General features: G+C 37.5%; 16 protein-coding genes and 1 long non-coding RNA gene across 56 annotated transcripts; 13 read left to right on the top strand and 4 right to left on the bottom strand.

Annotated features, from left to right (window-relative positions):
• Window positions 1-92601: 92601 nt before the first annotated feature.
• angpt2b (angiopoietin 2b) lies at window positions 92602-115670 on the bottom strand. Its single transcript, XM_042745586.1, has 9 exons — window positions 114729-115670; window positions 108178-108324; window positions 106455-106576; window positions 103598-103830; window positions 103243-103367; window positions 100961-101062; window positions 98950-99116; window positions 95889-96019; window positions 92602-94273 (listed from the first exon to the last, which is right to left on the bottom strand). The coding sequence occupies exons 1-9, from the start codon at window positions 115008-115010 to the stop codon at window positions 94113-94115; spliced, it is 1470 nt and encodes a 489-aa protein (XP_042601520.1). The 5' UTR covers window positions 115011-115670; the 3' UTR covers window positions 92602-94112.
• Window positions 115671-135090: 19420 nt separating this feature from the next.
• Window positions 135091-144426, top strand: trappc3 (trafficking protein particle complex subunit 3). The gene is made up of 5 exons (XM_042745295.1): window positions 135091-135250; window positions 136594-136691; window positions 138618-138717; window positions 140447-140629; window positions 140721-144426. The coding sequence occupies exons 1-5, from the start codon at window positions 135209-135211 to the stop codon at window positions 140838-140840; spliced, it is 543 nt and encodes a 180-aa protein (XP_042601229.1). The 5' UTR covers window positions 135091-135208; the 3' UTR covers window positions 140841-144426.
• Window positions 144427-214853: 70427 nt separating this feature from the next.
• Window positions 214854-263721, top strand: col8a2 (collagen, type VIII, alpha 2). 3 transcript variants are annotated; one of them, XM_042744957.1, is made up of 4 exons: window positions 214854-215513; window positions 243608-243703; window positions 256583-256747; window positions 259578-263721. In XM_042744957.1, the coding sequence occupies exons 3-4, from the start codon at window positions 256600-256602 to the stop codon at window positions 261488-261490; spliced, it is 2061 nt and encodes a 686-aa protein (XP_042600891.1). In that variant the 5' UTR covers window positions 214854-215513; window positions 243608-243703; window positions 256583-256599; the 3' UTR covers window positions 261491-263721. The 3 variants fall into 3 exon arrangements, with proteins under 3 accessions (XP_042600891.1, XP_042600892.1, XP_042600890.1); XM_042744958.1 differs by lacking the exon at window positions 243608-243703 and having other exon boundaries at window positions 214854-215508; XM_042744956.1 differs by lacking the exon at window positions 243608-243703.
• A 1912-nt stretch (window positions 263722-265633) lies between these two features.
• ptp4a2b (protein tyrosine phosphatase 4A2b) lies at window positions 265634-303003 on the top strand. 2 transcript variants are annotated; one of them, XM_042745708.1, is made up of 7 exons: window positions 265634-265780; window positions 290097-290373; window positions 290667-290775; window positions 290870-290962; window positions 299749-299879; window positions 301316-301390; window positions 301883-303003. In XM_042745708.1, the coding sequence occupies exons 2-7, from the start codon at window positions 290369-290371 to the stop codon at window positions 301992-301994; spliced, it is 525 nt and encodes a 174-aa protein (XP_042601642.1). In that variant the 5' UTR covers window positions 265634-265780; window positions 290097-290368; the 3' UTR covers window positions 301995-303003. The 2 variants fall into 2 exon arrangements, with proteins under 2 accessions (XP_042601642.1, XP_042601643.1); XM_042745709.1 differs by having other exon boundaries at window positions 290633-290775.
• Window positions 303004-304959: 1956 nt separating this feature from the next.
• Window positions 304960-320480, top strand: anln (anillin, actin binding protein). 9 transcript variants are annotated; one of them, XM_042744804.1, is made up of 26 exons: window positions 304960-305145; window positions 306232-306382; window positions 306497-306904; window positions 307545-307873; window positions 308020-308389; window positions 308466-308662; window positions 308749-308853; window positions 310356-310437; window positions 310633-310719; window positions 311084-311301; window positions 311390-311544; window positions 311636-311780; window positions 312343-312478; window positions 312571-312759; window positions 312853-312979; window positions 313067-313115; window positions 313219-313269; window positions 313361-313423; window positions 313664-313696; window positions 314529-314550; window positions 314643-314755; window positions 317470-317523; window positions 318360-318446; window positions 318555-318662; window positions 318737-318909; window positions 318995-320480. In XM_042744804.1, exons 1-26 carry the CDS (start codon window positions 305128-305130, stop codon window positions 319107-319109), a joined length of 3585 nt encoding a protein of 1194 aa, XP_042600738.1. In that variant the 5' UTR covers window positions 304960-305127; the 3' UTR covers window positions 319110-320480. The 9 variants fall into 9 exon arrangements, 7 of the variants coding, with proteins under 7 accessions (XP_042600738.1, XP_042600739.1, XP_042600737.1 ...); XM_042744805.1 differs by having other exon boundaries at window positions 308463-308662; window positions 314532-314550; XM_042744803.1 differs by having other exon boundaries at window positions 308463-308662.
• Window positions 320481-324892: 4412 nt separating this feature from the next.
• Window positions 324893-328931, top strand: LOC109110150. Its single transcript, XR_006157289.1, has 4 exons — window positions 324893-324973; window positions 325925-325945; window positions 326052-326111; window positions 328827-328931. It is a non-coding gene; the product is annotated as an uncharacterized LOC109110150 (long non-coding RNA).
• A 2926-nt stretch (window positions 328932-331857) lies between these two features.
• ak2 (adenylate kinase 2) lies at window positions 331858-336502 on the top strand. Of its 3 annotated transcripts, XM_042745529.1 has the most exons (8): window positions 331858-332057; window positions 333439-333564; window positions 333679-333789; window positions 333901-333995; window positions 335392-335464; window positions 335551-335746; window positions 335866-335903; window positions 336305-336502. In XM_042745529.1, the coding sequence occupies exons 1-8, from the start codon at window positions 331959-331961 to the stop codon at window positions 336347-336349; spliced, it is 783 nt and encodes a 260-aa protein (XP_042601463.1). In that variant the 5' UTR covers window positions 331858-331958; the 3' UTR covers window positions 336350-336502. The 3 variants fall into 3 exon arrangements, with proteins under 3 accessions (XP_042601463.1, XP_042601466.1, XP_042601464.1); XM_042745532.1 differs by lacking the exon at window positions 335866-335903; XM_042745530.1 differs by lacking the exons at window positions 335866-335903; window positions 336305-336502 and having other exon boundaries at window positions 335551-335787.
• An 854-nt stretch (window positions 336503-337356) lies between these two features.
• On the top strand, window positions 337357-354731 carry rnf19b (ring finger protein 19B). 3 transcript variants are annotated; one of them, XM_042745527.1, is made up of 10 exons: window positions 337357-337549; window positions 343215-344351; window positions 347833-348032; window positions 349338-349482; window positions 349564-349726; window positions 350039-350153; window positions 351588-351728; window positions 351828-352017; window positions 352140-352274; window positions 352836-354731. In XM_042745527.1, exons 2-10 carry the CDS (start codon window positions 343771-343773, stop codon window positions 353254-353256), a joined length of 2091 nt encoding a protein of 696 aa, XP_042601461.1. In that variant the 5' UTR covers window positions 337357-337549; window positions 343215-343770; the 3' UTR covers window positions 353257-354731. The 3 variants fall into 3 exon arrangements, with proteins under 3 accessions (XP_042601461.1, XP_042601460.1, XP_042601462.1); XM_042745526.1 differs by having other exon boundaries at window positions 337357-337680; XM_042745528.1 differs by lacking the exon at window positions 337357-337549 and adding an exon at window positions 337729-337968.
• A 616-nt stretch (window positions 354732-355347) lies between these two features.
• Window positions 355348-357297, top strand: ndufs5 (NADH:ubiquinone oxidoreductase subunit S5). The gene is made up of 3 exons (XM_042745533.1): window positions 355348-355474; window positions 356782-357008; window positions 357085-357297. The coding sequence occupies exons 2-3, from the start codon at window positions 356793-356795 to the stop codon at window positions 357187-357189; spliced, it is 321 nt and encodes a 106-aa protein (XP_042601467.1). The 5' UTR covers window positions 355348-355474; window positions 356782-356792; the 3' UTR covers window positions 357190-357297.
• A 2448-nt stretch (window positions 357298-359745) lies between these two features.
• LOC109112237 (microtubule-actin cross-linking factor 1-like) lies at window positions 359746-519560 on the top strand. 22 transcript variants are annotated; one of them, XM_042745267.1, is made up of 104 exons: window positions 359746-359971; window positions 365149-365383; window positions 423207-423268; window positions 425408-425497; window positions 426178-426273; window positions 427250-427327; window positions 427954-428046; window positions 436165-436331; window positions 436438-436550; window positions 436675-436781; window positions 436904-437023; window positions 437323-437418; window positions 437661-437788; window positions 437892-437985; window positions 438494-438648; window positions 439160-439580; window positions 439737-439814; window positions 440172-440333; window positions 440668-440772; window positions 440971-441066; window positions 441151-441276; window positions 442680-442832; window positions 443563-443574; window positions 444326-444480; window positions 445140-445266; window positions 445356-445539; window positions 445621-445787; window positions 446080-446258; window positions 446366-446504; window positions 447904-448097; window positions 448173-448332; window positions 448422-448505; window positions 448631-448738; window positions 448853-448951; window positions 449091-449210; window positions 449344-449435; window positions 449675-449810; window positions 451526-458989; window positions 459074-459232; window positions 459330-459545; window positions 459641-459790; window positions 459903-460193; window positions 461192-461341; window positions 461464-461697; window positions 461773-461943; window positions 462030-462371; window positions 462459-462650; window positions 462731-462907; window positions 463077-463200; window positions 463379-463578; window positions 463686-464003; window positions 464116-464282; window positions 465570-465726; window positions 465818-465929; window positions 466433-466495; window positions 467475-467713; window positions 468750-468879; window positions 469192-469391; window positions 469825-470332; window positions 470649-471643; window positions 472600-473100; window positions 494327-494488; window positions 494587-494757; window positions 495058-495224; window positions 495389-495548; window positions 495998-496324; window positions 496596-496680; window positions 496765-496991; window positions 497126-497332; window positions 498065-498292; window positions 498527-498745; window positions 499264-499467; window positions 500028-500036; window positions 500968-501193; window positions 501288-501514; window positions 501899-502021; window positions 502111-502212; window positions 502301-502402; window positions 502489-502662; window positions 503016-503171; window positions 503258-503455; window positions 503708-503836; window positions 504791-504973; window positions 505107-505262; window positions 505385-505591; window positions 505674-505793; window positions 505885-506054; window positions 506153-506312; window positions 507010-507204; window positions 507297-507569; window positions 507655-507843; window positions 507947-508058; window positions 508517-508665; window positions 508787-508949; window positions 509034-509188; window positions 509283-509357; window positions 510079-510096; window positions 511136-511253; window positions 511642-511704; window positions 512373-512405; window positions 513955-514166; window positions 516076-516189; window positions 516620-516725; window positions 517933-519560. In XM_042745267.1, exons 2-104 carry the CDS (start codon window positions 365161-365163, stop codon window positions 518169-518171), a joined length of 24792 nt encoding a protein of 8263 aa, XP_042601201.1. In that variant the 5' UTR covers window positions 359746-359971; window positions 365149-365160; the 3' UTR covers window positions 518172-519560. The 22 variants fall into 22 exon arrangements, with proteins under 22 accessions (XP_042601201.1, XP_042601202.1, XP_042601204.1 ...); XM_042745268.1 differs by lacking the exon at window positions 443563-443574 and having other exon boundaries at window positions 359747-359971; XM_042745271.1 differs by lacking the exons at window positions 359746-359971; window positions 365149-365383 and adding an exon at window positions 370471-371474 and having other exon boundaries at window positions 440172-440334; window positions 440666-440772.
• A 1467-nt stretch (window positions 519561-521027) lies between these two features.
• LOC109111629 (bone morphogenetic protein 8A-like) lies at window positions 521028-530921 on the top strand. The gene is made up of 7 exons (XM_042745284.1): window positions 521028-522790; window positions 528415-528607; window positions 528812-528960; window positions 529631-529822; window positions 529917-529996; window positions 530282-530392; window positions 530482-530921. The coding sequence occupies exons 1-7, from the start codon at window positions 522301-522303 to the stop codon at window positions 530629-530631; spliced, it is 1365 nt and encodes a 454-aa protein (XP_042601218.1). The 5' UTR covers window positions 521028-522300; the 3' UTR covers window positions 530632-530921.
• A 1150-nt stretch (window positions 530922-532071) lies between these two features.
• Window positions 532072-533773, bottom strand: zgc:91910 (Zinc finger protein 706-like). Of its 2 annotated transcripts, none has more exons than XM_019124586.2 (4): window positions 533621-533773; window positions 532942-533084; window positions 532709-532839; window positions 532072-532603 (listed from the first exon to the last, which is right to left on the bottom strand). In XM_019124586.2, the coding sequence occupies exons 2-3, from the start codon at window positions 533074-533076 to the stop codon at window positions 532744-532746; spliced, it is 231 nt and encodes a 76-aa protein (XP_018980131.1). In that variant the 5' UTR covers window positions 533077-533084; window positions 533621-533773; the 3' UTR covers window positions 532072-532603; window positions 532709-532743. The 2 variants fall into 2 exon arrangements, with proteins under 2 accessions (XP_018980131.1, XP_018980130.1); XM_019124585.2 differs by having other exon boundaries at window positions 532942-533162; window positions 533621-533711.
• Window positions 533774-534226: 453 nt separating this feature from the next.
• On the top strand, window positions 534227-537642 carry psma2b (proteasome 20S subunit alpha 2b). Its single transcript, XM_042745285.1, has 8 exons — window positions 534227-534377; window positions 534948-535024; window positions 536404-536536; window positions 536697-536819; window positions 536901-536982; window positions 537086-537159; window positions 537257-537314; window positions 537393-537642. The coding sequence occupies exons 1-8, from the start codon at window positions 534337-534339 to the stop codon at window positions 537507-537509; spliced, it is 705 nt and encodes a 234-aa protein (XP_042601219.1). The 5' UTR covers window positions 534227-534336; the 3' UTR covers window positions 537510-537642.
• Window positions 537558-545537, bottom strand: wdyhv1 (WDYHV motif containing 1). Of its 2 annotated transcripts, none has more exons than XM_042745286.1 (6): window positions 545405-545537; window positions 538591-538690; window positions 538455-538505; window positions 538209-538357; window positions 538002-538126; window positions 537558-537903 (listed from the first exon to the last, which is right to left on the bottom strand). In XM_042745286.1, the coding sequence occupies exons 2-6, from the start codon at window positions 538591-538593 to the stop codon at window positions 537800-537802; spliced, it is 432 nt and encodes a 143-aa protein (XP_042601220.1). In that variant the 5' UTR covers window positions 538594-538690; window positions 545405-545537; the 3' UTR covers window positions 537558-537799. The 2 variants fall into 2 exon arrangements, with proteins under 2 accessions (XP_042601220.1, XP_018980764.2); XM_019125219.2 differs by lacking the exon at window positions 545405-545537 and adding an exon at window positions 538763-538904.
• LOC109111626 (forkhead box protein H1-like) lies at window positions 545504-546810 on the top strand. Its single transcript, XM_019124584.2, has 3 exons — window positions 545504-545662; window positions 545749-545844; window positions 545959-546810. Exons 1-3 carry the CDS (start codon window positions 545504-545506, stop codon window positions 546502-546504), a joined length of 801 nt encoding a protein of 266 aa, XP_018980129.2. The 3' UTR covers window positions 546505-546810.
• A 7334-nt stretch (window positions 546811-554144) lies between these two features.
• ndrg1a (N-myc downstream regulated 1a) lies at window positions 554145-563677 on the top strand. Of its 2 annotated transcripts, XM_042746043.1 has the most exons (16): window positions 554145-554597; window positions 557170-557241; window positions 557353-557388; window positions 559340-559445; window positions 559547-559667; window positions 559750-559812; window positions 559895-559955; window positions 560188-560274; window positions 560370-560426; window positions 560516-560619; window positions 560721-560783; window positions 560864-560915; window positions 561028-561075; window positions 561463-561498; window positions 561765-561816; window positions 562382-563677. In XM_042746043.1, exons 2-16 carry the CDS (start codon window positions 557185-557187, stop codon window positions 562588-562590), a joined length of 1152 nt encoding a protein of 383 aa, XP_042601977.1. In that variant the 5' UTR covers window positions 554145-554597; window positions 557170-557184; the 3' UTR covers window positions 562591-563677. The 2 variants fall into 2 exon arrangements, with proteins under 2 accessions (XP_042601977.1, XP_042601978.1); XM_042746044.1 differs by lacking the exons at window positions 554145-554597; window positions 557170-557241; window positions 557353-557388 and adding an exon at window positions 558444-558597.
• A 137-nt stretch (window positions 563678-563814) lies between these two features.
• ccn4a (cellular communication network factor 4a) lies at window positions 563815-568051 on the bottom strand. The gene is made up of 5 exons (XM_019124583.2): window positions 567849-568051; window positions 565845-566136; window positions 565342-565596; window positions 564594-564787; window positions 563815-564494 (listed from the first exon to the last, which is right to left on the bottom strand). The coding sequence occupies exons 1-5, from the start codon at window positions 567894-567896 to the stop codon at window positions 564195-564197; spliced, it is 1089 nt and encodes a 362-aa protein (XP_018980128.1). The 5' UTR covers window positions 567897-568051; the 3' UTR covers window positions 563815-564194.
• Window positions 568052-576716: the final 8665 nt, after the last annotated feature.

The following is a 576716-nucleotide window of genomic DNA, read 5'->3' as shown; positions in this document are numbered from 1 at the left end:
AGGAGTAATACAGTGAAAATAAGCCTCTGATACTCACTTTCTAAACCTCTTTGCAGAAGGCCAGGAGGTGAATCTTTATCTCCTGTTATTGAATCTAACACAGTCCTCTCTCTCGGTGTGATCAGATACTTCACTAGATTTTGGTATTCTTTTCCTCCCGAGCACTTTTAAGGGCAGCCATTCAAGTCAATATGATTCAGAAGAGATGAGCTTCAGGGAATGATTTAAAAATTCAGTTGTACTGCGAAAGCCATTGATTTTCACAGTGATTGACACTTATTTACCGGACAGATTGATGCCGAATGCTGTGTATGTGAATCTATTAGGGACTAACAAATTAGTGGTGCTACTTAATTACATTTTGAGTAAAAGTAGTTAAGCAGTTTTTAAAATAGTGTTTATTTTTCTGCTTCAGATTACTTGTTCAGTTAATGCTGTCACCTCAAATGAGATTTATTATTTTATTGAAAAACCTGTTGTTTTGGTTCCATAAGAGTGTGGTTCTAAATAAATTATAGTTTATATCATATGGTAGTTTTATAAAAAAAAAAAAATATTATTATTTAAGAAAACTGATCTTCCTGACACTGATGTGTATTGTTTAAAATTTTGCTGCAGTTATTCATTATGATGCACCATACCATAACTTTATGCATTTTAATATGCAAGGCATTTGATTATGATGGATCACGCCTTTCATGCACAGGCAAAATAAAAATAAATACAATTTGCATTACATGAACATGACATTATACATTCATTCGTGAAGGTTTATGGTTTTGGTTCCCAAATGAGAATACGTCAGAGCTGAATCTGAAACCCAAAGGCCCGAGGATAATACAAAGGCATCTGCATAAAGATGTAATGAGATATGACACACTTTTACTTCTCAAGGATGAAATTGATCTTTACATGACCATTTAAGCAGGGATAGTACTAATGTTCAATTGGCCCTGTCTACTTTCCAGCAGCATTAGCATCGGTGCTGATGCTCTGTCACATGCTTGTGTTTCTTCTGGGGAGCCATTGATTTAAAAAAAAAAAAAAAAAAGCTTCTGATAAACTTCCCAAACCATTTAATGATTCTGCATTGATAAAAAAAAAAAAATAATAAAAAAAAAGAAGCTTCTGGTAACTTCCCAAACCATTTAATGATTCTGCTGTGCATTTTCTTTAACCATTTAACAATTAGCAACAGATCTGAATCTAAAATAGCAGTACAAAATTAATGTTAGTCTCCTAATGAGCAACAAAAAAAAATAAAAATAAATAAATTCTAATCTTGCATATTAGCAAGAATATATTAAAAATGTATATGAAGGGAGACACAATTAATTTAAATTAAATTAAAATAAAATGATAAAACTTAAATGTTGTAAGTGGTATAGGTGTAATTAGTGAGAAAAAGAAAAAATATCTGTAGAAAAAGAATATCATGGTATGATCATTATCAGTTAAATAAACTATATAAATACAAATTATTAAGAGTTTCGTTTACTAGACACACTTATTTAATTTAGAAAATGGCATGCGACAACACTTAAACAGTTTTATTAATCAGAAATTATTAGTATAAGTCCTTTGGTGACTATAAATAAAGGTTGTTTTACTCATTAAATGAATTCCTGCCTCATCTCTAATTTAGCTTCATGTATTGTATTGACCTTTCTGCCTCTGACAAAGACATTCTTTAATTGTACTTCCATTCATTCCTTTCATCTCTGTTACCTCCCCCTCTGTGTATTATATTAATTGTGACAGACTTATGCATAGACCTGCTGCATGTTGTGTTAATTAGGGTCAATGAACCTTCAGGATGCATGGGCCATTGACCATTATATTGACTTTGACTGCCACCACCAAGAAATTAAAGTTAAACAGCTCAGCGTTTATAGCACTCCTCATCTTCATTCCTATTCATAAAGGAAAACACAATGCATTTAGAAGGAAATTATTTGATGATATAATATAGTAGCACTTGTATATATATATATATATATATATATATATCTACCCTATTACTAGACTATCTCTACTATCACAGATGAGGACTTCCATAATCATGTATGCACACACGCACAAATCAGATGTTTGGCAAATGGTTACTTTAGTAAATAAATTTATGTTGTACCAGCAATATTTCTGTAAAATCCCAGAAGTCGCCTTTTTGGTCAGTGTTGCTCATTTTTGTGGCTTACTGTCACTTATGAAATTCTCCATACTTTTGACATCTAGATTTACATTTGTGTACATTTACACCTACAGTACATACCCTAGCATTCATTATAATGCTTCTTCTGTGATTCTGTGTTTTGAAACAAATATAATTTTTCAGTTTCTCCATAAATAGCAGGATGAACTGTAAAGTTCCCTGTTTGTTTTACCTTGCATTCAGTAACGAGTAAAATCTAGGTCTAAATTTGACTGTTGTGCATGAGAACTGTGTCATGCAGTGAACCTGTCCATACTGACAGCCCATTTCATATTGAAATGAAATAAGACTAGGCTGATAATCCTGCAGTCTGCTGGCAGCATCTGGGTGCTACATCTGCCTGCTTATTTGCTTTCATTTTCTATGACAAGCTGTGTGTGTTCTCCCATGAGGCAGTACTGGTGTCTGGGCAGGAGGTTTGGGAAGTGGACTTGAGGGTGAGCAGGGACAGTTCCCCTGTGTGTGTGTGCACTTGCATGGGTCGTGGAGTGCGTTCTAAATTGAGTGTGTTCTTCAGAGTATTCAGAGTAAAATCTCTAGAGCGTGCTACTTGCATTTCAGTGATGTTGAAGAGCAAAGCTCTCATAGCCAGAGTTTATGTTTTGTACTTTAGAAGGCAAAAACATTTTTAATGCACAGAGGCAACATAAATGTACTTAGGCAGTTAGTCATAATCACACCATTCAATCCACAAAATTATATATATAAAAAAAAAAAAATCATGAATTTTATTTACTCTATGCATATTCTCAAAAATAAAATAATTACTGTTATGATACCCCCAAACTCTCAGTTTCAGCTAATATTACCTCATTTTGCATTGGCTTTAATGTTATGTACACTAAATTAAGTTGATCATATTTAATTCTGAATAAAATGCTTGCCGTGAAAGTCATACATCCTTCATATCTGGGTACTTTGTCAGCTACACTGAAACACATAATAATCCATATTAGGTCACTTTGAAAGATGTTACTTAACTATACCACCTCCGTTATAGAAATAATTTAAGCATTTGAATGAAATCGACCACATTAGTTAATTATTTTATTCTTTACAATTTTTTTTTTTAAACAGTTTTTTTTTTTTTTTTTTTTACCCTTATTATCTGGCTGGGATGGCGGTGATTAAGACAGCATAATTCCCGCAGGCTTCCACACTCATTTCATCTGGCTCATTTTTATTAAAATTTCCCTGATGCTATTTGCATAGTAGGGCACCAGAGCCTCTGTGTATGTCACTTTGCTGGAGATGGACACTCAAGGCCAAGGACAGTGGCTACCCATATCAAACAAATGACCATGGCCTATTACAGAGACTAGAAACAGAACACAGCCAATGACAAGCGAGGCCGCATAAGTCAGCCCGCCAGAAAGCAGCATTGCACCTTAAACACACCTACTCACAAATACACCAAAGAATATGCACATACAGACTTGTTTTCCATCTTGACAAATTTGAATGTTAATTGTTGGTGCCAGATGGACTGGTCTGAGTATTTTAGAGAATGCTGATCTAAAGGTTAAGAGCCACGAATCTGAGGTTACAGTTCACACAGGCTCGCCAATATTGGACAATAGAAGACTGTAAAAAGGTAGCCTGGTCTGATGAGTCTCAATTTCTGCCGTAACATCGGATGGGAGGGTCAGAATTTGGCATAAACAACATAAAAGCATGGACCCATTCTGCCAAGTATAAACGGTTCAGTCTGGTAGTGGTGGTGTAATGGTGTGAGGGATATTTTCTTTCCTTATTTCCAATTGAGCATTGTATAAACACCACAGCCTACTTGTTGCTGACCACATCTAAGATGTTTGAACTCCGTTTATTCTAAGCAAATGTTAGTAGCCAAGTATACCCAGCTTTTGTCTTCTAGAAATATTACACAAGTTTCCTAAAGGGAGGAAAAAGGTATTTTGAAGAAGCGTTACCATTTCACATGCAATTCATAAATGGACTGAAAAATTCATGCAGAATGTCATGTGCTCAAGCAGGCATCAGATTTCTAATGCTGTTCATTTTGGCAGTTTTTTTCCTGGTTACTGCTCTCATTGTACAATCCCTATTCATCATCATAAACTGAGCTGAGTGTCCACTTATCAGAAAATGAGGACCGTTCACACAATGTTCTGCTTACTTTGGTACTATGTAAATCAGGGCCATCATCAGAGGGGAGGTGTAGTCTTCTAATTTTGTCCATGGGAGAGCGACACAATTCATAAGAATTGTGAATTTTAGCAGGGGCCCTGATGTACATAAAGTGTGTCTTTACTTGGCTCATTTAAAGTTCAGGTAACAAATACAGCGTGTGTATTGTGTATGCTGTGGATAGTAATGTAGTAGGCCTAGGGAGTTTTTACACACATTCCATTAGTATTATAGTATTTTACATTGGTAATGTCATAAGGAGCAGGTGATCTTATTAAAATGGAACCATGTATTATTTATCCCCCCAAGGGATGTGTCATATTGTGTATGGTTAAGGGTAAGATAATGCCGGATTTATTTACTTAAAGCATTATGGAACAGCCACCAGTAACTGGGATTGATATCAGTAATGTTCGTTAGGAAGGGCACATCCATGCATGGATGTTTTAGTAATTTATCTTTGCACAAATATTCATTAGCTGCAGTGATTAGAGGCTTTGTATGCTTTTGCACTGGTGTTTTGTGAACGCAAGCAGTGTTTGGTCTCTGGGTAGTCGCCAGCTGTACCTGGAATTAATACAGTTTCATCCAAAAATTTAAAATTGTTTGTCAGTCCAAACTTCTTTGTTGTATCTTATGGTAATTAGTAAGTATGGTGAATTATTCATATACTAGCTTAGCATAACTGAACATGACACAGCAGTTTTAATATCAGGGATGGAGAATGCAATTTGAAAGCTTCTGCTGAAGGACTTCAAGTAAACAGTGACAACACTTCCAAGTGATTGATGCTTCAATTGGTTCTTCAGTGAAATGTGTATAAATATGTGCTAATTACCCATGCAATATAACTATATTCACTGTAGTGAAAGTGACTTTCAGAATCACAAATTCTGGGTAATGTTTTTTTTTTTTTTTTCTGTGTACATTTCTTATTCTTGTCAACTTATATGCCTACTGAAATCGTTCCGTTTTTATTTCTCCTAATATTGCAGGATATGTGTTTGTCTAATGGGTCCTGTGGTAAAGATCAAGTGTTATCCGCCTTGCTGGATGACTAATTTCTAGGATTCTTTTCTTGAGACTAACTCAGGCATACACATATTTGACAAAACATGATTTATTTTTCCCCAGGCCCCTGCATGTTATATGTTGATAAATTGACAAATCAGGTGTGATTGGTTCCCATTTAATCACATAGAGAGATGAGATGCCAGGGCCAGGGCCTGGCTGCATGCACAGTCTATCAGACTGAATCTATTCAGTCTAAATCCTATTTCAGCTGAGGAACAGTTCTTGTCACAGCATCCCCTTTTTTACTTTGATATGCTACAACACAGGAGCAATGGCTCAGGGCTGCCACAAAAATATGTTTCAGATTTGAACAAAAATAATTATAGCGGAATACTGAAAATGCCTTAAAATATAACAAACATATTGTCGGTTTGACAACAACAGAGCTACAGCCAGAATCATGCATTTCCTTGCAGAAATGTTTTCAATATTCTAGAAGAAATTGAGTGCAGGACATCATGTGATAGCAATTAAAGACCTTATGAGGTGGCTAATGTATCCCTAGTTCTTATTAAAAATAAGGCCCTGAATTCTGGGGAAATCCTGATTTTACATCCCCTGATGTGTTTTTAATGTGGTTAATGTGGACATTGAAATGACTTTGAAACTTGGTGATTGAAGGACACTCACTGTCCTCCGGATCCACTTCTTATATGACCATTTCAGAGACCCAGACAAGAAAAAAATGCCTTTTATTTTACAGTTATATAGAGCTCACATAACTGTCTGCTCTTGTACAGTCATTAACTGCTGGCTGTACAATGACGCAGACAAGATGGTGCAACGGCTATTTAAGTCAGAAAGGGAACAACCAGATAGATTGATGCAGAGACCACAAAGCTGATAGATTTTTCTGGAATTCATACTTAATAACTATTGACCCACTTCAAACTCATTAGGAAATGCTGACTTGGACAATGAATGAATCAGTTATTCTGTATTAGGTAAGATTTTGCTTGAAAATAATTACTGCAGCCTAAACCTCTAACATTCCCTGGGAGTGTACAAATCGGATTTCGTATACATTCTCTCTTTCGTTTTTCGTTAAACATTAATCAGTGCCTCCATCTAAATCAAGGTTGTTCTGTATGATTAACACAGTTATGATCTTATCTGCCTGCAGTGGCACTTTGAGGCCAAGGCATGATAGCTTAATCACTGGAAAATGTAATTTCCAAGCCCGTCCGAATTACAGTATGTATCCTCCCTGAACTCATTTCGTATTCCCCTCTCCTGCCTCTGACGTTCAGAATTAGCAATATCAGATGGTGGCGGTATGAACAGCTTGTTAAACTCATGATGAACGATACAAATAACTGAAAATTGTGTTTTTTGTTGAATCACCATGCATCACATGCCCAGATGATCAAGGTCTTTATATGTCATGGGTTTGTCAGCGGCTTTGACAAACACTACAGCCAAGGATACACTGTGAAAGAGACGATTCCTTGCTTCTCTATAAATGTTGAACACGTCCTTCGAGATACAGTTGATTTAATGGCATATTTTAGAGGTCCAATGAAATGCATAGCCATCTGCTCCTAAAATGAGGAAATCTGTTTATCTCAGAACTCAAAGACTGAAAATAACTGCAGTAACCATTTATTTTTTAGCTATCTCTTCAGCAATATTATACAGTAACAATCTTCATAATTGGTTTTCACATGGCAAATTGGTTTGACTGTCATTTGACTTTTTGAGCTTTTTAATGCAACATGCTTCTTTCTTTCAGTTTTATTTTTATGGCTGACTGACTTTTTTTATTTGGATGAAAGGGATATGACATGTATTTAGCACTTCCTTTAATATTCTAAAACAAACACTTTTTTTCTTCAAATTCAAATCTACTGTAGTATCAAGTATATAATATTTGTGTTTGGGAAATTGCAATCTCCTTTTACAAATGACTGAAATATAAAACATCTGAATTGCCAGATGGTTTAGATTTGCAAAAAAAAAACAAAAAAAAAAACATACATTGACATGTGGAAAGTCTTTCCCACTGAGATATAAATTGAGCATTCACTCAACCTTATCAGGCACAGAAGAGGAACGCACAGCAGTTAGGTCCCTCATAGATGAGATAGAGAAAAACATCATGATATCATTTCAAAGATTCTCTTCAGAGTGTTTTCCAGACTAATGAATGTGCCTCTGCTAAAAATCATTAAGTTTTCCAGTGATGTAAAGGCTTCTATAAACATAAACCCTGATTGCTTCATTCTTGAGGCTAATATGATTTAAAAGAAGCTCTTCAAAACTTAGAGCAGCACATAAGCACAGCCAACTATAATTAAAGAGTACACCCTGGTGAACAGTTTATACAACAGTTCAATAAACACGAAGTTAATATTGAGTAACTTACATTATATACAAAATATTGCCATTTATTTGTCTGTTTTTGCTCTGCCAACAAAGCCACAGCAAAACCGCTGTTGTTTATTTCCTGAATGAATCAGCACTTTTAAACAAACTGGTTGAAGGAATAAATCAAAAACTTATAAAGATAGTTTCTAAAATTAAAATGCATATCTGTATATCTTTACATGGCAGAGCTAGTAAGTGTAGTTTGTAACTGTTAAAATTCCTGAAATAATCAGTGTTTTTGAATGAATCAGTTGAGTGAATGATTCAAAATGCTTACTCATCACAGTCCTATGATTCTTATAAAATATTGAGTTTCATGTTATATGTCATAATTGTGCACCATTTGGGCTTCATCAAATCACTACACTGGCAGAACAATCTGGAGAACCTCTTTCAAAAAGAGTAATTTTGTGAAGAACTTACAAAATGGGGTTGCAACCCATGAGTTCCTGCTAGAACTCATCATTGGTTCCTCTGTAACCTTATCATAAGGAAAAGGCTTTGAGACACTTGAAATATATATGGAAGTTCATTGAGTACAAAATAGGATATCTGAGGTCATTTCAAAAGGTTACTTTAATGTTCTTCAGAGGTTTTCACCAATGTGGCAGTCTCAGGCCTAAAGAATTGTTTCATTATTAGAGTGTGCCTGGTTTTTATAACATATTCAACACAGGTTTCCCTCACACATATGTTGGCATAACGAATCTGAATTACTGAGGTTGTGGACAATCCTTCAGCTGTGGCACTTTGTTGAAGAAATGAGGTTTTGGAATGGAAGAACAGCCTGCAACTCATGCAGAATACTATCAGGTTTTAGCCATATTACTGTACATTAATTTAAAGTCCCTGGTTTAATGGAAACTATACTTTCACCTAATGCAGAAAGAACTCACTGACGCTTCAAATGCAAGGTCATCTCTTTAGAGGCTATAGCGAGTGCAGTATCTATTTAATGTAAGCCCTAAAATGCTAATTTTCTCTTTTCCTTTTGAATAAAAAGGCTTGTTTAATATTAGAGAAATGTACTTTAATGTTGGGCAGATGTACTGCAAGTTCCTCAAATCATTTAGCAAATTACTTCCATGCCAATAAATATCATGGCATGTTGTTGTATTATATGTTAATCCAGTATTTGTTATTTATCAAATGCCGTTGTTGTTAATTTTCAAATGCATTAAATAACCAAATCGCCTTTAAAGAGGGATTAGATGCATCCTTTGTATTGCTGAAAATGACAAATCCTGTTTTTATCATTCACTTTTTAACATATCAAATATCTAAAGATATTATGAATTTCTAACATTTTATTCAGCAGCTAAAATCATTCAGAAGTTATATAACTTGTTAATTGGTGTTTATAAGATTATTTAAATCCTGAGCTCTTTTTTAACACTCATACAATTAATGCCTAGGCCATTATGGGTGATAAAAAAATGGCTTTCAGAGAAAATCAATGATTTCATGCATTCATAAGATAGTGCTACTTCCAGCTGTCTGCTCATAATGCATACAGCTCGAGAATCTTTGAATCTGTAATTATAGGCTTTCAAGTAACTCCTTATGGCAATGGTTTACCAGTGAGCCTGTGAATGATGTAGAGATTACCCAACCATCATCCTTTAAGTCAAAGACATCGTTTTCATTATAGCTGTAGGATGAGTGCTGATGACAGGTTTGTCGATTTTAAAATCCCTGCGGACATCATTTGTAGTGACAAATGATGAGGTTAATTGCATTATGGTCACTCCCATCAAGTCCACTCAGGTTTTATTTGCAGGAGAAAATCCATAGTTTGGTTTCATTTCTACATCTTTATGACTTGTTTTGTAGTGTCAACCAATCTTAAAGTGTGTTCTTTAGCTTTTCTACCAGAAATGATAAAATGTGAAGTATTGATAGCTGTTGTAGTTGTCAAATGATCAGTATAGTCAATTGTTCTATACTTAGTATGGACTCATTTGAGATCAGGTATTGCTTATTAAGGCCTTTAATGAGTTTGACGGTAAAAAAAAATAGAGTAGAATGGAGGAAAATGAAACAAAGACAGCAAAGTTACGAGATCATAAACCCTTTCTCATCCCCACTGCAGAGTTTAGGCCAGCAATTGAGCTTCACCCTTTTGTTGATGAGTTTAGCAATGGAGAGCAGGGAAAGGAATGATTCAAGAGGGTGAAAGAAATAGTGATTCAGCCACTATAAATAACTGAGTCACTGAGCACGTCTTTCAGCATTTCACCAACTTTCATGCATTCATGTTTGTATAATCTCTGGCATGTAGAAAAGGGAAGATAGAGGGCCTCAATCATGAAAGTCGAGTCAAACTCTAAGCCCCCTCCACTTTAGCAGTGCGAGGCACAGGCATTGAAGTTAGGAAGTCGCCCAGGTATAGACTTTTGTTACTGATTATGCCTGTAGTGAGACTCGGGGTTAAGCCGTGCAATCTCTCGTGTCTGACAAAAGGAAGAGCCTCTGTTCTAATGACTCCTGCAGGGTAGGCCAGCTGCTCGTGTACCACATGACCTAAATGCAAATGCTCAATTAAAACACAAGCACAATCTACCTTTTATCCTTTGGCTTAGAGTAAGACACCATAAAAGATCTTAAAAATATATATCTGTAGTGTCTATCACATGTGAAATGTAAGGCATGTGAGGAAAAGTAAATCTTACATCTAATCTATTATTAATATCTTGTTCTGCTGCCAAGCTCTGCTTTTATGATACATGTGAGCCCTCTAGTGTTCCTATATCCGAGACCTTAATTTAGAAAATGAATGGTGCTGTTTGGGAACACCTGTAATGTTGTTCTTCCTGAGTGGATGGTTTAAAACTGGCTGAGAACACAGTGTGTTTCGAGATACTCATGTTACATGTAATTGTAAGGGGCAATGGGTATATTTGAGAGAAAATGGCAGAAAATTCACTAGGATTATGTAAGATTGTCCTCAGTGTAGATATGATCAGTCTGGTGTGAAAAACTGCTCATACAAACAGACATTTAGTTGGAAAATTCTGTTTTTAAAAGTGCACTCAGGAACAAATCAGGAATACATTTGAAAAAAATATGTGTAAAGACAATTAAATGTGAGACTCGAGTCATGTCATTGGCCTAATAAAAGCTTTAATTTATATGCAAATCATTTTATCCTGGTAACTTCCATGGACAGTTTTTACTTACAAAATAGCATCCAAATGGATTGATTTGTATATTGTTTCTGAATTGTTATAGATCAGATACAATTAAAAATATATATTTCAATGTTGTTACTTTTAAAAATGTCTTTGATGTTCTGTCTCCAAACGCTTAGCCTCATCTTCAGAGACAGAGAGGCCCAGTTAAATGGATGTCTCAGCTGTTTCTTTGCTATTTCGGTCTTCCTTAGAATTATTATACTGAGGTTTTATATATTATGACTCCAGATGGTTCACAGACCCAGTAATTTGGAATCTTGATTAGTAAGTTATCGCACATATGATCTACACTGATTGCTTCTGTTTTACACATTTGCTTCAATTGTTTCATCATGCAAACTACCCTGATTTTCACCTGTTTTCCTGTTCAGCTCATTTTTGAATGGTAGTGAATCATTAGTGTTCTTAAACTCAGTGTTCATTAGATTGTTCTGATCCTAAATTGGATAGGCATGTACTGCAAGTGCCCTGCAATTTGCAATGTAAATGTTGCCTTGCTTTTTCTTTTGGCATATTTTCCCTGATCTAATCCAAGTGCTTAAAAAAAATCAATCTCAATCACTAACAACTATGAACCTTCTTCCTGAGCTTGTAGAAATGACTTGCCAGTATATTACAAATTTAGCAGCATCTTTAGCTTAGATATATGTATGCAAATGACAGTTTTACTTATTTTTTGACATTTTGGGTGAAATAAAAGCTATATTTTGAGTAGTTTTCTTAAGTATATGAGATTTTCCAAAAGTGGAAAACAGCCAGGATATTGAGCAACTTTAAGCCATCATTAACAACATTTAAGGACAAAGTTAATGAGGTCTTCTTAAAGGGATAGTTTACCCACAATGGAAATTCTGTCATCATTTACTCACCCTCAGCTGTTGGACACAAAAGAGGATATTTTGAACCGGTTAATGGTAGCCACTGACTTCCGTAGTAGGCCTATGGAATAAAGACCAAGGTTGCTATAAACACCAAGGTTTCTATAAAATATAAAGATTCTGTTTCTGTAGAGGTTAACAAACTTTTTACATTTATTTCTTATAACAAATTATACTGTATTTAAGCAGCTATCAAGATAAATTTGTAAACTCATGGGCAAGCAATATGCTGGTTTTAGGATTTTTGAAGGAAGCATAAAACTTTTATAACAAAACAAAACCTCATTTGAATAAACTGATAATTTCATAAAATCTATTTGCAGCCTTCAAAAATGTAATTAGTTCTCTGGAGATAGCAAAAAGAATAAAAATATCTCACTCTTTCCTGTGATCTACTGTTCAGTTGAGTAGATGTTTACTGAAAGACAGCGGCCATTTAACACTGTCTGGGTTGATATGTTGAATGAGGAGGAGATGGATGGGCAGACCAGCAGGTCATGCCACAAGGGCATTGAGACTTTACACAGGGAAGGTTACAAGGATGTGATGTGTCTCCCTGTTGATGACAAATAAATCAATCATCAGCGAACTTTGCCATATGGTGTCTGCCTGTTTTAGCTTTTTAGCAAAGAGTTTGGACATTCAGAGGTTTGACACTGGACATGGGTGTACAAAAAATCCTCATTTGCATCCATTGTGGTCTTTTTGTTTACCATTGTATCTAGACACATATAATGAGAAAATGGGAATAATGCACTAAGTGGACAATTAGAGTTGGGAGCTATGGAGACATGTGTTTTATAAGAGCATCATTTGACTGTGAATTATAAACTGCAGTGCACCCATTATCACATTACTAATAATGTGATTTTTTTGTCTTAGTGCCGCTCTTGATGGCTGTAGGTACTTAGCCTGTGAGCCATTTACCATCATTAGTGACGAATAGACGCATTTTTGCCTCAATCTAGCATATTTAGTCATATTTTTTTCCCATTTGATGGATGCTTTAAAATGATCAAAGGGTTTCACTGTCTTTAATATTCAGAACTAAACTGAGAACGCCTTTAAATTCTACTTCAACTCCTGAATTTAATTTCAATTTTAATTAAGGTAGCAAACAAGACACAGATTTGAAATTCGTAATATAAATATCTAGCAATTTTGTCATTCCTCATCAAGTTCAAATTCAGTACTAAATCACACTCATGATTTAAAACCAATTCTACAGTTTTGACTTTTGCACCACCTTGGGTATGTTACCATGTGTGTGTAAAGTGACGAAATTTCCATGCATTTCAAGTCTGTGTTAGGAAAGACAGTCAGCCTTGGTGGAATAGCTAGACCTTCAATCTATAGGTCTACCACTTGGTATATAATAAATCTCTAGCAACTTTACTCAGCTCTTATGCGCAGCAGGTCAACCCTACTGACTGTATTGTGCTTTAGACATGATGGCTGATGTATGGGCCATTATTGTGCGAGTGTGAAATGTAAATCTAGTGATAAATCCCTCCATCAGATCAGGTTCCACACCTCATCACGGCGGAAGTGCTGCCCGCTTTACCCTTCATTGGCAGAATAATGGGCCGTTGTAAGGGCCATCCACCAGAGCAAAATTGTCGATCAGGTCCATTAGTGCACCTTTAATGACCAGACTCACAACCCAAAATCTTAGTGGGGCACCACAGTTGGAACGGCTCACACTCCCTATAGAAGAGGCTTTATTTTAAAAGGAGTAGGTGGCTGAATTTTTCACAGTGGTTTTTAGAAGCTATAAAGAACTTCCAATCCGCAAATTCCTCTCAATCTTAAGCCATTAAGAGACATCTTTCAAAAATAATATAAATTATAATTATCCCAAACTTTTGAACAGTTAAAAGTTTTTGTTTATATAATATATGTTTATGTACTGTGTATAAGTATTATGCATGTATAAAGACACACATACATTATACATTTTTTGTAAATACTGATATTTACATGTACAGTATATATTTATATTCATATATTTTATATTATAAATAAATATATTTAATATAAAATACATAACATATTTTTCTTAAATATATACATGCATGTGTGTGTATTTATATATACATAATAAATTTACAAAGTACACACACACATTATGTACACAAAAACTTTTATTTTGGATGCGATTAATTGCGATTAGTCGTTGCCCAGCACTATATATATATATGAAGAGTTTATTTGCAAAAACAGATAACGTCTCTAGGTTACGCATGTAACCATGATTCCCCGAGGGAATGAGATGCTGCATCGAAGTGCTATGGGAATGCCTTCAGCTTGACCATGCTCTGAATCATGTGTGTAATCAGTCCAATGGATAGAAGAGACGTCACGGGCGGTGTGACGTAGCGACCAGGAAGCTTAAAAGCATGTGCGGTGGATACACCAGCAGCTTCTAGGAAATTAAAGAAGTGCTCGCAGGGATGCCAGAAGTATGGCAATGAGATGCACCGTCTCGTTCACTCTGGGAACCATGGTTACGTGCATAACCTAGAGACATTCCCCTTCAGGAACTCGAGCTGTGTTGAACGTTACGGGAACGAGTATGCCCACACTGCCAGACTAACAAATCCCTGCCTAGTGTTGAAGAGCACAGCTAAGGTGAGAGAGAGGGAGTTAGAAGCGGTGCAAAATGCAGGTAAGCCTGACAAAGTAAGCGGGGTGGACATCCCGCAGTGTCTTAAAGGCCAACTTCTGGAGGAGTGAGCCTTGACCCCCAAGAGAGAGGGGAGAGATCAGCGGCCTCAAAACTATGGAATAGCATCCCAATCCACCACTTAGCATAAGGTTCTCTGTTCAGATGCCTCAGTCTCAGAGCACCGTGGAGGAAAAATGTAACTAGTAGGTATCTCCCGAAAGACCATTGAGAAGGGCATGATAGGCAGCTAGGGCCGCCACGAAAACCTTCAAGGTCGAGTGGGATAACCCTGCGGAGAACCGTACCTGCAAGAACTCCAGCACTGAACCAACTTTGCTGTTAACTGGGTCGAGCTGGGGGTTGCCGCGTCAAGATTAGATTAGATTAGATTCAACTTTATTGTTATTGCACATGTGGGTACAAGAAGTAAAGGTTCACTTCAAGGAGTAAGGTTTCCTCGTGGAGGGTGCTCTGGACTGGAGAATGGTTTCAGCAACCTCAGTTGAGAGAACTTATGAGCTGTCCCACCCCAGGGGCCACATCCACAGTTCCAAAACTCTGGGTGGGGGGAAGGCCTCAGCTGAGAGAGGAGATCCCTCCTGATGGAAATCTCCCACGGAGAGCCGTCAAGAAGGGAAATCAGGTCCGAGAACCATACTCGGCCTGGCCAGAATGGGGCCACTAGCAGAAGAAGGACCCCATTCCGGTGTACTCTCTCCAGAACTCCTGGGAGCAGAGCAATCGGGGAAGGCTGTACAGTCGAAGCCTCTGCCAAGTCTGTACCATAGCATCCAAGTCCAAGAGGACCTGGATGTGTCAGAGAGAACCAGAGGGAACGGTGCGATGTCTCCTGAGTAGTGTTGTCACGATACCAAAATTATTGTTTCAATACCGATACCAAGTCAAGAATTGCGATTTCGATACTTTTTCTATACGTTTTCTGAAAAGGGAAAATACACTCTCAAATATCATTGCTGTGCTTTATTTTAAAACCGGGACAACATTCTAATCATATAACACACGAATAAAAGACGTGAGCTGCCGGACCCGCGGTCCGGACGAGAACCGCACCCGTTTATATGGCCATCCGGCCAAGATCAGGCTGTCGATCCCCGTCAAGCGCTGCAGCCAGCGAGAAGGATGCGCCGGGCTCCGCCCCTTACCTGGACCCTTCCTTCCAGAACACTGCCTGACGCACACGAACCCCGCAGCATGAAACCGATTTCCGATTTTTTTTTCTTTAAGCAACAAACAAGAAAGAAGGAAAATATACATAAACAAGATGTTTATTTGGTATTTAATAGGCCAAACTGGCTTTTGGCTATTGAAAACAATAACCGTAACCATCTGAAATTAACGGCAGTGACTGCACAGTAAGTAGCCTACATTTAATACAAATAGTTTGAAACTACATAGAACTGGCCTTAAATGAAAAGATTAACTGTAACCATGTGAAATTAAAGGAAACAACACAATCAACACACATTCAAGAATATGTTTCTTAATCAGCATTCAGTATTTGTTTTAGTTTTTACATTTGGTTTTAAATAAAAAAGGTCTTTACCAGTGAGACTAAATAAAAGTATGCTATATAAATAAATTATTCCAAAATGTTAAAATCATGTTGGTGCGAATAAAACTAAGATGCAAAGTGTTTCATTCGTCCAATTAAATAAAAAAAAAATAGGGTAATGATTCACATCTTTATTTTTTTTTACTGGAGCCAATGAAAAATAAATAACTATTGGCTTAAGTTAAAAAAAATATAGATGTGAATCATTTCCCTAAAAAAATTTAATTGGATGAATGAAACACTTTTTTCAGTGTGCTACAGCAGGTGAATTTTAAATCAAATTAAGTCAATGTAATTTTAAGGTAAAAAAAAAAAATAATCTTATACAGAAGTGATGTTTACTTCTGGCTTTTCAAACATGTATGCAAGTCTTACTTTACAAAAAAAAACAAACAAAAAAAACAGTTTTGTCACAGTTTAGTCCGTTTCGTTTCTCATCCAACACGCGAGAAGTTGAGCTGAACGTCCCTTCAGTGTGTATGCTTGTGCAGGTACAGTACGCTCACGCAGCTTCAGCGAGCGCAGGAAAGGGGCTCTTATTTGTGCGCCAGTACACCAGCGGCTGTTCACTTCCTGCTATCTGTGCCTCAGACATGTAACTCTGCACTTCCAGTGCTGAACGACTGCCCGTGTTCTTCGCACAGATTTCAAAATACTTCCACACAAATGACATGATAGCGAATGATTACAATGTAGTCTGTGCACGCAGGCGCACTTCCAGAAAAACCGGCCGATTGCCGATCGCGTATTTTAAGCAAAAACCGTCCGGTTCTGATTTATGGCCGGTCAACCGGTGCATCCCTACCATATTTCACTCCTTGCGTCATCTTTTTCTACCAGTCGGGGACCGGCTGCCACAGTATCACTTGTGCTGGCACATGCAGCCATCTCGCTGTAGTGTTTCTTTTACTGTCTATGAGTGTTTGTCACATGACAGCTGCAGCTTTTTTGCTGCGTGCGTGAGGAGAAAAAACACAGACGTCCATAGGGAGGCACTGGAAGCGTGCGTTGCACACACCAACATGAAATACGTCTCTTGCAAATCTGGCGGTCATTCTTTGAAGTATCGATACTAATAAATTTAGGAATCGTGACGTTTTTAATTTACGAGAATCACGATACTTTTGAAGTATCGGTGCACCGTGCAACCATACTCCTGAGTCGCAAACAGGTCCACCTGAGCCTGACTAAACAGTCTCTTCACCTTGGGGTGAAGCCTCCATTCCCCAGGCTTTGGCCCCTGCCTCGACAGTATGTCTGCTCCCATATTGAGATGCCCAGGTATGTTCCTTTCAGCAAGAAGAGTTTCCCCTGGGCCCACACAAGGATCTGGTGCGCCAGCCTGTAAAAGGGGTGCAAACGCAGACCTCCCTGGTTGTTGATGTAAGAGACCACCGCTGTGTTGTCGGTGCGCACCAACACATGGCGATCTCTTAGGTCTGGGAGAAAGTATTTCAATGCTAGAAACATGGCCAGCATCTCTAGGCAGTAGATGTGCCACATGAGATGGCAACTTCTTCACAGATTGCGGGCCGAGTGGCCACTCATGACCACTCCCCAAACGGTGAGGGACGCGTCTGTCGCTAGCATATGCGGTGACAAGGAGCTCCCAGCACGGGGCCCAGAGACAAGAACCAAGGCTTCCTCTACATGTCTAAGTCAGGTAGGCATTGCTGCGTGACCTTGAACATGCGAAGCAGGTTTCCCTTTGGGGAGAACTCCTTGGTCACCACTGTAGGGGTCTCATGCACAGCAGGCCAAAAGGTATCACATTGGACACAGCTGCAAAGAAAAACAACCCCATAGGCACTTATAATAAGTTGACATGGAAACACTGGTGTCACGGTTCCTGTAAGATCTGTATGTAAATGTGTGTTGCTGTTAGCACAGTCTGGTCCTGATACTCTTCCTAATAAAATAGCACTTTTAAAGCCGTAGGTATTGGGGAGAAAGTCAGATCAGGGATGGGGTAGAATCTGCATGCCTATAATTTTGAGGTTGATAAGTAATTTCGGTTGCCAGTTCCTTCCCCCAACAACAGTTAAAAATGTAATTACCATCTGCAGAGTGACTCAAGAGCAAGCCTGACCTAGAAACTGAAATTGATGACTTTGTTAGTGGAAGTTGTTTAAAGTCCCGTGTGCTGTTTATCAGCAGCACTTATTTTTCAATGTAAATTTGTTTCCTGATAATTGCTTCAAAAGAGTTAATTTGAACTGATAATATACAATGCTGCTTGCACAATGGACATTGTGCTATGCAAAAGACAGATCTTTTTGTTATATCAGTCTAACACTGTGTACTAATCGAGCATAACTGGATAATAAGACAAGTGATGTGAATCAGTTTATTGTCTAAACCTAACCTCTTACAGTATCTATAGTAGAAGACTTAAAAATGTCTTAAACAAGACTACTAGTACAGTAAGTAGTTTTAAATCATTTCATTTCTGCATGTATTTGTCTCCATGCAAAAGGTAACTTCTTTATTAAACAGAGCAGCTGCTAGACCTTTATGTTCATACTGTAGACACATTTGTTTTCTAATAAAACTAACATCCTTTGAGCATGTACTTCTTATCGGATCGATAAAATAACTGGTATTGTTATACCGCAGGGAGGGTGAGAAATTATGGTGTTTTTAAGACCTGCAGCAGTGTATTCCTCTTAACAGTAAGCCTCTATTAAAAATAATGAGACTTTTGGGTTCAAATCTTGTTCACCATTGTTAAAACCCTGCAGATATTTTGTTTATGCAGACATGGCATGGCATGCTTTCATCAAGATCTGAAGATGTCGAAGAAAGAAGACGAATTTTAAAAATCAGCCAGACAATGATGTTCATGTCCAATGTCATGACCAGGTAACAATAGTTGCTTTAAATAAGTCATGTATCTATCTATATATCTATATATCTATCTATCTATCTATCTATCTATCTATCTATCTATCTATCTATATATCTCAACTCTATGCCTGTCATTATGACATGTAAGAGTTGTTTTCTTTACATTTTAAGTGTAGTATATAGAAAGCCTGCCTTACAGTATCTATTAATGTACATGGTTGCCATAATTTTATGAAAAAAGGATTGGGGTGATACTCAAGCACTAACAGTTTATAAATCTACTCTCTTTTTTATACAAATTTTATGAAGTTCGAAGGAAACATCCCAGCTTCTACAACACTGTTTTATTTTAGCATATTAATGTTTAATATTAATAAGTTTTAATGGAAGTGATGGCTCCGAATCAGACAATACTGAGAGGTTTTGTGGACTCAAGCCAATTGCTGTTTCAATTTGCTGTTCAAGCTAAATTTTGGGTTGTCATCTACATTAACATTCAAATCATGTCTCTTTTGTTGTGGCAGCGAATGAGGTTGTTGGACTAATTCAGTTCTGTGAGTGATTTTGCTTGTTTGTGTTGTACTTATGAAATAATGCATTATTAGATTTGGAAGCACAAAAAAAATTAATACATGTGTACACATTTTTTTTAGTATTTTTATTTGCTATTATTGTTGTACAATCAACTTAAGAGGTCAGTGTTCAGAACAATTTGTTCTCATTAAATATCCTGTTTCATTTTGAAAAATGTCACATGACAAATTATATCCTGGCATCTGAATCAGTTTCAGAAACACTGCAGGGACAAATTTTTCTTCTTTTTTTTTCTTTTTTTACATTAGGTAACATTTTCCAAAGTAAGCTGATGTAAGACAAATTCCCCTCAAAACAATCCAACCGCTGACCACAATATTGACACCAAGACTGGTGTACCACTGGAGGCTTGCTTGGTGCGAATTTACCCAGCTGCCAGAGTTGAGCCAAACAGCAATTCATCAGGCTAGCTTCGGTTTCTGAAAACACAATAACAGTGACAATGTAGTATTTCAAAATCGAAGCCACGTGACTCCCGGCAGTTTTTTTTTTTTTTTTTAATCTGAGCAACTTGTCGTAACTTCAAGGCTCAAGAGAACTGTGAGTTCAAAGGTGTCTTTGTGAGTTTGTTAGGCTCATTTAGTCAAAGCCAGAATAATGAGCTCCAGCAGTACATCTGCATCTGTGCCCCAAGATCCTGGCATCCAAACAGGAGAGAGGATTAGCCTTGTCTGTAGATATGAAATGTATGACATTTTCTCACCTGCCAGCATCTCACTATCACATGTATATTTTATTTTGTTTATGTCATAACGTTGAAAAATAACGGTCATACTGGCTGCTATATGATGAAAGAGAAGCCCTAGGAAACATTCGGTTATTATGTAGTTCTGAGAGAGTAAATGGCTGTAAAGAGTAATAAAACTGTAGAAAAATAATGAAAGGAATAAACTAATGTACCTGTGTCAAAATCAGTTAAAATAAAAAGCTTATCTATCATACCTTGCACTTAAAGCATGATGCATTTATACAGCTTGATTTTCTAAAGGTGGGCTATATGCTAAACATAAACAAGGCTTATTTGTATAAAACAAGACTAAGGCTGTTTATTTGTTGACTGGTTGTCAATCATTAAACCATGTAAGGAACTTTTGATTGAAAAAATCTGGGAGGAAAATGTAATCCTTACAAATGAAATAAATACTGTGAATCTTATTTTTCAGACAAATAACTTGTGACTATAGAAAGTGAAACTAGGGCATAAAGCTGACCTCAGAATCAAAAGACAAAAAACATTTAGAGTTTTATTTCATGAATTATATATTATGCACTAAATCTATCTTTTGAGTACTACGTCTGTAGAAGGCATCCACTCCTTTTGATTTTTAATCTTTAATCAGCCTTCTGGTGTTCTTTTAGGCATTTATTTGCCAAACGCATTCTGTGATGCCAGTTAATTCCAGTATAGCTTTGTGCTGTACTACCGTGAACACCTTTTAATTGGAATTATAATGTAATGCTTTCTTAACATGAATGCTTATTTTATCCAGAAGAGATTATAAAACTTCATTCATTCTTTGAGTATGGCTAATTATTCTTTAATTTGTGGCTTTGTGCCTTGTGAAAAGTATGCATATTAATGGTTAACATCAGTTCATGCCGTCGGTAATGGACTGATAAAAGGCACAGCCAAATAATTCCACATCAGAGCAAAGCCACCATTTGGCATTCAATCGCAGTTTTCCATTAACACAAAACATTCAAGATTATGCCATCATTTCAGAAACAGATTTATAGACAACTGAGATATGCTTCAGGAAATGATGCAGGGTGTCAAACTACTTCACATGACATGGAGTACTGAATGTGTTTATCCACTGATTATAGCTGTAATAATTTAATAGAAAATTAAATTATTAAACACTTTCAAGTACAGAATGAGAAAATTAAGGAGGTTTAAAGATAAGATTAATGGACAGCTTTTGTGGCATAATGTTGATTATGTCCATTTTTCCCTTAAATGGGGCCTTAATTTTTTTTAAACACTTCAATAGTATAGACATATTATGTAAACAATATGCATATAATTTTAGTTTCTTACTAACCTTTTATAAAAATTAAAGGCTTTTATAAAATTATGAGCTTCACATTTCTGCTTTCAAGTTCATCCAAAAAATGACCACATTGTCTTTCACTGTAATGTCTGACATTCATATCAATGTTAATGTCCCACTGCAAACTCAAGTTTTTATTTATTTTTTATTTTTCTTAAAAAGGGAAGAGTAAAAAATATTCAAAATTATGTCACAAATGGTGTTGATTGAGTTTAACTTGAATTGAGCACAAAATATTCCTTTAATAGCAACACCATTTGAGATGCCAAGAATATTCAGACTGAAGTTGTTTAGATAATCTGTCTCTGTCAACAGCTTGTGTCTACACACTTGTGTTGAGTGAATGACTTGATATTCATGGTCTCTAGTATGTTTATCATAATTATTAACATATCAAGAGTCCATTGGTCATTATGTGACTGATTTTAGGCATCATTAATTAATGGCATTTCCTTACTTTCTACATTGATTTTGTGGAGAGTATTATCATCATATTTACAGACAATTCTTCGCTTTATTGACTGTGCAATTTAGTGTGTAAATTAGTTATCCAACTCAGAGTTCTAATCCAACAAGACTGAAAATAAAGAGCACCTTCATAGGACTGATATGTTTACCAAGTCCATGTACAGAAGCAATCTCACCATCTTTATGAATATTCATGAAAGTTCAATCAAAACACCTTCACAAAATGTAGATTAGTTTTTAAAGCTGCCTTTAATTACTCATGTGAAAACACATTCAAATTGTATCCATTTATTTAATTAATTTTGTAAACAAATGAGTTAATTGCTTTACCTTGATTGTGTTATGTTGACTATTGGTCTCAGTTCTTGGCTCTAATGGACTGTGAAACTTAAATTGCACAAACTATGGAAGTTGTAAACAGATGCTCCTCAACCACATCTCTTAAAATGTAAATGCTGTATTTCAAACATATGTTAGCATAGCTGACAGCTCTTGGGGAGAAAAAAAAAAGATAAATGGATAAGACAGCCAATGTATTTAAATGATTCACTTAGCAATTTAAAACTTCACCATTTGTTCTCATTAAAAATAATATGCTAACATGCTAGCATTGTTGCTTTTGACATTGTCCTCAGGCTTTGGTCTCGCAGCTATGATTGGTCATGCATGTAAATAATAAAGATGAAAGGATGAGCAGCGATTTACCCATCATTTATTGATGCTGATTGAACAATACAAAAACAAATGTGTTCCTGTGTGCATCTGGACCCTTAGCTTTATTGTCCTGACAAGGATAATTATGCATATGGTAACATGGGTTTATAAAATTGGCCAGTGTTCAGAGCGAGGTTAAATGTGTTCATCCTGTTTTATTCAAATAGATGTTTGAGGCTGTAATCACATCAAAAGAGCATTCAGGGCAAATTACTGCAAGGTTTACACCATGATTTAAAGGAATAGTTCAGCCAAAAATGAAAATTTGCTAAAAATGTACTCACCCTCAGTCCATTCAAGATGTCAGTGAATTTGTTTCTTCAATAAATAAATAAATAAATAAAAATTCCATTACATCATTTGCTCACCAATGGATCCTCTACAGTGAATGGGTGCTGTCAGAATGAAAGTTCAAATAGCTGATAAAAACATCATAATAACCAACAAGTAATCCACACACCTCCAGTCGATCAGTTAACATCTTGTGAAGTGAAAAGCTGGGAGTTTGTAAGAAACAAATCCATCAAGGTGTTTTTTTTACCTTAAAACTTGTCAACGTTGCTTGATCTGTGCACGTTTCTCTCCTGATTCAGACGAGGTGAATTAGTCATTGAAGAAAGCAATATTATGCATAGAGATTGGAAGCAACAATTCAAAAATTTCAAGAAGATTAAAAAAAAGTCTTCATGACAGATTTGTTTATTAATATGCAGCTTGTCGATTGCTTACATTACTTGTTGATTATTGTGATGTTTTTATCAGCTGTTTCTGATGGCACCCATTCACTGCAGAGGAATTGATGTAATGTTAAATTTCTCCAAACCTTTACTCATCTATATCTTGAATTACATGAGGGTGAGTAAATTTAGCACATTTTCAGTTTTGGTCAAACTATAACATTTCCGTGTGTTATGATGGTCTTTTGGATATTTATTTTTTGTATTGTTAAAAAATGTATAGACTGGCTTTAATTACAATCTTGAACTGATCAAATTATTTTAAAAAATCTACGTGATCTTTTTGATAAGTAGTCACATTGCAGACTGAAGTTAATGATAAATAAAATCTGTAACTACGCCAACTCATGACATCATAGCACATATTAATACCCTTAAATAAATAATAATATTGTAACAAACATCCACTGAAGGCGAGTTGTAATGAACCCAAATGCAGCTTTTATTCAAAGTAATCCAAACATCCAAACAAACAAAGAAAGACTTGACTTGACTTGACTTGACTTGACATGAACAGATTCAACTTGGCATGAACAGACTCGACTCGACATGAACAGACTTGAACAGACTTGACTCAGTGACAGCAGGTTACAACATCAAAACTTGACAAAGGACATGGGCAACATGAGGGCTATTTATATCAAACAACAAGGGTCACATGACAAGAACCATCCAATGAGAGACAGGACACATGAATAAGACAACCAATGAGAGACAACACAGTCAGAACATAATCTCAGCCTCAGACATCACAACCACCGACCGTTGGCTAAACGTCTGATGCATATGGGATTGGGAGTGTCAAAGTCGTCATCTGATTGGTTGAATTCTACAGGATTTCCGGGAGATGTGTGTTTCACGTTCTTTAACATTCTGTCCAGAAACAAAGATGCCGTGACACCAAACCCCCTCACGAAAGAAGAAAGCCGTAGTGTTTACAACTGTGACGATGAGCGCTTATCAGGATCAACTAAATTCTGGGTTTTCAAAAGTATGTGAAATATTTAAATTTCGCGAGGATGAATCTTTAGTGTTTGTACAAGAGTTTTACACACTGGTCTGTTATTGTGGCGACATTTCCACACCCTGAAACATGACGCTGAACGAAACGAACTGTGATGGGTTGCTTGACATGTCGGTCAAACGGCATCATTTGCGGTACTTGGCCAATGAAAGCTGCCATGAATTCCAGACATTCAGCCATCAGTCTGAAGGTCTGGCTACGCGAGACTAGTCAGAACATAACACTCCAACAAGGGTATCACATTACAGAACATGACTGTGGCCAAACTACAAAATAAAAGACATGAAAGCAATGAACATGAAACTCAAACCCCACATTACAAATATATATATATATATAAAAAGATGTATTTGACATATTAAATGGTAGACGTTTATGTCTTGTAATGTCACATTACTTTATATATAATTATAAACTGTGAAAATACATACATTTTCATTCACTGGTGATGTTACCTTATTTTTCCAGCCCAGTACACACATCATTCTTGCTAATGAACAACATATTGATGGAGTGACTCACAGGGTTCCATCTCCCTAATTGGCACATGGAGTAACATCTCGAATTTCCCTCGTATGAGAAAACATTGTTTGAAAACAGAGTTCAAAGAACAAACAGAAGGAAACAGCCTCTTTCTGTCTTTTTCTCAGTGTGATTTCATCCAGATCTGTCTTTCACCTCTGCCAGGCTGATGACAGATGTGTATTTGCTCTGCCACTCTTGTTTCTCACTGTGGCACCCCCCCAGTGCTTTTATGTGGGCCATCTCTTTTAGAATCATTTCACTACATGGACGGAGGCTTGAGCTGGCCATAGACAGCTGCTCCATTATACACTGTTCAAGTATTATTACCACATTGTGAGCATCTGGAAGCATCTGGAAAAGGTTTAGACAAACATACCATGTTAGTTAGGCTATTTCTTGTATTGCTTCCATCAGTGCTCTGAACTGTTGCTGAGAGGTACCGGGTTTGGGACCAAAAATGTTTCATATTTAACTTATTTAGATGAGTTGCTAATTATACAGTGGTGGCCAAAATTATTAGAACAGTAGTATTTTCACCAGATAAAATATAGTTTTATGTCAGTTATTTCTATCTTTTGCTGTAGCCTGTCAGTAGGAAATATCAGTTTACATTTCCAAACATTAATTTTGCCATTAATTTTAATAACCCAGTGAGATTTTTGTTTACACAAGGAGTCTGACAACAGCCAGTGCTCCACACTTTACTTTAAGATTTTCACATTAGACTTTCAATTAATATTATATATTTACATTTTTAAAGCTGGGAATATGTAAATACAATTAAGTTTAGATGCATATGTCTATCCATTTTATGGACAGGTGGTAGGTGTTACCCAAGACCTAGATATACTAATGAGAACTGGTGTAGGTGGTATTTGTTTGTTAACATTTTAAAAACATTTAGTAGATTCAGCAGAGACGTAAGGGTATGAAATTCAAATGGATAAAAAATAATTTAGATTCAAATTCGCTGTTGAAAAAGACAATAACAATGTGCAAAAAAAACACCAACACACTTTCCATGCATCGTCAAATTATGTCTTTTGTAATCCATTGGACTCTGTTTTACTGATTTACTGGTTGACTTTTTTTTAAACTAAGCAATTAATTATGATATTTCCCCTCAGTATGGAGCAGAAATACATGGAATGCAAATGAGAAATGACCTTTGTATCTGCTGTTCCGCAGTTACAAGCTTGAATAGCCACAATGAGGAAGGCTAAGGTGGAAATAATAGACAAAAATATACTCTGTATACATATGCAATGCAATTTCAGAAATATATAACAAAAAAAGTACTGTGCATCATTAAAATTGCTCTTATGTCAGTCAGAGACTTAGATGATGGGGATCATTTATAGATAGTTTACCTTGTGAGGGGAATGCCACTGCAAGACCCAACATAACTTTTTTAAATAGACATAAATATAGATTATACATTGAGTTATGAAGATTTGAATAATCCCAGGCTACAGTTCCCCATTTAACCTTGTTTTAGGTGGATGCCAAAGAGCTCCAGAAGCAGAGATTTTCTCCTTGGCCATCCTGTCAAGTTTCATACTGACTAATGGCCTCGTTATGATTGACTGCTTTGCATGACGTATGATATACCCATCAGTCTGAGTCTATCGTGCCGTTAATCACAGTTGAAAAATAGAAGAATATGTATGGACAGTCTCAGTAAATCATAGTTATCCTTCATCAGGGAGTCAATTATGCAACACCAAAAAAGGGTTTCTGCAATAACCTTGAAGATCTACAAATGAAAAAGAGAGAGAGACCTGAATTCAGAGAGCTATAAGATCAAATCTATAAGATAAAATGTCAGGCATCAGTGAATATCCCTCTAATCAGCTTCTATCCTGTTTTATCTCATTTTTATGATTTTATCTGTCTTCCAGATTAAGTAGGTATTAGTAATAGATTTAATCCCTCTAGAAGTTAGAAACTGAATGATCTTTTGAGATGTATTCCAAAGCACCCTCAGTATTTCAGCAGTGTACAGTACTTAGTGTAACACTATTTGGACGGATTAGTTTATCAAACTAATAAAATAATTACTGTACAATTATTAATATAGGACATCTATGATTTCATATACTGATTTGAGGTATTACTGCAAAAGTGTCCATTGTCTGGATATGAGCGTTAAGGTTATGCACTGAATGTGCACATCACAAAACATAAATATGCATACAGCTATGTATATAATTAAGGAAAGTAATGAATTATAATGAGGATCATATGTGCCATATCAGCAGGTGATCAGAATATATATATATATATATATATGTATATATATATATATATATATATATATATATATATATATATATATATATATATATATATATATATATATATATATATATATATATATATATATATATATATATATATATATATATATATATATATATAATTAATCTAATGAGATGCCAGCAGTACTGAAACACTAACTGTTAAAGTTTAACGCACAATTAATTTCAACAAGCATTGAAAAAAAATATATAGTTTTACTTTACACTTAAGTTAATAATAAACATGGAGAAGCATTGTGAAAAATAATACAAAGAAATCACAGACATTACTGTCTGGAGTGGCTATGATTTCTCACAGGACCCCTGAGTTACCTGAAAAACTGTAGGTAACATGCTCCATAATTTTTACTGATGTTGTGTGAAAAAGAAAAGACAGGCTTTTAGGATTTGGATAGGATTAAAATCACAAAGTACATCTGTGAAGCACAAACTCACCTAATTTCCACAGGGAAATCTGGTCTCGTCCAAATGGATCATTTGCCTTATTTTTTATCACTTTGCATACATTTCAGTGAGGCTATTCAAATTTGTATTTCTTATCTCTTTAGATAGTGTTCAGAACCACTTCAAACAGCACAACTGGTTATGACAGGTTGGATTTCAATTTTGAATCCATAAAGCTGTTATGGTAACCTTGGAACTGATGCAAATATATTACTATTTCATTCTTTCAGTTGCATGGGCAAAACCTGAAAAATATGATCTGATGTCTAGCTGGAACACATGCTATCCACCCTTATTTTTTAACATACAGCTCTGCTTATAAGTTTACATACACCTTGCAAAATATGTGAGATGTTAATTTTATTAATTGTGAGTACTGTTTGAGTACTGTCCTGAGTAAGCTATTTCACATAACAGATGTTTACATGTATTCCAGAAGAAACAATAATAAATGCATTTAGAGAAATAAACCAGTGCAAAAGTTTACATACCCTTGAATCGTAATACTATGTATTACCTGGATGACCAAAGACTGCTTTTATGTTTTGTGATAGTTGTTCATTTGTCCTGAGCAGTTAAACTGCCACTGTTCTTAAGAAAAATCCTCCAGGTCCTGCACATTCTTTAGTTTTCTAGCATCTTCTGAATGTTTCAATCCTTTCCCAGTCACTGCACATTTTTGAGATACATCTTGGTGAAAACATGTTCTTATGCTCAAGAATGATGCATTAAGAGCCGGGGGTGTAAACTTATGAACAGTATGATCTATAATTTGTTCTTATTTTGTTTGGAGATCATATTTTTTCATTTAGTACAGCCCCTGAGGAGCTACATAAGTTATTTACATGTTTCCCAGAAGAAAAAAATAAGTAAAAAAAAATAGGACTGTAATAGCAGACGCAACCATCTGTAACAGTGCAAGGCTTCTGATGTCAGTCGCTTCAGTTATTTTATCTGTATAAAAACAGTTATGCAGAAAAAACTGGTATTTGTTATTCTATTATTTTAATGTATTATCATAATCATAAATGCACCGGTTTTGTAGCAAATAGTGTTACCGTTTACTGTGTTTTGCTATTCTTCTAATAATTGTCTGTGGCTAATGAATCTAAAATCTCACATAGTGTAAATAGCTTAACATAAATCACGCAAATCTCAAAGAAAATAGCTTACTTCCAAATTTAAAAATATGATGGATATATGGTCCTGAAATAATCAGAATAATGTTTAATTGTTGGTGTTCGCAGAAAATCAAAGCTAGGTAACATTAAGTATAGCTTTATCCATTATCATTACCCAGAATGCCTTATCTGATTGTAGAGGCAGGTCTACAAAAAAAGGTAATAATTCATGAAAAGATTGTACGTGCTGATCTTAATAGTGAAAATAAAATCAGTTAAGGAGAAAGAAAGATGTCCAGACCCGGGCACCAGCCAAGAGAGATGTCTGTGGTAAATGGAGTAATGTAGAAGAAAGTCTCATCACTCCCTGGACAGTTTTATTCTCTTGATAAAATCTCCTTCTCAGAGCTGAGAAGCAGACCCAGCCTCACTGGATGTTTATCAGCCTCTGTCAAGCAACAACTCTTTGAGCGGCTCATTCCCTTTAACTCAATGTCATAGTCCTGCTGTATGTAGTGGAGATTGGACATACATTCCCCCAGGCAGGTCATTACACTAACCTGCTAGAATATGACTTTGACCTACCTCCATTTTATACCTCTGCCTCCCACATGCAGCTGTAAGCATGTTTCTGCCTGCGTCCAGTGCGCGATGAACTGTTTTAACACTGCGCAGCTCCGGTAGGCAAGAATAAGTTAATTTGATTAAAGCAGAATGTGTGTATGTCAGCAGAGAGCGAAACAGTTGTGGATGGCAGGGGGAGGTGTAGCAGACATAAAAACAGATGAGGAAGGGGGGGATAAAGAACATGAGTGAGTGAGAGGTGGAGGCAGAGGGGCAGAGGGGTTGTGCATCAGTGGGGTGAGAAATTGCTGTCAGCTCATCAGAGTGCTGCAGATGGCACAGGCTTACCTTCATCGGCAGCAGGCTGCCATTTGTCTGCAGTGGTCTGACGCCCTCTCCATTTACCACGTCCTTCACTCCTCACTTTGCTCTGACGCATCACTCTGCCTAAGCTGTTGCTTCTTCTACAGGGTCACAGGAAATGGAAACAATTAAATTCACAAGAGCCTGCTGCTTATGCCAGACTAAAGCAGCGGAAAGGTAAGGCAGAGTGGGGTAAAACGCCCCCCCCATACTGTTTTTCCCAAAATTACCACAAGATAAAATCAAGATAAACTTTTATTGTAACTATGGACTATGTTGACAAGAGTGATGTAGAAGTATTCACTACGAAGCTTACACTGGTGACGTACCTGAGAGAAAAAGGATTTCACAGTAAATGATCTAATTTTCAGCAGTACGAAAAAAATCATAAAGCTTGTTGTTTTGTAAAACATCACAATTATGTATGATATGAGAACAGTAGCGCCTGTAGATAGGGAGTATGTGTTAAGAAAAATAGAATTATATTTTCAGAATGACATCATTTTTTTTTTCTCAAACATAGTCAGTGGGGTAAAACGCGCCCAGGGGGCAATGGGATATTATTATAGTTATTCTGTTCTAAACATCAAATCCTTTGTTTTTAGTTGGTTGAATAAAAATATATTTTATATTTAAAAATTTCCTCAAGTTAGCATCAGGAAGCTAGTTAGCTAGGCAGTTTGCATCAGCTAACAAAATGTTTCAAATTGGCTATAATTTTGTAATTCATAATTATTGATTATACTCTTTTTCATTTTAAGCTAAAACTGCCTGTACTCTTTTGTTGTAAATGTATAAAGCAAAGTGCTTTGTCAGACTGGGGGGCAAAACGCCCCCATGGGTGGGGTAAACAAAGGTACAATTTGCCCCCCTCAGCCCCCCCCCCCCCCTTTTTTTTGTTAAAATCTAATAACATGAAAACTCTGGACATTTTTCATACTTTGTTTATAATTTATGTCATTGTCACTAAAACTATGATAACTTTTCTGAACACATTTAACTTTTGTTTCACAGAAGAAGAAAAAAACATTACACAGTCCTTAAGGGGTGCATTTTCCCCCACTCTACCTTACATCTTGTGGAGAAATGTGTAAATAACCTTTTATGCTATGTTTATTTTGAGAATTTATGAAAGATACAGCTAAGGCACTGCTTGAGGCAACACAAAATGATGCTCTTATCCTTCACCCAAAGCAGATGCAAATGAAACTTTTTTTTTTTTTTTTTTTTTTTAAAGAAACTAATGCTTTCATTCAGCAAGGACACATTAAATTGACAGTATGTGTGTATGTATATACAGTATATATCACAGAAATATTATATTTAAAATATATAATAAATTAGAAGCAGTTATTATATAATACAATAAACAGTATAGTTTAATACACCAGACGTTAATATAGCGGAACTTATATTTTAAAAACAATATTGCCATTTACTTTGTCTATTTTTACACATCAATGAAAATAGTTCCAAAAATAGCCAAATCAGAATCAAGCTTGTGTTGTGCAACAAACAGCAGTAGTGCAGTGTATAGTTCCTAAATGAATCAGTATTTAAATAAATCAGTCAGCGACTTGCTCATAAAGACTTCACTTCATTAAAGACAATCACCTGTCAGCCTGCATAAAGTGTCACTAAGTGCATTTACATGCACATTTCTAAACTGATTATAACCTACTTAATAACCTGACAAAACGTACCGTTTTCCTTTATCGTTGTAAGACTATAGAACAGATAAAGCATAAACTGACTGACATAGCTATCTTTTTGCCTTATTACTTTAATTTCTCCTGCCATGTAAATGCCTTACACTGCATTCTGTCAGCTTACTGAAGTGCATATGTATAACATTTGTCAGGAAAGTGTCCTTATGGAAGATCGTGCATTCAGCCACAGTGTGTGTTTATAGGGGAGGATTCCAATTCTTTCTTGATCCAAAAAATTAAAAAAAAAAAATGTTCTCATCTCATGCAGCCATAGAACAAGTAGTACAGTTGTAGAAACTTCAAATAGGAGAGGAGAATAAGTGCAAGTTTCCTGCTGACATTTTGGAATATTCCACTTTATTTAACACAACTGTTTTTAATAGTCTTGTAAATATGGTTTACTTCCTTTGCTGGGTTATTGATTTGCATGTAAAACAGGTTATTTCAATAAACTGATTTTTGGTTGTTATCAGCATATTGGTGTGCATGTAAACAGGCTCAATGAAAAATCCCCACCACACAGAGAGCCTGTGTGGAATGACAATATATATTCCACATATTTTTTGTTTAATTTATGTGTGAGTTATTTTTTAATGTCTGCAAGAAATCATATCTTATACACTAAAACAAAGGCGGTATCATGATGCACTTCACAATTACAGGTACACCGCTTCTGAGGAAGATACAGTAGCATGGTGTTTCAATTATAATCCTGATTGGATGACTTTTTTGCAGCCACCGAGCCACGGGAATCCTAGCAGATCTATCCAGTGGCATTAAAAGACAATAAGTGAAATATTACACAGCTCCATTGTGAGTTCAGGAGATGCAGAGGTAGGCTAACTCCAGGAACAGATGTGTAGGCTGTAATAAAGCTGCTGGTGATTGTGTTTGTGAGTTTTATCGGCCCCCCATCTGCTGGAGATTTACAAGAAATATCTCTTTTTCACAACACGCTCTGGGGTTGACATTCCCAGCATCACCCCTCAAGCCTGTCCTCCTCTTATTTCACTCACCTACAGGCCAAAAATGAACTGTAATTTCTGAAACCATATGTGATGAGATACCCACTAAATGCCCACAAGTGCATGCTCAGCTGACTATAGAACACCGACTAAGTGCAGAATTGCTTTGTCCTGTCATAAACAGCATTGGGCTTTATTATTTCATGTTTTAAAGGTCATCAAAGGCAGAAGCAATAAGCAAATCTTACAACCAAAGATGTCAGTTTTTGTTTGCAGGGTCAGTTTTCTAAACCCATATTGAAAAAATACACTTTAGCATACTAAAAAAAGTATATATAAAATACTTATTACAGAAATAATGTACTTTGAAGGAATATACTGTACGCGTACTTAAGTGTGAACAGAATGTAATAGCTTCAGGATACTTAATTTCATGTTAAATGCAATTAAATGGAGAAACATTTTTTTTTTTAAATGTCCTTGTTACACGTTACATATAATTACTATTATAATAACAATTAATTACGCATTATTACATAAATTACTTTAAGCCAAACCCTAATCCTAACCCTAACCATATAATAAGTACATGTAGTTCATTAATATTACTCAGTACATAAATATATAATTGCACTGTAACAAGGACACCTTAAAATAAAGTATAACCAAAAAAAAAAAAACACTTTTAAATGTAATACCAAATAAAAAAAACCTAGAGTAATAAGTTATGTGATCAAGTACATGTACTTTAGTATGTAGTCAACACATCAACATAAGTGTACTTCTTTAAATTCTTAAACAATTGTTTAAAATGTACTTTGAATTACTGTAAAACTTTTAATTTGATGCTATTACAAAGTGCACTTTTTAAAAGTGTTCTTTAGTTTAAGAAACAGCAATGAAAGTGTACAATTAAGTACATTTAAATTGCCTTTTTTTCATTAATAAATAACCTGCAAGTACAGTTAAAAATATACTTTAAAGATTTGAAGTGCATTACAAGTGCACATTTCTTTTTCCTAAGGGATTGCCTGTTGCTTTTATGTGCAGCGCATATCTTAGGAATTGTACCTTTGTAAACAGATAGAAGAACCAGTGTTTACTGTTTTATTCATTTCCACATCTTCAAAATATACATGTATAACAAGAATAAAAGAAGCTGTATGCACAGTGTGCAATATTAGATAGACATGGTGACTCATCTGAAGAAAGTTGTATAATATTTTCTTGGTTCATTGTGTCATGTCAATCAATGTGCTTTTAAAGCTCACAATAAATTCAGCGCACTTAAAAGAAACCTGCCATGAACCCTCAGTCACCGACGAGCGGATGTAGCCTTAAAGATCCAATTGTGCCTTTTATAAATCACCCAAATTGTACTTTTGCATAATGTATGGTACCAGGAGAAGCAGATGGACTAACTCAGCAGCAATTCCTGTATTGTACTTTAAGTCTTGGGGATCAGGTCAACACCATTAGAACATCCCTGTCATACAAAAACAGGGGAGGTAGGGTTATTTAATTCCACTTTTGACCCTTTTTTCTGATGGCGTTGAGAGAAAGCTCCATTTTTCTCCTGTCACATTATCTCATGCTTGATTTATTGACATTGCTACACTGCTAGCTGAACAGTACTGTTACCCTTAAGGTGAAAAGAACAGTCATTTTGCTTAGGGACTGTTCAAGCGAGTCAAAAAGGCTCGTTTACAACCGGGCTCATATTCTGAATTTAAAGATCGCCAGCGGCAAAAAATCCCGCTGTACTTTTGCTGTCCCCTCCAGGCTTCTCCTAAATCTATGATGGGATGTTGTGTGAGAGCAGTTGATTTGGAGATGAGAGGGAATGGAGAAGCACTTCCCCTCAGAGAGAAAGAGAAATGGTGGCAGCAGTGATAGAGAGGGGTTCTCACAGAGTCCAGGTCACAGCTTGAACTCTAAAGGCACCCGGTAGATCACAAACTGTGAGATGGGTGGAGACAGTTTAGGAAAGAAGAATGAGAAAACAAGAGTTCCCTCCTTTTGATTTCTCAATTTTGATCCTTTGGATTGTGGCTAGAGGTAAATGACTAGAAGAATAGCAATGTGTAGTAAACGGTAAAACTACAGTAAGTGTGCTTTTGATTAATATAATAAATTTAAATAATGTGATGATCATAAGTACCAGTTTGCAACATCATGCAGCACAACAGACTGTTTTTGCACAGCTAAAATAACTGGAAGGTCACTGCTTAAACTCCAAAAGCACACGGTCGATAACAAACTGTCAGATGACTTTGGAAAGTTTAGGAAAGACAGGAATCAATCAATCATTGCTAGAAGTGCAACATGTGGTAGAACAATTTTGCTTCAATCAATTTGTTTATGGGTATTATTTATAAATTTAAATAATTTGATAATTAGCAGTTTGCAACATCAAGCAGCATATTTGACTGATTTTGTACAGCTAAAATAACAGGTAGGTCACCGCTTAAACTCCCGATACATCTGGTAAATCACAAACTGTCAGATGAGTTGGGACAGTTTAGGAAAGAGGAATGGGAAAACAAGATTTCCCTCCTTCAAGAGCAGTAATTGTGGAATAAATTGAGTGAGAATGAGAGGGTTGTTGCTAGAGGTAAATTATTAGAAGAATAGCAAAGTGTAGTAAATGGTAAGACTCTTTTGTGCTACAATCAGTGTGTTTATTAATATAATAAATGTTAATAATGTGATGATAAGTACCAGTTTACAACATCAAGCAGCACAAAGGATTGTTTTTCTCAGCTAAAATAACTGGAAGGTCATTGCTTAAACTCCAAAAGCACCTGATGGATAGATGAGTTTGGAAAGTTTAGGAAAGTAGAACAAGTAAACAGAGTTTCTTTTTGCTAGAGGCAAATAACTAGAATAATAACAAAGTGTAGTAAACAATCAGTGTGTTTATGATTACAATAATAAATTAATATGATATTTGAAGTTTGCAACATAAAGCGGCATAACAGTACAATGTTTTTGTACAGCTACAGTTAAGGTAACCGCTTGAACTCCAGAGGCACCCGGTAGATCACAAACTGTCAAACGCATTGGGACAGTTTAGGAAAGAGGACCAAGAAAACAGAGTTCCATCCTTCAAGAGCAGCAATCATGGGAAAGATTGAGTGAGAACGAGAGGGTCGTTGCTGGACACCCCCCTCACCCTCCTTCTCCACCCGTCTCTATACTCTATGGAGATATTGCTCAACTCCAGGCTTGACGGACGGCGGATCAGAGAGCCGTATTGATCAGAACAATGCCAACGGCCGACGAGATGGAGGACGGTATCAGACATGCAATCTCACAGCCCAGTGTGGTGTGGGGAGAGGGTTGGGGCCATCCATCTCCTCACATTACATTCAGCTGCAAGGACATTAAGCTGAGGGATAAAGGCTGTCTGGGGTGCTTAGAAAAACGTCTGGTTATCAAACCATGAGGCCGAGTTCAATACAGATTTACACCACGGCATGGGTGCTGCTCTGCAAGTAAATCCTTAGCATGGAGGTGGAAAACAAGGGCTTGTCTGGCTCATGAGGAATCCAAGAGGAACCATATTATTGCAGGTGGTCTCACAGGAAATCGTACCGGACAGCATCAATGCTCCTGGCCCCAAACAAAGGCTTATTTACCTTTCGATAAGCTTCTCAGCTTGGGGATGACTGTGTGCTGTTCCTCTCAGCAGAAAACTGCTTTTCTGAAGCATTTCACACCACAGAGTTTTGTAAGTGTGCCCGCTGATCAGTGTTTGGTGTAAAGAACATCTTTACTTATCTCGACAAAGCTTGTTGTGCTAACAAAAATCAGCTGAGAATGAGTTCTCAAGATCTAGCTTGAGTCCTTGAGTCTGCTATCTTGCCTTTTTCCTGTCTTATTTCATAAGATTGACTAGATATTGAAGAGAAAATATACTACTGGTGTAGCTTCTATCATAAAACCAATCTTGCATAGATCTTATATTTGTTTTATTGAGGAAATAGCTTCAAAGCTTCATAGCTTTTGGTTAAACTGAGTGAAGTAATTTATCACTATCTTCCATAACCAACTCCTGGTGTTAGGATTTACTACTACTATATCCATAGACTAGAACTGCAAACAAAAGTGGATTCCCCCTTTTTTGATTTGTATTCATGCTAACTAGGCCAGATTAGTGGACCTAACAGTTATTGCAGTTCCATCCAAAGTGTTCATTGTAATTAAATGTAAATCTTCTGAATACTTCTTGCCTAAATGCACTTAGAAGAGCTCATCCTTATGTCACTTAATCACAGACACACCTTGGGGCCCTGTGAAATCCTTCATATTCATGCAATTTTCATTTTATTGCCCCTTTTTTCATACTGCCATGTTTAAGGACTACCAGAACACATATAATAGTGCACAGTTAATCATCGACAGATGCTAAACCCAGGTTTAAGGGCAACAATAAAGTATGTCTTAAAATAAATATACAGGGAGCAGCTGGCTCTTTTCTTCCAAGGGGCTAAAATGATGGAACTAGAGTCCTTCAGACAGATAATAGGCTGACCGGAGAGGTGTAATCAAAGCTGCTAGGTCCTAAACATTTCACTTGCCTGAGGCTTTTTTCTGAGTTTTAACAATTTGCGGTCATACCGACCTTATATTAACATTTGCACTTGCTCACTGCAACCTATATTTACTTGTGGAGTCCAAAGAGTATGATTTAGAAGTCATAAAAAGACACTTTTATTTTTTCAGATAAACGTGCATCTGTCTTACTGTTGTGCCACATTCTAGGTCACATTCTTTAATATTAAAGATCACAAACACACCAAGCAAAACAATGCTAGCAAAGCAAACAGTTATTAGCTTTTATAAAACCTGCATTAATTGGTCTCAGACAAAATCTTTCCTAACATTCCACTTCTCCCTGAAAAATAACATGCTATTCGACTGAGTATAATTTGACTATTTCTATTGCGTAAATATAAATTCCTTGGCTCCAGGCCTGAGAAGAATTCTTGATGGCTGCCCGTGATGTTGATGGTCTTCATATCACACATCTAGTTTCAAACGATGCCAAAAGTGGAACAGAGCCGCCTCCTTGCTGTTTGCCCATTTCACGGTAAATTGTGCTAGCGTATGCATGGTGATTCTGTAGCCCACAGAACCGTGCACGCACTGCGGCTCCAGGGACCAAGTGAAGAGAAAAGCAAAAAATATTGTGTAAATACATGCTTTCGCAAACAGGTCCAGTGATATGAAATGGCACATTCATTTCGTTGGCAAATACACTGGATTTGTGGGTATCTATAGAATACATATGAGTAACAAACAGCTTAGCTAGGCTAGTATGGGAAACTAATTTAAAATAGAAGTTTGATTATATCTTTGAAGAATGCACATTGTTCTTTACTCACTATGGATAACAGACATGGTTTTTTTTTTGTTTTTTTTCTGTGTTGAATTTTATAGATCTTGGAAAGCTTTCAGCTATGCAGTGAATGTGGGATTATTTGTGTACATACACACACGCGGGAGCTTTCACCGCAAGCATTAGACAAATATGTTTGTGAACTATAGCCGTGGGAGATATGGCTATTGAAAATGATTACATTTTTACTACAGTGCAACCAAAGACATGAATCATCAGTGCTTAGGAGATAATTTTTTTCTGAATCTATACCATTATTGCAGGATTAGTACTAATTAAAAGCATTATAAACAATTAGAGCTCATCAGAGCTCTTGTTTTCTTTTACTATTGGCTCACAGTTTCTTACAATTTCACAAGTTGTTGAAATCGACACAAGCAACAAAATTTGTCACAATATGTCTAGTGTAATAAGCTTATACCCTTAGAGTCAGCTACAAACATGATGAGTTAAGCTTATTTCTCTAATATAGCTGTGGTTGGGTCATTTGACAAGATCTCATTTTTCGTTAGAAATATTTAATTCTATGAACACTCCCACAGGAAAGAGTAATTACAAATGAGACCTCTTTAATATCATGGTTGTTTCTCCTAGACAGTAGTGAGATTAAACTCAGAATGAGATGAAAATTCCCCCTTCAAATTTTCTACATGCATATTATTGATCTTAATATGAATAATTCATCGATGTATGTTTAAGTATTTATTTATTTATATATACTTTGCATTTTTACTTCACAATTTTTAAACAAAATGTCATAACTGGATCTTCCGGTAAAACATATAACTTCTCTCTGGTGATATGCAGGATTCTTGAGTGCAACATTTACTCCTCAATATCCATTCAACATCTGAGGAATAGCACAAAGAGTGGTGTTGTTGTTTTTTAATCCGTTACTCAGATTTACATCACAGTACAGAAGAAAATATCTGTTGCTACTTCCATTACTAAGTCTAAGATCTCAACATCTCACACTGTGATTGGATTTGCCAAAAGTCTGCAATCAAATGTCAAATATTTTAAAAATAAACTCAATTGGTAACACTTTAGTATAGGAACAAATTCTCAATATTAACTAGTTGCTTATTAGCATACATATTACTAGTGTATTGGCTATTTATTATAAAGCACATATTCTGCATGACCATTTTCTACATCCCTAATCCTACCCAATACCTAAATTTAACAACTTCCTCACTAACCAGTATTTAGGAGTTTACTGAGGCAAATTCATAGTTATTAGTTAATTAATAGTGAGAATTGGACCTTAAAATAAAGTGTGACCACTCAATTATTTTTTATTAAAATTAAATTTATCTAAAACCAAATTTCTATCCACATTCTGTGCAGCTCATTGAATTGTGTATCAGTAATTGTCTATTTGTGTCTATTTTTATTTCATCCAGGGATTTTAGGAAGATTATCTGAGACATGAAGATGATACTTAAATTCAATTTCCTCCATTAAGACTCCTGAGCAACATCTGAGTGACCAGTTATGTACACAATACACTGCTGATGCATTCATTTATCCATTTATTTACTGCTGATGTGTTCATTTATCCATGAATTAGTTTTTGAGGTGTCCTGAATACCTCTCTAAGCAGAAGAACGAGGTCTGTAGTGACATTGTTTTTCAGCCATTTGTTGTATTCCTCACAACACCCAGGGTGGGGAAATAATAGAATGTGTTTATTCTTTTACTTGTTTCATTAGTGCAGCTGACTGAAAATGCTAGCACAGACCCCCTGCCTCTTTCTTCTCCTCTGCCCTATCGCAGCGATACACATCCTCTCCCTCCTGCCCCAAACGTAATAAAGCTGGCCTTTCGATGAAATGACTGCAAATCATTAGCACAGCGAAATTCTCTGCCAGTCCAAGCAACACTCTCTCGTTTGCCTTTCACATGGAGGAGGACCATCCAGGCAGTTAGTATCAGTGGTAACCGTATTATATAACAACCACTGAACAAAAAGAGAAGTCAATTAAACATTTAAAATTTTTTAACTCTGTTTTAAAGTTGTAATGTGACAAAAGTAGTGACCAGGTTATTTTAGTATCAAATATACTAATACAGTTTTTATTAAAAGGGATCATTCACCCAAAAATGAAAATTCTGTCATTAATTAATCACCCCCATGTCGTTCCAAACCTGTAAGACCTTGATTTATCTTCGGAACACAAAATAAGATATTTTTGATGAATTCTGAGAGCTTTCTGACCCTGCATAGAAAGCAATGCAACTGACACGTTTAAGGCCCAGAAAGGTAGCAAGGACATCGTTTAAATAGCCCATGTGACATCAGTGGTTCAACCGAAATGTTATGAAGAATACGTTTTTGTGCAAAACAATTTCTTCTCTTCCCTTTGACATGGACCATTTTAATATTTTCGTTAAAAAAATATTATTACAGTTTTATATATATATATATGTACATATATAGATAGATAGATAGATAGATAGATAGATAGATAGATAGATAGATAGATAGATAGATAGATAAGTTTTTGTTTACATTATATACATTTATATATTTATATTCTTATATTTTATATTATCTATAAATATATTTAATATGTAAACATAACATATTTTTCTTAAATATATACCTGTATGTGTTTGTATTTATATATACATAATACGTATGCACAGTATACACATACAGTACATGTATAACACATATGTATAACATATTATGTAAACAAAAACTTTTATTTTGGATCGTGATTAATCGTTCAACAACACACACACACACACACACACACACACACACACACACACACACACACACATATATATATATATATATATATATATATATATATGAAGGAATTTTCCATATTTATTTTCTATTAATTAATTGTTATTTATTAATTATTATTTTTTACCTGTATTTTGAATTTTGGTCTTCACTGCATTGATTTTTTTCCATTGTGATATATATCCAAGTGAAACACAACAAGGCTTCTGTCCATCAGCTGTTTATTGGATAGACTGCAGTTGACTGTAAAAAAAAAGCTGCGGAGTTTAATTAAATGATTGGAGCAGTCAGAGAGAAGTCTGTCATTCCACCAGAAGATCGATTTATGTTTTGATTAAAGATGTCAAAATAGAGGGAGGGAGAGCAAAAAGATCATCAAGATCTTTGTTAAGATCAGCCATTTCATGCTGACTTTAAGTACAATGTGAAAAAGTTTCCAATGTTCTGCAAAGTGCTCTCCAGCATGATTGTTGAATAGTCTGGTGGCTTGTGGGAAGAAACTGTTTCTTAATCTAGATATTTTGTCCTGAAGGCTTTTTAGCCCTTTTCCAGATGGTAAGGGTGGGAACAGAACATTGGATGGGTCAGAAATCCTGCTTTATACACTTCTCATTAGAGATATCCCTGATAACAGGAAGATTGGTATCAGTGACGAACAGGGCTATTTTCAACACACACGGCTAAGGCTAAGGCCTCCTGCCTGAGCTCAAACCATTTTCTATAACTGCACATCTGGCCTGTTAACGTGGCTATGCAATCATCAGGCTTGTCACTTTGAGATGGTTGCCAGATGATCTCCAAACAGCACAAAACTACATGATGACAAAACATCTAAAGAGAAAACAATCTAAAGTTCAAAAAAATATTTCTTTATCTCATCTGTAACACATAATGAACAAATGAAAAAGACACTGCAAAGGGATTTTGATGGTGTGCTATTTAGGAAGACAACAATAGAGCATACAAGACAATGAAAGGCTGCATACAGTATGTGTCTTACTACCTACAACAGCATGACATTGACAATGACCTCAGATGAAGAGAATTGGATAAATACATCAGTTCATGCTAGTCAAATGGTTTCAGCGGTGCACATAATGAATGAAAACAGTGCAGCATGAATAGGGGATCACTTGTTATATGCACATTCAAAGTATTCGACAGCGGATCTGGGAGGCTTTTAAAGTTAACATGAAACAATGCTCACAACCGTTTTACTTCCATAATCACACATTTCAGAGATGATCGAGAGAACAGAAAAATGTAGGGCGTGACTTGATTTTATTCATAGGCAATTGATTGGATACATGGTGGTTGGAGGGAAAGGGCTCAAAAATAATAGGGCTTGGTGATATCAACTGAACAAAAAAGTCATTTCAGAGGTGGAGAATATTCACATTTTACATTTACGTTACATTTTGATGCGAGCTTATGAAGACAGACCTTTTTTCCTTTGAAATAACCAAACCCCTGCTGGCACATATCATAACTCTACTATTCCAGCGGCAAAAAGTATTTTTCTCCAGTGATGGCTGTTCAAAAGGTAGTTAATGAATGAATAGCTTTTTCTTATAGACCTCCCTGGGAATAACATGCACTGATGAATTGTTCCTAGTAACACCTGGAAAATGTATTAAGAAAGTAAATAGGATCAATTTTGATGTTTAACAAACCAAGCAGCTTGCGCATTGAGACTATATGCACTTGATTTGACCGATTTGTATGCCTTAGATATCCTTAGAACTCCTTTCTCTAAATCAATTTTGAATGTTTAATGGTGGTCTTGGCATGTGCATGCAATAGCAGCAGCGAGGACAAACAATGGAGTTTGAGCTGCACTACTTCTGTGTGTTTTTCTGTGAGATGCTGCAATGCCTCTTGAGTGCACTGAAATATACATGCCATTTACATTCATTTGGATTCCCATGCAGCATCCAAGAGCTTCAGAGTATCTCTGAGACAGAGCAACTCATTTGGCATTCCCGTAAGTATACCTGAAAAGCTGCTTAGCATACTCAATCACGCTAATTCAGAATAGTTAGCTGTCTCTCGTTCTCAACTTTGAGGCTTTAATACAACAAATATGTAATACCTGACAGACAGATATTCAAATCAAACATGGCTTCCTGTTAAGTTCTGTCAGGAGTGTACGTTTTACACCTACAAATCCATAAAAATCATCAAATTCTTATTAAAAATGTTGTAGAAAAGCCATCCAGGAGGAATCAGGGGATGTCATAGATTTGGACGTAGGAGGAAAGAATAATACTATCTGAACTTAATATGGGAATTTAGAGTTTTATTAGCTGAGGGGGAAAAAATCCCTTTTCAATGGGAGGAGTAATCAACCATTTCTCACTGAAGAATCTAATATATGGTCCGAAAACAAATCTATTTTGTTTTAGCCTTGACAGGGAGTCTGTCTGGTGTAATTCATCCTAAAACCTGTTCAACCGAAAAGGCCCTCTTCACTAGGTGCCATTATAACACAGGTGGCTAGGACATGGGAGCTGGTGGGACATTGAGGAATGCACTCATGTTATTTCTGGTAAAACAACACTACCATGGGTAATTGAGTGATTGTGGTTATGGCCTACTCTATTTTTCCACCTTTACCTCAGGTGACAGGTAAGGCAGGCATGGGGGTTGCATGTGTTGTCCAGGCCTTGGCCTCTCCAGCTGATTGATGTATAATGTTATGTCTCATATATAAGCTCACTGCAGATGAATATCACGTCCATCCTAACCCTCTGAACCAACACTTTGGTTCCCTTTAGCCTCCATTTGCATACAATGCAAACAGTAGTTTTGAGCAGTGACTTACAGGCACATTTACCGCTGTTCAACAAATTTTCATGGGTGGAAGCCAGATATTTCAACAGGAATCCATGCAAATTAGGAATTTCACCCTGCACGATCCTATTAATTCCTACTGAAATAAAATAATTCCAAGTTCTACAACAGGTCCAAGTTCCTCACAACAGGTCCTCACAATGGATATGCTTCGTCAGCAGCTGAATAACCAGAAGATTTAACTGCTTTCATTGATTCAACGTGACTAATAAAAATGTAACTGTAATCAGTTACAGTTACTAAGAAAACAATGTTTCATTAAATTACAGTTACTTATGAAAATGTTAACGACTACAAAGGTGGTTATATATATATATATATATATATATATATATATATATATATATATATATATATATATATATATATATATATATAAGAAATACAGACTACTGTAAAATATGAGACATACAGCCCTGTGACTTCCGCAATGCGGAAAACACGGACTGGTTCAATTGAATTCAGTCATAAAAACAGAATTCCTGTAATGTGGAATGTCACGGAATATGCAATATAAATCAAAAGTAGGTCAGTACACTTGAACCAAAACTCAAAACAAAACTGGACTCGTGTCTGTGAATCTAAGCTGCAAAAAGACAATATGAATCCCACACGTTCTGCGTGTCTCTGTTCAGGAGTGGACTGGCCATCAGAAGCGGTGGCATGGCAGCCGATTTGGCCCGCTTTTTGAAATATTATTATTATTATATAATTGCCTGCTGAATGTATTAAAGCGATTATTTCAAAATTCCCCATTCAATAATAAATCTCTAATAAATCATAAATCGGTTAGTCGTGACTGGTAATGCTAAGCTGCACCTCAGCCAAACAGATTCGATCAGAGTAATCAATGCAAGAGATTTGAGAATGGACTGAAAGTGCTCAGGTGGAGAAGATAAGCAAAACTACTGTTCAGGATTTCAAGTGCAGGTCGGATTCATCTGTAAATATGCTATTGTAGTTTTGTCTTTGTTTCATTAGTTTAGCAGTAGCAGACCGTTGCTCATCAGTAATCACAATATTGTATACTAAAGGACGTCATTATCTATTGTAATGTTACAGCAGAAATTTAGCAGACAAATAATCATATCGTTTTATAATTGCTTAGGTTTAGGTGGAGCTAGGGCAGACAACAACACAACCCTTATGAAAATTAATGATGATTTTACTTTAAACCTGAAGAGTATGGTTATTGTTAAACCATGGTAACCACAAATTAACCATGGTTTTTGCTACACTGACCATAGTTTAACCATGGAATTTGTAGTAAAAATAAATACAAAAAAAAAAAAAAAAAAAAAACATGGTTAGCCTACTGTACTTTTACTATAAAAAAGCATGGTTAGGATTTTCTATAAAGATATTGGAATGATGTAGGCTAATTATTATTGTACTAATTTTCACATGTAGGCAATTTAGAAAGTTTTATAGTTGTGTTAAATCGTGAGTATTAAAGTCATCCAAGAGACAGAGATGTATCAGAGCAAAATAAAGAGACTGAAAAGTAAAATGGAAGTGAAGGTGCAATGCAGAAGAGAACTTTTAATTATTTTGCATGTCCCCAGCCTAAGGATTTTGTATAAAATTTTTATAAACCATAAAGAATGTTTGTGCCATACAAAAAATAGGGTTGTCCGTGCTTCAGAATTTGTTTAGGTGTATGGCCTGGATGAGTGTAAGATTTCCCGGCCTGAAATTTTTTCCCAGTCTGCCCCTCGAGGAAATTAATGGCGCAGTCGCACGGTTACATTTACACATACTGAAGCTTGTGTATATCGCTCCCGGTGTTTTCTGTCTCTGCCACCTCAATACAGGCTTTATGAGTACATGAAAGTCACTTCATGAGTATTTTACAATTTCTTTTGAGAAAACAATCGTCATATATACAAACAGACACCAATGTTTCAGGAGTTTAGTACAAAGAATAGGACACATGCTTATTAGATAACCGTATTTGGGTTGATGTATATGCTTTATTTATTATTATTCTTATTATTTTAATTAGCATTGTTAGATGCCAGTGTTTCCTGTAGTTATGCAAAGACTTGGTTTCAAAAACAGTATCACTAAACTATTTCTTATTATTTTAAATCTGAATTGAACTTCAAAACAATCTCAAAGTAAAAGGAAGTACTAAAGTCTGATTTTGTGGTGGATGTGTTCAAATATTATTATCTTAATTCAAGTGATGAAGGATTTTGAATGTCTGACCGTAATCACCTACTGTTACATTTTACATTTCCAAACCTTCCCAACACTGTGCTTCTTTGACCGACAGAAATCTGCATGGTTTCTAATCCGTGCTTCATATGTTACTAAACTACTGACAATAAACAACTGACATTTTTGCCTATGAAAATTGGCTAATTTGACCACAGCTTGACACACCTTTTTGAAATAACCAAGTTCCTGTTGATTAGCATTATAGCGAGTCAAGAATGTTATCAAACAAGAATGCCTCCAGCTTAATGTTGGTTACATGATAGTCTGTTTTTCATATTTTACTGAACAATAATTAAAGCTAGGGGGCTATCTGTGGTCATTAGTCAGACCTCTTTTTTTCATCTTTGCTTTTGCCTAGCCAGGTACTTGTTTATATTATAGTGAAACACCATAGGTCCCCTAGGTACAGTAGTGGCTGAGGTACTTACATGAATGCTGTACTTTGTTCCAAGTCAGAAAACAACACAACAAACTCCTCTCACTTTATTATTACATGCAGCCCCTGCCAGTTGGATGGCTGCTGGGAGGTCAGTGACTCGAAAAACCTGTGCTTCTTCTGAGAAATCATTATTACCCCGGGTCTTGGGCTGGTAAACATGATAGAATTTTTTTCTGTGCCTTTCTACCACAAGGCGTTTACATGTCTGATCAAAGAAAGTGTGCATTATGCCAAACAACTGAGAATGTTATCCAAAGTTAAACAGTTAGTCTTAAGTCTTGTCATGGCTCCTCTTTCCTGAAAGGCATTTCAAAAGATAAACAAAACAACAGACAGGAATTCATTTATGAAACCTTGTTTTTGTATTTCTTTACTTATTCATTTAAGGATATTCCCTTAAGGCCTATTTAAATCAAGAGCTTAGTAAAATGTTGACGAATGGTAAGATTTTAATTAAAGGAGTCATATGATGCGATTTCAAGTTTTCCTTTCTCTTTGGAGTGTTACAAACTGTTCGTGAATAGATAAGATCCCTAAAGTTGCAAAGTCTAAAGTCTCAAACCCAAAGAGATATTCTTAAGACTTGTCTACACCCTCCTAAAACGCCTCGTTTAAACAAACCCCCACATGTCTATGTCACTGTGTGGGAAGATTTTCATAACGCCACCCAAATGTTTACCCAAAGAAACAAGGCATAACTTTGATTCTCGCTGTAGTATTGTCGCCGCCGCCATGTCGTGGTGTTGCTGTGTTTTGTTTGCAAAAGCGAAACTACTTTGTTTGGCCTTCCAAAAGAGGACACAACAAGAAATCAGTGGTTAAAATTTTTTTTACAACACTGTTCCAGAACAGTTCAACCCAAATATTTGTGTATATGCAACGCATTTAAGGAGGAGTGTTTCCTGATCCTGGGAGAGTAGCCTACAATGCTGCTGTTCTGAATCAGCCTGTAAGTACATTTTCATATTTAAAGAATTTGCCACTGATTATTCAAACGCGAGTTTTGAGCAGTGTAGAGTAGACCTTGTTGTTTGTTGTTTCTCTGATCACAAATGCAGACATGGTTTTATGTTAACGCGGCATGATATGCAATGCAACGTGTAAAAAGACAGTATAATCAATATAATCATATGTCCCCATTGGATGCAACAAATGCCTCATTTATAATGGGTTTTATTGTTTTTGTCTCGTCGCACCAGGACACGGCATCACAATATGGTACTAGATAGCTGGCCAATCGGCATATACCTTGCTTTTCAGAACGATGAGCTTTGTAAAAATTTATGCATTTCAGAAAGGCGGGGCATAGAGTAGAAACAATAGTGTACAATATGTGGAAAATAATGTGTTTTTTTAACCTTAAACCACATAAACACATTTCATTACACCAAATGTAAATAATGTTCTTTTTTAGCAACGTCATGACCCCTTTAATATTTATTGGTTGTGTAGCATGAGCAGTTTGCAAAGCGTCCACTATTGAATCAAGAATAGGAACAACCTTAAACAGAAATAAACATGACATTTATTTAATTCTGACCTGTAACTCCATCTGTGAAAATGTTGAGAGTTTTGATCAATATTGTATTGGACACTGCAATAATTTGTTGCCTTTATCTGTCATTTTTAATTGCAAGAGACGACTAAAATGGAGATTACACAAAGAAAAGAGACCTAGAGAAAGAAATGTATAAACAGAAAACACCTGGAAACTGAATTTTTGGAAACAGTTTTTTTTTTCTTTCTGTTAATTATATCTTGTCAGACCTTATTTTTTCCGCAAGAAAAATTAACAACATTAACAACAACAAATAATATTGTCATGGTCTCTTTCCCTCCCTCTCCAAGGGTTTATTCAAGGAGCCCTAGGGACCAGTGTGCTCTTTCCCCAGAACTACAAGATCAGACCTGCTTTAGCATATCAAAGCAGTTTGCAGAGAAAGAAATGCTCTCATTATACCAAACCAGAGGCATATGACAGAGTCAAGCAAGAGGAAAGCAGTTTATGAATCTCTACTAGCATATCAGTACCGTAAGAAGCACCTTAACATCAAAATAGCCAGCCATTAAACATAATGTTATCACTTTTGTCACACACGCAAAAAATATCACTATCATTATTTGAAAATGTATCTGAAAAGAACAGGTGCAATAAAACTCTTGAAAAACTACCTTTTTTGTTTTATGTCAGATTTATACTGGAGTATAAATGTCTGCCCTAAATTGGGTTGTAATGAGGCTTGAATATTAACTGCACTTTTACAAATGTAAAAAGTCTGTCATCATTTACTCACCCTCATTTTGTTCCAAACCCCCATGACTTACTAACTTACTAAAAAAGTGTTTTTGAATATTATTCTGGCTACTCTTTTCAACATAATGAACATGAATGAGAACAAAGACTGTCAGAAAAAAAGAGAGAGAAAAAAAAAAAAACATAAAATACCACAAAGTGCTCCACATGGCACATGCAAGTTCTCTGAAGCTCTTTGTGTAAGAAACAGACCAACTTGACTTATCCCTGGCATGTCAATTAGAGAAGTGCATAATATGATTTTAAGTCAGATCTTTTTAACAAATCAGTTCCAATTCAATAAATTATTCCTTCACAAATCACTGATCAAACCACAATGCTTAACAGCCCACTGTGAAAGATAATCATTGAATAAAGATTTCATTTTCTATCAATTCATCACAATAGACTGTCAAATGAATTGGGAAGAAACATGGATCAATTCTATGATAATGTATGGCATTTTAAGGTGTATTTGATTGAAGCTTAAAAGCTCCAGTCACTGTTGCTTGTGTTTCACAGAACAAAGTCAGAGTAAATGATGACAGAAATGTTCATTTCGGAATATAGGGTATCCTTTTAAATGTGCAGTGCAGTTAAGTGATTCTATATCCTACAGTATCTCTTCTTATCTGTTCCCTCCTTTTGTTTTTTTGTTTTTTTAACCATCATGCATCCTGCACTCTGTCTGAACCTGACAGGCTGCTGAGTTTCAGTCGTGATTAAGTCATTGAGTCAGTATGGTGTTGTAATTTGGGAACGTGCTCATCCACATCAGTTTCAGCCATCACACAGACACACAGACATAGTGGTGGGGTTAAAGGTGGGCCTCTTTACAGCTGCATGCATTAATAATATAGATTTGCTCTTGTCACTGTGTCAGGAAGTGACATGCTGTCAGTGAAACACACAGATTTCCTTCATTCATATTCTGCAAGATTGTCCTCTTGGACATGTTGCACTCTTTGCTGCATCCCTCAATGCTATTGAAGAAGTATGTGTTTGATGGCATTGGTTTAAAATAAGTTTGGTTTAAAGGGGTCATATGATGCGATTTCAATTTTTCATTTCTCTTTGGAGTGTTACAAGCTTTTGGTGCATAAAGAAGATCTATAAAGTTGCAAAGACTAAAGTCTGAAATCCAAAGAGATATTCTTTATAAAAGTTAAGACTTGTCCACGCCCCCCTAAAACATCTTTACATCACTATGTGGGAAGATTTGCAAAACGCCGCCCAAATGTTCACGCGTCATGCCTAGAGCTGATCCGTGCTGATCGCTGAGGAAAAACATCAACTTCGCACTCACCGTGGATGATGCGGAGTCCAGTCCGGCCGCTCCTCCGTCGAATCCGCTGGCTGTTCCTTGTTATAGCCGCTGGCTGCCACTCACTCAAGCCGCGGGCCATTCCTTACTCAATCCCCTGGCTTTTCCTCACTTAAGCCGCTGGCCATTCCTCACTCTTTGCAAGGACAGTCTGGCGCTTCTGACTCATGGTATGTAAGTAGGTTTACATATGTAAAAGATTTGCCACTGATGATTTAAACGTGAGTTTTGAGCAGCAGAGTAGGCTTGTTGTTTGTCGTTTCTCCGATCACAAATGCAGACATGGTTTTATGTTTACGCGGCACGATATGCAACGCGTAAAAAGACAGTATAAATCGTTATAATCAGTAATTATGTTCCCACTGGATGCAACAAATGCCTCATTTGTAATGGGTTTTATTGTTTTTGTCCTGTCATGCTGGTGTTCTGACCGGGACACGCCATAACAGTATATGTTGAGGGGCGTAACATTTTCATCAGATGCTTTAAACATTTGACCAATCACAACGCACTGGATAGCTGGCCAATCAGAGCACACCTCGCTTTTCAGACCGATGCGCTTTGTAAAAAACGATGCGTTTCAGAAAGGCGGGGCATAGAGGAGAAACAGTAATGAACATTATGTGGAAAATAATGTGTTTTTTGAACCTTAAACCGCATAAACACATTTCATTACACCAAATACACAAAATAATGTTCTTTTTAGCAACATCATATGACCCCTTTAAATTAACTTTCTAAAGTTGTTTTGGACCCCAATGACTGAATGGCATTGTATGATACTCTTTAAAATACCTTCTATTGTGTTGCTCAGAAGAAAATGTCATACAGGTTTGGAACAACATGTTCATGAGTAAATGATGACAATATTTATTTTATGGGTGAACTGTTTCTTTGTGTATTGTAGGGATTTGGAATCAAATTGTGACATGCAGGAAAATGATAATTGGGTGCTGCAAATTATATCAAGATTGCAGCAAACTGAGTTCCCGCTTTGTCATGACCAGAATGGCTTAATACACAGAGCAGCTACAAAATACCTCTTTGTATTCCATTTGCATAGGCCTACCATATTAATGATGGAAATTGTTTAGATATTGTCAGTCAACTGCCCTAGCAATCAATGCGAGCGTGCAATTTTCTCCCTAGTAACCAGGTGCTTGTCTCTTGTGAGTGCATTTGCGGAACTGCCTTCCATCAATTCATATAAAAAAATGTCACATTATTTTCCACTGTGGGGAATTCATTTCTGGATATGATTTTCTGTGGCAGTAAAAATTGATATCTTGTCCTTAAATCAGAATGTCAAAAGACTTTTCTAGATGCTATATGCTGGTACGCTCAAGACACTGTTATACATAAAAATTAACTGAACCATTTTTTTTTTTAAAGATGCCCTTTCTCTTTCTCTTACTAAGGTCATTTTCATAATTCTTAATAATTAAAAATTGTTTCTTTAGCACACAATATTAGAATGATTTCTGAATGATCACGTGACACGGAAGACTGGAGTAATGGCTGCTGAAAATTCAGCTTTGCCATCAAAGGAATAAATTACATATAAAAATACATTCAAATAGAAAACAGTTATTTTAAATTGAAATATTTTTTTCACTGTAATAGTACTGTATTATTTATCAAATAAATGCAGCCTTGGTAAGCATAAGAGACTTCTTTCAAAAACATCAACAAATATTATCTTTTTAAACACTCTTGTCATGTTTTTAGACTGCATATTTGTAGATTTCTGATATATGCCTCACTGTTCAAACTTTAATAAATATTTGGCAGATAGTCTTTTTGACAAACATCTAAAACAACCACTTCTACCACTTTACCTCCTCATTTTTCTTTGAAAAGGAGAGTCAGCACACCTCTCAAAAGGCACTTTTTGTTATTTTGCTGAGTGCTGAATTCAAAGTGTTGTAATTAAGAAGAGCCAGCTCACTGTTGCAGCTACCGCACAAACTGGCACAGCAGCGAGTTGGGCAGCTCTTGTGCCAGAGGTTCATTAGAGTACTGTGCACATTTCTACGCCTATCGACCTTAAAAGCTGTGATTTGATCGTAGTTTGATGCGGTGAGACTAGCTTTAAAAGCACTTTGTTGTCATGCCATAGCTGGCACCAAAAACCAGCGTGGATAGGCATTCAAGAAATGCAATTTAAAGATCCTGTAATGTTGTTTCAGAAAATCATTTACATTTTTAGCATGAACGAGTCTGCACTGCAGACGTTCAAGCAGAGCCAGGAAGTGTGTTAGCCAAGATCCTTCAAGGTGCACAAGTGATCTAACCACTTAGAAGATAAAACTAATTGGTCCAGATATGGTCTTCCAGTCATTTGTATTGGCATCCAAGCACTATGAGCTTTTTGGATCATTTAGTTGTAAGCCAATATCATTTTGAAAATATGCCAAAATGATCCTTGTATCCAAACACTGCAATAGACATCTTAAAGTGGCTTATGCTAACTATTTCTTTGCACAGCAAAGAGCTTTTAATGAACGATTTGTAACTGACATGAGTTACATTTATTGACAATTGTACAATGAGAGGTTACAGTACATAATTGAGTGAAAATAAGCACAAAAAAAAAGAACTGAACACCAATTTCATGTCCAATTTTCAACAAAATGTCTTTGTCCAGTTCATTTAGGCACAATCATTCAGTCCCTAAAATAAATAAATAAAACAAATCTCTATCCATATCAAAATCAAAACACCACAAACAAGAACATAGGCCTACATGTACAAAAATAAATAATACACTGAGCTCCGTGGTCTATTCAGTGATAGGGAAGTTTCCAGAGAGCAATGTGGGTGTGGAGGGAAAGAGTGATGAACACTCATAGCCAAGGTTGCCGGCTGATTTGCCGTACTGAAGAGTCATCTGCTGAGCCCATCGTGGGCCACGGCAGTCATTTAAATCTGCTCTTATTGGTGCTGATTTTCCTCATCGGTACACACTCCTCTCTGTTAGCGACAGAGCATCAATCCCACTAAAGGCCTATATTGATAACAGGCAATGTATTTGTCAAGGATATACACACTTGAATGAAAGTCCTTCTCTGGATTGCCAGTATCAGTGGTGTTACTGGAGTTAGCAAAGCCAATTTTAACCTTAGTGTGTGTATATACAGTATATATATATATATATATATATATAGTAAATATGATCAAAGAAGGATGTAAAAAATTTATCTGTATTGTTAATCCTTTTGATCTTTTTTTTTTTTTTTTTTTTTTAAATTACAAAAATCTAACCTTTTATTGGAGAATAAGAATTTAAAATAGGGGAAAATATAATTATGAAATAAATGTTTTTCTCCAGTACACATTGGACACAATTAATGGTATTCTTTTATTCAATCCTATATATAGCAACATACAGCATTTAGTAGATAGCATATTTATATATTAAACTCAAATATGTTCTAAATAGATTATAAATGTTGACTTACTGTACTTTTACAAGTTTAAAGTTCACAGTGTTTAACCATACACCCCCAAAGCAGCTGTTTTCAATGGGTTTTGGAGAATCCTCTCTCTCTTTCAGCTTGCTCCCTTTATCAGGGGTCAGGACAGCAGAGTGATCTGCACAGCCTGATTTGGCACATGTTTTACGCCGGATGCCCTTGTTTTGGAGAATCCTAACAAGCAATATTTTCAGATTTCATCTGTTCATCTGTTGAATCTGCTGTTCATCTGTCTGAATGACATTTGTGCTTACTTGTTTGAATCACACAGAATACAGATGTAGACAGAACAGACTTTTCAGATTTTTTTTTGTTACAATATTATATGAATTGAACGAATTTTGAGACAGCCCTGCTACTGCACTAGTATACATCTTTAGCACAATGTTTTAACTGCTCAACACAACTCACAACAACTGTGTTTACCTCGTTTTGGAGAATCCTGACAAGCCTCCATTATTTTCGGATGTCATCTGTTTGTCTGTTGCATCTGTTGTTCATCTGTCTGAGGTTGGGATCGCTTGTTTGAATCACACAGAATACAGATGTAGACAGAAGAGACTTGTTCATATTTTCAGTTACAGTATCATATGATTTGTTTGAACAGATTTTGATTGCTGTGCACCATGTCACAAAATGTAAATATATTTACAGATATGATGAAATTCTCATATCTGAATTCTCACAATTTACACAATTCTCAAAGAAATAGGACAGATGATTACCAAGACTTCAAAAAATACACTAAAAACACATTTAAGGCAGCACCAGATCGGTTTTGGGGGGTGTAAGGATAAAATTCACTTCATTTCTTTGTAGAGAATAGACCCATTTCCCAGTAGGACTTTATGGTAATCACACACAATGAACAACAAAAAATGCAGCTCACAGGCTGGGCGTATCTTTACAGAAGCACTGTACAAGGTAACAAGCTGGGATATGCACAGCTAAAAAATGACACATTTGAGTGAGTTGGGGGGGGGGGGGGGGGTGTTTGAGAGAAGCATCTTGACTGCCCAAGACGTTCTCCACATCTTGCTGCCAGACTGGTTTCTCTAACACACTTTCAGCTTGCACTTAAAACCAAGATGGCTCAAATCTGTTTTTCTTTTAAAAACATTGAGACAGTTCTTGGGGAGAGACAGACAGTGTATGTTCCCTTACTTTTCATGAATGATTCAGCAGGTACAACCTGGAATAGAGATGGTCCCCTGCTCCCGCCCAATCCTGAGGGTCATGAAGTTGAAGATGCAGTCCTGGAGGGCTGGGGAGGGCTTTAGTGTTCTGTCTCTCTCTGTCAGACTCTATGAGGAAATGAGAGGTGGAAAGATATTGAATTATGAATGATTTTTATCTCACAGTTCACAGATGAGAGAGAGTAACACTGGATTAGCATTCAGGGAATGTCTTGCGAGTGAAGGGGGAAGAGCAAAGGGAAGAAAGAAGTGAACAGAAGGGCATCCGCTTCACCACACCACCCAGAAATGCCCTGAAGTACATCAAATCTCCAAACGTAACAAGTCAAATTAGTAGAGCTTTACTACGTGTAAAAGCAGCCTTTTTAAGACCTGTCTGACACATTGTTAACATCTATTACTGTATCTGTACGCTGTATGCATATTTGGATGCCATAAACATATACCAGTGTAATTAGGCTGACATATTCTTAGATGTTGTTGTGTTGTTTAATCCTCTCGGGATAAAAAGTTTTTCAAGGGCGATTAATCTGATCTAATAAAAAAAAAAAAAAAAAAAAAAATACACAAGTGTAGTATGTCTAAATTTGTTAGAGTTAAAAAATTAAAAAATAAGAAAAGGGATTTAAGTTTGTCCCCGTAGGGAAACTTTTAAAAGTGCTAGACAGAGCACAGAGGAAACTGACAAAATATTTTTGGTAAAACTATAAGGATCTGTTAAGGTTTCCTAAATGGATTTTGTTGTTGATTTTAAATTATGGGCACTTTGCCCAAAAAAATTGTGCCCACACTCTTAAAAATAAAGGTGCTTCAAAAGGCTCTTCAAGCGAAGCTGTATAGAAGAACCATTTTTGGCTCCACAACGAACCATTCAGTCAAAGGTTCTTTAAAGAACCATCTCTTTCTTACCTTTTTATAATCTAAAGAACCTTCTTTCACCACAAAGAACCTTTTGTGAAACAGAAAGATTCTTCAGATGTTAATGGTTCTTTATGGAACCATTTAGACAAAAAGGTTCTTCTAAGCACCTTTATTTTTAAGAGTGTATACATACCAATCGCTGCAGTTTCCAGTTGAAATAAACACTAGAGGCAGTAAAACTCTGACGACTTTTATTCCTTTTCACACAAAGTATGATTTGCAGGTACACAGTTTCGATTAATAAAGCCTAACTTTTGCACAATTACTTGAGGAATATCATGTTATAAACTCAAAACTATTTTAACATGCTGCAACATTTGAAAACCAATACTTTTGAACGTTCGCATCACAAAAATCGAGGTTTTGTGAAACGTCCAATTTGACAGAAACTATGCTGACATAATCTGAAATTATATCCTAAAATAAAATGAAAACTTTGTGGATATGTGCATTTCATTTTCTATGAAGATATATTTAATTAGGCTAATCCTTATTTTTCTAAAGTAGGCCTATAACAACAAATAATTAGCATTAAAGTGTTTGGGACACATTTTGTTTGATTTTGAATTCTGAACTTATAATTACAATTTAAAGCATTAAGAACAGCAAAGCTACATTTTAATTGTTGTTTTTTTTTCTGTCCATACTGAAATAAATTAACATTGTGCAGGCCTTCATATATTCCTGTCATATATGTTTATTATATTAATATATGTTTCAAATAGAATACTGCTTGACTTCAGTTGATACAGTTCATACAGTTATTGGTAAGTGATTCATACTCGAACATTCAGCTACTTTTATGATGACTTGATCTGCAGTATTGTAGTCACTTTGGATCATGTTTGACTAGGAAGAACAAGATATCTGCCTATATCTTGTTATGAAGGTAAATGAAAAGTATATATTAAACATTCTTCTTTATTTCCAACTTCATGTCACAGCCATGAATAATAAAAGAAAGAAAGTCAGCAGTAAAAGGTTAGCTAATTTTGTATTTACAGAAAATGTTAATATGTAACACATGAATACATTAAAAAGTGTAAATAAGTTTTATAAAAGTGCAGCATGAATCTTAAAAAGTCACTGTATTTCTGAACGCTTCTTTTTTTTTTTTTTTTTTTTTATATATTGTTTTTTGATGTGACAATGGTGAATATGGTAAGAAAGATCATCTGATAACATGGAGGAAAAAAAACTGTATTAACTTATGTTTAACTGTAACATGAATCTTTTTTATTCTAGAAAATCTTTATTTTTTAATATGTTCTTCTCTGTCAGATTACATGGCAGCAATAATCAGTGCTCAAAGTGGGGTGTACCCTCACTTTTTTATGCATATTGCCACTTCTCACATGTTGCCAATTTTTTGCCACTCATAGTCAATGCGTCAGTGTCTGGGTTATTAGTAATGACACTATAAAAATCACACTACTCGGTAGGGGCACTAAGTGGTTGCCATCTATAGGAACATCTGAATATGGAGATTACTATTGCCATTTTACAGACAGTCAGTGAGAATGGAGTAAGTTTAGATACCGGGTCTAAACCTCACAAACTCATCAACAGGTTTGGCATCCCTACTGTGTTCTGGACACTCACTTTCCATGGTCTGGGGAATCTTCTGAAGAGGATGACAGTATGTGCTGCAGTGAAAGGAAGGAAGAAAGGAACTGGGAGGCAAATCATGTCAGGTTACAATGTGCTGTTTGACACCAGAAGATCCAAGCAGATGGCAGATGCAGACCAGCACCCACTTTCCAACTTTGACAGATGGTCTGGCTTTTTACTAGAGATCTCGCTCGGAATGTCCCAAGCCGTAAACTCAGTCCAAGGAATGTAGAATTCTTCAAAGTAATAAGACATATCAATCTGGTTTCATACTGTTTACATCTCCCACCTAATTACCATATCTTACCCCCTTTTCATGACTCCCCACTGACGCTTGTGTCCTCAATCATACCCAGTCTTCTGACACCACCTGCTCTAGATGTAACCAGAAGTCTGGCCAACCTGACTTCCCAAAGCAGTTCGATGTAACCTTGTGGATTACAAGGATTCAGAAGAATGATTATGGTCTTTGGATGAGGACTGAAATCATCTCTGAAAACTTTTGCTATGAAAACGCAAACCATCCAGCTCATAGGCCAATAGGAACATCCAAAACTGACAGAATAATGTTAAGAGGCGATCATAAAAGGTTTGGTGACCTGCACCTCCACCTCCCCACCACAAGAGGACATATAAATTACTAATTATGAAATAAGTTATGAAAAATAACATGATTAAAATATTATAAAGCAGTTAATGCACGGCCCCAAATCTGTACGTCATCTTATGTACATTTCAGTTGATAGTTGACAAAAATGATGCAGGGCAACAACTCCATAAATGCAGTTATGCCCTAAAATTCTAGATATTGGTGCAAAAAATGCCCCTGTATGAGTTCATGTCTAATATTTAGGTTACACTTTATTTCGATAGACCACCTTAGACATTCTACTAACTATAAGTAACTTTGTAACTACATGTCAACTAATTCTCATAAATTTGCAACATGTCTACTAACTCTCAAAGTAGACTGTTAGGGTAGGTTTAGGGTTAGTATAAGTTGACAAAGAAAGTGTTAGAAGATATTAAGCAGACAGTCTACTAATACTCTACTAACTGCTAGTTGACATGTAGTTGCAAAGTTACTTACTGTTAGTAGAATCTCTAAAATGGACTATCGAAATAAAGTGTTACCAATATTTATATGATAGGATAAACGATATCACACGGGCAGCGAGAGCAGTATTACAAGAGTGCTGATTTTTTCCTTTATATCCCGAGTTACAGTGAGTAAGAAATAAGAACTATATATTTTGTTATATTTTAAACACAATATTTTCCTTTTTTGCTCAATTTTGCAGAGAACATATTACCTTTAAAGTCTGTGTGAACCGGAAGTTGCTGCTGACTTTATTTCAGTATGGTGATGTATTTCCAACTGAAACTGAATATTGAATAGAGGGCGGGGTTTTATTTTTGCGCTCCTCCTCTCCCTCGCAGCAAACTATTGGTTGGAGGAGCGTGGTTAAGAATATATATATAGTTCTGTTTTTATATATTTTAAAATGTAATTTGTTTCCTATGATGGCAAGACTTTTTCTGCAGCTATTACTTCAGTCTTTAGTGTCACATGATCATTCAGAAATTATTCTTATATGATGATTTGGAGCTCAAGAAACATGCATTATTATTATTATTATTATTATTATTATTATCAAATGTTGAAAACAGTTGTGCTGCTTTATACTTCTTTGTAGTGATCAATACAACTGAAAGAAAAAAAAAAGAAAAAAATCTTTTGTAACATTATAAATGTACTTGTACTGTCACATTTGATCAACTCAATGCAACCTTGCTAAATGAAAATATTAATTTCTTTAAAAATAAATAAATCTTACTGATCCCAAACTTTTGAACTACAAACTTTCAAAATTGGGACTGCCCAATTTGTATCAGCACCTGTTCTATAAATAAACTGCTAGGTTTTCTTAATGTCACATGTCAGGCATCAAGTACATCATTAGTAGTAAAGAGAGGAGTCTGACAGCCAAATTAAACTCAATTATATCAGCTATTCCAATACAGTTCTCCATTGCGAGTGACATGCATTCAAAGCTGTCAAACTGTGCTGCTAATAAGCTAATACCGCCAACAATTGGTAATTAGGCGTCCCAGAGTAAGCAATTAATTATCATTTTACAATGTGGCTTCCCTCGTTAATAGTTGGTAAAAGACAGCTCACTTGATGTTTTGTTTAATAGTCATAAACTTTATTGCCTCTCAAACATGAAAAGTCAATTACATGTGACTGAGGATGCTTAACATAGGTCCCTGCAGAAGGGGAGGTTGATTGAGGGCACGCAATTCCTCAAAGCATTAAACGGATGCCGGCCAAATAAATGAAAGGCTGATAATTAAAAATCATCAAGAGACAAAATACTATCTCGGTTTCCCTCTCTCTTTCAGTCTCGCCACAACCCTGTAAAGGTGTCACAGTAAGACATCTGGATTTCCAAATCCCTTCGGCAGGCACTTTTCTCTGTAACATTCATCTTTTCATTCTTTTTTTTTAAGAAAAGAAGACCATTTTGAATATTTTACCATCTTAAATGATTTAGATGGTGAACTAAAAAGTTCAGCATCCTTAAAACATGATAAAAGTGTAAAAATTAATGTCTCAAGATGGCATCTGAACAATTGCACATTTATAATGGTCCCTCTTATATTTAAGAGGCTTGCAGTGAGTGGATGCTATAAATGGACACGCCGCTGCTCCAGTAGTTTCCACAACAGACCAAACTGGCTGATGACTCATTCACCCAATACTCTCACAGTCACAGTGGCTCAGAGGTTTCTGGCATGTCATATATTGTTAAGAAAGCTACTTGTAAGAAGACTAAGTTTGGATGGTTGACAAGATTAAGTTTAGGTGGCTGACAGGGCTAAATTTGGGTGGCTGCCAATGCCACGTTCTGATGGTTGATTAGGGTTATCCTGTGGGGTGAAACCCAATTGTGCTGAACTGTTTTTTTTGTTTTGTTTTTTGTGGAAATATTGGAGAAAGGGAATGGCTGAAACAATTTTTGCTTTATTGTCTGTAGCTCTATTTATCTCAGACTTTGACTTTTTAATGAACTTATCCCTAAATGTTATAAATTAATGTCAAGTACAAAGGGCTCTGTTGTGACAACATAACACTATTAGAAAACTTTGGACATCAGTTTTAGTTTTGTACACTACCATTCAAATGTTTTTTGATCACTAATAAGTCTCTTATGCACCTTGCTCCTTTTATTGGATCAAAAATGAAATACACTAATATTGTGAAATGTAATTGTTATTCCAATCTTCACTTTATATATTGTATGTATATATTGTATTTTTTTTTATAAATGAAGTATATGCATTTTTACTTATTTACTGAAATTTACTTTAAAAATATTCAAGAATATTTATATTAAAGTATTTTAATAAAATAAGAAAAAAAAGATGTTATTCTAATAAATTATTCTATTCTAATTCTAATAAAATAAGTATTTTGGCCTCACATGTACAGTATGTAATCATAAACACTAGCCTAAAGAAAACAGAACAGAGAAAATGAACACAGATTTCTCAGACTCGACCACCAAAGCTCTTTGAAACCAGATTGTGTTTGGCTTGTGTTCTTTCGTCTTTATTTGTTTGTTTTGACATGTTAACGGGACAGCTGATGGACTTGTTTTCTGATATAATATGGCTGCTTGAAGTTTCAGCTGACAGTGCTTGAGAAGGTCAGCAGTCAGTCAGATCACCTTCTCTCTGCTGTCCTCAGTCACTGAGGCAAAGCTAAAAGCCGCCTAAGGCTGGACAGACGTCAAGCCAACCTCTGGAACATGCCACCTGTCACCAGCACATCAAGACAGAAGGTTTCCTGAAGTGAATTGCTGAAGAGGGCCAAGATATGAGGGCATGAACTAGCGGCACTTCCAAAGGAACAAAAGAACACTCTTCCTAAAGTGTTTTCTGATTGTCAGTTGATTTTAATGAGACATAAAATAACAGGTAATTTTAGGTATTCCTTGCTAATAATTAGGCTATATGCAAAAACATATTAGTGCGAAAAAGTTTCTCATGCGAAATATCTGCACAGGTGCACACGCACATAAACTTACTGTGACTGTGGAGTCTCGTGGCTGTGGCCGAGAACATTGTTTTGTTGTTTTCAGTTATAATTAGGGCTACATTTTAATTAGGCTACACAAAATTTGCTCTTACAATATCCTGAAATAAATTCATGAATATGATCACCTTGTTCGAGATCATATGACATTTTCATTCGTGATTAACAGGAATGAGAAAACACTTAAGTAGTCCATACTGAAATGTGCACATTGTTCCTGGTCTTCTGAATTCATTCGATTGATTGTTTGACAAACAGACCAAAATTGATGCCGATACATTTCCGCAAACCGGTTCTTTCATATGGTTTAATTCACTGAACCGGCTGAATGGATCAAACTGAACTTGTACGCCCAGCATTTTTCTGTAGTTTATTACTTTTCTCACTGAAACTGTATGGACACTATTCTTTCTTTCTTTTTTTTCAGTCTTTGGGTCTGTCACCCCTCTTTCTTTCCTAAAAGGTAGGCTATGTGACCATATTCTCATGGCAACTGTTGATTTTATTTTTTGCAGAATAGTATGAATTTGTAAGATTCTCATTAGTCGTCTTCTTCCTCTTCTTCTAAAAAAATCATACATTTCTGTACAAATCACAATGTACAAGTTCCTATGACATAGCCACCTTGCTAAATAGTTATTTTCTGATCAGGTTGTTGTGATGGACCTCTGACAGAATGGGGCGAGATTCCAGCACATACAATCAAGGTGCGCCAAGTTATCCTCAAACTGGCTCTAAATTCTTACATTATTTAAAACCCTGTACTTTGGGGCATTGGTGTTCCTGTTGACTGCAAAAAAAGCAACTAATCCTACAACTCCAGTTGTCTGTTGTTCTCTTGCCCGAGGAGCAGCCATACAGGCAAGTGTATATCAGCAATTCCTTACGCAGCATGTACTCACTATTGCAGACTATCACTTTTCAGTTCTTCGTGAAATGTTCTACAACAGACCGGAAAACAAAAGGTTGCTTCTCCTGTTTTGCCAGAAGATTGCATCTACAAGAGCACAAGATGTTCTTTCTGACTGCCTTTTCTCTTTTTCCACTGCCTCAAAAAAACAGAAAGACGCACATGACCGATCAGCCATAATAAAATGTAGATTGTTTATTTGTGTGGAGTTTTAATCTTGTCAAGAAGGTTATATTGAACAGCTGCTGGTTTTACAGCAGTGTTTGTAATGTATGGAGAACAATAGGGTGGACTGCACCTGTATATCTATGGATCTACAGTGACCCCTGATGGTTGGGTGAAGCAGTCTTGGTGCAGGCAGTACAGTGAATGCAATCCTTGACCTACTTAGTGCCTCTCTGAGTTCCTTACTAATCTCAAAGAACTGTGTGCAGAACTAATGCAAATAGATCTATACAGAGTAAAGCAAAATTACACAGTGAAAGAAGGCCACAAGGAAAACCACTGTAAATACATGCATATATATATATATATATATATATATATATATATATATGTGTGTGTGTGTGTGTGTGTGTGTGTGTGTGTGTGTGTGTGTGTGTATGTATATACTGTATATATATATATCACAAACATATTTAATATATTTTAAAAATATTTACGTGTTTACGTCTATATTTATATTCATATAATTTATATTATAAATAAATATATTTAATATATAAACTTAATTTATTTTTCTGAAATATATACATGCATGTGTATTTATATAAACATAATAAATATGCACAGTACATATACGTACATTATGTAAACATATTATGATACTTATTTATAATTACAACAATACATTATTATTCATAAAAATAGCATGATTACATTTTGATACGTTTTTATTAAATAACTTATCTATCTATCTATCTATCTATCTATCTATCTATCTATCTATCTATCTATCTATTATGTGTATATCAGTGGGGCAAAAAAGTATTTAGTCAGCCACCGAATGTGCAAGTTCTCCCACTTAAAAAGATGAGAGAGGCCTGTAATTTTCATCAGAGGTACACTTCAACTATGAGAGACAAAATGAGAAAAGAAAAACCAGAAAATCACATTGTAGGATTTTAAATGAATTTATTTGCAAATTATGGTGGAAAATAAGTATTTGGTCAAATACAAACAAGCAAGATTTCTGGCTCTCACAGACCTGTAACAAATTCTTTAAGAGGCTCCTCTGTCCTCTACTTGTTACCTGTATTAATGGCACCTGTTTGAACTTGTTATCAGTATAAAAGTCACCTGTCCACAACCTCAAACAGTCACTCTCCAAACTCCACTATGGCCAAGACCAAAGAGCTGTCAAAGGACACCAGAAACAAAATTGTAGACCTGCACCAGGCTGAGAAGACTGAATCTGCAATAGGTAAGCAGCTTGGTGTGAAGAAATCAACTGTAGGAGCAATTATTAGGAAATGGAAGACATACAAGACCACTGATAATCTCCCTCGATCTGGGGCTCCAGGCAAGATCTCACCCTGTGGGGTCAAAATGATCACAAGAACGGTGAGCAAAATTCCCAGAACAACACGGGGGGACCTAGTGAATGACCTGCAAAAGCTGGGACCAAAGTAACAAAGGCTACCATCAGTAACACACTACGCTGCCAGGGACTCAAATCCTGCAGTGCCAGACGTGTCCCCCTGCTTAAGCCAGTACATGTCCAGGCCCATCTGAAGTTTGCTAGAGAGCATTTGGATGATCCAGAAGAGGATTGGGAGAATGTCATATGGTCAGATGAAACCAAAATGGAACTTTTTTGGTAAAAACTCAACTTGTCGTGTTTGGAGGAGAAAGAATGCCGAGTTGCATCCAAAGAACACCATACCTACTGTGAAGCATGGGGGTGGAAACATCATGCTTTGGGGCTGTTTTTTCTGCAAAGGGACCAGGACGACTGATCCGTGTAAAGGAAAGAATGAATGGTGCCATGTATAGTGAGATTTTGAGTGGAAACCTCCTTCCATCAGCAAGGGCATTGAAGATGAAACATGGCTGGGTCTTTCAGAATGCAATGATCCCAAACACACCGCCCAGGCAACGAAGGAGTGGCTTCGTAAGAAGCATTTCAAGGTCCTGGAGTGGCCTAGCCAGTCTCCAGATCTCAATCCCATAGAAAATCTTTGGAGGGAGTTGAAAGACTGTGTTGCCCAGTGACAGCCCAAAAACATCACTGCTCTAGAGGAGATCTGTTCTGTTTTTTCTTTTCTCATTTTGTCTCTCATAGTTGAAGTGTACCTATGATGAAAATTACAGGCATCTCTCATCTTTTTAAGTGGGAGAACTTGCACATTCGGTGGCTGACTAAATACTTTTTTGCCCCACTGTATATATATATATGTATGTATGTATGTATGTATATGTGTGTGTGTGTGTGTGTTATTTATTTCACAAACCTCAGTTTTGTCTCTGAATAGCAGGATTATTGTGGATCCTAGGATTAGCAGACAAAGTGAGAGCATGTACGCTTGCAAAGATCATTTAAGTTTAACCTTATCTCAGAGGAAAATTAATATGTTGATTCAATATTATGGTATACAACCTTTCCTTTCCATTATGATTTTACCCCACAGACATGTACAATACATCTCTGATGCCGCACCCACTAGATCATGAAGGGAATGATTTCATCCCTTTAAAAGCTCTGATCTTTGCTGGCTCAGTAATAATGAAAGCCAGCGCTTGTTTATACAGGCCATTACTCAGACCTACGAAATGTATGCAAAGTGTTTATATTATAAGTATATATATACTGTATATATAGTAAGTATATATAAGTATATATGTAAAAGATCAAGGGAGTTCAGACAACTCTAAACTCTTAACCCAAAGATTAAGAGAAAACAGAGTGGGGCAACACCATGAGTGGGAGATCATCATCAAGGCAAGATCTTTTCTTCTTCTTCTTCTTTTTCTTTCTAAAAGTGTGCTACTTTCAACATATTTTATGTCACCATTACAGTGTTTGAGGATCCTTAATCTACAATACTCAAAATTTTAAGTAACAAAATTCAGAGTTTCCTACAGTACCAATGAGAAAGAGGACCATTTAAGATGAACTGATTTAACTCAATCCTTCTCATGTTTTTATATGAGAGAGAAAGGTTTCATCACTACACTACACTACAGCATGAATAAAGTTACTTACTGTAAAAGCTACACTATTATAAAAACAGCTACTACTTGTACTAAAGAGAATAGTTTAGATGTTGCTTCCCAACAATGCCTTACTAAAGCCTTTGCTTTGTCAACCACATCAGAACTCAACAGGGACTTTTCCATCCAGACTACCTGAGGGCAATTCATGTAGGGTTGCTCTGGTTCATTTCTGACATTCATATAAAGTTAGGTTCTGTGGGAATGATTTTCCATCCACAAAGCAAGTCTACCATATCTTCCACCAAAGCTCCATGGCTCCCACCAATCGAACACTTCCCACCAGCTCCTATAAAGTCTCAGTCTGTTAATTTCCTCAAGGACCCAGTACCTCAGTCCAGGGTTTAACCTCCCTGAGCGTACCCTTGCCCTTCTTTTGGCAACAGCACTCTTTTGACTTTAAACTCTGTTGTCCTTGCTCTCCTCTAAGAGGATGTGTTACCCAGACTGCACATCAGTAACCTCTCAGAGTCCAGTCTGCAATTTTCTTTTCTGACATACTCAGTACATGATTACTGACTTTATTCTTATTTTGAGATGAAAAGGTAATTTTTGAAAATTGTGTATTTTCATAGCATCTAACTATAACACTACATAACAATAACAACAACGACAACACACACACACACACACACATGCACGCACGCACGCACGCACGCATATATATATATATATATATATATATATATATATACATTTACAATAGGTGAAAGGGAAAGTCTAACAGTGTGTAGACAATAGCAGCCAGAAGGTAAGAAAAATGTTTAAGCATTTATCCAGACTATTCCAAACTGTTAATTGCATTTTTGCTTCTATTTCATATTTCTTAATGTAACAAATTACAACAAGTGTTAACCAGTACTGGAGAAGGTTTTAACACTGAAATGCGTTGTATTTAACATGAATTTTTGAAGTCAGCTCTATTATCACAGATGTTTAAATGATTGAGTATTATAATAGACAAATGTAGCTTTGAAATGTGAGAGATTTAGAACAGAAACTCAAACGTCTGGGGTCAGAAGTCTCTTGTGAAAGAAGTCTCCTACTGTATGCCTACCAAGACTGCCATTATTTGGTCAAAAATGCAATAAAAACAGTAATATTGTAAAATAGTATTACACTTTTAAGTAACTGCTTTCTATTTGAATACAATTTAAGATGTCATTTATTCCTGTGATGACAAAGCTGAATTTTCAGCATCATTACTCCAGTCTTTAGTGTCACGTGATGCTTCATAAATCATTCTAATATGCTGATTTGGTGCTCAAGAAATATTATTTGTAATGTTGTGCTGCTTATTTTATTTTTGATTTTTTTTTTTTTTTTTTTTTCAGGATTCTTTGGTAAATGGAAATGTTAAAATAACAATATTTATTTGAAATTTAAATCCTTTGTAGCATTATAAATGTCTTCACTGTCACTTTTGATCAATTTAATACATCCTTACTAAATGAACATTAATTTATTTGGAAATGAATGAATGAATGAATGAATGAATGAATGAATGAATGAATGAATTTTTGACCCCAAACCTCTTGTAACGAGGGCCACAGAGTAGAAGTGACATATCACAACAACCATTTCATAATTACTGTTACCTTGACGCCCCCCTTTCAAGAGCAGATAAGGGGCAGTGTGTAATCCTCTCTTTCACATTGGCACTGAAACCATCATCACTCACTTGTATATTTCTCAGAGTGGAGCAGACCTCCGGGGCCTCTTAAAGAAGAAAGCGATGCTTTAAAGGTTCAGTCACTCTGCATTGCCTGACACCAGACTGATATATTTCCAGCTGCTCAGGCTCTCTGTCAGCAACAGCTAATGGAATCAACATGGGTGACGGATATACCAATGAAAATAAGTTGTCAAAGAGACCTGGGCCTTTCATCAATGAATCTAATGTTTGATGCTGCCATGACCCTCCTGAAGTTTCACAGAAGGTTTATCATCTGTAGACCGAAATTGCGATTTGAGTGGTTTGACGTAAGGAATAGGGCAGGGCTGTTTGTGAAGGTCAGAGAGATGGATGCAAGAGAATCCCTCCCATGTTCTTAGACCATAACAGGTTCAATGATTATTAAGGTTGAGGTGTAACAAACCGATATGGAATACTGAGATCTGGAATGAAGCACTACTGTACAGTACTGTTCAAAATGTCTTATTTATTTATTTGTTATTTATTATCATTTCTGAATGATAATGAAGACAGCTTTGCCATCATAAGAATAGTTCCCTTTTTAAAACATATACTGAAAAAATTAACAACAAATTGTTACTTTTTTTTTCTTTTTTTTATGGAATTGTACTGGACTGAATTACACTTGGGATCTCTTTTTTTCTTCACTTCTAATCCCTATTTGCATACTTTACTAAGAAGTTTTATGAAGAAGGTAAACACAGAAAATTATGAAAAACATTTTAAATTGTCCATTCATTTTTAAAAAATGTGTTAAATAATGGAAACGCTTCAGTTAATGCAACCTTTCATGCAATATGTAAGGGTGATTTGCATTTTGTGTGGGTAGAGATGCTTTAGAATGAACATGTACACAAAAAATTGCCAGATATGAAATGCATGTTAATGCAGGGTGTAAAGGGACCTTGTGTGAAGTATATTGCTGGGAAAATATGCCATGTAATATACTGCATTTCCTTTGTCACTGACTGAATGAAACCTTCACTGGTTTTCTCTGCCTTGCGTGAAATGGGTCATTCTTTGTGGAGAGATATTGTTTAATGCAGCTGATTGTGCCATTCTCAAGACTCTTTGCTGGTATATCTTATTGATTTTAATTTCCATGGAGTCGTGTTTTAGAAGACTGTCAGGGTCTGGAGAGTAGTCTTTTCAAGTGGCGTTTCAGCGTCTCAAACCTCCCTTTTTATACAGTTTGGAGTAAAAAAAAAAAAAAGCAATATGCAGATCAGAGACCTATATTTAATCTTTAATACTGACACTTGAATTTTTCAGTCTGTTTGCACTCTTTTCGTTTCAGTGACGGTGGCAGCAATCACACTACAACTGCTCGCCAATCGTGTCAGCCAATAAGCTGCTTGACGGGAGTGCGAATCTGTCCCCCTTTTGGAGTGAAGATTAGGAAATCAATATTCTTATCCCTCTTGACATTTTTATTAACTTCATATCCTGCATCTTTTCAGATGCCAAGATTGTCATGCACAGCAATCACAACCTGCAAATGTAATAGGAACATAAAATCATACGAGATCTCTAAATTTCAGTCAAGAAAATGGCTAAATGACCTTCCGTTTCAAATACATCATATGCAGCTCATTTTATTTTATTCTGTCTGGGAAGGGAGTCATGGAGAGATTCATTATGCATCTGAGCAAAGATTTGTATGAATGTGTTCACTGTTGCCATTTAATAAAGGCTGTTGGCACTGACAGTTGCATTTTGAGAATTGCATTAGTTCCCACAAAGAGATAACACATATATCTTTGTTTGTCATATTAAAAGAAAGGGTACTATGTACTTTAAAAGGTTTATAATAGTAAGGTATTGATCTGAGATTTTCCTCATTTGTAAGTTGGTTTGTGTAAAAGCATCTGCTAGATAAATAAATGTAAATTTTTATTTGCAATAATCACCAAAATATCACAGACACAAATAAAATAATTTGCATTCAAAAACCTTTTTTTCTTCTTTTTTTTAAGAATTAAATACTTAATTATTTTAAAAAATCCTGAAAAATATATCATGGTTTCCACAAAATGAAATAAAATAAATAAATAAAAATAAATAACTGTTTTCAACATTGATAATATGAAGAAATGTTACTTTAGCACCAAATCATCTGTGTGACTCACAATTTTCAAAGTAATCTAATGCATTATCCTTCTTATATTAACTGGCCTATATGTTTTTTTTTTTTGCATTATAGCATTGTATGTGCTAATTATGTGCCCTTAAGAATATTCAGGACTGTAATGCAGTAGCATACATTATTATTTTTTACAAAAAAAAAAAAAAAAAAAAAGTATGTGTGTGTAAATGTGTGTGTGTGTGTGTGTGTGTGTGTGTGTGTGTGTGTGGTATATATATATATATATATATATATATATATATATATATATATATATAAATTAGAATGTCGTGGAAAAGTTTTATTTTTTCAGTAATTCAACTCAAATTGTGAAACTCGTGTATTAAATAAATTCAGTGCACACAGACTGAAGCAGTTTAAGTCTTTGGTTCTTTTAATTGTGATGATTTTGGCTCACATTTAACAGTTATCTAGTGCATTGTGATTGGCTGAATACCTTAAGTGTGTGACGAAAATGTTACGCCCCTTACCATACTGTGATGCTGTGTGTCACGGCTCGATGAGACAAAACTGATATAACCTTTTACAAACATTGCATCCAGTTGAATCCAGTAACGTTACACTGCTTAAAACTCACGCTTGAATCGTCAGTGCCAAATTCTTTAAACATAAAAAATGTACTTACAGGCTGTGAGTCAGAAGCGGCAGACAGTCCTTGCAAAGTTGGAACTTCCCCCACTTTATAGAAACAGCCTTTGTGTGTAGACGGCATTGTAGGCTACAGGTTAGGGAAACAGTCCTCCATAAAATGTGTCGCACACATCTGAATATTAGGGTTGAACTGTTCTGGAACAGTGTTGTAAATACAACTTAACCACTGATTTCTAGTTGTGTCTTCTTTTGGAAGGTCAAACAAAGTAGTTTCACTTTCACAATGAAACACACAGCGTCACACACAGGGGGCTTGAGTGAGGTACAGCCACTTTGTCCATGGTGAAAGCTGATCTGGCAATCCACAGCGCGAAGTTGATGTATTTCCTATGAGGATAACAAAAGAACCTGTCGCAAAGCAAGCCAATGCAAATAAGCAGCCCACTCGGGAACCTGGAACACAGCTAAGACCAAGAGAGGGTCACACTCCCATAAGTCTCTTCAAAATGTAAAATAAACAATATACACTTTGGAAATGCCACGTATTTGATGTTCATTTATGTATTTCAACATGACACAATACCAGTCAAAAGCTTTTGAACAGTAAGATTTTTAATGTTTTTGTAAAGAATTATTTTCTGCTCACCAAGCCTGCATTTATTTGATCCAAAATACAGAAAGTTGCATTTGCTAAAGCAGGAATATTGTGAAATATTTTTGAATATATTTTAAAATGTAATTTATTCCTGTGAAAAGCTACATTTTCAGCATCATTACTCCAGTTTTACTCAAAGTGTAACAATATTCACTATACAGTACCATTCAAAAGCTTGGAGTCAGTTTATATAGAAATTAAAACTTTTATTTAGCACACACGTGATGATAAAACTGTTCTTCTGAACTTTCTATTCATCAAAACACCTGAAAAAAATTATTCTCAGCTCTTTTCAACATTGATAATATATATATATATATATATATATATATATATATATATATATATATATATATATATATATATATTCACTCACAAGTGAATCTCAAGTTATTTTGTGGGATAATTAAATATATTCTAAATAAACTACAAACCTAAAAATGTATACATTTATTTTGTTCTCACATTCTTTATTGTAACTCTTCCCTCTCAGTCACACACCTGCCTGAAAGGCTCATTATGCAGCTCATTATGCGGGCCTTTGTCTTCTCAGGTGTGGATCACACAAATATTCATGGTCAATCACGCCTATTCGCATATGCCCTTTTTAAGTCAATTTAAGTCAATCGTTTGTTTTCTGTTAGTGAGTGAACAATTTTGAAGCAAAAATTGTAGGCTATAAGATCCAGGTTTGAGAGTCTTGTGAACAAATGTTCTGTATGTGTTTTATGATCTTATTTCAGTGACTTCAAAATTTTAGTTTTTAATTAAACATGCATAAGTGTTGTTTTCTCAAAAGCACAATCATGTACATACATGCTATGTACATATTATTGTAGCCCAGTTTGTACTGAATACAGTGTTTTCAGGCTTTAGCCATGTATGTTTATAAGCAACTGAAAAAAGCACAAAAGTCAGGACATGTCAAAACTTCTCCAGGCCCCCAAAACCCCTTTAGACCCCAAAGGGTTAACTTTTATAAAGAATATCTCTTTGGATTTGAGACTTTAGTCTTTACAACTTTAGGGATCTTATCTATGCACGAACAGCTTGTAACACTCCAAAGAGAAAGGAAAATTTGAAATTGTTCATATGACCCCTTTAATGTTAATCACCTTTGTTTGTGGCTGGACATAATTAAGTGTGGTGAGGTCTTTGAAAACAAGTAGAGATTTGGTTTTAATTGGCCAAAGACTGACAGAAAACATAAGCATTAAATATTTGTAAGTTTAGAAAGCTACAGTAATTACCATTATTTGAATGTGTCTATTAATGGAGACCGGTGTAAGGATTTATCATATAAAGCGCTTTTATTCACTCATTTTTATTAAATGTCTTGATGGTCAGGTTATTTGATTAATTACAGAGTAACTGTTAAATTCACCTGCAGCAGTATTACTTTATTAAACATTAACATGTGCATACATACTGTACATGTGGGTGAATTTGAGAGTCTCTTAGTTGATAACTTAAAACTCTTGATTAGAAAGAAATCTGGGGAAATGGAGCCTTCTAATATGGTGTAACCTGGTTTTTCTCTCTGCATTCCATGTTTTTACAGACAACAAGCATTTACTTTGTGGGTTTGGCAGAATAAGACGTGTGTCTATGTGAAAAGAATATTAAATTTTCATCCAACACGAGTTCCCTAAGGCCTAACAGTCTGCTGAAGGAATCGTCTGCATCTGTGCTGGTTGAATCACAGTTCAGCAGCCAAACATCACAAGGTGCCGTAAAAATGTAGTTTATAATCAGTGTCATCTTGAATTCATATATACTATATGTACACCTGCACGCTTGTCCCTTTCCGTTTTGGGAAATGGAGATGTGATGGTCTCTTGAGATAATCTCAGCAGAAGTGCATATGCTTAAGGGATCTCTCCTACTGTTTTAGACGAGCACAATGCGTTTCAGTGGGGCATAGCTAATGTCCTTGAACATATTGCTGCTATGGCTGGCTATTCTCATCTCCAGCTAATGAGCTCTGCTGAAATCACAATTACCGTCACAGTGAATGAATTAATAAATGAATGGGTTGCACCCTGCTGGTGAACTCTTATGTCTGTCATTATATAATAATCATCAGTTCTCTGTTTATCTTCCTATTTGTATGAATCAGACTTTGTTCAAAAGGGGTTAACCCACACTGCATATATGTGTGTGTGTATGTGTGTGTGTGTGTGTGTATCTGTGCTGGTTATAATTATTTTTTATTTGTATGAATCAGACTTTGTTCAAAAGGGGTTAACCCTAATTATTGATTTATTGACAAGACATAAAAATACTGTTTAATAATTGATGATAAAAGCATTATAAGTGGTAGAGGTTTTATCTTTTACTTTAGTTAGTTTCGTTTTTGTTTGTTACTGCATTTTTGTAGGTGTGTTTCTTTTTTGAATATGTCAGAAACTGATTATAGTACTTGGTGTTTTCCCCTGACATGAAGAACAGACTCATCAAGCCTTTAATTACTGTGACTTTAGTACTTGGTGTTTTCCCCTGACATGCCTGAGTCATTTTTGGGCCTGATAATTTTGTCATGCGCCTGACATTTTGTGCTTTTTTAAGTTTCTTATAAATATCTAAAGCTAATCTCACTGTAAAAGCAAAACTAGCTATATAATGTGACAGCCAATGTATGTACATGAGTTTTTGAGAAAAAAAAATGTTATGCGTGGTTAGTGAAAAACTAAAAAATTAAATACTTGAATAAAGGGCATTAAAACACATCAAAATTGGTTTTCCCAGATATTTGAATCTGGAGCTTGTAGCCTAGATTTTTTTTTTCTAAATGATGTGAAATCTTGTTTACTCACTTACAGAAAACCAATTTATGTTTAACATTTCTAAGACACTTTTTGTTGGTAAAAGTCTATGCGAGTAGGACGTCAACTATCATAAATTCACAAGAAACAAAAGGCATGCATAATGAGCTGCATAATGAGCCATTCAGTTCAGCTGTGTCCCTGAGAGGGATGATTACAAAAGAAAGTGAGGACAAATAAATCAATATAAATGTTAATGTTTGTAGTTTATTTAATTATCCCAAAATTTGATATTCACTTGTGATGAGTGCAGTTAAACAGTTTAATTAGGAAAAGTCAAAGCTGACTTTCAAAACTGAATTTTTTGTTCCAGACTGCCAGCTGATTTTTCTACAAGGAATTTAGCTGTTAATTGAAGACATCAGCTCCCACGTGAAATTTAAACAATCTTATTTTATACACATTTTATTGTTATTATTATCATCAAATCATTATTATTATTATTCTTAAATTAATTATTATTATTATTATGTTGAAAAGAGCTGAGAATTTTTTTTTTAGGTTTTTAGGGGGGATAAAATTGAAAGAACAGCAATGGTTACAGTTCCATTTATTGGTACATTTATATTTATTTACATCAAGCTTTTGAATGGTATAAGTTATATTGTTATTGAAACTTCATAATATTTCACTTGATTTATACATTTACGAGTCAGGAATTATAGTTTGGAAAAAAGTCTAACTGTAAAATGTTTACCGTTATGTTGAAAACTTACAAGTATATAAATCAATAAAAGAGACTTACTCATTTTCTGAATCTCTGCTGAATAAAGTGCTTCATTCTTTTTTCTTCTTCTGAGGAAACTCCAAATCTCAAATCCTCAACCACATCACATCTTTTGGGGTGAATTATGCTTATTCCTCTCACTCGCGAAGCAAACAGTAAAATAATTAAAACTTGAAGAACATTCTCGCTGCGTCTTCTGTTGTGTGGGCGTATTCAAAAGCCGCGCGTTCAGTGAAACATTTGAAGTCCAAAAGGCGCTCCGGCGCGGGGCGTGGTCGCATTACAAGACATGATGAGGGAGACGTGGAAAACGGGGACATCGCGTTGTTTTCATATGGATTACTTTATCACAGATATATTTGTTTTCAGCAGCACTTGTTAAGTTTAAAAGTAGACATGTCAGCTTTTCTATAGATAATCTCTCTCATGTCTCTTCGTTGAGTATTCCTGAGTTACATTCCTTTTAATGACGCAAATCTGAAGATCAGAGCAGACAAAGGCTGCAGAAAGCACTCCTTGGAGTTTATCTTTTATTTTATGAACTTGCACAAAGTTTTTGTTGTGTATTATGTCTGTATACAAACAAAGTAGACCCTTTACACTTATTCGATTGATGTATGCACTCTATACTGTACGATCAAAACTGAAGTGTAATTTAAGTTCTTTTCGGGGTTATCAGGAGAAAATACCCCAAAACGCGTATACGCGTTAATCGACTCCAGAGGGTTAAAAAACTAGGGCTCAGTTGGAGCACAGTACTGACTCTTTTTGTCCTGCAGTGATGGACATTTAGCTGTAATTTGAAGGTCAGCTCCCAGTGGGCATTTTACTACTACACGTACAAGATATGTCATTATTCACCTTCTTAACTCACACTGGTTTGTCCAGGAGAAATGCCACAAGTTCATAAGAATTCATTTTGACTTTTTGTGTTTGGAACACAGCAACAAACTGGTAAAGTGGCTGTAAATTAGCATTTCCACTTGTGCTGCTATCCATCAAAAATTAAGAGTTAAGAGTCTGAATCACATTACTAAACAATATACACTTGCACGAGTGTTTGAGTGAAAAACAATCACTCTTACCTCTCAAACACTGAATTTGACTTTCATGGACATAGAAAAGGGCTAGGTGACAAACAGGCCCTGAGGTATGTTTCTGTGGAGTATCTAAACACCCTGAAGTCCAAACATATTTAAATTGCAGTTTTCACTTGCACAACATACGTAAATTGTGATAGCCTTGACTTCTTTAAGTCCTTAGGGTTCACCTCTTCACATCTACACATGCAGACTGAGAACAACATTTACTTTTTATGGCATGATAAACATTTCCACTGTAAAACTGTATTTTGCATATTTTTTTAAATAAAAAAATAATTTTTGTAACCCTTTTAAATAAAAATTAGAAACGTTGCCATGACAGCTAAAAACTGAAGTAAGTTGAATTACTAAAATTATGAACTAGAAATAAATACAAACTAAAACTTAAAACTTAAACTAAAATAAATTAAATCTCAATAGTCATATTAAAAAAAGAATGCAAAAGCTCATACCAAAATGTCAAAAAAAAATTATCAAATATTAAAATGAAACTGAAAATATTAAAATAAAAGCTTACTGAAAATATTACTAAAACCTATAATATAATACCTAAATAACACTGTCAATAGACACTATTTGCACATCAAACAAAAGCAAACTCACATTAGTGTAAACTCACTAATGAACTTTGAATATCATGCACTGTGGAACACACTCATAAGGTTCATTTATACTGGGACTCTTGAATGAGAAGTTTGGAAAATTTGAAATGGCTCAGTGAATTCTAGAGGAGTGTCATTTACTCCCTCACTCTGCACAGCTGCCGTATGCTAGTGCAAATTAAAAATGCTCATAGGCATATTTTGTCATGCTACTCCTCACCTAAAATTAGCTGGGGTCAAATACAGTTCCTCTCATTTGCCTCTTCTAAGCTGAGCTCTGGAGTTAAGACTCTTCTGACCGTGAATAAGTTTTCTCTTCATTCTTCCTGAAGTCCCCTAGACCCATGAGAGACCTTAAGCATTGCTAAAGGACCCTGCAGAGCAGATGTGCCGCCCACCTGCTATATAAACACTAATTCTGTTTCATTTGCTTCACCTCTTCTTCATCATCTTCCTCCCGTTTCTTAGTCTCTCTTGGAAGCTTTGGACTCTCAGAGCAGGTGATGTGTGCCAGAGGCCTTTACACACACTTACTTTTGCCCTTCCGCCATTAAGAGAGAGGCAGCCATGTGGAGGACATTATGGCATTTGGCCCTTAAGTCAAGAGCTGACATGGCTGCAAAGTCTTAGCGAGATGACAGCTACAGTAAGGCTGAAATACGTAACCACTTTAATTTTCAAATCTAGTAGATCTTCTTAATTTCAAATGTAGTGCTTGTAGTTTTTCTATTTGACTTGGATTGCTGAGCATATATATCTTATCATATATCAGATATCTTCTTTACAGTTTATGCAGAACTTGAACCACTGATCTGCCACATTTTTCTAAGGAGGGATGTAAATATGAATAAATAAATGTAGTTTTAAATACTATAGAATAGAATAGAAATGGTAAAGAGATCTGACTTGCTGTCCATAATGGATCCTATACAAACTGCAGCAGGAGTGAGGTACACAAAACCGTTCCAAGTCGATAAGATTCTTAAAATTAATTTTTTATCAGCATTGTAAACTATTTTCAAGATTTGATTAATAAAAAATTCAAAAGAACAGCATTTGAAATCAAAACCTTATATTACATTATAGATGTATTTATTCACTATCACTTTTGATAAATTTAATGCATCCTTGTTGAAAGAAAGAAAGAAAGAAAGAAAGAAAGAAAGAAAGAAAGAAAGATCTTACTGACCCCAAACTTTTGAACAGTAGTACAAGAACTCCATTAAATAAATCAATCCATTAATAAGTCAACCAATAAAATAATAAAATTATATAAAAATAGAATAAAAACAGATTATATATATTAATAAAATATTGTATCTAATAATAATAAAAAATACAAAAGTTTAACCACTAAATATTTAATTATATAATAATAATAATAATAATAATAATAAAGATTTATAATACTGTGGCTACACACAGTTGAATGCTCAACAGTTGTCTGCTCAGGCTTTTTACTCAATGATTTATCTTTCTTATTATAAACACACTCTATTAATTTGAGTCATCAATTACAACCTGATTGGCTGAGTGGAATGTTTCTGGCTTTCTTTTACAAAACAAAGTTGTTCATAATGTATCATATCGCCTGCCAAAATTTACTTTTTCAGACCATCTGCTGAGGAATTTTGGAGTTTCACATGACAGAAAATAAGCACTTTTTTCTAGCCCTTGTGAAAAATGTCCCATTTATAGATGTTGTAACACAAACATATTCTTCATCATGTTCGGCAATCTTTAAATAAAACATTTTTTATGACGAGGAATTGGTCCTTGTGTTAGTTGATGTACTACAAACAATATATGTTAAACAGGCTCTGCTGGTTTTAGATAAGTGGTGCTATAGTTCAGAGTGAGGAAATCATTCTTCTGTGGACTGTTGATTTGAAAAAGCAATATGAAGCTTGAAATAACAGATAATATTACACCCTGGGATTTGCAGCTTATGAGAAGACCAGTGCTTTAGAGAAGAATACCAAAATTCAGCATGACTTGCAAATGAGCTCTGACACATCTGTAGGAAATAGAACGCTCTGCATAGAAACAAACCATAAAAGAGGTTTAAAATAAAATAAAATCTCACTCTTTGGTACTTGACAAAGTCCCTGTTGAGAGGGCAAGTTTGATGGGCTATGAGCTTTTTATTCAGGTAGTCAAAAACAAATGAGTGAACTAGCACACAAAGTTAAAATGCATCGGTGCTCTTTCACCAGTTCAGTAAATGGACCCTTTGAACCTCACACTTTCTCACATCTCCAGGTCACTCTAGGAAACTCTGACTCTGAGAGGTAATGGTGTTTTTGCCAGGTTTATCAGCACCTTCTCCTCTCGCCGTGCTTGTTCCACTTGAAAGATTGGGATGCATTTAGAAGGGATATATTGGAGGGTCAAGTGCAGGAGCACAAAATAGCTGAGGAACAGTGCCGGCAATGAGCTGCAGTGAATACAGTGAGAGAGCAGAAAATGTCATGAGAAGGGGAAAAAAATCAATGTGCTTGAATTAATTTCATCCAGCCATCAAATATGCCATGACAACTGGTGCGTGAGGCTTATTTTTGCAGTTCAGAGCCACTTTCAAGAATTCAATACAGATTGCGGTGGAAAGTTTACAAAGTATGCAACCCACTATTCAATATTTAACAGGAAACAAATGTAAAAAAAAAAAAAAAAAAAAAAAAGTTATTGGTATATGGTTATAGCAGCGGGTGAAGAAAAGCTTTTCATGAAACTTTAATGCATAATATCAGTAAATAAGATTTAAGATTCACATATCTAGTCATTTAAACTGATTCAAGAATGTTTTTTTTTGTTGTTGTTGTTTTTTAATTCAAAGAGTCAAACCAGTGACACGTAACGAAGACTCTGTTGCTGAAATTTAGTATCTTGTACTGTGTTCCAATTCACAGGGTCCCCAGTGTTTACTGCTCTTTACTCCCTGAGCACAGGGTATCTGGTGAAGTTCACTTCACTTGACAAAAAGCATTCATTCGAACTTGGAACACCCTGCAGCATTATCCCACACACATGGCACTTGAGTCATGTATATTAGAGGAGTATGATGTCATAGGCTACTTCTGTAAATAAATATAATAGAAATAGGACATCTGTATATAATGCATTCAGGTGCATTTAAATAAATATTAATATTAATTTTATTTTATATTATATTTAGAAGTGTAAAATATTATATAATTAAACTTTTTTTGTACGTTGAGTGCCAGTATTCAATGTAATGACATATTCAATTAACTCAGGTCAGGGTTTAACATAGAATGTAGTGGTTTTAACATATAATTTTTATTTATTTATACTACCATTTCCGAAGTAAGACATGTTTTAAATTAATGAATACTTTTATTCAGCAAGGACACATTAAACTAATTAAATGACAGCAAAGACTTTTACACTGTTTTTTTTTTTTTATTATTATTTCAAATAAATGTTGTTCTTTATTATAACAAAATAAACAATTGAGTTATATTATATGAGTCTTTTGATTATTTAACTGTAAATTTTCCTCTCCACTGCAAATGAAGTGATGTGCCTTTATTCTGACAGCCATTTGCAGTGTGAACTTATCATGATCGCTCCCTTCAGACTGGAAGTCCACTTCACAGGGCACTTACAGTATGGTTGAATTAAATGCATATTCAGTCAGTTATTTCAGTCAGCACTGATGTAAAACAAAAGATTCATAAAGCTTCGATCTTCTTGCTTCAAACATGCTCATCACTTATTACTAGACCTGATTCTACTTCTTGTTTCAGGGTGATTTTCCACAAACGCTTGAAGTACATCTGTGGCATGCAAGCAGCATTCTGTTCATTTGCTGGTAAATCCGAAGCAACAAAACATGAATAAAACAGCAAAGCTGGCATGTTCTTGTCCTGAATCATCTGGTAAACAGGTGAAACAAGCCTGAGACTCACATGCTTAAGGCAAAGTGGTGTCAAGAGAAGGGCATTTGATGGGAATGGGTCCTGATGGAGCTGATGTAAAATTTATTTGGTGAGCACATGGGACATCAACTGGATAAGAAATTTAATGTACATGTAATGTAAATGTACACATGTAATGGTCATATATCACCTCTATTTGTCTCTGCAATTATTAGACCCCCTTTGGATGCAATAATTGCACAATAAAAAAAAATAAAAAAAAACACAAAACTTTCACAAAAAAAAAAAAAAAAAACGGCAGCAACATTTTACATTTTTAGTTTACAGTATAAAAACAGATTAACATAAACATTGACTGATAAATTATACCAAATCACTAAAATCTGTTAATAAACTGGTTAAACATAATTTTGCTTTCTCCAAAAGTCATCTCGTCTAAATAAGAAGAAAAATATGCACAGATCAAGTACCATTTACATTTAGTTATTTAGCAGACGTTTTAATCCAAGGCGACTTACAAATGAGGACAATGGAAGCAATCAAAATCAGCAAAAGGGCAATGATATGCAAGTGCTATAACAAGTCTCAGTTAGCTTAACGCAGTACACATGGCAAGGTTTATTATTATTATTATATTAAATTATTATTTAATATATATAATTAATAAAAATAAAAAAGATAGAATAGAAAAAGAATAGAGTCATCGACCAGGAAGCTTAACAGCATGTGCGGTGGAGCCGGCGTCAGCTTTCTGTCATTCAGCTAAGCGCTCTTTGTGTGTCAGTCCTAAACTCTGTGTTAGTGAGTCTTATTTAGTGTTGTCTGTCCTAAGAAACAATCTAATAAGCTCCACTATGTCCAAAGCTCATAAAAAACCTAAGCATTTGGAGGGCGAGAGCAAGCCACGTTATAGACTGTGTGTTCCTCCCTGTCCATGCTACATCACTGGTGGGGATACACACAGGCTGTGCGTGGCTTGTTTGGGAGCGGAGCATGCAGATTCGGTGCTCGAGGGAGCCGACTGGGATGAGGGCTCGATGCTCCGCCTGTCTTCCTCTGAGGAGGTTGACATGGAGAACGTCGATGAGGCGCCCCCTCAATCGCCCCAGTATGAGGAGCTACTGGAGGTGGTTACTCTCGCTGTGGCTATGCTAAATATTGATTGGCCTGCAGAGAAACAGGCCGAGCCGCAGCGAAGCAAGCTGGATAAATGCTTTGTGCGATCGAGGCCACCACCTCCATGCCGGTGCCTGCCATTTTTCCCTGACCTCCACACCGAGGTGTCGAGGTCGTGGGCCAGGCCTTTCTCGGCCCATCTCTTCATCCATGCTTCTGATTGTTATGGGAATGTGGCGGCGTTGAGTGAGCATGGCTACAGGGCGATGCCCTGGGTTGAACAGACGCTAGCTAGCTATCTGTCCCCAGGTGCGGCATCGTCCTTAAAGGCTCCAGCACTGCCCTCCAAGCCACTGCATACAACATCAGCGCTGGTGGGCAAAGGGTATGCGGCAGCAGGTCAGGCCGGTGTGTGTCTGCACAGAGTGTCTGTGTTACAGGCATACCAGGCAGACGTGCTTAAGGAGCTAGATGAGGGCGAGGAGCTTAACTCTGATAACATCACAGAGTTAAGAAGGACCGTTGATCTCGCTCTCCGTGCCACCAGGAAGAACGCCCGTGTTACTGGGTGGTCCATGGCAGCTATGGTGGCAGCAGAGAGGCATTTGTGGTTGACCCTCTGTGTACCAGCTCCTTGTCTGGGTCGGGGGCTTCTAAGCCTAAGCCAGATCTGCGTACCTTAGGCTAGGAAGTCCTCGGCCAAAAAGTCCTGCAGGCTTGACCCAGTTAGCTTGACCCAGTTAACTGACCGGTTGGTACAGTGCTGGAGTTCCTGCAGGCCCGCTTCTCCGCAGGGTTGTCCCACTCCACCCTGAAGGTCTATGTGGTGACCATTGCAGCCTACCACTCCCCTCTCTGTGGCCAGTCAGTGGGCAGACACCACCTAGTTACACGTTTCCTCTGTGGTGCGCTGAGGCCTCCTGTATGATCTCGTGTCCACATGTGGGACCTGGCTGTGGTGCTAGAAGCTCTCTGTAAGCCTCCATTCAAGCCAATCGAGGAGATCTCTGACCGCCACCTCACTTTCAAGACTACCTTTCTTCTGGCAATATTCCGGCATCCCTGCCAGTGCTTGCTTCAGTGTCGAGGAATGTATGGTTACGTTTTGTATGCAAACATTAATGCCTTGAATTTTATGTGAGCAGCTGTTGGTAGCCAGTGCAAAATGGGTAAACAGAGGTGTGACATGCATTCTTTTTGGCTCATTAAAAATGTATCTTGCTGCTGCGTTCTGGATTAATGATCATCAATCATAACTCCAAGGTTACTGGCTGTTTTTGAAGGAGTTATGGTTGATGTGCCCAACTGGATGTTGAAATTGTGATGAAACGATAGGTTTGTTGGAACCACAAGCAGTTCTGTCTTGGCAAAGTTGAGTTGAAGGTGATGGTCCTTCAACCAGCAAGAAAGGTCTGTTAGGCTAAGTTCACACTACAGGACTTTAAACGTCGGCAGATCGCTGTGCTGTTCAGACTACATGACTTAATTGTCTGTCTTGAAGTCATTGTGGTGTTCACACTATGCGACACTAAGTAAATGATCCACAACAGGGGGTGACACACTACAGGAGCTGACAACAACTCTGTCACCCAATGACTCTACACAATCCCCAAACAACGTTGTTCACGAAAACACATGCGAGAAGTTGAACATGAAAGACACGAATTAAGAAGTGAAACAGGAGTTGTTTTATTTATTTTTTGTTTTTAAATGGACATCGGGAAGAAATTAGTACTGCAAGCTGTTTGCATGATGATCTGTTCTGAAAAAAAATTTGCTCCATTTTTTGTCTCCAAACATTTCTTAAAGCAGTGTTGCTGCTGTTGTTTTTCTTCCACTGACCTCAACACATGCCTTGCTCTCTCATTGGCTGTAGCTTGTTGAGACACCTTTTTTTTGTTTATGTAGATTTGTTCAACCGGTCCAGATATTTAGCAGGCTAGATATTAATTTCAGTGAGCCTCTTTGATGCGAGTGCTGATCACCCTCTGATTTTCCTCCAATCAGAGCCCGACCTGTCGGGAGCTCGTTAACTTGCAAGTTGGGCTTAATTCGGGCTTAAAATCCTGTAGTGTGAATTTAGCCTTAGACATGCTGAGATGCGAGCAGCTATCGTCGGATCATCAGGATAGAATGAGAGGTAGAGTTGAGTGTCGTCAGCATAGCAGTGATATGAAAAGCCATGTTTCTGAAAGACAGAAGCTAGTGATGCCATGTAGACAAAGTAGAGAAATGGTCCATGAACTAAGCACTGAGGCACTCAAGTAGTTAGATGTTGCGACTCGGACACCTCACCTCTCCAAGATACCTTGGAGGACCTATCTGAAAGGTAAGATTCAAACCACTGGAGTGCGGTTCCTGAGATGCCCTTTGCCAATAGGAGGATCTGGTGGTTAACAGTGTCAAAAGTAGCGGACAGATCCAGCAAGGTAAGTACTTAAGATTTGGAATCTGCTCTTGCCTGTCTTAGGGCTTCAACAACTGAGAGCAAGGCAGTCTCGGTTGAATGTCCACTTCTGAAACCAGACTGATTGCTGTCAAAAAGGTAGTTCTGTGTGAGAAAGGCAGAGACTTGGTTGAACACAGCTCGTTCAAGTGTTTTTGCAATTGAAGGAAGACGGGAAGCTGGTCTGTAGTTCTCTAAACGAGATGGGTTAAGGGTGGGTTTCTTAAGTAGTGGGGTTATATGAGCCTGTCTAAATGCTGAGGGGCATTTGTCTGGTGGTAGGGAAGACCAGACCAACTCTGCTTGCATTCATGTGCATTGTTGAGATGAGAAGTAATTCATGTAATGCCCCTCCTATAGTGTCATTACGAATAACCCGGACACTGACTCATTGACCCTGAGTTGCAAATTAAAGTATCAGCAACATGTGAGAAGTGGCGGTACACAGACACACAAAAAAAGTAAAGGTATGCTAAAGATTAAAATAAGTGCCGGTACTCTGCAGCCGTGTGAACAGCCCACTTCGATTACTCTTTATTGCTGTCATGTGATCTATATTCACCATTGTGATGACTCACACCATGGCATGTACATAGTTGGAAAGAGTCATACAAAGAAATAATCAGAGAAGAACCTGTTCAGAAATACAGTGATTTTCCTGAATAAAAAAATCATGCTGCACTTTAACACAAGCTAATACAGGTTTTTGATGTTGTCACATGAAATTTCTTACCATTTTTGCTATTGTGGTAGCTCAAACCAAATCATGTAGTTGGAAAGAGTCATGCAAGGTAAGATACAGAAGAACATTTTCCAGAATAATACAAAAATCATGCCGTGCACATTAACACAAGTTAATACAGTTTTTAGCAAGGCAAGTTTATTTATATAGCACATTTCATGAACAATGGTAATTCAAAGTGCTTTACATAAAAGGAAATACAATAATCATAAAAAAAAAAATCACAACAATAAAACAAGGAATTTAAAAACTTTTAAAATGATTGAAAAAATGATGTACAATTCATTTAAAACAGTTAAAAATAGAAAATTATTATAGATAAAAAAAACAGTGCAATCAATTCAGGCATAGCACGATGCTCATTCAATAAATGCACAGTTAAACAGATAAGTTTTGAGTCTTGATTTAAATGTGGCTAATGTTTTAGCACATCTGATCTCTTCTGGAAGCTGATTCCAACTGCGGGCGGCATAATAGCTAAAAGTGGACTTCCCTTGTTTTGTGTGAACCCTTGGTATTTCTAACTGACTTGATCCTAATGATCTGAGTGGTCTGTTAGGTTTATATTCAGTGAGCATATCTGCACTGTATTTAGGTCATAGGCCATTGAATGATTTATAAACGAGTAAAAGTACTTTAAAACCAATCCTGAATGTAACTGGAACCCAGTGTAAAGACCTGAGGACTGGTGTGATATGCTCAGATTTTCTGGTTCTAGTAAGAATCCTGGCAGCAGCGTTCTGGATGAGCTGCAGCTGTCTAATGGTCTTCATTTGAAAGGCTGGTGAGGAGACCATTACAATAGTCCACCCTGCTTGTGATAAAGGCGTAAACAAGTTTCTCCAAATCTAATTCTTGCAATGTTTTTGAGATGATAGTATGCTGATTTAGTTACATTTATACTGAAACTAAGGTCTGTCTCCAGAATCACACCAAGATTCCTGACTTGATTTTTAGTTGTTTGACCCCTAGAGTCAAGGTATGCATTCACCTTAAGAACTTCATCTTTGTTTCCAAATGCAATTACTTCAGTTTTCTCCATGTTTAACTGAAGAAAGTTCTGGTACATCCAACTGTTAATTTCATCAATGCATTGGCAGAGTGAGTCAATGGGGCTGTAGTCATTTGGAGATAAGGCTAGGTAAATCTGGTTGTCATCTGCATAGCTGTGATAAGCAATTTGGTTCTTTCTCATTATTTGACTTAGTGGGAGCATATATAGGCTAAACAAGAGCGGTGCAAGAACTGAGCCTTGTGGGACTCAGCATGTCATGGACATCTACTTAGACTTATGCTCTCCTATTCTCACATAATAACCTCTCCCTTTTAAATTTGACCTGAACCATTTGAGTACCATCCCAGAAAGCCTGACCAAGTTTTCCAGACTCTCTAGAATATGTTATGATCGACAATGTCAAACGCAGCACTAAGATCTAGTAGTACCAGCACTGATATTTTGCCAGAATCAGAATTATAGTGAACATCATTTATTATCGTTATGAGTGCTGTCTCTGTGCGGTAATGCAGTCGGAAACCAGATTGAAAATTGTCCAGGTATCAATTTGAGTTTTAGTAGTTGTTCAGCTGATTAAAAGCTACCTTTTTAATAATCTTGCCTGTAAAAGGAAGATTTGATATTGGTCTATAGTTGCTCAAAATGGTGTTAGTGTATCAAGATTGCTCTTTTTCAGAAGGGGCTTAACAACTGCAGTTTTCAGGGATTTTGGAAAAGTCCCAGAAAGAAGTACCACTTCTAAGAGATCTGCTTCTAAATAGTTTTAATGTAGATTATTGCAGTCCTAAATTTGAAATAAAGCAAACTAGCCTATTGATACCAAGATCTTTTCAGCACTTGTCCCAACCCAGAGAACACACGTATGTCTGCAAGATGTCTGCTAAAGATCTCTTGATCTGGAAAGCATCTGCTGTGTACCAACATCTGACAGACATCTTTAAGATGTCAGTTTTACATACAGTCTAAATCATAAACATCTTAAAGGCATCTAATAAATGTCTTTTTGACATCTCTTAGGAAACATCCTATAGATGTATTGCAGATAGCAAATACTCAAAAAAAATATATATATATGTATATAAAGATATAAATGCAGACGTCAAATAGACAACCCGTTTTTGTGTGTGTATCCAGAACGCTTATGTTCTGTATGTGCAGCCAGATGTCTCTCTGTTTGTCAGTTACCTGAGATAGATCTATGCTCTGATGAATTGTACATCAGTGTTAAATTTACAGTGACAGAAAGTTACTTTAGGGGATGTTTACATTTCACAGACAGACTTTTGTTTTCCTCCAACCTATTCCAAATAATATTAACTATTTTCCCTTGTCTGTTGCCACAAGCAAACCATACACTCAGCAGCACATGTTCTTTGCGTGTGCACCCTTTACAGGTGTCACATGCAAACAGATGTACACTATAGAAACACGATTCGTATCAAATGAAGGCAGTGCTTTAAGTGGAAAAAAATGCTGGTACTCTCTTGTGCACAGGCTGGCATTTGCAAATCATTGTCACAGTTTAATTTTTTCACATTGCATTAACAAATACGTGGAGATATTGCTGGTACATGATAGATTTATTACAGGGCACAGGGGCCAAAGTGGCACCAACACCAGATAGTATGATTTATATAGTCTCATTATTAACCCAGACACTAACGTTTTGATTCTGAGAATAGAATATAGAGAAGAGAATAAATATAGAAGTGCTGTACTGCAAAATGGCCCACTTAGAGCACTGATTACAAGCATTTTTACAGTGTTCAAGCACCAATGTTATACAAAGGTCAATAAAGCAAAAAAGCATGTGACCTTGAAGACAATGGGCCATTTTCGTTTGACTACAACTGTTTCTGTCAATTTGAGAGAATTTTAAAAGCCATGGCAAAACTTGAAATAGAAGTCTGAAATAGAATGATATCTCTCCTCACTAAACACCCAAGGTCACTGAAATCGCAGCTTGAGCCCCGAAGGGTTGCATCAGTCAGGAAACTCATGCAGCAGCATGAGAGCACCACAAGGGGGGCAAAGAAGAGGCAGCGGTGTGCAATGGATGTATCATTGTATATGGCTGCATTGATGCGTCTGCACTTCTGATATCTGCCCAACTTTTTAAATGTCAGGCCTGAAGGTGTTTGAATAAAACATCAGCCTGCCTGCTCGAGTTCATCTTCAGCTCAGCTTTCACGGCCGTGGGCCATCTCCTAGCACTGACCTCTATCCACATTAAGAGTCTGAGAGGTGTCACTTAAAACCCACCTTCTCTTCATTCTATGACCCTTCAACAGCCGTCCCAAAGAGCCACTTTACTCTGCAAACAAACATGGAGACCTTGACCCCTGCCCACACTGACAGTCATTGATAGTACAGTTCATAAATACATAAATAAATTTGTTTATTCATTATACGCAAACAAGCTCATCTTCACATGCATCTGGTTAATGATAAACAGACCGTGTGTCTCTAAATATAGGATGTTCTCTGTAATAATGAGTAATGATGGACAACATGGCCAGTGTAGCCAAAGCTCATTACCTCTCTCCGGTCTAAGGCAACTGTGCATGTTAGTGCAGCGTGAGCTCACTGCTAATCATTGGCCATGGCTCAGCCCCTCTGTACTGCTATGACAGTAATGCACACATCAGGTGGCATTAGTGCAGAGGTGAAATAAGTGCAGTGTGGGATGTTTTTTCAATGCTAATGTAAGAATGTAACTCATTTTCCAAGCTTTCCACAATATACACAACATTTCCAATTTAGTTACATGCATTTTTTTCTATAAACTTTTTAAAGCAGCATAATGGAATACTTTACATTAGTGGCAGTATTCAATGTAAGGCAGTATTTTAATGACTACTTTTACTTTATGTAGAACAGACTAATTGTATTATTTTATTTACTTTTAATTGTTTATACTACCATTCAAAAGTTTAGGGTCAGTGTAATTTTCTTTTCAGCAAGGAGGCATTAAATTAATCAAAAGTGACAGTAAAGACAGTTACAAAATATTCAGTCAATTCAAATGCTTTTTTTTTTTGTATCAATGTATCATGGTTTTGTCAAATAAGCAAACAAACAATTAAACGGAATAAATTAAAATAGTATATAAAATAAATATAAAACATTAAATATTAGTCAAATATAAATATCTAATTAAAATAATAATTTTCTGAAATACTGTATATTAAAATATAAAACAGTAATATTAATAATAATAATGATTCACAATATAACTATTTTTCTGTATTTTGATAAATTAAACACAGCCTTGGTGAGGATAAAACATCTTACCTTATCTATTTTTTTATAACATCAGTGTATATTTATTACATTTTATTTTTATGTAATATTTTATGAGGGGTACATAATTATTGTGTCCCCAACGGATTTCTTTAATGAAGATGAAAAAGGTATAAAGGGCTCTATTTTTCTTTGGCCCTCTGGAACTGAAAACCCTAATTCCTTACATGCTCTTCTTGCATCCAATATTTTCCCTGCTTAAAATATTCTCATTAATGGGGACAATGGCACATTGAAACCTAACAAAAATGTATGTGGTGCAGAAAGATCTGTCAAACGAGAATGTTCAAGTTCTTGAGCTAGTTTCTCACCATCATTTCTATTTCTAGAAACAACCTGGAGACGGTCGGCTGAGCAATAGATTTCTGTGTCAGAAGTGGAACCTAGAATCAGGAAGTTTTCGAAATTATATGTCCATGAATCCAACTATTTTGAACTTTTAGGTTCATTCATATAATTGCACATTTGTGAGTTTAAGTTTATGGTTGATGCTTTAACTAGGGATCATCATCTTATAACCATCAGATAAGACCAGACCATAAGAAATACTCTTAGTTTGTAGATGTCCAACTTTTTCCCTCTTGAAATGCGTTGGGAAATTAAAACTTATAAATGTCAAAGCAGCAATTAGCTCTAATTGAGCCTTCTGGATAAATTCAGAGTCACAGGGAGAGTGGATACGGACAGGGCCATTTGCAGTGCTTATGGAAATAAAGATTATTAAAATGCATTTCTGTATAAATTGTGATTGTTGGTTTTCTGCACAGAAATAATAAATAACAAGCTCTGATGTGTAGCATTATGAGCACAACATCTGCTGTGGGACTTACTGTACTGTGCATTTCAATTAGCATGGTCTGCGGGACCCCGTTATATTCCCATTGCTCTATATGCTTCTTGCAAAGTATCTTATTTTTCATATAAAACTTGAATTTAAACGCAATGTTCCCTTTTTCCTGACATTTTGATTGACGGTTGGTGGGGTAGTGAATTTGAAGTTGACAAGCCCAAGGCTGTATGTACCCATTCAGTCGACAGAGCTACTTCATTGCATTCTTTTTCTCCTTTCTCAGCACACCGCAATGGAGACACCCAAGCACGACAGAAGAAAAAAAACTTTTATTCCATAACACAGTTTCTTCTGCTTCCTTGCATCGGTTTCTCTCTCTCTTCCTGCCTCCTCCTCACGCACAGGAGGGAGCCAGTCAACAAGTAGCCAGGGGTGATACCAACAATTTTATTTGCTCTTCATGTTCGCTCCTAATACATATGCTATTGGAAGATGGGAGTTTTTAAAAAGAGCTAAATAAATAATTAAGCCTATTAACTCATGGCCTGCATTTCCCGTCGGAATCAAATATTTATTTTGTGCCCTGGGTCAAGACTGTGCCTTGCTTTTAGTAGATTCTGTCATGATTTTTCACGCTTTTCCCTAAGTTCTCTTTGAGGTGGAAAAAGAAGGAGACACCTCAGCTGTCAGGGTTGAACTGGAGACTGAGTTCTAATTATACTAAAGCTTCAAGAAAGTAGGTTATTAAATATTTTTAAAAAGTTTACTTTTTTAGATATTTACTTGCATTATCATATTTACAAAATACTTGCATATGTTCTACTGCTAGGATCATAAGCTAAGCATGTATTTGTTTGCAAATTCTATGACTTTTAACAGATCTTTTGCGCATAAAAATACCATAAATTATGGTAATATGTAAATGCCAAAAACACTGTTCTATTCTGTTCTATTTTTATTCTATTATATATTATTTTATACTATTTTGTCAAAATGAATTACAAATAAAACACAAAAAAAGAGAAAAAAAGTGTATTTAGCTCCCATACAGTATGTAAAATTTATATTCGTTTTGAAAGATTACCTTGACATTAGCATTCCATGAAGATAAAGGTAATTAAAAACAGGGGAAATTAGTATGCAAAAGTATTTGGCTTTTTACATCCAGACATATACTTAGAATTTGGGGGGGGGGGGGGGGGTAGGGGGGGTCCAATATACTTATAAATTTAAAAAGCTCCAAGTGGCACCGATATTTTGCATATTGCACTACTAAAAAAATTAATCTTTGCTATCACAAGAATAAATCACATTATAAAATATATTCAAATATAAAACAGCTATTTTAAATTGTAATAATACTTCACAATATTGCTGTTTTTGTAGGCCTTGGTGAGCAAAAGAGACTTCTTTTTTTCTTCTTTTTTTTTTTCAAAAACATTAAGCTTATCAACCCCAACCTTTTGAACTGTAGTGTAATTCATCTGTAAACAGATCCCTGATGATGTCAGCTGCACATAAACACATCTAGATTGCTATTTCACATGCACCACCAAATCATCTTGTCAATATAGCAGAGCGCATTATGAATAAACTATATTGTTGGTTTCCTTTCCAAAATGACACTTCAAAATGCAGTTGAGGAGCCCCCTCTCAAGCTGATCTTGGCCCCCTTCTAGCCCTCCTCATAATTCGAACACTAGGTGTAGGCATTATTGCTCCGCTTGCATCCTCTTGAGAAGGACCCCTCCTTTTGGAATGACAACAGCAGAGTGCATATGCCAAAGTCGGTACTCTTTTATATGTAAATATGCTGTTGGAAATAATGAGCTCAAGTAAAATGAAATGGAATCAAGGTTGAACAAATGGAGTGGATGATTTACCACAATATAATGTTCAGTTCATTAGGTGTTGCTCTGAATAACTTAACAAATTAACATCGAGTCGAGTCGAGATAAAAAACAAGTGAAATAAATAAATACAATATATTCTTCTTCTTTTTGCATATGCAGCATAAGACACCCCCGCCAGAGAGACAGAGAAGGAAAGACCCTAGACTTTGAAGTGCTAATAGGTTAGATCATTACCCAGCCGTCGCTGACAGATGACTAGGTTCGCAGATGCATTTGCAACATGTTCTCTGTGTTTCAGCAGCATTAACGAGCCCATTCTGATGGTCTTCCAGCCTTTTTGACTCTCACTTGTTAGTGCACATATCATTAACAGATTTCTGATGCCTTCTGAGCAAGTATCACACGATTTCTCCATCAATCGCCCCTTTTTTCCAGCACTCCATTCGGCCATTTGTTTGAGACAACGGCATAAAAGAGTCGCCTCATAATAGTTATGAATGACATGCATAAGAAGTTGCGACAAAAACAGAATGATAAGAGAGAGAAGGCAGAGCAAAGTGTAAACAAACGACCTATCAGTTCTGTAATCCAAATACGCAGCTTCTATTTGGTTCTAGAAGCATGGTGTGCTGTTTCTGTGCATCCAGTGCCCCCTACTGGCAACAAGAAATATTTCGTCTGCAAACATGATTAAACATGCTACATGTAAACAAACAAACTGTGAGAGAATGCAAAAAAAAAAAAAATACACCTTTTCCTTCGAGGTCAGTAGTCTCTGCTCTGCTGAGCCATCAGTATCACCCCCCCCCCCCCCCCCCCCCCCCGCCCCCTTCCCCTAGATTCATTATGGCACGTCCCTGACTTCACCTGTCTTCACATCCGGTCTACCATGTGGAACTGAGGCCGGACAGAGATTTATGTGTGGAAACCATGCACACCCTCCCTACTGAGCTTGCTTTCTTTTGCGTTCTCTTGCTCAAGGAGATGATAAATTCTTGGAGGTGCTCAAAGGCTCTTGTGCGGAACCCCTTATCAGTGTAGGGCATCTCATTTGCACACTGAACCAAGTCGGTATTATGATGGCGTCAACAAATAATACATGCTTCAAGCCGAGGTTCATACCTGCTCTAAACCAGGAGGAGTCAGCTGTCCAGATCTCTCTTTAAACCCCCCCCCCCCCCCCCCCCCCCACCCAAGCTTAACCCTCATTTCACCAGCAGTAATCTATCACAGCTGCTGTTGCTGCTGGACCCGTAATAAAGTTGTGCTAGTTGTTATGGTGCATGGGGAATGCCTTCATCCATACAAGCCTTGCAGTATATTTCTGGCAAATGGCTGGCAAATCAATGCAGAATCTCATGTGGAAGAGCACGGCAGGTAAGTCTTCTCGCTCTCTGGCCACAGATGAATGGGGTTTTAGACCACAGCTTTAAATCATGACAGTAGTAGCATGGCTAAGTGCTGAGTGTGAACACAGGTCAGCAGGCCAAGAGAGCCAGCCTCTGAGAAGTGTTTTATAGGAACAGCATTTATTGAATGATTCATCAAGCGATTGGCATAAAAGCGTGGCTAATATAGACTCTTAACACGCTGCATGGATGGTCAGTCTTCCACAGCAGCTTTAAGCCAAACCTGCTGCTTTTGCAATTATGAAAATGGCAGAGTGCAAGCGTAGACAACACCATAGTAATTACCTCATAGTGGATTTAAGGCTGTTTCCTGCACCACGTTCCAGCAGAGTTCTCACCGCTGCTGAATCTCCAGCGCCACGGCAAAATAAGAGAGTTTTGCAGTCTGTATCGAATGCAATAAAAAGAAGCATGCTGTGAAATAATGCCAAGAAATGTCTTTATGTTGAGCTGTTGTCACGGGCTTTATGAAAAAACAAACATACAGCATGTCCAGTGTAGTGCTTCACCAATATATGACTCTTCAAAAGGTGGATCTTTTTAGATCCGCCTTTTCAGAACACATAGTGCGACATGTCGTTTGATTTCCGAATGAATGACTCTTCTGAAACTCTTCTTTTAAGTGAATCAGAAACAACCACGCTGTGAATCTAGTTTGATTCCCAAATGAATGATTCCTATGAACTGGTTCTTTTGAGTGATTTAAAAACATACAGTGTGAACAGTATAGTGTGATTACCAAATGAATAGTTCTTGAGAACCGGTTCTTATTTGTAAATCAAAATCCAGGACCAGTGTAACCAGATTCCCGAATAAATGACCCAGTTCTTTCAAGTGATTCAATCAAAACCTTCAAGTATGATTTCCGAATGAATGACTCCTACAAACCTGTTAATGATTCAAAATTATGCAATTTGACCAGTGTTATCTGACTTCCGAATGAATGTCTCTTTTTAAGTTGTTTCTTTTGGCGAATCAAAAACAAACACCACAACCAGTGTAGCCTGATTCACGAACAAATAACACTTATAAGTTGGTTCTTTTTAGTTAACTAAATAAATAAAAATCTGATTCCCAAATGAATGAGTACAGTAGTTTAATGAATAGTTTGATGACTTACCGGTTTGAATCAGTCGACGAATCCTTCACTTCACTCATTTGAAATGATTGAGCATTTACTGAATCAATACTTCTCACATACTTAACTGCAAGTTATTCACAAATTATAATTTTCAGTCACGTCAGTATCACATTTTTTTCTGTTTTAAACAGACTTTTTTGCTAAGCATACATTTAACATATTACATATTTACATATCATGAAACATATAAGTTTGTAATGAAGGAATATTCCCATAGGCCTGTATTGTATGGAAGGTTGTAAAGGATTCTGCAGGAAAGTCTGATTTAATGTCTGTTGTTTTATTACAAATATATATATTTATAATGAAAGGTATGCTTAAAAAACATACACCTGTTTCAGAGACTTGAACGCTTTTATAGAGGTATTCTCTCTTAAACCCTTTAAAAGCACTAGAAGAAATCTCAGGAGAGCCGGTGTTCCACTGGATGGAGGAGGAAGATAGGTTAGTGTTTTACCAGACAGACATTGGGCTCAAATATCAACTACAAATGTGAGCACTGATCAGCCATTCCAGTTCATTGCATTTTTCATTGGAAGAGTTTGCTATACAGGGAGATAAAACATTTATGGTGCAATTTGTGTCTGTTTCGCCAGACTAAACAAACAAAACGGAGACAGATTGAATGGCTACAATGGCATGGGCATAAGCTGTCCAATGCTCAAGTTGTCCATAATTTTCATTGATGTCACCAGCTTGTTTGGATAATTTGGCTGTCAGTAAAGTCAAATGACCCATTTGTGAGAGCCTCTTCATGCTTTTAGAAGTCTACAGGCCGTATCATCATAGTGGTCATGGTCGCCATCCAGCTCGGCCCTTTCCAGTAGTACCACTTTATACTGTTATACCGTATCACATTGGAGCCTCCAGAATAGTATATCCCATTGAGATTGGAAGGACCACATGCTTCAAACCACCACCCTACAGGGACAAAAGGCAGGTAATTTCAGTTATTTCTGGATTGGTTTAAATTTACTTCATTAATAGTTAAGAGGTCGTATAAATCAGATTTTCCTTGATCTTATGAAATAAAAAAAGCTTTAGTTTGAGTGAATTTTGTTATGAGCATATTATGTGTGTGTGTGTGTGTGTGTGTGTGTGTGTGTGTGTGTGTGTGTGTGTGTGTGTGTGTGTGTGTGTGTGTGCATTTAAAAGCTTTATTTATTTATTAAGCTTTATTTATTGTTTTATTAATATTTGTATTTCAATGTCAACTTATTTTACTTCAGTTAGCTGCCAAGGCAACATTCCTATGTTTTTCATCTTATATCTATTTTTATAAAATATTAGTCTATATATTAAAATATTTTATTTCAGCTTTTCTGTCAATTAATAGTTTTAGGTAAAGAAATAGTTTATCCAAAATTGAAAATTTGCTGAAAATGTACTCACCTTCAGTTCATCCAAGATGTAGATGAGTTTGTTTCATCATCAGCACAAATTTGGAGATATTTAGTATCACTTGCTCACCAAAGGGTCCTCTCAGTGAATGGGTGCCGTCAGAATGACAGTTCAAATAGCTGATAAAAACATCACAGTATTTCAAATGTTATCCACATTTCTCCAGTTACCATTATTGTGATTTTTTTTTTTTTATCATTTGTTTGGACTCTCATTCTGACGGCACTCATTCACTTCATAGAATCCATTAGCGAGCAAGTGATTCAATGCAAAACTTCTCCTAAAGAAAAACTGATCTACATCTTGGATTGCCTGTGGGTGAGTACATCTTCAGCAATTTTTTTTTATTTTGGGATAACTATTCCTTTAATAATAACAACACTGAATATTGGCTTTGAAAATTCAGGCTCTGTCAGAGGGAATCTGTACAGGACTCTGCAGAGGTGCATCACACTGGGATATCACATTGAGATAAAATAGCAGAAATGCTTCACATTTGATAAAATATTTTTACACAACCTTCTACTGTTTTTTATTTGTTGTAAGCAGCACACAAGGGATGGATTCATGGATGTTTGTGAGTTACCTTTACCTGTTGGAGGTAAGGCGGGAGCTTGGTTCCAGCAACTCTGATCTGTGGCTCTTCTTAACTTTAGTAAAGAGTGTCCAAAGTTTGTTTTTTGTTTTTTACAAGGTCCCTGATCACATCAACCCAACCTTCAGAGTTTGTGCACCACATTTCAGTGAGGCGTGTTTTCTGGTTCTGTCAGGGTGTAATGCAGGCTTTGGAAAAATGCTGCTGTCAAAGTATAAATATGCAAACTGTATTGAACCCAACAGCAAACCTACTTTACCTGACTAACAATATTGGACCTTTTTTGGGGGGGGGGGGGGTAAAAAAAAAAAAAAAAAATTAAAATATATGATATGTCCCTTTTGATACAATGGCAGAAACACTAAAAAAAAATTTGTTTCGATCAATATCATTATTTAAGTCAAGTAAATGTGAACTGCTGTAATTAACATACCCTACCACTACTTTCTCAGTTGCCATTGAAATACCTGATATTTTAACATTATTGTAGTTTTTATCTAATAATTACATACACTATTAGAAAGAATGTAAATGTGATACCTCCTGTGGCCATCTGAGCACACTTGCAGCTGCACTGGTCATTGTCCTGATCCTTAGTGCTGAACAGAGTTCCTGAGTGGGTAAGACTACTGGTGCGTCCAGCTGTACCACTGAAACCACTTGCATGGAGACTGAAGAGAAAAAGAAACATATGGATGGATACAGAATAAATAATACACAAGACATGGTTTTTAATGTTTTTGATGCTGCAGACTCCCAAATATGGTGATCCCCTTGTGAGGGACCCCCAAATAAATATAAACGTAATTATATATGCTACCCTTAAAAAATTTGGGGTTAGTATAAATTATTTTTTTATTTTTATTTTTATTTATTTACTTTAATAAATACTTTTATTAAGCACGGATCCATTAAATGAAAATGAAAGTAAAGATATTCATAATGTAATCTTTTGAACTTTCAATTCATCAAACAATACTGAAAGTAATTATGACCATTTCCACAAAAAACAGCACAACTGTTTTCAAGATTGATCATAATAATAAATGTTTCTTGAGCAGCAAATCAGTGTATTGGAATGATTTCTGAAAGATCATTTGACACTGAAGGCTGAAGTAATGACTGCTGAAAATTCAGCTTTATCATCACAGGAATAAATCTGAGTAAAAGAAATAATAATATTCAATAAAGAAATAAATAGGCTTCTTTAAAAAAAAAATAATAATAATAATAATTATTCCTACAACCCCAAACCTTTGAGTAGTATTTTCATGTATATTTATAAAGATTATGGTGTAAAAACTTACATTTTATGTTTAAAATATAATCTGGAATTTTTAAGTTGACAATTTTTTTTTCTATTTTGTCTAATTAAAATAAAAGAATTTGATTGATCTCCAACCATTGAGACCAGTAATAACCAGTGTTATTATTGTTGTTGTTGTTGTTATTTCACAAAAGTTCTCCCAGACCCCTATAGCACCCTCAAGGTCCCTGGGGATGTAACCCCCTGAAAATCAATACTTGTACAATAAATATTTGCATAAACATTCCTATCATGCAGTCTTAGTCCTAAATCTACCGGTAAAATGTCTATGGTAATCTATGGCTAAAGGTGTGCCAGGAAACCTTGCTACATATCCTGTTTTAGATAAATTAACTTGAATACTAAACACAAAGGATCACTTTAACGTACACTGTTTTTTCTTTTCTTTTAACATAATCAGATGAAAGCATCTACATCTATTACATCCACTGTTAACCCCAGTAATTGGAGCAGCTGCGAGCCTGTATAAGATATTCCTAAGTGATTTATCTTTTCCTCTTTCTTATTTGGCAAAGCTCATTAATGTGTATTCCAAAGATATTCGGCCTTCATTATCCACAATCCACTGCTGATGATGTCTCACCAGGAAGAATTGCGAACACACTGTGCCAGAATAAGGACCACACAGCTAGGAACTGCAGGAGATTGTGTTGGCATCAAAACATTTTTGCACCATAGGTTGCTTGGCTGGTTAATCCCAAACGGGCCCAATACCCTCGAGACCATGCCAGGATTCTCACTGCGCTAATAAAACACACACTTACCATATGAGGTAAACTAGAAAACAAACATGGTGGGATTTGGCAAGTGTTTGTTCAGCAATTTTTCTACCTGTTTACACACACACACAAACACGCATCCATCTGATACCACTGCTACAACACTCTCCCATTCTATAGCTGTGTTCCAAATCATTTATTTTGAGTTAAATGTAATATTTCTGGTTCTGGTTCATTCACTGTATAAGTATGCCCACAAGCAATGCTGCATCTTTAATTGCATCCCTTAAGAGAGGTGTGAGATTTGTTTAACTCTGCAGTTTTCTGGTAAAGCCTCATGCTTGAAATTGTTTGCCCTGTTTCTCTTTTGTAGGCAGATCTGCTCCTGGGATCAGCAGACCAGAAGCAATAATGATGCTGGGAGAAATACTGGTTTACTCTAAATGTAGCTCATCTTTTTGACTTGTGGACGTAATCACACAAGTTTCTCTTATGCAGGAAAATGACAAAAAAAAAAAAAAAAAAAAAAAAAAAAAAAAAACAAACAAAGAAATTAAATGTCAATAATATGCTGAAAATATGATTCACATTGCAAATCTGAATGCAAATCAAGTCTTAATCAGATTCTAAACCCTGAACAATTAGATACTGAACATATTCTACTTAAATGACACATAATGTATAAAAATAAACAGTATTACTCCCACCAGTTCAGTTCAGTCTGGCTTTGACTGATACACAGAATAAAAACACGGCTATGATGAAAACCCCAAAATACTAGAGATTTTATCTTCTGCTAATTTGTTTTTCCAAAGTCACTTGTATCCACATAGGCGTCCTTTACGATCGCTTATTTTATCCCCAGCACTTTATGAAATAGCTTACGTCTGGGATGCTAGTACTAGGAAGCATCTTCAAATGCTGAGTAGGAGTTTTCAATTTGTGAGAGGGAATTATAATGAGTCTGGCGCTGGAATTCATCATTTTAAATGTTTTGTTGAGTGATTATTGCAGTTGCGATCAGTGGAGGAAAGCCTTTGGCGGGAATGATCTCTACCACACACAGCTCTGCCACCTCCATTTCACTTTCCACTGCTTGTTATCCGTTCCAGTTAAATCACAAAACAAAATGCAACCAAATGTTTTTCTGTTGCTGATTTTGGTTTACTTAAATGAAAGGTTATATTAGGGAACCCCTCATACTTAAAGCAAAAACACTGCCATTAGACCAATCATATCTGAGCCCAAATTGGTTGGAAAAATAACTGTGTAAAAACAGCCATTGAGTGTGCTACTGAAATTGGTTTAAAAGATTTAGAAGAAGTAGTTTTTTTGGTAATAGGAAAAGCCAATAGACCAGATCAATACATCACTGAGACTATTTATCAAAGTAAAAATAAAACATTATATTATTTGCACATAACCTAATTATATACATTTTCATGAGCTAATTGCAAACCTTCTCTGTGCACCCCTCAAATTGTTCCCACAACTTTTGTAAGCAAAGTGACACCCATTTGTATGCATCACAACATCTAGAGTCAACTGTACACACCTGTATTTCTTATCCTCTCCATCTATGTAGAAATGGTCGTATTCAGAATAAGCCTGCTGTCCCTCTGCGTCTTTGAGGTGGACCTGGAGAGTGTAGTCTTTTGATGTTGTAAGCAGGTGGATGGCATCATTTCCTAACCAGTGTTCTCCCGATGGATCTCCAAATCCCTACATCATATGTGAAGAAAAGACAAAAAATGTTGCTTTATCTGCTTGACATACATCTCATTCTAACAATCTCTGACAAACAACCTGAAGTCATTCCTTTCCAGTGGAGAGTATACACTGAAAAAATGTAGTTTACAATTTACTTAGAAACTATTTTCACTCAAACTGCTGGTAAATTTGAAAAAGTGTTTAAGTACAATGAATTAAATTCTATTTTATTTTAAAATGTTCTCTTTTATTTTATTTTATTTTTTTTACTTTGAAAAATCATTATTTACACTGTACAGGAGGTATGTAGTTCATATTATTTGTGAATGCCTAATTTTTAGAGCTTTGAGTGTGATTAAATATTAAAATTTTTGCAGCTAGACTGTATGTGACTACCAGACAGGATGTGATGTACTGTATTATTATAACCAAAACTAAGAGTGTGAAGTGTAAATTACCAGTATTTTTGTATTCTGTAAAACAGACTAATAATTATGTCTGAAATGATTATTTTGTAAGTATTACATAATTGTTTACACTGACAGCAGAAGACGCTTCAGAAGAACAATCCTGGAGTTCCTTTTCACATACTAGTAAACATTTCACAAGACCTCCCGTAACCACAGGAAAATGCTGCATTTCCATCTGTTTGGACCAGCAAATGAGACGGCACATTTGAACACTCTGAGATGTGGTAGTGCAGTTGGGCATTCAAATGCTTCAATGCACCCGTTATCAACAATCTACAGGGGCTCCCCACTCCCACGCTCCATCTGGGACCAAATATTTATCATTCACTTGTAAAAACGTTTTTCTTGGAAAACAACAAGGAAAAGAGAAAACAAAACTTGTGCGGTTCTGACACACTCCCAAGGCAGCTATACTGTAGCAATTTGTCTGTTGAAGTGGCCCAGGTGAGATGAATTACCACTGTTTTTGCATTTAAAAATCAGTAGTTTCCAAACAAATCAGCTCTCCAGGGAGTTGGTACTTTTACAGGTAGAAAACACTGATTTTAAGTGAGCATTATAACAATATGCCCTCTTCTTATATTCTATAACTTGTTTTAAATAATGGACGTAGTGTGTGAATGATGACATACCACTTAAATTCTAATGTCTTTTCTTATCTTTCCTTTTCAAATGACCCTGTGACCGAATTAATATATTCTTATCCTCCCAGATAGGGAGGGAATGCAGGTGTAACAACATAGGGAGACATGGGAATGCAGAGACGGCCAATCAGAATTCTCTTCCTTGAAAAAAGGTCAATGGGGTCACCAACACATCAGTATTCTATGGCTATACACATCAGACACCACACATGAGTAGACTTTCCCCATCAGTGCAGGTTAAATATGTGGTTTAAATGTTAGGCGCCTCAGATTAATGGTAGCAGAAGTGTATATAAATCAAGAAGTCTCAATAAGGGATAGACAGGCCCACATGTAAATTATACAGTATGTCTTCATTAAAGGAGTGATCATGCTTCATTGTCTAAAACAAAATCAAGAAAAAATATTTTTAAGCGATCTTTAATGATAAACAAAATCAAATTCCTTCAGCTAGGTACTTTACAATGTTCAACTTGTCAGTTATGATGCATGACAATATGTGCATTTTTCCAAAACATGACTGATATTGTGGAATTTACCAGATGGGTTTTTTATTCCAATCTTTCTGAAGATATTAGATATATGAAGACCTGCTTAATGCAGATGTCTATGATAAAATAAATGATCAGAGATTGCATTTAAGAGAATTTGAAGCCAAACTGTGGAAAATTACCACACTTAAACCTAAAGCTATAGCTTATGTATACAGTTAAAGGGATTAAATGTGGAAAATGCTTCCTACCAGTTTGTAATCATTCCAGCCACGGTTAAAATCAACGGATCCATCATAGCGATGCTGAAAGACAGTCCAGCCTCCCCCTCTAGTTTTCATGTCACAGAATACCTGGTCAGAAACAACCATAAAGAATCACATACATGCAATATAAATATATCTTGTCATTTTATACTTGTATAAGACTGAGAGATAACACTTGTATGAGCTACCTAACTTTAAGAGTCATCGAAAAATCAACAAAAACTGTGGCCCACAATCCTTTTAAATGTGCATGGGGGCGAGACTGCTTCACAGACCACCACATTTGGACCTCCGATGCAGGACATTCTGTTCCTGTCCACAGTGAGATGGTAGGTCTTTAGGCTATATGAGTACTCTGCTGGGTTTGTATTTAGCTTTTGAATTTGGTTAACCACTGTGCAATAAACGTGCCAATGATGAATTGTAACAATTTTAACCATACAGTACAAACAATGTCTCATGCAGACATGAGCACACTGGTCTCGGTGCAGTTTAAACACTTGAATGTGCACTCATTGCTTTTTTGCGATTCCACTGAATCTTTTACTAACCATTGATTTGGTACTGAACACAAAACAACTTAATAATTCACTGTTTTGTGGCAAAAAAAGCAAATTAGTATGAGCTATGAGCAGCAAAATAAAATAATAAAAGGCTAACTCATTGAATTCCATCATCCGAATCCATCAAAACTAATTAAAGCCAATCCCGTAAAGGATTTTATTCTGAAAATATTAAATATTTCTAGCCTGTGGGTGTCAAGTGAAAACATTCCAAGTAAATATCCTCTGTATGATTTTTCTCCAATTTTCCCAGCTGTTTTTGAGAAGAATTAAGCTTAAGGAGAAGGCAAAAAGCAATATGTTCTTCTTGGCAAAAACAAAAAGTGGGATAATGCACATTTCCATCCCTTGGCAGGACCAGCTCATTTAGCAACACATGAGACTGTCCATCGTGAAACTTTAAACGGCTAATCAGGGTTTAAAGACAAAGCACTTGCATTAATGACATCTTTAGAGAGGTTGCTTTTGGGGAGTATGAATTTCATTCTTATTCGGCACAACATATCCTTCTATTTGCATAACAGATGTAAGGGAGTCTTTTCTTCTTCTAAAACTTTAGCTTGTCTCTGGCAGCAAAAACCTATTTGAAACTTTCACAGTAATGTTTTAATAAATGAGCATCACCGGTCAAGATTTTCCAAAGGAACCATTTGTTATCAATAAACTTCAGTCAGCACTGAACAATATCCCTCATAAATATGTTTTTTTGATCTGATTTGTATCATTATGTAAACGAAGTGAGGTATAAAAAAGAGCAATTTGAACTCTAAATGAAAAGAGCCACCCAGTGTGCTTCTCTGAGGGGTGGCACAGAATTAAATGTTGATGATACTACATATACAAGCTCGCTCACACTTGCTGCATTAAACCCTGTGTTGGCAGGAAGCTCCCGAATCCTTGCCAAACACCTGGCTCCTATGCCCACAGGAAATGGAGGGGAAGACGAATGAGTGCACAGGAAAATAATGGATAACAAAAACAATTTTAGCCACATTTTTAAAATGTTCATCACCCCAAGACCCTGCCAGCAATTAGATATGACTCTGGAAGTCAAAGGCAAAACACAAACCTTTAGGGGTTTCTTGTGGTTCAGTAGGGCAAGATTTTGAAATAAATATGGGTGCATATTCTCAGTTAGATGCACTGAGAATTGGCCTGAAGGAAATGTTTCTGACTTCTTGATTTGGTTTTCTGATCCATATGATATTTTCATCTTAGCCTTTTTTTAAAGACGTACTAAAATTTCAGTATATTAAAACATCCAGATTATAATTTAGACCTCAAAACAAATGTCAGGAGAGCTCAGTTTCTTCTGTAATCAAGATACATGCCAAGATTCATACTTTACAAAATGGTTTTGTTGGAAATATGTATTTTTATTATTATTATATATATATAAATAGAATTCTGTCACACTTTATTTTAAGATCCAATTATCGCTATTAACAAACCATTAACTACGACATTTGCCTCAGTAAACTCCTAATTTGCTGTTTATTAATAGTTAGTAAGGTAGTTGCTAAGTTTAGGTATTTGGTAGGATTAGGTATGTAGAATATGGTAATGCAGAATGTGTGCATAAGTACTAATACACAGCCAATATGTTAACAGTAGGCATGCTAATAAGCAACTATTAGTGAGAATTGGTCCCTAGAATTCTATCAAAGTGATACTTTAAAAAAAAAATGGTTACGAACTACAAACCTTAGTTTTCTGGGTGGAGTTAGGAAGATGAATGCTGTATATTCCACTTTCTGTAACTCCAGATTTGAATATCTCAGCACAGTCTCTGAACTTCAACATCTCCTTTTCAACTGGAGTGGAAATATCTGGAAATACACAGGGTATTATTAGGTTTGTGAAAAAGAAATACAAGTGTACCCAGGTCTTATTTTGACTGGTTTAATCAATATTGATTTACACCGCAATCTTCTTGGAAAATTGCTTGACAGACCATTTCTGGGAATTTAAGCAGTTGCCCAGTTTAGAGAGACTCTTTTGTTCCCAGTGAGCTGGTTGTATGCAGCTTAGCCTTTGATAATGTGAATTTGGCACTAACCATTACAGTGAGTGACCATAGCCAGTAGCTGCTGCACTGTGTCAGTGAGTGTGGCCTGCTGTCGTTGGAGCAGTGTGCTGTTACGAGTGGAGCTGGCCAGTTCTCCCTCCAGCAGGCTGACCAGGTGATTCTGTCTGTCCAGCAGTGCCAACAGCTGCTGTTTCTCCTGCTGGATGGCCTGAAGCTCTCTGCTGTGCCTGGCCTCCATGGCAGCAAAACGCTGTTCCAGATAGCTGAGAAGAAACGGGCTGGTTCATATACGGTCTTGCTATTTGCATATTACAAGTTCAACACTTTTAGAAAACTATTTATACATTTCTGATATAACAGTCCAACAGCACTGAGCACTTTTTCGCTGTTTGTATCACTCCGCCTGTCTGCTCCAGATAGACTGTCAGTCGGTGTTAATTGTGGGAATTTTGTCTGGAGGATACATCAATACACCTTTAAGGCTGGAATACACTGCATGATATTTACACAGATTTTTGCCACAATTTAGAGTCTGTGCTAGTTGCTAAAAGTAAAAAAGTCAGATTTTAAAAGTTGTGTAGCGTACTCCAACTTAAAGACTAGTCTTAATGCGAAGATTTCAAAGCGCACATCTGGACATTTTACTATCCCATTAGGCCACAGGATATGAGTTGTGAATGGCAGTGACATACAGTAACTGAGTCACATGACAATGACAACATGACAGATGTAGTAGTTTTTTACACTACACCCTTTGTCACTATATAGAATATCATTTGTTAACATACTTTGTCAACCTACTCAGACAATATGCAAACAGTACTTCACTCAATCAATTAGTCGCAACACTGATTCATTCAGGAAGCAAAGGCCACTGTGTGCTCAGAGAGGAAATAGAACTGGAACTATTATAGAAACAGAACAATACAGTGTCTATAATGTAAGTTTCTCAATATTAACTTCTTGCTTGTTGACGTTTTGTTTACAATCGTATTACCAAATGAACACTAAACATGAACACTAAACAATGCATAACACTGATTGCACCTCAGGTTATTCAGAGTGGTCTCTTTTGTACTAATACATACAAATACATTTTTTAATGTTTCTTTAGATAATGAAACATATAATATCAACATTTAAAATGCATTAGCATTTAAATGTAAATAAATAGCTGTTTGTCGGTTCATGCCACTCTCAGCACAGACGACACCCTTGAACAACCCTCTCAGATTCCACATAACACCTCTGTGAGCCTAAGAGGCTGGTAGATCTGTAAACACCTGGATACTGATGCCATTCACAGATGGTGTTGTTGCCTGGGCTTCTCTATCAAAATCAAAATCAACACTCTGACAGGCTTTGTGAGCTGGCACCGTACCAAGCTCCAAATAAAGACAATAAATCCCACAGGCCTGATCTTTATGAGTCGGACTAATGACTTTGCAGCAGTTTTTTATTGAAACGATCCACCCACACAGATTGAACAAGCTACTTTCAGCTAGTCGAAAGAAACATTCCCTAAATCTCTCTTTGCTTGCTGTTTCTGTTCTTCCAGCATGCATCCTTTGAAGGAGCTCTGCACTTGAATATACCTTGTCATGTTGTCTGAAAATACACAAAATTGTTTTTAAGTTGTCTAAATTTGTGGACATGAAACATTGCTGTTGTTAAGCTGCAGCTTTATTGTAAAGCAGCTTGTCTCAAAATAAAATCCAATGTTATTTCACTCCTGAATAGATTATCTTACTGTCCCATTTTCAGACAGAAAGTTTATGTTTCCATAAAAACCTTGCATATTTTAATTTGGGTTAGCAGAAAGATGCATAATTACTGAGCCATACTTCCCTAAAGACCACCAGGGAAAGATGAAAATGCATTTCCTTTATTACTGGCTCTTGACAGCCAATTTACTGTAACAGAGTGCTGTTTTTTGTGTCAAAGGTGCTTGCTGCTCTGCAGCATCATTGTTTATTTGAAAGCAATTATAAAGTCATAAAAGAGATGTGAAACAGGTGATGCTTATTGTATAACTTATTTTCAGTAAATAAAATAGTAAACACCTGGAATAAACAGGAAGATGGCATGATTTTCAGCTTGTTTACAGCTGATATTAAAGGGACAGTTCAGCCAAAAATGAAAATTATGTCATTTTTACTCACCCTCAAGTTGTTTCATAATCTGTATAACTGTCTCCCTTCTGTAGCACAAAAAAGGAGATATTTTGAAGAATGTTGGTAACCAAACATTTCCCATTGACTTCCACTGTATGGACAAATAATGCAATGGAAGTCAATGGGAACTGAAACTTCTTGCTTACCAACATTCTTCTTTTGTGCTACGCACAAGAAAGAAGTGCACACAGGTTTGGAGTGACATGAGGATATGTAAATGGTGACAGTGTTCTTTAATCATTTACTCACTCTTGTTCATCTTCAAAACACAAAAGAAGATATTTTTAAAGAAACCTAAGAGATTTCTGAAATGAAATGATACTGTCTTTTAATTGCATATAAACACTGATCAAAGTGCATACATAGAGAATATCAGATATTGTAAACAGAATCTCAAATGCACTTGCTTGATGCACAAGAACAAATTTCATTGTTTCTTGCACATCAAGCAAGCATGTTTTAGTTTCTTTTTACTATATTTGATATGCTACAAGAATGTGCATGGAATCAATTTTCAATACTAGAATTAAATACAGGAGGACATAAGGTCCAGTGGATTTTATTTTATTAAAAAAAGAGCTGAAAAAAAAGATACATGCTCTAATTAATATGCATAGATATTATTGTGTGATGTAACATTGTAACAACTTTAGAGACAGCGTTCACGTACAGGAAGGTTTGACTGAGACGCTGCACATTTCCAGACGACTCACCTGTTTTTGTCATTCAGGCGAGAGACCTCCTGGGTTTGCTCTAAGAGCTGCTTCTCCAGTCGGTTGGTGCTCAGAGAGTATTCCAGCAGCCGGATCTCCAGACGACTAGTTTGATTCAGCACCTGTAAACAGGCCCACATGACAGACAAGCAGAAAGAGAGATTACCTTTAAAATATACAAAGACATGGGAGAATGATGGTGCTTTTCTTGTCCAACTACTATGGCTTTTCATCTCTGCTTGAATGCAAAAGTACAGGATTTCACTTTTTTTCCAAGAAAACGCTGTAGTTAAATGTTGAAGGTAGTACCAGATGTTTCCCTGCAACATGAAGTTTGCCAACTTTATCTGAGAACAATGTTTGAAGTAGCATTGCTGGAAACAAATACAGTATGTGAATGAGCTTTAATCAGGGTTAAAGTAATAGTTCACCCAAAAATGTCAATTCTGTCATTACCTTTGTTGTTCCAAATCCGAATTGTTTTTTTTCTTCCACAGAACACAAAAAGGAATAATCCATAGACTGTGCTGGTCACACTTTTCCATTCAATTACAATATACGTGGACTGAAGCTTTCAAGTGTCAAAGAGGATGCAAATGCACCTTAAAAATGTCTTTTAACAAAATGTCCATTAGTCTCATGCACTATATTCCAAACCATATGATAGTTTTGTGTTGGGAATATTGAAAAATTCATGTATTTACTTGCAATCTTCCTCTTAAATAAGCTGTAAACCTCTGTGACCAAATCTTTTGATTCATTGAAACGATTCAACTCAAAAGAATGTTCACAAATTGGACAGGTCCTATTCATAGCTGCATAAAAAGACTTCAAAATCTCTCATTTTGTGCACCACAGAAGAAAGAAAATTATGGATTTGGAGCGACATGAGGGTTAGAAAATAATGACAGATGGTTCATTTCTGGATGAACTCTTTCTTTAAGTTTGTGAAGCCATAATCAAGTGATCCAAACACTCCGAAAGTCACACATAGATCAGCAGTGATTACTCCATCATGCCTTTTTCTTCAAACAGCTACATGTTTTTTCAAGCAGCTCAAACACAGCAAAATATTGTGCGCCCTGACAAAAGCAGCCCAATATTTTTTCAGGCTGCACTATGATGTTCAATGAACTGCTGATGGTAAAAAAAAATGAAGGCAAAACATAGTGTGAAACAATAACTCTGTGAGAGGATAAACACTATGGCTGTTTTAGTTGGACTATTTTCACTGTCTCTGATTCTTTTCCAACACTACTCTGCATGGCCACTTAACCTTGCTTCTGTTGGCCATGAATTCAGATGAGTGAAAAACCAAACACGCACACACACACACACACACACACACACACACACACACACACACACACACACACACACACACTATCCAAAATGGGCAGCAGTGCTTTAAATGTCAAATGTGATGCACTGAGGCCTAATTTCGTGAACTCACTTACTGCACAAGATTAAAAATTCCCAGCCATTGAGCTCTAAGAATTTAATCGATTGTGAGCCAGCAATACAAATTATTGGGCAGTTTTCTTATTATAATAGAGAATTTTGGACAAATGGCGGCATGAGAAGTGCCCACTTTTCATGGCTGCTTGTCTTCATAATGTGGTTTAAGCAATTAGAGAAAAAGCAAAGACAAACAGAAGCTGCAGTTAGAGCAGAGGTGCTATTGTTTGACTGGATGCTGTCAGTCTCATTTGATCAGCCTCACCTGTGTCTCCACATCTGTGAGTTTGCGTGTGTTTTCTGCTGATTGGCTTAGAAGATTGGTTCCGATCTCCAGCATGGTGGCTGTCTGAGTGTGAATGACATTCCGCTCCATCTCTGATCTCATGTTCTCCTGTATATAGCTCTCCAACTGTAAACATCAGACACACACACACACATATATATATATATATATATATATATATATATATATATATATATATATATATATATATATATGTAGACAGTATACATTGATCAACATCAAGAGATGCCAAGAGGGGTAACACACTGGTCCTTCAAAACCAACAAAACAAATCTGTCGGTGGTTGTTGGCATCTGTGTGCATTAGCCTTTAGTGATAATGTTATATAATCTTGAAAAGTTATTGAGAAGTTTCCCAACAGGCCAAAACAGCACAAAAACAATCAATATGAAATGCATGGTCGGAAATCAACGCTAAAACTAGTACTGAACAATCAATCTTACTGACAATGCTTGACTCCCTTCGGACAAATGGACATCAGGGCACACTGTACCGTTTTAATGAGGCAATACAAATACGCCTCATCCATCTTCAGTGCCACTGTCCGCAACCAAACAGCATCCTACAGAGAGGCCATGACAATGTGTGCTTCATACCATATGCACAATACATGGCATCTTTCTGCCACAACTACTGTACCAACATGCTGAAACACTATTGTGAGTGCCCTTGGGTAAACAATGTTTTGTTCACTCAGTTTAATTCCTCATTGGATGTTATATGAGGGGAGGCAAAAATAAATAAATAAAGATCTTGACCATTTCTGCGAACTATAAAATCGAGGGTTATAAAACTCTGAGAGTTAGAAACAGATCTCAGATTGATGTGGCCCTTTCATAAAATAACAAAAGGGAAGAGAAATCCTGTGATATTTTCACCATACCATATAATTTCAACGTTTCTCCCAGGACGATGTTTTGCCTGTCTTTAAGTAGGTGAGCTTCGCAGCAAACTAAAGAAGCATTGATTTAACCATCTTTAATCTTGCTGTTCCGCCACTTTCAGTAATGAACATTCAAAGGGTTTTAATTGAGTTAAATAGTGATTCATTAAAATGGAACTGAATTAAAAAGTGGTCAAGTCCATTTGTATTTTCCCATTTCCTGGAAAATTTGATGTATTATTAAATGGGGCCAAACATGAACACTCCAGGCTCTCTGTGAAGCTTCACTGAAAACAATAAATGGGTCTACTCAAGGACAGTTGAGCAAGAATTATTTTACTGTTCAACACTGAACTTTTTTTATATTATACTCATCCCCATGATGTTTAAAAACTGTATGTTATTTTTCTCCACATGGTACACACAAAAATGTTTGGTAGAGAACATTCACATACATCTTTTACATACATAGTGATCACACACTGTCAGGATCCAGAAACAAACTACAAAAGTAGTTTTGACATTATGACATTTGGTTTGGAAACATGTGAATCAACAACATTTGCCGTTTCTGACATCTAACCTGCACTAATGGTGCCATATTAAGTATACAAATTAGTAGGACTACTTTTATATTACTTTGTAGTAGCTTTAAAGCCATGGAATTACCATTTTATAGAAATTATAAAAAAAAAAAAAATGCACTCAGGTTTGGAAAATCTTTCATTTTGGGTTTGAAGTAATTCCTTAAAGCAATACAGTAGGTCCCCCTAAAATAAATAAATAAATAAAAATAGATAAATAAATGCACTCACCCTCAGGCAATCCAAGATGTAGATGAGTTTGTTTCTTCTTTGGAACTGATTTTGGGGTGAACTATTCCTTTAATTCACTTTTTCCTATTTTTCTCTATCTCGTCTGTCTGTCTCTCACTCTTTTTGTTTTTCCTATCTTTTTTTAGCAGGACACGTCAGTGCATCTTGGCTGCTTTAAACTGAGAGACAAAGGCTGCATAAGCAAGCAGCAGATCTGTCATAGGAGATTATTTTGGATTAGAACACAGTGTTATGAGCGGATGTTGGGAAGCCAAGAAACTGCAACTGCCTGTGTATATTTCACATCAAGACGTGTTCTTGCATGAAAGAAAGGTGAGTTATTCACCTCTAAAACAAAAAATATAAAGGCTTTTTGGTTTGCTGTGCCAGTACTATGACACAATAAGCTTGTTTCGATTTTTCTTGTTTGCTGTTCTTTTCTGAATAGTGTCTGAATAAACATTTCGGGGCAAGAGGATTTGTGTTAATTGCTATGTTCATAATAGGTTTGTTTAGTTTTACACCCATGTATGAATCACATCCTATACTCAAACCATTCATGAAATTTGTGCCATCTGATTGCGCGTGGAATACACACACACACACATATCAGCATTCAAAATGGGTCTGTAAGATATACAGTATATTATTTCTATTTTAATACCTCTTTCAGAAAGGGCAATTATTCAAAAGTGACAGTAAAGGCATTTCTCATGAAAAAAAAAAGGTTTCTATTATTATTTTATTATTTTTTTAATGTTGTTCTTTTAAACTCTCTATTCATTAAATTCATGAACTGTTTTTAACACTGATAATAATAAGAAATGTTTCTTGAACACCAAATCAGCACATTAGAATGATTTCTGAGTGATCATGTGACACTGAAGACTGGAGTAAGGCTGCTGATAATCCATCTTTGCCATAACAAAATATAGCCTGTTTTAAATATATATTTTGATCAACTAAACCTATAGGTCTTCTTTCCTAGACATAAAAAGCCTTTCCAACCCTTTTTTAATTTAAGTGTCTACCTTTCTGAAGCAGTAAATGCTGGTGTTCATCATTGTTTTCTACTTAGTTATATATCTTGCAGATTTTTTTCACCTGTGATCCTAATTGAGATCTTAAATGCCCTCTTAAAGAACTTAAATTAAGTACTTTTTCTCAGTAACTTTTTCTAAAGCATGTCTTGACTGTAGTTTTACCACTTTAAATTACTTTTGAAAGCTAAAGTTTAAAAATAGCTTCCCCAACACTTGCAAAAATGTAACCCCATTCTTTTACCACGTTGGCTTAAAGAACCAGACTACATCTGTCAAATAAATCTAATATGAATAGCAAAAAGTCCAGGAAAGATAAGCTGCAAGCTGCTTTCATGAAGACCTAACATTTTTAGAGGGTACTTGTTCTGATCAAAATTTCTCATACATTTAACCTATAACTGCACAAACACCTATTGACCACACACAGGATGAATGTGATTCAACAGAAATCAGGAACTCCGACATGTACTTCGGCATGCTTGTCCCCTCTTTGGAATTTCATTGAAGAACATCCAAGATTACCTCATGTTTTCTCTGGTGGTGGTGGGGAGGGGGTTTCTTGAAGACCCTGAGGGGGTCAGATAATCATGTGGGAGTATGGTGTGTGTGTGTGTGAAACAAATACACCGGCTCACGTGTGGCCTCTGGCTGGAAAGTCTAGTAATACATATGTAAAGCAGATCGTCTGTGGTGTTGAAAACCCAGTTCAATCCACTCAGCAGCGGGCCAGAGGTCAACCCTCGCCAATGCTCAGGAAGCTGCTGCTCCTACCGGGCACTGCACTCAATGACCGGAGAGGGAGTAAAATAATAATTTATACAACATTTGGCCCACTGGTGAAAGCGTGCATATAGGCATGTCAGGAGGGTCTGTCTGGACCGCTGTTTCTGAAATATAGTAGCCACTTCACTTTTTCCCCCCATATACCTTCTACTGTCAGTTAAATGCACCTTATGCCAGATGTATGGCCTGTAAAATGAAAAGTGAGCCAACTCATGAGTGTTTTTGACCCTTTTTGTAATCCTTTGGCATGCAGGAACATTTCTGTTATGCATGTATGATACTAAGCCAACTCTGTCTCCATATTTATGGAGCAAACCAATAGGAGGGCTAAATAACGAGACAGACTTTCCAGACAGCCATAGTCTGGGTGACAAACAGAGCAGGCCAAAGCTGGGACATGTAACATATAGACCATGTTGTTGTTTTTTTAGAAAAGGACAGGCATATAGTGTTTTAGACAACCTAAATAACAGAATCTGCAAGTGGTGATGTGACAAGTAATGACCTTCTATTTGAAATGTAGTGCAAATGGCACAGAGATAAACTGACTCCTACTGCGCAATTGATTTTAATTACTGTAGGAAATGACTGTGCCATAATGTTATCAGACTTAAAAAGACCTTCACTGCGAAAACAACATTATCTCAAACTTCCAAACAATAATCTGCAGGTTTTAACTGTTGGTATCTTTATAAACAGCAATATCCCTATCAAACAGAATGTTTCTGAGATAAGCTTGAATATGTTAGCCAGAAGCACACTGTAACAATGTTTATCAGGAAACCTAAAAAAAAAAAAAAAATGGAGAGAAGTTAAATAGACTTATCAAAGTCAATATATTATGTGATATGACAGGAATATTTTTATTCAAGCTTTGGATAAAAGGACCTGCTAAATGAATAAATGTAATTGTAGTATCAACCTGATTTCATTTGATTGCATCAGCAAAAGTTATTTTTAATCAGGAAATAGATAGATTACTTCTTTTTACACTGCAGAATCGATGCTGCTGTTTTATGCTCTGAAAATATGACAGAGAGAATTGGATCTGGCTCTTAATGGAGGCCAAATCCGTGTTTTAAAACGGATACTGACAAACTGTCTGCCACCTTAAAAAGATCTACACATTCAGGAAATCTTGCTTAAACATGTTCAAGATTTACCTCTCTCTTTCTCTCTCCTTCCCAAATTCAATAACCTTGTGAGGATAATGTGTAATGCAGATTGGGACACATCTATAGTGCACAAGCATAAATAATGCACATAAACTTGTTCTCAAGTGGTTTGGCTTCAGAATCCAGAATTCACATTAGACATCAAGTGGCGGCCCAACAAAGCATCAAAATTATTTATCGTACGCAAGTAAACAAAATCCCCTTACAATCAAACACTAAAAAATTATATTTCCAAGAACTCCAAAATTATCCATGATGTAGTTTGAACAGCACAAATATTTACAGTTTGGTTTCTAAATGTTTCAATTTCAACAGTTTCATGCTTGGCTGCCTATAATTCACTAGATGAATACATTGTGGTCGACACAAACCATGTTAGTCTGGGTTGTATTTCCTTTTACAGATGTGTTCATGGTGTTCGAGGACATCACACAACCTGTCAACCTTCTACCAAGATGAATTAGTTGTTTTTTTTTTGTTTGTTTTTTTGTTTTTTTAAATTGAAATATATAAAATTCTGCACTTCAGCTTTCTAGGTCACTAAAACAAGCAGTTTTTGAACATCAACCATGTGATCTGCTTAGCCATACCAAATTTTGCAGCATAATACCATAAAGTTTGATTGCATGTACAGCCTTTGACATCAACAAAAATGATTTCTACTTCTTTTTAAAAGTTGATAAGCCTATTTATCTTGCTAACTTATCTTGTTAGTTATCATTTAGCACAGATGTTCCCAAGCTGAACCCCTTAGATGTAAAATATTTCCTTGAAGTCCCCCTGAGAATTTAAAAAAAAAAAAAGCATTTCAATCATTTAATGACACATTTGCATATTTACGGTTCTCTGATGTCAGTTAATGAACACATGGCATGCAAGTAAACAGATAAAATATTTAATCTTTTTTGTAAGCTTATTCTTTTGTTTTAATTTTATTATTTTTTATTTATTTATTTTTTAATATGGGGTTGCAGCACCTTGGCGAAAAATTATATTGCATTTATAACATTTTATATTTGATTTAATTTAATATTTTTCATCAACCCATGAACACCAGCAATTCCCTCACAAACCTCCATTTGGGAAACCCTAATTTATCAGGTTAGTATTTCACGAGTTCACACTTACATATAATTAGCTGAAGTATGATAATGCGTATTTGGCGTGCTGGGAAGGGCTCCGAGCTCGGGAATGGCCCGAACCTAGAGTACCCCCCCGCCCATCCCCGTATTATTGTAAAATTAAACGATGTTTTATTAACAAGGTTCGGGAGGAGCACGTCAGATACAGTACTAGGGTATAAATACAGCTGACTTACCCCTATCCATTGACGGTTTATCAGCATCCCCCCTCCACCCCATCTCCTCCACTTAAAGTTCATTTTACACTTATGTAGGGGTGGGTACTCTAGGTTCGGGCCATTCCCGAGCTCGGAGCCCTTCCCCGGACAGCACGCCAAATATGCATTATATACTTCAGCTAATTATATGTAAGTGTGAACTCGTGAACTCGAAGTGAGGAGATGGGGTGGAGGAGGGATGCTGATAAACCATCAATGGATAGAGGTAAGTCAGCTGTATTTATACTATGGTGTTGATTAACCTGATTGTGCTCCACCGGTGTTGATTAAGCTAAGTATCTGACGCGCTCCTCCCGAACCATGTTAATAAAACATCATTTAGCAAATTTTTTTCTAGCTGTACATGAGCAGGACGAATATGCAACATAATTTGAGAACCACTGATGCAATAAAAGATGAGAGTGAAACAGACAGAATGAGGTTTAGGTGGATGAAGCTAATTCACTATACCTTCTGCAGCCACTGTGTATTGTTCTCCGTAGCACTTTCTAGGGTCTCCAGCTTCCTTTCCTGCCAGGTGGGTTCAGCATGGGGCGACTCTGGGGCTGAGGGCGAGTCCCGCTGGAGGGAGTTAGTCACCTGGAAGTCCCCTGCAGACCGGCACTGCTCCACCTCTGGAAGGATAAAAGTGTAGTGGCAGGGGCCATGCTGCACCTGGTGCTTTCGTCTTTCCGAGCCAATAGCCACAGCTACTGCTGCTGCCAGGTAACACAGACACAGCAGCCAGCCCATCCCAGGAAAATGCTGACGGTAGGAAAGTTATAATCCAGGGAAGGATGAAATCGCGTGGGCACTCCTCTAGAAGCAGGTCGGATGAGAGTGCTTCACTCGGATTTGCACTTGTCCAAACTTTTCTGAAGTTCAAGTTCTGCTTCTTGGCTCCTTTTTTTCTTTGCTTGATGAGTTGTTCCAGGGAGATCTTATTCTACAACAGCATACTTGTAGTGCTGTTTGCAAAAAAAATGCAGTAGATTTAAAAGCAACACTGTCCAGATGTCAGCCTGGAGGGGGAGATTGTTTCCTCTTTTATTCCTCGCTTACTTTGCGCTCAGCACAGCTCAGAACCAGAAACATCCTCTCTGTTTATTTACCCTCTGAAATGTTGTTCAGTTTCCCGCTCTGGATTTGTACCATCCTCACTCACTCGTTGTGACTGTCCAGGTTTGGAAGTTTTGAGTTTGGGAACTTCTGAACTCAGTGCCAGAGCTTTTTAAAGACTGAATCTAAAATCCCTTCTTTTGACACATAATCACTCACCCCCCTCCTTCATTCTTCCTCTCTCTCCGTCTCTTACATACTCCCCCCTTCCCTTTCTCAGCATTTTCAGATTGAAGCTGCAAAAATGCCCACAGCAACCACCACGAAAAACCCAAACAGAGAACATTCTCTTTTCATTAACCCCCTCCTTCTCTCACGTTCTCTCTTCATTCTACCCCCTGCCATCTCTCCCTCCGAGCAATGGCTTATGGGTCCACACCTGCACAGCTACACGGAAAAAAGAAGCTGGATATGGTGATGTGGGACGTTAGTGTGGGTTAAACTGGGATTTTTGAAGTTTGGAGGCTATGATCTGATGGTGATCCTGGATTAAATAATTCGGTAAAAACACAGTGAGGTCCAAAAGTCTGATATAAAAATCTGGGATTTTTATTTGATTGTTTAATTCTTTCATATGATATAACTTAAATGTGTGGATTTTTATTCATATTTTATTTAAAAAAATAGACTTATTTAAAAATTCTGCACTTTAGTTTTCTAGGTCACTAAAATCTGAAATTTATAACTATTTAATATTAATATGCCAGTCTACTTGAATTTCCTTAAAATGTACTGATAACCACCACAAAAATACATGAATAAATAAAACAGAATCACGTGATAAGTCAGAGTTCATCCATAAAAGAGACAGAGCACAGAGTCATACACACAAAATAAAAACACCATCAGGTTAACAAATATGACACTAAAATAATGCAATAAACATTCACCAAAAGACACCCTAATGTAAATTACAGATACGACAAAAAAATTATTTAAAGTATAAATCACATGTGACGCATCATCTAGGAAATTCTGGGAATTTCCTTCTACTGGTTATTACTGTAAATTATAAGGTAAATCTTAGTTTTTATTTGCAAAAACTGATTTCACAGTATTATGCTTACAATTTTTCACCATAAAAGGGAAGTTCTTTCTTTTTTTCTGTAAAAGTTAAATTTTTCACAGCGTTGTGATTTTAGATCAGGACTGCCACTCATTACAGGAAGGTTAATATTTAATGTAATGAAGCTTGCTAAATAAAGCTGAAAGAAGTGCATCAAACCACATCTGCACTACATATGAATTGATTGACAAAGAGTCTGCAAGTTATTTGGGTCTAGCCTGGTAGAATAGCATTCTAGATCACTCTGACCCAATTTAACCCCTGGCTATTATTCTCATAGTTTACAATATAGACTTGTGTGTTCTATTAAAGTCATCCTTCCATTACTGGTTCCCACTGACTAATACAGCCTGGCCTTTAGACTGCGTACCAGCAACTGGTATGAATAGCACAAGGTCTCAGGAAGATCTGAGAGCTTAAATCTTCCTCCCTCTTTCATTTGCTTTTGCCAGATGCATGATAAAATCTAACCGAGTCAATCCCATTCACTTAAACTGTTTCCTTTTACACTTTTTCCATGCTATAATTCATAAATGGTTTACGTTAAATGGAAAGTTAGTAGCTATAAAAATCCTGTGGGTATATAATGGTATTAAGTTGCCAACACAAAGAGAAATTAATTGTCTATACATGTCTTTTCTTTGACAGGAGTTAGTCTCCTCCTTTCCCTCTCTCTCCTTATCTTTCTTTATGTCTGTACCAACTGAACCATGTTCATTTGTCTTGCTAAATTCTTTAGCGCAGCAGCTAAATAAGAACAGTCTGCTGGTAATGATGTGATGCCTCATGGATCAGGGTGTTCTAAAGAGTGTGTGGGCGATGTTTTGCAACTCTCTGAATGCCTTTATTGTCGCAGTGTCCATCATAGAAACTGATCAAAGTATGCATAGCGGTGTGAGGGGGTAGTCGAGGTCACAGCGAAAGCTAAAAGCTATGATCAATTGTGCAGATGTGTGCAGAGAGGCTTCAGAATATGATGTGGTTTGTTTAGGTTCAATAGTTCATCGTAACAGAACAAACCACTCATTTTCCAACTCTGACTGGTGGAAATAATCTTGTTTCATCATTGCCAAACTCACTTTCACACTGAGAACCATGTGCTGATGTTTTGCGTGAGTAAAAATGAAGTGATTATCACAAAATGAACACACGCAATTGATATTTAAAAAAAAAAAGAAAGAAAAAGAAAAGAACAAAGACTACATTTTGACTTGATATTCCATTAAAAAAAAAAAAAAAACATAAAAATTGTCAAATTAATCATGGACCCCAAAATGTAAGCAATCAAGCATATTACATTATTGTGGCAGACAACAGCACTGAATTGATATTATAAAGCTTAAAACTGACATTATATCAATCTTGAATGGCTCAGATAGAAGGAAAATTACTTATTACTGAACCACAGAGAGTATGTTTTTTATTGAAAATGTTTTGCACAATAAAATCATACTAAATTAACCAAATAATAATTTAAATAATTTGAATGTAATATTTTAATATAGTGTGATTTTTATGGCAAATTACATAAAAATTAGTACTAAATTTATTAATTATAAAAATTATTAGTATAAAAATAATAAAATAATAAGCATGTGTGTGTGTGTATATATATATATATATATATATATATATATATATATATATATATATATACACACACACAAACACTCTCTCAATTTATGTACTTAAATTATGACTTAATTTTAATTGATTAAGGTACAGTATGTACAACATTTAGCTCTGTTTGTCAAAACTATGGCATGCAAGTCCAGCTTTTGTCCATCGAAAGCATCAGGGCAGAATGTCTTGATGAGCAGGGACAGAAGAAATTTGCAAGTATAGAGAACCAGTCCAGTCAGAGCACTGGGTTTGGTCTACGTCAAAGGGCTTATATTTTACTAACCTCCCCATAGGTTCTAAATCAGACAAACTAGTCCTTTTGCAAAGTGACATGAACCGGCATCTCTATCAGGGCAGAAAGGGTTTGGCTTCTTTCTTGGGCCTGTCAAAAGGCAGGCGAGTCTTACTTCAGTATGGAGAAAAGAAACAAGCCTTCAGGGCAATATCAATCACCATATAATGTCTCTTTCGGTGGACTTGTCACTCTACGAACAGCAACAAACCAAACCAGCTCTCACAGTACTTATTTGTATAATTACACTGTAAAAAGGACACTTTAAAATAAAGTGTAACCTAATAGAGTTTTTAAAGACATGGTGGTTTTTAAATGATGAACTATTCCTTTAAAGGCCAGTCATGTAAATGATGGTATTGCAAACATTTATTGCACTGCTATCAGGGCTGAAATTATATATAAAAAAAAAAACCTTTACATTCACAGTATTGCCTGATGTCATGACAGAAGTGCATGTTTAGCATCAGTTTTGAATTTACAGGAAAAATACATGTAACACATATTCCTAAACTAGCAATGGTGATATCATGCAACGCCTTTAACCTCTGACCCCACTAATATTTCTACACAAACAGGCCTTTATTTCCATGGGGACAGGACAACATTTACATGAAGGCTCTGATTTCCAGAGCCAGGGTAATTTCACCTTTGACAGGTCTTGGCGAGAAAAAACACTATGATTCTTTGTCTTGTCTTTGGATTGTGAATTGTGAAAATGACAGTTTTATCACAAGATCTAAAAATCTTGCCAGATATAGAGTCCTGCAGAGAACTTTGATTCTTCTCCAAAAAATGCATTTTCTTAAATTATAGCAAGATAACATGAATGCCCTCTAAACTCATGTGAACCCTCAGAACGACATTTAAAAATACGATAAATGAACCTTTACCTGGAAGCTTAGATCACGTAATAGCGAACAGACAGGTTTAATAGTGCCAGTAAAGCAGGACATTACCGAGAGGGGATCCAGATTTTCCAGGCCTTTATGATGATCTTCTCTCTCTCTCTTGACACTGAATGTTTCTGCTTTTTGTTGAAACTATATTTCAGGGTTTTAACCAAGGCCACATATATCATGCACTCTTTTATTCAATACTCCTGTCAGTATGGTGTAAGCGTATCTGTTTTTCATTTTTTATATCACGACCAACAACTGCTCTGATCGCTGCGCTGTAAAAATATCGCCGTTTGCTCCATTTTAAACTCCTAAAAGTTCTCATTAGTCACAGCAAGCCGCTTGTAAAAAAAATGCCCCCACAAACCATCTTAAAGTGGTTTCTAAGCAATTAAAGCAATAAGCGAAATGCAGTCGTAATGTCAGTGTTTGCATGCTAATCTAGCTGGCTAGAAGATCTCAATACTAACAACTTAAATTATCTGTTATTCTTAATTCAGGTTGTTAGAGGAGTCAAAAGGAGTCGTCAATGCTAATGTCGCTAATCTCTCTGTAAATAGTTGTTATTGGATTAGATTATGCAGTCGTAACTGAAGGAGCTAAGCAGTTAAACATAATCACACTTCATCTCATGCTAAGCCATCTAGCATGTTAATCTAGCATGGATGTTTCTCCTGCTGATGTCCTGCAGTGGCCCTGAAAATATGTGTCATGTTTAAGGCATAATGAACTTTAATGTGGTTCACATGTTGTACGAATGGCTGGTTCAGTGGTGGTTGGGTAATAATGCTGCATTTTATGGTTTGAGAGCTTATTAAAGACAGCTGTCTTTCTCTTTATGCTTTGTGTGAGTCAGGAAGTTGTAGAGACTTTACACTCCCTACAAAATGTCCTGGAGTGTGTTCAAAAGCTCCATCTCATTTTGACGTGTGTGCCTCTAGGGGACGGCATACATGTGCAACCAGGGGTTGATGTTGATCAGGTTTATATCTATACATTCACACATTTATTGCTTGTAAAATGGTTAAAATACATTTAAATGACTGTGACTTCGGCCTTTTTTTATTCTATTTAATATTATTGTAAAATTCAACCAAAACAAAAATTGATAAATAATGTGAGTGTATTGTATATCAGTATGCTGAAAACACTACCAAAAATAAATAAATAAATAAATAAATAAAATACACTAATAAGGATGCATTAATTTGATCATAAGTGACAGCAAAGACATGTACAAATAATATCTTCTTTCTTGCCTTCTATTTGAATTTTTCAATAATCAAGGTGTCCTGAAAAAAACGTTTCCACAAATATATTAATGAGCAAAAAACGGTTTTCAACATTAGTAATATTACAACCATTATTAATAATTGACCACCAATAATAAATAATAACTGATAAAAATTATTGAGCAGCAAATCAACATGATTTCTGAAAGATCATGTGACACTGAAAACTGGAGTAATGATGCTGAAAATTACATTTTAAAATATATATTAAAAAACCTTTAGATTTTATATTTTTTTCATTTTAATAGTACTGTTTTCACTGCATTTTTTTTTAAATGCAGCCTTGGTAAACATAAGATACTTCTTTCAAAAAACATGAAAAAAAATGAATAAATCTTATTACTTTCTCAGAATCTTATATTACTTTATAATATATACTTTATAATATACTTCTTTTATTACTTTTCCAAGTTTTTGACTAGTGTGTGTAGTTATATATATATAATAATATATATATATATATATATATATATATATATATATATATATATATAAAATGTGTGTGTGTGTGTGTGTGTGTGTGTGTGTGTGTGTGTGTGTGTGTGTGTGTGTGTGTGCGTGTGTGTAATTGTGTGTGTGTGTGTGTGTGTGTGTGTGTGTGTGTTTGTGAGTGTGTGTTTGTGGATGTTGAGATGGGGTACAGTAAGACATTACAAAGCATCTTCGAAAGATACTTAAAGGGATAGTTCACCTTCAGTTGCTGGTCCCCATTGACTCATAGTGTGAAAAAATTATGTAAGTCAATGGGGACAAACAACTGGAGGTGAACTATCCCTTTAATGTCGATTAGCCACATGTCATGTGTAATGAAATGATTCTATAGATATAGAATGTATGTATTTTTGTATACTTTCGAATTACATGTATTTTTACATGCCTTCAGCATTTTGTCCCTTTTGTTTTTGCACTTTGACCCCTCATCAGTAGTTTTCTTCCTGGCTATGAGCAAAGTGGCTGGTTGTAGTTTGTAACACCTGCCCTGGACAGGAGCACAAAGAGAGTCCAACACAGCACGGGGGTTTCCTTCAGACCCAAATGTCCAGCTCAAGAGGTGCTGAAATGTTTGCAACTGGTCTTATTATGAGACTCCTGTCAGGTCTCTTTAGAGTGAGTCTTTGTCCTCTGCGCTCCCATCAATCACAAGACAGTACATATAATGGCCTATACACCATGAATTGTAAACTACGGACACTGTATTCCGATTCCATCAAGGAAAATTCATGGCTGCCAATCCATTCTTCAGCATTTGCTGATCAAATTTGGTTATTTGTCTCTCAAAAGCCTTGTATTGATCGGTCAAATCTTTAAGGACGATTTTCTCGCCAACATTGTTTGGAATACTCTGGGGGAACTGTGGCTTCGTATTGTATTCGTTCCCATCTTTCACCTTGTATAACAGACTTTGTCCTTTCCCTCCCACTTTAATATAATGAGTTGGGCTGGCTAAGCGATTGTAAGGAAAAACCAATACATCAAGTAATAAAAACAACTTCAATTGCTGTAGATCTTGCACAAGTAACTCCTCTATAAATTGTAATCAATTGCATCACCTAGATTTACTTTTTTTTCACAACACCCAATTAGCAGAATAGCTTTTAGACAATGAAGTTTTTGTAGGAAGGGGGAAATAAGGCTTCCGGTGACAAAATGGAAGTAGTAAAATATATATATATTCACATTAAACTAAACAAACCGGCTCTAAACACAAATTCCAGGAATAGTCCAGTACAAATGTTCATAGCACAGTATCAAATGACTGGCAACACAACTAGCATTATCAAGGTTCTCGAATGACTAAATACACAACACCCTTGTGCAATACACATGTGAATTCAACTCAAAAAATAAACACTTACATGCTCTTTTCCTTTAAAGAAAGCTATGCAACATCAAGCGGCATGGAGATCACAGCCAAGTAACTCTACAGGTCCGAGGGAAAAGAATGCTAAGCTCCCAGTCAAGATTTTTTTTTTTTACTCTGATGTTAACAAGTGTTTTTAGTTTCCTCTAATGGTGTCAACTGTATCTTCCTGAACAAGTGTTGCCTTGCATCCTGCTGGGGTTTGTTTCATGGTGCCTCTGTTCCCACATAGCTGTTTTCACTTTTCCGGCCTGCACAGGCTGCCGGGAATGTGTTATTATACACAGACAGCGGCAAAACTGTCTTCACTCTGTAAAAATAACACAGAAGCTGTATCTGAAGTACTGTAACATACAGTATATGCCATGGCAGAGATTAAATGCCATATTGGCAGCAAGTGTATATATTGTAAGGCCTACAAGAGTCCTAATCACAAAAAAACAAAAAAAATTTATTAGATTAATTGTATTTGTTTCTTCCTGTGCACAACTGACAGAAGAAGATGCAATGACGTTTAAGTTTTATGCAACTTTTAATTTACAGAAAATCACAAAGTATCTGTGTACTGATAAAAATAATGCTCCATCTGCTTTATAAATAAAGTAAATTTATTTACTGTACAGCAGGTGTGCCCAATCCTGTTCCTGGTGATCGACTGTCCTGCAAAGTTCAGCTCCAACTCTAATCAGTTACACCTACTTTTAATTTTCAAGTGATCCTGAAGACCATAATTAGTTGCTTCAGGTGTGCTTGATTAGGGTTGGAGCTAAACTTTGCAGGACAGTTGATCGCCATTAACAGGGTTGGACACCCCTGCTGTACAGATTATATATACTGCACAAAGCAGCTTCAAGAGAGATTTTATATTTATTATTTCTGACTTTTACAAGTTACTGTGACTGCCAACCTGAAAATTTACATTAAATCATAGTCGATTCTAGAAACTGTTTAAGAGCACTTCAGTCTCTGTTTTTGAACTCAACCACCTTTTAAAATGTGAAGTAGGCTACAATGCAAATATTCTCTATTGTAGTGAAATTGCATAATACAATGCAAACAAATGTTGCCTTTTCCTTCTTGGAAAATCCATCCAAAAATGTAAACTTGCTGAAAATTTACTTACTTTTGAATCCATCAAAAATATTTGAGTTTTTAAGCAATGGCTTGAAGAATACTCTTACTGATCATTTTTTATTATTATTATTTTATTAATAAAAACATGCAGCTTTTCACCTTACAAGACACTGATTGATGAACTGGAGACATGTGAATTAATTGTGGACTACTGTGAAGTTTTTATCAGCTGTTTGGACTCTCATTCTGACGGCACCCATTCACTGCAGAGGATTGGTGAGCAACTGATGTAATGCTAAATTTCTCCAAATCTTTTTTGATGAAAAAACAAACTCTTTCTCTTGAATGGCCTGAGGGTGAGTAAATTTTCAGCAAATTTTCATTGTTGGGTTAATTGTTCCTTTAAATTAGTGCTGTCAAACGATAAATCACATCCAAAATAAATGATTTTGTTTACATAACATACGATTGTGTACTGTGTGTATTTATTATGTATATATAAAAACAAACTGTATATATTTAAGAAAAACATGCTGTTTATATATTCAATATATTTATATATAACTTAAAATATAATTATATAAATGTATATACATGTAAATACTTTCAAAATATATACTGTATGTGTGTGTATTTATATATACATAATAAATAAACACAGTGCACATACAGTACATATAGTATGTAAACAAAAACTTATTTTGGATGCGATTAATAGCGATTAATCGTTTAACAGCACTACTTTATATATATATACTATATATATATATATATATATATATATATATATATATATATATATATATATATATATATATATATATATATATACACACACACACACGATACAATACAGTCCAGTCACAGTTGGTTTATAAATTTTTTTTTTTTTAAATGTCAGTGTGAATCCACAACCCCTTGTAGCAAAAACAAGGTTACATCATATCATATCCTATAATCATACCTGCAATTATCTTATAATACTAAAACACATTTTTCAGTGTATGATCAGACCTACTAGAAAAGAAAACTGGAGACTAGATCTCTTGGATATTTAACTGAATGTCTGTCATCAACACCGTTTTTCATCCTTTGATGAAAGTTTTCAATGCAAGTCATTAATTAAATAGACAATGACGTGTACAAGCGACTTGAAAATGAACAAAATATCTCAGAGTTTGACCAAGAGTTTCAAATGTGTTGCTTTTGTGGATTAAGATATTTGCAGCACATATCACAAAACTCTGACAGAGAAAAAAAATCTGCGAGACTGGCGTGAATTCGGGGAACATCGTGTTCCCAGTGAATTATCGTTTTAATGTAACATTCGGAGCAAACAGCCCATTCCTCAAATTGGTTGTGGAACCTCACAAGATGATTTCATCAAGAGAGAGAGAAAGAGGCGGAGAGAAAATGAGCAAGAAATCATTTAGACAGATTGATGATGATGAAAGAGGAGCAGATCTCTCTAATTGTAATACGTGGGTGTTATCACATCCCAAGAAACATGTCCTGCTGTTTTAATGGTTTGGACCAGAGTTCAGGAAACAAAAGAAATCTTTGGGTTAAGCTTCTGTACAATGGTTGCCAATAATAGAGAAACTCACTCAAGGGCAGTTCATTATCATTTGCTTGTACAGCACTATAAATCACACACCTTAAAGCCCTTTAATTTGGCTAATTCTGCCAAATATGAGGGCATGTTTTATGGTTGGGCATCAAAGTGGTCTGCAGGTATTTACAGAAGAACACAGAATGAGTCTGTGTACTGCAACAGCTGATTTAATCGATGTGCTGTTGATATCTGTAAAATTATTTGTTGGTTTTCATCAAGCGAATCATGTAGCCTCCAAAAATTGAAAATGTTATTGATTTACTACGGTTTGAAAATGGACTTTCTTATAAATATCACACTCTTCTATTTTAGAAAAACACTGTAAGTAATGAAAGTACACAGATTAAATTATTAAACCTTTTACATGAAAAAGAGTTAGTTAATGCTTAGCTTCAAGGTATATGCATAATTTCAGGTGGGATTTTCACTTAAGAAAGTACAAGAAGCAGCATTATCTCTCGTTTTCAAAAGAGACATCACACATTCATTTTCAGAAAAGGAAAATGCAGGGGTTTTCATTCAAATATTACAGTATATATGCCCTTACAGAATGAGGCTAATGACCCAGCTCAGAAGTGACTTAACCAATTGTTTCCTCTGCCTTCATCTTTCAGTCTGGTCCCTGTGGTATTCATTAGGCTCTTTGTGGTTTCATATACATTTAGAGTTCAGGGGTCACCACACACTCAACATTTTTCTTCTCAGAGCATACTACTCACTCATGAACGTGACAAGACTTAATATAGGGAACAAAGTATTTCCCTTACTGCCTCAAATGGTTGGCACGGGAGAACTGAACTTAAAATGTCACTTTTAACAAATACAACCAATAAAACCTTGTAAATAACGTGAAGGTCTATGCTGAAGCATCAGTCTAAGAACATTCATCACCAAATAAGAAGTTATAGGTGCAATTGCTATGTAACCCAATTCTACTAATCTATTTGCTACACCAAGTTGTATCCATCACAACAGAACCCCATAAATATTTTAAGAAAATGATAGTATTTTTGTATATTTTTCTCTGTTGCATATGCATTCTTTGCAGCTCACAAATATTTAACTGCAACATCAAGGCAGAGCAAGAAAGAAAATTAGACATTTCAGAGAATGCCCACTTGAATGAATGCAGATGTTGTTTCATGGATGCACTGTGGTTCCGACTGATTTTCGCATAGAAAACATCCCACTCAGCAGATGTGGAAACACGTGAAAAGCCCCTCATTTACATTCAAGCTGTACGTGAAAGTCAATTTGTGTGCATGAGTGCGTTCACATTCACGTCCAAGCAGTGCATGAAAAGTAAATGTAAATTCTGCACTTTACAATGACAAACTGGCGGCCGGAACTATTCATTTTAAAGCCCACTACATTGTATAAGCAAAGCGTTAGATTAGTTTAATGTGCACATTCAGCTTCCTGTAAAATCTTGGAAAAACACTGAAGAAAGTATTTACAAGATCAATTTCTATTTGCAAACATTGTTTAAATCCATCCATATCCCAAGGTTCTCATCAAACAAATGACAAGTACTTGTAGAGAAGTGGTAGGTGTGTGATGTATCTAATAGCTCTAGACAAGTCAAAGGGGATAATCATGTTTTGGAGACATGGGAGGAATTGAGGCAGGCTGATAATATATTTAGTGGTGGGGTGCTGTCACAGATAGCGATACACACTGAGCAGTATCATAAAGTGTTCAACAATCTCCAAGTAAACATCTCAGTGCCCTGAACAAATTCTGCAGCACTCGTCGAGTCTCACTCACTGTGTCGATATAAAGCTGTGAACACTGTGAACATTTTCATGACTAAATTAGGATTCATCAATGCATTTGAAAATAAATTTAGGAATAAATATCTAAATAAATGTGTATTCAAAATATACATAATATGAAAATACACTAAAATTAAATTATATAATATAAATGAGAAATTTATTAACTAAATTGTTTTACAATTCACAGGTCATGCACAAAAATATCAAATCACATGTAATTTAAGTCTAAATAAAAGAGTAAAAGAGTGAATCTTTATAGAACAGAATTATTTCCCTCATATGGAAGTTTGGGTGTGTAATACACTGAATACTAACTATGGGCTATGGAAGCGTGTTTCTGCAATAAGGATAAGAAAAACAATAAGAAAAGGAACAAAAAAAAGACAGATTGTATTCTTTGGCAGAAACAAACAAACAAACAAAAACAGAATTGTGAGATATAAACTCAAAGTTTCAACTTTGTTCTCACAATTCCGAGTTTACATTTCACAATTCTGACATTTTTCTAAGAATTCTGATTTTACATCTCGTAATTCTGTCTGCAACAAATATAAAAATAATAATAATAATTACAACATTTTGTTACGACATGAGTTTGTTCCTCATAATGAAGACTTTCTTCTCAGAATTGTGAGTTTATATCTTGCAAATGCGAGTTATAAACTCACAATAGCATGTAACCTCACAATTGATTTTTTTACTCAGAATTGCAAGTTTACATCTTAGAATTGCAAGAAAAAAGTCTAAATTAACAGATACAAACTCAAAATTGTGACAAAAGAGAGTAAGAACTGAGGTAAAAAGTCACAATTAAATTATTATTATTATTATGTTTCTGTGGAAACAGGCTACCATAACAGGCACAGATTTTTTTTATCTGTGCATGAGTAAAAATGCAATTAGTGAATGACACTGAGATTTATTACAGCAGAATGCATCGAAGCTCAGTTATTTAACTTATAAAGATTATCAAATGTATATATTAAACTGCTCTTTAAGAACACATGGTTTTGGAACTCCCACGGTTCAGAGACCATGTGGGCTGCGGTCACAGCACTGTATCACTTATCCAGTTGTCCAAACAAGGCCAAACCATCTCTTCAAGCATCCCGCTGGATAAATTGTGTTTATTCTGAGATTTCTCACCGTAAATTTTCAACCAGTCAGCTCTGGGCGCTGGTCCGAAACGAACTAAGTTAGAAAGTTGAAGCACAGCATCGTAATCCTTTGCCATTTAGAACTGCCTACGAACAATTTAAAGCATTGAAGCAGTAGCAGATGGTTTGGAATCGTATATTTACTTTGATTTAATGGCAAGGATTGTTGATTTTGTCATCCTGACAAAAATCAATTTTCATAGTTTCTTTATTATAGTTTCTAATTATCATATTAGAATGATTTCTGAAGGATCATATAACACTAAAGACTTTAGTAATGACTGCAGAAAATTCATCTTTACCATTGCAGCAATAAATTACTATTTAAAATATAGGTTATTTTAAATTAAAACAAAATTTCACAATATCTTCATGAATGAATGCTTTTGAATGGTAGTGTATGCTGTAAAATTTATGAAAACCATTGTCTAAAAATTTGTTTTTACAAAAAGCCTACAGTATATAGTGTAATAATTTACTTCAAAAGAGTAGTTTGACTGTAGTTTAACTGTAAAATATGAGTAGCTTATGAAAAGTACAATTGCGAAGTGGCTTCCCCAGCACAGTCATTATATTACAATTGTATGTTCTATCACTTCATATGACATTTAGTTTGTACTGATTCTGCCCTCTTAACACTGCACAATATAAAAAATATATATCTACAAACAGCATTTGAGAGGTTTACTCATTCACCGTCAGAGCTTTCCCTGGCAAGCGCTTTTTGATAAGAAGCCTGACTAAAGTCTGCATGGAGTTCAGTCCTCCTACTCAAAACACTGGTTGCCATGGAGCCTCAGCTGTGGTGTCTACCCCATCCTCCGTTTTCTTTTACTCTCTCCCTCCTTCTGTGCTTTCTAATTTTCTTCATGGCACCGGTCACCCTCCCCTGCTGGAGGCTGCGATTTTGTAGTGTGATATTCCCTTTTCAGCACTCTCTCTGTTACACTAAAATCAGCCAGCGTAATACAGACATCACAGTCCTCTCCCAAACAGATGGTCTCATTTTCAGGAAAGGCACTGTTCCTGGACCAAAGATTAAAGATGCTGCTGTGTGATTAGAGTTATTATGTGAGCCCTTTGAAACTCTAGCATAAGAGCTCTGATATAGTTTAAAGGGATAGTTCACTCAAAAATCTAAATTTTTGTCATTTCAAATTTGTATGACTTTTGTAGAACACAAAAGGAGATATTTTGAAAAACATGGGAGATGTTTTCTAGCAAAATATATTGTACAATATTTGGAATGGCATGAGGTTGTGTAAATGATGACAGTATTGACCTCTTTAAGTAACTATATCTTTAAAAGTGTAATTTTTGATATCGCTTTTTTGGTCGAGCTTTGCTGAAAATAAAAAATATTAGTTCCTCTAAGAAGTGTAAACATTGTACTATATCCAACATTGTTCAGTTTCTTTGAGCATCCCAACCAGCTTGACACAGGAACATTAGCTCAACCAGTGGCAAGAGTTTGAGGCGAGACTAACCATTTGCAGACATTTTCTGGAAAACGTACAGTCTTAAAGTTGTCATGAAACCAAAGTAGTCTTTTCATCTGAATTCTGATGTACACAATGAAAAAGAATGTAGGGCAGGACTTCATTTATTCATTGATTGTTGACTTGATGGAGGCAGATTTGATTGTAAGAAAGTGGTGGAGTTAAAGCAGATTAATTGGTTTGTTCACCCAAAAATGAAAATTCTGTCATTAATTACTCACCATCATGTAGTTCCAAATTCATCTTCAGAACACAAAATAAGATATTTTTGATGATATCTGAGAGCTTTCTGACACTGCATAGACAGTAACAAAACTACCATGTTCAAGACCCAGAAAGATAGTAAGGACATCGTAAAAATAGTCCACGTGATATCAGTGGTTCAACAGTAATTTTATGAACCTATGAGAATACTTTTTGTGTGCAAAGAAAACAAAAACAAGGACTTTATTTAACAATTCTTCTCTTCCATGTCAGTCTCTGCAAAGCATTTATGAGTTTGGGTGAACTAACCTTTTAAATGATTTGAGATGTCCACCAGACAGAAGTCTGTCATTTCACCAGAAGATCAAGATATGACATTTTGAGTATCAGGTCAAAAAATTAAAGACATGAAACACATGCACAGATAAACATCCATTTTGAAAATACATAAGGTGAAATTTCATCTAATCCCAGCTTTAAAAACAGGTGGCGTAAGCAACATCAAAAAAGCATAATTTAAAAAAAGCTTGAATAAATAAAGTCGATTACAGTGCTCTCCTATATTGGTTTGAATTTAAGAAGTGAAGCTCTGGAAGCATTGCAAGATGCATTCATGCCAAAAAGCATAAATTCAATCTAAATTTTACACCTTGTACTTTTGCATACTTTAGATTCAATCTGACAAGACACAAGCCTCCTGCATAGGGTGAGAACCTGTTTTCTGCTGAACTTTGCGCTTAAGAGACTGGATTTATAACACTGCCAGAAGGATGCCAAATGATAACACGTGAGAGAGGGCTATGATCCTGGCTCGGCCTCACTGTAGCTAATGTAATAGGTGAGGACAGAGCAACTAACATTATCGAGTGTCCCATTATAAGCTAAAAAGTACATTAAGGCCTTCTGAAGCAGCCTTTGTGTTTTTTCTTTTAGTCCTCTTATAATGTAGTGTGAAGAAGAAAAAAAATGTGCAATGCAAGCCACGGTTTATACTTCAATCTATGCGGAAAGTGGAACAGATGACTTAAAGATATTTTGCATTTGCAGTAGATTAAATATCTGTGGCAAGAGTGATACGAACATAATCTCAAACCCTTTCCTTACAATATTATGCCTGAAATTATCTCTCCATGCAAAATGGCAACAGAACTTTTTTTTTTCTTTAGTAAGCTGTATAAAAATATTTTTTTTAATAGCATTGGTGCTTACAAGTGCATTTCTGCATTTTGAAATTATTATCACGTATTACATAACTTAAAACAAAACCTGACAGGCACATCATTGATTTTCAGACTGCCACTGGCTGCCCCGCAACTCTTCCAGATCAAACTTTAGCCTCTAACAACTGCTTTCCTTCAAAGCTGCAGTTTTAGAGATTGTTGTGAGAATATATCCTGTGAAATGAGGATAATACCTTTCCCAACGGCCAGATTGTACTGTTTCTGTGTTGCTTCTTTGCTAAGCAACATTCCAAGAAGTTCAGCCAGAGATCACTGACATATATGTGATGGGTGGAACAAGCAACATTATGGAAGAATGACTAATCACTACTCTGAGAAATGATTCCTACAGGCCTTTAGAAATCACAAATACAGACTAAGAATTTGACTTTGTATACCATGTTGTCACTTAGGATTTAATAAGAAAAAGAATCCCAAATAAAGTACCACTTTAAGTTTAAGCCAGCCTTTCCCAAACCTGCACGAAATTCCCCGGGTATTCGGTAATGACATGCCAAATAGCTACAGAATATTTATATATTGTGATATGACGTCTGCTACTTATGATCACGCTACTAATGTCGTTTTGCTGGTAGCCTATTTACTCTGAGGTTTCGCTGGTATTTGCTCTGAGTACATTAAGTTATTCCGAGTCTGTTCTGAGGAGCTTATCCATCATTTCCAGTCTGTACAGCGTGAGAAAGAAAACATCGGCAGAGAAAATGAGACCGCTGCTCCTGAACAGGCAGAAACAGAATTTTTCTCCTATAGTGAGATCAACTGACTCATCACAGCGTGACATTAAGTGTTGTTGTCCAAATCTCAGTTTTTGGAGCTCTGCAAATAATCTTTTTAAGGAAATATATCACAATTCTTCCTGCAGGATATGAATACTGCTAAGCAAATTTATGATAGCTGTAATGCACTCAGAGATAATATTCTAAGACGGTCTGTATTTGTATCTTGTATTCATGATAATGCCACACTATAGGCTACCTGTAAACTTACATGTTGTTGCACAGCCATCTAGTGGAAGAAGAAAGAAATGCCACAGAATCGCATCTGTAAGGACAAATAGAGCAGTTTGGATTGCAGTTTTAAAACAAGAAAATATTGGAATGGTGGAATAGTGGAGAGAAAAAGTTTTTTAAATAAAAGATTATTATTACAAAACACTCTAAACTTCGACAGTGTAATCAGGAGTCCTAAATGGATTTATTTTGTTATATTTATGAGCAGCCCTCTGTATATTACTCTACGGTTATTTACCAAATAAGCCTAAATTACTGATTTCAGTTGATTTATCATCTTACTTCTAGTATATATCGTTTATGCTATAAAAAAAGTCAATAGCAAAATAGAAAACATCGGCCTAGCAACAAAACAAACACTGCGTTGTCCAATTTTCTTATTTATTTTCTCATTTTGACTCAAAATTAGCAATTCGTTTGAATAACAAGAGTGAGCGAACTAAGACGGCGGAGTGATACACGTGACACATGAAAGTAGATCGGTTGCATGGATACTTGCAGTGTTGAGAAAGATACTTTTAAAAGTAATGCATTGTACTATATCGCGTTACTCCCTAAAAAAAGTAACTCATTATGTTACTTGGTTACTTTTAATGGAAAGTAATGTGTTACTTTTGAGTTAGGGCCTACATTTTAAATCTGGGCAGGGCTTGCTTGTAAATTTGTTCTTAATATAAAAAAGTTCTTCTTTTACAAATGTAAAAAGCCCTTTCACAACGAACGTGAAATGAACAATCCTCAGGCTGAAGGAAATGTAAATTCATGTCTGTAAAGTAAAGGGCGCAGCTCAAACGAATTGCGTGAAGAATATGACACTGGAGAATAAAGTTCACCAATACTCAGCAATAAACAAAAATTAAACCCAAATGTGTTATTTTTGCTTAGTATGCTTGAACTGGATCGTCAAAGGTCACCAATATTGTTAAGTAAAATGGGATTAAATACATAAATTACATTTGTCTTATTTAACATATAATTGTTACAGAGTTGTATAATATTCTGATTTTGGGTTTGACTTTTCATTTTGAGGAATATTAAATCTGTTTTTGTGCAGGTACGATGAGTAAATACATGTTCATATTTAGTCTAGAACTAAGCATCATGTTCACACTGCACACCCAACGCCTCTGCACTTACTCCCGATTTCTGTCAACATGGCAACACGAGAGCTGCAGTCTAGACATGGGAAACAAAGTAACTGGCATTACTGTTTGAAAAGATAACTCAGATATTTCGTGCTCAATTAATAGGTAATGTGTTACTTTACTAGGTACTTATAAATATTAATAATAATAATAATAATCTGATTACCTAACTTACGTTACTTGTAATGTGTTACACCCAACACTGCACTTTGTTATTTTTCTCGTTATTTCCCTACAGCGGCTAATAAATCAGAAGTCACGCACATTCACAGAAAAAGACTGTTTGTGCTCGTGTCTTAACGGTGCTCAAACACTTAACGGTGCCCCTTAAAAGTTCAAGTTTTTTTTTCTTCTTTTTTTTTTCTTTGCCTAGCATCTTGCATTTTTGTATTCCTCTGTGCTGCGCTTTCATTGTTGACTTTCTATGTAAACATGCTCTAAATAGACTTGTTTGACCTCTGTGCTCTGGTCTTGCATCTTTTGCAACATCTCGTGCGTGACATGGCTCTTAAGTTAAAAAATAAGTTCAGCTTTTAAAAAATGTGCCTCGACACCTTGCATTTTTCCCATTTCACTGCCACCCTCTCGCAGTTTCAAGACAAAAACATAAAAAAACCAATGACCTTTGCATTCGCATACTGGATTTTGCAATGTCTGGCACATTACACAGTGTTCTAAAATTGTGGCGCTCAACTAAAAAGAAGTTTGACCCCTTATAAAACATGCTTTTCCACTGTTTTTCTGTTAAAGGGGTCATATGATGCTGCTAAAAAGAACATTATTTGGTGTATTTGGTGTAATGAAATGTGTTTATGTGGTTTAAGGTTCAAAAAACAGATTATTTTCCACATACTGTACATTATTGTTTCTCCTCTATGCCCCACCTTTCTGAAACGCATAATTTTTTCCAAAGTTCATTGAAAAGTGAGGTGTGCTCTGATTGGCCACCTATCCAATGGGTTGTGATTGGGCGAATACCTCAAGTGTGTTACGGTGTTACGACCCTTGCCATACTGTGATGCCGTGTCCCGGTCAGAACACCGGCACTATGAGACAAAAACAATAAAACCCATTAAAAACAAATTTGTTGCATCCAGTGGAAACACATTACACTATTGTCCAAAAATGCGACACTTGAGTTAAAAGTTTACCATGCAGCGGACAGGATAAAACTTCAACATTTAAAAGTGCATACTTTGCGGTTTTTCCATCGCTTTGCCTCTCGCATTTTTGCATTCCCCTTTACTCTCATTGATTTTTCTATGCAAGCGTATTTTTCATAGCGTTTTGTGTAAATGGCCCTAAAATGTGAACATCTCAGAATGCACTGCTTCAGTTCTCTTGTCCACTTTCTTGACCTGAAATGCAATTGAGATGGCAACTCCTAGAGACACTGACAAAATAAATAAATAAATAAACTGACATAAAATCAGTTAATTTGAGTTGAAATTATTTTATCATGTGAGAAGAGACATCAGAATGTCCAGGAACACAGAATTAAATCTCCTGATCAACATGTCAGTGTTTACTTTGCGACACTGACCTTCTGCTTATTATGACTCTTACCTATAATGGACATGGACAAAAAATATCGTTCTGAGTATAACTTATTCCATTATTCCTTCTACAGACCACATAAAGTCACAAGTATAACTATGTTGTTTTCCAGAATGTTATGTTTTGCTTTGATCTAAACTTGAGTTTGGAGCATGCCAAAAAGGCATTCTAATTTTGAAATGATAAGTTGACTTTCCATACTACATGCCGTACTACGACTCCAAGCTCCATACTACTATAATGTTGTGGACTGGTGGTGATTAAATGTCATATAAACACATGGTCAATGATTCAGTAAACTCCATTAGGTTTCACTAGAAAACTTTAACTAGTCAGTGTTACAGTTTGACTACAATACCCACAATCCAAAGAAGAAAACACTTCCGGTGAGTCAGCTGCGATTCGGGAAGTAAATCCATTATAGTGACAGGAACAACATCACGGGATTCTCATTTCACTGAGCAGATTAATAAAATATTACCTGTAACCGATCTGTACACACCTGTAATATAAGACAACATGTCTAGGCAGTCGAACAGAGCCACGGACAGCAAGAAAATGGTGAGTATGTTTTATGTTTCCGCAGATCTGAGCTAAATGCAGGGCAGCTAGCTAACATGCTATTATAATAATCGAAAAATAAGTTTATTTGAGCAGTGTTTGTATATTTGCATACAAATAAATATAACGTAGTATACATGTTACCTTGACGTGCATTAGTTTATTCCTCTAGTTAAGTGATTTTTTGCACAGACATGAGACTTTCAGTCAGGCAGTCAATCAATCGTGGCTGGCTTTTGAATTAAACATCTTGTGAAATGATAAATACTTCTTTTTTTTTAATAATCGTTTGAGGGAATTATAATGATATAGGCCCATTGGTTAGAATGAAGCATGCTTTTTTTAGCATTATGCATTGTGTGTCATATTTTGTTTTAGCACAAATATTATTGCACTGTGCAGTAGGTTATATGAAGTTTTTGATACACTCTCAACACGGACTAAACAATACAGTAGTGAAAGCAGAGAAAATTTATCCAGATATGTCATGCAAGCATTAGTAGAAATTACGGTTTGGCTACAATTTGACATGTAACAATTCATGTCCGTGACAACCCCACGTTGTGCCGTGAGAGGGCGCTCCAGACCATGGGGTGCCCTCATTCATTCAGTCCTGAATATTACTTTTTTTTTCTTTTTCAAATTGTGACCCTGTGAACTCCTTGTACTCATTTTGAAGCATGATGTGCTATTTGGATCTTCTGAAATTATGCAACAGAGCACGATCTTTAGGTTGTAAGTTCAAGCAGACCACGTGCTTCTGTCATTAAAGAAAAGGGGGCTATTACAAGTATCGCCAGTGTTAATTTTTTGCTCAAATTATTATGCTTATAATAAATGTTGAAATAAAAAAAAAACAGGTGTATCAATTTACAAAATGCATAATAGAAGTATTTAACTAGAGATCTCAGACATTTGGCCCCACTAAAAAATGCTAGTTTCCAGTTGTTATGAAATTCCCATTTTCTTATCTAAGGAAATGAATTAATATATATATATTTAGCAAGTAGATAAAGGTGATCCACTGGCATGTTGGAATTTTTTGCATGCTTAATGGGAATTGTTGTAAGGAAAAGAATGATCTTCTTTACCAATTATTGTTGCATTAAAAACATTAGTTACATTTTGCTGTTAGCAAAAAAAAAAAAAAAAAAAAGGCTACATTATTATATCATGAAAAGTTTGGATCTATGCCAAAGAGAGTTTTGCATTATTATTGTTATTGTTGGTGTTTTGTATTTGCATTGATTGTCAGTATTAACAGTGGTTAAACGGTAAACACAGTGAATATTGTGAACACGGTGGTGGGTAATCTTGTGCTGTCTTGTCTTTCCCTTGAACAGAATTCAGAATTATTCACTCTCACTTATGGAGCCTTGGTCACTCAGTTGTGTAAGGACTATGAAAATGATGAAGAAGTCAACAAACAACTGGATAAAATGTGAGTCTGTCTTTCTCCATTTTTTCACCTATCCTTCCCATCTGGTCACATTAAACAGAGTCTACAAATGACGTTTTCTCTCACTCTTTTCTAATATTGTATATTAAGCACTCTATGAAAGTGTAAGGATTAGGTGCTGTAACTGGTCAACATTTTTTTTTTTTTATGTTTGTCACTTTCCATCATTCAATTTGTATGAGTGGAACAGGGTTTAGTGTGGATGTTGTATTGTCAGTGTTTGCGCTGGGTGTAGGCTGTTATATTAGGTGTGTGGATTGTGCCATCCAGTCTGCTGAAGTTGGGTTGGGTGGTATGAAGAGTATAAAATGTGCCACTCTAGGTTTTTCGGGGGCTGTCTCTCTCCCCACCCTGTTAAATGAATTGTGCAGCTGTAGGTTACACCCCTGGTTTTTCAGATGCATGATTCTGATCCCCACTTGGCTATACTTCTCAAATTCAGTTTCACTGTTAGAGTGGATCCAGATGAAAGAGATGGATGAGAGTGTTGATGTTTTTTTTTTTTTTTTTTCTTTTTTCTATTAGCAAGTTCACATCTCATGTTGTACTGCACCGATTCTTTCAGGAGGGTTGCGCAGCAGGAAAAATCACAAATAAAATGTATGTAAACGTAGACTATTCTTCAGAAGTTTATTATGTTTTTAAAAGAAGTCTTTTAGGTAAGCCTGCATTTATTCAATCAAAATACAGGTATAAAATAATAATATTCTGAAATAGTATTACAATATAAAATACATGTTTTCGATTGCAATATATTTTAAAATGTAATTTATTCCTGTGATGGCAAAACTGAATTTTCAGCATCATTACTCCAGTCTTCAGTATTACACGATCCTTCAGAAATCATTCTAATATGCTGATTTGATGCTCAAGGAAAAAAATCGTATTGTAATCAATGTTTTAAACAGTTGTAATATTTTTGCAGAAACACTTTTTTTTAGGACCTTTGGTGACTAGACTATTCAAAAACAGCGGACCCCAAACCAGTATATAGTTAAAATAAATAGTCTTATCAAGTTTTCAAAGGAAAGAGAAATGCCTTCCATGTCCAATCAAAATCTCCATCTGTCACTTGGTAGAAGCTAATTAGGCATATTCCGATCTCATCTTCAAAAGCTTGAAGTAAACTACACAGGGTAAAAAATAAAATAACCCACACTACAATGTGTTTTCACTTATTTTCTTTGGTGTTAATTGCACTGAAATCTCACTCAGTACATTTACATGCACTTATTGAAATGTAGTTATGAATATTTTCCTGCACTAAAGGCTGTGCATATCTCATATTCACCATCCATTTTTTTTCTAGTCATAATTTTGCATATCATTATCATTTATTTTTATGTTTAAGTAAGTATATATTTGTTGCTTTTATATGAAGAAATATTTTGGTACCGCGTTGGGTCGCCTCTTGATGTCCAATGCAAAATCTGAACCCTGAATCAAAACCAGTCAGGAAGCTCTGTTTTAAAGATTGTGGGAAAAGCAGTGTGGATGCGTGGAAAGCCCTGAGATGCTTGGAGTCCAGCAGTTGTGATTTAGAGAATCAGTGGGCAGCGTGTGTTCTTTGGCTGGGTGGTCTTTTCATTTAAACCGTGCCTTGAACTAATCCAGTAGTCCCACTGATATTGGGTTTGGCAACATGTCTGAAATACAATCTTTTTTTCCTCTTGCTTCTTTAAAGCATTAAATATAATATAAGCAAAAGCAAGATTTGACTTTTCTCTCCAAGTTTGTATCTCTCCTTTCGAGTGCTTAAAGTTAAAGGACTTCACTAAGACCTTCAAAGTAAAAAAGAGATTATAGTTCTTATGATTGCGTTGGTGGGTGAAACGAGGGCGATTGTAAGCAAAGTTGCTCTGACAATGACAGTTTCACAGTTTCCCTTCTCTTCTTCCATCCTTTCAAGGGATACAATATCGGAGTGCGTCTGATTGAGGACTTCTTGGCTCGGTCCAGTGTGGGGAGGTGTCACGATTTCCGAGAAACGGCCGATGTCATTGCAAAGGTAACGTGAGTACTTAGAGCCAATCAGAGCGCATGCTGAGCCCTCCCTTTGGGCAAGAAAGAGAGAGAATCAGGAAGCAGGCAAGCATGTTAATGCGCAAGCAAGTGACTGGAATTTGAACTTCAACCTGTAGTAGCCCACATATTTTCTTAGCTTTCATCACATCTTTCTACCGTTTTTAATTTTTCAGAGTCACAGCTTGAGAAACATCCACGCTATGCTATCGCAATGCCAATTGGCGGGCCGTATGTGCGGCGTTAGAGTGAACCGAGACCCTCGTGTTCCTCTCGGCTTGTTTTCTTTGGTCTGCGAGAGCCACAGACTGTGTTTTTTACGAAACAATGCACCTCACCCTAAGCGTATGGGTTCACACTGACAGGATTGACAGAGCGTTCATCCCCCTGTCCGTCACCTGTCCATGCTTGCTTGGTCTCTGTCTTTCTGTCTGTTCTCCTTTCTTCTGTTTTCTCTGTCTTTCTCTCCTCACTTTCCTCCACGTGTACCACGTTGTCGAATGTTAATCCAGAATGCATCAGTTTGCTGGGACCCTGATCAGAATCCTAAATCTATGGGTCTTAAAACAATTGCAGTGACTGAGAGTGTTAATATAGGATTGAAATGATGTGCTCTCACAGGTGTGTGTATTTTGGCTATTATACGGCTTCAAACAGGGCACATCCATTCTGAATTTAGGATGAAAGCCTTTTTATTATGGAGTTACTTATTGTGAAGCTGTTTTTGCACTGATGTTCTGAGGTTGTAAGAGATTCACAGTACTTTAATTCTGTTCAATATAAACCAATAATTGTTTTCATTATAATATTCATTCATTTTATTATTGCCTTAAAAACTAAAAGGTATTGCTTTAAATGCTCCAAGCAGTTTTAGTTTTTTTATTATGTTTTATATATATATAAATATATATGTGTGTGTGTGTGTGTGTGTGTGTGTGTGTGTGTGTGTGTGTGTGTGTGTGTGTGTGTGTGTGTTTGTGTGTGTGTGTGTGTAGTATTATTTATAGGCTTTTTAATTTTAGTTAATGTTTTTGTAAGTTATGTGCATTTGTCATTTTATTAGTTTTGAGGGTTTTTTTTATATTTAAGTAATAGTGTTTTTTTTTGTTGTTGTTTTTTAGTTTTAGTAATTTCATCTTAACCTTGTTTCGTTCAGATAGTTGCCATTTCTAATCTTCTTTGGGTTTTTTAGTTGTAGCTTTTCATGTAGTATTAATATTTTATTTTATTTCTGCTTTATTCCAGTTACCAATTTTTTTATATATATATTTAATAGTTCACAATAACAGCACTTGCAACAAGTGATTTTGGGCATTGCAAAATCATAATGTACAGTATGAAAAATAAATATAAAATTTGAGATTTGATTGAGAAATTAGCTACATACTTGTAAGTAAACATCCAATATCAACTGATATTAATTTAAAGAAAGTAGTAATAATAATAATAAATGTAGTATCAGCCTATAACCAAAATGGTGAAATAATCATGATTTTGGTCTTCTTATGGCCTGTCCTCAAAACGTTCTGTCTTTTCAAACCCGTACTGTGCAGTTGTGCAAAAAAACAAGTCATTTCAGTGTCCGAGTCGTGAATACAGCACCTAAAAAGAATGTGGCAGCTCTGCAAAATCACTTAATGTGGCCCTGACATCATAGATGTAGGCAAGCGAGTTAACATGAAGACTCAAGAGCCTTTTTGTCTTCATATTAACAGGTAGCTTTCAAGATGTACTTGGGTATCACCCCCAGCGTGACCAACTGGAGTCCTGCTGGAGACGAGTTCTCTCTTATCCTCGAAAGCAACCCCCTGGTGGATTTTGTAGAGCTTCCTGACAACCACAGTAATCTAGTTTACTCCAGCCTGCTCTGTGGAGTGCTGAGGGGAGCTCTTGAAATGGTGAAGAGCATGTTTGCGTGAGATGAATCAGTGATCTTCTGCTAAACCCTCAATTACCATTCACACTAAAGTTATTTTTCTACTCCTGCAGGTTCAAATGGCAGTGGATGTGCGATTCGCTCAGGACACATTAAGAGGTGACAGTGTGACAGAAATTCGCATGAAGTTCATCAAAAGGATCGAGGAGAACCTGCCAGCTGGAGATGAATGAGACTGAGAGACTTTTGATTCAAGAGACTTTTTTTATGTTGGATTGGAAACCAAAAACTTGTTTTGGTCAAGAAGACCAACCAATCCCCAAACATTGTAAGTATTGCAATGCAAATTCACTGTCAAGAAGATTTCTCTCGATGTGTTGGGATGGCATGTTCTTTCCACCTGGTCCATGTTTTTATGTCATACAAATACCTTCTCAAGTCTCTTTTTGTATGTCAGTTTGTCTCTAGTGTATTTTTTGTTATTCTTTTTGCATTTAACTCATAAACATGGCACAGAAGGTTTAATTTATATAGTCAAGTATCATAATCAGATTGAATAAATCATTAACTACCAACAACTGTGGTCAGTCCCCTCATTTATCGTTCTTCTACTCAATAGGCCTTTGACACAAACTAATATTTACTCAAAGTTGCAATAAAGCGCTCATTTGAGCAGACCGTATCACACTGCTGTTTTAATGTCCATAACGCTTGTATCAAAAACAACTTTAGATGGCTAATCTAAAACCAACATTTGAAGAAAGGGCCCCATGTTCGCCAAGAACAGAGACGTAGTCTTTTGAGATGCACATGTTTTGTAGAGAGCCAGTGGTGTTAAGGGGAGTTTAGGAGGGGTCAAGGTATGTAAATAATGGGACCTGTGTGCACCAAGCCTGTGGCAGATCCCTCCACACGTATGTAATGAAGTGTCACGGCAGCCCCCATCGCCGTCTTCGACTTGTCGTGTACTTGCCCTTGCGTCGTGGGACTGTTATTCCTACAGCGTGGCAGCACGATGTGGTTAGAGTTAAACAACAATAACAAGGGCCTAATTTGTCTCAGATGTTTGCTCAAGCAACGTGGAAGCAATCAGGGCCTGGAGGGTCACTGGTGCGTGTGCAGGACAGGGCTGTTTTGGGAGCCAGTGCGTTTTAGTGGTGTAGCCGAGGGGTTCACGGTCATGCTGACCAGTGGGAAGGGGAAGGCCTTTCGCTGAAAGCCATTAATTTCTCCAGAGCAGCTCAAAGTTCATTCCTGACACCTGTTAATCGACTTACGCCATGATCTGGGCTTCTTTTTCCAGAATTCCACACCTCGTCAATCACAAATGAAAAGAAGTTCACTGCCTCTACTACTACTTCCCAGCAGCTAGTGTATGGATTCGGTTTTATAAACTTTAGCCCTGTCAGATGCAGTTTCCATGTGATTTGATTCACACTGATGTGTTGAATAATGCATTCATTGTGTAAGCGTATTGTTTTGTTCCATTGAGCCACTAGAGGTAGCTGTGAGCATTGTGGTGGGTGACCTTTTTTCTTCTCTTTCCATTCTCATGGCTTTTTCTGTGTTTCTCTTTAATTTGGTATCTGATTGCTCACCGGGTTCACCAACTGCTTGTTTTTGAATCTCTGGGGCTGGGAAATTATTTTGTGGAATATATTCTTTATCCACTCGCTCTTGATTCAGGGACATTTACAAGACAGTGGAAAACGTATGCGTAGCCCTGTCAGGCCGAATCCCTCGTCCCCTCTCGCTAGATTATGCATACAGTGTATGTTTTCTGTACAATGTGTATATTGGAAAGCGAGGGAAGAGGAAATGGTTTCGCGCAGACATTTGATGTAAATCATTTGGCAGAATTAGACCCCTGTATCATGGGGATATACAGCTGGGATTGTGTATTGCGTGAAAACTTGTATCACTCTTCCATATGCTCTCAGGAATTTCTCTCGCTCCTTCTTTCTCCCATTTTAACAATGCAGGATATCATCTTGGCGAGGCATCCGAAACAAAGTAATGTGTCAGTATTTATTAACTATCACGGTCACCTTTAACCGGTATGAAGATGACCTTCTCATCATCTTTCTTATACTGTATGTTTTCTTTTTCCTTTTGCTCATCTGTATGAGCTGCTCATACCGGTGTGACCACCATATTAGGCCAGTACTGAAATTCTTCATGGAGAAGGCACAAAAGAATTCCAGGAAGCTCTTTTCCACCATAAGGATTTGATTTTTACAAGCTTTTTTTGTTGCATGTCTAAAGGCAGGTCAATGGCAGCAAATGAAAGAAATGACGCCTGTAACTTCATGCAGTTTGTGTAAGTTCTGTTATATGCATCAGTTTTTGATTGGGTTTTTAGATGTGGATTTTGCACTTTAAAAATGAATGTGAGTTTTCAGTCGAGTGCGGGGGCGATTGGTTTGAGCAGACTTAATAATTGGAGAAGTTCTGCATACATCACCAGAGATCAGAGTCATTTTCACAGAATGTTCCAATTTTGATATTCTGATTAAACATCACAAGGTCAAAACTTAAAAAAAATTAAATGTATGCACGGATGAATTGTTCAGAATATCAATCATAATATGCATTTAGAAAATAGATTAGAAAAAAAGTTTTTTTTAATTTACTTTCATGTGTTTTAAAACTGTATGATTATTTGTTGTCCACAGAATGCCAAATTAATGTCTAGCAGGATGTCCAAGATCCTGTTTTGCATACAATGAAAGTGAATGGTGACCAAGACAGTCTGACAAGCAAGATTTTCTGTAAATATCATCTTAATTTTCTTTTTTTCATGCTGTGGAAGTCTTATAATGACATGTAGTGCATCTATAGTGAAATATTGTTAATATGGACTACATTTTTGGTGCACTTATGCCCTTTATTGTTTTTTCGCAGCTTGACAGTACTTGTTGCCAGTCCACTTTCATTATATGGAATAGTGCAGTGTGAACATTTTTCAAAACATCTCCTTTTGTGTTCCACAGAAGAGAGAAAGCCATACAGGTTTGGAACAGCATGAGTGTGAGGAGTAACTCATGCCAGACTTTTTATTTTGGGGTGTCTGTCCCTCTAAGAATTTTATTAGGACAGTTCTAGCATACAAGTAGCAAAAGTTACGTATGCTGGAAACGAGACGGTCCACACCAATCTCATTTAAACCCTCTAAATGCAACCATGTGCAACTATATCAGAAACAAATGCTGAATGGCACGCTGAAACAATAAAATCCTGCGGTTCGGCCTGCTGCTGGCTCACCATTATTGAATCCCCCTCATCCATTCTTCCGTCTTTCTTTTCTTCTCACTTTCTTTCTCTGATTCTTCCACTGTATCCCCCACTTTCAAGCCTTGCCAGGACGAAAGGATTGGCAGTGAGATGATGGGAGGTCAGAGGAGGGAAACAGAGCAGGGCAAGACCGAGTGCATTTCAAAAACACACCTTGTGGGAATATCAACATGCCCTGGAGTGCGGAGAACCGACCCAATGCTGGAGAGCCATCACAGCCCGTCGTATGGTGTCCAAGTCTCCCACAGCTGTTCTGGAGCACAAAGGAGATGACACACGAATGGATGATCTTCCCTGGCTCGCAGGAACAGCAGCACGCACACTGTTTCCAGTAAAGGTCACGAGACAGTAAATCAAAGGATCCGAGATGGAAATGCAACAAACCCTCTTGTCTGAGGTAATTCTAAGATGTCAAGAAAAGATGTAATTAGATCCTTGAGGAACGCCATATGTCAAAGACTTTTCCTATTAGTCCTCAAACATTTGTTTGTTTCTTATTTACTCAATTTATAAAATCCTCTGTTGGATTGAGATTTTTCACTTTTTTTAGACACCACTATTTACAGGATTATCTTGGATAGGTCACCATATTTATAACATGTAAAATGTGCTACTTCCACTTTCCCATGACTACTGCTATATGCTGATCTGAATCAAACACATCTGGGACAAATAGAGAGCATAACTCCTCTGCCTCACACAGCAACCTCTGGACCTGTAGCCAATGTCTTAAATGGTACTTGAAAGGTCCTCTTTTTCCGTTGTATCCCCAGACTAATAGATCATATCGCAGCAAGTTTCAGTATTTTCAGAGAATTGATGGGAATTATTAAAATAATTAATTTAATTGCTTAATTTCAGTGATATGCCATTGTTTACTTAAGGTCATATGTTGTTGTGTACTTGTATAGTGGCCCAAAGAAAAATGTAACACACCACACTTAAAAATAATTTAATGTTATATAACAAAATATCAAACCAATAGGGAACCATATAGGGCGACATATTAAAAAGCACCAATGCATATCAGCCCAAACAGCAGCATTTATTTTAACATAGCACAAACACACTTTTCAAGGAAAGCATTTTAAGGTTTACATGATACAGCTGTTTAAATGCACATATATTTGTTAGCATTCTAGTTGTCAAACATTAGTGGACCATGTTCATAGTTAATGTGATGAACTACACCTGCAGTTACTCTGTTAGAACATCTGTGTGCACATGACTTAAGTGTCCAAAAACATTTGGGACCACTATTTGTTTATACAACAAAAGAAAGTCAGTATTCTTGATTCTGATTGGTTGTGAAACTTTCTTAAATGAAGACTTAATATAGTTCTATACACGAGCGTTTTAGGAATAAAACCTGAAAACGTCTTTAGATAAACAGACATTTGGTAACTGGCACAATTGTGCAATGTAGTTATACTTATTTTTGCCGTTAAGTGACAGGATACACTTACCTCACTCAGGTCTGCACAAAGCTGCATTAATGTATGAAAATGCATGCTGTTCATTTGTATATTGACATTGCAGACTGGACAGTTCTATAAAATCAAACCAAGCATGTTCCAAACCAGTTACGGAGTTTTCCAACGAATGACATTTCTTGAATACATGATTGTCCTCCTGACATGTTTTTCTCAAAGTCTCTGTTTTAATTAATATGGTTTCTTTTGGAAAACCAAACAAAGCATGACACAGCACTCCATCACCTGAACATGGCCCACTGGTGATGTCATTACTAGTCTGCTTGACATGAATACTCCCTCACGTCAAAGCTGCCGTTCCAATCGAGCAGTCAAGAATGTTTTGAGTTCTTTATTGTGTAATAAACCAGGTCCAAGACCAGACCCACCCTTTTAACCCATTTTGAAAGTGAATGAGGTTATAACAGCCCAGTCTTTCACTGCAATAAATGCACATACACTCCGCAGTGGAGGTCTGGGTGGAGGTCTAGTCATATTTCGGTATGCTCGCTTGAAGAATCACAATAAAGCTTTTTCATTTATTTATTTCCCTTCCGAACAGATGGAGCCTTTTCTGCATTTTACACATTTTTATACATGTAGAAAACGATTACAAACCACCCGACAGAGTCAAATTGCCCAAATCTCGAAATTGCAGGAAGTGCCATTTAGCTCCCTGTTTTTCCTCTCTCGCTCGACTCTAATTTGCTTGTGATTTTGTGTGTCCCGAGTCGATCCGAAAGAGAGAATGTTCTGGAACAGAGGATGGGCTGTGGAGACCAGAGTGGTTTCTGTCATGAGGAGATGGAATGCTCAAGCAGACCCACATGAATGAGTCACTATGGAAACAGTCGAAACGTTCCAGAGTATCTTGTGTACACATTGCGCCATGTGTGCCCAGCGAACTGAGAAGAAAAGTACAATTCTTACGAGAGACTGTGTTTTCAATGGGCACGCTCTTTACACAAATGTAGGCACCGCTTGAATGTTTCTCTTGGAAGGGAAGAGTTCTGGAGTGTATAGAAATGATGCCATATAATGAGATGTTTGGATTCATGGTGGTTTGATCTTTGTTTCTTTCTTTTTGTGCTAAAAACACAGTCTATAGGTCTGTTTATTGAAATACATTTTTTGCCCTATTACGTTTAATGGTTCATAACACGAGTGGATGAACCCTTTGTATAAGCGGCGCTAATTCTTTTGGCATGTATGGCGATAAAATTGCCCTCACAGAAGGATGTCATGGAGTGCTGCATTTTCTGAAAGATCTCTTTCATTTTTTGGCCCATACCGAAAGCCCTCCAGGAGTGAATGCTTCTTGGGCCACCAAGAAACATTGATTAGCGTCTGATTATATAAACCGGCCATGAACAAAGCGATTCCTCAGCTGTGCTTAAAAGCAAGAACAGTTCTCAAGAGTTCAGATCCATCGAGGATTACTGTTGTTTAATAGAACCATATGAGTGTGCTATTGCTGCATAATTGCAAGTAGACGTATTTGTGTGGGCGATGACAGTGCAGAGAACAGACACGCTAACCTTTGGTACAATAATACGACAAGAGGCGGGTGTCACTGGCACATATTCTGCAGAACCTCTCTGAGCTAAATCTGAAAGCCGGGTGTTATGTCTGGGGCAGATTTGAATCTCATGACTCTTGGGCCAATCCTATTTCTAATTGAAAAAAGGTACATGCGCTATGAAGTTCACCACCTTCCTGAGATGTAACGCTCGCTCTCGTGCACACATCAATACAACCACATAAATGGCTTAGAAACTGTGCTTTCTGCATGTCTCTGAAGAGCAGAGCCATTAAATTTATTTTCATATTACATTCATATTCAACTACAGTGCTCATATTGTGAGCGGAAACCAAAATTTGGATACGGCAACTCACAACCACAACCCTTAAGTAACCTTATAAGCACATTGGCTCATGAATGACAATTAGGTGATGTAACGTAGTGGATTTCAAGCTGTGAATCTTGAGTTAAAACGAGTAGGACGTAAGTGTGAGAATGATGCCTTACCAGAAATGTGAAGTTCTCAGTGTCAATTAACAAGTTCGTTGGTGGGCATATCATGACATCATAGATCCCAGCAGCATTTCCTGCACCGTTTTCAGTAGTCCAAGAGTTCACAATTTGGCATGAAGACTGCAAATGTGAGTAGAACGTTTTACTGTCCAATTGGACACATTCACAACAAAGTTGTATGATATGTAATATCTAAACAATTTAATTTACATTGGAAAATGTTTGTCAAAATCTTGCAATTTTGAGTTCCTGAGCATGATAAATAAAAGTATATCATTCAGGCCCAAACATACAGTGGGATGTGTAGTCTGATTCATTAGCAAATGATTCATATGAACTGATTCTTTAAACAGCTCATTAGAAAAGAGCCAGGCTGAATCAGTCTGATTAATCCTTCACTGAATGAATTTGTCAAATCTGTCAGAGGGGCTAAATCAAAATATGACTCATTTGCTGAACAGCAAGTTACATGTTATTGCATCATTAGGTCCCACTGTATATCACGTGGCCTTAACTACTATGTACTTACATCAAAAATAATTACAATGTACTTACTGTGTTCATGTCACATTGATAAGGTAAGGGATGGGTAACAGTGTAATTACAAATGTAATTACAGAAATGTTTTACAGATGTAATTACATGCAGGTATATTTTTTAAAAATATAACTACAATGTAAAAACATGTATGTACACAATAAGTTCATTGTATCAAATATTAATTTAAAAGTACATAGTAGTTAAGGCCACCTAATATTAAGTGGAACCTATCATTACTTCAATACAGCAATTAGGCTGCTCTTTCCTTATGTGCCCACAAAAAAAATAAATAATAATAATAATAATTAAAAATTATCTTTGATCTTTCAAGCTGTTTAATGGCACTCAGCGGGTGTTACAGTGAATCAGTCCAAAAGAAGTTAAATAAAAAGCGCCTATCCTTAATAAAAAAAAGTGTCTCACACAGCTCCTGGGTAAACAAAATCCTCCTGTAGCTAATCGATGCAGTTTTGTTAGAAAAATAACCATATTTAAAACGTAATAATCAATTTAATCTAGCTTGCACTCAGTGTTGTACATGGAAGCAGCTCCGGGCCGATGACAAGGTCAGCTTTGCGCATGTGCCGTTCAGGAGTCACGAACGTGGAGGCACAGGGGAGAGATCAAAACAAAACAACAGTCACTAATTAGAAGTACAAAACGAGGATTTGTAAAGAAGAATGTAGGAGGATTTCGATATAAGCCAAGAGAAGACTGGTTTTCCTTTGCTAAAGTAAGGAAACATTGTTTCCTTTGCTCCTGTTAACAAACGTTGGTTTTCGTGATACTCACCGGCGCATGCACAAAGCTGACCTCATACACCATCAGCCTGGAGTTGTGCTTTCTTTGTACAACTGTTGGTGCAAGCTACATTAAAGTGATTATCACGTTTTGATATGGATATTTTTCCTACAAAAAGGCATCATTTAGCTACAGGAGGCTTTTGTTCACCCCCTGGAGCCATTTTTATGGATGGGCGCTTTTTATTTCACTTCTTTTGGACTGATGAACTGCAACACCTGCTGAGTGCCATTAAACAGCTTGAAAGATCAAAGGCAATTTTTATATATACAAATATAACTCCGACTATATACAAATATAACTCCGACTGGATTCGTCTGAAAGAAGAAGGATGAGTAATTTATGGGCTAATTTCCATTTTTGGGTGAACTAACCCTTTAAGCTGTCATTTAAAGAACCAGGCACAATTTTTATTCCAATGCAGCAAAGCAAAACAAAGCTTTTAAAATATGATTATTGGCCAAAAACTGCACCTGAATTCAGAGTCAAATTTGGACTAATAAGTCTTTCAATTCAAAGATGAAGTGTACAATTAGCCTTTGGTGTTATGTGCAAAGGGAAGGAAAATGGAAAAACCAAAACTTCCATCTTGTGGGTGGAACTTGACACATGTTAGGCCTGGCATGGTGAATACTTCAGGCCCTTTCACACTGGTGGTTAAACCCCAAATGTGCAAGTCTGAAACTTCTTATTTTGACCCTGGTGATAATGAAGTGTTGACAGCTTGTATTGTTTTTATAACACTTTATACCTAATACCGTGATTCTGGAAATGTTTTCTTGGGCTTCATTAGTCTTCCCACACCTTAGACAGAAACAGCTATACAAACTGCAGTTCAGCAGGGTATGTGTCAATAGCAAAGTGTGCTGGTTCTGTGTTTACGAACACGTGTACAGTTATACTTGCTCCCTAATCACATTTATTGCCTGATAGCTTTCAGACAAAATGTTCAAATTACGTTTTTTCAGCTGTATTGTAAAGCTACCAGATATTAGGATCCAGATCTTTGATACACTACATTATGTGCAATATTTTGCATATAAATGAACAATGTTTTTCTAATTCTGCAGACAAATAAATAAGAAACCCTCCTGACTCCATTTCAATCCATTTCAGATTTTAACACAGGTTTACTCGTAAATCTAATCTGTGATTCGTATCAGAGTAAATTTAACCCAACAGCAACTCTGAATGTTTTTTTTTTTTTTTTGTTATTATTATTTCATTTTGTTTTGGGTGCATGTAAAGCAAGGGTGTTCAGCCCTGGTATTGGAGATATATGTTCATGAGTATTTTGGTTCCAGCCCTAATCAAACACACCTGTCTGTAATTATCAAGTGCTCCTTCAGATCCTAATTAGGTGGTTCAGTTGTGTTTGATCAGGGTTGGAGCTGAACTCTACAGGAAGGTAGATCTTCAGGAACCGGGTTGGGCACCCCTGATGTAAAGCTATGAAAAAGCAGAAGTTAAATATCTGTCAAACAAGGATCTAATTAGAACAAGCTCAATCTGTAATTTATACTGTATGTGACACAATTTCATCTCTTTCTTCTTTATACTTGAGAAAAAAATAAACACTTGTCATGATTTATAACATAAATAAACACTTTATATCCTTTTTAGGGCTCCCATCACATACCACATGAATCATATGCTCTTTGTGATTGCTCAGCCTGACATTTTAGTTATTAGTCACCAGAGGCTCCATAACTCAAAGCAAGAGTAAATTTATGTGCTCCCCAGCTTCGCGTTCTCTCTGAATTGTTTTCAGGTGATCAACTATTTATTTGGCAATTGTACCTATCTTTTGTAGTGATAAACGGAATTTCATGTTGTTCTGCCCAAATTCTAACAGAAGCACATTTGAACCTTGTCTTGCACATTTTGATCTTTCATAACTTCTTTTCAATGTCCAGAAACCTGTTTGGGACAATATCTTCCAAGCCATGTCTTTTTGACGAGTCTACATTTTATTTTATTGTTTATATCTTTTTCCTTCTTCTTCTTCTTTTTTAGATATTAATTACTAATCAATAAAATCTGACATTTTGAAATAGCATTTTCTCTACTATAAAGGTAGTAATCGAAACTGTATCTTTCAAAAAATAACTGTAAGATCATTGGATTTAAAAGACATTTTTATTTCCCTCTGGTCTTGTTCATCTGTCAACATACTCAAGTTGCAGTCAGTGTGTGTATGTATTTTCTCTCTGTTAAGCTGTTTAGGCCTTGAATTTGACCATGAACAGAACACATGTAGCCTCCTGTGGTAATCATTTAGCTGAGCAATACATGCCAAATTCTTTTTTACACCAAGACAGAGCAAGACATAGATCCATCACCCAGAAAGAACCATCCAGGGTTCATCTCGTAGGTGTAATATTCCCTGTTGATGTATAAATGTTAGTGTTTTAGGGTAAAGGTGGTGATGTAAGCAGCTGGCAAACATTGATTTGACTGTACCACCTGGGAGCTGTTCATGAAGACAAGCTCCAACCTGGATAAGCAGGTTCCCACCATCACCAATAACATAATATTCTGTTGACTCAATAATATCCACAAAACAGATTGCCATTTTCCCAACAACAAACCCAAAACAGCCCAGAGGCTTCCTCAGTGAAAAGTAAAGAGTGTCTTTAGCGAAACAGGATCTGTAGCGGAAACGAAACTGTTCAACAAAAAGGTGAAATGAGCCATCCAACAAGCAAAGAGCAAACAGTACAAAAACAAGGTTGTGCAGAAGTTCATTCAGGGTGCATGAGAAAAACGTCATGTTTGCTGCTGCTAACATGAAGTCTGAAAGGAGATGAGGAAAAAGTGTCTCACACAGCTCTGGGGTGAACAAAGTCCTCTTGTAGCTAATCGATGCAGTTTTGTAAGAAAAATAACCGTATTTAAAACGTTATAATCAATTTAATCTAGCTTGCGCTCACTGTTGTACACGGAAGCAGGAAATCGAGAGGTCCTGTACTTGCTTTGAAAAAAGTGACCAGATCCTTACCCTACAAAACAAGATGTGCTACACCTGCTTAAAATATTTTCTATATTTGGAAATATGTTAAAATGTGTAATGCAGACTCTAGCTAAATTTTATGGATTTCTGATGCTTAGGGGGCTAACAGCAAATCAGTCGATCAGTCAGTATTTATATAAATGGAAATGACAAATAAAAGCTGTAAAAATACTAAAATTGTCCTCTAAAAGATAAAAAGATAAGTAGAAAAAAGTGGGTAGAAAAGGATAGTAGTTAGAAAAGGATAAAAAAAAAATTCTGTCGTGTTTTAATTTCATTTTATAAATGCATTACTTCTAGCTCAGTTTTTTTTTTTTTTTTTATCCTGTTTACATACAGTTTTCTAGCTTTGTATATGTGTGTATGGTATAAATCAATTTAAAAAAACAATTTAATGAGGCTTCACACACCTGTTATTTATGTTATATGTTTGTTTTAGCATCAAATGAGTCTCTTGTACACATTAGGGAGAAAGTTGTTAGTTTATTCATTCATGGAAGAGTTCATGAGAGAAACTGTTGTAAAGTATTTCGCTGATTATTCTATCCCCTCTATCACTGAGACAGGGTAAAGGAAGCCCATTTCATTTTTGAAACCGACCAATCTGCAGTTTTCCCATTAGAAATACAGTATGGGATTGGATGCCCTTGAGAGTTTATTCTGGCATTATCCCCAGATCACCTTTCATACAGTATGAATTAATTTCCTGAATTGTCTGGAAAGCTTTCATTCACTTGTATAGGTTTTGGCATAAATATTTTTCTATAGACCCCTTAAAAGTTTGTAAACATTGCAACATCTCCGGGTGGCAAAAAGAGTCGCGGACGCAATGTAGACAAGCTTAAACTAGCACATTTTAGGAGGGATTTATTAAACATGGATGCAGAAGAAGGTTCGGAACTGTCCGAATATGTACAGTCACTGACTCTGCGGGACCGTGACAAAAAAAATAATAATAAAAGTTAGCATACATTTATCAATTAATTCAGTTGATCACTCAGTTCACTGACCAAACTGGTTATCTGACCAAAATATAATGATGAGTGGATAACATTACAGTAGCCTAATTAATTAATTAATTAATTTTTAGCTAAGCCTGGTGTAGTTCTTGTATCTTGTTCTCATTGGAAACATTTTAACCAGGTTTTGGATATTTCCTAGACAACATATGAATTACTTTCGGGTGGTTTGGGGAATTTTGTCAAGGCTTATTGTCTAATGTAACCTATCGCTGGGTTAACTATGATTAGCAATGTGGATTATTTTAAGAGACCATTCAAAGGATGGCACACACATCTATCGCTGTATGTTTGTTTAACATTTAAGCTAGCTAGTGCGCTGAAGGTTGGCGACTTTTCACCTATAAAACATAAACTAAACCAACACACCAGTACATATGCATAGATTATTTTACCTAATATGAAGTGTGCACTGCAAACACGAGCATTATTTATGATCGTCTCTGTCTAGTCTGTACGCCGTATTGCATTCAACCACAATTGTCTTCTTGATTTATGTGAAGGAATGTCGGGCGGGATCCGGTGAAACTTTAGTTTTGAACCAAAAGTGCTGTTCCTTCTATTTTGGCAGCCAAAAACACAACAAGACGACATTTTAAAGTCAAAACCTCAAACTTTTAGCGCGCCTGCTATGAGTTCTTTCTTATGTTTTGCCTCCAGCTAGAGCGGTGACGTCACAGTGACGTAGGCGATTAAGGGGTCTATAAAGAACCTTATTTAACTTAAAGTGTAAAACATTAAGAAATCCATTATGACCATAATAGTAAGCCAAAGGCAGATGTTTAATTACGAAACATTTGTCTTTTATACTACAAATTTCACAGAAAGAACAATGCATAGGTATAGAATGTGTGAATGTAAAAAGAATATGATAAAGAAATGTGTTCCAAACAGACTGTCATTTGGGATTTTCAGTGAATAGATGGTGACAAATGACCTTGTTTATGAGCAAGTCAGTGACCCACTCATTCAACTGATTCATTCAAGAACAAAACAAATAAACATGAGTGAGTCTCTGAATCATTCAATCAACTGATTTGTTCAAAATGTTGAATCTTTCAGTAATGAAACAAGTGAATATGAATGTATCACTGAATCTTTCACTCAAAGCTGCTGCAACCAGTTCTGCTGCTGCTGTTTGTGTTGGTGGAAAAAAGACAGACAACTTAAGTGGCAATAATGTTTCCAAACTGTAAGTTAGTCATTGTTAGTCATTATTAACATGGTGTATTGAACTTTTGAATAACAGTTCGCAATAGTAAGGTCTGCGGCCTTGTGTTGCTGGTTGAACCTTGTTGATTTTCAGAAAAACAGGACTCTTCTCCTGTGATAGGCCTACTGCTACATCATACAATAACTTCAGAAATTTAAATATGCAGTTTAACTTAATATGAGGTGCTTACATTGGCAACTAGCACTTGCACATGAAACCTGCAGTAATGTTAAATCTGTTTTGCTTGTTTTTGCTTTCATGCCCCAATATCACTGGTCTGAAAATAAGGTACATGACAATTTAGACGGTTACTAGAATTATGAATGATGGATTGAGCTTTGTTTTAATAGCAGAAAATGGGAATATTACCAACTCTAAATAGACCACGTGCTGTAGGCTACTTTTTAATGATGACAACTTCTGAGTGTTCTTCTGAGTAGAAAAATCCAGGTATTTTGTCTCTGATCAATTATTTTTAATGCTGAAGAGATGTTTGTTGAGGTATGTACAACGTTTTACTCTCAGATCTTAATTTCACATGAAATTTAGGGCCAGATTTACTAAACAGGGCAAAATAGAGTTAGAGTGCAATTCCACAAAAATGACGATGGGAGGGGAAATTCTGCAGATGATTTACTGACAATGCACACATTAAAGAACACAGACACAACATCTCATTTTGATAATGACCGCCGCAATCTACCAAGAGCAGCACAAATTACTGCCTGCTTTAAATAATGCCGCAAATACCAGTGAATTGACGAGTGCATATCTTAGTAAATTGCATTGGTTGATTCATTTAAATACTCCCCTTCCATAAACTTACTGATTAAAAGGGAAACTCCTACAAATGTATATTCAGTAAGGTGAGGGGCAAAAATCACTGTTCATGCCTTTTCAGTGCCAATTTCCCACTGTTTCTTTAGTCAATCCTGACAGTATTTTTAACACCAAATGAGGGATTGCACTGGAACTACCATCACTCTTTTGGACAGACTGTACAGGATAATCCGGGAGACGTGCATGTCGTTCTTTAAAGGTCACATATTGTACACCTAGTTTTATTTTAGGTTTTGATGTCCTTTAGAATATATATTTGCTGTATAAATACCAAAAACCATCTCAATTTATTTTTACAGCTCCTTTCTCAGGAGTAGGGATATGCCGGTGTAACAATATAAAAACTCCATGGAGCAGGAGCAGGTGTCGCTCATTTCCCAATCACTCCACCGGCCTCGCTCCGTTCCCACGGCTCTCGGCCCCGCCCCACTCGTCACAGCCGGTATCAAATTTTCCTGTTGCGATTAATTGATAATGTTTTGTCACGGTATATGGTATTATCACGGTATCGAAATTTAGTTTTAAAAAAGTGGTCATAATACAGTATAACAGGTTAAATAACTTTTTTCTTATAACAAAAATAACTGAACATTTTAATACAATAAAGCAATACAGAAAAAATATATAAAGTTAAAAGTTTTACACATTAAAGTGCAAAAGAACTATAAAGACCAATAGGTATCACTTTACAATAAGAAATCCATAGTTAACCTTAGTTTAATGCATTAACACAAGGCAAGTTTATTTATATAGCACATTTTGTACACAATGGTAATTCAAAGTGCTTTACATAAAAGAAAGTAAAAAAAAAACATGAAGAAAAATAACCTCAAAAATAAAACAAGCGATTTAAGAACTTTGAAAATTATTTAAAAATTGACTTAAAAAAGAATTTAAGACAGTTTAAAAATAGAAAATGATTTTACATAAAATATAGTGCAATACATAAAATATAGTGTAATCAGTTCGGACATCGCATAGTGCTCATTCAATAAATGCACAGCTAAACAATGAGCAATAGCTACATTTGCTACAGAAGTTACTAATCTTTGTTAAAAAATACAAGTCTTATTTCATGTTAGCTCATTAAATAACACAGTTGCAACTTTCAATTTTAACAATGTGTTATTAAATATTGGAATACCTAAGATTAATTAATGTTCAGAGGAATTTTTCATTGGCAGTTTGTTAACTAAAGAAGCCCTAATGTAAAGTGTGAATGAACAATAAAGAATCAAAACACTTTCAAACAATATCTAGGGCATGTTGTAGTCCAGATTAAAAAAAAAAAAAGTTTGAAAAAAATAGCCTATTAAGTCTAAATAATGTAAGTATTTGGCTCTGTGATGAACACCATAGCAAATCCACAAATCTGAATGGCTACTTAAAATTATTTAAAAATGGTTTAGAAAGTAGCAGCTGCTTTATTAATGGGGTTTACAGGGTAAGGGCTGCAGTTTAGCGCCATCTGCTGTCAGAGAGTGAATGTGCTTTCATTCAACGCGTGTCTCACGTGTTCCTCCACGTGCTTCTCTTACGTGCTTGTTTACATCAGAGCACATGCTTCTTTCAAGCAGCATACAGCGGTGTTGTGCATTTTGAGCAGTTGATGGGAAAAAAATTCTTAAAATGCATTCCAAATTCTGAATAATTTGTTATATATAATTATTAACGGTATTTAGAAGTCCCCACGATATATCGCATTACCGAATACCGCCACAAGTCTACTCAGGAGCTCTGCAGAGAACAGGTTGATTTTGGCCTGTCTAACTTATATTCATGAGCTTCTCTTCTGATTGGCCTGTTTTCTGAGTGACGAATGGCCAGGCCAACCACAGTTACGTTGGGTAAGTATGGTTAGCTGAAGTAGCTGTGGTTAGCAAAACAAACGGGAACCTGGAGGCGGCCCATTCAAACCAGAGCAGATTTGGCTACGTAAGGAGCTTAAAATATCATAATTTTGTTGTGGTGATGTGTGCCGGAATCGACGTAAAACAGCCTCAAATTAGAAATTTGATCGCATATCTGCTGTCACTGCCAGACAAAAAACCGATGACAGCTGTGGTTAAATGTGATAAAATGAGCGGACTGGACAGAAACGAATATCAAAAATGCTTGCGTTGTGAGAGTGTAACGTTACAGGTCAGCCGATCTGGTTTTGTGGTTAAAGTTAACCTTTTCGACGTGTTTCTGTGTTGTTGTTTCTCAGCAATGTTATGGACACAATGTTGTCTGGGGGGTTGGCAAAAGGAGAGTGGGACAGTGGAACTTTTTACGAAAGTCACAATGGTTCATGAAAAATCACAGCTACTTTATGAAGGCTGTGTGCATTTTACTGTGGACTGACTGCTTTGAAACTTATATGGTAGTTTCCCCAGACCTCAGTTATAGTGAAACAATCCAGGAAATTTCAGTTTTGACAATATGGGACCTTTAACATTCGACCTAGAAACAAAGAGGCTATGACACCAAACCCCCTCATAGAAGAAGAAAACCGTCGTGTGACGATGAGCGTTAATCAGTATTAACTAAACACTGGATTTTCAAAAGTATGTGAAATATTTCAAGTTCGCAGCATAGAATCCTTAAAAAAAATGTCCAAGAGTTTTTCACACATGGTCTGTTATTGTGGTGACATTTCCACACCCTGAAACGTGACACTGAACTAAACGAACTGTGATTGGTTGTTTGACATGGTGGTCATACGGCCTCATGGGTGGGCCTTGGACAATGAAAGCTGCCATGAATTCCAGACCTTATATGTCAGTCTGAAGGTCTGGCTACGCAAGACTACTATAGCCCCAACCTTGTGTTGTGTTCCCGTCATTTTAATGAAGACTGCTAGTGTTTCCCACAGACTTACACTCTATGTGTGGCGGGGCTTCCCCCATGGAATATATATACCGGTTCATATTTACGGCTCTGAGTGTTTGCTGCATAAAACCATCAGTCGATTTTTGCGTTGGTCTGAATGAAAATGCAAAATCATTCTTTGCCACTAGGTACTGCTTTTGGAGCAGTAAAATAGCTGTTTCCCCGGTAACGGCTGTACACAAAGCAGCACTGTGCTCACAAAAGCTGCCTTATCAGGCATTACAGGCATGATCCAATCGAACCAATCACCGCAGATAAGCGTCACGCAAAGGAGGGGGGTGGAAAATGAGTCATTGAGCAAATAATGTAAAAATAAATGCATATTATAAGACAATGAAAGTGTTTTTAGACCTTGCATGCATGTCAGCCTGTTGTTGGGGACTCCCAAAACCAGTATATGAACCTTTCATATCCCATAATAGGGGCACTTTAAAAAATGCATATGAAAGCAATGTGAAGTAGACCGCTTGAATTTGCTGAGCTCATAATCACAAGCAGGACTAGCACACAATGGCACCATGAGACCAGCTATGTCATTATTTTATCGTGCCGTGCTCCCTGTATGTGTAATACATAAACGCTCATTTAGTATGCAAAGTACAATCAGATGACTGAATTTTAAACTGAGTATGTTTCCTGTAAAGATAACAGGCTTGTACTAATAGTGGAATGTTTGTATGCCGAGCTTCAAGAAAAGGGTACCCAAAGCACAAGCTTATTTGCATTTAAAGGGACATACATAAAAAAAACGTTTTGGCTCATTTAAAAAGCATAATAGGTCACCTTTAAGGTGCAGTCACATTCACCATTGTTCAGTGAATTTTCACTGTCTAAATCCAATCATTTCAATAGGAATCCATGCGATCTAGAATTTTGTTTGAGAGAATAAGATTTCCCTGTGCAGATTTGCAACAGGTTGAAGTTGCTACAGAAAGCTGGTTGGTTTGGCTTCTGTTTGAGCTTTGTATCATCACTCTAGCATCTTTGTGACTGAAAACACCTGCAGGATTCTCATCTAGGGTACAAAAAAGGTTATCAAGTGATTTTCTGTAATTTTTCTTTTTTATGTATTGAAACTTCTAGTGCTATTCATCAAAAATGCCAAACTGTATGTATTGCTAGAAAATATGGACAAAGCAATCCACCCATTTCTAGGACATCTTTCCTCTGTGAATGAACGCTTGAGGGATCTTGGCTGCTACTGGCAGCTGGACTAACAACCCATGACACACAAAGGAAGGGTGGAGTTCACAGAAGTCTTTCCTGAACTTAGGAAGTAAGCTAGCTTCCTTTTCCTGTCATTTCTTTTTGTGCCTGAATTGACCTTTGTATCTTTAAAACACCCTAATACTGCAGACCATGTATTATTACAGTGTTTTACAAAATTGGGAGGTCCTCTACGGACCGTGTTACCTGAAAAGACCCTGTTTGTGGACAGATAAGGTCTCAATTTCGCTTGTGACAGACTGTGCCATGACCTTGTATACTTAGCAAATATCAGCACGTGGTAATTGATGGTAATTGTCGATGGACTAAGAGACAGACATTTAACGGTCACTGGTCTGCAGTAATTGCCTTCTGTGATCCTAATTTGGATGAGTGAGGGCAAACAAAGCTGTCAAACAGCAACGGTGAACAATGGTTATCAATGTCTTTGGCAGAAACACAGGCATATGTTACACTTGAGTCGTCTGGGAGTCCGTCCACATGGTCGCTGTTAAGATTTTTTAGGAAAAACAGAAAGACTTCCGAACCTCACTTTGTCCTTTTTACAGAAATGAAACATGCTGCTTTGAGTTCATGTGCTATTCCCAGATGTCAAACTCTGAAACGTGGTTTTTAAGCATATTATACTGGGTCTCCCCATGTAAGCAATCATGGAAAAGATGTTTCCTTCTTTTTCCCCCTTGTTTATTTCCTGTTATGTTGATGAAATGGCAAGAAATGCTTCTTAACCCAACCAAACATGGTTCTTGATTACTGAACCACATGGATTATGTGATATTTTTTGTAAATTTGAATCTGAAAGCGAGGTTGATCTAGGTTAGAATGACTTCACTGCTTGAAGACAGTATGTCTGTGAAAATTTACCACACTTGTTTCCATTTGGAAATTTTGAGTGTGACTTCTGCTGCTATGCTCAGTAAATATTAACTACACCGGTAAGAACAAGATGGACATGGAGAAATAAAGAGAGGGAATGTTTTGCCCTGCCGTTTACTTGGCAGAGGAAAGAGAGGACAAGGAGCCGAGACTCTTTCAGGGTTTAATTATGACTTGCAGATGAAGAGAAACCACAGGAAAGCCGTAGATGCATTCTCTCATTCCAGGGCCGCTGGAACATCTTTTGCCAATATAGGGATTCCATTCCTGAAAAAAAGCTGTGAATTAACCGTTCTGAGGCATTTTTCGTCCATTTTGTTGACTATTACGCTTGTATATTTCAATCTGAATAGGAAAAAGGAAATATATTGGCAGCATTGACCATCTTTTTCCACTATATATGAGGTTGAAGCTTAGTATTCGTTTCCTTTTAGTATTTTATGTCTGCGTGTAGTGTAGTTGCACATGTTACTGAGGCCTGAGGGAGCCTTTGTAGCGATGCTGGGCAGAGTGTGTGAAGTTACATAACCATGCTGGAAACAAGGTTTTGATAAATGTACTCCAACTGCTTTTCTCCAGACAGCCCTACCAGGCACCATATTGTTGCAGTAACGATTGGAATCACAAATGGTAAACTAAAAGATGATTTTAGGACTACGACTATATATCCCAAGAAAGATGATTTTTATGATGGTAAATAAGGAAACGATTAACTCATATCTTGTTTTGAAATACAAGCCAGAGATTCTGTTGATTGACTGATGAAGTGTTTTGGATCATCTACTAACCAAAATGGCTTTCTTAATTTTTAATGTAGTGAAACAGAGAAGCTTCCTTCATCTAATTGTAGGCCAGACATTGCCTTTAGTAGTCAGATGTGATTAACATTTACATTTAAATTTATGCATTTAGCAGACGCCTTTATCCTAAGTTTAATCCACTTACAACAGAGGCCTAATTGTCCTGGGATATATTTTGCTCAAACGTTGTACACATCAGGCTGGAGTTGTATGTATCAAAATGCAAGGTTGTCTGGAATGGTAAAGCTTACAGTATGTAAGTTATTCCGTCAGTGAATCTGGTGTCGTTCTTCTTTTCCTTTTATATTGACTTGACATATGGGCTCAGTTGATGTCATATCATTTATAGACAGAGATGATTTGATGGAACACATACATGCAGGGTCCAAAATAAACTAGCATACAGTGGTGGTAACTTGAGAAAATTTACTGGCCATGAATATTCGTTCTTCTTTTCCTTTTATATTGACTTGACATATGGGCTCAGTTGATGTCATTATTACTAGAATTGATATAAGTTCTGAAAAAAAAAAGGTTTGGCCTCCCAGATGAACTTATTATAAGAAATATATTTGTTAATTCATTTATTTAATCTCTTTTATTTGATTCAGTCATGGTGCATTATTTTGCATTAATTTGTTGGGCAGCCGGCCTATTTTAATTACTTGCCAAAATGTTTTTTTGTTTTTTGTTTTTTCTCTCCTGCATATGGTGGGTGTTAATTTTGGCCTGACATGCATCTGTGGTTTTGTTCAGTTAGCTGAATGCACTGAAAAATGTCTTTATGCTGGACAGGGTAAACCACTCTGATTTTTATAGAACACATAAGATTAATAAAAACAGATAAAGCAGTAGTCTTTTTGCATTCATGTATATTTATGTTTACATCATGAGAAAGGAAGCGTGCAGGAAGACCATTTGTGCTGACAGTAAATATTAGCTGCTCATCCTGGGCCAGGAGCGCATTGTCGCCTCTCACTCTCTGACATCAGTTCAGATGATGCCAGTTTAGAGATGCATTTCCTAAACAGGATACAGTCTACATCCTATTATTTACATCTGTTATTTTAACCTAGTTTGTCTTTATGGCCCTTTGTCACTCTTAACATTTGGCTGACACAGATATGCATTTGGAAAATAGTTTTACAGTCTACAGGTATGTAAACACAAGTTGTGTGATACAGATACACAGGGAAACTGTGTTCTGTAGACTTCATCAAATTGCACACATCAAGGTCAGATGTGATAGCCACTGATTTCACCAGACTTCACCTTAATATATCAGAGATAAATAGTTATAAAATTGTTGCTCATATAAGTTTTATTTTTTATTTTTATTTTATTATTTTCACAACAGTTTTAGTTGCAGTACAATTATTAATGATTTTAATCTAAAATATATTTATATATAATATTAATAATAATGATTAATATAATTGAATATTTAAGTATAATGTAATATTTCAGCATATTTTAAAAATATATTACAACTATTATAATTTTTATAATTATATACAATTAATATATATATATATATATATATATATATATATATATATATATATATACTGTGCATGTATATACTGTAATATATATTTAACTAATAATATTACTATAATTTAAATATTATTTCAGAATTAGTGTGTGTGTGCATTTATTCATATTTATGATAAAATTAACATAAATAATAAAATAATTCTTATTTAGGAATAACAATGAGATTTGTAAAGCCACAGGTTCCATATTGAAATGACTGAGGTGATTTATTGTTGGGCTATTCTTTAGCATGGTGAGGCCTTGACACTGTATGGTTTCAGCTGCAGCTTTCTGGTACTAGTTCAGCTTGAGAAAGATCTCCTTATCGCATGGCTCCCTATTCTTAAATGTCAAGAAAAGGAGGAGCCGATTGGACTACTGATAGAACTAAGACACATTCTCTCTTTCACTTTCTCGCTTACTCCCTTCTCTCTTTCTCCTTCCTTACAGTAACCTAATGTGTGGCACCATTATGTTTGCTTATCTTGACTCTAAGCAGAGTTTCTTTCTTGCACTCAACACAACACAAAGTGGGTGTGGATGGGGAAAAGGGGGAGCCATACCCTGGCCTCTGACTTCTATCAGGCCACCTCAGCGGCTAGGGTTACCTCTTTTCATTCTGGCCCGGATTTTTTCCCTCCCTTTTTCCACATGGTTCCGTGGAGACTCCAGCTTCTCTCTGTGAGGTGGCCTGCCCTGTCTAAGTTGTCCTTGAGAAAACCACATACTTTCTGCATGCCTTCCACCAACAAAAGCCCCTCAGCCCATCCTACCCTATTATACTTGCTTTCTTCGTTTTAGCCTCATTCTGTCCCTTTATTTCTTTCTCTTATACACACACACAAATAATGCAATGTGTTTTAATGTTTGGCTTTGTGAAGCCAACTTTTGAAAGTGTGCAAACATGTCAGAGGTAATTCACAGTGATTGTAGCCTTTTATACAAATATTTCTAGTGCAATTTCAAGTCGGAATTCAAATAGTGAATTATTTCAAGTCAGGTATTTGCTGAGATATCCACAATTTTATCCTGTACTTGGCAACCTGGACACAGTTTTATAAATACACTGTTATTTAGCTTTTAGAGAAGACCTGAAAGCTTAAACACACGAGTCTCTGACTTACAGTTGATGTATATAAAATGTCCTATAAAAGCAAATTATTGTGAAAATGAGGGGATAAAGGGATGGATTGCACAAAGCCTCTGTTCGCAGATGTAAACAATTTGGGGAAAAAACAATGAAAAAGAACTTTGTAGGCATGCCTGCGCATTCAGACGTTGAAAGCAGGATCTGTGAAAGGGATCATCCAATTAATTAGTGTGAGGTATTAGATGTCAAACATGTGGAAACACACTGTACACGTCTCCCTCGAGTCGCATATGAACGCAATTACCACTGCGTCTGTGTAAACAGTATTGCTCTTATGAATGAAAATATCTTCAGTGTGACGTGAAAATCAAAAATGGACACACTTGCTGGAACACATACACAGAGAGACTCTTCCAGATGTTCACTCCAGTGAGAATGGGTGGATTTTACTCAAACATGAATGTTGCAGCTTGTAAGACAGGACGCTCCTTTCATTAGCTGCAGAATCTCTGCACTTTGCTAGTTAGAGGTAATGTCACTTTTTGTCAGTCTTAATTTTTAGGTTATGGAAAATAATATAGAGCATTTGCATTACCTTTCAGTATAGGATTCAGTAATACAAGTAAAAAATATAATAATAAATTGCTAAAAAAAAAAGACAATAAAGACATTTATTATGTTACAAAACATTTCTATTTCAAAGAAATGCTGTTCTTTTGAACTTTCTATTCATGAAAGGATCCTGAAAAAAAAAACCTGTATAATAGTTTTATTAATCACCAAAACCATTTTCAACATTGATACTGATAATGAACATTAACTGAGCAGCAAATCAGCATATTAGAATGATTTCTGAAGGATCATGTCACACTGAAGACTAGAGTAATGACTGCTGAAAATTCTTTACATAATGGGAATAAATTACATTACAAAATACATTAAAATAAAAAATAAATAAAAAATATTTCGCAAAATAAATGTTTTAGTGTATTTTTTTGTTCAAATAAATGCAGTCTTGGTCAGCACAAGAGACATCAAAACATAAAACCAACGTACTGACTCTAAACGTTTGAACAGTAGTATATTTACCAGTAAATTTATGATTTTATTAATATTGTCTTATCGTAAATGTAACATCAGGTGACATGTTAACAAGCTGCTGTCTTTCCACCGTTGAATGCTGAATGTGATATTAGATGAGCGATTTTATATAGAGAGAGAGAGAGAAAGAGAGAGAGAGAGAGAGTTAAGGAAAATATGCAATTGTCCTATTGCAAGTTTGCCTTTTCCTTATATGTTGTGCCTTTGTGTTGTAACCGAATGTTATCGTAATTGTTTATATTAAGAAAGTGGTTTAAGAAAGTCACCACACATGTTATTGTACTTGTCTTAAGCATTTATTGAGAAAATGTTTATAGCATATATTAGCAAAAGTGTAGCTAGAAATGAAACATGTATTAGTAAGAGCTTTGCTAAAGAAATATGAATAAAATAGGATGTTACCATAGAATGCTGTGTTGCGGACGCAGCGCAGTAGGCATCAAAGAAGAAAGACCCACAGGAGAAATATGTGAGAATGGAAGGCTTCTTATAAGAAGTTTCTTAGGGAATTTCCAGACCTCATGATGTCACAAGACATTGGAATCCACCTGCTGTCTATAAGGGACTGAAATGCAATGAGGAAATCAGATGCTGGTTCTGTTTAACAGCTTCGGTGCCGGCAGCCTTGCCATTAATTCCTCTGAACAACCGTGCTTACAAATTAAATGCTTTCGTTTTTATTTCTGTTTTTATATTAGTGTTTTGTTTGTAAAGTATTTAACTTATATAAAATAAAACAAATTATAACTAAGAAGCTCGCCTGCCAAAACATTGATTTCTAGAATTGAGCAGAACAGACCACGGAGAAGTCTTTGTGACCTGTTTTGTAAGTATGAAAATTCAAATGCTTATGCGACAGGACAGATTTGACTTATTTTACCTAACCTGAAAATAAATAAAAAAGGTAGAAGGCGTAGGAAATTTAGCACCATTAAACATATTAAGTTCATCTGTATCTTGCAACATATGGTCTGATATTTATTCATGATTATTTTGTGCTATAACTAGTAGTAGTTATGAGGAAGAAGAAGAGATTATTAGTTCACTCATGAATTAGAATTTTGTAATAAAACTGACAGAATTTAAGAGCTGTTTCTTAAAAATTACACAACACAAAAGTTTTTTTTTTTTTTTTTGCTTTGCTTGTCACAATTCTCTACATACAACACACTGCGACCCCTGAGAACATATGAGCAACATCTGTTACTGTCAAATTTAGATTCCGAAATTTAGCCAAGCTGTAACTGAAATTAGAGCTTGGTGGAAATGTCATTAATGTCTTCTCTTTTCATTTAAACCTCATTAGAATTTGGGAAGAAAAATCTATTTGACCACAGACCATATGACAAAATATTGGGTTGTTTTCAAAAGCAGCTCCCTTCACTGTAATTAAAATCAAACCCTACAGTCACCAAGGCACTAGTGGATATTTTACCATGCTCTGGGGCCAGCTTCATACTTAACGTGTTTTAGCTTTATTTTACAATTCATTACACGTTGTGTGAGCTGTAAAACAAGTAAGACAGTGGAAAAGTTATATTCTTTCATTCTTTGTTTTATTAGCACAAGGTAATGCAGGTTTTCATGTAAATCTTAACATGTAGATCTAGATATACAGTGAGTTTTAGACCTCATGCCATCAATTCAGAGTGGTCTCCCCGTCTGAAAAGGCACTTAAAGTGTGCCATAAAGGCATAGTTTAAACTTCCATGATTTAAAGCTCAATACATCAAATTGTCAGTGAATGTGTCCACCAGAGAGAGCATATTGTTGATATATCGTCCATTTATTACTTAGTGGCCTGTGAGTATAGTTTGGCTATTGTTGAACATTCATTATAAACATTATTTTGATTTTGCAGAGGACAGTTGCCTTAGGATTAAGCATGTGGATTTAATAAACATCTGATGTAATGAATAACATTACAATGTCTGCTTTGTAAGAAAGAACTGAATGTAATGTAATGACATGATGCATTGACCATGAAGTGGTGGTGGGCTCGTACAAACAGCAAAAACGTATTAAGCGTAGACTTTTCTTCTAATTTAATCTCCCTTTGGTGATATATTACCATGTTCCAATTACACACTTGGAAAACATCCCAAATTCATCTGTTGGAAAGTGCTGTCCTTGTTTTCATGTTTCCTTTTTCCCACTTTTAATTTGTATTTCTGTATATGGAAAGGAGCGTAATAATTATGACCAACATAATATTCATTTGTGGGGAAACATGGATTCGGTAGCTTACTTAGGCAGCTTGAACATTAACCATAGGATAACACCATGTCGCTGCTGTTGGATTGATGACTGTAATTGGTGGACTCCCATTGATGCCTTTATTCACGATCAGGCATGTGTCTGGCCGGCTGTGCTAAAATACCTTCCCCTCCTGAATTCATTCACTCAGCCTATGCTGTGCCTGACTCAAATCAGCCCATGAGAAAACGACAGCCTTTTTTTTTTCTTTTTTTTTCCAGAGAGACTTGAGAGTTATGTGTCTGCTTCCTTCTCAACTGGAAGCTATGAAAGTCAGCAAGGTCGGAAATCAGAACGCAGAAGAGCTTCCTCTAGTTTTTGGGTTTTCAGAGGTAATCACATTTGTCTAAATGATCCACTGGGCAACTGGAGAGGATGGGATTGTAACTAACCTACTATAATTTGCCAAATAATGATTGTGAAGGAACTTTAGCCAGCAAAAGTCATTTTGTAGGCTTGCAGGGCTGGGTTTTTGGATAATTAACTATAAGCTCTTTTTGATCAAATTCAGTCTGTTTATTATTCTTTCATCAGTGTTACATGTGGAAGAAAGAAGTTTATTTGATGCAAATAAAATATTTAGACATTTGCAAATGTGCCAAAATATATCTTTGATTGATTAGATTGTTCAAGTCACTGATCAATAAGCCATGGGAAGATTTTTTGGGAAGAAGTTGTCTGGATTCTGATTGGCTGTCATTATTGTTATTGTTCATCTACTGGGGGGAAAATGCTTTGAAAGGAATTTCAACGATGTAATTTCTCTGTAGTGTTATACCATTTTAATTGTGGTGTGGACTTTCCAATTCTCGTAGAACTAGAACAATTATTAAAACATGCCAAAATGATATTTGAAAGAATGTTGGAAACCAAGCCGTTTGGTGACCATTGACTTCCACTGTATGGACAAAATGCTCAAAAACTGTACCGTTTATGTTCTACAGAAGAAAGTAGTACAGGTTTGGAATGACATGATGGTGAGTGACTGATGACTTAATATTCATTTTTTGGTGAACTTTCCATCAAGAATCTTTCAGGGCCTATTGAATAGTGTCTTGGAACAGATTGTTGCTATTGTAATATCATTTCAAGTGCCTTGAATATCTGAGTATGAAGTATTAATATATCAAGTCTTCTGAAATCAAAATGGGTCTATGAGGACCATTTGTAAATCACACGTGCGCAAAACATTTGTTACAGTCTGGTAACTATGCCCCAGATGCATTTTGAGAGTTTTCTTTAATACAGACCAAATTTAAACATTGAGGCTAAATTTATGCCAATATATTGGTTCATGAGAGGCCCAATGATTGACAGTCTGTTATACACCTCAGTGCTATCAGTGAGCTACGTGCCAGTAGAACCATTTTCCCCTTTTTGTTCCTTCTACACATCTGGACAACAGCTGAACGTTGTTCAACGTCTGCTGCAGCAGAATCGCTAGAGAGACAGATGAGATGTATTGAATGTGTGCATCTCTGTACCATAAAAAAGCTGCTAAGTCCTCCTTGCATCAGAACCCCTGCAATTCCTTGAGCTAATATTTTATCAGGTAACCAAACACGACCGAGCCAGCCAGGCCAGACAACTGTGCAGACAACTCCCTCTTATTTTTAGCAGGGCTGAAAGATGGGCCAGCAGACGCAGATGATCATTCAGTGAAATGTTGGACTCCCAGTGTTGCTGTGGAGAGCTCTGTGGACGCCCAGTATGTCACGAAGAGGAACAAGAAGACTGAGATGATGCAATGTGAGATTCTCTTCTGGATATCCAAAGGTCAAACTATAAAAAATGAGGTGTTCGCTGAACTTGAAAAATGAAGGCAACAGTTGGCAAGACTTTGTGGAGTTGAATTCATCTTATTTAAGTACATTTCTTGACAAAAGGTGAACTTGAAAGTTGCATTACCTTATGGGAGTTTTATGCAAATGTCTCTTTTTATTTATATGGTTGTTGAATATTATGAACCTCTCACTGAACACACACACTACAGTTCAAATGTTTAGGGTCAGCATAAGATTGTTATAAAGTAGTCTCTTAGCTGCATTTATTTGATAAAATACTCTTACAATTTATAATAAATGTTTTCTATTTGAATATATTTAAAAAAAAAAAAAAAAAAAAAATCCTATGATGGCAAAGCTGAATTTTCAGCATCATTACTCTAGTCTTCAGTGTCACATGATCCTTTTCTGGTCAAGAAACATATTATCATTGTTGAAAGTAGTTGTGCTGCTTAATATTTTTGTGGAAACTGAAATATGATTCATTTTTTAGGACTCTTTGATGAATAAAGTTAGAAAGAACAATATATTTTCTAACATTATAAATGTCACTTTTGACCAATTTAATGCATCCTTGTTGAATAAAATAATGAATTTCTTTCAAAAGAAGAATCTTACTGGCCCGAACCTTTGGTCGATAGTGGATAAGAATGCCACAACAGACATTTGTGTGTTTTTTTTTTTTTTTTTTAACTAAAACATGCAATCATTGACTGAATTCAAACCAAGTCCTGTCGGTTCGATTTAAACACATCACAATAGAAAAGCTGCGTTGAGATGCATTAATGTTAAGTAATGGAAGTTAAAACAGTGTTTGAGTTTTTTAATATAATTTATTTGGTCTAAGAATCTTTTTTCAGTCACTGCTGTTCGTAAATCTCAAGGTTTATTTATTTATTCAGTTATTTATTTAGTCTTATTCTGTAGAACATATACATTTTGATTGCGAGCATGTGTTGCAGATTTCCAGATTTATGTGACATCATTATCTCCGATTCTCTAATCTAATTCACCACAGCATCACAGTTAAACAAACTGCAAGTCTGAAAATGTGTGTTGTTTGGTCAGAAATACAAAACAGTCTCCGGAACGGTATATAGATTCCCGGAAATGTTCCAGTGAAGTCCACATGATTAAGTGGTTTTAAATGTTGCGTGTTGGAATCATGGTGACTTTTTCCACATTATCAAGATAGTTTTGTACAAAAACACTGACTTTAGACCTCACCCAACCCTTACAACCTTAGAAGTTTTCAACATTGTTGCTTTATAATTTCAATGGCAATTGATATTGCATGGAATATTCTGTGGATTTTACTTCATCTAAATGGGAGATTTTAAAGTACTTGGATTTACGAGGGAAGTAAATATACAAGCTGGTGATCATTATAGGTCAATGGCACCAAACCGACCCAAAGGGGAATATAGCACAATATTTATAACACATATTAATGCATCTAAAAGAGGGGCCCATGCTAACCAGCCTTGCCAGATATGGGACCTCAAATAAGACTGCATACCAATTTAAATACCTCACATCATGCATGTACCACCATGCGTGCTACAGACAGCCAGGCTCCTGAACATGGGAATGGAACAGAAAGAACGATTCAAATCAAACTAACAAGTCTGCGATATAAATCAAAGGCCACTTTGGATGTTGTGTATTTTATTCAAAGGGATCATTCTCAGTTTTTATGGCAGCTTATTGAAGGGTAACCATGGGAGCAGACGTTAAACATGTATGTTTTAGGCTGAGGCCTCTTTGAGTCTGTCATCAGCAAGTGACGGCCTTTGCTTGGTTTCCTGTATTAGTCCCATGCTTCACGGCGCATGCATGCACAGTGATTTATTTAGAGGTCAGCTGCACCTATAAAAGATGAGTGACATGTGAGAGCGTTGTTAGTCGGGACCACAAACCTCTGGCTCCAAACTCAGTTGAATGTTTCTTAAAAACATACTTTACAGACTTTAAAAAGAAAAAGAGAACAGGCGATGGGTTAGATGTGCTGATGTTTGTCATATAGCCTCAGGAGAAGGGAGAAAATGCCCTGTTTTTAAATAACATTCAGCTGATGCTGTTTCTAAGTAGGAAAGTCACGTAAGCGTGATGAACGAACATTTATTTTCATTTTGGATTGTTTAGAGTCAGACAAATAGTAACATTTCCACTCTGTTGTATATGAGTTGCAGATCTTTGCTTTACTTTGAAGTTCTTTAATTTTCTTCTTTTCTTGACAAATTTATGCGAGATTCATGGAATGAGCTGTCATTTCATCAGCTACAAATCAAGAGAATCAATCAGAGCTCAGCTATACAACCTCATGAATGATTCTCAGCTTGTGCTGCTGTCTTCCACATGTTCGTTATGGTAGGATGCATTATTTGCTTAGTTTTTAAGACACCAGTTGGGGGGCTTTTTCCTCAAACAACAAAGTATTCACATGTGCCCAGGCCTCTTGTTTAAATGAACACCTTCCTCTGCAGGGCCGATGCAGAATGATTTCCTCAGATTGTGTTTAGGCCCTCTAGGGGCAGGAAACAGGAAATGGAGGTCGGCAGTATGGTGTTAATGCATGACTCTGACAATAACGCTTAGTGACACTTGGCAGGGCTTCGAGTGCAGCCGTTAATGTGTCTTTTCCACAAGGTATTTGTCTTCTCACAGACAGACGGTTGATTAAGCGCGCAAAGATGATGACCGATAAGAGCTGAGCAGAGGGGACTCGTAAAGTGCTCTCCCATCACAGACTGGCCTAGACGTAACCTCTGCACACTCTGAAATGCACACCAATCTCACATGCACTCGCACCATTCACACAAACTCAGTAGAAGGTCTAGGAAAGAATCACACACTCCCACATTTTTCTCAGCTACTGACACCATTAAGCTTATTTCCCTGTATTTTGCCACATAAACCACTGACTTTCCTTCTAAAATATGAATAATAAATTGAAAAGGGTGTGTCTGTTCTGCTGAATATTACATAGCTTCAATGGGCAACCATGTCAACTAAGCAGAGAATGATTTGGATAATATACTAATTTTACATGACATTTAGTGAAATATTCGGAAAGTTTTAAGTTAACTAATAAATATGTTAAGCAATTTAAGTAATTTTCTGATTTAGTCACTTTAAGGCAAGTCAGTCACTTGGTGGCCATCTTGATAAAGCCCCAAAACAGGCAATAGTTACAGTACATGAATGGGGAAAGATCAAAAGACCCAAAATCTGTGTTACTTTTCATATTACATAAAAAATAATAATAATAATAATAAATCTGACAGTTGTATCAAGTTTGCTTCTTTAGCTCAAATCTTCAGTGTAGTACATATTGGCCGTTTATTAGTACTTATATAGCAGATACAGTATTCTGCATGAACATATTCTACATCCATAATCCTACCCAATGCCTAAACATAACAGTTACCTTACTAACTATTAATGAGCAGCAAATTAGGAGTTTATTGAGGGAAAAGTCATAATTAATTTGTTTGTTAATAGCAAGAATTGCACCTTAAAATAAAGTGTGACCATTTCTTTTTATGAGCATCTTAAATTGTTCTACAGTAAACAATAGGGGTAAGGTCTGTATCAAAAAGGTGACTGGCTCTTTAAACTGAAAGGCAGGACTTCTATCATGGAGTGAAAATTGTTTTTAACATATTTAAAATGTTATATATTTTATTTTATTATTCTTTTATTATTTGAGTATATATATATATATATATATATATATATATATATATATATATATATATATATATATAATATATATATATATATATATATATATATATATATAAAATAAATAAATAAATAAATAAAATACTATATATATATATATATATATATATATATATATATATATAGTATTTTATTTATTTATTTATTTATTTATTTGATAGGGCATGTTTGTTCTTATAAATGTAAGACAGGATGGTCTATTTGTGCTGTTTTGGTTTAGCATAAAATGGTACCTGGGTTCAGTTACTGATCTAACATGGTTGTGAAATTGAACCTTGACATCTATAGCTGACAATTTTGTGTCATGGGGAAAAAAGTCATACAAGTTTACAGCAACAAAAGGGCAATGCTATTAAATAATGACTGAATTTTCTGTCTTTTTACCTACAGTAATCAAAGCTACTTGATTTTAAATAAACAAATATATTTTCATAGTAAATTCTGCATGCATATAAATTGAAACTGAAATCAGTAAATCAGCCCTTTACATATTAGGTTAAACACAGTGGCTTTTACTGTTGATAGCTGAACTCATTCTTCAAGCACAAAGATACGTCCTGAGAAAATAAACTAGCTTGTTAGCAATCATTACTTAGCCAAATAGCTGTGTATAAGAGAGGCATGCCAGAGTGCGTGGTGTCCATGCAGAGTAAATCTTGTAGGAATTCTCTGCAGCAGAGGTCAGTGATTTTGAGTTTGGTTTGGTGTGACACTGTGGTAGAACAGTATTCTCAAACAGACCCAACAGATGACCTAAATATTCAAAATATGTCTCCAAAGTGCATTTGAGTTCAGGAATTATTGTGTCTCCTTTCATCAATAATAATCTGTTTATTATTTCTAGAGCTGTGGTTATCATCTGGGACATTCCAAGGCATCTCTTCCCCCACGCTTGCTAATATTTGTAAATGTTGATGAAGTATATGATGATGAAGTGAACAAAGCACAACATGAATTTTATCCTGTTCCGCAGGCCTATTCCCATCATAAAAGAATGGCCGGAAGAGATGGCTGGATGAGGAACAACTTTTTGAGGGAGTGGGGGAAAAGACAAGCAGTAATGCTGAAACTCTATAATTGATGGTGTTTGATTTCCACTGTAATTAGCATTCCTTTGGATATTTGAATTTCCAACCTGGGCCTATCTTATATCCATGCTGCATTCCAAAAATGGCTGGCTGGCTTACAGCTCCTCTAAACTGCCCATGAATTGAGTTTTGGATTCTTGTGTATTTAGCGTGACAGGCACATTTCTCTCACACTCACACCGTATGACTTTCTTTCTACTATGGAACACCAGAGACATTTAGCAAGATGTTCAAGCTGCTCTCTTCCAATAGAAAAAGGAAGTAAATTGGGACCAGGATGCATCCAGTTTTAAAAATGACAGTATATTCCAGCTATATTCGTGCTCCATATTCCAAGCCATCTAACGTTGTACAATGTCTTTTTGTTATTTGATATATGTCGTGCAATAAATAATTCAGCAGCTGGTTCACTTTCATTGTTTGGAAAATAAAAAATAAAAAAATACCTTGAACAATCTGCTAAATTTATTTATTTTTGTTCCTAAGAAGAGAAATGTCCTATGATTAGAGTGGTTAGAGTGTTCGACTCCTAACCCTAAGGTTGTGGGTTCGAGTCTCGGGTCGGCAATACCACGACTGAGGTGCCCTTGAGCAAGGCACCGAACCCCCAACTGCATAAATGGCTGCCCACTGCTCTGGGTTTGTGTTCACAGTGTGTGTGTGCACTCTGGATGGGTTAAATGCAGAGCACCAGTTGTGAGTATGGGTCACCATACTTGGCTTTATGTCACGTCACACTTCTTTCCCTCAAAAGGTATTTTGCCTTATAAACATTAATATTTGGGCGAGAGAGAAAAGAATTTGTTTTGGTTTTATAGTGTTTAATAATATTCTATAAGAAACATATTTTCACCTTCAGTTGTCCAAGGACAAGCTTACATTCTTCTCTTTTCCCTGAGTCTTAAACTTCTGCGAGTATTTAGACGGCTTTCTCTTTTCTCTTCCCAGGGGCAGCTAGATAAATATTTAGCATGTGCCCAGTCCAAACTTGTGTCCTATCAAAAGCTTTTTTTTCGGGAATGTTCACAGGTGCTTGTCCAAGTTCACAGCTTAGGAAATGTTTTGTTTTGTGAGGTTGATCGATAGGGCAGGAAGCAGAATGGACTGTAGCCATGGGCAGGGAACCATTCAGAATTTGGCCATCAGCAATGACCGCGTAAAGTTCCAGGGCAAAATGATCCTTTTCTTCCTTTTGATCACAGCAATGAGAATAGATTGGTCTACATCAGATGGTATTTTTCTGTTAAGGAAATCTGCCACAAGGAAATAAATGAACAAACCTGAATAGCAGAAAACTGAGCTCATTATCCTAGATTTTTTAAGTAAGATTTCTTACTTGTTTAGTTTGACAATTAACAGTGCCTAACAGTGAATATGCACGCATCACAGCAGAATTCTTTGTGATTCTCTTTTTTTCCTTCTTTTTTTTTTTCAATTCCACCAGTGTAATTTCAACCACATCTTGAATAGTGTATTGTGCTTCTTGAACATTTTAGACAATTTTGGAATAAACTAGCTCTATTTATGTACACTTAATACACATAATTTGCGAAAAACTGTAATTTGTGTAAAAAAAAAAAAAGAAGAAGCTATATTGTATAATTTCCATACAATAAATATTGAAATGGTTTATTTCACTCTTTCGTTTTAAACATTTAATTATTAATCTTTTATCATCATTATACATTTTACATGAAAAAATGTTAAAAATGTGAATGATTTTGTGTAAAATCTAAATAAAGCACTTAAAGTAGCTAAAACACATGATAAAGGCATAATAAAACTTTCCAAGAGTGTCTATATTTTTAAATTGATATTCAACCCCTGGGAGATAAAAGTTCCAGTATTTCCAAAAGTGAACAACACAGACTCATTTCACAACACTTTCAAAGTGAAATTTCCAGTGAGTGGTGCTAGAAGTATGTTCAGTTTTATCCAAAACAGATGAATGTGGATCTGTTAACGTTTTGTTGTGTTGATTTGTCATACATATTATGGAAGTTCAGAAATGGAAATGCTTACTAATGAGTAGTGGCACAAGGTGAATACTAATGTATATACATAGCATTAGAAAATAAAGTACCACAGTAAACCTACCGAGTGGTTACAAATGTAAACGTGAGATGATAAAACTTTTGCTGAGGAAACAATGCCATTTTATTTTTCTTTCACAAGCCTTTGAGCTTTTTTATTCAGTTTTCATGAAAGTCTAATTTAAGTGCTCCACACCATAAGTACCAACCCGATCTCATGAAAGTGCATATCAGTAGTATGAGTTTATGTTACAATTTGGCGTACTGTTTATACATAGAAATTTATACGTAATGGGTAGGATTAGGGTTGTGGGTTAGGTGCATATCATATGTATTCAAAAACTGCTTATAATATGCACAATTACAAATTGTGTACAATATCCACATAAAAACTGCGTATTATATGCACGCCAAACATGTGCATATCATATCCATGCCAAAGTCCATTTTTGCATATTGATACCATGATTTTCTGTTTTTATTTGGCATACTATTTATACGCATTTTCATGAGACCGGGCTCCAAGTACAGCATTGTACCAGGTGAGCTACCGAGCAAGTTTACTACATGAGAAAAGCCATACATACTGTATGGAGCTGGTTATGTGATGCAAACATCAAAATGTATCATTTAACAAAAATCGTGTAATATGGTAACAGTGATTTGAGGTCATAAATAGTATCGTGCAAGGAACCGTGCAAAACTTAGTCTTTATAAATCAATAATCTTCTCCTGTAATTAGACATTTTTGAAAAGGAATAAAAGTCGTTTGTGTTTAACTGCTTCTATTGATCCTTTCAAACTGCAGTGTATAGGTATGTATAGGTATAGACTTTTGTAAATTTGCTAAAATTTAGGTAGAGGCACATTTTGTGTTGAAAATGAAGACTGTTGAACATTGTAAATCTGTATTTTGTGATGTTGCTGTGAGTTCTCAAGTGCTTTCATTCAGCCAGGTTCAAGAATCCCCATCTAGATATGTTTCAGTGCACGTGTCTCTGTAAGTCATCCTCACCACATCTGGTGTGGAGGAAATCTACCCCCCAATATTACAAGTGATGTTGTAAATTTTTCTCAAAAGGGCTTCTCTTGCCTATGCAAGTGATGAGACTAAGCTAAACCTTATGTTTATTCAGGAAATTCAGGAAAAACCATATACTGAAACACCAGCTGCCCTTCAGCGTTTTATTTTTTAGCAGGTCTGAACAGTCCCAAACCCATGCTACCTCAACCATGCCATAATACTTTCCCCTTTCCCATTTTCAAAAACATTTATCCCTCTCTCTGGAGTTTATATGACTTGAAACTATTGCAAAAATGTGTCTGTCTGTTTCCTTTTTAGGACTTGTGAGACATAATCCCCTTCTGTCTTTTTCATTCTTCACTAATGCAATGGGCACCAAGACACACGTCTGGACTCCTGTACGTAAAAGTCAAATAAATCAGGTTGGGATACATTATGCTACACCGACTGTTAAGAGTGCCTATGAGATGTTTGTAATAGTTGGCATTGTCGAGTGTGGAGACCCCCAGAGTCAATATGCACAATAAAACAAGGTTCCAGATTCCCAGTCTGGCAAATTTCCTTTTGCAAACACCTCTTTTCATGCTCCCCCTCTGCAGACCTTCATGATGTATTGACTGTGGTGCTATCCATGCTTCTTGCTCCAAACTTAAGGGTGGTAGGGTGAAATACAGGAGAAGACCATATATTCCTATTATTTGATATAGTAAAGATAATTTATCAGAAGTTGCTTTGTTCTAAATTATACTGTTTGGAAGGCATGTTAAACTATAATTCTCATTACTTAAAGAATGCATTGCCTTCTTTAAATTACAACTTTTTTTTTTTTAAAGAGTGATGATTTTAGAAAATTGTTATTGTATTGCTATTTGATTCCTAGGAAATGCATAAATGTAAATATTGATATTAAGTAATTACTATGTTAGTTTAGTAATTTAGTAATTGTAAATGAAGATGGTTTTGTTTAGCTATTTAGCAGTATATTTTTGTGATCTGGTGATGAGGAATGGTGAAAGTTTGCCAGAAACCATTACTAATTTAGCCAGTTTATTAGCTGACAGTTCTGCATTACAAAGCTACATTTCCCATCTCTGTGTTAGCCTGAAAATGATCAAATATCCTGGAAAAGCGTTAATTATACCCCTTATGTGAAGTGTTTGCTATGCATTAGGTTGCATTACTGCTAAAAAGCTTACTGTGATATATTTATATTATACAAATATATTATTGTTATATATTCATTTTATTCACTTGAACACACTATGAAATTACAATGTATGGAATTCCCAGGAGGACTTAAACATGGTATTTGACTTGCTTGTGAAACAAATGTACTCATAATTGCTTAGAAATCACACATTATTTTACCCCAGTTCCCCTTAACTCTCCTTACATTTCCACCATTTTGAAACTTGTAAAATCTCATAAAACCACCTACTTTTAATCACCTCATACTGTGGTGTGAGTGACCTTTCTATGAGACATAATTAACTATTTTAAACTGATGGTATGAATGGTAACACAAGTCAACACTTTTTAAAAACAAGCAGTAGCTTTGTGTTTGTGTATTTTAACGGGTGATACTGATAGGTATATGTGTTTTATGAGACTTTAGAACAATAAAAGGACCCTCATTTGACCCTCATTCTGCTCCTTAGAAAGCAAACCGGAGCTCATCCTTGAGGCAAAGGTCATTGAGAGTTCAGGTCAATCGAGCGACAAGAATCTTTCTCTTAATAGAACTATTAGGACTTGTGTACTGTCACCACATTAATTTTTTATATTGCTATTCATGACGTTCATGACAACTGGTTTGTTTGGACGTGCAGTATTGCATGTCTTCCAGAAACTTTCTTGATGAAACGTCCTTCAGTGTTGGCAGTGTTTTGATACAACAGCAAACAGTATTATAAACTGACTCTGCATTTGGCTCTGCATCACGCTGACGAGCATGACGATGCTTTATAATTATATGTAGTTTACTGTTTATTTTAACATTAATCTCCACTTGCAGAACCATTCAGGAATATTAACTGTGGGTTCAATTCCACATTATCTCTGCTGCTAATGGGCTGAACTTGAAGTCATGTTCCACGCTTAATGTTCCGTATTTACAGTATATTACAGCTGAGCTGTTGTCTAAAAGGTGTTTAATATGAGGTTTTGATTGGTCAAACTAAAACAGAGTGTGAGCCACAGAGTATTTTATTTTATTTTTTATTTCATGCAGTGTCCTGGCTCTAGGGGGCATTGTGATAGGGAAAATTTTCAATGCATTTTCAAGTAAACAGTTTTTCAGGGAACGAAAATATTTTGCAAGAGTATTGAAAGAGTATTGAAATATATATTTTCTCATATCACCATGTCCTATTAAGGTCTCCATATAACTTACGTTGTGCTCTTGGTGAAATAAGATTGCACCACAGTGTAAATACTAATACTGTACAACATGTCTAATAATATACATTATTATAAAATCATGCATACAGTATAATATGCCACATACTGTTTCAATTTCATGTTTGACCTTTTTCCATTTTATTAACAGAAACATGAGAGTAAAGAGAAGAAACAATGAGCTAAGACCTGGCAAGGAATATGAAAAGTTGGATTCGAACTTGGTTCTCTACTCTAAAAACATGTATTGATATTCATTGTGACCTGATGTGGCCTGATAATTTCGTCCACAACACAAAATTCTCTGATATGACACTCTTCACCTTCACATGCACCATATGTGGTTTGTTCTCTGGCAAGTTGGCTGTGATTTCTTCCATGGTGTAAAAGACTAATACATGGCCATACCACATTAAAGGTTTGAGTGTGAAACCAAAACCCTTTAGTATAAATTGAGATGCCAAATGTCATTCATCGTGTCTTTGATCAGCCGTTTTGATTGTTTTCCACTGCTTTACCTCACAAATTCCTGTTGTTCGAGTGCCATCAGTGTCTCTTTTAATATTACAGAGAACACCGGCTCTTATCCCAGTAGCACACGGGCACAGCAACTGACATTTGGAATTATTTAGCGCCTCATTTTTTCTCATGACTACGGAGAGAACTTATCTCATCTCCCGCTCCTACTCCTTTCATGCACATGGAACAAGTCAGAAGAAAACTGAGAAGAAAAATGTGACAGGCTTTTGAAAAGAACTATTTTCTGTCAATCATCTTCACAATGCATAAAGCATTAGTTCACCAAAAAAAGTCTCGGTTATGTATGGTAACCCTCGTTCCCTGAAGGAGGGAACGGAGACGTCACGTCTGTGACAGACGAATTGGGATATCGCTTAGATAGACCAATCTACTTCGAGTGTAAACTAAATGAGCCAATGTACATTGGCATGCAATTTTTGCATCCAGCTGCCGCTGATTACAGCATGAGTATAATAAGGCAATACGTGCAATGCATACCAGGTTTTGCTGAGGAGCCGAGCAGGTGACCCGGCGGCCCAGCGGTGGTACAGCAACCGTGGCGACGGGACATGACGTTCCCTTTCAGTCGGTCACTCTCTACGTCACGTCGGTGGCCGATGAATTGGGATCCCTACCAAAGTGCCATGGGTGCTGCCCCTTCCAGTGCCCTGTGCGAGCCGCCTGCACCCCTATTTGCGTGTCTCATAGACGGTGCTCTTGCCGAAGTGACGGTGTTCAATACCTCCTGGGGTAGGTCACCTAGAACCTCCACGTCCCATCCAGGGACCAGACATGGTGTTTCCAAAGGTCTGGACACGGGTGCCAAACAGTCTCTGGAGAAGCAAACAGGTCTACCTGAGCAGTTCCGAACCGTCTCCAAATCAGCTGAACCGTCAGGGGATGGAGTCGCCATTCTCCCAGGAGCACTGCTTGAGACAGCTCGTCGGCTGCACGGTTGAGCAGGCCCAGAACAGCATGAAGTGACCTCAGAACCTTCCGACTCTAAAGGAGGAGGTGGCGGGCGAGTTACAACGTGCGACGGGGGTGCAGACCACCTTGTCGGTTGATATACACAATGGTCGCTGTATTGTCCGTTCGGACCAGCACGTGCTTGCCTCATAAGTGACCTTTGAGATGGTTCAAGGCAAGGCGCACTGCTAACAACTCTAGGCAATTGATGTGCCAATGCAGCTGCGTTAGGTCCGGTTAGACTCGGTTAGTATGACAGCACGTCTCACCAGCGAGCATGCCCAGTCAGTGCTGAACTGCCTGAGTTCCTTCAGAGGCAGGACAGTGGTACCACTGAAATACTTTCAGAGGCTCCTGGGGCATATGGCATCCGCAGCCGCAGTCACGCCGCTTGGGTTGCTTCATATGAGGCCACTTCAGCACTGGTTGCACTCCCGAGTCCCAAGATGGGCATGGTGCCGCGGTACATATCGTGTCACCATCACACCGATGTGTCGCCCCCTATTCAGCCCCTGGTCGGACCTTGCCTTTCTACGGGCCGGCGTGCCCTTAGAACAAGTGTTCACAACAGATGCCTCCAACACGGGCTGGGGCACGACATGCAACGGGCAGGCAGCCTCAGGGTCCTGGACAGGACCTCGACTGCTTTGGCACATCACAGTCCTCCCACTGCCAGCTGTACTATTCCCTGTCCCAGGCCCCCCTGGGCACGGATGCACTAGTACACAGCTGGCCTCGGGCTCTACGCAAGTATGCGTTTCTCCCAGTTAGCCTGCTCGCACAGACACTGTGCAAGGTCAGGGAGGACAAGGAACAGGTCCTGTTGGTTGCGCCTTACTGGCCCACCCGGACCTGGTTTTCGGAACTCATGCTCCTTGTGACAGCCCCTCCCTGGCGCATCCCCCTGAGGAGGGACCTCCTCTCTCAGGGGCTGGGCACCATTTGGCACCCGCGTCCAGATCTCTGGAACCTCCACGTGTGGCTTCTGGACGGAACACGGCGGACCTAAGTGATCTGCCACCGGCAGTGGTAGACTCTATCACTCAGGCTAGAGCCCCCTCTACGAGGCAGGCCTATGCTCTGAAGTGGAGTCTGTTCACGAATTGGTGTTCTTCTCACCGAGAAGACCCCCGGAGATGCTCGGTCAGAGTCGTGCTTTCTTTCCTGCAAGAAAGGTTGGAGCATAGGCTGTCACCCTCCACCTTGAAAGTGTATGTGGCTGCCAATTGCAGCCCATCACGATGCAGTGGACGGCCGGTCCCTGGGGAGGTATGACCTGATCGTTAGGTTCCTGAGGGGTGCCAGAAGGTTAAATCCTCCTAGGACACCCCTGATTCCCTCCTGGGATCTCTCTATTTTTCTGGCTGGACTTCAGAGGGGTCCCTTTGAGCCACTGGATTCAGTCGAGCTTAAGTTCCTGTCTCTCAAGACAGCGCTCCTGGTCGCGCTCAATTCCATCAAGAGGGTCGGGGACCTCCAATCATTTTCGCTAAGCGAAGAATTGTGACTTGTGTTCATGCCAGCCTACTCTCCCATTGTCCTGAGATCCCAAGTTGGATACATGCCCAAGGTTCCCACCACTCCCTTCCGAGACCAGGTGGTGAACCTGCAAGCGCTGCCCCTGGAGGAGGCAGATCCAGCCTTGGCGTTGCTGTGTCCCGTAAGAGCGCTTTGCATATACGTGGACCGCACGTGAGCAGCTCCTGGTCTGCTTTGGATGGCAGCAGAAGGGGAAGGCTGTCTCCAAGCAGAGGTTGGCCCACTGGATAGTGGATGCCATAGCCTTGGCGTACCATTCCCAAGGCAAGCCGTGCCCCCTGGGGTATGAGTGTGGCCTCCTCCTATGCGCTGGCACCTCTTTGGCAGACATATGTCGAGCTGCGTCCTGGGCGACACCTAACACCTTCGCGAAGTTTTACAACCTTCGTCTAGAGCCAGTTTCTTCCCGTGTGTTGAGTAACAGGTAATTTGCGGGAAGGGCTGGCTGGGTGTCACGCTTGCTGCGCCATTCCCCCTAACACGGGGATGCGAGTGCCTTTCTTCTCCCAGTAGAGTTCCCCGGTTGGCGTACCCTGGTCGAGCACCCTCCAGCACCCTCGGCGGTCAGACTTGGCGGAGCAGTCGGCCGCCAGGCCCAGCACTGGTGTTAGCATCCCCAGAGTCCCAGTCAGCCCCTGTACTGGGCTAGGTGCCCATATGGCTTGATTCCCTATGGGTAATCCCATATGTGTATTCTTCCATGGTAAGGTTTCCCTCTTGGTAAACCCGTGTCTTCCCTTGACAGACCTGCTCTGTCAGTCTCTTCTGGCAGTTGTTCCATCCCTACTCTAAGGTAGGACCTGTCTCAGAGACCCATTCCATATGTAGTACTGCCCCCTGGGTCAGTCCATATCAGTATCTCCACATGTCACCTCCCTACGTGTAGGATGTGGTCTCCGTAGCGACCTTTTCCTAAGGCTCGCTTCCCCATTGTCTTGCCAAGCAGTAAGAACAAATAGGGAAGATTTGAAGCAATCTTTCTCTGAAGGTTGAAATCCCTTCCACTAACTTTGTGTGGGTGGAACAGCAGCATGGCCTTCTCCAGCAGCGATGTACTCACCCTTTGGCCCCTTCGGTACCAAGGTCAGTGAATTTGCGTTGGGGCTTTGGGAAGTTTACGACCTTAAGCGTAGCTTTTGTGGCACACCATGGCTTGCCGATAATTGCAGCGCCACAGGGTTGTGATGGTGTTCAGGTTGTGGCGTTTTCCATAGGACCCTATATGTCGTTCGACATAACTCGTAGTGACCGTCAGATAGGGAACGTCTCGGTTACATACGTAACCCTCGTTCCCTGATGGAGGGAACGGAGACGTTATGTCCCCATGCCACAACCTTGAACCATTCGCTGTGGCCGGGACACGTTCTCGGCTCCTCAGCGTAAAACCTGAATGAGTGGATGCACCTGTCGCCTATTTATACCCGTAGGCATGGGGAGTGGCTCAGGTATGTAAAATCCACTATCCAATTTTCATTGGCGTTTTCTCTTAAACTCAGAGATGATTGGCCTCCCAAGTGAGACCCCATATGTCGTTCGACATAACATCTCCGTTCCCTCCATCAGGGAACGAGGGTTATGTACATAACCGAGACGTTTAATATAAGTCATATAAACTTATATGAAGTTTCAATAACAATATACACTACTATACCATTCAAAAGCTTGATGTAAATAATATAAATGTAACAAATAAATGTAAGAGATGTAACAAACAATGCTGTTCTTTCAATTTATCCCCCCAAAAAACCTGAAAAAAATATTCTCAGCTCTTTTCAACATTAATAATAATAATAATAATAATAATAATGATAACAATTATTGTTTTTTTGTTGTTGTTTTTTTTTTTTTAGTAAATATGATTGTTTTTTTTTTTTGTTGTTTATTGTGTGACTGGAGTAATGATGCTAAAAATTCAGATTTGAAAGTCAGTTTTGATTGTTCCTAATAAACTGTTTATCTGCACTCGCAAGTGAATATTAAATTATGTTGTGGGATAATTAAATATATTCTAAATAAACTACAAACATAAAATTATATACATTTATTTTGACCTTACATTCTTTCTTGTAACTCATCCCTCTCAGTCACACAGCTGACTGAATGGCTCATTATGCAGCTCGTTATGCAGGCCTTTGTCTTCTCAGGTGTAAATCACAATGATATTCATGATAGTTGACGCCTACTCGCATATGATTTTTACCAACAAAAAGTGTCTTAGAAAATTTAAATCAATATATTGTTTTCTGTAAGTGAGTAAGATGATTTTCACATAATTTAGAAAAAAAAAAAATTCTAGGTTACAAGCTCCAGTTCTCAAAAGTCCTGGGAACCAATGTTCTGTATGTGTTTTATTGCCTTATTCAAGTGATGTAACATTTTTAGTTTTTCACTAACCACGCACAACATTTTTTTTCTCAAAAACACAATCATGTACATACATGCTGCTTACATATTATTATAGCCCAGTTTGTGCTGATTACAGTGAGATTAGACTTTACCCATTAGATGTTTATAAGAAACTGAAAAAAGCACAAGTGTCAGGGCATGACAAAACTTCTCCAGGCCCCAAAAATACCCTTAGACCTCAGAGGGTTAAGGAAACTATTTTTGTCGGCGTCCCTTATTTCAACCAGACTCAGCCAGAGATGGCGCTCCTGGACCACAAGCGTGGACATCGCACGTCCCAGAGAACTTGCGGTGACCTTCGTCGCTCGGAGCGCAAGGTCAGTGGCGGTTCTGAGTTCTTTCAGAACTTCTGGATCATGACCACCCTCGTGCAGGTCTTTCAGTGCCTTGGCCTGGTGCACCTGCAGTATCACATAGCATGTAGGGCGGAAGCAGCTTCCCCGCAAGCCATATAGGCACTGCCGGTTAGACCAGACGAATGCCTACAGGCCCGGGGAGGAAGCACCGGGTCTCCCCACCAGCAGAAGGCAGACTACCACATCGCTACCACCCGCTCCACTGGGGGAATCACTGAATACCCCTTCTCAGCGCAAGCCACCTCGAGAAACCAATCACCCTGCCTCGAGGGTTCGGGGCGCGGTGAAAATTTCCACTTGAGCCCTACCCTCTTGGCGGCCCAGGAAAGCATAGCTGTCATCTCCAGATCCGTTTCAGGCTTTGCCACCGTCCCGGAGGGCGGCTCTCCCTCCGATGCTGAGATCGACATCTGGTCTGGGGGAGGCCCACTGGATACCGCTGGTACGCTCTTTGAAGAGGGCCCAGCGCGTTCCGTGGGTTGCTCCACTGGACTGGAGGTGCAAGAGGAGTAATGGTCCCCAGGGGGGTGGTTCCCTGTGGGGTTTTCCACCACTGTAATCCTCAAACTCCCGTGCTACTGCTGGAAGTGGTCCTCGTCTGTCTGCCACCAGAACGAGCCCCAGATCGTGGCAGCGGCAATGGGAACCGCCCTGAAGTTAGCGGAGCCTGGTTCGCAACTCCGAGGTGGTCATCTTCCCACAGTTCATCCACGAAGGCCACCTCAGCATGCTTGATGCCCAGACACGTGAGGCAGCGATTGTAAGCATCACCCGTTGCCAGGTAACGACCGCACCCAGATATGCACGGGTGAAACGGCATCCTTATAAGGACGATCCGTCGTCTTTACAAAGACGCACCCGTGAAGCTCTTTTAGAGAAATTTGCTCCTTAGGAAATGCTCTTTAAGTGCTGAGGTGCACTGGGGAATTGGCTGCTTGCAACACGACAGGGGGTAGTGCAGCCTGAAGTGCGCAACCCACTCGACTTGGAAACTCACAGTTCACACAGTTGAGCAGAATGATACTAACACTCGATTCCTCAGCAAAAACCTGGTATGCATTGCACCTGCTACCTTATTATACTCACGCTGTGATCAGCAGCAGCTGGATGCAATAATTACATGCCAATGTGCATTGGCTCATTTAGTTTACACTCTAAGTAGATTGGTCTAATGAAGCGACATCCCAATTCGTCGGTCACCGACGTGACTCTGAGAGTGACCGACTGAAAGGGAACTAAAATTCTCATCATTTACTCACCCTCATGTCATTCCAAACCTGTGTGAGAAGATATTTTGAAGAATGTTCAGCTGTTTTTATCCATACAAAGAAAGTCAATGGGGTCCAAAATTAGAAAACTAGAAAAAACAGTCATATAGGTTTAATAAATGTCAGAATTTAAAATTTTGGGTGAACTATATGTTTAAATTAACAGTAGTTTTAAAGTATTTATATATTGTCCTCATAAGAATTTCCCACCAACCCACCAATGTTCCACTCCTACGCACACCTCTGTTTGTCTGTGTCTGTGCATGTGTGTGTATGTGTGTGTTTAAAGTATTTATATATTGTGTTGATAAGGTTTTAGACTAATTATTTTCAATTGTTGAATGATCAAAAATATCTCTGAACTTAGTTCACCACCCTCTTCAGAGGAGAATAGATTCTAATGGCATTCCCTGGATTCTTGGGGAGCGAGGCCGGTGTTTCCGTATTTCACGGATCTCAATGGTGTGGCAAACGCAATCTTTGCTGGAATTCCTGGCAGGGAGATCAGAGGATGTGATTTATTGGGATGTACTTTCTGTATCATCGGGGGACGGGAGAAGCAGCAGAGGCAGCCCCCTTTGATGAAGCGTGTGCGAGGAGTGGGGGGTCTGGTGCTCTTGAATCAGCAAAGTTGATCCCTCTGGGGGTTTGGACAGGCTGAAGCACGTGCCCCATGTCACAAAGGGTAATATACTACCCTTAAGCACTAAATGCTCTGTTTAGCATTAGCATTGTGTTACTGTTAACCTCTCCTGTGTTCTTCTGCGGTACACCAGAGAAAATGTAGTATACATTGTTGCTGGAAGCCTGTTTCATCTTTTCAAAACTACTTGCTGTTGTTCAAAGGCTTTATTTTGTTCTTGATTTAACATTAATTCCTTCATGGCCTCCTCTCCAGTTCAAGCTTCCACTGAATTCCTAGAGCCAACTCAATTTCATCTATAAACCTGTGTCCAAGAACACACAGCCAGTTTTTCCTTTTCTTACTGTTTTTATTCATCTAATGTATTATGTGCGGTTTGTCAAAACCCAATTTACAACAGAGACCGAAATGGAGACTCCTAATGTAATATTTTCACTGATTTTTATCTTGTTCTCTATGGAAGCCTGTTTTGCCTGTATTTGTACAAAAATAATAGTATCTGTGAAATAAAGGTGAAAATATGAAATAAGTCACATTGCAAGATACAAAGTTACATTGTCACAATTATGAGAAACAAAGTTGCAACTGCGAGATATAATGTTGAAATTATGGTAAATAAAGTCACAATTACCTGTTTTTTATGCCCAAAGTATACTTTGTTATATGAGTACCGTGTTGATGATAAAATTTATGCCACAAATGCTGTGTCCAATCATACACGTAAAACCAAAATATAGCCAAAAAAATCTTCTGAAATAAGGATTTGAGCAATCATGAATTTTGGGTGAGGGACACATGAAGCAAAACATTCCCCTTGCTTGGTTTGGACATGGCCTATGAGTAAGCTTTGCTTCATGCATAGCTACACTGCTGACAATGGACCGACTTTGCCTGCAAAGTTTTGCTGAAGTGTTGCTAATTTGACCTTAAATGTGAATGTGTCATTTCTGCATCATTAGCTGTGCAGAACAGACTTGCACAACCATTGGTCCATCAAACAGTTAGTCCCATGCCAAACATACAGCTATGGTTCAGCTAGTATCATTATGTCCACCTAGTGCTGGGCAATATACTGTACCAGTTCAAACAGTAAACCTGTTTGAATTACGCACACTGTATGAATTTTTTAAAAACCGGCATACGGGTACAAGTGCCTAAGCAACACATTGGAAGAAAATCTTAAATACTGAAATGGGAGGGTTAATGTATCTCTGAGGGAAACTGGCTGTCTTCAGAAAAGTTAAGATGGGATTTTCTTTTTACCCTTCCTAAATATAATGCATATTAATATAGTATTTAAAAGCGCAGCGCTGCTTTGTTTACAGCGGTAACCAAGAAAATGTTCTATCGCTGCTGTTCCATAAGCGCCACCTGCTGTTAGAGAGTGAATTTGCATTCTCATTCAGTCCATCTGCTGCTTCTGTTTCATACAGATAGGTTTTATTTTGCATATTTTCACAAAGCTAAGGTCAGACCATTCTGTTTTTGTTTTAAATCTTGAAATTATACAATATAATTTACATCAAAAACTGCTCATACTATGTTTAGCATGTTTGTTTGGATCGTGATAAAAAAAAGTTTTTTTTTTTTTTTTTTTTTTTTTTTCATGAAGTCTGATTCATATAAAGGCACAGTCAGGGACAAACCGTGATAAACCGTGAAACCGGTCCGGCCTTTCAAACAAAGATTGCAATTCTTGTGTAGAGCTGCTAGTGGTGCAAAAACAACACTATTCACCTAAAGGAGTTATTTACTACTCCATGAATCAGCACATTTAGAGGACCTCAGTGAACTGCTCTCATCTGACCTTGTCAAGTCTATCAGACACGCTGTCGTCTCCTTTCTCCAGCCGAATCTGTAGCTGCCGTTCCTCCTCCAGGAGCTTTAGTCTGCGCGTGTCAGCCTTCAGAACCGCCTGAACTGCAGGAGTGTCATCCGCCGCCACCTCTGTGGAATGACACAGAGAGAGAAGTCTGGGATCCGTACAGATAGATTCACTGTATTATACCATGCACAGAATAGACTGCTCAAATAGTGAGGATAAAAAAAAATTGGGAACAGTTTATTACAGCTACTAACTAAAAAAAAAGAAACATTAACTGAAATAAATATAAAAAAGTAAACATTTAATTTTATCTAGTTTAGTTTAAAATTATTGTTTTAAGTTTAAAATAAAACTTGAATGCAATTAAAGTTGCTTTGGAAAACAAATCCTTCCAAAAGCATAAATATAATGTAATGAAGTTAGGTTGATTCACTCATATTTTAATGTACCAGTTAATTTAGAGGAAACCACAGTTTGTAAATATTGACAAACTTTTTTTTTGGACTGAACCAAATAAGCAAAAAGTTTAACAGCATCTTTTTTCAGGCCTTTAAATTGAGGTGGAAGCGCCTCACGTCCATCTCTACACGTGTGTCCTCAGGTTTATGAAACAGCAACATCAGAAGGAAAGCATATTGTTTTAAGGGCCTCTCATGCACCCACTTTGGAACATTATTACGACCCTGGTGCTCCCGTTCAGAGAACGCTAATGAGAGAACCTTTAAGGCCAGCCATTGTGGGCTCTGAATTTGAGTCTGAACTCTTGCCATTCTCACCACAAAAGCCCAAGCCAAGTAATTCTGCGATTCATTTTTGGCAGTCCTGATACCGAAGTTTTCCCTTCTTCTCCCATAGTCTCTTTCTACTGATTTCAGTATTCCTCTCCTTGTTTTGCTAACGTAACCCCAGAGACCTAAAGTGTTTGCTATGCTCTGAGACACAGTGTAGAATCGAGTGTTCTGGAACACGGGCTTGTGGAGGTTTTTGGGTTGATCAATTAGGTTCTGATAGACTTTAGTATTGCATGTGTTTTACGGTCGTAATGCACTGAGCCCAGCACATGACATGTGGGTGGAAAGAAAAAAGATTGTAGCCACATTGTACTAATTTGTTCCCTTGTTTTACTTAAATTGTGGCCACAATATAACTAAATTAAAACAAGAGAACAAATTATTACAACATGGCCACAAATTAATAAGTCATGGGAATGAATGCTTAATTTATAGCCTCTAACATCTATTTTTCTTCCACATGTCATTTGCAGGGCTCCATTGTAATGCACACTTTTGGGGAATTTCTGGGGGTTTTTTTGTTTGTTTTTTTGGAAATAATTATCTTATGCACACCAGTGGTGCATTAATTTAATGGAAGTCAAATACAGTCAAAATAATAATAAAACCAGTAAAAACAATAATATTGTGAAATATTTTACAATACTATACACTCTTAAAAATAAAGGCGCTTCAAAAGGTTCTTCACAGCGATGCCATAGAAGAACCATTTTTTGTTCCACAAAGAACCATTTAGTCAAAGGTTCTTTAAAGAACCTTCTCTTTCTTACCTTTTTATAATCTGAAGAACCTTCTTTCACCACAAAGAACCTTTTGTGAAACAGAAAGGTTCTTCAGATGTAAAAGGTTCTTTATGGAACCATTAAGACAATAAGGTTCTTCTATGGCATCGTGAAGCACCTTTATTTTTAAGAGTGTACTATAATACTATCCTATAATAGCTGCTGATTATTTAGCTTTGCCATCACATGAATTTCATGTCATTTACGTTTAAATTGTAAATAACCTGAAATAACATTGTCCATGTTTTAAAGTGTTGTTATGGAAATGTGACAAATTGTGCAGATGAAATATTGTGAAGATGTAATATTAACATTAAAAAGGTCTGATATAGGATATGTTTGACTGAGCTAATTAACCCACTAGCAAAGTGCATTATTTCACCCTTCAGCTTGAGCACAAGTGGAAGGATACACAACATTGTAATAGGATTAAAATTTTTCTTCTTATAAAACATTGTTAGTGCACTCTTAATATCTGGTTTTCTCATGTCATGTCTCACATCATATTTTCATCACAATCAAGGCAAAAAAAAATCCTTTATTAGTGATTTGATTGTCGTGATAAACGCTGGATGAGAGGTAGCCACTGCCATCTATATATTGACGGAATGAGATAACCAGCATTGAGAAGAGGACATAGCAACATGAACGGGTGGCCAGTTCAAAAGAAAGGGATTCATAAACAACACCTCACTGAGGGGAGTTATTAATTAACCTCAGTCATTTGCCAAGGATTTATCTGATCCCCCTCCCTCCCATCTGACTCCAGCTGACTGGAGGCATTCAGTGTGGTAAAAACCGCATGGACGTGTGCCCTGTCTGCAGAGAGCCCTCGACCAAGTTGACCATAAATCTTTCTGACGCCCACTTACAGCGTAGACTTCTCGCCACAACCACCAGCCGCCCCCACCCTTGTCTGAGAAGAGAAAGAAAGGGCCAATGTGGTTACAATTTATTATTTCATCAACATACTGTCAAACAAGAACTTGCGCCTTTTTATCCATTCCCTGTAAAGTTTGGGAAAGAGGGGTTCATCTTTTTTTTTTCTGCCTTCAAGAATGTCAGCAATGCTTCCCAAGAATCCCATATTGTTGACTTTGGTGTAGGATGAAAGGTCCAGCTTCTCTGTTCTCTATGTAGATCTTAAATACGATTAGATGGCCTCGACATGATCAGATGCACAGAGGCTAGGACAGATTATGTGCTTCTATGCTTCTGTTATTTTGAGGACATGGTTTGCAAATAAGAAAAGAGAAAATGTAGAGTGAGGTATATGCTTTTTGCCGAAGGGTAGCAAGAGTTCAGCCCTGAATAGTACGTCCCTTCGTTGATCAAATCTTTACACGCATTTATGAGATCCATGCTGTTTCAGAAAGGTTATGTGTACCACACTTCTTCTTTCACAGTGTAGTTTCGTAGTACTTTTAAAACAGTAAGTCACAAATATCTCTTTTGTTCTACTATAAATATTTAAAATGCACAGTTTTGCTGAAAATGAGTCATCATTTACTCACCATCATGTTGTTTCAAACCTGTATGACTTTATTAATCATGACTAGAACACAGTGAAGTCAGGAATCAGTAAACTTCATGAATGCTATAATATACACTGGGAAAAAAATGGCTTGGAAACAATTTTCACTCAGAAATTGCTAGTAAAATTCAAAAATAGTTACAAACAATGTTAAGTAACACATTGAATTAAACATGAAAATTTGAAGTAGAACACTAAAATTGTATTTTCTTATAAAACATACTCTAACGATCTTTAATTACAATTTAGAAAAGTCTTTTTTTACAGTGTACATGGGTTTTGTGAAATCCAAAGTTCTGTCGTTAAACTCTAGATGGTGCAGTCTGATAGGTCTAACTCATTCTGATATAATGACATCATCACATGGCACAGCTGATTGGTTCTTTTTGTTTCAAAAATCAATTAGCTTACTGCTCAACATTCAAGTGCTTGGCTAGTTTTTGCAGTAGCAGTTGCAGCACGCTTCAGAAACCCTCCACCTTCCCCAGCTCCACCTGTATAGATCTGTTACTGGGTGATTCATGTATATGGTGGTTATTTCATATATGTTATATGTGCAGCAGTATTTTTTACATGCTTACAGCAACATGTTGTGGATGTATTGGCAGTGAGCAATTCTCAGTACATGTTTTGCCACAGCAGCAGCAGCTTAGCAGATCTATTCTGCCAAGACCAAACACATTAACCTTCATGTACATTACCATGCTAAACCCTCCGAGAGTTGTCATGATAGAACTGTGAGTAATTTGCAAAGATTTGACTCAAATCAGAACAAATCATTCACAAATCTGACAGTATTACTTATTTAATGAACATTAATGGTGCTTTTTTGTCATTTCGTAGCATAAAAGTGTTAATTTATTTTCATTAATTTAAAGAGTTGATTTCTTCGAAAATTGTAGAATAAATTTCAGATCATACAGGTTTGGAACAAAATAAAGGTGAGTAAATAATGTCAGAATTTTAATTTTGGGGCAACTATTCCCTTAATTAATTTTCCTTAATTTCCTAAGGAAGTTTAATTTTCTAGGGATATTTCAAACAAATTTACCATGAGTAGTACACCTCCAATACAAATAGAAACACTGACTGCCTGACTTTTGCCAATGTTAACATTCAAATGAGCAGGAGAAATTCAAAGGCACTATTGTTTCACACTCCATCTTTATTCTTTTTTCTCTCTTGCAGTAAAGAGAGAAAAACACAACAGCGGAGTCCGAGGCATGTGGAGATGCTACCTTTTCTCCAAGCAAGCGGGGCCCACCCAGAATGCTTTGACATGGAAGATTCTGCCACCATTAATGGAGACAGATATGTTAGATTCTGAAGTATTTAGCTCAACCCACCTGCTTTCACTAAGAAAATAAAGCTTGGGAGAATTTCCTTCTCTGGATAAATGGACCATTGAAGACTTGATGTATTATTTGTGTTTAAAAAAAGGATACATTTTCACCATTTAATTCTACTGTAAATTAATAGTGGTGGACTGTTGGAATAGCATCCTCCTTATGTTGCTAAAACCATTTATTATCAGAGGTCTGATCTGGTGGGCTTTCAGCTGTTATTCTAACAGTCTATCACTGTTAGTATCAGCGGTGTTTAACTTTGCATGTGAACCATTTAGCCATGAGTATCTTGGTAATTTAGTAATAAGATTACATTATAGTGAGAACTGAAAACATGGTTTACAAGTTATGCAAAGATTTTATGATTAAAGCATTTTTTCTCTTTCTAATGCGGTCTGATATTTGGCTCCCATGCAAACACAATCTGACCTAGGCGAACTACAGATTCCTGTTACTAACATTATTCTCTCAGATCTGTATTTGAATGAGGTTAATTCAATTTCTTGCTGTGAATACCAAGCGTCCCTCTACGTTTTAAATGGTGAGGAAGAACAAAGTCATTTTCACCAGGTGGGGGTTCAGGTTAAGCCATAGGAAAACCGGATAAGGGATGTTTCATTAGAGGCCTATAGCGATGACTCAAACCGAAGTGGGTACAAACTGAAGGGGTGTATCAATATGGCCATTGTTGCAGAGGGCGTAACAGCCCCAAATGGAGTCTGTGACTCTAGTGCAGGATTTCACACCCCCTCCAGAGCGTTCACACAACCTGGCATCTTAGAAACTGTACAAGGAGATTGAAAGCATGTCAAATGACTCCTATCAGCTGAGAATCAGACAAATAATAAGAGCTCTTGCTGTGGTTTCATTAACAATTGTTTGACTTTGCTGGAAACTATGTCTGCCTCAAATTTTCATTTTTATTTATGCTTGTCGATGCTGAGGTGTCCTGCTGGAAGCACATTTATGTAATCATCTTGTTTGTTTGGATTTAAAATGTGATCCATTTTCTTATTCATAAGACTGATAAAAGATAATCCTAAATTAAATGCCTACTTGCAATGGCTATGTGAGGAAAAATATGAAATAGCGTATGCTATAAAATGTAAGATGAGGTGTCATACAAGATAAAAAGATGTAATGTTCAAGCATTTGTGTTTATTCATTTATAAAAAAAATTGTGAGTTTAACAGAGAATAATTGCACATGATGCATAATAAAGAATAAGAAATGTATCACAATACAAGCTGCCACAAAGTAAACGGCTACATCAGTGTCTTAATTCACTCACTGGTTCTCAAAATTGAGATGTGGTTTTCACCAATGAATGTCAAGGACGCGTTTCACCCCTTATTAGACAATGTTGTATATATTTAGACTGTTTTGAAAGATAGGCAGACAGAAAGTCAGACAGCTTCATCTGCCAAAAGGCCTTGGGTCCACATTTATACTTATTTTCATTTTGCAACAGAAATATACAGCATGAATGTCTGCTAATGTTTGCAGGCCTTCTGGAAAATCATCTATCCTTATTTTCCGTGTGCTTACATTCCTTAATTTACAGCTTTCACAATGAGGAATCACACATCCTTTCGGGTCTCACTCACCTTATGTGTCGCTCCATGCAAAAATGCACTTACTGACTAATAATTCCAATTTATTTATTTATTCAAAGGTAAAACCAGTTTGCAAAAAAAATAAACAAGCAGTGCAAATAAAGCAAAACTAACAGACAGACTAGTTCACTAAAATGAAAATGCTGCCATCATTAACTCCCCACGTCTTTCCAAATCTGTATGACTTTTTTTCTTTTGTGAAACATAATATATTTTGAGAATATATAAGTCAATACATAAGTCAATAGTAACCATGGTTGGTTTGTCCCCATTCTTTACAATTTCTTCTTTTGCTTTCCACAAGAAATAAGATCATACAGGTTTGAAACGAAATAAGGGTGAATAAAGGTTGACAACATTTTCATTTTTTGGTGAACTATTCCTTTAACAGCCCTCTGATTTTAATTTGTGGTTTTCATTTAATTCCTATCGAATCTGAAAATTGTGCATAAAGCACTATTCTGAGTCGGTTAATTCCTTTCAACATAGTAATTCAAACTGTTCAGCAAAATTATCCCAATCGCTCTTTGATTCAGTCTAAAAGTCGTGATTCAGGACATTAAAATCATAGATTATGATGAATCGTGAATAAATCACTGTTGGAGACATTATGTGTCAATTAATTACAGTGCGTTCCAAATGGGATATATCGCCCTCCGCAGGGCACTTCGGAGTGAAAACAATCATGGCCGCCATATTGAAGGATCGTTCCAAACCAAAGTGCTCAAAACTGGCCACTTCAAAGGGCCCTTCGGAATGAAGAATTTCGAAGGGTACAACTGATGGACACTTTGGCCCCCCATGATTCTTTGTGAGATTCTTTGAATGATGACGGCGCCCCTGTATGGGCATGGGATGATGAAGCAGAAGGGCACTTCAAGAAACAGTTGTTTATTCCCCTACACCTTTCAACCCTTCAACGCTCTCACTCCGGACAGTAAACCCTTTGAAGGGATTAGGGCATATGGATGAGCCCTTACAAATGGAATGCAGAGTCTGTCAAATAGGTAGGCAAAATGGTCTAATTGGTTTGCTCATCTGAATTATTAGGACAGAAATTTCCAATATGATGTTTCATAAATGGCAATGAGTTGATTCTTTTCGATGAATCTTTAATAGCTATCTGTGACCTAAAGACGATTTTTATGATTTTCCTGCACATGCACCTTGTGAACGCCTGCCCTGTATTGCAGGTATGTTTTCCTAACAAAAGTCTATCATATTAGTACACAAACACTTAAATGTTACAGTATGACTTGACATTGCATTACCTATATTTAGGAAATATTGTACAGTATATTGCCTATGTTTAACATCAAATATTGTATAATTAACAGATGAGGTGATGAATATTAAGATTATTATTGATTCTGATACAAAATTTTAAACAGAGAAGAATAGTTAACTCTGTGTTGAATGGATTGAGGATTTCACAGAAGATATCCTGTAATGAGTTGCATTCTCTCTGTCCTTGTATAAGGGAATAAAATTGCTTTAGAGGAAGATAAGGGTTGGCTGACCTTCTGCTTACATGCATGCCTACCTCAGTAATTACAGCTAATTGGTCTGTCATCCAAGACAAGGACTTTTAATATAAAGCTTGGTTATTGTATAGTTTCTGTTTTGTTTTTTTCTTTTGTTTTTTTACCTACCAGTTCTTGCCAGTTTTCATTTACCCAGTGCTGTTCAAATGAGTTTATTTATATAGCACTTTCACATAGCTTGAAGGAGAATAAAGTCAAGCCAAAGGCAACAGTTGCAAGGGAAAACTCTAAAATGGTTTAGTACGATCAAGAAGAATCCTTGAGAGGAACCAAATTTCAAAGGAGCTTGCACATATTTAAACAAATTGTTTAAAAGCCAAATATGAACTGGCTATAGAATATTTACAACAATGTATTAAAATGATCATTAAATAAATATAATAACTGTTGGTAGTCCATCCTAATGGTAGACCTGAGCTTTGTGACTTTATATTTGAGGAATAGTGTAAATTGGCTTGACATGCTCGGATTTTCCAAATTTGGTAAGAACTCCGGCTTCTGTATTTTGAATTAACTGTAGTTCAAACTGTAGAGCATCTTTCCATTGGGCTCCATCTCTTTGATGTGAAAGTGAAATTGACGTGACATACAGCCAAGTATGGTGACCCATACTCAGAATTCGTGCTCTGCTTTTAACCCATCCAAAGTGCACACACACAGCAGTGAACACACACACCGTGAACACACACACCCGGAGCAGTGGGCAGCCATTTATGCTGCGGCGCCCGGGGAGCAGTTGGGGGTTCGGTGCCTTGCTCAAGGGCACCTCAGTCGTGGTATTGTCGGCCCAAGACTCGAACCCACAACCTTAGGGTTAGGAGTCAAACTCTCTAGCTACTAGGCCACGACTTTCCCATGTGCATGGTGGCCCTGGTTCAGTGAAATGTAGTGAAAGACTCACTTACTGTTTGGAGAAGACTTTATACATACGTTTCTAAAATTTACAGATAAGTTATTAACAATAAGATGTCAGTTATGGAAAACTTGTCTTATAGTGGATGATTTGTGAGCTGATTCATTTTACTGTTTGCATCACATAATCTGCTCCATATATATGGATTTCTTATGTAAACTTGCTTGGTAGCTCACCTGGTACAGTGTTGCACTTACAAAGCAAGTCCCATGAAACATGAGACAAGATAAAAGAGCTCAAAGATTTGTAGAAGCAAACTGTTTGCTTTGCACTTTTTAACACTATTTGTTTGGTTTAGTATGGGTGGTACATTATTTTCAAACATGATAGAGTATTAACCTTTTGGCTCCACTGATCGGACATTACATTTCCCAAGTACCATGATTTTTTCTTTTTTTCTTTTACTAATGTAATAAGATACAGTCTGATTCACGTTCATGTGTTTCAAATAAAACAATGCTTTTAGTGCCAAACACAAGAAATTTCAGTTTGAATGTACAGTAGTATGAAACGTGTAAGAAGCAACATATCATGTTACAGATATGTTGCCAAAAAAGGCACATATTTCCAATGAACCTGGGTTTGTAAAGTGACTTGACTGATGGAAATGAAACATGCACTGCACACAGACCCAACTAATGGATAATGAAATATGTTGTTTAATCTTTATTGATATTAACAATTTTATAGAATAGTTGTTGCAGCTATATTAAAAACATAGATCGAGTTAGGCCTATCCCAGTCCTTGCATTTCTAGGAAGCTCCTATTGCTGGAAAATATGTAATTGCGGTTGTCAAACAGAACAAGAAAATGTGAACAGAGAAAGAAATGCCCTATGGATGTGAAGGATAATTTTTAGCAGCCCTGTATATTTTCACAAAGCCAACTTACTCATGTAACATATTGCTGTGCTGCGGCTATGAGCGCATGAACATTTTTCATCCGAACATTAGCAGGCCAAAGTACACAAGACAATTATGCTGCATTCAGTCTCTTTAGCTGTATACACAGAAAGCAAGGGTTGAACATTTTCCACCCTTTAGAACACTCCCATCCTCCCGGTGTCAGCTGAAAAGTAAAATCATGTCCTTTTTTTCCTGTAAAAAAAAAAAAAAGTAGTCTCTTCCTTGTTTTTCTTACAGAATGTGAAAACTCTAGGAAGAGATTAAGGAGAGAGAAAATGACACAGGATGTGATTAGAAAAGACCTGCCGTTTATGATTTTGTATTAAAAGTGTGCCAAATATTTTCTCCATGGAAGGAATGTTGTTCTAACCAGTTCCATGTGAATGGTCTGGAGGGGAATGCAGTCCAATGGTTGGGCCATGGATTAGTTTTTAAAATGACTGGGAAAGAAACATGTAGAATGAGTGGAACATTAATGTTTTGTCTTATTTAAATGTATAATAATGATAATAACAAAATAGAAATGTCAGCTGTGCAAGAATTTGGTCAGGTATACTGTTTTATCTAAGCTCAAATGTTATCCATATATTTGTATTTATTTAATAGACTGAATAAATAATAGAACATTAAATGTTTTCATACATTCTTAGAAGTGGCATTCAAGTTCATTCAGATTAGTTTAGCCAATGAAATGTCTTTTAATCTGGTTTATGAAAGTCATTCTTTCAAGTCAAGGATATTGCTTGCTTTACAAGTTATTTACACAGACAAAGCCAGATGAACAGAGTACAGACAGATGCAGATGAAAGTGTTTGTTTGTGCTGGCATTTGGCTGTTAAATCCCTATTTCTGGTTTTTATTGCTCTTGACATCAAAAAGACAACACAATCTTCTGTATCTCTACTGCATGCCTTGCACAGGAGGTATGATAATAGCTAAAGTCTGTCAAGTGGGCAAAGAATAAATCATGTTTTTGCATATGGACAAAGAATTAGGACTGCTAACCCCTTGGACAGGATAAAATTAGTGATAAAAGGGAAATTTTGCCACATAAGAAAGCACTAATTGCAAAAAGTTTTTAAACAGCAGAATGTTTTTGACTTTGCTTTGAAGTTCAAAACTGTTTTAACAGTACATAGGGCATTAGCTAACAGGAGCTTTTATTGCCCACTTGATGACAATGATGTACACCATTCAGAATTCAATTAATGGCTTTAAAATTCTAATGTAATCCTTAAAATAAAATGGGGTAGCAAACTGGGTGCTATTTGGGACCATTTGATGTCATGATGTATTTGGTTCATTCTGCAGGGGTCAAAGTGGTTTCAAACTCAGGTGTGCATTAGAGAAATAGACACTGAAAGTCTACTTAATACAGTAGGAATACAGTTCATATGAACCTTGATACACTTTGCAATTCATAAGAAAGCAATCCAGCCTAATTCAACAAAGTGAACCGCTATTCATTATGTGTCAAAATTTGTACATTTGGATGCTCCCAGTTACACTAATTATAGCATAAGGCGTTTCTTTAGCTGTCTGTCTCTGCATAAATTGGCTTTGGAGAGCAGCTTGCATTCTTTGCGTCTCTTGCTGTACATCTTCTGTGATTTGTGTGTAAAGTATTGTTGATACAGTGAATCCAAAGGCACAAATGCTCAAATAACATAAAACTGGCATAGTCTCCCCCATTACCTTCATATAATGGAAATTAGCTGCCACTAGTTCTCATGGTGGTTCCTAATCCTGCTCATTGAGGGCCAATAACTACCTACCTGCAAAGTTTATCTCCAGGGTTCTTTTTTCCTTGGAAGACAAAATATTTTTTATTGATGAGCAAACAGTTTGGTGACTTTTTATTTCCATTGGACAAAAAAAAAAAAAAAAGATTTAAGTTTATTTAAAACTAGTGATGACTTTGACCATCTGTATAGAAAGTCAGTTGATAGAATATTTTGTTCATTCAGTCACAGGACAACACTGATAATTCATAGGACAAGATGGTCAGCTGCAAAACATGCTTTAGACAAACAAGATAAACAAGACATCCCATAAAAATGACTTATCCTAGTATTCTCTCGGTATCCAGCTCATCCATTTCATAATGATTATTGAATTTGAGCAAAAGGGGAACTCCCCAATCTAATATTCTAAATGAGGTCCATTTCAGGCTTGTCAGAGCCCATGTAGGTCTGCTCAGTTAACACTGACGCTGTGTTAGTGAACAAAAAGAATACTATGAGAGTGCTTGTACTGTGGTCGGCTTGATCATCATTGTGCCGTCTATTCAATTGACCCTAGCTCCACCTTTAATCAAAATGCCTGCTAGACAATGGCTTATTTGATGTTCAGATCTCAGGAGAAGATATCTGTGTTTGTTATTGCTCTTACTCATTTAGAGCTATGAGAACTTTCATAGTCTCTAGTGCACATACTGTAAACTTCTTAAATGATCAACAGTTTTGACTTGGCGCTTCCAGTGTCAGTCGGTTCTAAGTAGTGGGCAAGTTTAAAATGACCTTCATAACAATTTGCTGGCAGTGTAAATATTTGAATATACCCATATGGATTGACCATCGTCTCCTGCCCTACATCTTCCATGCTTTAATGAGGTCCTTTGAGAAATAATGTATACATATATTGCTATCTCCACCTACAGAACTGACCTTATGCAAATGTAAAGTTTAATCAGCTTTCAGGGAGTGGAATTTGATGGTAAACCAGTTCTGCATTAACTTAAAGGGTTAGTTCACCCAAAAATTTAAATTCTATCATTAATTACTCATCCTCATGTCGTTCCAAACCTGTAAGACCTTCGTTCATCTTCAGAACACAAATTAATATATTTTTGAGGAAATTCGAGAGCTTTTCCACCCTCCATAGAAAGCAATGTAACTGAAATGTTCCCACGCCCAGAAACGTAGTAAGGACATCATTAAATAATCCATGTGAAATCAGTGGTTCAACCATAATTTTACAAAGCTACGAGAATAGCTTTAATAGAATTAATAGAATTTTTGTGTGCAAATAAAATTACAATATGACGTTAACAATTCTTTTACTCCAAGTGACCGTATTCCGCCATTATCGAGAGTACCACGACACATGCACATGCATTCCTCTGCTCGTAAACAAGGTGCAGCACATGCAACATGGTATTCTCGATAATGGCAGAAGAAAAATTGTTGAATAAAGTCAATCATTTTTGTTTTCTTTGCACAAAGTATTCTGTAGCTTTGTAAAATTACTGTTGAACCACTGATGTCACATGGAATATTTTACTGATGTCCTTACTACCTTTCTGGGTCTGGGAACATTTCAGTTGCATTGCAGTCTATGGAGGGTCAGAAAGCTTTTGGATTTCATCAAATATACCTTAATTTGTTTTACGAAGATGTACGAAGGTCTTAAGGGTTTGAAATGACATGAGGGTGAGTAATTAATGACAGAATTTCATTTGTGGGTGAACTAACCCTTTGAGCCTCAAAATGTATGTCCATATGCAGTATTTGTGAATTTGTAAAGATATATTTAACAAGAAGATAAGGCTCCACACACAAATAAATCCATTTTCTTTTCATAAATACCAAGTGTACACACTAAAAAAGGTACAAACGCTTTTACTGGGACAGTAACCTTTCAAAAGGTACAACTTTGTATATTAGTACTGTACCTAAATGGCTCATATTAGAACCTTTTGAAAGGGTACAGCCACAGTGACACCTTTTGTTCCTTTTTCTGATGCCTTCCAGATGTTAATTGATATTATTTGTGTACAGATCATTATCTTCTTGATACCAAACTTAAGATCCAGAGAAATGTTTGAATCTTTACCAGGACATCTAGGAACATTGGGGACATCTCATCCATCTTTGAGTCTTTCTTGAGTAGAGTCTTCAGTTGATCAGAATACTTCTGGGTTCCTGGCAACAAGAATATCAGATGTTCTGCATACTGCCTAGTTAATCAGTAGAGGTACGGGCCACAGATAAGATCAGGTTAACAGCCAAGATTATCCCGAAACCATCGATCAGAATCGTAACCATTCTAATCTTCCTGTCCATTGTCAAAAAGTTAGACACCAACATCATAAAAACATTGGCATTTTGGTTTTGACAACCACTATTAAAACCTTCTTTTAGTTAAAGTTCTTCATATTGTTTAGAAACTTTAAACCTGTAACCCGTTACGTTTGTGGTGGCTGTAGTGCAACACTGCCAAATACTTTAGGAGAGAAAACCACCCTGAAACAAACAAACACGGTCTACAAATGACTGTGTTTGTGGCTAGACAAGAATTCAGCAGAAATCTGGTGATTTCTGTGAGTCACAGATTTCATAACGTAGTGTGGTTGAATTATGTGACTTGTGACTACATTTTAATTTTCTGTGACAGTCATAAAAATATATAGACTAGGTCATATGGAATTGCTTTACAGTGTTAGAAGATGCTCTCAATCATGCTCACAACTGAAGACTTTATGAAGACTATAAAACTGATTTGATTAATTTATAATGTTTATGTGTTTATTTTAACAAGAATACCCACAATAAATGAAATAACGCCAAAGTGATGCATAGTGTCCTGTACAGTCTTGTGCCATACAAAACAAGTGCAACAGCTTTTCACTTCAAGGGTCAACTTTGTACCTTATTTACTCCTAAAATTCATAGTAGTCCATTAAGGGTATATTACTACTTCAGGGTGCTAATATGCACCATTTATAGATAGATAAGGTATAAAGTTGTCTCTTTATTGCCCCAATGACAAGCTGATGCACCTCTAAAGGTAGTAGTGGACAGAAATGCTGATATTTTTCTAACAGTAATGATCTCTATATTTCATTGCAGGATACTTATGGAGGCACATCTGATGAACTGGTTGCCCCCCTAAAATCACGTGTTTGTTTTCTGAATCTTAATTTCTCTGTAGCACATAATATACAAACAAATTCAACAAGGGTTGAAGCTATTTATTGTTCTGATTCCAGTGGGCACTAATTCGCTAAGTACCATGAGTCAGGCCCTCCTAATTCAATCATGAACTCAAACCCTCAAATTGAGATGGATAACACTGCTGTATGCTGCAGATGATGTGCTCATTTGGAAAACCACAGCAAATTTCCAGATATTTCACCCAGCTTCTCAGCCTTCTACTGGTCACAGAAAGTCTGTTTGGGCTCATTTGTAAGTTTGCCACCTCCATGGGTGGTCTAAAGTTCATTTTTTATGTTTGGTGTTTGCACAGTGTTGGAGCACTTTGTTTTTCTGGCACGTCTTTCACAGCTCTCAGAAACGAGCAGACTGTTGGGGTTTTCTTTTGCACAGCCTTTTTCTGAAGAACAAATCTCTGTTTTCAAAATGTTCCTTTAAAATGTCAGCCTCATTCTCCCCACATAAAACGCAGTCTGTTGGCATAGCCTTTACACGTACGTTGGCAGCGCAGAATTTATTCAACTTTTTTGACATCGTGTTTCAAGTAGTGCACACATATATTTCTGTCTTCATATCGCTTCTGTATTTGATTGAAATATAAGTTTAGTTAGTTAGGAATCCAATCAGTTATTCTGGGATGTGTTTCAAACCAATTCTTTTTGCCTTTCTAATTTTCCATGGTACATTATACACAACTTTTTTAGCATTTTAAAGTTTGTGTTTGGATACAGTTTCATAAATGACATAGAAGTTAACTAGGCAGTATGTTTCTCTATCCTGAGAATCTGAAGATGAAAAAAATCTCCAGTTTTGGTAAAATGACGTTAGTGGAAGCAGCTGTTTAAGGAGGGATTCCTGTTGTCATTGAGGCCAGGCCATGTTGACATGGTTTCACAGGAAATCAGGTGAGACGGGGCCCCGCACTTGGATGGATGTTGATGGATCGTTACAGGATGATACAGTCATCCAGGGTCATGTACGATCCAAATCAGGACATAGACATTCACAGAGATCAGTGTTTGTCCCAGTGGGTCATTGGGTGTATGATGAGGGTGCGTGTCATGCTTTTATTTGCTGGTCAAACAAAGCATCTCAGTGGATATTGATGGCACAAATAATGGACTGTAAGCGCTTGCTTATTCTTAACATCTGTTGCTAGTTTTGTTGCACTGATTTGTTCTGTAGATAATTTTCCATTTTCTTTTTACATTTTTGGTAATTTTTGTTGTCTAGTCAGGAAGGTTTGTCTGGGCATCAGAATGGTCCGATTGCTTGCATTATTGTTGAATGTTTTTCAAAAATGTTGCCCCCTTGTGTGCAGAGTTCAAACCACAGTGCTGTTGCCTTCAATGTGCTTTTCTTCTGTCTTTTCCACACTTGGAAGTTTGATTGTAAGCAGTAAAATAAAAGCTATGGCCCTTAAAATCCATCCATGTAAGGAATTTGGATTTATGCCTGGGATTTATAACTCAGGGAGTTTACCTTATTTATTCTAACATGATTGTTTGGGTTTTTGGATTTCATTACCCCTGCCATGGAGGAAATTGCTCTCTCGCCTGCTGGTTTGGAAATAGAATTTTATTTTTTGAAAGAAAAACAAAGTACAACTATGATTTTTTTTTTCAGTTGTTGAACCCTTTCAATCCCAATTATCTCTTACGTCTGCCGTTCTCATCCTGTGTCGCACGTGAATAAACATTTGAGGGGTAAAAGAAGCTGAAACATTCAATGCTCTGAGATAACAATCAGTGAAAGTGCAACTTATCAGCAGCGTCCAGACATTTACAGTTTATGTGCGTGCCTGCATGTGAGTACATGCGTGTCTGCTTCTGCCTGTCAGTCGTTTTCTGTGTAGTAGGCAATTATGATTTATTTTTAAGATTATAATGTCTAGTCATGCTCCATTAATTAACTTTTCACTGTTCACACACCCTTGAACAAAATAACTAAATAATTTTATTTGCTTACTGTTATTGTTCTTGTGGTAGCTTTGGATGAACTATCCTTTTAAGATTAATAGTCTAGATCAGAGTTGGCATACAAACAGACAATAATATTGTGTTGCCCTCATATTTAAAAATTTGGCAATAAACATCACATACTTTAATGTCTATCGTTTTTTTTAAGGCTGGAATACATTACATGACTAAATGAAATCTGAACAGATTTTTAAACACTATAGGGATCATACACTTGCCTATTTTGTAAATACTTACAGAGGAAGAACTGGCCATCATACGCTAAGCAACTAGGCTTTCAAGTCATTCTGATCAAAACAAACTCATGCAGAAATGGGGAGAAGCAAGACGCATGACAAATGAAAATAATATGTGTTATAAAATTGACTCAAGATACATGTTTGATATCCTCTGACTGGATGGAATCAAATATGAAGCCAAAAAAATCAGAGTCTGTGACCATCACACACTGAGCTATTTTCTATGAAATCTGTCATCTCAAATCTGCAGACTGGCTCTGACTTTCAGCAATAACTGGGCAAGAATCTGGGCAAGAATCATGTAGTGTATTCCAGCCTTTAGATAAAATATATATTTTTATATATTTTTTAAATAATTGAGGAGTTTAATTATTTAAATAGTTTACTTTTTTTATATTTCCAAAAAGATGCTGGTGCCATTTTTTTTTGCACCTGAAGTGACTCAAAAATAGAGATTATTTACTTATTTACCTTTGTTTAACCAGGAAGTTTCATTGAGATTAAAATCTCTTTTACAAGAGAGACCTGGCCAAGGTAGCAGCCATACAGTAAGACAACATTTAAAAATACAACAAATACACATTAAAACAATATTTAAACATAATATCCTCTCAACAAAAACAAACACAAGCCTCAATTACCAATCTCTTTATGATGCCTTTAAATTTACCAATAGACACAAATTTATCAAGTTTTAAATTTTTTGCAAATTATTCCATGCCCAGGGTGCATACTACAAAAATGCAGTTTTTCCCAGTTCTGTACAAATTCGAGGTACGTTAAAAAGCAAACACTTGGAAGAGCGTAGCTGGTAACTGCCGGAACTAAGACAAAGGAGGGTACAGAGATAAGGTGGAAGTTTACCTAACATTGCTTTATAGATAAAAATGTAACAGTGCTGTTTTCTATGTATGGTTAGTCAAGTCAAGTCTGCTTTATTGTCAATTCATCCACATGTACAGTACATACATGCAGAGAATTGAAATCGTGTTACTCTCAGACCCATGGTGCATACCACTAACAGTAGAGCATAAAAACCCAGATAGATACAGATCAAATCTAAAATATAAATACAGCTATACAAATAAGGGCATGAAAAAAATAATAATAAAAATAAAAATAAAGTTAAATAAAGCAGCACAAGGCACATGGCAGATAGAGCGCAAACCAGTGAAGTGAACAAACAGTGCAGATAAAAAGATTGTAGTGCAAAAAAGCTTATTCAGTCTGATTAAAGAGACAAAGGGCTCAGAGAGCAGTTCTTTTTTTTAAACTGACTGAAGAGGTAGTAGAATGACGTCAGTTCTATGCTGAATGAGTTAGTGAGCAGACCAATGCTGCACAAAGTGACTGGTGAATGTCATCGTATGTTAGTGGGGGGGGGAGTGGAAGGACCTGGGGATGTGTGATCTGGGGGGGGGTGTCATAGTTCAGTGGTGCCTGGGGCAGAAGAGGGAAGGGGGGGGCAAGTTCGGAAGCGAGTTCAGCTTCCTGACAGCCTGATGAATGAAGCTGTCCTTCATTCTGCTGGTCTTGGCCTGGAGACTCCGCAGTCTCCACCTTTAAATAATGGGAGAACATAAGCAGCTTTCCAAATTTTAGGTAAAGAATTCGACAAAAGAGTAATATGAGTAACTGGCTCTGCAATAACATCCGCTGCCACCTTTAAAGATAAGGGTCTAAGTTATCTGGGCCTACAGATGTTTTGTTATCAATGCCTTTCCACGCTTTACAAACTTTTAAAAAAAACACATCCAGATTTTCAATAGCTGGTATAATCACTGAACATGGGACAGTTGTGTTTGCATTTAAACTGAACATTTAAACTGAACATGGGACAGTTGTATTTGCATTTAAACTGTCAAATACAGACCCAGCATGGGATTATATAAATTCTCTGTGACTGACTTTAAATAAAACTCTGATTTAGACTTCCTAATCATCAATGTGCACTTATTCCATAGTGATTTGAATGTAGACCAATCAGCAGGGGTTTTTGAAAATCTGGCTTGTGCCCATGATTTATTTCTTATATGAATTACACTGAACAAAATAATCCATCCACCTCACAGGTGTGGCATATCAAGATGCTTATTAGACAGCATGATTATTGCACAGGTGTGCCTTAGGCTGGCCACAATAAAAGGCCACTCTTAAATGTGCAGTTTTACTGTATTGGGGGGTCCGGAAACCAGTCAGTATCTGGTGTGACCACCATTTGCCTCATACATAGACTTGGAAATAAAAAATGTTCAGTTTATGAGGCAGGCTGATTGACTGATGACACAGCTCAAGAATTTTCATCTGTGAGGTTGAGAGTTGTCTAAAGTGTAGCAAGTACAACCAGGGTTCACTCTCTTTATTGTGTCCATTTAATTCATTTGATTCCTTGTTGCAAAAAGAATGAGCATCAGGAATATAAGAAAATACATGAACTTGTACGCTGATGTGTTAAGGATAAATCAGGTAGCCAGGTGGCCTGGAAAAACCCAGCAGCAAAAATGAGTCCTTAATTCAGAGAATTTAAGAGCTGTACACCAGTAGCCTAGGTAGATTCCTGATAGGCCTAAGCCTCAGCAAATCAGAGTCAAAAATATGTGGTGGCAATCCAATAATATCTAATGAAATCTTTACATCAAAAGATCCTGGGATGATTGTAGAATGTTGCTCTTAAGAAAATCCTCACCTTCAGGCCTCAACCAAGGTCCACTGCACTGATAGTCCATGTGCTACTCGGCCAGTAGAAACCCAACAGGATCAGATTCTTAATTCAGGTTTAAAATAAGGCTGTAATCCACTGCAAAAGTCTTCCCCCAAATAGAAGAGCACTAGCAGCCACTGAACCACTTGGAGGATCCATAAACTAATGTTTTGTCCTTTTTTTAGGAGTTGTACACCAGCAGGTGGATTCCAAGCAGGCCAAGTCATTTGCAGGCCAAAGTCAGAGTTCTGTGACAATCCAATGACATCCAATAAAAGTATAGCATACAAAGATCCCAGATTGAAAGTAGTGAACTTTTTCTTGAGATAACGTCTCATTCAGACTTAAATGAGATAAAAAGAAATAAAATAAATAAATAAATAAAAAATAAAAAATCTCATGCACTGAAACTCAAACAATAGACTGCCTTGGCTGCAATCTTAATATAGATCCACCTATATTAACATTCTGGCAATAACAATAAGTTGATAATTATTTAAGAAATGGCTGATAACTGACAAATGCAATAGATCCTACACTATTTTAATTAAATTAAAGATACAATTTTAAATGTATCATTTATCCTAGTGTAAAATTGCTAAAGATAAAATTTAACAGTTATTAGTGTTTTTACATTTTTATTTTAAGTGATTTGGTATTTAAATGATATGGTATTTGTTGCATCTAAAGGACTTTACATTTGAACAGCTATCTGATCAGCAAAAATGCATGAAGTGTAAATAGTAAGTGTATATGGCCCCACAAATTCAGTTTAACTTATCTGTCCAACATATGACCAAGTGAGGGTCTCTTTTGTTGTCTGAATGCTCATTTGAATGTTATCCATTTAAGACTAACCACAAAATAGCTGGCCTTAAAGATGGCAACAAAGTACTGTTTGTCTTTTAGTATATCAGAATTGCTGAAAGTAGGCTTTTAGTGCAATCAGCAGTGGTGTAAACACCCTCCTTTTCCCCTCCCTTGTTAGGAATTCCCTAATGGTTCCTGTCATCTAGCCATAGTGCTTGTTTCCTCTTTCTCATCCAGCCAGAAGTGAAGTTTACCTGCCCGCTCTTCTAATCTCTATCGTGCACTTCTAACCCAGAAAGAAAAGACAGTGTTCCTTCTGTCCTCCATATCTCTCAACCTCTTTAGTGCTCCTTTTATCAATGTAAAATAATTACCTTGAGGAAACATGACTGAGGTACAAGATGGGTCAGTCAGAGCATCACTCTTCTCTTCTCCTGTGCCAGCCTGAGCCTTGGCAGTCTCACTTACTGTACATAAAGGAATTTCTTGGAGAACCCTTCATCCACCTACTAGCACCACCGGCTACAGATGCCAGGCATTCCACTTTAAGGTTATAGGAGATAAAGGTTGGGCTCCATCACCCGAATAATATGCCACATTGAAGCTAAGCCAAATGCCACAGGCTTATCATGATACAGCGATGGAGAGGAACAGAGATTATGAGTTAATTTACAATAATAATAATAATATTTATTATTAATATAATAATGTGAAACATTATTATAGTTTAACATAGCTGTTTTCTTTTTTTTAAATATAATATATTTCAGCGAATTTTAATCAGTCATTACTCCAGTCTTCAGTGTCACATGATTAAAGAAACATGTGAAAAAAATTGTTGTGCTGTTTAATATTTTTGTAGAAACTGTGATATTTTTCTTTTCAAGAATTGAATATGGCATTCAAAAGAACAGCATTTGTTTGAAATAGAACTTTTGCTGTAATGTCAAATGTCTTTACTGTCACTTTTGATCAATTTAATAATTCCTTGCTGAATAAGAGTATTAATTTCTTTCAAACAATATTTTACTGTGAATGTATTTGTTTATTTATTGCTAGTGAATAACAATTTCAATGTTGTGTTTGTTCACAAAATGGCCATTTTGACAGTTGCAACACATTTAAAGGGGGCAGGGGGAGTATCAATAATTATATTAATTTAAACAATTATTGTTAAACAATTATATTCATGTGGTAACACAAATATATCTTAGTGTAGGCTATATCTTTAGATTTCTATAATTCATTATGTCCTTGCTGATCCACCAGTTCACATTTACAACTGCGTGTTTTCTGCCTAAAATTAAGGGTAGATTTTGTCCTTGGTCTAAACAAAAAGAGCAGAAGGGCTTATTGATAAATGCAAATTCATTCTCTGCCAGCAGGTGGCACTTTTGGAATGGCAGAAATACAGCTGTTTCCCTGGTAACAGCAGTAAACAAAGCAGAGCAGCACCTAACTTTGAAATTTGCAGTGCTCTTATTTGATCAATTAAAGTTTTCTCCACCTATTTTTACTAGTAATGTTTGTTTCCTTCCCGTGCTACTACCTGCACAGATATCAACAGCCACTAGGTTGTAGGTTGCCAAGTTGAGGTCACAAATGCGTTGAAATTTGTATAATGTGTCGACTGTGTGAGATATATCTCCTTACAAATTTCATGTATGTATATGATTCGATCTAATATGTTGACGTGATTATTCGTATAATGAAGTTTGGGTCATACAAATGACGGGAATTTTACTTTTGGTGAATGTAGCAACCATATCAAATTTGCCCAGTGGGATTTTTTTATAGAAAGATTAAAAATATGGGAAAATATTTTAACGGGATGATAGCAGGATACAATGGTAAAATATGGGAAAATCCTGGGAGAAACAGGAGGGTTGACAGGTGTGATGGTGGGTTGCATCCTTTCTGACGTTTTAGTGTTCTTTGTTTGTTACATTTAAAAGCCCTCAAGACACTTGTTTTACATCAGTTTAAATGACGAAGAACTTTGCATCTTGGATTTGATTCCCCTAATACCCATTTGGAGTTCAGTGGGTAACTAGCGCCTCTAGTGGTCTGGTGGTGTTTCTCTTTTCCTCTGGTTCCTCTCTCTTAATAGCTCTGCTGAGAGGTAATGGGCTGTGAAAGTGCTTGGTTCCACCCAAAACATATTAACATACAAGGACACAGTGGGGCCTTCAGTAAATCACACAGAGGCCCACACATGAGCACTGATTTAACAAACTGGAGACTTGGGTGGGGTGTCAACCGTCGCAGGTGTCACAGCTTACTTTTAACCCTGGCAGACGTGTAAAGCAAAACAGCTTTTCTGATGCAATGCCGTGGCATTCAGATTTGTGATGGCTGTTTATTTTTATATACTTCGCTCACGGAACATAACAGGGTGAAAGAAAGGGGAATCTCTTATTACCAGGAGAGTTTCCATGGGGCGATTTCACCTTGTAAAGGCAGGGTGGAGGTGGTGAGGTCAGTTGGTTTGTGAATGAGCTCCAGTGGCAGGCGACCCCTTCTCCTGCTTTCCATATCACTTCACTGAGATGTGAAAAAAAAAACTCCCTGACACCTGGGTGTGAATGGCAGCCTACAACTCAAAACCGCACACACAGGATACTATTGATGACGGTCACAAGAAGACGCCCGGAAAACTCATCTGTTCCTCCATAAAGTCTGTGAAGACTGTAAGGGCCTCTTCAATGCAAGTAAGAATTTCCGATTTCACATTTGTTGACACTGATGATGTCGTATGATTAATGAGTGCATATTATGGCAGTTGTTGATTCAGGTTCCTAAAAAATGGATAAGCTTTTTTCCTTTAAAGGTTTTTCTTACACAGATCTGTTATTCTGTTAAAGCAGCGGTTTAGCAGTTTTCAGCACAATTTTAGCTTGGTAAAATATTGAGCTTGGCAACAAGAAAAAATTATCTTCAATATAAAAATACAAATTAAGTTACAAAATGTATGACTTTTTCGGGACTGAAATCTCACATTTTTTATTAGGACATCTCATATAGAGAGTTTTTTTTTTTCAAATGGGAATCCTTTGGAATTTCAAATTCCAATTTTAAGTCATTTTGAGGCCCCATTTAAAGTTTTCTGAGGCCCCCTAGTGGGTCCCGGCCCTGCGGTTGAGAACCACTCTTTTAATGGGATAGTTCACCCATAAATCAATTATCTGCTTGTAAAGTCTGATGTCAAACATGACCTTTCTTCATCAGGATCATTCTATCAGATCCCAAAAGTAAACAACACACGGTGCTAATATATACTCACAAGGTACTGCAATACTATAAAATTCATGAACTTAACCTGTATCTCTATAAGACCTTTTGCAACGCTTTAGTTCCAGAACTAAATGTACAGTACCAAAGTACTGGGACGATTTTGCATTAACTATTTCCAGATACCATTTAAAGGGTTGCATTCACACCGAGAGTGTGTACTAGGAAGTGATGTAAGCCGGTCGACAGCGACATCATTTGTGCGTGGCGTTCAACAACGGAAACAAAGAAGAACAACATTAATAACATGAGGATGGAGGACGCTGTGATCGGAGCTGTGTCTTTGTTGTGTCTCGCGCGTTTCACAATAATGGACATGGAATGTCGACGACGTATATGTAAAGCGATTGAAAGAACATACAAGGAGGACTAAGAATCTCCAATGACAACTGGCAGTGCTAAATTTGCTACAAGTGCCTGCACTTCAGCATCCGTCCATCTATCGCTGTTCTCCATACTTGCGAAATAAGTTGATACAATGTTTACAGTATGTTTACACAGTGTTTTAAATCATGGCGAGTGAGGCCAATCTAGGTGAGGCAAGTCTGGCCAATCAATGTCTACTTACGTCACGGATAGTACCAGTTGTGCTGGTTAGACCCTGCTCCGGAGTAGGATCTAATTTGGTTCTCGAAAAAGGCAGTCCGGTACTAAAATTGCACTCAGTTCTGGCGGTGCGAAAATGCCAAAAAGTGGGTAGTTCCACAATTAGTTCTGGTACTATGAAAAGGTTCCTATAGGGTGAAAAGCCCTTATATCCAACTCTTAGTTGTCCAGGCAGGTATTTATCTTTTATGAATAGTTGTACTTTTTATAAATAGTTAACTTTTGTATGAATGGCAAAGAGATCGTAGTGTACTTTTATTGTATAAACAAAAACAGATGAAACATTCAAAATATATAAATATATTATTTTGTGTTACTTTGCAGGGTGAGTACATGATGACAGAATCAGGAACTATCTCTTTAACAGCGACACTAATTAGTTCCATAGCTCCTCCGTCAGTCATAGCCAGTGCAAAACATTTCTGTGGACATCAAGACCAGAAGTGGTTCATTGAAGGATCTTTGACTGTTTACTTCGGTTAATGGCATGATCATGAGCTAAGATTAGTGTGATTATTACGTTTGGGAGCAAAACCGAGGTCTGTTTTCCCTTTGCAAAGCACTAGTCATACATTTCAATATCTGAAAATCTTTAAGTGACTCTCATTGAGAAAATTGCTTGGATAGATCAAACGAACCAGCAAACAACACAAAAAGGCATTGCTATTAAAGTTTGTGGCTAATGATGGTCTTCAAAGCCCCCAACCCACTGAGGAGAGCAGTCATTACAAAAATATGCTTGTCCTCATAGGAAAAGGTTCACCTGGTCATGAAAAGTAAGAGCTTAGTCTCGCCTCACTCCTTTTTATTACGCATACGCAGAGGTAGCCAACAACATCGTTCAAGAACACAATAGGTTATATTTATCCAGCACTAGTAAAGGTTTGAATTCACACGAGAGCGTTAAATCGACTCTTAAAGGAGTATTTTGGTTCAGTGTGAGTTGAAGGCATTTTTGCCATGATATTGATTACCACAAAACAATAATTTACAAAAAAATAATAAAGAGAGAGAGAAAGAAGAAAATTTGTGGTTATGGTGAGGTGCAAACAATGGAAGCAAATGGGGCCAATTTCTGCAGAATGTAAAAGAAAGTTGATGTTTGAGAAGGTTATAGCTTTTATAAAAGCATTCCCATTATTATTATGTTAAAATGTGTGTATTACTTGAGCTGTAAAATTGTTGTTCTAATTTTTATTATTGTTTTATGATAATAGATGTTTTCATGGCAACAGCGCTATATGTTATAAAATGTATACAATGTTATAAAAAAAAGTGGCTAATTTGTACGAATTCATATGATTTGTGAAAAAAGTGTTTTACGAGGTGACAAATTTGTAGGAATTTGTACGAAGGACCACACCATTACAGAAATCGTACAAAATTGTACGAGTGAGGTCGTATGAATTCGTACAAATTAGCCACCTCATAAAATACGTACAAATTGACAGTGAGATAGTATTGGAATTAGCCTATAATTTTAATTCATTGCTATCATGTTTTGTCAAATGTGTTTTCTTGAACACTGGGTCCAACTTTCAAAGCCTGCCATCTGAATGCAGTGCATGTAAACAGGTCAGTAATTAGTCGTGTGCCTCTTTATTGTCTGTTCCATTACTTACGAGGCACACAAACTCAGATTTGCATCTGATAACGCACCTAATATCCAGTCATGTCAGGGGCTGCATGGATGGAAGGTATCCAGTGGCTAGTCTTAGCCTTAGCTCCCTCTGAGCACAATGCCCCACTTGTTGCTCTGTCTCCTCTGCCATGATCCAAAGCCATATCAGGCCCTTCCAGAGGCTTCAAATCCTCCATTTTTCAGTGCACACTCAATCTAATCTTGGGTTTTATGATTGGATATTACGATAAAGTTGGCATTGCAAATGATCTACATTTCATATATGTTGCACAGTGGCTAAGTGGAACTGAATGAGCTCATTGTTATCGAAAAAGCATATCAGATGAGGAGCAGAGCACTGCAATGATGGTTAATTTAGGTCTAGATAAGAGATTCTGTAACAGTGCTTGTTCTTACACACTCTTTGCACAATTATGCAAGATAATCGAGGGATTTTTATTCCTGGAGAATTCGAATCGGCTAATAGGGGCCATTAACTGTGCTAATGTGTATCTCCGATTGTATCCTCAAAATGCTGCTTTACACATTCTGAATTAAGCATTTGTACATATTATTGTAGCAATTAATCTGGGAAAGGTTCCACTTGAGAACTGTTGCTAAGTGGTTCGCAGTCTAGATCAGTCAGCCAAGAAATGTAATCTCATCTCATAAAACTGATTGGTTTAATTGGCTGAGAGTCTGGCAAGATTACACAAAAACAGACTTCCACTGTACTTGCTGCTGCATACGTGCTTATAATCTTGTGCTGGAACGTTTGGGACAGCAAATGTGAGCCGTTTTGTGAAAGAATGCTCTCGCCAAGGTGAAATCGATGCACTGTGAGCTGCGCCAGCACAGTCTGAATTTTCCAAAAGGTGCTTTCTGGGAAAGATTTGTCTGTTTGTATGAGTGCAAGCATTTGTTTGCAGATGTTTATGTTGGAGGTGGGAAAACAAGGGCTTAAATGGTTACCGGGAAAAGAGGAGGGGTACAAATCCATCCCTTTACTCCACCTACCCCACCCCATCCTCTATACTGCTTCCTTATCCTGCCCGGCCACAGACACTTGCCTTTTGTATGGAGGGAACCAGAGAAACAATCCACTCTCTCTGTTTGGAAAAAAATACTTGCAAGAAAAAAAAGTCTAGGAGCTTCCAGGTGCTTTGCCCCCAGTTAAAAGCCCTGTAAGGAGGTCCTCTTCTTGCCTGGAGTCAGGAGAGCCACTGCCTCGTGAAGTTGAGCACCCTGCCTCTCACATTCTCCCTCTCCCTTTCTCTCTCTTTCTTTCTCTCTCCCTCCTACTTTCCACCCTGTGAGAGTGCACAGAGAATCAGAAGGTGCGTCTGAAATCTACTTGTATCCAGGCTGGAGACAGCACCACAAGGACTTTTTCCCCCTTTACTGCAACAAGCACGTGGACTTAATTTTCACCAGAGACAGAAAAAAGAATAGAAAGCAGACTGGCACCTGCCATTGAGAAGCAGAACTTTCTCTAGAGCTGTTCGTTCTTTCTGAGCATTTGTAAACAATATTTGACTGCGACCAAGTGCCAAGACATTCCCGAGACTTCCCTGTCTGCTGGGATCCCGTCACATCTTCTCAAGTTATTTCTCCAGAGAAGACTGTCTGAAGAGGGAACGCAGAAAAAAAGCCACCTGACCTGCAGAAGTTACCTGCCTGAGTAATTGAGGTGAAGCAGAAGGGTGAGGTAAGTTCATATCTGAATCTTTCATTTTCCTTCCCCTCCGGGTGCAGGCATATGTCATCTCTGAAAATGTTTTTCATATCCCGTTGCTTCACAGCAACTGAATCCAAATGCAAGACAGGGAGAGAGAGAGAGAGAGAGAGAGAGAGAGAGAGAGAGGGAGGAAAAACAGTCGGGTTCACATCTCAATCATGAGACCAACATAATTCTCAGTGCACTGCTACACACAACGCAGATTAACAGAATGTTTTAGTGCTCTACCCCCATTAATCTCTGCAAAATATGTGGCGCATTTTTCTAAACAGATCCATGCGGCTACCACTGCATTAATGCTGATGATGCTTGTGTGTGCTTGTGGTTGTATAGATTGTGTGGTTCAGGTAGTGTGGTAGGTCTCACAGCTGTTTTGGAGTTGGAGAGGGAGAGAGTTATATAACTGCTGCAGTCTCGCTCTCACTGACACCTGGGACTGTTTGGTCTGCACTCTGTTGCGCACCAGTGCCACTCACTTAAATGTAGCTCCGCCCACAGTGTTCTGAAGTCCATGCCCACTTTTCAGCTTCTGAAAGCATTTCATTTTGACCTGTCAGACATAGTCCACTTCAGAGGTTAAATGTCACATTAAATCAGCTCTTTTGAAGTCAACATGAAACCAAAATAGGTGTTTTTATTATTATCGATGTTCTTGTTCTTGTTGTTCTGAAAGTGCTTTGATCTGTGTCAGAGGTTTAAATCACATTAAATCTTTTAATCTTTTATTTCTTTTAAAGTCATCATGAATCCGAAATGAACCCTGTTTATTATTAGTAGTAGTAGTAGTAGTAGTAGTGTTATATTTATGGAAGTGTTGCATTTTGACCTGTCAGGAATAGTTCACTTCAGAAGTTAAATCATCACTTTTAAAGTCTACATGAAAACAAAAGGCACCCTATATATTGTTATTATTAATATTATTATTATTATTATTATTATTAATCACTATTATTATTATGAAAGTGTTGCATTTTGACCTGTCAGGTATAGTTCACTTCAGAAGTTAAATTGTCACTTTTAAAGTCTACATGAAAACAAAATGCACCCTATATATTGTTATTATAATTATTATTATTATTAATCACTATTATTATTATGAAAGTGTTGCATTTTGATCTGTCAGGTGTAGTTCACTTCAGAGGTTTAAACAAAATGCACCCTATTTATTAGTAGTAAAAGTAATAATAATTGCCATTTATTAGGAGCCAAATGGTTCTTAATGGACAAAATCTTCCCATCCTTAATTTTTATCTTTAAATAATCGAAAAAATATGTCTGATTGTGTCGCAAAAGGCATTTCATGTTGACTTGAATGGAAATATGTAGTGTTGTTTTTTCAACATTTGATGTATCTTCGTCAGCTGTAGCTTCCCACCTCAGCAAGTTTTGTACATGATGTTTTGTCATAATATGTCTAAAAGAGCTTTTCCACACATAATCAAATACTGCACATGGCATGAGCTCTGTGCAGCAGCCTTAATTTCAGACAGAGATCAAGAGAGGACTGTAAGAGAGAAGGGAATGTGCTTTCATAATACATTCTTCACCAAGAGCACTGGGGAATAGTATTCAATAATACTTTTTTCTCGTCTGAGTAGCAGGGCCCAGCTTATACAGAACTGAAACAGACCCAGTCTGGAAAAGACAACATGCTCTCCTCTAAAAACATTTGGCGCCTAAACATGATGGCTTTCTTGAGGAGAAGTGGTTGAGGTCTGTGCGAACCTATGCGTCAGTGCCGCTAGGGCTACCACATTACACAAGCCTCCGACATGATCTGAACCCCCGAGTGGAAAAGAGAGGTTAGAGAAAACGTGTCCAAGACACTCCACAGATAGAGGGCCCATCATCCTCACACACTTCTGATTCCTCCGTCTGGAAATGGTCCAAGGCTTCTAGATGGGATGCTGTCTTCTGTGGTTAGTTCAGAGGACGGGAAAGTCAGCTGTGAAGTATGATGTGATTTTATGATGAATGCGCCTCATCTGGTCCTGTTATCAGGAGATGCAGCAGACAGCGTCCCACCTTTCTGACTGCAATTACAGCGATAGCTTCAATCCACCAAGCACCTTTCTCCTTCTCACACATACTTTGACCCTTCTCCCCACATGCACATTTCAGTTAGGTAAAGCCAAGGAGATCTGTTATACCTGGTGAAAGCTATTTCTTTGCATTCACAGTTTATTTTTCAATTCAAAATCTGACATTTTGCACATGGGGCCGTAGACATTTTTCAGCCAATCACCTGAGCTGTAAATGTCATGCGAGTAATCTCTCCTGGAACTGCAGGAAAATGACATCATGACTAGTCAATTTTAAGATTTTAAAGGGATAGTTCACCCAAAAATGAAGATTCAGTCTTTTACTCATCGTCAAGTTGTTCCAAACCTATATGTTTTTCTTTATTCTGTGGAACAGAAAAGAAGATATTTTGAATAATGATTTAGCTGTTTTTTGTTTGTTTGTTTGTTTGTTTGTTTGTTTTTTCATGCAACGAAAGTCATAAAACTGCTATTTTAGTTTTATTTATATTCTATTAATATTTAATAATATTAATAGAATATAATTAAATTAATCTATTTAATAATATTTAGAATTAGCTTTTATTTTTTTATTTAAAATTTTCATTTAAATGTATGTTTTAGTATTGTATGCACTTTTCTGATTTTTATTAGATTTGTTTAAAACGTTTCTGTTTAGCTTTAATTAATTTTTTCCTGTTTTCGTTTTTAGTAATTTTAGTACTTCAACTTTTCAACATTTTTATTTCAATTATTTCCCAATATTTCAAATTTTCATTCAACAGGTTTTTATATTTTTAGGTTTTTAAACAATATTATATTTTATTTCAGCTTTATTTCAGTTAACAGTTGCTTTCATAATGTTCTTCATACAGTTTTTTTTTTTTTTTTTTGGGTCCAGATGGTGTAGTTATAGCATCTACCAGTAGGGGCTAAAAGGGTCATTCTAACCACTCAATTTTTGACTGCTTGGGCAAAGTACACAAATGCAAATACTTTGGCAGTGTGAAGCCTTAATGGCGAGGCAATGCTGTAACCATGGATGCCCACCTTTGGGATGGCCCAATAACTCTGCTGACCGCTTTTTATGATGTCGGTTGGCTCTGCCAGGCTGGGCCTGATGAAATGCATTTCTTTCTTTATTACATTACATGACTCCAACTGACCTGACGGAGGCTTTTATATATGGACCATTCATAATGGGTGCACACTTATTGGTTGTGCTGGTCAGTAAGCCTTTGTCCATGTCCAACCATCTGCCTTGTTAATTCTGGGGCAATTTTCAGCCACTGAATCTTGTTTATAAGGTACATCGCAGACATTGAAAACCATATTTCCCTGTGCTTTGGATTCCTTTATCTCAAGGTGGATGTAAATGTGTGCCCTGGAGAAGCCATATCTGAGAAATAAAAAGAAGCAAAGCTTATCCAAACCATTATAGATGTCTCTTTTCATTCAGCTTGTAATGGCTTACTGCAGATTCAATTCCCATTTGAGTTTTTATTTTTTTACCGTGCAATGGAGGAAAATGATACGAAATCCATTACACATGCTCAATCACTGGGAGAGACTAGACAGAGAATCTGGCCCAATGCAGTCTGAGAAGCATATGGGAAATGTTGGACACACCAATAGGTTGAACTTTTACTTTGGGTTTATGAGAGGCGATGTCTTGTATTGTGGCCAGCGAACCCTCACCAAAGGTGAAGGAATAAATGTATATGTAGAACAGAATTGAGTGTCAAACTTATGAAGTATGTGGATTGTCATGTCATTATGGAGAATCTTCTTCTCTTTTTTTTGCATTACTCATAAACCTACTGATGCTTGTTTGCCAACCGGGAAATGTATTCCTTCTCTGTTGAGAGGACCAGGAATCCACATCGGTTTTTTAATATAGTGCCACTAGAGGGCAGAGTTTCTGACCTTGACTGTGCAACCGCAAACCCTGTTACATGGCAATGTGAGGAACACACACAGGCTCACAGTCTGTGCCTCTGGTGCTGTGTGTGCATCTGAGAAATTTTAGATGACAAAGGCCTCTTTTCTTTCTGTGTAAATTGTAATTGTTGTTGTTTTTGTTTATTGTACCTTAAAATCCACTGGTAACACCTCATAATAAGGTTTGTATCAGTGATAACTTTACTGTCTCATGTGGCTTGTTTTTCGTGTTGCAAATTATCTTAAAATTATTGAAACAAGCTTAATTTACTTGATTTATTTATTTATTTATTTCGATAATTTTTTAATCTAAAGAACATAAAACAGATATTTTGAGAAATGTCTCAGTGTTGAATGTCCATACAGTGGAAGTCATACAGCCAAAACTGTTTTGTTACCAACAATTTTTCAAAATAGTTTATTTTGTGTTCTACAGAAGAAAGTCATACAGGTTTAAAACAACATGAAGGTAATTAAATGTTGATGTATTTGATTTTTATGAATTATCCCTTTATGGCCTGATTTGATACATTTTATCTTGAATACTGCGCTGGCACATTTTTAATCTTTGTTACACTTAAAATGTGTAAAATATCTGTGTTCTAAAACTAAATACACTTGTATTACAAATACATTCTCTGAAAATAAATCCTAAATTGATCTTGTTTCAAGAATGTGTAGCTATTTTTACTGGAAAATAAAACAAAAAATACTCATCAATAGGATTATTTGCACTGTATAAATTAATATTAGTGTATTATGAACAACAGAGAACATTGTTAGTTCATGATATCTAATGCATTATTGAAACTTCGTGAAAAGTGTAACCAATTCGTTTATATTTTCCCCGTTTGTTTGGCCTGCGACCATATCATACTCTGTTATTTTGAGCCCATTAATGTTGGCAGGAATGTTCTTCTCATCAACCGTGTGGTAACCTTCATACCTCCTTTATTTGGTGTTCACTTTAAACAGGAAATGAAGGAGAATACCACTCATGCTCCGGGAAAAGCATATGCCTGACTGTGTTACGTTCCAGGAACTCACGCCCCCATCTCTCACCATTACCATTTGTTTCTAGATGTTTTTCGCTCACCAAGAGAGGGGAAAAACAGTCTTGTTCAATGGTGCTACAAGGCAAGCGGCGCATTCCTTTGAGGAACTGTGCTTTTCCCCAAAGTCTGTTTGATGGGGCTCTGCAGGCTTCGTTCCTTCCGCCCGTTCTCCACTTAATGTATGACGGACAAAAGAAAAACAGAGAATGAGGAATTACCCTCAAAGCTGTCGGAAACAGCATTTTGGCATAAGCCAACTCTGCAATCAGCAACATGCTTAGCCTGCATCGCCGATTCGATGAGGGTGCGTGCCTTTGTGAGGGAGTGTGTGAACATCTCAGACCTTAGCGAAAAATGCCGCCGGTCGCTCAATCAAACATCCTGTTGCATGAGGCTTTTTTCCAATGGGTTGTGCATGAATTGGTCTGGACAGGAAAAGAGGTGCAAACACATCCAGGAAAGGGGAGGTTATCTGTGAAGGCCAGTGAGTTTATTCTGTGGGCGCTAGGGTGTGAAGATGTCAACTGTTTGTTTGATTGATTGAGTGGAAAGGTGTACTGCCCTTAACAGATGTGTCTGTTTTGTTATTCTCAATAGGACACAATTAAACACATGCTTGCGGAAATTAACAGCTTTAATTTAAGTCTGATGAATGCGGCACAGATCTGGGCTTAGACTCAGGGCTGATTTAAAATATCATAAATCACATACAACTATGTGAATGCACTGAAAAATAAAATCATTTTCTTAATCAGTATTTTTTTAATAAGATAAACTCTCTAAAAACAATTATATATATGTGTGTGTGATTATATATATATATATATATATGTGTGTGTGTGTGTATATATATATATATATATATATATATATATATATATATATATATATATATATATATATATATATATATTAGTGCTGCCAAACGATTCATTGTGATTATTAAATAAAAGTTTTTGTTTACATAGTGTTTGTGTGTGTGTACTGTGTATATTTATGTACATATAAATACAAACCCACGTATATATATATATATATATATAATATATGTTACTTTTATATATTAAATATATTTATGTATAAAATAAATTATATGAATATAAATATATACATGTAAATATGTGTAAATATTTTCAAAATATATACTGTATGTATGTGTATTTATATAAACATAATAAATATACACAATACACACAGATATATTATGTAAATAAAAACTAGATGTGATGTGATCAATCACGATTAATCGTTTGACAGCACTAATATATATATATATATATATATATATATATATATATATATATATATATATATATATATATATATATATATATATATATATATATATATATACTTTAAGCATAAAGTAAATATTTCAAATTTAAGTTAATTTATTTATGTGAATATTCTATATAGAATATGTCTAAAACTAACTATAGCTATATATATATATATATATAGCTATATATATAAAGCATTAAGTAAATTAATAAATTAGTAAATATTTCAAATTTAAGTTAATTAATTTATATGAATATTATAGTATTGTATATATAATAATCATTATATATGTAATGAATATTATGTGAGTGTGCTTGTAATTTAGAATATATATATATATATATATATATATATATATATATATATATATATATATATATATATTTAAATAGATTTATGCTTAAGTCAAAACAACTAAGCAAGTAAAAACAATATTAAGCAATATTGTTATTGAAAACCGATATGTAATTAAACCAGATTGCAGTCCATGCCTTGTGTTTGTTTGTTCTCCACAATGAAAAAGAAAAGAATAAAACAATAACCAGCATCTCTCCCCTCAACCTTTGTTACTTAAGGTATACTTTTGGCCGCTCAGTAATCTTGCAGTTTTACTAAATTTCCCTTCAGGGATCAGTAAAGTTGCTATCTGTCTTTCGATCTATCTATCTTGTCTTCCTAGTCTTTCATTTTCACATTCCCCTCTTCACTGCATTCCCTCATTTTCTCTCCCCTGGCTCTTGAAAATGCACTGGACATGGATGAGATTTTCCGTTCCGTTGGCAATAGAAGGAAATGGGGAAGCTTGGCAAGCGGCTGTTATTATTTTTCCTTTTGCACAGTATCAGCTCTTTCAGCAGCCTCTCTGTCATTCAGACCCAGCAAACGTCTCCACAATCACAATCTGAAGCTGTCTTATCAGCATCACGCTTCCAGACAGGACTGAGAGCGAGACAGTCAAGCCATTTCCACACCAACACCGAACACAGACATGCAACTGTCAATTGCAGACAGCACTGTAAACAGAAACAGTATATTTGTATGGACCTATTTTCATCCAACGTATGTTTGTATTGTTTGTGTAATGGTCTCCAGCTATTGATTGCCATGGTTCTTCTGGACCTTAGAAGTATTAGAATAAAACACTGATGAAAGAGTATTAAGAAGAGGCATGATTTGGCTCTATCTGTCTTTTTTTATTCTAGATTTATGTTTGATCCTCACTTTTACCCCCATTTTAATGACTCATTACTCATACTATAGTTTATTTGATGTTTGTGATGAAACAGTGGTTCATGGTTTGGCACACTGAAAACCAAAATGCCTTTGGTCAAATTCTGTGACTCAAAATATTATTTGTACACAAGGAAGGATGGAGACATCCCAGAAGCTTCACAGAGGACTTCACAAAATAATGGAGTTTTAACAAATAAGACATTTAGTATTTCTTTGGTTTTCTATGTTTTAATGTAACGGCCAAAATAGCATATTTTTGCTTTGTGTTTTGCAGAATAAAATCTTTATTTGCGTGCATGGTGTTCCTAAATCTTGCAGTGCAAGCCATTAACAGAATATCAAAATATGAGCTGAATCCAGCTGGAGGCACTTATGGCCTTGTTTGGTTTAGTTCTACCTGCACAACCGAACCCAACTGAATCGTAATGGGACATCAGTTGATGGGCTTTAAGGTTCAGAGGGACTTGATTTCTTTTAATTGGATGCTGGTTGATTTTACCGGCTTTCTCATTAGTCCTGTTCAGCATCTGGGAGCCAAACTGATGAGGGACTCCAAGACTACAGGAAAGACACAGAACAGTGCCAGTTCCTCTCTGGGTCAAATCCTTAAAATAAAACTCCAGTTATAACTTTGTCTTTGTCCTCCCAGGCCAAGATTTTTTACCCTCTTTTCTCACATTAAGGGAAGGGTTGATGGATGGTCTGCAACAGCAAAGATGGGAATAAGGCTTTAGAGGTTATTTATTTCAGCTTAAGTCTTGGATAATATTTCTTTACATGTGTTCCCAGTTTTCCCTCCGACGACTTCTTGAGAACACTACCGACAACAGTTCCAGTTGTTACCCTTGCACTTTTAAGTAAGATTCTTCCAGAAGTACATTAGTAACATTACCCATACTCATCTTCATCCAGCTTCCATCAGATCATTGTTATTTTAGGAAAGATTTGTGGTTCTGTCATGGTGATCGTGTCTTTCAGTGGAGGTAGTTCATTTGATAAAGCTCATGTTAGCATCTTTAACATATTAAACCGCATAAATCCTTAAAAAAACATTGCACCAGGCCTTAAAGAAAGAAACAATATACATGCATAAAAAAGTTTACTATTAAAGAGTTTGGGGTTGGTAAGAATCTTTTGTTATTTTATTTTTATTTATTTTAATTTTTTTGAAAGAAATCGATACTTTTATTCAGCAAGGATGCAGTTGAATAAAAATGTGAAAGTAAAGTATTTCTATTTCAAATAAATACTATTCTTTTGAACTTATATTTGTTAAACAATCCTAAAAGAGCAGAACAATGGTTTTCAACGTAATAATGAGAAGTGTTTCTTGAGCAGCAAATCAGCATATTAGAATGATTTCTGGAGGATCATGTGACACTGAAGACTGAAGTAATGATGCTGAAAATTCAACTTTGACATCACAGGAATAGATTACATTTTAAAATATATTAAAATGGAAAACATCAATATTAAATTGTAATAATATTTTACAATAATGCTATTTTAACCACTTTTTTTCAAAAACAGTAAAAATCAGATAGATAGATAGATAGATAGATAGATAGATAGATCGATAGATAGATAGATAGATAGATAGATAGATAGATAGATAGATAGATAGATAGATAGATAGATAGATAGATAGATAGATAGATAGCCATATAGTCTCATTTCATGTTATCCTATCGCATCCTGTTCTAGAATTCCCACTTTCATACGCATCCAAAACACAGACAATTATCATTTTAAAATACCCCTTCCCTCCGCCTCATGCTTTACTGTTGCCCAGTAAACTTTTGCATCTCCGGGCAGTTTGGTGTGACAGAATGAAGGAAGAGCTTGACAAGCTGGCCAAAGATGAGAGCGCTCAAATGGGCCGTGCACCATCCAACTCCCAAGCACAACAGAGCACTTGTGTTCTCCCTTAACCACAGCAAGGAAGAGATTCATGTTAGCATGGAGAACTGGCTCCTGATGCAGCGCGGTTGACCTTTCACATATGCTAGCACTTGCTGAAGAAAGATGGAACATGTTGACTATAAATAAGTTGGTCACTATGTTCATCCAACTCTTTAAAAATGCCTTTTAAAAGTCTCTCAAAATCTAAACTCATCCAAATGTAATTTCTGAGCTGTTTATTTGAAGACTGATATTGCTTCAATCAGTTTGATGCTATTTTCAGTTTCTTCATTTAATTACTTTGTGTTTAATGAGACTAACAACTGATTAGACACTCTGTCCTTGTTCTCTCTTTCCTTTTGTTAAGATTTATCCATTAAAACCCTTGTTTTTTGCTGCTTTGCTAATGCAAACCAGAGCTTTTGTAAAATCTGTCTTGCCAATAAGTGACACTGTCGTACTTGATCCAAGTGTGGCTCACCAGCACTTCCTGCCCCATGAGCAGTATTTTTTTTATCCTTTATAGAACTGCAAGGAAAAAACTTTCCCATGTGTTATGAGACTGTGTGATATTCATCTTAAAGTGGCTTGATGCCTGTTCCATAATTTAGCTGGAGTGGCTTTAGTGCTTTCATCAGCATGAGGTTTTAAAAGGTTTGTACAGAAACGTACAGGCTCGCTAGTTTTGCCTCTAGCTGGAGATTTTTGCCTGATTAAGGAGACCGTCCCACCTGCAACCTTTGTTTCCTGCAATTTGTTTGTCTCGTCTCAGAATGTCCCGTGCCTTGCACCAGTTGTGCAATCAAGATCAGTGTGCTATTTGTCTAAATCTCAAAGGCCCACTTTCTTTCCTTCGTGTAAAAGGTACCCTGTATCCCATTACCCCGGCTAAAGCTGCTGAAAATGTAGAGAGGAAAGGATTTGTCTTTCTCAGAAACACTCCATCCTTTTTCACATCCCTTTTGGAAGCTCCTGTTTGATCATAATTTGATTCAAGAGATTTTGACTTGATTATAGGCAACATATACCTATAGAAGTTTGTTTCTACAAAAATAAATAAAGGCTATTGTGAGGTAGTTTTAAATAATAAAGTAACACTGTGAGATTCAGCAAGGATGCATTTAATTGATCAACAGTGACAGAAAAAGCATTCATAATGTTACAAAAGATTTCTATTTTTTTTTTTTAAATGTATCATGCTTTCCACACACACACAAAAAAAATATTAAGCAGCATAGCTGTTTTCAACATTTATAATAAAAAATGTTTCTCAAGCATTAAAAGTGGCATATTAGAATGACTTCTGAAGTATCATGTGACTACGAAAACTGACAGGTAAGCTTTGCAATCACAAAGCTTACCAGCCCCAAAATTGTGTACAGCAGTGTAAGTGTGAGAAAAAAAGGCTGTTAGATACAGTCACTGGTGGGAGAAGAGGTCGCAATTTACTTTTTTATTATTATATTACTCTGATATAGAGACAGACTTTCATACATGCCACATATTTTTTCCATTTCAAGTGTTTGTGTAAAGAGAGAGACCACTTGTTCCAAATAATTACAACAAGAGGATTTCTTCTGAACTTCCTGTCTGAGCCACATGTCTGGAAAAGCTGCTAACTCATGCCTGCTCAGATGAAGGTCATCCTCAGTTTATCCACTCAGCTTGTGATGGCCGTGTTTTTCTCTGACAAACACATAAATCTAAATGATGCCATGAAGTGAGGGAAAGTTTAAACATGTTTCTGAATTATCAAAATCATTTAAGTATAAGTCCTTTTCGTTTTGTGCATTGTGTGTCTCTTTACTTGGTAATTATATTGGATAACTAATCCTGACATCCAGATGTCATCATCATAACCTTGTTGAATTGATGAGAAATTAAACCGGGGCGTCTTGAGTTCAAAGCAGCCTGTAATACAAGCCATGACGAGACAAAGTCTGAGTTGTTCCTGGTATCCTGCTCTGAAATACAGATCTTCCAAACCAGGCGCTTCCACTCCTGTCCTTTTTGAAGATGACCCAACTCTAAAGACAATGCATGATCTCCTTTGGTCCAAACAGTTATCCCTGTCACAGATACATTTTCCTGGCATAGCTAGAAAGAGTCGAACTATTAAGCTTTTTGAGTGGAACCCAATCTCTATGAACATGATCCGGCCTTCATAGGCTTATAACATTGCAAAGACTCCCTATGGGGGTTTCTATCTGATTACCCAGTTGAAACAATACAAAGCATGACCCCTGCATCACAAACCAACCAGCTTTAACCAAATGTAGGTGAATCTGGAGAAAGAAAACCTGCAGAATCTGAGTTCTCCAATTGCACCGTGTGATCGAGTCCAAGTAGCAACTGCTAATCCGTTTACATTCAGCCGAGACCCAATAAGAGGATATTAAATCTGGAGGGTATTGTGTGGCAGTTCTTAAGCAACCAAACACACTTTCTGCATCCCATAATGCTCTACAGAATAGAGTGCCACCGTATGCTTGGGCTATGCATTTGGCAGCTCATATGAGTATGTGGGTTTTACAGTAATTGAATTAGGAATGTTTCTGTTTGCAAATAGCTGCATTGGTCATACCGTCCCACACAGTCATCGCATAAATCTCTCTATTAGGTATTTATGGAATCCAGATGAGCCTGCAGAGGAATGTTTTCATTTAGCCTCATTATTAGTATTGCAGTGATGTACCAAAGTTGAATAACTCATATTTACATTTACCATTTAGCAGAGGCTTTTAGCCTCCTTTAAGTGACTTAACGAAAAGCACAAGCATAAACAATATATTTTTATTTTTATTTACAATTTTAAGCTGTATAATATTATCATCCACAGGTAAGAGGTTTGCAGACATAGAGATGATCTAATAGGGACAAAATGCTCTTCATGAAATCCACTTTCCCTTCCAAAAACTCACTCAGATTGTTCACTGAAAAAGAAGCAAAAACTGGTTACGTGCCTTACTGCTGACTAAATTGTTTTGAATCCCATCAGACAAAACAGTACCTCTGCTGTCCTTCGACTGAAATACTGCTGCATAAAAATGATCATCAACTGGACTGCAAATGCTCTTCTGCAGTATTAATGACCGTCTTGTGTCCTCTTAGGGCCATACTGATGTAGTTCAGTTACCCAAACAAAGCCATGTGTTTCTGAAAAATACTTGAATTTGAGTCACCATTCCACAAACTGGACACATAACTACAGTCGTTGAGACAAAATGAGGCTCAGGCAAATTTAATCACATACACAGGAAGCTGGGAATGGTTTGATTTACAAACAAAGTGGATGTCAGTGCATTCCCACCTTTCATTTGGGGCCTTCAAAGGGAATCCATGAAAAATACAAAATGAGAAAAAATACAAACTGTACTTTAACAGCATATAATTTATTTTTTTATTTAGGGAAAAATCTATTCGTGTTGTATCTTTCTAGGGAGTTTTTCCATGCTATTGTCTCCTCTTATTACTACTTCTATGGCGAGTTTTTTTAAAGCTTGGGAACAGCTTTTTTTTTCTTTTCTTTTTTTTATAATTTAACTGAATTGAAATTATTTCCTTTATATTCAGATGTTGGATAGATAAAAGCTAACATAAAGTAACTTAACTCAATAGAAAGTACATATTTTCCCTCAGAAACAGTTTTGATGATTCATGCTGGATTTAATACAATGATATTTAATTTTGGAAACAACACGTCTATTAAATCATAAAAATAAAAAAAATCATGCGGTATAAATGGGTCTTTATATATAAAAACATATAGCTGCCTTTATATTTTAGGCAGGGGGTTCCTAACGGGATCATCATATTGGGGGGTCCTTGGCATTTACAAGTTTAAAAACCCTGCACTAGTGAACTAAGCAGCTCGATGAGGCTGCTAGAGTACATTTATAGTGAATTATTCATCTTTGGGGGAGATATGGGGGATGAGAGTGATTTTGGCATTTAGCATGGAAATAGATGCTGAACCATGGTGCCCACAGACACTAGTACAATCGTCTCTCGTCTGCCCCTCTCTCACTTTCCCATCACAGACTCTCACACAAATCATTAAAATAGCATTTTAAGCACTAGTTAAGTCATTCCAGCAGAAACCACAGTCTCCTTATTAGGCAGCCTGCGATTCAGCAAACGGCACCCGGCACGACAAAAAGATTTTGGAAAAGCAAAGAAAGAGTTAGACTGTGTTTGTTTTCTTGTCTGTCTTTTGTGTCTATTTCCTGTCTGTTTTGCGAAGGCGTTGGATGTCGTTGTCTAGATTTGGGGATTTAGTCTGTGTAGGAGGGTGTGAAAAGTTCATACTTTCCCCATTCTTAAAAACGCAGTCTTTATTGCCTTTTTTCCATTAGGCAACACTAATATGCTGTATCACTAGCATAATTTTTCAGCATTTTCTTTTTTTTTGCAGAAACGATAAAACTGCATGGAGGAGTCTTGTCTAGACCAGGCAAGTTTTTCAAGTGGGGTTCATCTGCTTGATTCATGGCCTCAAAGTCTCCTCCAAACCCAGTAACAACACACACTTGTAGAGCCGAACATTCCAGCACTATTATTTTTGCATTATATTCCTATTGCTTGAAAGACAGAGGCAGTGATCTGCTCCATTAGCTCCACACGCCATACAATTCAGCCTACTATTCCTGAGGTTTCATAACATTTTGCAGTGTTTATACATTAGCAGGTAACTAATTTTCTATTGATAACACACTTCGTCTTTGTTTATCATATCCTTTCTGAAAGAACCACCTTACAGGCCCTGATATACTGTACTCATGACAAAATTCTTTTTAGCTGTTTGCTTAGAGGTAAAAAAACAAAAAGAAGTTGGAAATCTGAACAGAAGAAAACTGTTATGAAACATCCTGACATCTAAAGCTTGATTGCTTTAAAGCAAGCATCTTTACCGCATTAATTCTGTCATTAATTACTGACCCTCATGTCGTTCCAAACCCATAAGACCTTCGTTCATCTTCAGAACACAAATTAAGATATTTCTGATGAAATATGAGAGCTTTCTGACCCTCCATAGGGTCACTGCAAGGCAACTGAAATGTTCCCAAGACCAGAAAGGTATAAGGACATTGTTAAAAGTAGTTCATGCGAAATCAGTGGTTCAAACGTAATTTTATGAAGCTATAAAAAAACTTTTTGTAAGCAAAGAAAACTAAAATAACAACTTTATTCAACAATTCCTTCTCTTCCACGTCAGGTTTCGACGCAGATTCATGACAGTAACACGACGCATGTCTGTGCATTCTGTAGCGCAGCACATCTGTGTTCTACGTCAGAACAGCAGCTCCTGCGTCAGCAGCATCACATAAAAGTAATTGTTGAATGAGTTGTTATTTTTGTTTTCTTTGTGCACAAAGTATTCTTGTAGCTTCATAATATTACAACCGATGTCACATGGACTATTTTAACAATGTCCTTATACTTTTCTGGGCCTTGAATGTGGTAGTTCCGTTCTTTTCTATGCAGCATCAGATAGCTCTCGTATTTAATCAAAAATATCTTATTTTGTGTTCCAAAGATGAACAAAGGTCTTACGGGTTTGGAACGAGGGTTTAGTAATTAATGACAGAATTTTCATTTTTGGGTGAACTATCCCTTTAAACATAAAACAGTGTCAGTGCCACTTTCAATTAAAAATACAAAGCAGCTTTTCAGTGTGTTCATGTTTTCAATCATGCTTGACCTTGACGGCCTGAATACAAGAAATGAACTGGAGATGATTTCCACATCAAAGAAGGCAGAGCCCCAGTGTACACCTACCTATTACGTATTCGCCACAGATCAATGGTAGTTCGTAGGCGTTTACCAGCTGGAGCACATTTTTCCACAAAGTTTACTTTGGCAAGCTGTTTTGAACTCCTGAAACAAACAAACTTCATTCTGGCCTGATTTTGTTCAAAATAATGTCACGCCTGTCTGTTCTTCAATTTTGCTTGATCTAGCGTAACCATACTGTTAAGCTTTAATACTTCAACCAATATAGTCTTTATAATGTTAACGGGACACTCATGGGATTCTCGTTCCAAACCTGTATTAATTTATTTCTTTGGAGAAAAACAAAAGTATCATTTTAAGAATGCCTTAGTGTTTTATTTTCCATACAATGAAAGTCAGTGGAATCTAATGTTGTATTGGATCCTTTTGTCTTTCACTACAGTATATAGACAAAGCTTTCTGTCCGTCTGTATTTTTAATTTTTTTTTTTCTAAAGTGTTGCTTTAAGACTTTACACTCTAGCATCCAAAACACAGTATATGCATTAGAAATCAAACACTTTTCCATGAATATCCCTGGCTTTGCTTCAAAATGTTATGCGGTATGCTGTTTTGTAGCCATTGTCCTCAATGAGGTGTCACCCTAACATCTGCCCCATAGATTAGCGCACACACGCAGCAGTCTGCTTTACTTTGATATACTGTATTATGTCTAAGCATGGAGGCTTCTTAGTCTGCGTCTCAGTAGTAGGTTTGTCGAGCTCCAGGGTGTCTATGGATACATGCCCAGTCTGAAAAGATCTACAAAGCCAGACGAGAGGACCAAAGAAACCTTGTCTTGTCCAAAAAAGGGGCATGAGTCCAACAGGGATTAAAATGGCATTCCTCTGCCACCCCACAGAAGCCACAAAATGGTGGTTGCATGGAGCGAATTGGAATGCCTCGTCCATGACTTGACTATTGGCTTTGCTTAAAAGACCGAACATGGCAGTCACTAAAAAATTGCTTATAACCATTAAGCTCTCCATGATTGGAGCCATTTCAGTTCATATGATCTTTCATGAGCTTTAGAGCAGAGAATGGTGTTATTTAGTGTGATATTTTTATCTTCAGGCCACAGATTGTTAAAACAGGAAGAGGAATATTAGACGGCTGTGCTTAGATTTATAATTAATTTGCCTACTGACAACCCTTTTTACCCTTGTGCCATTTGAAAGTAGGCCTTTGTGGTGTAAAAGGCTATTTTCTGCCATTATGTTCATTTGAATTTGAAGTGAATTTGCTATAAAACTGCTAATTTGTCAGATGCTGTTTTATTTCATTAATTCTTCTCCCCTCTGCATGTAAAAACGGATTGCACCATATTCAGTGGCAAGGAGTGGTTTTCTCATAGCTTTTCCCCTCTGTGGCTGTGGTCCATTGAGTTTAGCCCCCTTTCCCTAAACCTAAGTAAACACATTCTTTTCCAAACCATACTAAAGAGCAGAGCTCTTGGTCAGCAACTCGTGAATGATTAGAGAAAGGGCTGTTTGGGTAATTTGCATGTACTTTACTTTGTTTCACGAAGAGCTCGTTTACAGGCTGTGGCGTTGACTTTAGTCAATTAATTATCCTTGGACTCAATGGAGAGGCACGTTCTCACCTTCTGATTTGTTTCATGTATTTGAATCCATGAGACATGCACTGTAGATAACACTGTATTTTTCTGCCCTCTGTTAGTACATACATTCATATAATTGCCAAATGTTCTTATGCACACTCTGCGCGTTTGCAGTCATTTCAGGTTTTTGTCTACAGATGTGGATCTTAAAGGATCAGTTCACTTCATCATTTCCATCATTTACTCTCATTGATTTACTCTCACAACCTGCAACTTTTATTTTCTTCTGTGACAGATCCTCTTTAATGGTGTATAGCAGATTTAAAAAAAAAAAAAATCTAATATACAGAAGAATTTGTATATAAATATTAATCGTTTCCATTCTGAGTAAATCAATCTGTTACTATAAATACAGTAAATGCAGCCTTGGTGCCCTACAAAAGCTTTTAAAAATCTTATCAGCACAAAACTTTTAAATTATATTCTAAGTGTTAGTATATTTTTGATATATGACATTCCTACATATTGCATTAATGCTTGCATTAATGTTTTATATGTACAAGTATGAATGATGAATGAGAACAGACTGAATTCAATCTCACAGAGGCTGTTTGAGAAGGTTATGTGTGGTCTTTTTCACCTCCATGTTTAAGTCCACATCAAGGGCTTTTCTATAGCTGTTGTGCTGCATTGATGAACAATGGGTCGTCTATTTAATGGAGCTCCAGCAGTGCCCACCCAGACTTCTAAAGGAATGTGCCACCGTTCATAACAGATGCCAGAGACCCCAGCGGTGCAGTATTCAGTATTACAAACCCAGAATTCAAGTATCCAAATGAATAGATTGGAGTAGTGATCATCCAGAATAATTGTCCTGAAATGTAGCAGAAACTTATCTAACAGTTTATGGCTCACTAATCAAAGCCACAAAGTAAAGCCCCTGATATGGTGTGGACAACGGACTTTCTCAGCTGTATTCCCCTTTATAGGCACCTGCTGTCAGGGTGAGCATGAGGGTGACCCCAGTGCTGGTCCACAGATAGTGCCAATACACTGAATGAAAAGAGAAAGAGAAAGAAGGAATGTGTGCAAGGAATTTTAACAGAGTTCCCCTTTTGTTGCATCTCTGAGACTAATGGCCGCTCCTTACAAAGCAACCATCTGAGTAAAGTGTCCAATCAAAAATGAAAAGCAAGAAAGGGAATGATTGAGAGAAGGTCTGCACCACGGCTCATACCAAGATGCAGGCGTGTAGTTTGGCAGGGACCGAGGATTTCCATTAAATAGCAGGTTTCAGGAACAAGATAATTGTTCTAGCAGAACTGACCCCCTCTCACCTATTCCTCATCCCATCTTTCTCCTCAACTCTTTCACTCTACTCGCTTTCTCAGCCCATATGTGGTCTGTCTCTCCTCTTCCAAATCAGAGAGCTGCAAGAGAGGTCATTTTCACACCTTAATAAATAAATACAACAGACTTTACAGCATAAAGTGAAATGTGTACTATTTATCCTGAAATGTGTACTATTTATCCTAATATTTATATTTATTTCTATATTAAACCATTTTTATTATAAGTATGTGCCACAGATTTGCCTCAAAGAAGCCTGTTTGTCCAACATTTGAACATTTGTTTGTCCAACATTTCAAGATTCTGAAACATTTGCAATTTACATTTACAAAAGTGCTGAAAATAATGTGTTTTAGATGGAAAGTCTTTGATATGGGATATTGGTATGTGTCCTCAGTTTAGTAGATGTACTTGGTCATATCATGAATAAATGACTCTCATAAACTGGCTCTTTTTTAAAGAGTCAGTCAAAATGATTCAGCCTGCTTGTGAGTTGAGTGAGTTTGAATCAGACTCAGCTCAGCCAGTGAATCATTCAAAGCCATTACCAAGTTCACAAATGACTCCATCACCAAAATGAAAACTGTCAGTTGAGTCTTTTTTTATTATTATTCTGATTATAATTGAACCAGAAACTGTTACTTTGATGATGTGTAGTTTTTGAGTAGAGATTAACTGATATATTTTTATAACCATACCAGTAATTGCATGTTTATATGTTTGATAACTTATATACAGAAGCTATTTTTAAAATCTAAATTTTAAAATCTTTATATTGCAACAATAAAAAAACTTCGTTTCATTTTTGTAACAGAGGCAGCATTATTTCACAATAAGGAAATAAATGGATGAAAAAATAGTGCTCATATATTATATTTACAACTTAATATATTTAAAAACATTAATATTGTACAAAATATATTGTTGGTCATTGTTTGGTACAATAAGATCTAATCAGTGTTGAAAAAAGGTAGAAAAGACTCATAAACTGGCTACTTAATGTTCCATTTTAGGAGCCAGTGGCTTCCTAGTCACTTGTTTAGTATAGAGTCCTGCTAACTAGTCCTAACAAGCATAAAAGCTGCAATTCACATTGGCCTGAAATAGTTTATGCAAGATGTTTTGCCAGATTTGCTTCTCTACCTGAAAATGCTATTACTTGGCGCCAATCGCAGAGGCCTTTCTTTAGCTTACATTGGAATGGATCTTGTCATCTATGATGAAAACAGGCCATGCCTCGGAAACCATTAAACCAGTGATACACAGTCTTCCCAGGACCTTTTGAAGTGCATAAGGCTGATCATAATCTCATTAATAGTGACTGGACTGCACATTCTAGGGCAGTCTGCCTCCACCCAGAGTTGCACAACAACCATCATTCATCCCTCCCCTGAGAGGTGTGCTTTGGCTGGAGCTTTTATTTGGGTGGAAACATGTCTTTGGCATTTTATCTTCTGGCTTATCAATTGTTGCTCTGCACTGATAGGAGCTCAAATTATTATTAGGCTCCTCAGACTGCGGTTGAAGGGAGGAAGATGTAAGGAAGAGGAAGGAGGCTGTTCAAGGGAATTTAAGAGGAGCTCAACTGTGTAAGACTGAGCAGTTTTTGACATGAGGAGTGAAGGCTTGATTTGTTTTTAATTGGCTGTGTGGTGTCGGCATTGAGTAACGGCGGTGCGTTTATGGCCTCATTATTTTAAAGCTCCTGTCTAGATGAAGTGAAAACCAAATGGATCTGTTCTGCGTGAGAGGAGGAATCCAGACCACTTTACCGGGTATAAAACAGTGGCTGACACCACAAGTGCTAAAGAAAAGGTGTCATTAAGCCATTAGTGTCAGAGAACAGCCAAGCAGAATCTAGTATTTGGAACAGATGTCTTTAAAACACTTAAGTACTGATCATGGGTCAGTGACAAATAAGATTGGACCAAATGAGGTAAAAAGTAATAACATATTTTCCATGTGAGTGTGCACATCAGTATTTTCAAAGTAAAATATGTTTTAAAAGGTAAAAAAAAGTAATGAATTAGTAATTCTTAAGTATTTTCATAAGTTTTTACATTAAAAACCTGGTTTATTTTATTTTATTATACTTTATTCAAACAGTTGTGTCACCCTGACATTTTTCACTTTATTCTTCCTCAAAAATATAAAAATGAAAAAAAAATAATAATTATAAAGTAGAGAGTTGACGACCAGAGACCAGACGACATTTTACAACCTGATTTTCATTTATTTTATTTTAGACACCCTGTATCACCCTGACATTTTTACTTTATGCTCCCAAAAATATCGAAATTAATAAAAAAAAAAAATTAAAAGCATGCTCATAATAGATGTGTATTCAAATTGTTGAAATTATTCTAGTGATTTTTTTTCAACAAGAAAAAAAACATCTTTATCTGATTTATTTTATTTTGTTTTATTTTAAAAGAACTACCTTTAATTGGTTTACAAATGATTAAACTGTTAAAATGTAAAGATTTCTCATCTATGTGTGTGGTCATTCTTAATACTTGCCCTCATACTTTGTAACAGTGTTACTAAGGAGAAGAGCCTCCTCAGTGCTAGCCGACCTGCTGATCTCTATAAGTGCTTTGTATAGTCCCATTTCCCAGGTCGGCTTATGTCAACAAGTGCATCCAGTGGGTGGTGTGCTGTTGTGATGGTCTGATGCTGACAGGTCTTTTATTCACTGATGGCTGAGGAGTGACATATATATATATATATATATATATATATATATATATATATATATATATATATATATATATATATATGTCTACAGTGGAGACCAGGCAGGCCCAATAATGTGTAAAAAAAAAGAGCTCCTCTCCAGCACTCAAAATGTTATAGGGCACATTCCTCTGGCCGTCACAAGCTCGTAAAACTTACAGTTCTCAGAAATATTTCCAGAGAATACAGTATGGGGGATATATATATATATATTATATATATATATATATATATATATATATATATATATATATATATATATATATATATATAATAAAGGAATTTAATTTGCAACACACAATTTAATTTGCAGTTATTTTATCAGTGGCATAATGATTTTTTTTTTCTGGATCCATTAATTTATTAAAAAATACACTAGTTCATACATAGAGTAACTTGAATACTCCTCTTCTATAATGAGCATGATTTTAATCTATGCATTCATTTTGTATTAAAATATATAAATGCCTCATATCAAATCAAAGAGGGAAATTTTGGAAATGCAAGAGGTGGCAAAAGTTGTAAGAGGTATTATTCAGCTGTAAGATCAAACAAAATGGCTTTCATGTCGCTGCCCACAGTCAGTAAAACAGGCTTGTTTTTCTCACACAGAGCCTGCACTCTGTCAGCTGTGCTCCACAGTTTCTCTTTTTCTTCCTTCTGTTTCTTTGTTTAAAAACAGACATGCTTTTTTGCTCATAAATGGACGGTAAATGAACTACTTCAACAAGCTTTTTGAGTTGAAACAGTACACACACTGTCCTGTCTTCTGTCTGGTTACCTTTAGTCATAACTGGCTACTGCTGCTCTCACAGGACACATTTAAAACAGACCACATGTGCCCCTTTTCCAGGGTGCTGGTGCCCAATCAGGAACAATTCTGTGTGTCTCCACCAAATCCGGCCCAGTAAAAATTGGCACCGCTTCAGAGTTTTTGCATTCCCCATTGAAATCAATGAATATTTCCAGAAACGCTTGATGTGTTGATGCAAGACACATTCATTTTACAGCACAGCAGCCAGGCGATTAATCTCCCCCATCTGTCCAAAATAAAATGTAATATTTAGAAATATCACCTATTTGATTTCTATAAATGATTAAATATGCTCTCAAAATTCAGACAGTCTTTTGTCAGTTCTTTTGTGATCTCATAACAATTACATTTTTGCTCTGTAAATTAAACTGTTTTTGTATGTTTACATGTCATGTTTTAAATGTCAATAACCGTAAGCCTCATAAACAAAAAGCCTGTGCTATGTTCAGTTGTTGGCAGGTTGTGTAATAATGTAGTTACTTACAGCATAATTTGTCTCAACAACCAAGTACCAGCAATGTTTCCATGGAAAACCAGGTGTCTGTCATGTGAGGCGTCTCCATTCTGCTCAGTCTTTCTGTACAAAGTGCCCTCGTTTTCTAAACCTCGCCTTTACTGGAGACCCAGGATGTCAGCAGAAGTGGAACATGGCACAAAGTGCTATTTAAAGCCATTAAAGAGCAGGTTTGTAGGCCAGCACTGTTCGCTCCAGGTTGCAGACATAGGTGAATCATATTACGGGAAGGGTATGAGGGTCTGCCCATGTGATTTTCCGCACAAGGTTGGCTGATTTTGGTCACTTAGATCACTCTTCACATCATTGCCATTATAGCTATTTACACAAACAACATGTAGAGAAACCTGGAAAATATGACCAGGACATTCCAAACTATATTAATTATCTTCTCCACTATAACAGTCTCAACAGTTAACAGCTAAGACCTCTCCTGAATGTCTTTATGAGTTAAAAAGCTGTGTTTGCCCACATTTTTCTGTCACGTTGAAGTAAGTAATGAGTTCTCGAGTGCAGTCTACACATCCCAGGTGCATTGCTAGACTTCCAGACTTCTGTTCAAATCAATGTGGATGCATTTACGGTCTTAATTGAGCCAACGGTCAGAGTTTTGCTCCCTGTACTTGTTAGTACGATACGATCTGATTCATTGGAAGCGTTCTCCTCCGGTCAGCAGGCACTTCTTTGTTTCCCCTCAACATTTGGATATTTAGTGCATGAATAATCAGACAGTCATTACGTCTAGCCAGGCCACACAAGACACACAAGCCCTTTTATATGGTTTGGCGTCATTGCAAGAATGCAATCGAACAGGTGGAAATGAGTTCTTGAAGGTGTAATTGTCTGGGTTTAGTCCATCTATCCATTTTTTTGTTTTGTTTTGTTTTTCAGTGGGGTTTGGGAGAGCCCCAGATCTTTAAACAACCCATTAGACATAAATTTGCTTGAATTCCGGTCTGTTTACGACTGGAACAGATGTGAAAATCATTTCACGTCTGCCTTCCTCAAATTAAATCGCATTTATGAGTTCTGCGGTAATTAGAAACGAGCGTTTCTCACCTTCTCTGGCAGGCTTCGCCTCTCTATGCACTTTAATAACAATGGTCTGGTATTACATCGTAACTCACTTAACGTTCAGGATGTCAGACTTGTGACTCGAATCATATCATGTTGTGACATTCCCGCTCCATATCTCATCCACAATGAATGACACGAATTCCTTGTTATGAATTACAGCTGAAATGATCCACTGCCAATGTTAAAGTGTCTCCAGGCTTATTTCGTCATTCATTCCCTCATTAGGTGGAGGCAAAAGTGGACTTCGCCACAGAGGAAAGGCAGGAAATGAAGATGTGAAGGTTGTGAGAAAATAGCAGGACAGGATGCAGATGAAAGTATGGGCGGAAGTATTGCGTTAACCCCTCCTGTCCGACTCCGGGCCTGGCTTAGATTTATGCCTCTCCTTCCTCTTTCCCCTCCATCTTTTCTCATATTCACGCTTTAGGCACATCTGGTGCTCAGCGCATAATAGTGAAGGGAAAAACCTGCTCCCTCTCTCCTTCCTCCAGCTGTAGAACAGGAACAAGGTCTTATTTTGTATGTACTTACCAATAGAGACTTTGATTGTCAGTAATGAGGCCTCTCCTCATGGTTCAGTGGCAATGTACAACTTCTTGCCTCGTCATGTTTGTTTTTCCTTCTGAAATCTGTAAGGTCTGATTATTCATATGGGGGTTGTTCAGGGCTCTTGGCTAATCGCTATGTCTCGCTCATGAGAGAAACCCACACAGAAATGTGCTGCCAATAGCGCTGCTGTTATCTGAAGTCTGAGAATTTGTCTAAAAAAGGTAAATATTGTGTTTATAGTTAAATATGCAGACCGTTCAATGCTAAATTAAATATCAGTTATGTCTCTGGTAATAGATTTCAGAGACTCTTAGTTGAATGTTATTGCTATTCCACTTATCCTGATTTTTTTCTTGAAACCTGAGGCATTAAAGGGATAGTTCATCAAAAAATAAAAATTCTGTCATCATTTACTCACCATCCTAGGTTTATATGACTTTCCTCTTTTAGACAAATACAATCAGAGTTATATTAAATAATGTCCTGGCTCTTCCCAGCTTTATAATGGCAGTGAATGTATGTTGATATTTTGAAGCCCAATAAAGTCCATCCATCCATCATAAAAAGTACTCCATATGGCTCCAGGGGGTGAATAAAAGGCCTCTTGAAGTGAAGCAAATCGTTTGTGTAAGAAAAAAGATCAGTATTCAAAACTTTATAACCCGTAATCTCTAGCTACCGCTAACTGTTGATAACTATGCCTACATCCTACTCTCTCATGAACATGAGTGCGACAGTTAGTGCTTTTGCTTCAAAATCTTGACCACCATTCATTGCCATTATAAAGCTTGGAAGAGCCAGGACATTATTTAATATAACTCCAATTGTATTCATCTGATAGGAGAAAGACGTACTGTATACACCTAGGATGGCTTGAGGGTGATTAAATCATGGGGTAATTTTCATTTTGGGGAGAACTATTCCTTTAAGGGTCCATCTGACATCTCCACTGCCAGTATTACAAGATCCAAAGTCGAAACTGTACTTATCCAATCCCTAAAACAAAGGTCACCAATTGGCAGAGAGAGTGAATGCTTACCATTTTCCCTCAGAGAAATAGAGCAACTGAAACAGCATATATCATTGAAAGCTTGAGCACACAGTTGAGGCCTTTTAAAGTATACTGTACTGACTATAAACCAGTTTGAATACATTCGACATGTACACACTAGACTACTTTGTGGTGCTGCACTTTACCTGCAGAGGACAGAAGGGAGCTGTGTCTTTCTGTTTTACAGGACAAATTAGTTAAGACATCTTTATAATTTTCAGTTGTGCAAGGAGGTCAGAAGATGCTTGCATTTGTATTGCATGCACTCATCAAAGTGCACATCCATTGTTTTTGTAATGTATTTCATCTTATTCGGCTAGAGTTTGATAGCAAAGGCTGTCTGTGAGTGTCGCCACCTAGTGGACACACCAGTCTGAAAAACTAAGCAGTTTGGGGTTGGTAAGATTATTTGTATGTTTTTGAAAGAATTCCTTGCTCACCAAGGCTGCATTTATTTAATCAAAATACAGCAAATATTGTAAAAGTATTACTGTGAAATATTATTAAAATTTAAACTAATGTTTTAATATATTTAATATTTTTAATATATTTTATAATTTAATCCTGTGGTAAAGCTGAATTTTCAGCAGCCATTTATTCCAGTCTTCAGTGCCACATGATCCTTCAAAAATCACTTTAATATGCTGATTTAATCAGTGTCACATATCAATGTTTTATTCAGGAAAACTGAAAAGAACAGCAATATCTGTTGGAAATAAGCTTTTAATCTTTGAAACATCTTACTGACCCAATATTTTTTAAAAGGATTATTTACTACAATATTAGAATAGCAGAAAATACTGTAGTGTACTGTGTATTGTATTTCTTTCTTTTGCATGTTATTTAGCCAACAACTTGAAAAGATGTACTATGATGACATTTATTTACATTTTTACACATTTGAATTTTTTTTATTTTATATCAGTCCAGGATACAGACGGTGGATCTCTAAATCAAGCTATTCTTATGATCGGTACACCTGTAGAGATTCCCACTGTGCAGGCCTAAATACTGTAAACACTACATGATTCCCTGTAGAAAGCACATTTATTACATTTTATGATTCTTTTCCAGAGAGGCTGCACATGCTGGCTGGGCCACCCTGCCATCATTCAAAGTTATTGTCCTCAATTGTTGCTCCATCCCTAGTGGACAATTAAAGATTAAGATCCCACCATCTTCCTTTTTCCAGCAAAGATGTTTCCACATTTTACATATCCCCTTTGTGACTCTGTTCCACTTGTCATCGTAACAATATTCAGTAAATAACCAAAATGGCAACGAGCTTTCAGTGATCCCTGAATGTTTCTCATTCTCCATCCTCCTCTTCATCTCTCACGCCCCCCTCACTATCCTATGTTTTCCTCTCACTTGCTTAATCCTGCACTGTGTCTTGTCCTTCTTTTGAGTACGATGTTGGTAATATTTCCTTCCTTTTGCTGTTTACAAAGAGCTTTTACAGGCCTTTTCAAGAGTCAGGGTGAGGCTGGGGCTGGATGTGTTGTCTTTCACGTGACTAATCTTCCGAGGGTGGCTGGACTGCGTTCAGGGATCTCTTTTGACAGGACTGGTCAAGGGGAATCCCTAGTCCAAACTAAACCGCTCCGGGTGTGTGTTCACAGTGTGTGTGTGTGTTCACTGCTGTGTGTGTGCACTTTAGATGGGTTAAATGCAGAACACGAATTCTGAGTATGGGTCACCATACTTGGCTGTATGTCACGTCACTTTTTTAAATGATAATAGCTAAAGCCTGTTGAGGAAATTGCAGAAGTTAGTCTGTGAAGAAGCCTGGCATTGATACGCTAAGTTCTTGTAAACTAAATGGAAGTCAGAACAACAATTAAAGAGCTGGAACAGTAACGTCTGGTGAGGGATACCAGCCTCTCGGGATCTGTATTTGTTCTACTTTCCAGGTCCAACTGGCAGTTGGACTTTGTGCTGGTAACAAACCCACTGTTTTTTCAATTGCATCTATTTAATCTCAACTGGAGGTCCTGTGAAAGGGTGAGGTTTAAGAGCAGAGAGGGAATGAAAACCTCACCTCCAGGAAATGGAGGAGAGAGTGCAGATCCCAGAAGCTTGGGGAAATGAGATGTTGATCCCACAGCGTGGCTTGAAGTTTCCTTTTACCACTTGAGCTGGACAAAAGTGTCAATGATCGCATTCCCAAAATGGAATCTTGACCACTCATATACTCTCTTACATACACACACGTGTGAAACATGTTTAAATCAAGTTTTGGCACATATGGATGGCTAAACCTTTCTCCAGAAAACACTAAAAAGCACGCTTCAAACGATAGATGTCCGATGTGGATTCTTTTGATCACTCTTTTGGTCAATAGTGTATATGTGCACAGAGGTGAGAGCAAACTATAATTCATACCAAATACTCACGCACACAGTCCCACCCCAAACCACAACACCCCCTCTCACACACACATGCTTTGAGAAATGGGGCTCACAGTCTGGTGCAATAATCCTTTATACATTAGTTTCTGTCAGATGGGTGGGGTGGAAGGTGTCAGTTAAGTTACCAATATATAAACCCTTGTGAGCAGAATTAATGTGAACCTGTAGAGCTCTGCTTCTCTTGAAGTCTATCTGTCGTTCTTTCTGTTGTTCTTTATATTGCTCTTATGTTTTGTCTCTCTGTCTATGGTTCAGTCTGACTATCTGTATGTCTGTCTTTGTCAATCATCATTATTTTGTCATTTTCTCATTCTAAAACAGTTAATTATGTTTATATTATATATATATATATATATAAGACAAAATATATTCATGCTTGAATGTTTCTCTAAGTCCTTTTTCTAGTACAATGTTGTGCACTGACACACAGAGCAGATTGAAAAATCATTCTATGTGTTCTTGGACTCCAGAAAGCATTGGTTAAGTAGTAAGATGTGTCAACATCCTGCAATGTGCGGTTTCCCATATTTTTCTCCCTGGGAATGATGGAAGAGGCTTCAGAACAGTGTATCCCCACCTCAGACAGTGGCTTTGGCTGTGGTTTGCGACCTGTGATGCTTATATAGCTGGCCTTTCATCCCTGTGTCAGAGGAGCAGACCTGTCTCACCGTCTGAGATCCTGCTGTCTGCCACAGAACACCACATCTTTTCATCCCCTTGAGGGGGTTTGACAAAGATTTCCTGGCTCTTATTAAATTATAATCCCCAAACTCTCTCACCCTTCACTCTCATCACAGAGCCTGAATCCTTTTCTCTGCCATCCAGACTGTGAGATTACAGTGGAGGATTTCCATGTGTCTTGGATACCAAGCAGACACAGTGATACAGTGATTGTTAGTAGCCATTTAGCAGACATGTTTATCCATTCCCCTAGAGCAAGCTGGGATTGAAGGAATAGTTCATTCAGAAAATGACAATTCTGTCATTATTCATGTTTTCATGTCTTTCAAAACTTGTATAACTGTCTTTGTTACTCCAAAACACTTGAGGTATTTATTGTCCAAACTTTTCTTTTCCATACAATGAAAGTAAATGGTGACCATATAAATCACTGCAAAATGTAAACCATGTAAACCATCTGCATACATTAAGCTATTTAATTATTATAAACATTAACATCATTCTGTAAAGCTGCTTTGAGACAATGTGTAAGGTGAAAAAGTGCTATACAAATAAATTTGACTTGAGCACAGTTTTCAGGCAAGATTTTCATCCAGTACCACATAAAATTGAGTCTGTTCCTTACAAAAAGCTATTGTATAATTTCAGAAGACTTGATAGTGTATTTGTTGTATTGGACTGCTTTTATGATGCCTTATTATGTTTTTGGTTCTTTTGGAAAAAAAACCTTGGTGTCCATTTACTTTCATTGTATGAAAAAGAACAGTGTAAACATTCTCGAAAGCATCTCCTATTGAGTTCCACAAAAGAAAGTGAGTCATACAGATCAGAAATGAAATGAGGGTGAGAAAATCAATGATGGAACATTTACTTTATGGGTGAACTGTCCCTTTTAAGTGACTTGCACAAATCCAATAGGTATCTATTTGCCTCAAAATCTACCATAAGATATCTCCAATGGGTGACGATGGAAGTATAAAAGCTAACAATTACTTTACTATTCTGCCATGGGCAGCAAGCAGACTGCATCAGCCAACAGCTCAGAGCTACACTAGTCATGATAGTTTAGCAAGCATTTTAACACTGCATCAGCAATAGATCAGAATTTCACAATAGAATTAAAGTCCCCATGAAATCAAAATGAGAGTTTTTTGGGTGTTGGTATCAATATGTTAGTCTTATGGTTATCTATAAGGCAGTGTGCTACAAAACAGTGACAAAATTTGCATTTAAAAGATATAAGCATTCAAAGCTTGCAATTTGTCACTTCCGCCCAAAACGGCTCAACGATTTTTTTGACGTCACATGGTACTTCATCTTCTCATCAAATCTTCTGACCAATCAAATGCTCTCTAGAATCCGAAACGCCCACCCTCTGCATTATAAATAGACTCTGAAGCGCCGGCTGAGATTGGTCACTTGTTCACAGTGTAGTATTTCCTGTACAGTGAGTGGCTCGTAGTGCACAATGTAGGCAATAGGGAATGATTCAGACAGTGTAAATATGCTTTCCATTGGTGCAAACCTTCAAACCTGCAGGTCACTCATTCTCCTTCTGGAAGCGATTCTCAGTGGCGACCAAGTCTGAATTTTTCCAGCCCTGGAAAACATTGAAACGTTGGATTAAGTGTGATTTCCCTGATGTAAGCCAATTATTTGGTACGCCATAAATTCACACCCTGCACAGCTAAAACAAGTCTAATCCATGTAGCCATTGGCCTGGTTTCCAATGTCTAATTATGCCTCCTTATACCAAGAAAAGCTTGTCATTTGTGACTGGATGAGCTGAATGAAAAATATTTGGATGATCTGAGAAAAGGGCAAGATTTAAGTACGGTACTCATTTATCATTCCTAATGCATACTGGAGAGGAGGCGGACTATGCCTTGTTCTGTAAGAATCCCGGTGTAATTTTAGCTTGACAGAATCCTGGGGCCCCACATCAACATCAGACATAGGTATGTACATGTTATGCATCCAAGGAGTTCACCTACACATGTAGGTCTTGCTCCACTGACGAGTGCCACCCACATGGAGGAGTAGAGCTGGCCATTCGTCATTCGGACTGAATATATGGCACAGACTGCGGAGACAAAACACAGCCAGCTGATGACTGCTCTTTGAACACTCTATCCTGTCTGCTACTATACACACTCCGGTGTTTTTCTCTCCTCCATCTACCATTGATACTTTTCTCTCAGTACTGCTTCTGTTCTTTCTGTACCACCCAGGGACAATGTGTGTGAACCGCAAGCACGTGTCTGTGTTTAATAGGAGAGACGTGAAAAGAAAAGAGCCTTCTGCATCTTCAGTCCTTGGCAAACTACAGTAAGAGCATTTGCACAAGTAATGTGCTGTGCCATGAAAGAGAACTCTGAACGAAAATTGTTTTATTTTTTTTTTTTTTGTTTTTGTAGTTTTTTTATTTTTTTAAAAAGATATATTTTTTTTTGAGGGGTTTTTTATAGAAATTTTAAATTTATTTCTTTAGAAAAAATTTTATATTTTTTTTTTTTTTTTTTTTTTTGAAACACCTAAGGAACCATTTGAAGTACAACCTGGTTATTGTTTTTTTCCATGCAGTTACAATGAGTAATGACTTTAAAAGGACACAAAGAAAAAAAAAGTAGTCCACATAATTTTTACACTATATTTCAGCTCTTCTATAATCATACTTGGCTTTGTGGGAGAAACAGACTGAAATTTTAATTGTAATTTACTGAAAATCTTTTCCTGACCTGTTAGCAGCTTCAAATGGATTGAGTAACAAGATTTGTGAATTATTCATTAAGACTGGTATTTTTAACATTTTAAACATTTTAACATTTACTTTTCTCATGAATCCTCTTGGACATGCCAAGGAGAGCTAGGATGGATGTCAAGGTTTTTCGTGAGATAAGTAAGGACTACTTTAATGGTTCTTTTGTGTTCATCTTGAATCTTAAAACAATTTCTTAAAATTCAATTATTAAAAATTGTAACTGGAACAACAGGGTGAGTAAATGGTGATAACATTTTAATATTTGATTTCACTATCCTTATCTTCTTATATTGAACTAAGTTGAAGTTTCTTTTTAAGCATAAATGTGATTAAAAACAGGTAGGAAAAGAAAGAAAAGAAATATTACATTTTTGCATCTTATTATCTTACATATATTTCCTTTTCACAGAATTGAATTTTGTTTAAGGGTGTTTAGATATTTGTAACAGAAAATGAGACAAAAATCCTGACTGGGAATTATTTTTGTAGAGAAGAAGCAAGAGAGAAATCGGAGAAAAGGAAAGAGAACTATGAAGTGGAAAAGTGACTGCCAGCTCAACCTCAAAAAAGACATATAATAGGAAAGAGGAGAGAGATGTCGAGAGAAAAAAGGAAAGGGAGATAGAAAGTGAGAAAGAAAAAGTGGTAAAGGGAAAAACAGAGGCTGTTGACAGAGCAGGTGAGGAAGGACGTGGGGATCAGATTGTGTCTGTGTCTGGGGAGAGAGGAGGGCAGACAGACCCAGACACACTCAGCAGGGATACAGCCAGAGCACGGGTCATGTCACTGAACCAAACAGTGCTCCTGCTAGAATTATTACTTAAAATTGATTTTTATTTTATTTGATTTCCTTTTTTAGAATTGTGATTTAGTATATTATTATTTTTATTTATTTCTATACCATTTTTTGTGTGCTCACAAGAGTTTAAAGCTTCATATATGGGGAAAATTTGCTTTTTTTTCAGACCAGTGTATTTTTGTTTTGATTTGGTTTTTGTAAGAACAGACGTCATTGGGACAAACAAACCATGCTAATTAAATATTAAATGATTTAATCTCAATTAAGCATGTATTTCCTCTCTATTGTCTATACACACATTAAATGCCCTCTTTCTATTTATCAAGTATTTGTTCCTATATGCTCTAAAAAAAACTGTCCCTCTGGGTATCAGTCCTGATTACGGCGCCTTTATAACTCGTTTTTCATATTCATGTGGAATAGGAAAGAATGTGAGCATTTTCCTGTAAGCTAAGCTGATTTTTTAAGCTAACACCTGGAATGTATTTGGAGCTGTCTTAATCAGATATTTCTCCACAATTAACAAAACAAAGTGCCTCTAAGTTGGAGACTGAGCTTTATTCTTATTATTGTTTCTTTCTCAACAGCCATTTTTCTGTCTCTTAAAGTGTTCAACATCAACATCAACTCAAATGCCCTTCTTTGTTTTCCATCGTGATAGATTCAAAGGCAGAATATTTTAAATATATAATGAGCTGGAAAAATATCCATGGATCTTAAACAAGAGGTCAATGTCTGACAGAAAAGAGTATACTCACCTAAACACATCAACCCTCCACAAGCCCCTAAAGAGAGATGTGCTGAGCCAGTTAGTCTTAAGGCCGTGTTCACAAACCAAAACATATCTGACTGAGGCCTGGAATTGTAACTCAATTTGACTAAATCAAATTATGAAGACATAAAATGAAAAATACTTACAAATCTAACAAAACAGAGCAAAGTGGAATGTTATCTCCCCATAAGAACATAGGCAAAATACCTAACTACCATGACCAATCGTGACCTTTTCCTCCACAAAATTACACTAGATGCAGGACAAGTTTTATTCCTTTTCACAAAATTATAATTACGAGTATCAAAGGCATATTTTTTGCACGAATAAAGACATATTTTTGCACAGTACATTGCATAATATTACTTTAAAACACTTTTCTCTGTGTGCAAAGAAAACTAAAATAACTACTCTATTCAACAACCTCTTCTCTTCCGTTTCAGTCTTTGCCGCACATTCATGAGAGCACCACGATGCATAGGCCTTCATGTTTATCACATTATCTAATGATACATAATGTCTTTCCAATTTTGTTTTTGTTGTATTTAGATTCCATGTTAGTAGTTTGCTGAATTGTTGCTGTATGCAATGCTTGTTAATGCATTAGCAATGCAGTCCCTTGTTTATCATGCTAAAGCTTTAAATCTAAAGAGAATAAGCAATAATAGGTCAAATTGAGAGAGGAAACTAAAACATATGTTCAGTATGGTCTCAGGCGAGGCACTCCAGACACCCTAGTGGCCAATTTCTGATTAAACCTAAACAGAAAGTCATAATAACCCAAGCTATAGGAGCACCTGTGCTAATGGTCCAGCTGGTGTAACCTAAACACTCACTTCTTGTGCATGCTACATGTGTGTATCTGTACAAGAAAATACGCTGCTGTATTCCCAAATCCATGAAAGATATGTGCATCATTCGCACAGCCAAGAAATCGAGACAGCTACGATGAATAGTGTCTGTTATTTACTGTGTCAAAGTGAACATTTCCTCTGGGGGAGGCTAGAGGGAGCTTCATCTGAGCTACCTGAGAAAAACATGTTCCCACAGTATCCACAAACCCTATTTGAAGATGTTAAACAGTAGAAGAGCAGCACTTGAATTCACTGTTTATCTGTCAGTTAACTTGACAGGAGCGTCAGCTTTAGGGCCATTGCATAACGTCTATGGGGCCCTTGGCGCAGGCTGGAGGCCCGTTGATGGAAAAAAGTGAAGGGTGAGGAACAAAATGGCAGCGTAAACAGCTGAAGTCACACCCCAGCAGGACCCTGACAGCATTTAAATGGATGATTTATTGAGCGATTCTGTTAAATGTTGTCACAGCGGGGTTATGGCTGCATTTTACCCGTTGGCTTTTGAGACTTGCTCTGTAGGTCAATGTGTCTGAGAAATGCTCTCTAAGAGCCAATTTAGCCAAACCTCCATTTTAATATCCACACTGGGCTCAGGTCACGGTGGCCGCTTATACACCATGCAATCAGAGAAAGTAAGCGTGCAGCGTGTTGAAAATGAGCACCGCGTTCTTAAATGTTTGCATAGTTACTAAGGTAGCGATTACATAGGGGGAAAAAAGAAGCGATATAAGATTGGCAGACGGGGAGGCCGTTACAGGTTAAGCACTGTTCACGCCCTCCTGAGATTTAACTCGTGCTGAAAAGTTGATTTATGGAATAAAACTCTCAGACCCAATTTCCGCCTTTCTCACCGACTCCATAAGCATGGTGCCTGTCAAATTGAAGTGTGCCTATACTGTGCAAACACACACACATGCTCTTGCAAGCCACACACAGACAAACTTTCATTTTCATTAACATGCCTTTTAAGCTCTTAACACTATTTCTTTCTGGATTTATTATTTGCAAATGCATTTAAAAACCTCTAGCTTGTTTTAATTTCTAAAGTAAAATTATTATTTTTAAATTATTTACTTTTATTATTTATTTACTTTTGTATTTATTTAACATTTGAAATAAAATCATTTTTATTGTTTTTGTTATGTTTTATATTATTCTTGCACACATATTATTATTATTATTATTATTATTATTATTATTATTACTATTCATACACAAGTTAAATTCATACATACTTGAATACACCACTTGTATGATGAGCAAGTTTTAATTTCTTATGTGAAATTATTTATTATTTATAAACTTATTTTTTATATATTTATATTTACTTGTATTTATTTAAAATTTGATATTAAATTGTTTAATTGTTGTTGATATGTTTTATATTATTATTGCACACACACTATTATTATTGTTATATTCATACATGAGTTAAATTCATACATATTTGAATATAGCCCTTGCATGATGAGCATGTTTTAATTTCTAAAGTATTGTTTTTTCATTTATTTACTTTTATTGTTTATTTACTTGTGTATTTATTTAAATTTGGAATAAAATCTTTTTATTGTTAGTTATATTTTATATTATTATTGCACACAAGTTTGTTTGTTTTTTTAAGAAAAAAAAATCTAAATATTCTTACTGCTTAATAATATAAATTCATTATTACATTACATATTACTTAAATATTTATAATATACAATTATTAACTAAATTAATATTCATTGTAACATTAACATTAATGCTTATCTAGTTTTTTTACTTTTATTAATTTAATTATGTACATATTTATTTTAAATGTTAAATTTAAATGTTTATTATTATCATCATCATCATCATCATTATTAATTATCCACATGCATATTATATTTATGTCTTTGGAAAAAAAACTGCTTATTAATATTTGAAAACAAATGTTAGTAATATTAATTTTAACATTAATATTTGTCTTGGTTTTAAGCTGTCAACAATATTATATGAACTTACGCACCTGAGCGGTCTTACACTGGGCCCTGTGGGCTGTTTGTGGGTTTTAGTGGAGAACCAAAGTGTACATTTCACAACCATCTTGGAAAGAACCATCTGTTTTAAGGTGATGAAAAGTGGGAATAGCTTTCTTTTGAGCTATTTACTTGTGGCTCACTCAGTTTTGGTGTCTTGGTTGCCACCTGAGCTGCCATGTTGTTTTTAGAGATTACTGCTAGTAGGTTTTGGCCCCTGCGGTGTTTTGCCTAATGTTCCTCCCGTGTGCAGTAAGAGTAAGTGGTATAGTGAAAAGTAATGCATTATGTGTTTGTTTTTCTGTTTTCGTACAAGGACCTGTATGAGAACATTCCACTTTCTGACTGAGTTTCACAGCTCTAGTTAGACATGAATTACACGGATATGCTTTTAAAGCTCATTTTCGGTCTTGGTGAATTATTATTCCCTGTAATTTTCTGATTTCGAGGCCGACTTACTATAGGAAAGCCATAAGGTTTGTAATGTCTGGGACAAATACTTGCTTATTTCCAGTTCTGATCTTAGAACAATTTCTGTTTTGAATTTTGGTATCTGTTACCGTAAATTCTTATATGTAAAACTTCTTTATAAATCTGTTTTAGATAAACCATAACCAGCGTTTGCCAAATTGCTCCTTTTTTATGGTTTTGCCTTCAATGGTTGTGACTGGCTTTAGTTACTCAGAAGCTCCTTATTTTTTGTGTTATAGACATTTGGCAGTCGCCCATCCTTATGTGCATATCTATGTTTTAGACCTCAGCTGTGCGCTGTAAACACAGAGAGTGTGCATGCATGGCCGAGCGCTTGGCCAGACGGATTGCGTGAGACTTTTTTACTGCGTCTGCAGAGCTTTTCAAGAAAAACATTAGATAAACAGATTGTGCCGGCCTGTGGAACAGGGGTAATGTCTGATTCTGATCGTTTTGAGTGTTAAGACGCCTGCTCAGAGCAGGGCACATGTTCAAGAACGTCTAAATTATCCTCCTCACAATACCACAACCCCCATAAAAGCCTCAACCACCCGCCCCCTACCACCACCAACGACAGCCAGCTATTCAACAACTAACCAAATTGGCTGTACCAGCAATGCTCTTAGTCACTTTCTGTTTTTGCCCATTTTATGTTTGTCTGACTCTTTCGTTCTCAGTCTTGGCCTCCCTGTTTTCCCTGTGACTTGTGATAGTGTTTTTCCTGGAGAAGGAAATGGCTGCATGTGAGAACTAGGAGGAAGCAAGTTTTTTATCGAGTGCAAATACAGATGCTCACACAGATGTGACTAATTATGCAGGCTCGCTCATGGTTTTTGGGACTGCACATCCTTATGCGGCAGAAAAATAAGATGGTAACCACAGCGCTATAAGCTCACGGTGGCGAAAAAGCATCGCACTATGCTGTACACTGTAGGAGGGCTTCAAGGTCGGAGCAAAGCCCAAAATTGTCTTGCTGGAGCCCAGCAGAGCCCCGAACCGAAATTCCAGTAAGAACAACAATAAAAATGAAAATCGAAAATGATAAAAGAGGGAAACGCTAGTGAACCACAGTGAATTAGGCAAAGCAAACAGACGCAGAGTGCCCCGTTTGGAGTCATGCTGATTGGGAAAACACAGCGAGGCTGAGCATGTCTGGCTTTTTTTCCTCATCTCTCTGGCCAGCTAGTGCAGGAGCTGCAGTTGGACCAGGTTCACTGCAGATGTGGTTTAACATGTGCTCTGCCATACTTTTCTTTTTCGATTTTCACTGATGCAACACAGGCACAAACTAAATGTTGTTAACTTTCCACCATTTGCATGCTGCCTTTGCAGACTTCCTTTGAAGTAAATCAATACACAAGTCAACTTTGGTCTTCCCTTATTAATTCATTTTTTAAATTAATCTTTAAGGAATTTGTTTGAGAACTGATAGAAATGTTATATAGACTGTGGTTTAATATAAAATTAACCTAGGATGAAAAGTAGCCCCTATATAAATGGGAATTTTGGCCTGTCTGGCATTAAAGGTCTTGACCTTTTTGATAGTATCAAGAAGTCAGAATAATTTTTTTATTATTTCTCATAATTGAAAAATATTTTCATATTACTTTGACATAAATAATTTATGATAAATGTTAAATTGATATTGAATTCATTGTATACATTTATTTAATTATAATAGTAGTGACCAAAAATTATAACATCAAATGTATAATATTTTTGATAATTTCGCATTAAATACATAGTCCAATTTAACAGACTGTTTGTGTGTGTTGTGTGTGTGTGCGTGTGTGTGTGTGTGTGTGTGTGTGTGTGTGTGTGTGTGTGTGTGTGTGTGTGTGTGTGTATGCGCGTATGTTTGTGTGTATGTTATGTTTATTGCTGGGGGGAAGAAATCTTATTATTTCTCATAATTAAAAAATATTTTCATATTACTTTGACATTATTGTTGAACTGACATTTAATTTATTTAAGCTATTTATTTAATTATACTTGCAGTGACCAAAAATGATAACAACAAATGTATTATATTTTCAATAAATATTTTTTGATATTTTTTTTAATATATAGTGAAATATATGTTATGTTTATTGCTAGGGGGAAAACTATCAAAAGCTACACAAATTAATGTTTTATTGTATTTAGACATCCATAACTACTAACACTTACAAAAATATAAATAAATACATAAATAATTTAAAAATATTTATGTATATATTTAGTTTACTCTCCTGAAAATGTTTCAGACCCTACTCATGGAAAGTGTCTCAAATGATTACAGTCTCTGATATGGTCCTTACAGGAGCCTCTTACTGTTTAAACTGTGTAAAGGGTTTATATTTGAGAAAGGGGCACCATTAACCTTTGGTTAGAATTTAAAGAGGTTCTTGCTGAGCTGTGGCACTGTTTAGAAAGTTGATCTGACCTGTGGGTCTCATGCTAGCAGATGCAGTCGGGCTGACTAGTGGGTTTCTGTGTTCAAACCTGCGGTTACGAGAGAGAGTTCAGCTGTCACAGCACATTGAAATAGGAAGTGAGGTAGGTTATGAATGTGTCTTGGCTTGGCCAGGTCCACTGAGAACGGCAAACCAAAACCTGTGAACTGTGAAGGCCACGGATAGGATGTCCATGTGCTTTTGGACAGAATTTAAGATCAGCAGACTTTAAGCTCCATCCCTCAGGCTTCGCAGGTTCAGCACTCTTGGGAGGACACAGAAAGAAAGGACTGGGAGATGATTCAATCAATAAACTAACTGCCCTATTCAGGCAGAGCACAGGAGTCAGGACAGCTCATCCAGGTGTGATGTCAAGTCCAGAACAGACCACAACTGGTCATAAATAAGTTCTGAGACAGGATTCTTAATATAAACAATCTAATGATATTAACTACAGAATTTAATTGCTATGTTACACAAAATAAAATCTTGTATAGCAATATGTATTATTTGTAGTAAGTGTGAAACAACCCAATAAATTCAAGGGATTTATGGAAAGTTGGAGGTTATCTGAATGTATAGTAGTTAATTACGATGTTAAAGAACAATCAAGAATCTGATTTAATTCTTCTTTAGATCTGTCTTTAAAAACATCAGAATACTTATTGATAAGTATTCTTATAAGTATTCTTGGAAATACAAAAGGTTGAACTTTTTTAAAATAAGAAAATATAACGAAAATCAGTTTCAATTTATATTCATTTATTTTTTATATTGAAATATATACATTTTATGTTAATTATGTTAATTAATTTTATTCCCCACAAAATTTAATTTTGTCATCATTTACTCACTCTTATGTCGTTCCAAACTGATTGCTTTTTGCATTTTCGTATTTTGTGCTTGATTATAATTTCAATATATATTTAATTGTTAGAGAAGATAAAAATAAGCTATATTTTGACATACAAAACTACCACAACTGCTTATATAAAATTAATACAAAAAATAAAACAGTTAATGTAATAATTTAGTTTACTCTTCTGAGGTTGACAATCAATATTTTCTTAAGCTAAAGCATGCATTTGTTGAAAAAGGGAGTTTTACTCACTATCATGTTGTTACAAACATGTGAGTTATCTTAAAATAAGATATTGTGAAGAATGTTTTTTGTCTACACGATCAAAGTCAAAGGGGTCCAAAACAACACTGGGCTCTCTTAGTTCAGGGTGAAAAAAAAAATGTATTTAGATCTTTATGTTTTATAGATGAAAGAATTTCAGATGGGTTCGGAATGATATGATTTATTTGTTATCATGTCAATGATAACGAATGTTACTTTTTTTGACTGAATTATCGCTTTAAGAATATTTTAAGAATCAGCCCAGTGCTTATGTGTTTACAGGAAAAATGCTAAATGCAAAGAATAAAATGCAACTAAGCATATAATTATGGATAATTAAGATAAGAAAATGAGAAAGCAGCAATTGAGATCAACTGGTATGTAATCCATGAAAGCAGCTAAAAAAAAAGACATTCAAGATAACTGCTGATGTGGATGTTAGACGCTCAAGAGAATGCAAGATTAGACAGAAGTAATCTGACATCCTCAATATCCCCACTGTTAGACCCTAACTTGATGCCATCAGCCCCCGTCGTCTCCAAGCCAGTGGTCTCTCCCATGCACCTGATCAAATCTGTGTAAATATTTGGTGCGAGTAACATGAGGATGAAATTATCATTCCTTCCTGCAGTAAATTAAAGCAAACAGCTGCAGCTGTCTTGGGGAACGACTAGTTAAACAAACGCTGAGGCACTGAGCCCTACCTAGGCTTTGGCATCCGTACCTCATCGCCCAGGCGTAACTTGTGTGGGGTCAATAACTCTACCCAGTGACCCATCTGACAGCCAGCCGTGTAGGAAGATCCTCTTGGCTCTTGTTGTAAGCATCTCTGTAGGCCCTCGAGTGAAACCATGTACGTCTGACAAGGCTGCTTTTCTGCACCGAAAAACCGAACCCATAGATTCTGTGATTCTTTCCATGAAGTACTGAAACAAGGCCTAAAATAACATTTCACTTCTAAAGTTTAACCTGAAGGGCTTTACTTCTGCTTTTTCAGTTTTGGACCAGTGTTAGGGGTTATTTTCTCAGTGTTTTGTAGCCTGTATGGTAGCTGAGAAGGCCTTTCATGTGTTGTATCCCGTGCCAGGCATCACTGATCAGGCTAGCACATGGAGAGCTGTTTATGTATGCCACTGTCACTCAGTATTACACCTATTGGCAGTAAAGCTGACTGGCGTAGGACTTTGAAATCCAACCGAGCACATTGGTAAGGCCAACATAAACGGGAACGTGAAGAGAAACTGAACGGGTATCCAAAAATGATTAGGAGTAAAGAACATGGAGTAAAGAACTCAGTCTTAGAAAGGAGATGAAAACGTGTGCAGTGAGTAACGTATGCCTGCTATAACACCCAGCAAAAAGATCGTATTTCTTGGGCTGCACAGTTCCCATTGGTGATTTTCCATCAAAATAAAAGTTTAAATTAAGACATCCATAAATATTAGTATTGTAATTATACAATTGCAATGTAACAAAAATATTACATAATTTTTTATTTTATTTTATATAATTATTATTGTTGTTGTTGTTATTGTTATTGTTATTAATAATAATAATAATAATAATAATAATAATAATAGCCATACTGATATATAATCAAAACATTTTGGCCATATTGTGCAGCCCTACAAACAAGCACAGCAAATTTGGAATTGTCTATCAAATTTTAAATCACAATTTTTATTAGCAATTTTATTTATTTTTCCCCCCAAATCGTGCAGTCACATTTAACAGCCTCATTAGGCTTGTGAAAGAGTATAAATAGCCCTAATGTGTTAAATATCACCTAAACTATTTTTTTTAATGATTGTTAGCTAAAATACCAGTTGATGGATCTAGAAGCACTGAATCAATGAATTTTTTCTTTTTGCAGTTTGAAAGCCAGTGACAATGCTGACAGTGCTCTGTGTCCTGCTTACGCTGGGGAATCATGTCCTGGGGGGAGGTTACGCCCCCATGCCTCAGATGAAATATGCGCAGCCCATGATGAAGGGGCCTGTTGGGCCACCCTTCAGAGAAGGCAAGGGCCAGTATCTTGGTAAGTGTTTGCAATTCATCTATCCATCATTATATTTTTTTTCCTATCCATCCTGTCATCCATACATATTCAAAAAATAAAATAAACTGTTTTCTTTTTAAATGTTTTTTTATCCTTTCTTTCATATATATTAAAATGTTTTATTTTTTTTTTTTTTTTATGTTTTTTTAATTTTATTGCTGTGATGGATTTTCTGCATTTTTTACTGGCATTACTCCAACTGCTGGATTCTTTGATAAATAGAAAATATCAAATAAAAGAACAGATCTTTTGTAACACTATAAATGTCTTGACTTTCACTTTGATCAATTTAATGTGTCCTTTCTGAATAAAATGACTACTTTATTTAAAAATTAAAACTTACTGACCACAAACTTTTGAACGGTATCAAAGACTATAGAATATGGTACGAGCTAACAAAATGAACATGCCTAAAAATATATATACACTTAATTACACCACATCTGATGCCCATTTATATAAGAATTAGTTCTGGTCAGACAGCACAGAGACTTTTTACTGTTCGTATCATAATCTATGTGTATGTGTTTGTTAAGGACATATTTTCAGTGTCTGCATTAGTGGGGATTTTTCAGTGACTCTTTCTTGCAGTATACATTGTTACAGCAGTAGGTGGCACAAATTGTCTTGAATGAGTCATTTGAATCATTCATTCAGCTGATTTGTTCAAAAGTAGAGATTCATTCAGGAGCAAAATAAGTGGCTGTCTTTATGAAAGAGTCATTATGCATTGTGAGAGTGTCAGGGAAGAGATAAGAGGAAAAGTGGGACAGGGTGGGGTGAAGTCACCTCCCTTCTGAGCAGCAGTGTTGGGCAAGTTACTCTGAAAATGTAATTAAATTACTGATTACAAATGGATGTCAAACAGAAGCTGTTGCCATGAGCTTAAGATACGCAGGTAAAGGGAGAAGGATAAAACACAGCAAAGATAAAAAAGCAAGTGGTCAGATGCATTTTTGATTGGTTACCTGCTGCTGATAGTTCAGCTTTTAGGGATAGTTCACCAAAAGAGGAAAATTCGGTCATACACCCACCCTCATGTTGTTTCAAACCTATGTGGAAACACTGTTCCTCAGAAGGAGGAAAGTCATACAGGTTTGAGCAACATAAGGGTAAGTAAATTATGCCTGAATTTTTATTTTGCACACATGGTTTATTTTTACACAGTTTTCAAAGTAATTTTGTAAGTATGGAGAGACTCAATATCGACCTGATAACCTTTCAGGCAAATACAGTTATAACACAGTTTTATATATTACACAAAACAGAACATACAGAAGTGTTACATTTTTTGTCCTGCATTGTAATTAAAACTGCAACTAATGTACTTAAAGTTTGAACAATTTAAACAAACTAAAGTTGTGTGTATAGGAGACCTTCAAGACATCTCTTAAGAAAAGCTGTGTGCTCACTACCATCTAGTGGACAATGGAAGACATGCACTGAAGCACAGAGTTTGTTTGAGAAGTGTTTGTGCTATTACACTTTGCTAATCCAGTTGAAACAAAAATTATCATTATAAAAAGAAACAAAAACATACTAAATAAAACCTGCTATTGGATATAGATAACCAGTCTCTCTAAAATACAGAGTCAACCTCCCTAAAACAAGTAATCCCATGAACATTTATGCTGAAACTACTGAGAGCAAAATGTACTCTGCTGACCATAAAATAAATAAATTCTAAATTATACTGACTTTTGTCCAGTACCAGTATGTAGTTCCCTGTAGTTGTCTATTTTTGAGCATGAAGTTTAAGGTGGTACAGTGATGGTATCAGATGAATTAAGTAAATGGAATTTACAGAACATGATTTTGTATTGTGTAATTTGGTATTTATATATTTATGTAAAGTGTAATGATCTAAATTATTCCTGTAAACCAGATGAGACATATGTTGAATACTAGGCCTTTGCTATAAATCATATTACCACTTGAGGGCGCTTCACAAATATAGTATACTATTCTATTACGTATACAGATGAGGATATAAAAAAAATATTTACAAAGAAGTGGGTGGATAAATATGTACTCAAGAGCCATAACATCTATGAGATAATTATGGTAGATTATATTTCTTTTAACTTATTGTTAAAATATATTCCTCAAATAAATTACTTTTGAAATGACATATAGAAGCCCAACAGTTTGCATTTATGTGTGGTATGGTTTCTGAAGTGTAAAGCACATTTTAACATTGGCCATTTTAGCCAAAGATTAGGCTAAGAATTTGTCTCTCTCGTGTTCATGTCACATGGGCTTTTGAATATGTCAGGACACATCTGTCATGATAAGGTCAGTGAAATGGACCATTTTAAAGGCTAAATGTAATGTAAAGTTAATTTTGAACTCATCTCTCAGAACTTTTATTGAGAACTGAAGTGAATGCATCTTTGCAGTGTTTTCCTCACTTGCATAGTTTTTGTTCCTAGCACAAACATGGCAGTCAAACGTCATCACTGCAGTTCCCTTGCTGAAATTCCAGTGAGGTCAAATTCTTTAGAGAATTTTGTCCTTGTCTTTTGTTTATGTTTTGTCCATAAACACCCTGTAGGTCTTCATTGCATACCTGTATAGCTGCCATTGAGCAGACACTTGAGCATAATGTTGGGTAACACACAATGCATAGGCTAAATGTAGTCTCACTAGCACTTTAGTGTCCTCTCTACATGGAAACACCTCTACAATATTTTTTGATGGCACAGTGATTCATTGACAATAAAAAATTGTGTCTTTAAATTCTCACATTGGTAAAATCTTCTTTTATGAATTTAGTTATGAAGTTATTCATTTTTATTTTTTATTGCAGAGTTTCCACCCATTATGGACATTAAAGGGGAGCCAGGACCTCAAGGGAAGCCAGGACCAAGGGGACCAGCTGGGCCTCCTGGATTACCAGGGAAACCAGGTATAGGAAAACCTGGTCTCAATGGTCAAACAGGTCCTTCAGGGCCTCCAGGATTCCCTGGGATTGGAAAACCAGGACTACCAGGGTTACCAGGAAAAATAGGACCTAAAGGACCTCCTGGACTCAATGGTGAGGTTGGGCTTCGTGGAGAGGTGGGTCCACGTGGACTTCCAGGTCAGCCAGGACCACCTGGACCAGCAGGTCTGTCGCTGAATGGCAAACCAGGGTTACCTGGGACTAGAGGCCCGCCGGGGTCAAGAGGTGACCCGGGGCCTAAAGGTGGACGTGGTATTCCTGGTGAACAAGGACCTAAAGGGGAAAATGGCAATGGAAAGACAGGTCCAACAGGTCCCAGGGGACCCACTGGCCTTCAGGGACCTCCAGGAGCTCCAGGAGTTCCTGGGTTGGGTAAACCAGGGATTGATGGGCTGCCTGGACAAGTAGGGCCAAAAGGAGATAAAGGACTTCCAGGAGTTCAAGGTGTCCCAGGAGAAGCTGGTCCTCCTGGACTACAAGGTCAGCCAGGGGTAGCTGGTGTGGGAAAACCTGGTCTTGATGGTGTTCCAGGTAACCCAGGCCCAATAGGTCCAAAGGGTGATGTTGGCCCTAGAGGAACTCCTGGGTTTCCTGGCCCACCTGGCTATGGTAAACCAGGGCTTCTAGGACAGAAAGGAGATAGAGGTCCTGGTGGATTACAAGGAGGCCCTGGTGACAAAGGAGAACCTGGGATGAATGGTCTACCAGGAGATACAGGGCCAACTGGACAGCCAGGGCTTCCAGGTCCACAAGGTCCTATGGGTCTTCCAGGAAAACATGGGATGCCTGGTCTAAAGGGAGAAAATGGCCCACAAGGACCTCCGGGCTTGCCAGGGTTTAGAGGAGATCAGGGTCCCAGTGGGCTCTCAGGAAAGCCTGGCCTGCCAGGAGATAAGGGCCTTCCTGGTCTCAACGGAGCCACAGGCAAACCTGGACCTAAAGGTGAACCGGGTCACATTGGACTGCCAGGTAATCCTGGTTTGATTGGGGGACCAGGTCCAAAAGGTGAGAACGGGTTACCAGGACCCCCTGGGCCACGTGGCAATTCAGGGATCCCTGGACTCACAGGCCCCACTGGTCATATGGGACCTCAGGGTGTTCCAGGGTTGAAAGGCGAACAAGGTCCACCGGGCCCCCAAGGAATTGGAAAGCCTGGAGACAAAGGTATGTCTGGTCCACAAGGACCTCCAGGAAAACCTGGCCCTCCTGGACTTAATGGTATGCAGGGCCCTCCAGGTCCACCTGGACCTCCTGGGCCTCCCGGCCAGCCAAATGGTGATATAAATCAGTTAGCGGTTCAAGGACCAAATATTGTAGGAGAATCCATTCCAAAGCCAAGTGGTGAGAAACCTTATTTTGGTCAGGCTGAGCTCTCTGCTTCCGTGGCTCCTGCTTTTACCGCCATTTTGACGACACCATTTCCACCATCTGGAATGCCAATCAAATTTGACAGAATTCTGTATAATGGGCAAAATGCTTACAACCCTGCCACAGGCATCTTCACAAGCCCACTGCCTGGAGTCTACTATTTTGCTTATCATGTACATGTAAAGGGAACCAGCTTGTGGGTGGCACTGTATAAAAACAATGTGCCAGCCACATACACCTATGATGAATACAAGAAGGGCTATATGGACCAGGCATCAGGTAGTGCGGTACTGGAGCTGAAAGAGAATGACCAGGTTTGGCTGCAAATGCCCTCTGACCAAGCAAACGGGCTCTACTCCACTGAGTACATCCATTCGTCCTTCTCAGGGTTTCTCCTGTGCCCCACATAACAGTCCGTCACAGCGGAGAATTGCTTGCTCAAGTGCCCTGTAATAACATCTGTGATAACAGCGACTAGATTACAAGAAAGACTTGTTGAACGACAGAGGCTGAGTTCGAAGCAGAGGATGGAGAATTCATGCTGTGTCTGTGTTCCAATTTGATCATTGTTTTACTTTCAAGTGTTGTCATTTTCTGCCTATATGATAATTTTATTATAACTGTTATGTTATTTTTGTTGATATTGATGTATTGGTGTTATTTTATTGATGTTGTTGTAGTTGTTGTTTATCGCAATCAGACTTTTAAGTATCTTGCAATGTGTAGGTAACCGTTTAAAGACTTACCCATGTGACTGCACACGTTGCCAAATGTTCTGACTCCCATTGAGGTCCATCACATTGACTCTGGGGTTGTGTTCCCCTGGTTGCAGTCGAATTCACCTATATCTTTCCCTCATATAACACAGGCTACTTGATTTGTGCCACATTTCACATTTTAGAATGTAGACATTCTATACAGCATTGTTATTGTATTTGTATGTTTAAATACATCCGTAATTTAAAGAATAATCTTCAGTTCCATATTGTTTTTTCTTATTAATGCCAGACAGGTGAATATCTATCTGCTTTAGTCATTAGGTATGTATGTTTTGTTTGAATTACTGTGTTAAAGCAAAAATTATGTGCTAATCTGTTTGTTTCTGCAACAACTACATTGTGTCTGAGAGTTATAAAGAAAAAAATTACTTGATGATTTACTGAGTTCTTTGCTCAAAATATGCCAGGTTTAAATTAGTAGTGATCCTGAAGGCCGCAGTACAACAGTGCCTGCATTAACAAAACAAATATGCAATTTCTGTGACACTAATTCCATACACTTTCAGAAAAAAAAGTTACAAAAGCTGTCACTAGGGTGGTAACCTTTCAAAGGGTACACCTGTGTGCCTTATTTCTTCCATATCACATACATATTAGTATCTGAACTGTACATATTAGTACCTTTCAAAAAGTGACACCTTTGTACCTTTATTTCTGAGAGTGTACTAATACATAGCGTATAGCTTCTCATCAAAATCTTAGGATAGCCTAGAGTACATTGGTGAGTAAGGGACTACTAGTAGATTGAGAATATGATCATTCTGATTTTTTTTATATAACAAATTTTATAATCCAAACTACTGCATTGTGTACTCTAACCATTTTACATTCTCTGACGCTTTTCTAATCGCTGCTTTAACAATGAGACTTGTAATTACACAGACATGATTGACATTAACATGAGTCAATGCATGTCCTAATCTTTTACATTTTGACAAAACGTTACATGATTCGGATAAAACACACTGTAATAGCACTGCTGCAATGGTGTTCATGAAAGGTTAAAATGTAAACATCCTCAAACAAAGAAATAGTTCCTTGCACATTTACTGAAGTGAATGAAAAATAGCAAATGTGGCTTGAAGTCCCTCTTGAAAGACATTTTCTCACTTATTTTTGTTTGACCCACATGTAGAATTATGAAACCTGGTGGTTGTCAGTACTTAAATGCACCCACTCACTGAGGTTGCCCATTCAATACAAAGTTACATGACATTTGTTCCATGACATTGTTCAGATTATTTACTCTTGAATGATGTTTTGGCACCAGAACTTTCCTCAGCATGTATTTGACCTTTTTATCGTATATTTACACTGTGACCAATATTTTCTATGATGAGTGTATATTGTTTATGTGCAATGGATTGAAGATTTGAAAATTCGTTGTACTGCAATTTCGCAAAACTGTTAAGACTATGTTGCTTTCTTTTGTCAATTTAAAACAAACTAGGATAAAAAAAGCCTTGATTCTGTTTCATGATATTTACGGATATTTATTAATGTTCAATCAGATTAAAAGAAACAACCAATCCCATTTGCACATAAATTTAATGAAGGCATATTTATACATTTGTGATGGTCCAGTAAGGAATGTCCAACTTCCGAAATCCTGAACTTACAAATAACCTTATATTTAATAGCATCGAGGAGTTTGTAGTACACACTACTATTGTTTTTCTTCCTTTCTTTGATGTATCTATCAATCTATAGAACTTTTGTCTACTGCATTCACTTTATGCAATCCGTTTTGGGTATTAAATGCAATGCACTCTTTGATTGAACAAATTTTGTCAGCTCATACAAAATCTACACGAACTTGACAGTACTGATGCAACATCAATAAAGACTTTCTTGACCAAGGGTGTCTTTTGTTGTTCTCTTTAAAGATTATAAGACCAAGGCTAATATGTGAATCAGGGCTTGACATTAACACCCGTCTTCTCTTAACCTTCTTTAAGTAACCTGTTATTCATTCAGTCATTTTTCACAATGTCATGTAACACTGCAATCTCTTGAAGTAAATGTTTTTCTTTTACTTTTTAGTAAAGATAATTTTACTTGCCCAAATGTGTTTAAAACATCTAATTAGGGAATAACCAGGGAATAACCAAAATTTCAGCGAGAATGATACTGATTTTATCAAATTTGGTGCAAATGGCAATTTATAGTGTATAATGCACTGACAGTGACAAGGTTGTGCAGTTGAGGCTCACTTAGCCTGTCTGTGTGTGAAAGAATCTTGTGAAGAAATCAAAACATATGAACGCACCTGCACATGGAAGAAACATACTGCAGTAAAAATATAGTTTTTATATTTATAACATATGATAGGCTATAGCCTAGTTAAGCAACGTGACACGACCAAGAGAGCAGTTTACCCAGAAAACCAGCATGACTGCAAATTTGACATTTATTTTATGCAAGAGTTCAAACAATTAGTTAATATTAAGTGACTAACATTTTAGATACAGTCAACGCTGACTGTTTGCGCTTGATTTAACTTGAAAATAGTTCCAAAGGTCACAGCATAGTCGCGCATGTCTGAGGAACACACGCGACGTTTCGTTACCAAATGATTCAGTGAATCGAACGAATCAATGATTCAATAACCCATTCATAAGACTGGCACTTGGTTCATTCAAAGTACCGCGAGAGCGATTCTAATGCATAGGATCATCTGCGCTCTTTTCGATCTCGCGGTACTTTGATGTCATTTATACAGTGTTTTTATCATACAGTCTATGGTTTTTATACAGTCTATGGGTCGAACGCGCCTAATGACATAATGACTCACTCAATAACTCACTTGCTGACGCCTGCTAGCGGTTTACTTTTTATATTTAAATGTAATTCATATTTTTATATTACATTAATAATAAGAATAATAATAATAAAAACTTTAATTTAAAACATAACATTATTCATGCAGTTGTAATTTTGCAGCGTAAATGCATTCATGGTATTCATTGCATGCTACATTTGAGCTTCATTACATTTGTCTGTGTAAAAATGAGTGGAAAGATCTGTTTTGTTGATTCTGATTTCATTTGATTGGTAACAGTCCTATAGTGTCTCATTATATTAACTGTGATTATTAGTCAAATTTAAATGTTTGATATGAAAATTTATGCATACATTTAATAAGGTTAGAAAAAGACTGCCTTTAATATAGGCAAAAATGACCTGGAAATCCGTTTAAGTAATGTTAGTATGCAGTCGTAAACTTAAATCATATAAAATGTAATTTACCAGCAAAACAATTATGGCTGATGAAAATGCTGAGTGGCAAGTAATTTTGGAAAACCACTAGCCACAGTGGTTGGTGAACAAAAAAGTTAATGTCAAGCCCTGATGTGAATTAAAACCTAATCTTAAAATCATTACCAGTGGCATATTATAGGCCCATGCTATAATACTTAAGCCAAAATATTTACAGTGTGTAGGCTTTGTTAGGCGGAAGAATATATGAACAAAGCATATTTTTCAACACATTCAGCTTTGTACGTCCATTCTAGTGTTCCTTGCAGGGTCACATGTGATCATATAAAGGTGGCTAAACTGTTTCACATGTATCTATAAGGATTCATCCACCTTTAACTTACTCTACGTTTTGTGAATATATAAACCAAAAATTTCATAATTAATACTTCCCAAATTAAATTTGGTCACACATTAGTTTTCTTAGATTAAATAATCAACATTTAATGTTCCACACAGTACTGGAATAAAGTCCTCGTAAAACGTCAACAGGCTCTTGCGCAAAGATGACGCAGTCGCTGCCTGACTCCTCCCCCTTCAGTTCATCTCAATTCAGTTTCACTGAGAGAACGACAAACACAATTTCACCCTCACGGCAGTTACGGCTCTACGTGCACTTTCTCCGGGGTTTGCCAAGGGATTTCAATGTTTGGCCCGTTCTTTGTAAGTATCCCCTTTTATCACTCGCCATCCGCCTCTAATATGCCTGGAAGACGTTAATAACGACTTCCCGAGACGCTTGTTTGACCGTTTTTAGTGTAAACGTTAGCTGTGAAAGCTCGCGCTTCAGCCGGTGAAGGAGCTCGCGAGGGTGGCAGCCATTTGCCCGCGTACGTTTGAACGGAAACTCCGTACTTGCCCGTTTTATTCGTTTTGACGGCTAGACGGGTTTCTTTTAACGGGGTCAGAGGCAGTTTGTCGGTCATTCCTATATTTGTTGTCGATAAATGAAAGGTGTGGGGTTCTCCTCAGGCTGTCCAGCTTTCCTGGAATGCGCTGACTAGCCGCTTGCTAGCGGTCTCATCGCCAGCCAGAGACCGTGTATCTAGAAGTTACTCAAACAGTTTATAGCTGTAATTATACATTTAGATAAATTGTTAATCCTCTGTCTGGACATGAAACACAATGGTCAGTTGGTTATTTTCCACGGTTTGAGCGGCTGTGAAGGCCAGAGATAGTGAGATTGAATTGTTAGCCAGCGAGCTAATGTGATAACTGTAAGTTCAGTCAGATAACAATTTATCGTCACGCTCCGGAATGTTCCTGATTTCAGTGGTTCAGTAGTTATGCAAAGCGTGGAAGATTAGAGTCATGAATTTTAGTTTCTTTTAAGTGTACCACAAAATTTGCCGCACAAGCCTTGCCAGTTCACGTGCGTGTAATTAGATTCTTCTTATTCACGTTTGCTTTATTTTAACTGTGAATCTGACTTATGGTTTCCCTTTGAAGTATGGTCGACCCGCGATCGTTTCCCGTATCCTGCTCTTGGTTAAACTGTAAGCTGATGAACTAGCATTAGACCTAAACTGCCTAGTGATCTAGTTGGTAAGCCGTCAGCCGAAATGTCAAGCTTGTAGAACAGGTAAGATGATGTATGGGTGGAATCTGATTTCAGCCGGTTCCCAGAATGAGATGCTTATTGATGGCATGACATGTTCCTAAATGTGGTATTCAGGTGCCCTGTGTATTAGTCACCTGGCTTCAAGCTACACCTGTTCTCATCCTGTTCCTGTGTAATTAATACAAGGAAACTGTACAGGTGTTGGTCAGTCGCTTATGCCTTGGTTTCTTTGAGATGGACATGCAGGCATTCCTGCCAGAATCTGGAAGTTGTAAAATTGCCAGGTGGGAACAAGTCAGGAAATGTTTTAAGCGGGATTTATACTTTCGCCTGGCTCCGCTGACTGCGCGCGCACCTTCCCAAACGGACGACGCTTTTAGGGCCGTTACATAGTCAACGCGAGCGACACGAACGACGCGCTCCCTTTCATAGTCTAAACAGTGGACGCAAGCGTCACGGGCGATGCGTGTATGCAATACACCGCTCACACAACAGGGGGTAGTAGAGTCGGGTGATATTAGTAGAGTCGAGTCACGTGATATTCAGATCACAATGGCAACTGAAGAGGAGTGCATTCTATTGCTGATTTTACATCGGCGGCAACAAAGGCACCGCAGAGATAGGCGGTGGTATGTTATACGTATAAGCTTGCATAATTTTTCCTCTTCGCCCGCCATTGTATTCAAATCTTCTTCTGTAAACATAATATACTTTAATTAATGTACAGTACTTGCAATGTCGCCCCCACCGACAACGCATAGTATTGCGTGCATTGGCGCGTCGCGTATCAAAAACTAGGACGACACATTTGGCTACGCACCGACGCATAATGGCGGCCGAAGCGTAACGATGCGTAGCCCTGGGGACGCGTATGCGTACAGATGCGTTGACTATGAAATGGCCCTTATGCTTGTCGCGTTCGCCGTTGTACTATTCTTTGAAACGACAGGGGGCGACGAGGAGCAATTGTCCTTTAAAACCGTCGGGAGTCACCGGTGAGAAGTCGTCATTTGCCGGTGCAAGTCTTGTGATGAATGAGTTGAATTAATTTCTTTATGTACAAACTTAAAACAACCTTAAACTATTGGCTTTATTTCGCATCAAACACAAGACAACTTTAAGCAAATAGCGTATAATTAGTATCTAAATGAATTCTAATTCTATTTTTATACAATAAAAATAAAATGTACTTCAAATAAAAAGCCTTGGAAAAACTATGCAAAAAAATATAAAAAATACTATGCATTGTATTCCGTCAAAATGCACCTGATGGAGTTTGAACTTCACATTAAACTGCTTCTGTTTCACACAAACGGCAGCACAGATCTGCATGTTTGGCTAGAATCGCTCTGAACTCATGCATCTTCGGATGCGGAGCTGCGTGGAAAGTTACCAAAAAAAATGTCGTGCACGCGAAATGAGTTCTCGCGCACTCAAAGTGAACTTCCGGCAACACCGCGATGACGTCATATTTTCCACACGCACCCAAGCGAACTTGCGGACGCTTTGCGTATAAATCAGCCTTTAGAGCTTGCGGTATCTGCATAATATAAGGAGCGATTTCACCTGACATGACGGGTTTCTTTTTTATTTATTTTTTTGCTTTTGTAGGGTGAAGCTTAGGCTACGTCCACACGAAGCCAGAGCTTTCCCTATCCAATCTTTTTTTCCCCCGTCTCAAGAAATATCTGCATCCACATGAAACCACAAAACTGACACAAAACTATGTAGTATACATGCCAGACCAGTATGTGGCGCTGTAATTCACTAAAAACAGAGAAGACTTGGACTATGTGCATAAACCTTCGGTATACAAACGAACATGGAACAATACATTTATTAATCTGTGTTAATGTTAGTTAATAAAAAGACAATCGTTCTTTGTTTGTTCATGTTTTTGTTGCTGTTACGTGATGTAGCGTTGTCTGACTAGGGATGTGGGCTGATGACGTCATCGCTTCAGAAAATATACGGATTCGCTGTCCACACGAAAAGGCAAGGGTGGCGTTTTCAGATTTATCCACCCTGGGACCCGGTTTAAAAAAATATCGGTTTCACTTTCCCAAAACGCCGGATCCATGTGGACGAAATGCCTATATGATACACAATTTATGCGTATACAGCTAAAAGCGTTTCTGTGTGGACGGGGCCTTAGTTGTTTGTAGTGCTGAAACTGTGACAAGGTTGCTTTTTATCGCTTTGACCTTCCCTTATCTACATTGAATTATAAAATGAATACCTTTGTGTGGGCATATTTATTGGAGAAGCAATTTATAGGGTGTCTGAATATGACAAGGCTACAGTGTATTTTATCACCATATAATCAATGTACATATATGGACGTTTCATTGGTAGACTGACAGACTGTTTATGTTTGCTACATTGGGACAATTTTAAATAAATGTGAGCAAAATGACTTAAATATTAGATAGTTGGCTTTTTATTTAGATCCTTTCTGTGCACTTTCTTGAGGGACAACTAGGTTATTTTGAAGTGACCACATTTTTTTTTTTAAATCAAAGCTAGCTGACATCATGATGTGGTAATGAAAATATACTGAAAACTGAGCTCTTTACTATATGTAATTCAAATGTTTATATATCGTCTCAACCCTCTACGGACACCTTGGCAATCGAATTGCCATTGGCTAGTAAATTCTATAGTTTAATCGCCAGACTGTGTGTGTGTGTGTATGTATGTATGTATATATATATATATATACACACACACACACACACACACAGCTTTTTAAATATCTGAAAGTACACTCTCAACATCAGTCAGTCAAGCATTATAAAATCATTTTATGATTATCAAGTATTATTTAATTATAGAACTTTAGTAATTAGAATTTAAACTAGGTAACAATGTATGAATTCATATTAGTCATTTTAACTGAACTTAGGACTGGTTAGGGCTGCATAATTAATCGAATTTCTAATCTCGATTACAATTATTGATGCCACAATTATGTAATCATTCAAACTTATGTTATTCTGCATGCTTAAGATATGTTTTTTTATCTTAAGGGTTTTTCCATAGTTTTAGTGTAACGTTATAATACCATTCATATTTTTACCTCTTTTTTTATAATTTAAAGAAACCAATCCGATGTATATTTGACATTTGAGGCTTAATACTATAGAAGAGCACAAAGTTTTTCAGTTAGTTTTTTCAGCTTGTTTATTTTCATATAAAAATATGGCATGCAGTTGCATCAAACAATGGTATAAATAGTTAAAAGAAAGAGTACAACTTTACAATCCGTATCCTGTCTCGTGTAATCTCTCAATCAGTGTTTCAGCCGTGCAAAGATGTCAATATAACGGCTTGTAAACGGTCACGTGACATCACATTTACTTCAGAAAAAAACATTTGGTGACCATAAACTCTTTAATCAGCTAGAAAATAAACTGTAGAGAGGGGCATTTTGTTAAATATATTCACTATATAACATTCATTATAATTTTTACTATTCAATATTTAATTTATGTCTGAATAAATCCATCAAGTTATGACAGCTACCATTTAAATGTTTACAGCCTATTTCAAAAAAACAAACTGAAGTAGAAATATTATGTAATTGTAATTTTATTATTTGAAAAACTTCATTAAGTGTAATTCTAGCAGTTGTATAGCCTACAAATCAGTCAATTTTAACCCTCAATATTATAGTGATGTAGTACCAACTGACTCTCATGTGTATTTTATAGCATTAGTTGAGAGATTTTTTTCCTTGAGAATTTTGCATGTAGCCTAATGATATAAAGCCAAAATAATCCATATTGAATCGAATAGGGAATCGGAAGCTTGTGAAGGAGAATCTAATAGAATCGTGAAATTTGTGTCAAAACCCAGCCCTAGTATTTACACAGATTTAAGTTTCATGAAGCAGGAATACTCATCACGAGTTTTGATAAATTGCTTTTATAAGTCAGATGTTAACTCGTTTTAGTAACTAAGCTAATGGTTTAGGGAGTTAATTCAGTGAAGGATTTGCCAGATTAATTCAGAACGATACCGAGTGTGACTGTGAATTTGGTTTTGATTAATTAAAAAGCAGCTCATAAGTTTTGTTCATGAATCTATTTTTATGAACAGCTGATATTTTCTGTGTGCTTCCCTGTATATACTCATGGGCTCTAGTTGTCCTGTATAGTTCTGTTCACGTGGCAGGGCTTTGCAGAAAATACAGTTGTGAGTTTGGATATAGAATGCTAGTCAGTCCCATAAATAACCAAAATGTTTGTGAATGCACCTGTGTTATTGACTCAAATACAGGACTGCTGTGTTAACATGGCCACAGTATAGGTAGACCTTCAGCATGGTACTGCTTTAGCTCTAGAGGCTTGGTATTTTGAAAAGTCTGCTAAAAGCTTTCTTATTATTAACTAATAAAGACTGTGTCATATAAACGCCTGATAACCTTTCAAAACTCTAAAGTACAAACATGGCTTTTTTGATTAGCATTAGATGTGTTTAGACCATATTTATAGCTTGTTTGGCATTTTGGTTGATCAGAGCTGTCAGTAGCCATTCTTACTGGGCAGCATGTTAAATGTCACTGGTAGCAGTATTTCACAGCTTGTTAACAAACATGGATTGAGTTGTGCCTCACAGCAGGCTCTCCTAAAACATCTACACAACTGGCAACAGCATGACTCCCATTCCTCCTACTGTCTTTTCAGCCTGTCTGCTTAAATATTGAAGGAGTTGTTGTAGCCTTTGAGCTGGCATTGCAAGCACAGCAGGAGCACTGCTAACCCTTAATGAATGCGCAGGGTGCCCAACACAGTTTCATCCTGACCTGACAGACATCTGCTCCCTCTGCATGGCTTCCATAGACGCTGCATGATGTGGCCTTTGAGAAGACAGTCAATCTTCAAGATGTCTTTGTTGAATAACATATACTGTCTGTCTTGTCATTTGAGTCATTCTATTAAGTTTACAGTCACAATAGTGTAAGAATCAGACTGACAGGAAGTGGGCAGGTTTGTGGCAGCATTTACAGGAGTCCCCACCCTCTTAGCGGAGTTTCCACTGAGCGGCTTCTTGTCTTCTCTCAGCGCTTCTTCAAAACACTAATATGGTGGTTGGTGGTGACATTGTTTTTTGGGGTTCTTGGGTTTTATCTTATTTTGCACAAGTTTCGTCAGCCATTGTTGCAACTTGAATTGCACCAGCTGATAAAGAGTAGGCCCTTTTAAAGTCATTCTTTAAGAACATTTTTATGGATAGCTTTTAAGCAAACATTTTGTAAAGGCCTAAAAGTTTGTAAATCTAAAGCGTCTGCTAAATGCATAAATGTAAGAGGATTTTATTTGTTTTTTTTGTTAAGACATGGTTTTGGCTCACAAGTGTTAGAAATTGAATTACAAAGCTGATGCAGAAGCACTTAGGCGGTGGTGGTTGTAAAAGCCTAATTTAGTCATTTCACTGCATCTCTAACTTGACCACAGGCAGCTTGCAAGGTGCATGTAATTATTTTTTTTTTTTTTTTTTTTTTTTTTTTTTTTTTACTGTTTCCAAAGCATCACTCCTATCTCTTGATCATTTTTTTAATCTAATTGTTTGACATATGACTGGGAAAACAAAATCAGCAGGTGCCTGAAACATATACCCTACCTTATTGAATTCACTCCCTTTTAAGATGGCTTCCTGTTTTGAGGAACATTGTGACTATGGCAAAGCACAATACAAGAATGATGATGGCGTCTGGCTGTAACTTATTGCCTTGTCTGTAGAGTAAGATTAGCACTGCACTGAGCCCCTGGCTTTGGCAGCAGATTTCTCTCTTTCCAGCACACAGCTGTCTTTTTGATGCACATTTTCGTACCACCTGCTTTCAGCATAAAAAAGGTCCCCTGCTTTGTGTCTTGAGCTGACCTCAAAGCTGATTAGATTTGCGACAAGATATTATGGCTTAACAAACTAATTTGATGCAGTCAGAAACAGCACAATGTTTTGTCACAGTATAATTTGTGTGATTGCATGGTGCAGTCTTGGTGACACGTCGGTTTTGCTGTACCGGTCTTACAGCGTGCAAATTCACAAATAAGATTCTGTGTTTAAACCAGCATGTCTTTTTATGGTCTGAGACTGTTGTAAATATACAGCCAAGATTTTTAACCTGCGTTTATTTAAATTGCTTTCTACAACTATTTTTGACCTTTTAAAAATTTGTAGGACTGGTTCGAATAACATTTTTTGAGCTTCGAAGCTTCGGTAGTAATCAACACCGAATATTCGAAGCTTCGGCGGCAGGGGGCTGAACATATTCTTCTCTCTAACACCGTGTCTACAGCAGACGTGAGCGGGGCAACAAAATACAATAAAACCTATTAGGGCTGTGCAATTAATCGCATTCGATTGTCATGCGCATCTTGTCAGTAAAGCCGGTCTAATGATTAGTACTAAATCACCATCACCTGCTTTTAAATTGAGCGGCTTTCACTCGAGCGGCAACCTCGCGCTCTCTCTCGTGAAGCCAATAAGGAAGTGACTAAAACTGTAATTCATCGACTGGCCGCTTGAGGCTGGCTGCAAAAGGGAGTCAGTCCCATAGACTCTCCATGTTAAAATGCCCAACTTTACAGCAGAAAAAAACATGTTTACAGCCTGGTTCAAAAAATGATTTTGGTCTATATTGCTAATTTTGCCCTTCATGACAACTGTGAGGGGGGTGTTTTTTTTTATAACTCATCCGTTTAAATTATATTAAGCCTTAAAGTTCTGCATAATTAAGGGCGTGTCCACTTGAGTGACAGGTGGATTGCCGCTGCTGACAATGCCGTCGCGCTAGGTGGGCGTGGCTTCAGCAACCAGCTCCCGCCTTTTTGCCCGTTTTCGATTATCCGGGAGAGTCGCGCAGTGACGCGCTGCCAAGATGGCGACGGCCCGCTCTGCACACTTTGAGCTTCAAAACCGCTATTGAGGAGTCTATAGGTGACGTCACGGACACTAAGTCCATATTTTTTTACAGTCTATGCTTTCACTACACAGAGCCATAGTTCACTGACAAGCTAGGTGATATCACGTTCAAAATCGAATGCGATTCATCTGCGATTATGAGCGCTATTTTGCCTAATTATCAGTGACCTACGGCTCTGTGTAGTGAAAGCTGCTCAATCTGAAATACAATACACACAGGTCTGTTAAGAGTAATACTTTTAATATAGACAAATTATTATTAGGCTGGGCTACTGTATGCATAAGTTTTTTTTTATTTTTTATTTTTTTTTTTAATGACTGCCATACTGGCAAGTATTTTCCATGCAAATTAAGTGCACATTTTTACCAAGTTACTCTGAAAATGTAATCTGATTACTGATTATTCCTTTTAAAAGTAATCCCGTTACTGTTCTGATTACATTCTTTCAAAAGTAATAAGTAATTGGTTACATAACTAGTTACATTACTTTTTTTTCTCCATGACATTTATGAAATCCCAGCATATACGCTCCCGATGAATATTTGTTATTAAAGCATCAACATTCACAGAACACTTATTTTTAACTAAATCAAGCGGCTGCTGCGTGCATGGTTTGGCAGAATGCCAGCAAAGAGTGCTGCATTTATAATCTTTAAAAGACATCTCAGTTCATCGCAATCTCACAAATCTCTGTTATAACACAATAAATATATGCATAATGACTCTTTCATAATGTCTACAATTCGTGTGTTATAATGAGAGGATTTGTGAGCACGCAAATTTCAGCACTGCATTGCTCAACGCTGCAAACACGTGTTATAGCCTAAATAGAAACTCTGCATACGCTTGCATCTATTAATCGTTTATATGTTATATTAGTTCATGTTGTTTTGTGCAATAGATGGATAACAATTTATTTGTTTTTAGATACTTTGTTTAGATATTTCGTGTGCTACATCCTTTTTACAATTTCTAGATTATAAACACTGCATTCTGTCAGCAATGTAACGCGGCAGTAATGTATAGAGACCTCGGCTTGTAACTATACTCTAATTACTATTTTGAAAATTATAACGCGTTAGATTACTCCATTACTAAAAAGTAATCAAATTACAGTAACTCGTTAAGTAATGCGTTACTGCCAAACACTGAAAATTACTGATTAACATGGTGGATAAAAGCAGCTCGTTTTTATTTATTTATTTATTTATTTATTTATTTTAACACCAACAATATACTATAGGCGTACTACTTACAGAACTCAAGTGATTTTTCAAACTTGATGTGTTGTTGTGGTAGGCCAGTTTCAAATCGCACACTGCATTTGTCTTGTCCTCACTCAATTTATAGTGCTCCCACACAGCTGAGGTCTTCTGCATTTTTGTCTTCTGTTCCAGATGAACTGAATCATGATGTTTACTCATGGGCGATTCATATTCAAGCACAAATGAAAACCATTTCGTGGGGGATGCAAGGTGTTAAAAAAAAGAAGAAGAATATTCGAATCTCAAAATTTAAAATCGAATGCCAACCCACCGAACGAATATTCAAATAATCGAATATTCTGGTCCAGCCCTAATAATTGGTTTAGACAAAAGTTATTTTGTCAGTTCTTTTCTATATAGCTGTAAAGTTTATATAACGCTTCTCATAATCAGTTAGAAGATTGTAGTAGAGAGGATATTCCTAGAGGTCTGCATAAAAGTTTGTTTATTTTATTTATTTATTGAATAACCACTGCTTTTGTCTGTCAGGTCTAGATGAGTTTTCGAAATACCTTTTCCTTATCTGAATTTTTTTTTTTTAACAATTTATCAAGCTTTGCTCAGTAGTCAAGTCTGATAAAGGACATTTCTATGTAAAGGGAGTTGTCTTTTTGTCATTGTGGGTTGGCTGAACATCATCACTGCCATATTATCATGTGATGCATATATATAAAGTGTTGACCCACGGTGAGTAAATGAATCTGATTCAGTGAGCCCATCTCCAGCACTCTTCTGAGAGACTAGTGAGGAATGCAGACAGGCCTCAAGAATGTGTGTGGCATTCAGTGTGTACCTGGTATATTTATAGGGCACTAAATAGCTTTACACAGATTTTTATTTCTGGCCTTTATGACATAGTGTGCCGTATTCTAAATTAGAAGGGCTATTTAAACAGCTAAATAGCTACTTCAACATGATGACCCTACGATCCATTGCTTTTTTTAATGCCCTTTGTCTTGTTACTTTCTGCATGGTGTGGTTCAGACATGTTAATTATGTGGAAGTGACTTCCTCTTAGCAACTTAAAAAAACACCTGGAGAGATGGGCCATTTATTCTCATACTGTGTTATCCTGTCTCAAATCAGGTCCCATATTTCCTCTGCATTTCTGAGAATGGCACCGATGGCCTCTTTAATGTTTATTAAAACCCAGAATTCACACCCTTGAGTGGCTCCGGTCTAGAAGGCTGAAGGAGCGAAGTTCATTCTCTATGTGTCCGGTTTTCTTGTGTAACATGACTTCTTGACCTTCTGGTGACATTAGGTGTAAAATCATAGTGATTTTTGTCAGTTCATGGTTAGATATTTACTTGAGGAGCCATCTATTGTAAAAAAAAAAAAAAAAAAAAAAAGTAATCTTTTAACCCAGGTCTTTGGCTGTATTTAGAGCTTGGTTATAAAGTTCACCTTATCTACCTGTTTTATTAATGCATGTGAATGTTTAATTTTTTTTAACCTTTTTTTTTTTTTTTTTTTCTTTGCTGTGGTGACATACTGGATTTCTCCAATCATTTACTCCGCTTAAAACACACCCCTTCTAGTGCTACTTACATTACATTGCAAATGTAAAACTTAAAAAAACTTTTTTTTACTCAGAAATGGCTCAAAAGTTAGGGATGTAACAATTCGATTCACAAATTTTTTTGACAAATCGGATTTAAGACAAATTATAAATTAAATGTGTCCTTTTATTATTGCTTGGACAAAATGCTACACGTTTCTTTGTGAAATTGAAATATAACACTATAATTATACTAATACAGCACTTGCATATTGTTGCTCTTTTGTTGGTTTCGATTGCTTCTATTGTCCTCATTTGAAAGTCGCTTTGGATTAAAGCATCTGCTAAATAACAAAATTTAAATATAATGTAAATAACAAAACAAAATTTTAAAACAATCCCCAAATTAAAAAAAGTCACACAAATAAAATCTCTTCATATAAACAAAATAAGGCTTTGTCTGTGCTCTTTCCATTTAAAATGAGGCAGCCAACCACTGCTTGTTAATCATGATCCAAACAAAGATACTGCATACATGCAACATGAGCAGTTTTTAATCTAAATTAGATTGTATAATTTCGAAATTTAAAGCAAAAACAGAATGGTTTGACTTCAGTTTTGTGAAACTATACATAAATATCTGCATGAAACAGAAACAGCAGAGCTGAACGAGATGCAGATTCACTCTCTGCCAGCAGGTGGCGCTTAAAGCGTTTACTTGGTTTCTGCTATAAACAAAGCAGCGCTGCACTTATGAACTTATATGCATATTACAGAGGCAAAATGAAAAGAAAGCATACCATCTAAATTTTCTAAAACCAGCAAGTTCCCCTCAGACATACATTCATATGAACTTCTATCCCTAATTGAATCGCGATTTGTTTAGCAACTCAACCGATTTGAATCGTCACATGTTTGAATCGATTTTCAACTGGCTCGCGGTTAATCGTTACATCCCTACTCAAAAGGGTGTTCCCCCCCCCCATCACCTTGAACAACTATTGTTGCCAGGAAGACTCAAAATGATTAACACAAACAGCAAAAACTAAAATTATTGCTAACATTTTTCTCAGAGGTTTTCTATTTTTTCACAAATGTTTCATTTAGGCCTATATTCAGCAATATTACAGCAAAGCAATGCTTAATAAGCAGCAGTAACTATCTTCATATATATTTCACCAGAATATTTTAATATATAAAAAGTCACATCCTTTTTTTCCTAAAAATGTAACAAGTTTGTAAGTCAAAGATGCATTTGGGTATTCAGCATACTCGCATTGCTGCTCAATTTTAAATTTCCGACAAAATCATTGTGAATATTCAATGTATCGCTCAGCCCTACCTGTATGTTATCAGCTGAACAACGTTCCATTTTTACTACTTGTTAAACAGTGTGAACCTCTTTATGGCAGTTCCAGCGATAGACTTGCATCTGCACTAGAGGTCGACCGATATATCGAGCTGATATTTGTCATTTTTTTAATATATCGGCATCTGCCGATATCCGTGTTTAGTTGCGCCGATTTAAATTCAGGCACGTCGGCGGGCAGCCCCGTGTTATTGGTGCGGTGGAAAGTGCTGCTGCCGCATGTGAAGGACCCCAAGCCAAAACGTTTGGAAGATTCAACAACAGTCCTGGGAGATAAAGGTAGTGAGAGGGATTTCACTCTGTAAATGGGGTGGAGAAGGTGGCAGCTCTCACAAACACTGCATCGTGATTGAGGGCTCCGTTACTCCGCCCCGCTCACAGACAGCACCGTGCTCGGAGACAGCTGTCCTGGAGCAGCCCAGAACGGTGAATAACATTTGTTCAGAAGCATGGTTTCCATCCAACTTATTTGCATTTTTTATTTACATGATCGATCGTCGTTTAAATTAACGATCCATTAATAACCTTAATGCTGCAAAATGCGTCTGCAGCGGTATTATTATGTGCAAAAGCCACTCGGAAAAAAAGGTTTCTCACCCGAATTAAAGGGGTTTTAGTCTGAATAAAATGCTAGTAGCAGGACTGTAAAATGAATAGATGTGATTATGATAATTTGATAAAATGAAGAGAGCGCGCCATACGTTTGAGATAATTTTATTTGTTGACTGTTTTCCGTCAAGGAGACTGCTGAACACGCCTCTTTAAATGGTTTCGTGGTGCTCGTTGTTGTATTTTAAAACGCAATTGCAATGTTTTCAAATGGCACTATAGTATTACAAATAACCTAACTCTAAATAACCCGACCTCTAAACATCGGCATTGGCTATAGAAAAACACATATCGGTCGATCTCTAATCTCCACAGCCAAACCTCTTCTTTCTGATCTCACGAGAGTGTCAACAGACCCATCTTTTTCATCTGTAATGTCCTGGTATGCAACAAAGCTGTGAAACTCATTGGCAGTTTCAATTCAGGGAGTTTAATTCAGAAGCAGTTGTTGCTTATTACAGTAATTGGTAAAGGAATGTGTACCTCGTTTCTCATGTGTACATTTGTGGTTGATCCAACTTGCTTTGTCTCTTACACTCCATACTATTATAATTAAAGCGTCTTGGCAGCTGTTATGATATGAATGCTTGTGGCATGGCCTGTGGAAACCTGTGTGATTCTGCATAGACCTTTCTGGAGCAGGTGTTAAGTTTACTGCTTGTGGTATTTGCTAAATGGCCTCAGATCAATCGCGTCCTGCTTAGGATGGACTTGAGCTTATCTTCTTTTATCTAAATGGAGCATTCAGGCATTTGCTCTTGCATTTTGAGTTGCCACTGAACTTGAACACGTGGCCTCCACTAAGTCAGTACAGCATTACAGGTCATGCCAACAAGTTGTGCAGATCTGAGCAGGAGTATCCTCACATTTCTCTCCCTCACTGCTTGTTATCTTCCGCCTACTTCGTAGTGGAAAAGGAGTAGAGAGTGTGTAACAGTGGTGCATGTTTGAAGCTGTGGAAGTTCTAGTGAGAGAAAGATGACAAGTGAAGCCTTTGCGGTAAAGAGTGGCAAGAGGTAACACACACTCATCTTCTCGTACAAGATTCACAGATGATCTGTATGTGGCAAGCAGACAGAAGTAGCAATTGATGGCAAATCTCCAGGGAATCCTTATCACCTGAGGCACATTTTTCTTGTGCATGCATTCTGGGTTTGTGGGGTGGAAATAGAATGTGTCAGTGCTGTCTGGAGTTTTTCTGTGAATTGTCGATGCATGGGTGGATGTTTGCTCTGGGCAGGGTGGAGTACATATGTGTGTGCCAATTATGTTAGCACTGTGTCTTGTTGAGATGCTTAGTTGAACATAACACTCTCTGTATTGCGGGAAGTCTGGAAAGTGTGTGACTGCATTTTTTAATCAGAAAAATAGAAAAAACACTTATTGTGAATTAGGGATGGCTCGATACCATAATTTTGGCTTCGGTATGATACCAGAAAGTAATACCTTGGTATCGATACTAAATCGATACCATAGGTTAGTGCTGGGCGGTATACCGGTTTACACCGAAAACCGGTGTATATTTTCGTTACGATATTAATTTTTAATATACCGCCATACCGATGTATTTAATTACTCAACGTTCAGAACGTTATGCTGCGCCGCGGCACACTGTTAAAAAAGCAGTTGCAGCGGTAAACAGTAATGCTCTGGTGTAACGTTATAACGACTGTTTCACACATACTCCGTCTGCAGTGCGTATGCGTTGCGTATTTTTTTTTACACACCCATGTTAACGGATTCCAGCGTTCATACTGCACGAGGTTGCGGTCCATCAGTGCGTTCCAGGAGCGGTGCGTCTGCAGCAGTGCAGCGAACGTTTATGTACCGAGTCTATTTTTGCTGTGCTGCAGGCGCTGAATTGTGAAAGCGCATTGTTCGCGGGAAAAATGAACATGGATTTACACGGAAATGCAGTCATTTCACAATAAATGTATACTAATTAAAGCTGTTTCACATGCAACACATGGGTTTTTGGCTAGGTTTAAAACAAGAAAACGTGCACTTTTAGATAAACAAGGAAAACAATATATGTATTCAATTTTATGGAGGCAGAAAAACAAAGTTCATTAAGACCCGTGGGGTTGCGTGTGATAAAGATTTAAATGCAAAAGGCACGAGACTGTTTCTGTCTGTGGTGTTTTAATTTGAAATATTTTAACAAGAAAAGTAGGAAGTAGGAACCTAGAAGTAAAATGCATGAATAATGCGTTGTTTATATTTGAGTTTAAACTAATGTCTATAACTATGAAAGATTGTTACTGTTCTGTGATAAAAGACTCACAATGCTGAGAAAAAAAAAATATATGTGTGTGTGTGTGTGTGTGTGTGTGTGTGTTTGTTTGTTTTTTTTTGTGTGTGTGTGTGTTTGTGTTTTTTTACATGATATGAAATCAAAACAATGAACAAATGTTGTGTTTGTGGACTAAACAACGTGTCCCACTGCAGACGGAGTATGTGTGAAACAGGCGTTACAGGGAAGATGGATGCTGCAGAACTAGTAGAACATGACACAGAAGAACTTGTGCCAAAAAGAGGAGCCTGGTCTGTTGTTTGGAGGGTTTTTGGTTTCCAAAAATCTGACGTTGACCAAACAACCATTTTATGCAAGTGCTGTCGGGCTAAAAGCACGTCTTGGAATATCAACCAGCAGAAAATGCATTGTACACCTGATTATGCATGAGAAAAAAAAAAACGGCATAAACCGGGAAACCGGCATAATTTAGAAAAAAACCTTGATATAAATTTTTGGTCAAACCGCCCAGCACTACCATAGGTGGCAAATAACCAGCCTCAAAAAATACGTGAACTGAAAACTAAAAATGGAGGATAATAAAAGTGAATTATCATCTTTTATAGTATTTAATAATCTAAGTTAATGTTAGGTATGTTTAGTAATGTTTACATACTAAACGTGTATTAGTAGCCTACATTTATCTTTTATAAATAATCATTGACCTAGATATATAAGTGCATTAATCAGTGTTGTGCAAGTTACTTCCAAACTGTAATACATTATAGATTACTTGTTACTGTCATTTAAAAGTAATTCCTTACATTACAATATTACTGTCTCAGAATTGTAATGTGTTTCATTACTCCTGTATTACTTTCGAGTTACTTTCACCAAAATAATAACAGAAGCAGACCTACCAACCTTGGAAAGTTTTTTTTGAAGACCATCAGCGTGGTGGTGGGGGGGTTTGGAGTAAACAGTTTACTGTACCTGTTTATTATTTATTTATTTTGCTATTTAGTTGTTTTTATGCCATTTAAAAAAAAAAAAAGAGAAAAACTACAGTACACTTTAATTAAAACTCCAGTACACTTCTGTATAGGGCTGGCCGATATGAGCAAAAATTCATATCTCTCTATTTTTTATTTATTTATTTATTTATTTAAAGCAGAAGTTAGTTAAAAATGAAAAGTATTAAAAAGCACAGACTGAGTAAAAAGGCTATTTTGATTACCCCATTACACTTTACAGTTAATGCTATCATACAAATACACTTACTTATAGGTTTAAAATTCTACATGTCACATTTATCATTTAAATTCAACTATTAGTGCTATATTAAAATTTTAGTTATAGTTATTTTGTTCTTTCTTCATTTTGCTCTGTGTGTTTTTGGCGGTTGAGCTAGGAGGCGCTCGTTCTAAATGAAGTCTGTGGAGATTAGCGGAGAATCAATGATGTAGGAAGTGATTCGCTTTATGAGAGAATAATGGAATTATTTAAATTGGTTTTTTTTCATTTGTTTTTTTTGATATTTTGAGATGTAAGTTATGCATTAAGGAAAACAGCACATCTCAAACACGTCTCTCAAACAGTGTGTCTCTTTCAGCCTCACACAGCCTTTCTGTCAGAGCGGGGCGAGCGTGAGACGCTTTGAACTGAAACTATAAACTATAGGCTACTAGGACAGAAATAAAACGAAGAAATTATTTAAATGCAAAACAAACACCACAAGCAGCAATTGACTGACCACGAACAGGAACTAGAACCTATTTGCTTCATTTTTGATTCGTTAACATCTTGCTGTTTTTTTTCTTTTCTTTGTACAATTAAATTTTGGGCTAAAAGTGTGTTGTAACGCAAGCGTTACTGAACATGTACCGAGTAAAATATTACTGAAAATTGATTAGTAATGCATTACACTACTGCGTTACAGCAAAAAGTAATATGTTAATGTAATGCATTACTTTTGTAACGCGTTACTCCCAACACTGGCTGTAATGCTGTTGATGAGTTATAACAACTTTTTTTTTCTGAAGTGTTATTCTAACAGTCAAAGTAATATTCAAAATCACGTTATTATTTCTCTCTCCCTCAAAATGTTTTTTAGATTTTAGACTCAGATAGGCAAAGAAAAAGCTTTAAATATAAATCTCTCTCTCTTTCTCGGCTGCTTCATGTTAACGGTCGACAATGTGGCAGAAACATTCCCTTCATATTACTGATACTAAAATTAATATAGCAAAACTGCCAAAATGTGACTAAAATGTCACTGGTTCTAGCGTCACATGTTTGAGCTTTCATGTTTACCGTGTCACATCTTATGTTTGTGCGTTGATCAGGTGTGAATAAAAGTTCAAATTAAGTCTTAATTTATGAATGATGCACTAACCTGTCGATCTCTTAATTCTCGGAAAAGATCAGGATGAGCACACGATTGAGCAAGTTAGCCAGATTTGATGTGCTGAATCCTGTGGTCAGTTCGTTCACCTTTATCACCTGTTTTGTATGTAAAGTAATGCCATATTTCACTTTTACTGCTCTCTGGATTTATTAGTAGCGGGTGCGTTAAGTTTCATCTGTTTGACCCATGGCGTCGTTCTTCAGGTTTACCGGTTTTGCATCAATTTGAGAAGCACTGCCACCTACAGGTGAACTTTGGAACAGCAGCGCATGAAATACCGAATTAAGCAAAATTATGATATCGTACCGTTTGAAATATAATAGATACCCATATTTTTCCAGTACCGGTATACTGCACATCCCTATTGTGAATATTAAGATTTAAAATAACATCAATTTTAAAATGTGGTTTATTCTTAAAAGCTGTATTTTTAGCAGCCATTACTCCAGTCTTCAGTGTCACATGATTCTTCAGAAATCATGCTGATTTTGTGCTCAAGAAACATTTCTTACAGTCAATGTTGAAAACAGTTGTGCTGCTTAAATGTATCATGGTTTCCGCAAAAAAAAAAAATCAGGATTTCAGGAAGCTCAATAGTACAGCCAAAAAACTTTTGTAACATTAATGTCTTTACTGTCTCTGTTAATCAGTTTAACGAAATTGCCAATTTTTGGAGAGTATTTGATACTACTTTTTGATGGTTTTTTTTTTTTTTTTTTTTTTTTTTTTTAATCATTTGTTTTATTTGTCTTGAATAATTACTGGAAAAATGTGATTCAGTATTTTCTTGAGATTGTAGTTTTCTTGGCCAACCCTCTACGGACACCTTGGCAATTGAATCGCCGCTGACTAGTAAATTTTTTTGTTTACTCGACAGACTGAGACTTGCACTCTATTTGTGGTGATATATATATATATATATATATATATATATATATATATATATATATATATATATATATATATATATATATGTTCAAATTCATTCCCTGCCAGCAGGAGGAGCTTGTAGAGCAGGAGAGATAGAGGTTTCTCCAGTAATGGCTGTAATCAAATAAGCGCTGCGCTCACAAACACTGCTCAGGCATTATAGGCAAGATGAAATGAAAATGATATCCATAAATTTCTGAAGACAGTCGCTTTCCTTTAGAAATAGAGTAATATAAAAACACCCGCACTGGATTTCGACTGACTGCAGTGCTTATGTTAATTCCACAAAGCCAAAGCCTTTTGGAAAATCTATTTGTGGTGGTCAGTTTTGATATTGTGGCGGGCGACCACAAATAAATCAATGTATGGTAAACATATTAAAAAATAAAATGAAACTTACTTGCTTAAAGTCTTTAATTTGATCTGGATGTCTGTCTTTAAAATGTTTTGTTAGTTTTGTGTTTTTCCACCTTTTGAGGTTGCCACGTCTCAGTGCTTTTATGAAGAGAAAAACCTGGTACCGTAAGGTTTTCATTTTTTTTGTACCGACTTGATACCGAAGTTCAGGGTCAACACTACCACATTCACTGAGTAAGGGGAAATTCCGATAGGACGATGGTGAATGATTTGCAGATCCTGAGCACTAATGACAAACATCTAATGTTGTCAAATGTGTGGTAAGTACTGCCGCTCCATAGTCCTTGTGATCGCGAATCTCAAAAGTGAAAGTGAAAGTAAAATGAGAGCACGCAATCGAAAGCGGTTTCAATAGCGGCTCCCTGATGCCCGCAATTTACATACAGTTGCCTATACTTACCCAACGATATAATTGCAAGATCCCATCTCATAGGCTATTTATTCCCTTTAGGGTTTCTGTATTACACTTCTTTCCTTTCCGAACACTGAACTGGGATGCGGCGGATTGCTGGAGAGGGGGTGGGGCGCGAGGGGAAGGAATCACGATGTCAGCTTAGGCATCGTCTATTGGCCCAACCCTAATAGATATTCACACTCACCCCTATTACCTTAGTACAGTGCTTCCCAAACCTGTCCTGGAGGCCACCCTGCCCTGCACCTTTTGTATGTCTCCCTTATATAACACACCTGATTCTACTCATCAGCTCGTTAGTAGAGACTGCAAGAACTAAATTAGGTGTGTCTGATTAGGGAGACATACAAAATGTGCAGGGTAGGGGGTCCTCCAGGACAGGTTTGAGAAGTACTGCCTTAGTGTTTATGTAACAACATGAGTCACACTTTCCTGCAACTGTTCCTACAAGTGCTTTTTTTTTAGGAGTCCTAAATCCCTAAAATTAATTCAGCATGGATAGATTAAGATGCTCTTACAGTATGGGATATGCTCAGTCTTGCTACGTAAAACAGTCTGTACTGCTTCTATCACCTGTTTGGGCTGCTGTGATCTCCGATAGAGCACTCATTATCACAATGTACACTACACTCCTAGACTATGACAGGAGCGGCCACATGGACTTTCAAACTCTCTGCTGCATAGGATCGAAGGAAAGAGGGCTTAGATAGAGCCAGGCATGGGAGAGAGCAAATGAAGAGATAGGCAAAGTTCTGCACCAAGTGACCTCTCCTCTAGATAACAAGCAACAGTATTTCACAAAACAGTGGGCAACATGAAACTGTCATTTCTGAGAAGTCTTCCTTTTTTTTCCATTCCTCTGTTCGTTCATGCACAAGGCAGCTGATGTGTGTGAGTGTTTGTATAAGCGGCAGGGGAACTGAGCAGGGTGTACGTGTGACACAGCAGAGCCTTCACACTGGCTCACCTCCGGTGTTAAAGAGAAACTGAATGTCTTACCAGACAGGTCCGGTTATGCATAGTTTGAACGCGTGACCTCTAAGTGCTAGTAGGGTCATGTGAGAGAAGATTGTGTGTTAGTGCTGGCTTTGCGATTACCAAGTGACTTTAAACGGCAGAAAGCTCCTGGTGATTTGTAACCAAAAACCAAAACTTGCTTTTTTTTCCCCTCCCCTGCCCATCTGCCTTTTCTTTCTTTTTTTTGTGTCTTACTGTTTCTTTCTTTGCACTCATTTTTTCTGTTCTGGTAATAGCAATTACAGGAGTGGCTTGCAAATGTGGTTTTATTTGCATGAGTTCCTGGTAAAAGTATAGGAGGAGGAAGTAGGGCCTTCACAGGAACACCATTTCACACAGCTGCATCCCTGACTGTATGGCTTCTTATAGAGCTTTTATTGGCATTGCTTACGCTTGGTATTTGCATGCATTTTGGTGATCAGTGTTAAAAACATTTTGTGTCTAAAACCACATTGTGAGGTGGTGAGAAATTAATGTGACAAAGTTGTATTTGTAGAGTAAACATGATTGCATTCTGCAGTCCCTAATTAACAATACTACCACCTATAAATCAACACTAAAACAAAGGCTTTGAAATGTAAAATTGTTCTTAAATAAAATAACTGTATATCTGGGAGTAACAGTGTGCTGACATTTGTATTTGTTGTAATTTTACTTAGTGTCTTTTTTTTAAATGAATGTTGTCAATTCATTTTTCATGATTGAAATGTTTTCAATCATGAAAAAAAGCTTTTCACAAAAATTGAGCAGCACATGTTTTTAACGTTGATAATAAGAAATGTTTCTTGAGCACCAAATCAGCACATTAGAATGATTTCTGGAGGATTATGTGAAAGTACTGTAACTTCACAAAATTATTATGTATGTCAAAATGTAAGAGGAGGGCTGCTTTATAAAAGTATTTACAAACCATTTTTGTTTTACATGTTGTCATACTGAATTCTGTAATCTGTAAGTTGTTACTACATAGTAATGCTTTTATCAAGCAATACTTTCCTTGCTAATATCACTTATTTGTTAATTAATTTGAAGTAATTTAATATATACATATCAAACAATTAATGAGGAAACAGGTCATCTGTATAAGGGCAAACACTGAGAGCTGTTTCTTATGAATCTTGTTTTTCAAATCTGTTTAAAGACTCCCAAACTAGCCAATTTGAATGGGAATTGTCTCTTGTGGGGACATAAGTTATTTTCAACATTTACAGGGGTAAGTCAGTGATTTTTATTGCCGTCCAAATCCAGATTGTCTGTGTTTTTCTCAGTGTAAAATTTCCAAACTGAATTACATGCTGTTTTTTTTTGGCAAAAACCAAGGTTGTGTGGTAATTTATTTGCCATCTGAATCCACATTTTACATTTATGAAATTGATTCAAAATTCACTGTTAGAATTCTTTCTGACCACTGCCAAACACTGTGCAGTAACTGTTGCACTTTGTTGTAATTTGCATGCATATTTATTATTGAAATGCTGGAAAGTATTTACATAAATAATATTTCAGAATTGTTCCACCACAGTGAGTGGAAGCTGTTAAGAACAAAAAGCAGACGAAAGGCATGTAAACATTTGAAATGGGTCGTTATTATGTAGGGGTGTGAACCCACATTGGTCTCACGGTTCGGTTCGGTTGTCATGTCATTGATTCGGTTCAATTCGATATCACGATGCATCACAATGCATTGACGATGCACTGCATCCTCAATTTTCAGTTACTTCACATTTGTACAGTTGTCAATAAATACAAGCATTCAGATATTTGAATACAAATAATTTCAGAAAAATTTAATGTCATTTGCAATTCATATGTGTGCATTATTCTATTACATCATATTGATATTCGTACTGGTATTAAGTTGCACAGTTTAATGGGTAAATGAATTTATTAGAGACAGAAATTCAACAGACACCCCTATTATTATCGGAGCAACAGGTATGCAACAAAATTTTAAAATGTATTATATACAATTATATATAGGGATGCACAATAAATATTACAAGTACTATGACAATACTGACAAGCTGCACAAAACCACCATCATATTTTGCACGTTTTGTGCAGCTTGTCCATGAACAACGCCTCTGTGTAGTAAATGCTGCTCCACGTGAAAGCACGCACATGTAGAGATTTACCGCTGGTTACAGAACCGGCTTTTCTGATGAGATGCGCATTAATATTGTGCCAATATTTATTGTGCGTCCCTAATTGTATACATAAAAATATAGCCTATAACAATTAGCTTTATGTTTACCTTATGCAAATAAGAGGATGCATTAAGTTATTTCTGCTAATCTCCACATTTTTAATGACAATCATCATTTTGATAGATAAAATGCAAAATTATTTGTACTGATACGTCTATTTTCCGATTTAATAAATATTAATTTATTCTCATTATACCAAGCATATGACATTGTATTTACAGAGCTGCAAATTCCCGGGTTCATAGGATACTAGCTTCTCAACTGTGAATAAATTGTCATTCTAATCCATAAGTTTTATTGATGAGGTGCCATATAAATGTATTTTTACGATTAAGCTGTTAATTGATAAAATTGTGGGGCAGCACTGAGAAGTTTGTGCTGCTGATGAATATCTGAGTGCCGCTGCAACGTGATCTTTTTTTAGTGACTGAACGTGTGCGGATGCGATACAGAGAAGACAGCGCATTAGTTTAAAAATCATCTAATTTAAATTTTTTAAATGTAGAAACTGTTAATTTGTGCAATGTTAAGATGATTTTTTTTTTAAATATATTAGTAAGAGTACATTACAATAGACTATAAATTTATTAGAATGAGTACATTATTATTTATGGGCTTAAAATCGAGATGCAACAATCAGAATATTGTACCTGGTGGGAATTGCCCAGTGTAAACATGAAACATATGCCATTACTTATATTGTACTGTGGTACAGTTATGGAGGCCCTTCATAATGCAGAGGTCAAGTCCCTGTTCTTCCAATACTTAGCAACAACCATATAGTATGCAGTGTTTAATAAACAGCTGTTTTACTAAATTCTTCAGAGGTGAAATTCAGTGCAATCATGTATCGTGATATGTATCGTATCTTACCGTGGCCTCTGGATCGTGATGCGTTTCGTATCGTGACTTTGCTGATGATGTACAGCCCTACCAAATAGTGCTTTTGTCTATGACAGACTTCACATGAGACACTTGTTAACACTAGATGTTAATGCTATGGTCAGATCAACCAAGACTATTATATTAATATCTGGTGTAAACAGGGTCATTGTCTCATTTGCGTCTCATTTGCACCTCAGCAACACAGTAGCATCTCTTTCCACCCGTCCTATTCCTTTGTGTGGTTGTGCTTCATTGTGCAGCTCAATTATCCTATCTGAACCATTGGTTTACCATCAGGCCCTTGGGGAATGTTTTAAAAAAAGCACTTGTGGTCTTCTAGTCCTGAGTGAGCTTTTTAGCTCTGGTCCTCCTTTGATTAGATAATCGCATCCTAGACTTGCTGCTTTTTCTGTTTTGAAGGGACCACTTTCTTCTCTCTTTGTTGCAGTCTATTAAACCTCATTTGTTGGATCTAGCGTTCGAGACTGCCTCTTTCTTTCTGAGAATTGCAACTTGTTGACAGTCCAAGTCTTCTGATCTTCTTTTTTTTTAAATTGTCTGTCTCGTCAAGTCTTGTATTGTAAAGACTCGCATTGTGTGTCCTGTTTTTTTTTTTTTTTCTTTTCTTTTTTTTTTCTTAATGTGGTTATTCAATCTGTTACAGAACAGGGAGCCAAGATGACTTGGTTACTTTGATGGGTGTCCTTTTAGTGTAGATGGGGGTGGTGAGTCGAGTAGAGAAGCGTGGGACTGTGAAACGATTGGTTGAGGCTGTTTGAAGCTTTGCCTGACTTTAATCCTTGCGAACTCTTTAGAGTTTTCAGAAACTCATGAACAAGCCCTCCCTGTATTGTCCTTTGTCGTGTCAACCTTTCTCATTCGCTCTCTAGTATCTACCCTTCTGTTTTTCTCCAGTGTGCACTGCTTTTGATTTGAAAAAGACTCCATTTAAGAGGCAAACGTGGCATTTGGATGACACAAGACATTGTTTTGTGCCACATCAGGACGTGGGTGCCTTGATGTCCTAGAGTTGCTGTTGTCACCTGCCTGCTTCATATTGCCTTTTTCAATGGGACGAGTCACTGGCTTACGCAGCAGCAAGGGTGAATCATCAGTCAGAGCTGAGCAGTAGTACTCATAAGATGTGTATAGGGATTTACAGAATGTCTAAATGACTGCTCATTCAAAGATGTTTCGTTCTGTTCTAACTGTATCTTCCTTCTCCCTCTCTCCAGCATTTCTGTGTCGATTCGGATCACACATATATGGCGTTTGTGACCGTCTGCGGAGAGTTCTGCCAGGCTCAGCACCTCACCTTTGCGGACAAGTGAATTGCTAGCCACCCGCGGGACTACGCTACCCAGAAGCCTCCCTGACAGCCAGCACACTGGGCCCAGTCTGTCTCTTCTATACCCTTTTGGGATCCTGTGTAGTCCTCAAACACGCCCGTCTGACTTCCTCCCTACAGCTTTCTCTCCCTGTAGCCAATTAGAAACTCTTCTCCTGAATGGGGTAATCTCAGTTGTCTGAATTGGATGACTGAAGGATAGTCTCCTTTTTTTCTTTAGTTTTCCTTTCAAGTTTCCCATCCATTTTTTTATACATCTTTTGAACATCGTGGACTAGATCACCATCCTTTTGACTTTTGTATGTACTTCTAGTAATCTAGTGTCCACCCTCCATTCCACCCAGTATATTTTTTGTTTTTGTCTGTATTTATTTTTTCATACTGCTGAAAACTGAGCCAAAGATTTTTTTTTTAAACAAACAGGAATTATAAGTACTTCATTGTAATTGTTTTAAAGACGTCTTGCCAACATGAACCGCCCTGCCGCTGTTGAGATTTCCTATGACTGCATGAAATTCCTCATCACACACAACCCCACCAACTCCACTCTCAACAAGTTCACTGAGGTAAGAAAAAAAACACTTTTTGTGAATGAGTTTGTCATGAAAGGGGAAATCCAAATATCCTTACTCACACGTTTCACTCTGCCTCCCCCCTTAGGAGCTGAAGAAGTTTGAGGTGAACACATTGGTGAGAGTATGTGAAGCCACTTATGACAAGGCACCAGTGGAGAAGGAGGGCATCCAGGTCCTGGTGAGTAAATCTAATTGAAGATTTGAAGAACAGTAGGGATGCACCGAATATTCGGCCACCGAAAATTTTTGGCCGAAAATGGCCAAAAAGTGCATTTTCGGTTTTCGGCCGAAAGACTTTTATCACCGAAAAAATACGGCCGAAATGTTGTGATGACGCAATCAGAAACCGCGACCTGCACCTGCATAGCGCAGACCACAAGCTCCCCGCGACATTCACTTCAAACCAGTGGGTTTTAATAGAGAACATTCTCTCTCTTCTTGCCCCCTTTGAGCAGCTAACTAAAGAGATCAGCTCCTCTGATGCATCAGTAGCGGACGTTATTCCTTTAATCGCAGCATTAAAGAGACGGACCACGGAGTGAAAACAAAGAAAAGTACACTCTTAAAGTCTGTCAGCACATGTTTTATTAAGATCTATTCGGATCCTCTGCACTTTGTCGCGACTGTACTTTATCTGCGTTATAACCACCATTACTTGGATGCGGAAATAAAGCAGTGCACACGAGAAATGATCCAGGATGGATGCGGAGAACACGCGTGGAGACGGAGATCAGAGCGCAGAAAAAAAAGACTCATCTCTCTGCACTCTCGTTGTCTGATATGTTAAGTGAAATCCTGCAAGAAAGTGCCTCAAATAATAATAATACGTAGGCTATTCTGTTCTTAGGCTACTATATATGTGACTATATATCAGATTGTAGCCATATTTCTGCTAGATATTTTTTTTTTAATTTGATATAAATGTTTATTTCTGCCCTGGCCCTATTTAAATACACTCTCTCAAATCTTTCTCAAATGTCAGGCAGATGACAAGCTCAACCGCTCAACAGCTAGATGGTTATCTGTCTGAAGTCCCCATCCCCAGAAGTGATAACCCTCTTGCCTATGGAGGAGTAATGCACTTTCTTGTAGTAGTCCTACAGAGAAAAAATTCAAATGCACTTGACCTAAATGCACTTTGTTTTTATGAGAGAACATTTAATTTGAAAACCTTTCTGCAGGCCAGTAGGCCTGTACATTATTTTTCAATGTACACATGAGTAGGGTCAAGTTAAACATTTTAGTTTGAATTTTATTGTTGCAATGTACTAAATAAATATTTGCATCATTTGTAATTGATTTATTCTTTGAAACTTTAATATTAATTTATGCAATGGCAATGCCTTGATTTTAGTAAAGTTAGTACACAGTCATAGCCATAAAGCAATGGTACTAATAATCGGCATAATTTCTTTCGGTGTTTCGGTTTTCGGCCTTGGTTTCCTCTTTTTCGGTTTTCGGTTTCGGCCAAGAATTTTAATTTCGGTGCATCCCTAAAGAACAGTGTTTAGGGGAGGAAGGAAAGAAAAGGCACTTATTTTGCAAAACTGAATGACAGTGCTTTTCTGCAAGACCAGCTGTCCTTGCTTTATAAAAAGGCACATGTATGCCTATGCTACACTCTTGGGAACTCCCAGTGGTAATTCACCGGCACAAAAGGGCAACTAATAGTTTCTTCAGCTAGTCCAAAACTCCCACACTGGCCCCAAGCAATAGTTACTGTTAAGCCCTGTTCATTACTATTTACTGTGCCTTTTATGTTTACGTTTAAATGAAAAATATTGAGCTCATATACACTGCAGTTCAAAAGTTTGGGTCAATAGGATCAAAAAGTGACAGTAAATAGAGGACAAGAAATTACAAGAAGTTTTTTTTTTTTTTTTTTTTTTTTTCAGCAAATTATGTTCTTTTGAACTTTCTAATCATCAAAGAACCCCCGAAAGAAAAGTATCATATTATTATAATAATAATAATAATAATAATAATAATAATAATAATATTAATAATAATAATATTAATAATAATAAATGTTTCTTGAACACCCAATAAGCATGGTAGAATGATTTCTGAAGTATCATGTGACACGGAAGACTGGAGTAATAGCTAAAAATTTATAGTAAAAATGTAAGTTTGCTATCACAAGAATTAATTACATTTTAAAATATTCAAATAGAAAATGGTTATTTTAACAAATATTCCAATGTAACTTTGCTCAAATAAATGAACGTAGGATTCTTCTTTTAAAAACATGAAGAAAAATCTTACAGACCCCAAAATTTTGAACAGGAGTGTATTACTCTTTTCTTTTAATTTTCAGTTTGATGTGCTCAGAAAGCATGCCAAGCAAAAAAAAATTCAACATGTTTAAATTTTTAAAAACTTTTCCCATGCAAATAGAAATACTCGTGGTATTGTATAATGAGGATTGAAATAACGGTGCTTCAATTTTAGTGACTGCTTTGTCTCGTTTGAAATTCTTTTTTGTGACCTGATCTCGGGTGTGTGTCTAATAAAGACGTCTCATTCTCTCAGTGGCTTTTGAAAAAACTTACTCAGCGTGTTGAGTCTTTATTTACACTTGACATTATCTTGTTCTGACCCTGCTGGAAAAGGTAGATAGATAGGCTTGTGTTGCCAGAATTCTGATTTAATAAAGTAATAAAATAATTGTGAAGACTGAGAATGAAAAACCAAACTGAGTTTGTCTGTCTTGCTTTAATTTTCTGAAGAAAATGATCTGGTTTACACATAGCTTGCTGTCTTTGAGCAAAGAGATGAACAAACAGGCGTACAGCAGCTTATAAAGACAACAGTTACATTTCAAGATGACTGAAATTCCTTGGTTACTCAGCCTTCGACCAACCAAGAGGCTCCCTGGAGAGTCGCCTCAATCATTCACGCCATGTCATATCTGATACATATTGCTAACGTTCATAAAAACATGTAAAGACTGACACGTATGCACACACCTGGCAAATTCAAACTAGCTGAGTGACCCCTTAAAGGAATACTCCACCCCAAAATGAAAATTTTGTCATTAATCACTTATCCCCATGTCGTTCCAAACCCGTAAAAGCTTTGTTCGTCTTCAGAACACAATTTAAGTTATTTTGGATGAAAACTGGGAGGCCTGTGACTGTCCCATAAACTGTCAAGTCGTCGTCAGAATATTCCATCTGACATCAGACATGAAATCTGGATAATATGAAGTGACGGGAACACTTCTTGTAAGCGAAGAAAGCAAAAATAATGACTTTATTCAACAATTCCTTTGTCAACAGTCTCCTCTGTGTCTCTCCATATCACTGTATGCTGCGTAGGCTCTTCTGTATCATCCGCCCCACAAGGATGCCCTGTTTCTATGTGTATTTAGCTTTGATTTGAAAGAAAACAGTGCATCTTTGTGGCACGGATGATACAGAAGAGCATACGCAGCATATGGTGATATGGAGAGACACAGAGGAGACTGTTGACATCCTCATGGAGGTAAGTGATTAATGACAATTTTCATTTTGGGGTGGAGTATCCCTTTAAGATTTACACGAAAACCCATGTACTCTCTAGACTACACAATACCTTGATCATTGAATACTAATTGATTACTGATTAATGATTATAAAAAGATATATGTTAGATAAATGTATTTCAGTGAGATCAGTCAATGCAAATTTAAAAATTTCCATAACACCTCCAAGATAGGCCTCCCAGTTTATTTACCATCTATAATCACCTGTACTTTACATTCTAGGTTTGTAAACGGAAGATATATTGACTGCTACAAATGTATTAAAAGCAGCTATATATGGAGATATAGGCAAGCCAAAGTTTCTCATTTTAAAGAGGAAATTTCAACCTTTGCTTTTGTTCCCTTTTATGTAATTGATCATTTTCCATGACCTACGGAATGTTATTTGGAAATAAGGAAGCCAAGGGTTTTAGAAGGGGAACAATATCCTTACTTCCTTAAAGAGAAGGTACAGCGTAGTTTAAAGTTTACTGTCACGGTAGTGTGTTAACAGTCAACATAATGTGTTTGTGTGTGTGAGTGATACATGGCCCATGGCATCTATCTAACTGCAGCTGTAATCCAATACCTGTGTAAAGATTTACATCCCTGCTATTCAAGTTAAACACAGTGCACCTTGTCCATTTTTCTTTGGAAGTGGCTCACTAACAATTGACACAGGGAATAACTAAATAAAGAAAGAATAAGGCTTGATGGGAAACTAGGGATTGCATGTTTAAGGAGCATAGAAAGTGAGAGACTGCTGTGAGCTGCAGCCCAGACAGCTGCATAGACAGTCCGTTTCCATTATCTATCATACTCGCCCACACAGGCTTTCTCTTTAACGTTTCCAAGCACCAGTCTCAACGGCTGGGCGGTATATCGAGTTTGTACGATATATCGATATTTTCTTTATAAGCGATTTGATATGAGGCAATAATGAGGCGGAGGACACAGACTGAGCTGCTGTGGAGAAAGTGCATAATCCAGTTTGTCCTAAACATGCGACAAGCTTCATATTAAGGCCTATAAAAACTGGTAAGACAGTTTATAGTTTCGTTTCGCATATTTATTTAATAATAATAATGTTACATTTATATAGCGCTTTTCTGGGTACTCAAAGCGCGTTTACATGAAGGGGGGGGGGGGGGGTGTCCTCAAACCACCACCAGTGTGCAGCATCCACCTGGATGATGCGACGGCAGCCATGTTAAGCCAGAATGCCCACCACACACCAGCTTATTGGTGGAAAGGAGACCGAGTGATGAAGCAAATCAGTGTATGGGGATAATAAGGAGGCCAATGGGCAAATTTGGCCAGGATGCCGAGGTTATACCCCTACTCTTTTTCAAAAGACATCCTGGGAGTTTTAATGACCACAGAGAGTCAGGACCTCGGTTTAACGTCTCGTCCAAAGGACGGTGTTTTTTACAGTATAGTGTCCCTGGCATTAGGACCCACACAGACCACAGGGTGAGCACTAGAGATCGACCGATATGGGTTTTTCTATAGCCGATGTTTAGAGGTCAGGGTCAGCCGATGGCCGATATGTGCTGCCGATTTTTAGGGGTTTTTTTTTGAAGTTTTCCCCTTCATTTGCATGCTAAAATATCACACTAATAGTAAGTGGATGCACAACATTTCTAAACTTATCATCATTTATTGAGCACTGACTTGAACCATCTCTCGAATCTTAATTTTGTGCACTGCACGGTATTAAAAATAAAAAAATTATCTAAAGTTAACCAAACAAATCAATAAACTGACCAAGTATTAAATATATAAAACAGGTAATTATATATATAATTATATAATATAAGTCAATCATTTACATAAGTTTTAGAGCATTTATCAAGCAGAATTTTTCAAGTTTGTTGGAACATAAATGTAAACTTAAATGTTTAAATTAAATACAATTTTATAAATAAAAATCAATTAAACTGAAAAATATAAAAAATAAAATATATAAAAAATAAATAATAGTAGTGCAGCAAATGGAATGGTCATATCAAAGTATGATCTTTTCCGTCTAGTTTACATTAAAAAAATAAAAAATGTTATAGTTTAACATTCAGATACATTGCGAATATGGAAACATTTGGATATGTGCAGAACAAGACGTGAGCAATAACCTCCAAATACATCTAGCCAAACCCGCGCTCTGACTATAAAGTGACTGTAATGGGGTAATCAAAATAGCCTAACACAACTCTGTGCATTTGTTCTCATTTATTTTCATCTTAGATCTTGGTATATTCGAAGAGGAAATGGAAAGCAGGCCGAGATAACTACATGAAACTGTTGATAATTAATGCTGTCCTAAGCTGTGTTTAGAGATGTAAATGGATTTACCAGAAAACCACCGTACTCCCTTAGGATGACATTAGATTTGTGTGTCATTTTGGTAAAACAGATACATCTTGCCGCAAACTCCTCTCTGTCCCCTGTACTCCTCCTGATGGCTCTCATTATTGATCTTCTCTTTTCAGCCTCACGTTACATCTTAATCTCCTTGGTCCGTCCACTTCTGCTTTGTCTCTGCGTATTTCTCTCCTCTCCTCTCAGCCCTTTCTCGCTTTTTGTGCGTTTTGGCTGGGAGGAGGCCAGATCTCTGTGGCCTTCTGCCCAAAAACAGTTAATGAGAATGCTCTGCTCTCCCTCAGTGCCTTGCTCCACAGGCAAATTCTGCAAGGCCTAATGTGAAACATTTCAAGTTCTTCAGCTGTTTTACTTTGTGAATGTTCCCTCTAGCACTCTCCCCTATGCAATTTTAACTCATTTGAATCTCACGCGATTACTGTAACAGCTCCTATAAAACTCCAGGTTGTGGTAATTTACCGCCCTCCTGGGCAAGTTCTAGGCGCCTTCCTAGAGGAGTTGGATGGGCTGCTGTCCTCATTCCCGGAGGATGGCAGTCCACTTTTAGTGTTTGGCGACTTCAACATTCATCTGGACAAGCCTTATGCTACAGATGTCCATTCACTCCTTGCTTTCTTTTATCTTAAACGACTTACAACTACAAGCATGCACAAATCAGGCAACCTACTTGACTTAATTTACATATGCAATTATATTACAGACAACATTTTAACATTTTGGTAGAACTCCTACATACTGTAGCTCTGACCATTTCTTCATTACATTTAAACTACATTTTTCTACCTGTGTGCCACCAACCCCTATAACGGTTACTTTTATGAGAAACCTATGCTCCCTTTCCCCCTCCAATCTTTCCTCTGTAGTATCCTCTTCTCTTCCCTCACCTACCCATTTCTCATCTCTAGATGTGAATGCAGCAACTGACACTTTATGCTCTACTGTAACCTCTTGTCTAGACCATATTTGTCCTCTCTCCTCCAGGCCAGCACGGACTGCCCCTTCTAACCTGTGGTTATCCGATGTTCTTCATGAGCATCAGACCGAACTCAGGGCAGCAGAGAGAAAATGGTGTAAATCAAAAGATCCGTCAGACCTCCATATCTATCAGTCTTTGCTTTCTCTGCTGAAGTCCTGGTTTGAATCCTATCTCACTGGGAGGTCTTTCAGGCTGGCCTGGGGAGGGAAGGTATCCAAAGCACATCAACTAGTCACTGGGGTTCCTCAGTGATTTTGAACCTTCTCAGTTTTTCGAACCCTCCTCTTCTCCATATACAATCCACATATCCTACCATTGCTATGCTGATGACACACAGCTTTATCTCTCATTTCAACCAGATGATCCAACAGTAGCTGCACGGATTTCAGGCTGCCTGGTGGACATCTCAGCATGGATGAAAGAACATCACCTACAGCTCAACCTGGCAAAGACTGAGCTTCTTGTCTTCCCTGCCACTCCAACTCTACAGCATGATTTCACCATCCTGCTAGGGACTTCTACAATTACCCCATCAACTTCGGTCAGAAATCTTGGTGTAATCTTTGATGACCAGCTGACCTTCAAAGACCACATTGCAAAGACTGCTTGATTTTGTAGGTTTGCATTGCACAACCTCAGAAAGATCAGATCAGTTGTGCATGCTGCACAACTTCTTGTCCAGGCCATTGTCATTTCTAGGCTGGACTACTGCAGTGCTCTTCTGGCTAGACTTCCATCAAGCACAATCAAACCTCTACAAATGATTCAGAAAGCAGCGGCAAGAGCTACCAGGTGCAGCTCGCACTAAGTTCAAGACAGTGATGCTTGCATATAGAACAGCCACAGGCTCAGCACCCGCCTACTTCCACTCACTACTACGAATCTACATCCCCTCCAGAAGTCTGAGAAGTCTAGGGAGCGAAGCCTCGTTGTACTATCACAGAGAGGCTCAAAATCACTTTCCAGAACATTATTGTTCACCATTCCTGGCTGGTGGAATGATCTTCCCACCCTTATCCGGATTGCGGAATCCGTGACACTTTTCAAGCGACAGCTGAAAACTCGTCTCTTTCGACGCTACTTGACTAAATCCTAAATAAAGAAAGAAAAAAAAAAAACTCTTTATTTAATCCTTCCCTTTCTAGCTTGTACTTATATGAACAATGCCTGAATCTTTGTATTACGAGCACTTCCTGTGTCTGTTTGCCTCTTTAAAGTTGGGGTAAGTGATTTCTGGTAGCCAGTGTTGATATTTCAAATCACCAAAACAAACACGCCCCTTCCCCATAAGGGTCTCGCCCCTATTTTGATAGCTCTGCCCCACACATACATACACAACACAGGCAACAATTATGACAGAATCTGCTGTATTAAACGTATTATCTTACTTTTCGGACACACTTTGGATGCTGATGCTTGAAACAGACAGTGGAGGAGGTTTAGATGCTCCAGGCTTATTAGGTGTGGAAATTAATGTGTCTTTATCATAGCTGAAGGGAACGACAATACGATTGCAGATGAACAAACAAGCGAACATGACACACAAGCATATTCATGCCAAAGCCAGCATATATTAGTTCTGTGAAACAAAGCAAAACCAATGTTACTCACCTATCGAGAAGAAACAAAGCAACCTCGCAGGCCTTCCTGCTCCTTGAGTTCTCTCCAGCGCTGGAAAGCTGATCCAAAATTTACACGGGTCCTACTACATGCCTTATCGTAATTCTTCTTTTGTTCCACAGACGTTTTCCTCTTTTGTTTTCTATCTGCTATCTCTTATTTTTGTCATCGCTCGGCTCAGCTAATGTCCGTCCTGTGCACTGAGCACTCTCTCGTCCCCATCATGAGTAGACACGCCCCTTACTGCTGATTGGCTACAAGTTGGCTTTGGTTCTCGGCCCGACTCTGTTTTCTAAAGCGTTTTTGAAAAAATACACACCCCACCATTAAGAGGAATCACTTTATGTATTCCACAATTGTAAGTCGCTTTGGATAAAAGTGTCTGCAAAATGACTAAATGTAAATGCTCTGAGATGTACACAAGACATTAAATTGTTTCAGCAAAATCTAAATTGCATTTTTTTTTTTTTTTCTATGGCTGCAGGACTGGCCCTTTGATGATGGAGCTCCGCCCCCAACCCAGATTGTAGATGATTGGTTAAACCTACTGAAGACTAAGTTCCGAGAGGAGCCAGGATGCTGCATTGCCGTTCACTGTGTTGCAGGGTTGGGCCGGTTAGTGTTGTATATTCAATGTGCTTCTTGAGATTTGTCTAACTCGGAGAAAAGGGTTAGTCCCTCCTTCTATAGCTCTAGTGATACAACATATATATTGTCTTAAGAAGTCTCTTATGTTTACCAAGGCTGCATTTATGTGATCAAAAATACAGTAAAAGCTGTAATATGGTGAAATTCAAAATAAGTTTTCTGTTTGAATGTTCTATGAAATCTAATTAATTCCAGTGTCACGTGATCTTTCAGAAATCATTCTGATATACTGATTTGGTGCTAAATAAACATAACTTATCATCAGTGTTGAAAACAGTTGTTCTGCTTAATATTTATATCTATAATATTTTTTGGCATCTGATAATCTTTATTCAGGATTTTTTGATGAACAGTGCAAAAGAACAGCATAAATTTAAAATAGAAATCTTTTTTAGAATTAAAATTGTATTTATTGTCACTTTTGATCAGTATATTGAATCTAATTAATTAATTTCTTTAAAAAAAATAACAATATACTGAGCCCAAACAAGACAGTAAGAATGTTAAGCACATTCACACGTTGTATTGAATCCACTCTTTACATCCTATGAATGGGTAACAACCAACTAGACAGTGAGAATGACTCCAGAATGTGTTTTATGTAAATGTTCACTCAGAGTCAGGTAAACCCAACACCTGCCTGATTATACTGGGCTTCTAGTTAAGATAGATGAGTTGATGCATTGCTCAAGCAACCCATGACTTGTCAAGAATTTGTTGTGTAACAAGTAGCTTGCATATGATACCCACTTGTGTTCTCAAACACTTGCTAACTTTTGGATATTTAGCATTCAGCCTCCCTCACCTCTGTTTGAGCCTGCTGACACACACACACACACACACACACACACACACACACACACACACACACGACAGTAACCAGTCTAAACTAGAGAAGGTAAGCGTCTGTGACCTGCTGGTGTTAGTATGGTGTAACCAACATTGTTTGCAGTACAGTGCACTCTGTACTCTTGCATTAATTTTCCTAAGCTCAGTTTACACCAGTTCCTTTAGGGAAAAACAGCAGCACCATTTAAAACAAGCCTGTGGTCATGCTGCTCTCCAAGCGTAGAAGTGTTGTTTTTGTTGTTGTTGTTGTTTGTTGAGCGTTTTTTGGTGAGGGTGTGTGTGAGAACTCAACTACAGACTGCCTTCTCAACTCTTGACCTTTTTATGTACACAAACGTCTCAGAATACAGTTTTCTCTGTGTACACAAGCATTAATTGTTTATGAGCTTCCAAAGATGGCACACACTGATTTGATCATTGTTGATGCAGGTGCAAAAATTCATGACCTTAAAAAAGGTCATTTATTTATTTTGAATTTTTTTTTCACCAAGCTATAAGTTTGTTTATTGAAAACTTGCATTGCATTGAAAAAAATTTTCTTCTAATTTTCATAGAGCACCTGTTCTGGTGGCTTTGGCCTTAATTGAGTGTGGAATGAAGTATGAAGATGCGGTGCAGTTTATAAGACAGTAAGTAGTGATTTCTCCTTGATATACATTTGACATTCTAACTTCTGTTTTAAGGTTGGAATACACCACACAAATTTTTAAATCTCAACAGTTTTTAAAACACCAGATGTCATACACTTGGGAAAAACTGGGCATCATATATTAGTCAACTGAGGATCATACATGACCATTATCTGAAGTAGTTCTTGACACAAACACAGACAGAAATACATGCCTCATTGCTAGAAGACACATAACAAATCAAAACCATGTGTTCTACAATCGGCTCAAAATATTTAAACAAGTTTCATATTCTCTGACTGGATGGAATCATAGTCTGAAGCTTAAAAAAAAAATCAGAATCTGTGCCCTTCATACCAACTGCCCAGTATTGGCAGACGGTCTGACATTCTGCATCTAGCATTGACACCTCTGGACTGAAAGTGGCACATAAATCTGGGCAAAAGTAATTTCAGCCTTCAAACTGAACTAATGTTTTTGTTTGTTTTTTAGGAAGAGACGTGGAGCCTTCAACTCCAAGCAGCTTCTTTACCTTGAAAAATACAGACCCAAGATGCGTCTGCGGTTCAAGGATGCCAACGGTCACAACTGCTGTGTCCAGTAGTGTGTCATTCTGTTAGTCATACAAAACAACAGTGGGAATTTCAAGAGCTGTGGGTTATAATTGTGGTGATTTTATCAAATGAATCATGCTAATTGATCACAGAGATGTAATGAATGAAAGCTGATCTATGGATTCTCCAGCAGTATCAGAGAGCAGGGTCAAAGCACACAGATGATCCCACAACCTGGTTGGTTAACCAGCGTTAACGGTCACGGGCAAGAATTTACACAAGTTCCCCTGATTTCCCAAATTTCTGATAATGTGATGACTTTTTATTTTGTGTTCTTTCAGAACGAGTACTTTGAACCATGCTGAAAAGATTTACATTTGCTGTCATTGGTGATTTGTATTAAGACTTATTGCTGGGCATGTTCCTTTAAAAAAAAATTTTTTTTTTTTTTTGTAATTTCCACACACAATAGCCAATTTTGTTACAGACACAACTCTGAAGTAGGCATATTATATTTTTGCACAAAACAACATTTTTAAGAAGTTCCTCTCAAATGCAGCAATTGCCCCCTTTTAATTTCGGGTTAGCCTAGGTTTTAAATATGTCAGCTGTATTTATTTACTATAATTAGTGTGTCTTGTCAGGAGTGTGGGTGGGGTTAGGACACTTTACTTTCTTTTATGGAGCCATGTTATTTTCTCTCGATTTCTTTATCTCTGGGGAGTGCAATATTCAGTCCAGCTTAGAAAAGCCCTCACCCTTAGGACCGTCCTACATCTAAATTCAAATACAGGAGGATACATGGCTTGTCTTAGGTACTCACTTTCTATAGCTGCTCAGTAAAAAGCTTTACTGTTGGCCTGACTGTGACACCCCACACATAATGTGTGCACTTTATCGGTCACCCCACAGACACTGAAGGAAGTGAGAGGCAGGAGACTGGTCAGCTCTGGGTTTTTTTATTTTAATTTTGTTTTTGTTTGTTTTAATCATTGTGCCCATTTTGAAAACACCCCCACTTCACCTTGGTTTTAAGACAAATAAATGAATTGAAATTGATACTGGCCTGTTTTCGTTGCGTGTTCTTTCCTGTAATATGTTAGCTATTTACTGTGCTTGGCAGATGAGTCACTTCATGATGACTGATTTTTATGGCCACCTTCAAGATAACATCTGAAATTATGGCGGAAGATAATGTGAAAAATATTTTGGTGGAAGTGATGTGTACTGTCACCTGCAGCTGAAAGAGAAATCTGTGTGATTGCTGTTCTATAAAAGAGAAAGGAAAAAAAGATGTGTGTGTGTGTGTGTTTGTTCAAACAGTACATGACCCAGAATGTACCACTCTCAGTGGTCATTGAAAGACAAACCAAATATGACTCATTTGACTCCATGAGGCTTTTCCACACCAGGACTTTCTGGTCAGAAAGGTCCTGACTGATCAATGACTCATACATAAAGGAAACCACTCATGTGGCATTTCTAGTGTGAAGAGTGATAGTGCAGATGGAAGATGACTAAACTCTTGAAATATTTAAGTCAGTCACATGGTAGAAAATCCACAGGAAGTTGGGAAATGACCTATTTATTTTCAATTTCTACACCTACTGGCAGATGTAGGATACAAAGTTTATCATGTATGTGTCGAGTTCTCATGCACAATCAAATTAAATAGGAAATGACAGCGCTAAAGCCTGGGTCTCTTAAGTGTTAGTAGCACAAAAATGGAATTCGGATTATCCAGATTGCACAAGCCAGGGCTGGTCTGTCTTTATCTGCAGTGCCATCTGCTGGGTCTGCTCATGCGCTGCTGAGGTTAGAGTAATGCCAAGTTTAACTGTATTTGTAGGGCTTGACGATATGGCCCCCAAAAAAATCATGATAACATTTTTCATATCAGTCGATATCGATAATTATCACGATAAATGTTAAATATGTATTTGTTTTAAGTTTAAAGATGTTTGCTCCTAGGTGAAAAAATGTATAAACCACCAGACCGTTAATTGTGGTTTTCAACTAGCCTTCTCTTAATGGTCAGAACATGACACAATTCACATTCTTGAGTGCTTTACACTTTTTCAGACATTTTAACTTAAAAATAAAAAAAAATAATATTTTAAACATATCTATATAGTATATAGATACTATTAAGTGTCTATATAAATAAAACAAAATAAATATCTTAATAAAGAAATTATTTTTTTTTAGTTTCTACATGTTCTGCTGAATAATTCAAATGGTGAAACCGGTTTGTGTTCAGCACAGTTTGCAGTGTAGGCTGCAGTTATTGCTGTCATTTTATGAGGAAAATTAAATCGCGACAATTATCGTTTTATCGCTCAGAGATGTTCTTCAGCGAGTAACATCAATCTCCAACAGAAGATGGGTCGCAGAATTTAACTCTTGGAGTTTTAGACATAAAATCTACTGCTAACCTTGCATAATCCATTTTGTGTTGATAAATTGTATGTAATCTTAAAGACCGAAATGAGAACCCTAAATTAGAGATGGATAGATAGATAGACGGTGATACAATGTAATAGAAATTGGAAATATGCATGGAGTTTTCATCACTTCGTAGATGTCTTTGTTTATCTATATATGAAAAATACAATTGTTAAACTGCTTTACTTTAATTGTTAGGAATAAGAAATGCTAACTATCTGGTTGCCAAAACAAACTGCGTGCAGCTAATAACGTAAAGGTTACGTAATAACCCTAGAAGACATCAAACAGCCTCACAAAACAAAGTAACTGAAGTTTATTCCAAAAAAGACTAAAACCTTTAATTTGAAAATGTAAATACTAAGAGCTGTTAGATTTAGTGAAAACGCAAATAATGAAATTTATCAATGATTTTAAATGCGAGGGAGCGTTTTCTTTCCGCGAGTCTTCAGCAAATGTCTTTAGGGCAGGGCTAGACCGGTCGCTGTTTAGAGAGTGCGTGGGCGTGGCTGAGTTAACGGACTAGGCTCTCATTGGTTCAGCTCGTGTGCAGTGACGTGTCCGCGACCGTTGGCTACGGAGAGAAGTGAGCAAGCGCTAAATTCAAAATTTTCAAACAGCTGAGGAGCGTGTGGCGTGAGAGAGAGAGCGGAGAAAATTTTACTGCCTCGTTAGGCAAATAAAGAAGAAAAACAACGAGGATTGTTTGAATATAAGTTTATCGTAGTGTATATCAGGATGGACCCGTTCACGGAGGTGAGTGCCCTTTATAACAACATATCAGCGTTAGTTGGCGCGGGAGGGTAAGGCTATAAACTAAGGTTAGCACCAATCCACCGTGCACCAAGTAAGTTACTGTTACCATTAGATAGCATTAAACTTATCATTTTATTTAACTATTAAGTTACTTAGTAGCTTATAACGTGTCGATTTGCAGTTTTTATTTACATTGTAACGTTTGAGTAAAGCTAATGCTTGTCTAACGTTAACGTCACTTGAAAATGTGTGTCATGCTGATGTTTTGGAGGGATTTGTGTTGTTTTTGAGGCCAGTCATATTCGCCTTTAAAAAAAATTGTTAACGTTATACGTAAATCACTTACGTTAAGTTAACACCTGTTAGATTTTGTTGTTTTGTCTATTGTTTGAGTATAGTTGTTTCTGTATTCACTGAACCGATGTTAACTTTTTTTAAAGGTTTTTGTCAAAATGCAAAGTAGGCTCTAAATAAGCACTGTGCATTCAATCCATAAGATATCTGAACTGAATATCTTGCTACATATAAATATCAGCCATTTCAATATAAAATGTTTTTGAATAAGGGAAAAACAATAGCTGTCAGGGCTGTGCCCATAACTTGTGGCTGGTTGAATACAGGAAGCCTGGTTTGACTCTAGCCAATAGGATTCATCTACAGGGTCACATGACAAAATTCCATGGACATGAAATCCTCACTAACTGAAATTTCCACTCATTCCCTGGGAGACGGCCAACCAACAGCCACACTGCAGGAATGTGTTTGGTCTTGCTCAGTAACAGGGCTGTTAATCATGAGTGTGAGATGTTCTGCTAGAATGAGCCGCTGGTTTGTTCACACTCAGAGAAGATCAGCGCTGATAAACGGGACCCATGCATAAAAGAAGGGAACTGAAACTTGGACCTTTTGATACTTGAATGCAGTTTTGCCTTTGTCGTGCATATCATGTAGACCTTTGACATAACATGTTTTGCGCTTGCATATTCTTGTGTTTTAAGAGATCTGTTTCTCTTTTAACACTGTCATATAGGCCTTAGTAATGTAATGAGCACTTTGCAAAGCTGATTTGTCGTTTTGCTTACTCAGAAACTGTTAGAGCGCACACGTGCTCGTAGAGAAAATCTGCAGAGGAAGATGGCAGAGAGACCAACGGCGGCCAACCGTCCAATGGCCAAAAGGACAAGAGAGCCACTTATAGACACAAACAGTGTCATAAGTGAGCCGACTATTGAAAAAGGTTTGGTTTTGTAAATGTTGTTTTGTTGCATGCCTGTTTTGGCATATGAACATGATATGTCTCATTACTTTCCTTCTATAGCCTAAAAATAAGTTTTTCTTCTTTTTTGGATAGCACTTCCCTCTTCCAAGCCATCCCCCTCAAAGCGTCGCTGTTCAGATGAAAATACTCTCCTTTCTGGAGAAGAAAACAAACAACCAATGGCCCCGCAAATGACAGCCTCTGAGCCTATGACGGACAAGAAGCCACCCCTGGTTCCAAGCAGTGTTCGTCCCATGCCTGTGGAGCAAAGGTCTGCTCGTTGTACTCCAGAACCAGAAGTGCTGCCCACTCGACCTCCTCCAGACACTGAAAAGATGATGCGCCCTCCTCAATCTCCAGCAAAAAGCACAGATAGTTTAATGAAGCACGCTGCTTTAGATGGAGCCAAAGAGGCACAGAAAGATGCACCAACCCCAGGCCTCAACATGAGATCTCGACTACTAAGACTGGCTGAGCAAAGGCATTACTGGGACTCTGAGGGTAGGCAGCTCTCTCTCACATCCTGAATGCACAGAACTAAATTACAGATTTATAGACCATTCATTATATTGAGTTATGTATCTGTCTAAGGAATCAAGGGAAAACACTATACATTATTATTATTATTATTTTTTTTTAATATAACATTGCACAAAATAAGCAAATTTTTCCAAATTTCAGCAATGGTTATGAATGTGCTATTGAATATTGAATTGTGTGATATCAAATGTATCAGCTCTATAATGGCCACCGACTACCCTGCACTCCAAATGATCACCATCAACCATCAAAAAAAGCTGTATCACTAGCCTTTAATGGAAGTCAGAATTTCAAAATCCACATTCTGTTTTTATATATTCTGAAGAAATTAAATATCTTATAAACAAATTATCATTTAATTAAAAAAGAGTGTATCATTTATTTTTAATAAACAAGTAGTGTAAAACCTGTTGACCGCTTCTTCGAATTATTAAAGTTGTACTGTTTTTAACTTTTAACATTTTGATAAAGTGCAAGTACACATTTACAGTCCTCCAGAAGACAAAGCTCTAGACAATATGTGATCATAGTATATAATATGACTCTCAGAATGACAAATAAGTAATCTAACTATGTATTAAACACAAAATTGTTCTTTCAGGGACCTCAGAAACAGTCCCAGAGAACGTAGTTTTGTCTCCTCTGAAGTCGCACAAAGTGGATCTCCCTCCTGCTTCAACAACAAACTCTGAGTTCCCCGTTGGAAGAAAGGGTAGACTGGCAAACCTTGCTGCCACAATCGGTTCCTGGGAAGATGACCTTGGACACCCGCCCACTCGCCGGGACAATGCACAAGCACAGCCTGGCATGGCCTTTGTGCGCCCTCCTGTCAGTACAGTGACGAGTAACAGTACCAAGCCAAGTCCTGCTGTGGAACGACCTCAGACTGCCCAACCAGCTCCACACAAGTCTTATGACAGCGGTCAGCAGGTGGGTCACGCCAACAACAGATTCTGTTCTAGCCTTTTTATTATGTAAGGTTGTGTTGTGGGTTTACAGTGCGCTGAATGTCTTTGGTGGGCGGGGGGGGTGGACGAATCTTGTGTTAAAAGATATAAAAATGTTTGTTCTTATAGTCAACAGTTTACTCTCCAGTCAAGTCAACCAGAGTGGTTCCACCTAGTCCCCAGAAGACAGAGTTTCCTCAGCCCAAACTGGCTCAAGCAGATCCCTCTCCTGTTTCCAGCCCACTAAAGCTGTATCACTCCACTCAGCCCTCCAGTCCACTTAAATCTTTGACAGCATCTCCCTCCAGTCCCCACAGAGGTTACGTCTCTCAAAGCCCCCTGAAGAACCAGGGCCCATCTAAATTGAATTCTGGTGCAGCTCTTAATTCAAGCCCTACAAAACCAATTTTGACACCTAAACCCTCTTCTACTGCTGCTGCTGAGAGGTTTACCAAGGACACGACACCCTTACAGCACAGAGGCCCAGCTGGAACTACTGGTCAGTGCTGTTTCTCTTCTTTCTTTCTTTTCTACACTGAAGTGTAAGCCTGTTTGGTTATGTTGACCTTTAGTAGGTGTCAAATCATTTTTGGAGCGTTTTGGAGAAAGGTGCCAGGAGCGCAACCAGAATTCTCCCTCCGCATTAGGAGGTCAAGGACACACACCTGGGGCTACTCCCTCTGCCACCCCCAAGTCCAGGCTGCTCCAGGAGAGGCTGGGGTGCACCCAGGTCACCTCCACTACAGCTGTCCTCACTCAGAAGCAGAAAATGGCATGTATTCTTAATTATATTTAAAGGGCATATTTGTTGAATTGCATATGAAACATCAGCACTAATCTTTTATTTATTATTAATAGGAGCGAGAGGCAGAACTGGCTCAAATTCGTAATCGATTTCAAAAAGGCAACATGTTGAGGAGCAAAGAGGATCTCAGTGAGGTCAAGAATGACACTGAAAACAAGGTTTGCTATCATGTTTTCTGCTGCTGCTGCTGCTGCTTGTAAATAGGATAGTGCAACTCAATCTGTTTGTGTAAGATTTAGGGTTGCAAAATTCTGGGAAACTTTCCATGGGAATTAACAGGAATACATGGGAATTAATGGCGGTAAACTGGAAATTTGCAAAACTGCAGGAACTGGAAACTTAAATGTAGTTGAAAAAAAATGTTGCAGCATAATCTTGGTTAAATCAACCAGATTTAATGCAATTTCAGTTTAATTTCTACTCTACACATTGCTCAATCACATGCACACTGCTTACTGCAGGGCTATTGAGGCCACACCCCCTACATGAACTGTGCTTTCCTCCATAACATGAACAGATCATTTCTTAAATCCTGCATACAAAACATCATAATGTCCATCTTGGTAAGTATTCATGTAAATTACATGAATATTACAAAAAACATTTTAAAACTTCATTGTGCTGTGTGTAACGTACAGTGCAACTAAAATAGGCTATACAGTAGGAATATCTACAATAAGCATTGTAAAAACACATACTCTGACTGAACAAACATTTAGGTGAGATAATAATAAAAAGGAAGTCTAAAATTTCCCTCCATTTTCTCTGAAGCCACACTTGCTGCATTTGAGCCAAAATACTACATGTAAGTTTTGATATTCTAAATATATTTGATCTATGGGATTCAGGTTAAACTAGTAAACAGGGCTGTCCTTTGGGCAGTGCAACTGGTGCGGTCGCACTGGGCCCCACGGCAAACGGAGGAGGTCAGCATCTTTTCTCTCTTTTTTTTTTTTTTTTTTTTAAATAAGTTAATACTTTTATTCAACAAGGATGTTAAATAAGTAATAGTAAAGGCTTGTATTGTTAGAAAATATTTCTATTTTGAATAAACACTGTTCATAAGTTTTTGTTTATCAATAAATCCTGAAAAAAGCATGCATGTGAGCCTATGTTCAAACAAAATGTTTATATATGTTTGTATAAGATACAGTATTATAAATTTCCAATTCCCAAAAATTCCTGTAAATCCCCATGAATTCCTGGTGAGTTTCAAACTTGGAATATTTCCAAAATTCCCCAGATTAAGTTTCTGGAAATGTTCTGCCCCTATGCAACCCTAGTAAGATTATAGTCCATATTTTTCTATAAAATGTAGTGTAAAAAAAAAAAAATCTTTATTATTATTTTTTTTTTTAAATGTCACAATTTCTGTCTTACCACTTTTTTGTTGGTTTTTTTTTTTTTTATTTTATATTTTATTACCATTATTTTTTTTTCATTTAGCTGACATGACAAAGCCAAATAAATAAAACTACTAATAGTAATCACACTGATACTGAAGAGAAATATAGCAATATAAATGATGACTTTGATTTGAGCTATTCATTTTTCCAAAGTCTGATGTGTCTCTTTTATAAACCCAGTACTTCATTATATGACAGGAATGGGAAGCCAAAGAACTTAATGTTACTTAATATAACCATTTTTTTATCCTCAGGAAATTGGACTGTCTGTACAGAGTCAGACTTCTGTGCCAGTGCCTGAAGTACTCAACAGTCCTTCTAAACCTAGTGAAAAAGGTATTTTATTATAAAAACTATATAATAGTTAAATGTTCTTCTAAATCATCCTGCTGTTAATTTTATTTGTTGTCCAATTATGTTAATTAGCCATACCTGTCTTTGTTGATTTTCATGTCGTTTTATACATAGTAATGTTATAGTGGATCTCATGTTTATTGGAATACGAGTAGTAAAACAAGGTTTTTTTTTTAGGTAAGGAATGTGTTTTTCCAAGCCCTGTAAAGGAAGTGGAATTTACAGAAAAGATGCCTATGGTGAAAGAGCAAGAGGAAGTGAAAGGTATGGGAAAAAAAATCAGTTGTACTATAGATTGTTATTTTTCATATTAAGGTGTTATTTGCTTTAACCGTTTAAACTGTTTTGTTTGTCACTGTTTAGTGTCAAAAGATAAGACTAATTAAATATTTTTGCTTTTTATGTTGTATATGTAGTGCTCGGTGATCATATCTTGATGCTATTCCGCATTTAAGATATTTAAAATGCATCTTGTATGTTGAATATCTTTTGTGTATCAATGGATTATATTTTGTATTGTCTCTTGCGCTTTCATTTTGATATCATGACGAATATATTTTGTAACCTTATTATATCGCTAATTCCCATTACATGTTTTTGATCATGAACGTTCTTGTTGACATTGTAGAAATAGATGAAGAGGGTGAGATTGAGATGAACGTGGATGGCTCGGTTAACTCTGAGGTGATAAATGAGCTGTTTGATGGAGTCCTGGATGAAAGCGAGGAGCAAAGTGATGAGGAGGATGCAGATGAAGATCCTCTGAATATCTCCTCCATGTCTCTCCTTGCTCCACTCGCAGAGACTGTTGCAGCTGTGGTCAAGAGCCCAGAAAGGAAGCCTATGGTAAGCCCTTAGCTAAAAAACAGTGATCATGCTGAATAATCTGAAAACTGATGTTATGTCTCAATTTAACTTTTTTATTTTGGTCCAGACATCGACTCCTGCCAGCTCATTTATTGAGAAGAATTCCACCCCTGAGAGTGTATCTAGACCCAGTAAGTTCCAAAGGACACGCATGTTACAAGCTGGATCATCTGATGGCATCGATGTCGCAGATGAGCAGCAAAACCAGAACCTTCTCTACAGGTGTGCATCTGCTCGTTGTCTCTTTTCAAGCAACATTCAATTTGATTTGTTGAGTATGATTTGTATTTAATGCATGATTGTTTGATTTCAGCATTGATGCCTACAGATCCACAAGGATTAAGACTGAGTCAGAGAAACCTCATGTTAAACAGGTGATAGTGAGGAAAGAGGATGTGTCTCAGAGAATGGAGACCAGTGGGAGCTCCAGTCACATCAACATCAAGCAGAAAATTAAGGTCTGTTTAAAAATGTTTTGAATGTCAATGTCAAAAATCTACTTATTTATTATTATGCTTTGGGCCCTGTCAAATAAAAATAATGCATTTTATTTAAAGCAATGAGTTATGTATGCCTTATATCTTACACTTTACATTTATGCATTTTGCCAACAGTTTTATCAAGTCACTTAAAATAGAGGAACCTAAGCAATTTGTCCCAGAGCCAGACAACATTTGTAGTATACAATGCCAGGTTTATTAGAAAGCTAGATTATGAAAACAAATAGTGCACACACGCACTGTTCTGAGTGGCGATACTTTTACCTTCTCCACCAGCTATAGCATGAGAAATTTATAGATGAAATTAAGATACGTTAAACGTTAAAATAGCAGTAAAATCTGGCACATGCAGCATAGGTCAAGGGTTCTATGGGAACCAGACCTTCTAACAACAGCTGCAGTGATGCAATTACTTGACCAATCGCAACTCTTTTTATTAGAAGGCGGGACTTATTTTGCCCTATTGCACATTGCAGTATCTCCTAATCACAGAATTTATGATGCCACGTTGTGTTCTCAGATGCTGACCAATGAGATGAACCTGCAGCAGACAGTGATCCATCAGGCTAGTCAGGCTCTCAACTGCTGCACAGATGAAGAACATGGAAAAGGATCTCAAGTGGAGGCTGAGGCTGAGAGACTGCTGCTAATTGCCAGTAAGTGATATTTTGCTTTTTGTGCTACACGGGTGAATTTTTCAGATGATTTATTTCTTAAACTTGGACTAATCACTTTTGTTCTGCCTCAGCTGAAAGGAGGGCCGCTCTGAAGGCTGAATTGGACCGGCTAAAAGCAGAGGGTCCAACAGCCCAAAAGAAAAGCCCAAGCAGTGCCCAGGTGGAAATGGGTATACCTGCTTCTAAAGGGTCCATCTCACTGCTGGAGCTGCGACTCCCTCTGAAGGCTGACTTTATCTGTTCTTCTGCCAACAAGCCTGGTGAGAGTGTTTCTGGTTTTTATATATAGATACTTTTTGTTTGGCAACTTATTGCCCAATCAGACACTCACTCATGTCATCATTTTGATGTAGAATGTGGAAACCATTACTTCTTTGTGATGATCCGTGCTGGAGCTGAAAACACAGTGGCGACTCCTCTGGCAAGCACACGCACTGGTCTAAGTGGCGATGCTTTGACCTTCTCCACCAGATTCACTTTGTAAGTGTCCTTTCCTATAAAGCCACTCTTGACTTCGCTATCACCTCAGTGTAGTGTTTACCATATTATTACTTTCTTTGTGTGCAGGTCTGATGTCTCTAATGACTTTGAGATTGATATTGAGGTCTACTGTTTTGTAAGTACAGCTTTTTAAATTGCTTTCAAGTGAAATGCATGCCTTTTGAACAGAAATTAAACATTTATCAGAGAGATTTAGTAAATGTTTGTTTTTCTCTTAGGTTCAGAAAAGGGAGCTGAACCCTGACAAGAAGAAAAAGCTCAAGTCAAAGGTAGACTCCTAGACGTACTAGGTTAAAATGACTACGTGTACAAAGAAGTGTAGTGTGTAAAACTAAGTTTTAATGACCGGCTACTCTAAAGAGCAGCAGTCAGCGTGTCCAGATTCTCCTGAGGCATTTCCATGACATGGATGGATGCTTGTTGGTATGCTGTATTTTAAAATCATCACTTGCTGGTGTGCAAGCAGGTTAAGGTTTTTTTTTTTTTTTTTCATGTCTAGTCTCATCATTCTAAACAGAGTGCACGGTGAAGGGTATTTTTATTAATTTCTTAACTAAAAAGGCCTTTTTTCTCAGTCTCAGTAGTAGTGCTGTGTTTGTCTATTATAAGCTGTTATAAGTATTGTTCACTATATTTTACTCTGAAATAAAATTATCTCCACAGGCTATCACACCAAAAAGGTTCCTTGCTATCTCTGTAAGTAGTCTGTTCATTTTAATCTCAACACATGCTATTGGTCAAAAGGGGTGATTTTTTTATTTTTTTTAATTGATTTATTCATTAAGTATACACTGAATTGATCAAAGTGACATTTTACAGTGTTAGCAAAAAAAGCTGTTCTTTTTATTTTTCTACTAAACAATGAATCATTATCTTTATTAGGGTTTCCACAAAAATATTAAGCAGCACAATTGTTTTCAACATTGATGATTAAGAAACATTTCTCAAGCACATTATTCCATATATCACTACAGTTACACTGTTATTATTCAAGGGCACTCCGTCTTCATGTTCAGAGCAAAATATGATGCTCAAAAGAAAGTGAAAAAAAACTGACCCATGTTTTAAAGACAATTATTAATGATCAGTGAAAACAGAAGATTCAGCAAAATGATCAAAAATCTGTCTAAGGCCAAATTCATTCTTCCTCTGGGAAAAATTAATCTTGATTTGAGGTTTTATTATGGATTCAGTGTCAGAAACTTAGACTACACCAAAGCTCAAATATTTATTTGGTAAAATCTTTCTCCAAAAAAAAAAAAAAAAAACATATCACTTAATAAATAATAAAAACTGAAGAATGGAAAACTGCTTGCATAAGTCTACAGGGCCTCATCTATCTTTGACTTAAAGGTCACTTCACCTCATGCATGCTTTCTCCTTGGTAATGTAATATTGTAACATGTTATACAGCATTTAATATTGTATGACATGTAATACAGTACCATAACATTTAATTTGTTATAAATAATATAAAAATGTAAAGTTCTGACTTTTTTTTCTTTTTTCCTGTTTTTATCTGTTTTAGAAGAGCAACCTCCAAACACCTGGTGAGTATTAATGAGCTTTTAAAAGCTGTTCAATTCGACTAATGTTTTCAAACAGTTACTAATTTTTATTCATTTTGTTCCTTCATTTTCAGTTGTGGCTAGCCCTGGTGGTCCAAACGCAGTGCGCACCAGTAGCTTTGTACTTGTCGGATCACACAAGCTAACTCTTGCCTCTATTGGGAAAAACAAATTCCCGTTGGAGAAGGTACTTTCCTCCCTTTGGTTCTGTCTCTATATCATCATAACTCTTCCACAAATCAAATAATACTAACACCATCACCTGGTAAAACACACTGAATGTTTAGAGGGTATGCACACAAGTCCCATTAGGTGGAAATTACTGCGGTTACACCTGCTAATTGGCAACATAACGTAATGTGTTTGAATTAGAGATCGACCGATATGAGTTTTTCTATAACCGATGCCAATGCCTAGAGGTCAGGGTCAGCCAATGGCTGATATGTGCTGCCGATTTTTAGGGTCGATATCTTGAAATTTTCCCCTTCATTTGCATGCTAAAATGTCACACTAATAGTAAGTGGATGCACAACATTTCTAAACTTAACATCATTTATTGAACACTGACTTGAACTAACTCTCGAATCTTATTTTGTGCACTGCACGGTATTAAAATAAAATATTTATCTAAAGTTAACTAAACAAATCAATAAACTGACCAAGTATTAAATATATAAAACAGGTCATATAAAAAAAAGTCAATCATTTACATAAGTTTTAGAGCATTTATCAAGCAGAATTTTTCAAGTTTGTTGGAACATAATTGTAAACTTAAATATATATTTAAAAAAAATAAATACAATTTTATAAATAAAAATCAATTAAACTGAAAAAAAGAAAAAAAGAAAATACATATAAAATAAATAATAGTAGTGCTGCAAACACACTAGCAACCAGCAACATTTGTGTTTGGTATAAATGACACAGAACATCTAAAGTGCATCCTATTTTTAAACTTACATCGCAGTCTGTTCATTATTAAAATAAAGTACAGTCAACCAAACATATAAAAGGTTACACTGGTCAGTTTAAATAGACCGTAGTATACCCGTCCACTCTGCTGTTATGCCAAGGACGTTTTGTCTCATGTGAAGAGGATGATCTTTTCCGTCTATATGCGAATGCATGCAAAGTACAAGCCTAGTTTACATTAAAAAAATATTTTAGTTTAACATTCAGCTACATTGCGAATATGGAAACATTTGGATATGTGCAGAACGAGACGTGAGCAATAACCTCCAAATACATCTAGCCAAACCCGCGTTCGCTCGTCCTCGTCTGCACGCACGCATGCACGATCTAATGCACTGTAAATGCTGGATTTTTTTTAAAACAAATAGGCCTACCGGAACGCAAAAATTCAAAATCAAACATTTTCCAGAACAGGATCAAATTAAGTACTGGTCATAATACTCGCATAAAAATTTTGATGTGAGTAACAGTGTGTTTTGCAGCAGCGCTTATGAAAGCGGTTCACTGACTGCGCAGCACAGCCACATGCGCCACAGTTACGTTTGGGATAATTTTATTTTTTAATACTATAGTGCCATTTGAAAACATTGCAATTGCGTTTTAAAATACAACAACGAGCACCGCAAAGCCATTTAAAGAGGCGCATTCAGCGTTCTCCTTGACGGGAAACAGTCAACTAAGCAAAATGATCTCAAATGTATGGTATGGCGCGCTCTCTTCATTTTATCAAATGATCATAATCACATCTACTCATTTTACAGTCCTGCTACTAGCATTTTATTCAGACTAAAACCCCTTTAATTCGGGTGAGAAAGCTTTTTTTTCTGAGTGGCTTGTGCACATAATAATACCGCTGCAGACGTATTTTGCAGCATTAAGGTTATTAATTGATTGTTAATTTAAATGATGATCGATCGTGGAAATGATCGAAAATTGAGATCCCTAAATGCAAATGAGTTGGATGGAAACCCGGCTACTGTCTGCATCAAACCATGCTTCCAAACAAGTATCATTCACCGTTCTGGGCTGCTCCAGGACAGCTGTCTCCGAGCACGGTGCTGTCTGTGAGCGGGGCGGAGTAACGGAGCCCTCAATCACGCTGCAGTGTTTGTGAGAGCTGCCACCTTCTCCACCTCATTTACAGAGTGAAATTCTCTGACTACCTTTATCTCCCAGGACTGTTGTTGAATCTTCCAAAAGTTTTGGCTTGGGGTCCTTCACATGCGGCAGCCGCACTTTCCACCGCACCAATAACACGGGGCTGCCTGCATATATATTGGTCAACCTCTAGTTTGAATGCAGTAAAAATAAAAGAATTCTGACTGATACTATCACAATGGAGAACTCTGTATCATCTGATAGTTGTGCAGATAACTTTCTACTAAATATATGAAACAACCAGAATATCCAGTGATGTTCTTGTGACTTTGATTTCGGCACAATACAGCGCTTCATAATACACACAGTTTTTTCTGTAAAGTTTTATAGCTGAGTGAAATGACAGTATAAACAATGATGTAAGTGATAATCCAGACTTCGATCTAGCTGTATTGTATTTATAATGTTCTAGAAGAGCAGGTGTGAAGGCTTTTGTGTAGCTTTGCTTATTTCTTTGGCATCAAATTTGGATATATATAAATGCCAGGAAGCCCTATTCTTGGCCACATGTCAATGTCCAACTGCTAGTGCCAGCCAAGTTGCACTGTGTTTTGCCACTCAGTCGGACTCAGTGGGTGTGTTCCATCACAAAAAGGACGTCAGTGCATACCCTCTGTTGCTTGCTAACGTCAGAGAGGGAGAGGTTTAACCACAGCACTAGTGTTCACGCCAGATTAATACAGTTTTAACACTGCTCTCTTGTTTTTCTTGCACAGTGCTGCCGTTTGCATATCCCAGACTCTTTCACATGCAGTCATTTCTCTCTTTTAGATCAGATATGAAGGGGTTGAAAGAGAGCTGCTCAGTGACATGTTTCACAAAAAGGTTGCTATATTTGCTCTGTGTTTGGTAAAACAGGTTGCTGTGTGTCTGAGTTTTTGGCTAGCAAGGCTTGGTGTCTTTTCGGTGATACTAACTGTCACTTTAAGCTGCTTATTCACAGTTGTGTGCACATCATTGCCTTTGTATTTGGGTGAATATCAGTTGTTTTCGTTACTCCTTCAGGTAAATGTGTAGCTACTACATTAATGGCTCGCTTTCGCTGCAAACGACGCTTCTCTTGAGCCCTTTTCACACTGCGTTTCTAGAAAATACACGGGTAATGTGTCCTGGCAATTGTTCGCGGGTCCCTAGATTTTGCCCCTTTCACACTGCCAGTGATTTCCCGGAATATGTGCGTGCGTTCACACACAACCCGTAAAGGTCCCGTAATGACATGTGACATCAGGATGTGATGTGTAATGTAGGAGTCTAAAACTCTAGGCACATTAACTTTCATTTATGCTGGACGATCTTGAACGATCTCAGCTTCAGCGCGGATAGTGAGGAGCTAATTGATCTCTGCTTCATTACAGTTTGCACATATTTTTTCATCACAAACGTTGATCTGCCTTCAAAACATCCGGTAAAGGAGTTGCCCGATAACATGCGTCATCACTACAACACAGCCTTTACAACATTGGTTATGGCTTTTGTTGACACAGAGGTCGTTCCGGGACTGAACCCGGCAATGTTACTAGGTCCCCAACCCATGATCAATCCCGGGACGTGTTTGCGTTCACACAGAAGCCGATCCGGCAATTTTCCGGGACCAATGTGCAGTGTGAAAGGGGCTTTGGATATGTTTGTGTTCTGGCCCTTAGTGTCCTGTTTTGCTACAGGTACCTTTCCTTTGTCCTTTGGAGGGGCACGTTTATCTGAAAATGCAGTGTGAGGTTGGCTCACGGATAGAGGAAAGAGGCTTCCTGGTGAGTCTTTATACTGAAAGAATGGTATTAGTAATAAAGTCATTATTAAACACTTTCTTGTTATACTTGGCTTTGTGTGATGCCAGTGAGGGTGTCTTTTATTTGTAGACTATGTTTGAGGATGTCAGTGGGTTTGGAGCGTGGCACAGGAGGTGGTGTGTCCTTTCAGGATACTGCATCTCTTTTTGGACCTACCCTGATGATGAAAAACGGAAGGTAGGCCTACTATAATTTTGACAAGTTTTGAGAAGCATTTAATTCATGTTAACAGGTTATTCTTCTTCCCACAGAATCCAATTGGTCGCATTAACCTTGCCAATTGTACGAGTCGTAAAGTGGAGCCGGCAAACAGAGAGTTCTGTGCCCGGCCCAATACCTTTGAGCTAATCACTGTGAGACCACAAAGGGAGGATGACAGAGAGACCCTGGTCAGCCAGTGCAAGGACACACTGTGTGTTACAAAGTAAGACCCAATTAAAAATGTGAATTCATGTGCTTTGATGGAGAAGAGCAAGTCCTAAATCAGAACATCCCTTTGTAATGTGCAGGAACTGGCTGAGTGCCGACACTAAGGATGAGAGGAATCTGTGGATGCAGAAGCTCAACCAGATCTTGATAGACCTGCGCACATGGCAGCCAGATTCATGTTACAAACCCATGTAAGCCTGCTCTTATCAGGCACCAAGGGCCAAAAGTATCCTAGTCTGACTTTCGCATTGACTGCGTATATGTCGGATTTGGAAGTGCAATATGGCATCACAGTTACACAGTGTTTACACATACATTTTACAAGTTAATTTGACAAAAGTTAAAAGCCATAAATTAAGAGACATTTCAATTAAAGGACAAAATGCTTTGCCTTTCAAGGGTATTCAGGTATGTTTTTGATACTTTTGTCTCTGTAATTTAGCAAAGATTGCTTAAAGACTAATGAAAGTTTGTTTGCTTTGTTGGACTGTCAATTTGTTTACGCATATTTAAATGTCTTTTGCATGACTGCTGTGTGCTGAGATACCTGCTGCAGTCAGATTTCCCAGAATATTTGTTACGCAAGACAGGAGGCAGTCTGAATCTTTAAATGAACCACACATGTAATGTCAGTACATTGTGGTAACAAATTTCACTTTCATATTAAGTACTGCCAAAACCCATGATCATTTTATTTTTTATTTTTGTGTATTTACTGTTATAGGGATGACTTTTTTGCTCATCTGTCACAGGAAAATTTTATTTAAATAAGGTTTTTTGGGGGGTTTGTTTGGATTAGTTATGAAAATGGAGAAATTTATATTTATATATCAGTTCCTTGAAGTACACAGTGGAGAGCTCACTTGGATTATGAAAGGGAATGTGTGTTTTTTTTTTTCCCCCTTTTTGACATTTATGGGCAGTGTTGGTCCTATCTGTGGTTAAAAAGCTGCAGACAATTTAAAACACAATTAGATCCTTCCCTATGTCACCAAAGCTCTTTTCAGCTCAGTTTCTGCAATAACACTATGATGAGGGATATGTGCCTTCAAAAGAATACAAATGTTATTGATATTCTCCATAGAAATTTCCCTTTTTTATTGAAAAGGAATTTTTTTTTTTCTTGACCCAGATTGACTTCACAATAATTGAGTTGAAATATTTATCATGCACATCCCCTATTTTCTAAGCTCTCTACTACACCATATATATATATATATATATTCTTGTGAGTTTGCTTTATGTAACTTTTATATGAACATTTTATAACGTTTTAATTGTTCTAACTAACTTTAGATTAATTTATCCTATATCCAAATGTGTTTGAATAAGTGACATTTACAAAAGCTTTTTTAATTTACACTAAATGTCATATTGCCTTGACTGAGACAAATTTCTTAACCTTGTCATACACAATACCAAAATTTAGCCCCTATCACTGTCGTAATCTTAAGGCACTTTAGTGTTATGGCTGTTTTGTGTGTTATTGTATCTTAAAACACTCCAAATGTGGCTTCCATGTATCACGCAGAGCTGCGTTTTAAATAAAACAAGATTTTGACCACATACTTGTCACCAGTATCTTTCTGTTTTGTTTGTTTAACTGCCTTGTTTCTTTACCAATGTTTAGTTAGACTAGAAATGTTTAGTATTACTACATTATTACTGTATGATAATGTAAACAAAGTATAACAATTACATTTAGTCATTTAGCAGACGCAATTATCCAATGTGACTTACAAATGACGACAATGGAAGCAACCAAAATCAACAATCAGTTAGATTAACTTCAATTTATATTAGAAATGCCTAGTAGTGTTGTATAGTACTTGTCCATTTTTGAAGGTCTTGGTCTCGGACTTGGAGGACTCGGGATTTTATTTCAAGACCTGTCAAGAACAAATAACAAGTAACGTTAATTACATTTTAGGATCATTTTTAAACTTGGGTTTTTGTATTCCATCAATGAAAATATTTCTAAACAAATCCATGGCAGATCTGTTGTGCGTTTCTGATCAACTCATTACAGAATGAATCATCTGCTTTGAATAAATCGGTTGAATAAATGAATCTGTGACTCAAGTGATTAATCGCCTACCATACTGGCGGTTTTAGTGTAATTTAAAAGTGCTGTTTTATTTTTATTCCCATCAAATATTTATGTAGAACTTTTATTTTAAAACAAATCTAAATATTTTTATGCAGTTGTAATTGTACCAGTTCAGATGCAACTTACAGGTGCATTTCAATAAATTAGAATGCCGTGGAAAAGTCCATTTATTTCAGTAATTCAACTCAAATTGTGAAACTTGTGTATTAAATAAATTCAATGCACACAGACTGAAGTAGTTTAAGTCTTTGGTTCTTTTAATTGTGATGATTTTGGCTCACATTTAACAAAAACCCACCAATTCTCCTATCTCAACAGATAAGAATATGATGAAATGCTAATTTGATAATCAACTCAAAACACCTGCAAAGGTTTCCTGAGCCTTCAAAATGGTCTCTCAGTTTGGTTCACTAGACTACACAATGATGGTGAAGACTGCTGATCTGACAATCATTGACACCCTTCACAAGGAGGGTAAGCCACAAACATTCATTCCCAAAGAAGCTGGCTGTTCACAAAGTGCTGTATCCAAGCATGTTAACAGAAAGTTGAGTGGAAGGAAAAAGTGTGGAAGAAAAAGAAAAAGAACCACAGCCTTATGAGGATTGTCAAGCAAAATCGATTCAAGAATTTGAGTGAACTTCACAAGGAATGGCCTGGGGTCAAGGCATCAAGAGCCACCACACACAGACGTGTGAAGGAATTTGGCTACAGTTGTCGTAGTCCTCTTGTTAAGCCACTCCTGAACCACAGACAACGTCAGAGACATCTTACCTGGGCTAAGGAGAAGAAGAACTGGACTGTTGCCCAGTGGTCCAAAGTCCTCTTTTCAGATGAGAGCAAGTTTTGTATTTCATTTGGAAACCAAGGTCCTAGAGTCTGGAGGAAGGGTGGAGAAGCTCATAGCCCAAGTTGCTTGAAGTCCAGTGTTAAGTTTCTACAGTCTGTGATGATTTGGGGTGCAATGTCATCTGCTGATGTTTTTTGAAAACCAAAGTCACTGCACTTTTTGAAGATGCTGATTTCATTTTCCAGTAGGATTTGGCACCTGCCCACACTGCCAAAAGCACCAAAAGTTGGTTAAATGACCATGGTGTTGGTGTGCTTGACTGGCCAGCAAACTCACCAGACCTGAACCCCAGAGAGAATCTATGGGGTATTGTCAAGAGGAAAATGAGAAACGAGACCAAAAAAAATGCAGATGAGCTGAAGGCCACTGTCAAAGAAACCTGGGCTTCTATACCACCTCAGCAGTGCCACAAACTGATCACCTCCATGCCACGCCGAATTGAGGCAGTAATTAAAGCAAAAGGATACAAAGGAGGCCCTACCAAGTATTGAGTACATGTACAGTAAATGAACATACTTTCCAGAAGGCCAACAATTCACTAAAAATGTTTTTATTTTTTATTGGTCTTATGAAGTATTCTAATTTGTTGAGATAGTGAATTGGTGGGTTTTTGTTAAATGTGAGCCAAAATCATCACAATTAAAAGAACCAAAGACTGTGTGCAGTCTGTGTGCATTAAATTTATTTAATACACCAGTTTCACAATTTGAGTTGAATTTCTGAAATGAACTTTTCCACGACATTCTAATTTATTGAGATGCTCCTGTGTGTGCCACCTCTATAGTACAACGAAGAATTTTGTTCTTTATGATTTCATTTGATCGGTCCTATTATTGTAATTGTATTTATTAAATCTAACCCATTTATCAGGCAGTAATGTTAAATGTGGATGAATCTGATAAGTGATGGTTTGGTCTTGGTCTAGTCTTGGTCTCGCCTACAAGTGGTCTTGACTACAGCACTAATGTCCAGTCAGCTTTCACAAATTATAATTTGATCCAAAATTGTAAATTAATAATACTATTAAACTATATAAAGAAAAGTACATAAATTCAATTGAACGAGCGTCTGTTAAAAGAAAAGTTCGTTAAGTTCATTTTAAGGTGACCACTACGGTGTACAGGCTGATGTGAATATTATTTCATTTCAGGGTCCGTGTATCTTTTGGTCATTTGATTTTTTGTTTAATATTGAAAGTAGAAAAATGAGAAACGGCTCCTTTTTCGTTTTTAATTTTTTTGCAAAAAACGAAAAACAAGAATTTGGCTTAATTTGTAGTTTTTCTTTCAGGGGTTGAAAAATGAATAAACAGCTTGAATATTCGATTTCTACACGTGGGTGGGAATTAAACGCCCCTTTCTGCTGATTGGTCAGACAAAAAAAAAGAAAAAAAAAAAAGATCAAACTGTCATCAGTTCTTCTGCAGTTCCTCGCGCAGAATACTAGTCCTCTGCTGCTGCTGGGGGGGATTTCATAGCCTACCATATTTTCCAAACTGTAAAGTCACTTTTTATCATGATATATCTGGTGATTTATTCTAAAATGATTTAAATAATGCATTTAACGTCAAAATAACCTTAATGTAGACTTTTAAAAATAGGCGCATCAAGCAGCCTACTAGCTGTGTATTGGTTCATGTTTTGCGGTAAAGCAGTGCATTCTGTTGTTTTCTTTATTTTTCAACGGGACGACATTTTGTAGTCATTTTGAATGTACACAAATAAAAATATGCATTTTACCATATGACTATAAATGACAACTTATTAAATTATTTCCCCTCTTGAGGAACAAATCCATGCAGGTGAACATCAACTAATTCTCAATATTAATTAAATAAACTGTTTAGATTGCTGCATATTTCCTGTGCACTTCAATACTTTCTGTTTTATTTAACTAGGGTAACTAGTCAGATGTTTTTCTAAAGGCTTATTAGGTCTACCTTCTTTTTTTCCGAAACACACAAACAAAAATGTCCTGCTCGCACTTACCCATTTAATGGCAGAGAACGGTGACTTTCACTTTTCATTCTTTAAGCGGATGCAAATCTGTTATAAAATAATATGCATCTCGTGGCGTATGCTATATTCCAAACGTTCTGAAGGTATACAGTAAGGTTTGGTGAGAAACAAACCAAATGGCAATTAATTACATTTATGTAAATCTTGTGTTACATTCCTGTGTGCGAGTGCACAAGTGTCAGACTAAATCAGACTACAGTTACTTTTTTATAGATTACACTGTTAGACTTTGCCGTAATTTTACAGTAACTTACCGCAAAAAAGCCCAGTAAAAATACCATTTATATTATTTACGGTAAACTACTGTAATATGCACTGCATTGTGGGGTATTTTGTATGAATTTTACAGTAACTTACTGTATATGGTCATTTACAGTACTTTACTGTTTACGCAAAAGCAGTAGTGCTACTGTAAATGAAGAAGACAGATTTCTATACGTTGTAATCATTGCCTTTGTCATTGTGCCCACAACTTGTATTACTCATAGGGCTATATGCATATTGTATTAATTTTTTAGGCCTATTAAAATGTCATATGATATGTGTTTTTTATAGTTTTTTTGCGTCTTGTTCTGCAGATGAAAATCATAAAATCATTCTCATTTCACACACTGGATGTTAATTTTAATAGTAGCATTTTCTCCAATAAAAAACAACAACAATACTACTACTACTACTACTACTAATAATAATAAAAATTATAATAATAATAATAATAATAATAATAAATGGAGCAGAAACAATAGGGTCCTCTCACCATCGGTGCTCGTGCCCTAATAATAATAGTAATCGACAATTGGGTTCCCATACAGGCAAATAGGCATTTTTTGTGGTTAATTTTTATGCCCGGTAAAAGAGCACAGGTGTGGTGATATTTAAATAATAATAATAATAAAAATAATAATAATAATAACTTTGCTTAGACCTCACAAATTTTAAATGTTGTTGCTCACGTGCAAAGCCCGCGCAACAACTGGCAGAATGTAAACTGATGTTTGTGTGACGTGTCGAGTGCGCGCAAAACTGACGTCTCTCAGAGTGGATCGTTATACCTTAGACGCCAGCTGCGAGTTTTTCTGAGGTAAGTACTTTTTTACTTGACAAATTTATTTTATAAGTTACTTTTACAACGTAAACCATTACCAATTCAATTACATATAGCTAATTTATGAAGAAAGTAAATAATACAATCTAATAGGCTATTATTAACAGGGCAGTCTGAAGGAACTTTTAGTTTTCCTCAAAAACTGCCGCTTTCATATCCCATTATGTCATACAGTTGACTGACTGCCTTTTCCAGATGGACCCAATGTAGTCTTTACACAAACAATGGTTTTCCGTATTTTTTACGACCAGTTATGGTATATTTTACTCGTCATTTAAATGAATGCCGTTAAATGTGTGTGACGTTAGACTATTTAAAGTAACGTTGGCGCGAATTCTCAAACGCTCTCTCGCTCGCAGTCTCTCTCCCCCAGTCCACCGCAAGCAAGAGCACACTCAATTGATACTGAAATAATGTATTGGCGCAACAGATTTGGCAAACGCTCCAGTGTATATTAGTGCTTATTTGTGTTCACTCTCTGGAGAATGGCAAATTAATCTTACAACGCGTTTTGCAGCGGTGAGCATCAATGTAGCCATTCACAGACATAACGTTAGTTGTCTGGTCTCTTGAACGCAATGACCTATCAAAGGTGTTCAAGTTAGTCAGAATCTACTCACTGCTCATAACGCCATTTTAATTCAGTGCCGAATTATGCAGGCTCGCGAATTCTTCTCATCAACAAAGTCTAGACACGATGTGTAAGAGGTTTATTGGACCGACAGCCAATTGAATGCTGCAAACTGTCTGGTTCACCGTGCGATTCACTCTGCACGTGACAGAAATATGACATGTTAAAATAGTAACGCTTTTAAAGCAATGTAAAGGCAGACCAATAGATTAATTTAAAAATATTCATTGCAAAATATTTTAGATATTCTATGCTAATTATTGGTTAAAACTGATTTTCTTCTCCATTTTTTTCAGTGTTGATTGTCATCTGATTGTGTAGTGATCCCAGATCTGTGATTTAATATGTTCATATATTCATTAGCCAAAATCATTGACGAAAAATAAAGTTTCTTCTTTTTGTTCTCTTTCCCTGTGTCAACAGGAGCTAACTACAGCCCAAAGGCTCTTTTAAGAGCCACAAGCACTGAGGATCTTTGGCTTTGTAAGTATATGTTTTGACTATCAGATGCAGTGGTTACGTGATTAACATAGAGTTGTAATGCATAACTTGCAGGGCTTTACACTTACATTTCTTTTTAGGAGCACTTAGGTAATTTTTTTGATTTATTTAACCTTAATAAAAATTAAATAAAAAATAAAGTAAAACCCTGCCCTCTATTTAATATTCCGTTTCACATGGAAATACTTCACAACACTGGAAAAAAGTTGTCTTTTTACACCATCACTCTAAGTTGAAATCTTTTTTTTTCTTAAATAGAAATTATTTTCAATATCTGAGAATCTTTTCTTTTTTTTTTTCTTTCAGCCAACCTCGACCAAGATGTCGGTTTGCGCAGGAGATGACATTGCCTACCACACCACGGGTGATCATGCTAGGTATGAGAAATAATTGTTGAGATTTCTATTACAAGAAACAATTTAGCTGAGGATGTCTTTGTTTTAGTGGAGTAGTCTGCTGTTTGCAACCACTGGATGGTCAGCATTGAGGGGAAGGTCCGTCTATGAAGCTAACCAACTTCATAAAACTTTGCCAGTGCTCGTTTCGCTGTCTTTTTCGGCTCCTTTTATGTGTTTCAATCTGGAGTATCAGGGAGTCAGCATCCACTACACTGGAGATGGTACAGAGGTGAGTAATTCTCACAAAAAACTTATGTTACTTATGGATTAGTTAACCCAAAATTTTGTCAAAAAATTCCATGACCCAAAATTCATGTATATCATGTATTCACACCCCATTTCATTCTTAACCTGTAGACTTTCTTTTGTAATACAAAAAGAAGATAATTTGAAGAATGTTTATTATTATATATATATATATATATATATATATATATATAATATATAGATATATATATATAATATATATATAATATATATATGCTGGTATCTCGTATTTTACGGACTATAAATCACACTTTTTTTCATAGTTTGGCTGGTCCTGCGACTTATAGTCAGGGGCAGGTGCGACTTATTTATCAAAATTAATTTGACATGAACCGAGAGAGGGCTGTAGACGGTAATGTTTTTCTTGGTTCTTAAATAAATGTGACTTATAGTCCATTGCGACTTATATATGGTCTTTTTTCCTCGTCATGACGTATTTTTGGACTGATGTGACTTATACTCAGGTGCGACTTATGGTCCGAAAAAAAATAAATATATATATATACAAATAATAAAAGTAATTCTCTTTCATGACTCCCTGCACTTAAACAGACAAATTTACAGAAATTTATCTTAAAATGCAAAAAGGACATTAAAATGTAAACACAGTCGGTTATGGCTTAAGTAAACAGTAGAGAAATAATGCATGTGTATCATTATATTGGAGCCGTGCATCCGCACTCTCTTAAAGTGACACCAGGGCCTAATAGTCCTGCCTGCTTTCTGTGTTTGTAATTGTCAGTCAAACTACAAAAGACAAAAAAATCACTCACTGCTCTTCACTGAATAACGTTTTTGTAACTCTTTAATAAGGATTAACCTTTATTTAGATAATTTGCAGTGTTATTTTATATTTGATTACTTTATTTAATTTCTGGACCTGAGAACTACTGATTGACCTACCTGAAAACCCTTAAAAGCATTATTTAATTTGTATATTCGTTCTATTGTATATATATCTATTTGTGTTATTGCTTGTAGATTAATTATTTGTTCTTTTTTTAAAGGACAAGTTCAGTATTTTACACTTAAAGCCCTGTTTTCAGATTGTTTCTGATGAAATAGAACAGTTAAGATTGAAATTTGAACACATGCTGCTGGCCTAGAGAATTTTCGGTTTCTGTGGTAGCACCCCCCCACCTCCACAATGGTTCCATATGGGCACTCGGGAACAATCCTTCCTAAAATGCATTAAAACTTTCGTTTACAAAGACTTGAAACTCTGTTGGAAAGCATCTTTTGCAGTGATTTTTTTCTGTGAGCATATCAGTGAACACCCCTGACCCACTCAGTGAGTTTCACGTCTTTGTAAATGAAAGTTTAATGCGTTTTAGGAAGGATTGTTCCAGTGCACCTATGCAACCATTGTGGAGGTGGGGGGTGCTACCACAGAAACCGAAAGTTCTCGGGCCAGCAGCATGTGTCCAAATTTCAATCTTAAACATTCTATTTTCATCAGAAACGATCTGAAACAGGGATTTAAGTGTAAAATACCGAACTTGTCCTTTAATGACTGTTAACTTGTTTTTAATTTATATTAGTTAGTATTGTTAGGTAGTTGTGGTATCGAAATTGTAATTGAGAATTTCACTGGCTATCTAAAATGTTGGTGTCATAACCTTGTTAATTACAATACAAATTTTTTTGTTATCAAAAACAATAACTATTCCATTAATTTATTACCTAAATAAAATGTTTACGCACTACTTTATCTCTGTGTATGATTTAAAGTGGGCAGAATGCTGGATCTAACGTAACTGTTGAAAGTAACTGTCAATTTGTCCCTTCCGGTCAAATATTGCAAACTTTCTGCAAACAGCAACAACAGTTTTAAGTTGTCAGTGCTTGCAAATGACCATGGTATAAAAGCGGGATTATCCATGGTAGCTGTGCATTAAATGATTTAGGGTCATTTCGTTTTGGTGGTTCTTTGCCTCCATGTCATTAAAATCGATAAATGCACAGGGCCGCTTTTAAAGATGACTACTGTATGTGTTTACTATGAACATTTAAGACCTGTGTTTGTTTTTAGATTCTTTGTCAGGATCAATCCTGAAGAGGGCACAAAGTGCACTGCAAATTCGGTACAAGCCGTAAGACAGGTGGAACTGTACAAAGAAAAGTTGCAACCATCAACTCCGGGTAGCAACATTCCTGCAGAGGCTTACGGAATTTGAATGGAAGACTGCAAATTAGGTAAGTTTCTAATGCAGGGCTGGACTGGGACAAAAATTTGGCCCAGACAGGCCACCACAATCAGTCAAACACCAACACCAGTACACAATCTTTGCAGTTCCATTAAATATGTTGTTCCAAACCTGAATGAAATTTATTTATTCTGTTTGAACATAAAAGATTATATTTTGAACAATGTTGGTAACCAAATAGTCCTTTGAATTCTATGGTATGAAAAAAAATAAAATACTATGGAAGTCAATGGGGACCTGTTCATGTCTTAGAGACAAAACATGTAAGATTTATATCACATGTGTGCGGTGCTACCAAATCTGGTGCTGGTGCTATACAATCTAGTAGACTTGCTGTGCAGATTGTGTCTTACCCAAGGATGTACAAAAATAAACAAAATTGTTTTGTGTTTGTGTTTGTTTTGTTTTCCTTATTTATTTATTTTCCCCCCTTTCTACCTGTTTCTCTCTCTACTTCCCATATGCAGAAAGGAATTGATGCCACCTGACACCAGTGATCTGCTGTGATTGGTGGAGTGGAAGTTTGGAACTGTTTTGAAGTGCTTTTTTTATTGTGATTTTTATTTTATTTTATTTGTTTTGTAACTTAGTTTTGTTTTAATATTAGATGATTTGTTTTAAAATAAAATTTTTTGTTTGACAAAAAAGCACAATAAACAATATGTTGATGTACATGGACTCAAGTCACTTTTTTTGGAATTTGTTAAATTCAATAGCATTAATGTAAAATATAAATATAAAATATTGTAAAATAAATTACAATAAAATGACTAATATACTGTAAAATGAAATTGCAGTAAGGGAATCATACTGTAAAATTAAATCACGGTAAGGGCATCTTACTGTAAAATTAAATTGCGGTAAGGGCATCTTACTGTAAAATTAAATTGCGGTAAGGGCATCTTACCGTAAAACACATTTACAGGTAAGCTACTGTAAAGGGGAACTTTACAGTAACTTACTGGCAATGGTGCTGCCAGTAAGTTACCGCAAAAATACGATAAAAAGTTTAACAGTGTACATTTTGTTAATGGAATTGGTGTTGATGATTCATCGTTTATTGATTCTCTCTAATTCCTCTTTTTTTTTTTTTTTTAATATTCCTTTCTAAAATAGTCTACCGCTTATATACACTCAGAAAGTCTTCCAGTTTGTGGACATTCAATCCGTCATTAATCCGGTGGCTATACAGCATTTGACCAATGAGTTTACAAAAATAATTTCAGGTTTAAGAAGTGTTTCAACATTGCATCACCTACTGATGAACGCATTATTTTTTATTTTAAATGATCACTCAGTATGTTAACCATGTATTATTATGTATCATTGAAAGGCTTTTGTCTTTCAAACTCATTAAAATGCACAAATTCTCATTATTTCTTATTTGCAGACATTCTCAAACTCTTTGTCCTCTGAACCCTTTCACCTAACATATTTACTTTAAAGGGGTGGTCAATCAGCAATTCTGTAAAAGACAATATCTCCCTTGCGTTAAACTTTGAGCATCGTAACTTTGCAGATGTTTTTTATGATCAAACAGCAACATTACACACTAAAGTTAAAAAAAGTGAAATCATAACCAGTGATCCTTTAAGTACCCTCTGACATAGAGGAATGGTCATATGGCACAAACAATGAAGGTAAACATAAAATATTTCATCTTTTTTAGTAAGTGTATGATTTATTTTAATTTTACAACCCCCCCCCCCCCCCAGTTCCTTTACGAACCCCAATTTGGGAAACCCTGACGTAATATAATGTTTAATGCACTTCATGTTGTTAATTACAATGAAAGGAATATATTTTTCTCACTATTTGTATTTTTACATCATTATGGTACAAGATTATCCTGTTTAAATCAGTGTGTGATAACTACGTTAGGTCAAAAGTAATCAAAAAGTAATCTGACTATATTACCTAAAACGTGAAATGTAGTGGATTAGTTACTGACTACATTTTTTGTCATGTAATTTGGAATCAGTAACGGATTACAATTTGTAAGTAATCTACCCAGCTCTGAATATACCCAAGGTCAAGCATTACTCTTTCCTTTTTGTATTAGTGTTTTAAAATATTTATTTTGAAATAATTAATAATATTTATAATAATAATAATTAATTACTTAATTAAACAAACAAACTTACTGGGGGACCAGGGTAGGAGATAGCCTGCCCTGGCATGCCCAGCTGATGCAAAGCATAGAGAATTTATATCTTCACAGAAGAAAGCCCTAGGCTCTGCCACAGAACAGGTTGTGTCGAGCCATTCATTTGTCTGGTTGTTTGATGAGAAAAAAGATTAAATGTAGTTGCAATAAAAAAGTTTAAGAATCTGTACAACTGCTGCTGCAGCAGAGGACTAGTATTCTGCCGCGCGGAACTGCAGAAGGACTGATGACAGCATGGTTTGATTTTTTTTTTTGTCTGACCAATCAGCAGAAAGGGGAGTTTAATTCCCGCCCACGTGTAGAAATCGAATATTCAAGCTGTTTATTCATTTTTTTCTAACCCTGAACGATATTTTAATTTTACATTTTTATGATTTAATTACTTTTTTTTGTTTAATTTTAAAAAACGAAAAAGGAGCTGTTTTTCATTTTTCTACTTACAAAATTAAACAAAAAATCAAATGACCAAAAGATACACGGACCTTTCAGACACGGATATCTTCTTTTTCCTTCTCTAAACTTTCACATCTCCTTGGTGTGCGATGTGTCACTTCAGGACAAATTCCGGATATTAGACGATACTGAGGCATTCGATTTTATCCAATGAGCTCGCGCTGTGGATAAACGGCGTGTCATTGGCCAATCAGGTGGATCGGCTTTGCGCTAGAAGGCGGGGCTTTGAGTCCACACTCAGCAAACGGAGGCGTTACTACTTCCTTTCCGAGCGAGTTTGCGGACGCAAAGTGTGGAGTGGAGAGAAGTGTCCTTAGGTCGTTTACAACTTGTAACCATGGCCCCCAGCACGCAAGCGAATGATACAGTCTCCGGTGTAAGGAAAGGCATTCGAGCCATTCTGCTCGGCCCGCCCGGCGCGGGGAAGGGGACGCAGGTGAGAGCTCGTGCGAATGGCCGCGTGGCTCATTCTGATTAAACTGTCCAACAGTAGCGGGATTGAGAGTACTGTGTTGTAAAGGGATAGGTCACCCAAAAACATCAACCTACCCACATGGTGTTACAGACCTATATGGATTATTATTTTTTCTTTCTGTGAAATGAAGTAGACACTGCTGGAATGTTAAATGACAGCCTCGGTCACCATTCACTGTCATTACGTTTCAGATGACGTCATAATGTACGTGTAACGTTAGTGTTTGGCTGTTCATTTAACTGTACTAAACCAAACGTTTGTGTACTATTTAAACCGTCAGTGTGATTGTCTCTTTAACACCTCAGATGATGCTTTCCGATCAGATTATTCATTCAGTGCAAATGTGGAATTATTATTAATATCCCTGTCACTCAGATCATTTGAGCTGATTAACATGACTATTAACACGTGAACTGGTGAACACTGGGAAAATTGTAGAGCTTTCTGTCCTGCTGGGTGATAGTGTAACTCAACAGATAGACCATAAAGAACAGGCATATCAGCAATACTCTGAAATACTGCTTGCTGATATTAAGCAATGTTTGCTGCACATTTTTGAATGTCAGTAAAAGTTCAGACTTGGCTTATGAATGTGGTTACGAGAGAAAAGCGATTGAGTTTTATGGTTTTGTTCATACAGACACTAGGATTTTAAGATATTTTTTTTTACAATAAGTCTCTTATGCTCATTGAGACTGTATTTATTTGCTTAAAAATACAGTAAATAAAGTACTATTGTGAAATATTATTACAATTCTAAATAACCATTTTCTATTTTAATATCTTTTAAAATGTAATTTATTTCTGTGATGGAAAAGCTGAATTTTCAGCAGCATTACTCCAGTTCTCAGTGTCACATGATCCTTCAAAAATCATTCTAATAAGCTGATTTTCTGTTCAAGAAACATTTCTTATTATTATCAATGTTGAAAACAGCTCTAATATTTTTATGTGGAAAATGTGATAAATGTTTTTTTTTTAATGAATAGAAATACAGTGCTTTTTTATTGACCTTTTAGTAGCAGTGTAACAGTCTTTTCTGTCACATTTGATCAATGTTATTGCATACTTGCTGAAAAAGCTATTCATTATTTTATTTAAAAAAAAATTACAGATCTCAATTTAATGATTTTTTTTTTTTTTTATTCAATTATTTATTTCAAGACAAATGTTACCTATAAATTTTAAGTTTATGGATTAATTTTTCCCATGAAAGGTTATTAGATGAACAAGTGTTTGGCATTTCTTATATTCTAAATGTTATTTTATGTAATGTATCTGACGATTATTTTTTTATTGTTTCTGAGTTCATTCCATAAATGTTTAATTTCGGCCTCCACAGGCACCCAAGCTTGCAGAGAAGTACTGTGTGTGTCATTTAGCTACTGGGGACATGCTGAGGGCCATGGTGGCATCTGGCTCAGAGCTCGGTCAGCGGCTTAAGGAAACCATGGATGCCGGCAAACTGGTAAAATTAATAGATGTTCTAGTTTTTATATATTTTTAAATTTGTTCCTCTTCAATGTGCATTTTAGGTTGGAGGGATAAAGCCCTGAGTCTTTGTTTTGTCATCTTTCCTTAAGTGAGTGATGAGATGGTGGTGGAGCTCATAGACAACAACCTGGACACACCTGCATGCAAGAATGGATTCCTGCTGGACGGTTTCCCCCGCACTGTCAAGCAGGCAGAAATGGTGAGGACAACTGACATTATAAATAGGCGCAGAACTCTCTGAAGTACTGAATTTAAAAATGGGAGCCCAAGGATGCATCAGTCAACCTGTGCCTCTCTTTCTGATTTCTAGCTGGATGGCCTCTTGGAGAAGCGTAGTGAAAAACTGGACTCTGTGGTTGAATTCTCAGTTGATGACTCTCTGCTAGTGCGCAGAATTTGTGGGAGGTATGAAGATGGAGGGTCCTGTACATTTGGAGCTTAGTATTGTAGCCCAACACCGCTAATGTGTTCTGATTGCATGGTTTGATTTCATGAATGCGGAATATACTGAAAAGATGTCACTCATTTCAGGAACAAGAGAAGACATGTTTTCTAGGTAGGACATAATAGCTGTCAAACACTTTTGTTTCTGTTGTCTTTAATGGAGGAGGTGGCAGGAAATTTTTCCTTTCATGGTTTTGATTGTATTTTAAAAAATAAAGTGTACCTCCTTACTTCCTCCAGTTAGTAAGAATCGTAAATTATGAAAATGACTCTTTTAATTGTAAAAATCAGTAATGGACAAATAACTTGATACACAAGTAATTGATACATAAATCAGTTACTTAAGTAAAACTATAGACACCCTAATAATATATTACTTCTATAAAAGAATTAGTCCTCATTTTCAGTTTTACTTTTTTTTTTAGTGAACCATGTTTATTTATTCTAGCCTGTACTAGACAGATTTATAATAATAATAATAATAATAAAGATTCGTGCAGACATTTAATATTTATTTATCTGCAAATAAGCAAGCTTTTCTTCTTACCAAAACATATTATGCTGTATAAAAGCATTAAATTTGAATATACTCAAATATCCATTTAAGATAATGAGAATTCAAGTATGCAAACATGAGGAAATATGAAACTTGTGCAAATATGTGGCGATAAATCATATGAAAATACAATGTTCAGACATCCCATGGGGGAAGATGTGTTCACATTTTACGAGAAGTGCTATGCAAACATACTAGTTTCGTACCATTTGAAGCTACCACAGCAGGGGGAGGATGCATGGGCGTTATTAGCATTATTTTTCCTTAAAAAGCCTATCCTGTACAGACGGTGACACAGAAATGCAGATTTGTCCACATTCAAGCATTTTATTAAGCTTAAACAACTTGCCATATTAGTTTCCAAATAACAAACTCTCATGATGGCAGTATGATTTTAATTTTCAATAGGCTGATCCATACTAAAAACTCAGCCTTAGTAACACACTTTAAGTCATCAGTTAAGCACACATTTAAGCTCCCGGTTCTTGACTCATTTTGACCGGATTATTGAATCAGTGAGTTGTTGATTCGAGAACGGCTGCGTTCGGATCAGTGAACCAATTCAACAAGAAAGAATTAGCTCATTCACAAATCTGACATGATCACTATTGCCTCTCAGAGCGGGTTGCATTTTCTTCAGTTCATGATGGTTAGTTGAAATGAAATGTAGTAAAAAGTGGAGTAAATGGAGTAAAAAGTATGATTTTTATACTTTGAATTTCTCACAGTAAAAATACTCTGATAAAGCACAGATGCTTGAAAAATGTACCACCACTGAACATAATCCATTTCATTCCTCAGACTCATTCATCAGCCCAGCGGCCGGTCTTACCATGAAGAGTTCAAGCCTCCAAAAGAGCCAATGAAGGATGATGTGAGAAACAAAAACTGTCTTATTCTAATTAACAGGACAGCTATGAGCATCGTTGTAGAGGTTTGGTCTGATCCATATGTCCACAGGTGACCGGAGAGCCTCTTATTCGCCGTAGTGATGACAACGAGACCACTCTGCGCTCCCGACTAGAGTCCTATCACAAGCAGACGGCCCCTCTAGTGCACTACTACAGTGCCCGCGGCCTCCACACTGCTGTTGATGCTTCTCAGTCCCCCGACCTCGTCTTTGCCTCCATCCTTGCTGCCTTCTCTGCTACTACCTGTAAAGATCTTGTTTATTTTGTCTGAATCATCTCTACATCCACTCTTTTCTTGTATGCATTATAAACCCTATTTGTTGCCTTTTATGTTTTGTGTTTGTCTTCGTGAGTTTGTCTTTAGACATGGTTTTGATTCATCTGCTGCCTGTTGTACAATGGGTAACGGAACTCTTTTGACAAAAAAGCCTATTAATTATTAAACGCTGAATGTAGAACTCAAGCTAATTGTAATGACTTAAGATCAAATACAAGTTTTAATACCAACTGATTCGGTTATAAGCGTCAATATAATGAAAGCATGTTTTTTAACTCTAACCAGACACCTGTAAAAAGGTATGGTTCTGTCACTTGCACTATTTCCACAGTGAAATGTGATCATTCTTAAGAGATCTTGTAGTAATGCATGATATCCAGTAGAGGTCATGTGAATGCTTGGTTTAATTGCTGAATGGAAGAAGCTTCTTTATTAATTGCTTTATTAGCTAATATTTATTAATTCATGTTCTGAGTTGAGTCATTAATTTACTTGTGGACTTTTTTTTCCTTCTTTTTTCCTGCAGCTGTATGAAATCCAGTTTCTCCCATCCAGGTTGATCCAGATGTGAAAATAATGGATGGGGGAAAGGGGGAGCTGGAAGTGACTCAGATGTTTATTTTGATCATTCCATGTAGTGAATGTGTTTTGTAGTGAACACAGATTTAACTGAAACACAGTTGATTACCTCCAATAAACATGGGAGACTATTTTCTATACCTTTCATGAAGAGGTTGATTCTTTGTGTTTCTGTATTACTGTCCCAGTGCCCAGATTTGACATCCACTTCTCAGTTTGGTGTTACTTTGAAAACACTTTCACAAGTTTGTAACACAGAAGTACAATGATAATCTGGAATAAAAAAGAGAAGCAGACTTAGTACATCAGCTGATCAGTGTATGATGTGCATTACAGGGTTCCCCTGGTCATAGACAACCTGGACATATCAGGGAATTTTGAAATAATGTTTTTCCAAATCTAGAAAAGTCAAGGAAATTCCGATAAACATTTTTTTCATAAACAAATATTTAATCAATATTGCTAGATAGTGCTTTTAAGCTGTGTGAGTGTGTGTGTGTGTGTGTGTGTGTGTGTGTGTGTGTGTGTGTGTGTGTGTGTGTGTGTGTGTGAATTATTCATTTGAATAATTTTAATTGAAAAGTTCTCAGTCAGAAACCATAAACGTTTTAAAAAATGTTTAGAATATAATCACAGACATCTGGAAAACGCCAGAAAATCTTCAGGTCTAAAGTGTGGTAACACTAGAATTAAAACTATTTCAAGAATATACATTTTTATATATAAATCAGTGGTTCTACACCTTTTTGACTCTTAAGCTTCCCTTTGTCCAAGAGAATATTTAAAGCCCTTCCTCTGTCTAATAAGTTAATACGTTTCTTTGATTATAATAATATTGGCCCCCAGTCCCCTGGTTGAGAACCACTGTTTTACATGAGCTTATTTAAATTAATTTCCGTGTTTGTCGCTGAACCGTAGTAATACTAATTCAAAAATGTTTTGAATATGTAAACTCTGTTCCTGGCAATGAGACGCGCGGTCATTTCCGTTCAGAGGTGACGCCAGTGGGAGGGGTTTCCGTCTCGAAAACGAGTGGCGTCACACGCAGGGGCTTTCCTCGGTGACGTGAATGGAAAGAGATTCGAGCTGCGGACATAATCTGAGCAATATCGCGTACAGGGCAGGGGAAAAAAGGGCTGACAGCTTCTCCTCGAACTGACTCTCGGGGAATGTAGTAGCGGATGCCTCTAGGGTGAGATTTGTCAGGTTTACAGGACAGTTGGTTGAATGTACATGGTGTACAATAGCACCGAAGCCCACTGCGTTCCGCCCTATTCTGCTTCACTTGCTCTCAGTAACGTTACTATCAGATCCATCTGTACGGTAAGTGCCCAACAGATCCGTCGTCATGGTTACGCTTTAGTCTTATACGGGTCTGTGTTTGTATTTTAAAACACAATAGTGTCGTTAAAGTGTTTATTAGTAGCGTCACGCATCCCAGTTAACGTTAGGTGACACAGGCCACCTGGACCTAATCTACATTGGTTTGTTTTACTGTAGACCGTTCTTTAATAAGGGCAGCAAATAAACTAGATATTTTGTACACTGCTGATGTATTTATGTTTCAGTAGTCACGCTACACTATTCAAGACACAGTTTAGTGTATGTAAGGTATGTATATGTGTGTGTGTGTGTGTGTGTTTAACGTAACACGTATAATATTTATGTACTGTACATGTGTTTCAGCAGTTAACGTTACACTTCTGTCTATTTTAGTAGTTAAGCTTATATTGAAATGAAACCATTCAGGGACAAAATGTTGTGTGTTTCAGAGGTTAAGCTTGAACTAGGCAGGGCACAAAAAAAGCTAGTATTTAAATGACATGAATTTATTATTTTAAATTCCCTAAGCAGCTTTAAATTTGGACATGTGGACATCTATTCACCTCTTTCATGTGTTCATAACATGTCCGTTTTCATGAACTGAGATTCGTGTCCTTCCTGGACTGTTTTGTTGACTCTGGCTGAGGCCCGGCCTGCCTTTGTGGTGTTGCTTCCTCAGCAACACCTTTCTAAATATAGAGTGTCCTGGTTCATCATGAAATTTACAGTATTTCATGAATTCTTGGCAACTGTGTATGTTTTAGACATTTTGGCAACCCTTCTAAAGTAAGCAAGGAATGCACAGAATGACTTTGGTTTCATTTCTTCTTTTGTGTCAGCAAGCATATGGTTAATTCCAGTCTTTCTTGTCTTGTTTTTTTTTTTTTTTTTACTGTATCCAATTTACCGTAAACCAGCATGTGACTGTTAAGAACTGATTAAATCGAGATGTTTGGTTTCACAGGAACCCGTGGCTGTTTTTCTTCTGTTCCATCCTCATTCACAACAGTAGGTGAGTGTGAATGTGGCATACTGGCGTTAGTCATGTTTTGTCTTGAGGATTGGTAGTCAGTCTTTGTACAGCACCTGAGATGTGATATGAGATTGGGACTTCTGTGAGGATGCAATAAAGGATGAGGTTAGCTGGAGAACAGACATGCTGGTTCTTAGCAAGAATGAGACGTGGATCAGCACAACCACCTGCTCTGCACTCGCAGTTTAAAAAGATTTCACAACAATGGGTTAGTTCAACCAGTACTTCCTGCCCTCCCCGTCACAATGGAGAGGTTAAACTGCGTACGTGTGATCCAAACTTGACAGAATACTGACAGTTCTGTCTAACTAAATCTTCTGTGTATGGATTAGTTTACCCCTACACCACAAAAACATGTGATAATTACATTATTTACAATCTAATCAGTCTAAAACCAGTGTTATTGTAATATTATTTAATAAGTACTATTATAGTATATGTTAATATATTAAATGAGCCTTTTTACATTTTCAATTCTAGTAATTCTAGTAAAGTAATTGTAGTGTTATTGATGTCATTTTATTTAGTTTTTGTTTTTAATTAGCTTATTTTTTTTATTTTAATTTAATCATTTTAGTGTTTTAACTTAAATGTTTATTTCATTTAGTTTCCAACATTTTTTCAATTTTCATATTTTTAAGAGTGAGTTTTTCATCTAATAATTATATTTTATATAATTTCAGCTTTTTCAACTAACAAATATATTTGTTTTTTTTATAGTTTTATACTTCATTATGAATTATAGCACTGTTCTAAACCTGTATGAGCTTCCTTCTTTTGTGGGACAGAAAAGGAGATATTTTGAAGAATGTGCTGGTCGGTATTTTTTAATTTAGTGATGTCCCATTTATGAATCCTTTTTTTTTTTTTTTTTTTTTTTTTTAGATTCTTGAGATTATCAGAGTTGAGTGTGGTTCTTACACAAACCAGTCATATGTTTTCAGAAGACAAGAAATAAATATAGCTTACAAGCCATTTGAACTACTTTTAAAATACTTTTTTTTTTTTGTCCCACAAAAGAAAGAACATCAAATAGGTTTGGAACTTGAGGATGAATAAATAATAACAGTTCTGTTCATTGAAATCAACTTTGTGTAATATGATAAAGATGCAGGCGGAAAACAAGACAGCAGAACACATGCAGGCTTTGCTAAGAACAATAAGCCTCAGTTGAGCTTCAGATGTGACTCAGATGGTTATGTAATGGCTAGAGATCCAGTAGCCCACCTGTACACCAACTGGTCCATGTGACTGGTGTGTGTGTGTGAGATAGAGACAGACAGAGCCGTGGTCTAGGGCTGTAGGATGATAGGAAAGTGCTGAGATGCGGTTTCAGGGTCTGTCGTGGCGGAAGTGCTGAGGCAGTGTCAGTCTCGCTCTGTCTTATCTCTCACAGTAATGAGTTTGTCTAGATGGGTTGTGCAGGAAAGCGCTGGCGGGAGGCCAAACAATGCACAGTTATTTTCTGTTTTTCTTTTTTCAATGCTCTGTCGATTGTTTAATTATATTTAGCTTATAATTCGGTGTTTGTGTGAACTGTGTTGTGCCCACATTCTGTACTGTGTTCTCATAATAGCCCAAGAGTTTGCAAACCTATGCTGATTTGTAGCCTGCATGGTTCATTTGTGGTTTCTGTTAATAATTCATCTTCGGAATGCCTCTGTGACATGTTGATAAATGGTCTGGAAAAAAACATTATTCATTCTAAACATAACTTTACAGTAAGAGATACTGAAACTAATATTCCTGTTCCTTATGAGGGATCTCACTTACAGTAAGTGTCTGTAGTAAGGATCTGCTTTACAAAATGAAAACCTAGCCAATATGGATAAAATAAATCAAATAAAACAAAAATAAAAAATTCACTGTGATACATTTCCCAATATTACATGCTAAATACCATAATTAAATTATTATTAAGAGTCTACAATTGTAACAGCAAGGTGATAAAGCCAAAATATATAGTAAATAACATATTTTGTTCATACAAATTATATAATTTAATAAGCATTAATTAGCATTAATTGATTATTAGTATAACATTAAAATTATATTTGATTATGACTATTAGTGATTATTATTTTAAATAATATATTTATATTATATATAATTTTATATTATAATATCTCTTTTATCCCCTGTTGTAAATAAAAACGTGTGAAAACATGTTCTTCACACCTATGAACCACAAAACAAAACAAAAAAATCCCAGGCCGATATAGAATTTCCCCTTTCTCCATGATCAGCATCTCTTTGATGTTTGCTCTCTTGTGTGTGTTTTATACTTTGCATCTAGTTACAAACTCTGGCTGTAGTGATAAAACTTAAAGCAAACTCGTGGTAATGGAGATCCATCCTTCATCAAACAAGGCCTGAGAGCTTATGCTGTGGATTGTTCCAGCTGTTTTCAAAGTTTTTAAATAAACTCTTAACTAAATGGAAAAAGCAGGCTGCTAATTTCCAGCTGCAGCACTGTAAGCAAAAAACAGCTTCTTGTGAATCGACATGTCGTTCACAGCTGATAAATAATACAGCAACTTCTGTTGTACAACAAACGCAGCCATGCCCATCACACACACACACACACACACACACACGCACACACACATACAGTGCGTTCTGCTTTGTAAACTTGCGCTCTGGTGCCGAGATGTGACACAGATTTTCCAGAAACAGCTTTTGTTGTGCACCCTCACACACACTAAACCTCAGAGAGCACAGATGGTAATTATATGTCATCGGTTGCATTAGCAGAGGCTGCTGAAGTGGAATGGAGGTCTATTACCATCTCAGCCCTACTATATTATATATATATGAACACACACACACACACTGCTCAGCCCTATATATATATATATATATTTTTCATTTAACCTGCTATGATTCAACACCACCTTTTCAGTCTGCCTGTTTTAAATATGCAGATCGGCTGAGATTGTATGGAATTTTCCAGTTTCCGTTGACTAGACTCTTGAATTTTTAATGCATCTACCATGCGTGCCTCTCGGTCACGTACAGTATAGAGCACGTAGTGCTTGATGATTGTTGCATCCTCTTTTCATAATGGGTCAAGACACCAGGACACAGTGGCTGTGAGCAATGCGAAAGCACTCTGTGGAAAAGTGGGTCATACTGACTGCTTTCACTGCGTACCTTGCAGATCCATGAACAGCAGCAGACAACAGGCTGCTTTAGTTTACTGGGCTTTATGCTGTTACTCTCTCTGCTGTCACTCGAGATGGCTGTGGCTTCAAATGCAGTGAAGTAGATAATGATTTCATTATATTTCTGTTTTAATAATGCAAGATTATTATAATACATGTATAGCTAGTTGGATAACTAATGTCTAATGTCTTGCTAAATAAACTTTAGTTTATTTTATTAATAAGGCTTGTGCATAATTGTTACTGTTACTTGTGGTTTTGATGAGTTGTTGTCTAGGAATTACAGTAATTACAATGCAACTTAGGGGTCTATGGTATAAACATAATGTTGCTTACTTGTCTATTAAATTATGCGAAAATAAAAATTCACCCATAAAGTGACTTGAATACACCTTCTTTATGGGACATGAAGTAAAAAAATATACATATTTCATTCATACCAATATCCTGATGTCTTAATTGTCATTGACCCATTAACAAACTTAACAGTCTACTATGTTTTCGTAACACTAATAAAACAAATAATATATGTAAGCAGACTGTCAGCTTAACACTAGAGTGGTGGGCTCTTTCCCTTCCCCCTCGCACAAGTAAACAGATTTGTGCTACTCAGGCATTAGTCCAAGGGTCATCAGAGCAGAAAACCAGGCCACATCAGTCTTATATGAGTTTGTGTAGATGTAGTATGTTTTTATTGAGTAGGAATAGAGAGATTGACAGATTATACTGGCCTACAAAACCATTTCCTCAGCTTCAGTATGGGATTTGCATTTCGTATTGATGGTCCTCTCAGATAAAAATAAATGAAGTCCAGTGGAGGCATGCACTCATGCTTATGTGATGTATGGTGTAAATGTCTGCCGGGTGTGTATATGTGTTCATAAGGGCTCTGTGAGTCACTGTGAGGGTCCTTGTTTGCTGTGTTCATAGTGGGAATCTCCATGGCAACTGCACTAGCAGCGCAGTGTGAAGTGGAGAGGGAGCGCTCGAGTGTGTGAGAGAGTGTGGATGAGAGGGTGTCATCAACAGTGAGACAAAGAAAATGAGAGAAGAAAAATCTAACACATGATGTAAGGACAGAAAATGTGATAAGAGAAATCCATTTTTAACAAGTTGAAGTTACCGAATCAATTACTTCTCGTTTTTAAATGGCTGGTAAGTGGTTCATGTCTGGCAGTCACTTCGTGAGTTGGGTGCAATGAAGAGTTAACTGTGAAATGAAAAGAGACTGAGAATAAAAGGGAGGAGTGTGTGTGTGTGTGTGTACTGAGCATGCTCCTCCTGCAGGCTGTCTGTGCGCTGTGCTAACTTCCTGTGCTATTTCTCTTCCTTAACAGACTAGCCGATTCAGAAGAAGAGAACAGCAAACTGGAACACACATCTCGGCTCTGCGAGCAAGAGAATCTAGCGGAGCCAAAAGAAGACGAGCCCTCAGAAAGGATTACGTTACCAAGTTGTCTTTAAATGCCCTATTTTTAATTGACAGTATCTGTCAGTTTTGTAGTTTGTAACACATTTCGGGTGCAACAATTTGCTTTGTTTCATTTTCTTTTTCTATTTACGAGAAGATTGTTGGAGTGAAAGGACTTTTTGTCCCCCATCATTTTCCCTTTTGGCTTAATTAATCTAGTTATCTTTCTGTTTATTGTTTAAACACGAATCCTTGTTGTTGTTATGACTTCATAAATGGAATGTTCCTAACGGGGTAAACTAACTGGAATTTGTTGAGACTTTGACAAACATTCTTTTGTGTATCGGGAGTGTCCGTGTCCTTGAGGTTTGGAGCTTCGTTGAAATCATTCCGTGGAAGGAACTGAGAAGCTTCACACAAACTCCTCTAACTCAAACTCGCTGACCTCTCGTAAGGACTCAAGTGGGAAAACATTACACGAAATGGGATCCGAAAAGGACTCTGAATCGCCCCACTCCTCTGTTAGCGGCATTCCCAATCCGAAATGCCGAGGGCCGGGCAAGAAGCAAGGCAGGATCTCTTTTCATAGTCTCTTCCATGGCAAACGCGGATCCAGGGGGAACAAGGCTAATGTGGGAACTCCTCTTGCGCAACAGCTCCAGCAACAGCAGCTTCTCCAGCCCCCCACGCCCACTAATGTTTCATCAGAGTCCTCAACGGCAGACCCGGCTGAACCGTTGTCCACTAGCCAGGCCTCTCTGGGAGGTCAAGAACTCCTAGAGTGTCCCCTGTGCCTGGTGCGGCAACCTGCGGAGCAGCTTCCCGAGCTCCAGGGATGCAGCCATCGGTCTTGCCTGTGCTGTCTACGGCAGTACTTGCGTATCGAGATCACGGAGAGCCGAGTGCAGCTCAGCTGTCCAGAGTGCGCCGAACGACTTGCCCCAAGACAGGTGGCCCTCATCCTGGATGATCCCAACCTGATGGAGAAGTATGAAGAGTTTCTGCTGCGCCGCTGTCTGGCATCGGACCCTGATTGCAGATGGTGTCCAGCTCCGGACTGTGGGTAAGACTGGTTTGGATGTTAGGGATTTATAAAATATACACAATACCCTGTTTGTTTTGAATTGGAAATGTTTATTTATATATAATCTACATGGTCAAAAGGTTACGGACCTTCTACTTAAGTTTGGCAAGACTCCTAACTTCCAGTGTGAAGATCCAGTGACGTTATAGGGAACTTTGCAATGTGGCAACAGTTTGAGAACGGAACTTCTGTTCCAGTATTAAACTTCCCTGTGCACATAGTTGAGGTCATTATACAAATATAGTAAATGAGTAAATGATGTGGAAGAGCATGACCAGCCTAAAGCCCAGATCTGAACCCCAGTAATATTTTTTGAACAAACCAGCAATTAAAGGACCTTGATCATATTCAAAATGTCTGTGTTTATGACATTGCATTGCAGAAAGAAGTCTGGAAATAACATTCCCTCATGTCACAAGTCTCATTTCCTATTTTCTCTGCCACATAATATCAGATATGACTGCTGACCTATTCTCTTCCTGATATCTGAGGTGACCACACTATGAATCTTCCCTTTACTTTTAACATTTAGGTGTTATCCTGTCTTGTAGTCAGTGGAGGACATGGTCATAGGTGAAATAGGGTGGCAAAATTTGGCATTAAGTGCTGCCCTGCCCTGCCTGTCACACTCCATTTCTCTCATTTCAATGTTTTGGTTTCAGTGAAATCACAAAATGAAATGCAACCTAATCTGCTACTGAAATTGATAGGCATCTACTGATAATGAGATGGTACTTTAAATAGTGATGCATCAAAAATTCACCAACCCAAAATATTAGGCCAAAATTGTAAAAAAAAAAAAAAAAAAATACATGGGCACAAAAGTTTTTGAGGGCCAAAATCATTGACAGAAATGAGGTTCAGCAGTGTAAGCTAACACACTGCACTGTTACAAAAATAAAGAACTTTACTGGTTTAATGTATCCCCTGAGAACACGACACCTTGAATAGCATCCTGAGGTCAGTTTCCCAATTACGCAATTTAATTACCGAAACCTTATTTTAATTTCGGTTTAATTTTTGAAACCTTGAATTTCAGTTCTTCAAATTTGTGCTCTCTGGCACTGAAAGCAAGAGACGCTCCACTGAGCCACATCAGCTCATGTTTTGAGACTGAACTGTGCCCTCCTTAAGACTGAAATCCTAGAATCACCCCAGACGTAAGTGTCCATCAGCCAAAGAGAATTTCAGAGTCGGCTCCAGCTTTAGGAAAACCAATTCGCTGTATTCCCTCTTGATTTCAGCCTAACACAGCTCTTCCCACACCCTCAACACAGAACTTACGCATTCATAGCCGTCAAACACTGTGTAGGCATCCTAAAATTGCCCAAGCGTTGGTTGAGAGATTTCTAGTTTCTCGCCCAACATGCTCTCGTGTCTGAATGGGAGCAAATCCAGCTATGTTCCAACATCTATCTGAAAACCTTCCCAAGAGACTAGAAGCTGTTATAGAAATAACCAGTTCTTTATTAAAGCCAATGGTTTTGAAACCAAAATCTCAACAAGGGCGTGGTATTTGGGCGACCACAAACCAAATAGTGTATCAAATGCATGTATTTCAGATCTTTGTCAGATTCAATAGAAGTAAGTGGACGTATTTAACAGTTTCTGTTTGTTCTTTGTGCTTCGACAAGTGTAGGAGGCATTTGGACAGTTATAAGGAAAACTTGCGTTTGTGTGGGAAGCCTAGTTTAGCTGATGTGTTATTCTGAGAAAGTGTGATTTACTTCAGAATTTGGTCAATCATAATGATGCGCCAGTGACCTACATTTAAGGGACGTGATTTTGTCTGCTTCTCTGCTTGTTTGAGTCACTGCCACTTCCTATCAGGCCCACGACTGATGATAAGGGGTTTTCAGATGGACTGGGAATTTTTCAAAAAAAGGCTTTAATATGAGGTTATTAAATGAAAGTGTGACTTTCTTTGCTGTAGGACACATTGAGGTTCACCCAGATGGTTCATTTATAGACTAACTAGGAATCTCCCACCTTAGATGATAAAAACACAGAAACAAACCCTGATGGAAAAGCTTCCCCAGTACATTTTGCATATCAGTTCCAGTCCTTGGTGCTGCTTATTACCCATCAGCCCCCCTACCAGCTTTGCTTCAGTTTGATTGAAAGTCCAGAGCTTCCAATGTGAGACAGGAACCGCTTGATTCTCTCTCCCTCAGTGATAAGTTGCTGTGGCAACTGAGATGCAGCACAGAGTTGCTAGAGTTGCTATGGGTAACTGAGGCTGGTATTTGATTAAGACAATCATTGGCCACTCACCTGACCGTGTGTACATGCCACGGTGTCTTCGTGAGCTTCAAATTAGAGTGTTGATTTCGTTGTTTTTAATCCTAGTGAGCTCTTTTGAGTGTTCTGGGATACCATAATCATGTGTAATGAGGTCGGTTTCGGCTTGACTCTACATGTAGGATGTGTGTGCCAGTACGTGCAGGTAATTGGAAGCTCTTTGTATAGGACATTACACTTCTCCATTGCAACTGAGCTGATTAATGAGGTGTCAGCTGGAGGAGGAATGTTTTCTTCAGAACCTGCTTTAACTTCAGCCAACAGGTCAAAACATGCACTTAAAATCAAAGGGGATTGTTTTTGTCACGCATAAGCTAATGTTAGACAGGGAAGCTGGGTAAATTATTTTGATTTGGACGGAGAAATCAGCTTTTTCTTTCACTTTGAAAAATCCACTTACCCAGTTGCTCTACTGGCAGTGTTTATTCAGCCATAAAATCATTAAAATGATTCAATGTGAAGTTTTTTTTTTTTTTAAATAAGACTTAAAAATATGTTTTTTTAGTAATCATTGTGCTTACTGTTCTGAGGTCTGAGTTAGAGTTTGACAGCCAAGAAATTTTCTTAGGAAAGTAATAAAATGCTACTGAAATACTAGGAAACTCTCACCGCAGGAACATTCTGACTGCAATAAATCTTTCTTCTCATTTTCCATAATGTAGTAGAGTCTGTACCTGCTAATGTTTAATGTCCACTTTGGAGAGCGTTTTGTAAAAAGCTCAGTTTTCCTTGACAAAAACACCAACAGGATGCCAAAACAGAGAGAAAAAGAAGCGTTTTCAAATGTGGACAAGGCCTTGATAAATGTTATCTGTGGGCATAATCATCACTATGTCCTTTTAAAACAAGTGTAAAATGTCTGAGATATTTAAATGGTCCACATATTTCTCAGCCACAATTACAGAAAATATGATTTTACAATAATCCATTTTTAGGATTTTTTAATTTATTTTTAGTACCGTAGACATACTATTGTCTGTGAATATGGTAATCATATATCAGAGTACGATACTATTACCGTCTGATACCATCTCTGTACCATGTACTTCTGTAAGCGTAAATTGCACACAACAACTAGGTATAATGATATCTCATATTACCTAAATTATAGATTTTCTAGGACAGTCTGATGACCTGGTATGCATTGTTCTCCTGCCAGGTTCGCAGTCATTGCCTCTGGATGTGCCAGCTGCCCCAGGCTGGTGTGTCGAAGAGAAGGGTGTGGTGCTGAGTTCTGTTACCACTGCAAGCAAGTTTGGCATCCTAACCAGACCTGTGACTCGGCCCGCCAGCAGAGGGCGCTGTCCTTGAGAACGCACAGTAACCATTCACCCAGCTACACGGGCGAGCAGGGACATGGTGAGTGTTTAACCAGCAGCGAACCACTCTTTTCTGTTCCATAAACAAAGAGAGACTGTAATAACATTTGGGGTTAGGCTCTTTGTACCTGGGCAAGGGGGCAAGCACATAGCAAGGCCCTAGAAACTAAGGGAGGGTGATAGGACCAAAATCTTATATCACGATGCGAGTCATTTTATTTCACGGTAATGATTCATGTCACAATATAGATAGTAGCTTTAAATAAGGTCTTTTTGATATCAACATTTTTGAAAAAACCTCAAGCTTACTGAAGACAAGTAAACTGTCAGCGATTTAAATAAGAATAATAAAGTAATTACAAGCAGTAGAACTACAAAAAAAATACAGTAGAACAAATGAATAAAAAAGCCTACATGCATTGTATAAAGTAATCAAATGTATAAAAACTGCATATTTTTCACTGTGTAAATTAAATATATATTACTTCATATTAAAGTTACAAACTTGATTTAATCAAGAGCAAGTAAGAGATTTTCTCGCCTTTGTTGTTTGATTAACAGGAATGACAGACAGCAGGCATATTAGACTGCTGTCACTTTAAGAGCTTCCCAGATCTAATATACTGTTACACATTTGTTTTGTTTCTCAGCTGTTTGCTTTCATTTACAATCTACTGTGTTTACGAGTATACTTGCAAAGATGGGCATTTTGACATGTAAAGAAACCACCCAAATCACTTCAGCAAAAACATAGCAATGCCCTAGAAACCTCTTAGGTCCCACTAGAACCCATCCTGATCACACAAGCACATTGCAACAACAAGAAATCACTGAATCACGTTTTGCACATACAAGTGGCATTCACATTTTTATTCAGAAAATGTACAAATCTAGTATAAGTTTTGCTCCGGGGGCAGCAGTATATTAGTCCTTCACTGTTTACTCAGTTAAGTACGTATCGCAAAGTGTTTATCACTTTGGAATTAGTGGATAAAAATAAACTCAAAACTCTAGTGTGCTTTCTGTCTGGTTTATTGTGTTTCAGAGTGCCATCAGCCACTCATATCATTTGATTTGCTGTGTGCTTCCCCCTTGAGAGCTTTCATTTTGTGCACTTCAGTGTTCACTGCAGATTATTGAAGTTTCTCTTTCCCTAAAGGACTGCGCTCTCTCCTCCTCCTCCTCAAGTTCTCTCTAGTTTCTCTCCTGAATTCCAGCAGGAGTCTGCTATCGTCTCTTATTCCCTGTCTGGCATTCAGAAAACGCTTCCTCAGCTCACATTGTTTACAGCAGATACTGTCTGCCTGTACAAATTCTAAATCCCAACCCTCTAATCCCCACTCAGCTGATGACATCAAGCCTTGCCCCCGATGCGGTGCCTACATCATCAAGATGAACGACGGCAGCTGTAATCACATGACCTGTGCTGTGTGCGGCTGTGAGTTCTGCTGGCTCTGTATGAAGGAGATTTCAGACCTGCACTACCTCAGGTACCTTCTGCCTCCCATCAGTGGGAATTTCTCAAACTACATGCTCGAATCGAAAAATAATAATATACTGTGTCTTCTCAGTCCATCAGGTTGTACGTTCTGGGGAAAAAAGCCATGGAGCCGCAAGAAGAAGATTCTGTGGCAGCTGGGCACTTTGATTGGTGCACCGGTGGGCATCACTCTAATCGCCGGCATCGCAGTTCCTGCTATGGTTATCGGCATTCCTGTTTACATTGGACGCAAGGTGCGGAGTGCCAACATCACACCTTTCCCTAAAGCGTTACTGTTTAGGTTCATACGGAAACATTTATCAGCTGCAGCCAGGAAGAGAATATCCCTTAAAAAGTCTGGGAAATTCCCTCTAGTCAGCTGTGTTGCTCAACAAGCTTAATTGCCTTTGATATCGAACGTGACTTCCTGGCGTAGGATACAGAGTGGGCATTAAACATTATTTCCATGCTTTGAAGCTTTAGGATTCCACTAGATGAGATCTTTGATTTTAGCAGATAAAAGCACATTTGTGACGGTCCAGTAACACAGCTGCTGTTTGTCACAGATCCACTCGCACTATGAGGGCAAGAAAACGTCCCATCACAGGAGGAATCTCGCTATCACTGGTGGTGTGGCTCTGTCAATCATCACGGCTCCAGTCATCGCTGCTGTCAGCGTGGGTGAGTATTCCTCAAATCATTTACATTCATTCCTTTAGCCATTTACTAGTGATATCCTTACATGATGGTAATGTTTCAGAGGTAAAAACCAGTGATTTCAATAGTAATACACATAATTAGGAATTGTGCAGAAGATTTACACACAGATTTTGCTAAATGTTCAAATTAGTCATGCAGATTCGCTGCACTGACCAAGAGAAATCCGGTTGGTTTATAAGTGGCTTCTGTGTCAGCTGGACTTCATATATCGCTACACTAATAATGGACCTTTTTTGTTTGCAAAATTTTGCTAATGTGACCAAACTTTTAGATGTTTTTCTACAATGGAATGTATATAGAAAATAGTTAAAGCTGCAGATTTATGACGTTATTTTATTTTCTTAATCATGTTGTTTTAGAATTTCTCTGTTCTGTTTAACACAAAAGGTGAATTTTTAGGGAACATTCTAGCCATGCTTGTGAATGGTGATTTTTTATTTAATTTTCTTGTCTTGTTGTTGTTTAGTAATGATTTATTTGTGGATCAAGTTTTTGTCTGTTTGTTTCAGTAAGAGATAATATGTGCTCGGAAGATTTAGTAAAATATGGAATGTATGCTGTAGAGACTACTTATATGATTTTATGATACTCTGGTGCTTTTGCATCCTTTGTGAAGCTTAAGCTTCAGTTCCTGTTCATTATAATGGACACTATAGACAATTGCTTCTGCATTTAGCCTCAGTGGCAACCGCAGCTTCCGGTGCAGTACAATGTATGGAAATTGTGAGAAAATCAAGCCAAAAAAATTCAATCTTGAGGAAGTGTCACAGCAAAATTGATATGATATTGAACTCATTAATGGAACTCATTACTATAAAGTTATGTTTTAATATACTAAAATGTTATGTTTATTAAACACTGCTGGTCATACATTTGGAGTATGGAGATTTTTGTAATGTTTTTTTAAAAGAAATCTCTTACCAAGGCTGCATTTATTTAACCAAAGAATACAGTAAAATTGTAATATTGTGAAAAAAATAACATTAATAATAAATGTTTTGGGGTTTTTTTTTTATTTTTTTTTATTTTTTTGATTTTTTTGTTGTATTTTTTTATTGTTATGTGTCACATGATCCTTCAGAAATCAGTATGCTGATTTGCTGTTCAATTATTATCAATAATTAATAGTGATCAAATATTAATAATGATCCACATTATCAATGTCGAAAAAAAATGGAAGTTCAAAAGAACAGCATTTATCTGGAATAGAAATCTTTCTTACTTCAAATTTTGTGGTAGTGTATCACGGTTTCCACAAAAATATTAAGAAGTGCAACTGTTAGCAACATTGACAGTAATAAGAAATGTTTCTCATTGAGTCCAGTTAAACATATTTACTCATCAACTATCCTTTTAACCAGACATTGACTATAGCTCCATATCTCTCCTCTACAGGCATTGGCGTCCCCATCATGTTGGCGTATGTGTATGGTGTTGTGCCTATCTCTCTGTGCCGCGGCGGGGGCTGCGGGGTGAGCCGGGGGAAAGGACGAGGTGTTAGGATAGACTTCGATGAGGATGGCGGGCCTATTACAGGTAAAGAAAAAAAGATAGATCAACTGTATCATCAGAAAAAAAACCTTGGCAGTGCTGATTATTGTATTGAAGCATCAATCTGACACTTGCTGTCTGTAGTTGCTGATGCATGGCGAGCGCTTAAGTCTCCCAGCTTGGGCGAGAGCAGTTTGGAGGGAGCGGCCAGTGGCCTCAGCACCACCTCCCCCAGCGAGGGTCTGTCCGTCACCCCAGGGGGTCTGGGAGACACGCCCCACTTCAACACACTCGCAGGAGGAGCACTTGGTGCAAGGACAGGAAAATACAGCAGGTATGAGGGCATGTGGGATGTCAGCAGAAGGGTATTCTCTGTACTGTATGGTAAATACACAAGAGCTACACTGTAAATATGGGTAATGTTCTTGTTTTCATGGAAACATGTTTATGTTTCAGGCTGGAGGTGCAAGCATCAGAGCTGGGAAAGGAAGGTGCTGGAAGGGAGACGGGCAGCTTGGGAGCGGCCAGTGACTGTGCCAGCCTTAGGGGCATGGCAGGATCAATCACTTCCTCTTACACCTTACCTGACCGGTGTGTGAATCACTTACAATAAAAGCAACTGCTTAACGAATAAATGCACAATACCATTCAAAAGGAATTATTAAGACTGTATAATGTTTTTGAAAATGTCTCTTATGCTCACCAGGGCTGCATTTAATTTATGACTAAAACAGTAATATTGTAAAATATTATTACAATTCTAAATAACAATTTTCTCTTTATTTGAATATATTTTTAAATTCAAATTACTTTGATGGCAAAGCTGAATTGTCAGCATCATTACTCCAGTCTTCAGTGTCACATGATCCTTCAGAAATCATTTTAATGTGCTGATTTGCTGCATTACTTTTTATTATCAATACTGAAATAGTTGGAAGCAGCTATACATTTCTAATGGACTTTTTTTTTTTAAAGTTCAAAAGAACAGCAATTATTTAAAATAGAAATATTATAAGTGTAATTATAAATTAGAATTTTGGACTGGAATATTGGTGCATCCATACAATAAAATAAAAAAATAAAGCAACCTTGATTAAACACTGCCGGAAGTGATGCATTGTCTCATCTTTTCTATGATCTGTTGTGTTTCAGAGAGGGCACTAATCTTGAGATCCAGGTGGACATTGAAACCAAACCGAGCCATCTGTGTCTAACCACTGAAGAGGATCTGGCTCCGCCCACTGCTGCCATGGCTCCCGGCTCAGGGGAGGGGCCTCAGGACTGCAGCTCCCGCAGGAGCGGGGTTATCATGGATTCCCCTCTGGGCCTGTCGCCAGGGATGTCACTCAGGGAGGGTCTCCGAGACGTCACCCTCGCTCAGCCAGAAAGCATCCGCAGCGACCTAGAAATGTCCGACACGCAGTCAGACGACATCGCAGAGCTGACGTCCGACGACTGCGACTCGCCCCGCCCCAAGAGCTGCCACGCCGCGCCCCCGCCGCAGACCACCTGCAGAGCCTTGAACCCCACCGACAGCCTGCACTGTCCCGACAATGTCATTCTGTACGTGTGAGAGAGACTCTCGCCATTGCACAAAGCCAACCGTTTCTGAGCTTTTGACGCTTTCCCCGTTCATTTGCTGCTTTTTATAATTATTAAAACACCTTAATGGCATCCAGACAGCTCATGGAACTGAACTCATCGCTCTGCTCGCCTGTCCCGTCTGGTTATTACAGGCACAGACAGGTCCTCTACCTCTTCAGAAATTCATACTGTTATTCATCGGTTGGTGTTTACGTCTGTGTGCGGAAATGCCTTGAGCAAAAAAAAAGCGCTGAATCGGTACTATCACGAGCAGAAGAACTTTCTTACAAAACAAACAAACAGACAAATAATGTGAAATGTCACCAAGCGCATGCATACGTGAAAGGCTTTCGAGTGGTTTGTATATGGATGACACATTACAGTATTGTTTGTGTGTTTGTTTTACTCTGAAATTGTATGATTTGCTGCATGCTAGTATAGTTTTGGTAGCGCTGGCCCGGTTTCACAGAAGAACACACACACAGTTAAGATTGAGTAAGGTCAGTGTGACGAGAGACTGATCCGAACTTCACTAGCAGACAGTTTGACTCGAATCACTGCCTGCCTGCCTTACAGACAGAGCACATGCACTCCGATCCCTTCCACTGTCTGTGACTCACTGACAACACTGTTTGTGCCCTCTTGAGCTGAGACGTGAGACATGGATGTATGTGTGGATGTTTACCAGTATTGATTTTATTGCTGGGTATTAAAATCCTATAGTATCAAGGATGGAACTGCCATTCACATGCATGTCTGCTGTTATTAACATTATTTAATTCTGATTTTTGGCCTATTTTATCTCTTTCTTTAGCACATGGTTTTTTGAATCTTTTTGTTTTGCGCAATTGTAGTTTTTTTTTTTTAATGTTGATTTTCCCGCTAGCTGGATGGATGGAGAGAGAGATGGGTTGGATGGATGAGCACTCCTGCACTTTATCCCACTATTTATCATTGTTCTACATTGTAGGCTTATATTTATGCACTTCCTTTTTTTCTTTTGGAGCTTCTCTGGGAAACATTTAAATGGTGTAGTCATGATTTTGTTATTTAATTTTGGGTGTAATTGTAACATGCTATGCTTTCTGAATCTCATAATTCTTCTTGGCTGCAGAAAGAGAATCCTCGGTTTCTACATGTAATGATGGATTAGCTTTGTCTTGTAATCACAAAAAAGGAATTGTGCTTGTCACATCTTTTGCTTTTCTTTTTTTTTTTGGTTGTGTGAAGATGCTTTTATGTTTTCAGGTTTATGAGAAGATTGTAAAAACTACTTGATAAATTTGAACTTTGAACTGGTTATGGTGAAATGAGTGTTAACTAAATTCAGTCACATAAGCAATATGCTGAGAAGGTGTGTTAAATCTGCCATTGTTTTGTACATCCCAACAAAGAGAACTGCACTGGCTGTGAGTGTTTGAATCAATGTGAAAATAAACATTTCCTCCTTTGTGGCAAGTTGAACTTATTTATGCAGCTCTTTTATTTGCATATGCTGATGGGCTTCTATAGAATATAAACACACACTATATTAACATTAATGCATTGTGTACTACTTTATAGTTTAGAGTTAGGTTTAAAATCCAAAACACAACGCTAAGAAGAACCTCAGTGTCAGTAAACGCTGAAAGAATGGATGTAAAATTAATCAGAAAAAAACACTATTACTAAAATCATTAATCGTGCAAAGTTATATGCATCTAAGGTATAGTGTCACTGTGAAAGCCTGATAACAAACTAAAAATAAAATATTTTTGTTAGCTCGAATAAAAATATTACATCAAGAAAATTAGAAATGTGTCATGGCAGAAAATTGTATCTATCTATCTATGATCTTATAATAAAATATATAAAGGACTAAAGATGACATAAGCACATACCAAATTACTGAAGATTACTAAACTATTAAAACTAACTAACTACTAAAAGTGACTGAAATTAAAATGAAAAGTAAAATACAAAGCTAAAAGCTAAGCCAAAAATAGCATATGAGTTATATTTATTATATACATTTTTTTAAAAATTACACTGGTTCTGTTTTCAGTTCAAAATCCACAAATGTGCCAACACGGCCCTCTACCGTGAGTGCGCGACATCGACGTCAGAATGTTTGCAGCAGTGGCGCAAACAAGCCTGCTTTACGGCAGCTGAGAGGTCGTGCGTGAACTGTGGGCCTGAAGAAGGTTAAAGTGACTCTGAACCGAACGGTCAGTGTTTGTATTTACAATTTGAGAGCTTTTGTATCATTCGTGTAAAATGTATATATGTACCAGCGCGAATGTAAACCTTTCGTTGTAAGTTACATGTATTACGCTAGAATAAATGCATGGTTTGTCGATATCAGGCCTGTCGTTAGCTCTCCAGTTAACGCTAGCCAGCAGCAGCAGCAGCAGCAACTTCTGTTACTCTGCAGTGATGATATAAAATAAACAAGCCAATGTTGCTAACGTTACAAGTAGTTTTAACTAACCTGAAGGGTCGCCTTTTATTTAACAAATCAACGCCAGCTAATGAATATCCTACTAATCCGATACATTATTTGTGTTTTTGTAATTATATTTGTCTTGGTCTTAAATGCGCTTAATTCGCCCTTACACTAATTAAGGCAGGTAGTAAATTGGAGCAGAAAGTCCTAAATTAAAATGTAGTTACGGTATTGAAAGTTTCATGTACTGCACAAAAAAAACGTATTTTACAATACAAATGTTTAAAGTTTCTTAAATCAAGATAAATTTACTTGAGATGCAAAATAAAAACAGTGATTTTTATTATTTTTTTCTGAGAAACTGACCAAGTGAGTTTATATTTAAGACAAAAAAAAAAAAACATCTGTCAGCGGGTGTAAACCCTTTTCTCTTCAGACTTTTCTGAGCTCATTGGCAGATATTTGTTCTTGTTTTAATCATAAACTCAATATATTTTCTCATCAGTTTCTCAGAAAACTTCTGGTGTTATTAATCTTGATTTAAGAACTTTAGACATTTGCACAGGAAGAATACTGAGAAACAAACATAATGTTTTTTTTTTTGTTTTTTGTTAGTTTTTTGTTGTTTTTTTATTTTTTTTGTTGGGAACAGAATTTTTCTGTTTGTGTGTGTGTGTGTGTGTGTGTGTGTGTGAAATGAATAAAAAATGAATGGAGACTTGTTTCGTAGTTTTTTACCATTTGTTGTTAATGCATTTGGTAATATTGACACTGACTGTGTTCCCTTCGAATTATTGTTTAAATATTATTTACTTGGTCTTGAAAAGGTCTTTAAAAAGTTTTAATAAAACCATATGGCTATAATATATGGAATAATAATTTAGGCATGTCTGCTGTCAACAATAAACAAGTTTTGGAGATAATCAGTAGTTGCATATGACCACTTTGCTTTATTGGCTTTATTTAAAGTTCTAGCAATTTCTAAACCTTGAGGTGTAATTTAATATAAAAATGAACAACTGCTTTGTTCAGTGTTCTTAAGCTTGATTGCATTATTGCATTTGTTTTACATGAAATATTTCTTTTCAGTTCCAAGAATCATGCCGTTTGTTGACCTCCAGTCAAGGCTGGGTATTAATCTGGACCAGTGGCTCTTGGCTCAGAGCGGGGAACAGCCACAGAAGCGGGTCGCTCGCTGCCATGCCTTTGAGAAGGAGTGGATAGAGTGCGCCCACGGCATCGGCCAGACCCGGGCCAAAAAGGAATGCAAACTAGAGCTGGAAGACTTCTACGAATGCATGCACCGCCGAAAGACTGTAAGCACATTGGGAAATATTCAAGCAGTGTATTTGAGGTTCTTTACATTGCTAACACTGTTATCACTCCTTACAGCAACAGCGCTTATATGAGGTGCGTAAGCAGAGGGAGAAGATGATTAAAGAGGGAACTTACACACCCCCTCCACACCACGCAGGCAGTGAGGAGGCCCGGCCCTGAATCCAACTGTTGTACAGTTGCTTCCTCACTTATGTATTATAATATTATTGCTGTATCAACATTGTTTAATGTTGGAGAAATAAATATAATGATTCTGTGTAATTGTAATTGTCTGTACACTGTCTGTTATTTCATTTAGTGTAAATATGTAATACAAGTTTTAAAGGGACAGTTCGTTTTGTCCCTCTGTCATCATTTACTCACCCTCATGTTTTTTTTTAGTCAATAATCACCAAAACATTCTTCAAAAATATATTTGATAATGCTTCTATCCATTGAATAATTCCATAAGTTCATAGGTTAAAAATAATTCAGTTTTAGATTCATAGTTTTTTTTTTTTTTTTGTTAAATAACTTCTCTTTCTTCTCGTGACATGGCTGTGTGCTTCTCTAAAAGAGCTACACAAGTTATTATTAAAACCTACTGGATTATAATGCAGTGGTTCTCAACATTTTTTTTTACTCAAAAGCACAATATTCAAAGGTCCCTTCATAAGCTACAATATTTCTCCTGTCATTATGACAGAGGTGCTTTGTTTTCAGAGATTTTTCTTTTTATTATAAAATTGGGAATATTGATATATTACATTAACCGTAATTTGTATTGTGATGGCAGAAATTTGCAGTATGTTCTTCAGTAAAAACCAGTTATCATTTAGGAGGATAAAGAGAAATGATTAGTTTACATCTTGTTTTTTTTTTTTTTTTTTTTTTTTTTTTTTTTTTTTTTTTTTTTGTGGTTTTCAACATTTTAATTTAGATTAAAGTTTGTTATTTTAATATATATTAAGGTATATATATATATATATATATATATATATGTATTAAACTATAATCTAAATTAAAATAAATAAATCATTACTATATACACTAGATAACATTTGAAGTGGAACCTTTCACCATTGTTGTCCTAAAATCAAAATGTGTTCTTGTCTTAGGACAACTTTGATGAAATGTTTTGATCCACTTCAAATATTGACTACTGTGTGTGTGTAAGTGTGTGTGTGTGTGTGTGTGTATTATATATATATATATATATATATATATATATATATATATATATATATGTATATATGTATATGTATGTAGAGTTCAGATGCAAAAGCCTTCAGACTCCAAAATTTCAGACGGCACTTAGAGGCTTTTGCATCTGAACTCTACATATATATGAAGATCAATTCAAGCTTTTAAATGAATAAATAAATCATATATATGAATGAATAAATAAATCATATACATATCATATATATATATATAATGATTTATTCATTTAAAAGCTTGAATTGATCTTTTAGGTAGCATGAGAGCATCTGATTATTTGTAACGTTTGGTACAGTATATTCAATCTGTTTTTGAGCCTGAACTAAAAAGTGGTTTGGTTAAGCTTCCCATGGGACAGCTTCCAGCTGAGAGATTAATATGAAAACATCAATCCATTTGACATCCCAATCACATTACCAAGCCAAGATCAGTTATTGGGTATGTTGGTCAGTAGGTGGCAGTAAAGAAACACTATTTTTGAGCTTCAATTTACAACTAATAAATGAAGCATCACACTAGAAATGGCTCAACTGGGAAATTACTTTTATACTACCGAGACATTTTTACAAATAAATTGATAAGTATGGCTTATAAACTGCTTGAATAATTGAATGAATGTGGTTCATAAACTGCTAGATATTTCTGTTGAGAAGCTGAGTAAATCGAGTGCATCACATGGGTTCATTTTAACCGAAAGCTGGCTCTATACAAATTGACTTCATTTTAGATGTTGTTTGTCTTCACGTGATACTAATCTTTCTAGAGTTAAAACTTGGGAAAGAATGTCCACTGGTATTTTAGTCGGGGCTGCTGCTCTGTGATGGTTTGTTTGATCAGTCCACCAGCAGCAGTTAATCCTTCACTGTCACTGAATTCCACCGCAGCTCACTGAGGACAGACAGATGCATTATTATGCTTTTATTATTTTAATGGGTAACTGCAAAACAAAAATACATATATAAGTAATGTATTTAGTATGTTTGAAAGGGGCAATCTTGCGAAATGTTAGTGTATGTGGCCACATTTATCACACAGAGTATGCTTGTTGATAGTCTTAACTGGTTTGCTGGTCTTAGCTGGTCTCGCAGTCTGGTCCAGATGTTTGTCAGCTGGTCTGGTTGGTCTCCCAGTGTAAACAAAAACAACCTCTAAAACCAGTCAAGAGTCCAGAATGGGAGACCAGCAAACCATCTTTAAAACCACTAGTTTAAGATGCTTCTTGTTCAACAGTGAAGGCACAAATGCAATGTGTGTCATATTAAAAACTACATTTAAAGTGTGTGCATCCTGTTGCGTTAACAAGAATTACCCTTTCCTTATATTAAATTTAAGATGGAAATTAGATGATTAGATTTAACTGATAGGAATTTAGATCGAATTTGATTAGTTTTGTGTGATTTTTATGTGATGCTCGTAATGAAGGATTATTAAAACCATCATCATCATTAAAGAGGTTGGGCTTAAGGGTGGATGAAAAAAGAAGAGAGTGAGGAAGAGGAGGAGGTGGGGGCCGGAGAAAGAGAGAGCGGGAGAGAAGGAGGGATATGAAAGGAGGGGAACAGACAGCCATTACCGAATCACAGTCTCCGTACTCCTCCTCTGTCTGTCTGCCGGGTCTGTGCAAAACGGGCCGAGAGTCAGTGTGTCTGTGTCCGGCTGAAAGGCGTGTTTGTCGGGATCGAGAGCCAGCGCATCCCCGCCTCTGTCACCCGCGTGCGGTAACGGGCGCTGCCGCTATACGGTAAGAAGGTCCAAATGTCCGTCATTATTCTGTCCGTCAGCTTCGGGGTGTATGTGTCTGATAATCATCGTTTTTTTTTTCTTATAATATGTGTGTCACAATTTTAGCTTCTAGTGTTTGTTATAATGTTAACGTTTGAATACTAGACGCTTAACCATCATGTAAAAACCCTAGATTCCCTGCAAGCATCCTCATTTCCTTTTAATAATCGGTCATCGGAAGTGTTTCTCTCTACAGGGAGCGAGCCGAGGCGTTCATTTCTCACGTTAATTAATTACAAAAAAAGGCAGTGATTTATTCATCTCACGCCCGCATGAATGGGTCTTTATAGACAGACCGTTATTCAGTGTGTTTGGACAAAGAGGCTCTGCACACCTCTGTGGTCACTCTCCTCGGTTTCCGCCACATTACGATCTATGATGTCTGATGTGTGAACGAATCGTTCTTTGGAGTCAGATATTTCAGTGGTTCTTTTGAGCCGGTTCACAAATTCGTCAACGGTTTGGACTGAATCCGACCGAGCGGTTCACGAATAGACAACACACTGACAATGTTTCAAGTTAAAACGTAGGAAATATGGTTCTTGTAAGATTGACAGTTGTATTAGAGTTTGTTTTTTAATAAATCGTACTTTTAGAAAAAGTACACAAAACGTTAAATGTAAACTATGGTGGTTGTAGTATATTTACTTTAGCGTTTCACATGCAGATCTATTTTTCTTTGCACACAACTGACCAGTTTGTGAGCTAAATACACAAACTTGAACAATAATTCCGTCATGACGTAAAGCACCGCTAAATTCAAATCTTTTAAATGAAGTGTTCGAATGAACCGATCTGCGAAATGAGTCAGATTTTCCATCACTTGGCAGTAGTAGTGGTACGTGTTGAAAGAAGGGGCGTTCCTAGGGAAATATTTGTGGATCTATGTCTTTCCCTTCATAAATGGTGAATATTCATTCATGTCTTCGACAGACTAACTAAGGCTTGTGCTCAATGTGTTTACATAATCACAACCATTCCTGGGCTAAAATGTGAATGTACAGAAGGTTGAGTGGGTAAAGGCTATATCTAACATCATCCACAGATGGTTTTCTGCCCTGTGCTGCTGTAGAGATGCACATGCACCATGTTCGCCTGCTGTGTGAGTGTAAGCACTCTGCTCATTCAGTTTCAGACATTCCAAAAGATACATTTAGATGCCTTGAAGTTATCAAATCTAATTAAAAAAATTATGGTGCAAGGTTTGGGGCACTAGCCCCTCACAGTTTTTGCTGCATGCTAAGTCTAAATAAAAAATGACATAAGAAACATTAGAAATCACAATTACAAGATAGAAAGTCAGGATGTTGCAATTACGACATCAAAGCTGCAGAAAAGTGTTCAGAGGCACTAATAATATTGCAACATTGTTCTTCATTTACATCACATTCAAGCATTGTCCATACATGAGTTTACATCTCGAGGTTCCTGACAGTTAGAAGCTTCAGGCACTGGCCCCATTGGCCTGGTGCGTAATCCATCCTTTATCTGATCAAATGGGGCTTATTGTAACTACTGCCCTTTGGCAAACATGCAAAACCTTAAAAATAGGACAAATAGTGTCTGTGATTGTGTTTTTTTTTTTAATAGACTCCAGCACTAATTAAATCCGATCAAACATTTTAGCCAGCAATCAAAAAATGCTACTATCCTTGCAAGCAGGATTGGATTGTCTGTTCTAGCACTTTATATTTACTGTATCTGTCTTTTGCAGGACATGTTCCCAGGTCAGATTTGTTGAAATAGATCAGTGGTTTTCAACTGGTGGGTTTCGACCAAAAACATGGGCCACGGGTCTTTTCTGTGGACAGTGGGTGAAAACAAAACTAAATGAAAGTAACATAATGCAGCTAACCACAGAATAACAACAACTTAGAATACATTAAATATGGGTTCACAACAAAAGTAAGTTTGTGTTTACCACAATGTAATTTGTGCTAAATGAATGCATTTCTGTGATTATTTTAATCCTCATGTTGTGTTTTTAATTGTTTTTTTTAATGGCGTTTACCAGCCTACAAAAATGTGCTTATAATTTTTATTTACGTTTTTTGTTATGCTGTATTAATACCAAATATTGGATTCAATCTTTTTATCACCTTGTTTTATTTCAATTAGTTCAGGTTTTTGTATTTCTTTTTGGAACTGATTGATCGTAGGCATTATTGAGTTTATGCACCTCAGTTTTGAGTGAATGTTGCCAAAAGTATCATTACCACAAAAGAAATATCAAACCTGTGATGAAAGAAAACAAGCTGACAAGATTTTGTGATAATTGAACATAATGAGAGATTTACAAGCAGTTTTAAAAAGGCTGGTAATTTTTGACTGACAACAAATTAGGTAAAGGATTTTCAGCACAGAACAAGGTTTTAAAGGGATAGTTACCCAAAAAGGAAAATTCTGTCATCAACAGTTGACTGTAGCTTAGTGGCTACCATTTAGTTGCCAACATTCTTCAAAATATTTTCCCTTATGTTCAACAGAAGAAAGAAACTCACACAGGTTCGTAACAACTTGTGGGCGAGTAAATGATGACAGAATTTTCATTTTTGGGTGAACTATTCCTTTAAGGATTTTTTGTTGGTCCATATATACTCTGATGGGCCCTGAAGCAAAACCAATTTAGAGCCCCTAATATATAAAGGCACAAACTGCTCAAAACTTGCACAATGCTTGACCAAGTGATATTACACCCAGAATAAATTTCATATTTTCCATAAGAACTAATACCTAACTGCCCACAGTGCTCTGAATAATGCAAAGCCATTATTTATTGCTATGATAAGATCCCCTCCTCCGTAACCATTCCCAGCAAGTGTCATTATTGAGTGAGTGTGTCTATAGAGATGTGTCAGAGTTACTCATAGCAGATGCTTCTGTCCTCATGGGTGAATGCGCATGAACACATCTCTGCACACATTGTATAAACACAGCAAGAGAACAAATGCCACCAGCCTCTGTTCCACAAACTTATCATTTCTCTCGAAGGGAAATGGAGCAGTGGCGCAATACTAAGGCTGTTCTGGGACGTGCTTGGTGAACGTTGTGGGAAGCCAGACTCTTTGTGCAAATGCAGACCCAGTTGCACAGAGACTTTAAATCAACACAACAGCACTGTGTCAGTGCACTGAGTGCATTCAGCTGTCGTGAACTTACTTAGTGTGGTGGTAGGAAAGAAATGAGAGATGAAATAATGTAAAAGAGAGCAGTAGTTTTCTCCCTTTTCCTTCACAGGCATAATCACATAGCAAGGTTTTGAAAACAGCATTGCCTCTATTTATATCTGTTGGCTGCCACTGAACCACCATGCTGACAGGCAACAGCGGGATGGCAAAGAGATCGAGCTTCAGCAACATGGTTTTGAGTGAACTTAGTCCTGCTTTCGAGAAGCAGTAAAGGACATATCAGATTATATGCAGGGGATATACATTTTCTGATATATAGAAACGGTTTCCAGGACAGACTCGTTCACATCAACATTACATTTATGCATTTTACTGACACTTTTTCATCCAAAGCAACTCACACTTCATTAATACAACATACAAAGAAACATTTTGTCAACTTATTTATATATATAAAAAATCAAACTAATGACCCTGAAGTTGCGCTACTGTTTGAGCTAGATGATGCTAGATGATATTATACAGATTATGTATAATATTACAAACTAATACCTAAAAGGCAAGAAAAAAAAAGAATCATTGAAAGAAAGAAAAATGGACGAATACATAAATATAAATCAAGAAGTGATTTGCTATATTCTTTTTATTGTTTTAGTATTTTTAAGGAAATAGAACTAGTACTATTTGGAAAAAAAAAATATGCATCCATCAATCCATCCATTTATCTGGGTCACAGGACAAAGGATAAATCAAAAGTAAAAAATAAAAATACATACATGCACACGTATATATAAATTTACTGTATGATAAAATATATATATATATATATATATATATATATATATTTTAACTGTTTTCAAGAAAATAGAGGATAGTTTTGATAAAAGTGTTTTTCCATTGTTGTGGTTAAATATAAAAAATTTATGAAAATGAATTCAAGAAAAATGTTGTAAAATATTTATGGTTAAACCCAAAGCATAGCCTTGGGAAAAAATAAATAAAAAATGTGCGAATCCCCTTCCCCCCTACTTAATTCGAAGGCTATACTATAGAAAACCCACTCATCACACGGCCTGGGACAACATTCCCGGCTGTCCCCCCGACAACGACCCCGGTTCCTCCACATTTCAAGAGTTATTAAATCAAAGCTTTTGTTGAAAATGGTACAAAAGCTTTTAAACACCATATGACACCAACACAAATACAGAACAAGAATCTGATGTGCATTTTACTTAAAATTAAAAAAAATACATATATATTTTTACAAAATATTGGACACCCTTATTTGTCATTAATTCAGATACTTTAATTAAGAATTTTAGTGAATAATAAAAAATAATTTAAATTTGAAAATACAGTTGCAAACACATATATAATGTCTATCAATATATATAAAATATATGAATATTTTAAATATAAAAAATATATAAATACAATCCCAGAGTAGCCATAGCTCTTCTAGCAAGCCTTTCATGAATGACTTGAATAGATTGGACAGGGGAGCACATCTCCAGACAGCTTTCACTGAGCTCACTTATATTGATGAGTTCAGCTGCTGTGGAGTAATGTGATGGACATGAACCCACTCTAGCCCCCTTGGGCCCCATTCCTTCCAGCTGATCACAGAGGAATGCTCATCAGAGAGGTATGGCCCTGCCAAATGCAATGTCCAGTACTGATCAGGAACAGGTGACTGAAAAGAGAGTTCGATCGTCCTGCCACTTTTCTTTATCATCATCATCATTGAAGTGAGTCAGCGCTGTTCACCTGATCTCCAGAAGCATCTGTCTTCATCTCTTTTACTTTCATTCTGTTGCAGAGTGTTCAAATGATATGTTCTCACAAATCCGGCCTTATTTTCTACTCGTGTTCTGTGGTGTATAGTAGTAGTACGTTGCCCTATGGGTGATGAATTATACATCTCACACACTTACACGCTTCTGTTTCCATCCTGACCTTATTTCTGTTTCCCTTTTTACCCTGCCACCCCACATATACCTCCTCCCAGCCCTCTGGTGAGATGTCTTCCTCAGACGAAGAGAGCCTGAGTGAACGTTCGTGTGTGAGCGAGCGTTCGTTCCGCAGCGAGAGGTCTGGGGGCTCTCTCTCGCCCTGCGCCCACAGCACAGCCGGGTCCAAAGGTGACACTCTGCCATGGAACCTATCCAAACATGAGAGACGCAAGCGCAAGAGCCAGGACTCAGTGCTGGACCCCGCAGAGAGGGCAGTGGTGCGAGTCGCAGGTAAGAGATTTGACTGTGACACCGAGAAGTGTGTGTTCAGAAAGAGTTCTTTAGGGAATCATTGACTAACCCTCACGTCATTCAAAAACTGACCCTCTTTCTCCTTAAGAACACAAAAGTAGAATTTTTAGACTGAAAAAGGATGTTTCAACTGTTTTTGTCCATTTACTGAAAGTCAATGGGATCCAAAGCAACAAAGGACCTCGTTGACTTGCATTATATGGACAGAAAACACTGATACATTTTTTTTTTTAAATGTTCCCTTTGAGCAAAATAATGAAATCACTTTAAATCAAATCTATAAATTAGACTTAACGAGCAAGTGGCCCTTGTTTTGTGTGTCCTGAGTCATTGATTTGATTTAAAGCAGTCTGGAAGTTGACTAAAGTTGGAAAGGAGGGCATGCAGTGCTTTCTAGATAGATACTGTGTAACATTAGTGTTCTGGGATTCAGCATTGATACATACAGCTGCATGTGGATCAAGTTCTGTGAAATAAACTGTGATCAGGCTCGTGTGGGAGAAGAGAGGCCAAATGTTGGGAGCCAAACTCTTTTTAGACTCGCTGGCTGTTGCTCTGGCTTTTCCTGCTGATTTCATTACTCCTGACAGACCGTGTCTGTGTTGCTGAACTAAACAGTTGTTGAATACAGAGAGAAAACTGGTTAAAGGGAAAGAGGTTTAGTTACTTTTTTGTGACTTGGTATATATGTGATCGAAAGTGTGAGAAAACACTAGTCACTGTTTAAAAACGGATACAAGTGTATCCAAGGCACATCTGGAATGCTTTGCAGACTGTCACGCTATGGCCTCAACAGAGTTTTTCCTGCCAATCCTAACCTCACATTTTTTACGACCATGTGTCGAGCTTGTGTCCCTGTAGATTCGCCTCTGTCAGACGTGATCTGTGTTTGTTCCATCAACTTTTGGGCCTTTCTTTTTGGTCTGGAAAGCTTGTTTGTTGTTATAGGGGAATGCTGGATGAAACTGTACAAGCTAAGCCTAAAATACAGTGACTTGACAGCAATAACCATTTTTATCAAGTCTATATTAGGGTTGACGAATATATGTCGCACATTTTTATTTTTATTTTTGTCTGGATCTATTAATTTATCCAAAAATACAGGTATGTTAAAAATAGCGCTGTCAATAGATTTTTTTTTTTTTACTGATTAATCACAATTTTTTTCTGAAATTAATTGCAATTAATCCCACCTTACATTTTTAAGTTTATAAATATACTTTTATATTGCGATAATTTCGCATTCCAATCTAAAATTAATGTATAAACAACATAAAGACTGTATGTTTGTTTAATGCCATGTTTTTTTATGAATGAAGGAGAGAATATTTTAATGTCTCTAGGAATGTTTTCCCCTAATTTTTAACCATTGACTATATATATATAGACTATATATATTTAGCCATTCAACATTACAGTGTAATTGAGAGCTATCAGTTTTTTAGACTTTATTTATTACAATTTTTTACAATTTATTAGACTTTAAAAAATAACAACTACTTTAAGTGAACTTAAAACAAACGTAAACCCATTAAAGTAGGAAATATACAGAAATTGAATAAAGTTATCAAATACTAAATTCTAAATTAAGTTTATATGAATCCTTAAAGCTATAAGAGTTATTGATTTCCTTTTTTTAAACTGCTGCTGTTGAACATGATGTTAAATATTTTAAGCGCTGTTAAACTGGAAAAATTAATCACCTGCGTTAACACGCTAATTTTGACAGCACTAATTAAAATACATGCACACAATTACTTGAATACATCTCTTCTATGATGGACATGCATTTGTTTTTATATTTCAAATAAAATATGAAAAAATTGAAATTACATGAATCAGGGTAATATAGCTGTCCTGATATTATAACAAATAAAAAAAACTTAAAAAGAATGAAAATAAACTTTTCGATTCTTGAAAATAAAATTTTATTGAGTAGTTAAGGCATCTTTTTATTATTATTATTTTTATTATTTCTTAGGGAGAAAAAATATTAAATATTTAAAGTAAACTGCTTTAAAAAAAAAAATTCTATATAAAAAAAAAAAACCTTTTAAAATCTGATCATTTGAACTTTTTCAAATTATACAATAAAGGAGTATGACATATCAAACCTGCCTGGGACCTGTGTCCATTAAAATTGCAACTTTTTCGGGCAGCTCAATGGGTGACTCAGCCTGAATCCCTCAATTCCCTTGTTGCCATGGGTTACCTGTTTGCTTTTCCAGTCCCCCTTAGTTTCCATGGCTATGAAATAGAAGGGAAAGGGAATCAAAAAGCGTGAAAGCCCGAAAAACAAGTAGTATTATAGTTAGCAAGATCGTTTGAATTTCAATTTGAGTTTCAGAAAAGAAAGAGTAGTTATGTGAAGCTTAAATCATTTAAAAGAAATGATTGAAAGAATAAAGAGAAGATGAAAAGAAGGCGATGACAATGGATGAGAGAAGAGAAGTGGGTTCAAAGAGGAGGTTAAAGGGGAAGGCAAATGATGGCGTTTAAAGGGACGAGGTTAGAGAGACAATGAGCATGGAGGGAATAACTGGAAGGACGGCAAGTGTGTGTGTGTGTGTGTGTCTGATTTACAGCACTTCAGTCTTGGAATGCCATGCTGCAAAACAGTTATGACAGTTGCCTAGAAAACATAGCGAGTTTCCAAACACAAACTACTCCATGTACACAGACCTCAGCTCTGACCACCTTTCATTCTATGTGTGCGTGCAGGTGAAGCTGTTCGAACCCGAGCTGCAGTCCAAAGGCAATAAATTGGCTAAATCACAGCGATGTCAAAGACTTTTGCGTCTGGGTGGCCGTTTACTGTTGTGAGTTGTGTCTGAATCAGTACACACTAAAGAAAGAGGATAAGAAGCTGATGAAGCCATAATTTCACACAGTTTAAATGTGGCATGACAGGGAGAGTCACAATGGAAAAACACTTTCAAAGCTCTTCCCATCAAGGTTTATTGTTGTTGCCCACCTACAGAGTTAGAAAAGTAACAAAATGTGTGCTGTTTTCCATTGGAAAAAAATCGTTTGTTACCCATTTCAGTTAAATCAAAATGATTGAGTAAATCAAGAGAATTAATTATATTTCACAATATATATATTTTTTTCCCACATATCATGTGCAGAGCTCCATAGAGACAATTTTTTATATTCATAATACCTTTGCCTTCATTTACTGCTCACTTAAAGTAAATCTTTAAAAATGTAACATTTTTATAACACTGTGAAACATAATCATTAGCAAATCTCAAAATTTGCTTTTTTTTCATTCTGTAAATTATAATATTGTGCTGCCTAAATTGCTTTTAGCATTTAACATGATTAAAGGAATAGTTCACCCAAAAATGAAAATTTGCTGACAGTTTACTCACTCTCAGGCCCTTCAAGATGTATAGATGTTTGTTTAAAATGAAAGGAATTACAATAATGCGAGTAATCCGCATGACTTCAGTCCATCAGGTAACGTCTCTCTGGGTTTGTATGAAACAAATCCATCAAGGCATTTTAACTTTAACTGTCGCTTCACTTCCAAAATATGACTCCATAATTCATAATTAAAATCCACAGATATTGATTTGAACTGTTTTGGATTGTTTTTGCTTGTAAACAAGATGGTTCTTTTTCACTTGAGAAAGCAATATTGATAGAGGACTAGAGGATTTTAAAGCAATGATGGATTTTCTTCTTACAAACACACAGCTTTACACTTCACAAAACATTAACTGAGTAATGTTGTGGATTACTGTGTTTTTATCAGCTGTTTGAACTCTCATCCTGACGGCACCCATTCACTGCAGAGAATGCATTGGTGAGCAAGTGACGTAATGCTACATTTCTCCAGATCTGTTCATCAAATCATCTATATCTTGGATGGCCTAAAAGGTCTGAGGCCTTTGTGCTTATTAATATTGTGCTTTTAAAAATTATTTTGATGATAATTCCACCTGCAAGAAATGAAGGACATTACAGCTATTTTAATAGAGCCAGAATATTTAGGCAAGCTTGCTTTATTTAATTATGATGCCCTCTTTTCCTGGAGATGTGCGGGTGTAATGTGCCTCGGTGGTGTGTTTAGGGACTCATTGGGCCAACAGCAAGATCCGCTGTCAGGCTAGCAGTTGTTAGATGTTCTGTGGGGTTATGTGTGACTTCCAGGTCTCACACACTACTTTGTTTTTGTGCAAGTGTGTGTATCTTTGCTGTATTAGCCTGTGGTGTAGGATATAGAGTAATGTGGTGGAGAAGTCGGATCTAGTTTTGGGAAGTCTGGTCTTCTTATGAAACGGATATGTTAGGAGTTTGGAGGGTTTGTATGTACATTTTTCCTCTTCTTCTTTTTTTTGGGATGACTGATAAGGGAAATCTGAATCAAATCAGTGACTTTATTCTGCTTGAAATTACTCACTACTAGTGCGGTAATGCGGTAAAAGCCTATCCACTGATTCTTGAACACTGGGACAAAAAGAGGCTACAAATTTGAGAAAAAAGTCAGTATATAAAGGAAGTATTCTGGATTAATCTGTTCAGCATGCTCAGAGGTATTGACCTATTTTTTGATGTCCAGCTACTTTTATTTAAAATGTGATTTTCGTTGCCTACCATGCAATATATTTGTGTTAATATAATGTGGTTCAACACTGCCAAATCCACAAATTGTGTGGTTATAATAAAATAAAAATATCTAGCATTCCCTTCAAAGAATTAATGAATTAATTAAGACTTCAGATAATCAGTTCCATCTATCACCACAAGCAAATCTTATGAGACAGACAAATAACCATACATAATATATTCAGTAGATGTATTATTTTACCAGTGCACTATGATCTACATATATTTATGTTACTAATAGGAACATTTCTCAAATCCCACACAATTTATTTACAATATGTGTGACAGAAACTATGAGCACAACCACTGAAAACAGAGCCCGTGGGAGTTTTTACATCACTGTAAGAATATAAAGGCTGCCTTTAATTTCACCTGATTTTATAAAGGTGTTCATAAATATCTGTCAGTGTTGATAAAAATTAATCTGTATAAAGCAAGTGGTTATAGAGGTATTAAGAGATGCGCCTCTCCGCTTTAACCAGTCGGGGGCGACAAAACCCAAGAATCAGACTCGATAACATCAGCCATTGTCACCGTGGATTTCCTGCGCTGGATGTGCCTGGCGTGGCTGTGGAAGGAAGGGAGGGATGGAGGAGAAGAGCGCAGGCACTGCGGGAAGAATAGAGAAACCTGAACCCCATTCGCACTGGGGAAAAGAGAGGGAGGAGTGAGACACACGCCGAGTGATTATTATAGAAGCGGCCATTACATTGATCAGCACGGATGGAAAAAAACATAATATAGCGGGTACCAGCGGCGAGTCAACAGCATCGACGAAGGAATACAAGAAGCACTGTCCGGATACCGTTTCACCGAGGCCACATATCTGCTTTCGGTAGGAGCCGAACGGACCGCCCACCGCACACAGACACACACATACTTGAGCAGCGCACACATATAAACCCAGTCGCCGGCCCGCACGCGCTACAATGGACTTTAAAAACGAAAACCAACCTTTGGGATTCTGCTCTACACCAATGCGAGATGGGTTTATATGGTAGTACATTTAGATTTATACTGTTTCAGATGTTTAACCGTCTTATATGATAAGGGGTATTTACTCTAAACATAGATGTTTACGTATTGTTATTTATCTAATCTTTTTAAGACGGCACGTTTATAGGAACTGCCGGTCCTAAGGAGCTTTATATCACTCGATTTATTTAATTAATCGCGTTTACGATCACCAAATATAATATAATACGCTTTAGAAACATAGTGAAGCGTGGATAAGTCCTTGTCCACTGTGGATATTTAACGCAAAAGGGACTTGACAGCTGTTGTCGGACGACCGGGATCCACCGTCCTGGATTACTCTGTCGGCGGGCCGCTGTAAGTCGGCCAGCGGGAGTGAGAGACGCTATGGCCGGCTACATCCCGGGCTTACTGCCGGCGAATCACTCCCAGGAGAAGGAGTTCGCACAGGCGTATGAGGATGTGCTGGAGAGATACAAAGGTAAATGACTCACCAAAACGCCGGTTTGTTGTCTTGTTTACTTTGGGGAAAGCCTGTATGCGGTTGCTGTAGCTGATATTTTGTGCCTGCTTTACATTTGCTATTTTTTGTCAGTTGTCCAAGGACAGTGGAGGATGGTGGGTCTCTATTCCCACGGGTTTGTGACAGGGCAGAGGACATCCAGTGCTTCTCTGCAATCTTATATAAAGGGAATGATGTTAATTAGCAATTTTTCAAAGTGAAAATTTAAAATAAAAACGGAGGACTGAGGGTTTTTCAAGAGGCCACACTAAATGGTAAATTAGTAAACAAATAATAATAATAATTTATACAACAAGCCTATCCAGTATTCCAGTGCAGGGTTTCCAAACGTTTCGTTTTTGTCAGCCTGAAACCTTAGATGAAAAGTATTTACTTGAAGTACCCCCTGAGATCTTGTGTTTATGTTTCAGTAAATTAACAATACATTCAGATGTTAATGGTTTTGTGATATCAGTTAATGAACCCAAACAAATATAATAATAATAATAATAAGTATTGGTGTTTTTGTTAGGCATACAATATTATTAGTTTGAACCCTAATTAAAAGTGAAATTTCAATTGTACAGTAAAATAAAAAATAAGTATATGACAATATAATATAATATTTTATTGTATTTAGTATTATTATTATATATTATAATAACATATAAACCATAAAAGTATATTATTTGAAATAACATGGAACTGGTGGACATTGTGTTCCCACAGCTCATGCAGAGATTGATTTCACTGTATTTACTATGAACCAAGCAGCTGTGTGACACTGAAAACACAGACTCAGGAGCTGCTTGTGTGTAAATAGTCCCAGTGCTGCACTTCACCCCCGTAACATGCAGCATAACATACTACATGCTTATTTAATTAAACCACAGTTTTGATTTGACAATCACACTAAGCTATACCGGAAATATCAGTTTATTTGGTTTAGTTGAGCTGCTTCATTTATTTTTTTCAATAGTTTTTAGCTTTTCCTTAACTCACAAACCTGCTTTTGAGAAATCTTTCCCTAGTGTGTCAGCTTGTCCAACTGTCCACCGCTGTCCCAGCTTGTCTGGTTGTCTGCTGCTGTCTGATCCTCTCCAGTGGTCCACTGCTGTCTGAGCATGTCCAGTTGTTGGGACTCAGTGAAGGATTGTCCTCAGATGGACAGCAGTGAACCCCAGAGGGCCTCAGACGGCTCTTGTGTACTTCTGATGACAGTGTTCCTGTGAAATATGAATACCTCAAATCTAATTGACCGTGAAGGGAATAGTGAGTGATGTCAGTTGATTCGAAGAGCATCTGTGATGCAGCCCTGATGAAAAGGGGCCTTTTAATTATTGATTGTTGTAATGAAATGTGATTCTGTCGGGCCATTGGGACAGGGGCCTGAGATAACACTGGGAGCTTGTTTTGTATACCGTGATCTTAATGGATCCTCTGTGTATTAACTGGTCATTTTATGTGCTGATCTTTGTTAAAAGGCTTTGATATCAAAGCAAATACTGTGTTTTTCTGTACTATTTAAAAAAAAATGTCCGATGTCCATTAGAGCTACCACAAAACCACCTCTAATAATGCCTATAAACATAGAAGCTCAGTTGTTGATGTACTGTACTAATGCATCCAGCTGCTCCCTTCACACTGTACTGTTTGTCTATTCAAATAAAAGTATTTTCTTTGACTGACGTTTCGTCAATATAACACTTTTGAAACAACAAGGCTAATATGAGCATGAATGCTGCCTCCACAGAGAGCATGGTAAATCAGGCTTAATTAATTGTATGCATTACACCCACATTAGCCAACAGAAATTTTCAAAGTGGTTGCTAAGGGAGTTGTTTTATTTTGATGAATGAAGGACTAAGGGCAGCAAGATCTGAACTTATTCAATCCTCAACTTCCTTCTTGTATTCTATTTATGCGTCTCGTTTATTCTTATTCTTTATGTATTGACGCAGACAGCCTATACCTCTTTTCTTTCCAGGCTAGCTTTGTCAAAGGTCAATCGATTTAACTTTATACACCCCACTGACTCTCAATTGGACGTGTATGTCACCGTATCTTTTGTGACGTGTACTTTGTTTAATGCTGAGTAATGTTTGAATGTGCAATTATTTATTTTTTGATTCATTAAATACATACACACTACCAGTTTAAAGTTAAGACATACTTGAATAATTCATGGTCTTTTGATTCTAAAAGCTTAAAATTAAATAACTAGGTCCATGATGAAATTTTGTTACTAAAATATTAAATTTTTTTAAATGTTTAAATAGGTTTGCTGGACTGCATATTCTAAAATCTTACGATTAAATCCTTGAAAATTGTTAGACAAATATAGATTGCGACTAAATGTTTAGATTGCGACTAAATGTGATGTTTTCAGAGTTTGAAACTTTCTGTGTCAATATCTTTCAAACTTCCCCTGCAGTTTGCAGTGAAACATGAGCAGTCACACATATACAAATGTATATATTCCTTAATGTTTTTATAAGGCTTTCAGCTGTCACTTGTGGCAGTTTCATGAAGAATAGGAGAGGAAATGTGAGAAATGTGGATTTGGTGGCTTGTGAAGGTGCCACTTGAAGCTGAAATCTGAGTTGGACACATGATACTGGATTAAATAATTCATGTATGTGAGTGCATGTCTGTTTATAAGAGGGTGGTGGCTGTTTGGACCATATTTGTTTTTGTTTTTTTGAGCTTAAGTTGTTTTTCCGTATGCATGGAGTTAACTGAAGCTCAAAGACAATTGCAGGATGTGGAAGACCAACTACTGTCCAGACTGAGAATGAGAAAACAGACTTGTTCAGGATATACAAACCACAGCAGCTTGCAAACGGCAAAGAGGGACACAGCCCTGGTACCGGTGCTCTGCTGTCGCTCCATGAGACAGATACAGTTGATATCCTAGGGACATGCATGGAGATTGTGAAATAGTCAAAGTTGAAGCCAGACCAGAACTGCTTTACTAGATTGTACACAATCCTGATATGCATAGGAAATGGGCTCCTTTCTTTTTAATGTAGATGCTTGTAATTGAAGGTTTTATACTGTATCCAGTGCAGTGCTGTTTCATGCTTTCCCCCCCACCCACAGTGTTTGCCTCGCTCAGTTTTACTGGCCTTTGGCCTGTTCACCCTGAGGTCCCTGTCCCAGTGACCCTCAAACACACACAAACACTGACTTCACAGAGTGTGTTTGTGTGTGTCCGTTTCCTCTAGTGAGCCAGAGGAAGTGGCTGTTTGGAAGGAAGCCTCTTCCTGCTGTCTCGTCAGTTTCTTTGTTCGTGCTGTAAATACCCTAAATATATTCCTGCTGTTTTTGTCTTTAATCCAGTTAGAATGCTTGTCATGTTACTTTGATATTAAGTCTTTTATTTTGAAAGCTGTAGTTGTGCTTCCAAATCCCTAACTTTGGTATTACTGTTGCAATGAAGTGAAAGTAGCCACAGATCTATTTGTTCCATATTTTGACGTACCTCTGAGTGAAACAGATTGTGGAATAAGAAAAATGTAGAGGACTTGGTTCTAGATCTTGATTCAAGATCTGAATGTTAAATTGCCATCAATTGGTCAATTGTAAGAAAGAGGCGGGGTTTAAGTGGACAAAATGATTGAAGAAATCCACCATACGTCACCAAGAAAAAGTCTGTCGGTTCGTCAGAAGATTAGGACGTTTTGATTTCAAGCGATTGTTTCACCAATTAAAGTATTAAAATGAAATTCCCTTTCTATTTAAAAAATTCACGTTTTGATTCATTGATTGGAAATGACGCAGTAGGATGTGATTATTTAATTCGGAAAGTCTCAAAAACATTCCAGTGTTTGTCTGTTGAACCTTCAATCTTTTGTTAGTTTGGAGGGGAAATGTGAGCTTGAGGCAGTGCACAGAGGCAGACAAATGATCAAGGATAGATCGGTACAACTGAATTTTTCCACATGGCCTAGTTTCTCCAGAATCCTTGTCATTCTTGCTCTCACGGTAGACTGCGGTGACCATGAGTACATACAGCCTCAGCCTTGGCCTCTGTCTTCCCCCTCCCTTTCTCCCTTATTGTCTTTTCCTCCTCTATACTGCAACGCTGCAGGATTTCCCTCCTTGCACTTCCTGTTTGGCCACATTCTGGACCGGCACCTGACTGTGTCAGTGGGGAAAAAGCCGTCAGAGGGCTGATCCTCTGGTTCAGGATGTTAGGTGACATGGCGGAGGCGTCCTGTCAATGCTCATTAGACATCCTTCCTATGTAACAGAACAGCATATTAGTGTCTAAAGCCTGGAATACACTACACGGCTTTTAAAATCTGAATGGATTTTTAAAACACTAGGCATCATGCACCTTGGCCCAATCCCATTTCTACCCCTTAGCCCTTCCCCTTTCCTTTACCCCTACATTTGGTGCGTTCACGTGAAGGGGTAGGGGTGTCTCGATTCTCTTTTGGTTGGAGGGGTAGGGTTAAAGGGAAGGGCCAGATAGCCCTTCAAACAAAGATTTTTCACGACCACACTTCAAACGAAGGGATATGAATCATCTCAGCGTGAACCAGTTACAGCGGCAACATGGCTGGCTAAGCAAACAAAAAGACACATCAATGTAAGCATTTTTGGCATTAATAAAGACTTTAATGAAAAGTAAAATGTTTCCCAAAAATCGCTAAAGTGTGCTAACGTCTTACAGACTGCACGATAGTGCCACAACATGTATGTTCATGTCTGATCAGGGCGATAACCACCATAGACACTGAAGAGGGGTAGTCAGCGATTTTATCCTTTCGTTGCTGGAAAATATAATGTAGCGATTCAGTATTTAAACTGTTATTAATAAAAGTCGTGGGGCAGCGTTGACAAGTTTCTTTGCTCCTGGATGTGTGAGCTGTGCGATCTCCGATATATGTGTGTGTGTCACAGTGCATTAATATAGAACAGTAAGGCTCTAATGTACACCAGCATTGGTGTGTTTATTGTAGGAGTATAGCAGTGGTATAGTATAGTAGTGGTGTCACAATTCTTAGAGGAATATTTTATAATATCATATATATATATATATATATATATATATATATATATATATATATATATATATATATATATATATATATATATATATATATAGGGGAAGGGATTTAAAATAGACTTGGGATTGGGTCTTACCGACGTTGTAAATAATGACTAGTACTGCACATCATGCACTACACAATTTAAGTTGTTCCGATCACAACAAACTTACGCAGAAACATGTGCCTTGTTGCTAGGAGACGCATTGGCAAATTAAAACAATATGCGTTCTAAAATCATCTGAAAATATCAAACATATTTGATATCCTCCGACTGTATGGAATCAAAGTCTAGAGCTAAAAAATCAGTGTCTGTGACCATCGTACACTATGCGATTTTCTATGGAATCTGTCAACTCAAGTCTGCAGACTGGCTCTGACTTTTGGCAACTTGTGTCAACTGCTCCAGACTGTAAATCGGCAGAAAATCAGGGCAAAAATTGTGTAGTGTATTGCAGGCTTAACATTTCATTCATTACATTTATCTGAGAAGTAATGCTCTAAAAAAGTCATGCTCATTCAAAAGATATTCTAGCTATGTTTGGAATGGAATACATGTGTGCTGCTTACTGCAAACATGGCTGCCAAAATAACATTTGGCTACATTGTTGTCCATTAATGGCAAAATATTGCAAGTGTCTTCCATTCGTTGGATATATGGATATTTGGATCACAGTGTGAACAGTATTAAAGTTATCATTAAAAATATTAAAATATTGACATTATCTGATTTGAGTCTGTTTAAAAAAAAGAAGAAAAAAAAGCTTTAACCAGGCAGAGGGAAAGATTTACCTCTATAGAGAATTTTTCCATAATTTAGACATTGACTCTGTTTCATTGCAACTTTAAACACTTACATAATGTTGAAATATGCTTGGTTTGAAAGTGACTTCAGTGTGAGCTGTACTTCAAACATCTTTACCCTATTAACAATGGACAATGGACTTGTTTTTGCATGCAAAATTGACTGCACCTTAAGCCTCCTATATAGTGAGCATGACACAGTTTTCTGATTTTGTGCCTTTCTCTTCTTCTAGTCTGGTCCTGTATTTAAACTCTTTGTCCTCTTGGTGCATTAGCAAACTGACTGCCCCACTCTGCAGTAGTCGGGCCTGTGAAGGGCCGTTGCATAATGAATCCTCAGCTGACTTTAAAGGATACCTTTAACTCCTACGGTGACTTACTTTTGCACTGTAGTCTCACAGACTTTTTGCTGAACTGTGTTTGAAATGATTACCCCTCACAAAATGTCTCTAGCCCTTCTTACACAGACGTCCTGCTGGGGGGAGTTAGTTGGCTGTGATGAGCAGTGCTGGTGGGCACTGGGTGCTGAGCTTTCAAGACAATCACTGATGATTCTCAGAGTGGCAGGGTGTTCAGATTTGAGACTGTAGCTGCTGTGCTCTAGTACCAGGCTCTGCTAGACACACACACACTCATTGCTGCCTTTTACCTCAGGGGTTGCTGCCAAAAAAAAAACTGGGAGAAAAATGATCAGGAGCTGAAGAGCTGTTTTTGAACGAGGGTGCAGTTGAAGATGGCCAGATCTGTGATGGTGAATTAATCATGAAGGTTGTGTTAAAAGCATGAGGCCACATTGGCTTGGAGAGACATTGATTTATGATAGATTGACAGAGAAGCCCTGCTCATTTTCCCCGTTAATACATTACAAAACGCAGATGACTTGTCTTACACAGACTGTGAAATCATCCTACCTGGAATATTTCCGGCTGTACTGCTTTTCTACAAATGCAGCACTTTTATTTTTGTGATGATTTATGTCTTTAATACTTCCATGATCCATTTGAAGGATTTTTTGTATTCCCCCTCCTCTTTTTCTTGTATTGTCTGGTCAGATTAGCTCAGTAAAGTCTGAAGGGCTGATTACAGTAGATTTTAAGCATGCAATATTATCTCGAACCTCTCAGTTAATACGGTCAATTGAAAGTGATAGTCTAATTGAATTAGTGTTTTTCTGTGGGTGAGTCTTTTCACTATTTGGATTTTCAGGCAAAGTTCACCAAAACTTTGCAATGTACAAAAATATCAATAAATTCATTTCTCCAATCTCCTGCGTTCATAAGCATGTGAAAGGAAATGAATTTAACACAATCTAGTGTGACTGTCCAGACGTAAGCTATAAAATTGAGATTACATGACATTTCCTTATCCTCTTCAGGTGGTGGGAAGCACCTGTGTGTGTGTGTGTGTGTGTGTGTGTGTAGCAAGGACATACACTTCACTCATCCTCCCCTGCTCTTGAAAAGAGTGTGTGCATGTGTGTGCTTTTGTAGGAAACTCTGTACAGAATATTTCCGCTGTCTTAACAATTTCTGCTGTCCCTTTTGGAAGAGTGAATGTGTACTAGTGCTGATTACTAATTCAAGTTTAATAATGTTTGATAAATTAAGTTCATTAATAAAGTTAAGGGCTTGAAGTATGGTCTAAAATTTTATTCAGAAGTAATGCATTAATGAAATTGATCAATAGTGACAGTAAAGACATTTCTAATCTTACAAAATAATTTTATTTTGTCCGCTGTTCTTTTAAACTTTCCATTAATCAAAACAAAAAAGCTGTTTGAGTACTTTAATCTTTGAATATTTAAAGGTGAACATTTTAAGCTTTAAAAATGCTGAAAATGCAGCATTTTCATCACAGGAATAAATTACATTTTAAAATGTATTAAAATACAAATGGTTATTTTAAATTGTAATATTTCACATTATCTACTGTATTCTTGATCAAATAAATGCAGCCTTGGTGCGCATTACAGACTTCTCAAAAACTTTTGAACGATGATGTGCAATGAATCCCCTACAGTATGCAAATATTTAATCAGATCAAGATAATCTGATGACAAATGATAAAAATATATATATATATTTTTTGTTCTAGATTATTTACATTTAGTTAGGCATGGTTAAGAATGGTGTGGTTATGCTTGCTCTAATGCTAACAGGGTTTCATGGAAGTATCATGCTTTATTGAAATACCTTGGAGCACCATGGAACATGTAATATGGTAATCATTCAACTCTTGTGAAGAATTATGATTTATAGCATAGTCAGGCTCTTCTCAACAGGATGAATGTTTTTGATGTTCTGAAAGCAGTTAGGCGCATGACTCTCAGCTGAGGGCTGCAGTGGGAATGTTGCCCACTGATTGTGGTGGCATCTGATCCTTTAGCCACACCAGTGAATGCTGGGACTGTCTCGCAACAGGGTGTGGATCTGAGAGAACTTTTTACCCCTATTAGATTACAAATAGAGTATTTTAAGCATTAATATTACCTTCTTTATTCCAAATGGAATTCTAAAAGAGGAAATGCTGAATATGGTTTATAGAGGATGGTAAAGTTTCCTTCAAGTAAGATTTACATAAAATATTGCATAGATAGGTTTGTCACATAAAAGCCATTGTATATAATTCTTTAAAGTTCTTACCTCCTGTTAATGATTAGTTTACTTATTCATGATTAACTTTTCATTATGCTGTTACACAGAACTGTCTTGTAATACTGTAAATGAACAGTTGATGATCCAGAGAGAGAATGAGAGGGCATTTGCCTTAAAGCTGAGAGATTTGCCATTCAAATCAGTCCTGTTGCTAATCTCTCTTGCCGGATATGTGCCTTACAGTCAGACCTCCTGCAGGGGCAGCACTAATCTCACTTATCCACCTATTGCACGTAATTATTGCTATATAAGAAATAAGAGCAGCATCTCCTCAAATTTTTGATTGAGTGCCTTGGTGTAGAGCTCCACTCTTAGTCCTTTTTTGTGTCTTTTATTAAGGATTTCTGTCTTTCCTTGTACAGATAAGGGCTTCCAGACAAGGGCTATAGAGTCTGCTGGCAGTGAACAACACATTCAATCAGACCTGTGAATTTGGATCTGTGAAGAATGTCTGGGTTATATTTTAGGCATTATTTTTGCAATTTTGTTTGGCTAAATTATTCATTTCACCTTTAAGATATGTATATATGCATATCTTAAAGGTGACAAGAATAATTTAGCCAAACGAAATTGCAAAAATAATGCACAAATTTAGATATTTTTGATTAAATCCGAGAGCTTTCTGACTCTGCATAGACAGCAATGCAACTGACACGTTCAAGGCCCAGAAAGGTAGTAAGGATATCATTAAAACAGTCCATGTGACATCAGTGGTTCAACCGTAATGTTATGAAGCCACAAGAATACTTGCTCTGTTCACGAGAGCACCACGATGCATGCGTGTGCATTCCTCTGCTTGTAAACAAGGTGCAGCGCATCTGGGTTCTACGTCAGAATGCCAGCTCCTGTGTCTGCTGTGATTTTAAACAAGTTTGTGGTGGTATTGTTTTTAACGTGCAGCGAAGACCAGTGGTGGCCAAGTTACTCTGTAAATGTAATCACATTACTGTTCTGATTACTTTATTTAAAAAGTAATTAGTTACATTACTAGTAACATTACTTTTTTCTCCATGAAATTTATGAAATCCCAGCATACACGCTTCCGATAAATATGTTATTAAAGCATCAACATTCACAGAACACTGTTATTTTATTTTTAACTAAAGCAAGCGGCTGCTGCGTGCATGGTTTGGATGGCAGAATGAAAATCGCTGCATTTATAATCTCTAAAAGAGATCTCCGTTCATCGCAATCTCACAAATCTCTGTTATAACACAATAAACATATGCATAATAAATCTTTCATAATGTCTACAATTGGTGTGTTATAATGAGAGGATTCGTGAGCACGCAAATTTCTGCACTGCATTGCTCAACGCTGCAAACATGTGTTATAGCCTAAATAGAAACTCTGCATATGCTTGCACCTGTTTATATTAGTTCATGTTGCTTTTGTGCAATAGATGAATAACAATTTATTTGTTTTAGATATTTTATGTTTAGATATTTATATTTTGCAGGAGTCCCGTGAATCAGGTCTCTAATCCACTGGCGCTGGACTCGATAGTGCATGTGTTACATCCTTTTTACAATTTCTAGATTATAAAACACTGCATTCTGTCAGCAGTGTAATGCGGCAGTAACGTATAGAGACCTTGGCTTGTAACTATACTCTAATTACAATTTTGAAAATTTTAACGCGTTAAATTACATTGCTAAAAAAGTAATCAAATTACAGTAACGCGTTACTAAGTAATGCATTACTGCCCAGCACTGGCGAAGACTGACACAGAAGAGAATCTTTGAATAAAGAGAATACTTTTTGTGTGCAGAGAAAACAAAAATAATGGTGTGTTTGTTTTCTCTGAGCACAAAAAGTATTCTCGTGGCTTCATAACATTACGGTTGAACCACTGATGTCACATGTACTGTTTTAACGATGCCCTTTTACTAGCTTTCTGGGTTTTGAATGTGTCAGTTGCTTTGCTTTCTATGCCGGGTCAGAAAGCTCTAGGATTTCATCAAAAATATCTTAATTTGTGTTCTGAAGATGAAATAAGGTCCTACGGGTTTGGAACAACATAAGGTTGAGTAATTAATTAGACAGAATTTTTTCTTTTTGGTTGATCTATCACTTTAAGATAATGATAATGATGAGGGGGGAAAAAATCAGTAGTTAGTCAGTGTTAACGGTACTAAATATGTTATATTAATATTTTCTCAGTGATATTTTTTTTTTCCTTTTTAATTATTATTTTTAACTTTAAACATTTGAGCGGTAGTGTAAACAGTTAGGGAAGTTAATTCGCTGCCTGTCTTGTGACAGGTAAACACTGTGCCGCAAGAGCACAACAGTCCATCACTGTAATCCATGTGTTATATCACAGACCTCATATAGTGCTGTCTTCTTTTCTGTGTGAGGGCCATAGACACTGAAGGGATATGATGTGGGATGTGAGAGATTCCTTTTCTCTTCTTTGTAAGAGCTGGGAACCAAGAGTCTCCAGTTTTGTCTTCTCATCCTCACACTTTTTCAGTGACTCTGATTAGTAGGTCATTAGTTACTGGGAGTTGTAATCTGTTTTGACTAGAGCTGTGTTAACAAGACTTACCCCTAACTGACGTGGCTAAAATTATCAGTTTACGAGACAAAGACGTCTGTGAGAGGCGGCAAAATCATTTAGGCCATTGTAGCCTTTTTCAGTCAGTGTTTATCTCCTTAATCTTGGTTTTTGGCTTCTTTTGGGTTTTGGACAATACTATTTGTTGTTCCCATTTCAGTGAAGACTAATGGAATTTGGCTACAGTGTTCTAAAGTCTTGACATTTTTTGTTTATTAGATTAGATGTTCCTTACCTCCCTAGCCTGTCCTTACAAGTGTTTTTGTCAAAATAAGAGGCGGCAGATGGCATAGACGTTTGGTGAAATGAACAGAATAATACATTGACATTCCCATATGTCTGCACAGTATCCAGCTGTTCCTTTCAGATGTGTTTCTCAAATATACTGTCTTTGAACAAAGGTGAATGTGGATGAATATCCACAAATTTCAGGTCACTGTAAACCTTTTTTATTTTTTTTATTTTTTTTAGGTCACTGTAAACCTGTGCCAGGCAAAATACCATTTAGCCTTTAAAATGCAAACATCTTGCCAAAAGATTAGGCCATATAGATTCTAATTTAAGTGTAAATATAATGAAAAGAGAGGAAGTGTGTAAAGCTTGGCTACATCAAGGAAAACGGAAGGCCAAGATCTTCTATTGTGTTCTCACACAAAATGGAAATATATGTCAGCATAAGTGAAAATGTACACTCAGCTGAACTGTTAGCATTGCTGTCCTGAAATGCTTCCCAGTTATGTAATAACAGTAGCTTGGATCAAGCCAAACACATTGTGGTTTAATTGAGTTGTGTCTAATCTCTCGGCAGATTCTGCAGAAAGATTGATGACTCTCGTTCAGGTGTAAACAGCTATCATGCTGTCTCTGTCGTTTGGGTTCTTTTTTTGTTTTAATGTGTTTTGCACGTCTAGCCCTTTCAATAGAGAGGAAAGGGGTCAGTCAGCCCTTCTGGTAAAGGATGACCCACTCCATCTGTCTGGGGTCAGGTGGGTGTTTGTGGTAATTCGCTCACCCATTGAGTTGAGGGCATCCGGGGTGATTTCAAATGCCCAGTCATGCGTCACCATGCATGAGGAGGCCAGTCTAGGTTAAAAGCCTATTCATACCAAAACATACATTTTTAGCACCTACACTACTGTTCAGGAGTTGCAGTATAGTTTATTAACTTATTGAAATAAAAGTTAATACACTAGAATGCATTCAATCTTTTTTATTTTATTTCTATATTTATCTATTTGTAACAATTGCCCTCTATTTGTTTAGTTTGTTTCCTAAGAGTATTTTTCAGTATACTATCAAACTCTGTCTAAATAGTTTTGGTGTGAAAAATTGTTTTATACTTTATTTTCTCACTTAGGATTTAACGTGAACAGTCTGTCGTTAAGCGATTTTGGAGGGAAAATGTTCAAAGCATTAAAGCGGTGCTTCAAAATTACTTGCATAGACTGAAAGATCCATCAGAGTTTTAAAGGATTTGAATCTTTATGGAATATAATGTGATGGTTGACTGAATGTGCACTTTTAATGGATGTGGAAATTTGGAAACTCTCTCAATCACCTTTCAATTCCAATCCATACTTCATCTACTGTCTTTTTTGCTGAAAGTAATAATGAAGTGACAGGAAGGTAGCAAGAGGCATTAATAATAAATAGTAAACTAGAGGAAATAATTTTAACTGAAATAAATCCATTGGAAGGCTGAAAGTAAGATGCCCCTCAGTCACTTTTCCTGTAGCATGTGTGTGCCTGTGACACACTTGCTTTTGAGTGGGCTGTTAATGATATGTGATGTGCTGGAGAGGGATGTAAATGGAGGTGTCTGTCTAAAAACAGCCCTGCACACTGTATATTTGCCCTCCAGCTGAAGGAGTGGGAGTGGAGGAGTGGTCAGGGTGACACAGCAGCTCGCAGCGAGAAGCAGAAGTGGGGCCGGAGCTGCATTCCTGAAATAACAGCGAGTTTTGGGAGGTGACGGAAAGGAGGAAGTCACTACATATTCCTGTTTCTGCTTAGGCCAGTATAAAACTCTCATTTGTTTGGGAACATACACATCATCTATTTTGTTTTAATACCATCCAGGTTTAGTTATCTTGACTGTGTTTAGCAAACTGGCTATCTAGATAGCGTTTTTAGGCATGTTTCAAGTCACACAGACTTGCGTTTAGCCGACACATAACATGCCTCCAATGCCAAAACATGCTGTCTAGGTAGGTAGCTCACTGGGTTTTGAAACTGCCTTACTGTTACTACACACACTTTTTCTTGATTGGTTTATGTGATGACTTATGTTCCATATTCTTCTAAGCAACAGCCATGTAAACACCTAGTCTTAGGTCTAGTGTTAGGTCTACCCAGAAACAGACCTTTTGTAAGCACCCCAGACCCTGCTGATGAAATCACTCCCTCCTGATGAAGCTGTTTTATGGAGCCCATCCAATCCACTGCTCTACCAGGGCCAGTTCTGTTCTGCTCCATTGCCCCTGCTAATAAACACGCCTCGAATGGATCTCAAATTTAGCAGTCTGCATGGAGTCTATGGACCGAAATGGATGGTAATTCTTTATGATGTGATAGGTTGAAACCAAATATATTCTGCTTCTTAAAAATCTCAATTTCTCTCTCTCTCTTTCTTTTTTTTTCTTTTTTTTTTTTTTTTTTTTTGGAAATGGGATTATGTGAATAGTCCAGGATTAGAAACTTTGGTGATATCTAATATTAGCGATTCTAATATACATGATAAATGTCGGGCCTGGACATTTCTTTTCAACAGGTTTCTGCAACATTTGATCTCCTTTCATAACGTTTCAGTGTTATGTATGCTGTTGTTCAGTATTTATATATATTTTTGAAAGAAGTCTCTTCCAAATGCCACCTAAAGCTGTAATTGTTCATTTATTTATTACTATTTGAACAGATACAGTAAAAACAGTAATGTTGTGAAATATTACATTTTAAAATAACTGTTTTCTGTTTGAATTTTCAGCACCAATTTTGCCAGTGTAAATCATCAGTGAAACCATTCTAATATACTGATTTAGGGTGCATTCACACTTGGTTCACTTGCCTGGTCCGAACCCCCTGCTCCCCGCTGGACAGTGTTCATATTATTTTATTTGGGTCCGAACCACAGTTCGTTTGCGTCATCAAGCCAGCAGCTGTTTACCCAGTTGCTTAGTAATGACGCATAGTTGCTCCCTTCATTTTTATTCATTTTATGTTTTTTGTTTGTTGGTTTTGTTTTGTTTGCTTTTGTTCATATTTGTGTTTTTGGTCTGTCTTACGAATGTACTGCAAATGCTCTAAAGAACGCTAAAGGCGAACAGAAATGAGACGTACAGCTTTCTGCTTGCAGCGCGTCAGTCACACTAGTCAGGAAAGTGAGTGAAACACACAAACACATTTTTATCAAATATTACGTCATTAAAGTTGGGGTAAGTGATTTCTGGAAGCCAATGTTGATATTTTAAATCACCAAAACAAACACGCTCCACCCCAAAAGGTTCTGGCCCCTATTTTGATAGCTCCGCCCCACACATACGTACGCAACCCAGGCAACAATTATGACACACAAGCATATTCAAGCAAAAGCCAGCATATATTAGTTCTGTGAAACAAAGCAAAACAAATGTTACTCACCTATCAAGAAAAAAACAAAGCAACCTCGGCATCCAATTGCAGGCCTTCCTGCTCCTTGAGTTCTCTCCTGCGCTGGAAAGCTGATCTGAAATTTACATGGGTCCTAATTCTTGCCTTATCGTAATCCTTCTTTTGTTCCGCAGACGTTTTCCTCTTTGTTTTTTTTATCCGCCATCTCTATCTTTCTGTCGTTGCTCGGCTCGCCTAATGTCCGTCCTGTGCACTAAGCGCTCTCTCATCCACATCATGAGTAGACACGCCCCTTACTACTGATTGGCTACAAGTTTGTTTTGGTACTCGGCCTGACTCTGTTTTCTAAAGCGTTTTTGAAAAAATACATACCCCACCTTTAATAGCGGTTTACATGAGAGTTCACATGAACCAAATATTTTTGTAATTTCTGCGTTGTGATTGATGCCGTCCTATTCACAGGAAACACATCACAGGCAGCCCATCTCAGGTCTTTCCAAGTCTACAGTCTATTTTTATAAAGAGGTTTTGGAATATTTAGTCTGTAGATGCATCGTTCCTAAAGTGTACGAGTCTTAAATGAAGATATTACTTTTTTTTTTTTTGGAGTCCTCTCTATGAATCAGAAAATTTGGTATTGTTTTATTGTTTTGCAATGAAAACTGTTCTTGTAAATCAAGAAATGTTCTTGGCTTTCAGATAAATGATTATATGTTCTACCTCCGGGATGTGTTTGATGGAATTGAATGTGTCTGCATATGTATTTTTATGTTTTGACATGTTGGATGTGGGTATTGGACTAAATGCATACCCGAGAGAGACGCCCAAAACATCTGCTCCTGCTTTTGGCGCATGGATGGGCTGCTGTCCTACAGCATGACGGTTATCTATACACACTTTCTGTGTAGCTCCCAGTTAGTTCACAAGGAAATGAAAAGAGAAAGTACAGATGTTGCTTTTAGCGGTTTGCCACTCCCTTTAAAACACACCTTTATCAACCACACCTATAGTTGAGACTGTAGACAGTTATTTTACTTTGTTTGTACAGACAGAGAGATGTGGTTAATGGAGCGAAATGACTGTCTTTATTGCATTAACAGATTAATGAAGTTTCATTTTATATTGACTTGTGCTGACATGACAGTTAGGAAGATAGATGGGAAGTGATGAGCAAAGCCCCTTGCTGATCTTTGACCTCTCACACATTGATGCTGGAGATCTGCGTGTGCTGGTTTCCCAGGGGCCCCTGTGCTCGTATGGAGATGTGAAAATAGTGCAATAATGACCGTCCATGGTTGCTGAAGTCTTTAATTTAATCTGCCCCTCCTTTCCATGTTCCTCTAATGGAGTGTTTTTTCAGATTTATTCTCCATTTCCCCCACACCTTATCAAGTTATGTCCATGCGCCTGCTCATTTGATGATGTTTTACCACAGAGCATTCTCTTCAGTTTGCAGTGTTTTCCACTCAAGGCTTGTATTTGGATCGTCTCCCATTCTTTATTTGCATCTTTGAACATTTTTTAATTGCAGTGTGCTGCCTGCACTTGCCCTAATTAAAATGATAACCTGTAATTTGAGTTGCCAAAAAGTTATTCTGCCATTTGTCAGTTGTGTGCCAATTTTCCTTAACTAGGAATCATTATGTTGACAATAGATTAAAATGGGGGAAATAGGCCACCATTAATTATTAATGGATATGATGTAAGGAATGAAATCTGTTCCTTATTCCACAGGGATGCGAGTGGTGTCCCTTATGATGGTAAACTACCAGATGGTTACTTGCCGTTTATTTGCTGTGCTCTAGAACGTAGTATGACTTCATAAGCAGACTTTGATTCTGATTTCCCATAAAGTTGGTTCACTCCAGACCAAGGCCAACAAAACCCAAAATTAAAAATTGTGGCAACAGGTTTTACAAGGCACCGCTTACATTTACTAAACATGTAGCTGGATATTATTTCCCTGCCTGTGTGGTTTCAGAGTTATAACATCTTGATGAAATAATTTTTTTTTTTTTTTTTTTTTTTTTTTTAAACCAGTAATATGCACTGTGCAGTGATGGGTTATGCAACATAACACCAGAGGCATTTATTAGGAAAGTAAAATGGGTTGAGTTTGATTTGTTTTTAAATACTTGAAGACGTTATCTCTTCATCTGTACCAGTCAAGCAGGCTAATAGTGGTTTGTTTTGGGAATTGTGGCTGATTGGGCTGTTTTGCTGCCAAATTGTGTGGGATAGAGTGCAACAGTCGGATTCCAGAAGTAAAATCTCATTCATTTTCTCCATAGGAGAATTGATTTTTAGTGAAAACATATTAACCATTAAAGACAGACCTGCTTTGAGTGCTGAGGTTATTAATCAATGATATTTGCTTTTGTTGAAGCCATCAGTCTGCAATATTTTATTAAAAAAAATTTTTAAAGCAAAATTAACTTGGATCACCCATCCACTCTCATGATGAGTGAAAAATTACATATTTGAAGTGACATATAAATATTTGTTTGTGTGTTGATGGTCCCCTTTGACTTCCGTAGTATTTTTTCTACACTGTGGAAATCAATGGAGACCATCAGCTGTTCTTTAAATCAGTCATTTTAAAAAATGTTTTATTGTTTTTACTGCATTATATTGTTTGAAATGCTTCACAGGATTGTAGTTCTTTCCCTCATTGTAGTAGTTTCCCCTCATGGCATAGTTTTAGAATCTTACTTCTTTACCTCCATGTTAAGATGAGCTAGATCTATGTGGCCTGTCCTGCTTCTGCCTGTGCTAAAAGTCTGATTGAGAGTCTTGATGCAGTTACTCCCGGTGGTGGAAGAGTAGACCAGTTCCACATCATTACATTACAACACTGCATTCACCTTAAACCGCCCTTAAATCAATACAGAGAGGGAGGGAAGGAACAAAGACAGTAAAGAGAAGAGGAGGGAGGAGAAGGAAAAGGGTAGCAGTGTTTGTCAGGGGCCAATGAATGAAATCTTTCTCTGGATGGAGAGCCGAGAAGTCTTTTTATTTCACTCTTGTTCTTGTACCTTCATTCTCATCAGGCCCTCTGCTGGTCTACACTGAGCTCTCACTCATCTGCTGCATGCTTTTTAAACCATTTCCTTTTTGAAAATTTCCTGTTCTGGAGTATGTAATGACTTATACAATGCTCGTTTATAATATATAAACATTTTTACTCCTTTGGAATGAACTGTATGAAAACAGAACTGATATGGCTGTTCAATAAGTGGAGAAAGAGTTATTGTAATGTAGTTATTTTGTAATAATAATGTATCAGTGGATTGTGTGGGCATGTACAGTACTGTGAGGCACTGACAGTAAACCAAGCAAGGAATGTTGTAATGTAAGAGGTGTGTCCTAATGGGAAAAAATGATTACTGGAAAGGAAGATAAAATGGAGAATGTGAGAGAAAATGACAAAAATGATCACACTTGCAAAATTTTTTTTTTAGATTTTCTGAAGAAAATGTAGTAAGTGCTTGTCTGTTTGCTACTGTCTGGTGGTTGCTAGGTGGTTGCTTACAGGTTAAAAGAATCCATCCCCAAGTTCAATATATAATGGTTTAAAATTATTTTTCATGAAGTGGCAATCGTGAATCTGATAACTTGAAAATTTTTAAACTAAAATTTTAAAACTAAAACTGAAATTAAAATAAAGATAACAAATAAAGAAATGTTTACAAATTTCAAAAACAATTAAAATGAATTCGGAAGATATCAAAATAATCTAATTCAAAATATGAGTAAATACTAGAGTATTAATAAAAAAAAAATGCTAAAATAACACTGCATCATTCATGTTTGTTGCACAAATTTTATGAGCTAGTAGTAATGCTTGCCTTAGCAGGTGCAACTGATAAAGTCATTATTCTCTTTTCTATTTCATTTTTAAGCTTTGGATTTGCATTCATTCATTTAAAAAAAAAAAAAAATAAATCAATCAATGTCCACTGTACACCAAACACTCCATGGTGCTGTTGTAATGCTGACCCAGTTCAGTTACTAATGTTGAAGCTTAATTGAGTTTTAAACAATGGCAGAGAAGTGCAAGTCCGTTAAAAATGCCTGTGAACGAAGAACTTTTTCAGTCTGTCTATTTACGCTACACCTGCCAGTTTTAAGTGTTTATTTAAATCACTTTTAGTAGGATCTTTCTCTATTATGAGTGAGAGCTATAGACACTGAGCCTTTGCTCTGAGAGGCAGGTGATCGACGGCCCCCGTGACAACACATCTTCATAACAATGTTTATGTAGGAGTCTTTTTGTGTGTAATTGCTTTAACCCTTCCTGGCTTCAGTAGAGAGTACAGAAAAACAGACAGGTGCAATTAAAAGTGGATCCTAGGCTTAAATGAAAGAGTGGATGTGAAGTGCATGTGTGTAAGGAGAGATTTAATACACTTAGTATTTTCTTTCAGCTGTCACCCTGCCCATCTCTACTAGACACAGTTGTTTCATAAAACGCATGTCAGCATTTTAAGGGTGCCTTTGGATCGACTGTTTCGTATTGGTTTTCTTCATCAGGGTGTGGTTTCTCCTAGTATGGTGTGGTTGCACAGAAGAATGACAGCTGCTGAAGAAAGGAGAACAGGAGATGGAAGGATGGATGGAGAAAAGGGAATTCAGAGGATGGCAGTCATTAAAAAAATCTGCTGAGATGGCTACACGCCGTCTGGAGTGTTGAGTGGAGATGAGGTCATGCGTGTCGTCCAATCGGAGATTGATTTTCGAGGTTGCATTTGAAAGGTCGATGTGATCTGCTGCCCCACTGTTAATCAAACCTTCAGTCTCTCGCATTAGCACCGTTCTGTTAATCGTCTAAATGAAGCGTGGCCTGTCGGGGGTTTGTGTGGGCAAAATAAGCCAAAGTGGTCATTGTTTGTTATGGTGCAAATGTAATATCTGAATTTCTGTGAACACAGTTGTCATTTAAGTCAATATGAAATTAAAATTTAACCTACAGAACATATACACTACCAATCAAACGTCTAGGGGTCAGTACGAGATGTCAAGACATTAACATCGTTAGAAAAGGTTTCTGCTTCAAATAAATGCACTGCTTTTCAACTTTCTCTTCATGAAAGAATCCTAAAAAAAAATTCATGGTTTCCACCAAACAATTAAAGGTTTAGTTCACACAAATATGAAAATTAGACTGTGTTTTACTCACCCTTGAGGCATGCTAGGTGTATGTGACTTTCTTCTTTCAAACGAATCCAATCAGAGTTATATTAAAAATTGTCCTGGCTCTTCCAAGCGTTATCATTGCAGTGGGTGGGTGTATTTTTTTTCAATAGTCCACAATATGTCAAATAAAGTGCATGCATCCATAATAAAACTTGCCTCACACGCTCCAGTGCGTAAATAAAGGCCTCCAGTAGCGAATCAATGTGTTTTTGTAAGAAAAATATCCATTTTTCAAAGTTTATAAACACTTCTCTTTCACTTCATCTAACTGTGGTATGCGGTATGCGTATGCGTTTCGTGATTAGTGACGAATGCGGAGAGAGAACAAAACAAAACTCCGGTCATGAATTAGAAGTACAAACTGAGGATTTGTAAAGAAAATGTTGGAGAATTTCGATATAAGCCAAGAGGGGACTGGCTTTCCTTTGCTTCCTTTACTCCTGTAAACAAACTTGCGAGGCTAGCATACCTCAGAGGCGCGCGCGCAACGCATACGTCCCACGTCATTTGCCGGAACTGCTTAAATGTCAGAAATAAATTAAATTTTTTTAATATTAAAAAAGAGAAAAGTTATTTTAAATAAAAAAGAATTATTGAAAATAATATTATTTATTTAAAAAAATTAGTTTTTACTGTATTTTTGATTGTATAAATGCAGCCTTTGCGAGCATCAGATATTTCTTTCAAAAGCATTAAAAGTCTTACAGACATCTAACTTTTGAGTTATAGTGAAAAATGTTTGGAATGTCTTTGTATATTGTGATATTACTTGCACCTACTTTAACTTTAATTTCCTGACGTAAGGCCACATATTAAGCATGTTTGGAAACTTTAACCCAAAGAGTTCTTTTAGCATAGTTTTAGCAAACTCTTTTAAATAGGGCTCTGTTTTGGAGAAGTTATAGTTCCTGCTTCTTAAAATATCCTGTTTTGCTTGAAAACATTTAGAATTTTGATTACTGACTAACTGATGTGTTGAGGTTCACTTCCAGAATAAAAATTTCCTGATAATTTATTCACCCCACGTCATCCAAGATGTTCATGTCTTTCTTTCTTCAGTTGCAAAGAAATTACGGTTTTTGAGGAATCCTGTCAAAAAGTAGTAAATAACTTTTTTTATTTTACTGTAATATTGCCCCATCAACATTTGTCTTGCAGTTCTTCATAGTGAGTTTGTGGAGCAGGTGTCACCTGTTCGTTTCTGAGCAGACAGCTGTGCAATTGAACTCCATGGATGACTATGAACTATGTTAAGATACATTCCTATATACATTCCTATAGACGGCTAACACTTCAGCTGCCCGCAGAGATTCTGTCACACTAACGTCTCTTGTCTGTTACTTACGTTGCTGTAAACCACACTTTATTTTTTTTTATACCTTGCTTCACCTGTTTCTCAGTCTCTGTCAATCTCTCTCTTTCTCTCTGTCTACATCACCCATTTTAGGTGACATCTCTCATTTTTCTCTTCTTTATAGCTGCTCAGTCTTTACAGCAAACGGAAATCTCTGTTTAATCAGTTTTATGGTTGGTATTTCTCCCCCATCCCCAAGTGCCACGACACATCTGCTGATTTGTGGGGGCTTGTCAGGGCCTGTACCGAGTATTTGGTCTGTTCTGACCTGTCGGTGCTTTGTTCTACCCCCTGGTGTCTGCAGAAATGGGTCAGTGTCTCCAGTATGTCCCAGGCATGTGTCTGGGTGCCAGGCTTTGGATTGGTTAATGCACAGGAAACCACAGCTTTTGTTACAGAAATCCTAAATAGCAGCAGCAGCAGCCCAGACACAGCGATGCATGTGTGGTGTGTGTGGATGCTGTATTTCACAGTTCACTCCCAGTGGTTTACATCACCAGCGGGCAGCTGTTCACAGTCCATAGAACTGAACAATATGCTGTTTCAAATGCAAATTTCAAATGCAATTTTTAATTTGCATTTGTTTTCTGTATATATATAGAAAACTATAAAAAACCTAAGCTGGATTCCAATTTGCATATTTTTGCTAAAGAATAAAACCTTCTGTGTTGATGATGACAAAGCATACATCTGCATGCCATTTCTGGTATATACTAGATTATAAAGTCATCTCGATAGAGAAGCTATCAAGAAGCTTTGTTCATCTTTGGAACACAAATTAAAATATTTTTGATAAAATCTGATAGCTTTCTGACCCGGCATAGACAGCAATGCAACTGACCCAAGGCCCAGAAAGCTATAGGACTAGGACATTGTTAAAATAGTCCATGTGACATCAGTGGTTCAACGTTAATTTTCTGAAGCTACGAGAATACTTTTTGTGTGCAAAGTAAACAAAAATAAAACTTTATTCAAAAAAACATTTCTCTTCTGTGTCAGACTTTGATTAATGTTCACAAGTTCCATGACAAATGTTGGTCAACATATTAGTTTATTTTAAATTTAAAACAATAATATGCATTGTGCTTAAAGTAAAACTTTGAATTTTACATTGTTTCAAAGTTTACTTAAGTGTGTTAAAAAACAGTAAAATGTATTCTTTTGTGACCTTTTATTTCATTAATATTATAATATCATCAAGTACAATTTTTTTAAAATATACTTTTAATATTTAAATTACACTACAAGTGCACATTCAGTACAATTAAGTGTACTTTTTTCACACTGGATGGCATATTGGAAGCCTAATAAAGTTATTTTTTTATGTATATATTGTAATTTGTGATACTCTGTCTAATCAGGATGGATAGTGTATGAAATGATGTTAAGCCCTAGCATGTTTTACCCTTTTTTAACCCAACTCTTTAAAAACTCTGGCCTTTTTAACTGTGGAACACAATGCCATACTGCAGCTGTAGTCTTGTGTGTGTGTGTGTGTGTGTGTGTGTGTGTGTGTGTGTGTGTGTGTGTGTGTGTGTGTGTGTGTGTGTGTGTGTGTGTGTGTGTGTGTGTGTGTGTTTTCATATGCACACAGTTATAGACTAGACTGAGAGTGCTTGGATCAGTGCAGGTAAGCAAAATAAATCCTGAGTTGGGCAGTTAGTGGACAACAAGGGGTTTCAATACCTATATGTGAGCAGCCAAGCAAACCTGCCACTTCTGAATCAGCATTATTTGACCTGCAGAATGCTTCTTGAATACATGCTCCTAAATGGACTCATCGCTCACTAGATTTTGTGGTTCACATGCTACATACCCTCCAACCCGATGAGCATGACCTTTATGTTTAAGAAATATCAGATCATCTGGAATGAAGACAGCAAGAATGCATACTCTCATGCAGGGCCCCTAATCCACAGCAATCTGCTCTGGGTGGGATTTGAGGAGAGACTTGGCTGCTCGCTCAAAAGAGATTTCCCAAAATGCCTCCGAACAGACGCCCACCCTGACAGCAGGTAGCCCGCTTAAAGAAGTGCTCATTCTTCCATGCCTAAAAGTGTTTTTAAATAGCCAAGTCCTGTTTGAAATCATTTTGATCTTTTGTTATGCAATTATTCTTTTCAGTGAAGCTTGATAAGACTATCATAGAGATTTGTGTGGGCCAGAACAGCTTAGCAAGCTCATAGCAACCCATTAAAAACGCTCAGAACACCTTAGCAAACTTATAGCATCATAGCAGTGAATATCTTTAGACCAGCATCATTCTTTCTTTCTTTTTTTTTATACAGAAAACGTATCCGACTATTTTTTTCATACATTGTTCTCTATCTTATAGTATTCTTTTTTTCTCTCTTGTTCGTCTGCTTTTCTCTTTCTGTCTTAATCAGGCAGATCTTATCGGCTTCATCGCCTCACCGTGTGCGACCTACATTTAGGTGTGGCTTCATGTGTCTCTCTCTCTCTGTACCTTTCAGTCTTTTTCCAGATTTCACCCCATCCCCCTCTCATCTCTCACTGGCCATGTGAGACCTCTGCTTTGCCTGTCAATAAAGAGGTTTTATCATCCTTGCCTGTCCATTTTCAGTTCTTTTTCTTTCCATCCTCTCTTCTGTTCTTTTTTTCAGTTCTTTATTTTTGTGTTCGGAGCAGGCAGCATTGTGCTCTTTTAATGAAAGCTTCTTTGTATTTGAGGACATCTGAGTTTGTGTCTTTGCATTTTTAATGTATATGACATACTTACTTCCCATGTCTTGTGTGTCACTGAAGCCGATGTTCTAATGTGTATAGATGTCAGGGAGGCTGACTCTGTTTTCATTATGGTATTTTTTGTATAGAATTAAAATCAAGCCTAGTGCTTTGTGTGCGTGTTTGTCTACAAGATGGCAGTCACTTTATCAGTTGAATCTGGCACTATATTGTCAGACTCTGCCCATGATTCACCTGTGTGCTATTCAAAACCTGACATTTATAATGTCAACCAGTTCTTACCAGTGGTGTTGACACATTAAATGTGGGTTTATATCAATTGCAGTGGAGTATGTGTGTGCTGTATGTGCAACGTTGCATGCTTTGCTGTGGGGAGGGGAGTGTTTCTCTACATCTGCACTGATGCATTGTGGGAGATCCAGTCCAGCTGTAGCAAAGAATATTAAAGCAGAATCCAGTATGTCACACCATTACTCTTTCCCATTAAGGTCTGATACCACTGACCTCTACCAAACAGAAAAAGGCCATCATGGTTTCAGTGAAGCTGAAAGCTTGCCATAATGGTTTGATAAGTTTTCTCCGTCTGAATTTTTAATTTTAGGTTGGTCAGCATCTAGACAACATCTTTGCAACATGCATTTTGACAAACAATACTTCCATACTGTGTGGAGGCTGTGGCTTTTTCCCAGACAGAAGAGAGGTTGTTACTTGGCTTTTGCAAGAGTGCAAGCGTGTTTGCATATGTCTGTGTGTGTTTGACCTTGTACAACCTTTGGCATTCTTCAATGTATGCCTATGCCTTTGTTGTCATTTGTAATTTAATGTAGTGATATTCTCTTATATCAGTATTCTAACATGTTTCTTTTTCTGTCTTTCTTTCATGTTGATGCTGTGCTGTTGCTCTAAATCAGGTAAGACAGATCTCCTACACGGCACACGTGCATTCACATTTGAGCCTTAAATGGTTTCTGTGGGGAAAGCAATTTCACTGAATTGTTGGATGGTTTGTTTTCCTGCTGTTTGTAATTATGTTTGACCAGTCCATTAGATCTACTTTGGTAACTCACCCATTAAACAGAAATAAAATTGGACAGAACAAACAATGCTTTGCGATCTGACACATCTGTCAGTAAATGTAATAGTAGCTTTGGGCTTTGATGATGAGATCTGTTGTGAACAAGTGTTTTTACAGCTGGTACAGATTAAAAAAATGAATTTCCCAACCCTCTACAGACACCTTGGTAATTGAATCGCCATTGGCTAGTAAATTTTTAAGTTTACTTGCCTGACTAATATACTATATATGCATTTGTCAATCTATCTGTCTGTCTTTCAGTCTGTTGGTCTGTCTCTCTCTCTCTCACTATATAGTATATGTGTTTGTAAAGTGGCACAGCTTTTTAAATATCTTCTAATTAGAATGATATAAAAGGCACTAAGGATTAACAAGCTGCTGGATTCATGAATATTAATCAGGTTGTGTGCGTTCGCTTGAATTGATTTGCTGAAATCAAAACAGGAACAATAATAGGTGAGCTATTATATATCATTAAAGTAAAATCTGAGAATTTATTAGTCAGTGGCTAATATTAGACATCATTTAGTTTGATTTACTTGCAGTGTAGAGGGTTGATTTTCATAGATCTTAATACAATAAAGATGTGTTTTCTATTTATTTTTGTTTTATTTATTCAAATTGAATTCATCATCCAGTCTGTCTTCGAATACATGAAGAAACAGAAAAAACTGAGGCAGACTAAATCCAGAAAAACTGTGGCAATGACTCCAAGATGCTTGATGAAACCTTCCTGCAAAGCTACAATACTGTTAAAAGTTTTAGTCACTTGTGTAAACTTGGTGTAAAGTGAGGATACTTTCAAAAATAATACCATAAATAGATTTTATTTATCAATTAACTTCAGTTAACTAAATCAAATCAGAATTTGGTGCGACCAATACTATTTGTTAAAGCAGCTTTTGTCCTAGGTACACTTGCACATAGTTTTTCAGGTAGCTTTGCAGGAAGGTTTCCTGAAGTGTCTTGGAGGTGTTGCCACAGTTCTTCTGGATTTAGTCTGCCTCAGTTTTTTTCTGTTTCTTCATGTAATCCAGACAGACTGGATGATGGTGAGATCAGATCTCTGTGTGGAGCACTGGCTGTTGTCAGACTCATTGTGAATACAAAGAATATCACTAGATTATTACAATTAATGGCAAAAGGAATATTTGGAAATGTAAACTGTTATTTCCTACTGACACGCTACATCAAAAGATATAAATAACTGGCTTAAAACTTTTTTTTTTTTTTTTTTTTTTTTTTTTTTGGTGAAAATACTATTGGCCCAAGACTTTATATATATATAAAACCTTGTGGTTATACTTTAGGAACATGCATTGTAATGTTTATTCTGACATTTGCCCTAGACCTCCATTTTCAGTGTGTTGCTGTAAATGTATTTTTTGTTAGTTTTTTCAAGATTAAATGGAGTGTTTTTGAAGGTTGAAATTATTTTTAGTGGGAATTATAGCATTCCTTGAAGACTTAAAAAAGTATCCTATAATATGCTAGTTGCAATGAAACAGAAGTAGTGAAAATCTTTTCTTCCATATTGTGACCTGACACATACTTGACATTGGTTATTTCCATCAGTTGTTGATTGGAATTTGAGATGTGGGTGTTGCAGTTAAAATGAATGTGAGCTTGCAGTCGATTGTAAGAAAGAGGTTTAATGGTGAAGTCCTGAATATGTCACCAGAGAGAAGTCTAGAGACAGGAATTCACTGGAATATTAAGTTATGACATTTTGATTAAACATTACATTAAACTATATTAAAAGACAGAAAAATAAAAATGTAGCATATAGTATGTGGGTGAATCATTCACAATAATAGCTACAACAAATTTACAAATTAGGTTGAATTTTTATTTCATGCTGATTTAAATATGTAATGACAAACCTCTTAATCAGTAATATATATTATGGAGTTACACTTCATATATTTGCTCTCTTCATTGCACTCCTCCTTGAGCTGTTTATTTGCATCCAAGCCCTCTTTGATTACATGATGAATAGTGCAATGTTTTCTCAGTCCTTTTAGCTAATCACTGCTAATTGCAGTCAGTCTTTTATATACTACATGAGATTTTCATTCTCACAGGCATTAGTGACTGCTGGTTGTGCAAGAGTGCTTTTTGAAACCGTGTGTTGTGAAAATGTTAAGATATTTCGGCTGTGAAGTCTTTGACTTTTACAGTTTGTTGTGTCTGGAATAGCTCTGTTACGTTTCTGTTGAAAGTTCACAGATTACAAAGAAAGCGGATACCTTCAAAGGCCACACTTTTTTCTTTTGAAGATTAGGCCTCAAGTAAAAGTGTTGTTGTTTTTGAGTGACATTGAATCTTTTTTTTTTAACTATTGAACTGTCAGATCTTTCACTAGCTTATTTACCTTCTACCAAGATAAAAAGTAACTAAAGGGACTGTTGTTACATAACCAGTTTGGTAGATGAAGAATGAGAGAAAGCACTTTTAAAGTAGGTCAGTTTTAAACTTAACTTATTTATTAAAAATGCTAGAAGTGTTATTCCTACATTTTACACTCTTGAATTAAATTATTCAGTGCGGGTCCTAGATATGCTTTCTCAGATATAGATAAAGCCAGAGGACATAGTGACTACCATGAAATAGAGATAGGATTTGTTTGTTCAACAACACAGCCCAGCTTATTGATGCAAAAATTTTCTTAGCGATTAAATCCACACGGAGCCAGAGTCACGCAGGGAGAGCAACACATGCTCAAGCTCTGGTAGTGACATCACCTGTCTTGTGGTCAAAGTACAGTTTCTCTATCCGGCTCTAACACACGCTGCTCTCTCAGAGCTACCAGGCAGCCGACTGGCACACACACACAGTGACTTGAGAGCAAACTTCAGCGGTTAACTCAAAGAAAAACTTGCGAGAGAAAAGAACAGGGTAGTGAGCGAATGGATTTCCCTGCTGGCTTTGGATTGGTGACTTGCTGGATTCCATGGAGCCTTTAGCTTTTCATAGTGGCCTCTCCCGCTTCTTTGCCTTTTAAATGAACTTGGAACAACCTCTCGGTTCCTTTCAGTTTGTAAACTTCCATTTCTACCCTTAGAGTCGCTCTCTTTTTAGTTCCTTTAGGTTTTTTTTCTGTTTTGCCGTGGTGAAATGAGCGCCACGGCTTCATACCGACAGTATCTTCAGGAACTCGAGGGAAAGAGAGGTTGGTTTCATTCAATTTCTTTTGTCACTGGTTGGTCTCTTGCCTTGTATGAAATAACACACACAATTTATACTCTCAGTCTGTGCATTTATTTTGTTTGTAAAGATAGCTCACATTGGTACTCAGTAAGTTGAAATCCTGTGTGTTTGTGACTGGCCTCAGGAGCGTGATAAGAGCTCAGTCAATGGTAAACTGCAGGCAGGATTCAAATGAAGAGGTCGGCTGTTGTACATTAGCTTGTTAACTCTGTAGTAACCGTGTCTGCATGCAGATACTTGAAAACTCTAGTCCTTTAATAAAGGGAGATTTTTAATCATATTGAAAAACTCGGGTCACTATTGGGTTTGAGCAAATGCACCTACATGTGACTTAAGGCTATTGAGATTAACATCAAAGTAAACTCACGCCTTTCACCTTCCCTTAGGCACTCAAAGGCATTCAAATACGTTGCTATGGTAGCTTTGAGTCATTCCCCAGTTATTAGTGGTTTTGAGCCATGACATTTGATGTCGTTTTGGTAATTGATGCTTTGCGCGTAAAAGTTGGTGTCGTTCATCTGATAATCCTACCCACAATAATGGTTTAGTGGCTGAGTTTATACACGTGTATGAATGTGTGTTTTAAACGGAGGGTGTATTCTTCTCCTGCTGTGCTGAATGGACATAATTTGGTTTAAAGGGAGAAGTTCACCTTCATTCAGACTGGCACTTGCTGTGATCACTTTACAGCCATGTGACTTCTTATTGGTTTGCCTGGATATCAGCACCCATCTGAACCTTCAAATATGACACCCGTTGTCTTGAAAGAACACAACCTAGGCTTCCTGCAGACGGTGCCAGAGAGTCACCTTCCATTTGTTATATTGTTAATTGAAGATGGCATGGTATTTATTTCCTTTGAAATTCAATCCCAGATCATGGGGCCAACATTTGCACACGTTTTTAATGGACGGAATCAACTGCAAGTATGTTGACCATATGGAGCACAATGGGGTGGGTGGGGTTGGCCCCTAGTAATACCTAGACAGTAACGCTATTGTCTAAGGCCTGCCAGGTCCTTTACAAGGTAAATCCCAATATTATGTTGAGAAAGGTCATTATATGAAACTTAACTCACCAAAATAATAGTTTTATCAGGTTAAGCTTCAAGAAGATTGTTTGAGGACACTACAGTTGGTTTCAGTAAAAGCCATATACTGAGGCCATTAAAGATAGCAATGTGTACTCTGTCTGTTAAATGGTATTCACTCTTAAAATAAAGGTTCCAAAAAGGGGGTTTAAGCCATAGAAGAACCAGTTTGTGTTCCACAAAAACTTCTAGTGAACAGTTCTTAAAAGAACCATTTTTTTTCTTAGTGTTAAGAACATTCTTCCACTCTAAAGAACCTTTTGTGCAAAGGAAATGTTTTGTGTATGATAAAGATTATTATTCATAGAACCATAGATGAAAAGAACAAAGACCATTTATTTTTAAGCATGTAGTAGAATTAGGCAAGGTATAGGCTAGCTGTTGTAAGTTGTTGTGGTGGATGATGTTTCAGGATGGAGCCCCTGGACTTTGTTTGAAGACAGATGGTAGATGAATGTATGTAGATTAGAACAGCAGGTATATATGTGATGGCTAGTGTTTGTCTCTTGAAATCTGGTCACTGTGGCTTGACTTGCTGTGTTGTCTCCCCCAGAACTATAATCCGTCTAACCCTGATTAGTCTCAATCCCCCTGAACCCTGGCTCAGACTCTGCAAACTCACCACCAAGCTGCAGACAGTCCATTCTCTAAATCACTGAGGTCTTTGCTGTGGTGCCTTTTGGGCTTCTCCAAGGTCTAAAAACAGATTGCATTCTTCACTTGAGTTCATACTCAGCATTTATTCATCAAATGCACGCCCCACCTCACATACAGTCAGACAGCTGGCAGAGAATAATAGCTTTGCACCATCCAACTTCCCATCTGTGCAAACATAGGATTTATTAGATACTGCAAAGCTTTGTAAAGATGTTCCATAAATGTCAACATGAGCCTCAGGCGCTCACACACTACAGAAAACTCTGACAGTGTTTGATGAATAGGAATGTGTGAGATCTGTTTTGAGGATGTGAAAAGGACAGGTCAGGGTCAGTCATTTGGGTCAGTGATATGATGCTCTTTGTGATGCTTTCGTAATTTCTATTGTTTTATTCTGAAATACATTTTAAAAATTGTATTGACATGAATTCAAGTCACCTTTAAATAAAAAATGTTGATTCATACAGTATTTTTTATAGAACACTGCAGTTTTTATTATAAATGATTTATCCATGCACTTTTTTTTTTAATTCACATGCTATTTTTTCTTGTTTTAAAATATATCAGGGTAATGTCCTGTGATATTTATGAATCAGTAATCCATAGACAATAATATAATTCATAAAATAAGATTTTTTAAAAGTTTTTTCCTTTTGTCTATCATGGACATTCTTATTTATAATTGACCTGTTTATGAAAGCAAAACTGTTTCCGTCTGTTTAAAATTGTCATTCAACAATAAGTGCCTACATCAGAGTGTGTTAAAAGTTAACAGACCGAGCGTCACTTTCACCTTCCTTTTGCCTTTTACCAGAGGCCGTCTATTTGGATCACCTTGTAACATTTTTGTTTCAGTTAGTACATGACCTCATATCACATGCTGCTCCCCGTTAGTATTCAGTAGAATTTCACACATGCTGAAGCTACGGAAAGCACTTGCTTTAATTGCAGGCTTCCTGTTTCAAGTAAACCCCTCTGTCCCAGAGTGCTCTGGTGTTACTGATCAGCTAACTGTCAGCCCTGATGTGTTTCCTACTCTTGATTTTATCATCACATACCATAACGGGCCTTTGATCTGCCGCCAGACCTCACGGCCAACCAAATTTACTCACACAACCTCCCTGCCACTGGCTCTGTGACGGAGTGCCTGTTCTGGATCATGGTAGTTACATTAAGAATTGTAAAATGTGAGGTAATTTGATTAAACGGACACACAGCTGGTGACTGAAGGATGATTTCAGGTCATCTCTCACTGATTTCAGTGTTGCAGTTCAATTGTTTTTCACTATTTTTCCCCCATAGAGCAAAGTTCAGACTAGTTTGTTTGTTTGTTTGTGTGTGCATGTTTGTGTAATTTTGTGTATGTGCATATGTGTGTGTGTTTGTCTGAGATGTGATTCATTGAATATGCAGACTATTTATTTGCTTAATCCACAAATGACAAGTTTTAATTATGACTATAAAACACATTAAATTTGATGTTTAACAACAAAAGATTTTGCTGCCACTCTGGTTTTCTTTTTAATCTGTTTTCACCATTTTAAAGCAACCACTGGTGGAGGTTGTCTGTATGCTAAGCGCTAAATAATCATAATGAAGTTGTTGATTGTTATTTGCCTTGTAAACTGTTGTTGTTGCAGTTCTAGCGGAGATGCACAGAAGGCACGAAGGAATAGTATGCCAGTGCATGCAGGCCGAGGCAGTGACAGAGATAAGCACTCTGCATATCTCCTGTGTGCCAGCTGGGTGTGGCAGACACAGATGAGAAACCAACTTCAAAACAGCAAAAACACTGCTAGTGTAAAGATGAAGGCGTTATTACACTATCCTGTCATGCCCTCTGTGGGCATGTCCTAAATTCGGCTTAGCTGTACATTTCAGGGCTGATTCTGCAGTCCTGTCTTATTGCTGTTCTTAAAGTTGATCTCTTTTAAAGTGTGTATTTCATTACCTTCTCTGAGTATCCATTCACTTACTGTGTAATTAGGGTGGATCGATACCAAATTTTGGCTTAGTTAGGACACCAGGCTCTGGAACTAAGTCAGCAATTAAACAGCTTCAGGTGGCTGATGAAATGATTTAATAGATTTAGTGTAATAATTTGGGATCAAACGAATAGTTCACCCAAAAATGAAAATCTGCTGTTAATTTACTCACTCAGGCAATCCAAGATTGTTTGGTTCAGCAGTTAATTTGTGTGACACATGAACATCACTTTTAACTTAGCTAAATATTGATTTATGTGCACTACCGTATAAATGTTTGGGGTGAGTATACATTTTTAAAAGAAATTAATACTTTTCAGCAAAGGCACATTAAATTGGTCAACAGAGACATTTAAAATGTTACGTAATATAATATATTTATAATAAATTCTTTTTTGAGCTCATTTATTCATCAGAGAATCCTGAAAAAGATGTGACTCAGTTTTCAAAAATATTAAGCACCACAATTGGCGATTATACTTATAATAAATGTTTCTTGAGCATCAAATTAGCATATTAGAATAAAAGATCATGTGACACTGAAGGCTGTAATTATGGAAAAGGCAAAGGTTTCAATAGTGTATAAATTACAGAATGAAACTGTCATTGTCAGATGATCAATTTAATGTGTTGATGTAGTTTTTTTACACTTCTTATTACACTGTCTTAACTGCCGAATTGCTCTGAATAGCAGCACAATGTTACATGAATCAGATATGAATGAATGAATGAATGATGCATTTATATAGTGCTTTATTGTGTATTTTTCTACACCCAAAGCACTTTACAATCATGTGGGGGGGTCTCTCCTTAACCACCACCAATGTGCAGCATCCACAAAGGCAGCCACAGGACAACAGCGGCAGTGCGCTCACCACACACCAGCTACAGGTGGAGAGGAGAGAGATAGATAGAGCCAACCAAGTGGTTGGGGATTATTAGGAGGCCATGATTGACAAAGGCCAGGGGGGCAATTTGGCCAGGACACCGGGGTTACACCCCTTCTGTTTATGAGAAGTGCCATGAGATTTTTAATGACCACAGAGAGTCAGGACCTCGGTTAAACGTCTCATGCGAAAGACGGTGCTTTTTGTCCCCGTCACTATACTGGGGCGTTAGGACCCACGCAGACCACAGGGTGAGCACCCCCTGCTGGCCTCACTAACACCTCTTCCATCAGCAACCTAGTTTTCCCATGAGGTCTCTCATCCAGGTACTAACCAGGCTCAACCCTGCTTAGCTTCAGTGGGCAACCAGTCTTGGGCTACAGGGAGACCAAGATATAAAATCATTTTTGATATATTGCTTTTTAGTACCACACTATTATACTGCCCCACTCTACTATATAATAATCTTACCATATAGTGGTAAGCTGCTCTCTCTTAAGGTTGTATGACCAAGTTAAGTGACTGGTTGCTGTCTCCATAATCATAGAGGATAGTTAGAGGGTAATTATGGCTGTAGAGATTGTGGTGGGACAATCTATTGTTCCAGTCTTGTGATGTGCATATGGTTGTGTTTGTGTTGTGTGTAGGAGTTCCCAGCAGTCCCCTGAGCCTTGCTCATCTTCATAGTGCAACTCTGTTCCTCCCCTACTGACTCAAACGAGGCATTACTGATAGAGACTCCTCACGCAAACGCTTTGTTTTTCTGCCAGTCCTCCCATGTTTCAGCTCAGAGGCTTTGGTTTCAAAACCTGTCATTTCCTTTTCAGACCAGTCTTTGTTGTTTTTAGATTTATTTTTGTGAATTATAGATCAGTTCTTCTTGGTTGGTTTTGAGAAGATTTAGGCTTGCATGTATTTTTGGTACTTTGATATCCCATATTTTCTGCATGTAGTGCATATTTTTCCTAATCATAATTCAGTTAAATAATAATAAATTGACCCAATATTATAATTTTAAAAGGTCATGTACGTTATCTTGCATGTGGCTGACGTATTTAATAATCCTTCAGGGAAGCTAATTTCATATCAGTCAATAAATCAATAAAAACATGTCAATAAAAACATGTTTACAACACCTTTGACCTTCTGGCTTACACAATTTTATTCTGTTCCTGTATGTTGGTTCTCCACCTTGAGATTTGCTCTTTGTATCTCAAACTAAACCACTTATAAAGCTATCAACTGATACCAGCAGATGTTTATTACTGATCTGCAATGACCTGCAACTTATTGCTCAGGCTTCCTTTATGCTGGGTGATTGATTAGTTCTCACTGCATTGTTTGTTATTACCTACAACATTACATTTTCTTGGCAGTTGTCTTATCAAATCATTCTAACAGTACATTTTATTTTCTTTCTTGTATTTTAACTTATATTGTTCAGTGTAAACATCTACTGAACCTAGAAGTTTCTCAAGAAAATGTTAGTGGGCTATGCAAAACTGGCTGTAACAGCTATGTGTTGCTAAGGTGTCTTGAAAAAGTTTTAGCTTCGGAAAAACCCCTATCCGTAAGTATGAGCAAAAATAACATGCATTGCGCCTTCACCAAGATTGTAGTGAATGAGTCAGAGCTTAGTGGCATTACTCAGCCATTGACGAACAAAGATAGAGAAGTGAATCTTGGTAGTAAGCACCTTTCATTTCAGGAGAAGCAAAAGACAGATGATCATCCATCACCAATCCATCATCCTTCCCTCTTCTTGTCAAGTAGAATTATTGCTTTGGAAAGCAGCTTTATCTTGGGAATGATCATACTTGCTGTGTTCCAAAAACTTATTGAAAGATATCATTGTCCATTTTCTAAATGCATTTGAGCATTTGTTTCTTACATCAAACTTCATCTTCCGGTGAAACGTCTCTCTGGTGACGCATGCAGGACATCTCCAATCAATTAGTTTGCTTAAACCCTGAACCTTTCTTACAGTTGACTACAAGTCTGATCACAAATCAACAGCCAATGTTTAAACCAAATATCCGCCTTATTTTTTTTAACAGAGACAATAATGAATATTTTTCGATATTCAGTTTCACTCATCAGTATGTCAGAAGACATCTGTCACTATTTCTGTTACGTTGCTGCTTTACACACTCTTCTTACAGCAACGTGGGAAAGATTTTATCACTTGAGCTGAACCATCCCAGTAAATCAATGCAGATGTACCTTGCAGTAGGTGTGTAAAAATGGAGAGAAAGCAAAAGTTACTGATAGTGAACATTAAACCAGGAAGTTGTGCTGCATAAGAGAGTTAAATAGTGGTGATTCTTTGTGGTATCTTTAACCTTATGCCTGCTAAACCATTGCCTGTAAACAGTTATTTTTTATCTGTGTGTGTGAGAGAGAGTTCTTACATTCATGGATATTTGTTTGTTTCTTCTGTACTGGTTTGGGGCCTGTTGATCAGATGAATGGATGTTGGGGCCCCATGCTTCTCTCATTCAGTTTCCCTCTCATGGCCCCAATATCTCACTTAATTCTCTTTCTTCTCACCATTTTCTCCTTGTCCCAGTTAAATATTTTTTCACCAGAACTTTTCATAATGGATTATTTCATTTTAATGCTGACAGCCCATGCAATTAAAACACTCTAGAACCGCTTCCCTTGTTCTTAGCTTCTAGAATCTTTGTCTTTTCCCCTTTTTGCCCTCTACCTCTCCTGTCCTTTATAGTTAGGCATTGTGGTAAACTTCAAACAAGCCGAAGCTCTCAAGGGTCCAGTCCTTCTCAGCAAGGCTTGGGCTCCAGGCCTAGAGTGGCTCGTTAAAAGCGGATTACCTTTATTTAATGAAGCAGCTGTGGTCAGACTCATTAACAAGGCGACTGGTCATTTAATGCGTTTTAGTTTTAAGAAAACCTGCATTACTGTTTGACAACATTTAGACCTCCTTACCAATAAGATTTTTCTTTTCAGGAAAATCCGACAACTTTGAATGGTTTTGTCCATCCTAATGGAACCCCATGATCATACACACAGACAAACTCATGCTAATGGACACAAGGCCTTTCTTCTTGTTGAAGTGGACACTCTTGGTGGCCCTTTCCCAGGGTACAGTTCATGACTGGCTGCCTTGAGCACACACAAAGCTCAGCTGTGAATCCCTTCATGCTAAATGCTTCCCGCTCTACACCATTCCATATCCCAGTGAAATCTGTCTCAAACACCACATTCCATTTAAGAATGGCCACAAGATTCTTAAGCCTCTTTCACACAGAAATTCTGGAAAATACAAGGATAATGTGTCCCAGGATTTGTCCCAGGATCATTTGATTGTGGTTCATTCACACTGCCAGTGATTTTCTGGATTCTATGTGTGTGTGTTCACACCTTCACACACATCCCATAAAGACACGTGACGTGTAATGTGACGCCTTCCGTTTCACTTAAGCTGGCGAACGATCACAACTTCAGTGGGGAACTAGGCTACCTGATCTCTGCTTAATTACAGTTTGCACATATTTTTTCGTTGCGAACGTTGATCTCCCTTTAAAACATCCGGTAAAAGAGTTGCACGATAACGTACGTCATCTCTATGACACCCTTTATGGCATTGGTTCTGGCTTTTGTTCACACAGAGCTTGTTCCAGGATTGAACCCGGCAATGTTACTATGTAGGTCCCCAACCCGGGATCAATCCCAGAATCAATCCTGGGACGTGTTTGCGTTCACACAGAAGGCACTCCGGCAATTTTCCTGAACCAACGTGCAATGTGAAAGGGGCTTTATAAAGGAGACTGCAATGATGAATGAAAAACACAATAATTGACTTGAATTCAACTTTAAAGGAATTTTTTTAAAGGGTTAGTTCACCCAAAATGAAAATTCTGTCATTAATTACTCACCCTCATGTCATTCCAAACCTGTAAGAACCTCCATAGAGACCAATGCAACTGAAATGCCCAAGCCCAGAAACGTAGTAAGGACAATGTTAAATAGTCCATGTGACATGCGCATACGTTGTGGTACTCACAATAATTGAATAAAGTTGTTGTTTTTGGTTTATTTGCACACAAAAAGTTTCATTCTCACTTTTGAAAACATTCTGACAAAGTTAAGCGTCAGTGCTTGTCAAATTTCCCAAGTTCGCGCCACTGGAAAAGATGCATCAACTGGACTTCGGTTAATGTTTCTTTTGGGTCCCTCACAGGGAAATAGAGGTCTGTATTGAAGGGTCAAGTAGCTGACAGAGGGCAAAGCTGGTACCTAATTTAAGGGTTACCGTGGTGATGACAGGAGCCGGGGGAAAATGGAGGTGATGGTAACGTTCTTTCTTTAAGTCTTGTATTTGTGTATCCTCCTACAGTCCACCCCTTCTTTTTTATCTTTTCTGTCTTTCTTTCTTTCCCTGGTCTCTGTCCTTTCCCATCCCCGACCTCTTCTTGAAATTTGTCTCTCTCACGACCTTCTCTCTCTCCACATCCCCTCCCCCACTCCCTGTCTTCTATTCTTTTCCCACTATTAACCTGTGATTAAGTAAGCCTGTCGTCAGCTCGGGAGGTTTGGCTCCTGGGTGAAAGAGGGATGAGAGACTTGCGCTCTTTCAACACAGAGGTGTGAGAGTAAATCTTTTCTCTTTTCCCCCAATTCATTCCTACCGTATGGACCGTCTCTCTGTGCTTGCCTAATGCCTTTGTGCTCCACTTCCTGGCTGCAGTGGCAAAGTGGCTCAATAAAAAAAACCTTTTAAACAGCACTGAAGTGAGTGCTGGCAGCCCAGCCATAAGCTCTGACGCAGCCATGGTGTCAGTGTCTACACACCAACACACAAACACCTCACGTTAGGTTCACTGACTTCATGGCAGATGAACTTTGAAGACGAACTTTGTGTTGACAGTTAATAAAAGGGTGACCCCCTCAAACTGATGCTGGGATTGTTAGGTAGGTTTATTTATGTTGGTCCATTCACATTTGTCTAATAGGACCAATCCTGCCATGAGCTCACATTGTATCTGTCAGCACCAGCACTGCACGGTCCACCTGGTGGTCACATTGGGTTTTTCAAATTATTTTCTCCTTTATAATTTTTAATAACCATCTTTTTATGCATAAATAAACCCTTTTTGAGAGATGTATTATAGAGCATGATGTCTTCAGCTCATAACTGTCTCTGTAGGTTCTACAGTGGTGGTTCATTCATGTAATATTTAGAGTATACTCAGACTGCCTGCACAAAGTGTAGTGTAGAATAGATGGTCTCAAGCAGTGAGAGTAAACCTGTGTTGAGCTTTGCCTCTGTACCGTGTCACTTGTATTTGTTTGTGTGGAAGCATGTGTGCTGTCTGCTGTGTAGTATCCTCAGATCAGCCTTTGTCTAAAGTCAGTCTGCAGCTCAGTTTGACGTAATCTTTTAATAGCACCTTCAGGCTATTTAAACAGGGATGGGTTTCGCGTGCTGAGTGCTGCCTATTCACCTTGTCAAAACAAGCACACTCTACCTGTTACTCTGCAGCACGCCAGTCAGTTTGAAGAGCTCCATTTAGACTAAAAAGACTTCAAAATCTTATTATTGTCTTTATCTAGGTGTGTAACTTGAATTAGGCCGATCTCTTTAAATTCCAAATGAGTAGTCTTGTGGTTTTTCCTGTTCTTTCAAAGTTCAGCAGTTTCATGCCTCTCATCACGTGAGTTTCTGTGTTGCTTCACCTGTGCCATGCCTGGCCCATGACTGACGTCTGTCGTCATTATCAGGCGGGTGAAAAGCAACAGATCTGAGTGAGATCAGTTGAGAACGGTCATGTCAGGTCTTGTGTGAATGTTGTTGGCATTACAGGTGGCAGGGAGTGCAGCCTTTGGCTTAATAATGAGGGAGTTGAGCCATGCTATTCAAATGTTATGACTGTTACCACACTGCCCCCTATCCTTATTTCTTAGTATTACAGATTTCTCTCAGTCAGCATTATGACAACATTATTTTTTTAATCATTTTTTTTTCTTTGTCATTTATTTATTAGTTTTTATTATTGTGTGTATTTAGAGGATTGTTATGTACTTTCATTATCCACAAGCAAGACTGCTTTCATTTTTGGGAAATTACACCCAAAAATAGACTAGAAATAAAGATCCAAACCCACATTTCTTTTTTCTTACCACAGCTGTCAAGCTCCTGAAATGAGAAAAAAGTGCACCATAAAAGTATCATAAAATAATATTTATTTTTTAAAGCCATATGATGGCTTATGACTAGCCTACATTTGTTTTTGAAGTCTTTTAGACTGTAGCTGAGATACACAACTTGTTCTTAGGGGTCATTCACACAGAAAGCATTTTTCCATTTCGTTGTGCTCCTTATCCATTTTTTTTTTATGTGTTAAACACATGCTGGATGGACTAATGCATTTGCGTCTTTTGCACTTAAGTTAAAATAAGTTGAAATTGTTAAAAATGGATCTTGTGGTTTTTTTTTATTATTATTCCACTACCCACATCTCACATTTTTTCAAAGCATTCTGTATGAATGGCACCTTAACGGGTGTGGACACAGGTGGAGGAAATGACTGATAAACTAGTGATCTTACCAGGAAATAATGCTGTCTGTGACAAAACTCTCTTTTTTGAGCCATATTATTCATGAATGTGCTTTATCACAGTGGTATTTTTTCCATCTCCCTACGCCCTGCCTTTGTTTGCAGTCAGCATATTTCCTGTGACCTTGTGGTTGATTTGGAGGAGGAACTCTATGCTGAAATGGTGATGACATATTGTAGTGCAAGAATACCAAATTATATTTTAGACATCAGGGTGACCTTGTTAGTTTCCTCGTTGAATTTCATATTTAAATTTGCAAGAGATCTCAATGTTCTTCTCTCTGTCTCTCCACGTTATCTGTGCCTGTCGCTCAGGGGAAACACCTTTTCCTACAGCTTACCTGTGATGTCATGCATCACATACTGTTTGTCCTGTAGATGTGCACTATGCACTGTGCAAACAGACTTCATTGTGTTTCTTCTGTATACCCAGTATTTGAACCGGACCTTCAGGAACACCTGTCATCTTATGATTTGGGCTTTCCATGTCGTCTGCTTCTGTCATTTTGTTAGTGTTCATTTGACCTTTGCTTTGTCTGGTGTTTTAGAGCTGAGATTTTGATTCTGCACAGAGAGATCATGTTGCTGTATTGATGTGTGTTGCTTTGTGGGTCACTGTCTCTCACACAAAACATGTCTGGGTCATATTGAACCAAAAATTTAAAGAATAAAAAGAATATTTTTCACCTTTTAACTGAAGCATTAAAGGGTAAATTTTTTGCTATAATCTGTTTGTAATTCTGAAAACTGTCATGAAAATATATAGTTAATATATAATAAATATGGCTTTTATAGTAAGCTATATACTTTTTAATATATTTTATTATATATTTTAACTTTGAATTAGTGTAATTGTTAATAAAGTTAATTTTAATAAAATTAAATATAAATATTAGTCGAAAATTAGAAATGTTACATTGGCAACTAACTAAAATAAAAATGTTAGTTTTATTTATTTTTTAAATGACAATAGAAATGGCAAATGCATATAATAAAATGACTAGAACTAAAATAGATATGAAAAATGTAAAAGATTAATGTAAAATATTTATATATTTAAAAAAATTATCTCCCTCTGCTTCATAATTTTTTTTATTTAAAATTTTTTATTTCAGTGTGAACACACTGATCACACTATTTAAAAAAATTGTTTAAATAGTTCAGAATTATGCAAATTGGGATGCAACTTATGTCTTTTACATTTTAATTTCTTGTTCTGTGTTTTCATTTTAATTAAAGGGATACTCCATCCCAAAATGAAAGTTTTGTCATTAATCACTTACCCCCATGTTGTTCCAAACCCGTAAAACCTCAGTTCGTCTTCGGAACACAATTTAAGATATTTTGGATGAAAACCTGGAGGCTTGAGACTGTCGCATAGACTGCCAAATAAATAAAAGTGTCAACATCCATAAAAGGTATGAAAGTCATCGTCAGAATACTCCATCTGCCATCAGACGTGCAATCTGGGTTATATGAAGCGACGGGAACACCTTTGTAAGCGAAGAAAACACTTAAATTGTGTTCCGGGGACAAACAGAGCTTTTACGGGTTTGGAACGACATGGGGGTAAGTGATTAATGACAAAATTTAAAAGTGAAATCCCTTTAAGGTCTTCTTGTCACACTTGTTACCAGCATGTAAACCCCAGAGCCCATGGTTTAGCACTGCTGCCACAGATTTGCAGTTGTTGCTGATTTTTTAGCACACATGCCCTCAAACACTTTCTTGTTATCTCCTCTCGTCACGCTAATCTTTCATTTTGTAAAATCCCCTTCTCTCGTGTTTCCCCTTTTCACTTTTTTTAAATGCATGATACGACAGCAGAGAATGTGGAGACGATGGATGACAAATGTGATTGGACAGAACTATAAAACTGGTAAAATATGATTGGATGTCCCCGAAATGATCACATGACCTCTTATGACACGTCCCAGTCAGTTAGCGTGCTAATGTACCCACCTGTCACCGCAAAACCACAACGATTCCACTGATAGCTTCATGCCGTTGCACACATCTTTAGGCACACCAAAAATGACACGCAGTTGGAATCACAGCACCATCTGCAATGAGTGTAAGGTCAGCTAAAATACTTCTATTTACAGTCAAAGGCTCTAACAGTGAGACCCCCAGGTGCCTTGACTGTGCAGTTAGTCATGCTGCATCACTGCATAATCACATACAGCATTCAGTACGGGCAAACTTCGCTGATGCCAGAACGACTCTGTAACATCATGCACAGTTAGCTCTCATGTCATTCGCATATTCTGTGAATGCAGCTCGCCCCAGATGAGACACTTCCGGTCACACTTCCGTCAACGCTATTTGCCTCTTCCCCCTCAGACAAGTGCCCCGGTCTCGTGTAAATATGGAAGATATGACAGCGCTTACTCATAGCAACAGAGATACACACGCATAAACACACACATCCACGTCGCATGAACATGCGCCAGTTAAGATGAACTGTCTCGTACAGGAAGCATAAGCTGCCAGGCTTGTGGGCAGATGTAGAGAAGAGAAACCTGGTTGCTCATTTTAGTTTTTCTGTTTTTTGCTCATGTTGGGTTTATAATGGCTCATGGAGCGATAGCTAAAAGCATGCTGCTTGTTTCAGAGGAAAGGAATTCTGAGTAAGCGTGTCAGAGAGAGAGAGGAGGAAGTTGAGACAGAGGAAGACTGAGTTAGATGATTAGGTCAGAAGTTACTTTTTCAAAGTAGGTGAAGTTGAGAGAAAAGCAAAACGTTTTGTTAATTTCCAAAGTGCAGATTAACGTCTGAAATTGGAGAAGAGAAAAGAAAGGATGCTGAAGGAGGGATCCAAGCTATGCTGATTATAGTGGACAAGATTTGTAAAATTAAGTTTTGATTTGACGTGCTTGAGTTTGAGATCAAGTTATGGACCCTTTTGATCCAGAAGTCTTCTTGCCGGTGCTCCTTGTGGCAGCTCACCTTCTGACGGCAACTGGAGTGTGGTTGTGCTGTAGACGCCGGAACGCCAGGAGAGCTTTTCGTCTTGGTAATGCATGTGTCTTTCTCTGTGACTTTAGCTGTCTCTGGTAGGGAATCTCCTGGCTTCTTGTTTCCTTTTTCGGGCTCCGCCTCTTCCTATTACTTTAATGCTTTGTAGAGTATGTTGACATGAAGTCTAAAGAAATTCAGGAGACAACTTAAATGTCTGGATTAAAAAAAAAAAATCTAATTTATTGATTTATTTAACCCTTTCAAGTTGCAAAAATTATTCATTACATCAGCTTAATATTGTTGAAATTTCTGCATTAATTATTATTTTTTAAAGTTGTAATTCATTAAAAGGAATGTCTTATGCTATTTCGTGCATTCTGACTTATATACACTGCTGAAGAGTTGGATCATTATGCTAAACATGACCAAAGTCTCAAAAAAAAAAGAAAAAACCAAAAAAATCAAGTTGGACATATGACAGTGTTTCTGTGACTAGTTTACTCTTTTAGGGTTTTTGTTTTTTTCGGAAAGTTTTTTTTTTGGAATTCCTTTTATAGGCACTTCTCCTGCGTGTGCACACATCAACCAGAGCAAGAGCACGCCAATCAGCGTGCTTCATTCGGGTTATGGAAGTTATTGGCAGAGCTGCATAGGACTTGCTCAAAAAGGATTTGTCTTTTTGTTTTTGACCACAAAATCAACAATGTGTCCAAAGGTTGTCAGTGAAAGATAACCTTGTTCAGCTTCCCCCAAGAACCCAGTGTTATCAGCGTTGAGGGAATGATGTCGATGTCACAGCTTGTAGACGATCGCTAGGCAAAGTTGCGCATGCTTGTGACTCTTAAGCTCAACTGTTGTCTTTTATAGATAAAACTAAAGACTAGACTTTAGTACAAGGAAAGACCTGTTAGTGTTCAGTGACATTTTAAGAGTTTCTGTTATGTTGAAGTTTTTGTGGTTACCATAGTTGCATAAGCAATGACTGTGCAAACATCAGTGACTAGTAATATCTTACATTTTCATCAAATTTACATAAGTTAGATTTAGCATGTACTATGTTAGCTGTTTATTTGAATTAAAATAGATCAGATGAATTGGTTCCAGGGCCATCGCTCAGTTATGTTGAAATTAGCTGGAACAACATTTGTGTGTGTGTGTGTGTGTAATCAACTTGAAAACCTAATTTGATTATGCTACTGAACATATGAAGTTTCTGTAACTCAATGTAGTTTATTTCATTAGAAGTTGTTCTAATCAAAAAAAGATGGATGCAAACCTTTAAAAATGTATTTTTGTTGTTTTTGTTGCCTTCTAAGACTTCTAAGGTTCTTTTATATTTGTGCTGCCTGCTGTACTGTAATAAACTTGTCAGCATATCACAGTACAGCATGTTATTTTACATTCTCACACAGTACTGATAGTCATGAGCCTCACACAGTGTTAAACTGTCACTGCAAAATTTGTCTTTGACTTAAACATTGCAGCTCTGCTGTAATTTATGCAATCAGCTCACTGTCATGTGGCACATTTCACACTGTAATACTGTTGTAAACACGACAGCAGTCTGAGCATGTGTGATAGGGATTTGTGTTTTGCACCCATGTGGTTAGTTTAGACTTTGACTGCAGAGCTTTGGGTGAAGGACAGAGGTTGCCCTGGGTAATGTTGAATGTCCTGGTGAGCATTATTGGTGATTGCTGTCAGTCAGGAAGGATCAAGTCAAATGGGGACAATGCAGGGTTGTGTTCCCATGCAGGTTGGGCACACTATTAGTATCTATACTTTACTGGTGGCACCATAGGATTCTACTGTTAAATGTGTGGTGTTGTATTAGGGATGCACAATTTATTTGTACTATTAGTTATGGGCCAACATTACACTATTTTAAAAGTTTTGGGGCCAGTATTTTTTATGTTTTTGAAAGACATCACATATGTTCACCAAGTCTGCATTTATTTAATTAAAAAATACAATAAAAACTGTAATATTTTGAAATATTATTACAATTTAAAATAACTGTTTGAATTTTAAATATTATAGTTATATAAAATATTTGAATGTTTTTTAAAATGTCATTTATTCCTGTATATATTGTGACCAAGCGGCAACCTCCCACTCTCTCTCGTGAAGCCAACATGGAAGTGACTTAAACTGTAATTCATCAACTGGCCGCTTGAGGCTGGCTGCAAAAGGGAGTCAATAGACTCCCCATGTTAAAATACCCAACTTTACAGCAGAAAAAAAAAACGTTTACAGCCTGGTTCAAAAAATGATTTTGGTCTATATAGGTAATTTTGCCCTTCATGACAACTGTGAGGGGGGTGAATTTTTTTTTAACTTAATTGTTTAAATTATATTAAGCCTTAAAGTTCTGCATAATTAAAAGCATGGCAACTTGAGTGACCGGTGGATTGCCGCTGTTGACACGAGTAGAGATAATGTTGGCTGACACTGCCGTTGAGCTAAGTGGGCGTGGCTTCAGCAACCAGCTCCCGCCTTTTTGCCCATTTTCGATTATCTGGGAGTGACGTGCAGTGACGTGCTGCCAAGATTGCAATGGCCCGCCCCGCCCACTTTGAGCTTCAAAAAAACTCTTCAGAAATCTACGGGTGACGTCACGGACACTACGTCCATGTTTTTATACAGTCTATGATCGTGACACATTAGCTGGTATTATACCGTAAAGCCTGTGTTATACTTTCCGTGTCGTCGAGTCCGCTAGTGTCCTCTATGGTATGTGTGACGTAAAAATCGTCATCAAGTACGCGCAGTCAGTAGGCTTCAAAAGCACCAATTGCACATGCACAGGCTGTGTGAAGAAGCCTGTTGCTACTGTACAATCCGTCGATTAAAACAGTATAAAGACAGCCAGATGTGCAATAATTCTGGTCAATTGTTTGTTCACATGTTTGTTGCGGAGCGGACCATCAGCGTACGCTTTCGGTAGTGTAAATGTAAGTAGTCCGCGTCCACGGCCATCCGCGCTGTCTGTGTACGCATCCGGATTGTTCATGCGGAAAGTATAACACAGGCTTAAAATGTGACTAAGATAATGTGAGAACCTTAGAGCAGAGATTGTAGAAGTGCCCAAATCTGTTTGTCTGTCAGACAGACTGTGACTTACTATGTAACTCTCATGTGGCCTGAGCTGTTGAAATGTCTGAGTGTGGGGGGGATTTGTACCCATGCATGTGGGGTCACACAAGGTTTGTTTCTCTAGCATATGCTAGTGGTCGTAGCCTGCATGTGGTGGAAGGATTGAAAAGAGAAAGAGATGCAACACTGCTCCACAGAGGTTATTAATAGCAACAGCAGGAAGTGTAGCAGAACATGGGTGTGGGTAAAGGGGTTGGGCACATTCCGTTATAAGCTTTTGTATGTGTCTGTCTGTGTTTGGTTTGCGCTGGCAACCACCTTTTGTCCTTGCTCTTGTACGCAGTTATGCATTAATACAGTTGCGGTAAACCTCAAGTCTGGGTGATTTATTTGGAAAACAAATACAAAAAATCCATGCAGAGTTCTGCCCACTGTTATCCATCAATCCCAGTGTCCTCTTAGGTTAATGCTTGTCTAAATTCCGCTACAACACCTTTATTCTTATAGAATTTGTTTTAATGCGTCTTAGTGCTTTGGCTCCTCCTGCAGAGGCTTACTGTTACAGCCTCAGCACTTCTTTATCCCTGAGAATTGTCCTGAGCAGAACATTTGGTGTTCACTTCCTCTGCCATATGACATTAAATAATTCAGTACAAACAGCATGAATCTATGATGGGGTTTTTTTAACTGCTAAAATGCCGTAATAGAATTTTAACCAAACTAGGTATAAAAGTACAACCTTGCATACTAAATACAAGCAAAAGAATCTAGGATATTCTTGGAACACAAGCTGTAAATGACTAATGGTATTGTAAATGGAAAAGTATGTCTTCCAGATTGGTGGCCAAATATCAGAGGGTTTTTGGCATTTTTGGGTCGCTTCGATTTTTTTTTAAAGAAGTTTCTTTTTCTCACCATTCTGCATTTATTTGATTAAAAATGCAGTCAAAACAATTTGAAACAATTTAAAAAATTTAATTTTAAACATCATTACTCCAGTATTCAGTGTCACATAATCCTTCAGAAATTATTCTAACATTCTGATTTACTGACCAAAAAGCATTTCCTATTATCAGTGTTGAAAACCATAATATGTAGTTTTTCAGGGTTCTTTAATAAACAAAAAGCTTTAAAAAAAAAAAAAAAAAACATATTCTGGAAATTAAAATCTTTTGTAACAAAAATATCTTTACTGTGTCACTCCTGATCAATTTAATAAATGTTTGTTAAATAAAAGTTTTTTTTTTTTTTTTTCAAAATATATCCTACTGACCCCAAACATTCATACATATACAGTATTTAAAATATCATGTATAAATATTATATATAATATAAAAATACAGATATCTATCGATCTGTTTTTGTCTGTCTCTGTTTCTATACCATTAACCATCTATGTTTTCACCAAAATCTGTGGTCTCTAAACATCGTCATTGACCATTTAAATAAACCCTTTATCGGTCATCCCCTATTTTAGATGTTACTGTGCTAACTAAGTTTTTGCTCATTAGAGAACTGTGGTCACAAGGAAACCAAATGTAATATGGGACTAATCAGATGAAGTGGGCTGGCTGGAGGGGAGATCAGCTAATTTCATGGATTATACAGATACAGAATATCAAGAGCCTGGCTCTTATGCTTTTTCTCATTCCCATGTTCAGTTTAAAATGGGGAGCGTCATCCCCCGTTTCCCAGAATCCCTTGGATTGAGCTTGTTGTTCATGTGGAAAGACAAATGCAGAAGAACAGAAGTTGTGCGTGAGGGAGGGAGTGAGTGAGGAGAAGAGGACACGAGCTGTGCCAGCCTCAGAGTGCCACCATGAAGAGGGAGAGAGAGTGAGTAACACAAATCTAAAAATCAAATGAATGAAAGAGAAGAAAAACTGGGCTCAGGAAACTACAAAACAGGAAGAAGAGAACGCACAGAGGAGGGAGCTCTGTCCAACTGGACCTGATGAGAGATTAGACGTGATAACCTCGAAGAAAGAGAGGGCGGGAGAGAGAGCGACAGAGGACGGATAAGCACTCTGTGTGGCATTAGGAGTGTAAGCTCTGCCTGGTATTTATAGTTCAGAGGGCCGCAGGAGAGAGCAGCCGAACAACGGTGTCTTCAAAAAAATCAGATGAGAAACAGGGAGACGGAAGTAGAGAGGTCATTCAAAATCTGCTGGAGGAAGAGACTAAGATGTTATAAGTGGAAGGAGCACTAAGGGAAATCACCTGCTTTCTGTCTCTTCAAAAAGCTGGCATTGTGGGTGAACATTTGTGATGGACCGGTTGTGCATTGTACTTTCAAAGGATAATCAGGTTTTTCCTACGTGCCTCCAGCATCATTGCAGGGATTTACAGACCTGTTTAAATGGGACACCGTGGGATCAAATGTCAGATCTCTTCTGCCTGCCGATTGGCTGCGGCTCTCTGTTTGGTCGCAGCTTTATGAGATCATGCAAGCATCGTGGTAGTTACTTCACTGCTTGTTTTGTTGACTCACATGTCTGTGATCACCCCGTTTCTGCAATTGGTGATCATGTGACAGTGACAAATGGAGTTTGAACTAGGGCTGCACATTTAATCGCATTCTAATTGTGATCACGATTTATGTTTCTCTCGATTATTCAAGCATAATCGTCTACGATGTTTGTGTTATTTTCAAACATGAATCTTGACTACACTGACAAATAAATGCTACCTCTGTTTTAATAGAAAAGCATTAACAGAATTTGGAATTATTGTAAATAATAGATATTTCACTGTTTTGGCTTTTGGAGCTTCTTACCAGTTTTCATAATGTAGAGAAATTAGGTAAAGTTAGGTAAAGTTTTCTTTATTTGTGCTTCATTAAAGTCCAATAATTGAATGAATGAAATTTAAGAAGAAACTTCTTAATGAAAACAATTATGATTAGTAATTGTGATTATAATTTTTCGTGATTATTACTTCAACCGTTATCATGCAGCCCTAGACTTTCCATTGTTTTCCTTAATCCCGAAAAGTCCCCAGGATTTTCTCCCTCCTTTCTCCTCCTACATTCACTTTCATTTTCACTTTCACTTTTATTCTCTCCTCAATTCTGTTATATATACTTGTAGAGCTCTGCAGAGGAAATGATCATGTGACATCTCATCATTCACTTGTTTATTGCTCAACTGGACCATGTTAGCCTGCATCAAAATACTTTTTATGACATGGATTTGCGTTGTTGCTGTGGCCTAGTTCCCTCCCGGTGTTTTGCAGTTTAAAGGTGAGGGAAGGGTGAACATGTGACGACAGAGACTATTCAGATGACATCATCCTGCAGGGACGCTCGCTCATCTCACCATGCTGTTCTGGAGTTCATAACAACAGTTCAGAGAAGCATGAGAATCTCTCATTTGAGACTCTCGAAGATGGATTGCTGCATTCTTCATTCAATCACAGGAAACTGAGCAACCACAGATTGTGAGAGGTGGAAAGGACAGCACTCTTTACTGCGCTTACGACACATCTCTCCTCTGAGAGAGCGAGTGTGGCAGTGGTTTGAGGGAGGAGGGGAACGTCACTCCTTATTAGAAGTGAAGGAGGAGCTCTTGTAGAGTTTGACATGCACGTGTGAGCCAAGCTGCATGTTTGAGCTGAGCTTTGATATGGCAGCAAACATGAAGACAGGCGAACGAGGAGGTAGAACGTGGGAGCTGTAGACGTGAAAATATCTGTGCCTTTTTTTCCTCGAGTGTGGACTTGAGAGATTTCTGATTCCTGGCAGAGTGCGTTTGGACTAAAGGTGTGAAACGCCACACTCTGAGACATGACAGGAAGACGAAAGGAACGGTAGATCGTTCTGGAAGCCAGAAGCAATACGTAACCATCAGCATGTGGCCTGAATATTGCACCGAACGGAGCCTGAATGCTCATCTGCACGCGCTCATGTGCTGCGCAGGTCAGTTTCTATTTGTGTTCCTGTGCGTATTTCGTCACCTAGTCACATGGGCTCTGTGATTTGTGTCAGCGGATGTGCTGTTTGCTGATATGTCTGTCCACTGTTGTCGTGGTGCTGGATCAGTGTGTGAGCCCACGTGGATGAGCGTGAACATAACTGTGTGAGGTTCTGTACCATGTTTGCACAGTGTAGGGTGTGTGAACCAACACAATAACCCAGTGTACTGAGGAACAAGAGAACGTGCCTCTGTGTGACAGTCACAGACATGTGCATGAAAGGGAATAAGATGTTCTGAGAAACAACTTGACACACATTTCTTTTAAAAAACTTTTGCAATAGTGTGTGTGTGTGTGTGTGTGTCCACAATGCAAAAGTGGGTGTGTGTGGTATGTGTAAAGCTAAAAAGCTGTGTTCGCTTCACTCATTAAAGTATCAACTCCTGTTCAAAAGTCAGGTTGGATTCCCACACAATTCTCACGCTTGTAGAGAACTCCTTTTTTAATTTTCATTTATAAAGGATATGTTAAGTATGCAGAAATATCACTGTATCTTTTTATTTAATTGTATATATGTAATTTATATGTACATGTGTAGTGACTTTTCGAGTGGGATGTTCTGTGTGTGCTTATCGGAGGAAGTGGGCCCTCTGCACCACATGATTGCTTAGTATTGCTGTGTCTCTATAGCAACCACATCAACTGTAGCCTCACAGGAAGAGGCCAAAAGAAAGCGGCAGATGAAGCAGGAGTGGAATGAACTCATAGAACAGCAGGGACGTGCAATCAATTTCTGTTCTGTGCTTGGTTGCGTCACTAGTCTGGCATGTTCAGAATAAGAGACAAAACAGACCTTAAGTTCATGTCTCAATTCAGAACTTCCTGCCCATAATTCTTTGTTTGCAGTGCTTTTAGATCATACCAATATCTGTGGCATCAGGTGTCAGATCAACAATGTGATATGTTAGCTGAAATGCATAATGTTCAAGATATTTGTGCATTTCTGGGTACATAGAGCGTGGTGGGATGCAACATCAAGCTGAACATTCACTTGTCATGGTGTGCTGAGCATGTTTTCATGTGTGACCTCCTACATGTTGTAGTAAGTTGTGGAGAATGTAGGTCAGGTGACAACGGTAATGAACCTATTAACTGCTCTTTTTTTTAAACTTTCAGCCTAGTTTTCAATTTTACCAAACCTCTGCTAATATAGCAGATACTGATGTATCTCTGCAACCTGTTTTGGCTGTCAATTTTATTTGTTAATATTGTGGATTTAATATGACTTCTAAAATGCTTTAAAAAATAATAATAATAATAATAATAATAATAATAATTAAAAATAAAAATCATGGATGTTTAAAAAATGACTTTCCAGGAAAAAATTAGCATGTTATATTTTAAACTGGTGTGTTATTTCAATGAAAATAACCACACACACACACACACACACACACACACACACACACACACACACACACACACACACACACACACACACACACACACAAACACACACAAACACACACACTAACACACACACACACACAAAAACACACACACACACACACACACTGCTATTTAAGTTAAATAGTTTAGAGTTGGCAAATATTTTAAATGCTTTTGTAAGTCTTTTATGCTCACCAAGGCTGTATTTATTAAGTCAAAAATACAGTAAAAAAAAAAAAAGAAAAATTTAAATTTAAAATGATGTTTTTCCATTGTTTCTAATGTTTATTTTTGTGATGCAGAGCTGAATTTTCAGCACCAGTACTCCAGTCTTCATTGTCACACAATCCTTCAGAAATCATTCTAATATGTAGATTTGGTGCTGAAGAAACATTTCTTATTATTATCAATGTTGAAAACAGTTTTGCTGCTTAACATTTTTGTGGAAACCGTAATACTTATTTTTCCAAGATTCTTTAAATTGTTAATTTTTTTTGTGGGTTATTTAAGTGGAGAAGAGAAGAAAAGAAAATCAAAATATATATTTATGTATATATTTTTTTGAATGGTATTTTGTTTGGTAGTGTATTTACAATATGGCTTTCTATTAAATCGTGTGACCATGGATGAAATGTATTATTTATATTAATGTATTAATCATTAAAATACACGATTTTGCATTTTATGGTCTGTGTTTGAACTCAGGCTATTTAAAGCAAGACTGGAGGGATGCTTGTAAATAATACACAGCATGATGCTGTTTTCCCTCTTTATGTGTTACATAATTAACCCAATCTCTCTTCCTCCCCCCTCCTCGCCTCTTCCTCTTTGTCTCTTTCTGCTGTTTCCTCTTCTATCTCTCTTTTCACAGATGAACGAGACAGGGTGCAGAAGAAAACTTTCACGAAATGGGTCAACAAACATCTCATAAAGGTACAGTCCAGCACGCCGGGTTATTTTTGTCTTTCTGCTGCACTGCACAATGATAAGTCCAGCTGGCCGCTGGGCATCAGTCCTGCTGAACACACAGCATGCATGCGCACATGTCCACACTTACACACAAGACTCAGGGTCTGATCTTATTAATATTAGGACTCTTGCAGTGGGTCCTGCAAGTCAACAATTGTACAGAAGCTGTTATTGGTTTAATAATAACACAATGACAAAGGTATCTCCCAAGTGTTTTTTCCATATGACTCTGGAAATACATTCAGCATGTTGTCATGCTCCAGAACTATATTTGTGAGTCTGTTAATCCTCTGTAACTCCTGCCCCACTGACTACAGATCATGAGAGCAAAGAATGCTGGGTATTTCAAGGGCAGGGCAGATGACCAGAGTTATGAGGTTAGAGATAGTGGCTGCATAACTCAGCCGGTATTACTGTAATGTAGACTAACCATAGGAAATGAGAGAGGTTTACACAGTGCTGCTATAAGGTTATTAGTGAGTTATATATACTAGACCTCTGTGACCCTTTTGGGACCTCTTTATATTGTATTAGAGATGACAGACTGTATGTTACCCACATATAACAAAAGACAGATTGGGTGTGCAAATTTTAAAAAATTGCATGTATATATTTATGCATGCATATAATATATATATATATATATATATATATATATATATATATATATATATATATATATATATATATATATATATATATATATATATATACACAAGTATAAATATATATATATATATTTTTATACATTATATATGCAATTTTTTTACATTTGTAAAATTTCTGGAATTATTCAATTGGCTCTTTGGCTGTTGTAGCATAGCTCATGTAGTTTGTCATGAGTCTCATTAGCAGATACTTAGTAGGTGATGAAATTGTGTTTACACATCTCTCTCCATCTCTGGCAGGTGAACAGGTATGTCGTTCCCCTCAGGCAATGTTACACTGACTAAAACCAGTGTGTAGATCGTGTCACATCCGTTTGTTTGTCTTTTACACAATCCTAACATAAACAGTGACCTCATTGCAAACAGGTTTAAGAGAGGTTGTACAACATACCTGTCTACAGGAATGACTGCTGACTACAGAGGGGGGAAGCATTTGAGTGTGACACATTTTATTATTTAATACTCCACCGCTTGGGTATTACTCCAGTGCCCAAGTATAGTTTGTTATTCTCTCTGTCCGTGGCAACAGGGCATCCCCTGATAATACACCTGTGATAAACACTGAAATGACATGGAAGAGACCGAGGTGGAAAGAAATGACTGTTTTGTTCAGGGAGTGTGGGAACACAAATGTGACTGTAACAATGATCATTTGATGTCTCTATACAGACTGTCAGAAGTACAAGATGCTCTTTGAATCTTCTGAAATCATGCTGGAAAACATGATTTAGTATTTACTCAAACACTTTGTTATAAATGTCTTTACTGTCACTTTTGATCAATTTTGATCAGTCACTCTTGCCGAATAAAAGTACTAATTTCTTTAAAAATTAAAGTAGTACTGACCCCAAATATTTAAATGGTATCAAATATAGTATTATTAGTATTATTATTCTGAATTGATTGAAATTAAGGGATGGAATGGAGAGGATTGTGAGTCTCACAGTTGTCAGGATGTTCTTTTATACTCAGCAGATGGTTCCTCTGTGGCCCTGTGGGGAGGCATCTGTGTTGGATTTTGCTGTATACAGCTTAGAATCTCTGAATCCACAAACACACACGCACTTCAGTACAGAACTTCAAGATCCTCTTCAAGATTTTCTTGTTGCTGGTTTACTGGCCATCTCAATGAGTCTGGCGCCCTCTGCTGTTTAGAGTTAGGGCACTGCAGTTTTCTCTCTGTGAAACTAATTCACTATTTTATCCAAACTGCTTTTGTTAATGGTTTACAACCAACCAACCAAATTAGTTTGCTAATTGTCATTTAGCAATACAGTTTAATATATACAGTCAGACTGTAGCCAAACATGGTAATTCTAGCACAAACCTTATTGAAACTGTTACTTATAATATAAACACTTACACATAGGCCTCTAAATACTGTTAAAGAACTCAACATCTCACTCTAACTGTATTTCTCTCTCTTTCTCTCCAGGTGCGGAAGCACATCACAGACCTGTATGAGGATCTAAGGGATGGGCATAACCTCATTTCCCTGCTTGAGGTGCTTTCTGGCGTCACATTGGTGAGAAAGCAACTACCATCACCTTAACACACACACACACAGGATTGTACACATAAGGTTGTACACAAATTTGATTCCAATGCTTTATGCAGTTCTCCCAGGTAATTCATGTGGGAGAGATCTGCTTTATTTTCCATAATGCAATTCAGAGCCACATGGGGCCAGGGGATCATGTCACATGAGTTGACCTGGGGGTTAGGCTGATGTCATGAAGTGTCCTGGCTTGTTGCTGATGTTGCTGAATGCAGATACAGGCCTTGCTGCAGAGAAATAGCTGAGTCTGATGTGTACTGCAATGTGTTGTAATGACATCTGCATTAGTACATTATTTCTGCACTCAATCTTGCCCACTCTGATGGCTGGGGACCATGATGCACTGGGGCAGACTGAATGACGGGTGGATTAACAGAGACAGACTACTGACACACCACATGTCCTCTACGATTGCTCTCTCACTCCTTCTTCATTCCTTTCTATTACCTCATCTTTTTTTATGATTTATATATATATATATATATATATATATACAGTATTTTTTTTTTTTTAGTTTGCTTGTTTTTCACCCTCTTCCTCCATCTTTTAATTTTTTTAAAACTGTTGTTTTATACATATATCAACCCTTCAACACTGTTTCTGTCTTCATCCTTTCTCTGTGACCCTCTCTATGATGATGTCATCAGCACAAGGGTGCATCGACTCTGCGGAGAACGTCTGTGTCCCGCGCACCCCCACTCATCCTGCTGTGTGGGGAGGATGAGGAGGATGGAGCTCAGGGAGTATGTGTGACCCCCCCCCCCCCCCCCCCCACCCCTGTTGAAATGAACACAGTCACACATAGTCATCTCTGTACACTGCATGGCGTGGACTCAAAGGACAGGTCAATTTCGTGAAAATGCAGAGGGGAATGTCTAATACGCCGATGCATAATTCATAAGGCCACACATAATCGGATTTATTACATTTAGGTGTTTGAGAGACCTCGCCTTGTGTGCACATTTTATATACACGTCACGTCTATCCTGCCGACACTCACATCACATGCTCACATTGAATCTGATGACTTTGATACATCTGCCCTATGGTGGGGGTTTCTGGTCACCTGTTTGCAGGTTTGGTGTACACGCTTCTGCATTTGTGGGTGATAGTGAGCATGCTTTGCATGTAAGGGTGTGTGATTCTGCTTCATGACCTCATTAGAGAGTAGTGATTGACCGATATATTGGACAGACCAGTTAAATGGATGATATTTGGCCATTTTGATTATTGTTACTGTATTTTTTTGTTAACAAATGCAGCCTTACTGAGCATAAGATACTTATTTCAAAAACATTAAAAATCTTACCAGCCCTGGACTTTTGGATGGTAGTATATATTGACATATTATATCGGCCATCTACTGCCCTGCACTCTAGATATTGCTATTGGTCACCCACTACTAGACAGATGTTAGCAAGCAAGATGAAGTGTGTGAGATACAATAATTATATAGCATATTGTGAAAATGTCGCCATTAGCAAACCATTCAAACAGTAAAGCTAACTATTCCATGTAACTCTGAGACAGGATTATTAATTGCTGACAATCCTGTGAGGCGCATGTGTTATTTTGCAGTGTGCTGCTTTTGCTTCTTTCAGGCTTGTGCTAATGAAGCTGTCCACTTTTCACACAGACCTCCAATTTTCCCAGATTATCAATGCACTCATCTGCATTCTCTCTCTGTTTTCTCTCTCACTCTCTTCCCGTCTTCAATAGCCCAGGGAAAAGGGTCGCATGCGATTTCACCGACTCCAGAATGTGCAGATCGCCTTGGACTTCCTTAAGCAGAGACAGGTATGAATGTCTAAAATGACACTTTCTCACTCTCAGAGTTGCTTTTTACAGATCGTCAGCTCTTTGTTTATAAATGCAAGGATGTAACCAATTATTCAAGAATGGGTGGGGTAAAATGAGTTGAAGAAGTCTCATTCATCAACTACTCCCCCTTTAGAGTTTAAGCTAGTTACCCTCACTAATGAACTAATCTAATGCACATTTAGGGGAAGTGAATGCAAGATGATAGCTTGGGACGTCTTTGCCCTCAGTCTCATTGTGCTTCAGTTGGCAACATGGCTCTGAGATAACATGACCTGGAGTTGATAGATGTGTTCTGCCCCATGCAAGTCTATCCAATCCCCTCTCTGTTATCACCCCAGCCCAGGGTCCATAAACCAGACAAAATGCCAACCAGCGCTCTTCTCCCAATGTGCAGTACATAGCTTCTGACAGCTGTAAGAGGACAACAAATGCCAAACCTGTCCTGAAATTACATTACATCGTCCGTTTTCACTTGTTTAGTCCCTAGGCATAGTCTTTTATTGGTGATCAGTTATTTTTTAACACCTTTACACCAAATTGCACCTTTAACTCATTCAGGTACTTCCCACTAATGAGAGTTTTTTTTTTTTTTTTTAATGCAGGTCAAATTAGTGAATATACGCAATGATGACATCACAGATGGGAACCCAAAGTTGACTCTGGGACTGATCTGGACCATCATCCTTCACTTCCAGGTAAGTTCACCTTAGTCAAAGCTGTGTCCTACTTGAATATGTAATGTTCAACACAGCATGCCAGAGGTAAGAGGTGACTCTGCTTAATGCTAATAGCGGCTGTTTACCAGCCTCTCATGTCCGCAGCTGTCAGTTTGAGCAACAGGGATATGCCCGTGGCAAGAATATGAGAACTCAAGAGGGAATGGTGCACAAGGAGAATGTGATGGATGGAGTACAATCCTAAACTCAGCCTCTGAACATGCTCAGGGAATGGTTTATATGGTGCTTCAAAAGAAAAGACCTGGCAGTCTGCCTGTTTTGCAGAATGACAGACTTTCTAGACAGGTACTGCCAGCCTGCATGTTGGTAAAGAAACAAAAATCTGCGGAAATGGGCCCTGCAGAGCACATTTATGAAATGGCCTATACTTATGGGTCAAGCTAGAGAAGTAAGGTCTGTTGGATGGATACTGCGTGGCTGGATGGTAGAATTAAAGTGTCCCATTTATAAAGGCAATTTAAATAAGCTGCATAGTAGTTTATCGGAAGCAATAAAAAGATTATTTCGCCCTTGCTCCAGAATGGAATACTAGCACAGATTGTCTAATTTAATAAAGACTAGCAAAAATAATAAAACTGTTATGATGTATTTTTAACAAACTCTCTGCTGATAATTTAAGAGAGTCCTATTAAATGCCCTTAAAAATATGTAGTTATCATTTACTGCATACTAGCTGCACTTCCCAGGATCGTCCAGAAGAGGACACTGTTATTATCAACAGAGTGGTTACATCACAAGGTGACACATGCAGCTGGTTGCCAAGGTGATTGTGTTTAGTATGACCCCAAAGCCTTTTTCAATCAGCATGATTCAGCAGAAAAGAGTGGAGGAAGCACAGGCCTCATGAAATAGCAAATCAATTCAAACTAAAAAAAAAAAACACCTTCAGAGAAATATTAAAATTAAGAAATATTGCGAAAAACAAGGAACTGGACTTTTAAAACCTGCATGCTTAATTGCAATACTTAACCGTACACAAAGCTGAACATGCCACTGACAGTATGACAGTATGGAGAATTTGCTTTGGTTGAACTTTTCAACATTAGCTTTGTATTTTCTGTCAACCAAAAATATATTGGAAGGAGAAATAAAAGGTGTGATAATAGACCACTGTAGAAATGCATAATGTTATTGTTGTGATGAACAAGTTGCAGCCAAAATTACTATAGCCTAATATAATATAGCATGACTCACTTAATGAAACATCATCCAATTTAATCATTTCAGCAGAGGCACATTAGGAGGGGTTGCTGTTTGTCAATAGAACCATTTGAAAACCACTCCTCTAAGTGCCATTTTGATGCGTACTGTACTTTCACTTCAGACAGCCAAGAGAGACTAGCTATCCAACCTCCCCCACACTCAATCTGGGACACTTCCTTATGTTTTGAAACCACCGCTGTAATTTAGGCTAACAGCAGCCTTTCAGAATTATGTTTTGTATATCCTCATATTGACCTCATATATTTTTGTCTAAGTTTAGGATCCTGTGGGAAAATACCAATCATGCTTCAGTGTTTTAGCCTAGGCTGGATTTGCACCAGCTGTCTCTGTCACGAAAACAACTGATCTTATTGGCTATTATGTTGGTCGCATAAAAGGTGTGGTTGTCTGGCCAGCTGGGGTGTTTGGCAAAGATTGCAGTGTGCTGAAATCTTATGCTCTCTATCTGCAGGATAAAGCTGATAGGTGCTGGTCTCTGTTTGTCAGTAAACAGAAATTTACCCCGTCTCAGTTACAGTACAGAAGACTCTGGATGCCTGACAGTTAGACTGATATATATATATATATATATATATATATATATATATATATATATATATAAATATATATATATATATATATATATAAAGTGGGCTCAGCTGGCTGATTATCATGGTTCTGATTGATTTATTGCTTGTTAATTCATCATCTTCTTTTGCAATCCTGCTTGTGTATGCTGCTTTTGATCACATGACTAAATATCATCACAGTGCTGTAATTTGTGTAGGAGTGTCTGTAGAAGAGGGATATCTTCATCTTCATGTCTACAGCCTCTTAAGGTGTGGTCAAATTTACTGCTATTTTCCAAATTTACGCTGCCGAAATCCAGTAATTTCAACAGGAATCCACGAGAGAAATATTTCCCCATGTGAATTAAGCATTGGGTTCAATTGGTCGTGCAAATGTGCACTATTGACCCAACAGCCTGCAAAATTTTATCAGAATTTAACTAATGTGAATGCATCTTAACAGCTGGCAAGATCTTCCATCTGCTTCTCCTTAACTCTTTACAGATTAATCATGTCCTTCAAACCTGTTAGTGATACATTTATTCGTTCTGCCTTGTCTCTTGTTCATTTTGTCAAGATGTCTTATGGTTGGTGTGTTAATTTGTATAAATATATATGTAAGAGGGGAGAGGCAATAATATCAGCTGTGAAGTGACATATATGTTAAGGAGCAACAATTAAAATTTCAGGTTCATTCTTTTCTTGCAGTCTCAGGCTGCCAACCAATTTGATTTGTGTGCATGTGCGCGTGTGTGTTGAGCTCTGAGCTCACCAGGCATCAGAGCAGGGAGGGAGGGAGGGAGGGAGGGAGGGATGAGCACGTGGATAGGAGGAGAGAAAGAGTGAGGAGGAGGGAGAGAGGGAGGAGGAGGAAGCTAAAGCAGCAGCAGTGTATTCTTTGAGGCTGCAGCAGACTAGAGATGAAGCTCTTTTTTTCCACTGGTGCCTACCAGTGAGAGCAGAGGAGCTACCCAGCAAATGAGAAGAGGACACATGCAACCTGCTGTTACTGGAGCCCCTGGCTTCCTCTCTCCCCTGCAGGCCTCTTGAAGCATACCACATATACAGCGACACATATGCTTTCAATCTCAGAATCGGGATCTCTGAACCCTGCAGACGCACACATGTAAGTCGCACATTTTAATTTGCACCCAGGTTGTGCAAAGGAGAGCACCGTATCAATCGGATCAATTTCGCCATGCTTGACTGATGGAGCTACGCTTTTTTCAATACTGGGGCAACCACTCTTCTCCAAGGCCAGCAGTGCAGCTCCAGGTTGGGGGAGGATTCCTCTGGATTTTCCTCTTTTCCTCTTCCAGCCGTGGTTCAACTGCCCAGCCCAGCCCTATCCTGGCGGCGTTCTAATTAGATTCCACAGCCAGAGAAGCCGACAGTGTCAGGGAGCGGCACCCTGTCAGTTATCAATTTTTCTCTCATCGGCTCACCCCAATTGAGGGACATGCACTGCTTAGTGGCGGAACAAGGAAGACAGGATGGCTTGAAACCATGTCTACTTGATATATGAGACTGGACTATGTGCTAAACCACATCTATAAACAGCCATGTCAGCAGGGGGAAAGTGGTTGTTGAATTTTGCTGGCTGAAGGTGAGGTCTTCACTCATGGTAGTCACCGTCCTCTTTATTGACTTGAATGTGCTGGTGTCAGTGCATGGGATGCCAGTTCCCGTGGCAGCAGTGGCGAGACGCTTAGTACCTAGCCCCTCCCCTTCTTTCTCTTCAATGTCTGGAGACTTGTTTTAATGGAGTTTGCATGCCTGGGACGTGAAACACTCATAGCTACAGTTGTGAAGACCAAATATCATCTCACATGGGCTGGTTATGCTTGGGTGATGATAGGAACAGAAGATAATGATGGGTTGTGACTAAATTGTAGATGAGCTACCTGACTCAACTCTTTATTCCATTAGGAGCTGATCTGGGACCTGTTACACAGCTTTACTGTAAGCGTCCCACAGGACTTTTATGACTGCTTCCCAATACATTACCTACCCTATGTGATGTTAGCAGAGTGAAGTAATCAATAATTTATATTTACGATATTCAGAGAAGCAGGTGTTTCTAGGCATTTTACTGTACACACATAAATACATGTTCAGACATGGTTTTCTCCAGTTTTTAGTTGTGAGGCAAGCTGATGATTAGTGCATCCTAATGATGCATCCTGATGCAGAGTTATTGAGCATGTGCATGTGTGCTCACATGAGTCTCTGTATGTCTGCAGTGCAGTTTTATTGTTGTTCTCACCTTGAGGAATATCTACAGTGGCTTTTATAATATTGTGTCTTCAAGTACCATTACAAATGGCCTGCTATTTAACACAAAGCTTGTGAAATGGGCTAAAAGGTACTAGTTTTTCTTCAGTCAGTGCTGCATCATCTCTGCATCATGAGGGAGTGAAAAAAACATCAAATGCCTTGCCGTAGGATTTTAATAATTTATAAAGGACAGTAACCTATATTCAGCATCATGTCCTAGAGGCTTACCAGGACCTTAAGTGATATTTGGTTTGGGTAACTGCAACATTGCCTGGATGACAGAAAGAGAAGACTAAGCAACAGGAGATATGACTGCTGTCCACACCTGACGTTGAGACATGATGTCCTGGGAGAACCTCACACTGTATCAAACCCTTTTGTCGTGGTTAATACTTCTTGTCATGATTTTCACTCTGGATCAGACATTAACTTAACATTTTAATTTACCTTACCAGCCTCAGGCTGAGTGTTTTGCTGCCATTGTGGACATCGGTTTATTTCATTTTGGCTCATATTTATTTACTCTGTCTCTATGAGATATGGGGAGCTCCCTTGGTTGTGTGAAACAACCCAGGGATGCTGGACCAGGTGGTGCTGCACCACTATCACCCAAAAGAAAACTTCGCTTCAGGCGAAAACGAAAGGCAAAACAGAAGTTAAAAGGTGCCGAAAGGAAGGACAAGAGAAGCCGTGTCCTTGAAGAGAAGGAGAGTGGAAGCATTGAAGTTACGGAGGGGTCTATGACAAGAGCCCCTGATTCCGCCAAATTGGTATCTGGACAAATAACTAAAGAAACTGAAACGCCCACCAATGTTGTCCTAGTTCCTGGTATGGCCCCAATATTTGGAAGCACAGGGACATTGCGGGGCAGCAAGATGGCCATTCTTTCCCCAGATCCCAGTCCAGCCTGGCTAGGGGCACTTCGCCAGTTTGAGGTAGAGGGTCTCAGCGAAGAGTCTCATGCTGAATTAGAGCAAGGCAGCACAACTCCTGGAGGAGGAAGAGTCTGTAAGGTTCGAGAGCGAGTTCAGGGGGTATTAGAGAGACCCTGTCTTTTACGCTCCAAACGTGGTGACCTGGAAATAGAGAAGGAAGGAGGAGATGTGCATGGGCAGAGTGAACTGATGTTTGGTGAACCCTCGGAAACTGAGAAGAAGGGAGTTGTTCACATTCGTGAGTTTGGAGGGCAACTTTGTGTGGTCCGAACTGTGTATCCAAGGGACTATGGTTCGCCCGTCTGGCGTGACAAAGAACTTGAGGTCCATTCTGAACCTCCAGTTGCATCTCCTATTACTGGAGGCATTACGAAAATACAAGTGTCCGCAACTCAAGGGCGACCACCCGGGAAGAACGACCCTGCCAAACCAGCAACAGCTGCAGCTCGGGGGAAAAAAGGGAAGGAGTTCCTGTTGGACAACTCTGCTCAAGTAGCTGAAGGCGTTGGCCCCCCACCACAAGACCTTCAGTCTTCAGGTTATGCTAGCGATGTGCCTCTTATCTCACCCGAGACGGGAGGTGCTGTTCAGACTGACTGGGGGAGCTCCTCTGATGTGCTTGATTCTTCTGTGCTTGAGAGTCCCATTTCCCCCCAAGAGATACCGGCTCAGCCTTCCGCCCAGGTCAGATCCTTTTCACTCTCTCTTCTTAAAGCTCTTTCATATGGCTTTTGTAGTATAAAAAAGTAGAGATTAAAGCTGACAAGGCTTGGGATTGGGGTATAGGTGTCTTCATTCTATTTCTTCACTACTATCTCTCATGTGGCTTTTTTTTCTCTCAGCCAATCAGCTGTGCATAGAAAACAGCAAATCCTTCCTGAACCTCTCCCAGGAGCCTAATCAGTACTGCCCAGACCATCTTTCACTGTCTGCCTCCTTCCCTTCCCTCCATTCCTCATTATTTCCCTTCCCTCATACCACCCACTCTCTTTCCTGTCATTCCTGATGCTCTAGGTTCTTTATTTGACTGAAACTGCCAAAAACACAATCACAAATGATGTTCACAGACATTTTGTCAGCTATTCATTTTTTTTCTCTCTGCACTGAGATTGCTGCATATTTGTGTTTGTTGCTTGCCCTCCCTTGCCTAGTGCTCCACCTGCACACTTAAGAGTTATGGCTAGTGGAGAGGGAATTCATGGCCTCGTTACAGACATTCCAGTAGTGTGCTAGCTGCACTTGGTTTATTAAATTCTCAATATTAAGCATACTCAAACCATGACTGTGCATGCTGTTTCAGTGATGTCTACCTAGCTATTTTCCTGCCAGTATACCAGAAATGCAGCATATATTTGGAAACTGAAACCAGCATGCACCCACCCAGAAATGCACATCAAAAAGTCAGTGGTGTGTTTAAATGCAGTCTCCGTGATCTCTCACCATAGAGCAAACTGTCTTCTGTAGAGTTCAATACAGTATGTGTTGGTTGCAGTCATGATGGCATGAAATTTCCCTACTGATAAAATAAGATTGTGCATTAATCAGGACTGCAAACTTTATTTGGGAAAATGTTTGCTATCTGCATTTTTGCTTTCCTTTCTTTTTATTACATAACATTGCATTTTCTTCTGTCATGACAACTCTTGGATAGATTAGCATGATAATATTCATTGCAATGTTAATTTGTTTCAACCTGCACATAGCAAGTACCTACTACTGTCAATACATCCACAGACATGCTGCTGTGAGCATGTAGGAAATAATGCTGCTGCACATATAACATATTTGAAATACAGGTGGAGCTGGGGATGGTGGAGGCTTTCTGAAACACGCTGCAACTGCTATAGCAAGCACTTACCAAGTATTTGAATTTTAAGCAGCAAGCAACTTATCGGTGTGTGACATGCAGCGTTTCATGACAGAACTTTGTATATATTTTTAATATGCGTTGATCTGGTAGATTTGTTGATTTAGATTTTTTTTTTTTTTTTTATTGGTTGGTTTTGCTTTTTTTTTTTTTGTCTTTATGCTATGTTATATTACTTATGATGTGCTATTCTTTGTTGTTTTATATTTTTTGTTTTGTTTGATTTCTCTTATATCACTTATTGTTTCATCATCAAATGCCCTTTTACATTGCTGATTGTAGCACTTCCTTCACTATCCTTTATGCCCACACTACTTTAAATGCTTACAGTGCACATTGGTGTGTGTTCATCTAACATGCTCAGTGTTAACTGTGATGTAATTAGACTATTTGAGGGTTGCAGCTCATCACAAAGCACAACTGTCCTTACTCTATTATAAGGTCACATACTCAGTCATCTGCACTCTAATGGAAATACCAGCGTGTGTACAATACCATAGTATGACCTGTCCACTGTTTTTATGACATACACAGCATGTCGTCAAACCCAGATTCATCTCTGCTGTCATGGACGGTTCATCTTGAGACTGATTTGACTCAAGTGTTCTTGTCAGGAATACATGTTTGATGGTGATACCAAAAGAAGAGGCAACGTTTAGGTGCATTTTTATGGCTCAGAGCCTGGATGATTGGACTAGTGTTAGAAATCTGTCTGACTTCACCTTCTAATCATCTTTAGAGTAAGAGGCTCAGGCTAGGACAGTTACTGTTCTGTTTCTGTATTTCACCAAATTTGCTCAAGCTAATCTTGGCCTGCATTGACTTTGTGAAGATTCATTTACTCTTATATCTGTCTATACTCTTAGAACTGTCTGCATTCATGCCAGGATTTAAAGTGTTCTTCGCTAGCTAGGCAAGAAAAGAAGCAGTCAGGGATGTGAAGAGCAGCATATGAGAGGAATGACAAAGGAATACAGATTAGAGCCTGGCACAGACAGATACTGCGGATACTGACTCCCTTTGTCAAGAGGAAGAGCGAGTGAACTTAGAGGAAAAAGATATGTGAAAGGTCCATGGCCTAGCTGTGGCCTACAGTGGCTACCCCTAAGAATATACATTTGCAAACTAGCAATGCTGAAACTTTTTAGTGGAAGTATGACGTCAGTTCCCCTTTACATACAAACCATGAAGTTCAGGTACAATATAAGTTCTTTCTATTCACCAGATTTCTGAGATCTATGTGAGCGGTGAGTCAGGTGACCTCACAGCGAAAGAGAAGCTGCTAATATGGAGTAAACAGGCAACAGAGGGCTACCCCGGTCTCCGTTGTGCCAATTTCTCCTCCAGCTGGAGCAATGGACACTTGTTCAACGCTCTTCTGCACAGATACAGGTTCACACACAAACACACATTAAAGCATAATGATTGCTCAGTTTAAAAGGATAGACGGACATTAGGGCATGTAACCCTCATGATCTCATGGCATTGTGATTTTTAGGCCAGACCTGATTGACATGGAAGTGGTTGCGCAACAGAGTAACCGTGAAAACCTGGAACAGGCCTTTGAGATTGCGGAGTCGTTAGGTGTAACACGACTGCTAGATGCTGAAGGTAACATTGGTGTCGTATCTGTCTTTAGTTTTCATCCATTCTACATATAGGAAGTATTATGTGCTAAACTCCATTTGTCTTAGATCATCATTCGCTCAGACTTTTTATTCTCTCTCTACATCAGATGTTGATGTGCCGTCGCCAGATGAGAAATCTGTCATCACGTACGTCTCCTCCATCTACGATGCTTTCCCCAAGATCCCAGAGGGTGGAGAGGGCATTGCAGCTCATGTATGTTCACTTCACATTGCACTCACTCTCTTCAAGCCATACCTTCTTTCTCTAATGTACTCAATGTAATTTGTCTTTCATTCTCGTTCCTTATTTTCTTTCAAATGGTTTCTGTTGTTCAGGAGGTTGATCAGCGATGGACAGAGTACCAATCTGGCTTCTCTTCTCTACTGCAGTGGACCAGACAACACACGGCCCTCATGGCCAACAGGAGCTTCCCCCACAATCCTGTGGAACTCAAGGTAAGAAACATGAGGGAAGGAGAAGCTGAGAGAAGAGAACTGGATTTCATGAAGAAGGGAAGGGTTTAAGTTTGGGTCAACAATAAATTCATGTTTTTATTTGGCAAGAACACATTCAGATCAAAGATGCCATTCAGAATGTTACAAGATATTGTTCTTTCTATTCATCAAAGAATTCTGAAAAATATGTAGCATGGTTTCTGCATAAATATTAAGCGGTGCAGATGTTTTCAACGTTGCTAATTACCATTTGATGTGTCCTTTACTTGGCTGTTTACCGGTAGTGTTGTCTTCCCCAGGCACTTTACAATGAGTATGTCCACTTCAAAGAAACCGAGATCCCTGCGAAGGAGAGAGAGAAGAGCCACATCGAGCACCTTTACAAGCTTCTGGAGGTGAGATAGACTGTTAAAAGGAGAATGACAGAGAGAGATTGAGGCTGACCTTGATTCTGCAGCTAAATGCAGGCGACACTTTTCACAAGAGGCACGGTGGAGCTGCACATTAACAGATTCAGGCTAATGTAGAGCGCAATGCTGCCATGTGGGAGAGGTGGAAGACTGACAGTATAAAGGGAACACACATGGAAAAGCATCTTTTCATGTTAAAATGACTGATGTTTGTGGATGTTGTTTAGGCGTGGATAGAGTTCGGGCGCATTAAGCTGCCTCAAGGGCTACACCCTAATGATCTGGAGGAGGAATGGGGAAAACTGATCCTGGAGATGTTGGAGAGAGAGAAAGCACTTAGGCCTGCTGTGGAGAGGTTAGTGAGTCCACGTCTAGAAGAGATGATTGCTGCATTTAGAATTGTAGCTGTTTGAAAGGATTTTTTGATGTGCCAATTTTTTGATGTGTGTTGTTCTTAGGTTGGAGCTACTGCTACAGAAAGCCAATAAGATCCAGAACATGGCAGTAGATTGTGAGGAGAAACTCACGCTGGCGAAGAACACGTTGCAGGCTGTAAGTATGGGAGTAGAATTTGATGTTAACTGCTAGGCTAGATAGCACACAAAATACTGAGTAGAATGATCAGTTTGAATTAGAATTAAATATTTTGATTTCTATATTTCAGTATCGAAATAAACAGAAATAGATAAGTACTACCATGAAGGATACAGGCAGTGCTGCCTTAGAATAATACCTAAAGAAGGTTTGGGTTACACTTTAGCATAGGGACCAATTCTCACTATTAATTAGTTGCTTATTAGCGTGCCTGTTATTAACATATTGGCTGTTTATTAGTGCTTATAAAGCACATATTCTATATCCCTAATCCTACCCAATACTTAAACTTAACAACTACCTTATTAAATATTAATAAGCTGCAAACGAGGAGTTTATTGAGGCAAAAGATATAGTCAATGGTTTGTTAATGGTGAGAATTGGACCTTAATATAAAGTGTGGCCTTGCTTGGATATTTATCATTCAGAAATGTTTTGTGCTTCATTGTTTTCTGTCTTTCCTCAGGACATGTCTCAGCTAGAGAACGGGCAGCCAGTACGGTGTGAGAATGAATTGGGGATGTATCTGCAGGACTGTGAGGCTTTAATCAGACAGCTTCATCTTGACCTGCAGGTCCTCAGAGATGAGAAGTACTATCAAGTGGAGCAGCTGGCTTTCAGGTAAGAGGGAGAAAAATGTGTGTGAAAAACAGGCCACAGAGTGGAATTAGAGGCAATGGTAGTCCACTGTATGAAGAATCTTTTGGTATAATTTGTCAAAGTTTACTTTTATTTTGCTATCCTCACTTACATAAATAGTGTCCTACACCCACTAGTAAAAATATATCAAACATTATATCTGGTGTCTGAATAAATTTTGGTTTGACTTTATATTTATTTTTGAAAGACATCTCCTATATTGACCAAGGCTGTATTTAAATAAACAAAAACTATTGTGAACTATTATTACAGTTTGATTTATTTAATTTATTCTTGTGAATTTATTCTTAAATTTTCAGCAACCATTAGTCCAGTCTTCAGTGTCACATGATCCTTCAGAAGTAATTCTAATTGGCAGATTTGGTGCTCAAGAAATATTTCTAATTATTATGTTGAATACAGCTTAATATTTTTGTAAAAACCGCAGTACATGTTTTTCGTTTATGATCGTGAGGTCTTTTCTCTCTTGTAGGGTGTCCTGTCTGCAGGAGGAGCTGGTCTCTTTGCGCCTGCACTGTGCCAGTGTGTACAGGAAGGGTCATTTCTCCACAGGGGGTCTGCTTGGAGAGCATGCGATTCAGAAGGGTTCCTCAGGAGGTCTGGCTACACTGGGAGCACAGACACTTCTGGGTGCAGTGGGTGCTGCGGCGTCCCTGCTCAGACGGCCGATGTCTCGTGCAGACCTGGTTGCCATGTCTTCATCTGAGGACGAAGGCAGTCTGCGCTTCATCTACGAGCTGCTGGGGTGGGTGGAAGAGACACAGGACCTGCTGTTGCGAGCCGAGTGGGGTTCTGATCTGCCGTCTGTAGAACAGCACCTGCAAGACCACCACATCATTCACAAAGCAGTGGAAGATCTTCTGAATAGCCTCAAAGAGGCTCGAAACTATGAGGTACATGAACTGTAATGCAATACAATTTGTGACTCTGAAAAATTATTTAGGCCTGAGTAAAGCTCATGAATGGTCTGGTGTGAATAGACTCCAGGAGCAATACTGCACGTCTTTGCATAAGCCATCATTTATTTCCTCATGTTCTCTCTCCCCCAGTCAAGGGTCTCGCCTAATTTACTTAGCAGTTACTCTGAGACTCTATCCAAGCTGGAGAACCAGTATTGCAAACTGCTGGTGAGTTTTTCTGCGTTAGCATTATGATAAGCAGGCATATGTGAGTGTATTTGAGTTCATTATACAGTGCATTATGGATATTGCTGTTCTCTAATCTCATCAGGGTGTGACAGAGTGTGTCCTTACAAAAGCAGAATACTGAATACTTGAGTGTGACATGCATAAGAGTGCTGTAAAACACCTGCTCTTGACAATAAATCCACACCCACACACGTCTCCTTAATTTAACCAAATCGATTTTCCATGAAAACATGCAATTGTTCAAGAGACCTGTGAGGGTGCTTTGAAAAGCATCAGACTGAGCGGTTGCCCGTGTCATATGGCAAGTGTTATGTATGTTGTTTTGTGTTGTCGCAGGAACATTCGTCATGGCGACTGCGTTGCCTAGAGAGCCTTCGAACTTTTGTGTCCCACTGCACTGAGGAGCTGATCTGGCTCAATGAGAGGGAGGAGGAGGAGCTGGCCTTCGACTGGAGCGACAGCAACACCAACATGGCTGCCAAAAGAGAGCAATATGCTGTAAGACTCCATCTATAGAAAGATGCAGTGGTCATCATATTACTTCCGGCCCCTATATGTTACTTTACTGATTTAGAGATGGTTTTTGCCTTTTGACATACAAACGAGATTATCAAAAATCAAGAAATGTTGAGCAGTACCTGGTTCTGTGCATTGGTTGTTGATTGGATTTTGGAATGGATTTGATTAATCGTTCACAATAGGATCAATAAAATGCACTTACAAATTAGTCTAGATGATTGTTCCTTTCATTCTGACTTTGATGTTGTTACAGTTGGACATTACGTTGTTTTGGATTTGAGCAATATCTCAAATTCTCCTTACTCTCTCTTAGGACATGAGGTCAGAGCTGGAGGTAAAACAGGAAGTGATGCGCTCTCTCCAGGAGACAGCTGATCACCTGTGTCAAGAGAACCACCCAGCCAAACAAACAGTGGAGGTGAGCTGTTGACCAATATGAACAATCTTCACTCACTGACCTACAAAAAGGTTGCATTTACACTACAAGTCTTTTATCTACAGCTCATTAGAGGTAGAATTCTTTATTGAAATAAAGTAGCGCCAAGGTGATATTTATTAAATGATTTATTAAAAGATTTGGAACTCAAGTTGTGACCTGTTGACCCTCTGATCACAGGCTTACAGCGCTGCCCTGCAGACGCAGTGGCAGTGGATCAAAGAGCTCTGCATATGTGTGGAGCAGCATCTCAAGGACAACACTGCCTACTTCCAGGTACTGAGTCAAGCTTTTTAACCCTATAGCATTCAAAATGACATTTTTAACATGGGGTTTTAATGACATGTTTTTGTTTTATAGTTTACGAGTGATGCACGGGACTGTGAAAGCTATCTGCGTCAACTACAAGACACCATTAAGAGACAGTACACCTGTGATAAGAACAGTAGACTCGGTAGACTGGAAGACCTGCTGCAGGACTCCATGGTGCGTCTTTCTTCTTATTAAAAAAAAACAGCTATAAACATATTTTAAATATTCTATTTTTATTTATTGAATAAGAATTCTGATTATGCTGAAATAGCGCTGGTCATAGGAGATTTTATGCTTAATATGTGAATATTTGAGCACATGAGTGCACATACGAAAGAGACACCCAGTCTGGCACAAGTGCATTGGAGTTCAACAAGGGAATGAATGCAGTTAAAAATTAGATCGAAGCTGGGATAGATTATCTTCTTAATTATTATTTTATTATTATTATTATTATTATTATTATTATTATTTGTATTATTATTATTATTATTATTATTTTTAAATTACAAAGGAGTAAAATAACACTTATTCTTAGTGATACACCAGCACTGACTGTTACTTACACAGCTGAATTTAAAATGTACTGTACTGTACTTAATACTATTATTACTGTTTTCCTATTAAAATTTGTTTTTTTCTTTGTCTTTAAAACTAAAAAAGTAATGCCATCATGTTTAGAAAGTGTTCTAGAATTGTTGCATTAGCTCATAATTAAACAAGCATCATCAAAATGTATTATTATTATTATTATTAATTACTTTAGTTTGTTCAGAATTAGGCATACTTTTATTTATTTAAAATATTTATGTTAGACATTAACTTTTTTTATTAAACCATCTTTTTTCTGGCTCTCCCTGGGGATGATTTTAATTAAGCATTTGATGTCTCATAATTTTTTTGATATGCCAAGTAACAATTGAGGTTTGGCATGTTTGCCATAATTTCACCTTCTTTGTAGCTCTGAAAATCCTCTGCAGTTTTGATGAATTCTAACCCCATGCTGATATGCAGTCAAATTTAATAACAAATGTTAAATTCTTGCAGCGAGTGTAATGTTGTTAGCTCTTCCTGTCGGCCTCTGTTTCCCAAAGTCAAAACTAATGAGTCCCTCATGAGCTTTTCATGGAAGTGTCATACCCCATACTCATTCATTTTAGCACAATGAAAGCTAAGCAAATAATAACCCAGGAAAGAATATCAGTGATGGCCTTTCATTTTCTTAAAGCTATTTCAAAACTCATTAATGTATTATAGTGAGAGAAAACAAATATGTATCATCATGAAAGCACATTTACGTTGAGATTGTTTGACACAGGGCAAGAAAAAACAAGTATTAATGGAAGAAAATCCAATTATGCTGAATATGCAGAGGCTGAATACAAACAAATTAATTGAAATATTCTGATTAATGCATTTAAATATTTATTGAATTTAGAGTTTATTGAACAAAATTTGTTCTGACTGAAAAAATTAATTATGGCCACTAATAGTGCAACATCAAGTAACTCTTCATATTTTACTGCTGTTATCTGTTTGGCTGCCTGATTGACTTTCTTATACATTTTATTTTTCAGGAGGAGAAAGAACAATTGATTGAATACCGCAGCACAGTGGCCAGCCTTGTAGGCCGAGCCAAGTCTGTAGTCCAGCTCCGTCCACGCAGTGCAGATAGTAACCTGGGCACCACCACGCCAATTCGTACCATCTGTGACTACCGACAAATAGAGGTATAACATGCTCCAGATATTTTACCATCACAATTTGCTTTGCCTTAATTTACCACATCTCAACCCTGCATTGATCTTTTTGCTCTTAAGAACTGAGCTAAGATCACATTTGGGAAATTAAAGTGATCCTAATTCAGTTTTTCTGAGTTTTATGTTTGTAGCCGATTCCTACCCTACCTGAACAAAAAGTCTTTTAGCTTTTACATCACTAGCCAGAGTCTGTCCACACATATTTAGTCATAAGCCGCCCTGGAGCTCTGAAGGCAAGTATAATGGGAAAAGGTATCTTTGACCAAAATATATCCAGAAGATCTGACCCATGTTTGTCCCTTTAGCTGTTAGCAAAGAATTCTGGGAAAGTGGAGGTGTGGCATATCATGAGTGCTGAACAGACCTGCTATAGCATATCTAATCTGCCAATCTGAATATATGACGCTCTTCATTCACACATCACATGCTCTGTTTAAATGATGAAATGAGATGCTGTCATTTATTGAATGCAGAATACTCATAAACGCTCATTCACTCTCCCAGCTGTAGCCCTTTTTTTTTCCTGATCATATTATCTCAGTCAGACGAGGTCTGCTAAATGCCCAAAAGTAATCTTTTTCTCCCTCCCTATTCCCGTCCCACCCCCCTTTTCTCTGCCCTCCCCCAATTTTCCTCCATATCTCTCTCTGTCCCCCTCCTTCTCCCTTCCTCTTTATGTGTGTCTGCGGGGCTGGGCAAGGCCAACTCTCAGGTACTATTGCCGACCGTTCTCCTCCTCTGACCTTTGCTCTCTGGCCTGGCCCTGCACACAAGGGACCCCTGCTTTACCTCAGGCGTCCTGTACATTGTTAATGTAAAATAGCGCATATCTGTTGTGAATTTGGTGTTTTTCTTCCAGCCCAATAAATCATTTATTTTCCACGGTGGGAGCATGTTGACTTGTGATGTCATTTTAAAGATATTGTATTTATAAGTCACAAGCAGGTGGTAATCCTCTGTTAGTATTAATTTCTTACCAATATGTGATATATTGCGAATCATAATGTTCTCTGTGTGCAAGGGATAGGGTGAGAGTTGAAGTGCTCTGATATTTGTTTATTTGATTTTTAATATGCTTAAATCACTTGGTTTTCATTTTATGTTGCCTTGAGGGTTATTGGTGGCCTTTAGCTTTCATGTAAGCCTGGGCAAAATTAGGCTGAAAAAGCAACTGATGTTAAAATTAAAAAGATGAGTGCTTTTAAAAAAAATTGCCGGGTCAGTTGTAAAGATATGTTAGTGCAGTAAGGCATTATTCCATGAAATTCATATTTCACGTATTTCAGCTCATGTGAAGGCCATTAGCATTAACATTTTATTCCTCATCCTTTGGTTAATATTTTGAAACCCTTTATTTTTTAATCAACATTGACCATCAGCTCAGTTTTTCAAATCCTCTCTCCCTTACCCGTTATGTTTTTTCCATCCCTTTTTCTGTCTCTCCATCTTTCTCTCTTTCTCAGATCACGATCAGCAAAGGAGAGGAGTGTGTACTGGAGGATAACTCTCAGAGGACTAAGTGGAAGGTCATCAGTTCTACAGGAAATGAGGCCATGGTGCCATCTGTGTGTTTCACCATTCCTCCTCCTAATCAGGAGGCCATCGACACTGCCAGCAGGTACGGCACACAGAACCTTACAGGTTCTTACAAACACGTTAATTAGGATCTCATACACAAGTAGGAACATGTCTTCAGTAATGTGATATATTTTCAAGTGAAACAATGTATGGCATAGAAATAAGTAGCCACCCAGAATGCCCTAAGATTAATTGAAATAAAGCTGAAATAAAATAAAAATATTAGATGAAAAATGTAAACCTAAAATTAAAAATTAGAAATTTTGAAATAAGTGTAGGTTGAAGTACAGTACTAAAATTACTCAAAATAAAGCTAAATAGAAATATATAAAAAAAAATGAAACAAGACAAAAGCACATAACAAAATGACTAATGACTTTAAAGTTCAAATGAAAACTGTGAATATAAAAATAAAGCCAATTCAACATATTAATAAATACAACAATGGTATGTCCACAATATTAAAATAACACTGGGGCAAACACAACTTAATTTTTCTTAGGAAAATATGGTTTCATTTTGTTTTTATTATTATATTTATTTAGAATTATGAATGGTGCACTACAACACAAACACCAATGATCAAAAACGAAAAATTGCATACATTTTTTATTGAATTTGTATTATATTATATTGTCTTTTTTATTGCATAATCAACTTTATAAACTATGCAAGATCATTTTTTTTCTCTTTCCACAGAATGGAGCAGATGTACCAGAATGTCATGTCTCTATGGCACCAACTGCATGTTAACATGAAGAGCGTGGTCTCCTGGCACTACCTGCATAAAGACATAAGAAATATTGCCTCCTGGAGTCTGGACACAGTTAGTACCACAAGTTTCACCATTTCCCATATACTCTCTTATCATAGCACTTTCAGAGGTTTATCATAAATGTTTGTCTGTTTCTCTAGATGCGCTTACAGGCTCCAGCAGAGAGGCAGCAGGCTTTAGACAACCTTGAAGCCCACTTGTCCGACTTCCTTACAGACAGTCGCGAGAGCTCCCTTTTCACACCAACTGAACGGCGTGAGCTAGAGAGAGAAGCTGAGAACTGCCGTGAACATTGCCAAACACTGCTGGTCTCTTTGGAGACAGGTAAGTTGTTATTGTGTGTATTAATTACTTGCTATGAAAGCGTATGACATGGTGCTAAGTTTTTCTTTTTTTGTCTTTTAGTGGAGAAGGATGAGTTGGCCTCTCGTGCTTACCTCTCCGAGCTGCAGAGCATCAAGTCTCATCTGGAGGATGCAGAGAGCAGACTGATGCGTGGCATGCAGACTCCACACCCCAGCACAATATCAGGAGATGTGGCAGACAATGCAGTTCACATAGCAGAGCAAGAGGTGAGGAGTGATCAGCACAACTACTCCCTCTACTGGTCAATCACCTCAATAACTGTGTATTAGTTCCAATCTGCACAACAATTTTTAACTGATGCACATAAATAAAGCAGTCCATAGTATCTGCAATTATGGAAAATACTGTAAATTCTACAAAAATGATTTTAAAGTTTTGGTTTTAGTTAGCAATAACAACCGTGAACTCATTCAATGATTTTACAATCACGGTTTTCTTTCAGTTGTTGAAATATGTCACACTGATATAAATTCGTAGCATCTTTTAATGGGTTCCCAGAAGCTGCAGCAGGATCTGAAAGGTCTTCAGTCAGATTTGGGTGAAGTGTCTCGTCGCTGCGTGAGCTTCTTTGAGGAGAAGCCTTCCTCTTCCAGTGTGCCTGTCCTACGCTCTGAGCTCAACCTGGCCGTAGAGCACATAGAGAAACTCAACTCCCTCTCCTCTGTTTATCTGCAAAAGTTAGTACACAAAGTCATTTCTATTCATGTATTCTAATTAGTCATCAAGGCTTGTTTAGCCTTAGGGACAACCATAATTTGAGTGTCTGTTTCTCTGCATCTGCCAGATTGAAGACGGTTGACGTGTTGATGAGAAGCCTGCAGGCTGCAGAAAGTCAAGTGAAAAAGTATGAGAGTCGACTGAGTGAAGAGGATATTGTCCCCGCTGATACTGCTGCAATCCAGGCCTTGGGAGAGCAGTTAAATGTGAGACATGCAGACACTTCACACATTCATAGCTAGCAGCTGACTAATATCTCAACTGATCGCCAAAGCAATATTTGATAATTGGATATTATCCTTATAAGACATTTTTTTTATTTAAAAAAAAAAATTCTCTTAAACACAAAAACAAGTCAGGATTTTGCTACTTCAAAAGAAATAGACTGCTTTTCCACTATCTCTGACATTCACTAAAATTGTATTTTGCCCCCTAGTTGCAGTAGAACATAACTTTTAAAATGGTTGTGCAAAAGCAGTTACCTTCAGCGTATTCACCAAGCTTAAATGAGTGAATAATAAAAGTTTGAATATGTCCACACAAACAAATAACTGCATAGTAGGTTTTCTAGGGCAAAAAATTGTTTTGGACATGATCACATCCTCCCATTTTACAGAAATAGTGTTTAATGGGGTCATGAACTGTGTTTTTATTATTTTGTACTGTTCTCTGAGGTCCCCTTAAAATCAAAAAACATAATTTAAAAGTAATAGGCTATTTTCTGTTCTGTTTTTAACTTTAACCCCCCCCCCCAGGGGAACGCTCTGTTTAGATTGTAGACTCGGAAGTAGGGGTGGGCGATATGGAAAAAAAATCATATCGCTTTTTTTTTTTTTTTTTTTTTTTTTTTTGTGAAATATCACAATTCTCTGTAATGTTGATTTTACTATTTTGCAAGTTGTCTGATCATTACAGCCAAACTAATTTCACTATTATAAAGACAAAGCTTTCAAGGTAACAAAAAAAAGGTTGGTTGATATTTAGGCCAAAGTGGGCAAAGATAAAAATCTTTGTCATTATTTTTATCTTTGTTATTAAAAAAATAAGAACAAAGAAACACATTACAACTATAGGTTTCAGGTGATTTTCAGATACAATAGGTGTATTTAGCAGGAGCATTCAAGAAATTGAATGAAAAGAATATAAAAATAAAACACTAGGCCTATATAAACTGTTTCCTAAAGCAACTGCATTAAATTTTGTCATTAATCACTTACCCCCATGTCGTTCCAAACCCGTAAAAGCTTAGTTCGTCTTTGGAACACAATTTAAGATATTTTGGATGAAAACCGGGTGGGGAGGGGAAGGGGAGGTTTGAAAACCGGGAGGTTTTTCATCCACCCCAAAATTTTCATTTTGGGGTGGAGTATTCCTTTAAAGTTCTTCAGTCATGAGCAATGAATGATTTTTCTCTTTGCGTTTTGGTTTTGAACTCTGATTGGTGAGTTCAGATGAAAAAGTTCAATTTCAATATACCCAAAGCTCAAATCAGATTACAATACTCTGCAGATGCATATAATCAAAATTTCACATGGCTCTGAAAATTTAAAGTGACTTTACTGTTAATGTTTTGATTGCATTGTATACTCTTTCACTCTGTTGCAGAAATGGCATTCAGAGCTGGAGGAGCAGAATAACATATTTGAGAGTCTGAGTTTAGAGGTCCAGCAGGCTAGAGAGGTTGGAAACCAGCTCAACCAACTGCACCCTGACCGCAGCCCTGAACTGGACCGCTACCAGGAGAAAGCACAGCAGCTCACAGAGAGGTGGAGTGGAGTGCGCAGGCAATTGGAGACACGGTAAGTTGTTTCAAAGTCAAACTACCAATATCTTTGAAAATATTCCAGATTATAACAAATCATAATGTCCTACAGGCAAGCGGATCTGGAGATGCTGGGTTCGGTGCTGCAGCAGTACAAAGAAGGCCACTCCTCTCTCATCCGCTGGATAGAGGAGACCACCGAAAAACAGGAGAACACACAACCCGAGCAGACGGACAGCAGAGCTTTGTCAGAGCAGCTCGCACAGCAAACGGTAAGAGGCGACACTTATATTGATGAATACTTCCATGTGTTGTAAAACATATCAGAGTTTGATTCAGTATACTGTATGTTCTTCTGTAGGCCTTGGTGGCTGAGATAGAACAGAACCAGGTCAAACTGGACGAATGCCAGACACACTCTAAACAGTACTGCGCTGCTGTTAAGGTAAGCACTCTGTCAAAGTGACTAGTGTCGGCTACTGCTTACTGCTAGTCATTATGGTGAAATGGAAACATAAACACTTGCTACACAATATATATTTCTTCTCTTTCTTCTTTTTTATGCATTAGGACTATGAACTCCAGCTTATGACGTTCAGAGCTTTTGTTGAATCAACCCAAAAGTCTCCTGTGAAAAGGAGGAGGATGCACTCTTCATCAGATGTCATCACACAGGAGGTAAATGCAGAAAAACCAGGCTCATATGACATTCATTTGAGATATTTATAAAATTTATATTAGTTTTCATGTTGACTTCAAATGCTATAATCACAATTTTCTACTGTGTCTTAGTTTATGGATTTACGCACGCGATACACAGCTCTGGTTACACTGACAACACAACATGTCAAGTATATTAATGATGCACTACGGCGACTAGAGGAGGAAGAGGTGTGTTATGCTTTTCTAAGCCTCCTACTTGAAGTTTTTACCTACTGTAAACATGCACAAGTATTTGCATAATAAAGACAACATCAGATTTCATCCTAAAATGTATGCTTTATGAAAATGTTTCTCCTTTGTGGTACAGAAAGAGCTGGAAGAGGAGAGGCAGGCACGAGTGGGGCAGGTCTCAGAGCTGCTCGGCTGGGTCAAGGGCCTACAGGAGCGTGCTGGCAGATCTGCCGAACCATCACTTGCTGCACAGCAGGTAAATTTCGGGTGTTGTCTATTAGAATATTACCTATTTTTAAATACTCAACAGACAGTAGTGTATCAGTCAACACTGAGTAGATTGTATGTGTTAAGTGGCTTTGAAAATACTGTATCTGTCTAACTTCTAGGCTATTAGTGAGCAGCTAGCAGCTAAAAAAGAGGAAGTTGCTGAAGCTATCAGGAGCACCCAAGTCTTCCTGATGTCAAAACGGGCCAGCAAGTGAGTTTGCACTATACGACCTTCAACAGCCATTCTCAGACTCTTTATACTAAGTGCTGCCAAGTCAGATCAATCAATGTCAGAGCATTTATTCCAGGTCATTTTGCAACACTTGGGGTTGTTCTGTATACAATAGTTTAAGAAAATATGCACTATATCCATATAAATGTTAAATATGTATGCACTTACTCAAACAAAAGCGCATACATTTGTTATTAATGAAGCACATTTATCTTTAGGCTGTCTCCTGAAGAGCGCACACAGGTGGTCTCCCAGCTGGATGAGCTGACGGCCACCTACACTCAACTGTGTGACAGTTCTGCCGCACAGTTGCAACAACTGGAGGAGCAGCTGGCCAAAGAGGAGAAGCGCAAGGTAGAGTTAGAGGAGCAAGAGAAAGTCAACTGTGACAGGAGTGTTCAACTTTGCCAAAGCGAGCTTCAACAGCAAAAAGCTTGTCTTGAAATGCTTCTTTGTCTTCGTTATGGTCAAGTATTGTCAATGTGCTAGAGATATGCTACAGCAGTGTGTATGTGTGAGCTAGAGCAAGTGAATCATTTTTGTGTGTTTTTTATGTTGCCTGTCACGTGTGGTTTAACATTCATCATCATGTTCATAAATCTCACAGACATTGTCTTATTTAACAGTTAAAAAAAAATAATAGCATGGTGTTAAATCTAAATCATTCCTATTTTCTACAACATGCCTGATATCATGTCACCAACATCATCCTTATTGTCATTATTAATCAAGCACATCTGCTTAAGCGCAACTCATCAGCTCATTAGAGTAGAATAGTGTGACTTTTTGGCATCAGAAACTGCTTCTTTAGCCACTTTAGTGTCCATTGAAGCCAATTTTAGCTCATTTCATTTAAATAAGGCACATATAAACATGTAAAGGCGTAATTGTCATTACATTCATATTGTTTTGTTGCCACATGCAGTCACAAACATTGTGTAGAACTGTGCACCCATACATACATCAGCCATTATGTAGTGGTTACTGTGTGAAGAATGGTATGTTTGTGTTTGAATGGCTGGAAGCTAAAGGTATAAACAAGGTAGATTCATCAGAAAGCGGTCATCAAAATATTTTTCCTAGTGATTGGTATAGACTGAGCACAAAAAGCCAGCTATGCAAACCTCCACCTCACTCTTTGAGCATGATGTGTCCAGATCACAGCTATGTTTGTTTGTGTGTTTGTATGTGTGATATTGTCTGTTTTCAGTCCATGTCTTTAATACTATAATTCTTTGTGAAATTTTATTAGCATTTGCTTCAAAATCACTAACAGCTGCACGGAGAAAATGTAAGACATCATCTCAGGATTGGGTGTAAGAAAAAATGTGTAAGTCGGAATGCAGGACTATCCTTAGTTGTCTAGTAATAGTTAACTTGAACTTGAATTGAACTAGTAGTAAAAAAAAAAAATGCATATATGCCAACCAAGATCTTCACACATTCATAGGTAAGTCTAAAATCAAATATTTAGAAAAACTAAGTGTATGAAATTCAGTAGTAGAGGTATGAAAATGTAGATAGTCAGTCCCGGGCAACATATCAGGCAGCTGGAGTGTGGCATGCAGATCGCTAACATCCGGCTTCTCACCCTATCGCGCCTCAAACCGCCGAACCCTCGGCCTGTCAGTGTGTGTGCGTCTAAGGACCACCTCACACGGTAAGTAGTGCTTGCTTTCTCTTACCGTTGCTTTCTTTCTGACCTAGCAATATGTTCTCAAGATCCATTTTCTCTTTTCTTTGGCCTCTTAGTTTAAATGTTCAGTTTGTGCATTTTTGCAATTTTTTTTTTGTTTTGGACAATGCAGTGCTGTGCTGCCAAATGTTTTTTGCATGTTCAAAATGTAATGTTTATAAAGAAGATGATACTTGGTATTTTTGTTCATTTTTGAATTAATAAATGCATGAATGTTAGTATCAAGATGATTGCTTTTTATGCTGATTTAAGTTACTTCAGCTATGGTGGTGGGCATTTTTCTCTTTCCCTCCCAATTAAACTGTGAATAAAAATACACTGCAAATTCAAATAAGAAGTGTTTTTAAAATGTATGATTTTTTTCTTTCCATAGGGCCAAGAAATCATCGCTGGAGTAATTGACCTTGGCACCATGGAAACCTTTCCAATTTTCCAGGCAGCACAGCATGGCCTCATAGACCAAGACACCTGTCATGTACTGTTGGAGGCACAGGTCGTCATGGGTGGTCTATTCCAGCCCGACTCCCCTGATAAACTGTCATTAGATAAGAGTCTTTCCAGTGGTTTGATTGATAAACATACCTACCAATCACTGGAAGAGTTAGAGCATGCCCTTGGTCTTGTCAACACAGTAAAATTTGCAGAGGGTCAGGATTTACCTGTAGCCATTGCTATGAAAGAAGGTGTCATAAAGGAGCTGGTGGGGCTCCGTATACTTGAGCTGCAGATAAGCACTGGCAGCCTGAAGTCTGGTTCCAGTGGAGAAATGGTCAGCCTGGATAATGCAAGGGAAAAGGGATTGTTATCCCCTGATCTTTGTCAAAAGCTGCAATCCTGTCTTCACCGGCGAGAACTTATTGATCCAAATACAGCAGAAAAACTAAGTCTGGTTGACTTTCAACAGCGATGTGTTCTCAATCAGGAGAAGGGTCTGCGCTTATTTCCAGTTAAACAGAAGCAAGGAGGAACTGTCTGCTTATGCTCTGGCAGAAAGGTGGGAATATTCCGAGCTGTTCAAGAGGGGCTTATCGACCGGCATGTCACAGTTCGACTTCTGGAGGCTCAGTTGTTTGCTGGTGGTATCACAGACCCCCGCTCGGGACACAGATTGACTGTTAATGAGGCTGTCCGGCATGGCCTGATGGATCAGGACTTGGCCTGCACCCTCATGACACGACAGCTAGAAACAGGAGGAATAATAGATCCAGTCAGTGGGGAGCGTCTAGAGTTGGATGAGGCCATAAAACGAGACCTTCTCTCTCCTCGCATAGCCTTGCGTGTACTGGAATCTCTCCAGTCCTTTATGGCAATAATGTGGCCAGAATCAGGCGAGCTGCTTCCTGTAAGTGAGGCACTTCAGCAGGGTGTTGTCAATAGAGAGCTTGCTGCAAAAGCCTTGAGAAAACGTCATTCTGTTGGTGCAGTATATCTGCCTGAGAGTGGACAGGTGGTCCCTCTCCATCAAGCTGAGAAGATACTTAAGCCACAGGCAGTGGAGATCCTAAAACACATCCAGGTTCAAGATGTCCTTCCGCATGTGTCTCCGTCAAGTTCCTTATATATGAAGCGACTGAGTTCTGGATCTGCCTATTCTTCATCACCCCCTGCCTCACATGCAGATATCAATTATGACTTTTCCATCACGGAGGAAGGCAGGTCAGACGAGCAGGTTCAAAACCACCTTCTCAGTCAAGTGATGACACACAGCTACATTAATGCTCACTCAGGAGAACGCCTAGTCTTACTAGAACCAGAATTGGTAGAATTAATTTGTAGAGATATCAAAACCGCAAACCTTGCCAGACCAGTCCAACTCCAAATTTCTGACAACGTTAGAGTTATGCTGGACAGCAAAGCTATGAGTGGTACTGAAGAGGAAAAAAATGAAGAACTCAAAATTTCACAACATGAAATTGCCTGCAGGGACTCTTATATGGAAGAGACTGTAGAAATGGCAGGGGAAGATCTTGCACCCTTGATGGTGACTAACAGAACCTTAAAAGAGCCTTTGCATAAAGTAGTTTTGCAAGAGAAAGTTCTATCATCAGAAGAATATGAACAACCCAAGATAAAAGGTAAAATTGCCTGCAAGATAACTGATATAGGAGAGGCAGTAGAAAGAACAGAAGATCTAGCACCATTGACAAAAACAAACATCACAGAGCTTTCAAATGAAGAGATTCAGCAAGAAAAGGTTTTGTCATCAAGAGACTATGTAGAACCCAAGATTAAAAAAGATGAAATTGGGGGCAGTAACATTAATGTGGGTGAAAGTATCGGACTGGCAGAGCAAGATGTTCCACACTTGGCGAGTAAAGACAGGCCCTTTATAGTGCGTTCACATAAAGAGAACTTGCAGGAGAAAGTTCTGTCACCAGGAATACATGAAAAACCCAAGTTTTTGAAAGGTAAAATTGCCTGGACAAACACTGATATAGGTGAGACAGTAGAAAGAGCAGAGGAAGATCTTGCCCCCTTGACAGGCACCGCTAGAGATTTGATAGTGCCTTTACATAAAGAGAACTTACAAGAGAAAGTTCTATCATCAGGACAATATAAAGAACCCAAGATTAAGAAAGATGAAACCTCCAGCAAGGAGACTAACATAGGTGAGAAAAAAGAAAGACCAGAGGAAGATGTTGCAGCTTTAACAGGCTCAGAAATAACCTTTATAGAGCCTACACATGAAGTTGTTTGGCAAGAGAAAGTTCGGTCATCAGGAGAATATGAAGAACCCATTATTATAAAAGGTGAAATTGCCTACAAGATCACTGGTATGGGTGAGATGATAGAAAGAGCAGAGGAAGATGTTGCACCCTTGACAGATGCAGGCAGAGCTTTTGTAGAGCCATTAAATAAAGACAATTTACAAGAGAAAGTTCTTTCATCAGGACAACCCAAGATTAAAAAAGATGAAACCTCCAGCAAAGAGACTAACATAGGTGAGACAAAAGAAAAACCAGAAGAAGATGTTGCAGCTTTAACAGGCTCAGAAATAACCTTTATAGAGCCTACACGTGAAGTTGTTTGGCAAGAGAAAGTTCTGTCATCAGGAAAATTTGAAGAACCTATGATTATGAAAGGTAAAATTGCTTACAAGATCACTGGTATGGGTGAGATGATAGAAAGAGCAGAAGGAGATCTCGCACCCTTAACAGGCACAGAAGAAACTTTTATGGAGCCTTTACATAGAGTTTGTCAAGAGAAAGTTCTGTCATCAGGAGAATGTGATGAATCTACAATTTTAAAAGGTAAAGTTGCCGGGAAGAATGCTGATGTGAGAGAGAAAATAGATAGAGAGGAAAAGGATCTTGCACCCTTGACAGGCAAAGAAGGAACCTTTATGGAGCCTTCACGTGAGGTTTGGCAAGAGAAAATTTTGTCAGGAGAATGTGATGAACCTGAGATTAAAAAAGATGAAATTGACTGGAAGAACACTGAAATAGGTGAGACTAAAGTAAAAGCAGAGGAAGATCTTCCACTCTTGGCAGTCTCAGAAAGAACCTTTATGGAACCTTCACAAGAAGATTACTGGCAAAAGGATGTTGTGTCATTGGGACAATATGAAGAACCCAAGATTGATATAAGTAAAATTGCCAGCAAGAAGACTGATATGGGTGAAACTATAGAAAGGACAGAGGAGTATCTTGCACCCTCAACAGGGAAAGGCCTCAACTTAACAGTGCCTTTTCAAACAAGCTCAACCCTACCAAAGACTAAATCAGATAACGGGGCACCCTCTCAAAATCAAATTATAGATTCAACACTAAATGAATCTGAAAATAAACAAACACTTGACCTGGAACAGGCAGATAATAGTGGGGTATTTCTAAAGATATCAGAACAAAAGGGTGAAAGCAGTGCACGTACTTCACATCAAGATACTGTAAATGTAAGACAGTATGATCAGCTAAATGTCAATCCAGATGATGCCAAGACAGCAAAGCAGTCAGATGAACCGAAGAAAATCGTTGAACACAAGGAAAATAAAAGGATATTTGAACAACCTGGTAAAGATAAGAAATTATACCCTTTAGAAATTAAGACTTTGTCAGTGGAACTCAGTGATGACGATGTGAAGCTTGAGAGTATGGCTTTGGAACTGCAACAAAGGGGTCTTGTAACTGTAGGTGGCCAAAAAGTTCTTCTGGATGAAGCTGTGGCACAGGGTTTGCTTCCAGGGCACACTGCTATTAAGCTTATGGAAAAAGCTGGTCTCTTTGGTGGTTTTCTGGATATTAATGCCTGTAAATCACTTAGTGTTGAGGATGTGATGCAAGAAGGCCTGTTGGATGAGGACTTAATGGCCTGTGTGCTTCATTCAGAAAAGATTTTAGCCGGTGCGTTTGATGTGGAGCATGGTCGGCACTGCTCAATAAGGGATGCTGCTGAGGCAGGCCTGTTGGATTCTGATACGGCTGCTCGTCTCCTTGAAGCCCAGGTTGTGTCAGGGGGAATAGTTGACCTACGAAGAGACAAGAAGTTATCAGTTACCCTTGCAGCCAACTTTGGGCTGATTGAAGAGGGTAGAAAGGAGAAGCTTCTTGCACTGGAAAAGTCATGCCGGGGAAAATGTTCAGATCCAAATGCAGTGCAAACCAAGTTGGCGCTACAGTTACAAATGAAAGGAGTGGTGGACCCAAAAACCAAAAATGCTGTCCCACTAGAACAAGCCCTTCAAACTGGGTTAATTGGACAGGATGAGGCTCAGACGATTTTATGCCAGCAGGTTGCAGAAGGTGGCATTGTGCATCCTGGCTCTGGTGTTCGCCTTGCTGTTGTGGATGCTCTACAACTGGGTCTCATAGATCACACAGTTGCTCCAAAGTTGATGGAACTTGAAAAGGAATTCAAAGGCCAAGAACCAAGAAGTTTGGATCAAAACACTTCACTTCTTCAGGCTTCTACAGGTTCTATTTATGATGATGCATCAAAAAGCAGGATTACTCTGAGTGAAGCGGTTTCTAAAGGCCTCCTAGCTGCAGAAACAGCAAATAAAGCTATGGACTCATCCAACGTGAAAAGTGGATTGTTGGATCCTCATAAAGCTTGTATTGTGTCCTACTCTGAGCTGATAAACCAGGGTAAAATTGACATTGAGAAACGACAAAGATTCCTTGAAGTGAGACCTTTCAGGGGAGTTCCGCATAAACAAACTGATGAAATGATGACCCTACCACAGGCAATTAAGACAGGCCAAATAGATCCCATACCAGCAGTGAGAGTATTGCAGAGTCAAGCAGATACAGGGGGTATCATTAATATTTACACTGGAGAGCGTTTGCCTCTTCCAGAGGCTATAAATAAAGGCTTAGTTGACAAAGACATGGCTAAATGTATTGCCACAAATCAACTCTTGAAAGGGGGGTTGCTCAATCCAGCCAGTGGACAGAAGGTCTCCAGCATTACTGAGGCGATTGAATATGGGCTTATTTCTACTGAAATGGCTGCAGAACTTCAACACAGCATGGGCCTTGTAGATGAACATGAGAAGAAAAGTTCTAAAATATCAGCCTCCTCAATGAAAGCAACTTCTAGTTCTTTTGTTCCTGAGATGATATCGGAGCATGTCAGTCCTAATAAAATGTCACTTGAGAAAGGTCTATTGAGTATACCATCACCACCATCATCGTATCTTACAGAGGCTAAAATAAAAGATGCAGATCTTCGGAAACAAGAGGAGCTTGAATCTTTTGACATCCGTCCTGACTTAGAAAGTAAGGAAGAATTTGTTGATGCCGTGATTCAGGATAGCAATGATACATCATTGAAGGTTCTGACAGAATTTACCTTGAAAGCAGAAAAAAGACTTCAGGAGGCCATTGAAGAGATAAAGCCCACAGAAAGCGAACATATCAAATCACAGCCAATCCAAATCCCTGAGCAACCTGAAGAGATGTCTGATTTCAAATGGCAAAAGTTGGAAGTTGAGAACTCAACAGCTTTACTTGACCACACCACAGAGATGGAAATCAAGAGACACACAGTCAATGTATCTGCATTTACTACTGCCATTTTATCAGAAAGCAGTGATAACAGCAAAGAACAAGTCCCATCTACCGAGCAAACAACAGGAGAGACAGAGATCCAAAGGCAGACAGTAAGTGAACCTGCAATCTCTGAAGTCAGTTTCTCAGATACCGATGATGGCTTACAAAACAAGGAACAAACCCCATCTATAGAGCAAATAGAGGGGCATAGTTTCAAGTTAGAAAAAGATCAGTACAAACCAGAGAAAATCAAGGACAGCCAAGAGACTGGATTGGATCCTTATGCTTCTACAACCACAAGGCCAGTTAAAGTATCAGGAAAGAAGAAAGGCAGAGGAAAAAATGGCAAGCAAGCTAAAATGGAAAGTGATGTAAAGCTACAAGTTTCAGAAACCTCCGCCAGAATTTCACCTATAGAAAAAGCAGAGGTTGATGGACAAGATGGCTTTACCACTAATCAAAAGCGTATTATGAAAGATGACAAAGAAAAGTTGGTTGCAGTACAGCAGTCAGAGACAACCCATGGAAGTGGTAGCACTGCACCTTTGACAGGGAGTGATGAGACTGTACAAGGCAGAGATTTGGAAATAGGGGATGATAGAACTGATAATGAAACTAAGACCCCCAAATGTGATACTGATCATGAAACCAATGAAAAACAAAAAGAGAAGACACAGAAAAGTGTCACGACTTACATGGCAAAAACAGACCAGAGTCAGGAAGCAGTTGTGGTCTCCAAGGACCTTGGCACTGAGGTATCAGAAAAGAAGAGAAAGAAGAAAAGCAAAAGTAAAAAAGTTAAGCAAGTGTGTATTGTTGAAACAGAAGGTGTAGAGAAAATAGATGATGAGACTGAGAAAGAGCATAAGATGGTGATCCATGAGGTCCAACCTCAAAGCAATCAATCAGATGAGAAAGAAAGTATGAAGCAACTTGAGAAAGCCAGTCAGGCAATGGCACAGAAGGAAATACTTTTGATGAAAGCTAAGGAAAGTATTCTTAGAAAGGTGTTTGAGCGAGGAGTGAGTGAAAAACAAGCTGCTGAAGAATTAGAAGCGATGCGTCAAGTAGCTAGTATTGGAGAATACCGCATAACCACCCAAGAGGAAACTGTTGTAGAGAAGACAAGCACTAAGCCCCCTCAAAGTAAGAAGAAAGACAACAAACTACACCAGACGGGGCAAGAAATTAATGAAAGGGTTGAAAGGTCAGTGCCAAACATTGCAGAGAATCCTCTACCTGGGTCTGATATTGATCCATGCTCCTCAGCTAAAGCACAGCTTCAAAAACCAGAAGAAGATCAGCATGACAAGCATACAAACACGGGATTAAGTGGAGATGATATGAATCAGAATATTCCATCTATGAAAACATCTGATGACACTGTGGACATAAACCAGAAAGAACTGGTTCTAATCCAGAATTTAGAAGACCCTGTGATTGAAGTGACCTTGCCATCAAGCACTGCAGTGACTGACAGCCGTGAAATTGCTAAATCAGTACCCCTCAAATGTGTCTTTGATATCCCAGTAATGAAGGACTCCAAAGCACTTCTATCAAGTGAAGTGTGTACTCCTTTACAAAATACCAAAACAGCAGTGAAAGAGGCAAGCAGTGAAGTTCATCAAGAAAGAACCAAGGAGCCCCCTTTCAGTGATTATGAAGCCACAGATGAACTTTCTATCCAAAAAGTTTCTGGTCTACCCCTTATGGAGGTGATCTCAGAGTCAGATACCAAACAGAAAGAAAAGGTGGAAGAATATGCAGAAGCTTTAGTGGAAAGGCAGGCTGGAGCAATTCAAATGAGTACTGAACAAAAAAGCAAAGACACTACAAGAGCTAGCAAGGTAAACAGTAGTTCTGAAGATCTTTCTTGAGGTTTTTGTATATTGTTTACTGCAAATCGATTCTTTTTAATCTTTTCTTTTCAGTCCTCACTGGCTCGCCAAGAGTGCTTAGAACATGACCAACAGATTGTGGCCTTGCTTTCCATGGTGAGACACATTGAGGTCCGCCTAAAGCAACAGCAACAGCAACAGTCCATTGGTCGAAGTCTCTCCACACTTGATGACATAATCAAACAGACAGAGGTAAATATTTGTATAACAGCAAATGTATGATATGTAGCAAATTTAACAGGTTCTCTAAGCTTACACATGCTGCCTTTTCCTTTAATTATCTTTTCAGATGCTTTTTTTGGAAATTAGTGACTTGGAACCAGAAGTGCACAAGAAGACTGAAGCAGCCACACAGCTGCTGGAGTCTTCCCCTCAGGATGTTCCACCTCAGCTGCTTATAGCCCTGGAAAAAGATGGGCGAAGCTTAGCTCGGGCTTACAGTGCAGCCAGGGACCTTGCCCAGAATACTTTGCAGGGGTTGCGAGAACAATGTGATGCACAAAATGTAATAAAAATTCCTATACTTAGTTAAGAGAGTTTGTTTTTCATGACAGAAAAGTTTCTTTTAAATCTCTTTGTGTGACTTATATGTTTTTATAGGAAGCTGTAAGCAGTCAGCTGAAATCTTTACAAGAGCAAGTTGACAAACTTCTTAGCTGGCTTAAGGATACTGAGATGCAAATGCAGGAAGAAACAGGGGTAGATGGACAAACGGTGGCTGAGATCACTCGTAAGCAACAGCTGTGCAAGGTAAGACATCAACAGTGACGGTATCCTATATAGCTTTTACAGTACACATATTTACATTAGTAGTTACAGTGATGGCATCTTTTTCACACTCATTCTTTTTTTCCCCTTACAGATGTTGCAGAACTCCCTCTCTGCCCGATCCAGTGAAGTCAGCAATGTGGCTTTCAATATTCAAGTGTTTATCTCTGAGCATGCTCAGGACCTGTTGCCTGATCAGAGCAGGCATCTCCTTGGACAACTGGAGCAGCTACAGAGGGTCTTTCACCAGGCTGTTGGTCTCAATCATGCCAGGGCAGAGGCACTATCAGCCCAGCAGGCCAGAGAGAACGAACGAATGATGAAAGAACAGAAAGAAAAAGAAGAGAAAATGGAAAAAGAGAAACAAACTACAAGGGATAGAGAGGTTTGCAAACAGAAGAATAAATGCTTGTGCTGCCAAATTAAAAACAAGAATATTCAATTTTGCTTTCAACAGACTCACATTCATTCAACTGAGATAAAGGAAAACTTCTAATGCATAAAGAACAGAACATTTGTGGTAACAGTTAACCACACTACTGATGCATGCATGAATACTTATTAGCACGAATGCTGCATTTGAAAAATGAAAATAATGTTCACATGCATGTAACTATCAGTATGGTCTACTTATTCGGTTAATTTTACAGCACTATAATAATGCTGATCTGTTGTTTCAGTAATGCTTCTGCAGGACTCAACAATAACGACTTTTGTCTGCTGGCTAAGTCAAGCCTTAGTTTAGATTTTAGTTGTCTTACACTAAAGTCTAATGCCTAAAACATTTATTTTTTTTAACTCCATTTTATATAATGTATTTACAACAAAAACTCATGTATGTTATCCAGCTAGATAACATTACCTTAAATCAATAGAATTCCTTATTGTTGAGCTCTGTTCTACAGCCACCTGCATTTCAAACTTGAGTGTGCTAGCTGCGTGTTAATGAACATAACATGTATATTAACCTGTCTGCCTTGCTCTTACAGATTGCCACAGAAGACACATTTGGAAAGCACTAAAGATTTAAATGCAGCCTCACTTTATAGCTTGCTTGTTTTTTAACCTTTCTTTATACTACAAGAAGAAAATATCTAGCCGAGTTTAATATCTAGCTGATTATTTGTCCTAAGGTCTTTGTATGTAATGTTTCTGCTTCACTGGCCTGTTGTGATCTTTTTGTTTTTTGGTGCTTTGTGTGATGAATTTGGACACATCATGCTCAACCAGTGTATGTTTTTTACTTTGTGTGAAATCTGGCAAGTGTGAGAGTTTGGTGGGGTAAAAAGAATAATATGATGAAGTTTAAGAGAATTATGATTATAACTGATCAAATGCAAATCTTTATCTCTGTTTTTACCTCCTTTCTTACCGTGGATGTAGGTTGTGCAGCAGCAGAAGGCAGAATGCTCTCAAAAACTGGAGAATCTCACAATGTGGTTGGCTGGTGCTGCCAGCCTTCTGGCCAGTCAGAGAGTTGGAACTGAGTCAGATGATGTGAACGAGTTACAGCAGAAGCAAAGAGAGCTTAAGGTGCGATAAAGAGACACATCTGATGCTTATTTAATGCAGCTATTTACACAATGTCTTACATAAGACATTACTTTTAATGTTTGGTTAATTGTTGTTGTTTTTTTTAACCCTTATAACTATAGGAGGTGGAGAAGGACCTTCAGACCAAAAGTGACCAGTTGACTGAGACTATACGCTCAGTGGAGGAGTTCCTGTCTGATCGGGGTGATAGTTTGAGTCCTGAAGAGAGGGCCAAACTACAGGGGACTCTTTCACAAATGAAAGAGCAGCACAGCTCACTTACAAACTCAGTCCGCTCTTCACTAGCTAAAGTAGACACTGCCATTGTCACAACAGTGCAGCAGAACACACAAAAAGTAAGCAGTTCACATTTTATTCTCTTTAATTTGTCAGCATTTGTTATTCATTATCGTATTTTCCTTCTGTCCAAGGCTAAAGCAGAAGAGCAGATGCAGGAGACACAGGAAAAAATAGACACACTTCTCAGAGAATTGTCATCACTGGATGACTCGAAGAGGAGGTCACTTGGCTACACTGTCACTGACACCCCTTCATCTGGACCACCAGAGAATGCTCTGAATTCTCACAGTGACATGCTTCAGGTCAGATTCTTAAATAGATGTTGATCATTATCAGTTTTACCGATATGGCAACTCAATTCAGTTTTGCATTTTGTTGATTCCATCAGACTGAGCTGCAACAGTTACAAGCTCAACAGGCTCACCTTCAGCAGGTGGCCCAGTCTGTCCACTCTCTCCTGGAACAACCTGACTCCAGTGTGCCACCAGAGGAGAAACAACGCTTACGGGCAAAACTAGAACAACTACAGAGTCAGCATCAGGAGCGCCTTCAGAACTGTCAGGACAGGCTCAGGCGGACAGATGCCCTCAGAGATGAGTTTGCCAAGTTTGTGCAGGAGCATGGGAACCTCGGGACATGGTTGGATCAGAGTGAACAAGAACTACGTATACTCGGGGAAGGGGAAACTGATGCAAAGGGTCTAAAAGACAGGATAGAGGAGCACAAAAAGGTATCAAAATATGGTGGTGTCTAACATAATACATTTACTTTGTGGGGAAAGTAAAATAATAAGAATGTGTTTCTGTGTATTATACAGCTTGCAGAAGATGTCATCTGTCACAAAGCTGATCTACGCTTTGTGACAATCTCTGGGCAGAAGGTTCTGGATTCTATCCAGGGGGCCTTGGAGAAGGTGGGCAGTACGGATCCAGCTCTGGAGGAAACCAGACACCTAGTGAGTGGCAAGCTCCAAGATGCCACACAGCGCTACAGTTCATTACACAGCAAGGTGGGTACAAAACAGCTTTGTATTCTTTCAGTCAGCAATGGGCTGAAGACATACTGACTCTTGTGTGTTCATTCTTTCAGTCCTCAGAACTTGGCACCCGTCTCTCAGGTCTCCTGGAACGATTCCAACACTACCAAGATGAGGCTGGTTCTTTAGGCTCCTGGCTGAGCACTCAGGAGCAAAATCAGAGTGTATTTAAACCCAGTGGAGAGCAAACGGACACTCAGACATTGCAGCATACTCTCAGTACTGTACAGGTTGGATTATTAATGCTTTTCTGGCTAAAATATTGGAGGAAAGCTTATAAACAATATTACCGGATGGATAAACTAATGGAAATGATCTCCTAAGCAAAATGTAGTTTCTATACTCTTAGGAATCATCATAATTAATCACCTTTTTCTTTCTTCTGCTGTCTTCTCTCAGCTGTTGCAGGATGAGTTGGCAGAGCGTTCGGTACAGCTTGAGAAGGTCAAGAGGGCAGGAAATGAGCTGGTCAGCACTCAGGAGTCCCCAACTCTCAAAAATGCAGATATTAACAATCTTACAGGTAATTTCATTCTCAATATCAGCAGATAACTTAGTTGAAAGAGTGTCATTTTGTAGGTTCATTCCACCATGCAAGTATGGACATGCACTGTCATTGAAAACTTTTTTAGATGTTTTTGAAACATCTGCTCACCAAGACTGCATTTATGGAGATGTTGAATTGGTCTTGGTCATTTCAGATACTCTGGAGAAGCGCTTTGAAACCCTGTCTAATTCAGTGTCAGTGAGAGCTGAACAGCTTCAAACCGCTGTTGCCCAATCAGTCAGCGTTCAGGAGGGACTTAAAGCACTGCTGGCGTGGTTAGATGGACTACCTTTATCACCTGGCGCAGTCCAGCCCACTGCTCAAGCAGTTCAGGATGCCCTGACACAAAATCAGGTATTTTGTTAAACGTACCATCACAATCATCAGTATCAGACATAATAAAAAAAACTTTCCTTAACCAGGAATTGTGTTTTCTTCAAACATGGCACTTCCCCCCTCAGAAATTACGTCAGGAACTGCTTTCAAGGCAGGGCAGCGTGGATGCAACCCTGGACTCTGTATCCAAGCTTCTGAAGTCTGCAGATGCATCGACAGCGTCTGGCCTGCAGGGGGCACTACAGGACTTGAGTCAGCGCTACACAGCGGCCCAGGCCAAACAGACCACAAGAGAGACTGAGTTGCGGGGACTTTTGCCCAAGTTGGAGAGCTTTGAGCGCCAGAGTGCAGACCTCCGCAGCTTTACACAGAGTCGAGAAAGGGCTCTCAGCCCAGTAGGCCAACCGGACTGCAGCGTGGATGACTACAAACAGACCATAGAGGTTAGAGAATTAGGTTTTTGACATCTTTGGCCACAGATTTCCATACTTTCTGAAAGATTCCATGTTTATTGGCTGAAGTCCGATTTCATCAATTCTGTCTTTTCCATTAAAGGAGGTGAGATCAGAAATTACCCAAGAGTCAAGTCAATTAAAGTCATTTGTCGAGCTCGGTTCAGACCTAAGCAAGTCTGGGATCCTTGCCAATGCACAAAGCCTTCTGGACACAACCAAAGAAGTTTCTGAGGACTTTTCACGCTTGGAATCCAATGTCAATAAGAGGTCAGTGGAAAGAGTTGTGAAAACATTTTATTAAACCAGTGTTATTTTAGTATCGTTTTTTTGTATGATTATAAATGTTATTAATATTTTGAATTAGCTAATTTAAATTTACTTGTTTTTAGTAGTGTAAGATGCTTTTGTCAAGTTAAATAATAATAATTAGTGAAATGTTTTATTTTTATTTTTTTCAGTTTAGTGAATGTAATTCTTCAAGATATTTTACACTTATTTCAATTATTTGCCAAAGCAACATCTGATTTTTGTTTAGTTTAATTTATTTTTTTTAATCTAAGATTTATATTTGATTTTATTTCAACTTTATTATTCAGTTGACAAAATGTTTTAAATGGTTTTAGCTAGCAATAATAACCCTGTCTTCCACATTTAACTTCTTTCTCCAGAACGGAAAAAGAATTATTGCTGTAATGAAATATTCAGGATATTGTAATATCGTCCCCCTTAATGTCTATGGCAGTTACAGTCATGAGTAGAATAGTTAGTCTGTTCTAAGCTCCTCTGTGTGTCAGAGTTTCATCTTGAAATGTGATGCCCTGCCAACTCTAATTGCTTTGACATTTGACATGTGACAAAAATAAAGACAGTATGGATAGGGTCAGAATAGTCTGCGCCATAAAAAAATAGCATCATGCTAACCCAGTTTGACACCACTGTATCCGCCGTTATGGAAACCATTTGGCCGCATCCCTCCTTAAGATGCCAGACTGGGGCTCCAAGCATTTCAGATGTCCTCAGAGACGGCTCATAAAACAGTCGGTCATGTGCTCAAGTCTAAATCCACTCCACATATCTCTAGGAATACTTGTGAGTGGGAAGTGGGGTTATTGTAGTATAAACTGAATGTAAAGGGTAACATGTTGGGACATGACTTCTGACCCTAACTGCTGCTAACAATGGTAGAAAGGCATGCTGTCCACATTAAGAGTCTGGAGTGGAGTCTGGCTCTACTTAATATTGCACACAATGTCCTGATCTATCACCATGACCTAAAATAATAGCATACAGTGTTGACATATTAATAGGAGGTCAAAGATGTCTGGTTGTGTCCTTTTACAAGAGATTTTACTCTTCTGGTGGTTTCGATGAATTTTTACCTCATTAAAACATTTTAAACTAAGAAAGGAATAATTAATTTGACAACTGAGTACACAAGCTGTTTTATTTTACATGGAGCAAGTTGCCTCATTGGAGCCAGCATTGTGTTACCATTAACAAAATTGAATCTTTTTTTGTTGATATTCATCTAACTTTTTCCTGTGTCCTTCACAGTTTTGATTCCATCCAGAGCTGCGTCCAGCAGCTGGCAGATTTCCGCTCTCGCTCTGGCTCGCTCCTCAGGTGGCTGCAGACAGTACAAGAACAACTTCCTGCCAAAGAGCCTAACTTAAGCACAGAAAGCCTGCAGAGAAGAGCACAGCAGCTTAAAGTAGGACTGTAGTTCTCTCTGTTTACAGTGTTCTGACATCAGTTTCTGTTTTTAGTGAGGTAATTAACACGTCTCATGGATCTACTTGTAGGATCTGCTCACAGAATGGGAGACCCAAGGAAGCCAAGTTCAGGAGTTGAACAAGACCAGTTCACAACTGGAGAACTTGATTATTAACATCACGTCTCCCAAGAACAAGACTGGTATGCAAAACAAACATCGTGGAGGTTCAGGGCCAGGGCTCCATTTTTGTCTGTAGCTAGTACTTCATGTTTCCACTATGAATGTTTTTGGACTCCAAATCACTACTTTTAGAGGATAATTCACTCAAAAATGAAAACTGTCATCATTTACTCATCTTCATGTCATTCAAAACTAGTAAGAACCCTACTAGAATATATGTGAAGTATGAGCAAAAAGCTTGATTTGTGTTCCTGATTGCACCCTTTTCCAATTAATTTTGTTACTGCATGGAAAAGAGCAACTGGTACATTATTAAAAAAAAAAATCCTTTTGTGCTTCCAAAGTCGCATCTGCCACCTTCCAAACTACTAATTTTCAGCATATTGTGTTTGTATATATGTCTCTGTGTCTAAATCCTTTGTGTTAAGTATGTCTAGCTGCTTGTGTATGTGTGTGCTGCGCCAGCATGCTTGTGAATTATTGTGGCGTTGTCTGAGCGTGTGTCTGTGTGTCTTTCTCCCAGGTGTTTCCCAGCTCAATGGTGCTTCCAGCCCCAACAGTGTTAATGGCATTCACACCTGTAAAGGTGAGCTTCCTCCACACCTTTAGCCAGTGAGCTGTGCAGCATCCACCTCACTGGAGGCTTTTCTCTGTTAAACATTTCCATTTGTTTTCCATTCCTCTTCACCCTTTTACTCACTCTCCCTATTTTTCTTTGCATTGCTTCTTGTCCTGTTCTGTTAGTTTGCTCTCAGAGTATGTGCAGATTGGTGTCATCTGTCTTTGTGCATATGACCAATGTGTCCAATCATTTAGGCTTTCTTTCACACTGACAGTGGACATAAATTGGGTACAAAGGACTGTTAACACTGTGTTCACATTTAGCAAGTAATCAGTTTGTCCAGTCATTGTTGTCAATATTCAATGTATTGGTTTCCATTGTAGTGCATCAACAAAACTACAATAGTATAATACAATAAGAGTAATGTAAAAAAAATAATTAATATTGTTGCCTTTTAAAGGGGTGTTTATGGAACTTCACACATGAGTCATGACATATATATATATATATATATATATATATATATATATATATATATATATATATATATATATATGTATGTTGTTGCCATGAATTTAAGAATTTGTTCCAACAGCTTGCTAATTTGTTCCTCTTTTTAGAAAAACTGTGGCCACAATTTGTTTTCTCATTTTTATTAACCAAATTAAATAAATGTAAACAGATTAGTAAAATGTGGCAATGATTTACCTAAAACAAAGCAACTAATTAATCAAACAAGGGCATGAATTAATAAAACATGTCCACATGACATCGTCGAGCATATTCTTAATTTGTGGCCACAATAAACATATTATGTTCTGCATATCATGTGCAGAGCTCCATATTTTGTTCTTCACAGCTGAATGGATTTTACTACAGTCAAAATCTAACCCTCATTGCTTGAAAAATAGCACAAACATGATGCAGTTTTATAACTATGTGGCCTTGTCATTGGCCTGCTGGGACTGTACTTACGTCAACATTTCTTCACTCTTACCCTCAGACTTGACTGAGATCCAGGTGGCAGTGGCAGATGTGAACTGCAAGTATGAGCAGCTGGGCAGTGACATGAGGGAAAGGAAGGGTAAGCAAGAGGCCTCTCTTGACCTGCGGCAGAAGGCCAGGCAGAGCACTGAGGCACTCATCCAGTGGCTGAGCCCCCGTGAACAGAGCCTGGCACAAGGGCAGACCGCCTCACCTTCTCGGCCAGAGGCAGTGCGTGCTCAAGCCCAAGAAACCAAGGTAACTTTTTGAGAAAATTGAATACATCTGTAACAAGGGTATCAAACTACAGGTCCCAGCAGAATATATATGAAATAGTTTATCTGTAATCAGGCAATTCATTTTCTGTAATTTAGTTTTGTCTTTAATGTTATGCCATAGTTCTCTAAAGGATTGTTAAAGGGGTCATGAACTGCCTCTTTTTTTCACGTAATAAAAACAGTTACTCAAACTTGTGTGTTGCGACATGACTGTTGGATCCAATATAGTCGGCACAGCATCGTCTTTAAGTTTCAGTCTTTTTGAAAATCTCGAATTGGGTGTCGAATTCTCACTGATGCAGTCTGGAACTTCATTAAAAATGAAGTTCATCCACTCTTTCCTCTTTCTTTTCCAACACAGCACATATGTTATTCTCTAAGCTTAAGATATGTTTTTTTCTTTCTACATGTTATCTTAAGTGTTTTTCCAATTATAATTTTAGTTTTAGAATAACATTATAATACTATTCATATTTTTACTTTTTTTATAATTTAAAGAAGAAACCAATCCGATGTACAGTTGACATTTGAGGCTTAAAACTATAAAAAACTAAGTTTTTCAGTAACAATGTTTTCTGCTTGTTTATTTTCATATAAAAATATGGCATGCAGTTGCATCAAACAATGGTATAAACATCATTTAATGTAAATTGTGATAATCATAATTAATAATCAAAATTACAATTTCAAGGGAATAATCGACAATTATGATTTTTGTTATAATCGTGCAGCCCTACAGGCAGTGATGTCAATCTTCTTATTCTGATGTCAATGCTTATCCACAGTATTATGTCATAGAGTAGAACATTACAAAACCTGTCGTTTTGGCAGACTGCCTTCAGTATAAGCTGTTTTTAGAGTAACAACATCGTTCTGAGTTTTGATACTTACAGGATGTTTTTATAGTACAATGACCTCTTATATGTCAAAAGATCAAGGGAATTTTAATTTCTCAGTTCATGACCCCTTAAAACAGTAGCCCTAGCCATCATTCCATGTGATTACATTGTGTCCAGGTTTTACTTACTGAGCTTGCCGACCATTCTGGAAAAGTGGAGGATCTAAAAAACCTTCTCAATCAGCTAATAACAGATAATCCTGATTCTCCTGATGCTGAGACTTGGAAACGTCAGCTTGAAGACATCGGTCAGTGATGTGTTTTAAGTTCATTTTCATGTAATGAGCTTTGTCCCTGTACTAATAACTAACTATAACAACAGAATAGTACATTAATTTTAATTTGCTGGTCACAAGGCGAGAGCTGGGTGCAGGAAATGGAAGGCTGAAAATAATGTATGCTCCAAGAAAAGCTCTGACCTTCAGATCAAATATCCTGAACTTTTATTCTGGTGTTCCATGTGTTGTCAAAGTGCAGCCTGTGCAGGCATTTTTTTAATCTATTGTGTTTTAGTATATTTATTAATACATTCAGATTCGGGATACTTCTCTCTCTCCTAGACTCACGGTGGACAAAAGCCAATCAGACTGCAGCACATAGGCAGACTGAATTGGAAGCGTGTGCTGATAGGCTGGGTAGTTTTGCTGCAGCAGCCAGTCAGCTAGGACCATGGCTACGAGAGAAAGAGCTGATGATGAGCGTATTAGGCCCACTGAGTATCGACCCCAACATGCTCAACACACAGAAACAGCAAGTGCAGGTAAACTAATCTTCTTGCTTTGTTTGCCAAATTACAGATTGGACAACAAATCTATAAATATCACTTTATAGGTGTCTATCGCTAAATACAGATTATTAAATACAGTTTAAACACATTGACAGTGTCTGTGTTACACTGTCATATAATAACTAATAGAAGTAGTCCTACTTCAAAAGGCAAATCAGTTTTTGATAAATGAAGTTATCATAAAATAGTTCATGCAAATCTTTGCAAATCTTTTATCAAAAAAGAAAAGTTTTTAAAACTATAGTTGCTTATATTCTTCTGTTTTAAGTGCATTGCTGTATTTTTTTTTTTTACACACAGAATTTAAAAAATGGTCATGCCTCAGATTTTCATAAAAAAAAATCTGATTGTTCTCAAAACTTAGCTTCACCAAAATCACTTTAAATTTCTTTCTTTATCCTGTCAGTTCATGTTACGTGAGTTTGAGACACGGCAACCCCAGTTTGACCAGCTGTCTCGAGCGGCAGAGGGAATCCTCTCCCCGTCTGGAGATGAGGGTTCTAGAGATGGACAGGACCTAGAGGAGGTGAGGCAGGAGCTGGCAGACATTTCACAGCAATGGGAAGGCCTCACCTCTCGTCTCACCGGCCGCTCGCAGCAGATCGACCAGGCGCAGGGAACCAGTGAGCGCTACCTGGCCCTGCTCAGAGAGCTGTCTCAGAGCGTGACCGATCTAAGCGAGAGGCTGGATGCACAGGCCTCTCTAAGCGCTCAGCCTGATGCCCTGCGCCGTAGGCTTCAGGAAACTGGGGAGATCCGTGCTGAGCTGGAACAGAGACGGGGTCAACTGGCCCAGGCTGAGCAGCTGTGTGCAGAGCTCAGCACAATTGTGGCCGAACTGTATCTCAGAGATGAGTTACACAAGAGACTGGAGAGTGTGAGCGGCCCCCTCAAAAACCTAGAAGAACGGGCTGGTGAGTAACAGTTTGCAGTTTGGAAATGAAGAAGTTAAGACTTCAATACGTTAGTATTGTAATTTTACAGTAAATTACCATTTTTGTCACTTGACTTATTTTTTTTTATGCAGATGCACTCTCCAAAAAATTTTTATTAATTCTTTCCAAATATAGCTACTCAAGTCAAAACTCCTGTGTCTTTTTATTTCGGAGTGTATATCACAGAAAAACTAAATTTGGCAAAGTCAGTTTTTACCCAATATTGTTCGCCTACTGTAATGTGCGGTTTTGTGCATGTACATTAGTAACCGCCCCCCTCACTGCTGTCTTTCAGCTGATGGCTTGTCCCAGCTGCAGGCCGCCCTGTCCAGCACTCAACAGTTCCAGCAGATGTTTGACGAGCTTCGTAGCTGGTTGGACGGGCAGGCTGGGAATCACACAGCTGGGGCTTCTGAAGCCCTTCCTTGCCAACCTGATGCTCTAAAGTCCCTTCTGGCCCAACAAGAGGATCTCCAGCGAGCCATAGCACAACAACGTGGATCCTATGAGCTCATCCAGGCTGAGGGGGCATCTCTACTGGCATCCCTCCCCGCTGGAGATGAGCGATTAGCCCTACAGACTCGACTAAACATCTTACGGCAAGACTGGGAGGGCATGAACCAACAAACCTCTAATAAACACAGTCGAATAAAAGAGACACTGTCCCGTGCTGAGCTGTACCAACAACATCGCAATGAGCTTGTACCTTGGGTTGCAGAATGTGAGGAAAGGGAGGCGGAGATCCACCCATCACTGGATCCCGCCACCTTAGACGAGGCTTTGCAAAAGGCTAGACAGTTAAGTCTGGACTTGGATCGTCGTCGCCCTCTCTTAGAATCTCTGAACACGGCAGCAGATCAGCTGCTGGAACAGAGCTGCACTGGTGAAGAGGAAGTGAGGGATGAAAAAGCCCAGCTTAATCGCAGGATAGACGGTCTCTCTGAGCGACTACAGGGCCGTACGGCTCAGCTAGAAGAGTTGGGAAGCAGACTGAAGGAGTTTGAAGATGGGAGACTGGCTGTTGAGAGACGACTCGAGGCAGCCAAGCATCAGATCGAGGTTCAGGAGGCGCTCGGGCCGCAAGCTTGTAGCAACAAAAGCCTGGAGCGTCTGCGTAGCCAACAGGAACTGTTAAACTCTGTACAGCCGCAGGTGGTGTACCTACGAAATCTGGCTCAGGGGCTGCTGCAGGATGCGCCCGAGATCTCCAGGGCCGGCGAAGATGGCGGCCAGAGGCTGTTGCAGCAAGCTCGTGATACGGAAAAAGAGTTTGAAGAAGTTACTGAGAAGGTGAGAGAATCTGCATATGATCAGGAGCCTCTGGAGTGTGTCAGGACTTAGGCGGTAGTTGGGATGTTATATATAACTTGATTTGTAGTTTATGTCTGCGCTCATGTGGTGTGTGCTGAAATAAGACACAGTCTTTTTCTGGCTATTGGTCTAGATTTGTCTTGTTCATTTTTAATAGCTTGTATTCATGATTTAAGATGCATTTGTTTCTGAACATTTTATTTTTTGAAATAAATGTACTTATATTGTAAGTGTATTTCTATAAATGTGTTGAGCAGACTTTCAGAAATATGCTGTGGTCAAGCTCAGACAACTAACTTTTTTATTGTAATTTTTTACCAAAGTATTTACATAACAGCAAAACAATTAATCCGATAAAACCTTTAAGTACAGAAATAAAGTTATCTGTCAATTATTGAGGGGTTGCAAGTCAGCCACATCAACTAGAAATTAATTTTGATATCACTTACTAATCTTTTAAAACTGTTATAAAACAGGATTATTCATTTTTAAATTTAGAAACCAGATAACACCAAAAACACCAGAAAAGTGATCAAATCCATTGCTAAAACTAGAACTGCATTTAGTTAGTTAAGGGGACATTACAGTCTGACAGGATGGAAAGTGGAATTTCAAAAATGGAAATTACCTATATTTTTATTTTAAACTCTCTTCCCAAGAACATAGCATTTCTTAGTAAACTGACAGGGCTTTATGTTAAAAGCTCTCGGGGATGTGACCATACTGACAATATGTGCTTAAACCAAAACAGTGAAATTATTAAAATATGTTCATATTCAGGTATATTAATATAGTCATATTATGAAATATTATTACTTATTATATTAATATGTTTATCCAGTATATTTAGAATCGTATGATTGGTCTACTGCGTAGGTATGACCCACAATTTCAGCTTCATTTACCTGCATGTGTCTCTTCTCTTTCCCCCACAGACTGAGCAATGCTGCTCATCCTTGGAGTCCCGCTTGCAAGGTGTGGGAGAGGTCCAGTCACGTGTTCGAGATGTTTTCTCCCGCCTGGCTGATTTGGATGATGAGTTGGACAGCCTTAGCCCTGTGGGGCGGGATGCTGACTCCTTGGCCTCACAGGCTGATGCTGTCAGGGGCTTCCTGAGTCGACTCGACGCACTCCGTGCCGAGCTGGAGAGTCACAGTGGAGAATGCACGACTATGCTCCGTAGAGAGGGGAGCTCACCTGATCTTCTGGCCCTCAGAAGAGAGACTGAAGCCCTGAGCAGACAGGCAGGCAAGCTGGCAGAGCGGGGCCAGAACCGTCTGGCACTCATAGAGGCAGCAGAAGAGCGTGTGAAGGAGTTCTACGGCCGTCTAGCTGACCTACAAGGGTTGTTGGGGCGAGCAGAGGAGGCGCTGAACACACAGGCTGTCGTGGGGACAGAAGTGGAGGTCATCAAACAGCAGCTTCAGGAATTCAAGGTAGGAAAAGAGTTAGTAAACTGTGTATTTTTGTGTGTACTGTATTCATCATTTGCAATATCAGATTTCATTCTGTGCGAACCACTGTGTTTGTGTGCCACAGACGATTCTAAAGTTTCAGTCTTAGATAGAGAGGGCTCAGCCCTCCTACCTACCTCATGTGGCACGATGATTATATCTTGTTTTTTCGATATGTAAACAAGGTATAGCAAAGCTTATGATGTGCACCATGTGGTTTACCCAAATATGACGTGTTCATGAATCAACCACCCTACCCCTGAATTCAGTGGACAGTGATTTGCAGATGATGCAGGATGATGTTCCAGGAACATGTACTTATTGTGTAAATCACATCAAGCCAGGGTTGCAGGATGTGGGGAAATAAATCAAATTGCAATTTTTTTTCTGATTAAAAACAAAAAAAGTTCTTGTTTGTTTTATGGAAATCTAAGTCACCTCCAAGTATTTTTTTAAATGGTTAGCTAAAATAGTTTCGGCCCTCAAGCTTGAAAGGATATGTTCCTCTAGAGCGGGCAGATTAACGGTGTTTCTCAGGTCTATATTTTAAGGATGTCTTTGCTATATTGTTAATGTGCTACGTGTCATTCGATCTTGTTTTTCCTCTATTCTTTGCTTTTTCTTTTCCCTTTTTCATTTCCTTGTTCCGGCTGAGGTTCTTCTGATGGTGATGTGTGATTAGAGTACTTTCATGAATATTTGGTGCATGTTCAGGTGGGGTGGGGGGGTGTGTGGCATGGGGTAACTATTTTGGTTATGTTATTATTATAAATATACATATATAGTATGTTATGGAGTTTTATGTTTTTGAAAAAGAAAAACGTTTTACAAATAAAGTACTTTTAAAAAAAAAAAAAAGGTGCTTGTTTGTGGAGCTGCACAATTTGGTTTATAGTGTATATCAATATTAAACCCAATGCAAACCCAGCCACTATGAGACACTGAAAACACCAGATTTTGAGCTGCTTGCGTATAAAGGAACAGTGCTGTGCTTCACTCTGAAATGCATTCCGCATATTTACATTTACTTTGATAACACACTAAGGCATAGTGATTTTAGTTGATTTCAGTTAATTGTGCAGTTCTTTTAGGCTAATGTTTGTTTAGAGAGGTTTTCAAGAACATTTTCACACAACATGTCACTTCATTATACACGCTCTCTGAAGTCTTTCCTCTTGAGTATGCTTGTTTAAAATGCAAGGAAAATCTGTTGAGAAGTGTGTGGTACTTTTAATTTCTGTGTTACTGCAGGGTGAAAGCTCTCCCTCTTAATAAATCCTTTTTTACCAACATGTTCTTGCTGTTTTCTTCTCATCACGTACTCTGTGATGGTGGCAAGAGAATAAGGAGAGACATGTCAGCTCTTACTCCGCAGAGTGGGCTGCTCGAGTTCACCTTTCCTCCCCGACCGTCTGATGAAATGTCTGTATCTCTCTTACTCATGCCTCTTGAGGGTGGTGAAAGAAAGGAGAGTGTGAGAGTGAAGAGGTGTAGGTGGAAGTGAGAAGGAGTTAAGCTGAGGAAATGACGGATGTGGTAAGCGTCAGAGACCTCCAGGAGCAGGAGAGTGAATCAGTGCTGTAGAAAATATGCCTTGCTGAGACTTAATCATTCCTTCCTCAGCCATGTTTGATTGCTCAGCAACAACAGTATGACTAGTTTAAAAGGCTTTGAGTGGTATTGAGTTAGTCCAGTGAACTTTAACTGAAGTTTAGAGATTTTAAATAGCATTAGACATTTAGTACTTTCTGAAGTTCTTGGAATTTGGAAGGGTGAAATCTGTCACTCTGATTTGCGTTTTTCAGAGATGTTTTAATTTCCTGCAAGGTAAACCTTTAATTGCAGTATTGCATTCCACTGTTAAGTGCTGACATGGAGAGCTCATTGTGATGGACACTGAACTAAATGTGATCGTAGAGCTAATCTGTGTCAGTCCACAGTGTAAAAAGGGAAGGGGTCAGGTGCAAGAACCCTCTGTACTGTAGTCCACCCACTTCCAACTCTACCCTATATATTCTGTATATTAGAATGATTTCTGAAAGGTCATGTGACACTGAAGACTGGAGTAATGACTAGTTTTGTCATCACAGGAATAAATTACATTTTAAAATATATTACAGTAGAAAAGGAGTTTTAAGAACATTTCAAAATATTAATGCTTTGACTTTTTCATCTAATAAATGCAGCTTTGTTGAACATAAGAAACATCTTTCAAAAACATAAAAAAAAAAAAAATCTTACCAACCCCAAACTTTTGAACTGTAGCATAGTTAGTGATTGGAAAATTAAATGGAAAAAATCAACTGGTAAGGCAATCAGTTTTAATCAGCCAAGCAGGCAGGGTTATTGATCAGTGCTCAAATATGAATTATGCATACCCAAATATGGATTATGGACAATATATTGGTCTGTCATTTGTTAAATGTTTTATTTTTAATGAAATGTCCTTGATTTGTCTTTATTATGAATTGCTTTGTAGAAACTTGAGGAAGTCTTGAGAAATTCTTCTGTCTTTTCCTCACCCTTTTTCCATTTTTGAGTATTTCTGCTTTTCTACTCCTTGTCTACACACTTGCATGTCTCATACCTTCACTCCTACCTCACTTCATCATAGGCATAGCAGTCTAATAAAGCTCTCTATCAAATATTTAACGATATGGTGGACTGAATGCACACCAACACTCACCATCCCCTTTTCTGCTTTTCATTCTGATATAAATAAAAGCAGGTTGTATAGATGTGTTTCAGAGCGCAGGCAGACAGCGAGAGGGCCAGAAAAGGGAATGAATAGAGAACGGAAGACGTAGCTGAATAAGAAATGGGTGTTGTCAGTATGGTCTGCAGTGAAGCTGTGTAGTGTTGAAGAATGTGTGTTAAAGAATTAAGTCAAATCCAGAACAAAGTTGTAAATATATAAAATATAAAATACAGCAGGCTTCAAAACTCATGTTGATGTATTAATGGGTTAAACTTTTATAAGATCTAAGTTATTAGATTTTTCTTTCCATCAGGAAATATCACTTTAAAAATAATAATGAACAGATGCTTAATGCACTTAGTAATCTTTGTTGTGTCTTTCTAAATGCCCAGTATTATAACAAACAAAGGCAATGGAAAATTACTGCTTCTTAACATTGTCTTGTGGCCTTGAAGACCTTAAAATAAAGACAACCACGTATCTCTACCTCACAAAGACAATACAAGTTGCAATGTGGGCTACAACGCTAAAAGCAAAACAATATAAATAAAATTATTTTTATGCCTTTTATTATTTTTATACAAATAAATATAAATGTCATTTAAAATATTTAAAATGTTTATAAAATATGTAAATCAATTTTATTAGTTTTTTCATTAAAGCAAAAATACTGAGACATTCAGAGAATGTTAATTTTTCATGTAAACTATGCTTATGTTAATGCTATGCTGAATGAATATCATTTGTAAATTTGAAAAAGTGGACTTTTGAACCCCACTGTATGTATTTGCAGTCTATAGGTTATTTTTAGGAAGCTACAGAATGGGATCTCATTCATTACAAAAGGGAAGAAGAGAGAAAGAAAGTGTTCAGAAAGACATCTTTGGTATTCATCCAACTTGGCTGCCCGCATTCGTCAATTTTCCATCTTCTCTGCCCCATTTCTCTCCTTTCGTCTACCACTTTGTAATGAAACATTGTAAGATAAATTTGAGTGCAGCCCGTTTGTCTGCCACAAAATAGTCTGCTCTCATTTTCGCCTTCCTCCACGCAAGCCAGACTCCATTTCAAAGACACCAAATCCAAAATGATGTCATTGCTTAAAGGGGCGGAGAGGGGAGGGTGATCCTGTGTGTGTGCGGTGCCTGAGAGGTTTTCTTATTGTGTAAGCTCCATTGGGGCAGCTGCGGGGGGCATGGGGTATTAAGAGAAGGTGTCAGATTAGGCAGTATCATTGTTTAGCTTCTCAACAATGAGCGTATTGAGATGTCGTGGAAATGGGCCGGAGAGAAACAGGGAAACTTGTCGCACTTGTGACTTCATTGTGAAATGTCTTGCCAGTGTCGTCCGGTGCTTCCTGTCTGGATATGTTCTCATATTGAGCAGCAGGTCGGCGTGTGCTATAGGGTGATATGTAGACACAAAAGGTGTGTTTGTATATTGTGGGAGTGTGCCCGCAGGTCCATATGTGAGAATGTTTCTAATTCCAGTCCATGTGGAGCGTCCGGCATCCCAGCTGTCTCCCCACCCTGAACCCTGCAAACACACTGACACTCGTTCACATAAGCAGGGTGTGGTTGCCCCCTCTCCCTAAATTCCTGTCCCTCATGTACACCTGTGCGCTCCCATGTCACCCGGTCCCGGAGCAGCTGAAGCTTGAGCCGGCGGGGCGGGATGAAGTGCTAGACTGGAGTAAAACGAGGGCCCCCTGTCCAACTGGGAATTCCTTCGCAGGGCTGTTGGGATGAGGGAATGGCTTCTAAATCACATCAGGTTGTCCACACTGTCCTCACCCTCACCGCTTATATCTTCACTCCCTTTGCTCTTTCCATCCCTCCCTCAGTAATGCTGGTTTGTCTATTTTTATCCAACTCTTTTTACGTAGTTTGTGATCACAGCTTTTCCTCCACAATAACAACTGTGCAGACTATGTCATGACCTGCCCTACCCCCAACCCAAACCTTAGGGGTTTCCCTCTAACATCAATCTTGTGGCCTCGCAGTCACATGAAGCAGATTAGCACTGATTATTTTTCATGAAGAATTAATTTATCACTCTCACAATAAGGTAATGCAAAGTAGGGCTGTCAAAATGGCTGAATAACTAAATTCGAATTTTATCAAACTTCGAATTATATTCAAATTTAAAATGCATAATTTCAGTTAGGGTAAAGAAAAGTTTTGGCTTTTCTCCTGAGGCCACAAGATGGTCCATCGAGCATAAGATAACATGACTATCTGTGAAAAAGTGCATAATGTTTAAAATAATGTTTATAAACCAATAATAATTAAGTTGCTTAAACAACTATAAACAAAACAGCATCATGTATGTATTCATAGTTTAATACAAAGGGCCGAAAGCCAATCACACAGAGTAAATTTTTTATTTAAAAACTTGAATTGCAGTGGGATGGGGGGAAAAAAACACTATTAAGTCTCCAGATATGTTTTTTCAAAGTTGAACTTGCATTAATTTTACATGGCTTTCTAAACATGCGGTTCTCTTGTGCGAGACGTGAGTGTAACGGTAGATGAGCCTCTAGAAAATGCGTGAAATATTCGTTCTGTTTGAACGACTTGGTTTCAGTTTTGACGTAAACAATATCTTCTCCGCATTGATGTTCTTTTTTGTTGCGATATTTGTAATTTGTAAAGCGGTTGGTTTGAGTTTAGTAGCTTCAACTGGACATGATAACAAATACATTATAATGCAACGACACTTACATCGTCAACGCATCTCGTGCGCCACTAAAAAGGCTCCCTCATTAACCCACACCTAAAATTCGAATGCAATGTTTTTCATTCAAATGTGGATTTTTATTTTAAATTCGACGAATATTCGAAATTCACATTTTTTTTGACAGCCCTAATGCAAAGTTTGTGCATTGAAGTACTGTATGTTAACATTGTGAATAAAAATTAATCAAATAAAAGTAATAATTTGTGTTAAATCTGTTGCATTAAGTGCAAACAAATCCTACCATGATGTATACTTACACACATTTTGGATATCCTGTTGAGCCGAAGATTCTATTGAACTTTAAGTTATGTCTAGTAGTTAGATAACTGTATTGCTGTATCTGTAACTTTGCTATAGTGTACTATTTAGGGCTGCAAAAAATGTTTATTTTGATAATCGATTTATCTTATGATTCTTGCAACGATTCATCGATTACTCGTTGATTATTTCACAGATTAATCAATTGGTTTTGTTCTTTTATTCACCTTTTACAATTAGTAAAAATATTGAGTTACACATATTCAAACTAATAAATAAAATAAGGTTATCACTTCAGCTTTTGAAAATTTCAAACAATTATATCACTACTGTACAATTACAATTGTTATACAATTATTTTTTACAATACAAATAAATATATTTGGCACACAAAATGAAATGACAGAGAAAGACATCAAACAGCCTCAAACAGCTTTTTGCGTTTAAGTATTTCTCTGCCATCTCCATGATCTCTAATATCATTCTAGTGTTATTTCTATTTTTGCAGCTTTTCTGTGGAACATCTTCCACCTCGGAGTGAAATTTCTGTAAATTTACTTTTTCTGTCAGTCTGCTCATTTCCAGTTTATTTATTTTTTTCGCTAAGGGGTTGATCAAATTAGGAAAACATGGTTAGACTAATCTGATGACTAAATTTCTTTAAATTGACCCTGTTCTATACATCACACACTTGCATTTGAGTGTATCTGCACATGCGTGTGTTGTGTCATGCTCTAGCTGTTCCCATTGCCTGGTATTTTTTTAGCTGTTGTGCATTACTGTGGCATTCCATAGAAAAGCCCACTTTCCCTTCCAGTTACTCTCAATTAGCTCACCAACAGAAATAAATAGGAACTTTAAGTAAATAGGGTGACCCCATTGACATTTGGAAATAATTACCAAGATAATAATCAGTGCAAAGACTTGGTGTGGGAACAAGAGGTTGCTGATGCAGACATTTATTGTATTTTATTTAATTTGACATGCAATTTTTTTAACAGAATAACAAATAGTTTTAATACTAAAAATATTAACTAAATGTGAAACTAAAGGTTAATGCTGTAAATGTGTTTAAAACATATTTTATTGCTTTAATTTTGTGGCCAGATCAGACTCCTCTCTCATTCTTAGGAGAGGTGTTTGTATTCCTGTCTCTGCTCCATATGTCTTTGTGTCGGTGGTGGTGAGAGAGAACAATGCACACATTGAGTCATTCAGGTAAAGCCTGGTGGTTAATTATAAATCTACTGCTGAGATAGAGAAAATGAGAGACATGCTACCTAGTAACCAGTGTGGCAAAGGGAATGAGAGAAGAGGGGGGTACAACCAAAACAAACAGATGAGGCTTTCAGTACCTTTTACTTTTAGTGCAATCAGGCAGGGAGAAAGAAAGAGTAAGAGTGGTCAAGCGACAAAGAAAAAGAAAAAAAAATCAAACAATATCAACAGGTGCTCTGCTGAGACAACAAATAGCCCTCTAAAGTCAATAATGTTCTTGGGCCTCGTGCTTGTTTTGCTGAGTGACAGCCAGACTTTATATGGGGGCCATTTTAACCACAAAGCACTAGTAGCACTTTACCTATGTCAGTCAGTTCAGTTCCAAAGACAGAGTCTCTTTAGGGGATTTTGGGGCTTTGAACCCCTCCCTCTTCCTGTCTGAGTCAAGACTGTGACTCTTTAACCAGGCGTGACTGGCCAAATGACCAGTCACTGAAAGAATGAGGAAAAGTAGAGTGGGGGATGCACCAGTCAAGCAGTCATGAATTTTATTGGTATCAGGAAGTGCGAACATTTCGATGAATTACACAGGTTTAGATACATTGTAATGGTCTCTTATGTAGTTTTATTTTGTGTACAAATGTATTTGGTAGTACTGTTCATTGTCCAGTGTCTAGGATGCACGTCTCGTTTTAAATGAGGCAAGTAATACTGCTCACTGAAACCTATTTTGATGTGGGTCGAGGGAGAGAGCACAAGCACCAGCAAAATGGACAACAAACCTCTTTTGTTCATGTAGGGAGGTTTGTGTTGGAAGCGGCCATGACAGCTGCAACCCAACTGACACGGGGGGAAAGAGTTTATAAGAAAGACAGAGTATTTAGCTTGCTTGAAATGCAGGCCACGGGGAGTGTGGAGGTTCAGAGCAACAGTTAGATCACTGAAGGGCAAAAAAGCCCCTCCCCCTTTTCATGCGTGAGTGTGTGCATTTTTCTGCATGCATTAGTGCTTCTTGGACTGAGTGCTAGGAAGAATGGGCAGACATGCGTTCAGTGTTTATTCTCTGCGGGAACTTCTTAAAGGAATAGTTCAAAATTTACTCTCTTCATTTACTGACCCTTATTGAGATCCCAAACCCATATGACTTACTTTCTGTCAAGGAGCACAAAGGAATTTTTTTTTCTTGTAATCACAATGAATGGGCACTGAAGCCTTTCAGCAGGGACTTTTGAGCTATTCCACATCTTCTGAAGTCTTCTGAAATATAATTGCTTTAAAAAAGTTTTTTATAAAGTTATTCAGTTTATGTTAATGAAAGTTCATTACCGAAGTAGTAATGTCCAATATGTCAGGGAACAATGATTTATATATCAGTCTGTTTGTCACACAAAGCTATTGTATAACTTCAGAAGGTTCAGAGCATAGCACACAAGTTGGATTGGCCTTTTTACTAGGTGCTTTTCCATCCTTTTTGAAATGTTATTGTGTGAAAAAGAGCCTGGAAAAAAACATTCTCCTTTTATGTAGCACTGAAGAAAATCATGCGGGTTTGGAATGCCAAGAAGAATGAACTATCCTTTTACACTGTGAAAAAAGGATAGACAGATTGTGATCTGTGCAGTAGAACAATGAAAATTAGTTGTTTGGCACATAGAAATATTAAAAGCTCACACTTTATATTCCCATTTAGCGTTGGTCGGGGTCGGTGGACACTTTTAAATGGAATGTTCATTCATTTTCATGTTACGTTATCCTGAAGCCCCTCATCAGAGGCCCCAGCCCCCACTTATGGTCTCTCCTGACAGGATTGTGTTACAGAAGAGTAGCAGACGGGAATGCACAAGTGGGGTGTTTGAATATGGCAGACTTTTGTATGTCCTCCTGTATTGTTTTGCTTTTATGGAGGACCTATCTGAAAAAGGAGGGAGGGAGGGGACAGAATGGTAAGAGGGAATGTGTGCAGGGGATTTTTGCTTCCACGTATGGCAGTTTATTTGAGGGGGTAAAGAAAGGCAGCCGTTATTTCTTTAATTCCATCTCAGAAGCTCCCTCCTCTTTCAGTGTGACCACTCCCACTTTAGTTATCATTTTCACACTCACTTTTCCTGTCTGTCTCTCTCTCGTAATCTTGAGTTTGTGTTTTGCCTCAGGCATTTGCTCTTTTTGAGTGGGAGTGTTTGTCCCAGCTGATTCAGGTTTATATTACAGCGTGATGAATATAACAAATACAAAATGAAAATGAGCTATATCAGTCACACAGTTGACTCATTGAAGCTCACTGCACACAAAAACTCTTACTGTAGCCTCTCTTCTTCAATACTATTTTGCATTTACAAAGATGGTTTGTATAGTGCTTAGTATGCGATAAGCTGCTCCCGTTATCCAGTGATTCTGCAGAAACGCGTCAGATCCCCGGCTTGGTCACTCCCACCGACTCCATGGTCCCTCCTCCCACACACTTTATCTTGGGCTAACTCCTCTAGCCTTTTCTCATGTGTTTTTTTGGAAGGGGAAACCGGCATGATTGGACCACTTCCTGTGTTTTAATACCATAGCAGGAAACAGAACAAACGGAGCTGGATTCAAACAAAAACAGAGAGCGAGAGAGAGAAAGGAGGGAGAGAGAGCAAGAGAAAAAAAGAGAGCTAAGAGTGTGTGAGAGAAAGGGGGAGTGAACGAGAGAGGAAAACTGGGAGATTTTTTTAGCAGCTGCAAACCATTTCAGCTGTGTAGTGGCTTTAGAACAGACACAGAGAAAAGCGTGTAAGAGAAAGAAAGTCTGCACAAGAAGAAATCAGGGAAAAGAAGAGCAAGGAGCTTGCGTGGAGCCTAGCTGAGCTCTTGTGTTTGGAATACTGAAAGAAGAAAATAAGGGAAGAGGGAGCGTGTCCGGGGATTGTCTGGAAATCACAGTGCCTGAAGTGCAAGGCAGCACTTGGAATGAAGCTCTGTCTGGGTCTCTGCCTTCTGGATTCAGTCCCCTGACTCTCCACTCTCTCCCCAGCTGCACCGGACCCATTGGATCCCCATACCCTCAACCCTCCCGGACACAGACCTTTTGGACCCTTGGATTTTCCCCCAAGCTCTGGATGAAAGGATTCCCTAAAATAAATTCAGCTTTTTTCATGTTCAAATAACATCTTTTTTACTTTTTAATACGAAATGAACATGTCACAAAGAGCGTTGGATTTCATTGATTTCAATCCCTCGTGTTCCGTCTGCTGAAGAGGACTAGATAAAAGAGGAGGATGAGGTATTTCAGGACAGATGGCTTCTCTTCCTGACATGCTCTATTAATGCTTCGTTATAGGATTAAAAAGAGGAAGCAGAAATTGTTAAAGAATACACGGCTGGAACACTGGTAGGACTGTTGGAAGCGTGAGTCCGTTATGGTTTTTATGACTGTTTCTTTAAATAAACTCTAGTGTTATCAAGTAAGTTTACAGTGTGATTTTTTTTTTTTTTTTGTCAAGATGCCTTGTTTTTGGAAATACTTCCAAGGAATTATGGCTACTACATTATGTACGTAGAAGAAAAAGGGAGAGGAGAGACAAAATCTCTTGACTGGCACTTTTTGTTTTTCTTTGCTGAACTCAGTTTTATATAACAGAGTGTGGAGTTCTCACCTTAAAAGGAGCCTCATACAGCTTTGGCTGCTACTCTTGGAGATGGTGAAAGTAGCTGAAGCCCCGCTTTGATTTTTCCTGTTGTGGCAGCGGGAAGGAGAGTCAAGAGGAAGCAGCACTAAGGAAGGAAAGGATTTTGGATTTTGCCCTTGTTTTGAGGATTTAGGACTCAGCGGTTCATAAAGGAAACAAAGGAATATTGTCCATGAGGGATGTTATTATCTTGTTATGGATTTTGCATGTCTGATTCAGACACTTACCAGACTTTTTGTATATTTTTCTTAATATTTAATGTTACTTCAAAGATTTGTCTGTGCAAAAGAGACACTTCTAATGCTTATCAGCATTGCACGTGCAGATGCCGCCATGTAGCTCTGAATCGAGGGCTCGTACCTTTTCTTACTCGGATATTTATGCTCGACATTAAGCATCGTAACACATTGTATACTGCGAATTCAGTGCGGGACCATATATGCCTTTATTACAGGACTCATGTGTGAGCTATCGGAATAGTTCAGAACCTCACTATTGCTTACAGCAGGCTTTGTTTGTGGAATAGTAACCATCCCATCTCAGCCCCTTGAGGGCGCTGTAGTTTGGGATGGGAAAACCTCTGAGCCGCCCGGACTGCTTGCGGCAGAACCCCAGGTGCCTTGGGAAGGGTGATGATGAGGAGGCATACATTGAGGACTGCTATGTACCCCAGCGATCAATTTACGATACTATGCGCATCAATGAGCAGATTGATCAAGGCCCAAAGCTCAGCCAGCCTTCTCGCAGCACTCTGGGCTCAGGGGGCGGTGAGGGGAGTACGCTCTCCAGCAATGGGACATTGGGAGCTGACATAGGTGGAGTATTTGTTGCACGGGGAGGTCCTGCAGATGCAGGTGTGAAAAGGCTGGATGAAAGAGTTATTTTTGATGCTCTGAAACTCACCGGTGACCCTCAGAGTATGTCACCTGTCGGAGGAGTCGGCTCTGCAGTGGTCATTCCTGCATCAAATTCAGCTGCCGTTGGGGCAGCTGTTGTGACCAAAAGGCGACACCAGGGCAGTGACAAGAAGGACAATCCAAATCGGCGCTCCTGGAAAGCTTTTATGCCCCCTACTTACCCTGAGTTTGCAGAACGTTTAGAGCTTTCACCAGGAGAGAGTGGAGAGAAGCGTCTGTCTGGGGCTGGAATCCCAGTCTCTCCTCTCCATCCTGTACCATCCTTACTAGCCTCTTCTGTTCCTTCTACATCATCGACACCTTTGGCACCACCTTTCTCACCTTCCCCTGCCTCATCTGAAAGTCTTCAAACTCCACCCGTCTCCAGCTCTCCATCTTTCACTCTCACAGTTAGCCCTATACCTTCCCATCTTCCTCATCTGCTCAAACAAAAACAGCCCCTCCAGCTGCACTCTCACAAACCGGCTACTGCTTTGTCTTCTCCCTCGAAAGAACAGCCACCCTCAGAGAATACTACTTTTGCTCATTCAGACTCTCCACAACCTAGTCCTAGTATCTCTCAGGCTGAAAGAAAGAGAGGCGAGCAGAGCAAACAAACACAAGCCCCAATGTGTGTTAGAAGTATATCTGAAGAACCACCACAAAACTGGGATACTACTGCAGCTAAAACCTCTGATAATGAGCGAGACTCGCCGCTACTGGAGTACGACCAAGACACCACTCCGTTAATACCCCCAAAACCGGTATTTTGTCCCCCCACTAAAGCCCGTACCTGGCCCCGTAGTATGAAGGGTAGTAAAAGGTCACTGGGGCATGGGAGGGTTCTTCCTATTCTGCCCCCACTGCCCCCCGTTCTTAGTGAGGAGAGTGATGAGGAATCTTTGTACCTGCTGGATCCTCCATCACCTTTCCTGCAAGAAGGAGAGGGACTTAATTATGGGGGTTTGCCCCTGTCTCCTTGTATCAGTCAAGAGGGTGGTGAGGAAGGTTTATTGGGCTGGCCTCCCCCTGCTGGCGGGCTACGAGAAAAGACCGCCTCAGAACTTTGCTTTGAAGAAGATGAACGCAGAATCTTGGAGGAGTTGGAGGAGGAGGATGAGATGAATAGAGAACAAGAAAAGAAAGAAGAAGAAGAGAGGCTAGAGATGGAGGAGAGAAACTGGCAAGTGGTGTTGAAACTGGAGAGCAGTGAAACAAGTGGTATATCTTGGGAGGTAGAAGAGGAGGAATCACAATTACAGGACTGGGAGACGCAACAACTTGTATCCTCAGGCCACTGGCCCCTTTTGATGCCACCTGTAGGATTTGGAGGCTCAGAGGCCCCCAGTGCTTCCCCCTGCCCCAGCTCAGAGGCGGGTTCAGATGAACTTTTTCTTGAGCTGGAAAGACAGTGTTTGGAAGAGGACACAGACAAATCAACTGTTTCTGAGCAGAGGGATCTTTCTCATACTTCTGAATACTTGGATACCTTTGACAACCTGCTTGTGGTGAAAATGGATCAAGTTGATGCCAAACATGAATTTGACATCAAAGAGCTGTATGATGAAGATTGTGCTGTGATGTCAGCACATGATGTCACAGATCACAAAGAGCACACAGATCTGACTGAACCATGTGTAAAACAAATAAATAAAAATTTAACAGAAAGTACACAAAGCTGTTTTTCGGATGAAGATATTGACCAAAGCCCAGACCAACTGCAAAGTTGTCTTCCCTGTAATAGTGAGGGTAATAATCATGATCAGGATGATTATACTTCATACATAGTTGATGCAGATGCTTTAGATTCTGAATCCAGTGGCATTCAAACCTCACACCAAGATGGGACTGTGCCATCCGATGCATTTCAAACTGTGAGCTATGAGCAACCAGAGAGTGCTTCAGATTTAGGCAGTGGGGCGTCATCAGATCATGAGCAGCAAGAGGATGAGGAGGTAATGAAACAAGATGAGACATCTGACATTCATATGCCCTTACAGCATGGACTTCTCCCCTTAGAGAATTTTAATGCAGATGCTGAATGTAATGTGAATCTCTGCATCTTTACGACTGATTTAGCAGGGGTGGAAATCGAGGACAGTATTCAACAGTCCCCAGAGTGCCCTGTCTTGGAAGATGAGGCAGAAAGGGAAGTTAAGAACAGTCACTGTGAGGCTGTCTATAATGAGGATGCAGTTTCCTCTGAGCCTGCTGAAGTAACTATGGAAATGACCTCTGACCAAGAGGGAGCTTCTACAAAATCAGAGAAAAATGAAGAGATTTCAGTCTCTGTGGAAGTATTTGTTCAAGGGGAGGTATCGCCACATGTGTGGGAAGTAACAGAGGCTGTTCAGGGAACCACAAGTACACCAAATTCAAGTGCCTCGTACCCCCAGTTAGACTCTCCAAATATCAGTATTAACTCTGCTCCACCTTCCCCTCTGCCCCAGACGACCACTAAACATGAGTCAAGAACAGCAGGACTTGACAGCGAAGATGCTGATGCTTTTGTCGCAACAGATAGTTTTGTTTATTTAGCTGTGGCTGCGCCACCTCAGTATCCTCAGGATTGCCCTTCATCTCCATCAGTGGAATCAGCCCCTCCAAGCCCCCTCCCAAAATGCTGCCCTGAGCCAGAGGAAGGGGCATTTCTTTCCTCCAATAGTTTTGTTTACCTAGCAGCCCCTGAGCGGCTTGTGTCCGATGGAGGCTCTGCTTGTGAAGACTGTCAGGATTTGGACTCTGAGTCAGAGGAGACCCGATCAGGTGTTGATTTTGTACTTGGATCAATGACTGGGGATAGTGAATGGGACTCAGATGGATCAGGCTTAGACCCTGTATACCAACGGAGAGACCAGTGGGAGCAACTAGAGCCAGGTCTTTTACATGGCCTTTTTAACGAGGGCAAGAATGAGGCAAGCTCTCAGGAGGCTGTGGAATCACGTGAAAAGGACTGTGAGGACACCTGTGAAACAAGTTCTGTGGAAGAAATCTTACCACTAAAACATGACCTTGATTTGGACACAAAGGTAAAAAAAAAACTTCCTCAAGTTTATTGTTTAAGGTGTTCAGTGCAAAGGTAACCCAGTTTATAGTTTCAGTCAGTTTATAGATTGAGTTTTCTAAACTAGTGCCCAAAAAAATACTATACAGCAGTGATTCTTACACTGTGTTCTGCAAGTTAATTTAGTTAATCTAAATGTTAAATATATTTTAATATATTTAAAATAAATCATATTTTATTTAAATAAATATAATGATTGTGAATGACAAAAAGAACCAAAATTAAATTAATCTCATAACTTATAACAGTGAATTAACTGATTGTATCAACATTTAATTGTGAGTGTTTCTGTCAGGTATGCTTTAGTCTAAAAGGCATTTAGACCAATTTTCTAGCTAGCAAATATTTAGCTCTTTTAAACTAAGGGACTTTTTTTTGCTTCTTTGGTACAGACCCAACTGTTGGTAATGGTTGGTAATAGTTGGTGATTTCCCCTCAGATTTGTTTTTGTTTTTTTAAGTGCTCCTCGATCTGAAATAGTTTGAGATACACTGATTTAGAATCACCTCACCAGTATCCCTGTGAAGTCTACTAATGTTGTCCTTGGGGGGTTTTCCTGAAATTCGTGGTACCTCACCAAGCTTTGTAGTTGTTGTTCGCTGTAGTGTTCAGTCAGAGAAATAACATAATTTAGTGCTGCTGTAAATGTTGTCCTAGTTGTATAAAAGGGTTCAATTGGGCTAAAGGTATCTTAAGTTAATTGTGCTTTTCACTACTCCCATTGTATGATTGCAGAAAAAAATGTTAATTGAATTTACTGAACACTGATGGAGCAACACGTTTTGTAGGAAAATTGGTTGTTTTGTTTAAAAATCTGTATGAAAAAATGTATGAGGTGGCAAGGGGGTCCTTTAACCCCACATTTGGGGTAAAAGACTCACCAGCATGGGGCAAAAGGCACCCAGTATTTATACAAATATAGCTAAAGTAATATGTTATGCATAATATAATAAAAGTTACTACTTATTTAAAACTATTTCTGTTTATTTTTGATAAGTAAATTAATTTAATTTTGTTAAATACAGACGCTGTCATTTAAATGTTCATTTTAAAAATTCAGCAAAAGTATTTTACAATGTAAAGATTTTAAAAGCTTTTTACAGCGTTTGAAGGAGGTCCCATAATCATTGGGAATAGTTGTAAAGTAGTAACAATACAAATTATATTTTATTATATGGTATGAGTAATATAATATTTTTCAACATTATGGTTTCATTATTATGGTAATTATCTCTAAATTGGATGCCCAAATTAATTCATGCCATGCCAACCAATGGAAAAGTCTTTCAGCGATTTATTATCATGTTAATTATTTTGCCTTTAGCCCCAACAGCAGGGGTGCTTTTACCCCAAATACCATACTTTTACATATTCTTCAGTTATCGAACAGCTGTTGATTTAATTACCTTGAACAAAACTGAAGATCATTGACAAGTTCTTTGTGTCAGTATATATTTTATAGTTTTATCAATTCTTATTTGCTACATAAATCTACAATATTTTAAGAAACATTAAATATAAGATCAAATTGGCATAGAATCAACTTTGTGTTGCTGCCCGTGATTACGTCAAGGATCAGCCAAATTTTCATGTGCATAGTGAAAGTGCTGCTGAATTTTGGTGCTATCTTGAGAATAAACTCAAATTTACCCTGCTGCACTTTAGTCCTATTTTACACTACAAAGGTGCACAGTATTGTCTGGTCAAAGTACTAGTGAATGGGTTAATCTTCCAGCATATTTCAGCATTGATCCCTCCGGTCTATAAGAGGGTGTTTGTCTTTAGATTGAAGGGATGTGTGTGTTTTTGTCTTCTTTTGAATGACTGGTTAATCCATGTTTGTAAATGTTAATACACATAATTACTATATATAGTCTGGAATGATTCCAGGTGTCTATATAGGTAGAAAACTTTTGAGTGCATTGTATGTGTATGTATCCTGGGATTGTTTGCCTATTGCAGTGATGATCACATGAACATGCGGTGAGTTAAAAAGCATGCTTAGAGTATTCAAACTCTAGTGAACGTTTGTGTATTTGGTTACAGGCAAATGGATTTGTGCACACATTTGCATGGGTTTGCTTTTTCTGCCTGTTTGAGCACTGCTTTGTTTAAGTGAGCACGCTGTGTATGTATTCGAAAGAGATTTAGGAGTCAAAAAACAGGCAGGAATGTTTTTTTGTAAATACATGTTAGATTTCTTGACATAATGTGAGTGTGCGCTTGACATTCTCTCTCGGCTGCCGTGACAAGGCGTGTGTCTGCTCTGTTTCACAGTTACAGTGGCGGGTGGCCGAGAGACTGCCTGTAAGTTCTTAAGCTCACTGGATAGTTATTGCATTACTGTCTCTATCAGTCTGACTGGTCGTCCACATCTCATTTGACCCTCAGCCTTGGCCAAATCTGCCTTTCTGCATGGTCACTCTCAAAACTCCCCGTCCCTTCAGACATAATCAGATGCAGGAACCCTGTCAGGCTGGATTTGGGTAGAGAGGATTATAGCAACTGAGGGACTGAACGGGATCAGCTAGCAAACAATATTTAAACTCAGTTGGGATTGAAAAATTAAAAGTGCAGAACAAAATGACTGATTTGAGCAGTGGCTGTCATCCAGTGCCAAACAAACTTAAAATCTCTTCTCACTTCAAATCCCCCTCCTGCAGTCTGATGTTACAGCAATTGAGATAAGGAAGTGAGAAATAAACATCAGCCTCTAAAAGAGGAGCCACAATTGCCAGTAACACACAAACACTGTATAAAAGTGGTTAGAAATATAAATAGATGATAAGGGCATGTCAGTCCTATCAGTGCAAGGCCAGACTCTCACCCCATTAATGCTCAAAGCCGAGGGAGTCAACCACAGACCTCGGGAAAGATCTTTGTAATCTTTTGGAGCAGCTCTCCGTTACGGGCCATCTCCAGTGAAATCTCACACTTGTAATAGAGGCTGATTAGAGGGCAAAGTTAGAAGATTTTGCAACAGCCTGATCATGAATGAACAATGTGTCTCTATGGCAGAACACCTGGTAGTACTAAAAAATAAGAGCTGCATGAGGCATCAGAAGAAACGTCTGACGTAACATCTGAAACCCACGATCAGTTTTGAGTCTGTCCAGGGTAGAGTTTTAGAGACAGTCAGGTAAACAAACGCACCAACTGATACGCACAGTGGAAAGGGAAGAGCAATCAGGGAGGGAGTGAGCACTGATGTTATGGCGTATGGTAACAGCGGGTGTATTTGATTGTTTGGATAATGATGCCAGTGTGCAGGAAACACCTGTGATAAAAGACTGTTGCAAACAAAAGAGCTTGAACAAACCCTGCAGCCCCGTAGGCACATCGACAGCCATAACAAAGCAGTCACATATGCTGCAAACTCATTGACTATGTTCAGTATTTATTAATGGAACCTTGTGAGTTATGTCCTTGTTAGAACATTTAGGTCAGATAAAATTAAGTCATCCGAAGTCCTTTAAAAAGGAAGCAGAGATAAAGACAAGGAACTGCGAGGCTGGAAAAACACAGGAGGTGAAAGCAAAGACAGGAAGAGCAGAACTGGAGAGAAAGTCTCTATAGAACAAGAAAGTTGCTAATGGCTATGTTTTCATTGATCCTAAAGAAATCATATTCCTGGGATTTCCAGAAATTTTACATCTAAGATTTTCTCCTCAAGACAAGATAGACTTTTATTAGTTTTTTGCTGTTTTTAAACATTTATAGCCTTGAATTTCTTATTTTATGCTTTGAGTATTATGCTTTGAAGAGGAAATTCCATGCCTTGATTCTGCCTATGCTATATTTGTCAAACATAAAAAAATAACATGAAGTTTCCATTAAATCATTCACAAAGTTTAGTCTACATTATGTCTAGCATTGTAACATGCATGCATTTTCTTTCCATTCAGCAACACAGAAACTTAAAATACAGTACCAGGCAAAAGACACTTCAAAATAGTAATAAAGCCATCCAAATTATGAAATAATGCAAATGAAATTATGGGAAATATTCAGTAGCCAAATGGGTCATTCATTAAAAAACACAACTGTTTTATATGAAATTCATACATAAGCACAAGCATAAGTCTCAAAAGGCCTTTGAGATAATGAAAAACATAAATTCATCAAAAGTCTGATTGATTTTATCTTGCCTTAAGCAAAAATCGCATGAGAATAATTTCTCTTGATGCTTTCAGATACAGAACAAGGTTTAGAAAGCTCAGCAAAAATCAGCACCTAGTGTGGGGGATAAAGCCTAGCCAGCTATTATATTATTTTCTTTACTAAAATCTGGGCATACGCGCTTAGGCAGTATGGAGCTGTGGTTTGAACTGAAGTGAGAGAAACAAAAGACTCCAATGGCAGTGATGCTGTGGGTTGGCGGTAGGATGGAGTACTGCCAGTAGCTAAAAGTGATCTGTGGGGGTTTGAGTGAGAAACAAAAGAGTTGAAAGTTTGGTGACAAAAGAAACAGAGAGTGCTGGAGAGATACGTGTGAAGCAGTCGCTTGTGTGTGTGTGTTTGTGTGACCGGCCTGCTGGCCAGATTGGTCGAGAGTGTTTGAGTGGAATGACAGGCATCCTAGATATTTTCCAGAGGCCTGCATTACAAGAGTCAAATGCTCTATGAGAGAATGAGTAAGGAGAGGAGAGATTCTTGTTTCGCTGACCTCTTTCTGTTGTATGGATATGTATAGCTACGTCCTACTTGCATGTGGACATGAGCATCTTTGTTTAGATTTCAGAGTTCTGACAAACTAAATTTCCTCTCTTCCTGTTGTGAATTGTTGGTCGTAGCATATATAATATTAGATATATAATTGTCTATGTAATAATTAACAGCTTTCCCTTTGATTTGGCCACACGAGTTGCGCCACGGATGCAGATGAATGGTGTTATTTCTGTGTTGGTGGGTGAAAAGTGCCACATGTGATGAATGATCAGGATTAAAAACGGGAAATGGCTCCAAGTATACACACTGAGGATAAGGAGGCCTAGATGATGGATTCAGGATAATGTTAGACAGGATATAGAGAGACAAAAGGGGACCAAACACTCTCTTCGTTGCATAGACACGTACATTCTCACAGTCACATATACTGTCGACAAGAGGGTGGAGCAGGTTGAAGCTGTGGTTCATTGTTTTGAGGCCGACAGACATCCTGTTTGAAGCAGGAATGAAGCCCCTCGCCACAAGGCAGCTGCAAGCAAACAAACAAACACAAACTCAAACACAGGATTTAGGATTTCCCTTAGCTTTATAGATGATTACCTTTGCTATCATCTAATGCTCAAGGTTAATCTTTAAAAACTAATAATTCAGTTACACTGTCAAATTGTATTCTTTATCTTGAAATTAAAGGGATACTCCATCCCAAAATGAAAATGTTGTCATTATTCACATACCCCCATGTCGTTCCAAACCCGTAAAAGCTTTGATCGTCTTCTGAACTCAATTTAAGACATTTTGGATGAAAACCGGGAGGCTTGAGACTGTCGCATAGACTGCCAAATAAATAACAAACAGTGTCAAGGTCCAGGAAAGTATGAAAAGCATCGTCAGAATAGTCCATCTGCCATCAGTGATTCAACCGTAACGTTATGAAGCCACGAGAATACTTTTTGTACACGAAGAAAACAAAAATAACGACTTTATTCAACAATTCCTGTCCTCTGAGTCTATCCAAATCAGCGTAGTGCCATTTTGATAAATCTGACTAATACGCAGATGGCATCTATGGGACAGTCTCAAGCCTCCCAATTTTCATCCAAAATATCTTAAATTGTGTTCCGAAGATGAACAAAGCTTTTACGGGTTTGGAACGACATGGGGGTAAGTGATTAATGACAACATTTTCATTTTGGGATGGAGTAACCCTTTAAATCCATTTTTTTCGTAATGTACATTAATGTACATTATATGTTGGGATGCCTGGAGCTGAGGGCACAGGTCACATGGATGTAGTACTTCAGAATTTCATTCATGCTAAATACTTTTTTTATTGGTTGTGAACTTCATTCTTCATTTTTTGCAGAAAGTATTCAGACAACATGTGATATCGGACGCACCTATAGTATAAAATTTTAATAGCAGCTGTGGAAATAATTACAGGTTTTAATGGTATAGAGTAGAATTTAAATAATGGTGCATGTGCATCCTAGTGCCGAGAGTAGTGAAATTGTACAATCCCCTTTGAGGTCCAAATCCATTCTGGTATATAATGCCCACTTTGTGTGATCCAACCAATTCCAATTGGTTGCACTAAAGTGCCTTTCCTGTTTAATATTCTGTTTCTTTGATATAAGTCACATTACAAAATTAAAATGGATTTTATGTTGACTTTGGTAACTGCTGGTCATGGCGTTGGTCAGGGGTATTTGGCAACCTGTATGTGGTGAACCACTGTGTTGGATATTCTGTCAGAGCTGTAGTGTTGGGCTGTTGGGGAAATAGAGCTGTACAGTGTTGCTGCCAAGGCACTGTATTTAATTTCAGTTAATGTGTGGGGCTGAAAACTGCTTCCCCATTTATAAATGGCCAGCCACCATTATCATGTTGTTGTGTTTGTACAGCCTTGACCTAATTAAACACATTCTATCATATCACATGTCCAGTAGCAGAACAAGTGTCCAGTAATATACTCAAGTCATTTGTTCTCTCTCTTTCTTTCTCTCTTTAGGCCGTAGAAAGGGAGCAGATAGACAGCATTCAGCCCAAACTGCAACATGTCAACGCTGTGGGTCAAGGTCTTATCCAGAGTGCAGCCAAACACACTGACACTCAGGCCCTGGAACATGACTTGGAAACCACCAACCTGTGCTGGAACTCCCTCAACAAGAGGGTAAGCATGCATCAATTTTTAGCCTTTTTTTTAGTTGACTGATAGAAATGGATTAATTAAATATTATTATTTATTATTATTATTTTTTTAATTCACAGGTTGCTGAAAGAATCGCACAGCTGCAGGAGGCCCTGTTGCATTGTGGGAAGTTTCAAGATGCTCTGGAGCCACTCTTGAGCTGGCTGAGTGACACAGAGGAGCTCATAGCCAATCAGAAACCCCCGTCTGTTGAGTACCGTGTGGTCAAGGCACAAATTCAGGAGCAGAAGGTTAGATTTTAATCAAATTTTAATGTAATCATGTAATAATTACATTTAATGTAATTTTTAAATACTCCAGTAAATCCCAAATTTATTATATTATATTATAATACATTTTTTGGAAATTATCCTTCTTTTTTTTTTTTTTTTTTGACAAAAATCATTAATGGTTTTAAAGGAACTTCAGTTGAAAAACTTTGTGATCGCTTGATTTTGTATCAGACTAATTAGAATAATTTATCATGCTAGATAAAAAAAATTAAATAAAGAATTTTAATTAAATTAATTGAGGTTCCATATTTTTCCTAGCTGCTCCAACGGTTGCTGGATGACCGCCGTGGGACGGTAGAGATGATCAGGGCAGAAGGAGAGCGTATCGCTGCTACGGCTGAGACACAAGATAGAGACAAAATTCAGAAACAACTTAAGAGCCTAGGAGAGAGATGGACAAATCTGCTGGAAAAGGCCAGCGCCAGGTAAACTCCATAATCAGAGCAATATGGACAACCAGACACAGCCATAAAATCTCTTAATCGAATCTCTTACTCAGAACTCAATCACTTGGTTGCTTTACAAGGCCATAAAAACAGAGTAGCCATAAGAATATAACACAGATTTCCTTCTCACCTCATGTCCTCAGGCAGCAGCAGCTAGAGGAGCTGCAGGTTTTGGCGCTGCAGTTCCACGAGGCAGTGGAGCCGCTCGGTGAGTGGTTGAGCGCAACAGAGAGACGCCTGAGCTCTGCTGAGCCAATGGGAACCCAGACCTCCAAAATCACACAGCAGATTGTAAGGCACAAGGTATAGTATACACAGCACCTGGGAGAGATGTATCCTAGGAGTCTGTTGCCAGAATTGTTGCTGCCGAACCAAGATCTGTCATTTTAGCAAGCGATTTTCAAAGTGTCAAGCATCATTAGACTGACTAGAGATGCGGAGGAGAAAACAGGTTGTCAGTCTCCTGTGGTTTTAAATGGACTAGTAGGAGTGCAGTTATCTAAGAAGGCACAAAATTCAGGTCGTGATCCTGCCCACATCCTTTCCATTTTACAGTTTAATTTCATCATGATTTTGTGTTTCCATCTCATCTTGTGTTGATTCGCATATTATTTTTTGCTCACATTAGTTAATTATGATTTGTCATTATTCTGCATTGTCGTGTTTGTTTATGTTTGCCTTGTCTTTTTTTTTTGTCTTCTCCTTCTACTCATTCAATCACGTCTCCTCTTTACTCTGGGCTATGATCCCAGGCTCTCCAAGAGGAGGTATCCTCTCGGGAGAATGGTGTAAACCATCTTGAGACTCTCAGTCAATCACTGCACCCGCTCAGCTGTGCGGCTGATCGTGATTGGCTGGGCGAACGTGTGGCGGCAGTGCGCAACGGACACACGGAGCTGCGCGATTGGTGCAGTCGGAGAGAGGTCATGCTGGAGCAGGCCCTGGCCAATGCACAGCTATTTGGAGAAGAAGAGGTGGAAGTCCTTAACTGGCTAGCTGAGGTGGCCCAGAGACTGGCGGAGGTCTCAGTGCAGAGTTATCAGCCGGAGCTACTAGAGCAGCAACACAAACACACACTGGTATGATTCTGAAGGTCATAGCTGCCCAGGATCAACAATACCGTACAAGTCAGTTTAGAGAATAGGAATATTTCCTCAGTCACTCAGTAAGGTCAGAGCTATACTAGGTATGTCATTCAATTAAAATTAATTACGTGATATTCTGATTAAATAATAAAATGAATTGCATATACCAATGCAGTGTATTTTATTTTATTCATTCTGTTTAATTTGATATAATATCCCCTGAATTATGTTCAGTGTTAATGTTTCTACTGCTGGTTCCCTACAGGCTCTTAATGAAGAGATTATCAGCAGGAAGAAGACAGTGGACCAGGCCATTAAGAATGGACAGGCCCTGCTTAAACAAACCACTGGTACTTTTCCATCCAGCCTCTGTGTTCATTGGTGTATCAACAAATTCCTGCTATGACTGTGATCATGTTTGATCTCTGTGACAGGTGAGGAGGTCCTGTTGATTCAGGAGAAGCTAGACGGCATCAAAAGCCGCTACGCAGAGATGACAGCAGGCAGCAGCAAAGCCCTCCGTACTCTGGAACAGGCCCTTCAGTTGGCCACGCGATTCGCAAGCTCGCACGATGACATCAGCCAGTGGTTGGATAGCGTGGAGGCGGAGCTTAACAACATTGAGTCAGACACAACACCAGCCTATCAGGACAGACAGAGGGTAAGGATGTCTATTGTTTTATCTTTTTTAAGTACTCATGAATCACTTTTTACTTTTTGTTTTTGCTAAACCAAATACATTTGTTATGCCTTCTGTGAATTCATTGTTTTATACTGTGTAAATATTTGGCTCAGGAGCTGAAGTGCGTGTCTGCTGAGAAGAGGTTAGTTCTGGACACAGTGAATGAGGTGGGCAGTGCTTTACTGGATCTGGTACCCTGGCGTGCACGAGAAGGCCTGGACCGCCTGGTCGCCGATGCCAATCAGCGTTACCGCCAAGCCGAAGAGACCATCACACAGAGAGTGCAGTTAGTGCAGGCTGCCATCCAAAGGTCACAGCAGGTACTGCAGCAAATACTGTACATATAGTACATGTATGATCAACACGCAGCCCAAACCTAAACTTACTTAAAATGTAACGTTATTCTTTCCATGCCTTGCAGGCGTTAGTATTTTCTTTTAGGAAATTAAAATTTAATTGTATATAATTATTTTACAGTGTCTTCTTTTTTTAGAATGATGTAATACTTTAAAGTACATATACATTGTTATAATAAATTAAAAAAATAATGGTAACAATTTAGTATAGGAACCAATTCTCACTATTAACTAGTTGCTTATTAGCACACCTATTAATAACATATTGGCTGTTTATTAGTACTTATAAAGTGCATATAAGGTAACACTTTAGTATAGGGACCAGTTCTAGTAGTTTATTAACATGAATATTTTACATATTGGGTATTTATTAGTACTTATAAATTACATATTCTGCACAACCATATTCTACATCCCTAATCCTACCTAATACCTAAACTTAACAACTACCTTACTAACTATTAATAAGCAGCAAATTAGGAGTCAATTGAGGCAAAAGTCATAGTTAATGATTTGTTAATGGTGAGAATTGTACATAAAAATAAAGTGAGTCCAAAATAATAAGTACATGTGTAAGTTTAACATAGTTAAAGTTTGATTTAGGATACTCTGTCCATGTTGCCTTTTTGAATTTGTAAATATTTTTATCATACTTCCTTTTTTTTGACAGTGTATTTGTGTGTGTTATTGTTTCAGTATGAGGAGGCAGTTGATGCAGAGCTGGCCTGGGTTGGAGAGACCGAGAGGAAGTTGGCGTCTCTGGGGCCTTTGAGTCTGGAGCCTGATGTGACTGTGGCTCAGCTCCAGGTGCAGAGAGCCTTTAACATCGACATCATCCGTCACAAAGACACCGTGGACCAACTCCTTAAGACACAAGAGGAGATCCTGGAGAGCTGCAGCGAACAACAGAGAGAGGCTTTGAAGGTTAGAGACAAAATAAAGAAGAGAGAGATGGGGGGGGTAAGAATAAGCCATGTAATTATTCCTCTGCGAAAGGTTAGATCAGGAAAATTTAATTGATGTGACTCTTGCATTTTCTGGTGGAGATTTGATTTGTTGAGTCATGTTTGGGACAAACAACAGTGCAAGTTTGTTGTTTCAGTCTCTAAAGATACATTTGTTTGACCCAATAAAACCTCTTTCTGCTTCCTCCTGCAGGTGAAGACGGACTCTTTAAGTGCTCGTTATGAAGCAGTGAATCAGAGTCATGCTGAGCGCTTCTCAGCTCTAGAGCAGGCTCAGGTGCTAGTAGCGCGGTTCTGGGAGACGTATGAGGAACTTGAACCCTGGCTGGGCGAGACAGAGACTCTGATTACCCAGTTACCCCCTCCTGCCATCGACACAGAAGCACTCAGACAACAGCAAGACCAGATGAGGGTGAGTGGGCAGTATGCAGACAAAGGACTTGGGTCCATTTTGCACCTTTGTGGCTATATGATGCATTCAAGTCATGTCGGAAAGATCGTATTTATGTGTTGAACGCATATGAATGTCTCCACGGTCTAAATTACAAGTGAGGATTTTCTTTGGATTTTCTAAACTCCAGAGTTTGGGGGGTGTCATTGAGAAAACATTTTAGACACAGTGAATGCAGCATCTGTATTAATGTGTTATAATGAATGCATTTTTTAATTTACAATTAAAGCATCAATCTTGCATGCACAAAATCCAATGTATAGTGCAATTACAACATACAACGATTCAATTTAAAGCATCTTCATGAATTGAATATAAAAAAAGGAAAAATGCAACCAGGAGGTTTCAAAACTCATGAATATGTACTTCCCGGGAGAACTTGAATGCATCATTAGACATGGACTAAGACCCACACAACTCACAAACCCACAAAACATTTTTTATTTCATGTAACTTGTTTTATTTGTCTTCCTTCCTAGCTTCTGAGAGAGTCCATCGCTGAGCATAAGCCTCACATAGATAAAATGCTAAAGATCGGCCCACAGCTGGCTGAACTGAGTGCCCAGGAAGGGGCAACAGTAAGACAACGTTATAATGAAGCAGAGAGACGTTACCTCGGCATCAAAGAGGAGGTCAAAGGTCGAGCCACAGCACTGGATGAAGCAGTGTCACAGTCTGTCCAGGTATTTGCTGCGAAATGTTAGCATGCTTATTTTGGACTGCTGCCCAGCTTATGATTTATTTAAAGGTTGTCCACAGTTCAGCATTATACAGCACAATATCAACTAGTTTTTTATATTAAAGCTATTTTAATGACACACGTCAGCTTTATTTTACCCATTGTTTTGGACTAAGGCATTTTTTTAAATAACATCACTGACATCTGAAATCAGGTGCATTTTGGCTTAATGTTTTTTTGTTATTAATTCTTCCTGCTGGCCTGTTTGCATGCTGTTGAATTAACACATTGTACTGTTTCTCCACCTCCATCCCTTCAAACTCTACTTTACTGTGACTCCACCTGTCCCACCCCCGTACCTCATATCCTGTCACCCTTTCCTCTCCATATCCTGTATTCCCTAAACTTCCCCCATTCCTGCTTGTTGAAACTCTCCCCTTGCCCATTCCCTGCACCTCTCCCTCCCATGTCCATTTGGTCCATCCGTCCACCCATCACTCATGTTTGTGGATGTGCTGTGTGTGTCCATCCCTCCATCATCACTGCTCTCTGCAACTCCCTCAGCTGGTAGAGGTAAGAGCATCATCACCCACTGATTAACCACTTACATAACATCTGTATTGGGTTGAGAATCAAGAATTTTCAGGAATACTACTTTAATCCACAATGTTTTATATACTTATATTTTGAAACTAGTTTTAACTTACTTCATTTGACCTATAGATAGTAGTTAGTAAAAGAAGATGGGCAAAATATGAAATATATATTTCAATTAAATTCTTAATCATTTACATTAAGGTATTTAGCAAAGGATATTATCTAGATCAACTAGCAAAAAGTGATTTGCCTTCCTGTATGAGACAGATAACTGAAAGTTAACTTTTTTGCACTACCGTTCCAAGTTTAGGGTTGGTAAGATTTTTACTCCAGTTTTTGGTGTTACGTGACTCTTCAGAAGTCACTGTAATATGTTGATTTGGTGCTTAATAAACATTTCTTATTATTATCAGTCTAAAATAGTTGTGTGACTTAATATTTTTGTAGAAAACTTTTTTCAGGATTCTTTGATGAATAGAAAGTTTTAGAAATCCTTTGTAGTTATTATTGTAGTCTTACTGTCACTGATCAGTTTAATGCATCCTTGCTGAATAAAAATATTTCCTTCAAAGAAAAGGAAGAAAGGAAATCTTACTGACCCTAAACTTCTGAATAATAGTGTATAAGTGCTGTGTAATACCAAGACACCTAATACAAGACATTTAAACCTAAACGTTTTTAAAAACTTTAAAAAAGTAGCATACAGGTTTCAGATGTGTCCATGCATGATAAAGGTTTCGGTATTCTGTGGTGTACTCTGTAGTATTCCTTATTTAGCAGTAACTTCCTCTACCCTTAGCATGTTGTGTCTGGAATAGATCTTCCCTCCTCCTTAGGCCTGGTCCTTCTGCAGTTACTTCTGTGTGGTGTAGTTGTTCTGATTGTTGTTGGCATTCTTTCCATTCAGTTCCATGATAAGATGGACCCTCTGTTGGAGACTTTGGAAGGTGCGGTCCAACGCTTGCGGCAGCCTCCTCCAGTGGCGGCTGAGGTGGAGAAGATCCGGGAGCAGCTTGCGGAGCACAGGGCAACAGGACTAGAACTGGACAAACTCCTTCCATCTTTCAGTGCCCTGTGTGCCCGAGGAGAAGAGCTCATCAGTCGCGCCCCACATGACGATCCTGCTGCCCAGGGTAAAGATCTTTAATCTGATATTAAACTTTATGGTTGTATGAAACGCTTTATCCTATGTGTTTTGGTAAATCTGTAATCTGTTCCCATCCTCAGCGGTGCATTCACGTCTCTTGCGGCTGCGCTCTCTGTGGGATGAGATCAGGCAGAGGGCAGAGGAGAGAGAAGGAAAGCTTCAGGATGTTCTAGATCTCGCCGGAAAATTCTGGGCTGACATGGCCGCTCTGCTGAGCACACTCCGTGATTCTCAGGACATTGTGAAAGATCTGGAGGACCCAGGGGTGGATCCCTCACTTATAAAACAACAAATAGAGGCAGCAGAGGTCAGTCCAAAAATAAAGTCACTAGCAAGACATGATTTCTTTTTTTATTTTATTCAAATTTTCAGTGGAGAAGTGCAAAAACTTCATATTTTCAAAATTGTAAAAAATAATATAATAAATTATAATATAATTACATATTTCCTAGTTAATAACTGTTGTTTATAATTGAAGAATAAATTCTTGGAGCAGAATGTAACTTCTGAAATCACAAAATGTAAGCTCAATGTTCAGTTTCTGTTAAAAAAAGTGTCATTATTACAGCAGAAATACTGTGAATAGCCTATGTATGAATAGCCGTGTATATTTGAATAAAAAACTCCCTTAATGGGGTTTTAGAGTAGATCAATCTACAATGTAGTCAGGATGTTTTTGTCTCACACTCAGGCCATTAAGGCAGAGACAGATGGGCTGAGGGAAGAACTGGAGATCGTACAAACACTTGGAGCTGACCTCATCTTTGCCTGCGGAGAGACTGAGAAACCAGAGGTCAAGAAGACCATCGATGAGGTAAGAGGGTAGAACAGTGATGAGCAATGTAGGGAACACCCTTTTCACTCACATTTAAACAAAATATCTCCATGTTTTGTTTCGCTTAGATGAATGCAGCCTGGGAAGGCTTGAACCGCACGTGGAGAGAGAGAATGGAGAGACTGGAAGAGGCCATGACTGCCTCTGTGCAGTATCAGGATGCTCTTCAGGTGTCTGTCACTCTATTGGTACCACAAAATCTGCCCTGATTGGTCAAGCCGACTGTGTGTTCACAATTATCACTTTATATCTCCTCAGGGCATGTTTGACTACCTGGACAACGCTGTGATCAAATTGTGTGACATGCCAGCTGTAGGGACGGACCTCAGCACGGTTAAACAACAGATTGAGGAGCTCAAGGTTTGAATCAGACCTTATCTACTCTTATCTCTAAAAAAAAACACATTGAGAAAAAGATTGACCCTTTATCTTTTTACATGGCACAGCAATATAAAGTGGAAGTTTACCAGCAGCAGATTGACATGGAGAAGCTTTCCCACCAAGGAGAGCTGCTGCTCAGAAAAGTGAGCGACCAAACAGACCGAGACATGATACAGGAGCCTCTCACTGAGCTACGCCACCTATGGGACAACCTGGTGGACAAAATCACAATCAGACAGGTGAAGAAATATCTTAAAATGATCTCAGTCTCTTTTTGCATTTACGAAACAATCACTTGTAAAAAAGATCATTTAAATAACTAAAATGAAAATAAACACACTGATAAGAGTTCAATCCTCCAAGTGCTTCTTAAAACAGCCTACAATTAGGCTAATGAGCTATGAATTAATGAATTATTATTGCTATTAGCATTATTTTTATATTACTATCATCATTGAATATTGGGTATTGTAAAACTGGAGTATGAAAAGCTAATATCAAATAAAATTAAGTTAAATTCTTCTGCATTTTAGAGGGCAGACAGGAAATCCTCTTACTCTTGATTGTATTTTGACTCTTTTCTCTCTCTCAGCACAAACTGGAGGGTGCGCTGTTGGCTCTAGGTCAGTTCCAGCATGCTCTCTCTGAGCTGCAGTCTTGGCTCAGTCACACTCACGCCACACTGGACACCCAGCGACCCATTAGCTCTGACCCCAAGGCCATCGAAATTGAGCTGGCTAAGCATCATGTACGGAATATTTGGGTCATTTTTATGTACTCTGCTTTTTTATTTCCTTTTTAAAGCAATTTGCTGTAATCAAGCTGTCTTTGTAGGTTTTAAGAAACGACGTGCTGTCCCATCGGGCTACAGTGGAGACGGTGAACAGCGCAGGTTCTGAGCTGCTGGAGTCCAGTCCTGGAGACGAAATCAACCACCTGAGAGACCAGCTGGATGAGCTCAACCGCAGCTGGAAGAACCTTCTGCTGAAGACTGATGAGAGGCAGAAGCTTTTGGAAGCTGCCCTGCAACAGGTGCTCTTTAGATATTACTACTGCATCATTATACAGAGAGATCTGATTGAAAGCACCAATAAAAACAAGTGCATCTGCATATGTTTGTAGCCTGAAATGAGCCATTTGCAGTGGATTACATTCAAATCGATTCAATAAAATGGATGCAGTTTGGAGGGTTGCTGTGCAGCGAGAATGGTTCTCTTTAATATTGTAGTACAGGTGTTGGATCAATTAGCTCATTGTCTTTCCCCTGCATGGTTTCTGTGTCAGGCGGAGGGTTTCCATGGAGAGTTGGAGGAGTTTCTGCAGTGGCTCAGACGCACAGAGAGTCAGCTGTCCGCTGCCAAACCCACAGGTGGCCTGCCTGAGACCGCCAGAGAGCAGCTGCAGCAACACATGGTATACAAAATGAGTTCACCTCTAGTCCACTCATTAGATATCCAACCACTCTCAAATATATTGTTATTGGAGCATTTGTTTTGTTTTATTTATTTAGAATTCTTTGGAAATGACAAGAAATGATATGAAATGAAGAACATAGTCAGGAATATGTTGCCTTTGCATTCTATTAGAAAAAGCTGAATTGCGTTATATTATTATTTGTGACCTTGGACCACAAAACCAGTCATAAGTACCACGGTTGTGTTTGTAGCAGTAGCCAACAATAAATTGAATGGTTCAGAATTATAGATTTTTCTTGTATGCCAAAAATCATTAGGGTATTAAGTAAAGATCATGTTCCATGAAGATATTTTGTAAATTTACTACTGTAAATATATCAAAACTTATTTTTTGATTAGTAATATGCATTGCTAAGAACTTAATTTGGACAACTTTAAAGGCAATTTTCTCAGTATTTTGATTTTTTGCACCCTCAGGTTCCAGATTTTCAAATAGTTGTATCTCAGCCAAATATTGTCTTATCCTAACAAACCATACATCAATGAAGAGCTTATTTATTTCAGATGATGTATAAATCTCAATTTCAAAAAACTGACCCTTATGACTGGTTTTGTGGTCCAGGGTCACATTTGTTAACAGTGTTATTTTAGTGATTTTTAATATTTTGAATTAGATTTTTTTTACTTTAGTGTTAGAAATTTTGTGCTTTCATCAATTTTATTAGTTTTGTTTTTGAATATGTCTATTTAGCTTTAATTTATTGGTTTTAGTAATTTACTTAAGTTTTCATTTCAGTTAGTTGCCAGCATTTCTAATATTCGATTACGTTTTTTTTCGGTTAGTTATATTTCAGCTTTATTTCAGTTATGAAAAACAAATTTAGTAGTTTTAGTTAATAAAAGCAACACTTTTTTTTTTTAATTAACTTATCCTGCTCTGTCCCGTTTATAGGAGCTCCAGGCTCAATTGACCCAGAGGAGTGAGCAGTACCATCGGCTACTAGATCAGGGAGAGTCCAATTTGCTGGCCAGAGGAGGGGAGGATGCTGGACCTGGTACCACCCAGACCCAACAGAACCTGGCCATGCTACAGAACAAGTGGGCCAGTCTCAATGCCAAAATGGATGACAGAAATGTGAGATTCATGACCTTACATTCATGTTTTAATAACAGATTTGATAATTAATGAACAGATGAGTAACTTATATCTTGTTCTGCCTTCCAGTCCTAAAAGATGCCTCTCCCTCTGTGTCTGTCTCTTTCCACAGGGTAAACTGGAGGAAGCTGTCTCATTGGCGACAGGATTCCAGACCTCCCTGCAGGACACCATAAACTGGCTGACACAGTCGGAGCAGACTCTCAACATGGCTCAGCCACCCAGCCTCATTCTCGACACCGTCCTATTCCAGATAGATGAGCACAAGGTTGGTCAGAAAATCTGGCTTGCTTAAGCACTACACATATTTTTTGCTTTTGTTAAGAGTTTTAATAGAATGTACTACTTTTGAGTAACTTAAGTCCTTGTCTTTATTCCTGTATGTTTCAGGTGTTTGTGAATGAGGTGAACACTCACAGAGAGCAGGTTCTGGCTCTTGAGAAAGCTGGCTCTCAGCTGCGGTTTGCCAGTCTCAAACAGGATGTGGTTCTGATCAAGAACCTGCTGCTCAGTGTACAGGCCCGCTGGGACAAACTGGTGCAGAGATCACTAGACCGAGGACGGCACCTGGATGAGGCCCGCAAGAGAGCCAAACAGGTTATTTTGGTTTCTCCTCACTCAGTGTTGCTCTGATCATGCCTTTCTCTGTGTCTAAAGTTGGCAGTCTTCTCTTGTCTAGTTTCATGAGGCCTGGAGGAAACTGACAGACTGGTTGGAGGAAGCAGAGAGCAGGCTGGACTCTGAGCTGGAAATCTCTAATGAGCCTGACAAGATTAAAATCCAGCTGGCTAAACATAAGGTACACTCTACATGCATTAAAATGCTATGAGAAGTTCAAAACTTTTAGACTTGTCTCTTATGCCCTCTATCTGTTAATCACTGTACTGCAGGAGTTCCAGAAGTCTCTTGGCTCAAAGCAGCCGGTGTATGACACGACAGTGCGCTCTGGGAAGGCCATGAGAGACAAGGCCACACTGTCCGCGGATACACAAAAACTGGACAACTTGTTGGGCGAGGTCCGTGACAAGTGGGACACAGTTTGTGGAAAGAGCGTGGAGAGGTGAGAAATTCTGCCATATGACTTCACCCAGTTGAGTAATGATTGGATGTTTAGTATAGTGAAGAAAAGAAAATAATTTGAAATCTTTTTCTCCTCAGGCAACACAAGTTGGAGGAAGCCCTCTTGTTCTCAGGTCAGTTTGCTGAGGCTCTCCAGGCAATTGTTGACTGGCTGTATCGTGTGGAACCTCAGCTTGCAGAGGACCAGCCTGTCCATGGAGATCTGGATCTTGTTTCCAACCTAATGGATTCCCATAAGGTACTAATGGGGTGATTCTCAGGAAATGTTGCTTTCAGAGATTTTAAACATGAAATCTGAAGACTTGCATCAACTAATTTCCTTTTTAGTCTATGGTTAAACAAGGTCTATAGTGTCTGTGACTCTGTGAGCATTCATTTATAAAGATTTTACTAATTTTAATCAATTACAAGAACAGTCTGAAAATGTCAAGCTAATACTTTTTTGCACAATTTCTTTGATGACTAACAGTCAGTCACATTTAATACATTTAATTTGTTACCGCAAATCTGAAAATGTCAATTCCATCAAGGAAGCTAATATAATTGTTTGTAATTTTTGATTTATAGATTGATTTATAACAATCAAGCACAGCTTCTTGAAACATTGAGAATACATATATTTATTGACTTATTTGAGTGATTTCTTTCATTACTGCAATCCCTTCCGCAATTTACAACCTAATATTTTTTACCTATCATTATAGACACAGTAGCTGCATTTCCAATTACCCTTCAAATTGCGCAAATTGAAATTGCGAATTTTTTTTTTTTTGCTTTATGATGCTGGAATATTTTGTAAAACTGCAATGGAAACTGTTTGCATGAATCTGAAATGGAAACGCACCTAGTAAGGCTTGAATGAGACTTTTACTAGGAAGGACATTCCTGAGTAGGACAGAGATTTAAGTGGTTGTGCTTTATTTATTGTTCCTCAGGTCTTCCAGAAAGAGCTGGGGAAAAGGACCAGTAGTGTGCAGGCTCTGAAGCGGTCTGCCCGAGAGCTGATGGAGACAGGCCGGGACGACACCGCCTGGGTCAAAGTTCAAGTGCAGGAGCTTAGCAACCGCTGGGAAACAGTCTGTGCCCTGTCCGTTTCCAAACAGACCCGGCTCCAACAGGCTCTCAAACAGGTACATCTGATTGTTTTTTAGATTTTGAATGAAACCAAGAGTAGTGTTAACATTTGCTTCTGACTATCTATTTTCTCTCTCTTTTTCTGCAGGCAGAAGAGTTCCGCACAGCTGTTCAAATGTTGCTAGAGTGGCTTTCGGAGGCGGAGCAAACATTGCGTTTCCGGGGCATCCTGCCAGAGGAGGCAGAGACTCTGCAGGCGCTACTGCACACGCACCGCGATTTCATGCAGACGGTGGAGGAGAAGAGAGTGGATGTGAATAAGGCTGCTGGCATGGGTGAAGCCATCCTAGCTGTGTGCCACCCAGACTGCATCACAACCATCAAACACTGGATCACCATCATCAGAGCTCGCTTTGAGGAGGTATGAAGCCTGTCTAGGCCTACTATAATAGGTCTGAAATGTGTATATAATACAAAAGTCAATAACAATAATGTTTGCTCTACAGGTGCTGACGTGGGCCAAACAGCACGAGCAGCGCTTGGAGACGGCCCTGACTGAGCTGCTCAACAATGCTACACTACTGGAGGAGCTGCTGTCATGGCTACAGTGGGCAGAGACCACACTGGTGCAGCGTGATACTGAACCACTCCCCCAGGACATTACTCAACTGAAGACACTAATCTCAGAGCATCAGGTGAGCGGGACAGCTCCATTCATCAACGGTCCCTCAGTCTTTTAGATTAATTGCATTGTTTAGTGCAGGGAGGTTTCTTACTGGTTTTGTTGTCTTCCATCAGATGTTTATGGAAGAAATGACCCGGAAACAACCTGATGTTGACAAAGTGACAAAGACATACAAGAGGAAACCAGCAGAACATCCCAGCAGCCTTTCAGACAGGAGAGGGTCCCGTAAGAGACTTTATCCCTATCAGCACACATACTGCACACAAAACCTTTACATACAGAAATGTTTGTGGTTGGTATTTTTTAAATGTTTTTAAAAGAAGTATCTCACACTGGGCAGCATTTATTAGATTAAAAACACAGTAAAATATTGTGAGGTATTATTACAATTATTGCAAATTTTGAGTGGTAGTGTAGATTTGAGCTTCAGTAACTGCTCACTGCTTAATACTGTGTGCAGTGTATATTGTATACTCCCTATTATGTTTTAAAAATAGGATAAAGAGATTAAGCAATTATAAAGGATAAAACCTAGAAAAATAGAAATTGAAGGTTAAATCAAGCCCTGTGCATATGTACAATAAATGTGTATGCTGTACATAGTATGCATACTAACATACCTCAGTATTTAATTAGTTCAGAAGTGTGCTATTCCGAACATATTTTCTGTGCTCTCCTTACAGGAAAACACCAGCAGCAGCAGCAGCACTCAGTACAGGTAACCAGTGGTAACCCTCGCCTCACTCAGCTCTGCTCCCGCTGGCAACAAGTGTGGCTGCTCGCCCTCGATCGCCAGCGCAAGCTGAATGATGCTCTCGACAGACTAGAGGAGGTATTGCATCTTACTTGTTTTTTTTACTCTTAATTGTGCTCTTTGTGTACTAGTAGTAAAGTGATATCAAACTCATGAAATCTACACAGTAGAAGTAATAATGACCTTTCTCCTCCCTCAGCTTAAAGAATTTGCCAACTTTGACTTTGATGTGTGGAGGAAGAAATACATGCGCTGGATGAACCACAAGAAGTCTCGAGTCATGGACTTCTTCCGACGCATCGACAAGGACCAGGATGGAAAGATCACCCGCCAGGAGTTCATCGATGGCATCTTGGCATCAAGTACGGCCTCTTGGACTTGCCTGCTGATCTTACTTTTCATGTACCTTTTTTAAATGCCACTTTAACTATGCATTTTGTTTGCAGAGTTCCCTACCAGCAAGCTGGAGATGACAGCTGTTGCTGATATCTTTGACCGTGATTGTGATGGCTACATCGACTATTATGAATTTGTGGCTGCTTTGCACCCCAACAAAGATGCTTACAGACCCACAACAGACGCTGATAAGATCGAGGATGAGGTATGGACGATAAATTTTGTAGATTTGGCATAATAATTTACTTTTAATATGTTTAAGCTTAATGAAATCCATGTTTTGTTTTGTTTTATCTCAGGTCACAAGACAAGTGGCCCAGTGTAAGTGTGCCAAGAGGTTTCAGGTGGAGCAGATTGGAGAGAACAAGTACAGGGTGAGAATCTGGAGCCCAAAAGTAGTAATCAAGCATGAATTCAAGTCTAGAAGTTTTGATGCATTTAATATGACATTTATAAAAGTATATAAATGAGCTGCTTTATCTCACCACACCTTCTCATTCAGATCATCCCTGAGCTTGCCATAGTAATATTATCACACTGTTTCAGTAACATCAGTATGACTTGGTCATTTTGAAATAAAGGTGCCTTGGCAGTTTTGTGTGTGTACGCAATACCACCGTAATACTTCACACCCAACTAACGATCAACCCATGAGACGTGGCTGCTGCAGTCAAGATCACTGAGTGGTCTTTCATACCTCAACATCATTATCCACTGGTTAATGATCTTTGACAAGACCGTTTACTAACTTGTTGCATTGCACAGACTACAGATCCACGATGCTAACTCCACATCCTGGCGTTTGTCTGTCTTTGTCTGTCTCTTTACTACTTCACCTTCTGTGATGTCCTCAATTCTGTATGTTTTCAAGCAACCATTCACAATCACTCTATCCTGCTTATAGCAACAAATCGCCACGCTTCCCATGGAAATTTTCTCCATTGTATGCTATCTTTAGGAATAGTTAAAAGGAAGTGAATCATTATACCAGCATAAAAGGTCAATGTGTTTATGTCTGTATCTGTGATTTCACTCTTTTTTTCTTTTCTTTCCTCTTGTTTTATCCCTCCTCCATGTGCACCGGACTTTTTATAGTTCTTCCTTGGGAATCAGGTAAAGTGAGCAGTGTGTTTGTGACATGTCCTCTGAAATCTGTTGCCTCTGTACAGTTCCCATGAGCTCCCACTGTAGAAGCTGGTCTTTTATTCTGGGGTTTTTCGGAGAGCCAGATCTAAATCAGTACGGGACGGTTTCTGCATGGACTAGCTTAGAATTCCCTGTGGACAGCCCACATTCTTGGCTGCTGTCTGAAATGGGGATTTCTTTAGTCCCTTCCTGCTTTCTCAGTGGGCATTTCCTGTCTGGGAGACAAAAAATTGCAGTACTATTGCCAAAATATTAAATGCATTTATATACGCCTTCCAAATCCAGAGGCCGATTTCAAAGGTTCAGCTTATGTGTTGTGGTTGGGATGTGCTTGTTTTTTTTTTGAAAATGATTTATCATGATTTTTTTTACAGGGCTTTTTGTTATGATTTTAGGTTTTTTGGCTTTTGGTGGAGGAAAACTATCCAATGGCTGATTTCTTGACTTAGAGAAAATAAACCTTCAACCAAAGCAATTCTTTGAAGTAAAAAAGGACAAGCGTTCAGGGAAAAATTCCAGAGAATTGCTGTGGTGTGGTGTTTATTGTAGAGATGGGATTTGAACTGGGCAAGCTTTAGCATAAATCATGTCGATTTTTAAAAATGTGGTTTGCTGCATGTCGCAGTGTGATTTCCTTTGATTCGCCTGGGGATTCAAAATATAATTAGTATAATTAACTCATTTGAATATGATCTTAAAGCAGTAGTTCACCCGTTGTAGTTCACATAGTTATTTGCTTGACCTCATGTCATTCCAAACTTTAGTGTTATTTTTTTGTGTGTGTGTGGAATATAAAAGGAAACATTTTGAAGAATGTTCATGCAAATCATTTTATAGAAAAGTTTTCTTTCTGTTTTTCACACTAAATATTACAGCATTCAGGTTTGGAACAACATGAGCAGAACTGTAACGTTTGGGGTGGACTGTCCTTTTAAAAGCCTTTTATAAAACGTTTGTTCCTCTCCGCTCTTCCTCTTCTTTCCACTGCCTTTCCTCCTTTCCTCAGTTCGGAGACTCCCAGCAGCTGCGTCTTGTACGAATCTTGCGCAGTACAGTCATGGTCCGGGTTGGAGGAGGGTGGATGGCGCTGGATGAATTCCTGGTGAAGAACGACCCTTGCCGAGGTAAGTCTGACATAAGCGCTGGAGGAAACTTGCTCTTTAGGGACATGAAAAAGAATTCCAGGAAGTGCTCAACACTGACAGACACAGCATTATTCATATTTCCACTCAATACTTTTATCATTTATATCATTATCTTTCATTCTTCATTCTTTTCTATCCGAGTTCACTCTCATCTCATCTTCCACCATTTACCTATTACTTCCTGACCTCTTTCCAACGGTGGTTTTTTTATATATATGCATGGCCTACACATTTGGCCCTTTCTCTCTTTCTCCCTGTCACTCTCCTTTTTTTATTTTGTGCAATTGTAGTGCATGATGCATGTTCCTTAGGTCTCTCCCTCCCTCTTTCTCTGCCCCGTCCCCTATCTCTCTTTCTCTCTCCCCAGTGCAACATCCAGGACTTAAAATCTTCCGTTCTGACTCCAGCAGCTCCATATCATCTCGCATAGGTTGGGTTTTTCTCTCTCCTTCTCGTTCAGATATTCTTCTTTTTCACTCGTTTGGTTTCCCTCTCTTTCCCTCTGTTTCACTCACACCTCGTTTGGTTCTTTGTTGCTTTGCTGTGCTTTGCTGACCGTGACACTGACCTAATCGGCCCCGACGCTCACGCCTGGAGCTCATAATGGATCAATTGCGCTTTGAGAATTTTGGCTCAGTTGTTAACATCACTTCATGCATATTGATTTGAGATACGTAATGCATATTTATATTCCAAAAGTGGTGTTTGTAGACAGTTTATTCCCTTTTGCTGCCAAGCAAGAGGTCTTAACAGAAAAGTTCACCCAGAAATTAAAAATATGGTTCTAAACATGTATGACTTTTTTTTTTTTTTTTTTTGTGAAACATAAAAGAAGATATTTTGAAGAATGTTTAAGCTGCTCTTTTCTATACAATGCAAGTAAACGAGGAATGCTAGATTTAATGTCAGTCAATTTGATGTGATTGACATCTGCTAAATTTGTCATTAGTACATGTTTGGAATGAACTGAAGGTGAGTAAGTGATAACCACATTTTTGGGTGAACTATCCCATTCATCAGAACGGGAGTGTGCGTATGTGACTCTTTCTGCGTGATGGTGTGAATGCGTGTTTTCATGTTGTCTCTTGTGTCTCTCAGTGACGGTCACTCCTGGCTATTTCTGCTGCAGAGGTACCTCACCTTCTCTCTTTTCTCACCTCTTTTCCTGTTTGACGGCATCTGTCTGCCTATTTCATTCTGAGCCTCTAAACCTTTTTGTCCAGCTTCCTGTCCATCCCATTACTGCTGTGTCTTTTAGTATGTAGTGTGTGTGTGTGAGTGTGTGAGGACTATGTGAGGTCTATGTGTCAGCTAGCATCATGCTAACCATTCAAACCAGGCTTGGCCAGGCCTGGACTCGATTCCTCTCATGTGTGTCCTGGATGAATATTGCAAGTGAAAAGCATCCAGGACCAGGGTGTGGCCAGGCTTGGGGTTTCTAATATTGCTTAAAGAGCAATTACTCGTGGAGAAATGAATTATAGGCCCCACCTGGTTTGTGGGGAGGAAATTATATGGTGCGGCAGTTATCAACTGCCCTGCTCTGACTGGGTTTGATGGAAAAGTGAGTGTCATGCAGTGTTGGGGAAGCTGCTACGAAACTGTAGCTTGCCAAGCTAAAAGCTACTTATAATTTAAAATAGTTCAACTACAGTAAAGCGATATTTTCGGAAAATGAATTAGCCACACAACACACTGATAACAAAACAGTAAAACCTGCTGCTAAACTAATATTTAATATAATATATAGCTTTATTTCAGTTAACAAAAAATAGTTTTAGTGTCAGTTAATAACACAAATGCTAGAAACACTCTACATTTATATAACTTTGTTGAAAACATTGATGAACAGCAGCATTTAATTAAATATTTTGCTACAAAACAGTAGACATAAAATGTTATGTAGGGACTTTGCACAATAAATTATTCAAACGATTGTCTAAAACGAATCCCACTTAGTCAGTGTTTGTTGCATTTTGCCCATCTGTAAGGCTACATTCTGTGTCCTACTGTAACTCTACTGGAAACTGTAACTGAATTGTCTGTGCATTTAGTTAGTTACTCCCCAACACTGATGTCTTGAGGGCATAACAGAGAACTTCTAACCACAGCTACTGCTGCCATTGTGCACAGCCCTTCCTCTCCCTCTCTCCCTCTCTCTCTCTCTCTCTCTCTCTCTCTCTTTCTCTCTCTCTCTCTCTCTCTCTCTCTCTCTCTCTCTCTCTCTCTCTCTCTCTCTCTCTCTCAGCTGGCTGATCTGGTCTGTGTGTTGTGCAAGGGCTGCTGCATTGGGTATCTGTTATTGAGAATGCTCCGTGGAGGCTTGTGTTGGTTTTCAGTGTTTGCTAAAAGCATTATCAGGCATGACCGTCAGATGTCTGTCGACGCCGTTTTTGCGTGTGCACACTTTTAAATGGTGGGCTGAGGGAAGCTGCGCTTTTGGTTTGTTTTTTAGTGAGTTCTTGTTTTGAAGATGCTTGCTCTGACTCACTTCACTGTTAACCCCCTGCATCGTGTCCACCAAGTGCACTGACCGCTTTTAAAGTGGGTAAATGATCCCTCCGTCTGCCTTGAGTCAAAGCAGTGTGCCGGAGCCACATTAGCACACTGCTCTCCGCCTGATCATTGTCCCTTAAGGCCAAGCAGCTGATCTCATTTCTTCACCTTTCGTCTTCTGCAGCTCGTGGACGTACCAACCTGGAGCTTCGAGAAAAGTTTATTCTTCCAGAGGGAGCTACGCAGGGTCTGGCGGCCTTCCGGTCCCGGGGTCGTCGTTCCAAACCTTCTTCGCGCACGGCTTCGCCTACCCGTTCATCTTCATCAGCATCGCACAGCGCTCACAGCTGCGCCTCTCTACCCTCCGCACCCGCAACACCCACAGCCTCCTCAAGGGTGAGTGTCACCATATTACACTCCATAAGGATATAACCGTACTTACTGTTTGTTGTGGGAGCATGCTTATATGCTAATATCTTCATGAACAATCTGAAGGTTACATCAGCCTCAAAAAGTTTTCGTGTCGTATTAAATGTTTGGGGGTCAGTAAGATTGTTTTTTTGTTTTTTTTGGAAAGACAATAATACTTTAATTTAGCAAAGACGCATTTATTTGATCAAAATCAACAGTAAGTAGTTTAGATTTGCCTTCACAGGAATAATTTACACTTTAAAATGCATATATTATTAAACAAAACAGTTGTTTTAATAATATTTCACGATATTTTATTTATAATTGTATTTTTGATCAAATATATGCAGCCTTGGTGAGCATCACAGACTTCTTTAAAACATATATTATTAAACAAAACAGTTGTTTTAATAATATTTCACTGTACATTTAATTAATTTATCTAGATATACATTTGTGCTTGTTTACAAGCATTTGTATAGACCCCATTTGCAGAATCGGTAATGATGTTTAGCATTTTACAAAAACAAGAATTAAAATCTTATGATTACTACTGCGCTGAAGATGTTGACGCATAAGAGATCTTTGCATATATATATATATATATATATATATATATAATATACTGTATATATATATATATATATATATATATGTATATATATATATACTGTATATGCAGTACAAAATATGAGACAAAATCTAATGGTAATGAGAGAAATAGCAGACTTTTACAGCTGAGCATAACTGTAGTTTCTATTGCAAAAGCTTTGGTAATAAATGTCCTTTGTCACATAACGCATAACATCATACTTCATATCTAAATGTTCATGGTCCTTGTCTACATCTGTATGTTTCATGAGTATTTAAACGTGTAACTGCATGTGTTTTATGTTTTCATCTAAAGTTTAAACATTAAAAAGATATATCTAAGAAAATATTCCCATAAGCTTGTATAAGTTTGCTGGCATTTAATGCATTAAGTCCTATATTAAATATGAACAAAGTTTGTAATACTGGTTTAGTACGGTGCCAGCCTTTTTGGATTTTTTTTTTCAATACACACACACACACTACTACTTTTTTTTTTTGTTTCCTTTTTTTAGCAAGGGTGCATTAAATTCAAAGATCACAGGCATGTAGAATGTAACAAAAGATTTCTGTTTCAAATAAATGCTGTTCTTTTGAATTTTCTTTTAGAAAAAGAACTGAAAAAATAGCAGTTTCCACAAAAATATTAAGCATCACAATTGATTTATATTATAAAATAAGAAATATTTCTTGAGCACCAAATCAGTATTGTAGACTGCTGAAAATTCAGCTTTCCCAGAACAGGATTAAATTACATTTTAAAATATATTAAAATAGAAAAATTATTTTAAATTGTAATAATATTTCAAATATATGCAGATATATCAAATAAATGCAGCCTTGGTGAGCGTAAGAAACTTCTTTCAAAACATTTTTTTTTTTAAATCTTGAGAGACCCCAGAATTAGTTGGCCAGGCCGACAGTTGAGTCTTGTCACTAATCCTTAAGATGTCTTGAAATCAGCAGTGTGATGTCTCCTTTTTGGTGGATGGTTTCTCTGTCTCTGATTGTGGTGTTTGTTTACATTGTTGTTTTGGGATCACTACTGTCTCTGCATGTCAAAATCATATTGTCATCTGTGAGATTTTTATTTGTTCTTTGTCTTTTTGTCCCTCTCCCCTCCCTTGCTTGGAAAATGTGCCTTCCTCCCTATTTGTGCTCATCTCCACCTACAAAAACACTACGCTCTGCCATGCTGCATCGCCTCCCTCCACTTCACTCTTTTTCCGATTATCCTGGCTTCTTCCCACTGCTATTTTGCTACTCCACTCTTCCTTGTCCTTCCTGCTGCCGCATTTCCCAGTCCTCCCAATCCCAATCTCGTGGCTATGCCAAGCCCTGGCTGGCACACAGTAAAACTCCAACACCAACCAAGTGCCAGTCCTGCCCAGAGCACAGCCAGACCCCTGGGCATGAGGTAACACACTGCCCCCTCCCAGTGCCCTAGCACACTAACAGTAAAAGCTTTAAGTGTGGCCTGATCTCAACAATTGGGAAAGACCTGAGGTAGATGACTCACATACTCTTTGGCCATTATATGTTGCTAAAGAGTGTAGACCGTTACCTTATGCAGCTTAGTCTCCAGTGTGAGAACAGACAGATGTAGCTGGCTTGAGAAACAGTTAATTTCATGTTCATCAAGGAATTATACTGTTAAACCTTCTTGTTATGACAGTTTTTCCATGGTAGAGCATCTGGTAGAACATTAAAAGTACCTGGATTTTTCCAGAAAACAAATTCCAGTTACTTTTAGCTACGTTTTACCAAATGTACCCATTAGTATTATTATCTGTAGCTACACAGTTAAATGTCTATGTGTAATAAACGTTCTCCCTTTGCTTTTATAGGGAGGCTCCACATCTAAACTGAAAAGACCAACTTTCCATTCCAGCCGTGGCTCCTTAACCGGTGAGAACGGTGGAACACCAACCGCTGCTAAACCTGGACGCTCCGGTACGAAACCTTGAGCTGCTGCACTCAGATGTTTTAAACTGATGAGAATTAATAGAATCTCCAGTGTTCGGAAAGCTACACTGAAACTATAACATCAAAAATGTAACAATAGTTTTCTGTAAAGTAGTTTTAAAACGGTATGTATTGTGAAAAGCACTATACAGATAAACATGAACGTAAGTGTAATTGAAAGTGCAAACAGACCCTTCTGGAAAACAGAAAAAGCACTATATTGAAGCTGTTTAAGAGGGTGATATATTTTAGTGCTGCAACCAATAAGTTTATGATTTTTACATGCTCAAGATAATCTTCAGAAATAACTTTTACGAATTTCGAATCCTAAATACAATCAACAGAAGTAAAAAGCTAAAGGTAGGCTATAAATGAAGACATGACTTCATCACCACCAACACTCTTTCAATCTTTAAGATGTACAAGTTGGAAAGTTTGAGTTGTAATAGTTTGCATGATTTTAAACAAAATGAGGCTGTAAAAGTGGACTAGCGAGTAGATGTGTTTTTCTCTTCTGGGTAATAACGAATAATCTCCCCCGACAACCTCTGGAGTCCCAATTTTACTGATGTATTTTATGTCATAGAATAAATATCTTCAGCTTGTGTTAACCTCACATACCTAAACCAAAACCCATTCAGAAAACCATTGACCCTTGTCTGGGTTTTAGGATGCATTCCTGCAGTACATTATTATAAATATATACTTTGGCATTGTTTTTTGTCTAGCATAATGAAACAGTGCAACAATTAATTTACACAAAATTCAAAATGAATTTATATTAGTCAAAGATACATTGATGAAGTCATCATATCAGTTAAAAAAAGAAAGAAAGAAAGAAAGAAAACTTTAGGACAGTAACTTAAGCAAATTGGTTAATATTTTTTGTTGCTGTTTGTTTTAAACAGTTCATTGATCAATCCAAACAAGCCTATTTTCTGATATTAATAAACTAGCTCTACTCTAAATCACAGGGCACAAAAAATGTCCCATTCCACTTCTACAAGTTGGATAAACTAGCCAATTACTGCTCAGAAATGGCTCAGATTCAGTAGTAGTGTTGCTATTCCCAACTCTGCTAATGTAACATTTCAGCTTGTGGTGGTGTTTTGATCTGGCTTTACTTTGTGAATGTAATACACCCAGATTTGCTATATTACAGAACCCTTAAACTTGAATCCTCTTCCTTCATCAGACACCAAACGCACTCCGTCCTCGACGAGCGGCCCAGCCAGTCGAGCAGGGAGTCGCGCTGGAAGCCGAGCCAGCAGCCGAAGGGGCAGCGACGCGTCAGACACGTCTGAGCTCATGGAGACACGCTCGGCTTGCTCCGATACCTCAGACACCCCTCGCCGGCCTGGGGCCAAACCCTCCAAAATCCCCACCATCTCCAAGAAGGCCCCCAGCCCCAAAACACCAGCGGGCAAGAAATGAAGCCTCCACCCTGTCTATCAGTCTAAGTGACTGACTCCGAGGTGGTTGTGATTTAACCAGCAGGGGGAGAACACAACACCTTCCTCTCTCCAGCGTCCAGCACAGCCGCACACTGCTACACCACCCAGATCAATACCTACCATAATGCTGCCTTATTTGTGTTCTACATCATGTCCTCAATTTGACTGACATTGTGTTTTTTCTTGAATGTGCGATGGAGAGCATCCACATATCTACACAGACACTCAGGAGGGACGTCAGTCCTGCACCAGGGGTTTTCACTATTCTTCACATGAATATGCAACCGCCCGTCACTCTCCAAAGCTCATGCATGGTTGTCACTTGGGTTGGACAAAGTCGCCCCTTTCAAGTGTATACAGACCAGTCTCGCCTGAGTGTCTGCCACCGCAAACAAGAGGAAATCAATTAAAAACAGAGACGTTTTCCTCCTGGACACTTGGGACTTTTTGGACTCATGTATGTTTGTGTGTGTGTGTGTGTGTGTGTGTGTGTGTGTGTGTGTGTGTGTGTGTGGTAGTTCCTGTCATGGTAAATTAACGCAGTTATACGGAGAGGAAGTGGAGGAGGATACATATCTCTAGCCTTCCCACGGCGTGAAGATTCTTGAAGACTAGATCCCTCACGTCACACGTGATCCTTTCAAAGGAAGTCCTATAGCACACGTTCGCACCGAAGGTCTTCTCCGCCGTGTGTCCACGCAGTCTAGTTGTGTCCTTTTGTTACAGACATCATGTTTCAGAGCTTTTCCACAGTATGCAAAAAATGATTACAATTGTGAATGTTTGTTTCATGGTTAATTTATAATCCTGACATTTTTGTTTCTTTTCTAGAGTAAAGAGCGGTATTTATTTGTGATTGCAGTATCATATCAACTCTTAAGAATGACTAGTATTAACACAACCAGAATCACTCTGGGTTTCGTTTTTGTACATCTGCTCCTGACGTAATGAATTTCTCCGACTGATGTTATAACTGACCAGGAAGCTTACTGATTTCCAATGGTGGCCTTTTTGCTGGTGACTACACGCTTTAGATGCCGTCAACAGTGGCTTCCTACTTGTTCTTTCTTGATGGAAGCACCCTAAATAATGAATGATGGGGGCGGCTTGTGTAGCCCCCGTTAAAAACGGCGCTTTGAATCTTGTCTTTGACGAGCTGAAGAATATGAATACCTGAAGAAAGGTGATTTTTATTTATTTATTGTGTCATTGGGAGGGAGGTGAGGGCTGTGAAAGGATCCACCTTTTGATTGTGTTACTCTTTTGACAAGACTGAGAGAAACAGGGGTGCAATTGTGTAAAAGTAAAGACGTTATGATTATAAATCCTTTTTGTTCTCTTTTGTATTAAAACAATGCTTGCAGTAAAACGGGCTGGTTTTTGTGTTGTCGAGTGGTGTGTGTGTGTGTGTGAGCGTGCAGGGATGCCACAGTTAACAGGAAATGGCACAGTAATTACAAGCAGCAGAGATAATGACACACCCCATTAAATCTTCAAAAGGGGACGAGGCTCTGGTGTGTGCAGAGATTTGAACACACTGTGCTTCTATAGAAGATTTACACAGTCATTCAGGAGCTCAGAAATGGCCCACGAGTGAATAGAAGCACCTTTGTTCGTGCCGTGTGTGTTGGTCACACGTAAGAAGTGTGTGTTTGTACTGGACTCTGTGTATGTTTGGTGGTCAGATGCAGCGGATGGGGTTTGGGAAGGGTGGTGTTCCATCATCTCCATTCTGCAGCTGTGTGTCTGTGTTTATATACAAATATTTAAACCCACTCACATCCTTTCCCACCGAACACCGTCCACGCCACTGCTGAGCTCTCATGGCATCGCACAGTCCTGCAGTGTCATTTCATTTTTATAATCAACGGAGTTAAATACACATAACCACTCACTTTTTGCATTTGTAGTGGTTTTTATCAAATGACTGGTTTTCTTATTAAAACCATGTCAGTAATCTCAATTTATATGGGTGTATTGGTGCAGTTGACAAATGGCATCACTGGGCCTCTTTATTTCAAATTTCAACAAGATTTTAGGCAAAATTTTAAATATTTTGAATAAAAATATTCTTTACACTTTATAAATGATTTATTCATAATATATATTAAAAGCAACTGCTAAATGTAAATAAGACCCGCCCCCCTTAGTTACTGTTACTATGTCCGACAAGCAATGCGCTCTCGAGCCAGTTGCCAACAACATCATGTTCTCTCATCGCAGAGCAAAGAGGAAACTGACAACAGGCCGACAGACATGACATAGCAGGTTACTTAAGCTATGAAACAAAGTCTTGCTTTCAAATGTTGTCATTTTTTAAGAAATTGAAACATTAAATACCGTTTTATTGCTCATTAATGTTAGAGACAGATCGCTGTAGCATCTCAGTTCAAGCAGCACGTGAACCAATCATCTTTTCCTATTTACTTACAACACAAAAAAACCATGAATCAACATCAGAAGCCAGAAGGTATTATATTTCAAGATGTCAATACACTCTAATTTTCAAGTTTGAGTCCCCCCACGTTAATCTGCTCTCCTGTCTGATTTGTTGGACATAAGGCAGATTCGTCGTTATGATTGGTCAGATCGACTGTCAATCAAGCTCCCTGCAAGGGGTCTATTAACTGTGTTTATATATATATATATATATATATATATATATATATATATATATATATATATATATATTATTATATATATATTATTACATATTTATTATATATTTTTGACTGCATATTGGTTTTAGCAATTTGTGTGTGTGTCAAATATTGTCCTATCCTAACAATATTGTCATATCCTATCCTAATAAGCTTATTTATTCAGCTTTCAGATGATGTATACATCTCAAATGTAAAAAAAAAAATTACCCTGGTCTTGTGGTCCAGTGTCACATTTTCACTACCTGTCTGCAGGGACAGTTTTAAGAGTTTATTTTCTATTCACACAAAGCAGAACCCACAAATTTCTTAAAAATTGCCATCTTTATATCTTCAGTAAGACAGCAATGATCTGTCAGTCCTTGGCTACTGTTGAAACCACAGAATATAAATATAGTTTTCATATTACCATAGCCATAAGAACTCATTTCTAGTCTGTGCAAAGGCTGGATCACATCTGAGAACATCTTTATGCCAAACCACATGATAATTGTCAGCAATTTGTGAGGTATGTGTAGAAGATGAGACGGTTTGATAGTAGATGGAGATTGAGGTGAGAAGGGTTTAGGGAAGAGAGGGCGGAGGAGCCAGTCGTTGGAAACACTCCCTCTGCGTAAGCGTGTATCTTGGAGGGAAGGAGGTCACCCGTGTTCAGATTATGCCTTCAACGCAAGCAGCACACAGGCTAAGAATACCACAGCTCACTGGGATCTCTCAACTTTACAATTTGGAAAAACGTTTGGGGTCCGTAAAACTACTCTGGTGAACAAATCATACAATTTTGAAATATATATATTTTTTTGATTTTTCAGGAGTCTTGGATGTTTCTATTCATTGGATTAAATTGATTGATTACTGCAAGGAAGTTTTGTATCCTTTTGTTTTTCAATTAAACTTTGAGGATTTCATCAGCTTGGAGTCGCGACTCATCTTCTCAAAAGGAGAATAAACAGGTGTTGTTGGATCCAGAAACCTTTGAAGAAAAAAAACTTTTAAACCTAATGTTTGTGAGGCCCTGTGTTTTTATTTACTCTAGCTACAGACTTTAATTTCACATTGTGCTTAGTCCTTCCAACTTGGAGGTCACCGCTGAAGGGAGTTAAGCCTTTAGGAAGATCTGTTTGTTTTTTCTTCCAGTTTCTAGGATATTGTTTGTCGTCCATCTCTGTAAGCACACTGTAGATTATGAGAGAAGCCCTGTGGTTTGGTAAATAAAGTGACAGCATGAGGAACGACTGTCAAAAAGCGATAAACTGAGCGGCTTGTAGCAGTAAACATTGCACTCTCCCAAATAACGATGACTGCTGTGGAATCTGAGTGGCTTAGACGTCTGAGTGTCGTTCAGAGTTGAACTTCAAGACGGTAGTCAGACCATTCCAGAGAAGACTGACGTCGGATAAACACCCAGAGGTTTTGGAGGGACAAATACGATCATTATAGACGGCTGTAATGGAGCAGAGCTGTTCTGCTGCACCAATGGACAAACAAGAGTGTGTGGTTGAGTTTGTGTCCTCACACCGCAGCAGAGGGAGGAAAGAGAGCTGTGGCAGCCGAACCCGCCAGCGACTATTTCCTCTGCCTGTACTTCTCCCTCTCTGCATGCTGCTGTGTGTTTGGGCTCAGGTGGAAGGAGTGGTTCATTCCAGCTTCCGCAGACTCAGTGGACGTGAAAAGAAGGAGATGCAGAAGGAGATTTTATCCATTCTGGGTTTACCCGGCCGGCCCAGACCTCACCCGCCACTGCGGCCCCCTTCCTCCGCCCCGCTCTTCATGCTGGACCTGTACCACGCCGTGTCGTCTGATGCTGATGATGGACTAGGTTTGGGCTTCACTCCAGAAGGGGTCAGTCACGCGGCGCTGCCCACCTTAAGCACACACACGCCACCCCTAGGCACAGTGGTTAGCGAGGCCGACACGGTTATGAGCTTTGTCAACCTGGGTAAGTGGCAGCTGGCAAGGGTTAAACACACTTCACTTACACAGAACACATTAATTACTATACAGCAGCTCATGTGTGGACATAAACCACATTTGAAAATGTGTGAATGTCAATGTGTATTAGATCCAGTATCATTTATTTTAAAGAAAGATGAGGCAATCTAAACATTTCACAATGAGAAGTTTGTTGCAACAACAAATACTTTTTTACAAAAAAGTATTTTGGACACTTTCTGTTTGTCAGACTGGAACTGGAAACGTCAGTGTTAATTTAATATTATTTATATATACTATATTTTATTTATAGATTATCTTTATTCATATTTTGAATTAGCTTTTTTTTAAAAATATTTTTTGTTTTAATTTTAAAGTTTTGTAATTTTGTGCTTTTGTCATTGTTAGTTTTTGTTTTTTAATATTTTGATTCATGTTTTTTTTTTTTGTATTTCAAATTCAGCTTACTTTATTTCAGTTAGTTGCCAAGACAATACTTCTATTTTTAATTAATTTTTTTCATCTAATATTTATATTTTATTTTAGCTTTATTTCAATTAAAAATATATTTTTAATAGATTTAGCTAACATTAACAACACCAGTTTATATGAAAGCCTGTCTGCTTTATGCCACTTGAAATCAAGTTAATAAACTAAAGAAATAATAATAAAATAAGAAGCAAAAACACACTGTTAGATATAAAGTCACAATCCGTTGAGCGTGTAGGACTTGATAGTACAATCCCTTAGAATAATCAGCACTTTGTTGACATCTTGTGTGGAGAGTAGGGGTAATCACTTCATTGGGGTCATCAGGTGGGCACCCTCCTTCAGGGATGGGCAGTATTTCAAATACATGTATTTGAAATACAAAACACTATTTTGTATTTAAATACCTTTGAAAAAAAATCTAAAGGATCCTTCCTTTTTAGCCACAGCCAATTTCTGCTTCGCTCAGCAGCCTCTGACAGTGACCTAATGACTTGTCATAAGGCCTGTCCTCTGACTCCTAAACCCTTCAGTAGCCTGATTGTTGCCGTGGTTACAAAACCTCTGCACCCATCCTCTATGGGTAGCAACTGTGTTCTCCAGCCCCATTGTATTACTTTGGTTAATAGTTCTGAATACTTCACCTTTTTACGTTCATTTGCTTCACCAATTGCAGCCTCCCATGGTACAGTTAGTTCCACGATGAACAAGGACTTTTGTGAGGTTGACCACAGTATTAAGTCTGGCCTGAGGTTAGTTGTAATTATCTCCAGTAATCAACCTGCATTTTCAAGTCCTGGGCAGTGTCCAGCAGGGTTGTTTCCATTTTTGTAGTTGGCTTTACTGGAAGCTGTCCTGCTCTTACGAAGGTGGTGGCTTTTGAGAATCCAGGCGTTGGTGGAGGGAGGGCAATGGTGGTGATTCTCCTTCCCTCCAGGATAATAATTGACAGTTGTCTAAGAACCTGATTGTGCCTCCAGGTGTAATGTTCTTGGGAAAGACTGGTTTTACAGCCGATGAGGATAGCGTTGCTAGGGTTTGACAAAGAGGACATGATAGATCTTCTCCAATCCATTGGTTTAGGTTCTTGGGTGTGGGGAGAACATCGTAGGTGGCTCTGATGATTAAGTTCAATCTGCTTCCTTCCATCTCCCAAAGATCCTTCCAGGTGAGTTTATGTTGCTCCAGATTTTCCCAATTAGTCCACTGTCCCTGTTTGGACTGCGAGACACCCTTTGTGCATCTCTCTGCCTCCTCTTTCTTGCTGACATAAGTTAGTTTCTGTTTGTTTTTTTTTGTGGATGTTGCTTTGTACCATATGGGTTGACTTGTCCCAAGTTCAAAACCCCCTTTTCCCTGCTGCACCTGTTCTACAATGTCTCCATGCCTGAGAGGGGATTTTGCCTGCTGTATGGCCTCAGTCGGGGGGACACTTGTTCCCAGTTGCCAATCTGGGAGCAGCCACTTGTATTATAGCATCTTGAGACTCAGTCAGTGTCATGTCCAGTCTCACTTTGGTGTGTGCACTTGTACTATTCAATGAGGCTAAAGACAGGCAGTTCCAGGGAACTTTTCCCATTCAGGCCGATATTGCTGATGCATCGCGGGAGTCCAAGCCACTTCTTGATATAAGAACTGAGTGTTCTCTCCAGCTTCTTGATTTTGGTAATGGGGACCTTGTAGACTGTTAGAGACCACATTAGACGAGGGAGCAATCCGTATTGAAGGAACCACAGTTTCAGCTTGCCAGGAAGCAAGGTATTATTTATACTGTCAAGGCCTTTAATGGCTTTTTCCCTCAGTTGTTTACTCAGATCTGAGTCCTTGAGGCTTGCTTTGTACCATCACCCTAAGCTCTGGATCTCCAGCACCGCTGGAATGGGTGTTTCATCAATGTGGAATCTCTGGTCTACGAGTTTCCCTCTGACAATGGATATGCTTCTAGATTTACTGGATTTTAACTTTGTACGCGCCCATGTTATGTTGGCAAGAAGGTTTGCCAGTAGATGTTTGGTACATGGAATTGTTGAGGTCAGGGTGGTCATGTCATCCATGTATGCACGAATAGAAGGAAGACGCTGCCCAGACTGCAGACGTTGTCCCCCCATACCCATTTGGAAGGTTGAATGATCAATCCATCGCCATGGTAAAGGCTAGGGAGGAGATGGTACACCCTGCCATTATTCCCACTTCCAATGATTGCCACAATGTTGTATACTTTGTTGTTGTAAGGCAGAATTGCAGATCTTTGAAGTAGTTTCTGACCAGATGTGTAATGGTCATTGGCACTCAAAGGCCGTCCATAGGAGAGAATGGGGGACTGATCCAAAAGCACTGGTCAAGTCCAGGAAAAAGATATGCAGATATCTTCCTTCCCTTTTTGCAGTCTGGATTTGATGCCATATCATACTAATATGTTCTAAGCATCCCGAGAAGCCTGGTATACTAGCTTTCTGTATCGGCCTATCAATCAAGTTCTCAATCAAGGCCTCTCTGTCATCCAATTGATGTTCTGGCTGGGAAATGGGTGACATGTCTGGTGGTAGGCTGGGAAATGGGTGACATGTCTGGTGGTATCACCCTCTGCTCATATCTCTGGCTTTCTGTGTGTGTTGCTTTCAGGTGGTCCTCCAGCTCCTTCTTTGACACTTTAAGTGACCCACTCTTTTCCTTTGTAAAGAGAGCTTTCACAAATCTGAAGGAATCTTTGTAGAAGGATGTTCTTGCCTCTCCTTCTTCTTGAGTCGGGTTCTGATGTTTTTGCTCTCCGCAGTCTTCCTAGATGTTCCTTTAGATCTGCTTGCAGAAGGTTTATGCCAGCTGTCTCTTCTAGAGAGGATTTCTTCCACTGTTTTCTCAAATCCCTTCTCTGTTTGATCAGGCACATGATTTCTTGCTGCCTTCTGGACTTGGGAGGGGTTGTTGTTTCCTTCTTTCCTCTCTTTTGCTCAGAATCTTTTCACCCTGTATGAGTGGACCAGATCACTCATTTTATCCAGCTTCTTCTCTGCTGTTCCTCTGAGTTCATTCAGGATCTTGCTTAGGTCTGCATTGACTGTTGTCCGCTCTTTCTTGCTGCTGGACTTTGGCCACTTCACTTGAGGTCTGAAGCCTTGGATATTCTTCTCCGTAGCAAGCTGCATCTGGTTGGGTTCCAGGTTCTTAGATGTTGTGCTCAAACTACCCTCCTCAGCCACTAGGGTACTGATGCTCAGTGGACTGTGTGTCGTGTCCTGCCATTGAGCTTACTAAGTAATAAATGATTTATTATTTTATATACTTTTTTAGTTTATTTCTTTTTTTTAGTTTCCACAGAAATTCACCAGAAATGACTAGTAAGTGGTTAGTTATGAGAACAAGTGTAATATAATTTGTTTGCAAAAGCCACTTGGTTTTGCTAATACAATGACATTTTAAGTCTGCCTTCAGTGACCTAATGGGGGGGGGGGCAAAGATTAATAATACATAGCACAAAAAGTCAAGTCAAGTCAAGTCATCTTTATTTATATAGCGCTTTAAACAAAAAAGATTGCGTCAAAGCAACTGAACAACATTAATTAGGAAAACAGTGTGTCAATAATGCAAAATGACAGTTAAAAAGCCAGATTCTTATTCATTTGCAGTGCCAATTGCCAGTGATTTTGAGAGGCTGACAAGGCTTGTAGTTCTGTATTGATAATACATTCTGTTCACTGAGACAAGACCCACAATCACTCCATCATCTCTTCCTGTCTCAGCCCAAACACAGACGATACTTATCAGTCACGAAACAAACAACAGTTTAACATCCCATTTACAATTACTGCTTCTCTTTCCACGTCTTTCCTGCCCCACTATTATTGGTCAGTATCACCCCTTTCTCAGATGTAACTAGTGGTCTTTACTAAGGCAGGCATCACTATTATTACAACACTAAGTATGAAACTTTGCTGCATAACTGTTTGTGCTACAAACATTAACGATGCCTAAAATCATGTTGAGAGGGTGTGTTATCCTTTTTGAAGTGATTGGACACTCTTAAAAATGGTTCCAAAGACTTTTAGTGAACTTAAATGGTACATTTTTTACTAGTGTGAGGAACATTTCAATAATCTAAAGAACCTTTCTCCAGTAGTTTCTTGAAAATAAAGGTTCCAAAAGGGGATATTTGCTATGATGACGGAACCATTTTAAGTAAAAAAAAAAAAAAAAAAAAAAAAAACTATAGTGAACAGTTCTATCAGTGGTTAAAGAACATTTGAGTAACCTGAAGAACCTTTTTCCAATAGATTCTTGAAAATATATGGTTTAAAACAGGGTCTTCACAGCAGTTCTACTGAAGAACTATTTTGGTTCTCAAAAGAATGTTTCATTTCTTAAAAGAGTTATACAACAATTACATAGACAAACCATTTTTGGCTCCTCAAATAACTTTTTTAGTGATCACTTCTAAAACTATCTTTTTTTTTTAACTCTAAAGAACCTTAAAGTTTCTAAAGTTCTAAAGTTTCCATGGATGATAAATGTTCTTCATGGAACCATAGAAGCCAATGAAGAACCTTTATTTTCAAGAATAGACTTTTCACACGACAGACATATCTCAAAAACACTCACAACACACTAGCATCGTGGCCTGGAGTTCATGATGTTCTTCAAAAAACGTAAAAGTCAAGTTCTTTCTCCTGCTAGTTCTCTTTAATATAGTGTTTTCCATTTCTCTGTGCTTTTCTAAAAGTAAATCTTGATTATTGTGGATCTACAAAGGACAGTCCAGATCACGCAGGCCATGTGATGTTGTAGTGGGCACACAGCTGTGGGGAATTACAAGCCCCACTGAAAGGCAGAAAAAAGATGAGATGAAGTGGATGAAAATACTGTTGGGCACTCCTCTAAAAATACAGCTCTGGACTGTAATTAGTGGTGGTGCGCTTAGCTGCAGCAGCTCCACAACGCCTCTAATTACCCCACTGCAGAGCCCCGGCCGTGGGTGTCAGTCTGATCTGCCGAGCTCCACCAGAACAAATGTTCCATTTTTTGTTTCCCCTTCTTCTACCGCCAATCAGTCTTCCAACATGTCTTCTTCATCTCAAGTGTCTTCACACATACGCTCTGTGGTAGTTGTTGTTTTTTAATTCTCTCTCTGGCCTCTGTCTCTGACCGCAGTGGAGCAGGAGAAGGATCTGCTGCAGCCTCGGCCATACTGGAAGGAGTTCCGCTTCGATCTTACTCCGCTTCCTCAGGGAGAGACGGTCACTGCTGCTGAGTTTCGCATCTATAAAACTCTTACCATGGGTTGGCGTGCAAACCGCACCCTCCATATCTCTGTCTATGAAATCCAGAGGGAGAAAAGAAACAGGTCACAGTCATATATGATCATTTATACAGATTTGTAGTACTGAATCTGATTTAGGAAACTAAGATATCATTTGATTTTAGTGTTTAGGAAACATAAATCATTGACATTAAATACTTTTTTGGTAGTTCTTCGTTCATCAATGTCCCTGAGATCCATTGTCAGTCATTATAATGGAAATGACATTAAGATCTTGTGGTTTGACAGGGAGCCTGAGCTGGTGTTGCTGGACATGCAGTCTGTGCCCGCGGGTCAAGAAGGCTGGCTGGCATTTGATGTGACTTCTGCGAGCAATCGCTGGCTTCTCCACCCTCGGAGCAACTTGGGCATCCGCCTTTATGTGGAAACTGAGGAGGGTGAGCTATTCCTTATGCACAGCATGGAGGCTAAATAACTCTGAAAGCAGTCTAACATCATTGGATGTTGCTTCTCACTACAGGTTTGACACCATGTGACACCACAATAATAATAATAATAATTATTATTATTAAAATAATTACAAAAATAAAGTAAGAGATGATATATAATCTTTTGGGGGGGGGGGGTACATTTATTTTTAATATATAAAAGATATTATTAATATATTAATAAATAAAGCTTTTTGGTCTTGACTCTAAAAAACATTTGTCCTTTTGCCTTAGTTCCTCAACCCAACTTGATTTAACATGGATGGAGTTTTTAATTTTTTGAATTAAAAATCTTTTAAATTCAATTGCTCATTATAGCCTTCCTCTAGCTTAAACAGTAGAGCATGGCGCTAACAAACCCAAAAGCATCTGCCAAATGTATTACAAAAGTTAAATGTTTTCAATCATTAAATATATTGTTAAATATTTTCCCACAACTCCTATTACAAATCTTGTCTGTTTTATTTTTAGACCAAGTCTCACAAAAGTTACTGAAGGAGTTTTTGATTTTTGCAATCAACCTGTACTGAATTCTGCTACAGCAAGCAACAAACATTTTGTCTAAATTCACAAAAAACAGGCTGTATCTTGTTTTCACAAACTGGTCTTGTTTTCACAGACCGGTCGTTGTCAGCCGCATGGGTGGGTCTGGTGGGTCGGCGCGGGCCGCGCTCTAAACAGCCTTTCATGGTGACGTTCTTCAGAGCCAGTCAAGCCCCTTGCCGCCCACCTCGTGCTCTGAGACACAACAATCCACGCAAGAAAAAACCCAAGTACGACCTGCCACACCCAAACAGACCCGGCATATTTGGTGAGCCACAATAAGCAGTTTAAGAGGCAGAATGTGTTTAAAGGAGCATATGAAATGATTTGTTTTTGAGCTATGATCATCTCACTTGTTCTAGACCAAAATCATGCCAGCAGTGGACGCCAGGCATGTAAGAAACATGAACTCTATGTCAGCTTCAGCGACCTTGGCTGGAAGGTGAGACATCCTGGCTTTTATACATTTACGCATTCAGACAAGTTAACAATAAGTCACTTATATTTAAGACAATATTAAAAGTTAATCTGTATATTTTTGCTCTGCCACTGAAAAAAAGTTCTAAAAAAGTTAAAGCAGAATGAACTGAAGCAAGTATTTTTAAACAAATCATTTGAGTGAATGATTCAGTGATTCACTTATCACCACACATACAGACAGGAAAGTCTCTGTGCTGTTAGAGTGTTTAAATATTTAATTGATAAAATTCTATTTTCTTTTTTTCAGGACTGGGTTTTGGCCCCAACAGGTTATTCTGCGTTTTATTGTGATGGGGAATGTGATTATCCTCTGGGCTCTTGTATGAATGCCACAAACCACGCCATGATCCAGCTACTGGTGTGTAATCTTTACTTTTGATATTTCTGTATGCATTGCTAGGAGACGTCTTCAAAATGAACTAATTGTTAAACCGACTCTTCTGGCAGGTTCACCTTTTAAGACCAGAAGAAGTGCCCAAAGCCTGCTGCGCTCCAACTAAACTCAGTCCCATCTCTGTGCTCTTCTATGATGACAACAACAACGTTATTCTCAAGAAACATCGAAATATGGTGGTCAAGAACTGTGGTTGTCTATAACCTCTCGTACATTCAAGTTTTAAATCTGAAACAAATGTAGATGTATTATAATACTCAGAGGCACCGTTTGTAATATACAGTCATTAAAAATTTATTTAGCCAAATTTGAGTGTTCTTACCTGTCCCAAATGATTGACAAATGATAGTTACTGAAGTGTCATGATGGTTTATCAGCATATTTTTCACAATTTTATTGTGAGTGGATTTAGGATTGGAATCCATCCCATAATAATAATAAAAAAAATACATATTTTGCATATCTGTCTTGCATTAAACTGTCCAAATTTCTATATTTGTGGAATGTTATGTTTCACAAAGTTGCATTGCTTTGACTTTCACATCACGTTCTCTTGCAGGTAAAACTGGTACAATGCTTTTAAAATAACTTTTACCACCCACACCCATGTGAAGAAAATAGACTAATTCAGTCTCAGTAGGCTGCACACATGGAAAAAATCATTTTGTGCATTCAGTAGTTTGGTGCTAATTTAGTTCCCCCAAAAAGGAAAACAATGCCATCATTTACTCACCCTCATACTTCCAAACTCGTACGAGTTTCTTTTTTTCCGTTGAGTACAATAGAAGATATTTTTAGTAGCCTATGGGGAACAAAAGTGGCTACAGTCAAGGGTTTAGTTATCCACATTCTTCAAAATAGCCTTTTCTGTGTTCAGCAGAAGAAATAAATGTATACAGGTTTGGAACAATGAGTAAATGATAAGATAATTTTTATTTTGGGTGAACTGCCCCTTTAAGAAATAAGTTCTGAGAAAATCCTCATGCAGGTACGCAAGTAGCGTTGTGTAGTTTGGTGACACCAAAAGCGAAAATTAATGTAGATAAGGTAACAGCTCATAAAAGTGCTTTACCAACAAGAGACAACATGTACGGCCGAAGAAGCATACCATGTTTGAAACCAGAAAACAAAGACAAAAAAAGAACGTAAACTTCGGTATAGCGTTTACAATATGTGAAGATTTGCTGACGGAGAACATCTCGAATAGTGATGCCCAAGTTGCTTCTTTCTCGTTGGACAGGTAAAGGATTTTATTTTTTAAATTTTTTTGTAAACCGCCCAATAAAAAAATAGTACCAGTGTTAGTTATGTCAAACGGAGACTGTGCAGTAGATCTCAGAAAATGCTAACTTTAGCCTGATAGCACTGAAACAGAAAGTCCCACCCTCTCCGCAAATCTCCGTCCAAAGCCACGCCCCCTGAACGCATGAACGCGAAAAGATCAGACCAGTGACAACATTACTACAGTGAGTACATCATGTGTCATTCACCGGTGAGAAAACTAAATAGCACAGTAAAAGTACTACAGTATCAAGAAGAAAGATCAGGTTGTTGATAGTGTGTGTAAATAGTGTGGAAATGAGCTATTTTCACATTAATAGTTACCATTGCAGCTTTTCACATTTGTAATCATGACACACGTGTGGACTATATGCATATACATTTATTGAAAACTTTAGAAAACAAAGTAACAAAAGTGTATCCGTGGATCCTGACTCGTATTATTCTGACTACAACAGGTGCAAGTCTACAGAATTTGGAATCATTTTGAGCATGTTAATCAATGAATATCAATCCCAATCCTGGTCAGTACTATTAATAACACACATATTGGTGCACCTCTCCATTTTCCACAGCTGAAAGATCAGGGCACATACATTTTTATACATTGTAACACCTAATCCATTTTTTTTATCCAAATACAGGGACATATAGTGAAGTGGGGCATTGGTGAATAAATATGTAAAGTTTAAGCACATGGCAATGAGATGGTTAGGTCACAGCACACTCAGAAAAGATGGAAGCAATATGCACATATAAAAATATCAAAAAATATATGTGTGCGCTGGTGTGCTTGAGTCTGTCCTAAGATCTCCTTGTTGTGTCCACATGGTCAATGTTATACAGCAAGTCGAGTCAGTCAGCCGAGTCGAATCATGATTCTTTCCCTGGGATCTGAAAATTGCACCATAATTATGACATGATTATACAGTCATATTGACAGGTTTACATTTTGTCAGAGTATTTTGGGCTTGATTCTGATGTGTGTATAAGACTCACCCCTGTTTTAGGTCCATGTTGGTTTCTTGCGTCTTTTAGGCTTGAACATCCACCAGCTCGGGAGGCATAGGAGATTTCGGGTGTTTGCTTTCAAAATGCTGTTTAAAGGTCTTGGGGTCTGGCATCTGTGTCTACACAAGGGACAGGAGAAGTTTGAGGTACAGCGATACCTCAGAGAACCAACTCAAGCCAGTGACCCTTCGGCCATCACTGAAGTCACATAAATGTCTCACCTTGCAGACAGGACATGTGTGGACCAGCGCTGCTTTGGCTGCGGTCTTCTGATCCGCTCCTTGACCTTTCTTCTTCTCAGCTGCTTTCTTTGCGTTCTTCTGTTGAGACTGGATCTTCTGCTGCCCTCGAGCCATGGCCCTCTCTGAAACACATACACCAGGCAGACTGACTCACTCACCTTTCATTGCATCTCTCGTTCCACAGAGTGAGTGGTGACGGACTGAGGAAAGTCATAAAGCATTGAAACAACATTTAGATGAGTAAATGACAGAAATTTCATTTTTGGGGAGAATAATCCCTTGAAAATACGCCTAAAGTGATCTAACGACACGGTTTATCAGAAAATAAATCTTCATAACGATAATAAACGTTAAAGATGTTATATATATATATTTATAATCAATGTAAAATACACGTTCAGGAACGTATAAACCACGAGAAGTGTCTTTCCCAGGAAGAGAACCCAAAAATCGCACTATAGAGACCGCAAAGATCACATTAGCTAGTGCGCTAGCTCATCCGCCTCAATCAAAACTGATCCAAACGGAGTAGCGGCGACGTACAAAACGGCCCGGATTAAAAATAACATTATTGTTAACCATAAACGCCTTTAAAAACAACAAACATGATATTTGTAAGATGAAATGTGGCAGATTCGTCAATATTTAAAGACAATACCTCGGCGTTAAGACACGTTAGGAAGTGAAGCTCGACTGTCGCTATTCTATAACTTCCGTCGGAAACACTTGACGTTACATAATAAAGGTTTTCCTCAAAAAACTGATAAGATGATGACTTAAATAGATTATCTTGCTCAGGCCCGAGATGGATAAGTTGATTGAGTACTTTTATTTATTTTATTTTTTATTATTGTAATATTTGTATGTGTGACTATTCCCAAACAAAAATGAGCGAGGCTAAATGTTGGAAGTTTTAATACACGTTAGCCTCTGTGTGGCCGCAGTATTCAGTGATGAGAGAAACGGAGCTGTCTGAATCTTTAAATAAAATAAAAAATCAATGAATTCGTGAAATGATTGGCTCGAAACATCACGCGCTGAGGACATCTGCTGGTCACACGCATGTTAAGCAATGGAGAGAAACAGCAACTAATGCTAGGAAATTTACACATTATATTTACACATTTATGAATCTTCGCATAATATGTACATTTTAAATTATATATATATATAAAGTTCGTGTCGTGTTTTATTTTTTAACACAACAGTTGTTAAATAACTGTATTTCTCAGAAAGGCACGAATCGATTAATTTTCTTTGATACAGAATGAGTGGTCAGTTGTCTATTTAGTTTGTCCACTCTTAATTTGACGAGTGTGTTCACAGAAAGTTTGCGGAAGTTGTGTTGGTGTGCTTCCGTAGCAAAAGACAAACATGGCAGACCGGGGATACAGTTTTTCTCTCACAACATTTAGGTAATTCTGTCATTTATTGATTGCTAGATGGTTGTAATATTTCATTATAAATCTCTTGCTGCATGCATTCAGTGAAAATAGTTGTGTTTTGTTCGTCATGTGTGTTACACTCACTTAATTGTGTGTCATGTAAGAGATGCAGAGTCACGATGTTAGTTACTATGGAGCTTTACTTTTCATGCTCATTTATCTCTTTTTGTTACTAAAGTTATTTATTCCTCTGTTTACTGTATTATCCCGAGTGATTGTTCACTGTCCTGTTTTATTACGCTTTACTACAGATTTTGTTTAGTTCTCTTTGTGGCGAATATTATTTTTTTATTCATTATTTTTTTGTTTTTTTGGTCTGTACTATATTCAGTGACATAATATTTAAAAGTATGTAAAATGTATTATGAAGCTTTTGTCCAAGCCGATAATAACTGTTTTAAATAATAAAAATCATTATGATGACATTTGAAATTATTTAAAATCAAAATTCTGTATTGGTTGAAAAAATTAGTAGATTCAGCTTCAGATAATTTCAGATGTATTTCTGTCAAACTAATGCATTTTTTCCCCCCAACACAGTCCCTCTGGCAAACTGGTGCAGATTGAATATGCTCTGGCCGCTGTAGCAGCCGGTGCTCCATCTGTGGGAATCAAAGGTATGTTTATATATAGATCAGTGCATTAGAAACTTCATAAACCACGATCAAATAAAAAAAAAAAAAAGTTAAATATCTGATGCAGAAACACTTCTGAAAGGGCATTTACGTGTCATTGTCCAGACAGAAGACAGAAATGTATTTAAACAGAAATCAAAACTATATCCTTTGATACTAGGGCTGTGGTGGGTCAGAGCTGCTTATTTCTAAGGGGTTGACAGCCACAGATTTAAACTACAGTAGTCAACATTTAAAGTGGATCAAAACCTTCCATCAAAGTTGTCCTAAAACCAAAATGCGTTCTTGTCTTAGGTAGGGCTGTGCGATTAATCGAAATCGTAATAAAATCACGATTTGAGCGTGCGCGATTTCTAAATCGCTTTATAGCACGATTTTCCGCGGTCCAGAGCTCCCGCAGTATGCTATCCGATCCAGTCAGAATGCAGCGCACCTAAGTGGAGCGCGAGAACAGAACAGACTGGTCATATGCCTACATAACTCCAGGTTCACACACTCTGTCTGTGATGCGTATTTTTTCAGAGCCCATGTTAATGGATCAGAGCGTTCACACTGCACGCGGTAAAAGATGTGAACAGAAAAGGTTAGAAATCGAAAGGTGCGAAAAGAATGAATATCTAGCGCATGAGCATAAAGAGAGTTGTGAGTGAGAGGAGATATGTTTTAAGTGCGCGCACTCTCTCCGGACGAGAGCAGCGTGTATCTGAGCATCGCGTCTGGTTTTGTGACAAAGCAAAGGAAATCTGCGTGCGAGCGGACAGATTCGCGCTCGCGCATTATTTTAATGAGCTTTCACGTTACAATAACTCGCTCTCGCTGCTGCTTCTGAACCGCATACACATACTGTATACGCACTGCAGACGGAGTACATGTGAACCTTGAGCAATAAATATATTTCAGCACCTGAGGCACCGCTACAATGAGCTCTATGACCAATGCATGGCAAAAAAAAAAAAAATAAAAAAAAAAAAGCCCTGGACACGGGTTTTATTTTTTTATTTTTTTTTACCATATGTCTCGACATTTTGTTTGACATCTTTACTTAGTGATTATTTTGACTTACGTCTGTTCTAGAGGCGTTACAACTTTTTGATAAAGCTCTCATTGGTTTTCTTTTGGAAATATGTTTCAAATTTATACTGAATGCATTTATGACTGTAAAGCACGTCTGTGTGTGTCAAAATCGTGATTAAAATCGAAATCGCAAAATTGATCAAAAAATCGTGATAGGTTTTTTTTGTCCATATCGCACAGCCCTAGTCTTAGGGCAACTCTGTTGATCTTTTTTGATCCACTGTATATATGCTCCCTACACTATACAGTTTCTCCATAGGTGAATGACCTTTTGTCATTATTTGCAGCATCAAATGGAGTTGTGCTTGCAACTGAGAAGAAACAGAAGTCCATACTGTATGATGAACAGAGCGTGCACAAAGTTGAGCCCATAACCAAACACATTGGCATGGTGTACAGTGGAATGGGTCCAGACTACAGGTATGAAACAACAGTGCAGTATTTATTTCAAATCGATGGCCGATTTGTTCTTAAAATGAAACCCTTTTAAAATAAGCTCTTCTTAAAGGAACAGTGCATGCATAATTTGTTATCTAGATGTTCTGTAAGGAATGACTCTGGGAATGATCTCTCTTGACAGGGTGCTGGTCAGAAGAGCAAGAAAGCTGGCGCAGCAGTATTTCCTGGTATACCAAGAGCCAATCCCCACAGGCCAGCTGGTACAGAGAGTGGCTTCTGTTATGCAAGAATACACACAGTCAGGGTATGTTGACTTCTTTCTATCTTTTATTATACCTTACTATAATTTGAGCTCTCGTAGTAATATTAGTGTCATGTTTTGTAGAGGTGTGCGGCCGTTTGGAGTCTCTCTTCTCATTGCCGGTTGGGACGAAGACAGACCATACTTATTTCAGTCAGACCCATCGGTACAACAAATACCAATCGCAAGCTTTTCATCACTGTTTATTCTTAATTTAACATGCAACCATTTATGTTATGAAACCATGTCTGAATGGTGATATCCCACAGGGAGCGTACTTCGCCTGGAAAGCCACAGCAATGGGAAAAAACTATGTGAATGGAAAAACATTCCTTGAAAAAAGGTATCAAAGTAATCCACTTTTTGAATTATTGTAGTGTAAAAGATGGAAATGATATTGGAAAAGATTTACAGCGTGGCTCGGTACAATTTCATTACAGATATAATGAAGATCTGGAACTTGAAGACGCTATACACACTGCCATCTTAACTTTGAAGGTGAGTGCTGCATCTCTAAATAACCTCATATATCAGATTGCTCAAAACAAGATCTAGAATGTTTTCTTTTTCTTACAGGAAAGTTTTGAAGGTCAGATGACCGAGGACAACATCGAGGTGGGCATCTGTAATGAGGCAGGATTCCGCAGACTGTCACCTGCTGAGGTGAAGGATTACCTGGCAGCAATTGCTTAAACTACAGCACTACAACCGCTAACACAGTTTACTATTTCAGTTTGGTTGTTCATTTGAATGCTGAATTTTTATTATTTGTACATCTGTGTAACTGATTTCTCTATAAAAGTATGCATATTATCGGCAAATGTTACATCCTGCGTATTTCACTATGACATTTCTTTGTGATTTTTGTACCTGACTGTAATTATGAATTACCTTAATGTGCCACACTACTGTCCATGCTTATGGGATCATTCCCTGAGGCTAAGTTCATGTACATGAAGTGTTGGCGTAAAGCAAAAAAAAAATTATTTCACTCCAAAGTGTTGAACAAAGTCTGAAAGGTTGTAAACCTCTCCATATCCCACTCGCGCATCCATGCAGATGAAGTCATCCAGATTCATTTTAGAATCTGTGAAAAGAACACGTGCAGTGTAAGAGGAAGAAGAACGCAAATCATGATGTTTACAGAATTGTGGCAAATAACAGACAAATCATTTAACAACAAACCTGATGTCTCTAAACATGGGTATGGTGGGGGCGGCATACGCCAGTTCCCGTCAGAGTCCTTCATATGAGACCGATCAGAAGCAAACTTTTTCAAGTAGGTGTCGCATGGTATGACACGAAGTTTCCTGAAACACAGCAGATAACCGTTGATATGGCTAGAATTATAAACTTTTTTTATAATGCATTTCAGATCAGTTCTCAACTTGCCTCCAGAAAGCAGGTTTTAAATGCTCATCAGAACGAAAGGCCTCCTTTGAATATACATCAAGTAGGCAAGGGAAGGGAAGAGTGGTGTCTAAATCATATATATAGCTCTGTCCTTGTTTATTTACGTGTAGAAGAATAACATGGTAATCCTAAAGGCAAGTGCACAAAAATAAATCTTATATTAGTAAAAGTTAAGTAAAAAAAGAAAATCAACGATAATTTTCCTTATTAAAACAATGCTCTTACCCAGATTACAGGTTGATCCCCTCGACTGGATTTTTGTTTCCAAATGGGTATCTGCATTAATTGTAAAATGACATGTATATAGAAACTATACACCATACACTAACATAATTGTTATATGTGCATAGAGACGCCTCACCATTTTTCTTTCATTAGATATAAAGACTGCATACACTTCATCCAACGAGCAAGTGCCCTGATCCTTGACATGTTCACACAATTTCCATATATTTTCCTCACTGCAGAAAAAATAAATATATTGTTAATTTAATAAAAATGAAGGTAACTTCCTAATGTGATGTTACACTTACCAGTAGCAGCTGGTGTATACACACTGGTTTCTTGACGGAGTGATAATTATGTATTCAGACGGGACGCTTTGTTCGTTCATTCTTCCCATTCACATGTTATACTATGATGTATATTTTATTATAACGACATTACGAAAAACAGTTTATGATACAACACTAAAGCGATTCACGTTGCAATCGTACAGTGAGGATAGGTGTTTGTTACAGTTTATTTTGTCCGTAAGAAACCTTGGACAGGTTTGTCGTTCCGGTGTGTCGATGGAGTGATGAGCGAACAGTCCTCAGGTGAATTGCAAATGTAATGGTCGTGATTATCACTGTAATTGTTGAACGATTTTTCTAGTTTAAAAGCACAGATAGAAAAATACGTTAGCGGTAGATAATGTGCAATTAGAAATCCCTTTCAACCAGGCCTCAAGAAGGTTGATGGGTTAAACCAACCTAATTCTACATTTCACAACAAAGAGATGCGTTTCTCTTATTATTTACCTGTGTTGGCTACACACTTCTGTTTAAAGTTTGGAGTCAGTAAGAGTTTTTTTTTTTTTTTTTTTAAATACATCAGTAGGCTAATACTTTTACTTGTCAGCTGCATTAAATTAATTGACTATGGCTGATTATAATTAGCCTATAATAAATTCTGCTCCTTTGTAATTTCTATTAAAATAATCTTGACTAGAATGTTTCACGGTTTCCACAAAATTATTAATCAAATTATAGGCCCTAAATGTTTCAAACCAGCATAGAATGAGTTCTAAAAGATCACGTGACACAGGCCTAATGACATCACAGGAATGAATTACATTTAACAAAACATTTGTGTAGGTAGAGTGTGTTTTAAAAGATCACGTGACACAGGCCTAATGACATCACAGGAGTAGACGCCTGCTGACTGTATTGATATTAAGTACGTGATTATGTTTTGGTTTGTTTTTTTTGATTGTTAGGCTTTGGAGTTTGCGTCTGGGATTGTTTTTTGTTTTATTCTGAGACAGCAAAAGAAGAAGTAGGAAACACTCCTCTCCTTGCAACGTTGATGCTAACGAGATGGAACTTGCTCATGAGTCCGTTATGGAACCCTGTTGCCTGGCCGATTTCCCTAGTCTGCCTGAAACACCCCAAAAAACTGATTCTCCAGCCAAAAAAAGGAATCGAGTCAGTGCGAAACCTGATTCTGAGAACTCTTCGGAAGTGCTTGAAGCTATTCATGCACTTGGCTTGAAACTCGATAAAATGCATTTAAAAGTTTTGTCGATTAAGAAAACTACAGAGCTCACTTCGGCCAAGGTGGACAGTTTAGCAACTTCTGTGCAACAGCTCATCGTCGAAGTTAACTCTCACGACGAATGGTTATCCCTGATGGAGAAAGAAATGCAAGCTTTAAAGGATGAAAATGTGACTTTGAAGTCTAATATAGCAGAGGCTCAACGTTACACTCGACGATGGTCCCTCAAATTGCATGGCTTGAAGGAGGCTGATGGTGAAAATGTCAGACGGATAACTATCGATGCTCTTGCGAAGGTTGCTCCAGATGTTCAAGACCAGCTTGATCGGGTGGTGGACGTAGTTCATCGTGTTGGTCGCAAATCAACACCACCAAATCCTATTCATAAGCGACCCATCGTCGTTCTCTTCTCGATGCGCCGTTACCGGGACGAGATTTGGAGGGCAGCCAAAAACTCCAGATTTTTACTGGACAACGCGCTACGCTCTGAGTTGCTGTCGCCTGAAGACAAAGCGGCAAGAGAAAAACTGTGGCCGAGGGTGAAGAAGGCTAGAGAGGAAGGTAAAAGGGCTGTATTTCGTGGTCCACATGCATACATCGAGGGGAAAAGGATTGACACTAATGACTGATGGAACTCTGATTGAAAAACCATAAAAGGCATCTTCAAATTTTCTTACATGCCGGGCGATTTTTTCCCCCTTTCTTTTCACTAAATGTTTACTGCCTGCTGCATCTCCAGGGTTTCTAATTTAATATAGTAAATTTCAGCTTCAAGACATTAGGTCTTGAAGCTTGGTAATTTGTGAATTAAATAGTTTTTTTTTTTTTTTCTTTTCTTTTTCTTGTTGTTCTAGTTCTTTTCGGAATGGACTTTAAGTTTAATTCTCTGAGCATAGCATCACTGAATGTTAGGGGCATTCGAGAAATTACGAAGCGAAAGGCTTTATTTCTTTTTTTTAAAACGGACTGATGCTGACTTTATTTTTTGTCAAGAGACACATTCTACAGACTTGGATGAAAAATTGTTGGAAATCTCAATGGGGGAAAATCTATTTTTTTCAGTCACGGCACTTCGCATTCAGCGGGAGTTTATGGTTTTGATGAACACAGATTTAAAGGAGACGTTCTGAACTCTGTGACGTGTGAAAACGGAAGATGGGTTATTCTGACTGTGAAATTAGACAATACTATATTTATACTTTGTAATATTTATGGTCATAATTCCAATACGTTAAATAAGTCCTTATTTGCAAAGGTTTCTGATATTATTCAATGCAAATTTGATGCATTCCAAGCTTCATATGTTATTTTTTCAGGCGATTTTAATGAATGCTTGGATAATTTGTGTGATAGATATCCTCCTCGTTCTTCTCAGCGTGACGCACAATCAAACTTAGCTTCTCTATGTGCCAATTTATCCTCTTACTGATATTTGGCGATTTTACAACCCTGGAATATCCGAATATACATGGTCTAACAAAGACAAATCTTTGCAATCTAGAATTGATATGTTTTTTTATTTCTACTTCTGCATTGCAATATGTCAAGGAAATCGTTCATAAATATGCCCCTTTAACTGATTATAAGCTTATTTTCTTTAACGCTCACAGGCACAAAAGAGAATTCTAGTCTTAGAGGGTACTGGAAATTTAATAATAATCTCCTTAAGGATGAATACTTTAATAATAGTGTTAAAAAAATTGCAAATGATATTTTGGGAGGTGTAAAGGAAGGTTTTAAATGTAAATGGATTTTTTTAAATATAACGTCAGACAGATTGCAGTTAAACGTAGTAAAGAATTAAAAAAAAATCAATAGACAAAATGAGTTAGAATTAATTAATAAATGAGGGATACTGGAACAGAAGCACAATCTTACTAAGGAGGAAGAAGCTGAATTGGTTGCAATTCAATCCCATCTAGACTTGATCTATTTAGACTTGGCTAAAAAGGTGCTTTTATTCGTTCTAGGGCGAAATGGCTTGAAGAGGGTGAAAAAAATACAAGTTATTTTTTCGCACTTGAGAAAAGAAATGTTAAAAGAAATGCGTTAACTGCTTTAAATATTAATGGGAATCATTGTATGGATCAAAAAAAAATTTCTGACTTTTTTTACTCATTTTATAAAAAACTATATAATTCCAAATTTGATCTATATAATTGTGAAGAATTCATTAAAATAGTCCATCAACATATTCCTGTTATTGATAAAGAATTTCATGATTCCTGTGAATCCAATATAACTTCTTCTGAGATCAAAGATGCCCTGTTAAGAATGAAAAAAGGTAAAGCACCAGGTATAGATGGGTTGACAGTAGAATTTTACTTACATTTTTGGGAACTGATCGAAATTCCTCTTTATAGTATGTATAATGAATGTATTAACAGTGGCGAAATGACTACTACTATGAAACAAGGTATCATTTCGCTAATTGCTAAACCGAATAAAGATCCAAACTTGATAGAAAATTGGAGACCAATCTCTCTTCTAACTATTGATTATAAATTAATTACTTTAGTATTTGCTAACAGATTACGAGAAGGGTTTAAATAAAATTATTAGTGAATACCAATCAGGTTTTTTAAAAGGTCGACACATAACTAACAATATTAGACTTGTGCTTGACCTTTTGGATTATGCTGAGAATGTTGATGAAGGAGCCGTCATTTTCTTTTTGGACTTTTATAAAGCGTTCGATACAATTGAACATGAATTTTTATTTAAAACTATAACGCTTTTTGGATTCGGAAATACATTTTTGAAGGTAGTTAAAATGTTTTACAATGATATTAATAGTTCTGTAATACTTAACACTTCCACCTCTAAAAGATTTAACATTAACCGAGGAGTACGCCAAGGCTGTCCAATTTCCCCCTTTTTATTTTTGTTGGTTGTCGAATTATTATCCATTGGTATTGTTAATAATGAAGCAATTCAAGGTCTCCAAATTTTTGGTAAAGAAATTAAAATTTCACAATTGGCGGATGACACAACCTTATTTTTAAAGAGCTCATCTTCTATCCCTACTGCTATCTCCTTCATCAATATCTTCTCTAAGGCTTCTGGCCTAACTCTAAATTTATCCAAATGTGAAATCCTTCCTTTACACAATTTAAATGATAAAGTTATTAGTGATATTCCAGTGAAATCCTCTGTCAAATACCTAGGAATTCTTGTAACAAAGGATGTTACAGAAAGACAAAACTTAAATTTCTCCTCTAGATTAAAAAAGACCAAAGCGTTATTAAACTGTTGGTTACAACGTGATCTCTCTATTTATGGTCGTGTCCCTATTATGTAAAGCAGAAGGCTTATCTCAATTTGTCTATCCCTCCCTATCTTTATATGTTAAAGACTCTTATTCTAAAGATATCAATAATCTGTTTTATTCTTTTATTTGGAAAAATAAATCTCAAAGACTGAAGAAAAGGGTTCTTAATAATAAGAAAGCTGAAGGGGGTCTGGAAATACTTTATTTTAAAGATGTTAATAGAACTTTTAAAATCAATTGGATTAAAAAATGTTTGATTAATCTTTACTCCCTTTGGAACCACATCCCACACAGTCTCTTTAACCAAATAGGTGGCTTAGAATTTCTGTTAATTTGTGACTTTAATATTTATAAACTCCCTCTTAAATTGTCAAAATTCCACCAGCAAGTGCTTTTAGCTTGGACAATTTGCTACTCACACAATTTCTCTCCTCACACTGCCTTCATTTGGAATAATAGCAATATAACAATTGCCAATAGATCTTTATTTTTAAGGAATTGGTTTAACAGGGATATTAATCATCTTATGAATATGTTTTGATAATTTTGGGAATCTTTTAACTTATGAACAATTCATGCGAATCCATAATTTCCCTGTGCATTTTAAGGAATTTAACTTGGTCATTAAAGCTATTCCTCCTACTCTTGTTCATCTGGTTAAAAGTCATATTCACTACAACTCTATAGTAATGACAAAACCAAAATTAATTTTTAAACGGTCTTGAACTGATTGGTAAAAAATGCAATAACAAACATATTTATACTGTTTTCCAAAAACAAAATAAAATAACACCTAGAGGAAAATTCTTTTGGAACTCTATTATTGATAATATTATTATTTGGAAGACTGCTTGGTTAATCCCATTTAAATATTGTATCAATAACAAAACTAAAGAAATACATTTTAAAATTTTGCATACCATCCTACCCTGTTAAATCAATAATTTCAAGATACTCTGATATTGATGATTTATGTACTTTTTGTAAAAATGAGAAAGAGGTGTTAACACATTTGTTTTTTGATTGTAAAATTACCCAAAAATTTTGGAAGGATTGGCAGATTTCATTTTTTCTCTTGTAAAGGATAAATACAGTTTTTCTTTAAAGGATATTATTGTGTACTATGAAAATAATGTTAACAAAGGTCTTGAATACATTGTTAATTTATTCATATTGTTGTGTAATTTTTATTTGTATATACAAAAATGTTTAAACTCATCCCCAATATTTAAAGTATTTTTAGTTGAATTTGATTGTTTTATATCTTCATTGAAATTGATAAAAAACAAAGTCATTAACATGTTTAAAATATTATGAGATTATTTTTAGATCCCCTGTTACTAATTAATGTCACATTTTTATATTACACTGACTGTCTTATGCTGTGCTCTGTATGTTATTTGTTCTGTGTTCAATAAAAAAAAAAAAAAGTTTAAAAAAAAAGTTTAAAAAAAAAAAAAAAAAAAAAAAAAAAACATTTGTGTAACATTTTCATAATATTTTACAATGTTACTGTATTATCATCAAATAATTGCAACTTCGGGGAAACTTTCTATAAAAAAAATCTCAAAACCTTTTTTCTCGCAATTTTATAACTCACAATTAGGACTTTTTGCTCACAATCGCGAGCTTATATTCAGAATTGTGCGATTCAAAGTGTAACTTTTCTATTTTTATCTGTTGCGAAAACAGTGGCATGGCCCTTTATAAAGACGTACACACCCGATTCAGATAACTGACTTGGGTTATTAAAATTTTAATTAATTTGCATGCAAAATTTGGCATATAAAAACACCGTGCCAGGGTAATAGTGGTTGAAATATTCAATTCATATTTTTGGTTTCAAAGTAAGTACACAAACAAACAAGTCTACATTAGGTATTTTTAATCAGATGTTGTCTTCTTATAGCCTACTTGCTTCTCAAATCAAATAACGCAAAAGACTCTACCCTTCGCTTAGCAAACTGAATTAATTTTACTGTGGAGCTATTTGCACTGTATAAAACAAAACAGGCCCAATGTTTTAGACTAAAAAACTAAGTAAATCAACAATTAACCTCAATTCTTATTGCAATTAATGTTGTTGTTTTAGAGGAATAAGAAACCACCCAGCCATTAACACCTCGTTTTTATGAACAGCACTTACTGGTAGAATGCAACACCTTTAGGCCATTGAGAGCTACAGCATGGCTATAAATGAGGCCTGATCTCCTCGGTCTTCAGTCTGGGTGTGGAGGAGCTCATCATGACTAACGGATTGACCGGAGGACTCGGCGGTCTGCTGGCAGAGAGGTCAGGTGGCGTTCCGAGGAGGAGATACAAAAGATACACTACAGGGACTTACATCGGACTCATTGCGTATGCAATTCAAGATTCACCAGATAAGATGCTCACGTTCAAACAGGTAACATGGCCTGAAAGTTGTAAATCTGGTACGTATGAGACTCTTGTCAGTCTTGACGCATGCTTACATGTTCCCTATGTGTGCAGATAATGAAAAAGCTGGAACCGTTTGTCTTCGGAGACAAAAGGGGCATTGAGAACAACATCAGAGTCTGTCTTTCATCAAACAGGTGTTTTGCAAAGGTACGTTTATTAAATTTAGTTAACTTATATTTTATTTTTTTTGAGCCAACGAATTACAATATACGTGTGTAGGCTACTGTTGGTAACAGACTTTTCTCTGTCTGTGTGCTATAGGTGCCAGTCGATCCGGATTATCCAAATCCTAAAAAGAACTTCTGGAAAGTGGATGAAAATGGCATTACTCCAAAAATGTTTCGCCGACATTTCAAATATCTAATCAACGTATTCCCTGGCCTGTCGATTCAGACACAACCGGTGGATGAGTGTAAAGACGATTCTTATGCTCCTGAGCCTCTTACTCCAGCCTGCAAGGTCACCGAAAACAAAAGTGAAGGCAAATTTACAGGCCCCTTTTCCATAGATTCATTACTGAAGAGCGACCGCGAAGTGAAGCGCATGCGCAGCACGCGTTTGGAGGAACATGCACGCTACATAGACGCACAGCGTGGAGCGACCAAGAGAAAAAACATTTATGAATATGAAGCAGTGAAGTGTTATTACCCTGTTTCAGCAGTAGGATGTGAAGTGTCCTCAGCGAGAAGACCTCGTCTATCTTCAGGACCTCAGTTCGGACGGTCTCTGCCTCCACATATCGCATATAATCACCATGTTCTCTTCAGCTCTCCTTCAGTGTATAATACTAGATATGTCCGCTGGTGAACAGCCAAGAACGACCGCATGTAAATAGGAAGAAATTGCACTTTATTTTTGTTCTTCTTTTTTTGTTTTTTAAATAAAACGATCTTTTTCACATTTTTGTTTAGGCCTACTTTGCTTGATGACAGATTATTTTTATACCATATATACTTCAGAGTACCATTTAATTTATTGAATATCACTATAACATAACATTTGAAACGCATCCAAAGGCTGACATAAAATATTTGTAAACAGTTTGATGACTTATAACGGAGAAACTTGAACTAATTGATCTTTGAAAATTTATTTCAGCCATACTAAATAAGTTAACTCAAAACCTTTCCAAATTTGTAGCTTAAAGTGGAAAAATATCTAAATCATTATAATTTAGGGCAACTTTGGGGAAAAACATATAGCGTATTAAAAAATAAATAATTTTTGATGTCCGGTATTTGTTCGGCTAACAGGTGAACAAATCAATCCCAAACATTAACATTTCAGAAAGTGAGAACAATGTAGCCTATTTCACATACATTAGCATTAACATAATGTTTGTCCTAGTCAATCAAAACAGATCGGTGATTATGGTAATCGGTGATTAGTACATCATCCGAGATAATGTTCACATAATAGCGGAGCTACTTTCCCGTAAAAACATGTTTGCTTTGCGGCACAAGGTTTATTTTCGCATTTGCCACGGGGTGGCGGTGAAATGTTATGGTTGGATACTACTGATGTAAATTACATTAAAGCAACTAAAGAACATGGAAGGTATATGGATAGATTTGGGGATTATATAGTTGTTTGTAAATTTGTTTTGGATTTGTGTTTTTTTTGTTTTTTTTATTTTTATTTTTTTTATAGCTGATGCCAGTTTTGACCTGTTTTTAGAAACCAGCTGTAACTTTTGATGGCCTGAAAACTTTTTTGGTTAACAAGTTTCCATTGCTCCCAATAACACCATGATTCTGCATTATTTACCCAAAACAAACACTGTACAAAAATATTTTTGTAAGGTAAAGTTGTAAATAAAAAGCAGTCATAAGGGTCAATTTTTTTTATAAAAATTGAGATTTATACATCATCTGAATAAATAAGCTTTCCATTGATGTATGGTTTGTTAGGATAGGATAATATTCAGCTGAGATACAACTAATTGAAAATCTGGAATCTGAGGGTGCAAAAAATAAATAAATTAAAAATATTGAGAAAATCTCCTTTAAAGTTGTCCAAATTAAGTTCTTAGCAAAGCATAGCCTATTACTAATCAAAAATTAAGTTTTGATATATTTACAGTAGGAAATTTACAAAATATCTTCATGCAACATGATCTTTACTTAATATCCTAATGATTTTTGGCATAAAAGAAAATAATTTTGATCCATACAATTTATTGTTGGCTATACCCGTGCTAGTTATGACTGGTGGATTGAACTGACATTTTTTTAAATGTATTTTTTATGCATGCTTAGTGATTAATGTGATTTGAACATCTACAGAAATATAAGGATCAGAATCAGGTTTATTGCCAAATTGGTGCTTGACAAAGACAAAAGAAAAAAGCTTAGGTTCTGTGTTTTGATGTTATAGCAGTTTGAGTTGTGAAGTGTGTGTATGGTGTTTATTTTTTATTTAGTTTTTTTAGTGTCAAGTGTAATGTCCATGGGAGTAAGAAGCCCTGATGGGTCATGGGTATTGTTGATAAAGACAGTTACGGATGGAAAGAAGCTGTTTTTGTGGCGTGAAGTCCTGGACCTGATGGACCGCAGTCTTCTGCCAAGATGGGAGTGCTTTAAAAAGTTTGGAACAATGGAAACTTGTTAGACAAAAAAGGGGGTTTCAAGATATCAAAGTTACTGCTGGTTTCAGAAAACAGGCCAAAACTGACATCAGCTTTTAAAAGACTAGAAATGTGATCAATAGAAATAACACAAATTACAGTAATTGTAATTAAAAAAAAGATTACTGGAATATGATTTACAAGAAAGTACTGTTTCAGTACTTTCACTTTGTTAGTCACTTGCCGTTTCTTTGTAATTAATTGTGAAACTACCAGTTTCTGAGTGAAAACTTTCATTTTGATGCTCTTTCCCCACTTGATTGTACAGAGGTTAGGAGAAAATAAAACTATGTCAGCATTTATAGGTAAGAACTTACAGTACTTAACAGATGGGCAAATGATCTGAATTATTTTTGAAACTACAGTTATGCTCTCTCTCTCTCTCTCTCTCTCTCTCTCTCTCTCTCTCTGTGCTGTCATCTTGATGTTGTGACTATCCCGGCTACACATTATCTCATTTGTGTTTTTCTTGTGTTGTTTTAGAGAGTGAAGACAGTAATTACAGGCATTATAAAAATTCTTTCTCCCCCTCCATTGTGATAGTTGTACTCTGATCAGGGGCGTTGCACAAGATCCCGGGCCCTATGCATAGGCAGTCCTGATGGGCCCCCATACCCCCCATAAAAATATCCAGGTAAAATAAAATATATTCCAGACTTTTCAAGGGCCCTCTTTTCCTTTGAGGCCCTGGTAATCAGTACTGGTTTTACCCCCAGTCCGACACCCCTGACTCTGATATTTAGTGCAGACAGACAGAGATATCAGTACTGAAATAGAGGTAGTCTAAACATAGGTGTTACCAGGAAGTAGTCTTGTTGTTTAATCACATGTTTGATATTAGTCTCAGATCTTTAGTTTGTTAAGAGTGCTGTTGGAACTGATGTTACGTGCTTGGACTGTCAGTATTAACAGTCTTCTGAATTCTTCCACATGGATTATAGAAGAGTGACGGCCAAACCAGATTGTGACACATCAACTCCTCTTAAGTTGGGAAAACAAGCTATTTGTGTGTCTGCTGTAGAATTTATCTCTTTGTAAAATAAGCAGATAACAATAGGCTAAACAAACGAGACAGAATACATAGGCTGCTGTCTCGTCTTTTATATGGTTATGTATTTATATATTGTAAGATCATTTTATAGCATATTGTAATGACCCTGAAAACTCATCTCCTCCTTGAGCATTGAGCACCTAACCGCATACTGGAGGGAAAAAAAAGCTTTCACTTTTCCTTAGTCCCTCCCTATTCTCGTACATTCTGCTATTCTAAACGATGTCTAAAACGTTGTATTACGGAAACTTCTCGTGTTTTATTTGTCTCTTTATGATGGCTATATCTTTTTGTTGCTCTCATTTGTTGGTCGCATTGTATAAGCGTCTGTTAAATGAATAAATGTAGGCTAAATGTTGTAATTGTTACTAGATATATGCAGTGAATGCACCACCAGCCAACAAAGTTACAGTCGAGGAGGCGGAGACACGACAGCAGCGTCTCGCTCTCTTGTGAAAACTATGATTAAGGTATTACATCACCATATACAGGAATGGGATTTAGCTTATTGCTTCTCTTCAGTTTTTCACAATATCATTAACAATATTCAAATTTGTAATATTTAAATTTGACAATGTTTCTCTTTAGCTTTACATATTTAACAGCGCAAACTACTTCAAATATTAATATTGGACAATATAAAAGCAGTCATTTAATTTTGCAAACAAAATTTGTTATATTGTAGTCTATTTATAATATCATGTTTAGCATTTTTCTCACACAGTATGAATGGGTATTTATGCATTAATATATAGGCCTACCTACTAGCTATATATATAAGAAGGTGGTCTCTCGCATACTTGGGGGTCTTGGTATCAAACAGTTTAAATCCCTCAAGGCAAAGTAATTTCAACAAGCATTTAACACTTTACAGAGGAATTTTGCATATTTTTAAAACATTTCTTTTAACACATTAATTCATCTAAAAACAGTCTTAAAATTCACGACCAGCGACAATGGGGTAAGAATATAATCATCCTTATTACACACCGCCCAAGTAAGCCCCGCCCATCACAGACGCAGCAGTCACGTTGCCCACGTCTTCGTGAGTACGTGAGGTCATCCACGTTTGAGACGCTCATCGCTAGTGTTTTATGGTAGTGGTTTACGCTGCGTTGGTAGGGCTGAGTGTGATGTTTAAACTCTCTCCGGTGTTTTTACATCTCATTGGTGGGCCAAGGGCTTTTACATGACGGTTACATCATGTTAACCCTATGATGCGTGATTTAAAAAATGACAAATTAAAGAAAAAAATAAGAGATTATTTTATTTTATTTATTTATTTATTTTTCTCCATATATTTTCATATAAAGACGTGACCTTTCATTAGAAAAAAGTTAACTTGGGTTTATGATCATGTGCTTTTGTTTTGATGCTGTGAGCATGTTGCGTGGACAGGAGAGTTAAATTGCCCAAAGCCTTATGACTGATTATAAGGTCAAAAGGTGGATAAAATGATTAACAGAGATACTGCCCTAGCAAGGCAGCTGTGTGCATTATCTAGCTCAGCTGTGGAGTAATTATTACCACTGCCTTTGGCTTATGTTTAGCCTACTGAAAAAAAAAAAAAACAGTGGGTAAGTACTTTCTTCATCATATACTTATTTCGCTATGAAACTTGACATCTTTCTTTCAGTGTTTATTCTTATACTGTAAACCATGAGCTTTGCAGAAGAGCAAAACACCTCTTTTGAACTTCTCAGCACTGTAAGGTGATATTTCAACAGACACAGACTCAGCCAGAATGGCCTGTGATGTGACCTCAGCCTCTCCAGCAGTGGAAGGTGAATATCTGAATTTTTTTTTACAGAAATTTCAAACTCAGTTTTCCTGTTTCTAGTAATATCAATATCTGGTGCGCTACTTGCATTCACAGGAACAGTTTTCCTATCTAATAAAATACATGGAAATATGGGTAGGCCTATACTGTACTCCGTTATGTATGTTGTCAATTCATGCCTGACAAGAATAATTAGCACCTTTCTAGGCTGTTGTTTTGCAGTCAAGCTATATTTGAAACCTAAAGATTCAGTTTGGACAGGATGGTGGTTGGTTAGTTTGTACTGTCGCCTTCGGCAAGTTGTTAGTGAATGAGTTTAGGTCCTGTTTTAAAGGTTATTTTCATGGAAAACAAAACAAAGTCAGGTCAGTTCAATTTTCCACTTCAGTAATTGGTTGCATCTTATCAGCAGAGGCAATGACCTGTAGCAGGAATGCTACCATGTTGCCAGGTCAGAGTAAAGTGGACATGGTGGAGCAGAAGATGTTTTTATGCAGGTGATCCCTCTGCATCAGGTGAAAGTAGCTCTGGTGCAATAACTCTTAGAAAATCAACCCACTTTCACAAATCTGTGAAGATGAAGCTGCAAAAATAATTAATGCAGAGTGGTTTATTATTTGGTTGAGGAACAGCCCAGGGTGTGTCAGGATAAAACTGCTGCGTGAAACGAAGAAACAGCTGGAATATCTAGCACTTCTCACAGAAAATGCATAAGCCCGAAGGGAGGGAAATGTTTAAGTGTTTTATGATTGCAATTATTATGGTTGAAAATTTTGAATATTTGTGTAATATTAGTATAGAAAGTTGTTAGAAAACTAAACATTTCTTTCACAGTAAAGAATTATGCCCTAAACGTTATGGCTGCAGTTACTGAGTAACTTTATCATCCTAAGCATCAAAGTGAAATGAGCAGTAAAGTGCAATTCTAATTGTTGTTCCTTTCACAAGGACTGATAAACTGATCGAAAATCAGATTCAAGAGTTTCAGTCAGAAACGACCTCTAGAAATATTATACATATAACAGTGACACCAGTAAATTGATAGCAAAAACCTTGTCACAGTTGATAAATGGTCAAGAGTTTTTGTAATTGTAATATGCAGGGGGTAAAAGTTAAGTTCTTTTGCATGTGCTTGTTTATATTGTCTGTTTATGAGTCGCACACACGTTAATGTATAACCCATAATACTTTGATCATACTGGTAAGACTTTGTGTTGGCACATCATTACCTAGTTCATCATTTATTGACCATCTACTTCATGACCTAATTCTGCATCTTGTTTCCTTCATTATGAATCAAACCATCACATTTTGGAGATTTATCCATTGCGTAATACTTACAAAAATGACCATAAACTGCTTTAACAGTCCCATTATGCACCGTAAATAAAGTTTATTGTCACTGTGTAACTTTTAAGTCGTCCTGTTATCCCTTTTAGTAAATCAGTAATATATGACATTGAACTGAATAACACCTGCTCTGAGTAACTACATGATATGTTGAGGTGAGGCCTATCTCAGACAGTACTGAGCACTGTCTCATGTCATGTGCACCTGAATCACAGCTTAGTATGATTCATACTACATCTGACTACGGTTATTGCATCACATACTGCATCTGCACTATTGCAGTTTAAGCTGATTGTGAGTATGCATGTTAGACAGAGGTTTGAAATAGGATGACTGGGGTATTATTAATATATAATTATGAATTTATTGTTTGACTAATGTAGTTTAAAGTGTAAAAATAATGCCTTAGCAGGAAAAGGTTTGGTTTGTGAATAGGTGGCACGTTGTAGACCTAGACAAGTCGGCAAGGGACAAAGGCAAGAATCTACTATAGTCTTGTCAGTCAACATTTCTATGTCAAACTAGCCCCCACTGACCTTTCAGTACCTGAAAGGAAGGCGTGTTGGCCTTTTATACTGTTACATAGTGTGCCAATACCAGCTGTAATGTTCATTGGGATGATGTGGGCATGTCTGTGTGGTTTAAATTATAACATAATGACTGTTTTGTCCTGTTCTTGGATGGCCACTATAGAAAACAGCCTTTGGTTTTGAACCTTCTTTTATTCTTTTGATTTGTCTGATGCCAAGAGCCTTGTAGGGAGAGGGAGGTCAATGTTTATCTGTTCTTTTCGAGGCATCCAATAACCTACATGTTGTGCAAACCAGATATGAGGTGTTTAAGATGAAACCTGCTCTGTATTTCAAGTACAAGGACATGAATAGAAGCCAATGTCATGAACCCAGATTCAGTGAAAAACAGACTTGACAGAAAGTTGAGAAATGTACACATTTGACCCTCAAATCAATCAAAATGTAACTCATATTCTGACATAACAGAATTACATTCTTTAAAATGTGTGGTATAATATTTAATTTAAAATGCTGCAAGATAGTATTTTTTTGTTGTTGTTGTTGTTGTTGTTGTTGTTGTTTATATCTGTGTGTTAAATTTATTGTGGTTTATTTTTCCAGATTTGTAAAATTATTATAAGAATTCAGAATCTGTAGGTGGATGATTAAAAATGTGTGTAGCACCAGACTCCATGTGAAACACTCTGTGAGTACACAGAGATATGAACCTGTCAGGTGAAAGTCCACAATCCTTATCAGTTATCATTCTCTTTAACCCAGTTTATTTACCCGAGCTCTAAGCAGTCAACCCTTCGATTCGATATGCATTTTGCCTATAAATTCATAAAAGTTTATCTAGTCAACAATGGTTTCAGTATTTTTCCACAACACAACTAAAAATAACTCTGATCTTATGACAGTTTTGATTTATGAAAAGTCTCTCATGCTGAACACAACTTTAGAAATAAATTCTATTTGCATTTATTTTGCCATCTGATTCAGTTTGTGGTATAAATAGTGCTTGAGAGTTGATCAGCATAATGGTAGTTTCTGTGCAATGTGTCCATTGTGAATGTGCTTGTTATCACTGGCTCATATTAGCTAACCACAGTGAAGGCATTGTGCTGTTAGAGAGGACACATACGCATAGACACATACAAAGCCATGCACTTCTCTGAACAATACTTTACTGATTCAAAAGAATAACCAGCTTTTAGATTATTCTGTATTACTTTTTACAGCAAATGCCAGTATACAGGGACAGAAGAATACAGGTGTACAAGTCAACATCTCTTCACTAATAGCTTGTTTTATAAGTTTTGTTATAATGTGAAATATCAGTCCTATTCTCAAGTGAGCAATGTTTTCATATCTCATGCAATGCTGTGAAAGGACGGCATGATTCAGTGAGATTGCCCAATAGAAGGAGGAGTGGGCAGGACTAAACGCATCTTTATAAAATTGCCTGCTAGTCTGCGACATCCTGTCGCGAGCAGCACGTAGTCAGTTGTAACTCTCAAACTCTGCAAAAACTTTATTTTTGTTGGACCTTCTTGTTTCCATTTTGTGGACAATTAACCGGTAAGTCATAAAAATGCTATTTTATTCTTTCAAATTAATTTTAATGTTATTATTGCCTATTTCTGTATCTAATAAAACCGCAGTCAGTATCTAAAACATCTCTGGCATGATATCGAACATGGTATATATATATATATCGCCTTTGAGCTAAAGATATCTGGTATAAAATTATTTAATTAAACCTCTGACACCAATAAACACTAGTATATAGCCACTGTTTATGATTATACAGCGAAATGGAGTCGTTTTTAATATGTTGTTTGTTTATCGTGTTACGCGCGTGCGTGTGGGTGTGGGTGCACGTGCATATGTAAACAAAGTAGTTGAGTGGGAAACTAAAAAATAGGCTACGAGCCGTGCTACATATACTAAATAAACTAGTGTTTTTCATGCCTGCGTGATAAGCACCGCACTGCACGTTTTGTGTGGTTTTAATATCTGTCACACTCAAAGCTGAGTTTATAGAGCTCTTTCCCACTGAGCTGATGAAAACCACTGTACTAGACTAGAGGCAATTATTTATCAAGCTTTCAGGGTTACATGTAACAGGTGTGTGTTTGCATTATCAGACACAATATGCTACACACACAGCAACATTGTGTGTGCATGGCATGCATGCATATAAATGATCAGATCAGAAATGATCTTCTATTAGTGTTGTAGGTCGACAAGTGTTATTGCTTAGCTGAAGAAGAAATTTTGTAGGACCCCTGCAGTGATTGGTCTCGTATGCATTGAGTTCAGTATCTCTCTTAGTATAAAAATGTAATTCATGAATTGGATTTCAGAAAAGAAGAAGAAAAAAGTGGTTATGGGAAGTGAAACAAGCATTCCCCCTCCTCTGCAGGGTGCAGCTGCAATGATGGTTATGTTCCAACATAAATATTATACTTACTGACATTGATGCAACGGCAACCACAGAAAACCTTTGAAACTTTATAGTGTCTCTAAGGTAATGAAAACAAATATACGCACATATTCATACAAATACACAATATGCATCTGTTACAAATTTGTCTGAAGCATTCCAATATTGATAAATTCATAAATTAGTATTTAATGTAAGACTTTAATTAGTCTCATTTACCATTGTAAACTGTAATGGATTCCTGGTCCTGATAAGTGGTCCAGTGAATTTGGATGTTTTGAAGTATTGTTAGTATTCTAGGGCATGGAAAGGGCAGGCTCTGTCCTTATGTTGCTCCGGTTTATATCCTGTTTAGATGTTACAGACACTGACAATCCCAGGTAAAAGATTATTCAAAAGAGGCCATAAGGGCACACAGCTTAAAAACAAGCAGGTGACCTACTTGCCAGCTAACCATCACTTGTTAACTTTATTATATTTGTTTACATATTAAAAAAAAGTCTCATTAAGCTGATTTCTTCTAGCTTGGTCTATTATTCGTGAGTAATTTCAGTTCCCACATGATTTTGGTCAGGAATTTGTGTAGGGGTTTGCTGTAAAGACCTCAGCAAATGATGGACTGCACAATCATGGTTTTTGAACTACAGAAATTCCTCTTGATAAACATCTTGGCTTGGTTCCTAGAGCTCGTGTGTGAATCAAAAAAATCAATCGCTGCTTTTTTATAGGGGCTTGGTGCAGAACACTCCTTGAACCTGTGGGATGATAAGACACAAAGGCTTTCATGCTGGCTTTGGGGCAAAGTTGAAAAAAATGGCTAGTGTTAAAGGGGTGGAGGGACTGACTGCAGGAGCTGTGGAAGCAGCTGTGTCAGTGGCTTCCTGTGTGTAGCGTCCAGGCCCACTACAGAGGAAAAGCCTGACATGTGACCTTTAGAAACCTCAGCCAGACAAAGAGCCCGTTCAAGCTCCTATTCTATTTACATGCGCATCAACATTCAAACTGTCTTCTTTTGAAATGCATGATCCACATCATCCAAAACAGATTAGGCTCTTTTGAAGAGCTAAAGATATAATCAAAAACAAAATGCAAAGAAATGTATATATAACGTGCCAAACAGCAAAAGAGTTCAAAAGCTGCATCAGAAGCTGCATATACATTGCATACATTAATGCTATTTAATACTGCACAGCATTACATAAATGTACCCTAGATTACAACTGCAAAAATAATGTTATGAAATTGATGAATGAATACATTGTAGTTTTTGAAAACTACTTTGTTGTTATTGTTTCTACTATATTAGTTTTACATTTAATTATTTCTTTTTATTTGTCATATCATATTCTTGATAGTCTATTAATATTATTTAAGAAACTAGGTAGAAGCATTTCACTGCAATACATCACATGTAATGTGTATGTGACAAAAACCTTTATATTAAAACAGAAAATTGTAAATTATGAAATAAAAACACCACAAACAGTCCAGAGAAAAATGTATTTTATTTTCTTGAATCCACGTATGAGCTCCAGTAATGCTGTTGTATATAGTCACTGCCAAAGCTGGATTACGCCACAACAAAAACAAGGAACTAGTAATTTGATACTTCCTTCTGCGACCTTGAAGGAAGACTGTGGTAAGTTATTTGAAATGCACCAATGGTAATATGGTTGTATTTATGTCACCTTTTCCTACCTCTAGGTGTCCTAGTTCAGAATGGATGATATTCAATTAGTTGAGTCGAAGCCTCTCATCGCGGACAAGGATTTGCAAGTATGTAAAACACTATACTTGTTAAGATTTGTACTAAATGTGCATATTTATGTATGGCAATATAGTGATCAAATACTGTGGTAACTCACTGTTTTCTTCTATATTTTCTAGGGGCTGAGAGAGGCTGTCCAGCAGTTGGTGATTAAGGCAAGCATTTCATGTTGTTTTTTTTTTGTTTTTTTAATTCATTCAAAAATCTAAGAGATCATTCTTTGCTGACACCATGGCATTACAACAGTACTGATACAGTACAGATTTGCATCCAACAGGCATCTCGTGCTGATCCTCACACAGATTAAAGTCCTGAAGTTTGCAGGTCATGTGTTTAATAAGAGTGTTCAGCCTCAATGACGTGGGCCGCTGAGGGACACACTGGCCATCTGCCCGAGGCGCTCACATAGGGCTCGTCCCATTTAAAGAGATTAGTGCCAGTAGGGAGACAGCATATGTTTGTGTTCAGTCACTATACAAAGAGAAGCACAAGGTCTTTATGTCCTTGTCAGTGTTAAAGATGTTATTTGACTTTCTTAGCAGCTTCAAATTGAGGCAGGGGAAACTAGTTTCTGCAGCGTCAGCCAGTTGATCTTTGACCGGTGGCTTACACTCAAAGACTTTTCTCAATGACTTTTGCAGTGCATGGTGGTTATTTGTCATTGAGTGTCACTAGTGTTAAATTAACTTCAAGAAAGTTAAATCGAAAGTTAACGTTCAATCTGCTGACGATGATTGATGATTTGTTTGTTTTAGTGACTATGAAGCTTTTGTTTTTAAACATGGGGGAAAAAAATAGAGAAATACAGATGCTCATTGGAAGTGATATTTTCATCAAGATGTTTTCTTTCCAAAGTAAAAAGTTTTATGAAGTTGGTTCTTTAAGACTGAAATGAAAAATTAAAAGTAGCAGCACATATTGGCCTTGACCATGTGAGTTTCTGTTTAGCTTAATTGCACTTTATTGTGGATCTTTATTTTTCTTTATTGCTGAAAGACAACAGTTATTCAGTGCAGACATCTATCATATTTTTGTTTGGGTGCACTTGCCTAAGTTTCCGATGGCCTAGAGGTGGCTACTCCAAGCATCTGACACAGGCTGATCCAATTTACGGATGTCATTAACGAGAATTAACTGGTTTTGATCTTGGTGCAAAGCATGCTGGGAGCATGGGGCTTATGTCGAGCGATGGCAACAGGGGTATAAAACCCTGTGCACAGATGAATATTAGCTTAGTGCACAAACAGAAGCTTACTTTCAATCAGATCTAACCTACTCGTTCTCATTACTACTACTGATTACTATCGGCAGCCATGGTTCTGGAGGACTCTGATATGGAATTAGTTTTCGAGATAGAAGTCGCTGTGAGTAGAAATATTCATGTTGCTTTTGGTTCATTCCTTTTAAGGTTTTTATTGGCTGTTTTTATTGTCTTAGTGGTGAGTAAAGAGTAAAGTTTAGATTTTGACAAATATACAAGTAAAATTTATTTGTATAGTGCTTTTAACAATGCACAATGTTTTAAATGTTGACGTTTATAATATCTTAATTTCGTTGTGCCTTACAGGCGGATTAAGCAGATTAGAGTTTGGTAATATAGATTAGAGCTTGATAATATCATTTACATGTAGTAGATGTCTATAATTTTGTTCCTTTTATCTTTTTTTATCTCATACAGCACACGTTTATAAAATGGATTTAATATTGGCTGTGTCAGTCTTAATTGGGGTTTGATGTTTTGTGAAACTGGTAGATGCCGTTGAACATTATGAAATCAGGAAGACCATTTTCATAGACTGCGATCTTACAGATTACGGATTTAAAACCAAAGTGCATTGAATGTTGAAATGTTTGCAGTTTGTTCATTTGGTTCATTTGCAGAACGTTTCTAAATTGTGCCTGTCCTTAAATGTTACATTAAATTACAAGGCTACTTTGTTAAAACAGTCTTAAAACCAAATGGTGTTATATGCACAGATAAAAAACGCACATGATTTGTCATTGATATATGCGCTGTTATAATACGTTGTACTGCAGATGAGATTAATGCTGCTTATGATGGTTCAGCAGATGCTGATAAGCGTTTTCTTTCCATGTTGCATGTAGGAACATGATGTGGAGACTCCATATGGCAGAGTCCACTGTACCATGAAAGGGGTTCCTAAGGGTGACCGGCCCGTCATCCTCACCTACCATGATATCGGACTGAACCGTAAGATTTTATCAGTTTAAAATGCCCCCTAAATCTCTTCATGTTGAGAGATTATTCTAAAGGAGACTGGCTTTAATGCATGAATTATGCTTTTCCAATAGATAAAAGCTGCTTTGACAGCTTGTTCAGTCATGAGGATATGCAAGAGATCATGCAGCACTTTGCTGTGTGTCATGTCGATGCACCAGGGCAGCAAGAGGGAGCAAACACCTTCTCCACTGGGTGAGTTATATCATGTGCAGACATATAAGTGGAAGTCTTTATTGTAAATTAATGCGGAAGAATAATTATTTATTTTTTATAGATACGAGTACCCTTCCATGGACCAACTGTCTGAGACACTTCCATCAATCCTTAAACATTTTGGGTGAGTTGATTGCTTAATTATTTAAGTTTTAGGTAGATTTCAGATTATTTTCTGTCTTAACTAGTTTTCCTAAACCCCACAGGCTGAAGAGTGTGATTGGCATGGCTGTTGGAGCGGGTGCTTATATCCTTTCTAAGTTTGCAGTGAGTTTGACTTCATTTTGATTATTATTAAGTGATTTAAAGTTTTAATCAAACCAGGATAAAGAGCTAAAAGAGTTTCTTTTCCTGTGGATTTTGGTATTCATTTAGCTAGTTTAGCTGCTGAAGAATGTCCAGTGTGAAAAGAGAGAGAAAAAAAAAATCTGCTTGACTTGCAGATTGTTTATTTAATAAACTGGGGGTTTATATGTACAAAAACTGTTTCCTTTCATAGTTGGATCACCCTGCTATGGTGGAAGGCCTTGTGCTAATAAACATCAACCCATGCGCTGAAGGCTGGATGGACTGGGCAGCACACAAAGTGAGTGCTAACCACTTTGTGATTGTAATTCATATAAAATTAATAAGGTATATAGAGATTCACGCTGTTGTGGGCTCATTTTTCTTGAATTACAGATTTCTGGTTGGACTCACGCCATGCCTGACATGATCATCTCTCACCTGTTTGGAAAGGTTAGTCAATGTTTGACCCCATCTAGATAATTTTTGACTTGATGAATCTATATTAACATCATTGTTATTATTATTTCTTATTTCTCCAGGAGGAAATCCAGCAGAACCATGACCTCATTGGCAGATACCGTCACCACATTGTGAATGACATGAACCAGTACAATCTGCAACTCTTTGTCAAGTCCTACAACAGGTAAACGCAACACGGCTACTAAAACATCCTGCTAAAAAAAAAGAGAGAGATTAATTTATCATTGACATAATGTTTAATCAATGTTTTCTTCCACTTCACAGCCGAAGAGACCTGGAAATTGAGAGGCCTGTACCTGGTGGCCACACCAATGTCAGAACTCTAAAGTAAGTAAAAAATCTTTAGAAAACCTCTTGACAATTCAGGATCAATTTCCTGTAGTAATGACTTTGTTGTTCTGTTTCAGGTGTCCTGCACTCCTGGTAGTTGGAGACAGTTCCCCTGCAGTGGATGTAGTGGTAGGTTTACGTTTAATCATTAATAATTATCATTATTCTGCACACTGTTGCTCCACCCTTTATATCCACTGCATGTGTATTTAGTGGTTTAACATGTCTGTTTTCTGTACAGGTTGAGTGCAACACAAAGCTGGACCCGACCAAAACCACACTGCTTAAGGTGAGTGGACTCTAGTGAAGTTGGCATGTATTTATAGCCCACATGGAAAAGTCAGGCACTGATAAGATTCCGATAGCTCAGCATTATCTAGTGACTAATTTACCCAGGTAGTGCAGAAGCGGTCCATACTGGCCAGCTCAAGGGCTGAGTCCTACCTCGGCTGACCTAATTTTCCACAGCCCGCCCTCAGGTTAACTAAGAATTAGGTTTATGGCATCTAAAATGGCCTATTTATCACCGATAAGTGCTGAGACTAGTGGAGTTAATGGAGCGCTAGGTGTTTTAGACACCTGTGTGAATGGCCAAAACAGAAATGAGAAACAAGCAGTGACGCTTTTGTGTTTTTCGTGCATTTTAAATAACATTTTGTCTCTTCTCTTTCGTCAGATGGCTGACTGTGGAGGCTTGCCCCAGGTCGACCAGGTGTGTATTCATAACGTTTATGGACATTTAGATTCATTTACAAGCTCAAGGCACAGGATGATTATTAGGGATGAAGCGTGCCATAATCTCATTACGGACAGCACATAGTTCTCAGATCTAATACTCTGCTCACCACCTGCTGCTACCGGCTGTTAGAATCTGTCCGGTTTCACAACATGTACTTGGAGAAATCTGTTTTCCACTTGGACCTGATTGCCTGTTTATGTAGTCAAATAAACTGATTTCTGCTTTTATTGTCTCCTTAGCCTGGGAAGCTAACAGAGGCTTTCAAGTACTTCATTCAAGGAATGGGTTACAGTAAGTACTGATATTGTTTTTTTGTTCAATATACTCTCTATTTAACCATACAGCTGTGGCTTTATAAGTAATGCCCACAGGGCATAGCACATACTCATTAAATTGATCAAGTGACCGTAAAGACATAAAACTGTTATTTGGAACTTTCTGTTTAGTTCTGAAGGGAAAGAACGTGTACAGAAACATTAACCAGCACAACTGTTTTCAACGCTGATAACAATAGGAATGTTTCTTGAGCACCAAATCAGCATATTAGAATGATTTCTGAGGGATCATGTGACACTGAAAACTTTGCCATCACAGGAATAAATTACATTTTAAAATATATTCAAATAGAAAAGAGTTTATAATTGTAATAATATTTAAGTTTTACTGTTTTTACTGTATTTTTGATTGAATATATACAGTCATGGTGAGCATAAGAGACTTATTTTAAAACATAAAAAAATCTTATCAACCTCAATTTTTTGAATGGTAGTGTACATACTTATATCAAGTATTTTATCATTTAAAAAATTACATTTAAAAACATATGTATCCTAATCTGTCTTCCTCTGCCTCTTAGTGCCCTCTGCCAGCATGACCCGTCTGGTCCGTTCCCGCACAGCATCCGGATCCAGTGTGACTTCCTTTGACGGCAACCGCAGCAGGTCGCACACTAACGAGGGCCGTGCCCGAGCCCACACCTCCGACAACCAACGCAGACGTTCGCACACTGACAACATGGACAGTTCTGTGGACCAGGCTCCGAAGTCCACCGAAGTGTCCTGTTAGACTGGTGACCTCGTCTCTGGTCTGTCTCACACATGCATTAACCTCTCTGTTCTGACTGTGCTGCGCTGCCACTAACTACACACGCAACAGGACCGCTGCATGCCGCTGTGCTGTTTCCCTCAGGGGTCTTGCACTGTTTTATTTGTCAGAGAGCATTTATGCCAAAGTGTCTTGTGTTTAAGACTATATTTCCTGAGGAAACGCTAAGGAAGGAGTGGATAGAGTGAATGAAGTACAGGATGATGGAGATATTTCTTTTTTTGCACCCTGCGCAATAGCTGTCTTGTTGTTGTTAGAGGCAATGCAGCACAGAGACATTTTGATGGTCATCATCCAAGTAAGCCGGGCACTGAGAAGGGCACATTTGTAAATTTATGTTGATCTCTAGTCTGCAATTAATTTTCTTATGTCAAGTTATTATACCACTTTTACACACTAGTATAAGTGCATAATTAATTTGTATAATCTGTATATGTTGAAATGGAAATCACAGAATGGAAAAGGGATTGGTTGACCACAGAGTAGAGATGGTGTTATTTTATTCATGATGCTAACCTACCTTATAAAAATAAGGTTTAAACTCATAATGTGTTGATTAGCATTTTCCTTGTTGGGAGTGTCTCATTATTTTGGGTTATATGTGTAACTCAGTGATTGATGCTCTTGAAAGTGATGATTTTTATGGGATCAAATGTTTTTAAAAAATCTTAACGTTAGTTTAAATTCAACAAAACCAATTTGTAGATATAAGAATACAGGAAAATGACTATATGAGTGATATTTTTTGTTTGTAATGATGATGATTTCTATGCAATCAAGCACAACAGAACAAAATGTGCCATGGAATCCTCTACTTGGACTGGATGCTTTTTTTCCTCAAGGCTCTGAAAGAGTAAAACGAAGGACTGCTCAGAAAGAGATAATATAAGCAACTCACCTGTTCTTCCACACACACTAAAACAAATGCTTGCAGCTTGGTAAGGCACTCTGCTTTGTAAAGATGTAAAACAATCTGATGCACTGCATTTTTAATGGAATAACAGTTTGTATTTATTTAAAAAAGGAAAATAAAAAGCTGGTTACTCAACTTTTGTCTTTTTTTTTTTTTTTTTTTGTCTCTCAATTAGAACTGTCTATACAAAACTTTACAGTACATGGAATGCCAAACTTTATAAGGCAAAACTCACTCCAAGGACTACAGTGTCATTTTAGAGCATAAATGTAGAAAAGGCATGAAATTACAAAAACTACATTATCAGTACATAAAAGCAATATATATTTCTTTTCATAGAATTTGTATAAATTAAAAGAAGTCAACAGGATATTGTCTTACGTACATCATTTGTACAAAAGGATTTGTCACAATATGACAAAAGCTGGGATACTCTTGGTTGAAATAATTCTACGTATATGAACAATTTGGCTGCAATAGGCCACATTGTCTTAAAATAAAATATATTAGGATATATTGGTTTATTTCAGTTTTTCCAATTAAAAAAAACCTCCAAAAATGATGGTCAATTAAATATTAACTCTTGGTCAGGAAACAAAAACTGGCTTTCTCCTGAATCTTTCTACTGACTTTTCTGCAATATCTCATACACTCAGTTTCCAGCCTCACCTCTCTCATGGTACAGCTCTAGATCTGTAAATATGTCATTGGGGTTTTTACAGCTCAGGTTGCAGAAGCAGGCGTTAATCCACATGATCTGCCAGGTGAAGCCGGATCCGTTCGGGCACTGAAAGTCGACCTCAACAGTCTTAGATTTGTAAGGGATGCAGCACCGCTCATCTATACACACTCCACAATACTTTGGCCAGTAATTGTTTGTACTTGTACAGCCTGAGATTGTGAAGTTGTGTGGCTTTTCCTCCCTGTAAATGTTCAAGCACTTCTTTCCAGGCTTGTGGAGAGATGTAAAAAAAGGGCAGAAATGCACAGGGTCAAAACATATCCTTTTATACACTATAGTCACTCTCAAATGTAACAATGGATCTGAAACCTTGATGTGCTTTGCGATGTCCACTTTGCAAGGCCGGATGTTGCAGAGTCTGCTCTCTTTGACCATCTGACACTGCTTGTTGTTGTTAGTAATGCGTAAAGACACTCCACGGCCGCAGGTCTTTGAGCAGGGACTCCAGGAGGTTGTCTGGGTCACACAGTTCTTGTGCCAGTTGTCTTTTACACTAGACAGGGCTGTAAGAATGCAAAGACAATGAATACTTTTAATATGTTTCTTATTTAAGCTTTGCCATCACAGAAATAAATTAAAATATATTCAAATAGAAAACTGATGTGTGCACGCACACACACACACACACACTCACATTAATGTGTTTAAGATCCCTTCTTTAAATGAAAAAAAGTCTAAATCTTTCCAACCCCAAACTTCTGTACTTTTTAATTTTTATAATATTAATATAATATAATGTACACACTGTAGACATTTGCATGAGTCTAATAGGCCTGGAATTGACATTAGAAAACCTCACAATAATTTTTTGTTAATTTTCTATCTTTGAGTAAAAGGATGTTTCCTTGTAATATGCTGTTGTAAGTTTTAATTAGTTTGTTCACTGTTGTGAAGTAACATCTGTATATTAAGTAATAAACTGTACTGTCTAAACGGTTTAATCTTGTTTCTATTTTCAAGTGCATGGTATCACTCAAAGGGACCATTGGCAACAAATTATCCGCCCAGAATGAGTTTCCAGACATTAGCAGGAAGTTTATAAGACTGGAGATCATACCAGCCATTGTGTGTCTTGGTGCTGTCTTGCGCCCCCTCCTGGACTCATCACAGATCCACTGCTCACAGCAGCGGCCGGGGATTTTAACTCGCTGTGGGTTCTGGCACCAAACCCTGGGGGGCTGAGACTCATTACACAGCGAGACACATCCGATCGCCCCATTCACACACAAACACTGGTATTTGCAATTGGGCTGGAAGCTCTGGCCATTGCGATAGATCACACCTTTGTGCTCACAGCCAGTGCCCTGCAGATCTGGATAGCAACGAAGAGCAGAACGAGTGCAGTCAAGTTCATCAAACACTACAATACCAAGAAAAGTGTGTGATGTGTGTGCTGTGCTAAGAGGTGAACAGAATGTGTTATAATTCAGCTCAGCATCCCCTGGCTTGGTCTAGCTAAGTTCCGCCACCTTAATCCACCCTTTAAATCTTCATCGTAATCTAATCTAAAACCGGAACACAGTGTTAATAAGAAGGCTGTGTTAGTACAAGGACACTTACATGCACATACTCCTTTTTCGTACCTAGGCTTGTCCGCGCTGTAATCACAGTAAAGGCCACGATGATGGTCACAGTTTTCCTTCTCGTTGCAAACCTCCCCCACCTGTTTGGCACATGCTCTGCAGCAATCGCAGCCGTCCATGATCAAGCTCACACCTGGTGGACAGGTGGGGGGAGTTTTAGGACATTTGCAGGGCCAGTGGCAGTACTGGGTGCGATTATAGGGCTCCGGGGTGATGGGCTCTGGTAAGGACAGCATCTTAGAGGAATCCTGGGCAAATGCTCTGTGAATCTGTAAGACACAAACCCTGACAGATTCCTGTTTCTGACATATTTAGGCTTTTGCCCCCCCGCCTTTTGCCCCCCCCCCGCGCTTTTGCCACAATTTTAAGTATATCTTATAATTGCAAGTTATTAAAGAGTTTACATTTTACAATTTTGACTTTATTTCCGAATTCTGAGATGATAATTCTTTATTTTATTTTTTTATTCTTCATATAGAACTGTATATCAGGATTGTGAGAATAAAAGGTCCCAATTACTTTTTTTTTTTATCCTGTGGCTTTCATAGATAAATGTCTTAATTTGTTGTTCTTTATGTAAACACATTTCAACTGAACCTCTAAAAGCAATTTATGATGCCATTTATATTTGCAATCAATGTAGATTAATTAACCACCCATACAACTTTCTATATCTCAGAGTAATGAACCAGTTCTAATTACACTTTCCTGCATACATCAGATTATAATAGCTATAGACCTGCTGTCAGCTCATGGGCCTCATTTTGTACTGGATATATATTGCACATCAGGTCAAGAAACAAACCCAGCTAATGGGTGTGTAGATTAAATATTATTAATTTTAAGGTTTCCAGTGCACTTTCTTTGGACCTCGTCAGCCACTTTTTATTTTATGTTATGTATCTAAATCTTTAAACTGATGTAAATAATGGGGTTTTGGATGACAGATCATGTTGATATATGATTTTAGCAGGCACATTAAGTCGACTGCTTCAGGCTCTCAGGTTCAATTAACAAGATGATTGATTGACATGGCAACAGACTTAAGTAATACACCACACGCAGAGTAAACCGGACTGGTGGCTCACAACTGCAGGGCTCCATAACCTTTGACCTCTTTTAGCCTGTGTGAGATGAGCAGCAGATATGGATGGTGGAAGAGACAGCTAAAGTTGAATAAATTTAAAGCAGGATAAGTAGGCCTCTGGGTCACAGTTATAAGTATAAAGAGGGTGGCTGTCACGTTCAAAGACATAATGGAGTGAACTTAGGTTTAAAGAGTATGTAGCTTTAATGAATGTAGCTTTAAAGGGATATCACTCATGCATTTTGACAAACATGTTTATTTCTGTCCACAGGGCGGCAGTATACTCTCACACATTAAATTTGATGTTAAGGAATTGCATTCCTCAAATGCGTGAAACATGAGGTCATTTGTTACAAATGCCGGTCACATATTATTAAATGATAATCTATAGCCCATTAAAGTTTTTAATTTTTCAAGATAGGGTATGAATTTAATGTGGAATAGAGGGGGGTCGAAATTACTGATGCAAATACTGTTACATAACAAACCTTTGATAAGGTGTTTCACTTTACTAAAAAGTAGAATATATTTAAAGAATAGGATTTTTAAATGCTCTGTTTCATAATGTGGTTTGTTTTATGTTTATTTTACAGAACACGTTAAATATTTAAATTTAAAAAAAATATGTGCAGGCACCAAGCAACTTTTACAGTGTTAATGCAAAAGAAAATAGGCTATTATTTATTATAAATAGTAGTAAAGTTATAGTAATCGCAGTAGGCCTATAGGTCACAAATACAGTTTTCCAACGCACGTTTTTATACAGTCTATGGTTAAAACATGTTTAAATTAAACTGTAGGTGTGGTGTGTTGCTTAAGCGTTATTTCATCTAATAATTCAGATACTATATTAAAATAAATAAATATAAATACATAAACAAATATATTTGTTACCTGTGGTACACAAGCAAATAGTAGAACCCACATCAGAAGCCAAGTCATCACTGATCCCGAGTGATAAATGCATTGAATCCAGAATTAGATGATTCTTGAAAAATCGCCCACATGCGAGCAGGATCCATTCATTTAGTGAGCTGAGGGTAGCACACACACACACACCTTGATACTGCTGCAGCTGCTGTAAAGTTTTCATACTCAGTATCCTTAATGACGTCAGAGCCAATTGGACAAACCGACCGCAGGCAAGGAATTGATCACGTGATTTGGCCAAACTAGAACGGGAGGTTGACTTTATAAGTCTGTCAGTAAGATAACAGTTGCGTCCAAATTGTCTTTTGTCATCTTTAAAAAAAAGTTTTTGTGACATAGTTGCTATAGCATATGTGCAATGTGTAATTATGTAAAAAATACTGAGCTTTGTCGATAAAGTGCTGCAAGATGAATTTGTGGATTTTGTTGTCGATATATTGCAGCTCTGACTTGTAATTTTTGGGGTTAAACGTAGATACATGCAAAGAGTTATATAAACATGGCTCAAACACTAGCTCCATAATTCGTACCCTGGAGCATGGAAGCACATTTTGCCTTTCTCTGTGAGAACTTTCCTTTAAAGAAAAAATGGATTGGGCTTAAACAGAAAGAGAGCAGAATGTTCCCTTGCTGTTTTCATACCCTGATATACCTAATGGATTTCACATGGGAATAATCTACAAAATGCCATTCTGAAGTCAAATATCACTCAGTTTTCCCTGAAGAGTGCTGTATTTCTTGTCTCTGGGGAATAGAAACATTGCCCTTAAGTATTTCTGTGTGAAACGGATGAGTTTAAATAGATCTTTATGGCACCTGATCATAACCACATAACCTGAAATCATAACCACACTGATGACATCATTGTTTCTTGTCAATGAATGCCTTTATTTGACTAAATAGAATGTACTTTTTACATTGTCTATGTAGCTGAAAGTCAGTTGCTTAGTGATGCTTTATTCTTTGGAAATACTGTATCAGGCAGAAAGACTAATGAACATGTGAGTACAAAGAGGCTGTTATTTCTAACACAGAGCTACACAAAGGTTAGTAACTTGCTGGCATAGTCAGTGAAGTGTATCGTTTTTAAGAATAGGCAGGTGTGGACCTGCTCAACTTAAAGATCTGAGAGTAATTGTAGTTCTGCTACAAAAGGAAAGTGCATTTTACCCTTTTAAGAGGATGAATTGTAATATATGGGTGTAAAGTTAAACATAAAGTTAAACTCTCATTCTCAAGTGACACCTGACATAGCAGCCTTTGTGAGAAAGAGAGTAAAGACAGAAAAAAGTCATAGAAGATAAATTAACACAATAGATTGTGATGATCTCATAAACTTATATTTTATTCACAATAGAATACAGATAACATATCAAATGTTGAAAGTGAGACATTTTGAAATGTCATGCCAAATATTGGCTCATTTTGGATTTCATGAGAGCTACACATTCCAAAAAAGTTGGGACAGGTAGCAATAAGAGGCCGGAAAAGTTAAATGTACATATAAGGAACAGCTGGAGCACCATTTTGCAACTTATTAGGTCAATTGGCAACATGATTGGGTATAAAAAGAGCCTCTCAGGGTGGCAGTGTCTCTCAGAAGTCAAGATGGGCAGAGGATCACCATTTCCCCCAATGCTGCGGCAAAAAATAGTGGAGCAATATCCGAAAGGAGTTTCTCAGAGAAAAACTGCAAAGAGTTTGAAGTTATCATCATCTACAGTGCATAATATCATCCAAAGATTCAGAGAATCTGGAACAATCTCTGTGCATAAGGGTCAAGGCCGGAAAACCATACTGGATGCCCGTGATCTTCGGGCCCTTAGACGGCACTGCATCACATACTGGAATGCTACTGTAATAGAAATCACAACATGGGCTCAGGAATACTTCCAGAAACATTGTCAGTGAACACAATCCACCGTGCCATTCACCGTTGCCGGCTAAAACTCTATAGGTCAAAAAAGAAGCCATATGTAAACATGATCCAGAACCGCAGGCGTTTTCTCTGGGCCAAGGCTCATTTAAGTGGAAAACTGTTCTTTGGTCAGACGAATCAAAATTTGAAGTTCTTTTTGGAAAACTGGGTCGCCATGTCATCTGGACTAAAGAGGACAAGGCAACCCAAGTTGTTATCAGCACTCAGTTCAGAAACCTGCATCTCTGATGGTATGGGGTTGCATGAGTGCATGTGGCATGGGCAGCTTACACATCTGGAAAGGCACCATCAATGCTGAAAGGTATATCCAAGTTCTAGAACAACATATGCTCCAATCCAGACGTCGTCTCTTTCAGGAAAGACCTTGCATTTTCCAACATGACAATGCAAGACCACATACTGCATCAATTACAACATCATGGCTGTGTAGAAGAAGGATCCTGGTACTGATTGGCCAGCCTGCAGTCCAGATCTTTCACCCATAGAAAACATTTGGCGCATCATAAAGAAGAAGATGCGACAAAGACCTAAGACAGTTGAGCAACTAGAAGCCTGTATTAGACAAGAATGGGACAACATTCCTATTCCTAAACTTGAGCAACTTGTCTCCTCAGTCCCCAGATGTTTACAGACTGTTATAAAAAGAAGAGAGGAGGCCACACAGTGGTAAACATGGCCTTGTCCCAACTTTTGAGATGTGTTGATGCCATGAAATTTAAAATCAACTTATTTTTCCCTTAAAATAATACATTTTCTCAGTTTAAACATTTGATATGTCATCTATGTTGTATTCTGAATAAAATATTGAAATTTGAAACATCCACATCATTGCATTCTGTTTTTATTCACAATTTGTACAGTGTCCCAACTTTTTTGGAATCGGGTTTGTACATCAGCTAAATCAAAACAGCATTTCCAATCTTATGATTTGAGGTCAAATACAGCACAAAGTCCACATAAAAGTGCCTTTAGCTTTTCAGCTCATTATGATCAAAACATTCTGAGAAGTCAAAGTCCACATAGGAAATTCCCTGTGCCTTCAAAGTTGATCAGGGGTGCGTTTCCCAAAACCATAGTTGCTAACTAAGTTAGCAACTTTGTTGGTTGCAATGCAGTTTCTCATTGCCAACCAACTAAGTTGCTAACAGGTTAGCAACTATGGTTTTGGGAAATGCACCCCAGAATAGGAAACTCTTTCTAGACATGGGGAAAACCTTTACAAAACAAAGAGGTAAACAGACAGGTCACTTAAATTCTCTGCATACTTTTTCTCTGATTGCTTATGATTAAATGTCCAGTCATATCTCGTTTATTCTAGTGACAGCTCATTTGTCATCCCAGCATGAACAATGTGAACAATAACAGTGTGTTCTTTTTGAAAACTCAGATTGCACTGAACTTTGGCTTTGAGTCAAATGATTTGCATTAATAGAAAAAGATAAACAGAGATCATTCAACTGATCTTTATTTTGTGTCAAATCATTCTTCATTTTCTAAGTTTTATTCAGGTTACATTGATTCATGATAATAAAATAAAAATTTAAACTCTGAACCAAAATCACTGAGCATCAAGCAAAGCCTTTCTACTATTAAATACCTTTTAACAACTCCAATGTCTGGTACTTTCACCCCTTGCTTAGATGCACTTAAAACAATATAGATAAATAGACGCATGGGGGCCAGTTTAATTCAATTTAGATAAAAAGCATCTGCTAAATAACATTTTCAAACAGCAACCATAAAAGTCAGTTCTATTTTTATTTGTTCTGATAAGTGAATATAAAACTAACAACAGGGTACAGTAAATATGCACTTTCCTTTTTGGCTTGCACCAGATTGCCAGGTTTAGATGAGGCAGAGAATCTAGGCTGGATGCCAAAGCCAACAAAGCATGGGAGAAAGCCACAGTCCATTGCACCACAGAGAGGTAGTACTGGCACTGAAGCCATGATGGCATAACCCCTGCACCCAAAAGAGAGTTAAACAGCAAAACACTGTACTTTTTGTCCTGACATTAGATTCTTAATAACTCTGATATGTTTTATTAAAGTTGCTTTTAGTCTAAAAAAGACTAAAGACCAAAAAAGACCCAAAAATGAGTGGTACATTCTCTTAATTTTTTTCAAAAACATGCCTTATACTCCAATATTTGGCCCAGTGTTTGTTCCAATTAATTAACACGTTAAATGCTTAAAGGGGAAATTACAATTTCCTCTTTTAGCATATAACATTAATCAGGTCCTATACTTGTGGGCGTGTGTAGCTCAAGGTTATATTAAAGGAAAACTTCCTCATTATCAGGCTATCCAAGATGTAGATGAGTTTGTTTCCTCATCGGAAAAGGTTTAGAGAAATTTAGCCTTACATCATTTGCTCCTCTGCAGTGAATGGGTGCCATCAGAATGAGAGTCCAAAAAGCTGATAAAAGCGTCACAATAATCCACGAGTAATCCACATTTTTCCAGTCCATCAATTGTGAAGTGAAAAGCTGCATGTTTGTAAGAAACAAATCCTTCAAGACATTTTTAACTTCAAACTGCTGCTTCAGGCAAAAATACGAGTCCTCTATAATATTGCATTTTCTAGTTGTCTCGTCTGATTAAGGAGAGAAATATGCACAGGTCAAGCACCATTTACAAGCAGAAAGAGTCAGTTCTAAACAAATATGTTGATGGATTTTGATGTGAGAGGACAACACGGGATGGACTTTTCACTGGAGGAAGCATTATTATGGATTATGGACTTGTATCTTGTCTGGAAATGATGGTCTGAAGTAAAAAAAAAACAACAAAACAAAAAACATCTCAATGAATTTGTTTCTTACAAACATACAGCTTTTCTCTTCTCAAGATGTGAACTGATGGACCTGAGGGTGAGGATATAAAATCTAGGCCCTAAAACAAAACCAGTGGAGAACACTGCAGTGGGTTAACCTGTCAGCCTATCCTATAATGAGACCCTTCATAATGTTGAGTCTCTTTTACCACTTTTATCTCCATGTCATCAGATTTTTACCGCTTATTCCACCCTTTTAATCTGCTTTGTGGTTAGGATATTTGTTTACTAAAAACACCTGTATAACCCAGTGCAATTTTCAAGGAAATAATGAATTCATAGTCAAGCTCACTGAACTGCACACTAATGAGTTGTGAGATATGAAGTCAGAAAGTGACAATAGGAATGTGTTGACCTGAAGGAGAGCTAAACTGCATGAAGTAATCTAAATGGTTGTTTTCCAGTTACATGACAGACAATTTGACAAAAATGTAATTAATTTAATTATTATATGACAGCAACATTTTAATAGCAAATATCAATTTACTCTGTACTCACAACTTTTAATGAAGTTCCAAACATATGTTTGGGAGGAGTCTAAAGGCCCGTTCACACCAAGAACGATAACTATAAAAATAACGATATTAGCGAACAATATCGTCTGTTTAATCTGGCACACGCTCGTCTGCCACTTTAAATTCTCCAGCTAGTTACAACTGGATGGATTTTGATTGGCTGTCAATATTTTTATCGTTCATCAGCTGGAAAAAATTGTTTTGAAAGTAATTCCAACGATATTGTTTCTCTGTGCCTTTATCATTATAGTTGTGGTGTGGACTCTGCTATTCTTTAATACTGAGAAAGATTTTTAGGACTATATCTTTATCGTTATCTTTATAGTTATCGTCTTTGGTGTGAACGGGCCTTAATCATCCAGTCCTGTCAATCATCATTACAAGCCTATATAAGCAGGAGTCATCACGTCATCCCTTCAACAATCCTTCCGCCATCCCTACACCTCCCCAGCTCCTCCTTTATTTCTGTTATCCTCCCTATATGTAGTACTGCAGTGGAGGGTTTGAACGTGGAGCTCATATCAGTTTGAGTCTCCATTGAGGACAACAAGCCAAGTTAGTTACCATTAACCATTACCAAACTCATGAAATAACATTTTTAAGGCCAAAGGTGAAGTAAATATTTACATGCAAATGAGTAATTGTTATTGGTCAGCTTCACAGAATCAGTATTTAAAAACTGTGTTTCCGTTCACTGGGATACACCTTAAAGGAGTTTATTGGTTGTAAGTTTTCTTATTTAGAGCTTGATGACTGAAAAAAGTCTCAGTTCTTGAGGCCTAATTTCAAGACTTTCCAGAGTCAAGTGTTTGTTATTCATGGAAAATAAATAAAGCTGTTTAAACGTAGCACTGTAGGCTTTCAGTAACTTTGCCAATATAATATTTATCTTCATCAAAATCCAACTTTATAACTACCATAATTGTTTGTTTGTGGAGTTAAATATTTGGAAAGATTATGAATAGATATTCACATCTTTTTCCATTTATGGACACCATTAGTCAAAATACTGAATGAGCTGATCTGCACAAAGATCAGAAAACAGTCCCTGTTTTTATTCATTTATTTGTACATTCAGCTCCACAAACCTAGGACAAGAAAGACACCATAGACAATACACTGAAATAAACAAGTGTTCAGTTTGTAGTCCTAAAATAAGATTTTCCGAACAGTGGGTTTTCTATTTTTCACTTTTTTAGAGAAGTGGTTTACAAATGTCAAAACAATGTCTGTTAAAGGATTACCTCTTTTACAATTGCAAAAACATTACAAAAAACTTTCAAGCTTTAAACATGATACAAAAAAACATGCTCATAAATCATCAAAGTTAGTTCATGCAAATTTGTGTCTTCTGAAGTCATGTGATAACTTTATGTGAGAAACAGCTGGAATTTAATTTTACATTTATTTTGTGGAAAGTGTTGAGAGGGATGAAAACAATGACAAACCTGGTCAGATGACTCCCAGAGATTTGTTTAATTCATTGGACAGCCTTTGTAATCCATGTTAGCTTTAGTTTTAAAATTTCCATTTGAGGTATATGACTGTTGACAGTCTCTTCAAGTACTTTTAACCACAAACCTCACATATGGCAATGTAAGATAACATTGTAAACATACTAGCTAAATTATAACTGCTATTTAATGTATTGCATGTCACAATCCAATAATGATAGGAATGCAAGAGTGTGGCAACTGGCCATTTAGGCTTCCCCTATCCAAGGAATTCACTCTTTCCATCCATGTATGGTCAAATTCAGCCACTTATCACTTTTTTATCTCACACCATACACTTCGGCCAAATGATAGAGCTTGCTATGTTTCAGTCCTCATTTTAGATCTGATCTGACAGATGGCCTTTTTGATTTTAATAGCCATGGCAACATAGCAATGCTTCTGTTTGGATTTTTCCTCTGTCCACCTTCAGATGTACAGTGAAATGTTTGGCCAGTTCCAGAGGACATGATTGTGCAACAGTGTAAGTGGTTTTGGCTCCCACAGTCTAAACAGGACAGCACTTAACTCCTAAATACTGTTTAGTTTCTCATTTTAAGAAAATCACCATCTGTTACTGCAGAGATTAAGTGCTAAATTTCCAAATAGTCCAAAATAATTGAGAACAAGGCAAAAATACTGGCATACAAACACAGAAATTCACATAAGTTAATGTAGGAATAATAATGTACAGTCAGTCATTGGCACAAAATAAATCCAGAGAGAGTGTATGTAAGCGTTCGGGATGATATTTTTTTATTTTTTGCTGATAATGTTGAAAATTGAAATTGAGTCACAGTGTGATGCGTGAAAGTAGCTCCTCATGATTAATCCTATTTGTAGTGCTGCCATGGACAGTGGAGAATATTAGGAAATATCAAACTGCTGAATGGCATGACTGACAAATCAGAATCAAACATGCAAAAGACTTTAATATATTGTCCTTTTGTAATCCTGTCAATAGACCTGTGCCAGTGCAGTTACTTTCAGTAAATGCAAGTTAATGTAAAACAGACCATCTCTATGTCCTGGATTAGATATTATCTTAATGTCATGTACCCATTATTATAATAATCCTCACTTATGTGTCATTAAAATACCTGCAGGATCACAGCACTAGAGACTCTGGCTCAGTATTCTGGGATATGTAAAACAATTAATTTATACATATGATAGGAATTGATTTAATTCAAAAGAAACAAACTATTGTAGATCAAAACTGAAAATACATCATTTGTAGCTGCTCTAAATCAATGGTTTAATTGTAAACTCTTATGATGGAATGTTCTTGTTCTTCTCTAACACTGCCGGTTAAAGAGAGGCAGACACACAAATGGCCTGTTCAACTGTAATTGCTCTTGCAAAAATTGTATGTGTTTAGGCAACATTTGCATTGGGTGGAATACATCTCTCATTTACACGGTTTCAAATACCTCTATTATATTTAATGGATGAAGTCAAAAAGTGGTCAGTGGTCAAAAATAGAAATGAATAACCAATGTTCTGTTTTCAAAGAATGATGCTTAGGTCTTACCTGACATGAACTATGTCCTCATTATGCCTTAATATATTGGATAAAATCATAATTTTATTTGATCACGGTAGGACAATTAAGTGAATGAGTTCAAAAAAGAGTCTTTTGAAATATTGTAATGTCCCAAAATCCAGTCCCACATTTGCAAGGGGTTTTGCAACCATCCCATTTCTCAAAGACATTGTCCTCCAGTAAGTGACATCAAATTTTGTGGAAAATCAACAGCAGAAACATAAAGTATTGGTGGATTTTGTAGCAGTTTGTTAATCTCAAACATTCTGTCCTGCTAGATGATAATATTAAAAGAAGGGGGGACATCTGAAATAACACCCCCATGCCAATCCCTGACTCAGCAATGTTGACTTTCGCTCATTATTTACATCCTGTTAAGTTCCTTCATATTGCCTTGCCACTGTGTAAATAATCAAGCTTGAAATAATAAAGTTGAAGAATGTGAGTTTACAAAGAGCATATTTATGAAAGTCTGCCTGGTATTCACAAAAATGCTCAAATCAG

Source organism: Cyprinus carpio, chromosome B19, assembly GCF_018340385.1.
Source record: "Cyprinus carpio isolate SPL01 chromosome B19, ASM1834038v1, whole genome shotgun sequence".
Taxonomy (NCBI): Eukaryota; Metazoa; Chordata; class Actinopteri; order Cypriniformes; family Cyprinidae; genus Cyprinus; species Cyprinus carpio.
This window is presented reverse-complemented; position numbering and strand designations above follow the sequence as displayed.

Excerpts from the sequence above, each read along its gene's own strand:
- angpt2b (XM_042745586.1), bottom strand. The coding sequence starts at position 115,010 with ATGGGCTGGCTGCTGTGTCTGTGTTACCTGGCAGCAGCAGTAGCTGTG. Across the intron at positions 103,831-106,454 it reads CGCCTGAATGACAAAAACAG|CTATCTGGAACAGCGTTTTG; the intron begins GTGAGTCGTCTG and ends GTTTCTTCTCAG. Across the intron at positions 96,020-98,949 it reads GGAGAGGATAAGAAATACAG|TCTCCATGCAAGTGGTTTCA; the intron begins GTGTGTACAGTT and ends TTTTCTCTTCAG.
- trappc3 (XM_042745295.1), top strand. The coding sequence starts at position 135,209 with ATGTCTAGGCAGTCGAACAGAGCCACGGACAGCAAGAAAATG. Across the intron at positions 136,692-138,617 it reads AACAAACAACTGGATAAAAT|GGGATACAATATCGGAGTGC; the intron begins GTGAGTCTGTCT and ends CCATCCTTTCAA. Across the intron at positions 138,718-140,446 it reads CGGCCGATGTCATTGCAAAG|GTAGCTTTCAAGATGTACTT; the intron begins GTAACGTGAGTA and ends TCATATTAACAG.
- col8a2 (XM_042744958.1), top strand. The coding sequence starts at position 256,600 with ATGCTGACAGTGCTCTGTGTCCTGCTTACGCTGGGGAATCATGTCCTG. Across the intron at positions 256,748-259,577 it reads AGGCAAGGGCCAGTATCTTG|AGTTTCCACCCATTATGGAC; the intron begins GTAAGTGTTTGC and ends TTTTTATTGCAG.
- ptp4a2b (XM_042745708.1), top strand. Across the intron at positions 299,880-301,315 it reads TGTGTTGCAGGGTTGGGCCG|AGCACCTGTTCTGGTGGCTT; the intron begins GTTAGTGTTGTA and ends TAATTTTCATAG. Across the intron at positions 301,391-301,882 it reads GCGGTGCAGTTTATAAGACA|GAAGAGACGTGGAGCCTTCA; the intron begins GTAAGTAGTGAT and ends TTTGTTTTTTAG.
- anln (XM_042744803.1), top strand. Across the intron at positions 306,905-307,544 it reads GCATTACTGGGACTCTGAGG|GGACCTCAGAAACAGTCCCA; the intron begins GTAGGCAGCTCT and ends TTGTTCTTTCAG. Across the intron at positions 317,524-318,359 it reads GTGACATGTTTCACAAAAAG|GTACCTTTCCTTTGTCCTTT; the intron begins GTTGCTATATTT and ends GTTTTGCTACAG.
- ak2 (XM_042745529.1), top strand. The coding sequence starts at position 331,959 with ATGGCCCCCAGCACGCAAGCGAATGATACAGTCTCCGGTGTAAGGAAA. Across the intron at positions 335,465-335,550 it reads AAGAGCCAATGAAGGATGAT|GTGACCGGAGAGCCTCTTAT; the intron begins GTGAGAAACAAA and ends ATATGTCCACAG. Across the intron at positions 335,747-335,865 it reads TGCCTTCTCTGCTACTACCT|ACATGGTTTTGATTCATCTG; the intron begins GTAAAGATCTTG and ends GTTTGTCTTTAG.
- rnf19b (XM_042745527.1), top strand. The coding sequence starts at position 343,771 with ATGGGATCCGAAAAGGACTCTGAATCGCCCCACTCCTCTGTTAGCGGC. Across the intron at positions 344,352-347,832 it reads TGTCCAGCTCCGGACTGTGG|GTTCGCAGTCATTGCCTCTG; the intron begins GTAAGACTGGTT and ends TTCTCCTGCCAG. Across the intron at positions 352,018-352,139 it reads AGGACAGGAAAATACAGCAG|GCTGGAGGTGCAAGCATCAG; the intron begins GTATGAGGGCAT and ends TTTATGTTTCAG.
- ndufs5 (XM_042745533.1), top strand. The coding sequence starts at position 356,793 with ATGCCGTTTGTTGACCTCCAGTCAAGGCTGGGTATTAATCTGGACCAG. Across the intron at positions 357,009-357,084 it reads GCATGCACCGCCGAAAGACT|CAACAGCGCTTATATGAGGT; the intron begins GTAAGCACATTG and ends CACTCCTTACAG.
- LOC109112237 (XM_042745261.1), top strand. The coding sequence starts at position 432,677 with ATGGGGAGCTCCCTTGGTTGTGTGAAACAACCCAGGGATGCTGGACCA. Across the intron at positions 448,506-448,630 it reads AGTACTGCGCTGCTGTTAAG|GACTATGAACTCCAGCTTAT; the intron begins GTAAGCACTCTG and ends TTTATGCATTAG. Across the intron at positions 462,651-462,730 it reads ACAGTTCATTACACAGCAAG|TCCTCAGAACTTGGCACCCG; the intron begins GTGGGTACAAAA and ends TCATTCTTTCAG.
- LOC109111629 (XM_042745284.1), top strand. The coding sequence starts at position 522,301 with ATGGAGCAGAGCTGTTCTGCTGCACCAATGGACAAACAAGAGTGTGTG. Across the intron at positions 528,608-528,811 it reads CAGAGGGAGAAAAGAAACAG|GGAGCCTGAGCTGGTGTTGC; the intron begins GTCACAGTCATA and ends GTGGTTTGACAG. Across the intron at positions 528,961-529,630 it reads TTATGTGGAAACTGAGGAGG|ACCGGTCGTTGTCAGCCGCA; the intron begins GTGAGCTATTCC and ends TTGTTTTCACAG.
- zgc:91910 (XM_019124586.2), bottom strand. The coding sequence starts at position 533,076 with ATGGCTCGAGGGCAGCAGAAGATCCAGTCTCAACAGAAGAACGCAAAG. Across the intron at positions 532,840-532,941 it reads ACACATGTCCTGTCTGCAAG|ACACAGATGCCAGACCCCAA; the intron begins GTGAGACATTTA and ends TCCCTTGTGTAG.
- psma2b (XM_042745285.1), top strand. The coding sequence starts at position 534,337 with ATGGCAGACCGGGGATACAGTTTTTCTCTCACAACATTTAG. Across the intron at positions 536,820-536,900 it reads CAAGAATACACACAGTCAGG|AGGTGTGCGGCCGTTTGGAG; the intron begins GTATGTTGACTT and ends CATGTTTTGTAG. Across the intron at positions 537,315-537,392 it reads CTGCCATCTTAACTTTGAAG|GAAAGTTTTGAAGGTCAGAT; the intron begins GTGAGTGCTGCA and ends TTTTTCTTACAG.
- wdyhv1 (XM_019125219.2), bottom strand. The coding sequence starts at position 538,851 with ATGGGAAGAATGAACGAACAAAGCGTCCCGTCTGAATACATAATTATC. Across the intron at positions 538,127-538,208 it reads TTAAAACCTGCTTTCTGGAG|GAAACTTCGTGTCATACCAT; the intron begins GCAAGTTGAGAA and ends GCTGTGTTTCAG. Across the intron at positions 537,904-538,001 it reads CCCATGTTTAGAGACATCAG|ATTCTAAAATGAATCTGGAT; the intron begins GTTTGTTGTTAA and ends TTCTTTTCACAG.
- LOC109111626 (XM_019124584.2), top strand. The coding sequence starts at position 545,504 with ATGACTAACGGATTGACCGGAGGACTCGGCGGTCTGCTGGCAGAGAGG. Across the intron at positions 545,663-545,748 it reads AGATGCTCACGTTCAAACAG|ATAATGAAAAAGCTGGAACC; the intron begins GTAACATGGCCT and ends CTATGTGTGCAG. Across the intron at positions 545,845-545,958 it reads CAAACAGGTGTTTTGCAAAG|GTGCCAGTCGATCCGGATTA; the intron begins GTACGTTTATTA and ends TGTGTGCTATAG.
- ndrg1a (XM_042746043.1), top strand. The coding sequence starts at position 557,185 with ATGGATGATATTCAATTAGTTGAGTCGAAGCCTCTCATCGCGGACAAG. Across the intron at positions 557,242-557,352 it reads TCGCGGACAAGGATTTGCAA|GGGCTGAGAGAGGCTGTCCA; the intron begins GTATGTAAAACA and ends TATATTTTCTAG. Across the intron at positions 561,076-561,462 it reads CCAAAACCACACTGCTTAAG|ATGGCTGACTGTGGAGGCTT; the intron begins GTGAGTGGACTC and ends CTCTTTCGTCAG.
- ccn4a (XM_019124583.2), bottom strand. The coding sequence starts at position 567,896 with ATGACTTGGCTTCTGATGTGGGTTCTACTATTTGCTTGTGTACCACAG. Across the intron at positions 566,137-567,848 it reads TATTTGCTTGTGTACCACAG|ATTCACAGAGCATTTGCCCA; the intron begins GTAACAAATATA and ends TGTGTCTTACAG. Across the intron at positions 564,788-565,341 it reads ACCAAGACACACAATGGCTG|CCCTGTCTAGTGTAAAAGAC; the intron begins GTATGATCTCCA and ends GCATTCTTACAG.